Source organism: Heloderma suspectum, chromosome 3, assembly GCF_057233095.1.
Source record: "Heloderma suspectum isolate Gila_16-S chromosome 3, 16-S_ref, whole genome shotgun sequence".
In the NCBI taxonomy this organism is placed as follows: domain Eukaryota; kingdom Metazoa; phylum Chordata; class Lepidosauria; order Squamata; family Helodermatidae; genus Heloderma; species Heloderma suspectum.
The window spans coordinates 19,289,903-19,866,618 of NC_139460.1; the positions used below are offsets into that span (position 1 = coordinate 19,289,903).

At 46.4% G+C, this 576,716-nt stretch overlaps 1 protein-coding gene across 1 annotated transcript; it reads left to right on the forward strand.

Annotated features, from left to right (window-relative positions):
• The first annotated feature begins 45,369 nt into the window (after positions 1 to 45,369).
• LOC146349390 (protocadherin Fat 3-like) lies at positions 45,370 to 422,333 on the forward strand. Its single transcript, XM_084842565.1, has 4 exons — positions 45,370 to 45,560; positions 78,745 to 78,833; positions 249,446 to 252,754; positions 421,661 to 422,333. The coding sequence occupies exons 3-4, from the start codon at positions 249,463 to 249,465 to the stop codon at positions 422,137 to 422,139; spliced, it is 3,771 nt and encodes a 1,256-aa protein (XP_084698691.1). The 5' UTR covers positions 45,370 to 45,560; positions 78,745 to 78,833; positions 249,446 to 249,462; the 3' UTR covers positions 422,140 to 422,333.
• The last annotated feature ends 154,383 nt before the right edge of the window (positions 422,334 to 576,716 follow it).

Here is a 576,716-nt window from a genome sequence, read left to right on the forward strand (position 1 = left end):
AGCTCAGTGTTAGAGCATGAATTTTGCATGCAGAAGATCCCAGGTTCAACCCCTGGAATTTCCAGTTAGAAATAATCAGGTAGTAGGTAATCAGAACCCCTTTATGGATCACTGCCTTGTTGTGGCGAAGGGGCTTGTGTAACTCAGTGAAGCCATAAGCTATGCCGTGCAGGGCCACCCAAGACAGACAGGTCATGACAGAGAGTTCTGACAAAATGTGGTCCACTGGAGAAGGAAATGGCAACCCACTCCAGTATTCCTGCCAAGAAAACCCCATGGAACGTATCACAAGGCTAAAAGATATGATGCAGGAAGATGAGCCCCTCAGGTCAGAAGGTGTATGAATATGGACTTGAGCACGCTCTGGGAGAGAGTGCAGGACAGGAAGGCCTGGCGTGCTATGGTCCATGGGGTCACGAAGAGTCGGACACGACTGAACGACTGAACAAGGTAATCAGAAAGACCCTTGCCTGCAGCTCACTCAGGAGGGCCACTGTCAGTCAAAGTGGACAAATAGTTGGACAAATGGTTTCCTGGTAGAAAACAGCTTCCTGGGTTGTCTCCAAAGGCAATCCAGCACTTTCTCCCATGAAGATACCATTGTGGTGAAGGCAAAACCTGTGTGTTTGTACACTACCTCAGCACTGAATAGCTTGGCCTTTAATAAAAGAGGGCTTCTGAATGGGGGTGTCACATATTTCTGTGCAAGATATGCATTGCACACCTACCAAGTTCACATATGCATCACCTGTCATGCTGATGGGCCCTCTCTCTCTCTCTCTCATTCTATGTGTGTGTGTGTGTGTGTGTGTGTGTGTGTGTGCGCCAGTTCTCAAGGTCCTATCACATTTTAGCATCAACCACCAAGAAATACAGTCCAGGGCAGGTATGTGGAGGTGAAACAGCGGGGATTCCGCAGATACAACCTAGCTCAGTTCTCAGTGGCTCCCACTGTGTTATATGGGACAAAAGCAGGGGCAAAAACTGGCCCTCACAAATGTCAATTTTGAGTTACAAAGCCCCAAAGCCTCAGTTGGAAGAGGCTTAGCACAGTGGTAGAATACATACTTTTTATGCAGAAGCTCCCCAAAACTCCATCCTTTGCTTCTCCAGCTAGGAAAGAATCTTGCCTGAGACCCTGGAGTGCTACGCCAGGCAGTGTCAACGACACTGGGCTAGATGGACTGACTCAAAATAAGGCAGCTTCCTATGTTCCACATATACACTAAAGATTCCCCTCTTCTCTGTGCCCCATCATTAACTGAGAGTTCAGAGAAGAGTGACCTCCTAAGCATTCCATCCATATGGCAGGTCTGAACCACAACTTCCACTGGCAAGGGAAGTTTACACTAAGAAGTGTTTCATAAATTAATTGGATATATGCAAATAACTGCTCTCTCATGTGGTCTCTTCCAGGAGTGGCTGACTTCAGTCTTGTGTGGTCTAGTTCCATCACCACCACCACCACCCAAATCCTCAGAGTTCACTGACTTCATTCCCTCTATTTCTGATGTTTAGGCTGTGAGTGCCATTGCTTACGTAGCCCAAACAGCAGCATTGACCCAGAAGAGAGAGGCATCAGCGGGCTTGGGGGAACATTGAGGTTTGCAGAAGCACAACAAATCCAGGGAGGAAAAAAATCCTTAACTAGGGAGGGAACCTCAAAAACAACCCAATGAGGACTGAGCATGCTAGATAACAATGGAATACTTACTGATGGATGGATGGATGGATGGATGGATTTAATATCCCGCCTTTGTTCCTCTTGCAAGGAACCCAAGGCGGCTTACATTATTCTCCTCTCCATTTTATCCTCACAACAACAACCCTGTGAGGTAGGTTGGGCTGAGAGTCTGTGACTGGTTAGCGTTATGTGCGGACCACATATAAGAGGGGGCTGGAGGTTGTAGTGAGGTAGGACAATGTAGTTAAGCAAAAAGAGTCTTGTTTTGAAGTGGGATTAAAGCATCTCCCAGCCCTACAATTCTGTCAGTCAACTTTTTAACATCATGTCACTGGCAGTAGGAACAACTCTTCCAAATACTTTGCAATTTAGAACTTGCTTCTCAATTCCAGTAGCATCATGCAACACATCTTCAGTATCAACACTTACAGTTGGGGGTGGGGATGGAAAAACAAGTGGGAAGGAGAATAGAATGGGGTATCAAGGAGGAGGGCACAGCTACCTATGGACAGGGAATATTGAACATTTTGCTGCAACAGGTCTATGTGTGCTTTAAATTTACTAGGGGTGGACGAAAGTCCCTTACCTGTCATCGAAGGCCGTTCGCGGTGGGGGAGAGGCGCTTTGCTGGTCCCCCCGTGAAGTTCAGGCCGGGGGGGAGGCTTCCCACCTCGCCCCGGCTGAAATTCAGGCCGGGGGGAGGCTTCCCGCCTCGGCCTGGCCGAAATTCAGGCCGGGGAGGAGGCTTCCCGCCTCGCCCGGCCGCGAACGCGAAAGTTAAAAAAAAAACGCCCCCTGATAGGCTACGTGACGATTCACGTAGCCTATCACGGCTAGATGTGCAAAGTCAGCCGTGATAGGCTACGTCAATCGTCACATAGCCTATCACGGGTGACTTAAAAAAAAAAAGCGCGTACGCTAATGGCGGCCCCCATAGGGAGCCGCCATTCGCGTTCCTTATTTGGTGGCTGTAGTCTACGTAAATGTTTACGTAGACTACGGCGAAAATAAGGGCAACTCAAATAGCGTTGCCCTTATTTTCGCCGTAGTCTACGTAAACATTTACGTAGACTACAGCCACCAAATAAGGAACGCGAATGGCGGCTCCCTATGGGGGCCGCCATTATCCGTACGCGCTTTTTTTTTTTTTTAAGTCACCCGTGATAGGCTACGTGACGATTGACGTAGCCTATCACGGCTGACTTTGCACATCTAGCCATGATAGGCTACGTGAATCGTCACGTAGCCTATCAGGGGGCGTTTTTTGTTTTTTTTTCTTTCATTGCAATGGCGGCGGCGGCAGCCGGTCGAAAGACCGGCTGCCGCTCCTGCCTCGCTCGAACACCCGCCGAACCGCCGGCCGGACCAGCCACCGGGAGGGACATTCGGTGAAGGTAAGTCCCGTCCCGGGGGGGGTGCGGGGGGCAGGGGGGGTTTGGAGGATTTCTCCCTGAAACTTGTTCAGGGGGCCGAACACGTTGGCGCTCAGCCCCCCGAAGTTTCGGGGAGAAATTCTCCGCCAACCCTAAAATTTACAAGCCAAACATGCATGCCCACAATTTCCAACAGTGTACAGAGATCCTGGACACATACTCTTGCTTACGGTCTTAGGAATTAGGAACTACCTGGACAGATCGGATGGGAGATCCATCTAGTAGAGCATTCACTGCAAGCATCCCAGCAACCAGCAGGCAGTAGATGATATGTCAGAAATAACCTAGTGGACTATTGTAGAGATGTATGAGAGTTTCATTTTTGCTCACAAAACATGCAAGCACGCCCCGTGCAAAGCTCCAAATGCGAGCGCGAACACATGTCCACCAGAAACATTGGCAAATTGTCCAACACGTGCTCACATCCATCTAGTTCCCGATTCCCAGTTTGATTTGTGCAAATTTCCTCTATAAGCTAAATCAGACCCACATTCGCCTATGCAGGAAACTGGTGCAAATTCGGAGATTTGCACTAATTTGGGGAAACTTGCACAAATCTCCTGTTGAACCTCTGCTCAATTTGTGCAAGTTTCCCATTTGCGCCCAGCGAGCTGCAAATGAGAACTGGGCACAAGATGAGTGGCGAGACGATGTCTGGAGAATCCTGGAGATCTGAAACATTGCTCTTCGCCCATCCCTCATCTATTGGTGGGTTCCAGTGTAGCTTCTGCTCAGCCTGGTTTACTCATATCATATGAGCAGTGTAATCTCAGTCGAAAGAAGTTGGGCATGCAGAACTACGCACAGCGACTGTCCCTGTACCTGTTTACCTGTATCCCACTTTTTCCACCAAGGCCAGAGTGATATTTTACCTGGACAATAGCTCTGTGAAGTCGATCAGGCCAAGAGACTGTGATTTGTCCAAGGCAGGGATTTGGAACCTGAGCTTTGGACAGGTTCTTGCCACTATACCACACTGCCTCTATACCTTCTTGGCAATGTATGGCCAATCACTGCAGGCAGAAACAGATCATGTTCACAGGAACAAGTGTCTGGGAGGCTTTGGTGCTATTTACTCCTTTGGTGGTACAGAGGGACACAGTCTCATTTTCTGTGGGCAGAGACATCACAGACCCATTAGACCACGCTGATGCCAGAGGATGCTTTCCAAAACATAGAGACATGTTCATGGTACACAAAGAGAGAGGCCTAGTTCTTACTAAGATGGCAAAACTGTGTCTGGGATGTATGAATTCAGATTAAAAGTGTATGTGGGAGTGTCAAATGATTAAATGTTCCTCTGTAGTATATTGGGGTGCAGAAGCTCTGGCCCGTGAGCCAAATCTGGCCCTCCTGGTTCCTCGGATGGCCCTGCCCCCTTCCCTGGCCCCATGCCCTTTCCTTTGGCCATCGATTGTTTGGGTGTTTAACAGCTTTTGTGCAGTTTTTCCCCATTCTAAAAAAAAAAAAAAAATGCCTCTCCTAAGTCTTAATTACTACAGATTGTGTCAAATCTGCTCTGTCTGTCATGGATTGTGTGGTGTCATTCATTCCAGCGTGCATTCACAGACGTTTTCAATTATTTTGTTTGTAGAAAAATACACAAATAATTCCATAAGAGGTTTTGCAACAATTTACAGAATTTATCTTAGTGCGTAACATTTAGCTCTGGTTTTCCCCGTAGTAACGTATGGCTGTGAGAGCTGGACTATAAGGAAGGCTGAGCGCCGAAGAATTGATGCTTTTGAATTGTGGTGCTGGAGAAGACTCTTACGAGTCCCCTGGACTGCAAGGAGGTCAAATCAGTCCATCCTAAAGGAAACCAACCCTGACTGCTCATTGGAAGGACAGATACTGAAGCTGAAGCTGAAATATTTTGACCACCTAATGCGAAGAGAAAACTCCCTGGAAAAGACCGTGATGCTGGAAAAGATTGAAGGCAAAAGGAGAAGGGGACGGCAGAGGATGAGATGGCTAGATAGCATCACCGATGCCATGAATATGAACTTGAGCACGCTCCGGGAGAAAGCGGAGGACAGGAAGGCCTGGCGTGCTATGGTCCATGGGGTCACGAAGAGTCGGACACGACTGAACGACTGAACAACAACAACATTGCATTCAACTTTTCCCCACGTATATTTACCAGTCTCAGCAGAAACTTGCATATTTTCCTATGAATAAATATATGTAAATTTCAGAAAGTTAAAAAAAAAAATCCGAAAGTCCACGAACTCTGTGTGGACTGGGGGAAGGGTGTCAGTCCGCAGCGGATTCTGCAGGTTGGATTCTTAGAAATTCAAGCTCATTTTAGTTCATCTTGAATTTTGCCAGCATCCATATTAGTTAATGGTAGTTAGAACGGTAAGTTCCAATATGCTGGTATCTCTGGTATTTTGAGGGCGCTCCCTTGGCATTTGGCCCTACCCCCTTTTGCATTCAGCCCTGCCCACCAATGAAATGTGGCCCCCAAGAGATTCTCCAAAATAGAATTCAGCCCTTGAGCTGAAAATGGCTCTAAACGGACAGCCACCCACCTACCCCTACCCATAGAAAACTAGCATGATAAGTTGAAAGGTGGATAGAACACTTCTCCTGGATGTCTAATTTTCAATGTGGAGGGATTTTATTTTATTTATTTATTTTGCATGGGGAGAATTCAATCAGGTGACACCCCCCCACACACACACACACAGAGTCTGAAATGGTACAGCCTGACACAGCCTCACCAACTCAGACCTTAGCCTCTCTGGCCCATATTTTCTAATCCACCATTGATGGAATATGACAATGGTTCTCAAACATCCAACTTATCTGCCAAGGAATCCCCTGGTGTCTAACACAGAACTGCTATGCATGACAGAGGATTATGGAGCAGGTTGCATGATACGCTCCCCTAGAACTGCTGCTTTGAGAGCTATTACAGTTGAAGAACAGTATAGAAATATTGTCAGTGAGAAAATAAAGGTCTCAGATCACACAAGACACTGGCATGGCCTATTGGGCTTTACCATAGCCCTGCATGAACGGAGACTGCCCTAAAACAGGGGTGGGTTGAAAATTGATCTGACATTCAGCTGCTTGGGACTTCACCTCCCAGCATTCCTGACCATTGGCCATGCTGGACTGGGCTCCTGGGAGCTGAAGTCCCAAACCTCTGGAGTTTCAGGCTTTCTTCACACAGAGCTTTTATCCTGTGACTGAGATTGCTCCTTCACGGAAGTTTGCGGGCTCTTTACATGACGCTGTGACCCTCCAGGGTGTCTCCTGCACTAAATGCCCTTTGTTCTGTTTTTAAATAGATCACAGATAAGGAGCTATCAAATGACCCCATTGTGTTCAGCTTGAGTTTCTTCTGTGAAAAGAGTAAAATTAGCAAGAAGAGAAGGGAGATCAATGAAAGATAATGGAAGACTCAGATATGGGGAGGGGAAGGGAGGAAGGGGTGGGGGAACAGGAAGCACGTGAAGAAGGGAGTCAGTGTGATCCTGCATTTAAAATGGAAGCAGAAAGACCCATTCTAAATACAGGATTTTAGGCTGGTGTAGAGATACCCTTACTTTCGGCCCAGCCCAGCCCTAGAACACCTCTGCGGCAACGTATTACAAGGTGAAGTTCATATTCATCTGTTGAGGCCGGCGTAGGTTTAGTTATTCTTTTAGCTGGCTGTATTACTTGGTGAAATTTGAAACAACTAATGGCTTTAAACAAATTAAGAACTGAACACTGCATGGTCAAATGACTCCAACGGCCTTTACACAGCACTGCCCTTGAAGAGTGTTTGGAAAGAGCAGCTAGTACAAAATGCAGCAGCTAGATTGCATTCTGGCACACACTTTGTTGAACGTATTGCACTGGTGTGTCACAAACCACAGTCTGCCAACTTGTTTCCAGGCATAATAGAAGGGGCATATAAAGCCCTAACTGGTTTGGGGCCAGGATATCTGAAAGATGACTTGCTTTCATATGAATCTGCCAGTCATTTTGGATCTGCTTTGGAGGCCCTTCTGTACGTTTCACCACCAAGACAGGCTAGGTTAATGAGAACATGGGGACAGGGGCCTTCTCTGTGGTGGCACCCCGCTTAGTATCATAGAATCATAGAATAGTAGGGTTGGAAGGGGCCTACAAGACCATTGAGTCCAACACCCTGCTCAGTGCAGGAATCCAAGTCGGAGCATCCCTGATAGATGGCTGCCCAGCCTTGTCTTGAATGCCTCCAGTGTGGGACAGCCCACCACCTCCCTAGGGAATGGGTTCCATTGTCGTATTGCTCTAACAGTCAGGAAGTTTCTCCTGATGTTCAGCCAGAATCTGGCTTCCTGTTACTTGAGCCCCTTATTCCGTGTCCACCATTCTGGGATGTTGAGAAGAGATCCTGGCCTTCCTCTCTGTGACAACCTTTCAGGTACTTGAAGAACACTATCACATCTCCCCTCCGTCTTCTCTTCTCATGCCCAGTTCTTCCAGTCTCTCCTCATAGGACTTTGTTTCCAGTCCCCTGATCATCTTTGTTGCCCTCTCAACCCTCTCCAGTTTGTCTGCATCCTTCTTCAAGTGCGGTGCCCAGAACTGGACACAGTACTCCAGATGAGGCCTAACCAGTGCTGAGTAGAGGGAAACTAGTACTTCCCGGGATTTGGAAGCTATGCTTCTATTAATGTAGCCCAAAAGAGCATTTGCCTTTTTTGCAGCCACATCACATGGTTGGCTCATATTCAGCTTGTGATCAACAACAATTCCAAGATCCTTCTCACTTGTAGTGTTGTTGAGCCATGTATTCCCCATCTTGTAACTGCATTGGGTTTCTTTTTCTTAGGTGCAGAACTTGGCATTTATCCCTATTAAATTTCATTTGTGGAACTCTCTCCACAAATGGAAGGTTAGACTGGCTCTCCTTTGTTTAGCGTTAGGTGGGCCATTAAAACTTCTTTATTCCACATTGCTTTTGAGTGATTTGGGATGTATAAACTCCCTTTCAAAAGGTTGCTTTTCTCTTTTACTTAATGTGCTGTGCTACAATCTTGTTTTAATTTTTTTAATTCATTTTAAACTTTAAAAGCGTAAGTCACTTTGGGGGGCAGTTTTTGGAACACAAATCAACCCAGAAACAGTTTTAGAAATAAATCAATGAAATAAGTATTGCAGGGGAAGATCAATAGGGATGGGAAACTTCTCTTTCGGGCAAACCTCTCTGCTATTACTAGTCATCCATAAACTTCCTAGGAACTCAAAGGTTCTCAGGAATGCTATTTCAAAAGCACTGGAACTGGAATAACGTCTGTCAAATACGATGATTAAACCAATAAAATGATGCAAGATATCCAGGACCAGTGGCCAACTGTGGTTGGGACAGAAATATTTCCATCCCTTTACACAAAATTGCTTATTGCCATATCTCCCATGTTCAAATCATCGTCCTTTTGCCCCTCTTTATTTTGCGTGCAAATAAATGAATCACCAGGTAGACGGCTCTGTAAGTAAATGAGATCCGACTGAAGGCTGCAAAAAGCTCTCCACTTTAGCTGCATATTTTAGGAGTAAAGGAAGCATTTTTCACTCACAATGGAGTTCTTTACAGCTCTGTTAGATATATCTCCCCATTACATAGAACTGCCTTGGGCAATCTGACATTTGGAGATATGTAGGCCAATACATTGCCTCTCCATGAGGAGTAAATGCATAATCTTCCCAGGTAGAGATGATGTTCTTTTCTCTCCCCCCCCCCATATGATCGCTGGCATGGAAGACATTGTGAAAAAGAGAGACATCTGGCTCTGTGAGTGCTAATCAAGGGGCTTGGCAAAGGGTTAAACCATTCGCTAGTTGCCGTCAGAAATAGGCCCCACAGGAAATGAAAATGTGGTATATTGCCGCGTTTAATGGTGCGTGCCTTTTTACGCCCAGATCCCAAAGACCAGCCTGTCTGGCTGCAGCATGTTGACAGCTGAACTGGCCATCCACATCTACCTGAATCACTGCTTGTTAGTCTGTTGCTTCTATTCGCTTCTAAAGAATGTCAGCTGAGAGTTGGAATGGACGCACTGTCAGGGTTGCCTCTGAGCACAGGGAGTGGCACAGCAGCTCAGATTCTGAAGAACAATTGCAAGACTTGGGGGAGGAAGTTTCCCAGGCTTGTCCAGAGATGGAGACACAGACTCCGCAGGCTTCAAAGGCCCAGCTGGATAGGGATGTACAAAAGTCACTTACCTTTTCACGAAATGTGATTCGAGGTGGGGGGGAGGAGCTCCATCCCTCCCCCCGCGAATCCTGGCCAGCCGGGTCCGCAAATGGCGGTGGCCGTAGCCGCCGCCATTTGCGTCCCTGCAGTCAGCCGTGATAGGCTACGTAAATGTTATGTAGCCTATCACGGCTGAGTAAAACAAAAAACAAAAAAACGCGCATACGCAAATGGCGGTGTTCCTTATTTTGGCACGTCTAGTCTACGTAAACATTTACGTAGACTACGGCGAAAATAAGGGGAATACAAATAGCGTAGACGCTACGCTATTTGTGTTCCCCTTATTTTCGCCGTAGTCTACGTAAATGTTTACGTAGACTAGACGTGCCAAAATAAGGAACGCAAATGGAGGTGCCCATGGGCGCCGCCATTTGCATACGTGCGGGGTTTTTTTGTTTTTTTACTTAGCTGTGATAGGCTACGTAAACATTTACGTAGACTATCACAGTATTTTTTAAAAATCTAGCCATAATAGGTTACGTAAATCTTTACGAAGCCTATCACTTTTTTTGTTTTTGTGGGTTTTTTACTGGAAATGGCGGTGGCAGCAGCCAGTCGGAAGACCGGCCGCCGCCGCCACCAGGAAGATTCGCCCAAGGTAAGTTCCGTCCCGGGGGGGGCAGGGGGGGCAGACCGTTTCGCCATCGATTTTGGGGGAGCGAATGCGCTGGCATTCGGCCTCCCCACCCAAGATTCGTGGCGAAATTCTCTGACGTCCCTACAGCTGGATGGAGAGGGCTTCTCTTCACACATCCCTGTGAGAGATAGCGAATAGGGAGAGTTGGGGCTCGGAGAGCCTGAATTCTTAGATACCAGGTGCAGATGCAGAGCCAAGGGAGAGATGGCAGGGGCGGAGCTTAGACGGTCTGCCCGATTGGCCTGGTGTGAACAGCTGCACTTAGAGGCCTCACCAGAGAGAGGGAGATCCCCAACCCCACCCTTTAAGTTAGGATAGTAGCCCATCTTTTCTTCAAACGGTGGGCAACTTTTGTAGCTTTCTTTTGAACTCCCTGAAGGCATTTCCTTTGTAGTCTGTGAGTCACTGACAGTTTGCATCTGTATGACCCAATGAAGTAAATGGATTAAAAAGCTGTGGATTGAAGCCTTTTGTCTGTGTTTTGATTTGGCTTTTGAAATTTTCAGCAGGTGCAAAGGGAATCCTGACACTCACTGTACAAACGTCCTTGCCAACTACTCTTACTTTGAATGGGGACTGGGGGCCATGTTCTCCACCCACAAAGTGGTCTGCTGGGAAGTTTAACCACCACTCCACTAGGGATGGTGGAGAATTTCTCCACGAATCTTCGGGAGGCCCAGTGCCGATGCATTCGGCCCCCCAAAAGTGTTGAGGAAATTCTCCGCCAGCCCCCTGCCCCCCCCGGGATGGGACTTATCTTCGGTGAATGTCCCTCTCGGCGGTGGGTCCCGGCGGCATTTCGGCGGGGTTGGGGGCGGTGGCCGGTCTCCTGACCAGCCGCCGCCACCGCCATTACAAAATAAAAAAGTACAGGAAAAAAAACACACACACCCGTGATAGGCTATGTGACGATTTACGTAGCCTATCACGGCTAGATTTCCAAAGTCAGCTGTGATAGGCTACGTAAATTGTCACGTAGCCTATCACGGGTGACTTTGGAAAAAAAAGTGCGTACGTAAATGGCGGCGCCCCATGGGCGCCACCATTTGCGTTCTTTATTTTGGCACATCTAGTCTACGTAAGGATTTACGTAGACTACGGCGAAAATAAGGGAACGCTATTTGCGTTGCCCTTATTTTCGCCGTAGTCTACATAAATCTTTACGTAGACTAGACGTGCCAAAATAAGGAACGCAAATGGTGGCGCCCATGGGGCACCGCCATTTGCGTACGCGCTTTTTTTTCCCCCAAAGTCACCCGTGATAGGCTACGTGATGATTTACGTAGCCTATCATGGCTGACTTTGAAAATCTAGCTGTGATAGGCTACGCAAATCATTACGTAGCCTATCACGGGTGTGTGTGTGTTTTCTTTTTTTTACTTTTTTTTTTGCAGCCGGGTAGACGGGGCGCTCCTCCCTGGCCTGAATTTCGCCGGCAAGGGATGGGGTGCCTCCCCCCCGGCCTGAATTTCGGCCAGGCGAGGCAGGGCACCTCCCCCCCTCGCCTGAACTTCGGGGGGAGAACCAAAACTCCTCCCCCCCACCGCGAAGCAAGCTGTGGGACAAGGTAAGTCCCTTTCGTCCATCCCTACTCTCCACTGCCCCAGATTGAAACAGCAACAAAAAAGTAGGGTGAGAACGCTCCCCTATGGAACCTGGTCAATGACTGAGACCTTCTTCTGAGGTCTTGTTCACAGTGCCCCAACCTTTTGAGGTGAGGCAGGTGGCAACAAGAGATGGGGCCTTTTCTGTCATGGCACCTCACCTCTGGGCGACCTGACTGTTGATTTGGGGATGGACTGTAGATAGAGCACACGTTTTGCATGCAAAAAGCCCCCTCTCAGATTCTGCCCCTGCCACAGAGGCCCCCCAAAGTTTTTGGGTGAACGGGCACATTTGGAATTTTGAGAGAATTATGTGAGTGCTCCCACAAAATGGCTGCCATGGAAATGAAGCCTGCCCATTCATAAAATGGTTGCTATGGTAGGCGTGGCTGGTAACATAACCCTCATTTCCCAGGAGGCAAAGTGATAAGAATAAAAGGGAGGCAACTAGCCCAGGAACCTAAGTGCAAGGCAGAGGTAGGGTCTGCGCTCCAAAAAACAAAACAAAATTCCTCTTCTGGTGGAACTAGAGGGCAGAACAGTAAAGGGCCTTTTTTCCACATTAGAGGCCTCTAATGTTGCGGAAATGGCCATTTATGGCCGCCATTGTGCACAACATCAGATACTGTATATGAAAAACTAGTGCTTCCATCTTGCATGAAAATGGCAGTTTGCATGGAGGACGGGTGGCTGTGGAGCACTCCTGGACCTCTCGCGTGCCCTCCAGGAGCTTATGCAGCCCAGCTTGCCTGAGTGGGTGGCAGCAGCAACAACTGAGTAAGTGGTTAACAAAATACGATTTCATTTTTTGATTTGATTTGATTTTGAAAGAGAGAATGTGAATATATTACTTTTATATTACAAAGCAAGGGCACTTCCTTTCTTTTCCTGAAAAGTGGCCAGTGCCAGTGGCAAACAGTATGTAAACTTTTTTAAATGCTTTCTTTTATTGTATGTGGGGGGGGGCATTGCTTGCTGCTGTTATTGCTAGGGATGTTGGAGAATTCTGCCAGGGACTCCAGTGAGTCCGTGGCAGAATGGGGCAAGCCCCACTGCCACCCTGTGTAATCCCCCCGGGACGGAGTGTACCTGGTGGTGGATGAGGTGGCTCCGGCGGTGGGGGGGTAGGCGCCCCATCCCTCCCCCCAAAATTCTGGCTGGGGGGGAGGAGCCCTGTCCCTCCCACTGCGAATCCTGGCTGGCCGGGTCTGCAAATGGTGGCGGCCGTAGCCGCCGCCGTTTGCGTCCCTGCAGTCAGCCGTGATAGGCTACGTAAATGTTTATGTAGCCTATCACAGCTGAGTAAAAAACAAAACAAAAACCATGCGTACGCAAATGGCAGTGGCTCCAGCTCGTCTCCTGGCCGCTGCCAATGGCAAATGGTGGCCGTCGTAGCAGCCACCATTTGCGTGGCTGCCTGTCTTCGTGATAGGCTACATAAATACTTACGTAGCCTATCACGGCAAAGAGCAGGGGCGCAAATGGTGGCCGCTATGCCATTTGCGCCCCTGCTCTTTGCCGTAATAGGCTACATAAGTATTTACGTAGCCTATCACAGCAAAAGGCAGTCATGCAAATGGTGTAGCGGTAATAGGCTACATAATAGGCTACATTATAGGTTATAGGCTACATAATAGGCTACATAAATACTTACGTAGCCTATCACAGCTTGGCAGCCACACAAATGGCGGCTGGTGTAGCGGCCGCCATTTGCGGCCACAGCAGCCCAGCAGTGGCTGGAATTCTGGCTGCAGCCGGCCCCGGCCGGCAGCTCCACAGAGTTGCTGCAGAGCGGAGCTAGCTGGGGAGGATTCCAGGGGGAGGAACAGAGCGCCTCCCCCCTACATGGATGCCCTGGACCGGACGCGTGAGTGGGATTAGTACATCCCTAGTTATTGCTTTAATTCCTCAAAGCCCATTTCTGGGGGTTGAAGGAATTTTTATTTTTAAAGCAATTTATGGGGGTTGGGGGCATTTTAATTTGAACAATTTCTTGGGACTGGGGACATAAAAAAAATGTTTTCAGCAATATCCTGGGGCTGGGGGCATTTTTAATTTTTCAAAAACAATTTCCTTGGGCTGGGGGCATTTCATCTTCGCCAGAAGTCAAAACTTAATATGGGTGTCATAATACCTTTATTAGGCTAACCAAAAGATCAGAGAAATGTGCAAGCTTCTGAGATCTCCAGACCTTTCTGTCAGGAAAGATGCTATAAAGGGCAGGCTGTTGGGGCAGCAGATGGGGAGGAAAAAATATACTAGATGGTGAATCACACTGTCTGCAAGTTCAACTTGTTCCAAGGTGTAGCACAGCCCAGTGTGGATGTATGTATTTCCTGGATGGTGCAAATCTGACCACTATACTATGGGCATTTCTACACCAGCCTAAAATCCTGCATTTAAAATGGGGCTTTCTGCTTCTGTTTTAAATGCAGGATCACAACAGACTCCATTTACACACACTCCCTTTCCCCCCCTCCCCTTCTCCCCTCCTTCTCCCCATATCGGAGTCCTCCATTATCTTTCTTTGATCTCACTCCTCTTCTTGCCGCTTTTACTCTTTTCACGGAAACTGAAGCGGAACACAACGGGGTAATTTGATAGCTCATTATCTGCGATCTATTTAAAAATGGAACAAAGGGCGTTTAGTGCAGGAGAGGGTCATGGCGTCATGTAAAGAGCCCGCCAACTTCCGTGAAGGAGCAATCTCAATTGCAGGGGAAAAGCCTGGTGTGAAGGAGCCCCGTGTTAACTGACAACTGCATTATTTACACTGTTCCATTCTCACAAGCAGGTTTTGCATCTCTTTGTCTCACTGTGTATTTTGTATGCTTTCCTCTCTCTTTTTTTACATACAGGGAGAATGGGAAAGCCTTTAAAACATTCCCATATGGAGTCTTTCTTATGGCCAGCACCCATGACAGTTTGAGGGTAGCAGCACAATCCTGTACACGTCTCCTCAGAAATAAGTTCCATTGCATTCAATGGGGCTTACTCTCAGGTAAGAGGGTATAGTATTGCAGCCTTAGTAGGGGAATACAGCATCCTTCCCCAACCTGGTACCCTCCAGATATTTTGGACAACTATTTCCAGTTTTGGAAGGATGGAGTACAGGAAGATGCACACTCAACAATGTTGTCTTCTGTTATGCTTTCCAGCATTGCTCCTTTCTGCTTCACTCTATCTTGGCCAAGCCTTGCCCTCACACACACACAAAAGTAGCCAAAAAAAAAAAAAAATGAAATACCTGTGACTGATAGGTCAAATAAAGGTTTGATATACACTTGGCAGAAAAAATCCAATATATATTTTTTTTAAAAAAACGTTGTTTTGGGGGAGGTGTGGGAGGAGATGTCTGCACGTATTCAGGGTGGACTCAGCAAGTCAGGAGGTGGTTACAGGAGGTTCCTGGTGCCCCCAAGTTATGCTGGGAAGAAGGAGGGTGAGAGGGAAACCTTTGATCCTCCTTTTAGGGGAATATAAAGTCCCCAAAATGGAGGATCCAAGATCCTCCCCACTTCTGGACCATCAGGGGACTCCTGTAACCTGCTGAGCCCACCTTGAATACCTGCAGACTCCTTCTCTCATGCTACCCTTGGAACTAGCCTGAATTTGTAGATAATGTAACTTCACCATCTATTCCCTCATTCATTTTTTCTCACACTCACTCCCACTCTGCCACTTTTTATAGCATCTTGCCCGATGAAGGGATCTTAGGCTCTTGAAAGCTTGCACAATTTGGGGTGCGTGTGATCTTTTGGTTAACTTGGAAAAGAAGTTATTGGCTATGACTTGCTAAATTCCAGGTCTTTAAGAAGTTCGTACCTCAGTGGCCAGATGTCATGTTTTTAACTGCTGTTTTGCCACTGTTTCTCGGTGCCTTATACCTTAGAAAATTGCTATGCTGCACTGCTTTGGCCAACTTTGATTCCTTTTAAAGCTCTTCTGTCTTCATTTCTTCATTGCACTGTGTTATGTCTTAAACTCCTATGCTGCATGGATGACCAACTTTTATGCTCCTCTGCCTTTGTTTCTCCAGCACCTTTGTTCCTCCAGCACTTTGTTTCTCCAGCACCCCTTGACACCACCTCGGCAAATGGCCGGCCCTTTGTCCTCCCAGCCCCAGTATTCACCAGCGACCACTGTGAATATTGGGGCAGCATCTTTCTCTGTATTTTTCGGAAACAAACAACTACTGTTTTTCTTTATTTAGCTGTAACGGTGTTTGTTGTGCACTGCTGAACTGGATTGGTTAACTGCTTTTAGCTGTTAATTTTGTACTGAGACACAAGCAACATGAAACAAGTACAGGGGGCAGGTAGAGTTGGATGCACTATTTCTACTGGAAGATGGGGTGGGTGGGAGGAGGAGCTTATGAGGTAGGATTGAAGCACTTATAACAGGACGTGGTCCTCTTAATACCTTTCCTATGGACCACAAAATAGCAGAGTTTTCCAGAACTGTACATCCCAGCAGGCTTTATTCACTTTAACCCAAACAGCACAGATAAAGCATGCTGAGGCATGTAATCTCTGCACTGGCTGGTCAATTGCTCTTTTTATTGTATAAGCCCACCTCGCTATTATCTTTTTCTGCAGGGCACCGGCAACCTTGCAAAAGAACACGGTCCCTCCAAATACAATGGCTCAGAGAATACTATTGATACAACACATTTATCATAAGACTAATTCATAGAAATGTATGATATATTCATTTCAGTTCAATTTTGATCAGGATTTGCCCAGTTTGCACCTTCCAGACTGAACACAGACTTGGACACACACAGTCTGTGGTTGACGTCCGTACATTTCCAAGCTTGCAATGTCATTTGTGGACCAAAACAAAAATAACTGTGTTCAATACCATGCATACATTTGGAAAATGTGCATGAAAGAATACATACGTCTGGAAAATGTGCACAAATACACTTTAATCAATGGGTAAAGAAGGTGTATATTTCAAAGATGTGCCCAACTGATGAGTACATTTTGAAAAATGTGTACAAAAATATGCAGATTTTCGTGTGAAAGAACAAAAACAAGCAAAACTCGCAATCTGATATGGACTCGAGTTGGAACGAGCTTCACAATGGAATTCAGAGAACTTTGGGATGCTCACGTTTTGCCAATTCACACAATTAGTACTGATTAGTACAATTGGTACTAATTGTGTACTAATTGTTTTAACATTATTGTCAGCTGGTTTGAGAAGCCTTGTGAGGTTTTAAATAAATCAATGGGAGTAGTTATAAGAAAGAGCTGGTCAAAATCAAGTCCTTGGTCCGGACTTTTCTGATTCTCTCCAAGAACGTCAGGTCCATCCCCAATTGATTGGCAGCTGAATTAGCTGCAGGGGCCACTTCACAAACCTGTTATGAAACCCAGGTGGACTTTGTATCAGGACAGAATCTAACCTGCTTCTACAGTGGTGGGGCTCTTGGTTTAGGTCTCCACCTCTGTTTGTTTAGCTCAGGGATGGGCAACTTATAGCCCTCCAGATGTTTTGTCCTATAACTCCCATGATCCCTCATCACTTACTATGCTTGCTAGGGTGGATGAGTGTTGTAGGCCAAAACACCTGGAAGGCTACCGTTTGCCCATCCCTGGGCTTTGTCTCTCCGAGCTCTCTGTCCTCATATGCCATGGAACCCTGCTCTCCTGTCTGTCTGTCCAGTCTGACCTGGAGAGCAAAATCCTGTATCAGTAGACTGCCTAGGTTTGAAGTATCAGCTTCCTTTGCCTGGAATTTCTGGGGCATCATTCTGCAAGGACTGTCAGATGTGCTTCTTGAACCCAGTAGGGGTGGATGATAGATCACAGCAGGGATATTTGCAAAAGTGAGCATCCCCACTCAAATTAAAGAAAGATGAATCAAAGTGGCCCACCTCTACCACCACGTTCCATTCACATAAAGGACTTGCAGGATTCAAATAAGAAAGGCAGTTCTTATTCAGTGGTGGATGTGTTTAACCAGTCTGCCCTTGACAAGCTGCAGTGATAGCCCCTCCCAAACTTCCTGTTTCCAGCTCTTCCTGTTCCTTTACTGGATCCTGAGTCTCTCCAATTAATTCCATTACTCATGATGCAGGCACAGCCTACTGCAAGCAGCTCCCATTTCTCAATGCTGCTTGCACTCACCAGACCTCCACCATCTGCGACCCCCCTCTCCTTATCCCAAGGGGAAAGTGGCAACAGGTGCTGGAGTGCCACCTTGCACAAGGAAAGGTCCTGCAGCCTGACAAGTTTGCTGAGAGGATAAAAAAGGTGTAGGGATAACTACATATGCCACTGTCAGGGTTCCCCTTATGCCCTGGACCCCCTGAGCAACTTCTTAAGGATCTCTTGCCTCCTTAAGAGCTCTGCCTTCCTTCTTTTGAACTTCCCCTTCCTAGGGGTGTCAGAGAATTTCTTGCCAAAACTTCGGGGGGCCGAGTGCCGACGTATTCGGCCCCCCGAAGTAGTTTCGGGGAGAAATTCTCCCCCCCGCCCCCCCCCCGGGATGGGACTTACCTTTCCTGAATGTCGCTCCCAGTGGCGGGTCGCAGCGGCGGTTCGGCAGGGCTTCGACAGGGGCGGGGGCAGCAGCTGGTCTTTTGACCGGCTGCTGCCGCCGCCATTCCAAGAAAAAAAAAAAAACACACCCCCATGATAGGCTACGTGACAATTAACGTAGCCTATCACGGCTAGATTTGCAAAGTCAGCCGTGATAGGCTACGTAAATCGTCACGTAGCCTATCACGGGTGACTTAAAAAAAAAAAGCGCGTACGCAAATGGCGGCCCCCATAGGGAGCCGCCATTCGCGTTCCTTATTTGGTCGCTGTAGTCTACGTAAAGATTACGTAGACTACGGCGAAAATAAGGGCAACGCTATTTGCGTTGCCCTTATTTTCACCGTAGTCTACGTAAATCTTTACGTAGACTACAGCGACCAAATAAGGAACGCGAATGGCGGCTCCCTATGGGGGCCGCCATTTGCGTACGCGCTTTTTTTTTTTTTTAAGTCACCCGTGATGGGCTACGTGACGATTAACGTAGCCTATCACGGCTGACTTTGCAGATCTAGCCGTGATAGGCTCCGTAAATCGTTATGTAGCCTATCACGGGGCATGTTTTTTTTGGTTTTTTTACTTTTCTGTTGAAGTTCGCGGCCGGGGAGATGGGATTGCTTCTCCCCGGCCTGAATTTCGGCCAGGGGCGAGGCGGGAAGCCTCCCCCCCAGCCTGAATTTCAGCCGGGCGAGACACCCCCCGCTCGCATGAACTTCGGGGGGAGAAGTGAAGCGCCTTCCCCCCACCGCGAAAAAAGCTGCGGGACAAGGTAAGTCCCTTTCGTACATCCCTACCCCTTCCTAATAATGTGGGGGGTTAGGCTGTAGATGTGGGGTGATTGATACTCTAGACACAGGATTTAATCACAACAGCTTCCTGGTAAATTAAAGCAATCAAATCACAACTATTTACACAATATAGCCGAGTAATAAGGCCTTAAGAGAAAAAAAAAAATGCAAAATGCAAGTTCCTTTACCATAGCTGTACTTAGACTTCTCCAGGCTGCTTCTTCCTGCTCCCTCTTCAGGCTCTGGTGTCCCTGACTCTGCTCTTACTGGCTCTCTTCATATGCTCTCCTTCCTTAAAACCAAAAGTACTGCTTCAGACCTGAAGAAATGAAACTTTACTGGGGAAATGAAAATGAAACTTAACTGGGGGAATTAAACTACTCCTCTCAACAACAAAAAACCCAGGCCTCTAAGCCTGACCTTTCCCCCACCCCTTTCCCCCTCTGTAGGCCTCAAACCTTCACAGCTACTATAAGCTCCTTGGAGGAAGGGTGGGATAAATATGTAATCAGTAAATATATGCAGACCTAGGTGAAAACTGTGCACACAGCCGCAGAGATGCCTTTTTTTTACGGATGTCAGAGAAATCCACTGTGGATTCAGGACCACTTACCTCTGTTCCAGGAGGACTGGAGGCGGAATGGCACTTGGCTGCTTCTTCCAGCCAGAGCCGTTTGCTTCCTCCCTGTCCCTGCCGATTGCCTTTAAAAAAAAGTATTTTTAAAAAAAGGCGATCGGGAGGATGTGTCCATAGACTTATACGCAAATAGAGGCATGAATCTTGCGTATAAGTCTATGTGTCCATAGGCTTATACGCAAGATTCACTGCTCTATTTTGCGTATAAGTCTATGGGCACATCCTGCTGATCGCATGTGCTCATAGACTTATACGCAAAATAGAGCGGTCAATCTTGCATATAAGCCTATGGATACATAGACTTATATGCAAAATTCATGACTCCATTTGCATATAAATCTATGAGTACATCCTCCCGATTGCCTTTTTTTAAAAACATTTTTTTAAAGGCAATCGGCAGGGACAGGGAGGAGGTGAATGGCTCTGGCTGGCAGGAGGGAAGGTAAGCGCCCCCAAGCCAGTTTCCCCCTCCCCCGGAATCCGAGTGGAGCGGAGCCACTCTGGAGGATTCCGGGAGGGAGGAACGGATCACCCCCCACCCACGGATTCCCCACCAGAACAGACAGTAGGGAATCCGTACAATCCTACTTTTCCCCCCCCTGCTTCAGTACTTACTGAAGCAGGAAAAAAAAAATCTGGATCTGTACATAGTTTTCATTTAAGTTTAGTCTAGGGATGTACGAAAGTCACTTACCTTTTGACGAAATGTGATTCGAGGTGGGGGGGAGGCGCCCCCCAAATCCCTCCCCCCCAAATTCTGGCTGGGTGGGGAGGTGCCCCGTCCCTCCCCCCCCCAAATTCTGGCTGGGCGGGGAGGCGCCCCGTCCCTCACCCCTGAAATTCTGGCCGGGAGGGAGGTGCCCCGTCCCTCCCGTCACGAATCCTGCCAGCCGGGTCTGCAAATGGCGGCGGCCATAGCCACCGCCATTTGCGTCCCTGCAGTCAGCCGTGATAGGCTACGTAAATGTTTACGTAGCCTATCACGGCTGAGTTAAAAACAAAACACCACGCGTATGCAAATGGCGGCGCCCATGGGCGCCGCCATTTGCGTTCCTTATTTTGGCACATCTACGCTATTTGTGTTCCCCTTATTTTCGCCGTAATCTACGTAAATGTTTACCTAGACTAGATGTGCCAAAATAAGGAACGCAAATGGGCGCCGCCATTTGTGTACACGCGGTTTTTGTTTTTTACTCAGCCGTCATAGGCTATGTAAACATTTACTCAGCTGTCATAGGCTACGTAAACATTTACGCAGCCTATCACGATATTTTTTAAAAATCTTTAAAAAGTTAAAAAAGTTAAAAAATCCAGGACGAGACTTACCTGGGGTGGATCTTCTGGTCGGTGGCAGCTGCGACTGGCTGCTGCTGTCGCCATTTCCAGTGTTAAAAAAAAAAAGGACGTGATAGGCTATGTAAAGATTTACATAGCCTATCATGGCAAGGTTAAAAAAAAAACAAAAAACGACGTGATAGGCTACGTAAATCTTTACATAGCCTATCACGTCTGACTTAAAAAAAAACAAACGCGCGTATGCAAATGGTGGCGGCTATGGCCGCCGCCATTTGCGTTCCTTATTTTGGCATGTCTTAGTCTATGTATATATTTACGTAGACTAAGACAGCGAAAATAAGGGGTAACGCAAGTAGCGTCCGCTACGCTATTTGCGTTCCCCTTATTTTCGTTGTCTTAGTCTACGTAAATATTTATGTAGTCTAAGACGGGCCAAAATAAAGAACGCAAATGGCGGTGGCCATAGCCGCCGCCATTTACGTACACGCGTGTTTGTTTTTTTAAAGTCAGACGTGATAGGCTACGTAAAGATTTATGTAGCCTATCACGGCTGACTACAGGGACGCAAACGGCGGCAGCTACGGCCGCCGCCATTTGCATCCCTGCTAGCCAGCGGCCGGATGTCCGGCTGCTGGCGGAGCCAGCTGGCGGCTCTGCGGAATCCCCGTGGAGCGAAGCCAGCCGGCCAGGATTCCGGGGGGGGGGAAGGCGCAGAGCACCTCCCCACCAGCAAGTATTCTGGGGGGGAGGGACAGAGCGCCTCCCGCCCCAGCGGAACCCGGTGGAGACAGGTAATGCCAATTTCGTACATCCCTAGGTGTGTGTGTGTGTGTGTGTGTGGCAGGGGGGGAGTGTTGTATCATGCCCCAGGGATGGGGTGGAGTCAGTGGTTTGCCAAAATCTGTCCTCCAATTTCCAGAAAGTTTGCTTCCTCCATGAAAAGGGCCCTCATTTTTCTGCCTTATTCTCAGGACAGTGTATAATTTATGTTGAATTCCTTTTGGTGGTGTTTTTGAGCTTACCTAACCACAGCTAGCCTCCCAGGCTGCCTGCGCTTCCTGATCTGAAAAAGCCCCATACCTCATGGTGCCTTAAACTGGGCTTTAATTGAAGTGTAGGAAGCTGAGGAGGCTACGGGTTGCCAGAGAGATGATTGTACAATGAAAGACAGGACACTTGTGCTCATTTCTCGGCCACCTCCTAAGTAAGGAAAACCCAAGACCCCCAAACCCAACCCATGAGAATTTCACTGAAAGTTATTCAGTATTGAATTTCTTTTTGATATAAATTTCTCTTCTCACAAATTGAATGGGAATGGTCAAAAAAATGTAAGAGAAATTTTCAGCACAGCAATAGCACATACTGTACATCTGTAGGATTTCAGCCTTGGTCTTTAATGGGTCCCAACTTCTGCAGTACGACAGCCCTTTGTTAAAAGTCAGCTGAAAATGAAAGTTCTTAATGAACTGAAAATATTAACCATAGAGAGTGAGTAATCAGAGAATTCATAGCAGGTTATCACATCAAATCACACTCTGCAAAACAAACAGCGATCGGAAATTGTTCAGTTTTCACATTCTTGAAATGAAATCGAGACATTCAGCAAACATTGCCAGATTACCCTTCAAACGGGGTGGGGGCAACATATATCTCTGTTTACATCTCTTTTTTAGACAGTCCTTTGCCTTGATAAGGCACCAAGGCTTTTCCTACTTCTGAAGTTAGATTTTGTTCTTTCTTGTTCCCCTTTTTTATTTTTTTGCAAGCTGTGTTGCCACAAAAAAGACCAGGCTATCAGTTATCACTTTCTGATTTAATTATGGCTTTGCTTCCATCCTTGAGGGATAATTTCCTATGAACTGCAAGGTTGCGTTGTGCGTGTTTTTTTAATTATAGAACTATAGAGACATGGCTTTGAATGCCAAAATTTGTGAAATGACTGCCAAATGCAATCCCCACCACCAAAAAACCCGCTGGAATTTATAAAGCATTTTTAAAACATAGAATGGATCTCTTTTTACTTCTTTAACGTGTTAGGATTCATTTTGTGCTGTGGTCATAGAATCATAAAATAATAGGGTTGGAAGGGGGCTATAAGACCATCGAGTCTAACCCCTTGCTAGGGATGTACGAAAGTGACTTACCTTTCGCGGATTATGTTGATGGTGGGGGGAGAGACGTTCTGTCCCTCCCCCCGGAATCCTGGCCGGGGGGGAGGCGCTCCGGTCCTCCCCCCAGAATCCTGGAACGGCCAGCTGTGCTCTGCAGCAGCTCCGCGGAGCAGCAGGCCAGGCCCGGCCCGGCCAGGCCAGAGCTGTCCGCAGCTAGATTTCCGGCCGCGGAGGGCTCTGGGTAAAAACAAACAAACAAAAACACGTACACAAATGGCATCAGCTATGGCCATTGCCATTTGCGTTCCTTCTTTTTACCATCTTAATCTACGTAAATATTTACGTAGACTACGACGGCAAAAATCAAGGGGAACGCAAATAGCGTAGCAGGCGCCATTTGCGTCCCCTTTTGATTCCCCGTTTTAGCCTACGTAAAGATTTACGTAGGCTAAAACAGTGAATGAAAAAGGGATGCAAATAACGCCCGCTACGCTATTTACGTTCCCCTTGATTTTCGCCGTCATAGTCTACATAAATATTTACGTAGATTAAGATGGCCAAAAAGAAGGAACACAAATGGCGGCGGCCGTAGCTGCCGCCATTTGCGTATGTGTGTTTTTTTTTAAACCCACCCCCAACCATGATAGGCTACATAAAGATTTACGTAGCCTATCACGTCTTTTTTGTCTTTTTTTTAAAAACCTAGTCATGATAGGCTACATAAATCTTTACGTAGCCTATCACGTCTATTTTTTTTTCCCCACAAGCCTGGAAATGGTGGCGGTGGCAGCCGGTCGGAAGACCGGCCGCTGCCTTCGCTGGAGCCGCCGCCGCCCGGAAGATCTGCCCCAGGTAAGTCTCGTCCCGAGGGGGATCCACGGGGGGGGGGGCAGGCCATTCCGCCACAGATTTTGGGGGGCCGAATGCACTGGCATTCAGCCTCACTGAGATCTGTGGCAGAATTCTCTGACATCAGTACCCCTTGCTCAGTGCAGTTATCCAAGTCAAAGCATCCCTGACAGGTGGCTGTCCAGCAGCGCCTCATCTTGAATGCCTCCAGTGTGGGAGAGCCCACTACCTCCCTAGGGAATTGGTTCCATTGTCATATTGGTCTAACAGTCAGGATGTTTTTTTTAGGGATGGACGAAAGGGACTTACCTGGTCCCGCAGCTTGCTTCGCGGTGGGGGGGAGGCGTTTCGCTTCTCCCCCCGAAGTTCAGGCGAGGGGGGGAGGCGCCCCGCCTCGCCCAGCCGAAATTCAGGCTGGGGAGGAGAGCCCTGTCTCCCCGGCTGCGAAAAAAAAAAGGAAAGTAAAAAAAACCCCACACACCCGTGATAGGCTACGTAACGATTTACGTAGCCTATCACGGCTAGATTTCCAAAGTCAGCCGTGATACGCTATGTAAATTGTTACGTAGCCTATTACGGGTGTGTGTGTGTGTGTTTTACTTTACTTTTTTTTCTGCAATGTCGCCGGCGGCAGCCAGTCGGGAGACCGGCCGCCGCCCCCACCGAACCGCCGCCGGGACCCGCCGCCGAGAGGGACATTCGGCCACGGTAAGTCCCATCCCGGGGGGGGGGGGCGGAGAATTTCCTCACCAATTTTGGGCGGCCAAGTGCGTTGGCATTCGGCCTCCCGGAGATTCGTGGAGAAATTCTCCGCCATCCCTAGTTTTTTCCTGATGTTCAGCTGGAATCTGCCTGAGGACCAGGTTAACTGAATGCCTGGATGAAGAACATTGAATTTATACCAACATTACAATACCTCTCTTCTCATACCAAAGATCACTTCATGATCCCAACTATCCAGTGTCATCATGGTTACAAATTTGCCTAGTATGTACAGAACACTAAACCATGTTTGCCTAGCAGCTTAACTCTGGTTTGATTTGTGCTTCTAAACCCAAGCAGGCTCACTAGCCATAATTTGTTTGGAGCCAGCAAACTAGGATCATAAACTATAGTTTGACGTTCTTCTGTGAATCTCTGGTTGTGTGAACTGTACTTTGGCATCTAAATGTGGTATCTTAGTTCTAGCATGTTGCATCCCTCCACTCTTGCTGCCTGTCTGGCTTAGGGATGGGAGAGAATTTCTCCCCGAAACTTCAGGGGGCCTAGTGCCAATGCATTCGGCCCCCCCGAAATCGGCGGTGAAATTCTCCGCCACCCCTCGCCCCCCCCCTCGGGATGGGACTTACCTTTCATGAATGTCCCTCCCGGCGGTAAGTCCCGGCGGCGGTTCATCGGGTCTTCGTCAGGGGCAGGGGCGGCAGCCGGTCTTTCGACTGGCTGCCGCCGCCGCCGCCATTACAAGTGCAGTAAAAAAAAAAAAAAACGTGATAGGCTACATAACGATTAACATAGCCTATCACGGCTAGATCTCCAAAGTCAGCTGTGATAGGCTACATTAATCATCACGTAGCCTATCATAGGTGACTTTGAAAAAGAAAAAGCGCGTACGCAAATGGCGGCCCCCATAGGGAGCCGCCATTTGCGTTCCTTATTTGGTCCCTGTAGTCTACGTAAAGATTTACGTAGACTATGGCGAAAATAAGGGCAATGCAAATAGCGTTCCCTTATTTTCGCCGTAGTCTACGTAAATCTTTACGTAGACTACAGGGACCAAATAAGGAACGCAAATGGCGGCTCCCTATGGGGGCCGCCATTTGCGTACGTGCTTTTTTTTTCCCCCAAAGTCACCCGTGATAGGCTATGTAACGATTTACGTAGCCTATCACGGCTGACTTTGGAAATCTAGCTGTGATAGGCTACGTTAATAGTTACGTAGCCTATCACGGGGGTGGTGTTTTTTGTTTTTTTTTCCCGGCCGGGTAGACGGGGCGCTTCTACCTGGCCTGAATTTCGCCGGCGAGGGATGGGGCGCCTCCCGCCCGGCCTGAATTGTGGCTGGGCGAGGCGGGGCGCCTCCCCCCCCGCATGAACTTCGGGGGGAGAAGCGAAGCGCCTCCCCCCCACCGCAAAGCAAACTTCGAGGACAGGTAAGGGACCTTCGTCCATCCCTAGCCTGGCTACAGAGGGATGTGTGACTTGAAAACTAAACCAATAGATCAGATGCAGTTTGACTTGAAAGACTGTCCCACCTGCTACCACTCACTCATTTCCCAATAACTCGGTTTCTGCCACAATCCACCCACCCACCCACCCTTTTATGTAAGGACTGATGTATTACTAACATCTGTTCTTCTGCTTGCTCACCAGTAAAGTTTTAGTATGAAAACAAACAAACACAACTTGAGTCTTAATTGAAAGAGTGGCCACAGCAGGAAGGACTCTTGTTCAGGAGGTTTGGGAAGAAAGGGTTACAAAGAGGGGCAGCAAACCTTTGTAGGGAGTATCCAAGAATAGGTGAAGGGATTGTTGCCCAGTCTTCAGGTACAACAAAAAGGCTTTGGGATAGCAGCAGGGTATTTGCAGAGGTGGTGGGCAGACAACAAACCAGCATTAGGCAAAACAAACCATGGCCATTCAAACGTCTGTGAGCTGGATCCTGGCTTGTTCAGTGCCCTATGACTATAAAGTCCCCTCTTTATTCCCAACAGTATACAATCCTTTTTATCTCTAGGCTGGACCCCCAGGGGATTTTCCCCCCTAGCAAAATATATCTTCCACACCCATCATAAAAGCAGCACTATTTGTCAGCATGCTGTTCCATTCTTATGCCTTCCCTTTGAGCAGTTACAATTAATATTCTATGACATCATAGCAGTTCAGCCAATGGCAAAGGGGCAAAGAACAGATGCTGGCTCATGTAGGGCTTTACACTTTGTTCCATAATTTCCCCTGTATCATACGCCCCTCATTCCATCTCTCCCTCTTCTTCCCAAATTATGATCATACTGTGAAGTTGCACAGGAGTTACTTATATAAACACAAGGAGTTCTGAGGAATGACACATCTGGAACCAGATGGAGGTAGGTGGAAACAGAATCGATAAATACTGCTATTTTTTACCTGCCAACCTGTCACTGGTACAAATACAGCAAATAGAGACTTTGAAAAACAACAAGACTGAGATGTATTGAAATACATTTGTTCAGTATCAAGATGGTTCCTGCAGTGTCTAATTCCGCATTTCTGTTTAGAGCCGTTTCAAACAGCAGAATCTGGGACAGGTGGCAAAGGCAGAAGAAAGGTAGGTCTGCTTAAACTCCCCACTGAGAGATGTCTCTCCTAATGTGAAATGGCAGCTATGAAATGAGTACAAAAATACTGCCATTTTGAAATACATTATTTATGTATGCTTTGCAGGGTGAAAAACAGGTACTGCAAATGTCTACAGCATTTGAAAACATGTGAACTCAAAGTAAATCTTATCAACACTCAGCTATTTGTTAGTAATGTTGAGCCAACAAGCATGGACATGCATTACCTATTCCATCTACAGGCTTATGGGACAGCTGGTAAAATGTGCCCTGGTTATATGCCAGACCTTCAGAGATAGATTTCAAAGGAGCACCAGATGAAGCCTCAATTTCCAAAACCAGGAAGGGCACAGGGCCGACAGAAGACATTTTGCTGCCTGATATGGAGCAGCAAATGGCGCCTCCCACCCGCCGAAATCAAGGTGCACAGTACCCAAGGCCAGCCAAGTTGTTTTGGCACCCGAGGCAGAAAATCCCACAAGCCCCTCTCGCCCTCTTTGGCAGTGAAAATAAACCATCAATAAATTAAATAACTAACAGTCTCCTGCCTCGTCATGACACCTGTTCATGCCTGAGGCAGCTGCCTCACTCTGCCTAACAGTAGGGCTGGCCTTGGAAGGGCACCACTCCTGTTCAAACACCACCAGTAGGGATGGCGGAGAATTTCTCCCCGAATCTTCGGGGGGCCGAGCGCCAATGTATTCGGCCCCCCGAAATCAGCGGTGAAATTCTCTGCCCCCCGCCCCCCCCGGGATGGGACTTACCTTTGGCGAATGTCCCTCCCGGCGGCGGGTCCCGGCGGCGGTTCTTCGGCCTTTCGTCGGGGGCGGCAGCCGGTCTTCCAACCGGCTGCCGCCGCCGCCATTACACAGTGTAAAAAAAGAAACAAACCCGTGATAGGCTATGTAACGATTAACGTAGCCTATCACGGCTAGATTTCCAAAGTCAGCCGTGATAGGCTACGTAACGATTTACGTAGCCTATCACGGCTGACTTTGGAAATCTAGCCGTGATAGGCTACATTAATCGTTACGTAGCCTATCATGGGGTGTTGTTTTTTTTTTACACTTTGTTTCGCGGCCGGGGAGATGGGGCACTTCTCCCCGGCCTGAATTTCGGCCAGGCGAGGCAGGAAGCCTCCCCCCCTCACCTGAACTTCGGGGGGAGAAGCGAAGCCCCTCCCCCCCACCGCGAAGCCAAGCTGTGAAAAGGTAAGTGACTTTCGTACATCCCTAACCACCAGAGGCCATATATTTTAATAGTTAGGGCCAGGCTTTTTGGCCCTTGCTTTGGAGCATAATTAATTAACACATGTATAAAAAAATTAACTTGCCCAGTCAAAGCATACCTCTACCATCCATGAGAGTGTTATTAGTCATACTTTGAATCAAATGCATCGGTAGTTTGTGGCAAAGTGATTCCCTTTGCACCATCATTTCTACATGCCCTTCCCAGGGGAAGGATTGGTATTAATAGGTCACTTCCATTATGCAAATGCTTCTTGTGTTCTGAAAAACAGCAGGGTACCTAACATTTGGCCTGTCATGGAAGCAACTTACTCTACTATAGTCCTTAAAGAGGCCTTTGCATTAATGCAACGTTAAATGTCAATGCTTCATAATTCATGACAATTCGCTGAGACTATATTCAATAGTACTGCTGAAGGTTCAGCTAAGATTGTATCTAAAATCAAGACAGCCAATCATTCCTGGAATGCTTAAAAGGATCAGTTTTTAATTTCTCGGCTTGTGTTTTGACTAAGCACCATCATATTGATCTAACCTGCTATTAGCATTTAACAGATCTATGTGATCCCTTCCTGGGCCACAATTATGTAATAATGTCTTCATTCATCTGGTCACTTTTCCGTGTGCACAAAGAGAAATCCCAGCAGTATTCAGGCCTAGTTCACACCAGGGATGCTGGAGAAATTCAAGACGGACTAAAATGAGCTTGAATTTCTAAGAATCTGACCTGCTGAATCTGCTGTGGAGTGACCCCCACAGGCTGTGCAGAGTCTGTAGACTTTTGGATGGGTTTTTTTTTTTACTTCCCCAAAATTTATGCATATTTATTCGTAGGAAAATATGCAAATTTCTGCTGAGGAAAAGTTGGATGGAATGGGGGACAATACGCTAAATGTTACATACTGAGGTAAATTATGTAAATTCTTATGAAACCTCTTACATAATTATTTGCATTCTTTTCTGCATGATTAAAAAAAATGCTTCTGTCTGTGAAGGGACGAAGGAACAAAAGGTGCCTGACAATCCACGAAACACAGACAGAGCAGATTTTACACAGTCCGTACATCCCTAGTTCACACAGACTCATTCAGGTGGATGAGTCAGTTTGCCTTCTGGGAAATGAATGTTTTGTATTTTGGCCACCTAATGCGAAGAGAAAACTCCCTGGAAAAGACCCTGATGCTGGGAAAGACTGAAGGCAAAAGGAGAAGGGGACGGCAGAGGATGAGATGGCTAGATAGCATCACCGATGCAATGAATATGAACTTGAGCATGCTCCGGGAGAGAGCGCAGGACAGGAAGGCCTGGCGTGCTATGGTCCATGGGGTCACGAAGAGTCGGACACGACTGAACGACTGAACAACAACAACAACAACAATGTATGGCTGTGAGAGCTGGACTATAAGGAAGGCTGAGCGCCGAAGAATTGATGCTTTCGAACTGTGGTGCTGGAGAAGACTCTTACTGCAAGGACTGCAAGGAGGTCAAATCAGTCAATCCTAAAGGAAACCAACCCTGAGTGCTCATTGGAAGGACAGATACTGAAGCTGAAGCTGAAATATTTTGGCCACCTAATCCGAAGAGAAAACTCTCTGGAAAAGACCCTGATGCTGGGAATGACTGAAGGCAAAAGGAGAAGGGGACGGCAGAGGATGAGATGGCTAGATAGCATCACCGATGCAATGAATATGAACTTGAGCACACTCCAGGAGAGAGAGCAGGACAGGAAGGCCTGGCGTGCTATGGTCCATGGGGTCACGAAGAGTCGGACACGACTGAACGACTGAACAACAACAACAACGCCTATCATGGCACCCATTTTATGAATGGGCAATCCCCACCCTCGTGGCAGCCATTTTATGAGAGCACTCATGTCATTGTCTTGAAATTCCAAATGTGTCCACTGACCCAAAAAATTTGAGGACCCCGGGGTTAGAGTGTGGGACTAGGACTTGGGAGACCTGTGTTCTAGTCCCCACTCTGCCATAAAGCTTACTGGGTGACTTTGGGCCAGTCACTGACTCTCAGCCTAACCTACGTCATTGCGTTGTTGTGAGGATAAAATGGAGAGGAGGATTATGTATGCTGCCTTGGGCTCCTCAGAAGAAAGGCAGGGGGTTGGACTCAATGGTCTTATAGGCCCTTCCAACCCTATTATTCTATGATTCTACGATTTTGTTCTATGATTCTAGGATATAAGTGTAACAAATAAATAAATCTAAATAGTTCACTAACCTATGGCTAGATCATAATATCCTTCCAGCTGTTTGTGCATTTAACAGTCTCCTACATTAGTGGTCTACCTGTGTGAGCTATGTCATGTAGAAGAGGTATGCTGGTGCACCTTCCCAGTCCTTACAAAGAAAGGCTAAGACACTTGGGTCTTTTTAGCCTAGAAATACCCAAAGGCAAGTAGCAGGGAAAAGGAGGAAAGTGTATAAAACCTTATGTGGAGAAAGAGCATAGAGGGAAGTTTTTCTCCCTCTCCCATAATACTAGAAATTGGGGTCATCCAATTAAACCGATTCAGCACAGACAAAAGCAAGTACTTTTTCACATCACATAATTAATTGATAGAATTCGCTGTCACAAGATGGGGTGATGATGGCCACTGGCATTAGTAGCTTTAAAGAAGGATTAGACAAAGTCAAAGAAAATAAAGCTCTCCATGTCCATTTGCTGTGATGGCTCGTTTGGACTACTGCAATGCCTTATATATGGGGCTGGCTTTGAAAATGGTCCAGAAACAACACGTAAAAGAGAAAGGGGAGAACTAGGGGTGTACGAAACCTACTTACCTGTCCACTGAAGGGGTCTGTGGGGGGGAAGGCGATCTGTCCCTCCCCCCAGAATCTTCCCTGGCTGTCTTCGCTCCATGGTGAGTCCGCGGAGCCACTGGACGGGCCCGTCCGCAGCCGGACTTCTGGCTGCTGCCACGCAAATGGTGTCTGGCGTAGCGAACGCCATTTGCGTCCCTGCTCTTTGCCGTGATAGGCAATGTAAATATTTACATAGCCTATCACGGCCAAGGGCAGGGACGTGAATGGCGTCCGCTACGCCAGACGTCATTTGCGTCTGCAGCCCAGCAGCGGATGGCTGCAGAATGAAGATGATGGACTTGGACCGGCCACCACCAGGTAGGGTCTGTCCTGACTGGCCTTCACAGGGTGGTGTGGGGGAGCAGTCCATTATGCCGTGGACTCCGGGGGGCTGGATTCTAAAGAATCCGGCCTCATTGCAGTCGGTGACGGATTTCTCCACCATCCCTAGGGGGAACCCTCTTTCTCTACATGACAACGGCTTCAAGGTTATTGTATTCACAAAAGTGGAAGAATGAAACAATACCAACTGTGAGCGAGTGGATCATGAAAATAATGGAGCTGGCAGAGATGGCAAAAACTTACTATTATAATTAAAGAAGGATCAACAACTAAGTTTATGTTAGATTGGAAACCCTTTATAGAATTTGCACAAGAAAATGATATCTATGTATGTGGATTTTGAACTTTGAGATGGTAAATTCTCTTTTGTTGTTGTTGATGTTAAAATTAGGAGAGAAATGAGATAATGTCTGTGAACTCAATGTATGATATACAACTAGATAAGAACTAGAGAATAATAATGAGCATTTGTGTAAGGGGAGCCAAAGGTAGATATCTTACAATCTTAAGAGATATTTTAGTGTATGTGTATTGTGTGTTTATGTTGTTGTTGTGTTTTGTTTTTCTTTTTTTAAAAATAAAAATTATTATATCAAAAAGAAAATGGTTCAGAAACTTCAGTCGTTTTGAAATAGGGCAGCAAGCTTGTTCATTGGAGGGACTGGATGGTATGATGTATTAGGTCAGTACCTTGTCATCTGCACTGGCTTCCAATGTAGTATTTCTGGAATTCAAAATGATGGTACTATTAGCCATTACAGCACTAGATGGGTTGGAACCAGCTTACTGGAAGGAATATGTCCTCCCACATATACCTTAAGATCCTCCTGAGAGGCCCTTGTCCAGGGGCCCCTGCCCAGTGTGGTGTGGCAGGTGGTTACTAGCAGCGGTGAAGTGGTAAATTTGGAAACGCAGGAGCTCATTGTGACAGTCTCCAAGGGCATTTCAAAAATTTCAGGCAGCTGTGTCGATCCATATCAACAAACCCGTTCTAGGAGTTTTTATCTCCACCAGGAGCACGTCTTTGGTAAAGCGAATAGGTCTTAATTGCCCATTCCAGACCAAGTCCTCCCAAAGACTTTGCATTCCAACATGGAACAATATATTGTTGCTTGGAAAATTCATTCCCCTCACAGCTACAGTGAGGACTGCAGCTAAGCTCACATGGAACAGGGAATTCTGAGGGGGGTAGCAGATGACATCACAGTCCCTGCTCATGAAAAAGTGCCAGGCTTCGTCCCTGTGAGCCCTGCCTCCGCTACACCACTGGTTACTAGAAAGAGCATCTTTTGTGTAACTGAAGGGCACCCCAGCTATGGAATTCCCTGCTAAGAGAGACTCAACTAGCACCCACCTTTTCTGTTTTTCCAGACATTTACATCTTGGAATCGTAAGATTATGTTTTTGGAGTTTCAAGATCTGTGAATTTTCTGGTGCTGCTGGGGTGTATTTATTTTATCTTTTGTTGGTGCCTTCATATATATGCTTTTAGTTTTGTATTGAATTGCTTTTTACTGTACTGTAAGCCATCTAGATAGCCTGTGTCATTGGGTGGCATATAAAAGTCATCAATCAATCAATCATAGAAATGAATAAATACAACCTCCAGGATCAGGGGCACCATGCTTCTGAATTAGGGATGTCAGAGAATTCCGCCACGGATGTCGGTGAGGCCGAATGCCAGTGAATTCAGACCCCCGAAATCCGTGGCGGAACGGCCTGCCCCCCACCCCCCGTGGATCCCCCCGGGACGAGACTTACCTGGGGCGGATGTTCCGGGTGGTGGTGGTTCCGGCAGTGGCTGGTCTTCCGACCAGCTGCCACCGCCGCCATTTGCAGTCTGGTTGTTTGGGGTTTTTTTTTTTTTTACAGAGACGTGATAGGCTACATAAAGACTTACATCCCGGTTAAAACAAAAACAATAATGTGTACGCAAATGGCGGCGGCTATGGCCGCCGCCATTTGCGTTCCTTATTTTTCACCGTCTTAGTCTACATAAATATTTATGTAGACTATTACGGCGAAAAGAAAGGGGAACACAAATAGCGTAGCGGGCGCTATTTGCATCCCTTTTTGATTCGCCGTTTTAGCCTACGTAAATATTTGCATAGGCTAAAACGGGGAATCAAAAAGGGATGCAAATAGCACCCACTACGCTATTTGCATTCCCCTTTATTTTTGCCGTAATAGTCTACGTAAATATTTACGTAGACTAACACGGCAAAAAATAAGGAACACAAATGGCGGTGGCCATAGCCGCTGCCATTTGCATACGCCGATGTTTTTTGTTTACCCAGCAGCCAGACCGTGGCCAGAAATCCAGCTGCGGACGGCCCTGGCCTGGCCAGCTGCTCTGAGGAGCCGCCGTGAAGCAGAACTGGCCATCAAGGATTCCGGGGGGGAGGACTGGATCGCCTCCCCCCTCTCGAGGATTCCAGGGGGAGGGACGGAGTGCCTCCCCCCCCAGCGGATGCTGCCACCGGAACAAGGTAAGGGATTCGTACATCCCTATTCTGAATACCCATTGTTGGGAGGCTATGGGTATCTGAATGACCACTGTGGGAAGTGGGATAATGGACAAGTCACATAATGGCTCTCATGGGGGCCTGCCTAGTCAAAAGTGAGCTAAAGAGATGGGCGGCGGGAGAAATAGTGAAGCTAAAGGCTGAGGGGGGGGAATAGCAAGGCAAAGGGTCAGAGGAGAGAGAAAAAGCAAGGCTAGAGGCTGGGAGGGGGAAAACAGCAAGGTAGAGAGGTGGGGAGAGAAACAGCGAAACTAGAGGCCAGGAGGAAGAGGGAAATGGCATGGTAAAGGGGTAGCGGGGAGAGAAAGAGCAAGGCTAGAGGCTAGAAAGGGAGAGAAAGAAGACAGAGGCTAGAAAGGGAGAGAAAGAAGACCCTAACATTTTCCAAGACTTTATTTAAAAGAATTTCTTTCAAGGGGGCAGGGAGGGGAATGCTTCATAGGCACTGTCAGAGGTCCCCATGGGTGCTGTGTTGGAGCCCCCTGTGCTAGATTGTCTGGGTTGTCTCTCTTCACATTGCATTGCTCACATTAATCAATTGCTCACATAAACTGTCAGAAGCACAACTAGGGATGTGTAAACCCACCCTCGTCTGGGTTCTCCGGTTGCCCACCCAGCCCCTGCCCCTGGTCCCCGGACTGCGCTCGAGCCCTTTTCACGCTTGACAAGCAGCCCACACTCACCCCAGTGGCCTCGAGCTCTGCAGTCACCATTTTTTGAAAAATAAAATGGCATTTGCAAAAATGTGCATATTTTTGTAGGTGCAAAATATGTATTTTTGTGAATGTGCATATTTTTGCATGTGCAAAAATATGCACATGCAAAATATTTTTCCATGTAAAAGTCATTTCTGTGCATATGTAAATATGTGCATTCGGAAAATGCACATCTTTGCATGTGCAAATGTGTGCACTCGCAGAAATTAGCATTTTGTGCATGCAAAAATTGTGCATTTTTGCGATCACCAATTCATTTTTCAAAAAATGGTGACCGCAGAGCTTGACAAGGCCACTGGTGCAGGCCGCTTGCTGAGCGTGGGCAGAGGATGAGAGGGGGAGGGGCTCGGTGAGCGGGGATCAGGGGTGCAGGCAGGGGGGGTTCCACCAGATTCCTGGATGGAATAGAAGCCTGTGCCATGCCTAAGCACAACTAAGTTGCAACATACAAATGATAATGTCAGAGAAATCCACAAAGAAACCAAATTAATTCGGATTTTCTTGATTCTGACCCACGGATGCTGCAGTGGATCTGCTTTCCCCCTGTTGGGCAGATTCCATGGAGCTGCAGACCAGCTTTCTAACTTTCCCAAAGTTTCTGCAAATTATGTTATAGAAAAATATGATTTTTTAATTTGAAAAATAGTCAAGAAAGAGCATTTCCCCATAGGCTAAAGCGTGAAAATGTGCATTTTGGTGGAAACTGTGCATTTTCACATGTGCAAATTTGTGCACAACTGAGCAAGTTCGTGCAAATTTGGAAACAAACAAACAAAAATGATTCCGTCAATGGGTGGGCAATGGAATGAAAGGCACCTGACAATCCGCGAAACACAGATGGAGCAGATTTTACAGTCTGCACATTTATTTATTTATTTCTAATATTTCTATCCCACCCTGTATCATTAAGATCTCAGGGCGGCATACAGATAAAATCAATTTAAAAGTATAAAACAATAAATAATTTAAATACCTCATTTAGCCCCCAAAGCCTTTGGTGAAAAGCCATGTTCTTACTTGGCGCTGAAATGAGACCAATGTCTGTGCCAATCGGGCCTCCAAGGGAAGGGCATTCCACAACCGGGGTGCCACAGCAAAGAAGGCCCCGAAAATCTCCAGCTTAGACTTTTGGAAAGCACTATAAATAGGGCTGCCTTTGAAGATGGTTCAAAATACAGCTGTAAGGCTGTTAACTGGGATAGGGTGTCACAGTGATATTACAGTTGAGGTTGCCCAACTGCAGTGGCTCCCTGTTCATGTCTGGGTTCAATTCAAAGTGCTGGGTTCAATTCAAAGTGCTTCAGACCTTTCAAGCCCTTGGGACTGGGATAGCTGGAGGACCAGTTGTCTCCAAATGTGCTTTCCCCTACTCTAAGATCTTAAACAGAGGCCTTTACTGTGCCCCCATACCCCACTAGGGATGTTGGAGAAATCCGAAACAGATTCAAATGAGTTCAGATTCCTATAAATTTGACCCATAGATTCCACAGCAGACTAGTATCTTCTGAATCACACATATTCTGCAGACTTCTGGACCATTAAAAAAAACAAACGTTCTGGAATGGTATGTAAATATAGTCGAACAATCTCCAAGTCTGCTGTCTCCAACCTCAGAGGGGGGAATCCTTACTATCCTATGACCCCTCAGACAATGTCTAGGGGCCATAAGATTGCTCTCTCTGTTACCCTGGCACTCTGACAGATAACATCACCCTGCTGCCTTTACACTACACCATTGCTTACCACAAACAGCTTATCACCGAACAACAGCTGCCACTTGAATCTTTAAATTGGCTCTCATGTGGTATAGGCTTGCCCAGTGGTTAGTCTCCAAAGGGTTTCCCCCAAAGATTTCTCTTATTCCTGAAAAAAAGCCTTCAATATTCCTCAACCTGCAATGCTTAACTATATTACTGTACTGTCATCTTAAAAAGTGCTTATTGATGATTCTACTGGAGTAGACAGAGATCTGGAAATGAACATATCCCATAGGCATACAGAGTGCTGCTGCTAATCAACAGAACTCGCTCTCTGCTGGAGACAGTCCAGAGGAGAGCAACCAAAAAAAAGAGAAAATCATTACAGGGCCAGGGGGATTGATTAATGAGGAAAACTGAATTAACTACTCCTACTAATAGCATTTATAATCCGTACCTATCTAAGAATACTGCACATTGAGAAGGAGGGAGAGATCTTAGTGAGTATATCTGTAGACCACAGAAACATCTGAAGGGGTCAGACCAAAGGAGGTGTACAATTACCTTGTAGAGCTTTCAATATTTTTCCCGCTGTGAAGATCATTAGCTGTAATCCTACTGCAGACTTCCCCAACCTGGTACCCTCCAGATGTGTTGGAGTACAACTTCCAGAATTCCCAGCCAATGTGATAATGGCTTACTCGTAAGCAAGTTTGCTTATGGCAGAGGTTTTAGGCTGCAAGCCTAAACATACTTACTAGGAAGTCAGCCCCGTTGAACGGCATGGGACTTACAGGGTAAAATCCAACATAAATCCTACTTAAAGTAGACCCACTGAAATGAATGGGATTTCAGTTAGTCATGACTGAAACCCCATTGCTTTCATTTCAACGGAACTACTCTAAGTAGGACTTATGTTGGATTTGATTCACAGATTCCATTGTTAGTCTCTCTCTAGGGATAGGTGAGAATTTTGTTTCAGGTTGATTTTGATCAGAATTTACCTAAATTCGCAAAGTTCTCCATATTTGGGACAAAAAGGACTTGAGATTAAAACAAAAAAGGGAATGTGGGAGAAAATGAAAGATTTGTCCATCTAGGCTCAGGGCTTTGAGTGCTTTGCTCTTAAAAGCCTGGGTTTGAATTCCTGTGTATTCAACCATGTTTGAGCTGAATTATGGTCACCATCTCTTTTTTTTTTCTTTGGACATGCTCCTCATCTTTAACAGCTATCTGGCAAGCAATTGCATCATGGTGTTCTCCATGCTAGGAATAGCTGCACTTATTGAATCTGGCTGGTGGAGATGACTTAAGATAGATAGAGAGATAGAAAACTGAATGCAGGAGAAAGTGAACCTGACAGATTCACCCATCCCAAGATTGTATTAGCAGCTGGGATCCATCAGGTCCCATCATAATCTCTCTCTCACGACGGAAGGAGCGAAGGGAGAGGATCAACCTAGTTTAGGGCTCCCCAACTTTTTGACCCATGGGCATATTTGAGAATTTGATAAACTGTTGTGGGCACGACTGCAAGATGGAGGATGTGGCTAGTCACATAAGAGTGCTATAGGGGCCCAGCTAGTCAAAAGATATGTGTTTGTGGGGAGAGAGAAATAGCGAGGCTGGAGGTTGGGAAGGAGGGGGGAAATAGCTAGTCAAATGGGCAGAAGGGAGAGCAATAGCAAGGCTAGAGCGGGAAGTGGAGAGAAACAGCAAGATAAAGGGGTGAGTGGGAGAGAAATAGCAAGGCTAGGGGCTAGAAAAGGGGAGAAAGACGATGGCTAGGGAAAGGGAAGGGAGAGAAATCACAAGGAAAGGGGTTAGGTGGCAAGAAATAGCAATGCTAGGGAGAGAGACAGAGAGCAAAGGGAAAAGGGTCTGTGTGGATGGAAGATTGTGTGGGGCCAGGAAGCAGCTCCTTCCTCCTCTTCCCACCTGCTGAACAATGGATCAGGAACAGGAAGGGGAAACTGGCACCCTAACATTTTCAAAGTTTTTTGTAATTAAAAATAAAGTTTTGAAAGGGCAGGGAGTGGATAGCTTTGTGGGTGCCATTCGAGGCCGCTGTGGGTACCATGGTGCCCATGGGCACAACTTTGGAAACCCCTGATCTAGACTCTGAACCCAAGGCACTGTTCAGTTTTCCCTTAGTGGATAGGGGATAACCACCCCGTGGCACTTGGGGGGGGGGGATGTGAAGGTACAAATTGAGCAGGGGCTTCTACATAATATCGTTTTGCCCTATAGAAACAAAACACACACAAAATGTGGAGTCAACTGTGGCCCCAAGACATTAAATAAAAGCTGCAGGATGTGTCAAGGAAGGCTTACAGAACACCCCTATCAAGAACTTTATTAGGACTTCTGAACAAGAACCACAACCGGAAACTGTTGACTCCACCCAAATACAGCTAAGCCTGGTGCCACCTCAGGCCTGCTCAGGTAATATGCCTGAACAGGGTCATTTGGCTGAACATACGTACAAGCCCCCTTCAGGCATTCTTCCTCAATTTGGGAAGGTAGCGAGAGGGGGCTGCCTTCCTAAGGCATGTGCCCCCCTGCACCCCCTACATGACTTTAAATTCTCTGTGGAGGAAGAACATCTGAGCAGGGCTCCAGTGACTGAACTATATGATGAGACTATCCAAACGAGATGTCTCTGAATAGGTGAGAAATATCAGGCGATACTTTACTTGGATGCTACCATGAAGCTAGGAAATGAAAACTGAGTGTGATGAAAAATACTCCTTGTAATCAACATTGTTGACAAACATTTTGGTTGCAGACTTTTCCTGCTTGCATGTGTGTGTTTTTCAAGCAAAAGAAGAACCTGGCTTAGATAAGGCCAGGATCTCTTCTCGATCACCCCAGAGTGCAGGACACAGAATAACGGGCTCAAGTGACAGGAAGCCAGATTCCGGCTGAACATCAGGAGAAACTTCCTGACTGTTTGAGCAATACGACAATGGAACCCATTCCCTAGGGAGGTGGTGGGCTCTCCCACACTGGAGGCATTCAAGACGAGGCTGGACAGCCATCTATCGGGGATGCTCTGACTTGGATTCCTGCATTGAGCAGGGTGTTGGACTCGATGGCCTTGTAGGCCCCTTCCAACCCTACTATTCTATGATTCTGTGTGTGTGTGTGTGTGTGCGCGCGCGCATGCGCGCACCATTGCTTCCAAGATAAAGGATAGCTTGGTAGCTGCCACAACTGTAACTAGGCACCATGCCTAAAGAAGAGGAAGGAGGAAATGAACGTGCCTAAAATCATCGGTATATTTGTTATATAGTAAAAAATAGTGACAATGTTCCCATATTCCATAATGCCTTCACATGCTGCCACAGAATTACTCTGGTAAAATAGAGGAACTACTGCCTGCAGGGGATCTCTAGAAGTCTTTCCCTCTACTGGGTTTTGCACTTTCCAAATGATTGTCTGGATTTGCTGTGAACATCTTGACTTCGTTTTACTTTATTTGTTGCCTGTCTCCCGATAGTCCTGCAGGACCTGAATGGTACTGGAGATACAGGAAAGCCTTTGCCTTCAATTACGTTGAAGATGTTGCAGCGCTCTCACTTTCTTTTCAGTGGGATGTCTGTAGCTAACATAATCTTACTACCTACCTTTCTGCCTGGCTGCTTTTACGCAGTGTGCTTGCTACAACAAAGCTTTTCCATCTCAGCATAGCTCTCTCGCTGAAGCCGCCTGGTGATGGGTGTGTGTATGTGTGTGTGTGTCTGAGTGTGCGCGCCCTAGCTTGTCTTTCCTAGAAGCCAGAAGCTAATATATTGAGAGGTAAATGGGGGGTGACCTTTTTTGAACTGCTTACAGAATGGAAGGGAGAGGAATGAGGCCAAATGGAGCCACATCTTGTAATAAAGATCTAAATAAATAAATGTGTTACAGTAAGTGTCAGAAAGGTGGTGAATGTTGGCATTGCAAAAAACGATAGAGGCAGAAGTAGTGGAGGCTGTTGGCCCCAACGGGGTGGTGAATCTGCTCCGGGTTTCAGTCAGAACCAGTCAGGTGCCTTGGATAGCTCCTTTAGAGTTCTGACTGAAACCTGGAGCAGATTCCCCCCCTCCACTGACATCGGAACCACCAACCTCCACTGGGCAGAAGGCATCTTAGAGGTCATCTAGTGCAGCCCTCTGCTCAGTGCAGGAATCTATGTTTGAACTACAGCATCCATGACAGATGCTATCCAGCCTGTTTAAATCCCACCAACAAAGGACAGCCGACCATCTTCTGAGATGGTCAGAATCTTCCACGGTTGAACAGCTCTTACCATTAGGTAATTTATTTCTCCCAATGTTTAGCCAGAATCATCTAACTTGCAATTTCCATCCATCAGTTCTACTCCTGCCTTCTGGAGCCATGAAGAACATGTCTGCTCCATTTTCTGCATGACAATTCTTCAGATATCTGAAGACAACTCTCATGTCCCCCCTTAATCTTCTCTTCTCCAGGCTAAATATCATCAGCTCTTTCAACTGTTCCTCAAAGTACTTGGTTTCCATAAAGTCTTCATAGGACTTTATGGGTACGTTTTCAAGACACTGAGATGGAAATGTCAGGAAATTCCAGTGTGAACAATAAAATGTTGACAGTTACCAGTAAATGTCCACATGTCATATGTATAGCCAGTGTTTACCAGTAAATGACATTTCCCATGCCACTGGGCTTAAATGCCAAAAACGAGCCTCATGACACAAACATTTCTAACATTTCCCAGTGTGCATCCTAAAACAAATCATAATAATCACCAGTAAGTGTCAACATTTACCAAATTTCTGACATTTCTCATAGTCACACTATCCACAGCGTTATATGCCCTATTTGATCCACACAACGGTGTTATCTCACAACTGACTGTAGGAGAATTAAAATGACAGAAAACGAAAGCTCGGTTTCTGTTTTCTAATTTGAAAAACAACAACACAATTTCAGTACGTCTTTGCTTAGGAAATGCTTATGTTTCTACTTCTTCTTCTCCTCCTCCTCCTCCTCCTCCTCCCCCTCCCCCTCCTCTGGCCTTTTTGCCAAAAAAATTCCCAGAGTGGCATAAAGCAATCCAAAATAAAACAATGAATGCATAAAAACAAAAAGCATTAATAAAACCATTAGAATAATAACGTACTAAAAATAATTTTAAAAGCTAAGTTAAAGATATGTGTCTTCTGAACACCTTTTCAGAAGTCAAGGGAGCGGGGGCCAATTGTAATTCTGGAGGGAGTGCATTGTACAATTTGGGAGCGACACAGAAGAAAGCTGGTGGTGCATTAAACGTAATCGTATAAATTCTATTCAAATTGCTGGTTTCAAAGTTTGCTGCAAATAACTATTTCCATTCTACTTCAATCCCAAGAAAGCCAAAGTATATAATTATTTTAAAAAGAGAATTTTTTAAAGATAAATTGAGAAGAGACGTCATAAAGGGCAGATCGGGAGAAAATACTATAGAGAATGACGACATAGGAACAAATTACTTTTCTTAGCAAAAGAGTCCAATTCTTACCCAGTACAAGGATCAGTCAGCATAAACTGGAGCTGGCAACCATCCAGGAGAATTGCCAGTCCTGGCTGGATGCATTCCCGGAGGTCTCCGTCACATGATGCATAGAACGAACTTGTTCAGTACTCATGAAAGCGAGATGCTTGCTCCGCACTTCATTTAGCATCATAATTTCTAAAAGGAATGTTCAAGCCTGCTTGATAATCATACCTTCTGGTCTCAAGCCTCCCTTTCCCTAATCCAAGAGATCTGGGTTGTGGTTGCACAGTGGGGTGACATGAAAGCACTTTGCACATGCTCAGAGATGCTGTTCCGCCTTTGCATGCTCTGTGTGTAAGGGAACAAAATGCTATGGCTGTCCTATAGTTTTAGCAATATGTGAGGAATGTATTCCAGAAGGACAATGTATAAAGTATTTGTCCCTGAAGTGGTTGATCTGAATTTGGTCCTGTCCACATCATTGCTTTTCACGATGCCCCTCCTGGAATGCTTCAAACAAATTGTTCCATCTTTCAGTAACAACTAATAAGAACTGAATGTCAGACTACTTGTGAGGTTTACCCCATGCCCATCCCTCATTACCTCTTCTTACCTTTCTTTCCCCCCCTCTTCCTTTGCCCTGCATCTATCATTAGGCATTCTGCATAGCATGGATGCAACTGAGAGTCTCAATGTCACTTCCTGTCTCCCTCTTGTTTACATTTCATCACGTTTCCAGTTCCCAATTAAAGATCAATCTAGGATACACACCTGCAGTCATTCCATCACATTTGCATCACGTCCTTCCTTCAAAACATTGTCTCCTTCTATATATTACCTGCCCGGATGGATGCTAAGATCTCCTCAGAGGTCTTTTTCTGCATACTCCCACCGAATGAGATGAGGAGGTGAGGTGGGTGGCTTTTAACGAGAGGGCCTTTTCAGTGGTGGCATCTCTATTGTGGAATGCTCTCTCCAGAGAGGCTCACTTGGTGCCTACGCTGTGGTCAAAAAGACCCCCAGGAGAAGACCTTTATATTTAAGGTGTTTGTATTGTATTGTTTTAATGGGGCCACGGTGGCTTAGTGGTTAAGATGCTGTACTGCAGACTGGAAGGTCGGCAGGTCAGCGGTTCGAGACCCGAGTGCTGTGTGACGGAGTGAGCTCCTGTCTTCAGTCCCAGCTTCTGCCAACCTAGCAGTTCGAAAGCAAGAAATTGCAAGTAGATAAATAGGTACCGCTTCGGCGGGAAAGGTAACAGCGTTCCGTGCACTTCGGTGTTCAGTCATACCGGCCACATGACCACGGAAGCGTCTTTGGACAGCGCTGGCTCTTCGGCTTAGAAACGGGGATGAGCACCGCACCCTAGAGTCGGACACGACTGGTTGGGGACACCTTTACCTTTTTATTGTGTTGTTTATTCGTTCAGTTGCTTCCGACTCTTCGTGACTTCATGGACCAGCCCACGCCAGAGCTTCCTGTTGGCCGTCGCCACCCCCAGCTCCCCCAAGGTCGAGTCCGTCACCTCCAGAATATCATCCATGTGTTTGTACTACTGCTGGCTTTTATCTTGGTTTTTCTTTGATTTTATTCTATTTTGAACTTACAGAGTTGTTATATTATGTTTTACTATGTTATTGTATTTTATGGTTTTAAATTTTGTTTTGTGAAATGCCCAAAGAGCTTTAGCTAATGGCCTGTATAGAAATGCAATAAATAAATAAAACAAAAACACCCAGGGAAACGTATATAGTTTTTTTGGTCCCATTTTATCCTCACAACAACCCTTCAAGGTAGGCTAGACTGAGAGGTAGTGACTTTTAAGTCTCACAGTGTGTGATAGGAGGATCCATTTTCAAATATCTGGTCAACCAAGAAGGTCAGCCAAGAATAGCCTCCAGCACCCCACTACGGCTTGGTTCTCATGAGTGAACCACAGGCTCACGGACTCCATCCCCCCACCTTCTGTGCCCCAGCTTCCTCCCTTTTGCAGCAAGCCATAGTTGATTGTTAATTTCAAATTGGCAAACCACAGTTTGACGGTGGCTTGCAATTCTTGCCTTGGAGGCCAAGAGTACAAGCCATAGTTTGCCCGCTTGACTATCATGGCGGGGCGTGAGGGAGAGAGAAGGACCACAGATGAGCTGCTTGGAAGGGACAGAATAAAAAATCAAAAGGGCTGCTGTGGAATCCTTGGAATGCTTACTTGAAGAGCCAGTGTGGCGTAGTGGTTAGAGTAGTAGACTCGGGAAATCTGGGTTCTAGGCCCCACTCGGCCATGAAACCCACGGGGTGACTTTGGGCCAGTCACTGACTCTCGGCCTAATCTACTTCACAGGGTTGTTGTGAGGAGAAAGTGGAGAGGAGGACCACGTAAACCACCGTGGGTTCTTTGGAAGAGAGGAAAAGGCAGAACATAAATGTAATAATAAAACATAAATACAAAATAAGCAGTGCTGCAGCTGGGGCAGGACCATGCGGCCAGAGTCCTGATGACCACCCAGGGAGCAGCAGGTGATGAGGCTTCAGAGCAGCAGAAGGAAACAGGAAACAGCTCCCCCCCCCAGTCATGCCAGTGCTATGACCGAAGTGAGTTTCAAATGCAAGCTGCACATGCTCAGAGAGTATTTTCTCTCTCTTTCCAATGAGGCTTGTTGTTCTACACACCAGGAACCCAGAACTATTTTAAAGCATGGAATGGAGGCTGGAGTGGGGGAGAGGGAGCTAACGGACCCCCCCCCCCCATGAACGAAAATGACCTAGGCGCGCCCCTCCTTGCTCTGAAGCCAGACCTATTGAGTTCAATGGCTCTTATACCCAGCCACGCGTGGCGAGGACCCTTGCGGGCACCACGGGTGAAATCCCACTTAAGCGTGGACTCGTCGAGATGAATGGGGCTTCGGCCAGCTGCGAGGAAAACCCAAATCCCATCCATTTCAATGGGTCTACTCTAAGTAGGCCTCACGTGGGATTTCATCCCAAAAAATCCACCGAATGGGCTGCCATGCGCTTTTTTTTAAAAGAACAAGAGGGGGCAGAGGAGAAGCCAAGCTTTGGCGGGGACGCGGGGAAGAGAGGCGTGTGTCCCCCCCCCCCCCCGCTCTGAGTAGGCTGGTCTGCACAGTGTCTGTGCAAGACGTATGTGCGGATCCGTCTCTCTCTCTGGCGTCGGTGGGGAGAGGAAGAGAACGTTTCTCCAGCGTGCCTGGCGCGCTCTCTCGCTTTCTTTCTTCCTCTGATCGGGGCGGGGGGGGGGGAGAAAAAAACGCGGCTCCTCCAAGCGCTGGCGACGGCTGGAGCTGCCCACTCCCCCTGCCTCCCGGTAGGCTGCGCTGTGATCGGCGCGGCGGGTTGGGAATCGCCCCCTTTTCCCCTCCCCTCCCCGAGTCAGGAGTTGCTACCGAGCGCGCGTCTCCGCTCGGCACCAGTCCCGCTCGGCACGCTGCGCCGGGAAGGGGATAACAACGGCGGCGGCTGGATCCCGGCATCCGTGTCCGCCCCCCCCCCCCCATCCATGGATACCTTATGCAGAAAGGAAGCCGCGAAGCTCCGGAGCTGATCTGCCGGCTGGAAGGGTGTGTGATTTATTTTTTAAAACAAATAAATAAAAAACACAGAGGTTCGCGCCGCATTCGAATTCGCCCAGCTTCATGGCGGGCTTGCGTGCGCGGAGGAGGGCAGAATCCGAAATGGGGCCAAGGGCCAAGAGGTGGCGGATAAGAAACTTTCTCCCTCCCTCCGCGCCTGCTCGAGCTTTCTGGCCGCCGTGGCAAAGTTGCCCCCGTTTGCAAAACCGCTTGCGCGAGCGTGGGAAGCGCTGCAGACCCGCGGCCACCCCGGAGCGCCTCGTCTCCCGCGTGGAGGGTTTGCTCTGTTTGCATTGATGGGGGGGGGGGGGTTGCAAAAAAAAAAAGGGAGAGGAAAGTTCCTGACTATTCGCCTGTCGTGTTCCCCTCTCTGTTTCCTGGGAACGAACCAAGGACGCTCCCTCCCCTAAAAAAAGCGGGGGGAAGCAGTTTGCCTGGGCATCTGAGTCTCTTGCTTCCTGGCTGTGCCCTGCAGTCAGATCTTTCGCTGGCCGCGTGTGTGCTGCTCTTTGCAAACGGGATCCCATGTTTTTTTTTTTTTTTAAATATTTTAAATAATAATAATGTTTACAACGCAAGGTGCAGAGGCTGCTGCTACTTGGTAGATTTCTTTGGGGGGCGGTTGCGCTTCTTCGAGCTGGGCGCCGGTTGTTTCAAACGCGATCGGAAGCCTGGCCGGGATTTTTAGGTGCCGCCCGGGGCGGGAGGCATGGCAGGGGAATATATTGAGAGCGGATTTTCACCTGCCGTTTGCTAAGCGCTCCGGAGCAGCGATCGCTGGCGAGGGGTTGGGGGTGGTGGGGGAAAACGCGTCTCGTGTGCTTTGGAGGCGGGGGGGGTGGTGGTGGCGGGTTGCTGCATGCATGCAAAAGAGCAGAGGCGAAACGCGTGTCTGCCTCGCAAAAGTGGGGAGGGGGAGAGAGGGAGAGAGGCGCTGAGAATCAGCCGCTGCTTCTTGGCGACCTCTCCTGCGGCGTCCCGGGGAGCGAAAGAGCTGGAGAGCGGCGCCTTGCTTTTGTAGCCCCTTCGCGGGGCTGCAGAGCGCGCTGGGGGTGGCGGGTTTTTTTTTTCCCGGGGATGTGGAGGTGTCGGAGGAGACGGTCGGCTGCGGCTCCTGGAGGGGAGCGAGAGAAATTCATTTACCGGAGATTCCCCGCGGGAATCGGGCGAGGGGGAAATGCTTGGAGCGGTGACTGTAACAGGAGCTCCCCAGGCTTAACTCGGTATGAGAGAGAGATCGAGAGAGACAGAGAGAGCGAGAGCGAGAGATCTATATATCAGTCACGATTGATCGCTGTGAACCGGTGCCCTCCATAGGTCCGGACGCACTGGGTTGGGTGGGGACGGCGGACAGGACCGGACTGAATTTGTGCATGGCCCCCTCATCCTTGGCATTGCTTTGCCACGCCAGAGCTCGCAATCCGGGCGCATGCCAGGAGTAGATGACACTGCCTCTGAGCAGGTGCAGAGTGCTCCCCCCCATCGCTGAATAAACAGACTTCTTCACTCTCGGAGGGGGAGGGAAGATTTTACAGATGAGCGTGGGAGGAGAGCGTTTCCAGACAGACTTTAGAGGGTCAGCTAACGTCTCTCTCCCCATACAGAAATTACGCACCGGGTTGGGAAATGAGTTAGGCATGCTCCGCTCGGAAATACCCCCCCCCCCGCATTGAAATCAGTGGTTTGTACTCCCTAGTTAAATGTGGCTAGGATTGGGGTGTCATAGTGCAATCCAATACTTGGAAGTAAGCTCAGATATCTTCAATGGGTCTCTCTTGTTACCAGGTGAGAGAGAGAGAGAGAGAGAGAGAGAGAGAATCATTGCAGCCTTTTTTAAAAACTCCTTTTCTTGGCAGGGAAAGGGAAGATTTTGGGTGGGGGGGGCGCATACAGCCGCCGCCAGCCATCCTCCCCCAGCAGCCCTTGGTTGGGTAGGAGGCAGAAGAGACCCCATGAAGCTTCCGCAGGTAATGATTTTAACAGCCACTGTCCAGAGGATTAAGAAAAGGTCTTGCGAGTGCTGCTTATAGCTCCCCCCCAAAAAAACCCCCTACATTAGAAAGGAGAGGGGTGGGGTGGGAGAAACAAACCCTCTTAACAAACATCAAGTAACGGTTTTCCAGATGCTGCTGTTGGTGGTCAGTGTTGTTGACTTAAAAGGTGCAAACTTGCTATGGCTTGCATTTTCAGTCTGGGTTGGGTTTGGGGATCTTTTTTCACTTCTGCAGCCCAGCCTTAAGCACGAGTTCAGTGGGGCTTTCTCCCAGGTAAATGCATGTATATAGGATTGTAGCCTAGGGATGTCTTGTGATTTTAAAAAGAGTGAGCAAGTGTGTATGTGTGTAATAAATCGGACCGTTTTCTTCAACTATCCACAAAACCTGTCTAGAGAATAGCACCGTTGCCTGCTTTTATGGCTTTCTTTCTTTCTTTCTTTCTTTCTCCATTCCTGGTGGGGTTATTTCTTTGTGCCTTCCGCTTTGTTGTCAGGAGGATCCAAGGTGTGGGGAGCCGTGATTCTCTTGGTCCCAGATCCAATTAAAATAAATGCAAGGGTAAGGAACATGAAGGCAGAATCAAGAAATAAATACGCAGCACCCAGACATACCTTGGCTTACTTAGTTGAAAAGACACTGCTGGAGGAAATCCACACTCTCTTTGCTGGGTCGCTTGTTCCTTTCATTGCAATAAAACGTGGTTGTGTAGGGTTGCTGTTCTGTCAAAATATCTAAACCAGCTTCAATCCAGGAATATTCTCCACAGGCACAAGGCCTTTAAAGTTCCGTCTGTGTTTAGCAAAAGCATTTTTCTCTTTCTCCCCTCCATCTCCCCAACTTTATGAATTATTTTTTCAGTTTGCTCCTGGCAAAGATAGAAGAGATTGCAAAGAGAGAGCTCTACCAAATTTAGAAGGGGAGAAATGCTTAACGGTTCAGTAACAGCTGACTGGAGAGCGGCTGCTTCTTTTCCTGCAAAAGCTCAGCTCCCCCCCCCCCCGAGTGGAAGATTTGAATCCAGGTCTCCCTTGTCCACATTATTTCCTGCAAAAGCTCAGCCCCCTTCTCTATTGGAGAAGACGCACCAAAACGTTAGCATGGAAAGTAGTTAGCCAGTGTGGTGTAGAGGCAAGAGTCCTGGACTTTGATGTGGCGGACCCAAATTGAAATCCTCTTTCAGCTGCAAAGTTTACGGCTGACTTTGAGCCAGTCACTTTCTCTGAGCAGCCTTACCTAGCAAGGTTGTTGTGAAGATCAAAACAAAAAGAGCAGGGAGCAATACCTTGTATGTTGTCCCCATTTCTTTAAAGGAAGATCTGCATAACAAAACTTTTAGAGATGATACATAGCGGCATTAGCAGGGAAATAAAGATGTCATCCAACATGCCAGTGTAGTGTAGTGGTTAGAGGTCTGGACTAGGACTCAGGAAATCTGGGTTCTAGTCCCCACTCAGCCATGAACCTCACTGTGTGTCTTTTTGGGCCAATCATTGACTCTCACCCAAACCTTCCTCACAGGGTTGTTGTGAGGGTAAAATGGAGAGGAGGAGGATCATGCATGCTGCCTTGGGCTCCTTGGAGGAAAGGCGGGATATAAACGTAATAAATAAAAGAAATAAATTTGAGGTGTGGTTTTCCTTTTGCTTTAGAAAATTTCCCCTTTGCTACAGAAGGGTTGTTGCATAGCGTCGTTTTAATTCGCCAGCCTGCCCAGATTATTAAGTGTGCATTGCCTGCTTGTGATATTGATTGATAATTATTTATGGGATTCTAATGTGGTCTATCAAATTCGAATCCCATCTTTTGTACAAGGAGCCGGGGGGGGGGTACACACATGGTGGGTGGAATACTCTTTTATCATTACAACAGCCCTGTGAGGTAAGTGAGTCTGAAAGGTGGTGTCAGGCCCAACGCCTTCAGTGAACTCCACGGCTGAGTGGAAGATTTGAATCCAGGTCTCCCTAGTCCGCATTATTTGCTATAGCATAGCAGATTTTTTTTTGCGGGGGGGGGAGTGGCAATGAATTAAGCAAGAGCCGTTGAGTCAGAAGTTTAGGATGGAAGGGGACTGCAAAGGTCATCTGGTCCAACTCCCATCAACAAGGCAGGATAAGCACACTCAGACGTATGCATTACGAACTTACTCTCTCGCTGAATAGAAGGAAACAGACCTATAACGCAAAATAAAATGCAGCCCTGTTTGAACTTATTTTTCAGAGAGGGCATGTTTTGAACTGAGCAAAGACTGAAGGGCTGGAGCTAGTACCTCCACACACTCTTTCAGTCCCAGATAAGGGAAAGACCCAGGCAAAGGTTTCTTTAATCCCTAGCCTGCTAGCGTGAATTAGAGCAGAGGCTCCATACAGCAGCTCTTGCATAGTGGAAAGACCCAGGCAAAGGGCTCTTTAGCCCCTAACCTACTTGTATGAATTGCAGCAGAGGCTAAACAAAGTGGCTCCTGCATAAGGGAAAGACCCAGGCAAAGGTTTCTTTAATCCCTAGCCTGCTAGCGTGAATTAGAGCAGAGGCTCCATACAGCAGCTCTTGCATAGTGGAAAGACCCAGGCAAAGGGCTCTTTAGCCCCTAACCTACTTGTATGAATTGCAGCAGAGGCTAAACAAAGTGACTCCTGCATAAGGGAAAGACCCAGGCAAAGGTTTCTTTAATCCCTAGCCTGCTAGCGTGAATTAGAGCAGAGGCTCCATACAGCAGCTCTTGCATAGTGGAAAGACCCAGGCAAAGGGCTCTTTAGCCCCTAACCTACTTGTATGAATTGCAGCAGAGGCTAAACAAAGTGGCTCCTGCATAAGGGAAAGACCCAGGCAAAGGTTTCTTTAATCCCTAGCCTGCTAGCGTGAATTAGAGCAGAGGCTCCATACAGCAGCTCTTGCATAGTGGAAAGACCCAGGCAAAGGGCTCTTTAGCCCCTAACCTACTTGTATGAATTGCAGCAGAGGCTAAACAAAGTGGCTCCTGCATAAGGGAAAGACCCAGGCAAAGGTTTCTTTAATCCCTAGCCTGCTAGCGTGAATTAGAGCAGAGGCTCCATACAGCAGCTCTTGCATAGTGGAAAGACCCAGGCAAAGGGCTCTTTAGCCCCTAACCTACTTGTATGAATTGCAGCAGAGGCTAAACAAAGTGGCTCCTGCATAAGGGAAAGACCCAGGCAAAGGTTTCTTTAATCCCTAGCCTGCTAGCGTGAATTAGAGCAGAGGCTCCATACAGCAGCTCTTGCATAGTGGAAAGACCCAGGCAAAGGGCTCTTCAGCCCCTAACCTACTAGCATGAATTGCAGCAGAGGCTCCACAAAGTGACTCCTGCATAAGGGAAAGACCCAGGCAAAGGTTTCTTTAATCCCTAGCCTAGTAGCGTGAATTAGAGCAGAGGCTCCATACAGCAGCTCTTGCATAGTGGAAAGACCCAGGCAAAGGGCTCTTCAGCCCCTAACCTACTAGCATGAATTGCAGCAGAGGCTCCATAAAGTGACTCCTGCATAAGGGAAAGATACAGGCAAAGGGCTCTTTAATCCATGCTTTACCAGTGTGACTTGAAAGAGGCCCTGTCAGAGTTCTCTTCTGCCTCAGTCTTGGCTCATGCCTGGAGTTAACTGCTGATGTGCATAAAGGGAAAATTCTGATAGTCTTTGGTAGTCTTCTTGCTGGGTGTGAGCAGTTGAGGTGTGTCATGCCCAAAGCCTCTATAGCCGTTCCCGCTGGGAGAGGGCGAGCCTGCTAGGCAGTGTCCTGTGGCGCTGATGATTGCTTATGTTCCCGTTTCAATGCCTGCAGTTATAGGAAGCGGCCAGTGGGAGAAGCTTTGCTTCCCTGCTTGGTTTTCTATAAGTCGTGCTAGATTTTCGCAATATGGTATAATGAATAACTTCATAATGACGTGTTCAAAAACAGTAAACTTCCACCTACTCAGTGGCATTCTTAGAATACTTGACAATATTTGACCGCAATCAAATCGAAGGCAGACAGTTGACCATACTTAACTGGTCAGTTGACTGGCAGGCTACCCTTGTTCAGAGTAGATGTCAGGGTTCTGCATAGTTCAGCATCTGCCAAGGCCTACGCCAGGGGTTCAGGACTTCCTTCAGCCCGAGGGCTGGATTCGGAAGCTCTCGAGGGCCGCATTACAGTGGTAGGTGGGGCCAAAGGCAAAAAGGGTGGAGCCAAAATACTAAAAATACCATCTTATGCTTGCTAGTAATTGAGCCTTCGGAGAGGCATTTTGACCTTTCAGAATGGGGGGGGGGAAACGCCACAAATGCTGGGAAACCTCCAAAGAATCGGTGGTTGGGTGAAAGAGGGTGGGGCCTGGGAAAGGGGTGTGGCCCTCTGGGGACCTCAGGAGGTCCTTATTTAGCCCCGTGGGCCTGGTTTCTACATCTCTGGCCTATGCATAGTTAAACTATGGAATTTGCTACCTTAGGACGTAGTGATGGCCACCAATTTGAATGGCTTTGAAAGGAGGAGTTCCTGGAGGAGAAGGCTATCAATGGCTACTAGTCCTGATAGCTGTATGCTACCTCCAGCATCAAAGGCATTATGCCTATGTACCAGGCTTGATTTGGTTTAAATCAAATTGATTTAAGCTGCTTCTCTGAAGGACTCAATTTTAATGATTTAAACCACAGTTTAAATCACTAGCGAGGAAGATTCTATTTAATCATCATTTTTTTTAGTAGAAGTACATTTTATTGTTTAATATAACCTTAATATATATTCAGAGATGTAGGTTTCATTAGAAGGTAGGTACACAGTGGGCGATACGTGGAAGTTTCCTAAGGAGGGCATGAGTGTGTTGTCTTCACTTTTGGTTTCGCCTTCTATTCCCGTCCCCTATTCCTTGCGTTTCTATCCAGAGCCCTCCTCCTTTTTCAGATCTACTCCATCTAGGGATGTACGAAACGACTTACCTGTTTCGTTTCGTACATCTGTGGGGGAGGAGGCGCTTCATCTCTCCCCCTGAAATCTTTGACGGCTGGCTCCGCTCCATGGCGACTCCGCGTAGCGTCCGGCTGGGGCAGCCCACAGCGACATCCGGCCGCTGCTGGGCTGCGCAGGGATGCAAATGGCTGCCGCCGTAGCCGCCACCATTTGCGTCCCTTTTTTTTTTTGCCGTGATAGGCTACGTAAATATTTACATAGCCTATCACAGCAAAAAAAAAAAGGAATGCAAATGGCGGCAGCTACGGTGGCCCCCATTTGCATTCCCCCTTTTTTTTTTGCCATGATAGGCTACGTAAATATTTACGTAGCCTATCACAGCCTCCGCAGGGATGCAAATGGCGTCCCTGCATTAGCCGTGATAGGCTACGTAAATCTTTACGTAGCCTATCACGGCTAAAATGGTGAAGCGAATGGCGGCCGCAGATGCGGCCGCCATTTGCAGAGCAGCGCGAACGGCAGCAGGTGAGTGCTCCATTTCGCGTGCCTTTCGCGGGGTGGGGGGGCGGGGGGCTTGGTTCCGCCACGGGTTTCAGGGGTCACCAAGATCCGTGGCGGAATTCTCTGCTATCCCTAACTCCATCTACCCAAATTCTCTATCCTTTCACCTTCTCTGTCTTTGGACTCAGAGAAAGGCAAGGCCGAGAGAGAGAGAGAGAGACCATGCACTTCTGTACACCACACACACAGTGCAGAATAGGACCGATCAAGTTATATCCAATCTCCATAAACTGTTGTTAACATATTCATAGAATATAATTAGAAGTTGTATAATTAGTATTTATGATATCTTTAGGCTCTTTTTTAGGCTCTTTAGAGTTAGGCTCTTTTTTACTAATTGTTTTCAGAAAAATTCAAAATCCGACGTATATTAAACAAATCATTTTATTTTTTTTTAATTGATTTTTATCAATCCTGCTATGTACACCAGTTGCTGGGGAACATGGGCAGAATGGTGCTGTTGCACTCATGTCCTGCTTGTGGGTTTCTATCAACAACTGGTTGGACACTGTGTGAACAGAGTGCTGGGCAGGATGGACCCTTGGTCTCATCCTCCATGACTCTTCTTATGTTCTTATGCCCTCTGCCAATTGCTGAGGTGCTCTGGCCATGCTCTCCTCCATGTTGCCACTGCCTGTTTATTGGCCTTTTCGGAAGTCCCCTTCAGAGGTTATCCCTACACACAAGTAACCTCGTGTGAGGGTGCGGGTGGGTGCCCTCCACGGCACGCATTGGAAGAGGAGAGGCTACTCTCTGCATTCAGGATCCCCTGTAGCTGTTTAGGATTGATATATTTGTTGCTGTAAGCTGGCTTGGTAGGGCTTCTGCCCTGAAAGGCAACTAAGAAATATTTTAAATAAATAAAATAAATAAAAAAATGTGGGCGGGGCCAGTGGGGGTGGCCCTTTTCTCCCCCTCTCACCAAGTTAACTGCATTTGTGGGTAATGTCTGAATGGGCTTGAGAGAGGCAGCAACGGCAGGAATGAGAAGACAGAGTGGGAGCTTCTACTGACATCACCCTCTTACTCTGGGCCCAGAGGAAGCATGAAAATGAATGGACAGTGGTGGCGTCCACTCAGGACAGCCCCCCCACTTAATGCCCAAGAACCCCCCTCCCTCAAATCCTGGACTGGGACGACTTTGATATGCTATAGTACTGAACTGATACTTTCTGCCATTTTATTTGGGTCCGTTCTTGGGGTAGGGGAGGGAAGAAATGGCCCCTGAATATTGGGGTTGGGGTGGGGGAATTTTGTTGGCCCTTTCAGGAGGATTGCGTGGGGGTGAGTGTGGTTGCTGTTTACCTTAATAACTGTATGAGGTGGCTGAGGAATATTCTTCCCTTAAAGTTCAAAAAAACAAAGCCTGGCGCGGCTCGTTTCTGCAGCCTTCTCAACCGGCTGTGCTCCCTGGAATGCCCATGAGAGGGTATCGTGCGGTAACATCCTCCCATAGGCATTCGAGGAAGCTGGTGAGACGTGGGAGAGACACGTGAATCTTCATTTTTAAAAAGTTTGGAAGGAAGAGCAGCCCTCAGACATCTTGTACAGTAGCTAAGGTAAGTGCCAACCTCCAACTTCACCAAAATTGTATGTATGTATTTATTTAAAACATTAGCATCCCACCCTATACCACTAGGATCTCAGGGTGGTGTATAGATAAAATCAATTTAAACAGTGTAAACAATAAATAATTTAAATAGCTAAAAACATAGTAAATAATTAAGCTAGATAGCATCACCGATGCAATGAATATGGACTTGAGCACACTCCGGGAGAGACCGCAGGACAGGAAGGCCTGGCATGCTATGGTCCATGGGGTCACGAAGAGTCGGACACGACTGAACGACTGAACAACAATACCAATTTAAAATCTGAAACAATAAAACAGTTAAAATGGTATACAAATGCAGGGAATCCAATTAGCCTTCAAAGGCTTTGGTAAAAAGCCATGTTTTAACTAGGTGCCGAAATGAAACCAGTGTCTGCTCCAATTGGGCCTCCAAGGGGAGTGTATTCCACAACCGGGGTGCCACAGCAGAGAAGGCGCTCTCCCACATCCCACCATAGCATAAGTCTCGCACTGGTGGTATGCAGAGTAGGGTTGGATGCTCCTCCAACAAATCTCAATCCTCAGGCAAGCATATATAGGGAGAGGCGCTCCCTCAAATATTGAGGTCCCAAGCTCCGTAAGGCTTGAAATGTCATCACTAAAACTTTGCATTCCGACTGGAAGCCTATTGGCAGCCAGCGCAATCCCTTTAAAACAGGTCTTATATGATTTTCATAAGATGTTTTAGTGAGCAGTCTAGCTGCTGCATTTCGCACTAGCTGCAGCTTCTGAGTTGTCTTCAAGGGCAGCTCCCTGTAAGGTGAATTGCAGTAGTCTAATCGGGAAGTTACCAGCGCATGCACTACTGTGGCTAGGCTGTCCCTATCCAGGAAAGGCCATAGCTGGCAGATCATCCAAAGCTGGCCCCAAGTACTCCAGGCCATGGAGTCCACCTGGGGCTCTGAGGTGGAGCAGAGAGGGATCTAGGAGTACTCCCAAGGTGCGCACCTGCTCTTTCAAGGGGAGTGCAACCCCATCCAGGACAGGTCGCTTACCCAGTTCCCAGACTTGGGAAACACCAATCCACAGAGCTTCCGTCTTGTCAGGATTCAGGTTCAGTTTATTGGCCCTCGTCCAGCCCATTACAGCATCCAGGCACTGGTCCAGCACCTTCACCGCCCCAGCTGACTCCAATGACAAGGAGAAGTAGAGCTGAGCATCATCAGTGTACTGGTGAGACTCCACCCCAAAACCTCTAATGATCTCACCCAACTGCTTCATATAGATGTTGAACAGCATGGGGGATAGTATAGAACCCTGTGGCACCCCACGGCTTAATACCCATGGGGTAGAACAGGAATCCCCCAATACCACTCTCTGGAATTGGCCTTGCATTTAGGAGCGGAACCACTGTAGCACAGTTCCCGCAGCTCCCATCTCACAGAGCTGATCCAGTAAGATACTGCGGTATTGAAAGCCATGATCAATGGTATTGAAAGCTGCTGAGAGATCCAGGAAGATCAACAGGGTAGCACTCCCCTGTCTTTCACCCAGAATAGGTCGTTGGAGCAACCAAGGCCTTTTCAGTGCCGTACCCTGGCCTGAAAGCAGACTGAAATGGGTCCAGATAATCAGCTTCCTCCAAGAACGTCTGAAGCTGCCCAGCCACCACATGCTCAAGCACCTTGCCCCCAAAGGGGATATTAATGATGTGGCCATAGTTCTCACATACCTCGGGGTCCAGGGAGGTCCTTTTCAGGAGAGGGCACACTACAGCCTCTTTCAAGGTGGCAGGCACCACCCCCTGATGGAGGGAAGCATTCACCACCCCCTGGACCCACCCAGCCAATCCACCTCTGTTAGATCGTATTAGCCAAAATGGGCTAGGGTCAAGCTTACATGTGGTGGGACGGACCGATTCAAGCGTCTTGTCCACATCGTCAGGCTGCAACAACTGAAACTGATCCCAGAAGACACAACCAGACAGAGCGCTGGACGCCTCCCCAGACTCTGTGATAATTGTGGGGTCAAGTTCTGAGTGAATACGAGCGACTTTCTCCTCAAACCTCCGAGCAAATTTCTTACAGCAAATGATCGATTCCAGTCCCCAAATTGTCCCACCTACCTATCAAAGTGGCAGAAAAATGCCTTTTGCTTTCACAAAATTGTGTGTGTATGCGTGTGCGCGAGTGCGTGCGTGTTCAGTTTTAGTTATGCTTCAGCCACCCTTTCTTATTAACAATAAGGCTGGTGGAATATTGATACAAGAGTGGACATTGCTTTGTCAGTGAAAGGTGATGGGCATTTCTTAGCATTTAAAACTTAGCATTTCTTTATTTAAAATATGTGTGCCCTGCCTGTTGACAGAAGCCCTCAGGCAACTTACAACATCATTAAAATAACAATAAATCAATAAAATGACGCAAATGGGATACAAAAGCAGCAGCACTAAAATAAAGAAAGAACATTAATTCATTGAACCTAGTAAATAAAACCGTTTCTAGCTGATGCCTAAAAATGACAGTGTGGTGTATCTGGTTTGTGTATCACATCTGGTTTGTGTATCAGATTTGGGTTGTGGAGACCTGGTTTCCATTCCCCACTCAGCCGTGAATGTCACCAGTTGACTTTGGTCTAGTCAACTGTCTCTTATCCTAACCTACCTCACAGGGTTGTTGTGAGGATAAAATGGGGTGGAAAAACATGTACACTGCCTTGAGCTCCTTGGAAGAAAGTTAGTATGGTATAAATTAAATCTATAATAATAAAAGAGGACTTGTGTCTGTCTGCCTGTCAGTGCCACAGCACCAAGACTGTGAAACCCAGAAGCCTGAAACTAGGGATGTACGAAAATTCCGGCATGGATCTCGGGGAGGCCGAGTGCCAGTGCATTCGGCCCCCCGAAATCGGTGGCGGAACGGCCTGCTCCCCCGCCCCCCCCGGGACGAGGCTTACCTTGGCTGGATCTTCCTGGTGGCGGCGGCGGTGGCCGGTCTTCCGACCGGCTGCCGCCGCCGCCATTTCCAGTTAAAAAAAAGAAAAAAAAAAAGTGATAGGCTACGTAAAGATTTACGTAGCCTATCACGGCTAGGTTTTTAAAAAAACCCGTGATAGGCTACGTAAATGTTTACGTAGCCTATCACGGCTGACTTAAACAAAAAACAAAAAAACCCCCGCACGTACGCAAATGGCGGCAGCCATGGCCGCCGCCATTTGCGTTCCTTATTTTGGCACGTCTTAGTCTATGTAAACATTTACATAGACTAAGACGGCGAAAATAAGTAGCGTCCGCTACGCTATTTGCGTTCCCCTTATTTTCGCCGTCTTAGTCTGCGTGAATGTTTATGTAGACTAAGACGTGCCAAAATAAGGAATGCAAATGGCGGTGGCCGTGGCCGCCTCCATTTGCGTATGCGCGTGTTTTTTTTAAGTCAGCCGTGATAGGCTACGTAAACATTTACGTAGCCTATCACGGCTGACTGCAGGGATGCAAACGGTGGCGGCTACGGCCGCCGCCATTTGCATCCCTGCTAGCCACTGGCCGGATGTCCGGCTGCTGGCAGAGCCAGCCGGCGGCTCCGCAGAATCCCTGCGGAGCACAGCCGGCCGGCCAGGATTCCTGGGGGGGAGGAACGGAGCACCTCCCCCCCTGGCGAGATTCTGGGGGGAGGGATGGAACGCCTCCCCCCCAACCATAAACATAATCTGCAAAAGGTAAGTGCCTTTATCCCTACCTGAAACTGCACATGTCTATTAAGGGAACCTTAAGTATATGCATCTTGGGGTTATTGGTTTATAAAATCATATTAATTAATTTAAATGTGTTTGTGTGTTTGAAGGCTGCAGTATCATCTTCAGTCACTAGGTGGCAGACTTCTTTAACCAGCCCATAGCTTTGCTGCTGAGACTGTTTGACGCCAGCAGGGAGTAGTCCAAGATACAGTAGTTTTAGTGCTGTGCCGAATCCTGCCTCCTATTTTTGTGAATTTTTTCTTTCCCTTTGAAAGAGGCATTGTTTTTTCTGCCTCTTTCGCAGGGAGGGGGAGAAATTTGAAGAATTTTCTCCTTGGGGAGGGGCACAGGGTTTCCATATACCTTTTTTAAGTGTAGGTGATACTCGAGGGGTCTTATTTCTATTTCTTTTTTTTTTAACACCCCCTGCACTTGCAGGAACCCAGGACTCTTCTCCAGCTGAGAGTTCTTCCTGAATGTGTATTAGAGAGGGCGAGGTCACATGGTCTCCTGGGAGTTCAGAAAGAACTGCTGGGCTGGAGAAGAGAAGAGAAAAGAAAAGAAAAAAGATCCCTCAAGAATTGCCTACACTTAAAAATGTATGTGGAAACCCTGTTCCCCTCCCCAAGGAGAAAAGTCTTCAAAATTCTCACCTCTCCCAGCCTGTTTCGCCAGAGTTTTCATCTCCTCCCCGAAATGCCAAAAATAGAAGAATCGAAATTTTTGGCACAGCACTAGGAATTTTACAGCGGCCCCTCCCCCTGATGTGCGGCAGCCTCCCCTTGGCAGTAGAGTGGGCAGACCCCTCCCTGAGGGGGCTTTAGGAGTGAACCGTAGCAGGAGCTGTACCAGGAAATGTGGCTTCACTCAAATGAGGTGGGTGCAATGGGTCCAACTTTGATAGGTAGGTAATGTTGCTTGAAGGCTCCATCAAAATAAGGGCTACTCCAACTCGTGCAAAGCTAATAAATAATAATAAAGGCCAGTTGCTTAGCAGTTTAACTGTTCCCCACATTAGCAGGTTGTATTTTTTATAACAACCCTTAAAAGGGTGTGTGTGTCAGTTTTATTATTTCCCTGTTGTTGTTGGGACTGGTGGGTTGGAGCTAGGAGAAAGTGGTTTGCCTAAGGCCACATAGTGAGAGCATTGCAGTGGTGAGATCTGAACTTGAGACTTCCAAATTCAGCCTTCCCCAACCTGGTGCTAGGGATGTCAGAGGATTCCATTTGGGGAGTGAAGCTCAACGGATTTTTTTCTGGTTTAACCCTGTAGATTCTGTTCCCTTTCCCTCTGCTGGCGTTGACTTGCTCTGTAGCGAGTTGAACCAATACACAGATTTCTGGGTTTTTTTATGGCTGCAGTTTGTCCTTAGAAAAACAGCAACAACAACTGGGTTCCAGTTGCACAAATTGTGTGGATCTTGAAATGTGCACAAATGCAGACTTGCTATTTTACGTTTTTTAAAATTGCCACTCTTGCGCAATGGTGCAAGATCGCAGGTTCTCCTGTCTGCTATGCAGCCCCGCAGTTATATTCCCCTCTTGTGAATATCCTTGTCAGTTTCATCCTCTCCGGACATTACTTCCTTTAGCCTGGCAGAGCCATATTCCCTGCTTGACAATCAACTTGTCAATTTCCCCACCCACACTTCACATAGGAAGTACTGGTGTGGTTACTGCAAGTGGGAACCAGGGAAAGGGGGTGGAGGTTACACCTGTGTTAAAAGCACTCGCTTGAGACTTGGGCAAGTGTGCATTGGAAGCGGGGCACCCCCAAGTGTCTGTTCAACACTTCAAACCCTGAAATGTTAAGCAGTTGCCAAGCAGTTGCCTGACCTGTCGGTGGGTAATTTGCACACACTTTGACTACAACTCCCAGCATTCTTCACCATTGGCCATGATGGCCAGTGTCCAAAACGTCTCGAAGGCACCAGGTTGGGGGAGGCTCTTCCAATTCCTACTGTACCCTTCTTACCTGCTACTTCAACTCTCTTCTGGAGCATGGGCAATAGGGTTGTGATGTGTTGTGTGCACCTACCAATATTTAAGAAAACAAAAATCTGAGCTGAATAGATCCTCACTGGCAGCCTGTAATTCTGTCCTTGATTTTGAGTGGAATGTCGCCATTCTCCAGTTAGAAAGATGGGCGTTCTTATTTGGGACTGAGATCGCTTACATGGAGCCAGGTTGTGGAAAAAAAACAGTTGGCAAAGCCCTAGAGAAAAATCCATGGAAGATTACATGTGAAGAACATTACATTATGTTAGAGGGCAGAATAATCCTTGTATGGGAGGGCTAGTGAGAGAAGAAAGTAGTAGATTGCAGCCTGCTTCTGTGCATCAATCCATCCTGAATAATTTCTGTGGGCATTGCACCTCCACATAACATATTTCATGGGTATTCCGCTCTGGAAGAGAAATGTTGTGTTGGAATTGGTTCTTAGTGGCTCTGCTGAGCTATTTACTAGCAGTAATAACACTGAATATGGCCGCAGTGTTGTCATTATGTTGCTTGGCTATTTTGCTAGCATATTGCCTGCTGCTCTTTCTTCCTGTCTTCAACCCAACCAAATGCCTTCTATTGTCTCAGGTTATGTTATCTTTGGTGTGATCATCCAGGACTACAGCATGACCTGCTGCAATCTGGTTGTTGGGTTATTGGGATGTGATGAACTGTGTAATTGTGGGAGAATACCTGGTCTGCATCTCTTTCTTAGGTACTGCCATGTGGCTCTTTATTCTCCTCCTAATGTAGCTACTTTTGGAGTAAGTAGAGCACAGAAAGAAGAACCCATAGCAGTAATGTGCTGCTCAGGGTTATAGGGAGGCTTTTCTCAAGTGCATGAAGGTAGATGGAATGGCCAGGCCTGAAAATTCAGAAAGGAGTCTGTTGATTCTCAGTTGCAAGTTTGCATCCTGTTGAGCTTCAGGCAATCTGAAACTAGTTGGTGAGTCTTGGTGAGGGCAAAGAAGCTTTGATTCTTTACCATTGTAAATCTTAAGTCCCCTCTTTTCTGTTCTTCTTGCGTGGCTCAAACACGTAATACACTTAAGGCAGAATCCTATGGCCGCTAGTCAGCGGCTAGACAGCCATAGGATAGTAGGTTTCCAGGAACCGACCTCAGGGCTTGCGCTCCAAGGTCGATTCCCGGAGAACCGACCTCCCAACTCCTCCTGTGCTGCCTCATTGGCAGTGTGCATTGTCCCTGTGCCCCGAGCAAGTAAGAGCAGCGCAGAGCAGCGAAAATGGGTCATTCCCAGGGGCGGGGCGGTCAGAAATGCCGGTATGACACATCCCATGTGTCATCTGGGGGCCGCTTCCTGTGCTGTGAGGTCCAGCGGCTAGACAGCCGATTTCAGCTGCTGGCTGCTTGCTAGCTGCGAAAGCTAGCTAGCTAGCTACCCTGCTAGCTGCGAAAGCAGGGCAGGGGGAGAGAGGAGGAGATCTGCTTGGCACCACTCCTCCCGCCCTGCACTGGAGAGGCGGTCTCCCCCAGGCTTGGAGGTGACCGTCGATACAGACAGGATTGCTCCTTCCAAGTGCAATCCTGTGCATGTTTAGGATTGGCTGGGGAATGCTGGGAGCTGTAGGTTTCTCTCTGTCTCTCTAAATATGCATAGGATTGTGCCCTTCAGGACTATTGCAGGGGTGAGCAACTTGTGGGCCACCAGATGTTTTGGTCTACAACTCCCATCAGCTCTAGCCAGCATAGCCAATGGTGAAGGATCATGGGAGCTGTAGGTCAAAACATCTTGTTGCCCACCCCGTTCGAGAAACTGCTTTCTGAAAAAGCTTCAAGATGTAATCCAGGCATTTGAACAGTCAAAAGCAATTTGGTTAATTGACCAGTCAAATATTGGTCAGGTACAGCATTGTTTCAAAGCCCCGCAGAGTTACCTGCTTGCAAAAAAATGAAATAAAAATCTTCACCTGCTTTTCTCTTGGAAGAGACTCAGAAAGCAGGCTCATTAAAATGTTTGAGGTGAGTAATGCAGCAGGCTGGCGGAGACATCATGGATCACTCCCTGCTGCTTCCTCCAACCTCTGCTGGAGAATGAACAAAGAAACAAGTGTCCCCCAAAACACGTGGAACACACTGTGAAGGTGGTGGTGGTGGGGAGATTCACTTACACATTGAAAGAACACATGAGGGATTATGGGGCTTGAACACCCCCCTTCTGTACAACAGACATATTCCCACACTTGTATGTATCCTATTCTCACCATGGTTGAAAAAATGTTCACTGGGGTTTATGGCTGGCCTGGCGAATGTATTGGTGGTGGAGGGTAGTTTGGGCTAACTGGCCCGGCCCTGCAACTGCCTCTCTTGTTGGGTGAACAAGTGAAGTGGTTTGTGCATAGCCCTCAAGACAGTCTTCTCCAAGCTGGTGGCCTGCAGATGTTTTGGATGTCAACCCCCATCAGGCTCAGCCACCATGGCCGGTAGTCAGGAATGCTGAGGGTTGTAGTCCAAAACATCTCAAGGGCACCATTTTGGGAAAGGCCATACCAAGGCATTGCATGAATTTCCCTGGAGGAGCTGCTGAGCCAGTGCTGAAGAAAACTTAGCTAGGAAGGTGGGATGGTTTTATCCAGAGCAAGAACTGTGCTGAGCCGTATACCTTTGTGAGGTGATTTCAAGGACTTCAAGCAAAAGTCACAGGGGTTTCTGGACCGTCTGTTAAATTTTGGTGCAGTGTGTTCTGCTTGCCTTTATCTTTCCCCATATGGTTTTATGGACACATCCAAGGATTGGCTGTGAAAGGGCTTATAGTAAGTGTAGGACCATTACAAATATATATAAAAAGACTACACAGTTGTTGAGGTCCAGAACAGAAGAGGAGTATCTGCTTCCTATCATGTTTATGTCAATCTTGTGTTCATGGACGTAACGTGATCACGGTCAGTTAACTGTTGTGTGTGTATCACCCTGCATATGCAAACAGGCCACCCTGTCTTGTCACTTTGGTGTTCTTTCTTTTACATTTCAGGCTCTGGATGAAATCCAAAGAGCTCTAGTTTTACACTGAAAACAGAAAATAGAAATGAGAAATTGGGCATGTGGCCAGGAATGTGGTGGTAGTGGTGTGGGATAAGGCTACACTGGGGGCCAGTGGAGCATCACAAGTTCATGCAGAACAGCAACAATCTAAATATGAATACTATGTTTAAGGTGATTTAATGTGATGAAATAATTTCATTTTAATGCAATTTTTTAAAAACGAGTGCCATCTGCCAATCACCAATTTGAAGCACAGTTATAGAATCATAGAGTCATAGAATAGTAGGGTTGGAAGGGGCCTACAAGGCCATCGAGTCCAACCCCCTGCTCAATGCAGGAATCCAAGTCAGAGCTTCCCCGACAGATGGCTGTCCAGCCTCGTCTTGAACGCCTCCAGTGTGGGAGAGCCCACCACCTCCCTAGGGAATTGGTTCTATTGTTGTATTGCTCTAACAGTCAGGAAGTTTTTCCTGACGTTCAGCCAGAATCCGGCTTCCTGTAACTTGAGCCCATTATTCTGTGTCCTGCACTCTGGGATGATGGAGAAGAGATCCTGGCCGCCTTCTCTGTGACAACCTTTCAAGTACTTGAAGAGCGCTATCATATCTCCCCTCAGTCTTCTCTTCTCAAGGCTAAACATGCCCAGTTGTTTCAGTCTGTCCTCATAGGGCTTTGTTTCCAGTCCCCTGATCATCTTTGTTGCCCTCCTCTCAACCCTCTCCAGTTGAGAGGTACTTATTTCTGAGCAACTGCATTGAATACTGCCAGCCGATTTCCCTCTATGCCTCTGCTAGGGATGTTGGAGGAATCTGTTTGGGAGATCAGTGGGTTTTTGCCAGCTCGTCCCCACCCCCAGATGCATCCCCGAACTGGCCCGACCTGGCCCGACTCGCTGCATGACAAGTCAGACCAGCTGACAGTTTTTTGTTTTAATTTGTGCAAATTGCGATTTTCACAATATCGCAGGTATCAATGTTTATGGAAATCGTGATTTGCACAAAATCATGGCTGTAAATAGTGCAATTTGTGCAAAATTGTGATTTGGTGTGCAAATTGCATCATTTATGGTTCAATTTATGGCAGTTTTGCACAAATTGTGCTATTAATGGCTGCGATTTTGCATAAATTGTGATTTTTATTTATTTAATTTATTAATCGCCCATCTGGCTGGTCACCCAGCCACTCTGGGCGATGTACAGCATATAATAAAACAGTTTAAAACAATAAAATTCTACAATAAAAACATTTTCTAAAATACCCTAACCCACCCCAAATGCCTGCCTGAAGGGGCATGGCGGAGTTCCCTAGGGAGGGAGTTCCACAGAGTGGGGGCCACCACAGAAAAGGCCCTCTCCCTCATCCCCACCAGTCTAGCTGTCCTGGCTGATAGGACAGAGAGAAGGCCATCCGAGGCTGATCTTGTTAAGCAGCCTGTCTGGTGTTGCTGGAGGCGCTCCTTAAGATAGGCTGGCCGGAACCATATAGGGTTTTAAAGGTCAAAACCAACGCCTTGAATTTGGCCTGGAAAACAACTGGTAACCATTGCAACTCCTTCAGCACTGGAGTGATGTGATCTCACCGGCGGCTGCCTTTAATCAGGCGAGCTGCCGCGTTCTGTACCAGCTGCAGCTTCTGAACCGTCTTCAAGGGTAACCCCATGTAGAGCGCATTACAGTAGTCTAAACGAGAGGAGACCAAGGCATGTACTACCGCTGGGAGCAGATGGTCGGGAAGGAAGGGGCGCAGCCGCCATATCAGATGGAGTTGATACAGCGCTGTCCGGCTCACAGCAGACACCTGAGCCTCCATGGACAGCTGGGAGTCCAAAATGACCCCCAGGCTGCAGACCTGGTCTTTCAAGGGTAGCCGTACCCCATTCAACACCATTTCTGTAAAGATTTTCTGTAAATATACGTGCAATTTTGCTCAAATCACAACTTGTGGATTTTTTTTTTAAAGGCAGCAAAGTTCCTTGGTTTTGGGAGCTGACCTGCCACTTGGCTCACAAACATGCACTAAGTTGGGGGTGCCACTGGGATCCGATGAGCCAAAAATGAACAGGACTTTGCTGTGATGGTCAACCCCAGTCTCTGCCAAAATGTCTGTGATGTTGCGGACATTGCCCCTTCAAGGCCCCCATCTAGGAATGTTAGAGAAATCTGCCGTGGATTCAAATGTATCCTCTGGAATCCGTGGCGGATCGGCCCCACTTACCTCCGTTCCAGGAGGATTCCGCACAGAACGGCTGTGGCTGCTTGCTCCTAGACCCGTACTGTTAGTCTCCGTGCTGATCGCCTTTAAAAAAAAATAATGGCGATCGGCAGGATGTGCCCATAGACTTATACCCAAACTAGAGCCGTGAATCTTGCGTATAAACCTATGGACTTATTTTTAAAAATGGCGATCGGCGCGGAGGAGAACGGGATGGGTCCAGCAGGTAAACGGCCCTCAAGTCGGGCAGCTCCGCAGAATCCTTGCGGAGCAGAGCTACTCCGGAGGATTCCGGGGGGGGGGGAGGAACGGATTGCCTCCCCCCCCGGGCAGATTCCCCACTGGAATGGATGGTTGGGAATCTGTACATCCCTACCCCCATCTGCCTAGATGGATTAGTTATGGAAAATAATGAGCAGCCACTTGAGTGGCAAATGGTGTTTCACGAGGGAGTGGATGTCTGCGCACCATTGCCAAACATCCCATGAACCACCGAGCAGCTCACATTGCACCGATCACCTGGGTCAGGTAAGTGCTGGGGGTTTGGCGAGAGCTGCGTGGGGTGGGCTCAGGGCAGTCCGTCCATCCCTAGGTAGAACAAATCTTACATATCTGTGTGTCTGTTTTTTGAATTGCCATAGGGTGGGGGCAGTCATCCTTCATCCCTCCGATGCCGATGGTGGTATGTATTAGCCCTGGCACCCGATTCTCTAACGATTGGAAGCCAAGGGCAATTTACTGGGAGAGCAGAGTTGAATTCACTGCTGGGAACTTTTTCAAGAACGGTGTCATTGAAACGGGGATTGTCCTGACAGAATTATTTGTTGGTATCTGATTATGCGAGTGCATGTTGGGTGGGGAGGGCCAGGAGTTCTGTTTATTTTGAGAAACGTTCATGAGGAATTGTGTGGTTTTTGAAAACATTCATGCTGAAAATAGATAATAAAACTTGCTAATACTTGCCCAGTGTAAACCGGTTTTAAATATTTCCATCATTTTGACTGAACATTGGAAGCTGCTTTATACTGATTCAGACCGTCTAGCCCAGTATTGTCAGCACTGAGCGGTAGCAGCTCTCCAGGGTCTCACACAAAAGTTTTTATTTGAGCGCTATCTGGAGATGCCGGGGATCGAACCCGGGACCTTCTGCATGCAAAGCAGGTGCTCTGCCACTGAGCTATGACCGTATACTTGTCACCCCTGCTTCTTTCCTAGGTAAAATGGCTGTTGAAAGTAGCCCAGTTCGGAATTGTAAGTTTTATATTTTAACTTCAGGAGCAAGTGAGAATCAAATTCCAAAAAACCCGGAAAAAAATCCCCTCTATCCACTTGAATGTTGTTAAAGGTTAAACATGATCCCTTTTTCAAAGTCATTTATTAGCATTCTGCATGTTTGTAATAACCGGTCTTATACTAAGTTCTAAATTAAAATATCTTGCTTTATAACCACCTGAGCACTTAAAGGTATAATATGGACTAAACGTTGAGTCAGAAGGGCATATAATGAGAGGGTAAATGCCAATTTGGCTGTTGGATATGGTCCTCTTCCGCACTGAGCTCTTCAATGATATCTCTCTTTGCATATCCAAATTACTATGGGCGCTCTCGAAACATGAAGAGCTGTGTTATGCTGCAGGGTGAAACACCTCAATGTCGTTCAGAGTCAAATGTGTCAGAGATCCTGTCAAAGCTGTTTCAGGAAGGAAGGTTGATACAGTCCTTTGCGGAGCTAGGTTAGGACTTTTCACATCCAGCTTCGCCATGTTTCTGTGTGTGTGTGTGTGTGTGCGTGCGTGCATGCGCGTGCGCGTGTGTGCATGCTGCTGACCCCCTCACCCTCACCACCCGCTCCCTACCCACCCAGTGGAGGCTGGTGGTTCTCATTCCAGTGGGGCTATGACTCCATTGTTGCTTTCAGTCAGAACCAGCCAGAACTCTAAAGAAGCTAACCAAAGTGCTGAACCCGATCTCCAAAATGGGTTCAGCACCTTGGATAGCTTCTTTACAATTCTGGCTGCTTCTGGATTCACAGGCCACTAAGATGGGAGCTGTCAAGGGCTCCTTGGAGGGCTCTCTCAGTCTAATCCAGTAGCCAAGTCCAGACACAGACAAAGGGATTCTTTTCAAAGCTTTATTCTTCTTTTACAACTTAATAACTCTACAGATAGCAACTAGATCTGAGCAGCAGCATCCGTATGCCCTAAGTTGGAACAGTTGGTCCCCGTTTGAAAGGCTATTACTGGCAGACCCCTGAATATAAGGACTAGGGAGAATCCCTCTCCTTTTCCCTTGGATCCTCTGGGCGCAACCGTTCTTTGAGCGCCAACCGGGTGCTACGCCTCCTTTCTGCGCTCTGCATTTGGCGCCGCTCTCTGTGTCTGCGCCGCGCATCCAACCAGTCTGCTATCGGTGCTGGGTCACTCCTTGGACTGCTTTCTAATCTAGGAATGTTGGTGGGAGGAATCTCTGTCAGCTGCGGGCCCTGGGAAAAAGGGGCACGCTCCTCTCCCAGGAGCGACTGCTCTTCCTCCGAATCAGAACTACTCTGGGATTCTATGGGCTCAGTGTCCACCCTGACAGGAGCCACCATTGCCCTTTCCGTAGCATTGGCCCTCCACTGCTACCCCCTGCCTCCAGTATTGCTGCTGGCACACACTGCCATGTGGGCTGCCTGGAAGCAATGTGCTTAGCTGTCACCTCTCCCCACCCCCCACCCCACTTCCCCTGTCTGGAGTTACCTTGTGCCCGATCGGGCCAGTTGCTATTGGAATTCGCAAAGATCAAATTCCTCAAGCATCTCAACTGCATTTTGGCTCTGGTTCTCCGGTTATGGAATGCTCTCATCAGAAAGGCTCACCTAGCACCGACATAGCTATCTTATAGAATCATAGAATAGTGGGGTGGAAGGGGCCTACAAGGCCATCGAGTCCAACTCCCTGCTCAATGCAGGAATCCAAGTCAGAGCATCCCCGACAGATGGCTGTCCGGCCTCGTCTTGAATGCCTCCAGTATGGGAGAGCCCACCACCTCCCTAGGTGTTTGGCTCCATTGTCGTATTGCTCTAACAGTCAGGACGTTTTTCCTGATGTCCAGACGGAATCTGGCTTCCTGTCACTTGAGCCCATTATTCCGTGTCCCAGATTCTGGGATGATGGAGAAGAGATCCTGGCCTTCCTCTCTGTGACAGCCTTTCATGTACTTGAAGAGCACTATCCTATCTCCCCTCAGTCTTCTCTTCTCAAGGCTAAACATGCCCAGTTCTTTCAGTCTCTCTTCATAGGGCTTTGTTTCTAGTCCCCTGATCATCATTGTTGCCCTCCTCTGAACCTTCCCCAGCTTGTCTGCATCCTTCTTAAAGTGTTGTGCCCAGAACTGGACACAGTACTCCAGATGAGGCCTAACCAGTGCTGAATAGAGGGGAACTAGTACTTCCTGGGATGTGGAAGCTATGCTTCTATGAATGCAGCCCAAAAGAGCATTTGCCTTTTTTGCAGCCACGTCTCATTGTTGGGTCATATTCAGCTTGCGATCTACAACGCCAAGATCCTTCTCGCTTGTAGTGTTGTTGAGCTACAGGTATCCCCCAGTATCCCCCAGGTGAATAGGTGCCGGGTGAAAAGCCGTTTATTTTCCCAGGTATTTTAGGTATTGTATTTTGTGGGTTTTATTTGCTGCTGTAGAGTTGGTTGATTGGCCTAGTTGATTTGTATTTGAATTGCTGTGTTGTTGTAAATTGCCCTGGAATCTATTATTAGGAGGGCATTATATAAATATTTTAAATGAATAGACAAATAAAACGGTGCAATCTCCCCCCCCCTTTCTTGAGGGTGAAGAATTTGCACAAATTGAGGCTCTTCATGGACTAACCAACTCACACTTTAACTTTATTTATTTATTTATTTATTTATTTCATTTCTATACCGCCCAATAGCCAAAGCTCTGTGGGCAGTTCAAAATAGTAACACCAAAAAGCATGCAGTACAACACTATAAAATATAAAAGCGTTACAACCACAATATAACAATACAACCAGAATAAAACCTAGCAGCAACGCAGAGACTTAAAATACAGATTTAAAACAGGAAAGCTAAAAGACTAAAAAGTTAAAATGCTAAAATGCCTTGAAAAATAATGTAAGGATGCAAGAATTGCCCCGCTGGATCAGACTGTCTAGTCCAGCATCCTCTTTGCACAGTGGCCAACCATCTGCCGACAGGAAACCCACAAGCAAGACATGAGTGCAACATGGAGTCCCGTCCGTGTTCCCCAGCAACTGGTGTACAACGGCATACTGCCCCTGGTACTGGAGGTAGCACATAGCCATCACGACTAGCAGCCATTGATAGCTTTATCCTCCAGGAATTTGCCCAATCCTCATTTAAAGCCTTCCAAAGTAGTGACCATCACTACTTCTCCTTACCTAGCAGTGAGGTAAGATCGATCTCTATCAGGTTTGCTGGTGGGGGAATTTGGTGGTGGTGGGGGTTAGATAACCCTTGGGGGCCTCAATCAAGGCTTTGAAGGGTCCCCCTTTCCTCCTGGACCAGCACTCTGAGCAGCACCAGATGTCTGGATACATAAGAACATAAGAAGAGCCCTGCTGGATCAGACAAAGGGCCTATGTAGTCCAGCATCCTCTTTGCACAGTGGCTGACTAGACGCCTGGGAGAAGACCACACCACACGCAAGACATGAGTAGGGGTATATGAAATACTCACCCCTTCTGGTTTGAGCATCTGCGGGGTGGGGGGAGGCGATCCGTCCCTCCCCCCGGAATCCTTCCTGGCTGGTTCCACTCTGCGGCGAGTCCACGGAGCCGGTGGCCAGGCCCATCCGCAGCTGGACTTCTGTCTGCCTCTGGGCTGCAGACGCAAATGGCTTCTGGCGTAGCTGACGCCATTTGCGTCCCTGCTCTTTTCGGTGATAGGCTATGTAAATATTTATGAGTCCGCAGAGCTGGTGTCCAGGCCCTTCTGCAGCCGGACGTCTGTCTGCCTCTGGGCTGCTGACACAAATGGTGTCCGGTGTAGCTGATGCCATTTGCATCCCTGCTCTTTTCCGTGATAGGCTATGTAGGGACGCAAATGGTGTCGGCTATGCCGGACACCATTTGCGTCCGCAGCCCATCGGCGGACGGAAGTCCGGCTGTGGTCAGGCCTGGCCACCGGCTCCACGGACTCGTAAATATTTACGTAGCCTATCACCGAAAAGAGCAGGGACGCAAATGGCGGCTACGCCGGACGCCATTTGCGTCGGCAGTCTGGGGCAGTGGACGGGTGGCAGCGGACGGACCTGGACCAGCTGGCAGCAGGTAGTGTCTGTCTGGGGAGAATTTCAGGGGTGGCGGGGGGGAGTAGTCTGTTCCACCACGGACTCTGGGGGATGGTGCAGAAATCTGCCACGGACTCCAATGAGGCCTCATTGGAGTTAGTGGCAGAGTTTTCCGCCATCCCTAGACATGAGGGCAGCAGCTCCCTCCAGCTGGGATTCCCCAGCAACTGATATTGAGAGGCATATTTATGTGTGTGGTAGAAGGAAGTAGGAAACAGTGGCAGTAGGAAACAGTGTTTGTTCTGCATCTCTGTTTTGTACTTTTTTTGTCTCTGGCTATGTTTGAGCTTATTGATGCTTTTGAAGGCAATGGAGGAAAAAAAAAGCCTACATCTCCCATTGACTTTGGTAGGTCAACGTCAGGGCCTAGTTTAGTCATGGATCTTTTGGGGATTAGTCATGATATGTGCCAAACGGTATTAGGATTAAACACACACAAAATTAAGGGCACGATCCAGGCAATGTTAAGCACTTTGAAAGGGCTATATTGACTTTGACAAGGTGTGTGGGATTTAAAGATGTGAGTAACTCTCCCATTTACATGAAAGAGATTTAGGAATGCTTGACTTAGACCTTTGAGTGTGTTTCATGTTTTACTTTAATAGTTAAATTGATTATTTTGGCTCCGTCAACATGGGAAATAAATATGCATATATTAAATCATCATCATTACTTGGTCTCTTCTCCTCTCAATTCTACAGGTTTTTCTGCTCTCACAAAACCCAGTTGATTTCTGAGTTTTGAATGAATTAATCCAAAGTAAGAGAATATTTTTTCAGTATCTGTGAAGAAGGCTGCAGTCCTACAGACTGTTATGTCCCACCAACCATTGAAGTTGGTGGGACATAAGCAGCCCAGTTGTGCACAGGATTGAGGCCAAAAGCTAGATTATCGCTTTGGGGGTAGCTGATGGATGACTTCTGCCAGTTCAGTGGTGTGGCTTTCTTCAGCAACTCATTAGCAAACATTAGTTTCTTGAATGTTATTGGACAGCCATGTTGCTACATCCTCCTCTCCTTCAGCAGTTCAGCATCAGCTTTGGAACTAGGGTCAGAATATAGAGATGTGTCCACTCGCTGGTCCGCAGACTGAGCTCGAGCCTCTCCCACTCTTGACGAGCAGCCCATACTCACCCCAGTGGCCTCGGTGAGCTCCACAGTCTCTTTTTCTAAAAAAAAAAAAAGGCAATTGCAAAAATGCACATGATTTTGTATGTGTGAAAATGCGCATTTTGTGAATGTGCATATTCTGGTGTGAAATGTGCATTTTTGCAAATGCACACAGTGCAAATACGAAAATGTGCATTTTCTATAGAATACGCGTTTTCATGCATATGCAAATATGCACATTCTTGCATGTGCAAATGTGCGCATTCGCAAAATGCACATTTTTGCATGCACGCAAAATTGCGCATTTTTGTGATTGCCATTTTATATCTCAGGAAATGGCGACCACGAAGCTCGAGAAGGCTGCTGGGGTGCGTGCACGCCAGCCTCTGAGCATGGGCAGGGTGCGAGCAGGGGCAGGGGCTTGGCGAGCGGGGCTTGGGGGTGCAGGCAGGAGCAGGTCTGCCAGATTCCCAGACTGAATCGGACGCCCATGCCATCCCTAGAATGCAGTGCTGCCCATTTGCTGGTGGAGCTGGCTGCTGATTCTGGTCGATACGCGGCCAGCACTGCCACTTTGGTCCGTAAGCGGCCCTTACTCCTTGCGGAATGACAATTTAGTGCTTCCAGAGGGAAGCCAAATGAGCTGAAATGCCAGTTTCTGGAAGGGGGCAGGTCAGTAGAGTGTGCATATGGAGCTCCTTTAACCTGCCCCCTTCCAGAAATGACCATTTTCACTCATTTCAGCTTGCTTCCAAAAGCGCTAAATCACTGTTTCGCAAGTGGTAGGATACGTTTGCAGACAGGAAGTTGACGGTGTGTGCAAGGGCAGCATTGGATTCTGTCCATGGTATCTGTAAGTGGGACCTCCAGGGAAATGTTGCAGTCAGTCATCATCTCCTGACAGGAGTGCTGTCTTCTAGAATATTCACACACCCCACCCCCACTTTTCAATTTGTCTTTTTCAGTTGGCACTAGGGATGGGAGAAGCAGGGATGGTGGAGATAAATTCTCTGAACTTCACTTCAAAGCTCTGTTTAGCTTGCTCCTGTTTTCATTTGGGACCTGTTTTTCAGTTGTTTTGAATGGCAAAAGTGCACATTTTTCCAAAGTTGTGCATTTTTCAAGAGCTGTGCATTTTAAAGTGGATTAAACTTTAATCTACAATAATCTACATTATTGTCATCTCATGTCTTACTGTATTGTTTACTGTGTGTATATTGCATTTAGATTTAAAATGTGACATGTTATATTCGATAATGCTGATTTTTTCCCCATATTGGTTGGAAACACAATGTTTTACTCGGTAGAAAATGTTACTTTGATTTGATATCGTACAACCTGTATTTGGTGGGAGGTTAGAAAAATAAAGCTTATGATTTGACTGAATCACAGGGCACCATTTTGATTTTTTAACTAACTCTACTCTTCCAAGAATGTGAGTCTGTCAGTGTCAAAATCTGTAATCTGCATTATCTAATAAAAAATTGACACTAATCGCATGTTTGTATCAGTAATCATCCCTTGGGACATTATCTATTTGCTGGAAGGCTATGTTATTAAATGAGTACTCCCACAACAATGTATTTGTTCAGTTTTCAAAGATATAAAAATGTTGCCTAGCAAATCTTAGTAAAGCTTGGTATGTTTTACAGAGAGTCAACATTGGAACAGCAAAGCATAAACTACATAAAAAATAAAGCAAACTAACCAAGCAGAACTTGCAGCCTACTCACCATACACTGAAATTAAAACATCACTCATTGGAAGAAAATACAATTGCTCATGACAAGGGTTATTTGTGGTGGAGACACGCACGCATGCCACACACACACACACACAATTTGTAATACAGTGCAACAACTGGCATAAACTGGTATTTCTGTGGACTGTTTTGTCTCTTCCTTGGGATTTTGGAGTATTTGTATTTCTTCTTGGTTTCTGATCATTCTTAAGGCTATTTATCATGATGGCTTAATGGAACCTCCATATTCTTAGGCAGCATACCACTGAATATGAATTCAGCTAGTCTACTACTCATAGCCAAAACAGACATTACTTTAAAACTAATAGCTATGCCTTTTTGCATTTTTACTCATAAAGAAGTGCAGGGCCTCAGATCTGGATTGGGACCCTAGTGTGGGTAGGGCGAGGATAGACTTTTATGATCTGGATTGGTCTCCATGTGCCTGCTCTAAAGTAAAAATAAAACAAACCAGACTAAAAATGTAGCTGTGTCTACAACACACACAGATTACAAGTGATGTCATTTTTGGCCCTGTCTATGTCAAGGGCTCCTTGGAGGCCTCTCTCAGTCTAATCCAGTAGCCAAGTCCAGACACAGACAAAGGGATTCCTTTCAAAGCTTTATTCTTCTTTTACAATTTAACAACTCTACCGTTTGCAGCTAGATCTGAGCAGCACAGTACCTATGCCCTAAGTTGGAACAGTTGGTCCCCATTTGAAAGAGAATTACTGGCAGACCCCTGAACTTAAGGACTAGGGAGAGTCCCTCCCCTTTTCCCTTGGATCCTCTGGGTGCAGCTGTTGTTTGCGTGCCAACCGGGCACTACGCCTCCTTTCTGCGCCTTCCATTTGGCGCCGCTCTCTGCGTCGGCATCGTGCGTCCACCAAGTCTGCTATCCGCGCTCTTTCACTCCCTGGACTGCTATCTAAGCTAGGAATGCTGGTGGGAGGAATCTCCGTACAGCTGTTGGCCCTGGGAAAGAGGAGCGCGCTCCTCTCCCAGGAGCAACTGCTCTTCCTCAGAATCAGAACTACTCTGGGATTCTATGGGCTCAGTGTCCACCCTGACAGTCTAGATACAACCCAGTATTAGCACTTTTGTTCATTTTTTAAAATAGCTTCACACATCACACATGTGCCTTGGTCCAGTAGTGCTTATGGCACAATAGATTCATTACCTTTTATGGTGCCGCTAGATTTTTTTCCCCCATTCCCCTTACAGGTACTTCCTTTAAGTAACCTCATGTGTGCATTTCCTGATGTATCTAGGGATGTACGAAAGGCACTTACCTGGTCCCGCAGCTTGCTTCGCGGTGGGGGGGAGGCGCTTCGGTTATCCCCCTGAAGTTCAGGCCGGGGGGGGAGGCGCCCTGCCTTGCCCGGCCGAAATTCAGGCCAGGGGGGAGGCGCCCTGCCTCGCCTGGCCGAAATTCAGGCTGGGGAGAAGCGCCCTGTCTCCCCAGCCGCGAAATACAAAAGTGAAAAAAAAACAAAAAACACACACCCGTGATAGGCTACGTAACGATTTACGTAGCCTATCATGGCTAGATTTCCAAAGTCAGTTGTGATAGGCTACGTAAATCGTTACATAGCCTATCACGGGTGACTTTGAAAAAAAAAAGCGTGTACGCAAATGGCGGCGCCCATGGGCGCCACCATTTGCATTCCTTATTTGGGCCCACGTAGTCTATGTAAAGATTTACGTAGACTACGGTGAAAATAAGGGCAATGCTATTTGCTATTTGCGTTGCCCTTATTTTCGCCGTAGTCTACGTAAATCTTTACGTAGACTACCCAAGCCCAAATAAGGAACGCAAATGGCAGCGCCCATGGGTGCCGCCATTTGCGTACACGCTTTATTTTTATTTTTTTCTTTCAAATTCACCCGTGATAGGCTACGTAACGATTTACGTAGCCTATCACGGCTGACTTTGGAAATCTAGCCGTGATAGGCTACGTAAATCGTTACGTAGCCTATCACGTGTTTTTTTTTTTTACTTTATTTTGTAATGAAGGTGGCGGCGGCAGCCGGTCGGAAGACCAGCCGCCGCCCCTGCCGAACCGCTGCCGAACTGCCGCCAGGACCCGCCGCCGAGAGGGACATTCACAGGAGGTAAGTCCCATCCCGGGGGGGCGGAGAATTTCACCAATTTCGGGGGGCCGAATGCCGAAATTCTCCACCATCCCTAGTATCACTTGTTTCTCAAAACCAGACAGCACCTTCTACTGTTGCATGAGTGCACATTACCAGGTCATTGTGAATGGTGCTCCACCCATTAAGACCCAGGGTAACAGTTTTTCACTTGATGGTTCTTGGCACAGTGTTCAATTTCCTTCTCATATGCTCTGTCCTTCAATCTACCTGCTGTATCCACTCTGTTAGGTGCCCTATAGTCTGGTCAGAATGAAGTGTGTGTGTGTGTGTGTGTGTGTGAAGAATTCGTTGCATAAATAATAACCTGAGCAATTTTGTCATCAGTTACGTCTGGCTAGGATCTTTTGGTTCCTCTTACAAATTTCGTCTGGCTGATAAAGGGTTCTTTGTGCTCTTTTGAAAATGTAGATAACATACTGTCTGATATTAGTTCTGCCTGGCATCAGCAGATGACTCTGAAATTGTAGACATTGAAGATGATGGGCATTTAGAAATCTGTGTGCCTGTTACGGAACCTGCAATAATGCAGTCACTTGTGGTCATTTAGTATTACTCATGCTAAACTGAATACTCCCATCAAGTCATAATGTACATTCTGAATCCATCACTTTTGGATTTGGAGTTCTCTTTACGGATGTTGTGGGTAGGGACGTCAGAGAATTCCTCCACGGATCTCGGCCCCTCGAAATCGGTGGCGGAACGGTCTGCCGCCCCCCCACCGGGACAAGACTTACCTGGGGCGAATCTTCCTGGCGGCGGCAGCTGCGGCGGCGGTTTGGCGGCGGCGGCTGCAGCGGCCAGTCTTCCGACCGGCTGCCACCGCTGCCATTTCCAGTTAAAAAAATCACACAAAACCTCATAGGCTACGTAAAGATTTACGTAGCCTATCACGGCTAAGTTTTTTAAAAAAACCGTGATAGGCTACGTAAATCTTTACGTAGCCTATGACAGCTGACTTAAAAAAACCCGTCCGCTACGCTATTTGCATTCCCCTTATTTTTGCCGTCCTAGTCTACGTAAATCTTGACGTAGACTAAGATGTGCCAAAATAAGGAATGCAAATAGTGGTGGCCGTGGCCGCCGCCAGTTGCGTACGCGCATTGTTTTTAAGTCAGCCTATCACGGCTACGGCCGCCGCCATTTGCGTCCCTGCTAGCCAGCGGCCGGATGTCCAGCTGCTGGCGGAGCTGGCTGGCGGCTCCGCAGAATCCCTGCGGAGCATAGCCGGTCAGCCAGGATTCCGGGGGGGAGGGACGGAGCGCCTCCCCCCCGACCATCAACATAATCCGCGAAAGGTAAGTGCCTTTCATACATCCCTAGTTGTGGGTGTCCATTTGGGATGCGAAGCTTGGCGATATCTTGCCAGCTTGCCCTCCTGGACATCAGTATGTGGACCCCCACACTTAACCAACTTGGCACGCGAGAAATTGGGCGAGTGTGGCAGTCCCAACTGCTCTGCTGAGCCACCATTATCTGGACAATAGCGGCTCATCCTTTTATGTAAATGCCCTTTTGCACAAATGGCAGCCATAAATTACCCCATTTATGCAAAATTACAGTCACAAATGGGCTAAGGCCATTTACACCTGTAATTTTGCATAAATAGGTCTATTTACGGCCACCATTGGCACAAAAGGTCTCATTACATAAAAAGTTGAGCTGACATTTTCCGCAAAACGGTGGATTGGTGGAGCACAGGGATGCCGTGTGCTGCTTGCTGGGTGCCCACGGACCGGCCAGCGGCTTGCTGCAGACGGTGAACAGGGTCAGCTGGCCGGTGGGGGTCCGGCGAGCGGCAAGTGGCATGGGCAAGGGTGAGTTTGTCCATCCCTAGTTCCCTTGGAGTGTAATGGTTAAGATGTATGTTGGAAAAACCCTGGTTCAGATACTGATTTCAACTGTGAACTCATTAGTAAGGAATCATAATCATAATAATAGAAGATGTGAGTTTGTCAGTGCTATAGCTCAAAGACCATCAAACCCAGACACCTGAAACTTGGCATGCATACTAAGGGAACCCTAAGGGTGTGCACGTTGGGGTCATTTTGTTTTTTACATGCATTAATTAAAATTAATTTAAACTCTGTGATTGAACAGGAGATTTGTTTATGTTTTCCCAAATTTGCACAAATATTCTCCATAGGCTAAAGCAGGGCTGATTCGGTCTACAGAAGAAAGTTGCACAAATTGAACTGGGAATCGGGAACGACATGAACGTGAGCACATGTTCGACAATTTACGAATATTTTTGGCAGTCACTCGCTTGCACTCGTGGTCCGAGCTTCAAACGGGGCATGCTGGCATGTTTTGAGAGCAAAACCAAAATTCTCAAACATACCTGTGTGAAACTTCTTTTGGTCAAGAATCACTGACGTTTTTCAGTGAGTTTTAAATTGCCATATAACCAGATTATGGGCACTAATCACTGCTCTTAAAGCAAAACTAAACTCCAAATGACTGATTTCGAAGGTTTCTGTGAATTGTGCAGGGTTGATTTGATTTAAACCAAATCTATTTAAATCATGTTTTAAATAGCTTCTCTGAAAGACTCAATTTTTATGATTGAAATCCCAGTGTAAATCACTAGTGAGGATGAATCTTATTTAATCATCATTTTTAGTAGAAGTACATTATTGTTTAATATAACCTTGATACATATTCAGAGATCTAGGTTTCATTAGAAGGTAGGTACACAGTGGAGGATACATGCAGAAGAAATTTCCTCAGAAGTCAGAACTGCATGAATACATTCTATTCACTTTTGGTTTCACTTTCTATTCCCATCCCCTATCCCTTGCATTTATATCCAGAGTCCTCCTCCTTGTTCAGATCTACTCCACCTCCCCAAATTCTCTATTCATTCCCCTTTTCTATCTTTGCACTTAGAGAGAGGCAAGGCCTTCAGAGAGAGTGAGGGAGAGCGAGCGAGCGCGGACTTCTGTACACCACCTGCAGTGCAGAATCGGACTGATCAGGTTATCTTCCATCTCCATAAACTGCTGTTAAAATATTCATAGACTATAATTACAAATTGTATAATCAGTATTCATGACGGTACCTTTGACCTAAGCTTGTTTTTTTACTAATTGCTTTAAGAAACTTTCAAAATCTGATTTAAAGTTTTGAAAAATCAATTAAAAAAAAATCACTGATTTTTATCAACCCTGGGACTGTGCAGATCCTGCTCTCTACCTCCCAGGGCCCAAATCCCAAAATCCCTGGAGCCCTGGAAGCAAGGGTTCTATGGAATCCCTTAGCATGTCTAATCATGCTTGTGGAAGGCTTCGAAGTCCTGACCTGAATGCTTAGCTAGATGCCATTAATTTACTCCTTGAAAGTTCCTTCCTCTTCACCCATGTGACTGGGAAGAGCTCCACCCCCAGCTTGAATCACATGGGCTTCTACAGTTGCTGGCCTGCTCCCTGTTCTTCTTAGACTTACCTAATACAATTAGCCAAGGGCAGCATTGCAACTACCACCTTAAGAAGGGGTGGTCCTCTAAAGCACTTGCATTTGGCTGGACTCCCTAGTCTGTACAACTCATTGTTCAGGAACAGACAATCTGTGAACACGGATGTGCAAATCAGCAAAACGTGAGCTCACCAAAGCACTCCACGTTCCATCTCAAAGCCTGTTTTGACTCGAGTTCTTACCAGTTTGCGAGTTTTATTTTTTCTTTTCACATGAAAATCCATGCGTGTTTTCATGTGTATTTTTCCAAATGTATGCATCGGTTGTGTACATCTTTGAAATGTATGCATTCTTCTCCCATTGAATACAGATTTTTCCATGTACAGTTTTCAAATACATGCATGCTGTCAAACGCAATTTTTTGCGTCTGCGAATCACATTGTAAACTCAGAAACTCAGACTTCGATCACAGATTGCATCAGAGTTCATGTTTAGTCCGGAAGGTGAGCTAGGTAAATCCTGATAAAAAAAAATAAACTGAAATGAGTAGGGATGTATGAATCCCTTACCTTGTTCCGGTCGGGGCATCTGCTGGGGGGGGAGGCGATCCATTCCTCCCCCTGGAATCCTTGGCTGCTGCTGGGCTGGTGCAGGACGGAAATGGTGTCCTGCGTAGGGGACGCCATATGCGTCCCTGCGGTAGCCCATGATAGGCTACGTAAATATTTACGTAGCCAATCATGGCTAAAGCAGGGACGCAAATGGCAGCTGCTATGCCATTTGCGCCCCTGCTTTTTGCCGTGATAGGCTACGTAAGTATTTACATAGGCTATCACGGTAAAGGGAGCCATGCAAATGGCGGCTGCTACGCCATTCGCGTGGCTGCCTTCACCATGATAGGCTACGTAAATACTTATGTAACCTATCACAGCAAAGAGCAGGGGCGCAGATGGCGTGGCGGCTGCCATTTGCATCCCTGCTCTTTGCCGTGATAGGCTACGTAAATACTTATGTAGCCTATCATGGCTGCCTGCAAGCATGCAAATGGTGGCCGCTACGACGGCTGTCATTTGTGGCTGCAGCAGCCCGGCAACAGCTGGCCGGGAGACCAGCTGGAGCTGGAGCTGCTGCCGCCGCCAGCAAAGCTGCCGCCGCATCTGCCCCAGGTAAGCTCCATCCCGGAGGGATTCCGCGTGGTGGCGGGGGGCGGGAGGCCGTTCCGCCACGGATTCCAGGAACAAAATGGAGTCCGTGGCGGAATTCCCTGACATCCGTAGAAATGAATTGCTCATATTTCCCTAACTTAAGATTGTGCCCTTTTGGACAAACAAGGAGCCACATTTGGAGAACTAAGTTTGCTACTGTTATATACTATTTATTATATATAGGATAATAAACATATCTGTAAATATGTCCCAAGTCCGTGTTCGGCCTGGAATGCGTGAACTGGGTAAATCCTGATCAAAAATGAATTGAAACACATTTCTCATACATCCCTATATGTGAATAGGGATGGACGAACTCACCCACACTCACTGAGTGTAGGAGGTCGTCAAGTTGCCACTGCCGCCCACACCTGCTCACCAGGCCATGTGAGCCCTGGAGGGCTTGGCGAGCAGTCTGGGAGTGCCCTGCAGCTGCCCTCTCCTGGCTGCGATCCACCATTTTTATGCAAGATGGGGGCTCCATAATTTCTTTATCTTTAACATTGCATAAAATGGCAGCTGCTTTACGCCTCTAATGTTGCAGAGATGGCCCTGTACGGCCTCCATTTTGTTCAACATTAAATATATAAAAAATTACATAGCCCCCATCTTGCATAAAAATGGTGGCTCACATCGAGGGGCGGGCAGCTGTGGGGAACTCCTGGACAACGTGACACTCGATGGCTTGGCAAGTGGAGTCTTGGGACCAGGCGGAGGGGAGTATGCCGGACTCTTGGACCCAGTAGGGCACTTGTGGCATCCTTATTTGTGAAGTGGTTTTGATTCTTGCACGATGCGTTCTGAGTAGGGATGGGGGAGAATTTCTCCCCGAAACTTCGGGGGGCCAAGCGCCAACGCATTTGGCCCCCCGAAATCAGCGGTGAAATTCTCCGCCACCCCCCCCGCCACCCCCCCGAGATGGGACTTACCTTTCACGAATGTCCCTCCCGCCGGCGGGTCCCGCCGGCGGTTCGTCGGGTCTTCGTCAGGGGTGGGGGCGGCAGCCGGTCTTTCGACTGGCTGCCGCCGCCGCCATTACAAGGAAAGTAAAAAACACACACACACCCGTGATAGGCTACGTAACGATTAACGTGGCCTATCACGGCTAGATTTGCAAAGTCAGCCGTGATAGGCTACGTTAATCGTCACGTAGCCTATCACGGGTGACTTTGAAAAAAAAAAAAGCGCGTACGCAAATGGCGGCCCCCATAGGGAGCCGCCATTTGCATTCCTTATTTGGTCCCTGTAGTCTACGTAAAGATTTACGTAGACTACGGCGAAAATAAGGGCAACGCTATTTGCCCTTATTTTATTTTTTTTTCAAAGTCACCCGTGATAGGCCACGTTAATCGTTACGTAGCCTATCACGGGGGTGGTTTTTTTTTTTTTTCGCGGCCGGGTAGACGGGGCGCTTCTACCCGGCCTGACTTTTGCCCGCGAAGGATGGGGCGCCTCCCGCCCGGCCTGAATTTCAGCCGGGCGAGGCGGGAAGCCTCCCCCCCCTCGCATGAACTTCGGGGGGAGAAGTGAAGCATCTCCCCCCCACCGCGAAGAAAGCTGCGGGACCAGGTAAGTCCCTTTCGTACATCCCTAGTTCTGAGCATGTTTTACTCAGAAATAAGTCCCATTGGATTTCGGGGGACTTGCCCCTTATTAAGTATATTCAGGCTTACAGCCTATGGTTTGCAGCAAGACATTTGCAGCAAGAAATGCAAATTATTACTCTTGCTTTTATTTATTAGAATTCACAGATAATCCATTCAAAAGATATGACAGGCAGACTTTTATGAAAATAAGTGTAGTATAGGAACATCTATTAAGGAGTAGATCTTAGCAGATGCAAATCTGACTGTGTAGATGGTTTAAAAAAACACCTTTCAGTTCAAATAATAGGCAGCATAGCAGTGCTATATGGGAATTTCGTTTTTGCTCGCAAAACACACAAGCATGCCCTGTCTATAACTCCGAATATAAGCATGTGTCTGCTGAAAATGTTTTTAGATCGCTGAACATGTGCTCACATTCGATTTGTACAGCTTTCCCTGTACGATTCGCACAATTCCCCCTACCCCAGGCTGAATTAGCCCTGCTTTAGTCTATGGAGGAGATTTGCACAAATTTCACGTTCGATTGCTATTCAATTTGCGCACTTGCCCCACTCACACAGACTGTGAAGCAATAGCAAATGCAAATGGGAATTGGGCACGAGACGAGCGGCAAGCTAATGTTCGGAGAATCCTGTTGTTCTCGCACATTGCTTGCTCACCCATTCCTACAGGATAAGCCAAACGCAAATGGAGCCAAAGCAGGGTTTTTTGTGCATAATTGGTTGTTTTCCCACAAGCGCTTTCAGAAAATATGTACACAGTCTTCCAGTAACAAGGCACATCGCTGGAGGTATCAGAGGCCAATTAGACCATCTAATTCCCTCTGGTTTTCAACAAAAATGCTTAGCAAGTCTGTGGTTTTTGGTTTTAATTAAAAATGAGTAGCACATTTACAAGGAGTGCATAAAGCTTGCTTTTATACACTCCTTGTAAGTGTGCTACTCATTTCCTTATTGCAGAATATGATTAGCAAGATCACAACAGCCTGGGGCTGATCCAGTTCGGAGTGTATCAAATCCCTCCTCCCCTGCACCCCGCCTAGGATGTATGAGAAATTCATTCCAGTTCATTTTTATCAGGATTTTACTCAGTTCACACATTCTGGAGCAAAGATGGCTGTGGATGTAAACTGCAATAGAAGTCTGTACATTTTTGAGCTTTAATCAATGGGGGAAGAATGCACCCATTTCAAAGATGCGCACAATTGATGCTTACATTTGGAAAAATACGCAGGGAAATACTCATGGTTTTTCATTCAGAAAGAAAAAAGCTCACAATCTGATACGGACTCAAGTTGGAATGAGTTTCGAGATGGGATTTGGAGAACTTTAGTGAGCTCCGGTTTTGTTGATTCGCATATCTCTAAACCCAACACATGTCTAAAGCATGTTTTTCACTATGCTGTTCATTTCTCATGAGTAGAGTTCACAAAAAATAGTGCTAGATGGAGGCTGAAGAGAGATCAGAGATGTATTTAAACGTATGGGTTTTTAAAAAAATTGTATTTGCATTAAAAAAAAATAATGCTGTCTATATTTCTGTGGCTTACGCATCGGCGTAAACATTTGAAATTCCCAACTAATAAACTTAAAAAAACTTAAACTTAAAAAAAAAAAAAGCGCATACGCCAATGGCGGCCCCCATAGGGAGCCGCCATTCGCGTTCCTTATTTGGTCGCCGTAGTCTACGTAAATCTTTACGTAGACTACAGCGACCAAATAAGGAATGGGAATGGCGGCTCCCTATGGGGGCCGCCATTATCCGTACGCGCTTTTTTTTTTTTTTTAAAGTCACCCGTGATAGGCTACGTGACGATTTACGTAGCCTATCACGGCTGACTTTGCAAATCTAGCCGTGATAGGCTACGTTAATCGTCACGTAGCCTATCACGGGGGCGTTTTTTTTTTCTTTTATTGGAATGGCGGTGGCGGCAGCCGGTCGAAAGACCGGCTGCCGCACCCGTCCCGCACAAACACCCGCCGAACCGCCGGCTGGACCCGCCGCCGGGAGGGACATTCGGCAAAGGTAAGTCCCGTCCCGGGGTGTGTGTGTGGGGTGCGGGGGGGTGCGGAGGATTTCTCCCCGAAACTTGTTTGGGGGCCGAACATGTTGGCGCTCGGCCCCCCGAAGTTTCGGGGAGAAATTCTCTGCCATCCCTAGAAAGGAGAGAACAGCTAGCTGATAAAGTAATCTCAGGAGAAATTGTTTTCTACGTCCAAGGACCATAGTTATTGTAACACAAAATTACCATCTGTCACTCATGTTCTAATATTGCATTGTATGTGTCATGGCGGCACAGGTTTCCTCTGGTTTCTCACTATAGGAATCCCAGAAAACTGGCTGCATGAGCCATTAAATAGAGTTGTACAAAAATATTTTGCGTACGTGGAAATATCGTAAAGCTATGCGTGTCTCTATGCAGATGAATCTGGATCCTGCCATTCTTCAGTGTCAAGGTAGAAAGGGACAGATTGCAGTAATTACGGCTGCGCAATTGCAGTACTGTCCGCATCACCCTTTACCTTGGAATGGGTGATGCATATGGGCTCATTCCCATGTTCCACCAGGATTGCCAGGAGGCTGGTGATGTGATTTGACTTCAAGCACCTTTACTGTAGCGGTTTCCAAATCGTGTCCCACACAAAATCCATGAATGAATGAAGTGTCCTGTGAGACCAAGCACCTGTGCCCAGAGCAGTCTGCTTGCTGTCTCCCTTCATGGTTCACTGTACGTTTTCTGCCCTCATCCAATCCTCCTCCTGCAGATGCTTGTAATTTTTGCTACATCTCTACAGTGGGTGTGATTGGCGCAATCAGAATTACCTGTGTGTAGAAGAGGCACATCCAGAGTAGTAACTCATGCAGAAACACAAGGGAGGGGCACTTCTGATGGACAGGTAATTCTTACTCTTCGAGATTTTGCCTTGCGAGGATAGAAAGGAGAAAGGTGAAAGGTGAACCAGAGAGCTTCAGCTATTGGGAGGTACAGAAATGAAATAAATAAAATGAAATAAATAAATATTTCTGCCTCTGATGTTTATTCAGAGAAAAAATGTGTGCCTGGGCTATCAAACATTAGGCCAACACTGCTCTACTGAGTTTGTATTCATGGTTTCATTTATTTCACTTCATTCTAAAAAGTTATACCATGCCCTTCAAAAAGATGCTTCCCTTGTCAATTTGAGCATTACAGTTCCTGCCTTCAGCTGTCCTAATGGCAGTGTAAGGAGGGAGACCGTCTTGCTGTTGAGTATAGATCTCAGCCCAAGCCTAATAGTGCCCTAATGCGTGTCAGTAAGATTTCGGCTCCTTGTCCATTTTACCAGCCATTTGAGTATGTAATTCTGGCCCCTGCCAAACCCCCACCCCCCAGGTTTTTCTCCAGAGCCCTTGGCTGTAAATGGTGTTTTGTCAGCCATAGGCAAAAACCTCATTTCCATCATTTCTCCACGACTTCTTTCTGGCCTAAATTATTTGGCTGCTCCCTAAATACAATTCTCGTAACCACAAACACCTTTTAAAATACAAATCGGGCGCTCTGTCGTTCCTGACAATCCAGGTGTGCCTTCACAAGGCACACGGCCGGCTGGCCTGTCGGATGCCTCCCGGGCTGGCTATTTTGCATCTGCCTCGAAAGGGGGATCCGGCACCAGAGCAAATCAGAAATGTCCTGTAACGATCCCTTTGTGTGCTATGTGTATCCTTTGGCGGTGCTTTTTTGCTGGTGGCTTCCGCGCAGGCTGGCGTGCCTTTGATCTGTTTTAATGAGAATTCTGATGGAGGAGGACAGTATGCCGATATGGAAGACAAGTGTCCGAGTGCATTTAAAAGCCATTTTGTCCTTCGTTGGTAAAGGCTCCTGAGAATGATTTTCATTTGCTTGACTTTAGCAGGAGGTGGGCGAGGTCAGCTTTCTTAACTGGCTACAATTTATTAAAGGAGGTAAGCTTCACAGCGCACAGCTCATGGGGAAGGGACAAGCTGCTCAGTGGCTGAGCCCATCCTGTGCCTTCCAAAGGCCCCAGGTTCAATCCCTGCATTCTCCCATTAATACGATCAGGTGGCATTTGATTAAAAAAACACTTTTGCCTGAGATACTGGAGATGCTGCAAGTCAGAGGAGACAGTATTGACTTAGATGGAGAAATATTCTGGCTAAGTGTAAGCCACCTTCCGATGTTCATGGTGCTGGCATTAATGCTGAGAGTTGTTGGATTTTTTTCTCCATATGATTGCGACCTAAGTGTGCTTTAATTTTTTTCCTCAAACTTTTCAGGTCAAATAGTTGTGGTGTATTGGGCCAAAAAAATTAACATGGGGTACTTTTTTTAGCTTTGTTCACTAAATTAAAGTAAAATAAACATGCTAATGGATATTCTGGAGGTGACGGACTCGACCTTGGGGGAGTTGGGGGTGGCGACAGCTGACAGGAAGCTCTGGCGTGGGCTGGTCCATAAAGTCATGAAGAGTTGGAAGTGACTAAACAAATAAACAACAACAAAAAAACATGCTAAATTAGAACTGTCAAGGTGGGTTGGACCTCTGAATGTTTTGGCTTACGGCTCCCATCAGCTCTCCAAGAGAGCCAGTGGTGAGTAGGGATGTATGAGAAATTAGTTTCAATTCAGTTTTTATCAGGATTTTACCCAGTCTGCACCTTGGAGACCAAACATGGACTCAGATGCAATCTGTGGTAAAGTCTGTACATTTCTGAGCTTGCAATGTGATTCGAAGTCCCAAACAGCAAACAAACAAACAAAGGGTTCCACACCATGCATATATTTAAAAAATGTGTATATTTCAAAATCGGTACATTTAAAAATGTGTATATTTCATAAAAATGCATACATAAAATGTGCGCGATTGATGCATACATTTGGAAAAATATGTGTGGAAATATGCTTGGGTTTTCATGCAAAAAGAAAAAAATCTCACCATCTGATAAAGACTAGAGGAGGAATGAGCTTCAAGGTGGAATTCAGAGAACTTCAGTGAGCCTAAGCTTTGCTGATTTGCACATCCTGAGTGGTGAGAGATGATGGGAGTTGTAGGCAAGCAGTTCTGGAGGGCCACAAGTCCCCCCCCCACCATCCCGCTGCTCTAGGGCATCAGAACGTTTTATGATGCAAATAGAAAATGTTTCTATGCAAATGAACCTATTTTGCATTGGAAAATCTTCTGATACAACCTGAAAATGTTCCCATGCAAATGACCCTGTGCAAATGAATCTAATTTACATTGGGAAATGTTCCTGTTCAAAATTTTCTCGAAAACTGACATCACTGGTTAACCTATAGAATAGGAAAAGGTCAGGGAGTTGCATTTCTTGCATGAGCCAGTGAGGCTTCTAAGATTTATTTATGCCTTTCTTTCTTTCTTTCTTTCTTTCTTTCTTTCTTTCTTTCTTTCACAAGATTGATGAATTGTATATATTAAAGAAATTCTGAAGCATTGTACGGAGGACAAGATTACCTTCCTGGGAATGCTTGTTGGAAAAGGTATGTTTTTCGTAGACACCAAAAATTCAGACGGGTTGGCACCTGCCTAAATTGTAATTGCAGGAGTTCTAGAGATCGGGTGCTATGACGCTAAAGGCCCCATTCCAAGCCACGATGGATCAAACCTCAAAAGTCTTGGATACTGCCAGAGGGTATTTCCTGATGAGCAGACAGGTAGCAGATCAGGCAGTGTGTCTTAAGTATCTTAAGGTTTGTCAAGGACTGCATGCAGAGAGTACCGTCGCTATAGGGTGGTGCAGAACAGCATTAGCTGGCTGTTAAACTAAGGTTAAAGAATAGTGGGATTGGGTGTCTCTCCCTCTTCAGCAAGAAGTACACCACGCTCTGTTTAATCTGGTTCAGTGTTACACCTGACTAGAGATGTAAAATTTTGAAGCTATGGGAAAAAACAAAATTTGGGAAAAATAGAAAAATAAACAATACTTAGTATTTTAGCGTTCTTTACAATCTGAAGTAACTTGCTTGCTTTAGGACACCCTTCTTCACCATAAACATAACATATTTTAGATTCCTATTTAATGTCTGACCAAAGGGAAGATGAGCAAGTAATTCCTGAAGCATGCTAGAGGTTAGACGAAGCAGGAAGAACTGGAGGCGGAGGAAGACTGGTGTACAGCATCTGTTCCTGTTTGGTAGGAAGTTTAGGGAAATTCCCAAATCTGTTCCTGTTTGTGGGGTGGAGCTTAGGGAAATCTGATCTGAAGGAAAAGCTGTCGAGATTTTATTTAACTGGGAAAAACTCAGCTTAGGAATGCTAAGAACTTTTAATTTAAGGTTAATTTAAGAACCTTCAACCTATTATTTGAAGAATGACATTTTATTCACTTTTGTAAATAATTTCTGTTAATGGACATCTTATTTTTTGTTTATTTTGAAAGGCAGTCTGTAGTGGTAGCGTCAATCCCATTGCTACACTATAGGAACCAGGTTATTGAGTTTCTTTGAGGTAGAGAGGGATTATTCTAGTGGCAGCAGTTTAAAGATTTTATAGCTGAGGTGGCATTCCCTAGTGCTGAAGTCTAATTGAGAACTTTATTAAAAACTGTGGCAGTGAGTTTTATAGACCCAAGCCTCAACGTTAATTTAACACACACAAAAAGAAAGAAACACAGCTGGGATATCCCACATGGCTTTCCATATTATGATGTGTTGGCTCTACTCACATGTTGGGAAACTGATAGGGTTGGCGGAGAATTTCTCCCCGAAACTTCGGGGGGCCGAGCACCAACGTGTTCGGCCCCCCGAACAAGTTTCGGGGAGAAATCCTCCGCACCCCCCCCCGCACCCCGCACCCCCCCGGGACGGGACTTACCTTCGCCGAATGTCCCTCCCGGTGGTGGGTCCGGCTGGCGGTTCGGCGGGTGTTCGAGCGGGGCGGGAGCGGCAGCCGGTCTTTTGACCGGCTGCCGCCGCCGCCATTGCAATGAAAGAAAGAAAAAAAACGCCCCCTGATAGGCTACGTGACGATTCACATAGCCTATCACGGCTAGATTTGCAAAGTCAGCCGTGATAGGCTACGTCAATCGTCACGTAGCCTATCACGGGTGACTTAAAAAAAAAAAAAAAAGTGTACGGATAATGGCGGCCCCCATAAGGAGCCGCCATTTGCGTTCCTTATTTGGTCGCTGTAGTCTACGTAAATGTTTACGTAGACTATGGCGAAAATAAGGGCAACGCTATTTGCGTTGCCCTTATTTTCGCCGTAGTCTACGTAAACATTTACGTAGACTACAGCGACTAAATAAGGAACGCGAATGGCGGCTCCCTATGGGGGCCGCCATTAGCGTACGCGCTTTTTTTTTTTTTTAAGTCACCCGTGATAGTCTACGTGACGATTGACGTAGCCTATCACGGCTGACTTTGCAGATCTAGCCGTGATAGGCTACGTGAATCGTCACGTAGCCTATCAGGGGGCGTTTTTTTTTTTTTTTAAACTTTCGCATTCGCTGCCGGGCGAGGCAGGAAGCCTCCTCCTCGGTCTGAATTTCGGCCGGGCGAGGCGGGAAGCCTCCCCCCCCCCGGCCTGAACTTCGCGGGGGGACCAGCGAAGCGCCTCCCCCCCACTGCGAACGTCCTTCGAGGACAGGTAAGTGACTTTCGTCCACCCCTAGAAACTGAGCATGATTTGCAGCATCCCTAAATTTATTTATACATTAAATAAAATATATGTAATGTATATTTTACCGACAGATTTTTCTGTCGGTAAAATATACATTAAATCAATCTTTTTAATAAGGAATGGAAGTAATAACTATGCTCGGAACTTTACAGAGAGGATTAAAGAGAACATTTTCACCATGGCTTCATTATTTCCAGACACTTTACATCGCTAGTCTTTCTACAAAAGAGTTCTTATTGCGAAGTTTTTAGAAATCATTTTGGGGGCAGTTAAGAGGCTTGTCTTAAATTCTAAAAGACAATATTACATAATCTAAAGTTGTTTAATTTTTCAATTTTGGAGGGAAACAAACCAAAAATGATCCTTGGGGGAAAAAAACAACTGGTATTTTTCTGGGCCTTAACATTTCTACACCCGACTCACATTAAACCTGGTTGATACAAATCAGGGGTTGCTTGGACTCTTAAAAGCTAGTTTCGGGGCACCTCTGTGTTTCCTATAATTGGGATTAAAATCGATAACTCCATTAATTATTAAAATCAAAAATTTGTGCACTATGGGTGAAAGACTATATAGTTATTTGATTCCATGGCTATTTCTAATCCTTTAACCCTAGTTAATAACCAGCTAACTTTATCTTCACTGGTCCTGAATTAACTGCTTTTGCTATGTCAGATACTCTGTATTATGGACTGCACATTGGCTTTTCCTTATGTTTACCTGTCTGCCTTTCCTGGTTGTGGATTTCCTTCCTAGTACAGAGGCCTCTCTGAGTTTGAACCTTCAGGTGTTTGGAAAATATAAGATTCTGTGTTCAGCCAGGAATTTGATAGCTGGGAATGCTTATATAAGGGTGGTGGGATCTTAAGAAGTTTTAGATGTGGCTTTTGTTATTAACTATCTTACTGTGGTTGGATGCTGTCCTGAGCCCCTGAGAAAATAATAAAAAAAAAATACATAGCTAAATCCCAGGTATTTGAGACAATGCAGACCCAATTTTCCATAAATACAGATACACACGGTGGGATTTTTCCCCTTGATAGTAGGGTGTGTATGGGATCTGAGTCACAAATACTGCAAAAAAGTCATGGTCAAAAAATTTAAGTAAAGCTGTACTTTAGTGTTATGGTACTTTTAAAAGCTGGTGTCAGTGTACGATTTGAGACATGCCGACTAGATTTTACAGGAGAGTTTGTTTCCTCCCATAAGTGCATATTTCTGGTATCTTGACAAAGGTCTAGACCGGTTATGTACAGATATTTCTGTGGCATAGCCCTCTCATAAGTCCTACTTAGAGGCATGACTAACTCAAGTCTCGATGGGTCTTCTGTAGATAGGACTTAAGGTCTATTTTACCCAATGTCTCTCTTACCACGACTCTGCACCTGATACGTGGTAAAATTATTTGTACCACAGTCTTGTCTTGTAAATAGTCACTTGTTTAGTTGCCTGCTGTGGTAAGAGAGTTGCATCCCAGTGGTTCACAAATGGCTAATATCAGTATGTGTGGGTTAGAGGGATAGTAGAAAATTCCACAGGTTAGTACGTTTTGTACTTATTTGCAATGCTGGCATACCATTTGGTACGGTAATATTAGGAGCAGGTGTGTGTGTGTGTGTGTGTGTGTCTTCATAGATTGCTGACTGCTGTGTCTAGGGACATTGCGGCCATCCGGTTGGGGTTCAAAACCCTGTGAGAAATCCCTTCGCTTGCCTGGCTCGGCACATGCCAAGCCGGGCAAGTGTGCGGCCACCCGCTTCCATGCCAAGTCACCATTTTGCGGGGAAAGGGCGGCTTATCCTTGTTCGTAACGTCCACTTGCGCAAATGGTGCATGTAAAAGGGCTGTTTATGCACGATTACGGGCGTGAATGGTCCATTAACCTTGCATAAATGGGTGCTTTACAGCCGGCGTTTGTGCAAATAGATGTTTATGAACAAGGATGAGCTGCCGTTTTCCCGCAAAATAGCTTGGTGAGGAAGCGGCCGGCTTATGGACTGCCTGGCTCAGCGTGCGGTGCAAACAGGGATGGGTGGCTGGCTGGGGTCCAGTGAGCGACATGCAGCCTGGACCCTGGTTAGTTTGCCCATCCCTAGCTGCATCCAATGATGATGATTTGTTTGTGTGCCTGAGCTATTGCAGACCAGGCACCACAAGATTCCCTTGCATCATCACTTCAAATACAATGCTTCTGAATGAAGTCCATTCACTCATGCAGCTGTGCGTCTTCAAAGGATGTCCATACATATGTAAATTGGCCCAGTGCAAATTCTGAGAGTTCATATTGATGTGAGAGGACTGTACCACATGACTTCCTGGACATTTGGATAGGTTCCGATTGAGGACAAACCAGGAGAGCAGGGATGGGAAACCCGGGGCTTTTCCGATGTTGGACTACAACGTTCTTTGTTCTTTATCCATTAACATTGGCTATACTGGCTAGGGCTGATGGGAGTTGCATCAAAAATGTCTGGAAGCCACATGGTCCCCGTCCCTGTTGTAGAGGTTAGATAGGTCTTCTGAAATCCAGTAAGATTATTACCAAGAGTATTATCTTTCTGCCCCCTTCTTTCCCTTAGCATGTCAGAGGTAGAGATATTGGGGAAATCTGCAATGAGCTTAGGAAATTGGAAGCTGCCTTATCCTGAGTCAGACAATTGGTCCATCTAGCCCAGGATTGTCAACCGTGACTGGCAGTGGATTTCTAGGGGTTCAGGGAAGCATTTTCCCAGCCCTTCCTGGAGATGCTGGGGATTGAACCTGGGATGCAAAGCCCGTGCTCTATCACTGAGCTACGGTCCTTGCCCAGTGGATTTAAATGACTTTGGATTTAAATGAATCTGACCTGCAGATTCTGCAGTGGACTGGCTTTTTCTGAGTCATGCGGATTCCACGGACTTGCGGAACGGTTTTCACTTGGGGGGGGGGCGGGATTTCTGCTATTCTTGTCAGTGCTAATGTGCACTTCTGCATATCAACTATTCCATGGTAATGCGGATTAACTAATGCAGATTAGCACATTTGAAAAAGACTTCTGAGAATCTGTGAAACACAGATGGAACAGATTTAACAAAATCCGTACATCCCTAGTCAGTGGTGGTGATGCCTCTTCAGCACTGGAATATGTTAACTAATGTTAATGTTAATAAGAATGCCTCTGACCATGCATGGAGTACTTTTCCCTTACTGTTGAACAAGTCACAACATATCTGGGGCTCAGGAAACAGGGAATTCTGGAAAATATAGCTTGGGAAGACACTGAGACTTCTTTGTTGGAGGTCCCTGGTCCTCACCCTCACAAAACTAAAAGTTTCCAGGCTACCCTGGGAAGAACATTGTCATGTGAATAGGGATGGATGGGCACCCCCCTCCCAGTCTGAGTTTTCCAGGGGCCCACCAAGCCCCTACCCCCACTTGCGCACCCCTGGTCCTGCACTTATCCCCCCCCCCCGCTTGCCAAGCCACCTGCATTCACCCCGGGCCTGTCCAGTGATCTCTGCACCTGTCGTTTTGAGAAAAAAAATGCTGGGGGAAGATGTGCGCACATTTGTTCTTCCATAAAATGGCACTGTGAATGGCCAATGTAACAAGGTTACCGGCATAAATGGCCCACTTACACCTGTAACCTTGTGTATATTGGACATTCACAGTGCCATTTTGTGGAAGAAGAAAGGTGTGCACATCTGTGCCAGCCATCTTTTTCACAAAATGGTGGGTGCAGAGATCTCAGGATGGGCCCAGGGTGAAGGCGGGTAGCTTGGCGAGTGTGTGTGGGAGGGTGTTGGGCGGGACATGGGGCTCAGCAGGCATGACTCTGGGCACCCGATCAGTTGGGTTCCGCCAGATTTCCTGACTCGATGGGCTCCTGTGCCATCCCTTCATGTGAATATGTCCCTGGAGTTTGGTGAAGCCTTGAAGGATGTTGATAGCCCTATGTGTGTGTTCCCTCCACACATAAGGCTAATGCATGCGTGGACCTGAGCCTGATGTTGTGGGCATCCAGGCCCTCTCCCAGACATCCACACTCAATGCATGGCTATAGGAGGCAGGACTTGCACAGAGTGTGGCGTTGGGCATAGGGCCCTGCTCTGTCCTCCACACGCTAGCCCTCCAGGTGCATGATTATGGCTACTCTGTTCTCAGTACCCTTCCAGCGTATAACTGTGTTTTGTAATAAATGTTGAGAAGGGGGTGTTCCTTGAAGAGGAAAATGTTATGTCTTAATCAGTCCTAGTAACTAACTATGTGGCAATACAGCCTTCATTTTCTTAAATGTAGAGTCAAATTACCTATCACTAAAAACAACAGCAGAAAATAGCTTAAGGCTGAAACATATATTATTTTCTGAATGTGAATCCAGCCCATTTCATTGATAAATTGGTTTGCAAATGCTTTGCGATTCCTGTTGTACCCTTCCGAAATAAATCGCATTGATCAACTTTAAACAGGCAGAGAGAAAGTATTGTACATATTCCCATTGCAGAAAGGTTTGCAACATTTTTAAATGTTGTATTCCTTTATTTCTCTTACAGTTGGGAATTTCAAAGGAAGACATCTTTTTAAAATGTGGTCCCTGTTTGTCTCTTCCCACCCATCCACCCCTTCAACCTTTGTCCATTGATCTTTTGTGTTGAAGATACTCAGAATTCTTTGAAACCTGGTATGCTCAGTGTTGAATGAATACAAAACTAACATGATAAATGTCATTCCCTCCCCCCACCCTCTTCATTGCACACCATTGCCATGTAGATTAGGTGCATGGGAGGCCATTTGTTGTAGTCCCTAGCACAAAACTTACTCAGGTTAAGTATTTCACTCCCCTGTGTGATTTGTAATAGAATGTTTATATGGTATCTTGAAATTTGAAATCACTGTTACCTTTCCAAAACAGGATCTGACTGGCCTGTGCAGGACCAGGGAGTCAAAAGTTACGTTTTCTTAGGAGTAATCTGTATACAAACTAGAGATGTACAAATCAGCAAAACCTGAGCTTGTTGAAAGTTCTCTGAATTCCATCTCGAAGTTCACTCCGACTCAAGTCTGTATCTGATCGCAAGTTTTGGACAGGATCCAATGCTGCCCATCTGCTAGTGGAGCTTGCTGCCGATTTTGGTCTGCACAGGGCCAGCCCCACCAATTCCGGAACACAATTCCGGTACCCTACTGCCTGTGGAACGGCAAATTAGCTAGGGATGGGGGAGAATTTCTCCCCGAAACTTCGGGGGGCCAAGTGCCAACGTATTCAGCCCCCCGAAGTAGTTTCGGGGAGAAATTCTCCGCCCCCCCGCCCCCCCCCGGGATGGGACTTACCTTTCCCGAATGTCCTTCCTGGCGGCGGGTCCCGGCGGCGGTTTGGCAGGTCTTCGTCAGGGGCAGGGGCGGCAGCTGGTCTTTCGACCGGCTGCCGCCGCCGCCATTCCAAGAAAAGTAAACAAAATAAAAACGCCCCCGTGATAGGCTACGTGACGATTAACGTAGCCTATCACGGCTAGATTTGCAAAGTCAGCCGTGATAGGCTACGTAAATCGTCACGTAGCCTATCACGGGTGACTTAAAAAAAAAAAACGCGTACGGCTAATGGCCCCCATCAGGAGCCGCCATTCACGTTCCTTATTTTGTCGCTGTAGTCTACGTAAAGATTACGTAGACTACGGCGAAAATAAGGGCAATGCTATTTGCGTTGCCCTTATTTTCGCCGTAGTCTACGTAAAGATTTACGTAGACTACAGCGACCAAATAAGGAACGCGAATGGCGGCTCCCTATGGGGGCCGCCATTTGCGTATGCACTTTTTTTTTTAAGTCACCCGTGATAGGCTACGTGATGATTAACGTAGCCTATCACGGCTGACTTTGCAGATCTAGCTGTGATAGGCTACGTAAATCGTCACGTACCCTATCACGGGGGCGTATTTTTTTTTTAACTTTTTATTTCGCGGCCGGGCGAGGTGAGGCGCCTCCTCCCCGGCCTGAATTTCGGCTGGGCGAGGTGGGAAGCCTCCCCCCCGGCCTGAACTTCGGGGGGAGTAGCGAAGCGCCTCCCCCCCACCACGAAGCAAGCTGCGAGACCAGGTAAGTGGCTTTCGTGCACCCCTTAAATTAGCGCTTCTAGAGGCAAGCCCCCAAACAAGTGGAAATGCTCATTTCTGGAAGGGGGCGGGTTGGTGGAGCTCCCTTATGCGAGCTCCGCTGACATGCCCCCTTCCAGAAACGAGTGTTTTCACTTGTTTTGGCTTGTCTACGGTAGGGATGGCGGAGAATTTCTCCCCGAAACTTCGGGGGGCTGAGCGCCAACGTGTTTGGCCCCCCGAACAAGTTTCGGGGAGAAATCCTCCACACACCCCCCCCGGGACGGGACTTACCTTCGCCGAATGTTCCTCCCGGCGGCGGGTCCGGCCGGTGGTTCGTCGGGTGTTCATGCGGGGTGGGAGTGTCAGCCGGTCTTTCGACCGGCTGCCGCCGCCGCCATTCCAATGAAAGAAAAAAAAAAAACGCCCCCTGATAGGCTACATGACGATTGACGTAGCCTATCACGGCTGACTTTGCAAATCTAGCCGCTATAGGCTACGTTAATCGTCACGTAGCCTATCAGGGGGTGTTTTTTTTTAAAAAAAAACTTTCGAGTTCGCGGCCGGGCGAGGCGGGAAGCCTCCCCCCCCGGCCTGAATTCCGGCCGGCGCGAGGCGGGAAGCCTCCTCCCCCCGGCCTGAACTTTGCGGGGGGAGCAGCGAAGCGCCTCCCCCCCACCGCGAACAACCTTCGAGGACAGGTAAGGGACTTTCGTCCACCCCTAGTCTACGGAAGTGCAAAACCACTGTTCCACAAGCGGTAGGGGCAGCTTGGCGGGGCTGGCCATGAACACAAGGGCGGTGTTGGATTCTGTTCTTGGTTTTTTTCTTTTGGCATGAAAATCTTTGTGTATTTCATGCGTATTTTCCCAAATGTATGCATCAATTTTGCGCATCTTTGAAATGTATGCATTCTTATCTGATTGATTTAAGCGTATTTCTGTGCATTTTTCCAAAGTATGCATTTTTTCATATGTATTTTTCAAATGTATGCATGCTGTCAAATGGATTTCTTTGTGTCCATGAATCACATTGCAAGCTCGAAAATGTACGGACTTTGACTACAGGTTGTGTGTGAGTCTGTGTTTGGGCCAGAAGGTGAGAACTAGGTAAATCCTGATCAAAAGCTAACGGAAATGAATTTCTCATACGTCCCTAAGAGAAACTGTATGGTGCCAGTGGTAAAAAATCTTTGCGCTATTCATTAAACTTTGATGGGTAAGCCAGAAGTAAAGTTTGAACACTGGATCGTAACTGTCAGACTCAAACCATGGACAGCTTTTGCTCTCTAGTCTAGACCTAGAAGGTACATTCTCCAGCACATAATTAGAACTAACTAACTTCCTTCCTTCCTTCCTTCCTTCCTTCCTTCCTTCCTTCCTTCTCATGCTGCTGATGATAGCAGTGGAGGCTGGTGGCTCTGATTTTAGTGAGGCTGTGAATCCATCCTGGGTTTCTGTCAGAACCCGTCAGAACTCTAAAGGAGCTATCTAAGGTTCTGAACCCTACCCACAAAATAGGTGAGGCATCTTGGAGATCTCCGTTAGAGTTCTGGTTGGTTCTGACTGAAACCCAGAGTGGACTCACAACCCTACTGAAATTGGAGCCAGCCTCCTCTGGATGATACCATGCAATGCTGTCGATCGAGAGTTTGTTTGCACTCTGATAATTGGAGAAGGCACTTGTTTGTACCAGGAAGAGCAATTGAATTGATTGCATCTTTCCAGCATAAGTGAAGAAGGTGGAATGGTCCTCATTGTGATTAGTTAAATTAATAGGGAGGGCAGAATTATACTTCAAACAAGCTAAGGGTCAAATCAAATTTCCCTACAATTAAACAATTTAAAGTGGGTTTCAGGTATAGGCTCTAGGTGGATCCTAGGCCTGAAAAGTTTGAAGATTGTTGTGAAAAGACCTATAAACTCTGATTTTCATGACACCATACTCTGAGATAAATTGTTCCCCTGTGCAGGGGAAAAAATGAATTGCAGTTCTGTCTGAAAAATGTTAATGCTGAAGGGGAAACAACTGTGTTATGATTGGTGGGCTTGAAATATTTATGAAGCATTTGTTGTTTTAGAAATTCTTATGCACGAAAGCTGAAAAATAGGCCATGGAAAGGAGGGCAAATATCTGACACCTAAATTCAAGAGAAGTCCTTAAGAACACAAGTTACAACCATGTGTGCACATATTCACATCTTTCAGTGTGTTTGGCCCAGCTGAGCATGTCCTGTAGATGGAGATCCAACCCGATATCGCTTGCCCAAACCTTCAGACAGAGGTTTTGAAATGATCTCAAATGGAGGTATATGAAAATGTATAGGCTGAAGAGCAAACACATGACCTGGAGATGAATTACTTTTCATGTTACATTTGCACACAGTTCAGTGGTAGGGGTGTAGTTCCCACAAGGCTCCCTATCCCTCCTGATTTGTACTGTATGTCTTAAGATTTTTTAAAACATTATTAAACTGGGAGCCTGGCATGTAGTGTAAGAGCTGGCATACCATAGTGGGTAAGAGAGACTGAGCTGTGAATCAAGAATGTCCTACATTGAATCTCTCTTTAGATTTCCAGTCCTGCAAGGGGGGCGGGGGTAGGGATGTCAAAGAAATTCAAGATGAACTAAAATGAGCTCAGATTTCTAAGAATCCAACCTATAGAATCCACTGCGGAGCGACCCCCGCAGACTGCACAGAGTCCATGGACTTTTGAATGAATACTTTACTTTCTCAAAATTTATGCCTATACATTCATAGGAAAATACGTAAGTTTCTGCTGAGGAAAAGTTGAACGGAATGGGGGACAATTCACTAAATGTTACGTACCAAGGCAAATTATGTAAATATTTACATAAATACATAATTATTTACGTATTTTTCTGCATGATGAAAAAGAAATATGCTCATCTGTCTGTGGGATGAACAAAAGGCACCTGACAATCCATGAAACACAGATGGAGCGGATTTTACACAGTCCGTACATAATTACGGGGGGATAATAATAATAATACTTGTCTTACATGGTCGTTGTACGGATTACAACTAGGGATGGGGGAGAATTTCTGCCAACGCATTCGGTCCTCCGAAGGCTCGGGGAGAAATTCTCCACCCCCCCCGCCCCCCCCCCCCCGGGATGGGACTTACCTTTTACGAATGTCGCTCACGGCGGCGGGTCCCAGCGGCGGTTTGGCAGGTCTTCGTCAGGGGCGGGGGCGGCAGCCGGTCTTTTGACCGGCTGCCGCTGCCGCCATTACAAGAAAAGTAAAAAAACAACAACAACGCCCCTGTCATAGGCTATGTAACGATTAACGTAGCCTATCACGGCTAGATTTGCAAAGTCAGCCGTGATAGGCTACGTTAATCGTCACGTAGCCTATCATGGGTGACTTAAAAAAACAAACAAACACCTGTACGCTAATGGCGGCCCACATAGGAAGCCGCCATTTGCGTTCCTTATTTGGTCCCTGTAGTCTACGTAAAGATTTACGTTGACTATGGCGAAATTAAGGGCAACGCAAATAGCGTTGCCCTTATTTTCGCTGTAGTCTACGTAAATCATTACGTAGACTACAGGGACCAAATAAGGAACGTGAATGGCGGCTCCCTATAGGGGCCACCATTTGCGTACGTGCTTTTTTTTTTTTTTTTCAAAGTCACCCGTGATAGGCTACGTGACGATTAACGTAGCCTATCACGGCTGACTTTGCAGATCTAGCCGTGATAGGCTACGTTAATCGTCACGTAGCCTATCACGGGGGCGTTGTTTTTTTTTTAAAAACTTTTTATTTCGCGGCCGGGCGAGGCGAGGCGCCTCCTCCCCGGCCTGAATTTCGGCCGGGCGAGGCGGGAAGCCTGCCCCCTGGCCTGAATTTCGGCCGGGCGAGGCGCAAAGCCTCCCCCCCCGGCCTGAACTTCAGGGGGAGCAGCGAAGCGCCTCCCCCCCACCGCGAAGCAAGCTGCGAGACCAGGTAAGTGGCTTTTGTGCACCCCTAAGCCTATCACGGGGCTTTTTTTTTTCTTTTCTTTTGATGTTCGCGGCCGGGGAGACGGGGCGCTTCTCCCCGGCCTGAATTTCGGCCGGGCGAGGCGGGAAGACACCCCCCCTCGCATGAACTTCGGGGGGAGAAGCGAGGCACCTCCCCCCCACCGCGAAAAAAGCTGCGGGACAAGGTAAGTCCCTTTCATACATCCCTAATTACAACTACGTATTGCATGTGAAGTACTTTCAACACTTTATAGTGCTATACATACATTATGTATATTGTTGTTGTTGTTGTTATTATTATTACTAATATTAATATTGATTGTGTGAGATTTCGGGGGGGGGAACGGAAAATAAGCACTCTCCTCTGCCATCTCAAGTCAGGTCCAAACTCCATCATGCTAGGCCTGAGACAAATAAGGTTTGCACCCCACCTCCACCTTATTATGGTCTCCCTGCCAACACCTACGCCTTGTCCAAGCAGAAAGGAATGTGGTGGTGGCAGCGGCGGGACAGGGAAGGTCCTGCAAGGCCTCTCCTTAGCTGTAAATGATTCATGGTCTGACATTTCCTTGTGGGGAACATGGGCCTTGTATGCCAACTATAAGGTGACAAGGTACATATGTGGCTATTTGCCTGCTTGGAGATATGTTACAGATGTTGGAGAGATATTTGAATTAGATATTACAAAAGTAACTCCTCTTAGCAATAGGTGTCTTTGGGACAACATAAGAACTAGTAACGTTAATGATGTTCTGTCGGACTATATAGATCAGCACATCTGACTTGGAAAGATTTTGGTGCTAGTACTGGATATTTGGTGGTTTTCGGAATGCTTATTTGCGTCGGCCACATACATGCCACTTTAGTCCGTCTGATTTATTAATTCTATTAAAAAATATCTTTTTGTTTTCCCAGTACGTAATGTTGCTTAAAGGTGAGAGTAATGTGCTGTGTGCAAAAACAGTGAAATGATTAAATATGCATCAGTGTTGACTTCAAGGAAACGTGAACATTTTTTATGGTCCTGCATTCGTTTTCTTGAGTGCCTTTTTCATACTTCACTTGACTTTAAAATTGATCTCCCTTCTCTTGAAGGAGATGGCTTAGCTAGACTGCTGAAATTGTTTGGAGTTGTCTACATTATAGAGCATGGATGGGCAACCTGTGGTCATGGCCTTCCGGATGTACATGGACTACAACTCCCATCAGCACCAGCTAGCATGGCCAGTGGTCAAGGAAAATGGGTGTTGTAGTCCAATGACATCTGGAGGGCCTAAAGTTCCCCATTGTTGCTGTAGAGACACCCTTCTGAAGGTACTTGGTTTATGCTTATGGGGAATTTCCCACCCTCCATATTGATGGTACACTCAAGAACATAATTGATGGTACACTTAAGAACATAAGAAAAGTCTTTCTAGATCAAATCAGAGCCTCATCCTGTTTCCTGTAGTGGCCAAACAGTTGTTCCAGGTGGTCTAGAAACAGGGTATGAAGGCAGTAGCCCTTCCCTGTTTTTGTTCCAGCATCTGGAATTCAGAGGTATGCAGCATCTGAACAAGGATGTTCTTTTTAGTTATCCTGATTAGTAGCTCTTGATATTATAATTATAAACTTTCCTAAATATCTATATTTTTGTTTATTTATTAATACATTTATATCCTGCCCTTTTCCCCCCAAGGAACCCAAGGTGGGTTACCTGATCCTCCTCTTTTCCATGTTATCCTCACAACAACACTGTGGGGTATGTTAGGCTGAGAATCAGTGACTGGTCCAAAGTCACCCAGTAAGCTTCATGGCTAAGTGATGGGGCTACAACACGGGTATCCCGAGTCCCAGACTGCCACTTTAACCATTACACCACACTGGTTCTGTATCTATCTTATGAACAAGTCACAAGTCCCAGTAGTATGTACGGACTCCCCCCCCCCCCGAGCATACTAAAAGGGCAGCATCACAACACAAACAAGAGAACTCGGAGGTTCAAGGGGTGCAGGAGACAACCTTACTAATAACAGTTGTATAAATCCCAATATGTTAGATTTCAAGCAAATAACTTCACCAGGAAACACCTCCACCCGCAAAAAAAAAAAAAGGGAAGAAAAAGAGTAATTACTAAATTCTATTATGGTAGATGACTACCTCTGAAATGAGCCACTAACCTGTTGACTCGTATGCTGAATTTTTTCAGCCTTCCTAATAGGGAGTCAGTAGGGATGTACGAAAGTCACTTACCTTTTCGACAGGGTGATTCGCGGTGGGGGGAAGGTGCTCTGCACCTCCCCCCGAAATCCTAATCCAGCCGGCTCCGCTCCGCAGAGATTCCATGGAGCCACTGGCTGGGGCCGCCCGCAGCTAGACATCCGGCCACTGGGCAGCCTTCTGGAAAAAACCCAAACCAGCGTACGCAAATGGTGGCGGCTACAGCGGCCGCCATTTGCGTTCCCTTTTTTTCGCTGTTTTAACCTACGTAAATATTTACGTAAGCTATTATGGCGAAAGAAAGGGGAACGCAAATAGCGTAGTGGGCGCTATTTGCATTCCTTTTTTTGCCATTTTAGCCTACGTAAATATTTACGTAAGCTATTACGGAAAAAAAAGGGGAACGCAAATAGCGCCCACTACGCTATTTGCGTTCCCCTTTTTTTCGCCATAATAGTGGCCGCCATTTGCGTGGCTGCCTTTGCTGTGATAGGATACGTAAATACTTATGTAGCTTATCACGGCAGCCTGGCCGGATGCAAATGGCGGCCGCTATGGCGGCCGCCATTTGAGTCCGCAGCAGCTGGCCGAGAGACCAGCTGCTGTCACCGCTGGAACATCCACCCCAGGTAAGCTTTGTCCCAGGGGGGATTCTGCGAGGGGTGGGAGGCCGTTCTGCCACGGGTTTTGGGGGGCTGAATGCCAGTGCATTCAGCCTCACTGAAATCCGTGGCGGAATTCTCCGCCATCCCTAGGAGTCGGTAAGGATTAGACAGTGACATTTATATAGAGTATTTGGAGAAGTGAGATGATGAGCCAAGTGTTCTTATGGAGATGAGGAGTAATTTATCCTTCTCATGAAAGTCCTACTCTGTAGAGAGGGTCTGAAATCTTATGTGTCCTGATTGTTCATAATCACCTTGCAGCTGTAAAATGGAGAGTGGGTAGAGGCAGGATATTTTGCAAACAGAATAAGAGAAATGAATGTGCTGTTAAAACTTTTTACCTGGTGCCTTAGCTGTTGTCCATTTGGAATGGGGCATTGAAATGTGAATTGTGTCCCCATTGTAATTTCCTCCACTTTCTCTTAAGAATATACAGTGCAATCCTATCCATGTCTACTCAGAAGTCAGACCCACTGAATTCAATAGGACTTCCTTCCAGATAAGTGAATATAGAAATGCAGCCTTAATCATCCATTTGGGAGGAACTAAAAATCCATCTAGTTTTTCCTCCTGTCCAAAACTCAGTGAAACTCAACCAACACAGTCCAGTTCAGACATGCATATAAACCCTATTCAGGCAAACATGTGAATAGAGCAAACGTATGAGGAGAAGGAGTGCGTCAGCCCCACCAATCTCCCTTATTGCATCTCTCACATCCCTGCGCTTTGCTGTCTACTCATGGAGGGCGACTGTCTGAATAGGACAGTCCTGTATCCTTTGAGGCTCCGTATGTGAGCCAAAATGCAGATTTTTCAGCATTCTGCCTTGCGTGGAGTGCCTCCACGATACAAGAGGCTCTCCTCCTCAGACGGTCACCCTCTATGAGTTGAGGGTGACAAATGTAATGAGTGAGTGGGGCAGGGCTGGAACACTCCGTCTCCTTATGTTTTCCCTATTCAGGTTCAGGATGCCTGAATAGGGCTATACATGTATGTGATAACATTTCTCAGAATTAGGGATGTACGAAACACTTACCTGGCTCTGCGCCGGGGCATCCACGGTGGGGGGGAGGCACTCCGTCCCTCCCCCCGGAATCCTCCCTGGCCAGCTCCGGGCTGCTGCGGCCGCCATTTACGTCCTTGCAGGCGGCCGTGATAGGCTACGTAAGTATCACGTAGCCTATCACGGCAAAGAGCAGGAACGCAAATGGTGGCTGCTACGCCATTTGCGCCCCAGCTCTTTGCTGTGATAGGCTACATAAGTATTTACGTAGCCTATCACAGTAAAGGTAGCCATGCAAATGGCGTAGCAGCCAAAGAATCCGGCCTCATTTGAATCCGCAGCGGATTTCTCTGACATCCCTAGACACCAGGTAGGGAGGGGAGGGTGAGAAAAACCTCCCTCCTTCTGTCTCGCTGTGTCCAGAGCACTGCTGGCTGGTTCTGTTGATCTCTCTATCACCGCTGTCCTCAGAAAGTGTATTTTAAAAGTAAGGGGAGTAGGTAATAGAAAAACATGAGAATCAATAGACATCAAAACAGTAATAATAAAGTCCAAAAAACAGGTAAAAGCAGCATAAACCAAATTAGGGATGCACGGATTTTGTAAAATCCATTCTGCCTGCATTTCACGGATTGTCAGTTCCTTTTGTTCCGTCATCTACCCATCTATGGAATTAGATTTTTTAGTTTCTGAATTTGCACGAATTTGCACAAATTTGCATATGCACACATTCTCCCAAAATGTGTAAATTCCCCCCAAGTGCACATTTCTATGCTTTACCCTATAGGGGAATCGCGCATTTTGGGCTGTTTTTTGCATTTTCTTCTATGACAAAATTGTGCAAAATTCGGGAAAGGTAGAAAAATGGTATGCAAGTCCATAGAATTCGCCTGACAGGGGGAAAGCTGCAGAATCCACATGTCGGAGTCATAAAATCCAAACTCATTTAGTTCTGTTGTGGATTTCTCCAACATCCCTAATAGTGACCCATTAACTTGTGCAGATAATCACCTGATGTCACAGTCATGTAGCGAAGAACATAAATGTGTGAATGTGCGCTGTGGAAGGATGATAGGGTTAACATGAGAAGGTAAAGCCAAGCCAGAGGGGAAATGCTGAGAGCTTTAAAGCAAAGGAACAGAAATGTGAAGTTTTATTGTTGGATTGTTTGGACCCAACATTCTGTGTAGGGACCAGATTTTTAAATCTCCTCCTCCTCTAGTTTACAGGCTACAAACTGTTAACACAGAGCTAAGGGAGAGGCAATTTGCTCAATCTGATTTCAGTTAAAATGGAAAATATATACTACAGAGACAGGACCTCTGTGCAAATCAATGCAATACTAAATAGAAAACAGCAACACTCAAGCCAAGAACATCAATGTACATGAAGGGCAAAATCTTGTCCTTGCAGTATTATCCATATTGTGATGGGGGAGGGAAAAAATGTTAGTTGCTTTGGAGAATTTACCCACATAGCACCAGAAGCCATCTCTTGTGGACTTTGCTCGTTGTAGACGCTTTGTGGGTCCTGCCTCCATTAAAGGTCAACTTCGTTTTGGGCCTCCAATCTCAGATCTCTTTGTCCTGATATTCAGTATCTTATACCCCAAACACCCCAGCTGATATGCGACCTCCCTTTTTCCTTGAAAATTCCCCAAGGAAGAAGACTCCGTAGCTCCCCTGTATGGTGGAAGGAGCAATTCTATGCGGATAGGCAGCCTCCTCTGAAGTTGGAGGTGACTGCCTATCAAATGCAGGGTGGGCCCAGCATGGAGGGGATCTTCTCCACATTCCAGCTGCCCTGCTTTACCAGCTAGACAGCCAATTTCGGCTGTCTGGTCAGAGTGGTTCGGAGCAGCGGGGGTGGACGGATGGCACATAGGAAGCCTTGTTAAATGGCTTCCACCAACCCCTCCCTACCCCTGGGAATGCCCCCTTTTGCCCCACTCCATGCTGCTCTTCTGTGCCACCTATGAGGAGGCAGAGAGGGTTGGGGAGGCAGTTCTCCGGGAACCGACCTTGGAGCGTGGGCTCCGAGGTTGGTTCCTGGAAACTGACTAATCCTATGGCCGTCTAACTGCTGTCTAGCGGCCATAGGATTGTGCCCTTATAATATTGGCCAACATCTATCCTAATTCTACCTTCCTATAGCCAGTAGAGCATCTGTTTGCATGCAGAGGACACTCGTCAGAACTGGGTTCAAAATTACTTCAACTCGGCACCACTGGCCATCCTAAATTACCAGAGTGTTGCAGTGATTAGGGTTTTGAACTACGACAATTCCCTACTCAGCCATGAATCTCACTGTGTAACCTTTGGCTAGGGATGTATGAGAAATTTGTTTTAATATATATTTTTATCAGGGTTTTACCCAATTCGCATCTTCAGGATGAAACACGGGCTCGGATGCAACCTGCGGTAAAAGTCTGTACATTTCAGAGCTTGCAGTGTGATTTGTCGACCAAAAACCCAAACAAAAATGTTCGACAGGATGCATACATTTCAAAATAAGTACATTTTAAAATGAGTACATTTCAGAAATGCATACATTTCAATAATGTATGCAAATTGATGCATACATTTGGAAACATATGCACAGATATACGCAGGGATTTTCATACAGAAAAAAACCCTAGCTTGCAATCTGATACGGACCTGAGTTGGAATGAGCTTTGAGATCGAATTTGGAGAACTTTGGCAAGCTCACTTTTGGGCAGCCTCTTACTGTTAGCTTAAGGTACTTCACAGGGTCGATGTGAGGAAAAAATGGGGTAGGGGGACAGCCATGTATGCCGTCTGACTTCCTTGGATAAAAAAGTTAGATATAAATGTAACAATGTAGGCAGGTGCAGTGATTTGTTACTTAGTTTAGGGATGGACAGACTTACCTCTGTCTTTGCCGCCCGTTGCTCAGCGAATCCCTGCTGTCAGTTTGCTCCATTTTGTCTCTCTGGATGAGCTGCCATGTGGTTTGCGGGCGCCCCATGACTGCTGGGCAGCCTCCTGTTGCCTCAGTGAGCTGCCATTTTATTTATTTTTATTTATTACATTTATTTATTAAATTTATTAATCACCCATCTGGCTGGTCACCCAGCCACTCTGTGAAAAAATGGCATCTTGGGTTTTTCCATAAATGTAATGCTGCATAAATGGCCATAAAGGGGCCATTTATGCAACATTACAGGCATCAATTGACCATTTATGCCTGTAATTACATTTACATTCACAAAAAAAACCAGGTTGCCATTCTTTCACAAAATGGCAGCTCACTAAGGCAACAGGTGGCCACTGGGGGCTGATGGACCGTGCAGCAGCTCGGTGAATGGAGTCCGTAAGCATGGCAGTCCACAGACTAGGGTCTGTGAGACTGAGTGGGGGGAGTCCACCAGACTTCACCCCCCTCTCGGACTCCCACGACACTGGCCTTCAAATAAAAAATTTCCTGGTGTAGTTATAATAAATCACTAAACACAACAAAAATAGCAATAATCAATAAAAAAGATGAAAAGAATAAGAGAGATCACACCATTATAATGGAAATAAAAATACGTTGGAACTTAAAAGGCTGGGGAAATTAAAATGGTCTTTACCTAATGCCTAAAGCAATGAGGATAGGCACCAGATGACCCTCCCTTGAGAGAGTGGTCCGGTGGCGAGCTCCACAACTGAAATGGCCCTCTCCTCTAGGGATGTCAGAGAATTCCGCCACGGATCTCGGTGAGGCCGAATGCCAGTGCATTCAGCCCCCCGAAATCTGTGGCGGAACGGCCTGCCGCCCCCCCGCAGATCCCCCCCAGGACGAGACTTACCTGGGTCAGATCTTCTGGGTGGTGGCGGCTCTGGCGGTGGCTCCGGCGGTGGTTCTGTGAAGGCGGCGGCAGCGGCCGGTCTTCCGACCAGATGCCGCCGCCGCCATTTCCAGGCTTGTGGGAAAAAAAAAAGGACGTGATAGGCTACGTAAAGATTTATGTAACCTATCATGGTTGGTGGGGTTAAAAAAAAACAACGCGTACTCAAATGGTGGCGGCTACGGCCGCTGCCATTTGCGTTCCTTCTTTTTGGCCGTCTTAATCTACGTAAATATTTACGTAGACTGTGACGGAGAAAATCAAGGGGAATGTAAATAGCGTGGCAGGCACTATTTGCGTCCCTTTTTCATTCACCGTTTTAGCCTACATAAATCTTTACGTAGGCTAAAACGGGGAATCAAAAGGGGACGCAAATGGCGCCCGCTACGCTATTTGCGTTCCCCTTGATTTTTGCCATCATAGTCTACGTAAATATTTACGTAGATTAAGATGGTAAAAAGAAGGAACGCAAATGGCGGCGGCCGTAGCCGCCGCCATTTGCGTATGCGTTGTTTTTTTTTAACCCAGAGCCCTCCGCGGCCGGAAATCTGGCTGCGGACGGCTCTGGCCTGGCCGGCTGCTCTGCGGAGCTGTCGCAGAGCACAGCCGGCCTTTCAAGGATTCCGGGGGGAAGGAACAGAGCGCCTGCCCCCCCGGCCAGGATTCCGGGGGGAGGGACGGATGCCTCCCCCTCCCTTCAACATAATCTGCGAAAGGTAAGTCACTTTCGTACATCCCTACTCCCCTCCACAGCCACTCATCTTAATTCAGATGATGGCAGCATTGGGAGGAAGGCCTCGGACGTGAGTGTATGAGCACATGCTTCTGGTTATTCATTGTGGTTTCTGTGCGGTCCCACATGTAGTTTTAGAACATTCTAGAGCTGGAGGAGAAGGTTATCAATGGATACTAGTCCTGATGGCTATACACTACCTCCAGTATCAGAGGCAGCATGCCAATGTAAACCAGTTGCTGGGGAACATGGGCGAGAGGCTGCTGTTGCACTCATGCTCTGCTTGTGGGTTTCCTATGGGCAGCTAGTGGCCTCTGTGTGAACAGAATGCTGGACTAGATGGACCCTTGGTCTGATCCAGCATGGCTTTTCTGATGTTCTTATGTTGTTATGCCTTTCCCAATCTGGTGCCCTCTAGATGTGTTGGTCTACAACACTCATAATTCCCAGCCGGCATGGCCATTGGTCCAGTTGGCCATGCTGACTGGGAGCTATGAGAGTTGTAGTCTGATAGATCTGGAGGGCTAACGCTCACCTCTCCCTATAGGGCAGTATCTGGCATACGATGGGGTGTCTGTCTCCCTGTATTAGCAGTTAATGGACCATTCTTGGTGGAAGGGTCCTCCCAGGGTTAATACACTTGACCATTTACTAAGGGTGCACAGTAGGCAGTCTGTCTGCATCATTGTGCCTTGGGGGTGTTTCTAGGAACAGAACACAGTTTTTAACTTTTAATAAGGCGTCCATGTCCCTGATTGCGCACAGCAATGTGGGATCCCCAGTGCATTCAATCTGAATATGCATTTTTCTCTAAGAGAAGTTTGAGATGGCAAAGAGAGAAAATGAAGTGTTCAGGACTCTCTGCAGGAGAGTTTTCTGTTATAACCTTATCTTTAGCTGTCATGTTCTAATAGAGTTTGCAAGACTGAATTTTGGAGGCTTTTCTTTTTTATGCCTCCAAACTTGTGCTATTTTTAAACACTCAGATGGATCCTGTGCCTTCTAATGTGTTACAGCAGGGAAGCTAACTAAAAGGTCAGATCCTACAAACAGGTTAGTTTCTCAAGAGGTTTGCCGAATGGAATAATTATATTAATAGTGACATGCGAACTCCCCTTGGCTCTACTCAGAGTTGGACTCAGCTTAAATTAGACTTAGGGTTGTTTTACCAATGAGATCATCAGGAACTTGATGGGGCTTCAGTGTCTCCCTACCCCAGCAAGCCCCTCAAATACCAATTCACATTTCCCACCACCACCTATGAGACACTGATCTCTGCTGCCCATCTGATCCTTCCCTTCACTGCAGCCTTACTTGGTGTCAACAGCAACAATTAGGAAGCCTCTTTGTCCTACTCAGCTGTTTAAACTTATCCTTTTAAATGCAGGTTCTCCTGCCATATAATCTAGTTTGGCCCTCGTTTTTTTTCCAACAATGCTCCTAATCTAGGGATGTACGAAACACTTACCTGGTTTTGTCCAGGGACATCCGTGGTGGGGGGGAGGCGCTCCGTCCCTCCCCCCGAAATCCTCGATGGGGGGGAGGCGATCCGTTCCTCCCCCCCATAATCCTGCCAGGCTGCGGAGCTGCTGGCCGGGCCAACCCGCAGCGGGGCCTCCAGTTGCTGCCGGGCTGCTGCAGATGCAAATGGCGTCCTGAGTAGGGGACGCCATTTGTGTCCCTATGGTAGCCCTTGATAGGCTATGTAAATATTTACGTAGCCTATGACGGCTAAAGCGGGAATGCAAATGGCGTCCCCTACGCCATTTGCATCCCCGTTTTCTCCGTCATAGGCTACGTAAATATTTACATAGCCTATGACGGCTAAAATGGGAACGCAAATGGCGTAGGGGACGCCATTTGCGTCCCCGCTTTAGCCGTGATAGGCTACGTAAATATTTACGTAGCCTATCATGGGCTACCATAGGGATGCAAATGACGTCCCCTACTCAGGACGCCATTTGCATCCGCAGCAGCCGGGGAGCCGCTGGAGCCGCCGCAGCCAGGTAGGCTCTGTTTCGCGGGGCTTTCGCGGGGTGGTGGGGCGGGTTGCTCCATTCCGCCACTGATTCCGAGGGGCCAAATTCACTGGAATTCAGCCTCCCTGGGATCCGTGGCGGAATTCTCTCACATCCCTATCCTGAACTTTAACAGGTGTATGGCAGGCAGGTTCAACGTGGCCCTCTCTATGCTGGAAGTATCTGTACCTTTTGAATTTGCCTGGTGCAGATGCATGAGAATTTCGTATAGTTTTTGATAAGAATGTACCAAACGTTCACACATTTCTTCATATACGGCAGCCTTCTCCAATCTGGTGCCCTCCAGATATTTTGGACTGCAACTCTCAGGATTCCTGTCCAAGTGAAGTGGACAAATTCATTCATCCCTCTATTTGCTGCCTGCCTGGGATTGCCAGGGATTGCCTCCTGGAGGGGAGGGAGGTTAAACACCTGGCAGGCCAAAATATATGGTGGCTGAACTAACTGTGTTTAGCTTGGTGGGTCTCACGTTGTGCACGTTTCAGATCGGCCGTCGTTTTGTAATGACAGTATGATAAGGCACTCCTGCACGTTGGGAGGTGACAGCATGATTTAGATGCTGACAACCAGCCTGTGTCCAATTTAGTGCTATTACCCTGAGACGTTCGGTTTAACCCTTTTTCTCTTGCCGTTTACCAGAGCACGTATGGCATTGCTGGCACTAACATCTTAGATAAATTTTCAACAGAGATCTCTTTCACAGCTGTCTGCTCAGTTCGAAGTAGAGCTGAAATGATTAATCTGGTATTTAGATCAGAGATGTTCTGTCTCAAACTTGGAGACAGTAGAAGCGTCAAGCAGAGTGGCTTGGAAAAGACACACAAGAGACCTGGTAAAAGCTTTGTGAAGTACTGCATTATGTTATCAGGTCGTTTAAAAAAATAAAAATAAGGTAAGGTCTGTTCTATCAATACGGCAGTTGGAGAGAGGGAGAGAGAGAGAGAGAGAGAGAGAGATTCTTTCCCCTATTTATTTCATTAAGTTTTATGTTGCTTGTAAAACATTTATACAAAAAACGGAAAAGGACAGTGAGTTTTGTCTCACATTTAGCCCACCTGAAATTTGCTGGGTTGTTTCAGCCTCATAGGAACATAAGAAGCTGTCTGCTCTATTTAGCCCAGTATTGTTGACAGCGACTGGCAGCCGTGGCTCTCGCAAGGTTTCCGGCAGGAATTTTTCCATCTCTGTCTGGAGATATTGGGGATCAAACCTGTGACCTTCTGCCTGCAAAGCATGTGCTTTACCATTGAACCACAGCTCCATCCTCTCTTCACGCCTCTCCCACCACAACATTCAAGCCAGAATTTCGCCGCAGAGAATTTCCTGCGCAGTGCTACCAGTGCCACTCATAGAGGATGAGGCTGCCTGCCATGTCTCTGTAAAGATGTACTGCTCCAATCTTGCTTCCTTACAACCTGCCTCCACTGTGGATGGGTAATTCTGTGGGGTCTGCCCTGGGTGGGCACAATTGGATCGCTCCCGTTTTGTTGTGCCTGGGAAGGTGTTCGTAATTTGCTGGGCTTTCTGTGATCAGTTGTAACATCAGATGAGCTGCTGCTAGCGTTCGCGGTTTTTGTTCTTTAAATAAACACTCATGGTGTGTAGTGTTCATTTTGCTTTTATTGTAAACCACTGTGAGAAGCCCTTGTGCCTGAAAAGTGGCTTAAAATTTAAATTTTTAAGTGGCTTAAATTGTTTAAGTGGCTTTAAATGTAAGTGGCTTAATTTTTAAAAGAAGTGTAAGTAGTATTTCCTCCAAACCTTCTCTGGCTTACTGTTGTTGTTCAGTCGTTCAGTTGTGTCCGACTCTTCGTGACCCCATGGACCATAGCACGCCAGGCCTTCCTGTCCTGTGCACTCTCCCGGAGTGTGCTCAGGTTCATATTCATTGCATCGGTGATGCTATCTAGCCATCTCATCCTCTGCCGTCCCCTTCTCCTTTTGCCTTCAGTCTTTCCCAGCATCAGGGTCTTTTCCAGAGAGTTTTCTCTTCGCATTAGGTGGCCAAAATATTTGAACTTCAGCTTCAGTATCTGTCCTTCCAATGAGCACTCAGGGTTGATTTCCTTTAGGATTGACTGATTTGACCTCCTTGCAGTCCAGGGGACTCGTAAGAGTCTTCTCCAGCACCACAGTTCGAAAGCATCAATTCTTCGGCGCTCAGCCTTCCTTATAGTCCAGCTTTCACAGCCATACATTACTACTGGGAAAACCATAGCTTTGATTAGACGGACCTTTGTTGGCAAGGTGATGTCTCTGCTTCTTACTATGCTGTCTAGGTTGGCCATAGCTTTCCTCCCAAGGAGCAAGCGTCTTTTCATTTCATGGCTACAGTCACTGTCTGTGGTGATCTTGGAGCCCAAGAAAGTAAAATCTGTCACTGCTTCCATTTCTTCCCCTTCTATATGCCAGGAAGTGATAGGGCCAGATGCCGTGATCTTAGTTTTTTTAATGTTGAGTTTCAAACCAGCATTTGCACTCTCCTCTTTCACCCTCAACAAGAGGCTCTTGAGATCCTCTTCACTTTCTGCCATTAGGGTGGTATCGTCTGCATATCGGAGGTTGTTGATAATTCTCCCAGCAATCTTAATTCCGACCTCTGATTCATCCAACCCGGCATTTCTCATGATGTACTCTGCATATAAGTTAAATAAGCAGGGTGACAATATGCAGCCTTGTCGTACTCCTTTCCCAATTTTGAACCACTTGGTTGTTCCATGTCTGGTTCTTACTGTTGCTTCTTGACCCTCATACAGGTTTCTCAGGAGACAGGTAAGGTGGTCTGGTACTCCCATCACTTTAAGAATTTGCCACAGTTTGTTGTGATCCACACAATCAAAGGCTTTAGCGTAGTCAATGAAGCAGAAATAGACGTTTTTCTGGAATTCTCTTGCTTTCTCCATGATGCAGCGAATGTTGGCGATTTGATCTCTAGTTCCTCTGCCTCTTCGAAACCCAGCTTGTACTTCCGGTAGTTCTCAGTTCGCATACTGCTGAAGCCTAGCTTGTAGGATTTTGAGCATCACCTTGCTGGCATGTGAAATGAGCGCAATTGTGCGGTAGTTTGAACACTCTTTGGCGTTGCCCTTCTTTGGAATTGGAATGTAAACTGACCTTTTCCAGTTTTGCGGCCTTTGCTGAGTGTTCCAAATTTGTTGGCATATTGAATGCAGCACTTTAACAGCATCATCTTTTAGGATTTTAAATAGCTCAGCTGGAATACTGTCATCTCCGCTAGCTTTGTTGTTACTAATGCTTCCTAAGGCCCACTTGACTTCACTCTCGAGGATGTCCGGCTCAAGTTCAGTGACCGCACTATCATGGCTATCAAGGACATTACTATCATAGCTATCAAGGACAATAAGATCTTTCCTGTATAGTTCTTCTGTGTATTCTTGCCACCTCTTCTTAATCTCATCTGCTTCTGTGAGGTCCCTGCCTTCTTTGTCCTTTATCATGCCCGTCTTTGCACAAAACGTTCCCTTGAGATCTCCAATTTTCTTGAAGAGATCTCTAGTCTTTCCCATTCTTTGTTTTCCTCGATTTCCTTGCATCGTTCATTTAAGAAGGCCTTCTTGTCTCTCCTTGCTATTCTCTGGAACTCTGCATTCAGTTGGATATATCTTCCCCTTTCTCCCTTGCTTTTTGCTTCCCTTCTTTCCTCAGCTACTTGTAAAGCCTCATTAGACAGCCACTTGGCTTTCTTGCATTTCTCTTTCTTTGGGATGGATTTCGTTGCTGCCTCCTGAACAATGTTACGGACCTCCGTCCATAGTTCCTCAGGCATTCTGTCTATCAGGTCTAATCCCTGAAATCTATTCCTCACCTCCACTGTATATTCATCAGGGATATGATTTAGGTCATACCTGAATGGTTTAGTGGTTTTCCCTACGTTCTTCAATTTCAGCCGAAATTTTGCAAGAAGCAGCTCATGATCTGAGCCACAGTCAGCTCCAGATCTTGTTCTTACTGACTGTATGGAGCTTCTCCATCTTTGGCTGCAAAGGACATAATCAATCTGATTTCGATTCTGACCATCTGGTGACGTCCATGTGTAGAGTCGTCTCTTGTGCTGTTGGAAAAGAGTGTTTGCTATGATCAGCGTGTTCTCTTGGCAAAACTCTATTAGCTTTTGTCCTGCTTCATTTTGTACACCAAGGCCATGCCTGCCTGTTATCCCGGTGATTTCTTGACTTCCTACTTTAGCATTCCAGTCCCCTATGATGAAGAGGACATCTTTTTTTGGTGTTAGTTCTAGAAGGTGTTGGAGGTCTTCATAGAACCGATCAACCTCAGCTTCTTCGGCCTCAGTGGTTGGGGCATAGACTTGAATTACTGTGATGTTGAATGGTTTGCCTTGGATTCATACTGAGATCATTCTATCATTTTTAAGATTGTACCCCAGTACTGCTTTTCCCACCCTTTTGTTGACTATGAGTGCTCCTCCATTTCTTCTAAGGGATTCTTGGCCACAATAGTAGATATAATGGTCACCTGAATTAAATTCGCCCATGCCTGTCCATTTTAGTTCGCTGATTTCCAAGATGTCGATGTTCAATCTTGCCATCTCATGTTTGACCACCTCCAGCTTACCTTGATTCTAGGGATGACGGAGAATTTCTCCCCGAAACTTCGGGGGGCCGAGCGCCAATGTGTTCGGCCCCCCGAACAAGTTTCGGGGAGAAATCCTCCGCACCCCCCCTGCCCCCCGCATCCCCCCCGGGACGGGACTTACCTTCACCGAATGTCCCTCCCGGTGGCTGGTCCGGCCGGCGGTTCGGCGGGTGTTCGAGCGAGGCGGGAGTGGCAGCCGGTCTTTCGACTGGCTGCCGCCGCCGCCATTGCAATGAAAGAAAAAAAAAAGAAACGCCCCCTGATAGGCTACGTGACGATTCACGTAGCCTATCACGGCTAGATTTGCAAAGTCAGCCGTGATAGGCTACGTGAATCGTCACGTAGCCTATCACGGGTGACTTAAAAAAAAATAAAAAAAAGAGTGTACCGATAATGGCGGCCCCCATAGGGAGCCGCCATTCCTGTTCCTTATTTGGTCGCTGTAGTCTACGTAAATGTTTACGTAGACTACGGCGAAAATAAGGGCAACGCTATTTACGTTGCCCTTATTTTCGCCGTAGTCTACGTAAACATTTACGTAGACTACAGCGACTAAATAAGGAACGTGAATGGCGGCTCCCTATGGGGGCCGCCATTCGCGTACGCGCTTTTTTTTTTTTAAAGTCACCCGTGATAGGCTACGTGACGATTGACGTAGCCTATCACGGCTGACTTTGCAGATCTAGCCATGATAGGCTACGTGAATCGTCACGTAGCCTATCGGGTTTTTTTTTTTTTTTACTTTCGCGTTCGCGGCCGGGCGAAGCGGGAAGCCTCCCCCCCGGCCTGAATTTCGGCCGGGCGAGGCGGGAAGCCTCCCCCCCAGCCTGAATTTCGGCCGGGCGAGGCGGGAAGCCTCCCCCCCGGCCTGAACTTCGCGGGGGGAGCAGCGAAGCACCTCCCCCCCACAGCGAACGGCCTTCAACGAAAGGTAAGTGACTTTCGTCCACCCCTACTTGATTCATTGATCTTACATTCCAGGTTCCTAAACAATATTGTTCTTTACAGCATCGGATTTTCTTTTCACCACCAGACACATCCACAGCTGAGTGTCCTTTTGGCTTTGGCCCAGCCGCTTCACTCTTTCTGGTGCTACTTGGAAATACCCTCTGCTCTTCCCCAGTAGTATATTGGACACCTTCCGAGCTGAGGGGCTCATCTTCCGGCGTCATATCTTTTAGCCTTGTGATACGTTCCATGGGGTTTTCTTGGCAAGAATACTGGAGTGGGTTGCCATTTCCTTCTCCAGTGGACCACATTTTGTCAGAACTCTCTGCCATGACCTGTCCGTCTTGGGTGGCCCTGCACGGCATAGCTTATGGCTTCACTGAGTTACGCAAACCCCTTCGCCACAACAAGGCAATGATCCATGAAGGGGTCTCTGGCTTATATTGGAAGCCAATTTCCTGTGCCACCCAGCACCCCCTCATTCCGGTGCCTTGTTCCTGAGTCCTTGCATGGGAGTGCTTATCAACTGGAGCGTCTCAAACTGGGGAGATGTAATGAGTGGGGTACCGCAGGGCTCAGTCCTGGGCCCAGTGCTCTTCAACATTTCTATTAATGACTTGGAGGAGGAGGTGCAGGGAACGCTGATCAAATTTGCGGATGACACAAAATTGGGCGGGATAGCTAATACCTTGGAAGACAGAAACAAAATTCAAAGTGATCTTGATAGACTGGAGTGCTGGGCAGAAAACAACAGAATGACATTTAATAGGGATAAATGCCACGTTCCGCACCTAGGAAAAAGAAACCAAATGCACAGTTACAAGATGGGGGAGACTTGGCTCAATAACACTAAAAGCAAGAAGAATCTTGGAATTGTTGTAGATCACAAGCTGAATATGAGCCAATGTGGCTGCAAAAAAGGCAAATGCTCTTTTGGGCTGCATTGATAGAAGCATAGCTTCCAAATCACATGAAGTACCAGTTCCCCTCTACTCAGCACTGCTTAGGCCTCATCTGGAGTACTGTGTCCAGTTCTGGGCACTGCGTTTTAAGAAGGATGCAGAGAAGCTGGAGAGGGTTCAGAGGAGGGCAACAAAGATGATCAGGGGACTGGAAACAAAGCTCTATGAAGAGAGACTGAAAGAACTGGGCATGTTTAGCCTTGAGAAGAGAAGACTGAGGGGTGATATGGTAGCGCTCTTCAAGTCCTTGACAGGTGGTCACAGAGAGGAAGGCCAGGATCTCTTCTTGATCATCCCAGAATGCAGGACACGGCATAATGGGCTCAAGTTACAGGAAGCCAGATTGCGGCTGAACATCAGGAAAACCTTCCTGACTGTTAGAGCAATATGACAATGGAACCAATGACCTAGGGAGGTGGTGGGCTCTCCCACACTGGAGGCATTCAAGGTGAGGCTCGGCATGAGGCTGGATGATCTGACTTGGATTTCTGCATTGAGCAGGGGGTTGGATTCGATGGTCTTATAGGCCCCTTCCAACCCTACTATTCTATGATTCTGTGAGTCCTTGTTATTGATGTCAGGCATCCTGGGAGCTACATTTCCCAGGGTTAGAATCATAGAACCATAGGGTGGAAGGGGCCTACAAGGCCATCGAGTCCAACCCTCTGCTCAGTGCAGGACGCCTGATTCCCAGGCGGTCTCCCCTCCAAGTACTAACCAGGGCTGACCCTGCTTAGCTTCTGAGATCATCAGACGAGTTCAGGCACATCCAGCCTTTTGTAGGCTGGGATGCTGTGTTTGCAGGGTGTGGGTAGGCATTTGGATCCCATCATACCCTCAGTGTTACCATCAGGAGCAAGGTGGGCATCTGAATGTTGGCATTGGGTTTACACTGGAAGCCAGCTTCCTTTTCCTCCCTCCCTGCCTCTTTTGTTTGTAGTGTTGTAGTTTTCCCAGGGCACCTGAGTCATTGGTGTGGATGAGCATCCTGGAGCCTCTTATTTCCCAGGGCTACATGATGCTGGGGTTCTTTGTTTATGGGGTTTGGGTAGGCCCCATCAGTCTTTCAATTATGCTATCGAGAGCACAGTGGGCACTTGGCGACTTGGCTTGGGGGAAAACAGCTGTTTTCTGCTTTTGTGTTTTCCAAATTGAGCTAAGAGAAATTCACCCATCAATAACAGAAAGACAGGCAGGGTTTCTCTAAAGATAGGCGGTGCTTATTCTTACACAGATGCCACCCTCTTTGGGTTTAAATATATGAAATGTGCCCCCCAGTTTAAATTCAGGAAAAGAACATCTCCCACTGATCAGAAGTTTGGAAAATGCAGCTATGTTGCTCAGACTGCTCTGCTTTGCTCTTGATGGTAGTAATTTTGCATTGATCACGGTGTAGGGTGAAACAGTAGAGAAAGCAATCCTGCAGAAGTATCAGTTTGGGCAGGGCTGGAGGGCTGGAGAGAGTGAGCTTGAAGTTGCCTTACTGATAGCAGTTGTAATGCCATTATTGTTTCCATCGAGCAGCACTTTGAGATCCATCCTGGTGCGATTATACAGCTTAAAACCAATGACGGTTGCACAATGGCACAGTATCAAGTGCAAAAGTAAAAAAGTACAGGGGATCGATGCGGGTTGTAATCTCCCCAGCCTCTTCGGGGTTTGTTTATGTGTTGCCGTGTTCATTTGCTGTGGTGGTCTAACGAAGAGCATTAATACAAAGGGCTCATTTAGGTGGCTTCTGTTAGGCCTCCCTTAAAATCCCCCAGTGTACCGTGTGCGTGGAAAGAATCGGGTTGACAAAGCCTGAAGTCAAAGAACTGGCTGGTTAGTTGAAATAAATGTATGCACTTCAGCCCTCATCTTCTGGGCAGCTGTGGCATCCTTAAAGTTGCAAGTCAGGTCATAATGCTGTGGTGATGGCAGAAGCTACCACTTGCGGTATTCTTTTTCTTTAGATCTAGCTACCTTACTCTCCTTGGTGACAGGGCCCATAGACCTAGACTCATGGCCCTTAGGTTCCTTGGTGACATGGCCCATAGCCATAGGCTTACATGGCCCTTACACTCCTTGGTTACATGGCCCATAGCCCTAGGCTTTGTTGTTGTTGTTCAATCGTTAAGTCATGTCCGACTCTTCGTGACCCCATGGACCATAGCACGCCAGGCCTTCCGGCCCTTACTTGGCCCTTACACTCCTTGGTGACATGGCCCATAGCCCTAGGCTTTCATGGCCCTTATTCTCCTTGGTGACATGGCCCATAGGCCTAGGCTTACATGGCCCTTACATGGCCCTTTCATGGCTCTTACGCTCCTTGGTGACATGGCCCATAGTCCTAGGCTTATATGGCCCTTACGCTCCTTGGTGACATGGCCCATAGCCCTAGGCTTATATGGCCCTTCCATGGCCCTTTCATGGCTCTTACGCTCCTTGGTGACGTGGTCCATAGCCCTAGGCTTACATGGCCCTTCCATGGCCCTTCCATGGCCCTTACGCTCCTTGGTGACATGGCCCATAGCCCTAGGCTTTTTGTGGGGTTTTACCTAACTTCCTTTTTCACTGCTTCCGTCTTCCACTCCACATCTCCATCATCTGTTACTTCCTTGGGTCCCTATTTTTCAACCCAGTTCTTACTTGTCCCCCTTCCTTTAGACCAGGGGTTGGCAACTGCCCTCACCATGCTGGCTAGGACTGATGGGGGTTGTAGGCCAAAACATCTGGAGGACCACATATTGCCCACTCCTCATTTACACTCACACTTTGTCTCTCGGACAGCTTCTATATTGTTCTCATCTCTCCACCCCCGCCCCCATCTATTGTATAGAGCCCCCCCTAAGTTAAGCATTGTGAGGTTTCTTTAGAATCTGCTTTTTCATTATCCCTTTTTGAGTCAGTTTTCTGTCACCTCTGCTCTTTTCCTCAAGTCTCTTCCGCCATCTATTCTTTTTGCAGATTCCACAGTGTATTGCCTGCTCTTCCTTCAGCCCTGCCCATTAGCTTCACCAACTCCTGGGTTCTCTTTCTAATCCTCAGCCTTCCTCAGACAGCTGCTTCTGCCCCTCCCTCCAGCATGTTCACCTATTTAATCCCAGCCAGACTGACAATATTGCCTTCCCTCTTAGAAACTGGGCCACAAACGTTTCCAGAGCATTTGGAATATTCATTGACTTCATGTGTTGTCATCCCAGCTGGTATTGGAGGTTACAAGAGCACATCAGGGGTGGGCAGACTTTAGGCTTGCAGGCTGTACTTTGTTCTTTTCTAGAACCCTGAAGTCCATCAAAGGGAGCCAAAATAATGGTCCGGGTGAGCAGTCAGAGTGGCTTGGGTGCGTGGTTATAGTGGGTTGGGTGAGACTTGGTTTACACTCAAGCATTTTTTTTTTCAGCACGCAAATTTAGCTGCTGCTAGTGTTGGACAATTGGGAGTCAGAAACCCTTGCCATTCCACTTCAAATCACCCCGAGATCTCTAGGTAGATTCCGGGGGGTGTCTCCACGAGCGATTTACTCCAAGCTGGCTGCTTTTGGAGGTTCTTAAGGGATACATGGCGTCGTGGCCATCCAGCCGTCACCCCAAAGCTTATCACGGAAAACCTGGATTTCCTGAGACTACTTAAAGTCTGATTCTTTTCCTTAAGTCGAGTTCTCCGTGGTATAGTTGTTGTATGCTCCAAGCCCCGCATTTCTCTCGGGTATGCTACCTCTGCCCCGGGGTGTGCCTTTCACCGTGACCCCGGTGAAGGGGTGTTTCCTGTCTCCCGTCCCTGCGTTTCCCAGCACAAACCAAGCAGTGTCTACTCAGAAGTATTTCCCATAGTGCTCAATGAGGCTTGTCCCCTGACTGTGCACTTCAGAATTTACAGAGATCCCACTCAATTGAAACAGCACATTTTAAAGCACTAATTCCCTAAAGGCTGTAAAGTGCTTTACCAAGCTGTGATTTTCCATTGTTTGGTTTATTGCCTTTGGAACGAACTAATTCACAGTTCCACCGCAGCGATCCAGTGCACCATCAGATTAGAAAGGGGGCTGGTTTCCCCTGAGTGTCTTTCCCAGCACAAACCAATTAGTGTCTACTCGGAAGTAACTCCCCTTCTGCTCAGTGAGGCTTGTAATTAAGGAGGAGAAAGCGTGTGTGTGTGTGTGTGTGTGTTGAGCCTTGGGGGGGGGGGAGTCTCTCATATTGGTTGAGCAGCCCCTGCCAGACAGATGAAGATTACCCCCCCCCCCCCGGAAGTATGTTCTGTGAAGCGACTTAGAATGCTGTGATGCATTCGCTCGTGGAGCCCTGCACAGAGTAAAGCCGGCTCCTTGAAAAATCCGGGTAAGCCACGATTGGCTTCTCCTTCTGTCTCCTTCTGTTGTCATGGAGAACCCCCCCCCCCCGGTTTACCTTTTGCCCACCTCTGATACAGATAATGGGGAGAACAGCAATCAGATAGTAGCTCTCCTCATTTAGTAGAACAAGTGGGGCCATGAACAAAATGTGGCCATTTATCCTCACTCCCTAACAGAAGGGTTCTTGTTCAGGGTTCCAGCCAGCCAGCCAGCCATGCCTTATGCTGGAATAATATAGGATGCTAGGGTCTCAAGAAGGCCAATTTACTCTCCCTCTCGGCTGACCATTTCACTCAACATGGGGACACTTGAGTTCACCGTGAGAGGGAGCGATCGTTAATCTAGTCCAGGTTTTTACTGACCTCATTTTAACTAATGACAGTCATTTCACACACTCATGTTTAATTCATGTGAATAACGGGAAATTTGGTTTTTGGAATCAACCTGGCAGGAGGTTGCAGAAACTGGGTAGAATGATGGATCCAGGAAAGAGAACGAGGGAGAGGAGATCTCCAAATAGGTGTGTGGGAAAGGCTGGATATAGCAGGGCTGCAAACAAAGATTTGAAGTGATATTATAAGCAGGGAGGTGAGGAACCTAGAAATGTGACGGTACAATAATCAAGGAGTAAGGAGCAGAAATTGGGAGTATTACGTGGGTGCCTCCGTGGGGGATGGTTGCTTCTGTTGAGATATGGTTGTACACGAGGTGGGAAACGTTTTCATTTCCAATTTGCTGGGTTGCTTTACAAGGTCAGGTTCTGCGTAAAGTATGTGGCAAGTGTCATGTAACTTGCTGTAGCCACTACTAATGACTCCTATAAAACAGGCCGGGAGTGTTGTGACTGGAAGCACAGCAGCATTGGTGCTATTGCTAATCAAGCAATAAATAAAAAGGGTAATGTGTCTGTCTCTGGGAACAAACAGAAGGAGGAACAGATCGCTATCAGTATGTTGTGATTCCTCTGCTATCTCCGTGTGCTTTGTGTTGAGAATGAGAAGGGAGCTCTGGAGAGTACGTGCTTTGAATGCCGAAGGGCCCTGATTCAATCCACGGCATCTCATGCCAGGAAGAGGTCTAGGCTAAAATAGGTGACCAGCCCCAAAGAAAAAGACCTAGAAAAACGCTGGTGTTACCTCACTTCAAATCTTCTTGTGATCTTACCTAATATTAAGCGCCATGGGAGATGTGATGCCTGTAGCCTTCCTCAACCTGGTTCCCTCGAGATGTGTTGGACTGCACCTAGGGATGGCATGAGTGTCCAGTTGGGGCTCGAAGCCTGGTGAGAAGTTGCCAGTTTGGCCTCCTGGACGCTGGTTCACGGACCTGAGCTCTTGCCCGACTCAGCACGACTCAGCTTGGACACCTGCTCCCTCAGCAAGGAGAGGGGAAGAAGGCAGTGCCTCTCTCCCTTCCCTTATCCTTGCTACAGTGGCAGTGGCGCGGGAGAGGCTGGCCATTTTCCGTAGGTTTTCCTGGCCTTATGGAAAACAACCAGCTTGTCCCTTGCTGCCACCGCTGTAGCAGGTGGGGGTGGAGGGAAGAAAGAGGCACCTATCCTCTTCTCCCCGCCCCCACCTGCTGGAGGCCAGGGCGAGAGGCTGGGGGCTGTCCACTGAAGCCCTTTTTCCCCGCACCGGCCCTTGACAGCGGGCATGAGGAAGAAGGGTGATGGTGGCACCCCAGCGCTCTTGCCCTGGCCTCCTCTAGAGAAGGCCAGGGAGAGAGGCTGGGGGCTGGCCACCGAGGCCCTTTTTCCCTGCGCCAGCCCTTGACAGCTGGCGCGAGGAAGAGGGGTGGCTTGCACAGGTCACAGGCAGGCGAGGTGAGCAGGGAAGGTCGCCGAGCAGGTTCGGGCTACACGAACTGCAGGGGGGAGGAATTCGTCAATTTCCCCCCGCCCCGGACAGAGATGGGCTCGTCCATCCCTAACTGCACCTCCTGAATTCCCGACCAGCCTGGCTGTTGGACAGAACTAGGTTGGGGAAGGTTGCCCTACTAGATACTCCTCACTTTGGGCAATGGTATCAAATGCTGCTGAGAGGCCTAGGAGAAACAACAGGTCCCCTGTCTATAACCCGATAGAGAGCATCCACCAGGGTGACCAAACTTCATCCCCCCAAACTGGCCCCACTCAATTTGCGGATGTGGGAATATCATGACTGTTTCCTTGACACGGGCAGATCATTATCTGGTTAGGGCTAGAATCCTAGCACCTGTAATTCTCTGCAGGAGTTGGTGACAAATAAGATGGTCTGTTCCCAGAAATTGATGGATCCTGCTAGTGCCCAGAATGTGCTGGGAAAAAGCTTTTGTTGCATTTTTGCACAGTAGTTAAAGGTGCAAGATTCCTGCCAGAACAAAGGTGGCAACCACAGTATGTTTGTTTGTTTGTTTGTTTGTTTGTTTGTATCTATCTATCTATCTATCTATCTATCCATCCATCCTGCCTATTAGCCAAAGCTCTCTTGTTTATACCACAGTGTGGCGCAAGAGAGCACTCTGTACAGATACAAGATGACACCAGTAGGGTTGCCAATGTTTCATTCGGCTTCTGTACCTTCTTGCACCTCTCTAACAGCAACGTGGTGGTGTAGATGTTAGTAGGTGGCAGTGTTTATCTCCATATGCTTTAAAGTGTTACCTGCTGCACATCAAGCTGCAAAGGTACAGGCACAAGAGCAGGCGAGGCCAGTTCTACTTTGCTCAGTTGGTAACTCAAGACTAGGTGGGGAACCTTTGGCCCTACATGTGTTGTTTCACTACAACTCAAATCATGACTGACCTTTGGCCATGCTGGCTAGGATTGGGGCACCCCCACACCAGGTGGTGAACCTGTGTCCCTCCAGATGATGTTGGACCACAACTCCTGTCATCCCTGATCATTGGTCATGCTGGCTGAGGCTAATAAGAATTGGAGTCTCACAACATCTAGAAGGTTCCTTGTGCACTGGTTCCTCACACCTGGTTTGGACACCAGGGGTGTGGCTACAAGTTGTTAGTAAGGTCTAGAGCTGGGTGAAATATAGCCCCTCCCAATTGTATAACCGCATTTGCCATGAAATTGGGTGGGTGATTTTTTTGTGGGGGAAGGAGAAACCTACTAGAACCTTTCAAAGTTCCTTTAGTGGGTATCATTTTCCTGGAATAGCCTATTCCAAGAGACACTGGGGATGGGACATCTGCATCCAAAAAAATGGCCTTTCAAACATTCAGTGTAGGCCTAGCAACCCTTTTTCTTTTTCTTTTTGAGCTGAAGGAAATAGAAACACCTAAAGTACAAATGGTGGCAAATTAAATATGGTTCTTATATTTTTTCCACCTTCTAAGTAACCCAGGGAGAGAGCAGTTACAGAATGAAATAAATAAAAATAAAATGCTGTTTTAGACAAGCGAAAGCACCGTAAGGACAATAATATATGTACGATCTTTGCCATTCCAGCCACTACTAATAGGTCATCATACTAGTTTGAAACAAAATCAATATATGGAACAGAACTCTGAGCAGCTTCCATGTCTCCTGTAGTTAGTTCTATTTGTGTCCTGTATTGGTTCTCTTGATTGACAGTATTGTGCTGCCTTGCATTTGTTAAAACCTCTAGGTAGGTTTTGACTGTTATCTTTGTCAGTGTTTGCAAATGAGAGAGCACCGAAAGGCTATGCAAATCCTGAGATTTCTGTAACCATAGGCAGTGAAACTGATCCCATGGCGAGGGAATGCTTGGAGGGGTGTAGACTGTTTCAAGTTGCCTGCTTCACTGAGATGGCTTGCAGTGTGCTTTGCTAAATCTGTGCCTTAGAGTGACCAAATGCTAAGGACAGAGCTCTTTCAGCTTTCTTTAGTGTGTATAAACAGAAGAGCTGCAATCTTTATGGTGCAATCCTATGATGGTCTAAACAGAAGTAAATTCTATTGAGTTCAATGTTAATTGGGTATAGGATTGCAGATTTAGGGTGCAGTCTTATGGGGATATTTGGCCGCCTCCAAACTCGGAGGCACCAGACTATCCAATGCAGGGCGGGTGGAGAGTGGAGGGGATTGTCTCCTCCCTGTTCCAGCTGTCCTTCATTGGCGGTTCGATAGTCAATTTCAGCTGCCTAACTGGGGAGCTTTGGAGCGGTAGGGGCTGGGGAGGCCAGACGGTGCATAGGAAGCATAGCAACAGCACTTCCGCGGTCCCCTCCCTGCCCCTGGGAATGCCCCCTTTTTGGCCGCTCTGCGCTGCTCTTCTGAGTGCGGAGCTGGGGACGAACTGCGCCTCTTATGCGGGGGCAGGGGCAGGGAGTTGGATTTCTGGGAACCGAGCTTGGACCGCTGGCTCAGAGCTCAGTTCCCAGAAACCGAAAAATCCTATGGCTGTCTAGACGCTGTCTAACGGTCATAGGATTGTGCCCTTAATCAGTTAGATTTATTTATTTATTTATGGAAAAACTCTTTACATCGATTAAAATGGATCCTTAATTAATTGGGCAATGCATTAAAAAAGTGTAATAATTTTTAATATACGTGCTTCTAAACCTGCAGATGGCAGGCCCCATTTTAGAAGATGCATCCCCTCCTTTCTCTCCCACAGGAAGGAAGGCCTTTTTTAAGATGGAATCTGCTGCCTGCGACATATGAATGTCCCATCTGAAAACAAATAAAGAACTAGAGCTTTTTCTTCAAAACAATTGTTTTTGTCATATGCAAATAGAAGTAAATTTAATGTGTTGATTTCAACTCATTAAGTTGATTAAGTAATTGGTTGGCTTCTTTAATTGGGTCTGATTTCTTTAATTGTGGAATTTAATTTAAAGAGAAAACAGTCCGGTGTTAGTGGGCCTGAGGAGACCAGGGTTCAAAATCCCCACTCAGCCATGAAGCTACCTGGGCTGGTATTGGACCAGTGATTATCTCTCATCTTAGCCTACTTCATAAGGCTATTGTGAATATACAATAAGACATCCCCTGAGCTCTTTGAAGGAAGACCAGGATACACATGAGAGCATTTCAGCAGATATATCTTTTCATACCAATTCCCCAGAATCCTCTGCAACACAACAACAGGGAGCTCCTTAGCACATGTACATGGGTCTCTTGGCCAAGAAACCTCTGTGTGTTGCAGTGGTTTCTGGGAAATATTCTACAGAGCCCCAGTGTTGGCCAGGTTTCTTCGCCACCACCACCATCTCACCTGAACTGAGAACACCCCCTGGAGGCAGGAAATTCAAAAGCCACTACCAGATATAAACAATTAAAAGTTCATATATAACTCTGAAATAATTTCTGTTTTTTAATTGTATTTCGAGGTCATAGGCCTTTTTTTATGTGTCTGGCAGTGGACAAAGATAAACACTCTGACAGTGTGTAGATACAGCATTAGCGGGAAGAGAACAAAAGCTCTGTTGTGCAGTGACATGACAGGGCCAATAATTTTTTACTGAGGAAGGGACAAAATTATCTGCACAGATTAGACAGGTTAACAATTTTCTCGCTGTGCTCCTTAAGTCACAAGGCTAGTATTAGCTATAAAAATACCATCTTATCTCTCATATGGTGGCGATTAAAATAAAAAGCGTGACATTTGCTAACGACAATTAACCCCTTCCCTGGTAAAGTGAGAAATAGCAATGGGACAGCGATGGTCTCTTACAATGGATGGAGTCCTAATTTCTCTTGGAACAAAACTTCAAGGTGAACATGGAGGTTCCTTGGAACCGTATGCTTTCAAAACACATGTTCTGTCATTGTGCTGTGGGCTATTACCTGAGGAGCATTTTGACTGATTCAACTTCAGGCTTGTGGAAGTGGGGAGAAAACAGTCTTCTTTTATGGTTGCTTTGTGGCACTGGATTTACAAACTCTTTTCTGAGGAACCCTGAAGTTTCTCAGAAGCTTATGGGGTGCGCTTCAATTAGCAGATGGGTTACTTGTCCTCCAGTATAGCACGTCCATTAGTATGTTCCCTAGCGGTGTTCAGGCAACTGGGCAGTATTGTGTGTATCCTTGTGTGCTTTCTGTTCATGGGGTGGGTGGGTGGTGAGTCCCAATTGGCATGGCCACCATTCCAGGTGAACTCGCGGTGTATCCTGGGATGCTTCCCCAAATCCCTGTTACTTGGCAGATGCAGAGGAGATACCTTTCACAGCAGAATAAATTGATTTGGAAAACATTCCATAGAAAGTTTGGAAACCACTCAGGTAGTGTGGGCACCATCTTGTGCGTGATGGCACCACTTTACAGCAACTGATCTGGGAAGCATTCATGAAATCCACAGGGCCACACCATAGTTGAGATAACCCCCTTCCCCCCATGAGAGTGTGTTTTAATGCCATTTTGGGTTATTATTTTATATATTTGTGAAAGGTTATTTTGAGTCCACTTGTTCATTTTTATCCTTAGCCAATGGCTTAGAATAAAATATTCTTAGAATAAAATAGAATCATAGAATCATAGAATAGTAGGGTTGGAAGGGGCCTACAAGGCCATCGAGTCCAACCCCCTGCTCAATGCAGGAATCCAAGTCAGAGCATCCCTGACAAATGGCTGTCCAGCCTCGTCTTGAAGGCCTCCAGTGTGGGAGAGCCCACCACCTCCCCAGGTAATTGGTTCCATTGTCGTATTGCTCTGACACTCAGGAAGTTTTTCCTGATGTTCAGCCGGAATCTGGCTTCCTGTAACTTGAGCCCATTATTCCGTGTCCTGCACTCTGGGATGATCAAGAAGAGATCCTGGCCTTCTTCTCTGTGACAACCTTTCAAGTACTTGAAGAGTGCTATCATATCTCCCCTCAGTCTTCTCTTCTCAAGGCTAAACATGCCCAGTTCTTTCAGCCTTAGCTAATAGTCTTAGCCTTATTCTTGGTTGCCCTACGGAGCAGCAAGAGGAGTGCGGAGCGGCCGAAAAGGGGTGTGGGTGGGGGTGTTCTGGGGCGGGGAGGGCTGAACTGCCTGCACGACACATCCTGTGTGTCATACAGCAGCCTCCTTCCCTGCTCCATGCTCCTGCAGCTAGACGGCCACAATCGGCTGTCTAGCCAAAAATGCAGGGCAGGAGGAGCGTGGAGGGAACGATCCCCACTGTGCTTCTCCTGCCCTGCTTTGGATAAGCGGTCGCCTCCAAGTTCGGAGGCGACTCCCTATCTCGATAGGATTGCACCCTTAATTATTGTACTTTTTGAAAAGGCTGGAAAGACCTTATGTTTCTTACTCTGTGGGACTTGCATGACTTTGGCATACCTATACCACCCATGGGTTGAGTCATTCTCCCTCCACATGAATTTCTGGGAATTGTCATTCCTAGAGAGTACAAGACAGTAGATGGGGATCTTTATTAGAAAATGTTTAGTACCCTCACCTAACTATGGTTCCCAGGATTCTGTTGGGGAAGAACATAAGAGCTGTGCTGGATCTGACCAAAAGACTACCTAGTCAGGCATTCTGTTCTTCCAGCTGTCCACAGGAAGCCCACAAGCAGGACATGAGTGCAACAGCACTCTCCTGCCCATGTTCCCCAACAACTGGTGTACATAGGCATACTGCCTCTGATACTGGAAGTACCACATAGCCATCATGACTAGTAGCCACTGATAGCCTTATCCTCAGTGAATTTGTCTAACCCATTTAAAGCCATCCAAATTAGTGGCCATCGATGCATCGTGTGGTAGTGAATTCCATAGTTTAAGTATGTGCTGTGTGAAGAAGTACTTGATTTTATCTGTCCGGACTCTCCCACCGCTTAACTTCATGGGATGACCCCAGGTTCTAATATTATGAGAGAGGAAAAAGAAAAGCCTCCCTATCCACTTCCTCCACACCATGCATAATTGTGGACCCAATTCATGTCTCCCCTTACCCTTTTTCCAAGCTAAACAGTGCCAGATGTCATAGTCTTTCATCATAGGGGAGTTGCTGCAGTCCTTGATCATCTAGTTGTTTTTTTTCTGCACCTTTTCCAATTCTGCAATAACCTTTTTGGATGCAGAGTCTAGGATTTTACATAGTACTCCAAGTGTTGTCGCACAACAGGTTTGTCTAAGGGCAGTATGATATTGGCGGTTTTATTTTCGATTCTTTTCCTAACGATGCCTAACATGAAATTTGCCTTTTTCACAGCAGCTGGACACCAATTGACGTTTTCATTGAGCTCTCCACCACAACCCCCAAATCTCTTTTTGGTCAGTCACTGTTAGCCCAGATCCCATTGGTGCATATGTAAAGTTATGAAGCCATGACAGTTTCACTGCTATAAAAATGGTCTACATTTGTAAAGTGGACGGGCCGTTGAATGTAAGAAGTCACTTAGACTTCCTGCTGAATAAGGAGGGAAAAGGGTGGGATAGGATGGGGTAAGGGGAAGTTTAGAAGGAAGAATAGGAGCCATTTTTCAGATGCACCTCAGGCAGTTGGGATCTTAAATCAGTTAAATTCTTCTCAGTGACATTTAGTTGCAAGAAAATCTTGCCCAGAGAGCTCATGAGACGTGTGTTCACACATATTGAAGCTATGGAATGATGTGGAACAGAATTAGCATCTGCTGGCTCTGTCTCCTCTTCTCCTGAGCGAAAATGACAATATATAACTCTACGTATATATAGTGGCATATTTCTGACTACACAGCAGCTGTCATTGCGTCTATAAAAGGATATCTGTGAGAGCTTATTTCTCCCACAGAGCTGTATGGGAGCTATGTCATGCTATCAAATCCAGGATGCATAACTGGAAGAAAAGAAAGGGAAACATTGCGCTGCTTTTCTGAGGGGAAGCACACATTTGAGAGAAAGTTCTGCTTCTGCCAAAAGTTCTAGAAAATTGATGGAGTTGACAAGCAAAATGACATTTTGAGAGCTATTCAGCATAGACACGTGTAATGTAAAAAGCAAAAAACCTTGAGACTTAGGGCGCAATCCTATGCAGGTTTAGACAGAAAAATGTCCTACAACTCCCAGCGTAGCTGGCTGGGGAATGCTGGGAGTGGTGGGACTTTTTTTTTCCTGTCTAAACCTGCATAGGATTGCGCCCTTCAAGTAGTAAGTTGTTTTTTGAACAACGCGGGAGCAGAGCGTTTGTCATGTGGGTGCGTGGTGTTAGGCTTGCTGAATGCAAGATTGTTACCTTCCTCATTCGTGGGTTCCGGGAATGATAATTTGAGTGAATCTGTTTTGTTGTTTATAATGTTTACATTTTTGTCAAACGCAAATCTGCATCAATCCGCAGGTTTTTTTAGAAGTCCGCATGAAAATTCATATGCATTTTCATGCACCCTAGAATCGTTACACATTCCTGTATGCAATTTTTACCTAAGATATGGCTTTTTCTATGCAATTTTCCCTAATGTTCACATTTTCATACACTTTTTATCTGCAAATTGTATTGCAAAATCCAGAGAAGAGTGGGAAACAAAGGATCAGAGTGTATTGGTTTGGGAAGTGTGAATTAAGTTGGCTTTTACTAAAATGGGAACAAAATGATTTTTGCCCCCATCCCTAAATTTGGCGGTGAAGATGGCTGAAGGACCAGTCACAGCATGTTCTATCCATGGCGTGAACCTTGGTGGAGGGGCTGTGGCTCAGTGGTAGAGCACATGCTTTGCATGCAGAAAGTCCCAGGTCCTCTCTTGACCTGAACCTGGTTGGTCATTAAGGTCAGCATGATAGGCCCTTTTGAAGATACCCCTGCTTGCAGAGACATGCTTGTCGGGCATGTGGGAAGGGCTTTCTCCTGTGTTGCTCCCAAAACTCTAGACTGTTTTCCTTCTTGAGTTGGGAGAGGTCCCCACTCTCTACTTTCAGGAAGGGGGTCAAAGGAACATACATGGGTTAAAAAAAAAAAAAAAAACTTTCAAAAATGTTTTTATTGTTTTATTGTGTTTTTATCTGATAATTTTAGTTTTTGAATTTTTTGTACAATGCCTTGCTGGGTTCCAGAATGGTGGTATAGAACTGCCTTAAATAAACAAATATTTATTTATTTATTTATTTATTTATTTCACTTGTACCCCACCAGTCTACCAATCATAGAATAGTAAGGTTGGAAGGGGCCTATAACACTATCGAGTCCCACCTCCTGCTCATTGCAGGAATCCAAGTCAGAGCATCCCTGACAGATGGCTGTCCAGCCTCGTCTTGAACGCCTCCAGTGTGGGAGAGCCCACCACGTCCCTAGGGAATTGGTTCCATTGTCGTATTGCTCTAACAGTCAGGAAGTTTTTCCTGACGTTCAGCCAGAATCTGGCTTCCTGTAACGTGAGCCCATTATGTCCTGCACTCTGGGATGATCGAGAAGAGATCCTGGCCTTCCTCTCTGTGACAACCTTTCAAGTCGTTGAAGAGCGCTATCGTATCTCCCCTCAGTCTTCTCTTCTCAAGGCGAAACATGCCCAGTTCTTTCAGTCTGTCTTCGTAGGGTTTTATTTCCAGTCCCCTGATCATCTCTGTTGCCCTCCTCTGAACCCTCTCCAGCTTCCCTGCATCCTTCTTAAAGTGCTGCAGTGCCCAGAACTGGACACCGTACTCCAGATCAGGCCTAACCGGTGCTGAGTAGAGGGGAACTAGTACTTCATGTGATTTGGAAGCTATGCTTCTATTAATGCATCCCAAAAGAGCATTTTCCTTTTTTGCAGCCACATCACATTGTTGGTTCATATTCAGCTTGTGATGGACAACAATTCCAAGATCCTTCTCGCTTGTAGTGTTGTTGAGCCACGTATTCCCCCATCTTGTAACTGTGCATTTGGTTTCTTTTTCCTAGGTGCAGAACTTGGCATTTATCCCTATTAAATGTCATCCTGTTGTTCTCTGCCCAGCAGTCCAGTCTGTCAAGATCATTTTGAATTTTGTTTCTGTCTTCCAAGGTATTAGCTATAGGGGTGGACGAAAGTCACTTACCTGTCGTTGAAGGCCGTTCGCGGTGGGGGGGAGGCGCTTCGCTGCTCCCCCCGCGAAGTTCAGGCCGGTGGGGGAGGCTTCCTGCCTCGCCCGGCCGAAATTCAGGCCGGGGGGGAGGCTTCCCGCCTCGCCTGGCCGAAATTCAGGCCGGGGAGGAGGCGCCTCGCTTCGCCCGAACGCGAAAGTAAAAAACAAAAAACAAAAACGCCCCCTGATAGGCTACGTGACGATTCACGTAGCCTATCACGGCTAGATCTGCAAAGTCAGCCGTGATAGGCTACGTCAGTCGTCACGTAGCCTATCACGGGTGACTTAAAAAAAAAAAAAAACGCGTACGCGAAAGGCGGCCCCCATAGGGAACCGCCATTCGCGTTCCGTATTTAGTCGCTGTAGTCTACGTAAATGTTTACGTAGACTACGGCGAAAATAAGGGCAACGCAAATAGCGTTGCCCTTATTTTCGCCATAGTCTACGTAAACATTTACGTAGACTACAGCGACCAAATAAGGAACGCGAATGGCGGCTCCTTATGGGGGCCGCCATTATCCGTACACTCTTTTTTTTTTTTTTTTTAAGTCACCCGTGATAGGCTACGTGACGATTCACGTAGCCTATCACGGCTGACTTTGCAAATCTAGCCGTGATAGGCTACGTGAATCGTCACGTAGCCTATCAGGGGGCGTTTTTTTTTTTTCTTTCATTGCAATGGCGGTGGCGGCAGCCGGTCAAAAGACCGGCTGCCGCTCCCGCCTCGCTCGAACACCCGCCGAACCGCCGGCCGGACCAGCCACCGGGAGGGACATTCGGTGAAGGTAAGTCCCGTCCCGGGGGGGGGGTACGGGGGGTGGGGGGGGTGCGGAGGATTTCTCCCCGAAACTTGTTCGGGGGGCCGAACACATTGGCGCTTGGCCCTCCGAAGTTTCGGGGAGAAATTCTCCGCCATCCCTAATTAGCTATCCTGCCCAATTTTGTGTCATCTGCAAATTTGGTCAGCATTCCCTGCACCTCCTCCTCCAAGTCATTAATAAAAATTTTGAAGAGCACTGGGCCCAGGACTGAACCCTGAGGTACCCCACTCGTTACCTCCCCCCAGTTTGAGAAGATCCCATTGAGAAGCACTCTTTGAGTCCGATTCTGTAGCCAACTGTGGATCCACCAGATCGTTGTTTCATCTAGCCCACTTTGAGCTAGTTTGCTCATCAGGATATCATGGGGCACTTTGTCGAAAGCTTTGCTGAAGTCGAGGTATATTATGTCTACAGCATTCCCACAGTCCAGAAGGGAGGTTACCTGATCCAAAATGAGATCAGATTCGTCTGGCAGGATTTGTTCTTGACAAATCCATGTTGGCTTTGAGTAATCACTGCATTGTTTTCGAGGTGCTTCCAGATGGATTACTTTATCATCTGCTCCATAATTTTCCCAGGGATTGATGTCAGACTGACTGTTCTGTAGTTCCCAGGATCCTCCTTTTTACCCTTTTCGAAGATAGGGATAACATTAGCCCTCCTCCAGTCATCTGGCACTTCACTCATCCTCCGTGATTTCTCAAAGATAATAAACAGTGGTTCTGAGAGTTCTTCTGCCAGTTCCTTTATTACTCGAGGATGCAGTTCATCTGGCCCTGGAGATTTGAACTCATTCAAAGTAATGAGGTGTTCCTAATCACTAAAAATGGCACTCAAAGCAGCTTCGGTATATGTCATCGTCCTTGATCCTACTTCCGTATGGTGCATATGGAGAGCTGTTTGTGGATGTCTGAAAACTGACTGGGCATGGGACTGCAGCCACGGTATCTGCAATCTCTGGAGAATTCTCATAAGGTTTTGTCCTGCATAGACAGCAGTTAGCAGAAGATGATATGCCAGAGTTGAAATCTGTGCACAAGTGAACCTAAAGCACCAAACATGGGGGCTCCTTAGGACCTCTGCAAACCTCCTGTGTTTGCTACATTCTAGCGTGCGCAAGTGAGGGGGAAGGTGGGTTCATCAAGCACTCGGCAGGCCATAGCACATGGTTAGTAGCCTACTGTGAGCTTGGTGGGTATAACTTATGTGTGCCTGATGTAAGTGCAATGCCATTAGATGTATTGGATAAGGCCCTGTTTTATTTCTACCCAAGGAATGTTTCTCCTAACAACTATTTTCACATTAAGGATGACAGAGAATTCCGCCACGGACCCCAATGAGGCCGGATTCCAAGAATCTGGCCCCATTGGGGTCCATGGCGGAATGGAGCACTCACCTCCGTGCCCCTCTGGAATCCATCCAGGCCGGCTACTCCATGTGATGCTGGCTCTGCAGCGCTGGCGAGACGGCCGGCCGCCATTGCTGTGCCATATCGCTGTGCTAAGTCCAGATGCAAATGGTGCAAATGCTGTTTTCAAGCAATAGGCTATGGATTTGTATTTAAGTAGATAGTTGTGTAGCCCATTGCATGAAAAAAACAGGGACGCAAATAGAGTAGTGGACGCCATTTGCGTCCGGACTTAGCCCAGCAAAACGGCATGGCAGTGGTGGCCATCACCACGGAGTGGAGCCAACTTGGATGGATTCTGGGGCGAGGGATGGATCCCCTCACCCCCCGAGGACTGCTGAGGAAACTTTGAATGGAATGGGGACAATGCGCTAAATATTATGTATTAAGGTAAATTATGTAAATACTTATGTAAATACTTAGGTAACTGTTTGCGTATTTTTCCGCACGACAAAAAAAAAATCACATCCGTCTATGGGAGACAGCGGAACAAAAGGTACCTGACAATCCGTGAAACACAAACGGAGAGGATTTTACACAGTCCGTACTTGTAATGTAATAATTGGCCCTGAACACTTTTTATTTTAGTAGGATGTTTGGAGGTGTTACCAGTGTACACCAGAATGTAATCCGTACTGAAAACCCCAGATTATGTAACAACAGGAGGCAAATTGTGTGACCGGTATCAGTTGTGCTAATTAAGGAAATGTGCATGATTTCTTCTGACTTTGAATTTATAATTTATAATTTATTCTCCTTCCACTGGATATGGGGTGAGGCAAAAGGCTACCTGTTTGGTTTATTCAGAACTTTCGCTGGCTCCTGAGATTCACCAGGTATTGCCAGTACTCATTTAACCACATTTCCACAGTGACAGAACCTAAAAACTATCTTTTTCTCTTGCTTGCTTTGTGCTGCAATTTTCAGAATTTTCATTCTGCATTGGGCTGAGCCAGAACAGGAGCCAGTTTTTGAAAATAGTTTTGGCTATTGCTGAGTGGATCCCATTTCCTGAGTTCTGACAGATCTGTTTTGCACATGCCTCAAAAGGGGGTGAGAGTGTTTGTTCACTGTACAGGGGCATGGGTTGAGGAGGAGTGGGAATATGTTCACACTCAGAATTCCATAACTTGCCACTCTCTTGTCTTGCCCTGCTGAGGTGGTGACAGTGAGGATGCTCAGTAAAACCACCACTATGTGACCAGACAGCAAATATTGACCCAGCTTCATTGGTGGCAGAGACAGATTTCTTCTCCAGTGCATAGTGTTGGTGGTGTGGTTTCCCTTTTTTCTCAGTGATGTCAGCATCTAGCCAAATCTGATTGTTCATCTGGTGATACCAACACGTATTCAATATAGGAGCCCTGATTGGCTGTGATAATTGACTAAACAAAGGTGCAGAAGCGGAAGGGCATCCGAAATAGATCCATGAATAGAAGAGAAACATCTCAGGATGCTGAAATAAAGATTTCGTTTTTTTTTAAGCCATTTTTTAAACAAATAATTCTTGGTTTCAGGATCCTGAGGTGTTTCTCTTCTATTTGTGTGATAATTGATGGAGTGAATGCAAAAGAAACCCCAATTGATGGTTTATTGTTTATCATTAACATGTATATACCGCCTTATCTGCTAAAAAGCCACCCAGGCAACTGATCCATTAAGGGCTGTATCCAATGTTAGGCTAACTTAAGCCCCATCCATTTCAGTGAGTAAGTAGGACTAGCATTGGATACAATACTGAAAGGGGGGAAATGGTGCTGGAGATCAGTCCAGAAAGAGGCGCAAAGATGATGGAAAACCGGCGAATGTCAAGAAAGTGTTCATGCTCCCAAAACATTTGCAGGCAAATATTCAGTCCTAATTCTGCAACATGTATTGTGTTCTGCTGCTTGAATTACTGTCATATATGCCAATCTGTGTGAGTCAGGGATGGGTGTGTTGTTTGTTGATATGCCTTCCATTTTGTCCTCATTCAGAGGGAAGGGGGTGTGACTCACACCCCCTTTTCTTTAGCTCTTGGCTTCCTTGATGGGAGAGAGCCACAAGAGCTTTCCCTTCTTTTGCTTCTCGCTTCTTCTGCCTTTAATACTCAACTTTCCAGTCACACCTGCTTCCCGCTTCCCTTGCTTGGGTGTGGAGCGGTCCTTGGTTTTTTGGGTAGGTTATTGCTCACGAGGACGCCTCCCTCTGGCCTCCCTCACGAGGAGGCCCCCTTCTGGGAACTGGCCACCTGGGGAAGCTGCCATATGGCTCCCCCTTCCATCACTCCTTGTCCTGGGCCCTATTCCCATACTTCAGGCTCTGCTAAGGTGTGAATGCCACCGGATCCCCTACACCCTGATTGCGTGGATTGTATCAGTAATATTCTGCACTCCTTTTCTTTGCTCTTCTTCTGTATTCCATTCTGTTGGCTGGCACTTGTGCGGTCAGAGGGCCCCCCCCCCACACTTCTGATGAATGCTTTACATATTTCCCCAGGCATGCTCGGAAGCCAAAGTCCCCGTAGGTTCCAGAATGGCACTGATTACCATTTAGAAACATAGCTCAAATTCACCCTTTTGGAAGAGCAATGCATCTGACTTACCATTTTTGGACTTTGAAGAAAGCAGGATGGCTTGTGTTTTGCAAGAACAACCTTTGTTACTAAACGTTTGAGTTCGCTCTGAAATAATTACATTCTGGGTTATTCTCTCTCTCTCTCTCTCTCTCTCTCGCGCTGTCTTTTTTATAGTCTTTCTCTCTCCTTCTCTCCCAATTCTTTCTCTCTCCTTCTCTCCCAATTCTTTCTCTCTCTCTCCCTCTCCTTCCAAACAAGATTAAGACTCAAAGACGTTGATTATAGAGTCTTTTATGTGAGGAGTCTGGAATGGAATGTAAAGTGCGTCTCCCCTGGCCCTCTGCATTCTCCAGGGTGGAAAAATAGCTGTATCTTAAATAGCCTTTCCTTGGAGCACATTAGCTGAATAATTCAGAACTTTGAAGTAGGTGAATTAGAAGAGATTCATACTGGACATGAGGGTCAGCAGTTAAAATTTTGTGTGGCTACAAGATGATTCAGAATATTGAGTTGTGGGGGAGATTGGGAGAGAGAGAGAGAGAGAGAGAGAGAGAGAGACTGCACAACCAGAAACAGTTGGTTAATTCACTAATGCATGGTTGGAAGGTCTTGCCTGCTTAGCCCCCCCTGCCCCCCCACTTAATAGTGATCTGAATTCAAATGAACCTAAGTCTTCTTTCTGCATACCGACACTTGACCTATACACAGGAATGTGCGTGAAATAAAAATGGGCTCTTCGGTGTTAGTGCTTTTTAATGTTTCTGCCAAGCAGGGGAATTTTAGTCAACAGGGATCCAAGAAGCTGCTATGTTAAGATATATTTTAAAGCTGCTCTCTGTTTCCTCCTGCAAGCAAGCCACTCCGCGTTTCAGTTCACTCTAAGTGGGGACTAGGTTTTTCTTGTTGGTTTGATTGATCTGCAAATAGCTTTGATGTTCCCTGACATAATGTTAATAGAGTTTGTGGCACAGAGTCATAAGGAAGGCAAGGGAGAGAGAGAGAAAAAAACCCTCCTAAAAATAAAGAGCATTGATTTCCTCTCTACCGTGTAAAATGAATGTGAAGTGTACAGAGCGGACAATTAAAGAAGGATCAAGAGCCAGATACGCTTGGGAAACTGGTTCCCCTCCTCTCCCCCTCCCAACAAGAGGTTTGGAATTGGCATTATGTTACATCCTCTCTTGTTGGTCTCTACTGGACGCAAGAAGCAAAACCACGTGCCTACCTTAAGAAGTTTGCTCTAGAGTTGCTGCCCTGCTGACTCCAGAGCACGGGAGCTGTAAATGTGTAGAACAATACCTGTTGTTCAACCAGTGAATGTTCTTCCAGAATGAAGGCTTTAAAGTAGCACAGGGTTCTTTGTCAGGGTGACAAAGAGTGCTGTGTAACAGAAAAGCAGTCATTGAAAATGCATACTGCTACTCTAAAGTACCAAAGATTTTTCTCAGAGACTGTGAATAAAGATTGAAGTTAGGTTCGGTAATTCAGGAGTTTGGGAGGACATGGAGAGAGAGTCCGATAGAAACTTTGGCTTTGCTGCACTATAGCAGTAGTGCTACTCAATTCAAAGTGATGGTTTTGACCTTTAAAGCCTTAAACGGTTTGGGGCCAAATTACTTGAAGGACCGCCTTCACCCATATCAGCCTGCCTGCACTTTAAGATCAGAAAGAGAGGCCCTTCTCATTTGCCCACCCCTGAAAGCAGTCAGGTGGGCGATCACACGTGAGAGGGCCTTCTCTGCAGTGGCCCCACACCTTTGGGACAAGTTGCCATCGGAGGTCCCCCATGCTCCATCATTGCAGGCTTTTAAGAAGGCTTTGAAAACATATTATTTTACCTTTCCTTCTCTCAATATGACTGCTATTGTTGCTGTTACTGCTGTTAACATTGTTGCTGGTTTTATTGTTAGCGTTGGTTGTTTTTGTTGTGTTTATGTTTTTATCACTTTTAATATTTTAACTGTTTTTATGTATTTTATTGCTGTAAGCCACCTTGGGAGGGCTTCTGCCCTGAAAGGCAGCCAAGAAATAATTTAAATAAATAAATAAATAAATAAAATACTTACAGAGCCAAGAATTTCCATGTCATGGAATGTGTTGGAAAAACTCAGGTTCCAGAAGAGGAACTGACTTAGGGCGAATACAGACAATCATTTGCGAAGTGTTAACTTACCAAGATGTGTGTTTAACCGCTTGGTGAACTGGTCGTTTTGCCCTGGAAAATGGTATTGTCACATGTATGCACCTCATCAAAGAACTATGGATGCAAAAGCATGTTAAGATTTTCTTCACAACTTGGCAGCACAGTAGAGACAATCATTTTATGATGTGCTTACATGGATACTGGTAAGTTACAACTTGGTCAGCGGTTCTAGTCATGCATCATAATCTGTTGCAGTAAAAATAAAATAAAAAAAATACCTGGAATAATTTAGGGTGTGTTCAAGTTCATGTGCTGAGAGCATGTGTGAGGCTACCATGAGGGACGACGGCAGCCCTGCCCTGCTCCTGTGCCTGGCGTATGCGATCTTTCGTGACAGGAGAAGGGGCCCTATAAATGTTGCATAGGTAGTTGGAATGACTCGGCCTTGTGCTGACAGATTTGGAACGGCAGATTTGCTCAAGGTGTCCCTTCTTCTTGCAAAACCTGCACTCAGCATCCTTGAAACTGCACAGAGAGCGCTGATGTGGTCCTCCACAGCCTGAGCAGGGATAGGTAAGTCAGGGCCTATCTTAGGGATGTACGAAAGTCACTTACCTGGTCTCGCAGCTTGCTTCGAAGTGGGGGGGAGGCGCTTCACTTCTCTCCCTGAAGTTCAGGCTGGGGGGGGGGAGGCTTCCCGCCTCACCCGGCCGAAATTCAGGCCGGGGGGGAGGCTTCCCGCCTCGCCCGGCCGAAATTCAGGCCGGGGAGAAGTGCCCCGTCTCCCCGGCCACGAACTTCAAAAGAAAAGTAAAAAAAAAAAAAAAGCCCCGTGATAGGCTACGTAACGATTTACGTAGCCTATCACGGCTAGATCTGTAAATCTAGCCGTGATAGGCTACGTTAATCGTCACGTAGCCTATCACAGGGGCGTTTTGTTTTTTTTTTACTTTTCTTGTAATGGCGGCGGCAGCAGCCGGTCGAAAGACCAGCTGCCGCCCCTGCCCCTGCCCCTGACGAAGACCTGCCGAACCGCCGCCGGGACCCGCCGCCGGGAGCGACATTCGTGAAAGGTAAGTCCCACCCCGGGGGGGGGCGGGGGGGCGGAGAATTTATCCCCGAACAACCTTCGGAGGACTGAATGCGTTGGCACTTGGTCCCCCGAAGTTTTGGGGAGAAATTCTCCCCCATCCCTAGCCTATCTGCGGATTTCAGGAAGGGTGTATTTCTTGCGTTCTGTTGACCTTGCTGCCCAGAATTCTCAGGCTGCTTGCTCTGGATGGCATTTACATCCTCTGCATCTCTCTTGAGTTCTGTGACATATAGTGATGCAGTCTCACTGGCTAATGCCTTTTCTTGAGCCACTGCAAATGTCAAGGTTGGCTCGGACAGGAGACGTCGTCGTCATGCTTCATCATAAAACCCACAGATAAGGCTGTCCCTCAACATATCTTCTAGAAAATCCCCAAAGTTGCAGTGTTGAGAAAGATGAGTCAGTTCTGCAATAGAAGTGACAGTGCCCTCTCCAGGTGGCTGCATTCGTTTGTGAAATTTAAATCTCTCCACAATAACTGAAGCATTTGGTGAGAAATGTTTCTTCAATACTCCTAAAAGTTCACCAGATGTCTTAATTTGCATGTGTGCGGGTACCATGGGACCACGAGGGTAGCGCTGCCCCTCTCCTGTGCCTGCCGTATGCAATCTTTGGTGACAGTGATGTCTACCCAAGTGTGCACATAGGGCACCTGTATGCAAGGGGAGATCCTGGGGGCACTCAAGATCCCTCTTTTTGGTGGAGGAGTTCTCTATACATGTACATTGGTAACATGCATTGGGCTCCTTCTCATGGCTGCTAAATGCACAGAGGGCATGACCAGCGGGTGCATCAGCTCATAGGCGGACAATGCTCTCGCTCATGCTTTTACCTTGTAACAGAGTTTGTCAGAATATTAGAGGCCCTTTTAAAGAGTAACAAATCTATTGTGACGTGAGTTTGCATATGGAATAGCCTGTGTTTTCATCAGATTCACGATCAATTTTTGTTTACAGAAATTCTTGCTACAATATGGCTGAGTTCAGACATCACACAACACTATTAAGGAAGCTTAACTATGGTTTATGGACTTGAGCACACTCCGGGAGAGAGCGGAGGACAGGAAGGCCTGGCGTGCTATGGTCCATGGGGTCACAAAGAGCCAGACACGACTTAACAACTGAACAACAATAACTACTACTACTACTACTACTACAACAGCTATGGTTTAGCATTAATGGTTCAAATTAACAAACTATGGTTGATGATCACCCGGCAAACCAGAATTAGAAATCATGATTCAGAATGTAGCTCAGTTATGTGCTAACTATGGTTTGGTGTATTTGAATGGACAAACAGTAGTTATAGCTAATGCTGTGCTTCCAGAGGCATTAGAACACCCTTCCTCAAGCTGTTGCCCTCCAGATGTGTTAGATAATAACCCTAACTGGGGTTGATGGGAGTTGTAGTCCAACACAATTGGAGGGCACCCAGTTGAAGAAAGCTGAGTATTGAGCAAATGACAAATGAAAGGAGATACGGAGCTCTTACCCAGGGTTTACTTCTGTGTTTGGAAGGCGAAATCATGCATTGGCATCTAAATTATGGTTACCACAAACCACGATTTGGTAGGACATCTCAAGATTTTTGAGGTGCTTCTGTTCTCTAGGTCTAGCTTTTTATTGCTAGATCGAACTCTTCATGCAGATCTCTGGTGATTTTTTTTTTAAAGCTAGTTTTAAATTTAGCCAGAGAGCTCACAGAAGTCTCATTGAGTGACACAAAAGAGGGAAGGAGAATTAATTGAATTAATTCAGTAGTTGGGAGCTATTATAACATTGGCCTCTAAAGTGTACGTAAGGGTTTTGTAGGCTTACTAGAGAAGAATGGAGGCCTTAGCTGCTGCTTCAGAGGAAGAGGCAATTAATATGGGATTCTAAATGGGGCACACAGGCCAAAAAGCCTGTGAATGGGAGAATCCATTTGCGGTTCCAGTTGTTTTGGTTTAATGGCATGTGGTGTACTTGGGTGGGATCATTTAATTAGTATAGGACGCTGCCTTGTTATAGGTGTTGATTTTATCTAAATGAAAGACATTCATTCTTCTTCATGCATGTATGTCACTTGAGATTGGTGTAGACTTAAATGTTCGTGATCAGTAGCCATGGCGTAGAGATTGGTAGTGGGCTGTCTACCAATCCATACAAATCTTCTCCGCTCGCATGTAAATTCCACCAGGACTTTCTCCATTGGCCTTAATCCTGGCTAAGGGTTATGTCTGTACAGCATATGTTTACTGATAAATCCAGTTTAGTTCAGTGGGGTTTAGTCCCAGGTAAGTGGTTAAAAGATTGCAGCCTAACTGTATTTCCTGATATTAGTGAAATTTGAAAACTGTGCTAGAAGCTGTTTTGTAAACTGTGGTTCAGGAGGAACTTTGTTACAATGCTTAGCCCTTCTTAAGGCTGGTGCAGGAATAATCCTCTGTGGGTAGGGATGTATGAATTGTGTACCTTCAGTGCCGCTTGACTTCCGCAGTTTGCGGCCAGTGCTCCGTTCCACCATTCACAAGCCCCCGGAATTCTCTTTTTTTCCGCTCTGAAAATTACGAAAATAAATCTGTACCGAAAACGGTAATTCCGGTGCCCAGCCATCTCTGTGATTCTGCATAACTTCTGTAAGAATCGCTGTTTTTCGTGAATATTTACGCATTTTTTAAAAAATTGAAATCCTCCGTCTTCGTTTACTGTCAGCCAAAACACTTCCTCTTCCTAGGGGCTTCCCAAAAGAAGGCTGTCTTAGGTGTGCCTGAGTGATAAACTCTTTGTTTAAAGCAATACTGTTTTAAAGAAAGAAAAAACCTTTTAAAATGACCATGCTGGTCCTGGAGCGGCATGGTCATTTTAAAAGGTTTTTTCTTTCTTTAAAACAGCGTTGCTTTAAATAAAGAGTTTATCACTCAGGCACACCTAAGACAGCCTTCTTTTGGGAAGCTCCTAGGAAGAGGAAGTGTTTTGGCTGAAAGTAAACGGAGACTGAGAATTTCAATTTAAAAAGAATACCCACAGACAAGGCGGTGAGCACAATTTTTTTTTAAAAAACTTACATATTTATTATAGGGGTGGACGAAAGTCACTTACCTTTTCTCGCAGCTTGTTCGCGGTGGGGGGGAGCGCTTCGCTGCTCCCCCCGCGAAGTTCAGGCCGGGGGGGGGAGGCTTCCCGCCTCGCCCGGCTGAAATTCAGGCCGGGGGGGGAGGCTTCCCGCCTCGCCCGGCCGAAATTCAGGCCGGGGAGGAGGCTTCCCGCCTCGCCCGGCCGCGAACACGAAAGTAAAAAAAAAAACCAAACATCGTCCCCTGATAGGCTACGTGACGATTCACGTAGCCTATCACGGCTAGATCTGGAAAGTCAGCCGTGATAGGCCACGTGAATCATCACGTAGCCTATCAGGGGACGTGTTTTTTTTTTTCTTTCATTGCAATGGCGGGGGCGGCAGCCGGTCGAAAGACCGGCTGCCGCTCCCGCCCCGCTCGAACACCGGACGAACCGCCAGCCGGACCCGCCGCCGGCAGGGACATTAAGGGAAGGTAAGTCCCGTCCCGGGGGGGTGCGGGGGGCGGGGGGGGTGCGGAGGATTTCTCCCCGAAACTTGTTCGGGGGGCCGAACACGTTGGCGCTCGGCCCCCCGAAGTTTCGGGGAGAAATTCTCCGCCATCCCTAATTTATTATCGGAATATACATTATCGGAATATACACAGAGGATTCCGTGGCACAGACTGAAGGGAATTCGATTCCATTTCAGTCCGTGGCAGAATTCTCTGACATCCCTAAAGGGTGGATAAAATGTGTGTGTGAAAGGTCTTGTAAGTATTCCAGTCTCCAACCCTGGTTGTGTCTGCCCTAGAACTTGATCACTCATCAGTCATGTATTTATTCCACACTTGATGGCTGTCCACAGAATGAGTGAACAGCGTCCATTAAAAAGTGTTGGATTTGACATCAGACAAGATAAAAGTTCCACCTTGTAAGATGAATCCATCATAGGTCATTCATATATGAAAGCATTCACTTCATGGCTATTGTCAATGATAGGGCTGGGTGGACTCACCTCCGTCCAGTCTCTTCAGGTGGTCGCTAAGCTGCTGTTGCTGCCCGCCCATGCAAGCCATGCTACGGGAGCTAAAGGACCTCTCGGGGACCGCCCTGTGCTGTACAGCCATCTGTCCCCTTACTGAGCTGCAATTGTGCACACAATCGTGGCTCTCAGTTACTTCTGCATATCTGAAGTTCCATCTGTGGCTGCCTTAAAGGACCCTTTATGCCTGTAATCTTGAGTCATTGCCCCTTTAAGTCAGCCACAGAAAGAACTTTAGATATGCGGAAGTAACTAAGCCATGATGGAGCACAGAAGTGCAGCTCAGTCGGGGGATGGATGACCTTGCAGCGCTTCTTGCTGGTCACTGAGTGGGCAAGCGAGGCCCCCGCAGCCCGGCGAGCAGGGGCCATTTGACTCCATGCAACAGTGCCAATAGGGACCAGAAAAAATAGCTGTAAGGCTGGAAACCAAAGTAAAAAAAGAAACAGTTGCACCAATTTAATTCCCAAGCAAGGGAGGGGGAATCCTCCAAAAGAATCTCCAAGAGTTTTTCCCTTGATGAAGACCAAGTGTTGAAACACGTTGGGAATTAAATTGGTGCAGCTGTTTCTTTTTTGACTTTGACTACCTTTGGACTCCACCCCTTGCTTGGACTCCTATGCCATCCCTATCAATGAGTGATGGATATGCAGGTGTGAGTTAGTTTGCTGCAATTCTTGTTGTGGTAGGCTGGTCTGTGGGGCTGTCCCCGCTACAGAATATGCAAGTGCAGATTGCAATAGATGTAATGCACATAGTGAAGGGAAAGAAGGAGTCTAGATGATCCACGTAGTAAAATGTAAGTGGACCATAGTGGGTTATATATTTGTCCTCAATAGGGATGTACGAATTCCCTATTTGCCAATCTTGGGGGGGGGTCCGCAGGGGGGGGAGGCGATCCGTTCCTCCCCCCGGAATCCTCTTTGGCCGGCTCCACTCCGCAGCAATTCCGCGGAGCCACCAGTCAGCTCCGAAGTGCCAGTGATACGGCCGCCATGCTGTATCTCTGGCTGAAGGGGACTACTGACTGTGGCCACAGATGGCATCCAGGACGGCATTTGTGGCCGTAAAGGCCTTAGTTTAAGGTAAATGCAGCCATTTATGGCTGCATTTACCTTAAACTAAGGCCTTTACGGCTGCAAATAACATCCTGGACGTCATTGGAGTTCGCAGTCAGTCCCTTCAGCCAGCGATACGGCATGGCGGCCGTATCGCTGGCAACCTGGAGCCGGAGGCAGAGGTAAGTCTTCCATTCTGCCATGGACTCTGGGGGGCCAGATTCTTTAGAATCTGGCCTCATTGGAGTCTGTGGCGGAATTCTCCGCCATCCCTAGTCCTCAAGAGTATTGAGCCTGGGGGTGGATGAAGAGTGGCTCAACATGGAACAACTAAAAATCCTTTCCATGATGTATACAATGCTGCTTAAATATGGCATCCACAACAGCAGGGGTATTGAACCTCAGGCCTGTGGTTGAAATCTGGCCTGCCTGGGGTCCCAATCCAGCCCTCTGGGATTCCCCAGAAGGCCACACCCCTTTCCCCCGACTGCCGATAATTTGGTGATTTCCTGGCTTTTGCACAGTTTTTCTAAAAGATTGAAATGCCTCTCCTAAAGCTTAGTTAATGGCAATAAGATATTTAAGCTAAAATATACTAGTATTTTGACCCCATCTCTTTTATCTTTGTCCCTGCCCACTTTCACTCTCTGCCCCACCCACCACCAGAATGCGACCCCTGAGAGCTCCTCCTAGTTGAATATGGCCTGTGAGCTGAAAGAAGTCCAACATCCCTGTGTTACAGGGTGGTCCACCTCCTTGCTCATTATTTCACCACCAGTGCACATGGTAGTTTACAACATAAGCAAAAGAGAGTTCCCTGCGTCAATGAGTTTGCAGTCCAAGGCTTGTCAGGAGAGAGAGAGAGAACAAAAAGAGGGAGGGGAAGGATGAAAAAGACAAAGTTAACAATGGATGAGCATGAACACATGTAGTTACACGTTGGGGATTGGGATGAAAAGAGGCGGGTTGGTTAAGCAAGGGCTTCTTGAAAATGGGTTTTGAGGAGGTATTTGAAGGCAGGGATTGAGGGAGTGTGGGAGGAGAGGCATTACGCCCAGGTGTTCTTGGAAGGATGGAGTTTTGGATGCAAAGGCAGCAAAGAAAAATGACATTTAAGCATTTAAGAAAGTAGGAGTGCAGCTGAGTGTCGTAGAATACAATCCTTGGATGGACATAATAGTAGGATGTGGTTAGGGACAAAGTTGTAACAAGCAGTGTGTTCGGTGGGGAAAAAAGTACTGACCCAAAGCTACGGATGGACGAAAGTCCCCTACGTGGTCCCGCAGCTTGCTTCACGGTGGGGGGGAGGCGCTTCGGTTCTTCCCCCGAAGTTCTTGGCGGGGTGGAGGTGCCCCGCCCCTCCCGGCTGAAATTCAGGCTGGGGGGGAGGTGCCCCATCCCTTGCCGCCGAAATTCAGGCTGGGGGGAAGCGCCCCGTCTCCCCGGCCACGAAATAAAAAAAGTAAAGTAAAAAAACAAACACAACACGTGATAGGCTACCTAACGATTTATGTAGCCTATCACGGCTAGATTTTCAAAGTCAGCCGTGATAGGCTACGTAAATCGTTACGTACCCTATCACGGGTGACTTTGAAAAAAAAAAAGTCCCGGGATGGGACTTACCTCCTTCAAATGTCCCTCTCGGCGGCGGGTCTTTACAAAGTAAAGTAAAAAAAAAAAAGTGATAGGCTACGTAACGATTTACGTAGCCTATCACGGCTAGATTTCCAAAGTCAGCCGTGATAGGCTACGTAAATCATTACGTAGCCTATCACGTTTTTTTTTTTTTACTTTACTTTGTAAAGACCCGCCGCCGAGAGGGACATTCGAAGGAGGTAAGTCCCATCCTGGGGGATGGGCGGGGGGGTGGCGGAGAATTTCACCACCAATTTTGGGGGGCCGAATGCATTGGCATTCGGCCTCCTGGAGATTCGTGGAGAAATTCTCCGCCATCCCTACCCAAAGCAGGAATTTTTTTTTAAATAGAAAACATTTATACACTTTAGAGGAAAGGGCGGGAGAGATCTTCATTGCTTACAAGGAACCAGTGAGCATGATACTTTTTTTCGCCTTGACAGTCTAAACTTCCTGCAACTTTCTGCTCTATCCCAAGAAGGATGAAGGGCTCAGGAAATTTAAGTGGGATTTGAAACTGCAGCAGACCAGATTGGGTAGCTGAAACCGAAGGTTTAGATCAGTAAGCTCTCCCCTCTGGGACAGCCTTTTTGGAAGTGATCTCTTTTGAATACAGAGCATTTGGGATGAAAGCCTCTCCTCATAGGGTCATGTCTGTATTTTCATAAACCACGTTAAGGCAGTTGTTAAGTTTGCACTCCACTTCCATTTTAGCTTTCTGTAAGAATTTTTTTTACTGTACCTAAACTTTACCTCCACTGGTAAGAAAGTGACCAAGTAATTTTTTGACCGTACCTTGTCCTTTCAATCCGAGAGCTGCTGTAAGCATAGTGGCTAAGAGACCGAGCTGTGAATCAGGAAGATGCTCATTCAGATCATGCCTCTGCCATGAACACACTCTTTATTTCGTTATTAACTACATTTTTATACTGCCCTTTATCTTACAATACCACGGTGGTGCACAAAATATAATCCGTAATCCTAATTAGGGATGGCTGAATTTGCCCCCTTCCATGCTGCTCACTGCTCACCACTAGCCAGCCCCTCGCTGGCCTCCTGAACCTGTTCGCCACGTGTGGCAAGCAACCAGGCAGTCTGTGGGTGCCTGGCGTGTGGCTCAGCCACCCAGTCCCTTACCGAGCTGCCATGTTGTGTAGGAATGGTGGCTCGTCCTTTTTCCCCAATTCTCATTTACACAATTGGTGTAAAGTGGCCATTTATGCCTGTAATTTTGTGAAAATGGCCCTCTATGGCTGCCATTTGTGTAAATAGAGATTTATGGTCTTTTGGGTAGTAGCTAAAGTGATTTGGGAGATCCGGGTTGTAATCCCCATTCTGCCATGAAGCTCACTGGGTGGCTTTGGGCTCTCACTGAGTCTCAGCCTAACCTACAGGGTAGTTGTGAGGATAAAATGGAGAGGAGGAGGATCATGGATGCCACCTCGGGTTCCTTGCAAGAGGGAAAAGGGTGGGATATAAATGTAAGAATAGCATTTTGAAATAATTTTTTTAAAATGGTGTTTCTTGGATCATGGGGGCATTGTGGGTTGGGGTGGGTGGGTTATGGGCAATGGCTACAATAGCATTTTGCGTCCCTGTGTTTTGCCGTGATAGTCTATGTGAATATTTACATAGCCTATCATGGCAAAAAAAAGAAAAAAACAGCGGACGGAAATGGCGGCTACGGCGGCCGCCATTTTCATTCCCTTTTTTTTTTTGCCGTATTAGCCTACGTTAATGTTTACATAGGGTAAAACGGCAAAAAAAAGGGAATGCAAATGGCGGCCGCCATAGCCGCCGCCATTTGCATCCGCTGTTTTTTTCTTTTTTTTGCCATGATAGGCTACATAAATACTTACGTAGCCTATCACAGCTATAATGAGGAAGCGAATGGCGGCCGCATCTGCGGCCGCCATTCGCAAAGCAGTGCAAACGGCAGCAGGTAAGTGCTCCATTTTGCGTGCCTTTCATGGGGTGGGGGGCGGGGGGCTTTGTTCTGCCACGGATTTTGGGGGGCCGAATGCACTGGCATTCGGCCTCACTGAGATCCATGATGGAATTCTCTGACATCCCTACAGAATAGTAGGGTTGGAAGGGGCCTATAAGACCATCAGTCCAACCCCCCTGTTCAATGCAGAAATCTAAGTCAAAGCATCCCTGACAGATGGCTATTTAGCTTCATCTTGAAGGCCTCCAGTGTGGGACACCTCCCTAGGTAGTTGGTTACATTGTCATATTGCTCTAATGGTCAGGAAGTTTTCCATGATGTTCAGCCGGAATCTGGCTTCCTGTAACGTGAGCCCGTTATTCCATGTCCTGCACTCTGGGATGATCGAGAAGAAATCCTGGCCTTCCTCTCTGTGACAACCTTTCAAGTACTTGAAGAGTACTATCATATCTCCCCTCAGTCTTCTCTTCTCAAGGCTAAACATGCCCATTTCTTTCAGTCTCTCCTCATAGGATCAGTTGTTACTTCTCCTTTATTGGCAAAGGATCAGTGCCACAGGGGTTCTCCCGGCTCTGAAGGGCATAAGAGTGGTGGGGATGTCCAGGATTGTGGCTAAAGCCCCCCCCCCGTATTTTTTAGCCCCTCTCACAGCATGATACAATACCCTCTCAGCATAAGAGCCAGTTTGGACCTTCTCTCCGAACACATGGAGTGGGGTACGGAATCAGCCCTACTTCAGCCTCCGCATGGCCACAGGCTCAACATCCCCATGTTCAGGAGAAGGTCTAAAACTGGCTTCTACAGACTTGCTTCCTGACTAGGGATGTTGTGGGAGTCCCAGAGATGGGTGGTGTCCGCTGGATTCCTTCCCACTTGGCCTTCTGGACCCTGCTCGCTGAGCTGCTGTGTGCCTACTGGGCCCGTTGGCTGAGTACTGCGTGGTCTGTGAGTGACAGGCAGTTGTCTGTCGGCTTCACAAGCCACCACTTTGTGTAAAAATGGCAGCTCAGGGTTTTCTGGAAATGTAGTGTTGCGTAAATGGCCCTTTACAGCCGCCATTTATGCAGCATCGCAGTTCCGGAAAACTCTGAACTGCCATTTTTACACAAAATGGTGGCTTGGTAAGGTGAAAGGTGGCCACTACGTGCTCCCCGGACCATCCAGCGGCTCACTTGGTGTGGCAAGTGGGGGTGGCAGTGATGGTTCGGTGAGCGTCCGGCAAGGGCGGACAGAGGTGAGTCTATCCATCCCTATTCCTGACCACATGGAATCATAGAATCATAGAATAGTAGGGTTGGAAGACCACAGCTGTGTATGCGTAGACCTTTGAATGCAGAGGTAGGGGCAGGGCCAGTGGATGCTGGGGGTGGGGTCATCTCTGCTTTCCCTCCCATGCATACCACCTGTGCATGGAGGGAAGGTCTTAATAGGGCTGTATAGTTTGGAAATTGCTGTTTTAGACCCAGTCTTTTCGTTCCAGAAGTGTTATAGCGAGAGCCATGAATTAAAAGGTAAGAAGGTGGGCATCATCAGAACACTTGCATCAACATAAAAGGTTCTGGAGATGGAAATCCTCATATAAAACATGAGAAGCAATTATTTAGGCTATAAAATCCTGCAGATATTTTAGGATTTGAATTATAATGAAAGGAAGATTTGTGACTTGCTGTGCAGCCATTTAATATGAGGTTGGGATATTGATCTAACAATAAATTTATCCTGGAGAGTTGGTTGTAATAATTGTAATATTCTTGCACTTTATAAAAAATAATGTAAGTAGTTCCTGTGTGGTTGGTTATTACACCTTGTAGAAAATCAGCTGAAAGAACAGGGAGGGGGGAAAATGCAAAACTATAGCTTTCATTTTGACCAAAGAAAGGAGAAACAACAGAATAGGATCTGACTTGTGGAGCTTTCCTAATCAATACAAGTGCGGGCAGGACACCATAACTTACTCCCTGCTACTGAGTCTTCCCTTCAGTCCAGTGGGGGGCAGACATTCAGATTCTTTGATGTAGTGAGGGTCCGCCCTTTCCTTTCCTAAAAGTTGATCGCTTTTAGAATACTGTTGAATAGGGATGTACGAAAGTCACTTACCTTTTTGAAGGGTGACATTTGCGATGGGGGAGGAGGCGCTCTGTCTCCCCCCAAAAAATTCTGTCCGGCTTGCTCCGCTCCGCGGACATTCCGCAGAGCCGCCGGCTGGGGCCACTTGTAGCCAGACATCTGGCCGCTGGGCAGCCTGCAGGGACGCAAATGGCGGCTGCCGTAGTCGCCGCCATTTGCGTCCCTGTATTTTACCGTGATAGGCTATGTAAATATTTACATAGCCTATCACGGGAAAAAACAACAACAACAACAGCGAATGCAAATGGCGGCGACGGCGGCGGCGCCATTTGCGTTCCTTTTCTTTTGCTGTGTTAGGTTGCGTAAATATTTACGCAGCCTATAACGGCAAAAAAAAAAGGGGGGGAACACAAATGGTGGCCACTACGCCATTTGCGTTCCTTTTTTTTTTTTTGCTGTAATAGCCTACGTAAATATTTAAATAGGCTATCATGGCAAAAAAAAAAACAAATAAAAAACGGTTTGCGTTCCCTTTTTTTTGGGAACACCTGGCGGAGCCAGCCGGGCAGGATTCTGGGGGGGAGGAATGGTTCGCCTCCCCCCACCTGTGGAACCTGGCAGAGCCAGGTAAGCAGGGTTTCGTACACCCCTTATGAGGAGAGACTGAAAGAACTGGGCATATTTAGCCTTGAGAAGAGAAGACTGAGGGGAGATATGATAGCGCTCTTCAAGTCCTTGAAAGGTTGTCACAGAGAGGAAAGCCAGGATCTCTTCTCGAACATCCCAGAGTGCAGGACACGGAATAATGGGCTCACGTTACAGGAAGCCAGATTCCGGCTGAACACCAGGAAAAACATCCTGACTGTTAGAGCACTACGACAATGGAACCCATTCCCTAGGGATGTGGTGGGCCCTCCCACTCTGGAGGCAATCAAGACGAGGCTGCACAGCCATCAGTTGGGGATGCTCTGACTTGGATTCCTGCACTGAGCAGGGGGTTGGACTCAATGGCCTTATAGGCCCCTTCCAACCCTACTATTCTATGATTCTATGATTACTTTAATGAGAATTTCCCATTATTATATTTTTAATCAGATTAAGTTACAGACCTTGGGAAATGAGCATTATTTTATTTTTTAAGAAAAATCCTTTTAATTCAAGTTTCCTTCCACATTCTTTCTTAATACTTTCTTAATCTGCATGGCCAGGACTTAGTTTGCAAGAAACAATAAGATATCATGAAAAGGGAAGTGTTTCTCTTGTGTGTGTTTTTCTTTTTAAGAAGAAGCCTTCCATTTTCCAAACCAAAGTGGTTCTTTCAAATTCCTTTTCTCCTTTTTAAATTAGATATTTGGGCCAGTTCATGTTTGGAGCTAAGGAATAATGAGGAATGTGACATTCTGTACGTTTCTTTAAATGGGAAGGCATGGCGTGACCACTCTCTGCTTTATCTCCCTGGGTGTGTGGACATTACAGATATCAAGTACACACCCAGCCCGCCCGTTAATAGCTTGTGCTTTCTTTGAAGTAGAACTGATTTCCTTTCAGTTTTTGTTTGTCTGTTTCCAAAGGTGCTCCTCTTCACAAAGAGCCATATAAAAATACCGGCTTTTTCTCACCTGGTTGAAGAGTTCTGAGCCCCGCTGCTGATTATTCTTTTTATGCAAGTCTTTTTGAAATGAATCCTGTGGCTTTCTTGCAAGATTAAGGCCACACTCATTTCATTCGTTTCATTTATTATATTTCTATACTGAAGTGCTCTGGGTGGTCCACAAAAATTAACACCTCCCCCCAATAAAATACATTCCCGCTGAACATCAGGAAAAACGTCCTGACTGTTAGAGCGATGCAACAATGGAATCAAGTTCCTGTGGAGGTAGTGCCTCCCACACTGGAGGCATTCAGGATGAGGCTGGACAGCCATCTGTTGGGGATGCTTTGACTTGGATTCCCGCATTGAGCAGGGGGTTGGACTTGATGGTCTTTTAGGCCCCTTCCAACCCTAGTATTCTATGATTCCCTGAAACCATTCCTGTAATGACATAGAACAAATGGCACACACAACAAAAACGTATATCTAAAAGAATTTAAAACGATCATCATATTTTCATTTCATTTATTATATTTCTCACATGCTAGTGCTTGCGCTAATACGGAAGCATGAGAAATGCATTTCACTTCATTTTTGATCAGGATTTACCCAGTTTGCACTTTCCAGACTGGACACAGACTAGGACACACTCTGTGGTTGAAGTATGTTAATGTCCAAGCTTGCAATGCGATTTGCCGACCAGAAAAATGTGTCGGACAGCAGGCATACATTTGGAGACTGCACATGAAAAAATGCATACATCTGAAACATGCACACAAATTCATTTTGATCAATGGGAAAAGAACGCATACTTTTCAAAGATGCGCACAATTGATGTGTATATTTTGAAGAAGATGCTCAAAAATACGCACAGATGTTCACGTGAAAAGAAAAAAACAGCGCTCCCAATCGGATAAAGACGCAAGTCTGAACAACCTTTGAGACGGAATCCAGAGAACTTTGGCGAGCTCCAGTGTTGCTGATACTTCTTAATCTCGGTGCAGGCCGAGCATTGTTCATACTGTTGTGCAAAGCAACATTCAGAACTTTCTAGATCCAAAGCCTATGAAATTGTGGAAGGAAGTGTAGGGTTGGCGGAGAATTTCTCCCGAAACTGCCGCTGCCGCCATTGCAATAAAAGAAAAAAAAAATGCCCCCTGATAGGCTACGTGATGATTAACGTAGCCTATCATGGCTAGATCTGCAAAGTCAGCCGTGATAGGCTACGTTAATCATCACGTAGCCTATCACGGGTGACTTAAAAAAAAAAAAAGCGCGTACGGCTAATGGCGGCCCCCATAGGGAGCTGCCATTCCCGTTGTAGTCTACGTAAATCTTTACGTAGACTACGGCGAAAATAAGGGCAATGCTATTTGCGTTGCCCTTATTTTCGCCGTAGTCTATGTAAAGATTTACGTAGACTACAGTGACCAAATAAGGAACGCGAATGGCGGCTCCCTATGGGGGCCGCCATTTGCGTACTCGCATTTTTATTTTTTTTTAAAGTCACCCGTGATAGGCTATGTGATGATTTACGTAGCCTATCACAGCTGACTTTGCAGATCTAGCCGTGATAGGCTACGTTAATCGTCACGTAGCCTATCACGGGGGCGTTTTTTTTTTTAACTTTGTATTTCGCGGCCGGGCGAGGCGAGGCGCCTCCTCCCCAGCCTGAATTTCAGCCGGGCGAGGTGGGAAGCCTCCCCCCCGGCCTGAATTTCAGCCGGGCGAGGCGGGAAGCCTCCCCTCCCGGCCTGAACTTCGCGGGGGGAGCAGCGAAGCGCCTCCCCCCCACTGCGAAAAGCTTCAAGGACAGGTAAGGGACTTTCGTGCACCCCTAAGGAAGAGCCCACCTATTGAGGGGCTCTTCGCCCTCTCAAATGGGTGGCACAAGCGCCTCCCCACTCAGTTCTGTTTTAACTGCCTCAGTAGTAGTGTCATGGAGAACTTCCTCTGTGGATTTTTCCTCAGCATGTTTGCTCTATTCAGGTATAGAATGCCTGAATTAAACCTACCCATATACTACACTCATCATTTAAGGCCCTCTTCCAGGTGCCTCCGCTGAGGGAGGCTTGGAAGGTGGCAACAAGTGAGAGGGCCTTCTTGGTGGTTTCCCCCCAATTGTGTAATGATCTCCCCAGCAATGCCTGCCTGGTGCCAAAATGGTTATGTTTTCAGCACCAGGTTAAGACCTTCCTCTACTCTCAGGTATTTGACAGCATATGATAACGTTTTAATTTGGGTTCTGAATTCCTTACTGCTATTAAAAGTGTTTAGCGTGTGTGTGTGTTTATATGTTTGTATGCAACAGTTTTTGTATTATGTACAATATTGTATTTTTAAGGTTTAATCTTTGTAAGCCACCCAGAGAGCTTTGGGTATTGGGCGGTATCGAAATGTAATTTTTTCCCTCAGCAAGCATGCTATTTCAGTATCTGTTTCCCCCCGCCCTATATAGTATTTCTAGTTCTTCTTTCACTCCCCCTTTTCCTTTTTTTTTGGGTGGGGGGCGTCTGTCACATTCACCACACCCTGGTATGAGATTCTGCGATGAGGGAGCTTGTCAGTCATATTCAGTGAGATATTTGTGTCGTTCGGTGGGCAGCCCACCTTCCCAGTCTGCTATGGACATCCAGAAAATTGAATCTGGACTTCCGATTGGGCCTGAACTAATGTCCAGGCTGAAGTGCATGGGAGTGTTATCACCATTGTGCTCCATGGCTCATGTGCCTGAGGTAGCTATTTTGCAGAACTGTTAGAAAATAAGAATGCAAGAAGAACCCTCATGGATCAGATCAAAGGCTTCTTTTGTCCTCTGTCTCTGTACTCCACAATGGCTAACCAGAAGGCCATGGGTGCATTAGTCCTCTCCAGGGCCAACCCTACCATAAGGCAGAGTGAGGTGGTCACCTCAGGTGGCAGATGCTGAAAGGCGCCAACAGAGTATTGTAAGAGAGAGCTGAGTGTCAAGTGGCCTGTTCTGAGCCCCCTAAGCTAACCTGCTGCCTTCAGGTGCAGTGGAGGATGCTGTTCCATCGTCAGTGTTGAAGAAACGTTCCAGTCAGCATTTGTACAGTCAGCTTTTGTACAGTCAGCTGGCCCTGGCCCTCTCCTGCCATTGTTTCCCAGCAACTGGGATTCAGACTTCCTCTGATCTAGGAGGTTGTATACAGCCATCATGACTACACGCCATCAATATTCTCATCCTCCATGAATTTGGCCCTTTTGGGAGCCAGCCATTTTAGTGGCCATTACTACATCTTGTTGGAGTGAATGCCATAGTTGAAGAACTATGGAAGGATTACATCCCACCGCTCAGCTTCATTAGATGAGCTGACCGGTGGAAGATTCAGGACAGATAAAAGAAGAGTTTCTTCACACAGCACAGAGTGAAATACAGAATTATCTACCACAAGACAGATAACCACCACTTTGGCTGGCTTTAAAAGGGGATTGGGCAAATTCATGGAGGATGAGTTTATCAATGGTTACTAGTCCTGATTAGGGATGTCAGAGAATTCTGCCACAGATCTCGGTGAGGCCGAATGCCAGTGCATTTGGCCCCCCGAAATCCATGTTGGAACAAAGCCCCTGCCCCCCCAACCCACGAAAGTCGCTCGAAATGGACCACTTACCTGCTGCCGTCTGTGCTGACTTGTGAATGGCGGCCGCCCTGCGGCTGCCATTCGCTGCTTCGTCATAGCCGTGATAGGCTATGTAAATACTTACGTAGCCTGTCATGGCTAATGCAGGGACGCCTTTTGTGTCCCTGAGGAGGCCGTGATAGGCTATGTAAGTATTTATGTCCGTGGCCGGAACTGTTCCCCTTGACTCTCCTTTCTAAAGTAAAAAGCTCCAAATGTTCCTTGCATCTGGGCAAGTTTGAAGTGGTACCCGTTCTTTGCTCTCTGCTCAGAGAGTATACAGTAACCTGGCTGCATTGGGTTAAGACCAAACTACACATTCTACTAATTGTCATAGTGTAGTTGACACTAGGGATGTCGTGGGTATCTGGAGGCTTGCTCTTTTTCATAAAGGGGCTTTTTGCGCAAATGACGGCTCTAAATAAGCCCATTCATACAAACATTACAGGTGTAAATGGTCCTGTAATGTTGTGTAGACCTGTAATGTTGTGTAAATGGACTTCTTTATGGCTGCCGTTTGCATAAAAAGCTCCTTTACGTAAAGGAGTGAGCTGCCATTTTCCTCAAAATGGTGGCTCGGCGAGGGATTGGGTACGTGCCTCTCACTGCCTTCCCGCAGACTGGCTGGCAGCTTACACCCTGTGCTAAACAGGGTCAGGTGGCTGGTGGGGGTCCATTGAGCAGTGTGCGACGTGAACCCGGGGAAGTTTGCCCATCCCTAGCTGACACTGCTATTCTTCTTTACTCTTTTGTAAGGCTGTGCAGTCCCAACCTGGATTGGGATCTTGGTGCTTCAGGAGGAGGGTTTAAGCTTCCCGATCCGTTTCCCCTCCCAACGGGTGTCTGGGGTGGGGGGGCCTTAATCTCTCTTCTCCCGAAGTGCCATGTTCCCAATCTGGATTGGGACTACACATACTTACACAAAAATAAAGAAACATAGTGTCAGCTTCACGGGAGTGATTCGTAGAATGTGTAGTTCGGCAGTCGGTCTGCAGAATGTTGTATTTCATGAAAGAAATGGTGCTATATTTGTATTAGAAGTAACGTGGCTGAAAGGGTCAGAGTCCCTTTGGGGTTTAGTATTTCACGAAACGATTTATGAATTGAAGCTCCTTTTTAGGGTTAACTTTAGCTGATGAAATGTGTCCCTTTTGTCATTGAAATAGAGCAAACTCTGAAAAGAGCCTCATCTTGTCCTATGATGTCAGTGAAAGGGAAGTACAATATGGTGAGCGAGTTTCTGGGTACTCGGGAACCAAACGCCACAACACTACTGAATAGGAATTGCACCCAGTGCAGATTGAGAAGTGCTTCCTAGTTTGTCTTTCCTGCGTGATAATGTTTTGAAGTGTACAGCTCAAGTGGCTAGTCCAAAGTCTGCATGAACATCTGGAGGCATGCAGTTAGGGTGCATGTGTGTGATGAATACACTGAGCAGAATGTTGAAATCATAGCATTTATGTCGAGACAAAGTGTCTTGGCATGAGGTGAACATCCTATTTTTGGACCTGTTTTGATTAACATCTACAGGACCTGGCTGGGAGGTACAGAGTAAGCTCAGATTCTCCTTTTCATCAGATCCCATTGTGGTGGTCACTTCCTCGAATGGAAGAGGGTGAATAATGTTAACCTAAACAGGGCAGAGGTGATGATAGTGGGTGATGTGGTGGACTGGTTAGCTGGGGAAATGCCTGCTCTGCATAGAATTATACTTTATAATTCTATATATTATATATAAAGAGGAGATTCAAGGATCACCTTGGAACCCAGCATTGCTACTGGATGATGGCTGTGGTCTGAATTACTTTTTATGAGCTTTGGGTGATTTGCCATCTGCACCCACTGCTGAAAAATGTAACCTGGCTATTGAAATTCATCCCCTAGTGAGGCTAGGTTAGACTACTGTAAGAAGCTTTACATGGGGCTGCCCTTGAAAATGGTCTGGATAGTCCGACTGTTAAATAATGCTACTCCTCTTGTTAACAAGCAGAAATTGTCAAAACCATAACACACTAGTGCTGAAACATCTGCATTAGTTCCCTGATTGGTTCCCTGAATTCAGAATGTTGAATTTGATCTTTAAAATCCCTACATGGTTGGTGCCCTGACCATATCAGGAATGCTTTCTCCCGTATTATTCCCTGCAAAGGTTTTAAGATGTCCCAACACAGCTGTGCTCCAAGTAGGGATGGTGGAGAATTCCGCCACAGACTCCAATTCTTCTAAAGAATCTGCCCCCCCCCCCCGAGTCTGTGGTGGAACAGAACACTTACATCCACCTCCCTGAGGAATCCTCTTTGTTGGGATCCTCCGGCTCTGGATTGCCAGTGATACGGCCACCATGCCATATCGCTGGCTGAAGAGGACTGACTTTGGATGCAACTGGCGTCCAGGACGCCGTTTGCGGCAGTAAAAGTCTTAGTTTGAGGTCAATGCAGTCGTAAATGGCTGCATTTAGCTTAAACTATGACCTTTACGGCTGCAAATGGTATCCTGGACGCCGTTTGCGTCCCTGCTTTTCATTCATGCGTTAGGCTACGCAAATATTTGCATAGCCTATCACGTAAAACAGGGATGCAAATGGCATTCTGGGCGCAATTTGTGGCCCTGTTTTTTCACGCCCACAGTCATTCAATACCCCTCAGCCAGCGATACGGCATGGCGGCCGTATCGCTGGCGCTTCGGAGCCAGCGGCTCTGCAGAATTGCCGTGGAGTGGAGCCAGCCAAAGAGGATTCCAGGGGGAGGAATGGATCGCTTCCATCCCATGGGCGGATTCCCCACGGACCAGCAGGTAGGGAATCCGCCCATCCCTATCTCCAAGGGCCATCCTTCTGGGAAGTGAGATTCGCTTCTACTAGGAGCAGAGCCTAGTATAATACATTCTCTTGAGAGGGCAATCCTTTTGCCTTCATTTTTAGAATTCTGCCAGGCATTTTAGATTTAACTGAAAGTGTGTTCTTACTCTTGCTTCTTATTTATTTATTTATTTATTTCATTTCTATACCGCCCAATAGCCGAAGCTCTCTGGGCGGTTCACAAAAACTAAAACCAAACAACACACAATAAAACAATTTAAAATATATAGAACATTAAAACCACAATATAACAATGCAACCACAATAAAACCTAGCAGCAGTACAGGAGTTTAAAATACAGATTTAAAACAGCAAAGATAAAAATTTAGAAAGCTAAAATGCCTGGGAAAATAAAAAGGTGTTCACCTGGCACCGAAAGGAGTACAATGTAGGCGCCAGGCGAACCTCACTAGGGAGCTCATTCCAGAGCCGGGGTGCCACAACAGAAAAAGCCCTCCTCCTAGTAGCCACCCGCCTCACTTCCTTTGGCAGGGGCTCACGGAGAAGGGCCGCTGATGATGATCTTAAGATCCGGGCAGGCATATATTATTTTTTGTATTGTTCTATTTTAATGTTTTAGATGTAGTTGTAGATGTAAAAAAATAATGTAAACCTCCTTGGGACCTTATATTAAAAGGATGGATAGCAATGTTTGAAATAAATCCATTTTCAATAGCACCTTTTATTGTGCACAGACCTTTATGTTCGTCTTCAATAACAAACCTAGGTCGGAGGGATGTCATTATTATTTTCCACTAAACAGAAGAGAACAACTTGCTAACAACTTTCCATAGAGTTAATCGTTGAGCAAACATTTGAATCCAGCTCCAAGGTCCACTATGCTACAATGTCTCACACCCGAGCACACCATGTTCAAATTAACACCTGAAGTTGGACCTCCTCTAGTTGATAGGGGTAGCTTTACACGTTTCAGTGGGGAGCGGGGGCATGATTCCAAGCAGGGTTCAAATGTCCATGAGTACCAAGCAAGGTACTCATGTTCCAAAGAAATTGAAAATAGAGCTTTATGAGAATTTTGTTTTTGACTTGAATTTGCCTTGTTAGGACCCCTGGATGTGAACGCAAGAGTGCATTTGGGCGGGCGGGGGGGAGTTCACATGTTCCAGAACTAATGTTCACATTTGGAAAATGTGCACTTTAAAAATGTGTACTTTAAAAACAGTGCTTAAAAAATAATAATACACATTTTCACACTTTAGCCTGTGTGGGAAAAGTGCGCACTTAAAAAAATATGTACCGAAATGCAGACTTTCCTGTTTGAATGAAAAGAAATACAGATTGCAAGAGAAAATGGGAATGAGCCAATTTGAACTTTGAGGTGAAGTTCGGAGAATCTCAGCGATCTTGAACATTGACGACTTCCCCATTGGTAATCAGAAAAACAAGTGCATTTTCAGTAAAGATGGACTGAATATCTGCTTTCACTTTTCACAGGGCCATTCGTCTCCTGCATGTAGTGGGGAGAAATATTCCGGGGTGGGGGTGCAGGTTCAGGGTGGGATTTTAAGAATTTCCACATGCGAGTGTGTGTATGTTTGTGCAAGTTCTTACCTTTAAATATGAGGTGGCTATGGGGCTTCCTTTCTTTTACCAAACTAAAAAAAAAAAAGCCTTCTTACTGCTTGGCTACATTCCTAGGACAGAAATCCCCTTGATGCTACATGTAGTGTCATTCCCAGTTGCTCAAGCACTTGGTTGAGTGGCTACTTTTGGGGAGGGGTGAAAGAAAGAAAGGGGCTGTGCTGTTGGTCCTTCCCCTGATATCAGACAGCCCCCACTCCCAACATCTGACAGGAAATCGAATGCATATAGGCTTTTATACAGTCTGGAAACTCAATAGTTAGGGATGTATGAGAATTCTTTGGAGGCAGGGTGAAAACCTGAGTGATTTTTCTGGTTTGGCACCGGTGGATTTCGTTCCGTTTCCCCCTGCTGGCGTTGACTTGATCTGTAGTGAGTTGATCCAATAGGTGGATACCGTTTTTTTAAAAACCTTATGCCAATATGCAAAACTGGATCCTTTCTTGCGGGGTGGTGATGGGGACCTTGGAATTTGCACAAATGGGGTCGTGATATTTTTTAAAAATATTTTTTTAATCGGCAATTTGTGGATTACCGTAAGTCCGCCTGTCCACTCTGTGGCCCTGCAGAGGCATATCACCTTCTTGTCAATATCCTTGTCAGTTTCATCCTCTCCACACACTAATTCCCTTAGCCCCACAGAGCCATATTCCCTACTTGTCAAAGAACATGTCAATCCCCCCTCCCCCACCCTGGCTCTTCGTTTCGGAATTCCCAGTGTTGCATATCTCTACCAATCGTGCAGTGTTCAAGATCACATGGAAGCCTTCACATGTGGGGAACTGTACAATGGCAGGAGCGGGCCAGTGGTGCACCCCCGCTGCTCCTTTAATGTGTGTGGGAGATAGTGTCTGATCCTCAAAACTCCTAGCTTGAGCTCTGCAGCTATGACTTTCCTATGACTCCCTAAAGCAGCCTTCCCTCACCTGGTGCCTTCCAGATGTGTTGGACTGCAACTCCTTTCATTCCCAGCTACCCAGTGGCCATGCTGGGAATACAGTCCAACACATCTGGAATGCACTACATCGAGGAAGGTAGCCCTAAAGATTTTCTGCTAGCTGTGAGAATCCTGTTTCTCTAGCCCCAATAAACAAGATTAAGAGTTGGGATGGAGTGGAATAAATCTGCCTTAAACCATTGTCTCTACTTTATCTGCTGAGGCTGGCACTTAAGAGTCTGAAAGCACGTTCTCATAAATGTCTGTTGGACAAGGCCTCGTTCATGGTGGTTTGGCATACATCAAAATCCTGTCTGGCAGAGAATATTCAGTACATCATCTTGACTTAAAGTTGGCTTGATTTGCCAAGCTTTGGGTACAGAGATAGGGAGTGGAGCTTTATTACTGTTTGGATTTGTGCCTGAAAGGAAGCTGACCTTTCGTTGGTCTTCGTGCCTTACGTTTCAGCACACAGCAATACAGCATTTTTGTAGTTGTGTACCAAAGAGAAGAGCCATTACAGATTTTTAAAAAGCTTCAGCCAATATTGTGTATGTTTTTGCAGGGTAATCTGAAACTTCTTGTTACTTAAACCCCATACAGACATGCTTGACTCCCTGCAAACCGTAGCTTGCAAATCAATGAGCTGGCCTCAGGCACATGCACACCCCACCTCCTTATGATGCCCACTTTCTATTTTTATTTGTTTTATTTATTTAAAACATTTGTATCCTGCCCTATATCATTAGGATCTCAGGGCAATGTACAGATAAAATCAGTTTAAACAGTGTGGAACAATAAGTAATGTAAACAGCTAAAAACATATTAAAGCCATTAAACAAGCTAATTTAAAATCTAAAACAATAAAATAATTAAAACAGTGTACAAACTCAAGGAATCCAATTAGCCCAGGCCTTGGTAAAAAGCCATGTTTTAACTTGGTGCTGAAATCATAGACTCATAGAAGAGTAGGGTTGGAAGGGGCCTAGAAGACCATTAAGTCCAACCCCCTGCTCGATGCAGGAATCCAAGTCAAGCATCCCTGACAAGTGACTGTCCAGCTTCATCTTGAAGGCCTCCAGTGTGGGAGAGCCCTCTACCTCCCTAGGTAATTGGTTCCATTGTCGTATTGCTCTAACAGTCATGGAGTTTTTCCAGATTTTCAGCCGGAATCTGGCTTCCTATAACTTGAACCCATTGTTCCGTGTCCTGCACTCTGGGATGATTGAGAAGAGATCCTGGCCTTCCTCTCTGTGACAGCATTTCAAGTCCTTGAAGAGCGCTATCACATCTCCCCTCAGCCTTCTCTTCTCAAAGCTAAACATGCCCAGTTCTTTCAGTCTCTCTTCATAAGGCTTTGTTTCCAGTGCCCTGATCATCTTCATTGCCCTGATCTGAACCCTCTCCTGGAGGCCGTTTAAAATGAAACCAATGTCTGCACCAATCGGTCCTCCAAGGGGAGGGCATTCCACAACTGGGATACCACAGCAGAAAAAACTCTCTTCCATGTCCCACCATAGCGTATGTCTTGCACTGGTGGGACTCAGAGGAGAGCTTCTCCAACAGATCTTAATCCTTGGGTAGGCATATATAGGTGGAGGTGCTCCCTCAAATATCGAGGTCCCAAGCCGCTTAGGGCTTTAGTCACTAGCACCTTGAATTCGGACCGGAAATGTATTGGCAGCCAGTGCAATTTCTAAAGTGAATTTCCCTGCTTTCTCTTGGTAACCTTAACCTTGTTATTTTTCTTATGTATTTATCCCACCTTTCTTCCAAGAAGCTCAGGGCATCTCCTCCCCCTTTTGTATCATTACAAGAACCTTGGAGATAGGTTCGCCTGAGAGTTATTGACTGGCCCAAGGTCATAGCCGAGTCAGAATTCGAACCCAGGTCTCCCCAGTCTTAATCTAACACTCTCCCCACCCCCCAATTCCCATGTTTAATTTAATTTTAATATAATAGAGTACAAATTGGACAGAAAACATACTTTAAGATCTAGGTATTATATATAACATAGACTAATAAATATAATAATTACCCAATTAATCACTACATTTTTTTTTCATTGACAATTTGATTGGTTAAATATATCAATCCTGATGTTTACTCTGAGTTGATTATGTCTGTTCCAGTTATGAAGGAATCTGGATCAGTCACTCCTTTTCCCCCTCCATCTATCATAAGGTTTAGGCACTTCAGTTCGGCACTCTAAGCAGTACACCATACTACACTGGCTATGTATCATATTGTTTTTGTCGTTGTTGCATCTTGTGCACCAATGCTGACTGCAGTGAATTTGAACATGTCTCCCTTGTAAATGTGGTTGAATGCTAACTAGAGATGGCTGGAACCCCCTGCACTCACCCCATGCTTTGCCACCGAATCCCTGCTTCTTACCAGACCTGGTGAGCAGTGTGGGGTGAGCTAATGGGACTGTTGGGCTCAGCAGCAGTGTGGGCATCCGTTAATTTGGCTGCCGACCTGGTCACCATGCAAACCCCATTTTAGCGCAAGATGGGGACTCTGTCTTTTTTGTAGATCTACTGCGGCGGACAACGGTGGCCATGAAGGACCAGTTGAACCATACTGGAGGTCTCTAATATGGCTGCAATGACCCTTTATGGCCACCGTTGTGTGCAACAGTAGAACTACGAAAAATGCAGAATCCCCATCTTGAGCTGAAATGGGGTTTGCGTGGAGACCAGGCGGCTTCCTTAAGTCCCGACCTCTCACATAGCGTGGGGGGTGGGGGTGGGGGTTCACCAAGCTGGGTTTGGGGATGCGGATAGGATGGGATTCGGCAGGTTCCTGGGCCCAGTTGGGTGCCTGCGCAATCCCTAATGCTAACAGGGCTACCATGTAACTGTGGTTTTCAACGGTGGTTCCAAATCCCAGGCGATGAGGAAACAGCTGTAACCATAGTGGGTGTCAGTACACATGTAATGTGAAACTGTGGTGATGCTTGCTGCAGTCGTGAGCACACTTCCCTGGGGGTGAGCACCATTTTATGCATTGAAACGTACTTCTGAGTAAACGTGCATAGGATTGCGCTGCATGGCTGCCATGCAGGGAGAGTGGCACTACAAATGGGAGGTGGGAAATGGAGTAAGTGTGTATTCCAAAGCTGCCTCTACCCATGGTTTGCAGGAGCCACCATTGTATCTGCACTGGGCCCTACGAAGCAGGCATTTTAAGAACTCTGCAGAACTTCATCTCTTGAGAGACTGGAGGCAGTTTAATTTTAATGAGAGACAACCGAGGAGTAAAAATCAAACAAAGACCAAGCCACAACCTTGGAGAATGGCGGATCAAAAGTTCTTTCGTTATAAAACAAATGACGGGCGTCTTCCTTCCAACTGGAGAATACATGTATACATTTTTAATAGGGTTCGATGGAGGGTGTAAGTGATAATCTACTTCTTGTGGGATAGAGAACCATTTAAGAGCTATTTTTGAAAGAAACCAGAAACAAAACACTTACTAAAAGGACGAGATTCAGAGTGAAATGCATAAAATGTGATGGGCCAAGGTTCTAAATTTTTATATGAAACACTAGATGCCACATTCCCTTGCTGTTTAGTCTTCATCATACATTGTTCATCAATTGCCCTCATAGTTCGCTTTGGGGTGATGAACTCTTGCCATGTACTCATGGCCCCAGACTCCTTTGCTCTCTATCCTGCCAGTGTGACAGATTGGCTGACAACGTTACCAGCTGCAAGAGTGCAGCTGCTCTTTTTCCTCTGCCCGGGCAGCTAAGAGTTGTTTTGCATCCCCCGTACCTTCCTCTCCTGAAAAAGAAAAGAAAAAAAAGGCCACCCAATCTGTGCAGTTGAACAATACATCTCAAGCAGTCTAGGATAGATGTGCAAAAATAAATTCCTGCTCACTTGGCTAGCCCAGATGATAGAAAGCTTCATCCGGTTGAGCAAGGTGGCCAACAAATGTCTTGAGTTTCTTAGCCTTTCTTTGAAAAAGCAAGACAAAACAGAGCCCCCAAATTAGTTTCTAGTCTTTGTGATAGTTTGAAGAAAACACCATCTTTGAGCTGTATACCCTAATACAACTTCTTCCTTTACTCCAGGTCAATTTGCTGTAGCAGTACCGAGGACTACTCTTTCAGATCTGGATTTTCTCCCCCTCTCGAACTTTAAAAGTGCATTTCCATACATTTAAACTGCAGATAACTGCGTAGCTAGATTCAGAAAAGTGTGAAGTCAGATGGTTAGCTAAGTTTCAATCTGCATTAGTCTGAGAGATGTGAATGGGGTCATTTCATATTGGAATTCCTAGGGGTGTCAGAGAATTTCTCGCCGAAACTTCGGGGGGCCGAGTGCCAATGTATTCGGCCCCCCGACGTAGTTTCGGGGAGAAATTCTCCGCCCCCCCCCCGGGATGGGACTTACCTTTCCTGAATGTCGCTCCCGGTGGCGGGTCGCAGCGGCAGTTCGGCAGGGCTTCGACAGGGGCGGGGGCGGCAGCTGGTCTTTTGACCAGCTGCCGCCGCCGCCATTACAAGAAAAGTAAAAAAAAAAAAAATGCCCCCGTGATAGGCTACGTGACGATTAACGTAGCCTATCATGGCTAGATTTGCAAAGTCAGCCGTGATAGGCTACATAAATCGTCACGTAGCCTATCACGGGTGACTTAAAAAAAAAAAAAAGCGCGTACGGCTAATGGCGGCCCCCATAGGGAGCCGCCATTCGCGTTCCTTATTTGGTCGCTGTAGTCTACGTAAAGATTACGTAGACTACAGCAAAAATAAGGGCAACGCTATTTGCGTTGCCCTTATTTTCGCCGTAGTCTGCGTAAATCTTTACGTAGATTATAGTGACCAAATAAGGAATGCGAATGGCGGCTCCCTATGGGGGACGCCATTTGCGTACGCACTTTTTTTTTTTTAAGTCACCCGTGATAGGCTACGTGACGATTAACGTAGCCTATCATGGTTGATTTTGCAGATCTAGCTGTGATAGGCTATGTAAATCGTTATGTAGCCTATCACGGGGGCGTTTTTTTTTTTTTTTTAACTTTTTAGTTCGCGGCCAGGCGAGGCGAGGCGCCTCCTCCCCGGCTTGAATTTCGGCCGGGCGAGGCGAGGCGCCTCCCCCCGGCCTGAATTTCGGCCAGGCGAGGCGAGGCGCCTCCCCCCCTGGCCTGAATTTCGGGGGGAGAAGTGAAGCGCCTCCCCCCCGGCCTGAATTTCGGGGGGAGAAGCGAAGCGCCTCCCCCCCACCGCGAAGCAAGCTGCGAGACGAGGTAAGTGACTTTCGAGCACTCCTAGAATTCACAAAGATCAAATTCCTCAAGCATCCCTCCTTGTAGACACTCTCTCCACGCTCTGCATGTTTATGGGGAAGGTGCTTGGTACGTATGCAAATGACCTATAATGAACTTGCACAAAAGCTTTGTATGCTTAAAAGGGGCACCCATGGCCTTTTAGTCTAAACCTTCTTCCTTGTTACTCAGTAACACATTCTTGTTCTTCTGTTGCTAACTCGAAGTCCAGATCAAGCCTGGCTTGCCAGATCTTCATTTTCATTTTCTTCGCTCATGGTTGCTTTCATAGCTCACTTCCCTTCCCTGGTGGCCACTCCCCAGTACCAGCTACCGCATTATTTAGTAATGCTGTACGTGAGTCAAGATGCACGATTTCTTGGCACTGTTCTATTTCTTTACATGTAGCTTTCAGTGCACTGAAACAATATGTTTATTATTTATTTGTTTGTTTGTTTGTTTCATTTATATACTGCCCAATACCCGACCCCTCTCAATATGTGAGGGTTGACAGGCTAGTAATTTTTTTTAAAATATGGGCTAGTGACATTTGTGGACTTAGTTTGCAAGCCTGTAAATTAAGGCTCAACATTAATAAATGTTAACCTTGGGCCAAACATAACAAAGAGTCTTGTGGCACCTTAAAGATTAACACTTTATTCTGGCACAAGCTTTTGTGGACACTGTCCACTTCATCAGATGCATGAAATGTTAACCTCAAATTGGCAGATTTATATACATATGCTGGGGGAGGTGGGAGGGGAAGATGTGAACGGTCTTGTCAGAAGGAACTGAAATGCAAAAAGTACAGACAGTGATAATTACATTAATGGTTGCTGTTCACAAAACCTTTTGGGTGATAACATACACATCATTACAGTGCTGAGCCAATTAACATTTGTAGTGTGACAGCAAAAAAAGCCTTTAAATAGAATTAAATCCCTTGACAAATTCTACTTAAGCATTTTCGTGTTGATATCTGTCTTTGAAATTTGTTTGTTCAAGAAAGCTGATGCCAGAATGTCTTTAAGGTTCTCAGTCTTGAAACTGCTACAAGACTCTTTGTGGTTTTTGCTGCAACAGACTAACACAGAAATTGGACCAAACGTGTGATCCAAAAGGGACCATGAGGTTTAAATCTGGGAATTGGGTATGCTAAAGATAGGTGAGGACTTTAAAAACTGTGCAGGAGAGATAGCCATCTTTTCTTAGAACACTGACCTTCTGAAAACTTGGGTCTCAGTACCTAGAGCTGCCTTCGAGTCTCTTTAATCAATCTCCCCTGCTACAGCTGTGGACTGTGGGGTGTCTCTCGTCACATGTGTCCCTGGCCCACTTTTCACTTTTGCAGCCCCTTATTATTTTGTCATCGGCAGGGTGATGTCTCAATTCATCCCATTTCCACAAGGAAACCCCTGTCATTTCACATCACTCTGTCCTACGCTTTGCCTGCTGTTTATCTGCCGCAGTTAGAGGTCACAAGGACACACGCATCAGTGGAGTTTTGTCTACTTTTTTTGCCTTGGCTGCCTTACTTTGGAAGCTGTAGAGTTTGAGAATGTATAGAAAAGGGCAGCTACAATGACTAGAGGTGGGGGATGTTGCCTTTTTTTTTTGCAAAGAGAGGCTTGGTGAGGTCTGGGGATTGGGAAGACATTCATAGAGCTCTATAAAATGATGGATGGCCCAAAAAAAGTGAACAGGGAGAAGTGATGTATATGCTCCCTTAAACCCCCTAGAGCTTAAAATCACAGTTACGGGTTATTTTGACTAGGTGTATGAGAAAATAATTTCACTTCATTTTTTGTTTTTTGATATAATAATTTTTATTTTTTTAAACACACACACACACACACACAACAACAACAACATAAACACACAATACACATACACTAAAATATCTCTTAAGATTGTAAGATATCTGCCTTTGGCTCCCCTTACACAACAAATGCTTATTATTATTCTCTACTTCTTATCTTAGTTGTATATCATACATTGAGTTCACAGACATTATCTCATTTCTGTTCTAATTTTTAACAACAACAAAAAAAGAGAACCAACCATCTCAAAGTTCAAAATCCACATACATAGATATCATTTTTCTCTATTTCTTGTACAAATACTATAGAAGGTTTCCAATCTAACGTAAATTTAGTTGTTGATCCTTCTTTAATTATAATAGTAAGTTTTTGCCATCTCTGCCAGCTCCATCATTTTCATGATCCACTCGCCCACAGTTGGTATTGTTTCATTCTTCCACTTTTGTGCATACAATAACCTTGCAGCCATTGTCATGTAGAAAAAGAGAATTTCAGTTCATTCTTGACCAGACCTTACCCAGTTTGTATCTCCTGGAATCTAATGCTCATCTTGTACACTGTCGAAGCTAGTACATTTCCAAGCTTGCGATGTAATTCACGGAACAAAATAATGTGTTTCCAAAATGCATATATTTGAAAAAGATGCCCCAAAATAAAAAGAAGAGTACTTTTGAAAAATGTACACAAACACGCTTTAATCAATGGGAGAAAAAAGTGCACGCATTTCAAAAAGGCAAACAGTTTATGCGCAGCTTTGTAAAAATGCGCATGAAAATATGCACAACAACATTTTGTGCAAAAAGAAAAAAAAACAAAGCTTGCAATCTGATATGGACACAATTTGGAATGCGGTTTGAGGTGAAATTCAAAGAACCTCAATGAGCTCGGATTTTGCTGATTCGCACATCCCTGGTTGTTGTGTTTTTTTACAAAAGGAAACGTGTCTTAATGCGACACATTCAGAGCCTGTGTAATTTATTGACACAGGTTACTATGATGTCTGATAATCATGCAGTGGGGAAACTGCTTCGTTTTGCCCAAAATCTGATTTCAAGCAAAACTTTCAGCTCCCTACTCAGAAAGTGTTTGAGGAATCTCCATGGCAGCAAAAAGGAAAGATGCGGTTAAAGAAATCTCTTGGGGATTCTATACATTCCAATCATGTGAGTTTCTTTTTTTTTAACTAAATAGATGTATTGATGGATAACATGATAACTCACAGGTTATTGAGTAAAAACAGTTAGAAATGAAATCTTCCATCTTCAGAGGCACTCTACCGCTCCTTAAGAGATGGTGAATGGCAGGGGAACATTATTATTTACTTCAGGGGTGGGCAACGATTTGCCCTCAAGGGCCAGATGAGGGGGTGGGTGGGTGGGTGGAAGCTACATAACACTGGGTGTGGTCAGAGCTGGCAGTGGGTGGAGCCAGGGGTAGTGTCCCCCTCTCACATTCAGGCACACATACACATTCTCTCTCTCTCTCACACACACACACAATCATTCACACACACACACATTCATAGCGAGAACTTGCATGGTGTTGGCACATCTGTCTCCTGACCAGGAGGACCTCTGTCTTGTCTAGATTAAGTCTCGACGTGTTAGACTTCATCCTAGGGATGTACGAAAGTTCCGCCATGGATCTCGGGGAGGCCGAATGCCAGCGCATTCAGCCCCCTGAAATCGGGGGCGGAACGGCCCCCCCCGCCCCCCCGGGACGGGACTTACCTTGGGCGGATCTTCCTGGCGGCGGCGGCGGCGGCCGGTCTTCTGACCAGCTGCCGCCACCGCCATTTCAAGGTTAAAAAACAAACAAACAAAAAAAATGATAGGCTACATAAAGATTTACGTAGCCTATCACAGCTAGATTTTAAAAAAACACCGTGATAGCCTACATAAATGTTTACGTAGCCTATCACCGCTGACTTAAAAAAAAACAAAAAAACCCCGCGCGTATGCAAATGGCGGCGGCCATGGCCGCCGCCATTTGCGTTCCTTATTTTGGCACGTCTTAGTCTATGTAAACATTTATGTAGACTAAGACAGCGAAAATAAGGGGAACACAAATAGCGTAGCGTCTATGCTATTTGCATTCTCCTTATTTTCGCCGTTGTAGTCTATGGAAATGTTTACGTAGACTACGACGTGCCAAAATAAGCAACGCAAATGGTGGCCACGGCCGCCGCCATTTGCGTATGCTTTTTTTTTTAAGTCAGCCGTCTTTTACGTAAAAATCATTTACGTACCCTATCATGGCTGACTGCAGGGACGCAAATGGCGGCAGCTACGGCCGCCGCCATTTGCGTCCCTGCTAGCCAGCGGCCGGATGTCCGGCTGCTGGCGGAGCTGGCCAGCGGCTCCACAGAATTGCTGCAGAGCACAGCTGACCGGCCAGGATTCCAGGGGGGAGGAACGGAGCACCTCCCCCCCTGGCGAGGATTCCGGGGGAGGGACGGAACACCTCCCCCCACCACCATCAGCATAATCCTTGAAAGGTAAGTGATTTTCGTACATCCCTACTTCATCCAGACCATTATCACTGCCAGACACCGATTGAGAACATCAGCGCTTTATATGCTCATATGACTCTACATTGAAAGGCCATAGCTCAGTGGTAGAGCCCCTGCTTTGCCAGATGCAGAAGGTCCTAGATTCGATCCCTGGCATCTCCAGGTAAAGCTGGAAAAACTCCTACCTGAAACTCTGGAGAGCAGTTGCTGCCAGTAGGGGTGTACGGATTCCCCACTGTCTGTTCCGGTGGGGAATCCGTGGGTGGGGGGAGGCGATCCATTCCTCCCCCCTAGAATCCTTCAGAGCAGTTTCGCTCCGCTCGGATTCGGGGGGGGGGGACTGGCTTGGGGGCACTTACCTTCCCTCCTGCCAGCAGAGCCGTTTGCCTCCTCCCTATCCCTGCCGATTGCCTTTAAAAAAATGTCTTAAAAGAAAAAGGCGATCGGGAGGATGTGCCCATAGACTTATATGCAAATAGAGTCATGAATCTTGCATATAAGTCTATGTGTCCATAGGCTTATCTTCAAGATACACAGCTCTATTTTGTGTATAAGTCTATGGGCACATCCTGCTGATTGCATGTGCTGATAGACTTATACGCAAAATGGAGCCGTGAATCTTGCGTATAAGCCTATGGACACATACGCTTATAGGCAAGATTCATGAGTCTATTTGCGTATAAGTGTATGGGCACATCCTCCCGATCACCATTTTTTTAAAGACATTTTTTTAAAGGCAGTCGGCAGGGACAGGGAGGAGGCGAATGGCTCTGGCTGGAAGAAGCAGCCGAGTGCCTTTCTGCCTCCAGTCCTCCTGAAGCGGAGGTAAGTGGTCCCGATCCACTGCGGATTCCTGAGGCTGAATTCCAAAGAATCCGGCCTCATTTGAATCCGCAGCGGATTTCTCTGACATCCCTAGCTGCCACTCATTGTCGACAATACTGGGTTAGATGGACCATGGTCTGACTCAGTGTAAGGCAGCTTGCTATGTTTCTATGAAATTACATGAGTGTGGAGCGTAGCTTCATAGCCATCCAACCGCCAGCCCATTGGACATAATGTTGGAAATAGTGGTCTATGCCCATTAACTCTAGTCTGAATTTATTTGATCTACCGAGTCCTAACATATCAAAACCAGGTCTACCTCCATTAGCCACTATCCCAAGATGATATCTAGTAGTAATAAGAGGATGCACCGTTCCAATTCACATGCCCCATGTAGGCTCATCACAGAAAGGAACAGCAGGATGGTACTAATTGATGGGGGAATCAAGGGAGGAAGGCCCTGATGCAAAAGTGAGAATTTTTATTGAGACCAGTAATCTAGGGATGTCAGAGAATTTCTCCACGAATCTTGGGGAGGCCGAATGCCAGTGCATTCGCCCCCCTGAAATTGGTGGAGAACCGGTCTGCCCCCCCCGCCCCCCCCGGGACGGGACTTACCTTGGTCGAATGTCCCTGGCGGCGGCGGCTACGGCGGCGGTTCGGCGGCGGCGGTGGCAGCGGCCGGTCTTCCAACCGGCTGCCGCCGCCGCCATTTCCAAGTAAAAACAACAACAACAACAACCAAACGTAATAGGCTACGTAAAGATTTACGTAGCCTGTCACAGCTAGATTTTTAAAAAACACCGTGATAGGCTACGTAAATCTTTATGTAGCCTATCACGGTTGAATTTGAAAAAAAAAAAAGCGCGTATGCAAATGGCGGCGCCCATGGGTGCCGCCATTTGCGTTCCTTATTTTGGCACGTGTAGTCTACGTAAACATTTACGTAGACTACGGCGAAAATAAGGGGAACGCAAATAGTGTTGCCCTTATTTTCGCTGTAGTCTACGTAAATGTTTACGTAGACTACACGTGCCAAAATAAGGAACGCAAATGGTGGCGCCCATGGGCACCGCCATTTACGTACGCGCTTTTTTTTTTTAAAGTCAGCCGTGATAGGCTACGTAAACATTTACGTAGCCTATCACGGCTGACTGCAGGGATGCAAACGGCGGTGGCTACGGCCGCCGCCATTTGCGTCCCAGCAGGAGACGACGTTTCGCGGCCGGAGGGACGGGGTGCCTCCCCCCCGGCCAGAATTTCAGTGGGGAGGGACGGGGCGCCTCCCTCCCCAGCCAGAATTTTGGGGGGAGGGATGGAGCGCCTCCCCCCCACTGCGAAGCAAGCTTCGGGATCATGTAAGTGACTTTCGTCCATCCCTAGATCTCGGAATTATTTTATTTGCAATGGTGCAAAGAGGCTAGGACTGAAGCCGATTGTTCGAGAATGCCCCTGAGGAAGAACCTGTGCTGCGCTCAATATACCTGGATTTTTTCATGTATCCTTGGAGGTCTCTTTCTTTCCTTTTTCTGGACAGAGGCCATTTCTAAATAGGGCTAGAGCATTGGGCATTGTTTTTTTCTTCTAACCCTGTGCATGCAGTACTAAGGTCTTGCAAAGCGTGGCTCAGCAATGGAAGTCTATTTCTCCAGGCAAATTCTAAAGCTCATTCAGGGCGCTGTTTTTTTTGTTAAGCCTATTCATTTGTGCATCTGTTTAATGTATGTACATATTTATTTGCACAGCACCGAGCCTTGCTAATACCCTGGTATTAATTTTATGCAACTTCCTTCCCCGGATCATTTTTCTCCCCTTGATTTGACAACTCTACATCTCGCAAGTGTTTGGGCATGGGAGAAAATAAAGAAGCTTCCACAATGCCACCACGCGGGGGGATATACTCGCTTGAAAGAACTGGGTTGCTTAAATACTCCAAATGCCCCAGGTGGCAGCTATTTAGGTGTGGTGGGGGGGGATGTAAGCAACTGTAGGTTTTTCTTTCTATTTGCAATTGAACCCTGACTTTGGAGCAGTGCAGGGGAAAGCAGAGGGAAGGAATGTTATTTGGTAGTAGATTGGAGTCTCTCTATTGGTATACTATATCAGACACAAATTAATGTTTTCTTAACAAATGTTATCTCATTTGGGGGAAGGTTTTCTTTCAGAGATGTGTGGCCACTTGGTATACTTTCTACCCTTGCCCACAAGCTCGTGTTTTTAATGGCTTGGGACAATGGAATGCTGGGAATTCTTCGCCTGACTGTTAGTTTAACTAGGGGGTTTCTTTGCCCATGGGAAATATGTGTGTGTGTGTGAGAGAGAGAGAGAGAGTATGTGTGTGCACATTAAATCTTCCCAGTGTGGCTGAGTTCTCCCTCATATGCTGCCATATTCGATCGATTAAGGTGTTCTTCCAATCATGACGGCTCTGGATGCCACTTTGAAATTGGAGATGCAAGGGGGTTAAGCAATAACAGGGAAGGGAGGGGGTTTCTTGCAGCCTCTGGCTTAAGGCTCGCTATAATGAGTCATGTAGGCATGAATTTGCCCGCATGTGTATATATACCCATCTCCCATGAAATGGCCTTCTGATCCTTGCTGGACTGTGACAGCAAAATTAACCATGTTCGAATGCTGCTAGTGTAAATAATGTGCAGACTGCGTCTTGGGGAATGTGGGCTTTGCTGTGACCAGGGGGTCCTTGAGGAGATAATTCATTGCAGACAAGCTGCCAGGAAGACTGCTTGCCTGGCATTATGGCCTTCCGCTGAAATGCACAGCTGGAGGGGATTGCTTTGTGATGCTCCATCTTCACTGGAGTGAGTCAGCCCTAAAGCAGCCAGCCCCAACCTGGTGGCCCTCTAAATGGTTTGGACGACAACACCCAACATTCCTGACCATTGGCCATGTTTGCTGGGGCTGATGGAGGTTGAAGTCCAAAACATCTGAAGGGCACTAAGCTGGGGAAGGCTGCCATAGAGGAGCCTAGGGTGGGGAAGACTATAGGCTAGTGGGATCTACTTTATTTATTTATTTAAAATTCTTAGGGATGGCTATCGTGGGAAATTGTCAGATTTCCCCTGAGACCCCGGCTCAGCTTGCATTTGTGAGCCGAGCCACAAGCTTCCTCCCCAAATCAAGGAACTTAATTGGTTCCCCTCCCCCCCCCCAGATCACCATTCCCCCAGGATCCTCAGTATGGTGCTCACGGGTGCCATTTGTGCAAATCCCGGCTACAAATTCTGCAGGTTTGTGAATGTACTGCTTAAATGTGTGCACATCATGCAAATTCATGTGATTTGCAGCTGTAATTTATGCAAAATATTTTACACAATTTTTTTGCGGACATTCCATCAGCTAGCCTGACTCATTGCACACGGAGTTAGGGGTGTACAGAATTCACTTCCGAGTCTGTCGGGGGGTCCGCAGGGGGGTAAGCTATCCGTTCCTCACCTCGGAATCCTCCCTGGTCGGTTCTGTTCCGCGGCAGGTCTGCGGAGTTGCTGGCCGGGCCGTCCACTGCCGGACTGCTGGTCTTCAGACGCAAATGGCATCCGGCATAGCGAATGCCATTTGCGTCCCTGCCTTTTGCCATGATGGGATACGTAAATCTTTATGTAGCCTATCATGGCAAAGAGCAGGGATGCAAATGGCATAGCAGACACCATTTGCATCCCTGCCTTTTGCTGTGATAGGCTACGTAAAGATTTACGTAGCCTATCATGGCAAAAGGCAGGGACACAAATGGCGTCCGCTACGCCAGATGCCATTTGCGTCCAAAGACAGGCTGCAGCAGACGGGACAGGCGGCAACGGATGGCAGCGGCTGGCTGGCAGGTAGGATCCATTCTGCACGGATTCCCCCAGGTGGCGGAGGTGAGTCTTTCGTTCTGCCACGTTCAGGGGCCCGAGCTGACGAAAGCTTATCGAGCTCTACCCCCCAACTGGATTCCTCCAACACTCCTGCTTGGCCCTTCCTCCAAAAGGAGCACAGAGCAACTTACAAGATTGATAACACAAGTACCAGTTCACCCCCCCCACACACACACACAATCATACTTTCACACTAAAACCATTAAAATGCAACAAACCTAAAAACACCCAAACCAGCAAACCAGGAGCCAAACACTTGTGCAAATAAAACTAGGGATGTTGCAAGTGCCCAATTTAGTCTGGGAGGCTGGTGAAATCCCCCATGCGTGGCCCCCTGGTCCCCGCTCTCTGAGCTCCATGGCGCTGATAAACCCAGCCGACAAGGCCCCTGGAGCTCAGCGAGCGGCTGGGAACAGCCCAGACTTGTTGCCGCATGTGACTCGTTGGTAGGGAAGTTAGAGAATTCCTCCATGGACTTCAGTGAGGCCGGATTCTTTAGGAACGGCCTTCCCCCCATCCCCTGGAACCCACCCCCCGGAACAGACCTACCTGGCGGTGGATGCGTCGGTGGCGTTGGATGTGGTGGTGGCGGCGGCGGATGTGGTGGTGGATGTGGCGGCGGCTTGTCTTCTGGCTGCTGCGGCCGCAAATGGCAGCCGGTGTCGCGGCCACCATTTGCATGCCTGCACTAGGCGGTGATAGGCTACGTAAATACTTACATAGCTTATCACAGCTTAATTCAAGGACGCAAATGGCGGCCGCTACAACGGCTGCTATTTGCGGCCGCAGCAGCCCGGCAGCGGCTGGACGTCCGGCTGCGGCCGGTCCCGGCTGGCGGCTCCGCAGCCTTTCAGCGGAGCGGAGCCGGCTGGGAAGGAATCCAGGGGGAGGGACGGATCTCCTCCCCTCCACCGTGGATTGCCCGGACTGGAACAAGGTAAGGGATTTGTACATCCCTACCTGTTGGCAAGAGTGGCTGGGGCATGCACAGCGCCTCCTCCTCGTCCTGCATGGTCGGCTGTCAAGGAAGCTTCCTTGATAGACAGCTGGGTAGGATGGGGCCTTGGCCGGTGCCCCGGCTGCTATCCGTCTCCTCGCAAGCAGGAGATGGTTACTGGCTGGAGTCTGTGTGGTGCCTCTTCCACCTTTTGCCCAGTCAGTTGTCAAGGAAGCCCTTGACAACTGGTGCAGGCAGGAAGGGCCTTGGCGGCACCCCAGTGCCCCAGCCCATGCCTCCTCAGGAGCAGGCCAGGGCTAGAGCACTTGAGGGGTGTGCTGCGCTGAGGACACTGTCAGTCAGCCCTTCTGTGCGTAAGGTACAAGGGTTGACTGCCAGAAGCCTTGGCACGGAGAGGAGGGGTGGGTCGTGCAGCTCGGCGGGTGGGCGGGTGAGCAGGGAGGTTTGCCATGTGGTCTGGGCCACATGAATGGGGGGAGCAGCTCGTCAAACTTCCCCTCGCCCTGGACAGAGATGTGTCTGTCCATCTCTAAATAAAACATACTTTTAACATATGTTTAAAAATAGTCACAAGAGATGCTATTCATGCCTCTTCTTGGAGATTGCTCTACAAATGGAGGCCACCACTGAGAATGCCCTCTCTTGAGTTACCTTTACTTGACAGGGACCATGAGCAGGGCATCTCCTGCAGATCGGAGAGCTGAAGTTGGCAGCTAAAAGGTCAACTTTGTCTTTTAGTAGAAACCCCAAAGTCTACTACCTGGAGTCACATGCAAAAGGATGGCTCAGGGTAGAGCCAATTACCTACTAGGGACGGGTGAGAATTCCATTTGGTTGAGTTTTTGACAAGAACAGACCAAAATCTCTCCATATATTAGACAGAAAAACCTTGAGATTTTTAAGAAAATCAGATGCGGGAGTAAGCACATCTGACAGATTCACCCATCCAGATGTAGAGCAGGCTTCCTCAACTGGGTGCCCTCCAGATGTTTCGGACTATAACTTCCAGAATTCCTGCCATTGGTCATGCTTTCTGGGGCTGATGGGAGTTGAAGTCTAAATCATCTCAGTGGCATCAGCCTGGGAAAGGTTGGCCTGGAGCCTTGTGGTGCTGAATGAGAGTTTCCACCTCTTTTTGTGACACATTCCTTATCTTTAATAACTACATGGCAGGCGGATACAACATGTTACTCTCCATGTTAGGGATGCTGGAAAAATTTGAGACGGACTAACATGAGCTCAGATTTATAAGAATTTGACCTGCAGAATCTGGTGTGGAGCGACCGTCCCAGGCCATTCAGAGTCTGTGGATTTCGGGATGATTTTTTTTACTTTCTGGAAATTTACACATATCTATTCGTAGGAAAATACGGAAGTTTCTGCTGAGGAAAAGTTGAGTAGTATGGGGGAAAATACGCTAAATGTTACATATTAAGGTAAAATATGTAAATTATTATGAAACCACTTATGTAATTATTTGTGTATTTTTCCGCATATTTGCATCCGTCTGGGAGCGGCCGACGGAACAAAAAGGTGCCTGACAATCCGCAAAACACAGATGGAGTGGATTTTATACAGCCCGTATATCTCTACTCCATGCTAGCAATAGCTATCCCTATAGAATTTGGCCGGTGCAGATGGATGAGAATCTCATTTGGTTCGTTGCATGATAAGAACTTATCCATATTTACAGATCTATTCATAAACACAAAAAGAACTTGAGATTTTGAAAAAGTGAGTGTGGGAGAAAGAAAAAATGAAAGTTGTGTCCATCCTGTTGAACCCCATGCCCAATGTACTGGGAAGACCTGCATACCTGGAAATCTACATCTGAGTTATTAGAGATCAGGAATTCTGGCGGTGGATCCTGTTCTTACCAGTGGATCCCTAACTATCTCCTGCCCACCCAAGCTTTAGGGGTTATTGGGTGCATGGATGGGTGATGCCTGGTTACTGAGTCTCCCTTCCGTCGTTCCTTGTCTGCCTGTCTCTCTTGTGAGAGCTCAACGCTCCCAACCACCTTTGGCTTCATTCTCCAGAGGGAGGCGATTGCTCCATTCTTCACCTCCTTCTGTGCTCTCTGTCTGGGCTTTCCTAACGAGACACAGGGGAGTCCTCCTGGGCCTCAACCGTGCCAAGCATAAATATTTGCTAGCAGGCTTTGCAGGGGCTCCGCCTCTCGCCCTCCTCCCACAATACGCCCAGGGATTGCTCATCTGGCTGCTGCATCGCTGTGGCAATGGAGCCACAGTGGCCGCGGCCCGGGCATTGCTTTGCCTTGTTTCGTGAGTTGCTGTGCTGGGTTGTCTTCAGCTTCTGCAGGCCTCAGCTTCTGGCCTCCCTCCTGCTTCAGCGGCTTCCTGCCACCTCTCCTGAACTCACCCCTGGCATCCGGCTGGCGATCCATTAGAGTTGGGCTAGCATATTCTCAGTTTGCGTGATCATGTGTGTAACCCATTTTTTCAAGGCAGTAGTCCTCTGCGTCACCCTGCAGACAGTGTGGAGGAGAAGTCCTCAGATTTCTAATCGGGTGAGGAAGTGTGATGAAATTCTCCTTGCAACTTGGCAGGTCAATAGAGATGGTTCGTTTTAACCAAGTGGTGACATGGCATGTTGTGTCAAGTTATAAGATGGTAACAAATAGTTGCCAGCATTTATTCACCTATAAGGGACCAGTAAATCTTGATTGAATCGTAGGTTTGGTGCAAAATAGGGAAACATATGGCTCATCATGTTCTCAGCATGTCAGTTTGGTTATGGCCCTATAATGTTCATATAACAATGGTGCCTTGTGAGAGTCATAGCTGTTCAAGACATGAAGAGCCAGCGTGGTGTAGTGGTGAGAGTGCTGGACTGGGAGCCAGGAGATCCGGGTTCTAGTCCCCACTCGGCCATGGAAGCTCACTGGGTGACTTTGGGCCAGTCACAGACACTCAGCCCAACCTACCTCACAGGGTTGTTGTGAGGATAAAATGGAGAGGAGGAGGAGGAGAAAGTAAGCCGCCTTGGGTTCCTTGCAAGAGGACAAAAGGTGGGAAATAAATGCAATAAATAAAAATAAAATGGAGTCCAGTCTTCCGTGCTGATGTAAGATATATACAAACATTACCTAGATTTTAATTTTTTTTTTAAAAAAACACACACAAATCTTTCATCCCAGTCGCTCAGGATGGCTCTACCCATTTTATCCTCACGGAAACCCTGTGAGTAGTTTTGGCTGAGAGTGACTGGCACAAGGTAACCCAGTCCCAGAGTACATTCTGGTTGAGCAGGGACTTGCCCAGTCAGCCTACTAATCCTCCCCGCATCTGTTACAACTGCATGGGAGTTGTAACATGTGGTTCAGTGCATTGTGAAAGGAGCTTATTGCAGGTTAGAATCCATGAGGAAGCAGTGAAGGGCTGAACATATGAAGCTGACTTATGCTGGATTAGAAAACAAGTTCACGTAGCCCAGTATTGTCTCCTCTTACTGCCAGGTGCTCTTCAGGTTCTCATGGAGAGAGAGACCTTTCCCAGCTCTGTCATCTGGGGTCCTTTTCTCCAGGGATGTCAGTGGTTTGGAACATGGGACCTTGTACATGCCAAACACGTGCCCCACCCTTCGCTAGGGATGTTGCGGGAGTCCGAGCAAGGGGTTGAGTCTGGCGGACTCCTCCCCACTCTATCTCCTGCAACCCACTTGCCAAGCTGCTGGGTGCTTACTGGGCCATTGGCCGTTGGCTGTGTCATCTGTGAGTGCCCGGTGGCTGCCCAGCCCCTTGCTGAGCCGCCATTTTGCGAAAAATGGTGGTTCAGGGTTTTCCATAAAAGTAATGCTGCGTAAATGGCAGCCGCAGAGGGTCCATTTGTGCAACATTACAGGTATAAAAGGTCCATTTATGCTTGTGATGTTGTGTAAATGGCCCCTTTATGGCCGGCATTTACGCAACGTTACTTTTACAGAAAAACTCGAGCCGCCATTTTTACTCAAAATGGAGGCTCGTTAAGGGGACGTACGGCCTCCAGGTGGTGAGCACCTGGTGAGGATGAACAGATGTGAGTCCATCCATCCCTACCCCTCACCCCCCAGGGTGAGAGGTAGGGATGATCACCAACCTATAACCAACCCTGACTGCAAGTTACAGCAGCTGGAGTGAAGCAACAATTAAAAAGCAAAGCCAAAGAGAAGGAAGTTCAGAAAATGTTCCTTTCTAAATAGCCACTTTATACCTGGCAGCTGCTTCATTGTTTGCATGGATTTGCAGAGAAGTGACTGTTCATTCTTCGTCTCAAGTATTTATTTGGCTGCCTGTGTGAAGGAGCCACCACTGTGAGGATTAACAGCTCTCCTTGACAGGAAATAAATATCTAGTTCATACATTTACACCCCTCTCCTGGTATCCATGCTTCCTTTCACATGCTTTTCCTTTAATCCCCCCTCTCCCATTTATGTTTCCCTTCTTCTCAGCAGCTCCTGGGCTGTTTCAAAGCTGGCCCAGTTTTTATTTCCAGTCTTTTCTTTCTAAATGCTATGTGAACATTGTGAGAGAACTGGATATTTTACTGTATTGAGGTAGAGCCTGATTGTCCACACTATACTGCAGACATGTGGAATTGCTGGGATGTGATTTTGACTCTGGCTTCGTGGAATGTATGTGCTTCCAACCAGTGCAAGTTGGTTGATCCGGTGTCAGTGGGGTGGTGAACCAGCTCCAGGTTTCAGTCAGAACCAGTCAGAACTCTGAAGGAGCTGGCTACCTCCTTGTCAGGGTGGACACTGAGCCCACAGAATCCCAGAGTAGTTCTGATTCTGAGGAGAGGAGCGCACTCATCCTTCCCAGGGCCAACAGCTGACAGAGATTCCTCCCGCCGGCATTCCTAGCATAGATAGCAGTCCTGGGAGTGAGAGAGTGCAGGAAGCAGACTTGCTGGACGCAGACACCGACGCAGGGAGCGGCGCCAAATGGAGGGCGCGGAAAGGAGGCATAGTGCCTGGTTGGCGCGCAAGCAACGGTTGCGCCCAGAGGATCCAAGGGAAAAGGGGAGCGACTCTCCCTAGCCCATAAGTTCAGGGGTCTGCCAGTGATTCTCTTTCAAACGGGGACCAACTGTTCCAACTTCGGGCATAGGTACTCTGCTGCTCGTATCTAGTTACTAACAGTAGAGTTGTTAAGTTGTAAAAGAGGAATAAAGCTTTGAAAAGAATCCCTTTGTCTGTGTCTGGACTTGGCTACTGGATTAGACTGAGAGAGGCCCCCAAGGAGCCCTTGACAGCTTGGTCCCCGTTCACCTTTTTTTTTTCTCTCTCTCTCTCTTCTCCTATTGCCGTATGGAGGGTGCCGGGGACCCGGCGGTGCAAGCTTAGCGCAAGAGAACCAGATGCTCCGTGATCAGATGGCTCAACTGACGGCTGCCATGCAGAATCTACAGGCTGCGGTTCAACCCCTACAAACCCGGGGCCCCAGGGGAGGAGCACGAGGGGGGGCCTCATGGGAGCGGGGATGATGTCAGGGTGGACACTGAGCCCATAGAATCCCAGAGTAGTTCTGATTCTGAGGAAGAGGAGCCGCTCCTGGGAGAGGAGTGCGCTCATCCTTCCCAGGGCCAACAGCTTACAGAGATTCCTACCACTGGCATTCCTAGCATAGATAGCAGTCCCGGGAGTGAGAGAGTGTGGGAAGCAGACTTGCTGGACGCGCGACGCCGACGCAGGGAGCGGCGCCAAATGCAGGGCATGGAAAGGAGGCGTAGTGCCCGGTTGGCGCACAAACAACGGTTGCGCCCAGAGGATCCAAGGGAAAAGGGGAGGGACTCTCCCTAGCCCATACGTTCAGGGTCTGCCAGTGATTCCCTTTCAAATGGGGACCAACTGTTCCAACTTAGGGCATAGGTACTCTGCTGCTCATATCTAGTTGCTAACAGTAGAATTGTTAAGTTGTGAAAGAGGAATAAAGCTTTGAAAAGAATCCCTTTGTCTGTGTCTGGACTTGGCTACTGGATTAGACTGAGAGAGGCCTCCAAGGAGCCCTTGACACTCCTTGACACTCCTTTAGAGTTCTGACTGGTTCTGACTGAAACCCGGAGCAGGTTCACCACCCTACTGACATCAGAGCCACCAGCCTCCACTGTTTCCAACCCATATTAGGCTAAAGGCAAACAGAAACCATTAAAAAGTCCCTTATTTTTTAACTCTCATAGTTGGAAAGCAGTCTTGAAATCTGTACGCCTGCCCTAACCAGGACAGCTCTCCCTTCTTTCCTGTGCTGGCCCTTCTATAGATTTTCATTTTTGACCTCCTAATAAGACTTACTCAGGTGCTGTTGAAAGTACTAACACTCACCCCGTGAGCTGGGACAAGGCTGCCCCAAGTAGCCCTGTCCCCACCGCTGCGTCACAACGTAGTTTCTGCCCAAAGATTGCCATGTGTACAGTGCAAATGCCCACAGTGTGGAGAGTACAGCTGTATGTGCTGCGGCTTCCATGTGTTTTCAAACTCCAATCTCAGGCCAGTTGGGGGGTTTCCAAGTCCTTCTGTCTGATATCCTTTTGCCTGGAATTTCTGGAGTTTGAACCTGGAGCTATTGGCATGCAAACCATGTGTTCTGTCACTGAGTGATTGCCTTTTGCCGTTAGGGATGTGTGAGAAATCCTCTCTATCAGGTGTGTGTGTGTTTTTTTAAGGATTTCTCCAGTCCACATCACCCGGAACTGTTTACAGAGTGGACACATTTTGTCTTTGCAAATCTATCCATTGCCAGGCATGCAATGGATTCAATGGAATTTAAAAAATTGTTGTTGTTTATTCGGTCAGTCGCTTCCGACTCTTCATGACTTCATGGACCAGCCCACGCCAGAGCTTCCTGTCGGCCGTCGCCACCCCCAGCCCCCCCAAGGTTGAGTCCATCACCTCCAGAATATCATCCATCCATCTTGCCCTTGGTCGGCCCCTCTTCCTTTTGCCTTCCACTTTCCCTAGCATCAGCATCTTCTCCAGGGTATCCTGTCTTCTCATTATGCGGCCAAAGTATTTCAGTTTTGCCTTCAGTATCCTTCCCTCAAGTGAGCAGTCTGGCTTTATTTCCTGGAGGATGGACTGGTTTGATCTTCTTGCAGTCCAAGTCACTCTCAGAATTTTCCTCCAGCACCACAGTTCAAAAGCATCTATGTTCCTTCGCTCAGCCTTCCTTATGGTCCAGCTCTCGCAGCCATAGGTTACTACGGGGAATACCTAGGGATGGCTAGGGATGGCGGAGAATTTCTCCACGAATCTCCGGGAGGCCGAATGCCAACGCATTCGGCCCCCCGAAATTGGTGGGGAAATTCTCCGTCCCCCACCCCCCCCGGGATGGGACTTACCTCTGTCGAATGTCCCTCTCGGTGGCGGGTCCCGGCGGCGTTTCGGTGGTGGCGGCGGCGGCGGCTGGTCTTCCGACCGGCTGCTGCTGCTGCTGCCATTTCCCAGTAAAAAACAAAAACAAGAAAACAAACGTGATAGGCTACGTAACGATTTATGTAGCCTATCACGGCTAGATTTTCAAAGTCAGCCGTGATAGGCTACGTAAATCGTTACGTAGCCTATCACGTTTTCCCCCCCATTACTTTTTTATTTCGCGGCCGGGGAGATGGGGCGCTTCCCCCCGGCCAGACTTTCGGCGACGAGGGATGGGGCGCCCCCCCGGCCTGAATTTCGGCTGGGAGGGGCGGGGCACCTCCCCCCCGCCAAGAATTTCGGGGGGAGAACCGAAGCGCTTCCCCCCCCACCGCAAAGCAAGCTGTGGGACCAGGTAAGGGACTTTCGTCCATCCTTAGGGATGGCAGAGAATTCCACCATGGATCTCAGTGAGGCTGAATGTCAGTGCATTCGGCCCCCCGAAATATGTGGCAGAACGGCCTGCCACCCCCCCGCCCCCCCGCGGATCCCCCCCGGGACGAGACTTACCTGGGGCGGATCTTCCAGGTGGCGGCGGCTGCGGCGGCTGGTCTTCTGACCGGCTGCCGCCACCGCCATTTGCAGTCTTGTTAAAAAAAACACAAAACGACATGATAGGCTACGTAAAGGTTTACGTAGCCTATCATGGCTGGGTTTAAAAAAACAAAACAAAACCGCATATGCAAATGGCGGCAGCTGCGGCCGCCGCCATTTGTGTTCCTTATTTTTGGCTGTCTTCGTCTACATAAATATTTACGTAGACCAAGACGGCAAAAATAAGGGGAACGCAAATAGCGTAGCGGACGCTATTTGCGTTCCCCCTTATGCTGGCGTAGCCAGCTGGCGGCTCCTCGGAATCCCTGCGGAGGGGAGCCGGCCGGCCAGGATTCCGGGGGGAGGGATGGAGCACCTCCCCCACTCCCAGCGGAACCCGGCGGAGCCAGGTAAGAGGACGTTCGTACATCCCTAGAAATACCATTGCTTTAACTATGCGGACTTTTGTTGTCAGTGTGATGTCTCTGCTCTTAACTCTTTTATCAAGATTTGTCATTGCTGTCCTCCCAAGAAGTAAACGTCTTCTGATTTCCTGGCTAGTGCAGGAAATCTCCAGTAATCTTTGCGCCTAGAAAGACAAAGTCTGTCACTGCCTCCACGTTTTCTCCCTCTATTTGCCAGTTATCAATCAAGTTGGTTGCCATAATCTTGTTTTTTTTTGAGGTTTAACTGCAACCGAGCTTTTGTACGTTCTTCTTTCACCTTTTTCATGAGGTTCCTCAGCTCCTCCTCGCTTTCAGCCATTAAAGTGGTATCATCTGCATATCGGAGATCGCTAATGTTTCTTCCAGTGATTTTAACTCCTGCCTTGGCTTCATCAAGCCCAGCCCGTCGCATGATGTGTTCTGCGTACAGGTTGAATAGGTAGGGTGAGAGTATACAACCCTGCCGTACTCCTTTCCCAATCTTAAACCAGTCCGTTGTTCCGTGGTTTGTTCTTACCGTTGCTTCTTGGTCGTTATACAGATTCCTCAGGAGGCAGACAAGATGACTTGGTATCCCCATCCCACCAAGAACTTGCCACAATTTGTTATGATCCACTCAGTCAAAGGCTTTAGAATAGTCAATAAAACAGAAATAGATGTTTTTCTGAAACTCCCTGGCTTTCTCCATTATCCAGCGGATATTGGCAATTTGGTCTCTAGTTCCTCTGCCTTTTCGAAACCCAGCTTGTACATCTGGCAATTCTCGTTCCATTAATTGCTGGAGTCTACCTTGCAAGATCTTGAGCATTACCTTACTGGCATGTGAAATAAGTGCCACTGTTCGATAGTTTCAACATTCTTTGGTGCTTCCCTTTTTTGGTATGGGGATATAAGTTGATTTTTTCCAATCTGGTGGCCATTCTTGTGTTTTCCAAATTTGCTGGCATATGGCATGCATCACCTTGACAGCATCATCTTGCAAGATTTTAAACAGTTCAGCTGGGATACCATGGTCTCCTGCTGCCTTGTTATTAGCAATGCTTCTTAAGGCCCATTCAACTTCACTCTTCAGGATGTCTGGCTCTAGCTCACTGACCACACCGTCAAATCTATCCCCGATATAATTATCCTTCCTATGCAGATGTTCCGTATATTCTTGCCACCTTTTCTTGATCTCTTCTGCTTTTGTTAGGTCCTTGCCATCTTTGTTTTTGATCATACCCATTTTTGCCTGGAATTTACCTCCGATGTTTCTAATTTTCTGGAAGAGGTCTCTTGTCCTCCCTAGTCTATTATCTTCTTCCGCTTCCGCACATTGCTTGTTTAAAAATAATTCCTTATCTCTTCTGGCTAATGTCTGGAATTTTCCGTTTAATTGGGCATATCTCCCCCTATCACTGTTGCCTTTTGCTTTCCTTCTTTCTTGGCTGCTTCCAGTGTCTCAGCAGACAGCCATCTTGTCTTCTTGGTTTTCTTTTTCTTTGGGACGTTTTTTGCTGCCGCCTCCTGAACAATGTTGCGAACTTCTGCCCATAGTTCTTCCGGGACCCTATCTACTAAATCTAGTCCCTTAAATCTATTCTTCACCTCCACTGCATATTCATGAGGAATATTCGTGAGCTCATATCTAACTGATCTGTGGGTCTTCCCTTTTCTCTTTAGTCTGATTCTAAACTGTGCAATAAGAAGTTCACGATCTGAACTACCATCAGCTCCAGGTCTTGTTTTTACCAACTGCATAGATATCTGCCTCCTTTGGCTACAAAGGATGTAGTCAATCTGATTTCGGTGTTGACCATCTGTTGAAGTCCATGTATAAAGTCGTCTCTTAGGTTGTTGGAAGAGAGTGTTTGTTATGCACAGTGAGTTATCTTGGCAAAATTCTATCAGCCTATGTCCTGCTTCATTTTGTTCTCCCAGACCATGCTTGCCTGTAATTCCAGGTGTCGTTTGACTACCCACCTTAGCATTCCAGTCTCCTCTAATGAAAATAACATCTTTTTCTGGCGTACTATCCAGTAGGTGCTGCAGATCCTCATAGAACAGATCTACTTCTGCTTCTTCAGCATCTGTGGTTGGGGCGTATATTGCACTGGATGAAATGTGCACATTTGAAAAGTGCGCAAAGAAAAATGCATACATTTCAAAATGTGCACAAATACACTTTAGTGAATGGGCAGATGCGTACAAAAATGCATACAATTTTAAAAATGTGAAGAGTTTTTTAAACTAAGCAAAAATGTCCATACATATTTATTTGTGTTTTTAAAAAAGTCTACATGGAACGGACTTCTAGTTGGGAAATGGAGGAAGTCTGTGGAAATGAACCTAGCAGATACGCCCATAACTATTCTGCATAGCATTGGAACAGTAGAGATATGGTTGTGCCATGAAGCTGCACATCTCAGTGCTTAACTTGAGTAATGGTTAACGTCGGCCCTGTACGTTAAGAGAAAAACCCAGATCATAAGACTTGAGAACTCTTGGTCAAGAATTCTTCTATTTAGCTCAGTCCGTTATCAGAGTTGCTATGTATAGAATCCTGTGCTTTTCTATGCATGTGTTCACAACAAGGAAAATGGTGGGAGGGGGGTGGAGGTGGAGTCATCCAGTGTACACTAGAATTTGATTGACAGCCCAGCTAGTGGAGATCAGTTATTGGAAATTCATTGCACCTAAATCTTCTGTACTTATTAGGAGACATGGGAAAGGAGAAGATCTAAGCAATGAAGCATTTAACTCTTTCTGAACAAAGGAAATATTGTGGCCAGACATACGCACACACACACATACGTGTGTGAATTGAACATTACACTTTGTAGTTTGACTAATTTTCTTTCTCCCATTTTATTGTTATCAAAAAAATGAAGTAATTTAATTTGGCCTTTTGACAGGGCTGGGAAAATATTTTACATTCTGGGTTGCCAGCATCCAATTTATATGAGCCATACTTTTAATTGCTAGCCCTACACAAGGCTGAAGAATTATTTTAAAAGTCCAAGGTGCCAGCACCATTTTAAAAGGAATCACTTGGGATATTTTTAGGCTTGAATAACACCTGCTTTTTTAAGGCTCACACCACCTCCAGATCACAGGCTCCCACTGAATTTTGGTGGTGGCAATTCTAGTGGTGGCAGGGTGTGTGTGCGACCCCCATTAGGTTACAGGGTGGCCCCTAGGCCCTCTGAAGTTTCCCACCCCTGCACTATAATAAAATTTGAAAGCTTGCAGGGAGTTCATCACCAAGAAGATGTGTAATGACAAACAAACTTCTCTGTAAGACAGCTTGTCCACTACGAAGATCCCCTGCAATGTTCAGCCATTTGAGAGCAAATAGTGTGTTGCAGGGTGAACTCTCAGTTGACATGGGATGACAGTGAGGGCCCATGCATCTGCCTGAAATGCCACATAAGGTAGAGGCCATTTATTCATCCCCATTCCATGCATATAACCCCCCCCCCAAAAAAAAAGGAAAGAAAAAAGGAGGGGAAAGGAGGACTGGCCCGCTGGGCTTACCCCCAAAGTGTCTGTGTTCATACAACATCTGAAAGGGGTTCCTGCCTACGCACACACAGGTAGTCTCTCCAATTGATAGGGAACCCTGGGCTTATGTGCATAGAGCTGTATGTGCAGATGTTTGCTTCTCAGATGTTGACTGGATGCCGGAGGGAGGGCAGTGCTGGCTGGCACTACTGGGTTCGAGGTGTGATGGCCAGCACATATAGTCCTGATTTCCTTTCCTGATCTGCATTTGCTATATGTTTGGAGGGAAAGCTAGTGAACCGGCCTTGAGTGGTCGGCAATGCTCCAACATTCCCCCCCTACATTTCTGCAGAACGGATTCTGTGAAGGTAGAAAAATGGGAAAACCGCTGCTGTAAATAACTATATTGCACATGTGTGTGGGGGGGGGGGAGAGAGAAAGAGAGATAGAGAGATAGAGAACCAGTAGTGTTGTGTAGTGGTTAGAGTGTTGAACTGGGACCTGGCAGATCAGAGTTCAAGTCCCCACTTGGCCATGGAAGCTCACTGGGTGACTTTGGGCCAGTCACTGACTCTCATCTTAATCTGCCCCATAGAGTTGTTGTGAGAAGAAGAGAATGGAGAGAAGGAGGATCATGGATGCCCCCTCAGGTTCCTTGCAAGAGGAAGAAAGGTGGAATATGAATCTAAAGCTATAACTATAGTGTTATAATAATGGCTTTACGCTCCGCCTTCTTTTAGTCTTGTGGTCTGTCAGGTTGCATGTCTTCCATTCATAGCCACAGATGCTAGTGGGAGGGCGACTCTGTCATTGCCTGGAACCACTGTGTGTTTACATGTGAAAGGTTTGAAGAAAGGGAAATCCAGCTTCAGTCAACCTTGTAAAAATATATTGTGGCAGGCGGTACCTCCCCTTAATCTGATTCATAATTAATGCAGGGAAAATGGATTAATTTATAGGATGCCCACTTGACGCCTGGAAGTTAATCAGATTGCATTTTTTTTTTTTTTAATGACGAATTGGGTTCGGCCTTTAGGCCCTGGTGTGCAGCTGACAGTGTAATTATATGAATATGTGACTAGTCTACTGGCTGGCTCACAATGACAGTTTAGTCCACAGCACTGCCCTTGTGATAAGCTTTGCACTCTTTTTTTTCCTGTGACAAAATTTAGTGTGAAGTGTAGTCTCCTTCAGCAGCTTTCTGAGCTACTTGTGTAACTCTTGCATGTTGAGACATCAGAGGCCTTCATCATGTGCTTGTTTGTCTGTTTTTCTTCCATTACAGTTTCTTTGGCTCTGCAGACTCTTTCCACCTCCTCTGTGAGATCTTCTGTAATAATTGGCTTTGATAGCTGTTGGCTTACATTGATACAGTGCCTTTTATCCCCCCACGATCCCAACATGTTTATTTATTTAAAAGGTTTTAAGCGTCTGTAGCATCCTGGAGTTTTGAAGGGAGAAAAAAGCATACAAAAATATACAGAAGCTGAAGCACTTAGCAGACAAAGAATCTTGCTTGCCCTGTGCCGTTTCCAGGAAATAACTGTAAACCTAATTAATCAGAAGGAACTCCATTGACATTTACAACACTTACGCTGTTCACACAAGGGACCTCATTCTGCCTTGACCTCCTTACTATACCGAAGCGGTAGCCAACTGGCAGTTTCCAAGCTAGATGTGGCTTCCAGGGCAACTTAATCTGGCCCTACCCAATTTCAAGATATGGTAAAAAGTTTTGCCACAGTGTCACTCAAGGAAAAAAGGGGAAAATGTTTCTAAGTTGTAAGAAGTGAAGAGGGGTAGGCAACCTCGTACCCTCTAGATGTCGTGGACTACAGCTCCCATAAGTCCCAAGCAGCATGTCCAATGTTCAGGGATAATGGGAGTTTACGTTATAAATATTTTAAGGCGCAATCCTATGCATGTTTTAGACAGAGAAAAGGCCTATAACTCCCAGCATTCCCCAGCCATCCATGCTGGCTGGGGAATGCTGGGAGGTGTAGGCCTTTTCTCTTGTCTAAACATGCATAGGATTGTGCCCTTAGTGTCTAAAAGCACAATCTTATGTATGCTTACTTGGAAGTCAGTCCCACTTCGTTAATAGGGCTTACTGCATAGGAAGTACGTTTAGGGCTGTAGCCTTGCAGCACATGTAACTATGCATGTTACACAAAAGTAAGCTGACTGGCTAAAATATTGAACAAGAGTGCTTCACCGTTCAACATTTTGTTGCAGGCCCTGCCTGTGGTATATAACGGAATGCCCGAGCATATGTGTTCCATAACTTGTGAGCTCTTACTGCTGGATGGCACCAACTGTATTATGAAGCCCGACTGTTTGTGCAGGGATTGTTGTTGTTGTTGCTCCTCTTCCTCTCCTCCTCCTCCTCCTCCTGTACAACAGAACAACAACAACTTCTGTAAACTGCCCAGAGAGCTTCGGTTATGAGGTGGTATAGAAATGTAATACATTCTTCTTCTCCTTCTCCTTCTCCTTCGTTACATTTCTATCCTGTGCAATAGCCAAAGTTCTCTGGGCAGTTTACAAAAATTAAAACCTTAAATATACAATATATAACATAATATAAAAACCATTTACATGCAAAACAGTTTAAAACACCCAACAGTAATTCCAGGACCAGTTAAAGCCTTATCATATTCTGTCAAATCCCCGGGAGTAGAGGCAAGTCTTAACCTTGCATCAATATGATAACAATGTTGGTGTCAGGCAGACCTCAGTGAGGAGAGTGTTCCAAAGTTGGGGGGCCACCACCGAGAAGGCCCTCTCCCTTGTTTCCATCCTCCAAACCTCTCTTGAGGAGGCACGAGGAGGGCCTCAGATGATGAGACACCACTCTAATATCATAGTGTACGGGCAAGTTCATGCCAGGAGAGTTGGTGTAGTAAAACATTACTGACCACTGGATCACAGTCTGGAAAACAGAGTGCCATAACAACACTCAAGTTAGCCATCATGCTTTATAGCATATATTAGGGTAGTGTTTCCTGAAGCAAACATATAAAGTCAATGACAGACACACATCCTTACATGCCCCACGTGTCTGTACATGAGTGGTGAAGGATATGCGACTGTCATTTTCACTTTACACATTTGTTTGTGGCAGTCACTGTTTATGTATTTGCCACGTAAACTATGGAGTTAGCCTTAACAGATGAAATTTGTTCATGGCTGGGATTGATTCAGTCATCAGTAGCAGTAGCAAATTTAATAATTAAATAAATAAAATGTGGTACAGCCCTTCCTGGGGTGTCCCACGTCAGACCACAGTTGATTGCTTTGGGAACCCATATTTGATCTGCTTTGGAGACTTGCAGCTCAAAAAACAGGGTTTAACTTGAAAAAAAGATAAATACTTCTGTATTTTTTAAAACTTTCCTGCATACAGAAAGCTTGCATATTATAGATAAGAGTTTTAACATAATTTTCTTGTTGCAGTTGGGGGAAGGACACCCCCTTCCCACACATACAAATCCAGTTCTGCCAAGTGGTGGTTCTTGGATTTCCTGGCCTGTTTTTCAGTGAGGCCTTGACACTGAAATGGGGCAAGAAAATGCAACAGTCCCTTTCTGAAAAGTGAGAATGCCTTCACCCCAAAGCTTCTCAGGAAAAGAGCACTGCCCTTTGCAATGCACCGTCCAAATCACGCTACGAAAACAACATGTCAGCCTCTCGTCAGACTCTTTATGTTTGCTTTAATACTGTTTGGGGAAGGAGCTACGTTCATACAGTATTATGAGACATTTCCTTTCCCTAACGTTTTCTGTAGTTATCCGGAAGTCTCTATACTACTAAGGCATTCATGAGCACCTTATAAAAGTCAGAGTTGGTGGGATTTGTCAAAGAAACAAAAGCTCCTTACCAAAAGGGAAAGGACAATTAGAGTTTACTGCTTCAGGCCAAGAACTAACGACCAACACTAATGGACCAATACTGTAGCAGAACATGGCGGCACTGGCAAGAAAAACCCTGTGGGGGATTTTGGCCCACCTCCGCCTTCCAAGAGAAGTGATATTAATAAATAAATAGATATCAGAGCTTGAAATAAATGCCAGAAAGTTGTAATTTGCACACATGCTCCGTTGCACCTTTGACCCAAATAACAAATGTTGTAGATTAGAGGGAAAACAAGAGACGATACAAATTGTCTTAACGCCATGTAGCAATTAATCCAATTTATTACGAACTGGCATCAATGCGCCTTAACTCCTTGCAATTTAATCGCTCTTGTACTTTAGGGCTCCTGGCCCAAGGCGGATGCTTCTTAGCTTTGTTGGGTTAATATTTTGATGATTTGAAAGAAAGAGACAACAACAACAAAAGATTTGTTTTTAATCATCTTTCTTTAAATCTTACTGAACCCAGAGGAGTCACAAAATTTAGCAGCCAAATATCAAAAGGGGGAAAGAGGGAAGCTCTTACACAAAATAATCCTCAATACTTCAAAGCACTGATACTTCAAAATAAGAACAGTGGGGCATGCATGTTGATGTGGTCTTTTTGTGAAAAAAAGAGCACTGTCCGTAGTCAGTTTTAAATCACCTCATTTGTAGGGGTGTATGGGAAATTCGTTTCAGTCAGGGTTTACCCAATGTGCATTTCCCAGACCAAACGCAGACTTGAACGTAATCTACGTTCAAAGTCTGTACATTTCTGAGCTTGCAGTGTGAATGTGATTTACGGACCCTGAAAACTGACAGCATGTGTACATTTGAAAATTGCACATGAAAAAATGCATAGTTTTGAAAAATGTGCACAATCTTTAAACAGTGGGAGAAGAATGTGTACATTTTTAAATGTGCACTATTGATGTGTACGTTTGGAAAAATATCCATGAATATATGCATATTTTTTTGCAAAAAGAAAAAAAGAGAGCAAATCTCACAATTTGATACGCACATGAAATGGAATGCGTTTCAAGGTGGAATTTGTAGAACTTGGGACAAGAGCTCAAATTTTGCTTGTACGCACATTTATTTGGTAAGCATTCATCTTGAATTCCAAGGGGCTGGATTATCTATGCTTTTTTGTTTGCTTGTTTTTACAGAGATGAGTATTTTACCTGGAGAACTTGTACCTTTTGTGTGGGGGCCCCCCCCCATTATATTGCAGTGGAATAAACAATGCTTGAAGAACACGGTTACCCATTTTTCACTGTTTGTGCCTTGAAATGGTTAGCTGGATAATTACAATTTATGACTGTCCAATACACCTGCATTGGAGTTCAGCTGACTAATGACTCTGGTTCTATTATGTTGCCGATGTTAGAGATAAAGGCCAATTTCCTATTTGGATGTTCAGTTTCAGGGCCCGGCAACTGGAAACCTATAGGATGGGTGCTATATTGCAGAATATTGCGTTGCCTCCATTGTTAATTAATATGACAGGGAGCTGGTAAGCAGAAGTTGTCTGATTTGCACCCATTACTTCGCTGGTTTTTGCCAATTTATCCTGTAACAAGGTGAACTTGATTTTATGCAGCTTTGCAAAAGAGCCCAATTGTTGTTGTTTTAACCTATAATTTGTATTTGTTTATGAAGCGCCATCATTGTACTAGTACTGGAACAAGTACTCAAGGCCAAAACAGACATTACCTTAAATGTGTGCCTAGCAGCTATATTGTCCCCTTTTTACTCTAGAAGAGGCTCAGGATCCCTAATCCAGAGTGGGATCCTAGTGTGGGGGGTAGGGGTGGTTTTAAGATTTGGATCAGGCCCCCTGCATCTACTGAAAAAAAGAAGAAGATATAGTTGCTAGATACAACAGGAGTAATAATGTCTGTTTTGGTCCTCTGTCCATTAGATTAATCAGTTAAAATATTTTTAAAGGGAAGAAAAATCCTGATGGATCAGAGCATAGTTCCATCGAGTCCAACATCCTGTTTCCCCCATGGTGGCCAGCCAGCTGTTTCCAGAAAGCCCACGAGCAGGCCATAACGACAATAGCTCCCTCCCATTCTTTGCCCCCCTCCCCAGGAACTGGTATTGAGAGGTATAATACCCCTGAACATGGAGGCTTTATACAGCTTTCGTGGCTAATCATAATTGATAGACCTATTCTCCATTAAAGTGTCTAATCCAGTTTTGAAGCCATCGAATCCTAGAGGTTGTGTTTTGTGTTGAGTTGCAGTGGCAATGCAAAAGTCCCAACTCTATCATTAGGAGTTCTGAATAATACAGAGCAGATGATGATGACGATGACGATGATGACAATATTTTAGAGATGTGTGCAAATGGCCTCTCAAAATTCTCCAGCCTATTTGTGGGCATAGAAATTGGGGTCACAATTTCACCGAATTTCTCCTAGTGGAGTAGAAATTCTCCAACAGATTCTCCAACAGAAATTCTCTCACAGATAGGGCTCACTGTTGGCAGGGGTTGTAGCACAGGCTCTTTCTTTTTTCCTAAGGGTTTTAGTTTATTGCACTGCTTCTGCAAGTGGCAACAATATCAACTAAGTGGAGGCTTCCACTTTCCTGAGGCAGAATTTTGAATGTCTTTTGGTTTTTGAGCTTAGCTAATTGCTGCGAGGTGGCCGAGGGTGCTGTATGTGTTTTTTCTCTCTCTCTCTGTTCCACATCTTTTCATTGCTCTGCAGCCTTCCAGGCCGCCTGCACTTTCTGAACTGAAAAAGCCCCATGGGAGAAATTGCCTCATGACGTCTTCCTCATGATGGCTTTGACTGAAGTGTGGGAAACGGAGGAGGCTACAGGCTGCCACAGAGATTACTGTACAGTGACAGACAGGACACACATGCACACTCCTCAGCCACCTCACAAGTAAGGCGAGCACAAGGACCCCAAACCCAAGCTATGAGAGTTTCTCCAAATTTCTCCTCCTTGGAATTTCTTTCCGAAAGCAATTTCTCTTCTATCAAATTGAATGAGAATGGTCAGAAAAAAAGTGTGGGGGAAATTTTCAGCATACTACTACCATATTTACTGTTGTTGTTATGGTGAAATTCAATAAACACCTGTACTCATTACTGCTTGAGTTCAAGAGCATCACCTCTTATAAATATAATCCCTTCCATGGTCAGTAGATTTTTCGTTTGTTTGGAAGCACCTTGGACTAAACTGAGCTGCTTTTAGTTTGCAGCTAGTGGAGGCTGGTGGCTTTGATTTTGGAGGGGCTGTGTGAATCCATTCTGGGTTTTAGCCAGAACCAGCCAGAACTCTAAAGGAGCTGTCTAAGGTGCTGAACCTATTTTGAGGATAGGGTTCCGCACTTTGGATAGCTCCCTTAGAATTCTGGCTGGGTCTGACTTCATTTATTTATTTATTTATTTCATTCCTGTACCACCCAATAGCCGAAGATCTCTGGGCGGTTCACAAAAATTAAACCCAGAATGGATTGACAAGCTCTAACGAAATTGGAGGCACTAGCCTCCACTGTTTGCAGCACTGACTGTGGCATTTGCTAATCTCCTCTCTCAGTCCATTCGCCATATATGGAAGACTGGCAGAAGACCGACAGCCTTTCTGTTTTTGCACTTGCAGGGAGGCACCAAAACCACGGGGTTGATTGTAAAATATGCCTATTGTATTAATGTATGAGTTTTCATTGTTAAATGTGACCCAGGTAAGATAGTGTTAATAGAATGCCAGACTGTGAGTGAGATGTGGGAGGGCTGTGTGTGTGTATGTGTGTGTTTGGAGACTGAGGATATGTAAGGAATGAACTGGCAGTTAGTGAGGGTGCAATCCTATGCATGTTTCAACAGAAGAAAAGCCCTACAACTCCCAGAATTCCCCAGCCAGTATGGCTGGCTCGGGAATGCTGGGAGTTGTCGGACTTCTTTTTCTGTCTAAATATGCATAGGATTGCGCCCTTAGGGCACATTCCTATGGCTGTTAGTCAGCGGCTAGATAGCCATAGCATTGGTCGGTTCGTGGGAACCGACCTTGGAGCCCACGCTCTGAGGTTGGTTCCCAGAGAACCGACCTGCACCCCCTCCCATGCTGCCTTGTAGGCAGTGGAGATCGGCCCCCTGCTCGAAAGAGCAGTGTGGAGCAGGGGAAACGGGGCGTTCCTGGGGGCAGGCCAAGGTGGGGAGGTCAGACGTGCCAGTACAACACTTCCTCTGTGTCGTCCGGCCTCCCCACCCTGCACTCCGAGGTCCCGCAGCTAGAGAGCCGAAATTGGCTGTCTAGCCACAAAAGCAGGGTGGCAAGAGCGTGGAGGAAATCCACTCCTCACTGCTCCTCCCGCCCTGCACTGGATGGGCGGTCGCCCTCGAGTTCAGAGTTACTTCTCCTGTAGTGGGTTGAGAGAACCAATTGAGTACCAATTGAGCATATTGAGTTTCTCTGGAACCCAGGGAGAGTAAAAGGGCTGGAACTTGGGTGTCAGTGGGACCAACTCATCCAGGTGAAAGCAGGAGGTTCCTGAGGGGTTTGTTTCTCAGTTTCAGAGGGGGAGGCTGGGGAAAAGGTGGAGCCCAGGAATGAACGCCACGTTGACCAAGAACATGGTGGGCCCATCATGCATGGCCTGCTGTGTTTGGCTTGGTGGGTCATACATTGTGCAGGCTATTTTGCTTGTGGCTATTAAAGGCAAAATAGTAAAAATTAAATTAAAATAGCACAATATCTGTGAGCCAAGCAGGCTGACTCTCATCACTGCTGACAGCTCATATTGTTCCATTTTCTTCCCTGGTTTAGTATCATTGCCTGAAAATAATTTAAACATAGGCTGTTAATATTCATTAATTTAACTCTTCAGTGCCTTCAGCAGCACTCCAGCATTAATACCTTCCTCTATGAGCATTTTAAATTAACCTTATTCTTATGGAAATGTGATCTCCCATTAATCTAAGGGGATAGATTGGAGTCTACTGTAAACCCAGCTGTTCTACCAATGAACTTGCTGAATGTTTTTTGTTGTTGATGGCTCAAATGTTGAGGCCACACAGACCCACACACAAACAAAATCTCTCACAATGGTTGAAGAATGTGGTAGCAAAAAGTGGTGTGTGTGTGTTTTTTTAAATAACAGGAGGAGGTTGCCTTTCTAGGTTTCGCACTAGTGATCTAATGGCAGTAGCAGGTTTTCACTTACTTGCTCCTGTTTTTCTTTCATTTCCATAGGATTAAAAGGGGGAAAGGATTAAATATCTGCAAAGGATAAGTTCATTAAATCGAAAGTTCTGAGCAAACAGCTCATACTTAAGGCCAACACCTGTGCTACTTTTGATATCCATGCTAGGGATGTACAGAAGTCACTTACCTTTTCGCGGATTCTGTTCATGGTGGGGGAGGAGGCGTCCCCCCCCCGGAATCCTCGACGGGGGGGAGGCGATCCGGTCCTCCCCCCTGGAATCCTCGACAGCCGGCTGTGCTCCGCTGTCACCCCCTGCCCATGCTCGGCGAATGGCCTGCAGTCACCCCAGCAGCCTTGTCGAGCTTCGCAGTCACCATTTTCGGAGAAATAAAATGGCGATCGCAAAAATACGCACATTTGCACACACGCAAAAATGCATATTTTTGTGAATGCACACATTCACATTTGCAAAAATATGTATTTTGGCGAACGCATATTTCTGTATGCGCGTAAATGTGCATTTTCTGAAAAATGCACATTTCCGCACACACACTAATGTGTGCCTTCACAAAAATGTGCATTTCACACATGAGAATATGCGCATTTGCAAAAATGCGCATTTTGCAGTTGCTGTTTTATTTTTTTGGAAAGTGGCAATCGTGGAGCTCGATGAGGCTGCCGGGGTGAGTGCGGGCTGCTCGCTGAGTGTGGGAAGGGCTTGAGTGGAGTCCAGGAAGTGGTGAGTGGGGACAGGGGCATGGCGGGCATCCATAGACTCTGGACAGGCGTTCGCACATCCATGCTCCAAATGGGGTGCCTGCCTTTTTTTATATTTAATTTTTAAAGTGCCACATGTTTATTTTATGACATAGATGCATATTCTGCTTTTCAGCTGGCATCCACAAAGTGACTGTCAACATTTGCAGAATACATGGATATATTAAAGACTAGGGATTTACAAGAGCCTGATTTCAGCTCTCAGATTATCAGAGCTTGCTCCGTTCTAACCCCCGAATGCGCATGGGAACGCGTTTTTTGGGAAAAGGTAGCAGATCTCTGAAGCTGAAATCATGTTCAAAAATTGCTATTTATTGATAAAAGCACACTTAAAAATGTACATTTATTTAAAAAATACATCTTTTCACTCTAGTCAATGGGAGGAAAGTGCGCACTTCTGAAAAATGAGCACTGAAATGCACATTTTTCCCATTTGAAATGCATGTGAACAAAAATGAAATCGTGTTGCTAATGGAAGCGGAGCAAGGTGAAATGGGCTTCGAAGTACAGTTTGGAGAATCTGGGGATGTCAGAGAATTTCACCACGAATCTCGGGGAGGCCGAATGCCAGCGCATTCGGCCCCCTGAAATCGGTGGCGAAAAGGTCTGTCCCCCCCCGGGACAGGAGTTAACTTGGGCGAACCTTCCTGGCAGCGGCGGCGGCTCTGGCGGCGGTTCGGCGGCGGCAGTGGCGGCTGCAGCGGCCGGACTTCTGACCGGCTGCCGCCACAGCCATTTCCAGTAAACAAACCAAAAAAACATGATAGGCTTAGGGATGCACGAAAGTCACTTACCTGGTCTCACAGCTTGCTTCGCAGTGGGGGGGAGGCGCTTCGCTGCTCCCCCCGAAGTTCAGGCCGGGGGGGGAAGCTTCCCGCCTTGCCCGGACGAAATTCAGGCCAGGGAGAAGTGCCCCGTCTCCCCGGCTGCGAACTTCAAAAAAAAAATGCCCCTGTGATAGGCTACGTAACGATTAACGTAGCCTATCACGGCTAGATCTGCAAAGTCAGCCGTGATAGGCTACGTTAATCGTCACGTAGCCTATCACGGGTGACTTTGAAAAAAAAAAAGCGCGTACACGAATGGCGGCCCCCATAGGGAGCCGCCATTCGCGTTCCTTATTTGGTCCCTGTAGTCTACGTAAAGATTTACGTAGACTACGGCGAAAATAAGCGTTGTCCTTATTTTCGCCGTAGTCTACGTCAATCTTTACGTAGACTACAGGGACCAAATAAAGAACGCGAATGGCGGCTCCCTATGGGGGCTGCCATTAGCCATATGCGCTTTTTTTTTTTTTCAAAGTCACCCGTGATAGGCTATGTGACGATTAACGTAGCCTATCACAGCTGACTTTGCAAATCTAGCCGTGATAGGCTACGTTAATCGTTACGTAGCCTATCACAGGGGCGTTGTTTTTTTACTTTTCTTGTAATGGCGGCAGTGGCAGCCGGTCGAAAGACCGGCTGCGGCCCCCGCCCCTGACGAAGACCTGCCGAACCGCAGCCGGAACCCGCCGCCAGGAGGGACATTCGTGAAAGGTAAGTCCCATCCCGGGGGGGGGGGCGGGGGGCGGATGGAGAATTTCTCCCCGAACACCCTTCGGAGGACCGAATGCGTTGGCACTCGGCCCCCCGAAGTTTCTGGGAGAAATTCTCCCCCATCCCTAGATAGGCTACGTAAAGATCTACATAGCCTATCACGGCTAGATTTTTAAAAAATACCATGATAGGCTACGTAAATGTTTACGTAGGCTATCATGGCTGATTTAAAAGAAAAAAAACCATGCGCGTACGCAAATGGTGCCATGGGCGCCGCCATTTGCATTCCTTATTTTGACACGTCTTAGTCTACGTAAACATTTACGTAGACTAAGATGGCGAAAATAAGGGGAACGCAAATAGCGTAGACGCTACACTATTTGCGTTCCCCTTATTTTCGCCGTCTTAGTCTATGTAAATGTTTACGTAGACTAAGACGTGTCAAAATAAGGAACGCAAATGGCGGCACCCATGGGCGCTGCCATTTGCGTACGCGCATTTTTTCTTTTCTTTTAAATCAGCCATACGTAGCCTATCACGGCTGACTGCAGGGACACAAACGAAAAAGCCTGAGCTGCCATTTTTTCACAAAATGGTGGCTTGGTGGACCAGTGGCGACTGCTGCGATTGCCTGACTAGGCGCACAATGAGTCAGGCAGGAATAATGCACCACCTACAGAGCACTTTGGGTTGTGCTTCCTTTTATATTTGTGTTGACTGATAAGGTTGTGAAAGAGATTCAGATACCACACCAATCGTTTCCTTCCAGAGAGTCACCTAACTCATTCTCCCATGCCCTCCCTTTAAAGAAAAGAGGGAGGGGGGAAGGAACACAAAACGGCAGAATACTGGTAGCAGCAGTGGTGGTCCTGGTGTTATTTATTTGACACATTTGTATTCACTAGGGGTGTATGAACCTCACTCACCGGACCGCTGCAGGGTCTGCAGCAAGGGAGGTGATCCGTCCCTCCCCCTGGAATCCTCCCCGGCTGGCACTGCTCCACAGCGAGTCCACGGAGCTGCTGGCCAGGCCCATCTGCAGGGGCTGTGGACGCAAATGGTGTCTGGCGTAGCGGACACCATTTGTGTCCCTGCCCTTTGCCGTAATAGCCTACGTAAAGATTTACGTAGCCTATCACGGCAAAGAGCAGGGATGCAAATGGCGTCCGCGGTGCTGGACATCATTTGCATCTGCAGCCCGGCAGTGGAGGGCGCCAGACCAGCTGGCGGCAGGTAGGGTTCATCCGGGAAGAATTTCACGGGGTGGCGGAGGGCAGTGGTCCGTTCTGCCACGGACTCATTGGAGTCTGTGGCAGAATTCTCCGCCATCCCTAGTATTCACCTCTATGATTCCTGTGACTTTATTTATTTATTTATTTATTTTTATAGGGGAGTGAAATAAACCTCTTGGGTTTATTTTTAATGGATGTTAGGGATGTGACAACACATCTCAGCTCACGTTCTCCAGGCACCCTCCAAGCTCTCCCCCCACTCACTGGCCCTCTGGGCTGCAGTCGAGCCTCCCCTCCATGCTCGGTGAGCAGCCTGCAGCTTACCCAGGCCTGTTCGTCTCTGTCCCAATCACCATGTTTTATAAAACATGGTGATCGGCAGTGCTTGCCCATAGACGTACACGCAAAATGGCGCTGTGAAACTAAGGTGTATGGGCGATGCATAGCGCTTTTTGCATAAAAGTCTATGTGCCCACATAATTTTGTAGACCTCTATCATGTCTTCCCTTACCCTCTTTTTTTCCAAGCTAAACAATCCCAGCTTTTGTAACTTTCTGTCATAGAAGAGATGCTCCAGCCCCTTGATCATTTATTTCAGTTGCCCCTTTCTGCACTTTTTCCAGCTCTACAATATCTTTTTTTAGGTATTGTGACCAGAACTATACTCACTATTCCAAGTCTGGTTGTATAGCGGCAGTACGATGTTGGTAGTTTTATTCTCCATTCGTTTTCTAGTTATGCCTAACATGGAGTTTGCCTTTTTTACAGTGGCCGCACAGTGGGTTGACATCTTCATTGAGCTCTCCACCACAACCCCAAGATCTTTTCCCTGGTCAGTCACCGCTAGCTCAGATCCCATCAGGCTACACTTGAAGTTGGGATTTTTTTGCCCCAACATACATCATTTTACACTTGCTTACATTGAATCACATTTGCCATTTACATGCTCATTCTACCAGTTTGGGGAGATCCTTTTTTCTATTTAAAATTGCAGAGAATACCTCACTTTCATTCCCATAGTTCTGAGAAACTATGACTGGTTCAAAATGCACCTGCCAGGAAACACAAGTTGCCAGTTGCAAAACAAGTCCATTGGTTTTAGGGATGGCATGGGCGCTCAATTCCATCCTGGAATTCGGCAGGAAACCCCCCCCCACCTGCACCCCGGAGCCCTGTTCGCCGAGCTCCTGTCCATGCCCACTGAGCGGCCCGCACTCACCCCGCACTCACCCCGCAGACACGGCCGCCATTCGCAAAGCAGCACGAACGGCAGCAGGTAAGTGCTCCGTTTCGTGCGCCTTTCATGGGGCGGGGTGGTGGGGGGCTTCATTCCGCCACAGATTTCGGGGGGCCGAATGCACTGGCATTCAGCCTCACCGAGATCCGTGGCAGAATTCTCTTGACATCCCTATTGCTCAGCCATTGCTTGATACAGCTTCGTGCAACTAACACATGAAGGGGGCTTAGGTTTGAAGAAAATATCTTCTTTAGCTGTCCTGCTAGACTTCTTCTGTGAGTCTTTGCCTTGCCTACTGCTGCTTTTCTTTAAAAAGTAGTTATAGGTTGAAGGCTTTTTTTTAATGAGTTAGTTATTTTAATAGGTATTTACGTTTTACTGTTGTTTACAGCCTCGTAGAGCCTTTTGGCTCAAGGGATATAAATATTTTAGTAAATAAGTATGTATTTTCCATTTAGAGTTGCCGAGAATACCTCACTTTCATTCCCATTCTGTATTCTGGAGAGTTATGAATGAGAGGCTCAAGGTCACTTCTGTGAATCCATGAGTGACCTGAAATTTGAACTCGGGTCTGCCAGATGCAACACTGTTTATGTATCACTTTGTCTCTCAGACCCAGTTTGTCTTTTATTATCAGAGGTAAACAGGCTGGCAAGACCGTCCCTACCATTAGGCAGAGTGAGATGACTGCCATAAGCAGCAGAAGAGGGTCGGGGGGAGAGATAGTGGCAACAAAGTGATGGAGGACAGTTTCTTTTATTTGCATTTATTACATTTATATCCCTCCATTTTTCCTCCTTAAGGAATCCCAGGTGGTGTACATAATCCTCCTCCTCTCCATTTTATCCTCACAACAACAACCCTGTGAGGTAGGTTGGGCTGAGAGTCTGTGACTGGCCCAAAGTCACCCAGTGAGCTTCCATGTCCAAGTGGGGACTAGAACCCGAATCTCCTGCCTCCCAGTCCAACACTCCAGCTGCTACACCACACTGTGCTAAACTGTCTGCCCTCTTACCCCTAAGCTAGCCTGCTGCCCTCAGCTACAGAGGGATGCGGTCCCATCTCTAGTGTTGAAATAAGATTCAATTGCCAGTTCTGTCAGATTTAGAACATGGAATGGGGTTCGAGGCACAATCTTGTCCTTCGCCATGCAGGCTGGTGGTGAGGGTCCAAGGATGCAGTCAAGGCAGCAGGAATCTGTTTGGAACCTTCCCTGTCGGACTTGTCACTCAGACTGCGGACCCAATCCTTGGAAAGATTCTTATATAAGGAATCGAGGTCATTTGATTCTAGTGATGTACGAAAGTCACTTACCTGGTCCCCCAGCTTGCTTCGCGGTGGGGGGGAGGCGCTTCGGTTCTCCCCCCGAAGTTCAGGCCGGGTGGGGGAGGCTTCCCACCTCACCTGGCTGAAATTCAGGCCGGGGAGAAGCGCCCCGTCTCCCCGGCTGCGAAAGAAAAAGTGAATGGAAAAAAAAACAATAACAACACCCGTGATAGGCTACGTAACGATTAACGTAGCTTATCACGGCTAGATTTCCAAAGTCAGCCGTGATAGGCTACGTTAATCGTTACGTAGCCTATCACGGGTGGTTTTTTTTTTTAACTTTATTTTGTAATGGCGGCGGTGGCGGCAGCCGGTCGGAAGACCGGCCGCCGCCCCCGCCCCCGCCGAAATGCCGCCGAAACGCCGCTGAAACACCGCCGAAACACCGCCGGGACCTGCCGCTGAGAGGGACATTCGCATGAGGTAAGTCCCAACCCGGGGGGGGGGGGGGCGGAGAATTTCACCAACAATTTCGGGGGGCCGAATACGTTGGTATTCGGCCTCCCCGAGATTCGTGGAGAAATTCACGGCCATCCCTATTTGATTCCTTGTGGGTTCACTGGCTGCTTTTTTTCCCCTGCCAGTCCTGCCACTATCAGGGGATACTGTCGAGCTGAAGGTTCAAGCTAGCCGGTCCCTCCATCTGCAAACTGTCTCAGTGACGCAGAGAGTAAGTGGCCCGCATAGTTTCCAGTTATAGCCCACCGGTATTTTAAATGTTTGCAGTGGCCTGCAGATAAATAACTCGGAGCATGTGGGTTCACAGTCAGGGTCAAACTACAAGTTACCTTAATTATGTATTGTGTAGCTGACCCCACCTTTGTTTCCTTATTTGCGAGGAACTTTATGCAGCCGTGCTTTGGATCGGAATCAGCATGCACTCGGGAAGATAAGATTAAATATTCCCACCCAACAGTTTGGGTAAAAAAAAGAAAAGAGTCTCCATTATAGCCAATGGAGAGGGTGTTTTTTATTTTATTTAAATCCTCACGTGTGCATATCTGCGGAATTGTGGGAAGCAAATGGCTGGGAGCGGGAGGTTTAATCCTCCCCTGCCAGTCTGTGCTGGTCCTGATCTGAATCAGGGGCAAGGCAGTTACTCGTGAGGAAGAATGAATGTAGGGATGTCAGAGGAATCCATCCAGGAGGTCAAGTCTGCTGAGCTTTCAGCAGCTCAGCCCCCTGGACTCCAGCTTGCTTGTCCGTGAGCCAGCCTGATTTAACTTGTGTTGAGTCGGTTCAGCTTGTGGATTTTTGTGGCATTTCTGTCATTTACACAAGTTGTGGTCGCAGTTTGCATAACTTATGCCAGTTTCAGCTGAAAGTTGCACAAATCGTGGCCATCAGTATGCCTAACTCTCATTACTTCCAGCTGCGGTTTGTGCACGTTAAGCATATTTACGGCCACAATTTGTGCAAATTACACATACTGCAGCCCAAATTTGCATAACTTGCACAAATTGCAAGTGACTTTTTATGAGGAAAAGCCCTGTGAAACACGCCCCTGGCTCGGCTCGCAAATGCAAGCCAAGCCAGGGGCTTGGGGCAATGTGGCAAGGCAAAAAAAAAAGGGCTGGATTTCCTCACAACAGCCATCCCGAAATGAAAGGGAGGGGTCAGCTACACACTGTGTAATTAAGGTAATACAGTCTTCCCCAATCTAGCCCCCTCCAGATGTGTTAGACCGCAAATCCCATAATTTCCAGCCACCAAGGGGAAGGTTGGGGAAGGCTGAGCTAACCTGTAGTTTGACCCTTAGGCAGTCCTGACGTGGTTGGACCGTAAGAACGGATGCCTCCGCACAGCTTCCACTTTTTCTGAACCACTGCACTTGTGCAAATTGTAGCGGCCTCACATACAGCACCCACAGGGAGGCGCAGTCCTCACAAATGGTGACTTCGCATGAATGGATCTTGGCCACAAGCCCAGAGGCGATCCTTAGCTTGAAACGCGAACCAGACCTCAGTGCTCTATTTTGCCTCACCGGGAGCCATTAATTTAAATAATGAGTAGCCAGTGTTCTCTTGCATGCCTTGCGACCAGCTAAGACGGTTATTACCATCACAGTCGTCTGCTTTTGGGTGAGGTGGGGGATGAATCATCATCCCCCCCATCCCATTCCTTTTCCCGCAGCTGGGAAGGGAGGTGGCAGCCTTTAGCAGCCACAGATGCTTTTGCTGGAGCTGTTTTGTTTTTCTGGTTTTTTTGCCCGCGGGGGGCCGGGGGCAGGGGGGCTGTTTAGATCCAGTGCTTCTAAAACACAGTTTATTTTTAAATCAGTCATACACAGAGCAGATAGCAAAGCAGAGCGTTAATTGGGTCCAGTGGAATTCTCTTTCCCCTGGGGTCCAGAGCGCTTCTTCGGTAAGAGAACTGGGTTTTCTGGCGGGCGGAGGAGGAGAAGGAGAGAACATGCACACGAGACAGCTGCACAAAACGTAAGCGCACGCAACACCAAGGCTTTTTTTTTTCCCATCGTGCAAAAATTAAATAAAAAGCTGATGCTTCATTTTCCCCCCTTCCCCTTTTATGCAATTTACCAAATTGTTTAGCCCTCCTTAGTAGTTTATTCAGCTACTACACACAGGGTTATTGTCTTTTTTAAAATTTTACATCTAAGGGAAAACGGTCTATAATCTGTCGAATACTGACCAGCAGACCTCTCTTCTGCAAGCTCCTGCCCCAGAGTGCAATTTGCTATGCCTGTCCATGTCAGCATTGTTCTGATACTAATTCCATATGTATGTCACATAGGAGCTCTCCATCCCCCCCCCAAGCGACTTAGTCCCCTTCCCCCATCTATCCATTTGCTTCCCCCTTCTCCTACAGACTGTGAGATCTTTCTCTCTCTCTCTGTCCTCTCTCTCACTCTCGTCCCTCATGGGAAGCATGGACTCAGGGAAATGCAAACTTTAAACAGCCCATGCATTGTCTGAGACTGAGTACCTGGAGAAGATGAGTTTCACTTCATGTTTATCCTACCCCCCCCCAGCCAGCCACCCTTCTCCATTGCTTTTTCTCTCCTCTTTCTCCCTCTATTTATAACACAAAGCGTTTGAAAGAAAATTAAGGCCGGGCCCGTTCCCTTTTCGCTTTCCCTCGTTACCGTGGCAGCGTGTATCTCCGTGCTTGCTGAAGAATGAAGCAAGCTGGCCGCAGTTGTTTCTGCTTGTCGCTTTTGGGATTACCAGAGAGGAGTCCTCAGAGGAATGTTTACGGCAAGGATACCCTACTGAGTTTGGAAGGCTTGTTATGTGTTACTTATTTCGGCTACAAGGTGAGAGTTTCTCTAAACGGACTCCCCCCCCCCCCCGGCCCCCTGGTCGCCCCTGGCAAAAGTCTGTGTGCATTGTTCTGTTGCTAGCGCTTGCGTTTAATTAGCTCATGAGAGAGTGAGCGAGATGGATGGGGTGTGTGTGTGATTGGTGGCTTTTGAATGTAAGTCTTGCAAATAATCCATCTTTTTTGTACCCAGAAATTATCCCAGTATCGCAAGTGTTTTTCACTAGAGAAAATACTAGCGGTGAAGTTTGCTTGTTCTCATCCTGATTCCCACTCCCCAGGCGTATGAATACGTCTTCCCACAAGCTATGCTGTATATGGAACATTGTGGGAGAGAGATCTGTAGAGAAGGGCGGATCTTATCTATAGCGCTGATAGATTTAAAGGACAACGAAGCGCCAAGCAGCTGTGATAAGTTTTCATCCCTTTTATGGCCATGCTTAATGTCCTCAACAGTTCTTGCAAGGTAAGAACATCTGAGTTCAGCATAACCCAAGTTTCAAGAACTGGCATTTGAATTACAGGCCCTGCTCTGGAGAGTTACAGTATGAGTTTCTGCTGAGCTTGGGCGAGATCCTTGCTTCATGTTGCCTCCATAGATGTTTTGCAAGGACAGTGTGGTATTGCGCTTGAAGAGTGTGGATTTTTGGTACATTTACTTGTGAGTAAGGGATACTTCCAAACAGATACATTTATACCCATATGGGGAAAAAAGGCACACATGCTGCGTCGGGTGAAATGGGCAGTGTGTAGTTTTCAGAGCTTGTGCCTTTACAACACACATGATCATCTGCCAGCACCATTAATGTGGAAGAGGGACATGTGCCAGAACTACATGCATCACACACCTCCGTTCTGGAGTTCAGCTTAATGTACACTGTGCATGGGTATTGTTAAGGTAAAGGTGTCCCCAACCAGTCGTGTCCGACTCTAGGGTGCAGTGCTCATCCCCGTTTCTAAGCCGAAGAGCCAGTGCTGTCCGAAGACGCTTCTGTGGTCATGTGGCCGGCATGACTGAACACCGAGGTGCACGGAACGCTGTTACCTTTCCCGCCGAGGCGGTACCTATTTATCTACTTGCAATTTCTTGCTTTCGAACTGCTAGGTTGGCAGAAGCTGGGACTGAAGACGGGAGCTCACTCCGTCACGCAGCACTCGGGTCTCGAACTGCTGACCTACCGACCTTCCAGTCTGCAGTTCAGCGTCTTAACCACTAAGCCACCGCGGTCATGGGTATTGTTACACAGGTACAAAATTGTCTCATGAGGAGTCCCTAATGGCAAAATGGTATGCGATGCTCAGTCATGTGGAGTTTCCCCCTGATGTTTTCTTCCTTCCTTCCTTCCTTTTTTTTTTTAACCCCCCCCCCCCCAATGTAGTATCAGAGGCTGCAATCTACAGTAGAAGACCAGTGTGTAGAGATGGGGCTTCAGGAGCCACAGGTAAAAACCAGAAGAAGCTTGGGATGGGAAGAGTAGGATTTTACCTTAAACACACCAGAAAGCCCATTTACTTCTGTAATCTTGCATAGATATCGGCGATTCATGGTGCCATTTTGTGTATAGTTCTAGGTGTGCATATTCATGATTTCCATGTTTGTTTGTTTTTTGCAAAATGGCAATTGCAGCGCCAGAGGACAGGGCCTGGCTGAGCGCAGGTGGCTCGGAAGCATGGTGGGGGGTTTAGTGGGGGCAGGGGCTGGGTGGGTGCCCGGAGAACCTGGAAGGGGGGGGTGCCCATCCATCCCTAAATAAGAATCACATGTGTTTTGGTCCTCAACCATGAATTGATTGACAGCCTTACTCTCAGACTAATCTGCCTTGTGGGGTTATTGGGATTATAAAATGGCTAAATGGCTAGCTAGACCAGCCTTTCTCAATCTGGTGTCCTCCAGATGTGTTGGGTGAGAACTCCCAGTATCCCTTAGCCAAAAGGATGCTGGAAATTGTTATCCAAACATGTCTGTAGGGACACCAGGTTGTGGAAAGCTGGTCTAGACCCTCCTGAGCTCCTTGGAGGCAAGGGTGGCATACAAATGTAGCAATGAAGGAAGGAAACAAATTCACAGAATGAATAGCACGAACACTGCTGCCAATGCAAACGCTTGTTAGTAATTTTTGACACACTGATGGCTGGAAGAAAGAAATAAGTTACTCTCTTCCAGTTGTCAAAGGTTTTCCTGCCTGATCTTATGGAATTAGTTCTTACTTGCCTGAGGCAACCAGGCAAGTGGCTATTTATAAGCTAGTTTTAATATTTATAATTTTATGGGTTTTTCTGGAATTGGGTTAGATAAAATAAATAGTGAGGTATAGACAACAACCTGTGGTGCAATGTTCATACTACCTCCCTTGGTGCCAAAGCACAGAACCATCAGGAGAGAAACATATTCTTGTGTGGTTGTACGCTGTATGGAATATCTAAGTAGGTTATGTATGAAATAGCAGATTTTAGGGATGTGCATCATATGCACACAATGTATGTTGATTGTATGTGTCTGTGTAAAAAAAGAAGTAACATACCCAATTAAAGTCAAAGTGGAGACAGATGTTACGGATTTTTTCCCACTTAGTCTCCCGTGTCAGAGATAAAAGAAGAGGTGTTTTATGGGCCACAGCATACCAGCTGTATGATGGAGTGGGTGGAATGAAGTTCTTTATGCTAAACTAGGGAGTCACAGATGCTCATTTGGTTCTGTGTTGTCATGGCTTTTGATTAGCAGAAATTCTGTAGGGCTGTAACTTTCTTGTACCTTTACATGTGTCCATTCTTCTCTCTGAAGCCAAGAGGGAACCTTTTTGTGGTGTCTAAAGGGGGTTCGGATTAGGGATATACTGACTGTGTAAAATCTACTCCGTCTGTGTTTTGCGGATTGTCAGGTGCCTTTTGTTCCATTGTCCGCCCACAGACGGATGTGAATATTTTTTTTTGTCGTGTGGAAAAATATGTAAATAATTACTTAAGTAGGTAAGTATTTACCTAAGTATTTACATAATTTACCTTACTACATAATATTTAGTGTATTATTTGTCCCCATTCCATTCAACATTTCCTCAGAAGAAACTTACGTATTTTCTTACAAATTTATATGCTTAAATTTCGGGAAAGTAACAAAATCATCCGAAAGTCCATGGACCCCACGCATGCCCTGAGGGGGTCGCTCCGCAGCAGATTCTGCAGGTCAGATTCTTAGAGATCCAAGCTCATTTTAGTTCGTCTTGGATTTCTCCGGCATCCCTAGTTTCGACAGCCTCCCCATGCATTCAGATAATGCATGAGGGGTTGCACAAGCTAGCCCCTGCCCTGACTGTGCCCCCCCCCCACCGTTTACACATTCAGGATATGTCAGAAGGGCCTCCTTGTGCATACCACTGTATGTACATAGAGCCTCTCCACAGGAGGAGGGATCCTGATTGGGCTAGGACCACACCTCTTATAAAGGGTTCTACAGATATACATAAATATACCCCTATGTTGGGTGTCAAAGGAGCAGACAGTGGGGGTATATGGCCACTCGGGTGCATCAGTGGTGTGTGTGTGTGTGTGTGTGTTGTCATGTAGCATGCATCTCATATGTTCTTGAAATGCATGGTTTGTTGTTGTTGTTGTTGGCAGAATTCCTCTTAAACTTTAGGGATGTGCGAATCAGCAAAACCTGAGCTCACTGAAGTTCTCCGAATTCCATCTCAAAGCTTCTTTTGACTCAAGTCCGTATCAGTTTGTGAGCGTTGTTTTTTCTTTTTGTATGAAAATCCATGCGTGTGTATTTTTTCAAATGTACACATCACTTGCACACAGTTTGAAACGTACACATTCTTCTTGCATTGATTAAAGCATATTTGTATGCATTTTCAAAAGTACACATTATTCATGTGCATTCTTTAGGGATGTACGAAACACCTACCTGGCTCCGTGCCAGGCAATCTGCGGTGGGGGGGAAGCACGCTGTCCCTTCCCCCGGAATCCTCAACGGGGGGGAGGCACTTCGTCCCTCCCCCCAGAATCCTGCCTGGCTGGCTCTGCTCCGCGGCCAAGCCGCAGAGCCACCGGCTGGCTCCGGTTGCCCGCAGCTGAACATCTGGTCGCTGGGCAGCCCTGCAGGGATGCAAATGGCGGCTGTCGTAGCCGCCGCCATTTGCGTCCCTGTATTGAGCCGTGATAGGCTACGTATATTTACATAGCCTATCATGGCAGGGGGAAAAACCCCAGCGTACGCAAATGGCAGTAGCCGCCGCCATTTGCGTACGCTGGTGTCCCCCCCCCCGCCGTGAGAGACTACATAAATACTTACGTAGCCTATCACGGCCTCTGCAGGGACGCAAATGGCGTCCCTGCGTTAGCCGTGATAGGCTACATAAGTATTTACGTAGCCTATCACGGGTATTGAGGGGAGGAAGTGAATGGCGGCTGCAAGACGGCCGCCATTTGCAAAGCAGTGCGGACGGGAGCAGGTAAGTGCTCCATTTCGCATGCCTTTTGTGGGGTGGGGGCGGCGGGGACTTCGTCCCGCGCACCTTTTGCGGGTTGGGGGGCAGGGGCTTCGTTCCACGATGGATTTCGGGGGCCGAATGCACTGGCATTCGGCCTCATCAAGATCCGTTGTGGAATTCTTTGCCATCCCTAGCATTCTTCAAATGTACGCATGCTGACGAGCATCTTTTTCTTGGTCCCCAGATCACATTGCAAGCTTGAAAATGTATGGCATCCAAGTCTGTGTTTGGTCTGGAAGGTGCAAACTGGGTAAAAGCCTGATCAAAAATGAACTGAAATGAATTTCTCATACATCCCTACTGAGCTTAGAATCGAGGAATTCCATGGCTTGAATCTAACTTCTGCTACGAGGTGGCCTTAGGCAACCAACTATCTCTCAGGCCCTGTGCCTGCATTATGAATATAGTAATGTTGGTTGAAGTCTCATTAGAATATAGATGGTTTATACGTGCTTATGTCTATGGTACAGGGTATTTCCCCAAAGGTCAGTGGGGTAAATCATGAGTTGTCCTCACCCAGTTCAAAACTGGATAATTTCTATTCCATCTGTTGGGTATTAGGGATGGTGCAAGCACCCAACTGGGTCTGGGAACCCGCCACCCCCCCCATCTGTGTCCCTGAACCCAGATTCAAACCTCCAGGCCCGGCCCCTGTGATAGGCCAGGACTTATGGCAGCTGCCCGGTCTCCATTCGAGCCCAATTTTAGTGCAAGATGGGGATACCATATTTTTTGTAGATCTACTTTTGCGTACAACGGTGGCCACAGAGGGTAACTGCAGCCATATTAGAGGTCTTTAATATGGTTGAAATGGCCCTTCATGGCCACCATTGTTCACTGCAGTAGATCTACAAAAATACAGAGTCCCCATCTTGTGCTAAAATGGGGCTCGCATGGAGACCAGATCAGCAGCCAAGCAACGGACACCCTGCACCGCTGCTGAGCCCGCTCCTTTGGCCCCATTGGCTTGCCCTACACTGCTTACTGGGTTGGGTAAATAGAAGAGGTTTGGTGGGGAAAGCATGGGGAGGGGGTGGCGTGAAGGGTTCTGGTTATGCCTGTTGGGTATAGCTAACTTCCTAATCCTGGGAGCCATTTGTATTAGTCCTTAGCTGCTTAAGGGACATGTTCATTTTGGCACTCTGTAAATATCCGGAATGGCTGGGGTCATTATCCATGAACAGTATAGGATTTTCAGGTGGGGTAGGGGGAGATGGAGGTTAGCTAGCAGGGATCAGGGAATAGGTGTTGATGCTCGATATGGAATTTATTTCCCCTGCATAGGGCCAACACAGAGTGGCCCAGAATTGCTCAGCTGTTGCAGGCCAGACGACTTGGGGATCAAGAGTCGGCCATCTCTGCATGAACAAGAAGTGAGGCAACAATGTGATGTGGCTGCAAAAAAGAAAAATGCTCTTTTGGGCTGCATTAATAGAAACATAGCTTCCAAATCCTGGGAAATACTAGTTCCCCTCTACTCAGCACTGGTTAGGCCTCATCTGGAGTACTGTGTCCAGTTCTGGGCACTGCAGCACTTTAAGAAGGATGCAGAGAAGCTAGAGAGGGTTCAGAGGAGGGCAACAGAGATGATCAGGGGACTGGAAATAAAACCCTACGAAGACAGACTGAAAGAACTGGGCATGTTTCGCCTTGAGAAGAGAAGACTGAGGGGAGATATGATAGCGCTCCTCAAGTACTTGAAAGGTTGTCACAGAGAGGAAGGACAGGGTCTCCTCTTCGTCATCCTAGAATGCAGGACACGGAATGGTGGGCTTGGGTTGCAGGGGGCCAGGTTCTGGCTGAACATCAGGAAAACCTTCCTGACTGTTAGAGCAATGTGACAATGGAACCGATGACCTAGGGAGGTGGTGGGCTCTCCCACACTGGAGGCATTCAAGATGAGGCTGGACAGCCATCAGTCAGGGATGCTCTGACTTGGATTCCTGCATTGAGCAGGGGGTTGGACTCAAAGGTGTTATAGGCCTCTTCCAGCCCTACTATCCTATGATTTTATGATCCTAAGTTCTAGACTTTGTTCAAGCATATCTGGCGGTATCTGTCTTTTGGGACAGGCCCATAATACACACAGAATTAAAGCTGAAATGGTTCTTGGAGCTATTTGGGATAGAGAGACTTCATTTGCTGTATGGATTTGTTTAACACCTCCATGTGGAGATGCATCCCTTTCAAATCATCTCCTTCAAGATGATCAGGAGGAAATCCAGCTGAGCAGCCTTCTAGCCTAATCTGACTTGGCCTCAAGTCTTGCTTATATGCAGGCTTCAAATAAGTGGAAAGTTTACCAAAAGCCCAGTGATTATGGGGAAGCTCTCATCTGCGGTGATTTCCAAATCCAAGGTGCAAAGGGAAAGAAAATCCCTTCTGAAGGGCATGGGTCTCTTCAGTGTCACAATCATTAATGTGCACACAAAACTAGGAGAGTGTTTTCTAAGATGTACTCCCTTGGCGCAGAACACGACACGAGTTTGAAGGTTTCCTAGTGCTTATTGGTGCATTAATATTAGAGACCACTCAACCTGCTTTCCCCTTCTTCTCTGAGCAGTATAGCACACCTTGAAGGTTTGTGGCATCATGCCAAAGATGTCATCTGCCCATACATAGCCGCTTCATAGTCTGGGAAGTGATGCCAGAAAACCCATGATTTTATTCAGGGTGGCAGGGCCTGGGTAAGTGGGGATTCAAACTGAAGTCACCTTGGTCCAAGTCCATTGCCTCTGCTTTGGGGCAGGCATGAGGATGAAGTAAGAGGTGTGCGTAGGGATGTACGAAAGTTCCGCCACGGATCTTGGGGAAATCGGTGGTGGAACGGCCCGCCACCCTCCTGCCACCCCCCCGGGACGGGACTTACCTGGGGCGGATCTTCCTGGCGGCGGCGGCGGTTCGACGGCGGCAGCTGCGGCGGCCGGTCTTCTGACCGGCTGCCGCCGCCGCCATTTCCAAGTTTAAAAAAAAACAAAAACAAAAAGAGTGATAGGCTACATAAAGATTTACGTAGCCTATCATGGCTAAATTAAAAAAAAACACCGTGATAGGCTATGTAAATATTTACGTAGCCTATCACGGCTGATTAAAAAAACAAAACAAAAAAACGCGCGTACGCAAATGGCGGCGCCCATGGGCACCGTCATTTGCATTCCTTATTTCGGCACGTCTTAGTCTACGTAAACATTTACGTAGACTAAGACGGCGAAAATAAGGGGAACGCAAATAGCATAGCATCCACGCTATTTGCGTTCCCCTTATTTTCACCGTCTTAGTCTACGTAAATGTTTATGTAGACTAAGACTTGCCAAAATAAGGAACACAAATGGCGGCGCCCATGGACGCTGCCATTTGCGCACGCTTTTTTTTTATCAGCTGTGATAGGCTACGTAAACATTTACGTAGCCTATCAGGGCTGACTGCAGGGATGCAAACGGCGGCAGCTACGGCCGCTGCCATTTGCGTCCCTGCTAGCCAGCGGCCGGATGTCTGGCTGCTGGTGGAGCCAGCCGGCGGCTCCACAGAATCGCTGTGGAGCACAGCTGGCCGGCCAGGATTCCGGGGGGGGGGGGGAGGAACGGAGCGCCTCCCCCCCGATGAGGATTCCGGGGGGAGGGACGGAACGCCTCCCCCCCAACCATCAGCATAATCCCCGAAAGGTAAGTACCTTTCGTACATCCCTAGGTGTGCGGTACTGCAGAGATACTGGATGCAGTGGTGAGGCAAATTCTGGGTTCTCAGAAGACCTGCCTGGACTTCCTGGCACTATCTGATAGACGCAACGGAAGGCATGGACAATGTGAAGAAGAGCCCCAGCCAGACTAGATCAGCTGTGAAACTTTGGGTAGGCTGTCTGTGGCCAGGGACACTCACCAGTATCCAGGAGACCAGAATTCTGCTTGCCATGGTGAGTGTTCTCTTACTTTTGGGCAAGCATAACAAGACCTCCAGCCTTCCTTCCCAGCTTGGAGTTGGGAGGACATTGTTCCTGCAGTTGTGCTGCATTTGGCAATGCAGAAAGAGGGCAATGAAGATCCCCACCAGCGACTGCCATTTTGGTGCTTGGCTGACATTTTGGTGCTTGGCTCTGACCATTTTGGCCGTCTAGTAGCAAGACTACCTTCTGCTCCCTTCCTGTGCTTTTAAGTTTGAAGCTGTGGTGGTGAAAAGCAGGGATTGGGGACCCCTGAGGAATTAATTCCTTGTGAATTCTTTCCTGAATTTCTTCCTGATCATCATGACATCATCCCCATAGCCACACCTCCAAGAAAGTCCAACAATTTACGCAGCTGTATTGATCTGTATCGACAAACCAATTCTAGCAGTTTTCATCTCTACCAACAGCAGGTCTTAAGTAAATGGGTCTTACTTGCCTACTCAAGAAGAAGCCACCCCAAAATACTTGGCATAACAACAGGGAACAAAACATTGGTGCTCGGAAAATGCACGGCTACCGTGAAGATTGCAGCTAAGCTCAGAGGGAACAGGATATTCTGAGGGGGTGGGTGGGGGGTGGCAGATGACATCACTGTCCTTGCTAATAAAGAAGTGCTGGCGTTGCGAGCCCTGGCGCCCATCACACCACTGTGAGTTCTGGCTTCACTATAGCACTGTTCCTTACATGTGACTGAAAGGTACTAGTCCAGAAAAAAATCAAATCAAATCCGTCATCAGCATCAGAATTGACTGCATCTAGGCTTTGGTAGATGCGTGATCTACAATAGCGGTGCCTGAGGATTGATGGGAAATTGCTTATAACTTTGTGGCTGCTCCCTCATGGGGTTTGGGGTTTTTTTTTTGGGTTGCTTCCCCTTTATCCCCACCCCTCAGTAAATGAACAGATCATGTTTTCTGTATGGAAATAGCACTGTTCAAAATGACAAGGAAAAGTAATTCTAAAGACAGGCTCACTGGCCAAATGAGAGAAAATACAGGCCTCCCTTGTTTGAAGAGCATTAGCATGAGAATGAAGAACTGCATGGGGTGTTGGTTAAGGTGGCCATGCAGAACTGAGGGAGGGGGATGGAGAGCAGCATGGTTGTTCTTTTCAAAGTCTGCAAACCATTCTGAGTAGGGATGTACAAAAGTCACTTACTTTTCGAAGGGTGACATCCGCGGTGGGGGAGAGGCGCTCCGTCGCTCCCCCCCAAATTCTCTCTGGCTGGCTCCGCTCCGCGGAGATTCCGCGGAGCTGCCAGCCGGGGCTGCCCGCAGCCAGACATCCGGCTGCTGGGCAGCCTGCAGGGATGCAAATGGCGGCCGCCGTAGCTGCCGCCATTTGCGTCCCTGTATTATGCGTAAATATTTACGTAGCCTATCACGGCAAAAAACACACACAAAACAGCGGGCATAAATGGCGGCAGGTATGGCGGCCGCCATTTGCGTTCCCTTTTTTTTTTTGCCGTTTTAGCCTACGTCAATATTTACGAAGGCTAAAATGGCAAAAAAAAAGGGAACGCAAATGGCGGCCACTACGCCATTTGTGTTCCCTTTCCCCCCCACCGTAATAGCCTACGTAAATATTTACGTAGGTTAAAATGACAAAAAAGGGAACGCAAATGGCGGCCACCGTAGCTGCCGCCATTTGCGTCCGCTGTTTTTTTGTTTTTTGTTTTGCCTTGATAGGCTACATAAATATTTACGTAGCTTATCACGGCTGTAATAAAGAAGCGAATGGTGGCTGCAGACGCAGCCACCATTCGCAAGTCGGCGCGGATGGCAGCAGGTAAGTGTTCCATTTCGCGCACCTTTCGTGGGGCTGGGGGGTGGGGGGCTTCATTCTGCCACGGATTTCGGGGGGCTGAATGCACTGGCATTCGGCCTCACCGAGATGCGTGGCAGAATTCTCTGACATCCCTAATTCTGAGTCCTCAGTGGATACACCGCTCCCTAGGGGTGTCAGAGAATTTCTCGCCGAAACTTCGGGGGGCCGATTGCCAACATATTCAGCCCCCTAAAGTAGTTTCGGGGAGAAATTCCCGCCCCCTGCCCCCCCCGGGATGGGACTTACCTTTCCCGAATGTCGCTCCCGGTGGTGGGTCGCAGCGGCGGTTCAGCAGGGCTTCGACGGGCGGGGGCGGCAGCTGGTCTTTTGACCGGCTGCTGCCGCCGCCATTCCAAGAAAAGTAAAAAAAAACAAACGCCCCCGTGATAGGCTACGTGACGATTAACGTAGCCTATCACGGCTAGATTTGCAAAGTCAGCCGTAATAGGCTACGTAAATCGTCACGTAGCCTATCACGGGTGACTTTTTAAAAAAAAAAGTGCGTATGGCTAATGGCGGCCCCCATAGGGAGCCGCCATTCGCGTTCCTTATTTGGTCGCTGTAGTCTACGTAAAGATTACGTAGACTATGGCGAAAATTAGGGCAACGCTATCACGGGGCTTTTTTTTTTTTTTTACTTTTCTGTTGAAGTTCGCGGCCGGGGAGATGGGGCGCTTCTCCCCGGCCTGAATTTCCGCTGGGGGCGAGGCGGGAAGCCTCCCCCCTGGCCTGAATTTCAGCCGGGCAAGGCAGGAAGACACCCCCCGCTCGCATGAACTTCGGGGGGAGAAGCGAAGCGCCTCCCCCCCACCGCGAAAAAAGCTGCGGGACAAGGTAAAAGTCCCTTTCGTACATCCCTACCGCTCCCCTGCAAAATTTAACAAAAACATGCATGAAGAGATACACCTTTTCCCTGCAAGAGTTAACAGACATATAGAACTTAAAAGCAATTCCAACCCATGCCCAAAACAAACAACACACCTACACGATAGTCACCTATATTGATGTACTTATACCCATTTTTGAGACATTTCCCCCCCACCCCTTCTCACCAAAGCTAACCAAGAGGAGTAACTGAATTGTAACAGCTAATATTTCATGCAGAGAGGGCATGCCTGGTGCCCACCCTGTATATTCTGCTATCATGGAACTGGGAGGCACAGAGGCTAAGAAAACAAGTTTGCAAAGGAAAAACAGAGTTGCTGCTGAGCTTTGGTTGAAAGGAGATTCCGTGGCGAAATGGGCTGGCAGGTTGCATCAGCAGTTTGTGTCGCACTGTAGGGAATTGCACCTCAGTCTTCGAAGCATGATGACCCCAACAAAGGAAGAAAAACACACATCTGTGCCTTGGAAAGATTTCAGGTTGCTATATTGAGATAGATGATGATACTGAGACAGATGATGTCTCTTTCTTAACTACAGTCTTCCCCAACCTGGTGTCCTTCAGGTGGGTTGGATTACAGCTCTCATCATCCACCAACAAGCCCAAACTAGGTGTGATGGGAGTTGTAGTCCAACACATCTGGAGGACACCAAGTTGGGGGAGGTTGCTTAAATAAATCTTCAGCCCTGAACTCAATCCAGCACCTCTCGGGATCATTTGTCTTGCTCTCTCTCTTCCAGACATTGCAAGCTTGCTTTTCGAGTCCTGATTCATCTTGCCCTTTTGCTAGTTTCACCTACATGCCCTGGGTAAATGAAGGCAATGTAGGTGTTCTTCCCTTTTGACTTCCATCCTGAGTTCATGTCTCAGCATTTCCTAGTTGTACTCAGCTACTTCTGGAATCAGTTTCTGTTGCCCAGATGTGCAGTGGTAAAACCACAAGGGTGCTGAATACTAATAGCATGCTGTGCTACAGGGCAGACCAGTGTGACTGGTCGCCTCCCAATCCAAGTGCAGCTTCATGGCTACATATGGCAGCCCCCAAGGGATTGCTTTTGCTGCCTTCCTGAGCCTACACAAAGAGGAGGTTGTCATATGGCTGCTGGGCCGCGTTCATCTTTGTGATCAAGTGCTGTGGTGGACTGCCTAATTGGATTGCTGGTCCAGCTTAGTATTTGGGAAGGGCCATGGTTCAGTGGTATGGGTTCAGTCCCTGGCAACTCCAGATAGGGCTGGGAAAGTTTCCTGTCTGAGACCCTGGAGAGACACTGACAGTAAGTGTAGGCTACCGGTACCTAAGTTTTTTTGGTTGATAGGCAAGTCTGGAAATTTTGAGAGAGTGTTGTGGGCCCTCACACAAAATGGCTGCCATAGGGTTTTGCCCATTCATGAAATGGCTGCCATGGTGAGCATGGCCAGCCACAAAACACTCATTTCCCAGAAGTTAAACTGGTGAGACTAAAAGAAATGCCGCTTTTCCAAGAACAATGCAGAAGTTTGAGTTCAAAACCAGTCTTCTGAACCCAAATAAAGATGGTGCTGGAGGGCTGTCCTTCACTTTGGAGCATACCAGCCTCCCAGTAGACGATGACGACAACAACAACAACAACAACAACAAATCTTTAAAAATAAAAATCAGGAGAGGCAGGGAGATTGGCAGGTGCCAACAGGGGTATCCATTGGAAATCCCTGGGATAGACCATACTGAGCTAGATAGACCAGTGGTCTTACTCTGTATAAAGCAGCTTACTCTGTTCTTATTAAGAATTCCCTTATGCGTTCAGCAATATTTTTTTTCAATTGTTTTTCAAAAATGAACAGAAATAGGTCTGTCAGTTGGGCAATGTTATAAGGTTTAAAACCAATGAATCAATTACTCAAATCAAATCAAGCTTATTAGGCCAGCAATTACAAGTCATATCCCAAAAGGAAATTTACAGCCAAACGAATCAAACATTTACAATACGTGAATCATACAGAACAGCCAAAGTCTGTAGACCAAAAAATTAGCCTCATAGGATTGCCTGAGTTGGGAGGCTTTCACTGCAAATTTGGCTGTATTAAACATAGGCTTCACTGTGTTAGACAGCAGATACTTGATTTTATCCAAATCACTCTGCCTGGCTATCGACTCTTACTTCTTCAGGTATATATATTCCCCTAAGAGTATCATGTATTTACAGTATAAGATATAATGTATGATATCCTCCACCCTCAACCTTCTTGGCAATTACTCAGTAGATATCTCTGATATCAGTCACATGGAATAAAAAGAAAAGATCAGGGATCTTTTTGATTACTATTGGGGACCTTGTTCTTCCTCTGCCTACCCCCATATCTTCTATTCATTTGGAACAAATATTCAGATACAATTAGTTTACTTTTTTTGGGAAAAAAATGTCCATCAACTTTGGGCGAAGGCTTTTCCTCACTTCTGTTTGCACAGAACTGCTGACATTTCTGTAGTCCATGATGACGACTTACTTCAGTCCTAAATAGATGAGCAAAGCCTGGGGTACACAGACAGATCTCAGTGTCCAGTTCTGCTGATACCTTTAATTAGTAGCGCGATCAAGAGCAATAAAAGTGTAATTATGGCAACATCTCAGTTTATACTGTACATTTTGTCTTGCAGTAATGTCATTGGCTGGCTTAGCAATGAAGATGTGAGGCTTGAAAAAATACTAATGGTTATGTCATCACCCATCTTCTTATGGACCTTAGGTCTTGTTGTTGTTGTTCAGTCGTTCAGTCATGTCCGACTCTTCGTGACCCCATGGACCATAGCACGCCAGGCCTTCCTGTCCTCCGCTGTCTCCCGGAGTGTTCTCAATTTCATAACTTAGGTCTATGTGACTGCAATTTTATGATACCCAGTTTCCCAGTAGCACTACTTCTTGTAGTTTAATTTAGCAGGATACCTTTTCTATGTGAAATGTTTTTTTATTATTTTTTCTTAATGTATTCTGTACTTGAATTCTTAAATGGTAAGCCACTTTGAACAAACTGAAAAAAAACCCAGTTTAAATTCTGGGCCAATTCTAGAGGCTGGCAAAGTTGAATATTTGCTGGGGGCCAAGATCCAATAACTCGCTTTGAATGGAGCACCCAAGAAACTTACTGGCATAAGATAAGTAGTTCTTGTTTTTCTTAACCGATCAATTTAAAGGGATTCACTGAGCCAGAGAATCCTCCTTCCCCAGACTTGGAGCTGCATTATATATAGTGCTAAATAAAACTATACATCTTGCTTCCTATTTTTAGAAATACTATTGCTTTCCTGTTTAGGAGGACCTTTGTTACCTAAATCCAGCAATGCCAGGCATGTTTGTTTTGTGGGGAGGGGTGTTACTGCATTTTTGTTGCATATCAATTGTTTTATTGCTTTAGGTTTCAATAATTAGCTATTTTAAGGAGCCAGGGTTTTTTTTACTGAAAAGCAGGATAAATGCATAATAAGTATTACTTAGTAGATTGATGATCCCGATATCCCCCTACTCTGGGATGAAAAAACAGCTTTGGGCGCAATCCCATGGCCTGCTAGTCAGCGGCTAGATGGCCATAGCCCCCACTCAGAGGTCAGTTCCCTGAGAACCGACCTTCACCCCCTCCTGCCCTGCTGTCTAGCTGCAAATACAGGGTGGCTGAAGGATAGGCCTATTGGGACCGCAGTGGCTTAGTGGTTAAGATGCTGAACTGCAGACTGGAAGGTCGGCAGGTCAGCAGTTCGAGACCCGAGTGCTGCATGACGGTGTGAGCTCCCGTCTTCAGTCCCAGCTTCTGCCAACCTAGCAGTTCGAAAGCAAGAAATTGCAAGTAGATAAATAGGTACCGCCTTGGCGGGAAAGGTAACAGCGTTCTGTGCACCTCGGTGTTCAGTCATGCCGGCCACATGACCACGGAAGCGTCTTCGGACAGCGCTGGCTCTTCGGCTTAGAAATGGGGATGAGCACCGCACCCTAGAGTCGGACACGACTGGTTGGGGACACCTTTACCTTTTTATAGAGGCTATACCAAGTTGCATGTAAAGGGGATCTAGTCTTTAATATCCCCCATCCCTGGTTTTTATTATTTTGTTAGTTCATAACATAATAACGTATGAACAAATGACAATACAAGATACATGTGACAGTAAAGTTGGGAAATTGAACATTAGGAGTATGGTGATAAAATTATATAACCCATTCTGCTGTACCTATAAATATTTATGTTTTCAGTTTCTAATTCTTGTTGATATTATTCCCTAGCAAAACTAGGCCTAGGTACTTTGTGGTTGTTGGACTTCAGTGCTTGAATTGATTTATTATAAATAAAATTACTCCACCTTCTAAGGCATCCCCTCCCCCAAGAATATATATCTGCAGCCAGTGACCACATAGATTTTTCACATGGTTGTAGCCTGCTGGGATGTGCCTAAGGATCTGTGGATTGGGTTACTTCAGCAGGTTTCATTGGGTTTCTTCATTGGGTTTCTCTTCAGCAGAAAGGTCCAAGATCATCTCACAAATCGATAAAAGACAAGAGAGTTTTTTCCCCTTCGGCTTACATCTGTAAAGATGTGACCCAAAGAGAAAAAGGGAAGCAGAAGGAGGAGGAAATAAGCAAACTTAGGCACAAGTTCTTAAAGAAGCTTTCTCCAACTTGGGCCTTCCAGATGTTTTGGACTACATCTCTCCCATCATCCCAGTCAACATGATCAATGGTCAGGAGTGATGGAAGTTGTAGTCCAAAACATCTGGAGGGCACCAAGTTGGGGAAGGCTGTTATGAAGTAATAAAGTTCTTACAAGGATCATCTGGGATGGAAAAACTTCAGGGAAAGGAGGAGTAAAAGGGGGATGGTGTTTCAGCAGAGCTAATAAGGTCTGCTTCACTTCTTTCTCTTTGCTGCAGCTTGATGGAATGCTTCCTGCCAGGTGACAGCACCTGGCTTAAGTTTGGGACTTTTCTGTTACTCCTCCAAGCTTTGTCAGAGCTTTGATAAATTTCTATGGCCACTGGGACACTGTCTAGGAACCTTAGGATTGCTCTTGTAAGTTGGTTCTGTCCTGTTTTTGTATTCGTTTGTGACTGTGTGTTTTTGTTTTTTTAAGTCAGCATGAAAATTTTCTATATATTTTTGTGCACATCTTTCAAAATGTACACATTTTTGTACAGGCTCCTCAACTATATACACTCTGTTATGCACTTTTCCAAATATATGCATTTTTTGCAAGTGATTTCGTCTTTTAAAAAAGCGTGTTTGTGCACACTTTTCCATAGTATACACATTTGTGTGCACTTTTATATAACATATGCATTTTTGCATGCATTTTGTTTTATATGCAAACTACATTACAATATTCTGAGAAGTTTGAATATTGCTGTATAACTGTGTTCATTCATATGTAGGTTTGGGAAGTATAAACTGAATGAACTGACCGAAATTATCACCTATTCCTAGGGTCCCCAAGTATATGGATTGTGACTGAAGCTATTAATCGTCTTCATAAATGCTCTGGATTCAGGGGGAGAGATGTGAAGTGTTCACGACTGCAGATGGCACCAAATTATTCAGGATGGTCAAAACCCAAACAGTGTGCAAACAGCTCCCAAAGGACCTGCCCAGAATGGGTGAATGGGCCACAAAATAGCAAGTGAGATTTTAGTGCAAGTAAGCTGCACGTTGGGGCAAAACAAATGAAATAAAAATATCTTAATGTCACATAAATACATTGATTTATGACCACCATAAAATCTCATAAAAGTTTGCAGGTGATGGTTGCCCAATAGTTATCTCTTGCTGTTCCTTGTGCAGGCTATAGACCAGGGCTAGGTAACCTGGTGCTCTTGAGATTTTGGGACCACAACTCCCATAAGCCCCAGCCAGGATGGGCAATGGTCATGGATTATGGGAATTGTAGTTCAAAATATCTGGAGGGCACCGGGTTGCCTATGCCTGCTGTAGACCATCCATGCTTTACTTCTGCCTCTTGCCTCTCTCTGCCATGCCTACACCTTGACATGAGCAGAGATGAGTTAGAGATTTCAGTGAATTTGTACCTTTAACATTAAGTCGTTTGGCATATTTCAGGAGACCCATTTGTTTAGGTGGGGAATCTAAGTTGACAGACAATGGATTGGTTTGCACTATCGGCAGGCAGTTAACAAGCCACAGTGGCTTGTTAACTATGCTGTGCGTGCCAGTTGCATACCAAGGGGAGTTTGCATAAATACCCTTGGAAGAGCAGCTTGTTGCGTCACGCGAATCCAGACAGGGCGGCTTATTTCCATTGGTTACAAGCCACCCAGCCAGAACCCTACAATAGCCCATATGTTGTTACTCTCCTGCTGATCGTGTAAACTCAGTTGTTGACTTTTCTGAAGATACTGTTTGAATTTGGAACCGATAGCCAATCATCACGCGTGCCCTGTCCTTTCCCCCGTGGTTTCTCCTTCCAAACCTCTTCTGTTCCTAGCAAATAATACTGTTCAGTGAATATGGAAAGCGGCAAATAAACATTTTTGCTTTTGAGCTGCCTCCAGTAGTGCAGGGCAAATAGTTCTGGTCAGAAATGCCAAAGTCTTACAGAGTTAGTTAGTTAGTTAAATAACTAACTAACTAACTAACTAACTAACAAACGGGACCGTTTCCTGGAATTAAATGACCACTATACTCTTGAACGGGTTGCCCTTTGTGAGCTGTGGGCAAACTAAAATATGTCATTATATCCTTTTGCTGCTTGCTGTGTGATTATAACTGTTGCTGGAAATGAAAGATTTTTTTAAGGGGGGCAAAACATGTTGTAAAGTATGGCAACAGCTTCATTTATGCATCTGCTCTGTGATATTTCCTGCCATTATTCCGTAACAAGATGCTAAGAGGGATTGCTTCCACACTGCAAACAGTAGGATCCTTTCTTGAAAGGTACTTTGTTAGCATTTCTCCGAATAGCCCCCCCTCACTTCCTAGGGCTGTAGCATGTTTAACCTATCACGGCGTCAGTGGTATTGACAGTTTTCACACTAATAATTGGTCCAAAGGCTTTGGAAATTCTTGGTGCTGATTTCAGAGTTACGGTGAATATTGCAGTCTTTCGTTTCACTGTTACAGTTTCCTTGGATACAGAACATTTTTGCATACTGCCACAAGATGCTTTCTTGCTATAATCATTCCAATAAGTTGGGGTTTTGGAAGAGAAAGCCCGGGGGCGAAGGCTGATGAATGCTTTGTATGTTCATCACCAGAGAGGATAACAGGAGGAGAGGAGTCTTAACTTTGTCAATTAAGCTGTGCAGTTTGCTTTTGAGTTGAGAGCAGGCTGCAGTTTGAACTACTGTGGAAAGCTTGGATTTGCTTGTGGAAATACATGTATGCTGGGTTGCGCTGCAGAATTTGGGTTGCTACTGAGGTGAATAGGATTAAATACTTGTGTGGGGCTTATTACAGAGGTTGGGCACATTCTTTCTATTAGTCCTGTACATTTTTTTCCTACAGAACTAAGTTACCCTGGATGAATCTGAGGTGAAATTATGGTTACAGGCTATCTGGAAAGGTGAGGATTGGGCTACTGAGGATGTCCAGAAGCTTCTGAGAAATGTCACTAGTTCTGTGGGACATAGGAAATTTCCTTCTACGAAGTCGAATTTTTAGTTGATTTAACCAGGTATTGTCTAGACTTTGTTGTTCAGTCGTTCAGTCATGTCCGACTCTTCGTGACCCCATGGACCATAGCACGCCAGGCCTTCCTGTCCTCTGCTCTCTCCCGGAGCATGCTCAAGTTCATATTCATGGCATCGGTGATGCTATCTAGCCATCTCATCCTCTGCTGTCCCCTTCTCCTTTTGCCTTCAATCTTTCCCAGCATCAGGGTCTTTTCCAGGGAGTTTTCTCTTCACATTAGGTGGCCAAAATATTTGAGCTTCAGCTTCAGTATCTGTCCTTCCAATGAGCAGTCAGGGTTGATTTCCTTTAGGATGGACTGATTTGACTACAACTCTTATAAGTCCCAGCCAGCATTGCCAATAGTCAGGGATTATGGGAACTCGGTCCAAAACATCTGGAGGACATCAGGTTGCCTACCCTTTGCTATCTGACTAGCAGCAGATCTCCGGGGGTTTCAGGTAAGTTTTCTCCCCCCAGAAGACCTTCTGCATGCAAAGCATGTACTGTGCCACTGAAGAATGGAAAAATTTGCCTTTCCTCAATCTTGTTCTTCCATGGATGTTTCACCCTAATTTAAAAAAACAAACAAACCAAATAACCAAAGCAAAGGCACTGAAAACTAGGGATGTGCGATGCTGGAAATTCCATTCCATTTAAGCCTTATGGGATTCCACAGCATTGCCGTTCTGGTAAGCAGTGGTGGATCGTCAATCCCCCGCCTTCATTTGGGAAGTGCCGAGGTGGAGGACAAGTTATTTGACAAGCATGGAAGATGACTCTACTGGGCTAAACTAAGTAGTGTGTGGAGGAGAGGATGAAACCGACAACAATATTGATAAGAGGGGAATATGCAACTGTGGGGCTATGTAGCAGACAGGTAGACTTGTGATCATGTGCACTTGTGCAAGATTGCCAGTTTTTTAAAGAAACAATTATGATCCCATTTCTGCAAATTTCAAGACCCCCTCAAATTACACAAATTGCTGCCATTTAAAAAATACATGGAATCCGTGTATTGTGTCTACTTGGTACAGATTGAGTCGATGCCAGTGGGAGGAAATGAAACCCACAGGGCTGAACCTCTCCCAAAATCCATCCAATTTTCACCCCCGCCGATGGAGTTTTCATACATCCCTACTGAAAACTTGACACACTAATCCACTTTAGTCACCCAGTGAACCAAGCGTAATATGCTGACAGCCACTCATCTACAGCCTTACACTGGCCAACTCACTGTTACAAATGAACTGATGAAATGTAAAATTTTCCACAGAAAAATAAAATACTGGAAAAAAAAGTTTGTTTTGGAAAACTTTCTGCCCCCCCATTACTAGTTATCCCATTACAGTTTTGGACCCAGGTGTCTGAAGTACTGTAACCTCCCACATACTCCTGCGTGTATTAATAGCTGCTTTGGAGACTCATCTCAGGTCAAGTGGGTGATGACTGGAGATTGGGCTTTCTCTGTGGTGGCAGTGGCACCCATACTCTGGATTTCTCTCCCCAGAGAGGTTTGCCTGACTCAGATTTTATTATCTTTTGTTACCAGGAGGTGGACTCCTTAAAAAATAAAATAATTCTAGACCTTTCCAAGAGGGTTGTATGAGAATTTTGTTTAGGTTTGCCAATCATAGGAACATGTCCCCTTGTAACCTGCAATGTGAAAGCGAGCAGGAGAACATGTTCTCAGAAAATGTTCAGAAATTCCCCAAATTTGCTTGCAAGCAAAAAAAATGCTATTCTAAGAGTGGAAGTGTACATTTTGCCCTGTTTGAGATGCATACTTCCCCTATTTCAATGAAATGAAAAAATGGCACAAACAAATGTGGAAAACAAGGCGAGATGAGCTTCAATTTGATGTTTGGAGAATCTGGGTGATTGCAAAAATTGCTTGTTTGCCTATCCCTACTTTTAAGCTCTGCTTTGAGCTGGCTGTGGTGCAGTTGAAAAGAAGTATTATTTGTTTAGCAAGTTTATTTATGTATTTGCTTTGATTATGTAAGCAGCTCTGGTAGTCTTTGTATTGAAGAGCTAGGTATTTGTCTCTCTTAAATACAACAGAATTTGCTTTTCATGCATATTTAAATACTTAAAAGAGTATGAATGTGATAGTTAACCAAATGCTTGGTTAAACTTTTTTTTTTTTTTAATACTTAAGAAACTTACAGTTCCAGGCTGAGGTAGGCCTCTTTTGAATGGAGATCCACTGTTTGGTGGCCACAGTGTGCGCATTCACACAGACACACAAACAGCCTGGCTTTGGGCCTTCTTAAATATTACCTCTGAGGATGAAAGGGCAGGGTCTCACAGAACACATATTCGGAATTCATATGGAGACACGGTAACATTATGGGAAATATATGTGAACTAGGGGTGTACGGATTCCCCACCGTCTGTTCCGGTGGGGAATCCGATTTGTGGGGGGGAGGCGATCCGTTTCTCCCCCCCCCCCCTGGAATCCTCCAGAGCAGCTCTGCTCCACTCGGATTCCGGGGTGGGGGGGACTGGCTTGGGAGCGCTTAACTTCCCTCTTGCCAGCCAGAACTGTTCGCCTCTGCCCTTTCCCTGCCGATTGCCTTTAAAAAAATGTCTTTTTTAAAAAAAAGGCGATCTGGAGGATGTGCCCATAGACTTATACACAAATAGAGTCATGAATCTTGCATATAAGTCCATGTGACCATAGACACTTTATTTTGTGTATGAGTCAATGGGCACATCCTGAAGATCGCATGTGCTCATAGACTTATACGCAAAATAGAGCGGTGAATCTTGCGTATAAGCCTATGGACACATGACTCTATTTGCGTATAAGTCTATGGGCACATCCTCCCGATTGCCATTTTTTTTTTTTTAAAGACATTTTTTAAAGGCAATCGGCAGGGACAGGGAGGAGGTGAACTGCTCTGGCTGGAAGAAGCAGCCGAGTGCTGTTCCGCCTCCAGTCCTCCTGGAGCAGAGGTAAGTGGTCCCGATCCGCTGCAGATTCCTGAGGCCAGATTCCAAAGAATCCGGCCTCATTTGAATCTGCAGCGGATTTCTCTGACATCCCTAATGTGAACAATTGTGTCCCACACAAGGAATAACATCAGAGAGGGGGCTTCTAGTGGTGGGCATTTCTTATGGGGCACAATTTTCATATAGAGTGCTTCCAGGCAAAAATTGCCCAGTATGTAAACTGAGGTAGTAGCCTGCCTACACTCAAACTTGCCGATTTTAATCAGTTTTCTAGGCAAAACTCACTGTGCTAGCATTAATACACAAAATTCACTGCATAAGCATTAATGCTTCACATTTTTAAAGTAATTTTCAAGATGGTAACTTGGCAGACACAATTGATAAGCGAGCACTAGCTCGATTACTGTTTTATATATATCCACACGTTGAGGGAGACTTCTTGAGTTTCCTGTTATAAACACTTTTCTTTTAGACAAGCAATATATTTCTGAGTTCATTTAATAAAATAAAGTCATTGTCTCAGAGGCACACAACGCACAGATAATACTACAATATCATTTGGACATAAATTCCTGGGACAGGTGCAAAATGGAGCTCTTTGCAACCGTCTTGGCTTTATTGAAATTCTGTTCATAAAGCTTTCAGCTTCCGAATGCCAAAAACTGTTTCAAGCTTCTTTTTAGAAAATGACATATAGAAATATATTATGCCTACAGCAGTTATTCTTCTCAGACACAAGAGCTGGCTTCTCTAAGGGAGGAATGTTACTCCACAGAGGTTTTTAATATTGCAAACTTGATTTTTGAAATGAAAAAAAGAAGATCTTTTAAAGTTAGTGTAGATGCTGAGTAGGCATTTCTGTAGCAGGCCTCCCCCAGCCAAACATAGCTTACCAGCAGGCACTGCAGCCTGACAGATGCTTGATAAACTTTGCTCTGGTCTGCCCATGTAGGTTAGAAGAACATACAGTTTATGAAGTCACTGGTGAACTGAGAAGGGTGTGTTTTTGGCTTTGTCAGCTGAATATCATCAGACCTGCGCTATGCTCAGGGCATTAGTATTAGGTGGCCCATCCTGAGAAACTGAGCGTGACTTATGGAACAGTCCTAATATGTTCAGACAGGAAAAGTGTCCTAGAACTCCCAGCATTCCCCAGTGAGCACGGCTAGCTGGGGAATGCTGAGGGTTGTACAACTTTTTTCTGTCTAAACATGGATAGGATTGTGCCCTAACTTTACACTGCAACTCCCTAGCTCACTACTGTTAGTCTACTGCACAGCATGACTGACCCAATGTTAACTCCTGTCCTTTGCTGACCCATCTCTACCCTTACTCCATAGAGATGGGTGGGAATATCATTTCAGTTCAGTTTTGATAAGAATTTACCAACATTCACAAATAGGGATGGATGGACTCACCTCCGTCCGGTCCCTTCAGGTGATCGACAAGTCGTCATTGCTGTCCACATGCACGAGCTGTGCTACAGGAGCTACAGGACGGCTTGGCGACCATCCGAGAAGCACTGCAAGGCCTTCCATCGCCTTCCAGAGCTCCCATTGTGCACAGAAATTGCAGCTTGGGTTTTTCTGCATATCTAATGTTGCATCTACAGCTGCCTTTAAGCGTGATGGCTCAACATTACAGGGTTATAAAGGGCCCTTTACCTCTGTAATGTTGACTCATTCGCCCTTTAAGGCAGCCATAGACGCAACATTAGATATGTGGAGGTAACGGAGTCATGATTTCTGCACACAGTGGGAACTTGGTAGGGCAACAGATAGCCTCACAGCACTTCTTGCTGGTCACTGAGTGGGCAAGCAAGCCCCCTGCAGCAAGCGAGAGCCCCTTGCAGCCCAGCGAGTGGATCTGGGGTGGCTGGATACAGGGGAGTCCAGCGGACTCCATCCCCATCTCGGACTCCTCCGTTATCCTTATTCACAAAGTTCTGCATATTTGAGATGGAAAGAACTTGAGATTTTTTTTAAAAAAGGGAGAAACTAAAATGACAGATGTGTCCCTCCAGGCCCAGGAGTTTGAGTGCTTGCTCTTAAAAGTCTGTGTTTGAATCCCTGTGTATTCAAGCATTATACTGCTGAATTAGGGTTGTCCCCTCATTTTTCTGACAGGCTCCTCATTTCTAACAGCTACATAGCGGGGAGATGCAGTATGGTCCCCTTCATGCTGTGAGTTGTTGTTGCTGTTGTTGTTGTTGTTGTTATATTTATACCCTGCCTTTTCCCCAGTACTGGGACACAAGGCATCTTACAAACATTAAAGCATATACAGTTAAAACATATGAAAATATGCAAAAGTTAAAATATAATTGAACAACAATACAATTAAAATTATATTAAAAACATTAAAACCGCATTTGAGAATAGCTGTACCTATTGAATTTGGCTGGTGCAGATGGGTGAGCATTTGTTTCAGTTCAGTTTTGATAAGAATTCATCAAAATTCTAGGAAGATGGACTTTTCTGTTGTAGCCACCTGGATGTTTAATGAGGCTTGCCTGGTGCCTACATTGTGCTCTTTCTGAACCAGATGAAAACCATTTTATTTTCTTAGGCATTTTATTTTTTCAGTTTCTGTATTAAATCTGAAATTTGATGGTACTATATTTTAAATCTTTGCAGTGCTGCTAGATTCTGTTTGGTTGTTATTTTTATTTGATACTGTAGTTTCAAACTTCTAAACTTTCATATTGTAGTTAGGATAGGGATGGTGCTGATGTACAGCTGACTCTGGGAGTCCGATTGACTTCCCCTGCTTGTGCCTCCAGGTTGTGCCTGCTGAGCTTCTGCCCCCACTTTCACTGTGCCATGCTCGCCAAGCCGTCTGCACCTCCCCTGAGCCGTTTGCGAGCACCCATTGTTCCTGCGGTCACCATTTTGTGGGGAAAATGGCGACTCGGGAACTTCTGTAAAGTTAATATTGAACACGTAGCAGCCATAAAGGCCCCATCTATGCAATATTACATGCCTCTAATGTTGCGGAAGTGGCCCTTTACAGCCACTGTTGTGCACAACATTAGATATATGAAAATCTAGAGCCCTCTTCTTGCGTTAAAATGGTGGCTCGCATGGAGGAGCGGGTGGCTGTGGGGTGCTGCTGGATGAGCCCTCTAGGGTGGGTGAGCGGCCAGGAGCGGCAGATCCTTGAGCACCTGCCAACTGCGGACTCAGGTGCATCTGCCCATCCCTATTCAAGACTAGTAATAATTACTGAAGCAAGCAAATAAAAATAAAGAATATACAAGGATCATGGGAAATAGCAACATATAGAGTCACTCTGTTACAAGTAGGAATGGGCAAACTCACTACCGCTTGCCCCGCTCGCTGCTTGTTGGACTCCCGTTGGCTGCCTGACCCTGTTCGCCATGTGCGGTGTGCTGCTGGACAGTCCGCAGGTGCCCAGCAAGTGGTGCAAGGCGTCCTGCTGCTCTGGCGCAAAATGGCGGCTGGGCTTTTTCTGCAAATATCCCATTGTGTGCAAATGGTGACCGTAAATAGAGCCATTTATGCAAAGTTACAGGCTCTCCTTACAACTGCCCTTTGCGCAAAATGGTGGCGCCAGAGTCTCCGTCACCACCCGCCAACCCTTCATTCTCTCCTTGCAAGGAAAGAACAAAGGGTTGGTGGGTGGTGGGGGATTCTTGCCCCCACCGCCTGTCAACCCCTTGCACCCTCCTTGCAAGGAAGGCGAGCACGAGGGGTTGGTGGGTGGTGGAAAACTGCGAGCCTTTTCGACTAGGCCAAGCTGGCTGTAATCAACTGAGCTCGAGCCCCCAACTGGACTCCGCCACCATCCCTAATTACAAGCGTGGATCGACTAGAACAAATGAAAAGGGTATTGCTTGGCCTTGAGTATGCAGGAGGAAGCCCTAGTCCTAATAAGGAAAGTGGGGGGAATAGAGAATGGGACTGGGTGAGTGATAGGTGTTGCCAAATGGAGAGTCCTAGGGCTGTTGGGAGTTGGTTACAGAGGAATTAGGAGAGAGAGAGAGAGAGAGAGAGAGAGAGACTAGCAACTGAGGGGCTACTGAGATTAGCAGGGATACGAAGAGAACATTGTCCCACTCCTGGAGGTAGTAGGATGGAACTGGCTTGCAGTATTTTAGAACTGAGTAAAGATGGAAAGGGTAGAAGGCTTTTGGTGAGAATTAGTATTCAGTCTGTGTCAGGGCCAGGCAGCACTGGACCTCTAGGGCTCTGGTTCTGCTGGGAAGAGCAAGTTAAAAAGCAAAAGGCCTCCATCCTTCTATATGGTTGAAAGTTCTAGAAGTTCCAGGCCTACAAGAAGAGACATCCTGGGGACCTTAGAGGCTTTGCCTCAGTCCTCTCCAATAAAATACTTGGGAGGATTGCTCAAAAGAGGCTAAAGTGTTTGTCCTTGGTTAAAGTTAGAGATTGTATCCACATTTTCACACAAAGAAAGAGAGACTAGCTGAGGTGGGAGATAGGGATGGGGCTGAATTTTAATGCCCATTTTAATTTGCACTTCCTGAACTAATACACAAAGCGGAACTCGTTTAATCATTTTTCACACACCTCTGAATTTTGTGATGCAGTTCTCTGATCACAAAACGCAAGCAAAAATGTGTACATTGGGGGAAATTGTGTACAAAAGGTGTGTGCGTTTGTGGAAACAGATATATCAGGGCAAAGTGCTTGCAAAAAGTCTATAGTAGGAAAATAGCATACAAAAATGTGCATGGATTTTTGTGTTCATGAAAATGTACCCAAAATGCAAGCACATTTTCTTGTGGAATTAAGAATACATTCACAAACTGATGCAGAAACAGGATGGACTGGACTTGTGCTTGAAAAAGAACGCAGATGTTATAGAAAGCAAAACAGACAGATATGTCCATCCCTACTGGGAGTCTCATGATTTGTAGCTAATACCTCTCTCTCATTCTGATGATTCCTGAAGCTTGATGGGAAAACGTTAGCTGGTTGTAGAGGCAGCAGGAGAAGCCTGCTTAGGGGCGCCGGTGATGCCTTCGCAAAATGCCCTTAGTTCTTAAATTGGCCACAGGAGAGGTAAATCACTGAGCTTAAAGCCAACGACTCATAACCATCCTGCTATGTATTCTCATTCTGAGACACTGGCTTGTCCATAGCTCTAAGTGGGCCAAATCTCAGGGGTCCTCATACCCCAATATTGTGGCTTTGCATGTAGAGTAGGAGCCTCTCAGCGCACCTTGGGCAAGTTGCTGATCTCCCAGTGTGTTTGGGCAACACTACTGAAATGAACATTGCCTAAATGAAGCAATGGGCAAAACTCTGTCTGGGCAGAAAAGACAAATATGTAACACAGGCAAAGAGGAAATTCTGGGTTTGCCCCAGGGTAATGGATAGTGCCCAGAGTGGATAACAAGTAATGGGGAGAGTGCCTGGTGCATCAGAGGTTAACACAAGAGAATCTGTGTGCACCAGAATGTATGTGCCAGAATGCACTCTGGATTTAGGACGCATGGAGTCTTCGTTAGTGCCGTGGGGACATCATGTGGCATTGAGTTATTTCAGCGTCAGTGTTTGACAAGGACTTAGAATTCTACAGCTTTCCTTCATGCTGTCACTAGACTCTGCAGGGCAGTAGAGTGAAGTTCCCAGGTGTTCTTGACGTTTAAAGTTACTGATTTAGAGAGCCTGGTCTCGAAACTTAAAAGGCCACTATTAGAATTTTAATGAACGAGATTAGGAAATACTACCCTGGAATCTTAGAGTGGGGATGACCTGAAGTTTCATCTAGTCAAAGGCAGAACCTCAGTATATTAACCTCCATCTCACGAGAATATAGATATGTATTAGGAATCTTCTTATGCGCAACAATATGGAAAATCACCTCTCTGCCCTTGAACATATGAAGCTGCCTTATCCTGGGTCACAACATGGGTCTGTCTACCCTGGTATTGTTTACTTTCACAGTGGCCATCCAGGATCTCAGACAAGGATCTTTCCCAACCTTGCTAACTGGGATACTTTGAAGTGGAGGGGCTAAGGACTAAACCTTGGACTTTATTACTGAGATATGGCCCTTTTGACATAAAGCAAGCTTCTTTTGGGCTGTATTTTGAATGACAACTTTTGGCAGGATGTAGGGAAGTATTTGGCATAACCTAGAGCTGATGTACTGTAGTACCAATGGTTTTCAAAATGTCCCATGGAACTCTAGATTTCCTCTAAACCTTATCATGTTTTCCTCCATGAAAAGAGCAGTACTGGTCGACACGCGTCTTTGAATAGTCTTCATCTGTATGGTGAAAGGATGTATAAGAATTTTGTTTCAGTTAGTAAATATCCAAACTTGCACTGTTCATAACCTAAAACATGAACGGTACCACTTTGTTGCTGTTGTTGAAAAATGGTGACAGATTCCCAAACTTACGATTGTGTTTGAAAAAATACTTTTTAAAAAATATGCACACTTTGAAACACAGATTTTTAAAAAATATAGGGAAAGTGTACACTTTTGAAAAATGCACAGAGGAATGTATACTTTTCTTGTTCAAAATGGGTACCTTTACTGTTCAAATGAACTCAGAAACAGGTTGCAAACAAAAATGGTGGTGATCCTGGTTCTCCCATCCCTAGTATGGTATAACCACAGGGGAGTGTTGGGGTGTGTTCTGGGTGTATGATGAGTTCTAACAGGCCTGCCAACATCCCACATGAACTGAATATGCACCCTAGGAGAGACTTTGGCATGGTCTTCAATGTGTTTTCTAACTTGATATGGAAAATAGAAAGTTGGAAAACTAGTACAGTCCCAAGATGGTTGAGGACCTGAAGACCAATGCTGTTCACCAAAATTCTCCAACCTGGTGCCTGGTGTCCATCAGATGTTTTGGACTACAACTGCCATCAGCCCCACGTAGTGTTCCCAATTGTTAGAGATGATGGGAGTTGTAGTCCTAAAATCCGGAAGGTGCCAGATTGGGGACATCTGGTGTAATGCATCGATCTTCAACTCCTGGTGAGTATTAGGACTCCCTGATGAGTCGCAGTCCAACAAAATGCAGATTGGTTGGGTCGCCTTAGACAGGTCTATTCCTCAGCCTAATGCACTTGAAAAACTACTGTGCGGGATGATGGTGTAATAATTCTATGTTTATTACTTTCAGTTCCTTGGAAGAAGGGTGGAATTCATATGTGCTAAAAAAAAAAAAAAGCCAGTTCACTGTGGAGGTCCTGGGTGTAAATTGCTCCATCTGCTAATGCTGTGTGCAGTCATAGGATTTTTACAAAACGTAAGTGGAATTACGTTTTCTGTAGGGAGGGCGGAGAATTTCTCCCCGAAACTTCGGGGGGCCGAGCGCCAACGTGTTCGGCCCCCCGAACAAGTTTCGGGGAGAAACTCTCCCCGCACCCCGCACCCCCCCGGGACGGGACTTACCTTTGCCGAATGTCCCTCCCGGCGGCGGGTCCGGCCAGTGGTTCGGCAGGTGTTCGTGCGGGGTGGGAGCGGCAGCCGGTCTTTCGACCAGCTGCCGCCGCCGCCGTTGCAATAAAAGAAAAAAAAAACAAACGCCCCCGTAATAGGCTACGTGACGATTAACGTAGCCTATCACAGCTAGATCTGCAAAGTCAGCCGTGATAGGCTACGTTAATCATCACGTAGCCTATCACGGGTGACTTAAAAAAATAAAATAAAAAGCGCGTACGGATAATGGCGGCCCCCTTAGGGAGCCGCCATTCCCATTCCTTATTTTCGCCGTAGTCTACGTAAAGATTTACGTATACTACAGCGACCAAATAAGGAACGCGAATGGCGGCTCCCTATAGGGGCTGCCATTTGCATACGCGCTTTTTTTTTTAAGTCAGCTGTGATAGGCTACATGATGATTAACATAGCCTATCACGGCTGACTTTGCAGATCTAGCCATGATAGGCTACGTTAATCGTCACATAGACTATCACAGGGGCGTTTTTTTTTTTTTTTTAACTTTGGAGTTCGCGGCCAGGTGAGACGAGGCGCCTCCTCCCCGGCCTGAATTTCGGCCGGGCAAGGCGGGAAGCCTCCCCCCCGGCCTGAATTTCGGCCAGGTGAGGCAGGAAGCCTCCGACCCTGGCCTGAACTTCACGGGGGGAGCAGCAAAGCGCCTCCCCCCCACCGCGAACAAGCTTCGAGGACAGGTAAGTGACTTTCGTCCACCCCTAGTTTTCTGCTGGCATGAACTCACCGACTTTCAGGAGAAAGTCATTGTCAGATTGTATGGTAAAATTCCTTTGGAAAACGTAAGGGTAAAACTTGCCTTGGGATGGATAGGGATGGACGGACCCACCCCGGTCCGGTTTCGGCAGGCGCCCACTGAAGCGCTGCCCCTGCTTGAGCCCTCCCTGGACCCGAACGCAAGCCTCCATGAGCTCGCCGAGCTTCCTGCACTCACTCTGGATCCCATCCGCGAGCACCCTCTTTTTTCCTAAGCTTGCTTTTATGAAAAAAAGGAGGCCTTTAAAATGTGCATTTTTAAATATGCCAAATTTGGGCTGGGGAAGGTTGATATACACAATTCTCGAGGTGTAAATGGGCCATGAAGTAAGGGCAGGGAACGTCCAGGAGGGCACGAGCAAGGGCAAGCAAGGCCAGAGCCTTGGCAGGCATGGTCCAGAGGCATGGGTGAGGGGAACCTGATGGACTCCCTGCCCTTGCTGGGCACCCATGCCATTCTTAGGGATGGATAGGGATGGTAGAGAATTTCTCCCCAAAACTTCGGGGGGCTGAGCGCCAACGTGTTCGGCCCCCCGAACAAGTTTCGGGGAGAAATCCTCCAAACCCCCCTGCCCCCCGCCCCCCCTGGGACGGGACTTAGCTTCGCCGAATGTCCCTCCCGGCGGCGGGTCCGGCCAGTGGTTCGGCGGGTGTTCGAGCGGGGTGGGAGCGGCAGCCGGTCTTTCAACCGGCTGCCGCCGCCGCCATTGCAATAAACGAAAAAAAAAACCCGCCCCCTGATAGGCTACGTGACGATTAACGTAGCCTATCACGGCTAGATCTGCAAAGTCAGCCGTGATGGGCTACGTCAATCGTCACGTAGCCTATCACGGGTGACTTAAAAAAAAAAAAGCGTGTACTGATAATGGCGGCCCCCATAGGGAGCCGCCATTCCCGTTCCTTATTTGGTCGCTGTAGTCTACGTAAAGATTTACGTAGACTACAGTGACCAAATAAGGAACGCGAATGGCGGCTCCCTATGGGGGCCGCCATTAGCGTACGCGCTTTTTTTTTTTTTTAAGTCACCCGTGATGGGCTACGTGACGATTGACGTAGCCTATCACGGCTGACTTTGCAGATCTAGCCGTGATAGGCTACGTTAATCGTCACGTAGCCTATCAGGGGGCGTTTTTTTTTTTTTTAAAACTTTCGCGTTCGCGGCCGGGCAAGGCGGGAAGCCTCCCCCCCCGGCCTGAATTTCGGCCGGGGCGAGGCGGGAAGCCTCCCTCCCCCGGCCTGAACTTCGCGGGGGGAGCAGCGAAGCGCCTCCCCCCCACCGCGAAAGTCCTTCGAGGACAGGTAAGGGACTTTCGTCCACCCCTAGGGATGGATGACATTTTTTGTTGCTGTTGTCAAGGCCTGTTGAGTGTATTGAACCATAGCATTGGAAGAGACTTCAAGGATCATCAGGTTCTCCCACTTGTAGGCACATAGGTATTAGAGTCCAGTATAGTGCAGTGTTTAGAATTGTCTTTTTGGACTTTGGAGTCCAATTCTAAATATAAATCTGTATTGGCCCCAGGAGCATAACCAAGTCACCTGTAGCATTAGAGGGGCCTAGAGATCCATAATCCTTGCTTAAGTTCATTATTGGTGCAATTCCCTTGCTAGTATGCCTCTGAGCATGTGAAGATGAGTCAAAGAGCCGATAGTGCAGCCTAGCACATTCCATACTAATGAGTAGAATGCTTTATCAAGCACTCTGCCTGGGAAGTGAAGTGAAGTTTGTCTTAAAACTGCAGGTGGCTGTGCTGAGAACCAAATGCTCTTAGTCCATGCTGGGAATGAATGCTAGGGGGCGCTTGCTGCTGTTATGCCGCCTCATTGCTAACATGTATGCTATAAAACCCATGTTACCCCATGGCTTTGGGTTCTGAGAAGCTGTATGATACAACCATTGGGTATGCCTGTGTGCTGTAAGTTACTAAATAAAGTACTCCTTGTAAGTAAGCCAGGGTCTGATTTATCATTATCTTGGCACCTCTAACTTAAGAGGTCGAAGCCCACGGCTAGGGCAATACAAAATCCTGTCTTGAAGCTCAGTTCACTGTGTTGGGCATTGTTGTCTTAGCACTTGACTTAATTCATGCAACTGTTGTGGGGATAAAGGTTGGGATGTTTAGAATGTCTGCATTTGGAAGAGGACCGATTCACTGCCCATCCCGCCCTCTGTTAATGTGTAGATCAGAATGCGGACGGTTAGCCTTCCAATTTCATACTTCTCCAAATTCTTTGGTGCAGTTTTCAGCTTAAAATGTATACCAAAATGCACATTACAATGTGTGCTTTATAACAAAATGAGTATACAAATGCACAGTTTATGGTACAACGCATATAAAAATCAGTCCTTTATCACAAACTGTGTCTAAAATGCGTATGTAACATCTTGAGGATTTCTCCCCCTTCCCCCAAAACTGTTGTAGATTAAAGTGGAAACAGGACAAAACAGACCTAGGTGAAATTAACTAACATGGGCCAAAAATAGACGTGATTCATATATCCCAAGATACATGCAACCACTCAGTGGCAATTAAGGTGGACAGAGGGCAGTTAATGTGATTACTAGAGAGTTGTGCTGGGCACTGACCTAGGCAGTGGAGAAAGGCTGTTCGCATGCCCAACACAGTACCTGATGGTTGGTGAAGCACAAGGCATTTGATGCTTCCCAGACACTGAGAAATGTTGTTTGCATTGTGCAACCTCGCTTCGTGGCTCCAGTAACTACATGGTCCATGGTGCCAATACTTTCCCATTGCCACATGCACCATCACTGGATAAACCGAGTGCAAGTTGATCATGCTGCTGGAAGAAAAAATAAGAGGACTGGAGCGGCGACTGTCGACCCTCCGGGGAATAAGAGAACACAAAGAGTTCTTGGACAGAATGGGGAAACTACAGCAACAAAGGGAAGACCAGAAGCTTGAAGAGCAACAGCAAGCTGAGACAGAAGTGGGAAATGCTGAGGTGAGGAAAAATGGAGTAGAGGATACTCCTTGGAAAAGGGTAACAGTTAGGAGAAGAAGAACTAGACGCCACTCTGCACCAGTGGAAGCAGTGGAGCTATGGAACTGATTCCAGGTACTCGAGGCTGAGGCTGGAGGACAGCCTGCAGAGGAAGAATTACAGGGGAACCTGCATGAGAGTGAGCAAGAGGCTGAATGTCAGTCAAGCAGAGGCAGTGAAACCCAGGCCTACAACAACAAGAAGAGAAGAGTAGTAGTAGTGGGAGACTCCTTGCTGCATGGGATCGAAACCCAAGTATGTTGCGAAGACCCGTGGACTTGCCAGGTACGCTGTCTCCCGGGAGGACGGATTAGAGACATGACTGAAAGGTTGCCTGCACTCATAAAGCCCACTGACAGGTATCCCTTTCTTCTCATCCATGTGGGAACAAATGATACCGCCAAGTGGAGCTACGAAGAAATCACGTCAGACTTTGAAGCTTTGGGAAGGAAACTCAAGAACTTTGGGGCCCAGATAGTTTTCTCATCTATCCTTCCAGTAGTTAGAAGAGGGACAGAAAGGGAAAGAAAAATACTCTGGGTGAATGACTGGCTATGAAGGTGGTGCCGACGAGAGAGATTTGGATTCTGGGACCACGGGCTATATACTTCCTGGAAGATGGGCTGTGGGCTAGGGACAGGTTGCACCTCACAAACGATGGGAAGAATGTGTTTGGCCACAGCTAGGGGTGAACGAAAGTCACTTACCTTTTCTCGCAGCTTTTTCGCGGTGGGGGGGAGCGCTTGGCTGCTCCCCCCGCGAAGTTCAGGCCGGGGGGGGAGGCTTCCCGCCTCGCCCGGCCGAAATTCAGGCCGGGGGGGGAGGCTTCCCGCCTCGCCCGGCCGAAATTCAGGCCGGGGAGGAGGCTTCCCGCCTCGCCCGGCTGCGAACACGAAAGTAAAAAAAAAAAAGTCCCCTGATAGGCTACGTGACGATTCACGTAGCCTATCACGGCAAGATTTGCAAAGTCAGCCGTGATAGGCTACGTGAATCGTCACGTAGCCTATCAGGGGACGTTTTTTTTTTTTCTTTCATTGCAATGGCGGGGGCGGCAGCCGGTCGAAAGACCGGCTGCCGCTCCCGCCCCGCTCGAACACCGGACGAACCGCCAGCCGGACCCGCCGCCGGGAGGGACATTCAGGGAAGGTAAGTCCCGTCCCGGGGGGGTGCGGGGGGGTGCGGAGGATTTCTCCCTGAAACTTGTTCGGGGGGCCGAACACGTTGGCGCTCGGCCCCCCGAAGTTTCGGGGAGAAATTCTCCGCCATCCCTAGCCACAGCATGAAGAACTTCATCAGGAGGGCTTTAAACTGAATCCTACAGGGAAGGGAGATGTAAAGTTGGGGGTAACAATGTCCCCTCCAGGAAATTCCTGAGTTGTGTGGCGGATAACTTCCTCCTACAGAAAGTAGAGGAAGGAACTAGAGGATCGGCTATCCTTGACTTGATCCTAACCAACAGAGATGACTTAGTGGATAAAGTAGCAGTTAACAGGAACTCTGGGGGAAAGCGACCATGTTATACTTGAGTTCTTGGTTCTTAGGGAAGCAAAAGCCGAGTGTAGTCAAACGCTTACCTTGGACTTTAGGAAAGCTGATTTTAATAAACTGAGAACAATGATAAGTAAGGTCCCATGGAAAGCGACTCTAACGAGAAAAGGAGTCCAAGACGGGTGGGAGCTTTTAAAAAAGGAAATTCTCAAGGCACAATTACAAACAATTCCAACAAGAAGAAAAGGTGGAAGACAACAGAAGAAGCCAATGTGGCTTCACAAAAAGCTTAGAGATGACAGGAAAACAACAAAAAAAGGACACATATATGAAGTGGAAAGGAGGCCAAGCAACAAAGGAAGAGTACAGGCAGGTAGCACAGAATTGCAGGGATGGCGTCAGGAAGGCTAAAGCTGAGAATGAGCTGAGGTTAGCGAGGGATGCTAAAGCAACAAAAAGGCTTTCTTCAGCTATGTGCATAGTAAAAGACAGAGGAAAGAAATGGTTGTTCAGCTATTAAATAAGGATGGCAAAATGATAACAGATGACAAAGAAAAGGCAGAAGTGCTCAACTCCTACTTTGGCTCAGTCTTCTCAGTCTATGACCCCCCCTGGCAAAGGCGAAGTAGAGGCTGAAGGGGCAGGATTGCAGCTTGAGATCGATAGGCATATGGTCAAGGTACACGTAATTTCTTTGAATGAGTTCAAATTTCCAGGGCCAGATGAACTGCATCCTAGAGTAATAAAGGAACTGGCAGAAGAACTCTCAGAACCACTGTAATGCATCATTACAAGTTGGGGGATATGTGGCTCAACAACACTACAAGCGAGAAGGATCATGGAATTGTGGTAGATCACAGGCTGAATATGAGCCAACAATGTTATGTGGCTGCAAAAACAGCAAATGCTGTTTTGGGCTGCATTAATAGAAGCATAGCTTCCAAATCCCGGGAAGTACTAGTTCCCCTCTACTCAGCACTGTTTAGGCCTCATCTGGAGTACTGTGTCCAGTCCTTGGCACCACATTTTAAGAAGGATGCAGACAAACTGGAGAGGGTTCAGAGGAGGGCAACAAAGATGATCAGGGGACTGGAAACAAAGCCCTATGAAGAGAGACTAAAAGAACTGGGCGTGTTTAGAGAAGAGAAGACTGAGGGGAGATCTGATAGCGCTCTTCAAGTACTTGAAAGGTTGTCACAGAGAGGAAGGCCAGGATCTCTTCTCGATCATCCCGGAGTTCAAGACACAGAATAATGGCTCAAGTGACAGGAAGCCAGATTCTGGCTAAACGTCAGGAAAAGCTTCCTGACTGTTAGAGCAATACGACAATGGAACCCATTCCCCAGGGAGGTGGTGGACTCTCCCACACTGGAGGCGTTCAAGACGAGGCTGGACAGCCACTTGTCAGGGATGCTCTGACGTGGATTCCTGCATTAAGCAGGGGGTTGGACTTGATGGCCTTGTAGGCCCCTTCCAACCCTGCTATTCTTTGATTCTGTGATTCTATGGGAATGATGGCTACATGTATAATAAATGCATTATATGTAAATATATTAAGTAAAATGTGTTATACTTGGCCATCAATTTCAAACTTCAAGACAAATGTGGGAGTTTCTCCTCAGGAGAAACTGTCAGGGTTTTTTCAGGGAAATTTCTTAGCAGAGATTTCATTGGGTTGGATCCAAAGAACTGTGAGAGCTCTTCCATACACACTTGCACAGGAGCTTGTGTAAATGTTTACACAGTGTTGCAGTAGGTAGATTCTGTAGCACTTCTCATACTTCTGGTTGTGCAAGAGGTTGTGCAAGTCGAAGAATATCTTCGGATTTAGTTCCACTCTCCCCACACGGTGATCTAATTGAATGTGTAATGTAGTCATTCTGTGTGTGGAAGATGCCTTTGGATCTAACCCAGTGACTCAATTTAGAAATAACAGTATAGTTATGGTTTGTCATGAAAATGAGCAGAGGTTTGCCTTGGGCTTTTGTGCTCCCTTCGCTCCCTTCACATGTAACAGCAGAAGGTTAGAAGCTCTTCCTTCTAGTTTATGTCAAGCCACGGTTTGTAATCCTGCCTTGAGTGCAAACTATGTTTTGCACAAATTGTTGTTTACTGAATACCATGGCTGTTGAATCTCTTTCAGCCTGAGGGCAGGACATCTTCCGTCTTGAGGGCCTCATTTCAGTAGTGCGTGGGGGGACTAAATGCAGGGTCAGGGCCAAATGCAAAAGGGCCAAATTACCAAAAATATGAGCATCTCTTAGCTTAAAGCTCTTCGTTCCAGTAACTATGCTAAGTAACTACACGAGAAGAGGCATTTCAACCTTTTAGAATGGGGAAATACCTTAAAAGCCAGGAAATCATCAAATGTTTGCAGTCAGGGCGGGGGCCATCTCGGAAAGCCCAGATGGTCCATGTTTTTGGCCGCAGGCCTGAAGTTCAGCACCCTTACTGTATACGGATGATTTGGCAAACCATGGCTTGCTACGATATAGAAGTGCAAGCATTTAATCTCCACTCTTCACACACAAAGGGAGAGGGAAGGGGAGGCAGAAACACGTGAATCTGAGGCTTGCTTCTGCTAGTTCTCGTAACATCAAACCATGGTTTGTTTTTGTTACATTGTAATCATTGTAGCAGGTGGTCGTCTTCAAAATCTGAACACTGGCTTATATTTTCTTGTCACGTAGGGTCAAGCTGGTCGTTGATGTCCCTTCCCCCTTTTGTCTGCATGCATTTGTTGTAACCATTGGTTAAGCTACGTGCTGCTGATATACCAAGACAAGAAGGTAGTCCTAAATTTCATCAGTATGGTAATGAAGTATTTGTCTCGGACTTGGGTAATTTGCATTTACAAGGTGAATGACTGCAGAGCTTCCTTAGTACTCCAAGAGACTAGTATCTCTTCTCAAAGAGTACTCTACTCCTATCCAAAGTCACCTTGGTTGGCACTGAACATATTTGGTGCATGACTTCCATTTTTAATTGACACTGTTGTTTAAAAGAGACCGCTATCCGCTCCTTTAAACAAAACCAATGCAATTCTAAGTAGTTTCCTGCCTGGATGTTTGAAAACCACACAGAAGTAATCACACTCCTAATCTTCCACTTTAAAACATAATATTTAGTTGAGCTGAGTTTTTTGTTTGTGAATTAGAAATGTTTATGAAGTGAACTTTGCTCATTTGTGCTGAGTTCCTTTGTAACTGGTTTCTTCTTATCACATCACATTTCCTGCTTGCTAAACATGACATGGCTCTTTAAAATAAATATCCAACAAGAAACAGACTCTGCCAAAAACATAAATGATTCTTGTTCCTTTGTAAGGATACAGTTGACTGCCTGCCCAGCTAAGAACTCAGATAGATTTAGAAGGGTATCCAGGAGCAATTTCTAATCTAAACCTTGTTTTCAAGGCCTAAGACATTTTATGTTAACCTTTGGCCACTATAAGAATGGGCACCTGTGACTTGACATGGCTGTTTGTGACAGAGAACACACATTTTATTGCCATGGAGATGCTGCGGAAAATGGCTTCCTTATAGCAGATGATTCTCTGCCCACCATAATGTTTGGAATAATTTGCTATAGGGATTGTGGAGCATCATATTGAAAATCTCCACCTCCTAGTTCATGTTCTTAGCAGCTGCAGAGGAAGTTACGTAATGGCCCTGGTCCGTGTGTTCCATAGCAAAAAAAGGAGGAATTCTGTCACCACAGGTAGGCTGTTTTCCGCTGCAGCCCTGGGGGATATGTAACCTGTGCTCCAAACCTGAAGAGCATAAGTTGGGCATAAGTAAGGATTGTAACATGTGGCATGCAGATTCCCAAGCAGCTGAAAGCATGGTGGCGCACTGAGCCAGGAGGACCCAACTGGATAGTCAATCCATGGGATGTGGTGAATCGTACATGTGTAAATCGTATCCCTAAATAAGCAGGGCTTGAGGACAAAGATAGGGTGGAAAGATGAGCCTCAGAAATAAGAACAGGAACACTCCAGCCAGTCTAGTCTGGAACTGAACTGTTGACTGGCTTACAGAAGATGTTCCCTATATTCATTTTTTGAGGTTCCTATCTAGGCCAGAATTGGACAGGTTGAACTCCTTGCAGAGTAGAAAAGTAAGGATTGCTTAAAGAAGCTCGCATACAGGGGAAGGCAACAGTAGCCAATCTGACCCAGGAAATGGTTCTTTCTTGACCCTTGGAAATAGTTGTAAGAGTTGGGGCATAAAACAAATCCAATTTACACTGCCCCAATTCAAGATGTGCAGCCAGATCATTCAAGAGGCTGCTTACTGGGTGGAGATACTTGGTTGGATATTTCCAATAATGAATAATGAATGAAATAATGAATGAGACTCCGGGATGCTAACTTGTTTTATCTTGGCCAGGTTTGTTGTTGTATGCCGCCCTTTATCATTCTTACTGTTTTTAGTATACATTTGTACATCTTTAATTCCTATTTGTTTTGTAAGCCGCTGTAGGAATTTTTTCCAAGCTGGGCTGTAAATCCCTTACATAAACAAACAAAATAGTACAACTGCATGGCCATCCAGATTTTGGGTTGTATCTAGTGGTGTTTTTTCTGCTAGTGGAAGGGAACCAGTGGGGAATGGATGTCTCTTTCCCTGCTGCAGCCCCTTATGTATTGCCTAAATCTGCTCCGGAGGGCTGGGGGATACTCTGGAGCAGATTTGGGGCACATGGGGAGGCTGCAGGAGGTGGTTGGATAGCCACCGATCTGGGATATTAGAGCAGTGGATTTCCTGCACCTACAGGGGGTTGAAATAGTTACCTTCCAAATGTATGGTTATATGATTTCCTAAAAGTCAGTTTTGTTATAGTGCTGCTCACCAAGCCTACGTGGCATCACATCTGTACTTGTCAACTTCCCTGATGCACTCAGAGGGGTCTTGAAACCAGTGACTTTCTTGGGCCCCCAAACTGCCAGGGACCAGTGCAAGGTTGGGGAAAGGAGTAATGTATGGAAGCAAATGTTTTAAAAAAGCTGCATGTCTTGATGAAACACCCAGGGGAGTTGATCAGGTATTATTGATTAATGTGCTGTGCAGTTGTGGAATATAGACTCTAGGGTCGGAGCTAAAGCACTTTGTTGGGAGTGTTATAACATCATTGCAATAAATCGATTTCCACTAGTACTTAAAACTAGCAGTAGATTTACAGAATTACACTCTGTCTGAAGCGATGAGTCTGGGCTGAAATTTTGCCATAAAAATTGTGCATAGCTTGTAGAAATTTCCCACTGGATGCCAATGTTCTCAGAGATACCCTCTTCCTCTCTTCCTTTTGTACTTTGACCATTTTTGATGTTCTGAAGTTGCTCTAAAATTATGGCCATTCTGCCACTTGCATTGTATGTGTATCTATCTTCATGTTTTGTAACAATGGTATATTTTTATATCTGAAGTCCATTAGCTTGTTATATGTAACAAGATAACTGCGTGGCTGAGTTTCAGGGAATCATCGGGCATTGCTAGGATACAAGGTGCTTTTCAACAAATAATTTATCCCATGCTTTGTTCTTCATTGTCTTGGTCTAGTATGCCTTTGTAAATGAAGTAAAGAGGTCACACTATCTTGGTAAAATCTTGGCTTGACTTTGGAGGGGAAAAAATAGTAAAAAGTGAAGTGAAACTTCTTAAAAGGGATAGGGATGTTAGAGAATTCCGCCACGGATCCCAGGGAGGCTGAATTCCAGTGAATTCGGCCCCCAGAATCTGTGGCAGAACGGAGCAACCCGCCCCACCACCCCGCGAAAGCCCCGCGAAACGGAGCCTACCTGGAGTGGAGCCAGCTGGGGTAGGATTTCGGGGGGAGGTATGGAGCGCCTCCCCCCCACCACGAATGTCACCCTTCGAAAAAGTAAGTGACTTTTTGTACATCCCCCAAAAGGGAGGATTTATTCAGGCAAAGAGTTTAAGACATGCCATTGTAGTGGAAATGTGGAAGACCATTGTATTTTGAGGAGTCAGTGGTGCTGTTGTGCCTGTTTGTTGAGCTGATAGCGGTAGGTAGCTATGCTGGTTCTGCTCAAGACTGGTAGATAAGGTCTTCTGGTGCAGTCTCAAGGCCAGCAAAGAGTAGGGATATCAGAGGAACCCAGTTGGGGGGTACAGCTCGGTGAGTTTTTGCCAGCTCAGCCCCCCTGGACTCTGGCTCAAAGATTCTTGAGCTGGCCAGGTTCAGTGCCTATCGAGCTGGGCAAGCTCTCCGTTTTCTGGGTTTTTTATTTGTGCAAATCATGATTTGCACAAAATCGAAGGTATGAATATTTACAGAAATTGTGATTTGTGCAGAATCATGGCCGTAAATAGCGCAGTTTGTGAAAAATTGCAAGCTTAAATGGTCATTTACGCCTGCAGTTTTGTGCAAATCGCACTATTTATGGCCATGATCTTGCACAAATCACGGTTTCCATAAATATTGAGACCCGCAATTTTGCGCAAATCACAACTCGCAGATTTTTTTGAAAGGTGGGAAAGTGTCTGCGTTTCAAGAACTGACTTGCTGCTTGGCTCACAAATGCTTGCTGAGTCAGGGGTGCTGTGCGGATTTGTTGAGCCAAAAGCAAACAGGATTTTCCTGTGACAGCCATCCTTAGCTGAGAGAGAAGAGATGAGAGCTACCTGTGTTGGGCTGCCAGCCTGTCCATTTTAGGGCCAGTGCCCCACCCCCCAATGTATGAAGTCATGAGACTATGTCCAGAATGGGAGGGATCAGGGGGATACTATATGATTCCCTAGGATGCTCCCAATTCAGAGTCTCGCTACACTAATTGTGCAAGTGCTATGCACCAACTGGGCTGATTCTGAGGCTACACCCACTACTCTAAGGGACTCCCAGTAGCTGGAGGGGCGTAAGCATATTAATCTTGTTTTGCAATTTCTTTTTGATGTCATTATTCTGTATTGTTTTATTTTCCTGCTTTATTAGCCTATTTTAGATAAATATATGTCTTTCCATCACCCACTGGTGTGTTCATTGTCTCTGAATATCCAAAAAGAGCCATTGCCTATTGATCTTACAAAACAGTAATCTTTTCCAATAACATTCCTAGAAAAATCTCAGCCATTATGATGGCCAGTGTAACAGTGCCCTGATGTACTGTCACTGAAGTGGCTTGCAGGTAATTTAAAATGGTAGGCAGCTTATAGCTGCCTGCTGGAAAAAATATGTACGTGCGGAAGGGTGGACCCAATCTGTAGCAGGCGTCAGCCCTCTGTGGCTGCCTGAGGATGGTGGTGGTTGCTGATGCCTTCCCTGCACTTATATTGTGGGAACCTCTGGGGCTGCAGTATGTCCTCTGCATACATGGCTACATTGCACTTCCATCCTTGGCTCTTTGTTCCCGGAGGCCAGGAGAACCAGTGGCAAGGTTATTGGGCAAGTTTGGGCACTACCACAATGTCGTCCTAATGTTTACTTGTCCCCATAGGTGTGAATGGCAGGCATTCAGAGAGAGAGAGAGAGAGAGTAAATACAGGGCACACTTGGGGCGAGGGTCAAACCTGACCCATCCTCCTGATGACCCCCACTGACTGGGGAAGATTCCCACCCCTCTCCTAAATGTTGTCCCGTTACAGCCCATTTGCAGATAGCCCATACCTGTAGAGTCCCACCCAAAGGACTTGGTCAAATGCTAGAGCAAGCCTAAACAAGTGGTTACCTACTTAGCTGAACAGAGCCCATGTTTGGCGCAGACTCAAATCTGGTTTTGTTGTCTGCCTGGGACTGCAAAAGTAAGGGTGATTTTTGTAAAGCACCCTACAGGCTGAAATTTATGGCTGATTGACTGTTATCAGCTTGGAATATTTGGAGAATGTGATCGAATCCTGGGGCGTGTTTTTATATATGTAATGTGCAAAGCATGGTTAAATGATTGCATTGCACAGATTATTGTGTGTCCCAATAAACAATAGTCATTTTTTGTCTTTTAGGATGAAAGAATGATGTGATGGAGATAAATATGGGCCATTGGTCAGGTCCTTTGGTCCCTGCATCTGGCCTCGTCTTCCTGCTCGTTCAACTTTTGGCCAATATCTGCCATGGCCTTCAAGGGACAATACCACTTGGCTTCCACTTCACACATTCCATGTACAACGCCACAGTGTATGAGAATTCTGCGGCACGGACCTATCTTAACAGTCAAAATAGAATGGGCATCACCATGGAAGACTTCTCTTGGGATATCAAATACAGGATAGTGTCTGGCGATGATGAAGGTTTTTTCAAAGCAGAGGAAGTTGTAATAGCTGATTTCTGTTTCCTTAGGATAAGAACTAAAGGTGGGAATTCTGCCATATTGAATCGAGAAATCCAGGACAACTATTTATTGATAATAAAAGGTTCTGTCCGTGGGGAAGACTTGGAAGCATGGACAAAAGTGAACATACAAGTTTTAGACATGAATGATTTACGGCCTTTATTTTCACCCACCACCTACTCTGTAACAATAGCAGAAAGCACTCCATTAAGGACTAGTATTGCACAAGTCACAGCAACAGATGCTGATATTGGCTCCAATGGTGAATTCTATTATTACTTTAAAAATAAAGTTGACCTCTTTTCTGTCCATCCAACTAGTGGGGTTATCTCCTTAAGTGGCCGGTTAAACTATGATGAGAAAAACCGGTATGACCTTGAGGTTCTGGCTGTGGACCGTGGGATGAAGCTGTATGGTAACAATGGAGTAAGCAGCACTGCCAAACTTTACATACATATTGAACGCATCAATGAACATGCCCCAACTATCAGTGTGGTAACCCATGTTCCATTCCCATTGGACAAGGAGCCAACATATGCTATTATTAATGTTGATGATCTAGATGAAGGTGCCAATGGTGAGATTGAATCACTTTCTATTGTTGCTGGAGATCCCTTGGAACAGTTCCAGTTGGCTAAGGAGGGTAGATGGATGAATGAGTACAAAATCAGACAGAAAAAGCCTATTGATTGGGGCAGTTTTCCATATGGTTTCAATCTTACTCTCCAAGCAAAAGACAAGGGGTCTCCTCAAAAGTTTTCAGCAGTGAAACTGGCCCATATCACCAGCCCCAAGAGAGAAAGCAACCCTGTAAAGTTTGAAAAGGAAACATACGATGTAGCCATTAGTGAATTCTCTCCTCCTGGAGTACTTGTTGCTCTGGTTAAGCTAACCTCAGAAACCCAGGGAGAAGAATATAAATTATCTCCGAGTGAGGATGCTTCCTATTTTAAGATTAATCCTAGGACAGGTCTAATCACCACTGCACACCCTTTAAAAATTGTTGACAAGGAATTTTACGATTTAGAAGTAATGAACAAAGAAGGGGATTTAAAAGTACACGTTACTGTCAGGATAGAAGATGCTAACGACCACATTCCAGAGTTCACACAGCCTTCATACAGCTCCTATGTAAATGAAAGTGTCCCTGTGGAGACTAGCATTTTGTCAGTTTCTGCCTTTGATAAGGACCGGGGAGAAAATGGCTATATCACATACAGCATTGCTAGTCTAAATTCACTCCCCTTTTCCATCAACCAATTTACTGGGGTTGTTAGCACATCCGAAGAATTGGATTTTGAGTCCTCCCCAGAGAGCTACAGGTTTATTGTTAGGGCTTCAGACTGGGGCTCACCTTACCGCCATGAGAGCGAGGTTAATGTCACAATATACATCGGCAACATAAATGATAACAAGCCATTGTTTGAAAAGGTGGCTTGTCAGGGCGTGATTTCATCTGACTTCCCTGTTGGTGGGCACATCACAGCCGTTTCCGCTATAGATATAGATGAATTGGAGCTTGTGAAATACAAAATAATGTCAGGTAACGAACTGGGGTTTTTCTACCTGAATCCAGACTCAGGAGTTCTACAACTTAAAAAGTCCCTGTCTAGCGGTGGAATCAAGAACAATAATTTTGGACTTAGAATAACGGCAACAGATGGGGAGAATTTTGCCGACTCCATGTTTGTCAACATTTCCGTGGTTCATGGAAAAGTGTCTTCCAAGACCTTTAGCTGCAGAGAAACTAGGGTTGCTCAGAGGCTGGCAGAGAAGTTGCTAAAAAAGGCAAAAGCCAATGTAAAATTACATTCAGAAGATGGCTTCCTGGATTTCTATTCTGTGAACAGGCAGGCCCCGCATTTTGATAAATCATTTCCTACTGATGTATCAGTCAGAGAGGACCTTCCTGTTGGTGCTACTATATTTCGGATCAAAGCGTATGATGCTGATTCTGGCTTTAATGGGAAGGTGCTCTATACCATATCAGATGGCAATATAGACAGCTGCTTTAATCTTGAAATGGAGACAGGGCTGCTTAAGGTCCTTATGCCCATGGACCGTGAGAAAATAGAGCTATATCTCCTAAATATTACCATTTATGACTTAGGCAGCCCCCAGAAAGCCACATGGAGATTACTCACCATAACTATTGAGGATGCAAATGATAACAGGCCTGTATTTTTGCAGGAAAGTTACTCGGTTAATATCTTGGAAAGTACAAGTATTGGTGTGGAGATTATCCAGGTAGAGGCCAGAGACAGAGATTTAGGGCCAAATGGGGAAGTGACTTACTCCATATTGACAGACACACAGCAGTTTGCTATCAATGGCTCCACAGGAATAATATACATAGTTGATCATTTAGACAGAGAATCAAAGGCAAACTATACATTAAAGATAGAGGCGAGAGACAGAGCAGAGAATGAGCACCAGCAGTTTTCTGTTGTTCCTCTGAAGGTTTTTTTGGATGATGTCAACGATTGTTCTCCAGCTTTCATACCACCTAGCTATAGCGTGAAGGTCTTGGAAGATCTACCTGTTGGTACTGTCATTGCTTGGCTTGAAACTCAAGACCCGGATCTAGGTCTTGGAGGACAAGTACGTTATTCTTTGGTGAATGATTATAATGGGAGATTTGAAATAGACAAAGCCAGTGGTGCTATCCGCCTAAGCAAAGAACTTGACTACGAGAAGCAACAGTTCTACAACCTAACGGTACGAGCAAAGGATAAAGGGCGTCCGGTTTCACTGTCCTCAGTTTCCTTCGTGGAAGTCGAAGTTGTGGATGTGAACGAAAATCTCTACACCCCTTATTTTTCTGACTTTGCAGTCATTGGATCTGTAAAGGAAAACTCACGCATTGGAACAAGTGTTTTGCAAGTGAATGCTAGGGATGATGATACCGGCAGGGATGGTGAGATCCAGTACTCCATCCGGGATGGCAGTGGACTTGGACGGTTTAACATAGATGAAGAAACTGGTAAGTTGTTCTTTGTATTCTTTTCAAAGTGTAGCTACAAGACAAAATAAAAGTCTCACGAACATCTTGGACATACTCTAAATAAATAGAAGTGTGCTCAGTCTGAGCCAATGTGCATTTCTATCCATCTTGCAAGGGGATGGATATCTACAGTGCTGTCCATACTGCATAATGCAAACGGGAGCTGCATTGGCTTGCTCAGTTATAATCACCTTTTGCCAAGCAGATATGCATCTCTTTCCGGCCTGTGTGCATAGTTCCTGGCACACAGGGATAATCCATGCACAGAAACTACTTCTGTGTGCACATTTTTCTTGCTGGATCAGACCTTTAAAATGTAGGTGCTGGGTCTTAAAGTTTAGGCATTGAATGTATTTTGTTTCCATTTGTCTTTAAGGACCCCGGTATAAATGAAATCAAATGTGTCTGTCTGTATATATTTACCTGAGGAGTGAAAAAGAGTTTGTTGCTCAGTGATATCTGCCCCACTGGAGACACAAAACTGCATGCTTTACTTTGTTGTTGCTCTGTTCTCAGTGAAAAGCAAATGGTGGCCTATCTGTGACTCCATTACTGCCTGTGTATTATGTGGTGATAACCGTAAATTATACAGGTCACTGTGGTAGACAGTCAGTGCACTCTTGACCCCACCAAAAACATGAAGTCCAATAAAGCAAAATTAGGAATGCAAAAACAGTCTGAAGGATGGATGGAGCAAATATTGCCTTTGTTTGTGTGTATTGTTCTTAACATTTTCTTTGATGGAGCTTTTTAAAAATCAAATAATAGAAATGTGGCAATTCAGGAGCAGCATTAATTATTGGCAAAATAAGCTTAGTATAGAAACAAGCTAGATGTCTGAACTTCATGCTTGTTTCAGGTGGGTTTTTTTTTATTATGCAAAAGGCATTAAATGTACTCATTTTCCAGAGATGATTAAGGGTCTGATGGGTTTCAGAGATTTAAATTGCCCCCTCATTGCCATGATGGAACATTATCAAAATCAGGGCAGGGCAGGGTGGAGGGATATAACTGTACGATAAAATTGCAGCTCAACAAGCTGGTTGTTTAAGTATCTAATAGCTGCTGGCATTAATGGGGCAGCTGTGACATTAGATGAAATGAGGAAATTAGAAAGCATTACTTTGCATTTTTAAGAAATTTCATTAAGAGCTGCCTTTGCATTAAGCTTTGCCCTGAGATGATGAGGGAATGGAGGGCATGAACTCACTACCTTCTTTCTTATCCATGCTTTGTCTTATATCAAGTAAGTGAAAGCATGCATTGACAAGGTGGAAATCTGAAGCTGCAGGATTGGGAACCACCAGGAAAATTGGTAGTGTTCCTTGAGGCTCTCAGGAAAAATCATGGGTTGCATCAGGTCGGATATTGTATTCATTACATATTTCTATCAGTTCCATCAATCAGGATGGTATTTCTTGGCATAAAAAGGTGTAAAGGTGTCCCCAACCAGTCGTGTCCGACTCTAGGGTGCGGTGCTCATCCCCGTTTCTAAGCCGAAGAGCCAGCGCTGTCCGAAGACACTTCCGTGGCTGTGTAGCCGGCATGACTGAACACCGAGGTGCACGGAACACTGTTACCTTTCCCGCCGAGGCGGTACCTATTTATCTACTTGCAATTTCTTGCTTTCGAACTGCTAGGTTGGCAGAAGCTGGGACTGAAGACGGGAGCTCACTCCGTCACGCAGCACTCGGGTCTCGAACTGCTGACCTGCCGACCTTCCAGTCTGCAGTTCAGCATCTTAACCACTAAGCCACATGGGCCAATCTCCATGTGCAGCAGAATAATGTAAATCAGCTTATCCTAAACAGTACCCCTTGAGACTGAGGGATGACAGAATTGAATGTTTTAATGCCCTATGGTGGGGGTGGGGAGGGCGGGATTTCGGCTAGCCCAAACTATTCCCTGCATTATTCTGATTTTCTCTTAGCCTCCTATAGGGAAAAGTGTACATTTGATTCTGTTGCACTTGTGGATTGGCTGTTAAATGCCCCTTTGCCAAAGTGGCCTGTCCCTGGGGTCTCCAATGTAGTGTCCAGGGCTGGCCCTACCATTAGGAAGAGTGAGGCAATTGCCTCAGGCGGAAGATGCTGGGAAGTGACTACAAGGTGTTGGAGGAGAAAGCTGTGCACCATGTGGCCTGCTCTGGACACAGAATTAGCCTGCTGCCTTGAGGTGCAGTGGAGGACACTGTCCCATCATCAGTGTTGAAGACAGATTAATTTGCCAATCCACTTGGTTTTCGGGGAGGGGTGCCATCTTGTTCTTCTCCTCAGGCAGCATAATGTCTTGGGCCAGCTCTGGTTGTGCTTGTGGACATCTCTCTTGGTGTCCATCTGGCTCCCTGCACCACGTGATTTTTGTTATATTTTTAAAGATTTTTTAAAATTACTATTAGTATTTTAATTGTGAGGCTGGCATACTGTGAAGGGCTGCCCTCCAGTGTCATCTTTATTTGGGTTCAAAAGAGTGGTTCTGTGTTTTGGAGATCAGACCCCTCTGCTTCTTTCTCTCTCTCTCTCTCTCTCTCATTAATTAATTAATTAATTAATTAATTACATTTTTATACCACCCAATAGCCGAAGCTCTCTGGGCAGTTCACAACAATTAAAACAACAAAATACAAAACAATAAAATACAGATAAAACACAATATAAAAGTTTAAAACTTTTGAAAATAAAATAATCAGACAGAAGCTAGCAGCAAGAAATTTAAAATACAGTACCAGGTAAAAGCAAACTAAAACCTAAAATGCCTGGGAGATAAAAAGGTCTTCACCTTGTGCCAAAACAAGCACAACTTTTTCTTGGGCATGTTACTTTTCTTTTGGTCTCCCCAGTTTGTCTGTTGAAAAATGAGTGCTTTGTGACCAGCCATGCCCACCAGGCAGGCATTTTATGAATGGGCAAGCCCAGCCCCCCCGCCATGTCAACCACTTTGTGAGAGCACCCATGACAGTCTCTCAACATTTCAAACATACGCATTGACCCCAAAAGGTTGGGACTGTATTATGTAATAGGCCTCAGACTCTAGCCCGAGGCCTATTACATAATACGTTACCAACCAATAGGGTCCCAACCTTCCCGTGCCCCTGATACACATTGATATATTCTGTTCAGGCATTTTGCCTGAACAGGGCTATAGTCTTTAGCCTATTACACAATATGTTCCCAACCAATAGGTTCCCAACCTTCCCATGCCCTTTATACATGTTGATATACCCTATTCAGGCATTATGCCTGAACAGGGCTATAGTCTGAGGCCTATTATACAATAGCTTCCCAGCCAATAGGTTCCCAGCCTACCCATGCCCTTTATACACATTGATATACCCTGTTCAGGCATTATGCCTGAACAGGGTACGTCAACATTGTATAAGGGGCATGGAGGCATGAGCCCCACATCCAGTGTTCCTGTTCTCACTTCTTCAGTGCAGAACTTCCCTGCATCGAGCAGAGAGGTCTGGGAGGGCTTCTACTTGCATTCGTTTGAGCTGGCAGCTGGGCAAGAGTCAGCTGAACAAACAGGCTTCCAGCCTTTCCCAACCTGGTGTCCTCCAGATGTTTTCTGCTACAACTCCCATAAAGTCCAACCTGCCAAGGTTCTGGAAAAAAAAATGTCAAGAATGATGGGAGCCATTGCTAAAATATCTGGAGGGTACCTTGTTGAGGAAGATTGGCTAATCCAAATCATATAAGGTCCCTCTGTGGCTTCCTTGTGACGACACAGTATACAGCTCAGCAAGCTAATGCCATGATAAATACCCCCAATATAACCACCACATTTTCTTTTGTGATCAAAAAAGGCCTGCATGTTCTCTGCTGAAGAAAGTTTTAAAGAAACAGGGAACTAACACACCAGCTCTCAAATAATTACATCATAGCAGGGCCCCTCATTTCGTTGGATACCTACTGTGTACGCAGCACAATGGTTAATCCAGCCCGAAGAACAGTATTTAAATATAGTTGTGGTTCATGGGATTGCTGTGGTTGAAGGAGATAATGCATTTTGTTCTCCAGAGACCTGTAATTTTTCTATTTGGTATTAAAGCACAAGATGAAAAGTCTCTGTTTTGGCTAATTCAAGCTGTTTAATCAGACATCAGGATTCCAAGCTGATTATGAAAGCCAGACAGTGCTGTATACACTCTGGGGTCTGGTTTATAAAAAAAAGCGGTGAAAACATTTAAAACTCTCTTTGAGCTGCAGCCTTGACACTTGAATTGTCTAAAGTCAGCACTGTTAGCAACCACATGGTCCAAAGATTTAGCTTTGGATGACAAAGCCGTTTAAAGAGTTCTCTGTTTGAAAACCACTGATGGTTGGAAAGTAGATTGGTTTTATTTAAGCAATATTTTCTAGAATTTAGACTCTGGAAAAAAAAGTTGCACACACTATAATATGTAGGTCATGAAGAGCTGGAAATGGTGCAAAACAGGGCAACCAAGGATAGCTTAACAATGTTTGGGGCTTTTGAGTTTACAGAAAATGAGCTAAAGGTTATATATTTATCCTGTATTGTTGGGGTTCCAGTTTTTATTGGGATCTCCCATGTGGGGAGGAGAGGTTTAACACTTTCCTCTCCAGCCACAACTGTACTGGTATAACCCCCTCCCCACCTCCCCGTGCTGCCCCCTGTATGGTTACAGGGCTTAGAAAAATACTTCATTGTCACCAATCAAGGCTTTCTTTTTTTCAAAAACCCATAGTCATGTGTGTGGGTGTGTGGGAAGGGATTACTGGTAAAATCATGGGAAGTGTTAAGCCTCTCCTCCCTGTGTCTGTTAGCTGAGAGCTATGTCTTCAATCTAAAATTTAGTTTGGTTGTAAGAGGACACATGGTAGAGGTTTATAAAATTATGCATGGTGTGGAGTAAATGGATATAGATCATTTTTTTCTCCCTCTCTCATAATCCTCGACCTTGGGCTCATCCAATGAAGTTGAACGGTGGGAGATTCAGAACAGACAAGAGGAAGTACTTCTCCACACAGTGCATGATTAAACTATGGAATTCACTTCCACCAGGTGTGATGATGGGGACTCCATTGGATGCATGTGGAAGGCGACTAGAAAATTCATCGAGGATGAGGCTATCAGTGGCCAAAATTCATCAAAGTGATGAATTTTGTCAGATTTGGATGCTCAAGAAATGTTTTAATTGGTGTGCAATGCCTCTTTAGACTCAGTCTTCACATTAGAACAGGTAAGCAAAGGCTGAAGTAGAGATCTGAAGGGAGTACCGCTAAGGACAGAGGCAGATAATCATTTTTTTCCTCATCACTTTTTTCCCCCCATCAGTAGGGATGGGGGAGAATTTCTCCCCAAAACTTCGGGGGGCCGAGTGCCAACGTGTTCGGCCCCCCGAAGTAGTTTCGGGGAGAAATTCTCCGCACCGCCCCGCCCCCCGCGACGGGACTTACCTTTCCCGAATGTCCCTCCCGGCGGCGGGTCCCGGCGGCGGTTCGTCAGGTCTTCGACAGGGGCAGAGGCGGCAGCCGGTCTTTCGACCGGCTGCCGCCGCCGCCATTCCAATAAAAGTAAAAAAAAAAAATACGCCCCCGTGATAGGCTACGTGACGATTAACGTAGCCTATCATGGCTAGATTTGCAAAGTCAGCCGTGATAGGCTACGTAAATCGTCACGTAGCCTATCACGGGTGACTTTAAAAAAAAAAAAAAGCGCATACAGCTAATGGCGGCCCCCATAGGGAGCCGCCATTCACTTTCCTTATTTGGTCGCTGTAGTCTACGTAAAGATTTACGTAGACTACAGCGACCAAATAAGGAACGTGAATGGCGGCTCCCTATGGGGGCCGCCATTACCTGTATGCGCTTTTTTTTTTTTTTAAAGTCACCCGTGATAGGCTACGTGACGATTAACGTAGCCTATCACGGCTGACTTTGCAGATCTAGCCATGATATGCTACGTTAATTGTCACGTAGGCTATCATGGGGGCGTTTTTTTTTTTTTTTAAACTTTGTATTTCGCGGCCGGGCGAGGCGAGGCGCCTCCTCCCCGGCCTGAATTTTGGCTGGGCGAGGCGGGAAGCCTCCCTCCCCAGCCTGAACTTCAGGGGGAGCAGCGAAGCGCCTCCCCCCCACCGCAAAGCAAGCTGCGAGACCAGGTAAGTGGCTTTCGTGCACCCCTACCCATCAGTGCAGTCACACTATTTGAGGGATCCATGTGAATCTGGATTGTGGAGGAGGGGCAGCATAGTACATGCCATGTCTTGTATCCTTTCTTGTGCTCCAGTAGTACAGGGATCCCACCATGTTTTCTGGTGTAAAACTTGGTTTGTTGTTGTTCAGTCGTTCAGTCGTGTCCGACTCTTCGTGACCCCATGGACCATAGCACGCCAGGCCTTCCTGTCCCCCGCTGTCTCCCGGAGTATGCTCAAGTTCATATTCATTGCATCGGTGATACTATCTAGCCATCTCATCCTCTGCTGTCCCCTTCTCCTTTTGCCTGCAGTCTTTCAGATTGGTCGCTGTAGTGTGACTAAATAAGTGTGACTAAATAAATACAGCGACTAAATAAGGAATGTGAATGGCGGCTCCCTATGGCGGCTCCCATTCCTCAGAATGTAGCTGTGCCAAAAATTATTCAGAGCATTGCTGTTTTCTGTGGTTATGATGGTATTTTTGGGGTTAACAATGGCCAGTTCTGCTTTGTTACACTACTGCAGCTTTCCTCAGCCTTGTGCCCTCCAGATGTTGGGCTGCAGCTCTCATAATTTCTATTACAGTCCATTACATCTGGACGGTACCAGGATAGGGGAAGTTGTACTACTGTGTTGATATTGTAACCGATGGATGCCATAGAGGTGGGGAAGGGAGAAACTACAGTTACAAAAGCCCAGTGTCAGGATTCCATCCAACCGAGACACTGGGGAGACCGTAGAGGAAGAGAAGTGGGATCCTGTGGAGAAATCCAGTACAATTAGCAACAGGAAGAACCTGCTGTAGTCCAAGGCAACCTGATGTAGGGGTATACGGACTGTGTGAAATCCGCTCCGTCTGTGTTTTGCGGATTGTCAGGTGCCTTTTGTTCTGTTGTCCGCCCACAGATGGATGTGAATATTTTTTTTCCTCTTGTGTGGAAAAATGCACAATTATCTAAGTATTTACATAATTTACCTTAGTACGTAATATTTACCGCATTGTCCCCCATTCCATTCAACATTTCCTCAGCAGAAACTTACATATTTTCCCACGACTTTATATGCGTAAATCTCGGGAAAGTAAAAAAAATCAACCATAAGTCCATGGACTCTGCGTGGCCTCAGGGGGTTGCTCCGCAGCGGATTCTGGAGGTTGGATTCTTAGAAATCTGAGCTCATTTTAGTCCCTCTTGAATTTCTCCAGCATCCCTAACCTGACTTGCCTTGTCTTATGGCCATCTTGTCTGGCCCATTTGATAACCCCTTCAGTCACAATCTAAGACCTGCTTTGGCTTCCAATTCTCGCCCTTCACCCCTTGGTCTCAAAAGCGAAGATGGCAGTAGACCCAGAGGGACAACTAGAGCTCTATGGCCAGGGGTCTTCTTGGGAAGAAGGGACTAATCAGTCCTTGAGAGTGAATCATTATGTAGCCAAAATGGCTCCATTTATGCACAACAGTATTCCATCTATGGCACCACCTATCAGCAGGCTTGTGGGAACCCCATGGTTAGCAGATGTACCTCCCACTCAAGGAAAACAAACAAACAAAACTAAACTAAAGAACCAAAACAGCCCAATGAGTACTTATCATTAAGAACATAGGAAGAGCCATGCTGTATCTAGGGGTGTACGGATTTCCCACCATCTGTTCCGGTGGGGAATCCGTGGGGGGGGGAGGTGATCCGTTTCTCCCCCCCCCCCCCGGAATCCTCCAGAGCAGTTCTGCTCCATTTGGATTCCGGGCAGGGGGGGAGAACTGGCTTGAGGGCGCTTACCTTCCCTCCTGCCAGCCAGAGCTGTTCGCCTCTTCCCTGTCCCTGCCAATTGCCATGTCTTTTATTTTTATTTTTTTTAAAAAAATGGCAATCGGGAGGATATGCCCATAGATTCATGAATCTTGCATATAAATCTGTGTGTCCATAGTCTTATACTCAGGATTCACGGCTCTATTTTGCGTATAAGTCTATGGATACATCCTGCTATGCACGTGCCCATAGACTTATACAGAAAATAGAGCTGTGAATCTTGCGTATAAGCCTATGGACACATAGACTTATATGCAAGATTCATGACTCTATTTGCGTATAAGTCTATGGGCACATCCTCCTGATCGCCATTTTTTTTTTTTTTAAGACATGGCAATCGGCAGGGACAGGGAGGAGGCGAACGGCTCTGGCTGGCAAGAAGCAGCCAAGTGCCATTCTGCCTCCAGTCCTCCTGGAGCAGAGGTAAGTGGGCCCAATCCGCTGTGGATTCCTGAGGCTGGATTCCAAAGAATCCAGCCTCATTTGAATCCGCAGCGGATTTCTCTGACATCCCTAGCTGTATCAGACCACAGGTCAATCTAGTCTAGCATTCTGTTCACACAGTGTCCAACCAGCTTCCCATGGGAAACCCACAAGCAGGACATGAGTGCAACAGCACCCTCCTGCCCATGTTCCCCAACAACTGGGGTAAATAGGCATACTGCCTCTGCTACAGGAGGTAGCATATAGCCATTAGGACTAGTAGCCATTGATAGCCTTATCATCTATGAATTTGTCTAATCCCCTTTTAAAGCCATCGAAAAAGATGTCCATCTCTACATCTTGGAGCAGATTCCATAGTTCAAGTTTGCACAGTGTGAAGAAGTACTTCATTTTATCTGTCCTGAATCTCTCACCAATCAGCTTCATGGGATGACCCCATTGGGTTCTAGTATTATGAGAGAGGGGGGAAAATGCCTCCCTATCCACTTTCTCCACGCCATGCATAATTCTGTACACCTCTGCCATACTTCCCCTTACTCACCTTTCCTCTAAGTTAAACAGTGCTTTAAGTTAAACAGGAGGGGAGTTGCTTTAGCCACTTCATCATTTTAGTTGCTCCTTTCTGTTCCTTTCCAAACTCTACATTATCAGTGGCTACGGAATTTGGACTGCTGTTGGTGGGGAAACATACACACCCAGAAAAGCTGGGTGGGAAGGAGAATGGAATGGAGTACTCTGGAGAAGGGCTGATTGCAACCCTGAACAAGAACACTTAATACTGTAACATTTTGTTGCAGATCCTACTTGTTAAGAACAGTACCTATGATAGTTAAATGGAAATCACATATTCAGAACCAGTGAATATCGGAACACAAGTTGCTCACGTCCAAAGTAAGTGGGAGGGCTATTGCTTGAAGGTAATATCTGTCTGGTCATAGTGGACACTTTATCTGATCCAGCAATTCTCTCCTCATATTCTTAATAACTTGCTTTTAATGTGCCCCTGTTCATCTCCCATTCATTGCAATGGAGCTTGTGGAAAAAGAATGTATTGTTGGTTTGCCTCGTACATTGCATGGCCCTCTCTGTGTCAGGAATGAGTCCAAGCCCCTTGAGATGTCTGACAGCTTGATTCTGAATCAAAGTTGGAACAGCTAGATCAGAGCCTAGGGGTGGGGGTACCTTCCCTAGAGCCCCAACACGCTGGGAGAGATTCCTCCGAAGGCCTTGACAAACAGATGGCCCAGGGTGAATCACTGCCCCTCACTCCACCATAAGAAATCAAGTTTCCGAGGAGGAAGAGGGACACTAGGGTGCATTGCAAAGCAAAGTGGGAAAAGTTAGGGACAGGGCTTAGGTGCTCTGCCAGCATAGCCGGTCTTAGAAGTCAACGTAGGAGGGAGCCGCCTTGTGGGAGGGGCATCACTGCGAAGCACGGTTGGCTGTGAGGTTCACAGGCAAACGGTTGGCAGCTTCACTACCCTCCAGTTTGTCTTCCCTGATTAGAGATCGCAGATTAGTCGTTTAGGGCCTGAGGCAGTCTGAGAGCTTCCTTGAATCTGCATTTGTAGAAAGGCTCATCTCTAACAAAATAAAGTCTTACTAGCCTGAAGCTTTGTCTCTTTGTGGCGTTGATCGTGAAGGGGAAGGAAGATCCAATTCCTGACTCTCTGTGAAATTCCTTCCTTGGAGAAGCCAGCTTGCGCCTTGCATTGTTGGGAACTTTTAGGAAACTGTTAAAAATCCCTGCCTTTTAGGAAGGCTTTCATGCTGGCAGATTATTGCTAATGCTGCATTTGAGAACTGAAAATTATTTTATAATTGCCTGTTGTAAGTTTTCGTTTCGGGCGTTGTGTTACATGTCATTACATGTTTACCATTTTGTATTGCAGTTTTCCCGTGTGTTCATTTGTAAGTCACACGAGCCTAGGTGTTGATTGGGAGGCAGGGTAGAAATTTCACACTAAAATCCATGTAAAGGAACGATATAGGGGAATGGGTTCTGGGGCAAAGGCAGAGCCTGGTCCACATGCCCCTTTTGTACTTCCCTGAAGGAGCCTGCAATTCACTGCCAATTTTTAATTGTGACCCTGGAACTGAACCAACAATGTGCTTATCTCAGTGCTGTCTTAAGAAGGTAAATCCCTTTTCCTGTTAACACTCTTCTAAATAAATGGAATTAGTATAATAAACTAATCATGACACATTGATCATTGCGCTATCTACCCTGGAGCTATTTTTTCAATGTGATAAAAACCAGAGAAGTAGGAAATGTGCTGGTTTATTTGCACTTCATGCTCTCCTCAGTTCCTGTCTAACACCAGTCTTGTATTTCCCCTCCACCGAGAGGTAGTACGAACTACCGCAATGAAGAAAGCTTGTGTATCTCCCTGCTGGGACAGGCAAAAGGAAGCATAAGTGACGTTTCTATTCTCTTGGCTTATTGTCACATTTTAAGTGGCCTTCAGAGGCCTCCTCCTCCTCGTCCTACTGGAATGTAAAGATTAACCGAGGGCCCCCTTTTGATGATGTTTCATGTGTAACAAGCTTGAACACCCAAGGTACACAGAAAGTAGTCCTCCTGGTTACCCCACAGTGCTCAAACCCCTCCAAGGTCACCAGAGTTGGAGATGGAAGACTTCTCAAGATACTTTGTAAGATGTTACGGTTTTGATTGGCTTTCAGTGGGAAGAGTCAAGCCAATATGGGAGACATGTCATCCACTGTAGCACATTGTCATGTCCCCTGCATCCAGATCCCAGCATTGCTCCAAGGAGGATTCAGATTTGGATGAATCACAGGCCACTCTACTCAGGGATGGGTCTTGACACCGCCCCCCCCCCCCAATCCTCCTGTCTTGAGGAAGTGACTCTCTCGTCGTCCTCACACTCACCGGTGCTTCTCTTGCTCCATTGCCATGCAGGAGCATCAACCACCACCGTCCCTTTAAGGATTACAGACAGATCTTCCAAGAGGGTGGAGTTACTTGAAGGTCAAACCTAGTCACCCATTTTAAGTCTTCAGAGGATTCTAGTCTCTCACTGAAGCAGCATGTTTCTACAGCTCAGCTAGCAGAGCAATCCAGTGTCCTGATTGCAGGTTCACTGGAACCTGCCCTGTTGCTTCTCTCGACCTGGCTTGTCATGCCTTGATTTCCCTTAGCTCGCCTTACTTGACTGAGCCTGACATACTCTAACTTGAACTACTGTGACCTATCTTGTCGTAACTTGATCGACTTCTCCCTGACTTACTCGACTGGACTGATTTACTTCAGCCTGAATCTTCTCAATTCGATTCAACTCTTCCCTTGCAAGCCCCAATCCCCAACAGGACAGATACACAGATATTTCATATTTGAGTGGGCTTTTGTTTTTCTTGGCTTTGTTTTATTGTTATAATAGTTGATGCATGGGTTATGGCAGAGCAGAGTTCATGAAACGGGATCCTTTGAAAGTTAAAATGAAGAGGACAGAAGCAAAGAGCACTGGAACACACGCTTTCCACATTTAAGATCCCATGTTTCGTCCTTGGCATTTCCACTTAAAAAACAGTATTTGGGTAACAGGCCTAGGAAAGGCCTCTCCTGAGATTCACTGCCAGTCAGAATAGATGCCTGACATATTAGAAATGAGACTCAGAGATTAATTTATGTATTTATTGTTTTTATAACCCACCTATATACAAATGCTCTCGGTGGAATACAAACTTAAAAACAATTCAACCAAATATCCAACGATAAAAACAACACAGCTTAAAAACACTATACAAGACTCAGCAAAAGGAACAAGAGTTCTCAAAATGGAAGCCCTGCCAGAATAACGGCGTCTTTTATGCCTGCTTAAAAACCTTCAAATAGGTCAGCAGGCGCATTTCAACCATCATGTCATTTCCGCAGCTGAGGGGTGGCAAAGAAAAAGGCCTTCTTGCGCATGGCTGCCAGTCTCACGTTAGGCAGTCGCAGCAGAGAGCCCTCAGAGGACCTTAGGTGGCGGACTGGGATGTAGGGGAGAAGGTGCTCCCTAAGGTGCCTTGGACCTAGACCATCTAAGGCCTTAAAGGTAAGAACCAGCACTTTACATTTTGCTCAGAAACAAATAGATGCAACTTTTTAGCACAAATATCTTTCTTGACATGATTGCTGGAGATTCTCAGTTGCTAGCTGGAATTCATGTCAGATTTTTGACAGTTTGGGATGGCTAGATGCAAAAGAGGGTAAGACATTTACATCTTTTAAGAGCTGTGTAGAAATGGGAATTTCAGTGGGCGTAGCTTGCCACGCAGAGCCAAAGCTATTGTGACAATGGATTGCGCTCATAAATGCAACCTGCTGTAATTCTCTCTTCTAGACAATTATTAAAAGGGGTAGGGCATCCTATACTCTTTTCCCCTTTGGCCACCCTAGCCCATATGGCCACCCTAACCCATATGATGATGAGTGGCTTTCTGAGGGATCAGGCAACTTACAAGACTAACAAGAATTTATTCTGTCATAAACTCCTGTGGACTATAGCCCACTTCATCAGATGTGCAGGATATTATGGAGAATTTCATGTTTATATAAAGTACATATGGGATGTGGGGTGGGGGTGGGGGGGTGGAATTGAAAACTGCGAGGTCATAGGGAAATATGCAGAAAGAACCGACGGTAACAATCACATTGTTAACAGTGATCCTTCTAATGATGTATGAAAGTCACTTACCTGGTCCCGCAGTGTGCTTCGCGGTGGGGGGGAGGCGCTTCGGTTCTCCCCCCGAAGTTCAGGCCGGGGGGGGAGGCGCCCTACCTCGCCCGGCCGAAATTCAGGCCGGGGGGGAGGCGCCCCGTCTCGCCCGGCTGAAATTCAGGCCGGGGAGAAGCGCCCCATCTCCCCGGCCGCGAAATAAAAAGTGAATGGGAAAAAACAACAACAACACCCGTGATAGGCTACGTAACGATTAATGTAGCCTATCATGGCTGACTTTGGAAATCTAGCCATGATAGGTTACGTTAATCGTTACGTAGCCTATCACGGGTGTTTTTTTTTTTTACTTTATTTTGTAATGGTGGCGGCGGCAGCCGGTCAGAAGACCGGCCCCCGCCCCCGCCGAACCGCTGTCGGGATCCGCGGCCGAGACGGACATTTGCATAGCGATGGCGGAGAATTTCTCCCTGAAACTTCGGGGGGCCGAGCGCCGTGTTCGGCCCCCCGAACAAGTTTCGTGGAGAAATCCTCTGCACCCCCCGCCCCCCCCGGGACGGGACTTACCTTTGGCGAATGTCCCTCCCGGTGGCTGGTCCGGCCGGCGGTTCGGTGGGTGTTCGAGCGAGGTGGGAGCGGCAGCCGGTCTTTTGACCGGCTGCCGCCGCTGCCATTGCAATGAAAGGGGGGGAAAAATAAAACGCCCCCTGATAGGCTACGTGACGATTCACGTAGCCTATCACGGCTAGATTTGCAAAGTCAGCCGTGATAGGCTACGTGAATCGTCACGTAGCCTATCACGGGTGACTTAAAAAAAAAAGAAAAAAAAGTGTGTACGGATAATGGTGGCCCCCATAGGGAGCTGCCATTCGCGTTCCTTATTTAGTCGCTGTAGTCTAGGTAAATGTTTACGTAGACTACGGCGAAAATAAGGGCAACGCAAATAGCGTTGCCCTTATTTTCGCCGTAGTCTACGTAAACATTTACCTAGACTACAGCGACTAAATAAGGAACGCGAATGGCGGCTCCCTATGGGGGCCGCCATTCGCGTACGCGCTTTTTTTTATTAAAAAAAGTCACCCGTGATAGGCTACGTGACGATTGACGTAGCCTATCACGGCTGACTTTCCAGATCTAGCCGTGATAGGCTACGTGAATCGTCACGTAGCCTATCAGGGGGCGTTTTTTTTTTTTTACTTTCGCGTTCGCGGCCGGGCGAGGCGAGGCGCCTCCTCCCCGGCCTGAATTTCGGCCGGGCGAGGCGGGAAGCCTCCCCCCCGGCCTGAATTTCGGCCAGGCGAGGCGGGAAGCCTCCCCCCCCGGCCTGAACTTCGCGGGGGGACCAGCGAAGCGCCTCCCCCCCACCGCGAACGGCCTTCGACGACAGGTAAGTGACTTTCGTCCACCCCTACATTTGCATGAGGTAAGTCCCATCCCGGGGGGGGGGCAGGGGGGCGGATAATTTCACCAACAATTTTGGGGGGCCGAATGCGTTGGCATTCGGCCTCCCTGAGATTTGTGGAGAAATTCACGGCCATCCCTAGATCCTTCACAGCACAGGTGTTGCAGTGGTAATTCACAGCGCACACAAACATCCTGGAACTAGGTAAATCAATTTGCACATGTAGTGCGATAAAAATCCATTATCCTGATTCAAGCCTCTGGCAATAGAATTAAATCTGTTGATGAATGTTAACTCAGCAGTCTCTGACTCTAATCACCCTTTGAAGTTCCCTTGCCCCACAGTGGTCACTTTAAGCTCAGTGATAGAGTGTCCTGGGAGGCTGAAGTGACCTGCCACTGGTTTCAGAATATTTCCGTTTCTAATGTCAGATTTGTATCAATTTACCCAGTGAACTTCATAACTTATCAGGGACTTGAACCTGAGTCTCTCAGCCGCAGCCCAACACTCTCAGCCAGCCTTCCTCAACCTGATACCCTCCAGATGTTTTGGACTTCAGCTTCCATCAGCCCCTGACAGTGTGGCCAATAGTCAGGAATGCTGGGAGTTGTAGTCTAAAACATCTGGAGGGAACCTGGTTGGAAAAAGATGCTCTAACCACTACAACACAAAGGCGTGGAAACTGGGCTTGGAAATCGGGGCAGCGGATAAGGAATTAGCACTGGGTAGGAGCGAGTATGGAGGGGAAAGGAAAGGAAGCAAACAGGTGGAGAACGGGGACCTGGCAAGGGCTTGGATATCATGATTGGAAATTGGGGCAATACAAGGTGGGTGGCGGGGTACAGGGCAGACTGGGCTGAGAAAGGGGTCGACACTGGGCTGAGAAGGGGGGGAGCTGGCAGAGGCAGAAGAAGACGTCCCTAGTGTGAAGTGGACTAATCAGAGACAGGCTGCTGATCTAGCAGCAGTGGGATGGATGGCGGGATATGGTTTCCACCACAAAGGAAGCTGGTATTCCACCTGGGCCAAGCAGGAGGACTACAGGAGGAGGAGGGGCAAAGGGGGAGAAATAAACTACGCTGTGTAGCTTGTTTGTCAGATCGTCTGACGGGAACACAGTAGGTTGTTTGCCAAACAACCTCCTCTGCATAGCTTGTCACCCACCTTGGGTTAGTGTGACGTGTGAACAGCCCCACTGCCACCCATATCCGCAAGCTTAGAATCTAAGCAAGACAAGACACTCAAAATAAGGGGAGTGGATTAATCTGGGATGGTGTGACACGCAGGACCAGATGGCCTCCTGTTTCCTTACATGTTACAACCTATAATTCTATGATAAGAGACAAGGGAATTGCCTATCAATGAGAATACCTTCACTGCACTTGCAGACCACCCATTCATCAACCCCGGTCAAGGATGTCAAGGTCATATTCTAGGCCAAAGTGATGTGGCAATGCAACCTGGATTCTTCTGGTAAACGCAACCTGCGACCCTCAACACTACTGTAGATCATTCTTTCACTCTCTGCTTCACCAATTCAAAATTTATAGCTGCAAGCCAGATATTGTCTTTCTCAAACACTTTCAGCTGACACAGGCTGTTTTTCTTTTCCTTTTCATATTTTTGTTAATGCAAACCTTGATTGTTCACAAGTCTGCACAGCAACATCCCCTAGCTAATATCAATGACTTATTTATCCTTGATTAACCAGCTTTGTCATGGCCTCGAAATGTATTTCACTAAGCTTGTTCACCCTCCATGATTTTCTCTCCCTCCCTACATCCATAAAACTGCTGCCTCGGGGGTAAAGCTTGAATACGTAAATCAGAGAGCAAGAAACAGCTAAGTCTGAGACAGAAAAAAGATACTGCATTTTTTTCCCTAAATGGATGGGGGTAGTTACAGGTCGGTACTTATAATGCAATCCTATATATGTCTACTCAGAACAGATTATAGCTCACCAACTTGTACTGGCCTTAAAAAATGGATCTACCCCCTCTTCCTTTTTCCTCCACTCCCCTTCCCTTGTGTGTCCCGTCTTTTTATGTTGTAAGCCTGATGGCTGGCTGTTTCTCTCTCTCTCTCTCTCTGTTTGTTTTGGGGTGTTTGTTTTTTTTACTGATGTGAGCCACCTTGGGAGACAATAATTGTCTGAAAAATGGGATAAAAATGCAGTAAATAAATAAATAAATAAATAAATCAGCCCCATTGAGTTTAATGGAGATTCACTTCCAAGGAAGTATATATAGCATTGCAGCTTTACCATGCAATCCTATGGACTGCACTCTCACTACTTGGAAGCCCCCGAACTCAGAGGCTTCCAAGATTCCCATGACCTGTTGGGCTGAAGCCGGGAGGGTGGGAGGGGCGGTGGAGGTGACCTTTGCCTCCCCATCCACTGATCTTCTATATTTTCACGAGATGGGCCTTTCTGACCTCAGAAAGGCAGCCGGCGCAGTTCTCCTAATGCTACCAGGGGTGTGTGTGTGTGTGTCAGATCGCTGACTCCCCCTTACAAGGTCAAAGCACTGTCTCTGACTTCTGAAGGGGTTTTCCGAGCCATCCTGTGGTCCCTGGGACACTTACCCAGGGACCATAAGTTAGCTCTCCTAGTTATTGAAGATAGGTTTGTTCACTGGGATGGGCCGTGGTGGCTTAGTGGTTAAGACGCTGAACTGCAGACTGGAAGGTCAGCAGGTCAGCAGTTTGAGACCCGAGTGCCGCATGACGGAGTGAGCTCCCGTCTTCAGTCCCAGCTTCTGCCAACCTAGCAGTTCGAAAGCAAGAAATTGCAAGTAGATAAATAGGTACCGCCTTGGCGGGAAAGGTAACAGCGTTCCGTGCACCTCGGTGTTCAGTCATGCCGGCCACATGACCACGGAAGCGTCTTCGGACAGCGCTGGCTCTTCGGCTTAGAAACGGGGATGAGCACCGCACCCTAGAGTCGGACACGACTGGTTGGGGACACCTTTTTTACCTTTTTTTGTTCACTGGAGTAGCAGAAGGAATAACTCTTGGATTATAGGGGATGTCTTCAAGGCATCACCATTATGGGCTTCCTCACATAACCTCAGATAGATAGATAGATAGAGCGAGCGAGCGAGCGAGCTATGGAATTGCCCCTGCAATCTTATTCATGATACCTCATTACAGACACTTTCCTTTAACCTCCAAATCATACCATCTCTTTTGCCTTAGTAGATGTTCTTTATACCATCTGCTTATAAAGGTACATTTCCAATTTTGTTTAATTAGTGCCGCACCTAGTCCATTATTAAGATCCCCTTTACGGGGGAGGGGGATCTTACCCAGTGTGACTGAACATAGTTCCACAGTCGCTCTGGGGCTACGTAAAAGCTGTATGTTCTGCAGTTTCTTGGTGTGTTTACCTTCGTTGTTTTTGCTGCAGGAGACTAGCACTGCTACCCCCTGGAAATGGTTCATTATCAGCCGGCTTCCCTAACTTATGTAATTTTTAAAAGCCTGGATGTTAGATACCAAGGCACATTTAAGGTCACGTGTAGTTTGGCCCTAAGTGTTCTGTGGAAAATGGATTTTACAGGCAGATGGCTAGAGAAGACTTTTTATTAATGGTCCCAGGGGCTCCTTATATGACAAAGAAGGTACAGACTTTATAATTAAAAGCTGAGAAAGTGTTGAAGACCCCTAGCTGGGAATTACCAGAATTTCCTTGAGCCTTACTTAAGTCTTCCCTGTGGCCCAGAAGGGCTTTGAGTCCACCCTCTGTGCACCGTTGTTACAGTTTGCTGAACTGTTAATATTCTCTTGTCTAGATAGAATAGGAAAGCTGCTTGTCAGCTTTCCGTCATCACCAAAATACTCTTGTCTGCAAAAGCTTTCCAGGTTGGCTTGGCTACTTCATGGATTCCGTGTGTGTGTCATTTGAGTTTCTCACTGTGTCATCAACAAAGAGTATATTCGGTCCTTATCTGATCGTCTGGACAGAGGCTGTGTCTGGAAAGAGTAGGGAAACGTTTTGTGCCATTGCCATCTTATATTTTTAAAAAAACAAAGATGCAAAACTGAGCAGCACACCCACCCTGCAGAACGCCCAGGAGGTGCTGAGGTAAGTTAAAGCAGCCTTCCCCAACCTCTAGACGTTTTGGACCACAAGTCCCAGCATTCCTGACCACTGACGATGCTTGCAGGGCTTGATGGGAGTTGAAGTCCCAAACGTCTGGGGGGCACCAGATTGGGGAAGGCTGCTGAAAAAGAAGTAAGCTAACTTGCAATTGATTGGAAGTTGATTCAGGGCTGTCAAAAGATCGTATTTATTTTCATGACACATAATTTATGGAGATCACTGCTGAGGTGGCCACTAGTTTAGACAGATTTAAAAGGGTATTAGTCAAATTCATAGAGGAGAGGTCTATCAATACCTACCAGGTATGACAGTTAATTGAATTGTCCATTTTCAAAAGTCATATGCCTCTGAATGCCAGTTGCTGGAAGGAGCAACAGCAGCACAGGGCTATTATCTTCAAGCCTAGGTTGTGGACAGGGTGGAGGCAACCAGTTTGCCATCCTGGGAAGCAGGATGCTGGCCTGCATTGACCTTTGGTGTAATCTACAGGATCATTCATAAATTCTAAAGATGGTTGTGATTCTACAGAGCTATATTAACTTCCTCCATAGCAAGGATGCAGAACCTCTTTCAGCCTGAGGGCCAAATTCCATTTCAGAGACACTCTCAGGGACCACATTCCAGTGGTGGGTGGGGATGAAAACAAAAGGGGTGGGGCCAAATTCAAAGGGGCAAATCCAAAGATACCAGCATATTTTAGCTGAAAGCTCCTACTGCCTATAACTAATCCTTAGGTGAGGCATTCCAACCTTTTAGAATGGGGAAAAGCTGGGAAATGCTATACCATCAGTGGTTGGGAGAAAAGGGACGCAGACTTCTGGGGACCCCTAGAGGGACTATTGAGACCTATTGCAGGCTTGCTATGGCACCTGGACTTGAAGTTCTTCTCTCCTGCTCTTTAGATGAACATCAGGGATGGCCAATGCTGTTATTCCTAGGGACACTCTGTTCTTGAGACAAATCCAGCAGCTGGGAAAGTCTGAACCTCCTCCTGGAGGTTTAAGTTCTATGAAAAAGTTGGCATCTCTTAGCAATAAATAGGGATACTTGAGGAATCCAGTCTTTGAAAATAGGGATGTACGAAAGTCACTTACCTTTCGCGGATTATGTTGATGGTGGGGGGGGAGGCGTTCCATCCCTCCCCCCGGAATCCTCGCCGTGCGGGGAGGCGATCCATTCCTCCCCCCCGGAATCCTCCGCGGCCGGCTGTGCTCCGCGGCAGCTCTGCAGAGCAGCCGGCCAGGCCCAGCCAGGCCAAAGCCATCCGGAGCCAGATTTCCGGCCACGGAGGGCTCTGGGAAAAAAAACAAAACAAAACCGCATACACAAATGGCGGCGGCTATGGCCGCCGCCATTTGCGTTCCTTAGTTTGGGCTGTCTTAGTCTACATAAATATTTATGTAGTCTAAGACGGCGAAAATAAGGGGAACGCAAATAGCGTAGCCACCGCCATTTGCATATGCCTTTTTTTTTTTTTTTACAGAGACGTGATAGGCTATGTAAGTTTTTACGTAGCCTATCACGTCTCTGTAAAAAACAACAACTGCAAATGGCGGTGGTGGCAGCCGGTCGGAAGACCAGCCGCCTCCACCAAAGCCGCCGCTGTCCAGAAGATCCGCCCCAGGTACGTCTCGTCCCGGGGGGGATCTGCGGGTGGGGGGGTGGCAGGCCGTTCCGCAACAGATTTCGGGGGGCCGAATGCACTGGCATTCGGCCTCACTGTGATCCGTGGCGGAATTCTCTGCCATCCCTATTTGAAAATTGAATATGGGCTGACCTGAACCACACCTCCTGGACTAACATGGATTGGAACATAGTTATGGAATTGCTTTTGCTCTTTCCAAGTGTTCTGACACAGTTCTCAGCTCAAAAAAAAAGTCTATACATGAGTGTTTGAAAATGCATATTTTGATAGAAAGTTGTTTAAAAATACTTAAAATGTGTATTTAAAGAGAATTTTGTGTGTGGGGTTTTTAAATGCAGAGCAACGTAGAAATGGATGGGCTTGTTAACACAAAATAGATTTATGAGTGAACACGTGCAAAAGTGGCACAGATTGGACATAAACTAATTCATCCATTGCTAGCAGTGTGGGCTTCACAGAGCTTACACTGTTGATTGATGGTTGTTGATTGGACAGACGGAGGAATGAATGTGTTTCCTGACAGGGAATTCCAGAAAGTACATGATGTAGAACTACAATAACATGGAATATACATGGGATGTACATGGAACAGTACATCCCCTTCCATTACTTGCCCCTGGCCATTCCTACACAGCACTGCACAATTCCCCCCCCCCATTCTATAAATAGGAGTTGGGGGAGGGGCATTTGGGCTGAAGATGGGCACTGTGTGGTCCATGGGGTGGTCCTCATATATTCATCCCACTTTCCAAAACCAGGATGCACAGCCACATCTCAATAAAATGTGAGGACTTGTGCCATTCAGGCTTTCATGCGGCCAATATGCATGTCTTGATTTATCCTGTTTAAGTACATCTTTGCTGCTTCTACTTCATATGAAGTGTTGTCTTCATAAAAAGCCATCATCCTTTCAGTTAAAATCTATGGCCATGATGTCCTTGTTTTAAATCTCATTCAAGGACAGAATTTTTTTTCTTCCCTTGATGAGAATTAACGCAAGTAAGTAATTTCCGTTTCAGGGCTTCAAGCCAGGTTCTTGAAGACAATGTCATTGGAGAAGTTGAATTACCAAGGCCTATGCTGTTTGATGTTTTAGTTCTGAGCTAGCAAAGGAAGTCTAGCTTAATTCCATTGGTGTGTGCCCAGGAAGAAGTAGAAACCACTTTAAATAAATGTAAGATAATATTACAACAACAACAATAATAATTGCAGTAATAATAATAGCAATAATAATAATAATTGCAATAATAATAATAATTCCATTGGTGTGTGCCCAGGAAGAAGTAGAAACCACTTTAAATAAATGTAAAATAATATTGCAACAGCATAATAAATGCATTTTTTAAAAAAGTGTCTAGTACTGGGAGTGTGAATGAAATGCCTCATTCCAATTTTACCTAATGAACCTGTCTTGAATCACACTGGGTGGCCTTAGGTAAACTGTATGAGAATAACAGCACTGGCCTACTTTACACACCTGTTGTGTAAAGATGACTGAGATGATAATGCACAGGAAATACTTCGAAGAAGCAAAGCAAAATGATTAATTACTGATGCCTGGTCATCAAATACCTACCCAGAAAGAAGGATCTGGCACTGCTTTTGAAAAATGCTGAGTAATCTGTTTAGGCGAACTGTAGAAGGGTAGGTGTCTCAAAGCTTTGGGACAGCTCCTGATCATGCAGTCTCTGCCCCTTCTTCAAGCATGGTACATAGGGTGGCTTCCTAAATCGGTAATCTTAGTTTATAGTAATAGTGGGGAAGGACCCATAGTGTGGTGCCATTGTGGTGTAGTGGTCAGAGTGTTGGAGTGGGACTGTGTGGAGATCTGCTTTCCAGTCCCAACTTGGCCATGTACCTCACTAACTCTCAGCCTAAGCTACCTCACAGAGTTGTTGTGAGGATAAAAAAGGAGAGGAAAAGGACCATGTAAGCTGCCTTGGCTTCCTTGAAAGAGGAAAAAAAGTGGGATATAAATGTAAATAATGATGATGTGCAGAAGGCATGTTTGAGGTTCAAAAGCAGGGAAGGTTCTACAGATAAATAAAAATGAAACCCCCACTCTACTGCCCACCTGCCTGGATTTGCTCTGGAAATAACTGAAAACAACTTGATTAATTTCCTGAACTTCCTCTAGATGCTTGGAAAAGTAATACAGACACCACCAGACTGGCTCCTGATCAGACCTCCAGGCTCTAGTGATATCATTTACATCTGGCCACAGGCTTGTACAATGGGATCTTCTTTATTGAAGAGCAGCTCTTCTTCCTCACCAAATGTTCTTTGAACTCATTGAGATTTTTGTGTTCTTAATTAAAAAAAAACCTCCTGGCAGTGATGGTGTGTGTGTTTATTTTATTAGTTTTATTGTAAATAGTTTATGCCACTCTCCAATCATACTCCTAGGGTGGTTTACTAAATAGTACAAAAATTAAAATGCAGATTCAAGAAAACAAAATAAGCAAAGGGAGTCAGCGGCTAGACGGCCACAGGATAACTGGTTTTCCGGGAACTGACCTTGGAGCCTGTGCTCTGAGGTTGGTTCCTGTAGTACCGATGTCCCCCTGCCCCACGCTGCCTCACAGCTTCCCGCTCCCACTCAGAAGAGGAGTGCAGAGCAGCCAAAACAGGGCATTCTGGGTGGCGTTCCAGGGGCGGGGAAGGTGGAAATGCTGGTACAACACATCCTTTGTGTTGTCCGGCAGCCTCCTCCCCCGCTTTGCCTTCCCGCTGTGAGACAGCTGAAATTGGCTGTCTAGCCGCAAATGCAGGGCAGGAGAAGTGTGGAGGGAACGGTCCCCTCCATGCTTCTCCTGCCCTGCATTGGATAGGCACAGGCTGACCATATTTTCCTTGAGGCAAAAATGGGATATTGGAATGACAAAAACAGGATGGGGTTATGTAATATTCCATAGGCTATAAGAGACCTAAAAAACAACCTAAACTCACTGCAAAAGAACATGGAAAGGGGCGCAAATGAATAACACTACTTTACTGCATATACACAAAAAAACACTCATAAATATACATATATAAAATACTTATAAAATATCACATAAGCAGTAAAAAAAATTTGGATGGCATACCACACTGAACACTCTAATGCAGGACTGCAGTGGCCAGACTGCAAAAAATGATAAACATACACCAAAAAGAAAGAAAAAAGGAATGAACACCCTGACTGCTATCACAAGCCGGTAAATGCTAATGTCCCACCAGAGAGTTCCGCTGTAATAAAAAAAAATAGCTAACAGCCTGCTGAACTGAAATATGAGTCTGAAAAGTCTGAATCAAACTGAATGTAGGGCAGAAAGAATCTCTATGGGCAGAATGATGGTAGAAATAGACTCACCCTCCTGGCTCCCACACTGGGGCTTAGCGACCGCCTCTTGAATTCCCCACCACTGCAGTCAAGCAAGGGGGCGGCATCTGATCGTTGCTAGCTCAAGAAGCCTGGCCCGGACTGGATAAAGTAAATGGAACTTCCTCTTTCGTCACACTAGTAGTTTTACTGCATGCATTGATTAGCATAGAGTCTTATGATAAATGCGTTCAGTTTTTTACAAAAAATTAAAAATGGGACAACATTGACATTTATATTAAAATGACGGGAGGGTCAGGAAATATGAAAAAAATGGTACTGTCCTGTTTAAAACAGTATGTATGGTCAGCCTAGATAATGCAGTTGCCTCTGAGTTCGGAGGCAGCTGCCTATCCCCATAGGATTGTGCTCTAAAAGCCACAACATTATAAAAGCAGCATGAAACAGTCAGCATTGAAAAAGTTGGGGATTTTTTTTTTTAGCGGACTTTTCCTCACATGAAAAAAGACAATCAAATTGGTGCGAAGTGAGCCTCTCTGGAGAATGGCTGAATCTACACATAGCCGCTTTACCATTACCAAACTGCAGTGATAGCAGTTGGTCCCCATTGGTGTCATGTGCACCAATAGTTACCATTGCAGTATGATAACGGTAAAACTGCCATGTGTAGATTCAGCTAGTGTTTCACAGCTGGGTTGCCCTCACTATGACGGGCCTCTCCCTGCTAGCCAACCTGCCCTCTGTTCCATTCCAGCCCAGCTCAAACAGGGACACCTGCAGGAGTATAGTTCTGAAGTGGTCTTAAGTCTTTTCACATTCGGGGCCCACCTTTAACGTCGATTTCTAACATGGGGCACTCTCCCCATTCTTTCAAGTATTTGTGAATCTTTGTCTTGCTCTCTGTAATGCATATGAAAAGGAGGACAGCACTCCTGTATAGAATAGTGTGGAAGAGGGAATTTTGGTTGTTGCAAGTTGTCATACAGGGTAGGTCATGTGAGGTAGGTTAGGCTGAAAGTGAGTGACTGACTGGCCCAAAGTCAAGTAGTGAGCTTCCATGGCCAACTGGGGACTAGAACCCGGGTCTCCCTAGTAGGGATGCTGGAGAAATTCGAGATGGATTAAAATGTAGGGATGTACAAAAGGGACTTACCTTGTCCCGCAGCTTTTTTCGCGGTGGGGGGGAGGTGCTTCGCTTCTCCCCCCGAAGTTCATGCGAGCAGGGGGTGTCTTCCCGCCTCGCCCGGCTGAAATTCAGGCTGGAGGGGAGGCTTCCCGCCTTGCCCCCGGACGAAATTCAGGCCGGGGAGAAGCGCCCCATCTCCCGGGCCGCGAACTTCAACAGAAAAGTAAAAAAACAACAACAACGCCCCGTGATAGGCTACGTAACGATTTACGTAGCCTATCATGGCTGACTTTGCAAATCTAGCCATGATAGGCTACGTTAATCGTCACGTAGCCTATCACGGGGGCATTTTTTTTTTTAACTTTTCTTGGAATGGCGGCGGTGGCAGCCGGTCAAAAGACCGGCTGCCGCTCCCTCCCCTGCCCCTGTCGAATCCCTGCTGAACCGCCGCTGCGACCCGCCACCGGGAGCGACATTCGGGAAAGGTAAGTCCCATCCCGGGGGGGGGGCGGGGGGTGGGGGGGAGAATTTCTCCCGCAACTACTTCGGGGGGCCAAATACGTTGGCACTCGGCCCCCCGAAGTTTCGGCGAGAAATTCTCTGACACCCCTATTAAAATGAACTTGGATTTCTAAGAATCTGACCTGCGGAATCTACTGTGGAGCTCCCCGCTCAGGCTGTGTGGAGTCTGTGGACTTTCGGATGAATTTTTTAGTTTCCCAAAATTTATGCGTATAAATCCGTAGAAAAATACATATGTTTCTTCTGAGGAAACATTGAATGGAATGGGGGACAATACACTAAATGTTATGTACTGAGGTAAAGTATGTAAATAATTATGTAAATACTTACATAATTATTTACACAATTATTTATGTATTTTTCCGCATGACAAAAAAAAAATCGCATCCATCTGTGGGAGGATGACGGAATGAAAGGTGCCTGACAATCCGCGAAACACAGAGCGGATTTTACACAGTCCGTACATCCCTACTCCCTTGTCCCATCCAGCACTCTAACCACTACACTACACTGGCTTTCTAATGTTCCCTACAGACTCAGGCAAAGAGTGTATTAGCTTATATACATGATGGTCCACTGGTGTGTGTGTGTGTGTGTGTGTGTGTGTTGGAATAGATCTCATTTTGGGTCTCTAATAGCTCTCTCTTTCTGTCATCCAGTAGTTCAGAATTTTTTGCTATGCACATGTTGCGTGTCAGACTCAAGAGGCACTGTAATTTCTCTCTACTAATGTGTAGGGGTAGGGCTGGTTCTCATAATTACTGTAAATTAGGTGTAGCATTAGTACATTCATTCCCACTTAACAACAGTTTTGTCCAAAAGCCTTCCCTCCCCCTTCCATTCTGGGTTTCGATAGACTGAGTGCCAGATCTTTTGAAGGTCAGAATTATTTACAAAGCTCTTTCCAGCTTGGGTTCTGTTTTTTCAAAAAAATATTAAACTTGAGTTTTCTAGGATTTCAGGATTAGTCAATTTATTTACCCAAACATTAAAACGTAATTTCCAGGGGATACAGTGATCTTGTTTACACTTTGTATCAAAAGCTTAGTGGGAGTTAATTTAATTGAATGAGAATTATTTAACAATCTCTTGCCTTCTGCTATAAATTCTGCATGCCTTTAGTCTCCATTTAAGGTTCTGTTTTCTCTTTCCCCTACTCTTTGACTAACCAGAATGCTGTTAGACCTTTCTTAACACTCTTATTATTTTTCCTCAGGCAATTTGTATGTAGTTTAGCAAAATGTCTTGGCCAATGACACCCTGCAATCCACTTTATGTATTCGGTGTACTTTTAAGTCTCCCCTGTTCCTGCAGACAGGTGCTGAGCCATTCGAATGGTGGCTTGGAAGATTTAATATCCTTGCCTTTTAGAGAATTGAAGTTGGCATGCCATAGAGAGGCACAATAGGCTGTGCTGAGCAATGTTTACTTACGTGAGTTACAATACAGTTTTTACTAAAAAGCACATGTATGCAAAACCCATTCCTTTATTTCTCTGCAATACCTGCATCATCACATACTCAAGATTAAGAACTAAATAAATCACAGTGTAGGATCTGAATTATTGTTGCATACTGCACACACTTGCATTTTTTTTTTTTTGCAGTGAGCTGGATTGAAGATCGTGCTCTCCATTCAAAAAACAAAACAAAACCCAGACATCTGTCTGAGCAGTATAAAACAGACAAGAATCATTGATCGCTGTCGTGCAATGCATGCATATTATTCATTATCTGTAATTGGCTTAATTGTACATTTTGCACATCTAGTTGCTACTTAAAAAAAAAAAAGGTTCTGGTGATGGTAATCTCACATTTCCTGCCTGTCTGGATATTAAAATCCCTAAGTGTTTCACAATAAATACAACATTAGAAGATAAAAACCAAGATGAAAATATATACTTAAAAAAGCATCAACACATTAAAAAATGCTACAGCATCATAAACAGTAAAACAGGGTAGTTACAGAGTCCCTCACAGGTCAGGGAAAGACTTGTGAACAAGTGTGATTTAAGAGACATTTTAAACTAGCCACCATTGATTGATTGATTGATTGATTGCATTTTTATCCTGCCTTGGTTCCTCTTGCAAGGAACCAAAGGCGGCTTACATTCTCCTCCTCCTCCTCTCCATTTTATTCTCACAACAACAACCCTGTGACGTAGGTTGGGCTGAGAGTCTGTGACTGGCCCAAAGTCACCCAGTAAGCTTCCATGGCTGAGTGGGGACTAGAACCCGGATCTCCCGGCTCCCAGTCCAACACTCTTGCCACTACACCATTTCTGCCTCTTGCACTTCATGTGAGAGAGTATTCCAAAGGCTGAGGAGGCCCACTTGCTTTCCACCACCTGGTAAGGATGTACAAATCCCCTTACCTCGCGACCGTGGTGGAGTCCGCTGGGGGGGGGGGGAGGCGATCCGTTCCTCCCCCCAGAATCCTCAAGGGGCGGGGAGGCAATCCATTCCTCCCCCCAGAATCGAGCTGGCCATTTTTTTCATGCGATAGGCTAGATAAGTATCAACATAAATAGAGACGCGTAGCCTATCGCGAGGAAAAACGGGGACGCAAACTGTGTAGCAGACACCATTTGCATCCAATCACTTACTTCCGGGTTCAGCACAGACGGCAGAACAGAACTGGCCGGGGTGTGTGTGGTTATTTGGTCCGGAGAGGCACAGGTAAGTGCGTTCGTTCCGCCGTAGACTTCAAGGGGCAGAATTCACTGGAATTCACCCTCATTGGAGTCTGCGGAAGATTCCGCGGACATCCCTGCCACCTGGTGACATTCCATTGTCTGTGTAATGACCAATAAGACCTCCTCAGAAGCTCTCAGGGGTAGGGATGTCAGAGAATTCCGCCATGGATATCGGGGAGGCTGAATGCCAGCGCATTCGGCCCCCCGAAATCGGTGGTGGAACGGTCTGCCCCCCCCACCCGGGACGAGACTTACCTGGGGCGGATCTTCCTGGTGGCGGCGGCTCCAGCTGTGGCTGCAGCGGCGGTTCGGCCGCGGTTTCCAGTTTTAATTTCCAGTTTTAAAAAAAAAGACGTGATAGGCTACGTAAAGATTTACGTAGCCTATCATGGCTAAGTTTTAAAAAACCGATGATAGGCTACGTAAATATTTACGTAGCCTATCACGGCTGACTTAAAAAAAAACCAACAACAACGGCGAAAATAAGGGGAACGCAAATAGTGTAGCGTCCGCTATGCTATTTGCGTTTCCCTTTTTTTCGCCGTCTTAGTCTACGTAAATCTTGACGTAGACAAGACGTGCCAAAATAAGGAACGCAAATGGCGGCAGCTGTGGCCGCTGACATTTGTGTACGTGCGTTGGTTTTTTTTTTAAGTCAGCCGTGATAGGCTATGTAAACATTTACGTAGCCTATCACGGCTGACTGCAGGGACGCAAACGGCGGTGGCTACGGCCGCCGCCATTTGCGTCCCTGCTAGCCAGCGGCCGGATGTCCGGCTGCTGGCGGAGCCGGCCGGTGGCTCCGCAGAATCCCTGTGGAGCACAGCCGGCCGGTCAGGATTCCGGGGGGGGGGAGGAATGGAGCGCCTCCCCCCCGTCCAGGATTCCGGCGGAGGGACAGAGCGCCTCCCCCCCCACCATCAACATAATCCACGAAAGGCAAGTGACTTTCGTACATCCCTACTCAGGGGTTGACTGGGTATATATTGGGAAGGACAATCAGCTAGGCATCCTGGTCCTGAGTCGTTTAGGGCTTTGTATGTCAACTAGGGATGGGTTGGGATGTATGAAAGTCACTTACCGTTTCACAGGTGTGATTCGCGGTAGGGGGGAGGCGCTCCATCCCTGCCCCCAGAATCCTCCCTGGCCGGCTGTGCTCCGCGGCGGCTCCGCGGAGCCGCTGGTCAGGGCTGTCCACAGCTGGAATTCCGGCTGTGGCTGGGCTGCTGCGGACGCAAATGGCGGCCGCCATTGCGGCCACCATTTGTGTCCTGCCAGGCTGCCGTGATAGGCTATGCAAGTATTTACATAGCCTATCACGGCAAAGCGCAGGAACGCAAACGGCGGCCGCTACGCCTTTGCGCTGCTGCTCCTTCTGTCACAGGCTACCGTAAGTATTTACATAGCCTATCACGGTAAAGGCAGCCACGCAAATGGCGGCCACTATGCCATTTGCATGGCTGCCTTTACAGTGATAGGCTACGTAAATACTTACGTAGCTTATCACGGCAGCCTGGCAGGATGCAAATGGCGGCTGCAGCAGCTGGCCGAAAGACCAGCCGCCGGAGCTGCTGCCGCCGCCCCAAGTAAGTTTAGTTCCGGGGGGATTCTGTGGGGTGGCGGGGGGGTGGGAGGCCGTTCCGCCACGGGTTTTGGGGGGCCAAATGCCAATGCATTCGGCCTCACTGAAATCCGTGGCGGAATTCCCCCCTAGGGATGGGGGAGAAATCCTCCACGGACCCCAGTGAGGCCGGATTCAAGAATCTGGCCCACTGGAGTCCATGGAGGATTGGAAGACTTACCTCTAGGGGTGGATGAAAGTCACTTTTCTCGCAGCTTGTTCGTGGTGGGGGGGATCGCTTTGCTGCTCCCCCCGCGAAGTTCAGGCCGGGGGGGAGGCTTCCCGCCTCGCCCGGCCGAAATTCAGGCCGGGGGGGGAGGCTTCCCGCCTCGCCCGGCCGAAATTCAGGCCGGGGAGGAGGCTTCCCGCCTCACCCGGCCGCGAACACGAAAGTAAAAAAAAAACAAAAAACAACGTCCCCTGATAGGCTACGTGACGATTCACGTAGCCTATCACGGCTAGATCTGCAAAGTCAGCCATGATAGGCTACGTGAATCGTCACGTAGCCTATCACGGGTGACTTTAAAAAAAAAAAAAAAGCGCGTACGCGAATGGCGGCCCCCATAGGGAGCCGCCATTCGCGTTCCTTATTTAGTTGCTGTAGTCTACGTAAATCTTTACGTAGACTATGGCGACCAAATAAGGAAGGGGAATGGCGGCTCCCTATGGGGGCCGCCATTATCCGTACACACTTTTTTTTTTTTTTTAAAGTCACCCGTGATAGGCTACGTGACGATTCACGTAGCCTATCACGGCTGACTTTGCAAATCTAGCCGTGATAGGCTACGTGAATCGTCACGTAGCCTATCAGGGGACGGTTTTTTTTTTTTCTTTCATTGCAATGGCGGGGGCGGCAGCCGGTCGAAAGACCGGCTGCCGCTCCCGCCCCGCTCGAACACCGGACGAACCGCCAGCCGGACCCGCCGCCGGGAGGGACATTCAGGGAAGGTAAGTCCCGTCCCGGGGGTGTGTGCGGGGGGCGGGGGGGGTGCGGAGAATTTCTCCCCGAAACTTGTTCGGGGGGCCGAACACGTTGGCGCTCGGCCCCCCGAAGTTTCGGGGAGAAATTCTCCACCATGCCTACTTACCTCCGCCTCCTGGAGGAATCCTCGCTGGCCGGATCCTCTCCGCCGGCCGGCTCCGGAGCACTAGCGATACGGCCGCCATAGCCATATCGCTGGCTGGGCGGATTGACTGCGAACCATTTACTGCTGCATTTAGCTTAAACTAAGACCTTTATGGCCGCCAATGGCGTAGTGGACACCATTTGTGTCCACAATCTGCCCATCCAGCTATACGACAATCAATGGCAGGTGCATCGCTGGCGCTCAGGAGCCAGCTGGCAGCTCCGCAGAATCGCCCTGGACCAGAGCCGGCCGGCTAGGATTCCAGGGGGAGGGACGGATTGCCTCCCCCCCCTGCGGACACCCCCCCCCCGGACCCGGAGGTGAGCATTCCACCCATCCCTAATGTCAACAACAAAACCGTGAATGTGGCTCGGTAGCTAATAGACAGTTACTACTTTTACACAGGTGTAATATATGTATATCTAGGTGCTTCACCAAGCACCCTAGCTGCTGCATTCTGAACTAGCTGCAGCAAGGGCAGACCCATGTAGAGTGCGTTACAGTACTGCAATTTTGAGGTTACCAGTACATGGATCACAGTGGCTAGGCTATACCAGTACAGCAAGGGGCGTAGTTGGCATACCAGGCAAAGTTGTAATGGGCCAGTCTTTAGCATTAACAACTCAGTTAACTCTATAGGGTTTTATGGAATGTTAGTCTTACTTAGAGTAGAACCGTTGAAATGAGTGGTAAGAACATAAGAGTCCTGCTGGGTCAGACCAAGGTTTCATAGTCCAGCATTTTGTTCACAGAGGGCCAACCAGCTGCCCACAGGAAACCCACAAGCAGGACAGGAGTGCAACAGCACCTTCCCACCCATGTTCCCCAGCAACTGGTGTACATAGGCTCACTGCTTCTGGTACTGAAGTTAGCATATAGCCATCAGGACTAGTAGCCACTGATAGCCTTATTCTCAAGGAATCCCGCCCTTTTTTAAAGCCATCCAAATCGGTGGCCAGCGCTACATCCTGTGGTAGCAAATTTCATAGTTTAACTCCGCGGTGTGTGAAGAAGTCCTTCCTTTCTTCTGTCCTGATGATATTAGAACCCTGGGTTCTAATATTCTGAGAGAGGGAGAAAAATGTCTCCCTATCCACATTCTCCACACCATGCATAATTTTGTACACCTCTGTCATGTCTCCCCTTACCCTCCTTTTTTCCAAGCGGAACAATCTCAGTTGTAACCTTCCCTCATAGATGCTCCAGCCCCTTTGACCATTTTAGTTGCCCTTTTCTGCAATGGTACTTAAGTTAGACTAACGCTTCATACAGCCCATTGGATGCAGCACTGAGAAAATAAACTTCTAGCCCACATGATTGCAAAGATGTGGTTGTTACCTTGAAAGCTCAGAAATCGGCATATTGTGTGTTTACCTGATACAGAGCTGAAAACTGTGACAGACCCTTAACACGACACATACAAAAAGTCAGGACTTTTTCTGTAGATGTTGTGGCTCATAATGGCAACCAAAATGATCAAGGGGCTGGAGTAGCTCCATCATGAGGAAATGCTACAAAGTTTGGATTTTTCTAGTTAACAAAAGGAGGGAGTAATACCCGAATTACAATGTGTTGGTGGTGGTGCTGGGTGGGTCCAATATTTATAGAGTCACCTCTTACAACCAATTTACATTCTGCATTAAATATGCAGCTAGCAGCTACTTCTTTTCTTCTTCTTCTTTTACAGTTGGGGGGGTCCAGTTTTTATTGGGGCTACAGATGTGGGGAGGGGGAAGTTTAACACTTCCCTCCCCAGCCACAATTATTCCAGTAACCCCCAACCCCACCCCGTATGGCTACAGGGCTTAGGAAAAAACCAACCTTTATTGCCAGCAATAGAGGCTCCCCCCCCAAAAAAAAAGTTCATAGCCACATGCCTGGGAGAGGTGGGGGGAAATTACCAGTAAAGTTGTGGAACGCAACTTTACGCTATTTGCTCCCACTCTGCTATTTGCGTTCCCCTTTTGCCAGTGCATTTGGCCTCACTGAAATCCGTGGCGGAATTCTCCGCCATCCCTATTTAGTGTAGAACGCAGTTTGCTGTAAGAGGTGGAGATGGCTCAGCGGTAGTGTCCATGCTTTGCATACAAAATGTTCCTCATAGGAGGAACGGGTGGGAATTTCATTTCATTTCAGTTTTGATAAGAATTTCCCCAAATTCGTGACGTTCCGCATAGGCAGGACAAAAAGAATTTGAGATTTAAAACGCTCTTAAAATCTGGGTTTCAGTGCCTGTGTATTCAACCATGTTACTGCCTACTTAGGGTTGCCACCTCTTTTTTCTGATGGGGTCTAACAGCTGTAGGGCACCCAGGTAGATCATTGTCCTCTCCATCCTGGGAATAGCCTATTACGTTTTCCTGTTGTCGATGGGGGTGAGCATTTCATTTCATTCCGCTTTTGAGAAGAAATTACCAGAATTTTCAAAGCCCATATGAATGTACGAAGTCCATAACATGAGTTGCTTTGGGTTTGTTTTTGTTTTTGTTTTTTTTTTTTAAGAAAAATGAAATGTAGGAGAAAGTGAAACTGTCAGATTCACCCTTTCCTACTCCCTGGTTCAATCCACGGCATCTAGGGATGGACAGACTCACCCCAGTCAGTCTCATGCTCTGCTTGCAGCTGCTGGGTGGCCTCCCGCCACTGTTTGCTGCACCATGCAAACTGCTGGACGGTCCGCGAGCACCCAGCGAGTGGCCTCCTGTTCCCTTAGCAAGCACCATTTTGTGGTAAATGGTCCATTTATGCCCATAGTCTTGAGTAAATGGCTGCTTTATGGCTGCCATTTGCATAAAAAGCCCATTACATAAAAGAACGAGCCACCAGTTTTACACAAAATGGTGGCTCAGCGAACCAGCAGGGACCGCCATCTTTGCCTGACTGGTGCTTGCCAGGCCTGGTAAGCGTGGTGGTCTGTGGACTTGAGTCTGGGAGGCCGAGCCGGGGGGGGGGGTGTCTGCCAGACTCCATCCCCCTCTCAGACTCCTGTGACATCTAATGACATCTCCAAGTAGGACTAGGAAAGAATCCTGCCTGAAACCCTGGAGAGCTGCTGCCAGTCAGTATCGACAATACTGGGCTGGACCCATGGCCTAACTCAGTATATGTTCTCCCTCTCTCATGACTCTAGAACCCAGAATCAGAAAGGTGATTTTTTCAGAACAAACAAATGGATAACGGGGGGGTGGGGTGGTGGATGATAGAGGTGTAGCAATTTCTGCATCATGTGGAGAAAAAGGAGAGGAAACTAGATAACACTCATAAAGGTTCTGGGGTCATGCCATGAAGCTGGATGGTGGGAGAATCAGAGGCAAAATTAAATACTTCTTCACCCAGGTCATAGATCAACTGTGGAATCCACTACCACAATATGGAGTGATGGTCAGCAACTTTAAATGGGGATGAGGCACATTCATGAAGGATAAGGCTATTAATGATTACTAGTCATGGAGGCTCTATTATCTCCAGTATCAGAGGCAATATTGTATTTTATTTATTTATTACATTTATATCCTGCCTTTTTTCCTCCTGAACGAACCCAAGGCAGCATACATAATCCTTCTCTCCATTTTATCCTCTCAACAACAACCCTGTGAGGTGGGTTGGGCTGAGAGTCTTTGACTGGCCCAGAGTCACCCAGTGAGTTTCCATGGCTGAGTGGGGGCTAGAATGCCTCTCAGTACTGTTCGTTGGGGAACATGAGTGGGAGGGTGCTATATGTGTAGGCTTCCCATAGGCAACTGATTGCTCACTGTGGAAACAAAATGCTGGGGTAGATAGGCTGTTGGTTTGATCCAGCAAGGGGCTTCTTATGTTCTCAAGCATACTATTTTCTTCCCATGCCTTTGTGGGCAGCTTCTAAACTGGACTAATAATTCATCACTTGACATTTAGTCATTAAAAAAAAAAGGAACCCAAATATCCTACATCTGTCCTTGATAAAGTTCAGGCAAACTCTGTTTTCTTCGATAAAAACATTGACCTATCCAAATAATCTTCTTAATATCCAGAAAATCATTTCACTAAGCATTATATTACCAGTGTGCTGGCTCTTACAGAGATATTGTGACATCAAAGGCACATACACTTCTTAACGCTAAAATGTATGAACGTTACTTTAGATCTGTTCAGAAATATTGCAAATATTGCCCATTAAATATCAATAAAAAGAGGCCAGGGGTGGGGGTGCAATAAAGTTTCTGATAGTTTTTTGTAACATCCCAAAATGTTTCTGCTATGATCTGCCAGGAGGTAGATCTAGAAGATCTGAGGGGATTCCACACTTAAAGGCGGCCTAAGAGTAATTTTAAATAAATAACGGTGCAATCCTTTGCATGTTTAGACATAAAAAAATCTTACAACTTCCAGCATCCCTCAGACAGCATGGCTGGCTGGAGAATACTAGGGGTATACAAAACCCCACCTACCGTACTTCTCTGTGGTCCGCGATCTGGTCCTCCCCCCGGAATCCTGCCTGGCCGGCTACGCTCCGCAGCAATGCTGCAGAGCTGCCAGCCAGGGCTGGCTGCAGCTGGACTTCCAGCCGCTGCCGGGCTGCTGAGGCTGCAAATGGCGGCCATCATAGCGGCTGCCATTTGCGCCCCTGCTCTTTGCTGTGATAGGCTACTTAAGGATAGCCTATTGTGGCCTAATGCAGCCATGCAAATGGCGGCCGCTACAATGACCACCATTTGCAACCGCAGCAGCCCGGCAGCAGCTGGAAGATGAGCCGGAGCCACCGCTGCATCCTCCGCCAGGTAGGTCCGTTCTGGGAGGGACTTCGCGGGGTGGTGGGGAGATTGCTCTGTTCCACCACTGACTCCAGGGAGCCAGATTCTAAAGAATCCAGCCTCACTGGAGTCGGTGGCGGAATTCTCCAACACCCCTAGAGAATGCTGGAAGTTGTAGGACTTATGTCTAAATATGCATAGGATCGTATTCGTACCCTTAAGTGTTTTCAAAACCAAGGACAAAATTTCCATGTTGACGTCTGATGGTAAAAACTAGGACTTAATGTAGAGAGGAGGGGGAGATGGAAAATTCCCAGCGAAGCATGTACACCTCATTCAGAGATGTGTGTGTATGTGTGCACACGATTGCATAGAAAGATAACTTCTGTTCAGAGTGAGGTGATACTTCCTGAATTATCATGGTTTGCCTTCAATGACATCAACACATCTCTTTCACATTTGCTTTGATATACATCCAACCTGCAGATGCGCCACCATCTGGTGGTCCCCATTCCCATCACTCTGTGCTATTTAGGGGTGGACGAAAGTCACTTACCTGGTCTCGCAGCTTGCTTCGCGGTGGGGGGGAAGGCACTTCGCTGCTCTCCCTGAAGTTCAGGCCGGGGGGGAGGCTTCCCTCCTTGCCCGGCCGAAATTCAGGCCAGGGGGGAGGCTTCCCGCCTCGCCCAGCCGAAATTCAGGCCGGGGGGGAGGCGCCTCGCCTCGCCTGGCCGCGAAATAAAAAGTTAAAAAAAACACCGCCCCCGTGATAGGCTACGTAACGATTTACGTAGCCTATCACGACTAGATTTGCAAAGTCAGCCATGATAGGCTACGTTAATTGTCACGTAGCCTATCACAGGGGCGTTTTTTTTTTTTACTTCTCTTGGAATGGCGGTGGCGGCAGCCGGTCGAAAGACCGGCTGCCACCCCTGCCCCTGTCGAAGACCTGCCGAACCGCCGCCGGGACCCGCCGCCGGGAGGGACATTTGTGAAAGGTAAGTCCCATCCCGGGGGAGGGCGTGGGGCGGGGGGGGGGTGCGGAGAATTTCTCCCCGAAACTACTTCGGGGGGCTGAATACGTCGGCACTCGGCCCCCCGAAGTTTCGGGGAGAAATTCTCCCCCATCCCTAGTGCTATTGTGATTTAACTGTGATGTTGGCACTTAGGTAAAGTTGGGAGGAGCTGTGGCTCAGTGGCAGAGCCCCTGCTTTGCATGCAGAAGGTCCCAGGTTCAATCCCCATCATCTCCAGGTAGGGCAGGAAAATCTCATGTCTGCTGCCAGTTAGTGCTGACAATACTGGGCTAGATGGACCATGGGTCTGACTCAGTATAAGGCAGTTTCCTATGTTCCTAAGGCAGTTTCCTATGTTCCTAAGGCAGTTTCCTATGTTCCTAAGGCAGTTTCCTATGTTCCTAAGGCTGCCATTCCACCATTCACTTTGAGGGCTCACCTACCTTCCACATTTGTCATTAGGTGCTGTAGTGGGATTTTTCAGACATGCTTTAGAGAAAGTCTTTCCACCTGGGATATCCCATGTTCCCAGAGGTCAGTTGCGTGGCGAGCCTGGTTTGAGTTTCTCTGTGTGTGGACTGGTAGGGAACCCTTGCAGCATGTCTTCCTGTTTCTCTGTCTTGCTTGCACTGCCTTTCTGTGGGTTGTTTTTGTTTGTATTAGTTTTTAAACCGTGAACCAATCAGTCAGTGAGAGATCTATCCTAAACTGGTCTGCTGGATGTGCTAGTTTTCTACATGCAGAGAGATTTATTTTTTCAAAAAAAATGTGAGGAAGTATTGAAAATAGTCAGCATTCAAATGTACATAAATGGGGGCCCAGGGGTTCCTTGATGATACAAGTATGAGTGGGTACCAATCTTCTCGTTAAAGCATGGGGAATCAGGTTCTGAATGGTGATATGCTCAGAACCTCTTCAGCGACGAGTTACAGGGCGCAAACAAAATGGCATTCAGAATTTTTTTAAAAAACCCATTAATTGTTGCTGGCAAATAGTTATCGCGGCCTATTTTTGTTATTATTTGCCTTGTAAATTGCTTATTGAGGCATATAGTGCCCAAACAGTGCAGACATAAAAGTATAAAAACAAAATGGTGGCCAAATTACCCTAATTACATAATGTAGTCCAGCACCATAAGGATTTTAAAACAAAAAAAGTAACAAGCTATAGTTTGCACAGGTATTTGAGAAAGGCCATCTCAACAGCATACTTAAAAGTCATCTCAGATCCAAGGCTTTTGTGTTTGAGGGGGGGGAGAAGTCAAGTTAAGATCCAAAATAGTTTTATTACGTGAAGTCAAACAATAAATTTATTTACTGTAATCTTTATCACCACATCACCCTCATCAGAAATACCATTCAAGTCATATAATCCATCTTCAACCTCTCCCAAATTGTCACACCAATCAGGGTCCCTTTCACAATTGCAAATTTCTTTACACTTGAGACTATTTGCCTGGCAGGCGCATGGAGGACAACACTTCCTTTTCTGTGCAGGAACAGTGACAAAATTCAAGTATAGGCTCCGGAGTGCAGGGCATTGTACACACAACTGGTTTATATGTTTTCCCAACTTTTCTCCTTCCTAGTTCTGTGGGTGGAGGAATATTAGGATGCTGAATGATATATCATGGTTCCACTGGAGAGCCTGAAGGTGAGCTCTTAGTAGGGCTGGATGTAGCGCTCCTTTGGTTGGAGGAAGGCTTATCGTCATGTCACTGGGTTTTTTTGGTGAATTACCACCACCGTACAGCTCCTATATCAGTCATTGGTGGGGGTTTTGGGGGGGAGGGGTGTACAGTTGGCAAACAAAGGCTTCCAAAGGAGATCTTCAGGAAGAGAGGGAGTGGTAGCTCACTAGGGATGTACGAAAGTCACTTACCTTTTCGAAGGGTGACATTCGTGGTGGGGGGAGGCGCTCCATCCCTCCCCCCCAAATTCTCTCTGGCCAGCTCTGCTCCACGGAGATTCCGCAGAGCCGCCTGCCGCGGCTGCCTGCAGCTGGACATCCGGCTGCTGGGCAACCTGCATGGACACAAATGGCAGCTGCCGTAGCCGCCGCCATTTGCGTCCCTGTATTTTGCTGTGATAGGCTATGTAAGTATTTATGTAGCCTATCACGGCAAAACAAAAACAGCAAACGCAAATGGCGGCGGTGGCGGCTACGGCGGCCTCCATTTGCGTTCTTTTTTTTGCCGTTTTAGCCTGCATAAATATTTACGTAGGCTAAAATGGCAAAAAAAAAGGGAATGCAAATGGTGGCCGCTGTAGCCACCGACATTTGCGTTCACTGTTTGTTTTTTTTTGCCGTGATAAAATACTTACGTAGCCTATCATGGCCTCCGCAGGGACGGAAATGGCGTCCCTGCATTAGCCGTGATAGGCTACGTAATTATTTACATAGCCTATCACGGCTATAATGAGGAAGAGAATGGTGGCTGCAGACGCGGCCGCCATTCCCAAGTCAGCGCGGATGGCAGGAGGTAAGTGCTCCATTTTGTGCGCTTTTTGTGGGGTGGGGAGGCAGGGGGCTACATTCCGCCACAGATTTCGGGGGGCCGAATGCACTGGCATTCGGCCTCACCGAGATCCGTGGCGGAATTCTCTGACATCCCTATAGCTCACTGTTCACCAAATTAAATGCCTTCCACCACTTCAGTTTCCCCATATTAGCAAATGAACCTATTACATCTGTGCCAGATATTGCATGTAATCCAGGGAGTGCAGAAGCTTTTAATGGTCCTAGTGCTTTGTAGATAGGAGCTAGCTCAACATACCTTTTCATTCCATCACCAAGATAAATGCCAGACTCTGGTGGGATGTACGAATCCCTTACCTGGTTCTGTTCAGGGGCATCCGCGGTGGGGGGGGAGGTGCTCCGTCCATCCCCCTGGAATCCTCCCCGGCCAGCTGTGCTCTGCAGCGACTCCGCAGAGCCACTGGCCAGGGCCAGTTGCAGCCAGACTTCTGGCTGCTGCCGGGGTGCTGCGGCCGCTATGCCGGCCGCCATTTGCGTCCCTGCCAAGCCGTGATAGGTTACGCATCCGCCACCAGGTAGGCTCCGTCCCAGGGGGATTCCACAGGGGGGGGGGATTGCTCTGTTCCGCCACGGACTCTGGGGGCCCGGATTCTAAAGAATCCAGCCTCACTGGAGTCCATGGCAGAATTTTCCAACATCCCTAAGTGGAAGAATGCGATATCACTGGGGAGAGCAGTTCAATGGCTGCTAGACAGTGTCTAGATGGTCATAGGATTTTTCTGTATCGGAACCAAGCTTGGAGCCAGGGCTCTGAGCTCAGTTCCCAGAAACCACACTCCCCTCCCCCACCGACTCGTAGGTGGCACGGTTCTTCCCCATCTCCTCACTCATAACTGCTTTGAAAAAAGTAAAGCTCATACTGACTTAAGTTTGACTTAATATCTCTGTCCGGTCTGCTTCTTGATGCAATTAATAATCTTGAAATCAGAGAGATGCCAGTCTTTATAGCTACTGTTTTCTCTTTCAGAGCAATGTTTACTTCCTTTGCTACTGATTTACATGTTTTCAGCTCACATTTTTTCAGTGGGGCCCAGAAGTTTACGTTATTGGTCTGCACTCACTGCTGCAGAAATTATCTAACAGTTCTTTACGAAGGGCAGTGGAAAACTTTCTCACAAAGGCCCACCAAGCAGGTGCTGTTCTTAAACCAGGGATGTCTCCTCGACCTTCTGGGCTTGTGCCTTCAAGCAGCTTTGCTTCACAGGAGAAGCTGCCTGGCACAAAGTCAGGCAAAACTTTTCTCGAGTCAGCACCGGCTGGTTGCTCATATGGTCCTGATCTCCTCATGAGGCTTGTGCTTTTAGCTCCACATCATGAACTTCCTTATCTAATTGCATTCTTAGTACATTAACAGTCTTCTCCCTCTCGCCTTTTTTTTCCTAAAGAGAGAGAGGGGGGGGGGCAGAAAAATGACTTTGGCCCTAACAAGCTTTTCCTTAAGTAAGCTGCAGAGTAGCTCCCAAATTACAAGTTTACTGTACATTCTAATCCTTGCAATCTCTAATGTAATGCATTCTGGTTTCTTTCTCATGGAAATAATAACAATAACAGTATTATTAATAATAATTTATTTACAGCTTTTTTACAACACTCTGCAGCCAGAAAAGGCTCCCGGAGTAGCTTGCAAAGATTATTAAGAAGACAGTCCCTGCCCTCAGGCTTATACGCTAAAAGATATGATACAAAAGGAAAAATGATTGGGAGGGAGGAGGAAAAAAGGAAAACACAGGCACCAGTTCTTAGTTTCAAAGTTCTCATAGGTGATGTGAGCTCCCTGCAGCTACTCCCTCTCCCTGGCTGATGTGTGGGGCAATTTGGTCTACCTCTTACCATGATGTTTATCAGGGGCTGCAGCCTCCCAATGTCCCTTGGTTCTCTGGCTGATGAGGAAGAGGAGGAGGGTCATCATGAACAACATAATCTAATTGCCATCATCACTCATTTAGGGTGCAATCCTATGCATGTCTGTACAGACAAAAGTCCTACAACTCCCAGCATTCCCCAGCCAGCCACGCTGTCTGGGGAATGCTGGGAGTCGTAGGCCTTTTCTATGTCTAAAACATGCATAGAATTGAGCCCTTATTTATTCAACTTATGAGTTGCCTTATAGTCAAGGCTTTCCTGGTGATGTAAAAATGACAACAAAAATTCTTCCGTCTTTTTGGCACTGCGTGGCTTCTGGGTACTTCTCCCTCTGTAATGTTTGTGTGCCATTGTCCCTTCTCCGCTCATAGGAGCACAGCAAGCTGCCTTGCGCTATTTGACTGTCGAGCTCAGGACTGCCTACTCTGACTGACAGCAGGGTCTATTTAACTCATAGGGGTGTACGAAACCCCACTTACCTGGCTCCACCGGGTTCCGCTGGAGGGGAGGCGCTCTGTCCCTCCCCGCGGAATCCTGGCCAGCTGGCTCTGCTCCGCGGCGATTCTGTGGAGCTGTCGGCTGGCTCCACCAGCAGCAGGACATCCGGCCGCAGGCTAGCAGGGACGCAAATGGCGGCAGCTGTAGCCGCCACCATTTGCGTCCCTGTATTCAGCTGTGATAGGCTATGTAAAGACTTACGTAGCCTATCACGTCTGGGTTAAAAAAAAAAGCATACGCAAATGGCGGCAGCTACGGCCGCAGCCATTTGCATTCCTTATTTTTGGCCTTCTTAGTCTACGTAAATATTTACGTAGACTAAGATGTCGAAACTAAGGGGGAACACAAATAAGTAGCGGATGCTATTTGCATTCCCCTTTATTTTCACTGTCTTAGTCTACGTAAATACGTAAATAAAAAATACATAGACTAAGACGAAGAAAAGAAAGGGGAACACAAATAGCGTCCGCTACGCTAATTGCGTTCCCCTTATTTTCGCCATTTTAGTCTGCGTAAATATTTACGTAGACTAAGTCAGCCAAAAATAAGGAATGCAAATGGCGGCAGCCATAGCCGCCATTTGCATAGGCTTTTTTTTTTTTAAACCGAGACGTGATAGGCTACATAAGTCTTTACGTAGCCTATCACGAATGAGGGGGGGGGAAACAGACTGCAAATGGCGGCGACGCAGCCGGTGGAAGACCAGCCGCCGCTGAAGCTGCCGCTGCTGCCGTCCGGAACATCCGCCCCAGGTAAGTCTCATCCCAGGGGGGATCCGCGGGGGGCGGGGGGGTGGCAGGCCATTCCGCCACGGAGTTCGGGGGGCCGAATGCACTGGCATTCGGCCTCACCGAGACCCGTGGCAGAATTCTCTGACATCCCTACTAACTCATGCTCTGCTGTTTGGACCTTCTTTCATTGGAGATGCTGGGGATTGAACCTGGGACCTTTTGCATGCAAAGCAAGTACTCTGATAGTGCACCGCGGTCTCTCCCTTACCATAGTTCATCTTCTATGGCTTTAGCTGGGAGAAACTGCTCACCATAAGGTAACTGTAATAAAAAGATGAGAGAATGTAACCATGCTATGAACTAATTTAATGAAAAAATCACCCAAATGATAAAGAGTGTAATTATGCTAAATTTCATGACATTTGGGGTCACAAATGGATTTTGTACTCATGCTCGGATGACATCAATTAATACCAGTTCTAGCTGTCTGTTAAGTGGTAGATTTGGTAACGTTTTATATTAAATGGACATTAATTCTTATGGAATGATTATGGAACTCTTGTCGAATTAGTTATCACAGTCATGCACACGGCTGGAGAATTCTATTCCCCCACTTATGTATAATACTGAGCACCAGATCTTTAAAAGATCAGTGATCCCTATTATAGAGGGAGGCTGACCAGATTTTTAAAGAGAGAGAGAAAAATCCATCTTAACATGGAACTAGCTGTTCTAACTTTTTGTAGGTTGCAGGCATGCATTAAAAAAAGTTTGGTAAGACTAAACAAAGTTTGCTTCAAAATGTAGCAAAAGGTGGGTGCCTGCATATCTACTGTGGGTGAACCCCTTGCACGGCAGTGGAGGGGGAACGCAGGAGCATACAGCTCCAGGACTTTTTTCAGAGCAGGAATGCTTTCATTTACCAGAGAGGCAGGGTAATTGACGGAGCCCTCTTCCTCTAGCAAGTCAATGAGGTGATAACAAGGCTTACAACTTTTACTGTCGTTTGTAAAAGACAGTGTATAAGAAGACAGCAAATGATTAAAATAATCAATCAGTGGCTGGATAATATTTTCCTTTTCTTAGATGGAGTTCCTACTTCATGCTGGTAGTTTAGATGATAAAACTTCTTTATAAGATTGCTTATATTTCTAATTCAAAGCTAAAGGTTGCATTTGAGTTGTCTGAAGAACTTCTGTTAAATTTGATGTATTTACAGTAGGGATGGCTGTGAATTTCTCCACGAATCACGGGGAGGCCGAAAGCCAACGCATTCGGCCCCCCAAAATTGTTGGTGAAATTCTCCCCCCCCCCCGGGATGGGACTTACCTCCCTCGAATGTCCCTCTCGGCAGCGGGTCCCGGCGGCGTTTCGGCGGCGTTTCGGCGGGGGTGGCGGCCGGTCTTCTGACCAGCTGCCGCTGCCGCCATTACAAAGTGAATGAAAAAAAAAAACCCAAAACACCCACGATTGGCTACATAACGATTAACGTAGCCTATCATGGGTGACTTTGGGGGGAAAAAACAAGCGCGTATGCAAATGGTGCCCATGGACGCTGCCATTTGCGTATGAGCTTTTTTTTTCCAAAGTCACCCGTGATAGGCTACGTTAATCGTTACATAGCCTATCATGGCTGACTTTGGAAATCTAGCTGTGATAGGCTATGTTAATCGTTACGTAGCCTATCACGGGTGTGGTTTTTTTTTCATTCACTTTTTTATTTTGCGGCCGGGGAGACGGGGCGCTTCTCCCCGGCCTGAATTTCGGCCGGGCGAGGCGGGCCGCCTCCCCCCCGGCCTGAATTTCGGCTGGGCGAGGCAGGGCGCCTCCCCCCCCCGGCCTGAACTTCGGCTGGGCGAGGCGGGTCGCCTCCCCCCCCGGCCTGAACTTCAGGGGGAGAACCGAAGCACCTCCCCCCCACCGCGAAGCAAGCTGCGGGACCAGGTAAGTGACTTTCGTACATCACTAATTTACAGATGGGACCTATGTAGACAGATGCAAGCACCACTGAGTTCAGTTGGGCTTACTCCCAGGTAACTATGGAGAGAACTGCAGTAATGGCCAGTAAATTTAATTGTGGTGTGTTTCTTTGTTTGTTTTGGATGCCTGTGTTTTATGATGGAGTTTTAACCAGAATGTTAGCTCATTCAAATATAAATAATATACAGGCAGGATAGAAATACATCTATCTGTCTTGAGGGTGTGACTACAGATACAATGCAGAGGCATGTCTAAGGGCACCGTCATGATGAGCTCCTGTACTTCAAAATTAATGGTATCTTCTCTATAAACTTTGAAGTCTATTCCTATGGAAACAGTTGTTAAGAGCCTCATTTATGTGAGACACGGTGGAAAGTCAGGAAGATCCCACCCCCCTTCTCAAATTATTCCCCGTTCTTCTAACATACCGTAACAGCTGTCCCTGCAAAATGGTCATGGGATGGGATCCTATTTTGTTGCCTCTATAATTTGGGTTAAGAACCAGCTTTTGGCAGGGTGGATCATACATGTTCCATTCACCAATACTTGCAGAGCCCTGGAAATAATTTCAGGGCCCCAAAATATTATTTCTTGCACACAGTTGTCAAGTAACCAGTGTGGTGTATGACTAAGGATATATTATATAGATTCATATGTTCATCATGTCTTCTGAAAAGGTTGCGATTTTATATGAAGTAATGTAAATTAATAATGTGATAAATCAAAGCAGTAAACCCTTTAGAGGTTAAAAAAAGGAGGAGGACTGCCTGTGATATTCCTTTTCTTTTTCTGAAATACAGTTATGGCAATACAGAAAGGGCCTCCTTTCTTTGACTATATCTTATCACATCTTCATGAATTAAACATTTTGGTCTCCGACAAAATATTTGTCCGGCTTTCTTGGCATTTTCTAATCCTCTGGAGGAATGGTTCTTCCCCACTTTTACACCCACCCCATCTGCTATCCCCCCTCCCACCTATAGTGGTTGAGAATTTGCTGATTCAAGCAGAGTTGTACTAGCCGTGTTTCTGTGGCTTAGACAGGCACTCATACATACTGAAATGTCCCCTCTCGTGCACGCGACTCAAATGCTGTTCGGTGGCGGGGGCACTGTATTATGTTGATCTTGTTCCTTAAAGATCCTGTGAGGTTCATTTTTGAACTCGAGAGCTTTAAAGAAAACACGAAAGCTTCTTGTTTTTTGCATTTTGTGTTTTCACATTGAGACAGAAAATCTTGCAAGCATTTTTAGGCAGCCTCCCAAGAAACCGCTTTTGTAGCTTCTAGTTAAATAATCTGTTTATAAGCCTCTAGTACGTAGCAATCTGATGAGCATCGTACCACACTCTGGCTGCATTATCTCTCTGCAGTTTCCCTGAACTACGGAAGACTGTTTGTTTCCCTCTAGCATGCAGAGTCGGAGTTAATGTGATGAGTGGAAATAAATTGTGTCTAGCGTTCTGCGTGCTGTCAAATTACTGCTTTTTTAGCTCTTGGTTCCTGGATTATATATTAAGGGAAACCTTTGATTTGGGGCCATTCAGGGGAAAATTAGATCACTGTTCAAAGACAATTGCTATGTTTCATCACTTACATCTCAGCTTTGATTGCAGACTACCATATATAGAGAAGTAGTAGCTATTTCCCTTCCCACCTTAGATTAACCAAACTGTGACATGTTTCTAGGAAAAACAGAAATGTGGGTGGCAATTCTTTAGGGGAGCCTTCCCCAACCTGGTGCCCTCCAGATGTTTTGGACTACATCAGCCCTAGCCAGCATGCCCAGTTGTAAGGAATGTTGGGAGTTGTAGCCCAAAACATCTGGCAGGCGCCAGGTTGGGAAAAGCTGCACATGCACCTGGGAGTAAGTGCAATTCAATTCAGTGAGGCTTACTTCTGAGTAAGCATGTAAAGGACCACATCTTTAGGTTGCAATATTATGCAAACTCATCTGGGAGTAAGCGCCATTGATTAAATTGGGTTGGATGAACCTGACAGTTCTGTGTAGGACTGAGACAGGCCAATATGCTAATTTTTGTTTCTCTCGGTTTCTTGTTTTTTTCCAGTCTTAACTTCATTTTGCCCTGTTTCTGCATTTGTTTACATTTTTTTTTAAGTCCATATAAAACCGGTATGCCCTTTTAGGTGCATTTCACTTAATATGCTTTTCTTTTGTTTGCCATTTTGTCTAAAATACATGTTTTTGCGGGCCATTTGCCATAATGACTTGGATTCCTGCACTGAGCAGGGGGTTGGACTCGATGGCCTAGTAGGCCCCTTCCAACCCTACTATTCTATGATAATACGATGCATTTTCATACATTATTTTCACTGACATACCAAGTTCCTTATCTGTGCATTGTACACATTTTGGATTGGAGGAAAGCATTTCAAATTTTGCCAGAGTGTGAATATTGAAGGCTAACTGTCCTCTGGTTTGCGTTTTGGTTCAGGAAGGGCGAGTCCAGCAGATTCACAGTGAAATGTGATTATTTTTAGAAATGTAAAGGCCCCATTGCAGAAATGGTGGGTCACACAAGAGCAACGGAACCAGTGCAGTCAGGGTGTCCCCATCATATACTGCCCATTATGCCTAACTAGTGATTTGAAAAGCGGCATGGCTATATACATACAGGGTGTGATTTTGAACATACAAATCGTAACAAAAAATAAATGAGTGTTTTTTGGGGTGCTAGTTTTAGACTGTTTTGGAGGGTGGTTTTGGTTCGTATTTCAAAATGCCATTAACAGAAAGCAGCAGTTATTCTGTACTTAAGTAATTTAATTTCTTCTGCTTCGGGATTCTTTTTCTGCTGAATGTTCAGGAAAAAAAAGAACCCAGAAGCTAGAACTGCTCATCAGAATATTGGCAGAAGTGTTTTTCCTTTCCTGAAAAAGGTTTTACTAGCAGTCAGTTGTAGAATTGCCAGGTTGCAACCTAGAGAACCTGAATTCACCTTCCAAATTAACCATGTAGTTGAGACTACCAGGCCTCCCACGCCTTCCTTGCTTAGTCTATCTGCTCGCTGTCCCCCTCTTCCCTGTTGTGGGGCAGTTTTAAACTCCTTTTTTTTTACATTAAGCATGGGATGATGGTCAGACTCAGAGCAAGGACCTGAAACAGCTTTCTGGAGAGCCCAAATGCTATGCAGTCTATCACAGCATCATAATCTGTACTAATCATGAACTTGTTCTCCAGATGTGGATCTTAATGTTAAGGCTGTCTGAAAATTTCATTTTTGCTCACAAAAGATGCAGGTATGCCCTATTTGTAAGTTCAAATGGGATCACAAGCCCATGTCCATCAGAAATGTTCATAAATAGCTGCAGATGTGCTTGCGTTGGATATGTGCAAATTTCTGAAATTTGTGCACATTTCCAAAATGTATTTATTTCATTTCTATACCACCCAATAGCCAAAGCTCTCTGGGCGGTTCACAAAAATTAAAACCAAAAAGCACACAGTATGCAAATTAATGCAAATTAATTGGTAAATTGCACAAATTTCTTCCTGAAATTTCCTCCTGAATCAGCCTGACTTTAGTCTGTGGAGGAAATTTAGGAAATTTGTGCACATTTAGGACATTTGCATAAATTTAGGAAATGTGTGCAATTCAAAGAGGGGAATGTTGTGCAACTTTTACATTAAATTCCTGTTTGATTTGTGCAGTTCTGTTTGTGCAGGGTGAGCAGCGGTCGCAAATGCGAACAGGAGTCGGGCACAAGATGAGAGGTGCCAACTGAGGCTTGACCCACCCGCCATCCCAATTTCTCCAGAGTAGGGGTGCACGAAAGCCACTTACCTGGTCTCGCAGCTTGCTTCGCGGTGGGGGGGAGGCACTTCGCTGCTCCCCCCGAAGTTCAGGCTGGGGGAGAGGCGCCCCGCCTCGCCCGGCTGAAATTCAGGCCGGGGGAGAGGCGCCCCGCCTCGCCTGGCCGAAATTCAGGCCGGGGAGAAGCGCCCCGTCTCCCCGGCCGCAAAATAAAAAGTTAAAAAAAAATGCCCCCGTGATAGGCTACGTGACGATTAACGTAGCCTATCACGGCTAGATCTGCAAAGTCAGCCGTGATAGGCTACATTAATCGTCACGTAGCCTATCACGGGTGACTTTAAAAAAAAAGAAAAAAAAGCGTGTACGCAAATGGCAGCCCCCATAGGGAGCCGCCATTCGCATTCCTTATTTGGTCGCTGTAGTCTACGTAAATCTTTACGTAGACTACGGCGACCAAATAAGGAATGTGAATGGCGGCTCCCTATGGGGGCTGCCATTAGCCGTATGTGCGTTTTTGTTTTTTTTTTAAAGTCACCCGTGATAGGCTACGTTAATCGTCACGTAGCCTATGACGGGGGCGTTTTTTTTTTTTTTACTTTTATTGGAATGGCAGCGGCCGGTCGAAAGACCGGCTGCTCCCCCGCCCCTGATGAAGACCCGATGAACCGCCGCCGGGACTTGCCGCCGGGAGGGACATTCGGGAAAGGTAAGTCCCGTCCCGGGGCGTGGTGTGGGGGGCGGGGGTGTGTGGAGAATTTCCCCCCGAAACTTGTTCGGGGGGCCAAACACGTTGGCGCTCGGCCCCCCGAAGTTTCGGGGAGAAATTCTCCGCCATCCCTACACTCAGCCCCCCGAAGTTTCGGGGAGAAATTCTCCCCCATCCCTACTCCAGAGTGTCTCTAGGTCCATGTGAGCCCAAACATACTCTGGGGAAATTCACATGGCAGGTAGTTGGAACCTCAGTCAGTTTCGTTCCTCACAGTGAACCCAGCCACCCTCCAATAGATTTTGTTTTTAAAAAGGAGGAGGGTGAAAGGAACCACTGTTCCCACTGTTACTGGGGGTGGGGGAGTACAGCTATTGTGTGGGGGGAATGGTGTGAGGGTAGTAGGCTGATTGGGGCTGGGGGGGTGGCGGAGAAAGAAGATAAGCAGATATGGCTGGAGTTGCAGGACCTCAGAGAGCCCCAAGTGAGCCACTTGCTCCAATCCAGTTCTGGAATCCAAATGGAACCTAGGACCATGGAGATCTGAGCATTCAGCCATGAAGATCACATGGTGACCTTGGACCCGTAACTATCTCTCATCATAATCTAACTTGCATGAGTGTTGTCAGGATGACATGGGAGGAGGAGAATCTTGTATGCCCACCCTGAGCTCCTTGTGGGAAGGGTGGGATAAAAATGTAGAAACCGAAGACAAGTGGCCATTTACAAGCCAGAGATGTAGGTACAATAGAAAACGTATAGAGCAAAAGTCCAGGCTGCTTAAATTAATGTAGGATTTCCAACTTGTTCCTAGGTTAAATATGAGCTTCTGCCAGGGAAGATGAGATGAGCAGATCTGCTCTTACCTAAACATAATAGTTGGTGTCTTGGCAGGGTGTGAGAGGCTGGATTGTATTTACATTTAGAAATGATGTGCTCTTCATTCACACACATTTTTTCTGTCTGACTTACACCAAACACGAAAACATCTCTCCATTTTATTCTGTAACAGAATCTGTCCCAGACACATTAACCACGTGCCGACAAATTGAGCTGGCTGCGCAGAAGCTCCCAGAGGAGCTCTTGATTGCCAATTACACTGTTTCTCCTTTCTCTCAAATTGCTAAGAAATAGTAACTCACTTGATTTAAGATTATTTCCATACCTCATAGTCTGTACGGTAGGCAACCGCTTTATTATATTTAGGCATACGATAGCATCATGCCCACATGAATTGTGTTTTTTGGCCTTACGTGTAATGTTCCCAGTTGGACTCCCATTTATTAACTTTCCCCATCCTTCATTAGCCATGCACCTCATCAGATCATTCTTCCTGCCTGCTGTTTCATGAAAAGAAAAGAACAAAGGAAACCGATGGATAGGATTGGGGTTCTCATAAATAATAAAAAAAATAAAAAACACCCATCATTAAAATTATTCCTTTGTCATGTAAATTAAACCATCACTCCCCTTACCCACCCCCCACCCCCTGTCCTGCTGCCACCACAAATAACCATTCTAGGAATTGGGTATTAGATATGGCTGGGTCAATTTCCATAAACATTAGCCTCTTTATTCAAATATTGTCTGTTATTCAAATATTGTCTGTTCAGTTTCCCTCTCTAAAAGTCTTCAAGATTTTTGATTTATCTTCTTTATTTGTGGATGTACACAAAGCCTTAATCAAGGAGATGGCAAATGCACTGCCAAAGAAAGATGTCACAAGTATCTTGATCAAATTCTCACATCAAGGCAAACAGCATGAATAGGCCCTGAATCTGATCGCTTCAGGACTGCGCTGCCTCTACCTTAGGACATGGGAAGGAGGGGGGTGACTGTATATATAATGGCAAGGGCCTTCTCCCTGGCAGAAATGATATCCACTGGGAATCTGGGATTGGTCATCCCATTCCTGGAGGGAGAAGATGACCTGTTACGGCTTCAAGAGTGCCTGTCACCACTGTCCCTTTTTCAGTAGATACGTGTGGGCCCTTGGGGAGCAGGGAATGGGGGAGGCAGGTGCTCTATAAGCACTTCCGAGCTTTTGTGAGTTTGTGCATCCTGCCACCACATAAGAGTTGTATGAGAAATTAGTTTGTTTGTTTTTGATGAGGATTTACTGAGTTCACACCTTCCAGACCAAACATGAATACAGATGCACTCTGCAGTCGAAGTCTGTACATCTCCGAGCTTGCAGTGTGATTTGTCCCCCCCCCACAAAAAAAGTGTCTGACAGCATGCATACATTTGAAACATGTGAATGAAAAAATGCATACTTTTGGAAAATGCACACAAATATGCTTTAATGGATGGAAGAAGAATGCATACTTCTCAAAGATGCACACAATTGATGCATGCATTTGGAAAAATGCGTACAGATTTTCATGCGAAAAGAAGAAAAACAAAGCTCGCACTCTGATATGGACTCAAGTTGGAACGAGCTTCAAGATGGATTTCCAAGAACTTTAGCGAGCTTGGGTTTTCCCCAATTCACACATCCCTACCATCACGTTCACACTAACTGATTTGCTGGATCCAAACAAGGACTATCTCATCCATTATTCTCTTTTCAGCAGTGCCCCACTATACATGGGGAGCCCAGCCAGCTATGTTACGAGCATCAGTTATGTCCTTGAGTGTCTCTACCACTGAATACACGGCACCAGTATGGAACGCAGTGGCACATGCGAAGCAAGTAGATATTGCTGTGAATGAGGCAATGCGCATAGTGATGGGATGCCTCAAACCGATGCCCGTTAATAAACTATATTCTCTTGTTGGCATTGCCCCACCTAAGATTAGAAGGGAAGTAGGGGCCGCGGTAGCTTAGTGGTTAACACGCTGAACTGCAGACCGGAAGGTCAGCAAGACAGCAGTTCAAGACCCGAGTGCTGCGTGACGGAGTGAGCTCCCGTCTTCAGTCCCAGCTTCTGCCAACCTAGCAGTTCGAAAGCAAGAAATTGCAAGTAGATAAATAGGTACCGCCTTGGCGGGAAAGGTAGCAGCGTTCCGTGCACCTCGGTGTTCAGTCATGGCGGCCACATGACCACTGAAGTGTCTTCGGACAGCGCTGCCTCTTCGGCTTAGAAATGGAGATGAGCACCACTCCCTAGAGTTGGACACGACTGGTTGGGGACACCTTTACCTTTTAGAAGCAGATACTGAAAGAACTAAGCAAGAGACTGATTCTCGTCACCGTTTGAGTGGATATATTCCCCCAATTCGTCGACTTAGATCTAGAAAGAGTTTTATTTCAAGAACTAATATCCTAGGGGGGACCAAAGAACAGAATCGAATAAGTAAATGGAGGAATGAGATTACCGACTTGAGTATTTTAATGAAGGAAGAAATGGCCGCTGGAAATACTCTCCCTTATATAGTTTGGAGGATAATGAACAGGATGAAGACAGGGGTACCAAGGTGTAAGATGAATGTATTTAAGTGGGGGCTGTTGGCTGACAACAATATATTATCTGATCACTTGAGGGAATGATATTAAAGGCAAAACTGAAGTACTTTGGCTACATAATGAGAAGACAGGATACCCTGGAGAAGATGCTGATGCTAGGGAAAGTGGAAGGCAAAAGGAAGAGGGGCCGACCAAGGGCAAGGTGGATGGATGATATTCTGGAGGTGACGGACTCGACCTTGGGGGAGCTGGGGGTGGCGACGGCTGACAGGAAGCTCTGGCATGGGCTGGTCCATGAAGTCACGAAGAGTCGGAAGCGACTGACCAAAGAAACAGCAGGAGAAATCCAAGACCCAGCGCACCTGATGGTGTGTTGATTACTGCCGGAGTCTTGTACTGTTGACGATCTGCAGCAAGCTAATGACAAAGCTGTGGCAGTGGCTACATTTTGGCAGAGCAAAGTTTGATCTGGATACGAAATAAAATAAAAATAAAATAAGCAGTGCCCCAGCTAGATCTGTGGCATTTGCAAGCTCTTGACCATTCCTAATTCTGTGTGTGTGTGGCCCCCTCCCTTGAGATGGAAATTTTTTGAAGATTTCCATACGGAGCCTGTTTCAGACACATAGCAACTCTTGTCTAAAGGGGATGGCAAAGAAGATGTCACACAATGACTTCACCTACAACAAATATATATGTGAATGAATCACTCCTTACCTTTAGGGATGTTGCGAGCTTCAGATTGGGTCCTCTGGCCCCTGCTTATTGAGCACTGCACAGTCTGGGAGCACCCTGCACCTTGCTGTAAACCACCATTTTTACACAAGATGGGGCGCCATAATTTCCATATATTTAATGTTGCACACAATGGCGGCCATACAGGACCATCTCAAGCAACATTAGAGGAGTAAAGGGGCCCTTTCTTCCTCTAATGTTGCAGAAATGTACTGCCACCATTGTGTGCAGTATTAAATATAGGGGGATTACAGAGCCCCCATCTTTCATAAAGACGGTTCACAGCAAAGAGTGGATGGTTGTGAGGTGCCCCTTGACAGCTCACTGAGCCCTCCAGGGCTTGCACGGCCCGGCAAAAGATGGCAGCAGCGACTCGGCTAGGGGTGGACGAAACTCACCTGTCCTCGAAGTTTTTCACGGTGGGGGAGAGGCGCTTCGCTGCTCCCCCCGCGAAGTTCAGGCCAGGGGGGGAGGCTTCCCGCCTCGCCCGGCCGAAATACTGGCCGGGGGGGGAGGCTTCCCACTGCGCCCGGCCGAAATTCAGGCCGGGGAGGAGGTGCCTCGCCTGGTCGCAAACTCAAATGTTTTTTTTTTTTTTTAAATAAACTCCCCCGTGATAGGCTACATGACGATTAACGTAGCCTATCACGGCTAGATCTGCAAAGTCAGCCGTGATAGGCTACGTTAATCGTCACGTAGCCTATCACGGGTGACTTAAAAAAAAAAAGCGCGTACGCAAATGGCGGCCCCCATAGGGAGCCGCCATTCACGTTCCTTATTTGGTCGCTGTAGTCTACGTCAATGTTTACATAGACTACGGCGAAAATAAGGGCAACGCTATTTGCGTTGCCCTTATTTTCGCTGTAGTCTACGTAAACATTGACGTAGACTACAGCAACTAAATAAGGAACGCGAATGGCGGCTCCCTATGGGGGCCGCCATTCGCGTACGCGCTTTTTTTTTTTTTAAAGTCACCCGTGATGGGCTACGTGACGATTCACGTAGCCTATCACGGCTGACTTTCCAGATCTAGCCGTGATAGGCTACGTGAATCGTCACGTAGCCTATCAGGGGACTTTTTTTTTTTTTTTGTTACTTTCATGTTCGCGGCCGGGCGAGGCGGGAAGCCTCCTCCCCGGCCTGAATTTCGGCCGGGCGAGGCGGGAAGCCTCCCCCCCGGCCTGAATTTCGGCCGGGCGAGGCGGGAAGCCTCCCCCCCCGGCCTGAACTTCGCGGGGGGAGCAGCGAAGCGCTCCCCCCCACCGCGAAAAAGCTGCGAGAAAAGGTAAGTGACTTTTGTTCACCCCTAACAAACACCCGCCGAACCGCCGGCCGGACCCGCCGCTGGGAGGGACATTCGGCAAAGGTAAGTCCCGTCCCGGGGGGGGCGGGGGGGCAGAGAATTTCTCCCCGAAACTTGTTCGGGGGGCCGAACACGTTGGCGCTCGACCCCCCGAAGTTTCGGGGAGAAATTCTCCGCCATCCCTAGACTCGGCAAGCAGCCACACTCAGTGGGCGTGGATGAGTCTGTCCATACCTACTTACCTTGAGAGTGCCAGGAATTTATGCATGTAGGATCTAGCTTACCATTCTCATTCACTTTGGAAAAGTGTGGAAACTGAAGGATACCTGTCTTCCAATCTGAATATTAGTCCATACAAGAAGTGTGAATTATGTGGGTGTGCTTAAAAATGTGGACAAAACTAAATTCTCCAGCATCCTTACCTACAAACCGTGGAAAATTTTCAGTATTCTGGTGGGGGTGGGGGATGATCTTTTTTTCCTTACCACCCAAGAATCTCTAAAGTTTAAGTGATAACCTATGGATTAATAGATTTCCACCCTTTTAGCTTTCCTCAGGATTTGCATCTGAAGGGGGACACTCAAATTCACTTCAAAGTTTGCACAGTTTCAGCACCAGCTTTATAGACATGTCGAATTGGGCAGATGTGTACCATTCACACTTGATGGCACACACATGTATTTGCCCTTGAGTATGTGTACCTAAATGCAAACAGTAAAATGAGAGTCAGCCCATCATAGCATTTTCCTTATATTCATATGCTAAAGAGCCTTCCATTTTGTTCTTCTATTATTCACTTCCTCTCAAGGTTGACCCCTCCCTGCCAAAAAATCTAATGAGAAACAGATAATTAGGAAAATATGTAGGGATGTATGAAACCCCTACCTGGCTCTGCACCGGGCAATCCGCAGTGGGGGGGAGGCGCTCTGTCCCTCCCCCCGGAATCCTCGATAGGGGGGAGGCACTCCGTCCCTCCCCCTGGAATCCTGCACAGCCGGTTCTGCTCCATGGCCAAGCCGCAGAGCTGCCGGCCAGCTCCATCCACCTGCAGCTGGACATCCAGCTACTGGGCAGCCCTGCAGGGATGCAAATGGTGGCTGCCGTAGCTGCCGCCATTTGTGTCCCTGTAGTGAGCCATGATAGGCTACGTAAATATTTACGTAACCTATCACGGCACGGGGGAAGAAAACCCAGCGTATGCAAGTGGCGGTAGCCACCGCCATTTGCATACGCTGGGTCCCCCCCCCCGTCGTGATAGGCTACGTAAGTATTTATGTAGCCTATCACGGCCTCCGCAGGGATGCAAATGGTGTCCCTGCATTAGCTATGATAGGCTACGTAAATACGTATTTACGGCTAGGAAGAGGAGGAAGCGAATGGTGGCCACGATGGCTGCCATTCGCAAAGCAGCACGAACGAGAGCCGGTAATTGCCAGATGTACAAGCTGGGATTAGAAAAGGCAGAGGAACTAGAGACCAAATTGCCAATATCCGCTGGATAATGGAGAAAGCCAGGGAGTTTCAGAAAAACATCTATTTCTGTTTTATTGACTATTCTCAAGCCTTTGACTGTGTGGATCATAACAAATTGTGGCAAGTTCTTGGTGGTATGGGGATACCAAGTCATCTTGTCTGCCTCCTGAGGAATCTGTATAATGACCAAGTAGCAACGGTAAGAACAGACCACGGAACAACGGACTGGTTTAAGATTGGGAAAGTAGTACAGCAGGGCTGTATACTCTCACCCTACCTATTCAACCTGTATGCAGAACACATCATGCGACGTGCTGAGCTTGATGAAGCCAAGGCAGGAGTTAAAATCACTGGAGGAAACATTAACAATCTCAGATATGCAGATGATACCACTTTGATGGCTGAAAGCGAGGAGGAGCTGAGGAACCTCATGACGAAGGTGAAAGAAGAAAGTGCAAAAGCTGGGTTGCAATTAAACCTAAAAAAAAAACCAAGATTATGGCAACCAGCTTGATTGATAACTGGCAAAAAGTGGGAGAAAACGTGGAGGCAGAGACAGACTTTGTCTTTCTAGGCGCAAAGATTACTGCAGACGCTGACTGCAGCCAGGAAATCAGAAGACATTTACTTCTTGGGAGGAGAGCAAAGACAAATCTTGATAAAATAGTGAAGAGCAGAGACATCACACTGACAGCAAAGGTCCGCATAGTTAAAGCAATGGTATTCCCTGTAGTAACCTATGGCTGCAAGAGCTGGACCATAAGGAAAGCTGAGCGAAGGAAGATAGATGCTTTTGAACTGTGGTGCTGGAGGAAAATTCTGAGAGTGCCTTGGACTGCAAGAAGATCCAACCAGTCCATCCTCCAGGAAATAAATCCAGACTGCTCACTTGAGGGAATGATCTTAAAGGCAAAACTGAAGTACTTTGGCCACATCATGAGAAGATAGGATACCCTGGAGAAGATGCTGATGCTAGGGAAAGTGGAAGGCAAAAGGAAGAGGGGCCGACCAAGGGCAAGATGGATGGATGATATTCTGAAGGTGACAGACTCGACCTTGGGGGAGCCGATGGTGGCGACGGCCGACAGGAAGCTCTGGCATGGGCTGGTCCATGAAGTCATGAAGAGTCGGAAGCGACTGACCGAATAAACAACAACAACAACCACGGCACGGGGAAAAAACCCAGCATACGCAAATGGTGGTAGCCGCCGCCATTTGCGTACGCTGGGGTTTCTCCCCCCCCCCCCCCCGCCATGATAGGCTACGTAAATACTGACCTACCCTATCACGGCCTCTGCAGGGACACAAATGGCGTCTCTGCGTTAGCCGTAATAGGCTACATAAGTATTTACGTAGCCTATCACGGCTAGGAAGAGGAGGAAGTGAATAGCGGCCAGGACGGCCGCCATTCGCAAAGCAGCGCAGACAGGAGCAGGTAAGTGCTCCATTTCACGCGCCTTTCGTGGGGTGGGGGCGGCGGGGACTTCGTCCCGCACACCTTTTATGGGTTGAGGGGGGCAGGGGCTTCATTCCATGACGGATTTCGGGGGGCCGAATGCACTGGCATTCGGCCTCACCGAGATCCGTCGCAGAATTCTCTGACATCCCTAAAAATATGAAATGTATTCAGATATATTGCCGAGCTCATCAGGAAAACAATACAATGCTGCTGCCAGTTTACTTATAGATATGAGTGGGAAATAATAAAATGTAAGTGTGCACAATTCTTTATCCCAGTGTGGGCTATGGGGTATATTGCTGATTCTGTGGAAATAAGCATGTATGTTGCCACATTCCTTTCTTGAAAGTTCCATCCAGACTATTTACTCCTGTATTTGCTATCTACTTGAGTAAGGATGATGCTGTGAAGGTTTGAGGCCTACAGAAGCAAAAGACTAAGTACAGCTAGGGTAAAAGAGCTTGTGTTTTGTGACTTTTATTTTCTTTTACCATCTTTTGTATCACTCGGCTCTATTGTGTAATTACCTTCAGTAGTGATTGGCTTGCTTCAATTTCCTGGTAAACCGTTGTTGTTAAACCCTGCGTCTAGAGTGTCAATCACTCCATGTCTGCAGCTTGAACCCCATGTTATTGGAAAGGGGAACATAAAAGAAGGAAGGTGGGACTCTTAAGGAGGCAAGAGATCCTTAAGGAGTTGCTCAGGGGGTCCAGACCATAAGAGAAACCCTGACCGTTACCCATCTCAGAGATATTTAGGAGTGCTATCAACACTGAGACTTCTGGGGACAGTTTTGTGAAGCTGTCAAAATGATGGCGATTGTGTAGTGGCCATTTTGAGTTCAGACCAGATTTAGCAACATGGAAGTGTGTTGTATCTAGGGATGTCAGAGAATTCCGCCACAGATATCAGTGAAGCCAAATGCCAGTTGCCTTTGGCCCCCTGAAATCCATGGCAGAACGAAGCCCCCCGCCCCACCACCCCTTGAAAGGCGCATGAAACGGAGCACTTACCTGGTGCTGTTCACGCTGCTTTGCGAATGGCAGCCGCGTCTGCAGCCACCATTCGCTTCCCCATTTAGGCCATGATAGGCTATGTAAATACTTATGTAGCCTATCACGGCTAACACAGGGACGCCATTTGCATCCCTGCGGAGGCCGTGATAGGCTACGCAAGTATTTACGTAGCCTATCATGGCAAAAAAAAAAAACTGGAACGCAAATGGCGGCAGCTATAGCAGCCGCCATTTGCGTTCCCCTTTTTTGCCCTGAAAGGCTGCGTAAATATTGACGTAGCCTATCACGGTAAATGAACAGGGGCGCAAATGGTGTGGCGGCTGCCATTTGTGCCACTGTCTTTCGCCGTGATTGGTACATAAATATTTACATAGCCTATCACGGCCAAAAACATGAATGCAAATGGTGGCCACTGTAGCCGCTGCCATTTGCATCCGCAGGCTCCAGATGCCTGTGAATGCACCCGGCTGGCGGCTCCGTGGAGTTGCCACGGAGCTGGCCAGGTTAGGATTTCGGGGGGAGGTGTGGAGCACCTCCCCCCCCCATGAATCACCCCTGCACAAGGTAAGTGACTTTCGTTCATCCCTAGTTGTATCGAATCTGAGAAGACCCCCCCCACTCCCTTAAACCCAACTAAATGCTTGTTAAATTATCAAAGCAAAAAACGAACAAAATAAAATCCCTTGCAATCCTACCAGGGAGTAAGTCCCATTGAATTCAATGGGGCTTACTTCTGTGTGAATATGCATAGGATTACCTTGTTTGAGGGCCTACAGATTCAGTCTTATGAGATCTGCATTGGTTTTGACAGTAGCTGCTGACCTTTTCTCTGAAAAAGGCACCACCGTCCAAAGCATCATGGTGCTAATTTGTTCCTTTAAAGGCTGTGTTGTAATTAATGATATAAAAAAGAAACACTGATCTACCCATTGCCAGATAGAGTTGATAATGTTCATAACAGTTTTCCCTGATGTACATATTCGTGTTTCATGAAATTTATTTTTCTTATGACAGTGTGGGCGTCCCTGATGAAGGCTGTTTATCTCATCATATATAATATACCGAGTTTGTTTCTTTCCCCTAATGAGCTAGTTAATTTTTACCCTTTTGTTTGACAACTGCTATAACTCACAGTGGCTCAGAAGACACATTGGCGAGTCACACGCTTTGGCCTAAGCTGAGGCTTGCTTTTCAGCGTTCTTTGGTACACATGTTTGTCAGATCCAGCCTCCTGTTCAGTTGAAGTAGGGAGAAGCAGAGGAAAATGAAGAGGGGGATGATAGCTATCTGTAGCCACCAATGTACAGCAAGACTGGAATATCCTAAATGCAGAGACCAGCCAGGAAGTCTGATCTACAGGCTTTTATAGGGGTCAGGGAATGCTCCTCTGTCCTACTACTCATGTCAAGAGGATTCCAAGATGGCCCGTCTTATCCCCCTGTTGTTCCCTCCTTCCTAGAAGTGAGTGGGCTGATGAACATAGGGATGTCACAAGAGTCTGCGGGGTGGTGGTGGAGTCCAATGGACCCCCTCACTCACCCTCCTGGACCTCCTTGCCGAGCTTGGGGCACTCACAGACGCACTTGTCAAGTGCCCTGCGCCTTGACGAGCACCCGGCAGCCATCTGCCCTGTAGTGAGCTGCCATTTTGTGCAATGATGGCAGCTTGGGCCCCTCTAGGAAGTTAATGTTACATAATTGATGGCCATAACGGGGCCACTTATGCAACATTACCGGAATGAACAGAGCATTCAGGCAGTCGCTGGGCTGTCCAGAAGCTCACGTGGTGCTGTGAACAGGAGCCGACGGCTAGGCACGTGCCCCACAAAGCTGGGCACAGGTGAGTTTGTCCAACCTTAGATGCGTAGGCTGAATCCCCAGTATCCTTCAAGTTTCCAGTTCTGAGCAAGGCAGGGTCCCAGAAGTGGGTTTTTTGACCAAGCCTCCTTAAATTCAAAATAAATATTTAATATTCAAAATAAATATGTCCCTGCCCAATCAGCCATATTGTTTCATCCCAGGATATTCCATTTCATACCACCATCCCGCCTGATTTCCTAGTGATCAGTCAGTATTTTGTACCCACTGGGCATTTTCAGTTGTCATTGGGCTGCTTGGGATTCTCCCCGCTCCCCCATTTCCCAGTCAGGTTCTTCTTTCATACTTCTGCAAAACTTGGGATTCCCCCCAAGCCTGCTGATACCTCTTTGGGGTGTGGTGTCCTGCTCTAGATCAAGTCTTGGCTGTTTGTAAGCAAAAACAGGGAGCGATGCAGCAGAATAGTCAACTTGGCAAGCAAATGGTCAAGCACACAGGTTTCAGTCCAAGGAGGTTTAGGCTAAGGCAGGAGTGGTCAAAATCTAGGCAGAGGTCAGAACACTGGCAGGCAGTTACTCAGTCAGTGAGAATCAGGCAACAACAGGAGTAGTCAAGGTAACAAGCAAGAGGTCAAACATAGTAAATCAGTCAGGTACATTACACAGTCCAGGAGCAGGGTTGTTGCTCAGTCCAGAAGGTTAGTAAACAGAGCATCAATCTCAGGAGTCAAGGCACACAGCAGAAGCTGGATGGACCAAGCTATTCCAACATTGGCTGGGTTCATAGTGATGGCTTTTAAGCCCAAAGCCAGCCAGACCCCACCTAGAGCTCAGCTGCAGCAATCAGAGCTCCCTTTCCAGAGCCTACTCCTGAGCAGCCCCTTTCTCCTGAGGAGACCTTTTCTGGAGGCGAGCACTCCTTTGCATGGGAGGCCTGCTAGTCTATCGCTTGAGGTGACAACGATCCTGGGGATCAGGGAGTGGCAGCCCCTGCTCTGAGGTTCCCTGGGCTTCTGGGGCCTCTAGCTCCTCCTCTGAGGAGGACCCCTCCAGTTCGGCATGACATGTGGATGGTGCCATTTTAGCCACATAAGGATCCTTGCTTGGAGAATAAGCTTATTACTAATAGATGAGGATAGTGGTGCTGGAAACGGTCATCGTGTGAAGAACTGGTTTTCCTTGATGGTCTTGGATTGGCTGAGGCTGTCTTCACTGTGTGTAGGGGACTGAGGACATTGATGGTGGTTACGGATTGTTCTGTCATTGACCCACTGTCTATTGTGGATAAAGAAGACAAGAGATAGGAATTGATTGGCTGGTTAGAGTTCTCATCTTCAACCCTATATCACTGGCAGTGGCAGGGGCCTGTCCCAACAATCCCATTACAGTGAGCCCCAAGGTCATTGCAGGGCAGGCCTAGACTATTTTCTTGTCACTTGTGGCTAGTGAAAGTGCCCTCCAGGTGAAACCCAACCACTGTGAGGATAGAGGCACACCCAGCAGCCATACCACTACACTGAATACACAAAGTGGCGCTATGAGGACTCCAAGTGTGTCTCTTTTATTCTTCCTTTTATCTAGGGATGTCAGAGAATTTTGCCATGAATCTCGGGGAGGCCGAATGCCAGCTCATTCGGCCCCCTGAAATCGGTGGCGGAACGGTCTGCCCCCCCCCGCCCCCCCCCGGGATGGGACTTACCTTGGGTGAATCTTCTTGGCGGCGGCGGCAGCTCCCGCCGCCGCCATTTCCAGTAAAAACAAAAACAAAAACGTGATAGGCTACGTAAAGATTTACGTAGCCTATCACGGCTAGATTTTAAAAAACACCGTGATAGGCTACGTAAATGTTTACGTAGCCTATCACGGCTGATTTAAAAGGAGAAACCCCCCCCGCGCGTACGCAAATGGCGGCGCCCATGGGCGCCGCCATTTGCATTCCTTATTTTGGCACGTCTTAGTCTACGTAAACGTTTACGTAGACTAAGACGGCGAAAATAAGGGGAACATAAATAACGTAGATGCTACGCTATTTGCGTTCCCCTTATTTTCGCCATCTTAGTCTACGTAAATGTTTACGTAGACTAAGACGTGCCAAAATAAGGAACACAAATGGCGGCGCCCATGGGCGCCGCCATTTGCATATGCGTGGTTTTTAAAAAAAAATCAGCCGTGATAGGCTACGTAAACATTTATGTGGCCTATCACGGTGTTTTTTTAAAATCTAGCCGTGATAGGCTACGTAAATCTTTACGTAGCCTATCACATTTTTTTTTTACCTGGAAATGGCGGCGGCGGCGGCTGGTCGGAAGACTGGCCGCCGCCGCTGCTGAACCGCTGCTGGAGCCGCCACCGGAGCCGCCGCTGCCAGGAAGATCCGCCTAAGGTAAGTCCCGTCCTGGGGGGGCGGGGGGTCATTCCGCCACCGATTTCAGGGGGCCGAATGTGCTGGCATTCGGCCTCCCCGAGATCCGTGGCGGATCCTTCGTACATCCCTACTCTGTGGTCTTGTAGACCCTTTCCAACCCTACTACTCTTCTATGACTCTATGAACCTACACAGTTAATGAACGTGTAAAAAGAGGCGTAATTTTGCGCCCCGTGTGCAGCCATTAGAGGACATCGCTGTGCTTATTTGCAATGCTGTGATACAGAGTATAAAAAAAAGTGCCAGTTCACCTGCTGTATGTAACAGGGTGTCATGGGGCTGCTCTCCTGGAAATAATTGTTCAACCTTGGGTTTATTCTTAGAAAATGCTGATAGTGGAGTGGAACTGTGCATGCTTGGACACATCAATGTTAATTATTTTAGAGGAAAGCATACTGTCCTCTGGCTGTGGGTGTATTTAAAAGAGGGGCAAAAGTTAGAAGACTGCATGGCAATTTAAAACTCTGCGGTAGCACAGGGTGTTTTTTTTAAGCATTGAGCTATTGAGAACTTCCAGTATTGTTTCATTCAAGAGGATGAGTGATGGACTTGACAGCCCTGCCCAATTGGGATTCTGTGTGCCTCCATAAGTGAGGAGATTTTGACAGCCTCAGACTGTGGGATGACACTGCATTACAAGTAGGGAAGTAAAGTAAATACAGTTATCTCAAATACATTTCCTTAAAAGTGTAAAGTGTGTGTGTTTGTATATTGGATTGACTCACTTGCTCATTCAAGAGGGATTGGTAGGGTACTTTCTCAACAGTTTAAAAGCTGAAATTTGGTTCCAGCCAGGAAAGGTGATTATTGACTATATCCTATCTATTGACCAAAGTTTTTGAGGCAGCATAGAATATATTTAAGATATAATAAAAGTTAGAGTTCCTCACCGGGCAAGACTTCTCATCCGGTTCTCACAACTTCTGGCTCCTGGTGGCAGATGCATGAGATACTGGGAGTGGGGTTGGGGGCAAAGGTGTTTATAAGCAGGGATGTGCAACACTGGTAAATCCATTCCATGAAAGCCTGATGGATTTCCACAGCATTTCCAGTCTGGTATTGTTTTTGTTTTTTTCAGATTCTGGGAAAAATTCCATTTTTTAATGGCTGCAATTTCTCTTTTTATCAGGTTCTACCATTTCACAAATTGCAGTTTGCACATTTTTTAAATTTTTATTTTTTTTTGGATCTTGAAATGTGTGCAAATGTTGATGTAAGCTGGGATACCCCATTTCCAATGCATACTTCTCCGAGGCTCAAGCAAGTGCTTTTAACACAAATGTTGCCTCCACCCCTTTTTCCCAGCTCCCATTTGCAGTAACCACGGCAGCACTTCCTGAGCGAAGCGGGGGAGGGGAAATGACAAGTTGTTTGAGAAGTATAGAATATGGCTCTGCTGGGCTAAACAAAGTAATGTCTGGAGAGGATGAACCTGATAAAGATATTGACAAGAGGGGAATATGGTTCTGTGGGGCTACATAGCGGACAGGTGGACCTGCAATCATGTGCAGTTGTGCAAGAGCAGCAATTCCAAAAAATACCATATTCCAAAATCCAAAATAAAAAATGTGCAAATTGCAATTTGCACAAATCAAGAGGGTATCAACAATTTGAACCCTGAGAATCAGATTGCTAAGTGGGTGATCTGGTCCCCCCTCAAAGCATGCACAATTTACTGACTGAGAGGTTGGGAAAACACAGAGATAGTTAAGCAAGAGCAGCAATATTTTTTAAAAAAATACAGTAACATTTGTGCACACTTAAAGCCCCGGAAAAAAATGTGCAAATTGCGCAATTGGCAGAACACCATTTCAACAAAAATGCCCAAATTAGAGCCATTAAAAAAAGAGGAAATCCACGTATTAGCTCGACTTGCTACAGTGTGAATCGACGCCAGCAGAAGGAAATGGAACGGAATCTGTAAGGCAGAACTGGAAAAAAAAATAAAGCTTTACCGCCAAACAGAACTCTCCAACATCCCTATTTACAAACTGCAGATATTCCAGCTGTCACACTGGTGCTAAATGTCTGGGCCACACCCAGTCTCAGGACAAATAATCCTGGCCTGGAAATGGCTGTCACCAGATGTACGGTTCCCTCAAAGGGGGCACAAAGCTCAATCACATCCTTGACAAAATTCCCCATTGGGGTACCTAGGAGTTGTAGTTCCCTATGCCTACTCATTCAGTAAATTAGAGGGAAGGCTGACTGTAGGTGATGGGAGCCAAGCTTGAATTGGGAATGGTTTAGTTCTAGATCATAATGCACTGGTGATTTCCAAAACTGGTTCATATTCCAAAAGGAGGGTTCATATACCAAACCCTCCTTTTGGAATAGCTGTGTGTAGCGGAACGTGTGCATACAGATGGATTGGTAAAAAAAAAAAAAAAAGTATTTCAAAGCAGTGCCAGGATGGCTGAAGGGTCATGTTAATCAAGGCTGTTTCCAAGTCATTACTTACTACTGCTGTCCTTCTGAAACAGTCCTGTGTTAAGTACTTAATCACTTTCTGGGTATTCCACTCCAGGACAGGCTCGGAATACTTTGCCAAGTAGGAAAGGAATCAATGAATGGGCTGATTTTGAGACAAACGTACAAAATGTCAGCGATGTAATGATGGAATGTCTCTGCCCTGTAGCAAATGCTGTTAAATGAATTGCCAATCTCTTAGTAGAATATATCTATATCTATTTATACGGCTGGCCAATAGCATATTTTCTCTGGGCAGCTTACTGAATTTTAAAAGTATAAAATTAGGGATGGTGGAGAATTTCTCCATGAATCTCCGGGAGGCCGAATGCCAATGCATTCGGCCCCCCGAAATTGGTGGTGAAATTCTCCGCCAGCCCCCCGCCCCCCCTCCGGGATGGGACTTATCTCGTGCGAATGTCCCTCTCGGTGGCGGGTCCCAGCGGTGTTTCGGCGGCGTTTCGGTGGGGGCGGTGGCCGGTCTTCTGACCGGCTGCTGCCGCCGCCATTGCAAAATAAAAAAGGAAAGTAAAAAACAAACACACACCCGTGATAGGCTACGTAACGATTTACATAGCCTATCACGGCTAGATTTCCAAAGTCAGCCATGATAGGCTACGTAAATCGTTACGTAGCCTATCACGTGTTTACCCCCCCATTACTTTTTTATTTCCCGGCCGGGGAGACGGGGCGCTCCTCCCTGGCCTGAATTTCGGCGGGGAGGGATGGGGTGCCTCCCCCCCAGCCTGAATTTCGGCCAGGCGAGGCTGGGCGCCTCCCCCCCCTCGCCTGAACTTCGGGGGGAGAACCGAAGCGCCTCCCCCCCACCGCGAAGCAAGCTGCGGGACCAGGTAAGTCCCTTTTGTCCATCCCTATTAAAATACAGTATTAAAACAAGTAATCAGCATAGCCATTGTTCTTTCTGACGGAGGAAGAAATTAAACAATAATATTGATAACAATAACATAATACCTGAACAACCCAGGATTGTAGAAAAACAAGTTGTTTAAAAAGCCTGGATGAATAAAAAGATCTTTGGCACCAAAAAGACCACAAAGTTGGTGTCAGACGAACCTTGCTGGGGTCGCTGTTCCATATAGGAATGTTGGAGAATTCTGCCATGGACCCCAATGAGGCTGGATTCTTAGAATATTTGCGTAGCCTATTGCATGAAAAAACAGGGACGCCAATGGAGTCCACTATGCCATTTGTGGCCGTAAAGCTGTTATATTTACCTAAATGCAGCCGTAAATGGCTGCATTTAAGTTCACCTAACATCTTTATGGCCGCAAATGGCGTAGTGGACGCCATTTGTGTCTGGAGGTAGTTAGCCCAGCGAAGCGATACGGCATGGCACAGCAATGGTGGCTGGCTGTATTGCCAGTGATGCGGACCCGGCGGCCAGCTCCGCAGGTTCCCCGCGGAGCGGAGCCGGCCCAGACTGATTCCGGGGGGGAGGGATGGATCACCTCCCCCCCCGCGGACCCTGCCCGGACCGGAAAGGTAGGGTATCCGTACACCCCCAGTTCCATAGCTGGGTAGAGACGTCCGTCGCTGAAGAGTCCAGCCCTTTTTGGGCTCGATGGACTCCTGGCAATCCCCCGACTCAGCTCACATTTGTGATCCAAGCTGCAGGGCTTTTCCCAAAATCTGGGAACTTTTTTCGTTTTTTTATTTAAGTTATGTAAATAGAAATATGCACAAATTGCAGGGTGCAATTTGGGTGATTTACACATATGCAACTTTTGGTTGCAATCTGTGTAAATTACGGCCACAGTTTGCGTAAATCACTTAAAGTTAGCCCGGTGATTTGCACACATTTTTATTTAGGTAAATTTTTTACAACTGGAAAAATCCACAAGCTGGCCTGACTTGATGCAGGTTGAATCGGGCCAGCTTGCGGGGAAGCAAGCCGAAGTCTGTGGGGTTGAGATGATGAAAGCTTGGCGAACTCCATCCCCGAGACGGATTCCTCCAACATCCCTAAATGGGGTGCCACCATTAAGACAGCACTTTCCTTAGTAGCCCTTTGGCCACTGAATACCAGTTACTCAGGAGCAACAGTGATAGAGGGTTATTGCCTCCAAACTCTGTTTATTGGCTTCCCAAAGATATATGATCGGCCATTGCAGAAAGCAGAATACTAGACTAGATGGACCTTTAGTCCGATCCAGCTGGGCTCTTGATTTCTAAAGTTGCCCAATATACAGTATTCTATTCTATCTATCCATACCTATATATCAATCTATCCAGATACATTAAACTCATGAAATAAAATATATCAATTAAGCAGTGAAAACGAAACACTGGATAAAACCAGCAGGCATGGTCCCAAGACATGATCTGAAGGCACATGAGGCAGCCACCTTGCTGAAGGTAAGCAGGTCAGGGTCTCGTCAGTGCTTGGAGGGGAGACCACCTGGGAACCACATGTAGCCACCTTGAGTTCTACAATGGAAGAAAGGTGGGATATAAATGTAACTGTATAAATGTATAAATAAATAAATAGTGAAAAAATCTAAAAGCACTAAAGCATTTTCTAAAGGGTGGGATTGTAGAGAGGATGGGGTGGTTTAGTGACTGAAATGTGACATGGATTCTATTGTTGTAGGATGCCCAGGGTCTAGAAAGGGAGGAGTAAGATACCACCTCACAGGTCTTTTTCAGTGGAAATTTGATGGAAGCAATGATTTATGCAGTGTGGGTATGTGTATGTGGCCCCTGTGGGTTCCGAGAGTTTGAAATTAACCCTCCGGCCCTTCTGATGTTGCCATGCCTGTTCTAGGAATATCGATGCTTTATCTCTGTATACTGGAGAGATAAATGAGAAAGAAAATGGTGCAATGGTATTGGTCAGTATTATGTTGTTGTTTTTCCTCCTTCAAATAAAAAATAATAACAAACACAATTGTAGCCCCACCAATTCCAAACGTCACCAGCTGCTGTTGGACTATGGTGGCAAGACAGCAAAGCCATAGTCAAATATTTGCAAGGCTGCCATGAAGTGAAGAAGCAACAGCAGCAGCGAGGGTGTGTGTGTGTGTGTGTGTGTGTGTAGAATCATGGGAAGGCTAAAGATGTTTTTCTCCTTTGATGAAGTGGGGCATACTTTACAACCTCTGATGTAAGTGAAAGAGTCTCAGCTCTTCTAATCGTTTTTCACAATGTCCACATTCCAGTCCCTTTCCTGCCCCCTTAATAGATGTTCCTAATTAACTTGCTTCAGTTGCTTCAAGTACCAAATCCTTGTGGTGTTTTTTTAAAAAAGGCCATATACTGTGAACATACAGAAACAGGGCAGGCACAAAAGCAATGTTGTACTCCAATGGGGAGTAGGCAGGTTGGGACTGGGTGGGTGATAGTGCGAATAAGAGTTCTTGAAATGTTCAACTAGAAAACTCCCGCCAAGTATAAAATAGATGATCAAACCAGCCCATGGAGGCAGAATGAAAGTACTTCAGATACTAGAACATCGTTGTTGTCGTGGTTGTCATGGCACTTCCAGTCTGAAAAGAACCCAAATAATTAAAATGGAGTGGAATCCTTGGTGGGGCTGCAATTACGTTTATGTACTCTTTTTTGAAGGGGAGGGGCATAATACTAACCAATACCCTTTCACCGTTTTCTAATCATTCATAGGATTGCACCCTGAATGGGCTGAGAAGACTCTGAACACCTTGTGTGGACACTATTATTATCAACATAGGGACATAGGAAGCTGCCTTATACTAAGTCAGACCATCTAGCCCAGTATTGCCGAGTGCCGACATTGACTGGCAACAGCTCTCCAGGGTTCAGGCAGGATTCTTTCCTGACCCTACCTGAAGAAGCCGGGGATCGAAAATGGGGCCTTCTGCATGCCAAGCATGTGCTCGCTCCATCACCGTGAGCCGGACTGGCAACAAAGTGTTGTGATGTATTCTCATATCCCAGTGGGAGGGCTCCTGATCAGGGTGCCAGCCATCCATGCCATCCCCCAGCAGGCATTTCACTCACCCCTCAATTTTCTTCCTCCTCCTCCTCTTCCTCCACCTCCGCCTCTGCCTCCTCCTCCTCCTCCTCCTTTTTTCCCCTTCTTTTACCAACTGTCACACAATTCCATGTCTGTTGAGCATGCTGTGCCCTCAGCACCCCCCTTTTTTGGTTATATTTCCTCTTGTTTCCCAGGGATCCTGTTTTGACTCCATTTTTGTCAGCATTTATCACCCAAGACTGCTATTAGAAGGAGTAACATCATGGCACTTTAATTTTGGAAAAGTACTTGCTAGACTATGACATGTTTTTATGAGTTTCATTTAGAGGGTGGACTGAGGTCAGGACAATGAAGTGTCCAATTCCTGCTAAGTTATTTGTTTTGTTTTGGCTGAACAGTGGTTTGAATCCAGCCCTGTTTTTCATATCCTACTGTATTAGACAACCTCAGTGCTGAGTCTGGGATGGACTGGGCCTTACTATGAGTCATGTTCCTAGTCCCTGTCATTGTGTCACTCTGGTCAGCAATCTGTTCATTCTGATGACAGGCCACTTCTTTCCCCAGTGCCAGTACAGCCCTCGATTACTCATGAGGTAAGTAATGTGGGTGGAAGGAATTAAACTGGGCAGCAAATTTCTTGCTGGTAGACATCAAGAGGGTAGTGGAGAAAATTAATTTTGGGAGGGTAGTGGAGAAAACTAAGATCTCCATGTAAGACTTCGTCTACTAATGGCTCACATCCTCTATTGCTCCTATGTAGCAAGTAATAGAGGACATGGGAAGGGGGGATACCTAGGAGCCTTACCCCCATCTCCTCCATGCAAGTCTTGTTAGCATGAAACATTGGTCAGTTTCAGCCAAGGTGTACAAGAAGCTGGTCTGTACAGATGAGGTTTTTTTAATTACTGGGCCAACTGACAATGTCACTTGGGCCAGCTTCTGCCTGGGGGCTTTCAGTTGCCAACTCTTTAAATAGAAAATCATCTTCTAAGTATAGTGATGGTTGCATTGAGAACATTCAGTGCACTGTTCTGTACCAGCTGTCTTATTCTGGCCCCAAATGGTAAGTTAACTGGGAAGCTTTCCAAAAGGAGCCCAGATTCCCCGAGTGTAACATGTGCCATGGAGAGACAGAATGGAACTAAAGAGAGACCACATCTCAGTCATTCATTGAGGAGAGAAGTCCTTGGAGAGTGTCTACATTAGACATGCATGTGGTAACACAACTGCTAACTTGGGTCGTTTTTTTTTTTTCTTCCATCCCTTGGGTTGTGACTAAAAGAAGGAAGTATTGCTCCTTATGGCATCCTTTTGAATGCAGCAAAACAGGAAAGAAGCACAGATACAAGTAAATGCTTATACATCGGAAGAAAGATACCGTGACATGGTTCCTCTCTCAGAGTGCAGATTTTGCACGTCTCTGCAGCAACCTAGAAAGCTTCTGAAAAGCAGCTGTAAAGAGAAATTCTGATGACATGGAATACATGTTGAGCACGGATAGTGCAAATACATAAAGTCTGCTCTGCGACAAGGGAATACCATCTGTTCCTTTATGGCTGAAGTCAAGTATGCTGTACAGCAAATATTGAGAGGAATTCAGGAGGCCAGGGCCATCTTAATACAGGATGCATCAAATATCCATGGCTTTCCGTTCTCAAAGCAAAACTCATCTATTTGCTGTGGCAGAGAATCATAGAATCATAGAATAGTACGGCTGGAAGGGGCCTATAAGACCATCAAGTCCAACCCCCTGCTCAATGCAGGAATCCAAGTCAATTGTCCCTAGAACACAGCAAGATTGTTTAATGATTGGAGCATTCGCAAGGAAGCAGGGACAGCTCAACTGTGAAAGCACTTGTGTAGTTAAACCACTTTCTGTCCTTCTCCATGCATCTAAATAAAGTAACAGTCTGCATCCATTTCTGTGGAGCAATGAAAAGGGTTGTAGTTGGGAGGAAAAATTATGTGTTAAAGAGGTGGTACACAACTGCCCCCCCATACCTCAAGAGTTTTCCTGATTGTGCCTCCATAATGCTGCCCTATTCATGAGCAGAGCATAAAAGAGCAGGGAGTAGGGATGTGCATACATACAAAGCTCGATTTCATTGAACTTCTCCAAATTGCCACATGAAGCTAGTTCCATCCCATGTTCCTATCAGGGTGCAGTCTTTATTTTTTCTGTTCACACAAAAATTTGTGCATGCTTTTGTGCGTATTTTCCCAAATACACAGGGAAATTGTGTATACCTTGACATGGTTCATTGCACCCAATTACACGTACACAGTAATTGTCTGCATCTTTGAAATTTATGCATGCTCTCTCATTGATTAAATCATGCTTGTGCACATTTTTCAAAAGGACACATTCTTCATGCAGTTTTTTCAAATATACTCCTCCTGTTGAATGGGGGTGGTGGTCTGTGAATCACATTGCAAGCTCGGAAATGCATGGACTTCTCCCAAAGATTGCATTCAAGTCTGTGTTCAGCCCGGAAGGTGGGAACTGGGTAAATCCTGATTAAAAAACAAACTTAAACAAATTTCTCATACATCCCTAGTAGGGATAGGGATGGATGGACTCACCTGTGCCTGGCTTCGTTGGGTGCTCACTGAGCCACTGCCGCCACCCGCCCCTACTCACGGAGTTCTGCCAGCTTCATTATGGCCCAGTGAGCACCCGGTGATGCTGCTGAGCTGCCTGTCCTCTCCAGTGGGCCGCCATTGTGTGCAAGAATGGTGGCTCGGGCGCTTCCAGGTAGGTAATGTTGCATACTTGGCATCCCTAAAGGTTCCTTTTATGCAACATTACAGATGTGAATGTTCCATTCACGCCTGTAATGTTGTGTGAATGGGCTCTTAATGGGCCCTCGCTAAGGAGGATGGGCCGCTGCTGGGCACTCGCCAAGCTGCAGGGTGCTCGCCAAGCAGGTCTGCAAATGTCCCATGGTTTGGCAAGCAGGATCTGAGAGGGTGGGCGGGGGGGAATCTGTCAGGCGCCTCCTCCCCCCACAGACTCTCACGGCATCCATAAGTAGGGAATGCCCATTTAATATTGTGTAATACACCAAGAATTTGTGCCTGGGCTGGGTTGAACATTTTATTCCTATGCAGAATTTGACAAGCAGTATGGTGTGAATTGTCCTCTCCTCACTTTTGCACCCTGTGTAGTATCGACAGTTTCCTGCAAACTGTTCTCGGTACGTGGACATTTTGGTATAAGCATTTGGGCCATTATTGCCATGAGTAATAATCTTGCATTGTGGCTTGGGTTTAGAAATTAGGGATGGGCAGATTCCCTACCTGCTAGCCTATCCTTTGAAAATTGAAAAACCACCGACGCAAATGGCGTAGCAGACGTTTACAGCTGCATTTAGCTTAATCTAAGAGCTTTATGGTCGCAAATGGTGTAGTGGATGCCATTTGCGTCCGGAGTGAGCCTCAGCCAGCGATACGGCATGGCAATGGCAAACATATCGCTGGTGCTGCGGAGCCAGCCGGCGGCTCTGCAGAGTCACCATGAGGAGGATCCAGCTCTGCACGGGTCGGGAGGGAGGCGGAGGTGAGTAGTGACGTTCCGCCACGGATTCTTTAGAATCCGGCCTCATTGGGGTCTGTGGCGGAATTCTCCGTCATCCCTATTAGAAATTGATTTTCTGTCACTGCGAATTGGTTCTCACAGATACACCATTTTGGGCAGGATCCAGACTAAGTTAGTTGCACTTAGGTTCCATTGAAATCAGTGTGAAAAGTTTGTCGTGATTTAAATCCTGTTGACTTGGTTGGGAACTAAAGTGCAACTTAGCCTGGATTCAGTCCAAAGTCTTTTTTTTTAAACTGAGATTTAAATCTTGGTGGTGCTTGCCAGGTTTTCTTCATTACTAAGTCTTAATACAGTCAAATGCCTTAATACAGTACAAATGATTTCTTTTATCCTATCTTCCTTTGAGTAGGTAATTGCTACCTCCACCTATTTCCAACCCCTGTCTGAGTCATTGTTCTGAGCACCCCCTGCCCCATGGAATGGGGTTAGCCTAGCACAGCATCTCATGCAGAGGTGCAACTGAGACCTTCCTCCGAGAGTGGTTAATTACACAGTATCTCTGCATCAGGAGTACTTAAGTGGTCCAGTTTAGCAGTACTTCTTGCCTCTGGTGTGTGCTGTTTGGCAGAATGCATTGCTAGGGCATTAAACCATCCAGAGACACCTGCTTCCTGCACCTGCAGGATAGCTAGTGTCAAGCAGTATGCAGCGTTACTATTAGAGCCAAGGTGACCCCCCCCCCAAAAAAAGTATGCCACTTCAACAGTAGGCAGTGAAAAATGAGGGGATGGCACTTTGGCTGATCTTGGGGAGGGGGGCAACATTTGGGCCATGGCGAACTTCAACCACCTGCTTTTTTTGACTCAATTTTTAGGAAAGATGAAATTCGGGGGTGGGTAGGGGTGGACGAAAGTCACTTTACCTGTCCTCGAAGCTTGTTCGGGGTGGGGGGGAGGTGCTTCGCTGCTCCCCCTGCGAAGTTCAGGCCGGCGGGGGAGGCTTCCCGCCTCGCCCGGCCGAAATTCAGGCTGGGGGGGAGGCTTCCCGCCTCGCCCGGCCGAAATTCAGGCCGGGGAGGAGGTGCCTCGCCTCGCCCAGCCGCGAACTCCACAGTTTTTTTTTTTTAAAAAAACGCCCCCGTGATAGGCTACGTGACGATTTACGTAGCCTATCACGGCTGACTTTGCAGATCTAGCCATGATAGGCTACGCTAATCGTCACGTAGCCTATCACGGGGGCGGTTTTTTTTTCTTTTATTGGAATGGTGGTGGCAGCGGCAGCCGGTCGAAAGACCGGCTGCCGCTCCCGCCCCGGACAAAGACCCGCCGAACCGCCGGCCGGACCCGCCGCCAGGAGGGACATTCGGCAAAGGTAAGTCCCGTCCCAGGGGGGGTGCGGGGGGTGGGGGGGTGCGGAGAATTTCTCCCCGAAACTTGTTCGGGGGGCCGAACACGTTGGCGCTCGGCCCCCCGAAGTTTCAGGGAGAAATTCTCCGCCATCCCTAGGGGTGGGTGATATTCAGCCACCTGCCCACAGAGCTTTTTCTGGAGACTAATCTTTCTTTCTTTCTTTCTTTCTTTCTTTCTTTCTTTCTTTCTTTCTTTCTTTCTTCCATGTTCCCCGGAGCAACACTGTGTGATGACATAGTGTTACTCTGATGGGGTCTTCTGGAGAGCACCCCATGCGCCCTGGAGGCTGCTGGCGAGTTTTGTTCTCCAAATTTTACCCCTGCACCTGAAATTTGCCACAGATTTGCTCCTCCAACCCCAAAATTTGCTCTCTCCCCCAAGTGATCCAAAAGTTCTCATATGATAAGCTGGCTTGGCACTATTTGTAAAGATGAGCTTGGGCCAGTCCTTGTCTCTCAGTCAACTGGGTTGTTTTGAGGACACAGTGAGACCACTGTGCTGTCCTGCACAGGGAGATGTCTTTTCTTTCCAATGGGAGGACATGCAAACATTCAGCATGCACCAAATCTGCTAACAGGGGGTTGGGGGATTAGCTTTCACCATATGTCTTAGTGGGTTTTGCAAATTGGTCCTCAGTTCTCAACCGACAACACAATTGTCACTTCTTCGCTTTAGAAGAACAGGAAGATTTCAACCAGCGGTAGAAGCTGACCCAGAACCTAATCTTCCCTCCTTCCCACTCCCATAATCTGCAGCTTCAAAAGCCCAGCTCTGGATCATTTCATGGGTAAAAGGTTATCTTTTCCAACTACAAAGGTGGGAAACATAGTTTCTCTTTCTCTGAATTAACGTTTTAAAATCTGCAGACGGGTTTGGGTAAATAGGCTTGTGGGCTTTTTCTTTAATCTACAGTTTATTATTACTGTGAGGTCAAAAAAAGAAGGGTATCGAGGAAGAGAGGGGAGAGACATTTCAAAGCCCTGGAAAGGCCATTAAAGAAAAAAAAGGAAAGCTGGTATTCATTGGATTTTCAGATCAAAGTGGGTTTGATAGGAATGATCTGTTTGCATTTTCAATGTGACCCTCTCTTCTTTATCCTTTCATTCCACACCTGGAATGCATTCTCACAGGGTGGTTTGCAGAGCAGATAGCATTTGACAGTAGGAGACCTGAGTTCAAATCCTTAACTCACCTGTGAAGCTCACTGGGTTTCCTTGGGAAGGACCTGTCCCTTTCGTCTTGCACTCCACAGGAATGATGTAGCCAAAGTTAAACATTTAAAAATCCCATTCATTTTCAGAGGAATGATTTAAGCACATGCTTGCCCTTCCCATTATTTGAAATCAGTAGTCCTGAAAAAAGCTTAACTTTGACTGGGATCATGCACAAGGGATGTCGGAGGAATCCGGCCGTGGGGTGGAGTTTGCTGAGCTTTCAGCAGCTTGGCCCTCTGGATGGTTCGCTTACCCATGAGCTGGCCCGACTCGATCTGCATTGAGTCAGGCCAGCTTGCAGATCTTCCGGGGGGGGGGGGGGGGTTCCTTGCCAATAGAAAGTTGCACAAATTGCAAGAGCAATTTGCGTTAATTTGCTCAAATTACAGCCGCAATACTTTGTCTTAAATTCTAAAAGGAAATATTTCATAATCCAAAGCTGTTCAGTTTTTCCACTCTTTTGGAAACAAACCCAACAGTGCTCGGGGGGAAAAAAAAACATGAAAAAAAAATCTGATTCCTGATGAGACAGAGACTATGGATGGGCAGTTCCCAGGTCCAGGAATTTGGTCATTTGCCTATTCTGGACGGTATTGCACTCCCTCTGAATGAGCAGGCATGCAGTTTTGGGGTGCTGCTGGATCCATCTCTGCCATTGGAGGCCCAGGTGGCCTTGGTTGGCTGGAAAGTCCATTACCAACTTTGGTTGGTGTGCCAAGTATTCCCGTCCCTGGATAAGGACAGCCTAGGCGTGGTGATCCATGCACTTGTAACCTCACAATTAGACTACTGTAATGCACTCTCTTTGGGTCTGCCCTGGTGCCTGGTTCAGAAGCTGCAGCTAGTGCAGGATGCAGCACCTTGGGTGCTCAGTGGGATACCCAGCGATGCTCACATAACACCTGTGTTAAAGGAACTGCTCTAGCTGCCTACTGAGCCACATTCCGGGGTATGTTCTTGTCATGCAAAGCCCTAAACAACTTGGGACCAGGATATCTAGCAGACTGCTTTCCCTTATATATACCCAGCCGACCTTCAAGAACTTCAGAGGAGGCCTTTCCACAACCAACAGAATGTCACCACATAATACCTTGATGGCGGGCCTTCTCAGCGGCGATGCCCACCTAGGGATGGATGGACTCTCCCACGTCCAGCTTTGTTGGGTGCTCACTGAGCCGCTGCCACCTGCCCCTGTTTGCAGCACCGTCCAAGCTTCTGGATGGCCGGGTGAGCACCTGACGAACCCACGGGGCTGTCCGCACTCATAGCGAGCTGCCATTTTGCGCAACAGTGCTCCATTCACGCCTGTAATGTTGCATAAATGGCCCCTTTACGGTTGCCAGTTACACAACATTACCTTCCCAGAAGAGCCCAACTTGCCATTGTAGTGCAAAATGGTGGCTTGCTAGTTCAGTTGCCGGGCAGTTGCCAAGGCATGGGGCGCTCGACAAGCGGGTCCATGAGTGCCCCGTGACTTGGTGAGTGGGTTCCAGTGAGGGCGAGTTGGTTGGACTCCATCCCCCCACGGACTCTTGTGACATCCCTATGCCCACCCTCTGGAAAACAGTCCCCCATGCAGTTTGGGAGAGAGAAAATGTGGCATGTTTCAAATGCCTCCTGAAAATGCCTTGTTCACCCAGGCTTTCTGTGTAATAAATAATACGTTGTAACTAATCATATGCTGCTCCATCTTACAGCTCCTTGTATTGCTTTATACTTTTATTATAAATTGAATTGTTTTTAATAATTAATTTCTCAGGGGTCCATGGAGAAGCGAAATAACAAGTGAAGGGCAAACTGGCCCTGTCATCGTTTGTAATTTGCTTGCCCTTAACTTGGATTAAAGCTCTTGTAATTATGAGGTTCATAGTATATTTGAATTTTTGTGCACACACATCACCAAAGTGCATCTTGGAAATGTGTTGTGCATCATCACCTTTTCCAACCCCATTGCATAATGATTCATCCTTCTCTGGTTGGCTGTTACTAATTGGATTTTGTTTACCAAAATATATCGAGATTGAGGCACAGATACAAATCTAGATTTCTATTTCTTCAAATGAGATTTGTTCTGGTATGGTTTCAGATCCAAACTTTTCAATTGATTTAATTGTATAAAGTAGATCAAAAAATGGTTTGAAGCCCTTTGGAAGGATAAAATTAGATGGGAACTACATGTTAGAAAAATACCAATGGATGCATTGTTGTAGTTGCATGCTATTTTGTTTAATGATTATTTGCAATTCAGTCTGATTGCCTGTGTGGAAGAAAAGTGGCATTTAAACAAACAAACAAACAAACAAACAACATCCTTGTGGGTAAAGTTGTGAAATAAATCAATCCTTGTACTATGTGGAAGAGAACGTTTGGCTTGTATCTAGAATTTGGGTGTACCTAAAGATCGGTAAATGTCAGGAGCACCCTAGCTGCCTCTTGCAGTCCCCTCCAATAGCCAACTCAGGACACAGATGACAAGGATTCTTTCCAAGGCTTTATTCCTTTATTACTTTATGACTCTTACAGATACTAATCACTAGTGACTAAGCAAGGAACTGCACTGGGGATAGATAGCAGAGTAGCCTAAGCTCCAGGTAAGGCAGTTGGTCCCCGTTTGAAGGAGAACTGCGGGAAGACTCTGAACTTACGGGCTATGGAGAGATCCTCCCTCTTTCCCTTGGGTCCTCGTCACGCGACTGTTGTTTTAGCGGCAAATGAGCGGAGCGCCTCCTTTCCGCGCCCTCCATCTGTCGTCGCTCCCGGCGTCTGCGCCGAGCATCCAGCAAGCCCCCTTCCAGCGCTTTCTCATTGCCAGGGTCACTATCCCAGGAATGCTGGCAGGAGGAATCTCTGCCAGCTGCTGTGCTTGTGAGAGATTGAGCGAACTCCACTCCCACGGATTGCTGTTCCTCCTCAGAATCAGAACTCCTCTGGGGCTCTATTGGCTCAGTTTCCACCCTGACATCATCCCTGCTCCCATGAGCCCCCCCCTCGTGCTGCTCCCCTGGGGCCCCGGGTTTGTGGGGTACAGGTGGTGGAAACGCCTCAGCAGCAGCGGAGCATGCACATTTTCCACGGGTTCCCAGGATCGCTCATCTGGCCCGTACCCCTTACAGTCCACCAGATATTGCAGGCGGCTGTGAGAAAGGCGGGAGTCCAGAATCTCCGTGACCTCAAACTTCTCCTCCCCCTCCACCAGTACTGGCAGTGCGGGGGAGCCGGCCGAGTGATGAGGTTCGCCAGAAACCGGGGGGACAGCAAAGACCGATAAAACAGGATGGATCTTCATGGAGGGGGGGAGAGCCAGGCGAAAAGCAACTGGGTTAATCTGGGCCATAATCTGGAAAGGCCCCATGCGACAAGGTGCGAGCTTCTTTGCAGACGAGTGAGAGGGGAGGTATTGGGTGGACAACCAAACCCAGTCCCCCAGTTGCAGAGACGGACGTGGCTGGTGCCACCGGTCCGCAGAGGCCTTGTAGGCTGTCTTGGCTTGCTCGAGGGAGTCCCGTAAGAGGTGGTGTACTGCTCGCAACTCCTCTAAAAACTCATGGGCTGCAGGCACCGAAGAGGGACCTAGGGTGGATGGGAAAGCCTTGAGGTGGTAACCAAAATTGGCAAAAAATGGAGTTTGGTAGGTGGAAGCATGGCAGGCATTGTTATAAGCAAATGCTGCAAGAGGCAACAAGGAAAACCAGTTATCTTGCTAGTAATTGACATAACAGCACAAATATTGCTCCAGAGTCGCATTGGTGCACTTGGTCTGACCGTCCGTCTGTGGATGGTGGGCGGAGGAAAGACGGAGCATCACATGGAGAAGCCCAAGTAGCTCCCTCCAGAAATGGGCAGTGAATTGGGCCCCCCATCCGAAATGAGACCCTCGGGCCATCTGTGGAGCCAGAAAACATGCGCCAAAAACAGCTCCGCCATCTCCCTGGCTGTGGACAACCCAGAGCAGGGGATGAAATGGGCCATCTTAGAAAACAAATCCACCACCACCAGAATAGTGTTCTTACCGTGTGAGCGAGGCAAGTCAGTGATGAAGTCAAGGGAGAGCAGTTTCCAAGGTCCTGAGGGGGTAGGCAGGGGGCGAAGCAAGCCTGTGGGCTTTCCTGACGGGGGCCTTCGCCCGCTGACAGGTTGGGCAGGAGGCGACATAGGTCTTGACGTCCCAACACACACGAGGCCACCAAAAATCCTGCATCACTCTGTGCAGGGTCTTGGCGAAGCCAAAATGCCCAGTGGTGGGGGAGTCGTGGCACTGATGGAGGACCTTCTCGTGGAGGGGTCTAGAAGGCACATAGACCTGGCCGGAATGGTAAAGCAGGCCACCTCGCAAAGAGAAGGGGGTAGAGTGTGTGGGGGGGCAGAGGCTAGCCCCAATTCCTCCACTTTTGTGTGGACAAAAGCATCCTGAGCCTTTTCAGAGTGAAGGAGCTCCTCCCAAGAGTTAGGTACCGCAGCTACCGCCAGGCTCGGGGGGGGGGAAGAATGGGGGGGATTCCCCTCACCCCCTGGCTGGAGGTCCGGCTTACGAGAAAGAGCATCTGCTTGTAGGTTGTCGGAGGCTTTCACATGGCAAATCTTAAGGTGGAACCGAGAAAAAAAAAGCGACCACCTAATCTGCCGCTGGTTTAAGGCACGGGCTGTCTGAAGATGTTCCAGATTGCGATGGTCGGTTCTAACTTCGACTGGGTGCTGTGCCCCCTCCAGCAGATGACACCAGGTCTCCAAAGCAGACTTGATGGCCAACAGTTCCTTCTCCCAGATGGTATAATTCCTCTCAGACATGTTCAGCTTCCTGGAGTGGTAGGCGCAACGTTGCAACCTGCCGCCCGCCTGATCTGGCTGAAAAAGCACCGCCCCCACCACAAAGTCAGAGGCATCAGTTTGCACCACAAAAGGCTTCCTCGGGTCGGGATGTAACAGGATCGGCTCAGAACTAAAAAGCTTCTTCAGTTCCTTGAAAGTAGGAGTGTACGAAAGTCACTTACCTGGTCTCGCAGCTTGCTTTGCGGTGGGGGGGAGGTGCTTCGCTGCTCCCCCAGAAGTTCAGGCCGGGGGGGGAGGCTTCCCGCCTCGCCCAGCCGAAATTCAGGCCGGGGGGGAGGCTTCCCGCCTCGCCCGGCCGAAATTCAGGCCGAGGAGAAGCGCCCCGTCTCCCCGGCCGCGAACTTCAAAAGAAAAAAAAAACGCCCCTGTGATAGGCTACGTAACGATTAACGTAGCCTATCACGGCTAGATCTGCAAAGTCAGCCGAGATAGGCTACGTTAATCGTCACGTAGCCTATCACAGGGGCGTTTTGGTTTTTTTTTACTTGTAATGGCGGCGGCGGCAGCCGGTCGAAAGACCAGCTGCCGCCCCTGGCCCTGACGAAGACCTGCCAAACCGCCGCCGGGACTCGCCACCGGGAGGGACATTAGTGAAAGGTAAGTCCCATCCCGGGAGGGGGCGGGGGGCGGAGAATTTCTCCCCGAACCTTCGGAGGACTGAATGCGTTGGCACTCGGCCCCCCGAAGTTTCGGGGAGAAATTCTCCCCCATCCCTACTTGAAAGCCTGTTGGGCAGATGCCATCCAATGAAAAGGAGATTTCCTGCCCGTAAGGAAGTCCGTGAGAGGAGATGTCAGCCGAGCAAAGCTGGGCAGGAACTTTCTGTAAAAATTTGCAAAACCCAGAAAACATTGCAAGTTTTTCTTGGTGGATGGCGCCTACCAGGAGAGGACAGCATGGGCCTTTGCAAGATCCATCCTGATACTATCAGCTGAGATAATGTAGCCGAAATAGTCCAAAGAGGTTAGGTCAAACGCACATTTCTCCAGCTTGGCATAAAGATGGTGCTTGCAGAGGCGCTGGAGGATGGCGAAGACATGGTGCTGATGGGTGTGGGGGTCCTCAGAAAGTATAAGTAAATCATTGAGATAAACAATGAGGAAAGTGTACAAATAGTTCCGGAAGATGGCATTCATAAAATGGGGGGGGGGCGCAGGCAAGCCCAAACAACATCAGTAAGTATTCATACTCTCTGTACCGGGTGCTGAAACAGGTCTTCCACTCATCCCCTTCCCGGATGCGAATCAGATTGTAGGTGCCACACAGGTCCAACTTTGTGAAAATCTTGGCTCGCCCGAGGCGCTGCAGCATCTCCGGTATGAGGGGGTGGGGATACTTGTCGGTGATCGAGATTGAGTTCAACGCTTGGAAGTCATGCACTGGGTGGAGTTCTCCGGATTTTTTGCGTACAAACATGGTAGGGTCGCAGGCAGGGGAGGAGGAGGGGCGAATGAAGCCACAGCTGAAGTTTGTGTCCAAAAACTCCCGTAGAGCTTGAAGTTCCGTCTTCGACATCGAATACAGCCTGCCAGTAGGGATGGTCGCCCTAGGAATGAGGTTAATGGCACAGTCAAAAGGGCAGTACGGGGGGAGCTGGTCGGCTGCCTCCTTGTCGAAAACATCCCGAAAAGCAGCATACTTCTCTGGGAGGAACACGGTAGCTGAAGAACTACCAGAAGCAGACGAGGATGGGGAGGAAAGGGTTAAGGCCTGGGCTGGGACTGGCGCCTCAGTTGGGAGGCAATGCTCCCAGCAGTAGGGAGATGAGAACTCCACTTGCTGAAGCCCCCAAGAAATCTGAGGATTATGCTTAGAGAGCCAGGAAACACCCAGCACGATTGGGTATTGGGGAACCTTGGCCAAGTGAAACTGAATCTGCTCAATGTGGGACTGGGCGCGCAGAGTGAGAGGAGCTGTAATCCAGGTGACCATGCCCGAAGAAAGAGGACACCCATCGATGGTCTCCTCTGCCAAGGGGGCAGGAAAGGGCAGGGTAGGAATCTTGTGGAGGTGAGCGAACGTTTCATCCATGAAACTGGTCGTAGCCCCAGAGTCCACTAAAGCTAGGGCCTCCACCCCACTCCACTGGGAGGAGCAGAGGTGAACATGCAATAGCAGATGGGAGGGTTGTGGGGGTTGTGGAAGGCACCTACCTGGTGGGGAACCGACCCCCACACTGGAGACCCCCAACAGGCTTGGCGGGCAGCCTAGTCAGGCCTGGGGGTGAGGAGGAGGAGGAGGAGGAAGGAGAGGAGTAGGGGGCTGTGGGGCTGGCATGGCAGGTTTTGGCAAAATGTCCCAGCTTTCTGCATCTAAAGCATCGGTGCTCCGCGCACCGCCACTCTAGTTCCTCTGGCAACAGCGGGGCTTGGGTAGCTCCCAGCTGCATCAGAGTCTCCTCTGCCCCCATCTCAGGGGGTGGGGGAGGGGGCAGGAAAAGTGGGGGAATGGGAGGAGGGAAATCTTGGCCCCCGGGACCCCTGACAGTAAATTAAAAATGTGGACTGAGTGAAATCCTAGAGCATCCCAAACCCAGCATCCTGTTTCCAATAGGGGCAGCCAGATGCTTCTAAGAAGCTCACAAGTAGCACTATTTGCCCTCATTATTTAAAATGACTCCTCTGAAGGTGGATTGTCCACTTAGCCTGATAGCTAATGATAGAACTACCCTGCACGAGAATCTACAGATCATCAAAGCCAATCTCTTGATCACCTCATCCTATGACAATGAATTCTATATATGAACTGTGTGTTGTGTGAAGAATTACTTTGGTGGTGTTCCAACTAGGGATGTGCAAACCCTCCCCTGTCCAGGTTCTTTGGGTGCCTGCCCAGCCCCTGCCCCCGCTTGCTGGTCCTCGGACTGCACTTGAGCCCCTTTCTGCGCTCAACGAGTGGCCCGCACTCACCCCAGTGGCCTTGTCGACTCTGTAGTTGCCATTTTTTGAAAAATAAAATGGCATTTGCAAAGATGCACATATTTGCATATGTGTGACAATGCACATTTTTGCAAACACGTATAATTGCGTATGTGTGGGAATGTGCATTTTTGCAAATGCACATATTTCCATATGTGAATGTGCACATTTGCAAAAATGCATATTTCTGCACATACACTAACGTGCACATTCATAAAATACACATTTCACACAGATGCAAATATGCGGATTTGCAATCACCGTTTTATTTTTCAAAAGATAGCAACCATGGTGCTCTGTGAGGCCACCAGGGTGAGTGTGGGTCACTCATCAAGCATGGGCAGGGGCAAGCGGTAGGGATAGCAGAGAATTCTGCCGTGGATCTCGGTGAGGCCAAATGCCAGTGCATTTGGCCCCCTGAAATCTGTGGCGGAATGGCCTGCCACCCCCCCACGGATCCCCCCCGGGATGAGATTTACCTGGGGCGGATCTTCCGGGTGGCAGCGGCTGTGGTGGCAGCTGCAGTGGTGGTGGCGGCTGCGGCGGCTGGTCTTCCGACCGGCTGCCGCCGCCGCCATTTGCAGACTTGTGCTGTTCTTTTTTCAAGACGTGATAGGCTACGTAAAGATTTACATAGCCTATCATGGCTGGGTAAAAAACAAAACAAAACCGCGTACGCAAATGGCAGCGGCTATGGCCGCCGCCATTTGCGTTCCTTATTTTTGGTGTCTTAGTCTACGTAAATATTTACGTAGACTAAGATGGCGAAAATAAGGGGAACGCAAATAGCGTAGCAGGTGCTATTTGTGTCCCTTTTTGATTTGCTGTTTTAGACTACATAAATATTTATGTAGGCTAAAACGGCGAATCAAAAAGGGATGCAAATAGCGCCCGCTACGCTATTTGCGTTCCCATTTATTTTTGCCATCATAGTCTACGTAAATATTTACGTAGACTAAGACAGCCAAAAATAAGGAACGCAAATGGTGGCGGCCGTAGCCGCCGCCATTTGCGTACGCGGTTTTTTTTTTTGGGGGGGGTAACCAGAGCGGTTTTTTTGGGGGGGGGTAACCAGAGCCCTCCACAGCCGGAAATCCGGCTGTGGACGGCTCTGGCCTGGGCCTGGCTGGCTGCTCCGCGGAGCTGCGGCGGAGCACAGTCAGCCATCGAGGATTCCGGGGGGGAGGAACGGAGCACCTCCCCTACCATCGAGGATTCCGGGGGGAGGGACAGAACGCCTCCCCCCCACCATAAACATAATCTGCGGAAAGGTTAAGTACATTTCGTACATCCGTAGCAAGTGGGGGCAGGGGCTCGGCGAGCAGGGCTCGGGGTTGCGGGTAGGGGGGTTTCTGCTGGATTCTCGAATGGAATCAGGCACCCACGCCATCCCTAGTTCCAACTGTGGTTTCCGGCATGAGTGGTAAAATACACAATGCTCTGAATGTGGTAGGCAGTACCATAATAAAGACATTATTGTATTGACCATGTTACTTTCACATGTTCAAATATCACTGGTTCTAGCTTTGAGGGGCACAGCAATCAACATCTTACAGCAATAATAATTAATATTACTAGGTATATATTTGTAAGAACTTCAATTTCCTCTTTTAGTAGTAGGATAGGTGTTCTCACTATACATTTTATTCAAGCACCAATCTTTCTCATTCTTTCTTATCAATGTGTGTGTGGCCTAGACATCCTGGACTAGTTTTTAACTAGATCCAGTTTATTTCTGTTTAAAATTAGTGACCTCATGCTGGATATGAAAGAGCAACATATGGGCCACATATCCCTGTCCTTTCAAAGTTCTACCTTTGCCCTCTCAAAAGCAGGGTTAGTATTTATAATCTATCATTTCTGTAAGAGGATCTTCTTAGTTTGAAGAGGTTTTCTTCGAATGAATATGTATCTGTGGAGTAGTCCTAAAATATGATGTTTGTATGTTTTTAATTGACAACATGGCTTTGGGAGTTGAACTCTGTGGCACCTATTACCATGCTTCCTTTAACTGCATAAGTATATCACTATAAACGTACACCCAAGAGACTTGTGTTGGGATCTTTAAACTAGAGCTGTAGTATATGATGAGAGAATTAAACCTGCAAGAAGGGGAAATAAGCAAAGAGTCAATAAGCCATGGTATGGGGTATTTGAATATATGGCTTATTACAAAGATAGATAGGTAAAATGCATGTGTAGCATTTAGAAACTAAACTACCAATTATGGGGTTAAAAAACTATAGAGAAAGTAGTACCTTGGTGGACCAGGCAGGATAGAAGAACAAGGAGAAAGCATAGAGAAATTAGAGAGAGAGAAGGAGAGAGGGAAAGAGTCGGAAATAATAAGTGAGGGCTTCCCAGGAAAGAAGAGGGAAAAAGCAAGAAGTTGGTATGATGGCACAGTGACATATAAGTTTCAGAGAAAGGAAATAAGAGGGGTGGTTGTGGTTTAAGAGCAGTGAGGAGAAAACACACACAACCACCACCACCATGCAAATGGAAAGAGGAAGAGTGGGAATTGTCTGAAGGAATTGGGGGAGGGGATTTATACCATCCTTACTTATGCGCTGTCTGTTATCTGAAGAAAAAGACAATAATTCATGGACTGCGGGCAGGCACCAACTGGGAGATCATGAAATTAGGGAGAAAACCTAAGAAAAGAAGAAAATTGCAAATCAGGAGAAGAGGCAATCCCAGAGAGGGCTAGCAGGAACTCAGGAGAACTAAAGGAAATTCTGGTATAACAAAGTAGTTATAGCACCTGGTGTACAAAAGAATGCTGTGGTTTTGGGAGGGCAATTCCCAAGTGCGTAGGAGGAAAGCCATTGTCCCCTGCTTGGTGAATAGAAGGGAGGGATAGTTGGGTATTTGACTTTCCTTTGGATGTTTACAGTTGGTAAAATACTTCATGTGGAAAAACCTTCCTTAACATGGTGTCTTGGAGATATTTTGGACTATAACTCTCAGGATTCCTGCCTGTTGGCCATGCTGACTGAGGCTGATGGGAGTTGAAGTCCACCACATCTGGAGGACATGAGGTTGGTGTAGAGCAGGGATACCTAATGCAACACCAAGTGTGCCCACACAGGGGGTCTCCAGCTTGATGCCTGCAGGCACCTCAAATTATTTTTAATTTCCTTTTAAAAATTTCCTTTTTTTTTAATAAGTACATAGATTTGTATGAAATGCATGCGACTTTCTGTCAATTCTGAACTGCATATACTAATATCTTACAGTGTAAACCAAACTCTATTTCCCAGTTTTGGCCAACTCAGACAGATTCTGTGGAGTCTGTGTGTACTGACGAATTAGCCGGATATTTTTTGGCAGTCCCTTGGGCTTCCAAGGACTATGGAAACATTATGCATATTGTTAATGTCCCCCACCCTTTATTTTAGTCTCAGTGCTAAATAAGCATCAGTCGGAGGATATATGCAATTCAGCCATTGCTGAGGAAAAAGGGTTCAACACATTTTAGTAGTTTAGGCACATCTGCAATAAATTGAAACAAAATCTTGATAAGCATCCAGCCAAATATGTTAAATGAATAGCATGCTGATATTATTAAGAAAATTATGACAGATGCATGGGCTGTGACAGTAGCATTATAGGAATGGTTGGTGGAAAGTAAATAAATATATATTAATTTTATGTAAATGGGATGGTTATGGGTTTGTAAGTACAATTTATTAGAAATGCATTTAAAAGCCTCAATTCTAGGTAGAAAGATTTAATGTGTAATAAAGAATTTTGCCAGCAATAAATCAGGAGCAACGTTAATAGAGAACGGAGGGATAAACATAGCAAACACAATAATAACGTCATTCTTTTGTACAAGGATATAGTTTTGGAAGAGACTCAATAAAATGGCAACTAGCATGCCATCATTGAATTGCTCTTTCTCTTTCTCATTAAGCATAAACATATGCTGGGGCTTTTGATTTTTTAAACTATGTTCCTGCTAGGGATGTACGAAAATCACTTACCTTTCGGGGATTATGCTGATGGTGGGGGGGAAGGCGCTCCGTTCCTCCCCCCCCCCCCCGGAATCCTGGCCGGCCGGCTGTGCTCCGTAGCGATTCTGCGGAGCCGCCGGCTGGAGCCGCCAGCAGCCGGACATCCAGCCGCTGGCTAGCAGGGACGCAAATGGCGGCGGCCATAGCCGCCACCGTTTGCATCCCTGCAGTCAGCCGTGATAGGCTATGTAAATGTTTATGTAGCCTATCACAGCTGATTTAAAAAAAACAAAAAAAAAACCTGCATATGCAAATGGCGGCGGCCATGACCGCCGCCATTTGTGTTCCTTATTTTGGCACGTCTTAGTCTACGTAAACATTTACGTAGACTAAGACGGCGAAAATAAGGGGAACGCAAATAGCGTAGATGCTACACTATTTGTGTTCCCCTTATTTCCGCTGTCTTAGTCTACGTAAATGTTTACGTAGACTAAGACGTGCCAAAATAAGGAACACAAATGGCGGCGGCCATGGCCGCCGCCATTTGCGTACGCACGTTATTTTTGTACGCACGTACATAGCCTATCACGGTGTTTTTTTAAAATCTAGCCGTGATAGGCTATGTAAATCTTTATGTAGCCTATCATTTTTTTTTTTTTAACCTGGAAATGGCAGCGGCGGCAGCCGGTCGGAAGACCGGCCGCCGCAGCTGCCGCACCGCCACCGGAGCCGCCGCCGCCAGGAAGATCCGCCCAAGGTAAGTCCCGTCCCAGGGGGGGTGGCGGGAGGTGGCGGGCCGTTCCGCCACTGATTTCGGGGGGCCGAATGCGCTGGCATTCGGCCTCCCCAAGATCCGTGGCGGAACTTTCGTACATCCCTTGTTCCTGCAGTACCATAACATCAGTTACGTTTTTTATGGTATTAGGCTAATGAATCTCAAAATGTATGCAAAACTAGGATGCCTCAAAAGGGGTTGAAATGTGCTTTGCAAAATTAAGTTACGATTTTGGATGTACCCATAATTTTATGTGGCTAATGCCAAACCATATTTAAGGAAGCTTAACTATGGTTTGGCATGGTGTCATAATTGTCGAAATATACTTTCAACGCTTGCTATGCCTCCAGAGGCTGACGCATCATGGAGATGGCAGTGAATTTAGGAAGCTGAGTGGCGAGGGGACAGAAAATGAAAGCAGTAGGCAAGCTGCTCTAAACCATGGTTTACCTGTTGTATCTTTGGAAGCTCAATGTGTAAACTGAAGGCTTTGTGCCTGTATGCCATCCTTCCCCAACCAGATGTGTTAGCCTGCAACTCCCATAATTCCCAGCATTTGCAGTATACGTGGATATAAGCAATGATGCTGCTTTATAGGGGTAGACTTTCTCCCATATTTAGCTAAACAAGAGGGATTAAAAAGATGTTCCCTTATGGTTGTTTCTGAAGCAAAATGTGCACAATTGCACATACATTTGGATTGTGGTTGGTCATTGGGTCTTAATTCTAAGGGTCAAGGGCATTCTTCTGTCTCACATCCTGGACCTTTCCCTTGATTTTATTATTTCTCCATTTCAGACTTGATTATCTGTGGTGGGTTGGCCATGACGTTCAGAATGTTTTAGGATGTCTTCAGGCAGCTAGGTTTTGTTCTGTTCTCTGGTGATATCTGCAGTAACTATGTTTTGGTTTGACGAATACGCAGGTATCCACAAATTTTGGCTGTCCCTGGTGGTAGCCGACAATAAAAATCATGAACTCTATGACATTGTCACCGAGGGGTGCTGTGTTTTCTTTTGTTTTTAATCTGATGTTATAGTGTAATTTGGAGGCAAGCTTCTAAATCCTCCAAAGCACATTGCAAAACCAAATCACATTGCATAACCATCCCAGGTTCAGCAAGTGGTTGTCTCCGTTGTGCTATGCTTTGGACTTGCTCTCAGAGTGAGAGGAAGATTCTCTGCCCTCCTGCTGAGATTGGAGTTATAGAAGAATCCTGACAGTGTTCTGCTTCTTCATCCTCCATCTCTGTCCTCCTGCCATTGTGGCCACCGCTGCAGCTACTCCTTCCCCTCTTCTTATCAGGAGCGCACTGCTCAGTGGATGTGGTGGGGATGGACCCACTGTGGTGGCTTCTCACACTTGCCAAAAGGGGGCGGGATGCTTGCTATGGCAAGTGTGGTAAGAGGATTTGTGGACTACTACATATTGTTGTTGTTGTTGTTGTTGTTCAGTCGTTCAGTCGTGTCCGACTCTTCGTGACCCCATGGACCATAGCACGCCAGGCCTTCCTGTCCTGCGCTCTCTCCCGGAGTGTGCTCAAGTTCATATTCTTTGCATCGGTGATGCTATCTAGCCATCTCATCCTCTGCCGTCCCCTTCTCCTTTTGCCTTCAGTCTTTCCCAGCATCAGGGTCTTTTCCAGAGAGTTTTCTCTTCGCATTAGGTGGCCAAAATATTGGAGCTTCAGCTTCAGTATCTGTCCTTCCAATGAGCACTCAGGGTTGATTTCCTTTAGGATGGACTGATTTGACCTCCTTGCAGTCCAGGGGACTTGTAAGAGTCTTCTCCAGCACCACAGTTCGAAAGCATCAATTCTTCGGTGCTCAGCCTTCCTTATAGTCCAGCTCTCACAGCCATACATTACTACTGGGAAAACCATAGCTTTGATTAGACGGACCTTTGTCAGCAAGGTGATGTCTCTGCTTCTTACTATGCTGTCTAGGTTTGCCATAGCTTTCCTCCCCAGGAGCAAGCATCTTTTAATTTCATGGTTACAGTCACTGTCTGCGGTGATCTTGGAGCCCAAGAAAGTAAAATCTGTCACTGCTTCCATTTCTTCCCCTTCTATATGCCAGGAAGTGATGGGGCCAGATGCCATGATCTTCGTTTTTTTAATGTTCAGTTTCAAACCAGCTTTTGCACTCTCATCTTTCACCCTCAACAAGAGGCTTTTTAGATCCTCTTCGCTTTCTGCCATGAGGGTGGTATCGTCTGCATATCGGAGGTTGTTGATAATTCTCCCAGCAATCTTAATTCCAACCTGTGATTCATCCAACCCGGCGTTTCTCATGATGTACTCTGCATATAAGTTAAATAAGCAGGGTGACAATATGCAGCCTTGTCATACTCCTTTCCCAATTTTGAACCAGTTGGTAGTTCCATGTCTGGTTCTTACTGTTGCTTCTTGGTCCTCATACAGGTTTCTCAGGAGACAGGTAAGGTGGTTTGGTATTCCTATCACTTTAAGAATTTGCCACAGTTTGTTGTGATCCACACAATCAAAGGCTTTAGCGTAGTCAATGAAGCAGAAGTAGACGTTTTTCTGGAATTCTCTTGCTTTCTCCATGATCCAGCGAATGTTGGCGATTTGATCTCTCATTCCTCTGCCTCTTCGAAACCCAGCTTGTACTTCTGGTAGTTCTCAGTTCGCATACTGCTGAAGCCTAGCTTGTAGGATTTTGAGCATCACCTTGCTGGCATGTGAAATGAGCACAATTGTGCGGTAGTTTGAACACTCTTTGGCGTTGCCCTTCTTTGGAATTGGAATGTAAACTGACCTTTTCCAGTCTTGCGGCCATTGTTGAGTGTTCCAAATTTGTTGGCATATTGAATGCAGCACTTTAACAGCATCATCTTTTAGGATTTTAAAAAGCTCAGCTGGAAGACTGTCATCTCCACTAGCTTTGTTGTTACTAATGCTTCCTAAGGCCCACTTGACTTCACTCTCGAGGATGTCCGGCTCAAGGTCAGTGACCGCACTATCATGGCTATCAGGGACATTCAGATCTTTCCTGTATAGTTCTTCTGTGTATTCTTTCCACCTCTTCTTAATCTCATCTGCATCTGTTAGGTCCCTGCCTTCTTTGTCCTTTATCATGCCCGTCTTTGCACAAAACATTCCCTTGAGATCTCCAATTTTCTTGAAGAGATCTCTAGTCTTTCCCATTCTGTTGTTTTCCTCAATTTCTTTGCATTGTTCATTTAAGAAGGCCTTCTTGTCTCTCCTTGCTATTCTCTGGAACTGTGCATTCAGTTGGATATATCTTCCCCTTTCTCCCTTGCTTTATGCTTCCCTTCTTTCCTCAGCTACTTGTAAAGCCTCATCAGACAGCCACTTGGCTTTCTTGCATTTCTTTTTCTTTGGGATGGATTTCGTTGCTGCCTCCTGAACAATGTTACGGACCTCCATCCATAGTTCCTCAGGCACTCTGTCTAGCTATGTTCGAAAACTATTGTATTTTTCATAAGACCATAAGAAGAGCCATGCCAGATCAGACTAAGGGTCCATCTAGTCCAGCATTCTGTTCAGACAGTGGCCAACCAGCTACCCACAGGGAACCCACAAGGCGGACGTGAGTGTAACAGCACCCTCCGACCCAATTTATTTGTTATTTATTTATTTACAATATTTATATACAGCTCCACATCGATCGATTTCGGAGTGGTGAACAGCAAAGATAAAAGAATAGAACACCACGTTAAAACAGTTAAAACATTTTTTAAAAGACAAGTTCCTACAAGGCCAAATTTAATAAGCCGAATTTAATAAACCACAGCTGGTCACTCAAGGAAGGTCTTGAGAACTCTCCCGGCCATGTTTCCCAGCCGCTGGTGTACATAGGCGTACTGCTTCTGATAGTGAAGGTAGTATATAGCCATCTAGACTAGTAGCCATTGATAGCCTTCTCCTCCAGGAATTTGTCTAATCCCCTTTTAAAGCCATCACCTCTTTGACTAATGTGCAGATTGGAATGTTGGGAGCAATCCTATGGCCACTAGACACTGTCTAGAGGGCCATAGGATTTTTCAGTTCCTGGGAAGCACGATCAGAGCCAGGGCTCCAAACGTGGTTCCCAGAAACCGTGCTCCCCTCACCCGCCCCCTCATAGCCGGTTCAGTTCTCCCCTCACTGGCTACATCTCTGTGCTCGGAAATGGAGCATGGCGATGGGGTAAAGGGGGCGGTCCTGGGGGCGGGGAGGAGACCGTGGGAGCTGCTTTACACTGCTTCCTATGTGCTGCTATGATACACTGCTTCCTAAGTATCTTTCCCTCTCCCTCCCCAAAGCCACAAATAGGCATTCTAGCCAAAATCCAATGCAGGGCGACCAGGATTGCCTCCGTGCTATGACCACCCTGCATTGGATACTCGGCAGCCTCCAGCTTCGGAGGCTACAGACTATCTCGATAGGATTGCACCCGTAGTTATTCCTAAGTGGCACTGTCTGAATTTTCTAGGGATGGCGGAGAATTTCTCCCCGAAACTTCGGGGGGCCGAGCGCCAACGTGTTCGGCCCCCCGAAGAAGTTTCGGGAAGAAATCCTCCGCACGCGCCCCGCACCCCCCGCCGGGACGGGACTTAACTTTGCCGAATGTCCCTCCCGCTATTTGCGTTGCCCTTATTTTCGCCGTAGTCTACGTAAACCTTTACGTAGACTACAGTGACCAAATAAGGAACGCGAATGGTGGCTCCCTATGGGGGCTGCCATTAGCGTACGCGCTTTTTTTTTTTTTTAAGTCACCCGTGATAGGCTACGTGATGATTGACGTAGCCTATCACAGCTGACTTTGCAGATCTAGCCATGATAGGCTACGTTAATCGTCACGTAGCCTATCAGGGGGCGTTTTTTTTTTTAAAAAAAAACTTCCGAGTTCGCGGCCGGGCGAGGCTGGAAGCCTCCCCCCCGGCCTGAATTTCGTCCGGGGCGAGGCGGGAAGCCTCCCCCCCGGCCTGAACTTCGCGGGGGGAGCAGCGAAGCGCCTCCCCCCCACCGCGAACAACCTTCGAGGACAGGTAAGGGACTTTCGTCCACCCCTAGAATTTTCTGATACAGTTCTTATCTCAAAAAAAGTAAGTTGGGGGGATAGTCTGAATGATATTTCAAGGACCCCCTTCCCTGCAAACCTGTGAGTCTGTGGTTGTGAAAAAAGACAACTTGTTGTTCAGTCGTTCAGTCATGTCCAACTCTTCGTGAAACCATGGACCATAGCAAGCCAGGCCTTCCTGTCCTGCGCTCTCTCCCGGAGTGTGCTCAAGTCCATATTCATTGCGTCGGTGATGCTATCTAGCCATCTCATCCTCTGCCGTCCCCTTCTCCTTTTGCCTTCAGTCTTTCCCAGCATCAGGGTCTTTTCCAGGGAGTTTTCTCTTCGCATTAGGTGGCCAAAATATTGGAGCTTCAGCTTCAGTATCTGTCCTTCCAATGAGCACTCAGGGTTGATTTCCTTTAGGATGGACTGATTTGACCTCCTTGCAGTCCAGGGGACTCGTAAGGGTCTTCTCCAGCATTGATTCTTCGGCGCTCAGCCTTCCTTATAGTCTAGCTCTCACAGCCATATGTTGCTACTAGGAAAACCATAGCTTTGATTATATGAATCTTTGTTGACAAGGTGATGTCTCTGCTTCTTACTATGCTGTCTAGGTTTGCCATAGCTTTCCTCCAAAGGAGCAAGCGTCTTTTAATTTCATGGCTACAGTCACTGTCTGCAGTGATCTTGGAGCCCAAGAAAGTAAAATCTGTCACTGCTCCCATTTCTTCCCCTTCTATATGCCAGGAAGTAATGGGGCCAGATGCCATGTTCTTTGTTTTTTTTAATGTTGAGTTTCAAACCAGCTTTTTTGCACTCTCCACTTTCACCCTCAACAAAAGGCTCTTTAGATCCTCTTTGCTTTCTGCCATTAGGTGGTATTGTCTGCGTATCTGAGGTTGTTGATAATTCTCCTGGCAATCTTAATTCCGACTAGGAATGTCAGAGAATTCCGCCATGGATCTCGGTGAGGCTGAATGCCAGTGCATTCAGCCCCCCGAACTCCGTGGCGGAACGGCCTGCCCCCCCGCGGATCCCCCCCCCCGGGACGAGACTTACCTGGGGTGGATCTTCTGGGCGGCGGCAGCTCCGGCGGCAGCTCCGGCGGCGGCGGCTGGTCTTCCAACTGGCTGCCACCACCACCATTTCCAGTGTTGAAAAAAAAAAGAAAAAGTGATAGGCTACGTAAAGATTTACATAGCCTATCATGGCTAGGTTAAAAAAAACAAAAACCACAACGTGATAGGCTACATAAATCTTTACGTTGCCTATCACGTCTGACTTAAAAACAAAACAAAACAAAACGCGCCGCCGCCATTTGCGTTCCTTATTTTGGGCCATCTTAGTCTACGTAAATATTTATGTAGACTAAGACGGCAAAAATAAGGAGGAACGCAAATGGCATCCGCTACGCTATTTGCATTCCCCTTATTTTCACCGTCTTAGTCTACGTAAATATTTATGTAGACTAAGACGGTCCAAAATAAGGAACGCAAATGGCAGCAGCCGTAGCTGCTGCCATTTGTGTACGCGCTTTTTTTTTTTTTAAGTCAGACGTGATCGGCTACGTAAAGATTCACATAGCCTATCACGGCTGACTACAGGGACGCAAACGGCGGTAGCTACGGCCGCCGCCTCTTGCGTCCCTGCTAGCCCGCAGCCAGATGTCCGGCTGCTGGCGGAGCTGGTTGGCAGCTCCGCGGAATCCCCACAGAGTGGAGCCAGCCGGCCAGGATTCCGAGGGGAGGGACGGAGCGCCTCCCCCCCCCATAGGAACCCGGCAGAGCCAGGTAAGGGCAATTTCGTACATCCCTAATTCCGACCTGTGATTCATCCAACCCGGCATTTCTCATGATGTACTCTGCATATAAATTAAATAAGCAGGGCGACAATATACAGCCGTGTCGTACTCCTTTCCCAATTTTGAATCAATTGGTTGATCCATGTCCGGTTCTTACTGTTGCTTCTTGACCCTCGTACAGGTTTCTCAGGAGACAGGTAAGGTGGTCTGGTACTCCCATCTCTTTCAGAATTTGCCACAGTTTGTTGTGATCCACACAATCAAAAGGCTTTAGTGTAGTCAATGAAGCAGAAATAGATGTTTTTCTGGAATTCTCTTGCTTTCTTCATGAATCCAGCTGAAGCCTAGCTTGTAGGATTTTGAGCATCACCTTGCTGGCATGTGAAATGAGTGCAATTGTATGGTAGTTTGAACACTCTTCGACTGGGGAAGGCAATGGCAAACCACGCCGCTACAGTCTGCCATGAAAATGCCAGTGAAAGCGGCATCCCTCTAGGTGTCAGCAATGACTCGGTGCTTGCACAGGAGGAAACTTTCCTTCCCTTGAATACTCTTTGCCATTGCCCTCCTTTGGAATTGGAATGTAAACTGACCTTTTCCAGTCTTGTAGCCATTGTTGAGTGTTCCAAATTTGTTGGCATATTGAGTGCAGCACTTTAACAGCATCATCTTTTAGGATCTTAAATAGTTCAGCTGGAATGCTGTCATCTCCGCTAGCTTTGTTGTTAGTCATGCTTCCTAAGGCCCACTTGACCTCACTCTCTAGGATGTCCGGCTCAAGTGCAGTGACTGCACTATCATGGCTATCAGGGACATTCAGATGTTTCCTGTATAGTACTTCTGTGTATTCTTTCCACCTCTTCTTAATCTCATCTGCTTCTGTTAGGTCCCTGCCTTCTTTGTCCTTTATCATGCCCGTCTTTCCACAAAACATTCCCTTGAGATCTCCGATTTTCTTGAAGAGATCTTTAGTCTTTCCCATTCTATTGTTTTCTTTGATTTCTTTGCATTGTTCATTTAAGAAGGCCTTCTTGTCTCTCCTTGCTATTTTCTGGAACTCTGCATTCAGTTGGGTATATCTTCCCCTTTCTCCCTTGCTTTTCGCTTCCCTTCTGTCCTCAGCTCCTTGTAAAGCCTCATCAGACAGCCACTTTGCTTTCTTGCATTTCTTTTTATTTGGGATGGATTTCGTTGCTGCCTCCTGAACAATGTTACGGACCTCCGTCCATAGTTCCTCAGGCACTCTGTCTATCAGGTCTAATTCCTTAAATCTATTCATCACCTCCACTGTATATTCATAAGGGATATGATTTAGGTCATACCTGAATGGTTTAGTGGTTTCCCTACGTTCTTCAATTTAAGTCAAAATTTTGCAATAAGAAGCTCATGATCTGAGCCACAGTCAGCTCCAGGTCTTGTTTTGACTGACTGTATAGAGCTTCTCCATCTTTGGCTGCAAAGTACATAATCAATCTGGTTTCGATATTGACCATCTGGTGATGTCCATGTGTAGAGTCGTCTCTTGTGCTGTTGGAAAAGAGTGTTTGCTATGATTAGCGTGTTCTCTTGGCAAAACTCTATTAGCTTTTGTCCTGCTTCATTTTGTACACCAAGGCCATGCTTGCCTGTTATCCCGGTGATTTCTTGACTTCCTACTTTAGCATTCCAATCCCCTATGATGAAGAGGACAGCTTTTTTTGGTGTTAGTTCTAGAAGGTGTTATAGGTCTTCATAGAACCGATCAACCTCAGCTTCTTGGGCCTCAGTGGTTGGGGCATAGACTTGAATTACTGTGATGTTGAATGGTTTGCCTTGGATTCGTACTGAGATCATTCTATCGTTTTTGAGATTGTACCCCAGTACTGATTTTCCCACCCTTTTGTTGACTATGAGTGCTACTCCACTTCTTCTCAGGGATTCTTGCCCACAGTAGTAGATATAATGGTCACCTGAATTAAATTTGCCCATGCTTGTCCATTTTAGTGGCCCTGCACGGCATAGCTTATGACTTCACTGAGTTACGCAAGCCCCTTCGCCACAACAAGGCAGTGATCCATGAACGGGAAAGAGACAACTAGCGTGGGTCAAACCAACTGGGCAAGTTTATCCTGGCAGATGCCCTGCAGTTGTGGATATTAGCTGAATGTCCTCAGAGATGGCCTCAGACTGTTTTGGAATGGGAGGTCTTTCCATCCTGCCCCACTACGGAATGTGATATGGCCAGACCTGCACAGAGCCTCAGACATGTCTCTGAAAGGAAGATGACTCATTGCTTTGTCCTGCTGGGCAAGGGGGAGGGGTCTAGTCAAGCCAGTTGTTTTAAGCCAGGGATAGGCAATGTTTTTTGTGGTCATGGCATGTTTAAAATTTTGAAAAAGTGCCCCAAGCAGCTCCACAAATTGCCTTGGGTTTTTTAAAAAATGAAACGCTCTCCTTCTGTGGATTCTTGCTTTTCTTGCCCCGCTTCTCTGGATTTCTCACTTTTCTTGCTCCTCCCCACCTGTTTTCTTTTCCATTGCTCCATTGACTTCAATTGAGGTGGGGGAAAGGCTCCGCTTCCAAAAAGCCACTGGAGTAGGGAGCCCACCCACTGCCAAGAATCCTGTTTTTGCAGGGGTCCTTGGTGCGGTGTGGGCTTCCCCCTCCCCCCCGCCCCCGCCATTTTTCATTCAGAAAAAAATTTCAATGATAAAAAGGGCAGCAGCATGGGTTTCTCAAGAACAAGTCATTCCAGACTAATTTTTTCTCTGTTTTTCTACTTTTAGCGACTGCTGATAAACAAATATAAAAAGATGCACAAATAAACAGATGAAGAAACATTATAAACATATTGCCTTACAGTAACTTGTACTGAAATTAATATATTGAAACAGCTTTTGTTCACAATACTAAATTTATGTAAAACATATCACAATTGAGGATCAGACATAGCAAACCTTCGTCCTCTGCCATTCATGTTACCCTCTTCCTTGTGCTATGTTCATTGGCAAAATCAGTAAATGTATATTGATCTGTTTTAAGGGAGTCTATCCACTGATCCTTCTCTAGACCAGCTTTCCTCAACCTGGTGCCTTCCAGCATGGTTGGACTACAGCTCCTATAATCCTCCAGCCAGCTGGCTGGGGATTATGGGAGCTGTAATCCAACCCTGTTTGTGAGAACAAGCTTGGGGAAGGCTGCCCTAAACTCTACATAGCACGTTTAAAGAGAGAGGGAGAGAGAAAGGAAAATGTGTGAAGATTTGATACTTTTATGTTGATGGATACTTTTTTTTCCATAAGCAGTGCCCCATATTTTTTGCAACTCCTGACTTTCTTTTCTTTTTCTTACATTGGATGAAGTGTGTTGACTCCAGGGCATTGTGCATTGTTCTCCAAGCTTCCATTTCAATCTTTGATTTTACACATACTTCTGAAAACTGGGGAGGGGGTGGTGGTACTTCACTGCAGATAGCTTGGAGGATTTGCATGTGTAATTCCCAAGAACAAGATTCCCTGAAGAGCTCTGTGGAGAGTCTGGACTGGCAGGCAGGCAGACCTTGATGGTAGATCTAGAGAAGCAACAAGAAGATTTTTGAGCAGACAGCAACATAGATTGCTTGGACCTGGAAACAATTAGTGGGTGGCAGAGGAGTTCACTGCTCTCTCTCTCTCAGGCAGCAGAGGAAATTTTAGGTCCCAAGATAAATGAACCCAGGGTAAGCAATTAGGAATAATGTGCCCGCAAACAGATCTCCCAGAGAGACATGACAAACCAATAAACCCAATTGGTTTCTTCCAGTGGTCTTCTCTGCCCTGAGATAACTTGTCCGGAGGCTCAAACCTATAGCACATGGTGTATTTGGCCACAAACCCAGTTTTCAGCTCTAAGCAAGGAAGGAATGCTGACTGATATCAGTGATACAATGAGCGATCAAGCTAACTTTGAACTTAAGTGCCTCGGTGTGTCATGGGATTCTCACATTTAGCCATAATTTGACGACGTAGAAGCTTTCATTTTTTATGGCTGGAGAAAGGAGCAGGAAAAGCTAGTCCAATACAAGCAGGAATAATGCGCCCTGAAAGGAAGGGCCTCTACATGTGGTGTTGGAACTGTGATGTCAAGTAGGGGCAGAACCAGCAAGGATCATGTTGATTGTGATGAAACATGCATTGGAGCACGCAAGGTGCAGATCTGAATTCAGAACTTAAAAGTAGTAATAGTAGTTGGTGAAATGCTGATAGTTACGATGGGTGGGGGTGGAGAGTAGAGGGGAGGCAGAAATGTATGGGGAGGGTAGGTTTGTCCTGTCTCATGATGTTTGAGATTGCAGCCTATTTACTTTGGTCCACAGAACCAAGTCCACCCATATCCCCATAGCCCCATCCTCGATTCCAGTTGTTGGTCATGCTGTATTGTCCCACGAAGTAGAACCTGCAACTTTTATCTACCTACCCACAAACCTAATAACTAAAAATAGCCCTCATCACCACAGTCAGGGCGTGAGTTTCGGCAGTGTGAAATTCCCAGTTGCAGCCTCAGCTTGCATTGAGAGCTGTGCCACCTGATCTTAGGAGAGGAAACCAGGTGTTGCCCTGACTAGAGATGCAACATTTCCAGAAATTGTGCCGCAATGGGGGTTGGAGGGCGGGGAGATAACATTGCCCTGGAGGCAGGGGAAAATACATGTGTGTGTGTGTGTGTGTAGGGATGAAATATATCTGTAATGATTACTTCCTTATAAAACTCGATGGTCTTATATGCCCCTTCCAACCCTACTATTCTATGACTATTCTATGAACCTAAACATATCTTTTTTTATCTTTTAATAACATAAAATGCATAATTTGCATGTTAGGTAGAATATACAATTTTAGTATTTGGCATAGTTTTGATTTACACAGTAGTCCTAGGCTGGAACTACATTAAGGAATGTCTTCCTCTCTGTTTTTTGCTGTTTAATGAAGAACTTTTCATCGCAGCAGGCTTTTGTTGTTGATTCTGTCTCCATGAGTGTGAGTGCATGTGTGTGTGTGTGTGTCTGTGTGATATTAAGTGCTGTCCCTATGTGTGTTTACTCAGAAGTAAGATCCGTACTGTTAAATGATGCTTATAGGTACACACGTAGGATTGCAGCTTCAAAAGTATAAATGCCTTTCAGTGCTACTATGGCCTTATTTTTGTAGCAGGATATAGCATCCCAGTTATTTCAAAATGTCAACCACAAGGGAGGAGTCAGGTCATATGGTGTATGGATGCCAGTTATGCCTTCTACAGAAAATATTTCATAGCAGGTTTTTTTTTAGTTGCCCCCCACCGCCAAATTCCCATTTTAAGTTTATTTGTCTTAGAAATTTGGAGGGTAGGAGCAACAACAAACAACAAAAATAACAAACAACAGTTTCCTTGCCAAAATCCCCCCCCTCCCGGTCTTCATTCATATCTCTAGCCATAACTTCAAGTCTCTCCAGTGAAAAGTTGCACTTTACTCTTCCCTTAGAAAGTGAATATTAACCATTCACCTTTGTAGAGTAGGGATGTGTAAGGAATCCACTCTGACAGATGCACACACACACACTACAGATGTCTTCAACGTTAAACATATTTCCAGTCCCTGTTGATCTGAGACCCAGAGCACATGTTACCCCCCCCCATTTTTATTCCAGAACAAGGGTGAAGAACCTCATTCCTGGGGGCCAAATCCAGCTCTCTGGGCTTCCTCAGAAGGCCATGCCCTTTCGCCTAACCACCAATTGTTTGGTGGTTTCCCAGGTTTTGTGCAGTTTCCCACCTTTTGAAAGGTTGAAATGCCTCTCCTAAGGCGTAGTTACGGGCAATAAGATTTCTAAGCCAAAATATGCAGGCTTGTTGTTGTTGTTATTTGGCCCCCCTCCTTGTGCCTTTGGCTCCACCCACCACTGGAATGTGGCCACGGAGAGCTTACCTGAAATGGAATTCATCTGTCGGGCTGAAAGAGGTTCTGCACACCAGCTGTAAAGTAAGCATAGGGCTAGTTTTGGGGTCTTTACCCCCCCCCCCAGCTCTGGTCCCAAACTCAATCAAGGCCCTTGTGCTTGCAATATATACTATGAGATAGTGACCCATGTTAGTGCTTTGCCGAAAATTTCTCCCACATTTTTTTCAACCATTGTCATTCAATTTGCTAAAGGAGAAATTGCTTTCAAAAAGAAATTCAATGGTGAAGAAATTTTGGAGAAATTCTCATGGGTTGGCTTTGGGTTTCTTGGGCTTACCTTACTTAAGAGTTGGCCAAGGAGTGAGCACAAGGGTCCCATTTTTCATTGTACAATCATCTCTCTGGCAGCCTGTAGCATCCTCATCTTCCTACACTTCAATTAAAGCCCAGGGGAAGGCATCATGAGATAATTCCTCCCATAGGCTTTTTCACATCAGGACATGCAGGCAGCCTGGGAGGCTAGCTGTGATGAGGTAAGCTTAAAAACACCACAAAAATAAATTATAAAACATCTTGAATGAGGAAGAACAAGGGAAGCCTATTCCATGGGGGGATAAAAGTTTCAGGAAATTTTGGCAGAGCAGTAACTCCACCTCATCCCCAGAGCTAGATGCAACACTGCCTCCAGCTGTACTGCAGTGGCTGCAAACGGGGGGGGGGGGACAGCCTGCCAAGACAGTTGATGCTGTTGCAGCACAATCCCCCCCCCCAAAAAAATACCCTTTACCACAAAAGAAAGAAGCTGTGCTACAAGCCTTGCCATTGGGTAGCCCTAGATTGGAGAAACTGTTGAGAACTTCCCCTCCCCCTGGAGAAATTTGGTGAAATTGTCTCCCAAATTTGTTTGCCCACAAGTAAGGTGGAGCATTTCAAGAGGCCACATTCACACAGCTCTAATCCATTTGCTACTGAAAGTCAAGTCTTCTCTTGTTTGGAAAGCTGTGCCTCTTATTCTGCACAAACCCACCCTGGATTCTGTTTCTTGGCAAGTGTGGAAGTAGGGATGGTGGAGAAATCCACCACGGACTCCAGTGAGGCTGGATTCTTTAGAATCCAGCCCCACGGAGTCCATGGCGGAACGGACTACCCCCCCCCGCCATCCCATGGAATCCCCCCTGGACGGACCCTACCTGGTCGTCAGCAGGTCCGGTCCATCCAGCTGCTGTCCGCTGCCGCTTCTCTTCAGACACAAATGGTGTCCAGCATAGTGGACGCCATTTGCGTCCCTGCCTTTTGCTGTGATAGACTATGTAAATCTTTACGTAGCTTATCACAACAAAAGGCAGGGGATGCAAATGGTATCCGCTACACCAGATGCCATTTGTGTCCGAAGACTGGCTGTGGCCAGAAGTCAGGCAGTGGCCGGCCCTGGCCAGCAGCTCCGTGGACTCGCTGTGGAGCGGAGCTGGCCGGGGAGTATTCTGGGGGGAGGGACGGATCGCACCCCCCCCACCGCGGACGCTCCGACCCGGAACATCCCTATCTGGAAGTGACAAAATGTTGAACGTGTTGTTGTTTTTAAATATGTAAATCTAGATAGTTTTTACATCCCGTGTTGGTTCCCAAGAGTTAGAAACAGCATTTTATCTTCCCAGCTTGACCAAGGCCACTCAGTGAACCTCATACCAATTATGGGGATAGGAATCTGGGTTTTCCATGCAAAACATTCCACCCAATGCCACAACATCAGTGTTTATTTATTTACGGTTTATTTGCCTATTTATTTATTTATTTATGCTTTCAGCCTCTCATGAAACAATGTCCACAGCAGCTTATAGTGTAGATCACAACTGAAATGACATAAAAATGAAATGGCATAAAACAGGAAGAAATAACAGTTTTATAGTCCAAATATCACTCCAAGACTGACTATTGATTACGTGCTTTAAAAGGGGACATGTACAAAATTCCAGTAATGAATTTCCAGATTAACAGAAACAAATGACAACAATTGTTTTTTTTTCAATAGGCTGAGAACTTAATTTAAAACAGTTCGCTGTAAACTTGAGGGTGAAGCGAATGTAAAATCTAATGTTGTGACATTCTGAAAAAAATGGCAAAGAACTAATTACTAACATTTTAATCCAGTGTGCTAGTATTTAAATGTCAGCTGTGACTAAACACAGTGGCAGCTCTAGGGAAGGGAGAGAGGGAGGAAGCAGCTCAAGAGAAAAAGGAAAAGGGCAGAGAGGTTACCTACCTTTATGTACATACTTCATTGTGTATCGGGATGAGAAAAAATGGTGTTTGGTTCACATTTTGAATAAGGAGTTATCAAAGTTGCACTTCCCGAATCAATATTCAATCGGGAACACAGTTATCCTTCGGTTTTTGCACTTCTTGGAATTTTGTACCACAGTTCTTTGAACAAAAAAATATGTTGACAATGTCTGTGTTTGGGGAAAGTGCGCTAAAAAAGGTGTATATTAGGGAAAAAATACATACAGCAGCATTATAAAATCCTGTAAACCGTTCTTTGAAATATGCATACATTAGGCAGAAATGTGCTAAAAATGCACATAATTTTTTTGTTCAGAGTTGTGGGTTTTTTTAAGGTGCAAACATATGTAGAAATGAGATGGAACAATGACTGGAAAAATGAGAAACCAAATTTGGCAGATTTGTTCACTCACAGCCATATACATCTAGGGTAGAGAAAAGATTAGTATAGGAGAGTAGGGTATATGTATAGAAAGGGTATTTGAATAGAAATGCCCTGTCTTTCAGAGATGAGACATTTAATTTAGGGTCTAATCCTATGCATGTTTAGAGAGAGAAAACATATATGCAGAAAACTCCTACAGTTGTAGGACATTTTTCTGTCTAAATATGCATAGGATTGTACCCTTAAGGCACAATCCTATTGGCATAGGTGGCCGCCTCTGGACTTGAAGGCGACCGCCTATCCAATGCAGGGCGTGAGCAGTGCAGAGGGGATCGTCCCCTCCATGCTTCAGCTGCCCTGCATTCGTGGCTAGACAGCCGATTTTGGCTGTCTAGTTGTGGGAAGTTGGGGCGGGGGGTGCGCTGGACAATGCATAGGAAGCATTGGAAAGGCACTTCCGCCCTCCCCACCCCAGCCTGCCTCCAGGAATGCCCTGTTTTCATTACTCCACGCTCCTCTTATGTTATGAGCAAGAGCGTGGGGCTGATCCGCGCTCCCTGTGAAGCAGCATGGGAGAGGGTGGAGGTTAGTTCTCAGGGAACCCACCTTTCCTATGGCTGTCTAGCCACTGACTAGTGGCCATAGGATTGCACCCTCAATTTCTTTTCCTCACCTGCTAATTGCATGCTGTGTGGAACATAGGTGACCGTATGAAATTGCCTTATGCTGAATCAGATTCTTGGTCCATCCAACCCAGTATTGCCTGCTCTGGCTGAAAGAGAAGCTCCATGGTTTCATGCAGAGTCTGTTAACATCATCTGCTACCTCATCCTTTTAACTGGAGATGCCAAGGATTGTTCATTACAATTCTGCTTGCAAAGCACACATTTTCCCACTCAGCTATGATTCCCGTGCCCAAGGTTTTATTGATTATTTAATAAATTCATACCCCACTTCCCAGGACCAGAAGCTATCCGAAGATGGTTTTATGACAGTTTTAAACCAAAAACAATAACTATATGGTCACTGTTGTGACCCTATGTTAAGGTTGAATTGCATTCCTCCATTATAGTCAGAAATTGGTGGGGGGCGAGGGGGCAGTAGGTTCTATGACTTACACTGAGAAAATGGCTCAGCCGTAGGGATGGACGTACTCACCCCAGCTTGCCTTGCAGACTGCTCACCAGGCCCCTGCCAGCTGGCTGACCCAGCTTGCTGCATAAGGCCTGCAGGTGAGTGGCGCCTGGCCTCTCTTGCTGAGAGGCCAGCAAGAGGGCGCCTGGTCCCTTGCTGAGCCAACATTTTATGCAAAATGGCAGATGCAGGTGTAAATGCTTTAAAATACACATTTTAAATGGTCCGTTTATGGATAGACCATTACAGATTACAGGCGTATATGCTTTTATGTGTTTACAAATTACAGGTGTAAAAGCTTTTACGTGTTTACAGGTTACAGGTGTAAATGTATTACAGTTTACAGGCATGAATGCTTTTACATTTTTACAGATTACAGGTGTAAATGCTTTAAAATGCACATTTTAAATGGTCTATTTCTGGCTACCATTTGCGTAAAATGGCCTTTTACGAAAAATCCCGAGTCGGCATTTTGTGGCTTGCTGAAGGAGCGGGGATCCCCGCGCTTGCCCGACTCTGTGTGCGCCGAGTCAGGCAAGCATGGGGATCCGCAGAGTGGCAGCTGGGGGGCTGCGCCAGCTAGAAATTGCCAGCCCTCGAGCCCCAACTGGACACTCGCAACATCCCTACTCAACAGACTGATTTGCAGTGTGGAAGTGTAAGAGAGGTCGGCCTAAGGATGGCCCTTGCTGATTTTAAGGTACAAAGGGCAGGAAATGGCGTATTTATAGGAAGTTAAAGTTTCATGAGGGCCTACTCACAGGATTTCTGCTCCTTTGGGAGTTATTGTTCCCTACCCCTTTTCAAGCTGCAAAGTAACACAACCATCAGAGAAGTGGTGAAGTTACACATGCAGCAGAGAAGTTCCCAAGTAACACGTGCATCAGAAAAGGATCATGATTCCCTGATCGCACAGCCCCAATACAGCGAAGTTACATCAGAGAAGCAGGGAAGTAAAAAGTCTTCCACAGAATGGGGAACAGCCACCATTTTGTGAATAATCACAACTCTCTATGTGGATGGGAGGCCCTTCAATGCTTGTCAGCCACTCACTGAGCCCTCCAGCAGCTCACGCACTGCGAGGTGCGGGTGGAGGAGGTGGCTCCAACCCCTTCCCGGATGCCCGCAGCATCCCTACAGTTATGGCTGATGGCCATTCCTGTCATATACTTGATGGCTAGATAATATTCTAGAATGATCACCTGATGTTTAATCAATGGCAGCTAATGATAGGAGATGATCTCCTAATAGCTGAGAATCTCCCTTCAGCTTTTGGAATGTAATCCCAATCAGAGCATGAGAGATGGTAATCTGTGTGTGTGTGTGTGTGTGTTTGTACACACACACACACTCATATACCTCTACTTGACAGGAGAGGCACAGACACAGGAATAAGCAATCTATTTGATTGTAAGACATAAGAAAAGAGAGAGATGACTCTTCCTAGATGGAGGTGGGCATGCAAATATCCTGTTGAGTTGACAAAATGCTCCCAGGAGATCTGCTGCCTGCTAAAGGTGTTCTACTCATTCATTTTCCATGTGTCCTGTTTGTATATTTCTAGCTAAAGTATTACAAATACACAATCAGTCTCCTGTGTTCTCTCATCCAAAAGAAACTAAACACTGTAGTACTGTCCCTGGAAATTCTCACCCCTCAGAAGTAGGGAGTGCATAACAATACATTATATTCAGATTTGATATTTTAAACACTAAATCATCACGTGTTCACTGCTTTCCAAAAATAGCCAGGTTTCTGTTTATTTTACAGCATGAAAAAGAAGGGGGGGGGGAAGCATTTGTAGGAAAGTTGGCAAAACAAATTCTTTCAGTGGCTGTTGTAAAAATTAGAAAGGGGACAAGACCTATTACATCATCTAGTCAGTGTCTGCCAAAAAGGGGCTTTGGAAGAAGCATTTTGAAAATACAAGAAGTGTTCCTAGCCTTCTCTAAAACCAGATCTTCAGACTGCCAACTAAGAGGGGTTTACAGCTGCTTTACCGTGCCAGCGGCAATGACAAAAAGCAGCCAACAGCATATGGGTGAACTTGGCCCTTAATCTGCTGTTGATTTATTGGCTTATTTATCCAGGATACTGGGAATTTGCGTGTTTCATTACTTTTAAACAAGTATTAATCTAATGTCCCATACAAACGCAACAACAGAGATTCAGTGTCAACAATCGCATTTCCAAGAAAGCATAATGTTAAACCAAACAAAACTAGAGTATTATCACACCAGTAGCCTTGGAGTTTTCAGTATTTCACCAAAAAAGGAAGTGGGGAGGGGGGTTCAGACATAACCTATTTCAGAACCTATGCCAGCATACAAACCACAGTTTGCAAGGGGCTGCCAAGCTAGCATATCAAACCACAGCTTTAAGCTGATTTTGTAAACCACAATTCGTGCTAACTGTGGTAGATGGCTATGTCTGAACTGTATATAGTTTCTGATGGTTTCAAGAAATTAATTCTCTGACAACACCTTCATGTTAGATACATCTGGCCAAGAATTCCCTTGGGTCCAACTGAAGGATGAAGTAAAACCAGGGGTGGGGGGCGGGGCAAGCATAATTTTACCAAGGAAACCTATTTTGTGTCTAGTGCAACTCTCAGTCTTTATTTTCACACACAACACGCTCTTTCCCTCTAAACTAACAATAACAGAAATTCTTTCTTGGTGGGAAAAGTAAGGGCAGTTCACAAAATACTTTTCTGTCCAGTGAGGTGTAATGGTTACAATGGTATACTTTGAGTCAAAGTACACGCTAATCACGTTGATGCAGGTGTAGCTGAGTTTGCTTGCTTGCTTGCTTGCTTATTTATTTATTTATTTGCATGTGTAGCCCTGATTTGGATTGAGGCCATCACACCCTGGGAAAGGAGGATTAAACCTCCCCCCTTTCCCTCCAAATCCCCCCTGTGGAGGGAGGGGGAGAAAAAAGCCTCCATTGATGCCAATTGGGTCTCTCCTTTTCCTTTTTTACTCCTCCCACCCCAGCAGGGGGAATTTCAGGAACAACCCATTGGGGAAGAAGGTTTAATCCTCCCAGCATGCCTTGGGCCCAATCCAAATTGGGGCCACACATGTTTCCACTAGACTAAATAAAAAGCTAACCCTCAACTGCACACTGCATGATTAGCATAACATATAGTTCGGCTCTGAGACCCAGGAGACCAAGGTTTAAATCCGCACTCTGTCACAAAGCCTACTGGCTGACATCAGGCCCATTTTCTCTCAGCCTAAATTACTTCACAGTGTTCTTGTTAGACAAAAGGGAGGTGGCAGGTACACTGCCTTGAGCTTAGAAAAGATGGGTTAAAAGTCCATATAGATAGATGTATGGCAACCTCTCCCAACCTGGTACCCTCTGAATGTGTTGGATGATGGGAGTTGTAGTACAGCAAGGCTGATACAGGTCCTTTGATGAGTGACACTCTTTGGAATCACATGGATGTGAACAAACAGAAGCAGACCCTTTCAGTAGCGGTCTGATGATAGTTCCTAAAGTTACACTACCAATATTGTGATATTTCTGCTCTTACAAATCGGCCAGGGAATTCTGAGGGAAATAATATGAGTAGCAGAATTAGACTACAATAATTTCTGAAACAGGAAGGGAAAGAGGGTTCAGCAAGACCTAGGTTTCTGTCTGTCTGTTCCTGTTTGTTTGTTTTAAAGGAATTTGTGGAGAACAGCTAACCTATTTGTCTAGTTTTGATTGGTTTTACTTGTATTTAAATTTAATTAAAAAAAAACTTGTTCTAACACGTTGTGTTAAGGACTTTCCACGTTCACTCAAGCTCCAAAGCACCAGGAAGTTATGGCTGTTAAGGACAATGCAGTATTTAGGCAGTATTGATGTGGTATGGTATCCTATGATGTTGTTAACTTCCAGCTTCACCACCACCCTGGAGCTGGATGGCCCTCAGTGGAAGAGTGGTGGACCTAAGTCCAAGATTTGTCTGTTCGCTGGAATAGATACATCAAGGGTAGAATCCAATGGTGGCTGCCCGTGAGCAGCCAGCCCCGCGGGTTCCATTCGAGAAGTAGCACCCACCACTTCATAAAATAGTAGGGTTGGAAGGGTCCTATAAGACCATCAAGTCCAACCCGGACCATCAGGTCCAACTTGCAAAACAGAGATTTAGCATGTCTGAGAGGCAAGTTGAAATGAGCAGAAATGCATAAGGGAAGTCCGCCAGCCTTCTCCATTCCAAAAACAAGTGTTTGCTTTTTTCAGGGCTTGCCCCCAGAAGCACTAAATCTCCATTGCACAAACGGTGGGCACCCCTTGGAGAACAGAAGCAGTGGTAGGCCACACTCACAGACGGTGTTGACACTGCCTCAAGTCTATGCAACTGAAGCTACCATTCCACATTGCCACAACTGGCAACCAATACCATCCACATGGAATGGTAGAGTTGGAAGAGACCTTGAAGGGCATCTAGTTCTAGTCCATCCCTCTGCTCAGTGCAGGATAAGCCAATGCTAAAGAAGTCCTCCTTACTCCTCCTGTACATCTCCCACAGTGGCTTTTGGTAAGATTTGTCATCTGGAAACAAAAATGCTGTATAGCAGGTTAGTATGTTTTCATAGTGAAGAATGGGCAAAAGAGCTAAGACAGAATACCTGTCAAACTGCTGGTAGGCCCTCATGAAACTTTAACTTCATATAAATATGCCATTTCCTGCCCTTTGTACCTTAAAATCAGCAAGGTCCATCCTTTTTGCACATAATCACAGCTCAGCTCGCTATGGAGATGGGCACCCCTACAGCACTCATTGGCCACTTGCTGAATCCTCTAGCAGCTTGCCTGACACCACGAGCAGAGGTGGGTGGCAGAGGCAGCTTGGAGAGTGAACTGGAGATGAGTCCGTCCATCCTTACATAACAGTATCTTAAAAATAAAGCAATCCTGTGCTCATGGGTATATGTTTGTTGTTGTTCAGTTGTTAAGTCGTGTCCGACTCTTCGTGACCCCATGGACCATAGCACGCCAGGCCTTCCTGTCCTCCGCTCTCTCCCGGAGTGTGGGTATATAATGTAATCCAAATGTATGAAAATTAAACTGTAGTGTTTTCAGCAGATATCCTATCTGGGCTTTTCCACTGGGGCAAGTTTTATAACTGGGCAGTGGCCACCACGGATGCCATTTTTACATGTCCTTGCTGATCATGTGGCATAAAGGGTTGCACCCAGAGTCCAGCGCTAGTTCCACTCCCATCTTGCTTCCCAGACACTGCCTTCACAGATTATTAACTGCCAGAAAGAAAGAAGGGCGAGAGAGACAGAGAGAGAGAATATTTGAAAAAATCCTTGTCACTCATTAATATAGAAAGGTAAAACACACATAGTTAAATGAGACATGAATCCAAATACAGAAATATATGGTGGATTTGACATAATGTTGCAAAATGTGACACATAACCTGCCAGACATAGTCTCAGTCTACTGGCAGTGGCTGTTTAGGACGTTGTGCCTCAAAGGATGAACCCCAAGGTGGGAGGCTTGTGAATTTAAAGTCAGATTTGTGGAATTGACAGATGGGCCCTGAACAAACATAAGAAATCGTGGGCAAGCTTCTGTGGTAGAACGTTTGGTAATCTTAGTCGACTGCTTCCTGCAGCCACACAACACATCAGCAGAAGCCTCATATGAGATAGCTATTGTTAGACTATTCCACATCAGACTACTGCTGAATATTTGTATGGTTGTTCATGTTAAAAATGAACAAACATTCATACACATTAAATCAGAATTTAGGTTATATTAGAACCTTCTCACTGCCAATGTTTTAATTTAATTTAATCATTTGGCTCATCAGAAGCTGTACATACAAAAGTACAACCTCAGAGGTGGGAATCCAAGTGTGGTTTGTTCTGTCACCACCCCTCACAGCACCCGCAGATAGGGATGTTGGAGAATTCCGCCACGGACTCCAGTGAGTCCCCCGGAGTCTGTGGCAGAACGGGGTAATCCCCCCTGCCACCCCGCGGAATCCCTCCAGGACGGAGCCTACCTGGCTCTGGTGGCGGCTCTGGTGGCGGCAGCTCTGGCGGCGGCTCTGGCAGTGGTGGCTCCGGGTGGTCTTCTGGCTGCTGCTGGGCTGCGGCCGCAAATGGAGGCTGCTACGCCAGCCGCCATTTGTGTCCCTGCCAAGCCGTGATAGGCTACGTAAGTATCTATGTAGCCCATCACGGCAAAAGGCAGGGACCCATACATAGCTTATCATGGCCTCTGCAAGGATGCAAATGGTGGCCGCTAGGGCGGCCACCATTTGCAGCCAGCGCAGCCCAGCAGCGGCCAGAAGTCCGGCTGCGGCCGGCCCCGGCCAGCGGATCTGCGGAGTCACCGCGGAGCAGAGCTGGCCAGGGAGGATTCCGGGGGGGGGGAGGAACAGATTGCCTCCCCCCCACCGTGGATGCCCCCACCCGGTACGAGGTAAGGGATTTGTACATCCCTAACTGCAGAAACGACCGTGGTGGCATCTCTTCTGAAGTCATGATAGTGACCTCGGATAGGGATGTTGGAGGAATCCGTCTAGGTGGTTGGGCCCACTGAGTTTGGACTGCCGCTGCCAGCCAGACGCCTTGTGCTCATCCCCTTGTTGATGCTGCTGATACCAGCAAAAACAGCATGAGGGGTTGTGCTCAGCGACAGTGGCAGTGACAGGGTGGAAGCCAAGAAAGTACTCTTGGCTTCTGATAGTCTGATACTCTGACTTGGATTCCTGCATTGAGCAGGGGGTTGGACTCGATGGCCTTGTAGGCCCCTTCCAACCCTACTATTCTATGATTCTATGATTCTATGAAAGGAGTACCATGGTGCTTCCCTCCCAGCTCCCACCCTGTCATTGCTGTCGCTGCCGAACAACCATGTCTCCCTCTGCTGTTGCCCAGCGGGATGGGAGTGGAACCAACGCTTGGCAGCGGGATGGGAGTGGAACCAACGCTTGGCAGCGGGATGGGAGTGGAACCAACGCTGGACTTGCCCACTTCGGGTCGTTGTGTGCAAGCCTTCCTTCTCCCTGCTGTGGCTCCAGCAGGAAGAAGGGGGACTTGCACACAACGACAGGCCCTGGACTTGCCTGCCTTCTGTCGTTGCTGCCACCACCGCTGTTGCATGCGGGCTGCTCTGCACAACTCTCTCGAGCAAGAGAGGTGTTCAGAGTATCCGTCAATGGGGGGGGGGAGGGCAGCGGCGGCAGCAGTCGCAATGACAGGGGGCAGGCAAGTCCAGCACCTGTCATTGCCTGCCCCCTGTCGTTGTGCTCAGGGGGAAAGGAGACTTGCACACAATGACAGCAGAGTCCGGGAATTCTGTCGGGGAGCCCGTGGCTCAGCTCGCAAATGCGAGTCGAGCCAGGGGCTTCTGGAAATTCCATCGAGCCCCAAGATGGCAGGACTTCCCAGTGCCAGACATCCCCAATCCTCAGAAGGGGGAAGAAAGAGGACTTTCCAGAGGGAGGGGAGTGGGGAGGAGAGGTTTGGATCCACTGTATCCATCAGCGTCTTCATCACCCACCCCCAGCTACTTGAAAATAGGTCTGCTGTAAGCCTCCATCCTCCTTTTGCCCTGCCTGCCTCTCGTTGGCATGGCGTTGGACAGATGGGGGGCTCTGAGCCCTCCATCTACAGTAACTAGAGCACAATCCATAGGATTGAGCTCCTACTAATGTATAAATATTTTGATGGAAATGTTGTAAGCTGCCTTCAGTTGAATAAAACTATGGGGTGGGAATATTTTAATAAAATATGAGGACACTGGTTTTGCATGAAAAAACCCGTGTAATGAGTGTGTCATGCTCTCCCCCTTATTATATTTAAATCAGGTTTAAATAGTTTGTACATGCAGGAAGTTGAGAATGCATTTGTACATTTGCTCTCCCCCACCTTCAATGTGGCATGCTACAGTCCAACAACAGATAAATCTTGTGATGGAGAAGCCCGGCTGAGAAGGAAATAAATTGCTTGTCTGAAATAACTTGCATTCCTGTAAGAATGCTGCAGCAGCCATACATGTATTTTTGACTCTCAGATTTTAGAAAACCAAGGAAGGAGGGAAAGAAAGAAAGAAAGAAAGAAAGACCAGCTAGGCAGGTTGAGAAAGCTAGCCTTTGAGGGTCTGAAAAGATCAAACAATGCCTAATTGGTTTAAGCAGCGAATATGGTTTGACTGTGGAGTACTTTCCCTTCTTGGGTAATTTTTCCTGACAGGCTGTAATGCATTCTGTTAAAACGTATCAGTGTTTTCCAGAAGACTGATTCTTCCCAAGACTTTGATAGTATTCAGGGTTTTGGCAACTATCATTTGGAGCTCCCCAGAGCCTGGAAGGAACACAGTGAGTTTCTGTCTACAAAGCAAGTACAATGCATTGAGACAAAATAATAATAACAACAACAATAATAATAATAATAATATGTATTTATATCCTGCCTTTTTCCCAATACTGGGACTCAAGGCGGCTTTACAACATTAAAACTTATACAATAAAAACCTATAAATAGAAATATAAATACAAGTGTACAAAAGTTAAAAATATAATTAAATAATCAATATTAAAGTTGTAAAAATATCAAAATATTAAAAGACAACAAGAAAAATAGTATCCATCCGTCATCTTTTCACAGGTCCAGACTAGTTATCCCCAAAGTATCTTTGGCACTTAGCCTTTTTTATTCTCCTTTTTTTTATTGTGCTGCTCCATTTGCTGATAGTTTCATTCAGAGATTTCATAGCTTCTGATTAAGCCAGACAGAACACTTCTAGTAAAAATAAAAGTGATCCTTAGTTCTGACATCAGGGTTAACTACACTCCCAAGGATTGCCTCAACCATTACAGAATGCTAGGGGTGTACAGATTCCCCACCATCCATTCTGGTGGGGAATCCGTGGGTGGGGGAGGGGATCTGTTCCCCCCACCAGAATCCTCCGGAGCGGCTCCAGGGGGGACCAGCTTGGGGGCCGCTTACCTTCCCTCCTGCCGGCCAGATCTGTTCGCCTTCTCCCTGCCAATCGCCATGTCTTTTTTTTTAAAAATAGCGATCGGCGGGATGTGCCCATAGACTTATATGCAAAATAGAGCCGTGAATCTTGCGTGTAAGCCTATGGACACATAGATGCAAGATTCATGGCTGTATTTGCATCTAAGTCTATGGGCACATCCTGCCGATCGCCATTTATTTTTTTTAAAGACATGGCAATCAGCAGGGAGGAGGCGAACGGATCTGGCTGGCAAGAAGCAGCCTAGTGCCGTTCCGCCTCCAGTCCTCCTGGAGCAGAGGTAAGTGGTCCCGATCCGCTGCGGATTCCTGAGACCGGATTCCAAAGAATCTGGCCTCATTTGAATCTGCAGTGGATTTCTCTGACATCCCTACAGAGTGCTTGTGTAGAAATTAGCATGCAACTTACTTGTAGAACAGGATTCCTACACTTCGAATCTATACCTGGGCACAGATCTCTTCAGGATTAAAATTGGAGTGAATGTAAATCAGTGTAAATTCTTACATTCCAAAAAATGTGTATGCACACACACACACACACATCAGTTTTATGCTGCTTTTATAATTTTGTGGTTTTCACCTATTTGCATTTTAATTGTTTTATTCCTTTTATAAACTATCCTGGAAATATGACTGAGAGGTGGTATAAAAAATACTTACAATAAATAAATAAATAAATAAATAAATAACACTAATAAAATCAGCTGCCAGAAAGTTGAACAATGTGCAAGCATGCAGGGTGTCAAGGGCTCCTTGGAGGTCTCTCTCTGTCTAAACCAGTAGCCAAGTCCAGACACAGACAAAGGAATTCCTTTCAAAGCTTTATTCTTCTTTTACAACTTAACAACTATACCGATTGCAACTAGATCTGAGCAGCACAGTACCTACGCCCTAAGTTGGAACAGTTGGTCCCTGTTTGAAAGGGAATTACTGGCAGACCCCTGAACTTAAGGACTAGGGAGAGTCCCTCCCCTTTTCCCTTGGAGCCTCTGGGCGCATCCGTTGTTTGCACGCCAACCTGGCACTTCGCCTCCTTTCCGCGCCCTCCATCTGGCGCCGCTCTCTGCGTCTGCGTCGCGCATCCACCAAGTCTGCTATCTGTGCTTGGTCACTCCCTGGACTGCTGACTAAACTAGGAATGCTGGTGGGAGGAATCTCCGTCAACTGTTGGTCCTGGGAAAGAGGAGCGCGCTCCTCTCCCAGGAGTGACTGCTCTTCCTCAGAATCAGAACTACTCTGGGATTCTGTGGGCTCAGTGTCCACCCTGACACAGGGTAAGCCAGTAAATAATTGCTCCTGGCTTCCTGCCCTCTCCTTTTCTGAGCAAATCAGGGTTTAGGGGTGGGACTGAGCTTTCTGGGCAACGGTGATGCTTATGGGAGTCCCCCACACCTGTCAGCTGTGTAGGACAGAGACTACATCAGGGTATGCTAGTGTGTTTTCTCTTTCTTGGGATGATCACTGTCCACATATTAAGCTTTACGGGGTGTTCCCTCTGCGTCAGACATACAAAGCTAGATACATCCAGTATGTTGGTCTAAAGAAGGTGAGGAAACTCAGGCTGTTGGACCAAATCTGGCCATCCTGGGGTCTCGGTCTGGTCCTCTAGGGTTCCCCAGAGGGCTGCAACCCACTTCCCCAGCTCTACCCCACTTCCCCTGACCTCCAGTTGTTTGTTGGTTTTCCAGCGTTTGCAGTATTTTCCTCAATGCTAAATGGTTGAACTGATTCTCCTAAGGTGTAGTTTTTGGCAGTAAGTTCTTCAAGATAAAATATGCCGGTGTTCTTGGTGCTGTTCCCTTTTGGCCTCACCCTTTTTGCCTTCGGTCCCATCCAACATTAGAATGTGGTCCTCAAGAGCTTCTCTAAACTTGAATTCAGCTCTGAGGCTGAAAGAGTTTCCTCGACCCTGGCTTAAAGTAACCACTCTTGAGGTATTCCACTTGAGAATATCTAATTTAGATGGTCGTGCGTGATTCTCAAACACGTACATGCACATTTTACTGCATGAGGACTAAACATGAAATATGAAACACTTAGGAGAACCCCTCCCCCCACATGTGGAAATAATGGAATAGGGGGGCTAGCCTCACCCCAGCCACTGATGCATGTGGCAGCCACAGAACTCTGTTTTATGTTCGACCACCACGTGAAGGGGCTGCATATACGTACACTGGTCATTGGTATTTTTATTACTATTATCGTCGTCATCATCAGGACAGTATACGAAACAAGACCCTAAAATAGTCAAATAACCCTAAAATACAGTGCAAACAAAATGGAATACAGACATACAACTATTTCAAAATCAGCAAAAGATAAAAGGAAAGATTAACCAACAAAAACGCTCAGGCAAACACAAATTGGTTTAACCAGGCGCTGAAAAAAGAGTCAAGTCAGCACTAGTTGCACTTCTGTGGGGAGGGAATTCCACAAACAGGGTGTCAGAAGAGAACAGGCTCTCTCCCTTTTTGAAACCCAGTGGCCCTGTTCATGTAATGCAAAGCCATGATGGTTGGGGTATTTCCACCAGTGGCTTCACGTGTCATGTGGGGAAGAAAAACCTGCTAACCGCGGTTCCAGAATCACCTTGGCTAACCACCCCCCTGCAGCAGGGTTAAGGTGCCCTGGGATGGCATACTGTTACATTCGCCGTGCTCCCCGGTGGTTAAAACAGCCTCCAGTGGGTTTACAAGCTGCGACCATAAAGATGGCAGCCTAGAGCGTCCACTGCTTCTGGTGATACTTTAGCCAGTGTGGACTTTCTCTATGGATCACTGGCGTTAGCGGTGGGAGGATGGTTAAGGTAACTACAGAGGTGGGTGATTATGGGAACCACGCGGCACTGCATTGTTCCCGGTCATGTGACGGGTGTGCACATCCTGGTTTAACCCCCTCCCCCCTAGTTACCTTAACGACCCTCCCCTATGTGCATCTGAACAGGCCCAATATGTGGAAAGTACTTTGAGGAGAGCCTCCCCAGCAGATCTCAAGGCACAGGCATGCTTGTATAGGGAGAGGCGCTCTTTCAAGTATTGGGGTCCTAAGCCATTTAAGGCTATCAAGATCAAACTCAGCACCGGGCCAGGAAGCAAATAGGTAAGGATCGGTGTAATGTGATCCCTTCTGGCTGCATGTGTTAGCAGTCTAGCAACCACGCTCTGCTCTATGAAAACCGTCTTGCTTGTCTTCCAGGGCAGCTTTACATACATTACAGTAATCCATTCGGAAGGTTACAAGAGTATGGTCCACCATGACCAAACTATCTGTATCCAGGAACAGCTGAGTTCAGCCGCCACCACTATCTACTCCAAGACCTTATCCCAAAAGGGAACATTGGTGTTGTTGTTGTTGTTCAGTCGTTCAGTCGTGTCCGACTCTTCGTGACCCCATGGACCATAGCACGCCAGGCCTTCCTGTCCTGCGCTCTCTCCCGGAGCGTGCTCAAGTTCATATTCATTGCATCCGTGATGCTATCTAGCCATCTCATCCTCTGCCGTCCCCTTCTCCTTTTGCCTTCAGTCTTTCCCAGCATCAGGGTCTTTTCCAGGGAGTTTTCTCTTCGCATTAGGTGGCCAAAATATTGGAGCTTCAGCTTCATTATCTGTCCTTCCAATGACTGGATGATAATTATTGAGATCTCCTGGGTCCAATGAGGATTTCTTAAGAAGTAGCCACACAACCACCTCTTTCAAGGCAGGAGGGACCAGCCCCTCTCATAAAGATTACATCTTGGATCTAACCAGTCAAACTTCTTCCCTTGCAGCTAGCTGTTAAAACCCAGGGCTGGCAAAGATCAGGTAACTGGCCGCACCTCTCCAAGCACATTATCTATTACATCCTCAAGTTGCATCAGTGATCCTATATAACTGGCCTAGATGGTGCTTTGGACACCACATAGGAATTGTATCGATGGTGGCATTGAGATCATCATGAATATGAGTGACGTATCCTCAAATGCCCAGCAAACCTGCCACAGTAATCCTCCTTGGGTTCTATTACATCCCTACAGAAGCCAGATTTTAATAGCCCATTTGCCACCTGAAAAAACTCTGCTGGACAGGTACTTAAGAATAGAATGAAGGTAGAGAAAAGGCACAAAGATGTGCTCTTATGTTCGGTTATACTCATGCTGAGAATGAGTTTTACACCATCTTCACTCTAATCCAGTCCGTTCTATAACCCACAACTCCCTGGTAAACCAGGAAGATAACTCAGCTCAACTGTGTGCTTGAGAGGATGTTTGGGAGCAATTGACTTTGTGGTGATAGCTCATTCCATCTCACAATTCCATAGGGAGCCCAGGACATGGACAGGAGCACCAGCTATGTCAGCCAGAAACTCCCCCAAGAGCATTCAAGAATCCATCAGATTCCATATGTTTCTGAGAGCAAATTTTCATAATCGGTCCATGTCACAAGGGTTGCCCTTTGCATTGGCAGAGAGATCACTCCCCCTGTTTTCCACCAGAAGGAACAACATGGCAACATAAATGCAGTAACTTTAATGCAAAGATTGTTACAGCACGGAATTATTCACGTTAGTAGTTGCAGGAGCAGAATCACTTCTTAGGGTCCAAGGTAAGTAGCTGCAGGGTAAGATGGAATGCCCTTGGAGTAATACTGGTAAGTAGATGCAGTGCCAGGATGAAGGCTCACAGAGCAAGGTAAGTATCTGCAGGGCCAGGGTGAGTGCCAATGCTGCAACACAGGTAAGCAGCGACAGGACGTGGATGATTTTTTTTTATTATGCAGAAAAATCTGCAAGTAATTAGATAAGTATATAAGTATTTACATAATTTAACTCAATATGTAACATTTAGCATATGGCCCCCCATTCCATTCAACATTTCCTCAGCAGAAACTTGCATATTTTCCTACGAATATATATGCATAAATTTCAGGAAAGTAAAAAAATCACCTGAAAGTCCATGGACGCTGTGCATTTTAGTCCATCTCAAATTTCTCCAGCATCCCTCGGTGAAAGCAGTAGGTAAGTAGTTATGGGGTCAGGATGATCTGGTACTGAGTTTGCTGTGGAGGTGCGAAAGTCTTTACTTGTCCTCTTTGTCTTGTACTTTCCTGTCTGCTGCTGAATGTAGAGATGTGTGAAAGTCACTTTTTCGAAGGGGTGATTCGCGGTGGGGGGGAGGCGCTCCGCACCTCCTCCCGAAATCCTAACCTGGCCGGCTCTGCTCCACGGAGCCACTGACCGGGTGCATTCGCAGGCGTGAGGAGCCTGCAGATGCAAATGGCAGCGGCTACAGCGGCCGCCATTTGCGTTCCCCATTTTTGCCGTGATAGGCTACGTAAATATTTGCGTAGCCTATTATGGCCTCCGCAGGGACGCACATGGCGTCCCTGCGTTAGCCGTGATAGGCTATCTAAGTATTTACGTAGCCTATCACAGCAAAAATGGGGAAGCAAATGGCGGCAGCTACGGCGGCCGCCATTTGCGTTCCCTTTTTTTGCCGTGATAGGCTACATCAATATTTACATAGCCTATCACGGCCTCCGCAGGGACGCACATGGTGTCCCTGTGTTAGCCATGATAGGCTAAGTATTTACGTAGCCTATCATGGCAAAAATGGGGAAGCGAATGGTGGCCTCAGACATGGCTGCCATTCGCAAAACAGTGTGAACGGCACCGGGTAAGTGCTCCGTTTCGCGCGCCTTTCGCGGGGTGATGGGGCGGGGGGCTTCGTTCTGCCACGGATTTCAGGGGGCCGAATACACTAGCTTTCGGCCTCACTGAGATCCGTGGCGGAATCCTCTGACATCCCTAGCTGACTGTGTTGGAAGTCTCTTTTACCATTCGAAGCAGACAGTCCTCAGATCCAGCTCCTTGAGCTTCTAATAAGCTCACTGGTCCTTTTCCCTTCCTCCTACCCCTTTTGGTACTTCTGCTCTTTGTTCCTTGTCCAGTCCTCTTTCCATCCACACCTCCTGAGCCTCTTTGTTCCTGCTTTGTCTTTCTTCCCCTTGCTTCCAGCATTCAGGTTTTTAGCATGTACTTTTGCCCCACCTCCTCCTCCCTCAAATTTATTTATTTATTTATTTATTTATTTATTTATTTATTTATTTATTCCATTTCTCTACCGCCCAATAGCCGAAGCTCTCAAATAGCCGAATGTATTTGAGCTGTATAAAGAGCCCTTATCCAGATTCCCTTTCCTTCTGTTTACGAAACCTCAGAGATTGTACAGTGAACCCCGATGGCTCTTCACGATCTACTACCAATTAGGGGTGGCTGGACCCATCTCCGCCCAGGTGTGGGGGAGCTCAACGAGCTGCCCTCCCCCCACTCTTGTGGCCTGGACCCGCTTGGCTAGCCTCCCTGCTCGCCCCACCTGCCTGCCTGCCGAGCCGTGCCTCTTCTTGGTGCCATGGACTCTGGGTGGCAGTCAAGCCCTTGTGCTTTATGCACACAAGGGGTTGACTGCTGGAGTCCTTGGTGTGGTGCACCCCCCAGCCCTGGAGCGAGACCTCTGGGGTGCCACTGTCCCTTCCTGCCTGTACTGGCTACTAAGGGGTTCCTTGGCAGACAGCGGAGGCAGGATAGTTCCTGGTGTGGCCACCCCACAGCGCTCTTGCCCTGGCTTCCTCGGGAGAGGCAAGGGCGAGAGCACTCTGGTGCCGCTGAGGCCCTCCCTGCCTGCACCGGTCATCAAGGGTTTCCTTGACAGCCTGCAGAGGCTGGACAAGTCCTCAGCACCGCTCCCAGACACTCACTGAGCTTCAGGGTGGTTGGTGGATGGGTCCATCAGCACCTCGCAGCTCAGCGACTGGGGTCCAGGAGGTCAGACGGGAGGGAGCCTGTCAGACTCCACCCCCTCTTCGGGGGGTATTAGTAATATTAGTAATACAATACTAATTGTATTACCAACTAATTGTATTAATTGGTAATACAATTGGTATTACCAATTAATACTAATTGGTATTAGCATACACTAATACCAATTAGTGTATGCATAGAGCCCCTTAAAATACTGGCTAAATTTTCAGAAGTCAGCGCTATCCCATATGGGATACCCTCATATGTTCTTTGTGTGCTGTGTCAGGGTGGGGGGCATTTGAACCATCCTAATGTGGCTGAGGCCCACATTTATGCTAGTTGCTAGCAGAGCATCATGTAGCAATGAGTTCTGTAGGTTGTTTCTGTGTTGTATAAAATTACTTTCTTTTCTTTTTTTGCTGGCCTTGCACCTGATAATCTGTGGGTAGCTATTATCGCTCTTGAAATGGCTTTACCCTAGTTTCTTGCAGTTTTCCCTGCCTCTCACTTCTCCTCTTACATAAGCAGAATTTAAAACAAACTGAAAATGCAGTGCACATGAGGCAATTATGGGGCACAGTATGAGATGCTATTTTCCTTGGCTTATTAGGGTCTCCGTCATAGTCATCACCAGACTGCTTTTAAAATGTACCCATTGACCTTTCTTTCCCTGACCCCAACCTCTGTCTAAATGTTTGCTCCTTCTAGACTTTATCAGCCCAGATTAATATTAGGCAACTGTCTCAAACGAGTCTTGGGAGATAGATTTGATTTGTCTCTCCCCGCCACCCCCTTCTTCCAGAGGTGAGAGGAGGGGCACAAACATTGGGGCTTGAGCTATGTTAAAGAGGATGTAGATAATTAAACACTTGCCTGTTTCTGGGTGAGCTTGCTGATGTGTTTTTATTTTGCACCGAATGAATGATGGTCTTCAAAGAGAACTGTCGCTGGGGAAATCAAAGACCCGCCGAAGCATTGCAGTGATCCTCACATTGTCATGTTCGGAGCAAGTCTAGGGATAATACAGAACTGATGCTGAGCACAGTTGATTTTATGACTGTCAAATGACTAGGCATGTTCTCTGCATTCCAGGGTTCCATATATGTCATTTTGTGTTGCCGGTTTTGGATTTTGAATGTTTTCAAGATTGCAGGACAAATCCCACATTTAGTTGGACATGCCACCCTTGGCTTTCCAGATTAGAACAGGCCTGTCAGTCATCAGGTTTTATCAGTCCCATTGGACCACTGTGCCCCTATGACATTCCACACAAATTAACAAAGTATCTTCAGTACTCGCGGCACCTTGAAGATGAACAATTCATATTTACGAATTGGTTTGATTGTTTGGATTGTATCCTACATGTTTACAGTAGTTTTAAGGCAGATGAAAATAAAATAAAACAATACAAATAGTAACAGCCTTATCCTTGCGACATAAACATTTGTGGATTAACGGGCTACAGTCCCCAAGGGTTTGTGCTACACTTAATCTGGTCAAGGTTCTGCAAAACTCTTCGTTGTTTTCTGCTGCACTGGACTCAGCATGGCTACTGCTCTATAAATGGTTACCTTCAGGATTAGCTTGTGATGCCTTTAGTAGGGTAAAGGCCTGATGTACTAATGGCTGCAATTGCTTGTGTTAGCCTCCTCAACATCTCCCCCTTTCAGATTAACTGAGCAGTGCAGATGTCAAGGAATGTGAAGGGTGGGGAATCTGCAATGTTGCCAGTATTTGTAGCCAAGGGTGATGGGTGTGGAATGGGTAGTTATGGTAGTTCAGTAGCAAAGTGGGCTTGGGATGGGCAGGTTAACCAAATGTGTTGGTGGTGGGCAGATATTTTGGAATATATGCCGGTTTTGGAGGGCTGGTAGTGGGACATATACAGTGCGTTTGATGGTAGACAGTCGGGAGCTGATTGAGGAGAAGAGTGTTCCTGGAAGTCGCTGACCGTGGTGGTGCTGATAAAGGGATCCTGGCAGACAAGATGAGGAAAATTGACACATAGGCTGAGTTCACACAACATGCTAACCCACACTCAGTGGTTGAGTGTGGGTTGTTGTTGAACTGTGGGTTGTTTTTTGAACTGTAGGTTAGCATGTGTCCTGGGTTCAGACAACATGCTAACCCACGGTTCAACAGCAACCCATACTCAACCACTGAGTGTGGATTAGTATGCTGTGTGAACCCAGTCACTGTGGGGTTAGAGTATTTTTAGAAGCTTATCATTGGTCCTCCTGCCAGCCCTCTCCCACCTAAAAAAAAGTGGAGACCTTTCATGGGGGAATGATGGGTGTGGTTCCTGAATTTCTGCTAAGTGTGGACTTTGGACAGGTAGACTTTTTCCACAAGGTCATGTAGGCAGTGTTGACAATGCTGTGTGCAGGTCATGTGTTCCCTGTGCTGGATGCCAACATTTATTGACTGAGGTGGCTAAAACCACTTTAAAGTCATATAGTATGCAGATATCTCTGTGGCATAATGTACACATTCTGGGGGATGGGGAGGGGTGTGTGGTGTATTCATCCTAGGACTGTACCACTTCAGGGGGGGGGGAAGTAATGTATAGGGCAGGGAATTCATACATCCAGCTCCCTCAGAAGGGCTGTACAATATGCAATTCTGAATGTGTAGACTGACTGAAACTAAGGTCACTTTTGTCAGTGATTTCAGTGACATTATTTCTGCTGTTCTATTTTTAAATTGCATTATTATTATTATTATTATTATTATTTACTGATTTTAAAGAAAAAAAGCAAGGGTGCAAATTATGCATTTCAAGATGAACAATCTTATATTAAAATCGACTGTAATAGCCCTTTTCATGTCAAATGCAGGAGCTGCAAAGATGGTTGCTTTCCTAGCTGCAGGATCTTCTTCAGAACTGCTTCCGTACAGTCAGATTCACATTGTCTGTTCTAGTCTGCTCATTATAAAACAGAAATATCCTAGAGCACTGTGACCTGTTCCAAAAGGACAATGCTGTTTCAAGCTCTGTTAATGAGAAGTCCATGGCATACATATGATAAGTTTTGTCATCCTTTTGTCTGCAGATCATAGCCCCTGCATTTTAATTTACTATACATAATGCTTTCTTAATGAGTTCCAGTGGATAACCATTGAAACATGCCATTGCAGCTGCCGATGTGATTATGGGAGAGAGTCCATTATTTGATTTACGTGATAGTCCGTTATGGTAACTAATATTTGCAGATGGTATACAATAGGAAACGGGGTGTGGGGAGAGAGAGACACCCTCCATTTACACTTACATGGCAAAAGAATAAGATGCTAAATCAAATTATTTTCCCTATATGTGTACAAGCTGCTAACTGAAATCTAGCAGGATTACAGGGGATGCTGATATCCTTGTGGGACTGCCATTGGTTTTGTTTCTGGAAAGTTCAAGCAAAGCCAATAATGTAAGAAGGTTGGAATTTTTTCTCCCCCCTCCCCCCCCCACCGCAAATTACATTTCTGTTTCATTGCACAGAAGCGCTATTACTGCATAGGTCTCAAAATAGAAGCAGATGGGGGAGATAAAACAACAAAAACAGATGGGAAGAAAGTTGCAATAGTATGATAAAAATAATGTTTCAGTGGTGTTTGGGAGGGATTTTTTTTTAATTTCCTGTTTTTCTTTTGTCCTCATTTGGCACTGCGGTGTACGCTTAAAAACTGAACGCGCAGTCTACAACATATTTGCAGCAAAGCCACCATCAGTTCAGGGAAATCCAGTCACTGTCTGTCTCACAAAGTTACAGGCTGTACATCAGTACAGTCAAATATGGATATGCGAAATGTTCCACCACTATTCCCTCATATATTTTCAGCTCAGAATGAACAATATATCTGAGTTTCACAGCTCCCCCCAATGGTTATTTTAGGCTTCATTAATGGCTGTGCTAGTTCCAAGTTTGGAGGGCCCTTGCGCTGCTGGGCAAGAAACCCTCAATGGCAACCCCCCTCAGTGACCCTACCTTTTCACTACCATTGCCACCACTTGCTCTTTCTTCTCATCCTCATCACTGCTACCCCTTGCTTGCTTGACAGGCAGAGAGCCAGTGAGCAAGTAGGTAGCGGCATCTGCTGCTCCTTCTCCTTAGCACCACTGTTGTCTGGGCCAGAGCTAGGGATGTACGAAACCCCTACCTTCTGTTCCGGGGGAGGGTCCACGGGGGGGGGGGGAGAGGCAATCCATTCCCCCCTGCCCCAGAATCCTTGTGGGCCGGCTCCGCTCCGCGGTGATTCCGCGGAGCCACCATCCGGCTCTGTATAGCCAGCGATATGGCCACCATTGCCGTACCATATCGCTGAGGAGGAAGGAATCCGGACGCAAATGGCGTCCACTATGTTATTTGCGTCCATAAAGCTCTTCGATTAACCTAAATGCAGTCATAAATGGCTGCATTTAGCTTAAACTAAGGACTTTAAGGCCACAAATGGCATCCGCTACGCCATTTGCGTCTGCGTTTTTTCACGCGAAATTTGCGGCCGTAAAGCCATTAGTTTAAGCTAAATGCAGCCATTTACAGCTGCATTTAGGTCAATCTAAGAGCTTTACAGCCACAAATGATGTAGTGGACGCCACTTGTGTCCGGATTCCTTCCTCCTCAGTGATATGGCATGGCAATGGCGGCCGTATCGCTGGCTATATGGAGCTGGCTGTGGAGAGGAGCCGGCTTCACAGCAGATTCCAGGGGAGGTGGAAGTGAGTGCTCTGTTTTGCCACAGACTCCGGAGGCCGGATTGCTTTGAATCCGGCCTCATTGGGGTTTGCAGCAAATTTCTCTGACATCCCTAGCCAGAGCAAGAGGCAGGGGAACAAGCAGGTTGCAATGAGGGAGAGGAGGAACAACTCCAGGGGGCCCTTCTCAGTGGGTCCCTACTGGGGTGTGGGCCCTTGGCAAGAGCCCAACCGCACCCACCATTGAAACTGATCCTGATTAATATAAGCATAGTTTCCAAACCACAAGAAATAATAGTTCTACTGTATTCCACATTAGTCAGACCTTGTCTTGAATGGTTTTGGGTGCCCCACTTTAAGAAGGATGCAGAGAAATGGTAACCGATTCAGAGAAAGACAACTAAAAGTATGGAAGACAAATCCTATGGGGAACTTATTGAAGGAACTGGGTACATTTAGCATGCAGGAGAGAAGAATGAAGGAGTATATGATAGGAATCTTCAAATACATGAAGGGCTTTCACGCAGAAGAGGACCAAGACTTGTTATCTGCTGTCCCAGGGGACAGGGCCACATGTAATGGGCTTGAATTAACAGGATGGTAGATTTTGGTTGAACATTATGAGAAACCTCTTGTCCATAAGAGCAATATATCAATGGAACCAATTACCCACAGGGGTGGTAGGCTCTCCGTCTCTGGAGGACTTCAAGCAGAGGCTGCATAGCCATCTGTTGGGGATGATTTACCCCTGGCTGTCATGCATTAAGTGGGAGTTGGATTAGTTGGCCTAGAAGTTGGGTGACTGCTTTGTTGTTCAATCGTTAAGTCGTGTCTGACTCTTCGTGACCCCATGGACCATAGCACGGCAGGCCTTCCTGTCCTCCGCTCTCTCCCAGAGTATGCTCAAATTCATATTCATTGGATTGGTGATGCTATCTAGCCATCTCATCCTCTGCCGTCCTCTTCTCCTTTTGCCTTCAATCTTTCGCAGCATCAGGGTCTTTTCCAGGGAGTTTTCTCTTCGCATTAGGTGGCCAAAATATTGGAGCTTCAGCTTCAGTCTCTGTCCTTCCAATGAGCAGTCAGGGTTGATTTCCTTTAGGATTGAATGATTTGACCTCCTTGCAGTCCAGGGGACTCGTAAGAGTCTTCTCCAGCACCACAGTTCGAAGGCATCAATTCTTCAGCGCTCAGTCTTCCTTATAGTCCAGCTCTCACAGCCATATGTTGCACCTGGGAAAACCATAGCTTTGATTATACAAATCTTTGTCAGCAAGGTGATGTCTCTGCTTCTTACTATGCTATCTATGTTTGCCATAGCTTTCCTCCCAAGGAGCAAGTGTCTTTTAATTTCATGGCTACAGTCACCGTCTGTGGTGAACTTGGAGCCCAAGAAAATAAAATCTGTCACTGCTTCCATTTCTTCCCCTTCTATATGCCAGGAAGTGATGGGGCCAGATGCCATGATCTTTGTTTTTTTAATGTTGAGTTTCAAACCAGCTTTTGCACTCTCCACTTTCACCCTCAACAAGAGGCTCTTTAGATCCTCTTCACTTTCTGCCATTAGGGTGGTATTGTCTGCGTATCTGAGGTTGTTGATAATTCTCCTGGCAATCTTAATTCCGACCTGTGATTCATCCAACCCGGTGTTTCTCATGATGTACTCTGCATATAAATTAAATAAGCAGGGCGACAATATACAGCCTTGTCGTACTCCTTTCCCAATTTTGAACCAATCGGTTGTTCCATGTCCGGTTCTTACTGTTGCTTCTTGTCCCTCTTACAAGTTTCTCAGGAGACAGGTAAGGTGGTCTGGTACTTTCATCTCTTTAAGAATTTGCCACAGTTTGTTGTGATCCACACAATCAAAGGCCTTAGTGTAGTCAATGAAGCAGAAATAGACGTTTTTCTGGAATTTTCTTGCTTTCTCCATGATCAGCGAATGTTGGCAATTTGATCTCTAGTTCCTCTGCCTCTTCGAAACCCCGCCTGTACTTCCGGTAGTTCTCGGTTCACATACTGCGGAAGCCTAGCTTGTAGGATTTTGAGCATCACCTTGCTGGCATGTGAAATGAGCGCAATTGTACGGTAGTTTGAACACTCTTTGGCGTTGCCCTTCTTTGGAATTGGAATATAAACTGACTTTTTCCAGTCTTGTGGCCACTATTGAGTGTTCCAAATTCGTTGGCATATTGAGTGCGGCACTTTAACAGCATCGTCTTTTAGGATTTTAAATAGCTCAGCTGGAATACTGTCATCTCCGCTAGCTTTGTTGTTAGTAATGCTTCCTAAGGCCGACTTGATTTCACATTCTTAAAAAAGAGGAAATGTATCACCAGAAAAGAGAAAAGAGGACACAGATTCTCATAAAAACTGTGTGGGCTAATTTATTTTTATAGATGTAAATATAGAATAATTACTATAATTTCAATAGAAATAGAATACATCTCACCATGGTAGGGAAGACTGTGCCCAGTCTATCTTTGTGCCTGTTCAGTTTGCTATTTAGGTGCTAACTGGATATGCAACTTCAAGGCCCCTGCTGCTCTCCCTTGGTTTTCAGGATGGTTCTTTATCTTGAAACTGTACTTGGACTGGATAGACGGTCAAATAGAGGATACCCTCAAACAGAGGACTGCCCTTTAAAGTAGGACACATAGCCACCCTACCTACAAGCCCCTTCCAACTCTGTTTTTCTTTTTCATTTGCATTGCATTGCATTGCAGTAAAGTTTGTCAAGCAACCAGCAAGCCAAAATACATGACTGGTGGGGGCTGCATTTGGCTTAGTGGGTCATAAGGATTTACAAGTGGATGCTTATGATGAAATGACATGCTGGGGTGATGGAGGCATAAATCACGATCACGCATGTGAGGCAAAGTGATTATTGCACAAAGAATATCTGCTGGCTGAACTTGTTTTTGTGGGTTTGGGTCCGAAAAGAAGTGCACGTCAGCTTTAATGCTAATGCACTTTTAGCCAATAAATCTATATTAACACGATTTAAATCGACAAGCCATAAACCTTCTTCTGATGGAGAATAATACAGAGCAGAGAGAGAAAGAAAGAGGGGACCCCCTTCCCCCAATTCAAGTTAATGGAACATACAGAGTTGCTAAATTATTGCCATTTATTGTTTACAAAGGTAATTATGGAAAGATTGCTTCACATTAACTGCAACAAAAAAGAGAGCTCTTTATCGCCCTTGTTTATAAAGCAGCCCACTTTGCACTGATTTGCCTATCAGAATTATTTTGTTGCCCAAGTTGCCATCTGTCTTCTCTTAGCAGAACAAAGGGGATTAGGAGAACCTGTAGGCTATGGATTGAAATTATTGTGCTGCTTTGTGGAAGTGAGATTAAGTTGTTCTAATTGCCAGTGTTTGCGTGGCTGAGAAATCCTCACAAGGTTGCATCCATTTATATCATAGGAAAAGCAGAGGAATCCCCAGCAAGTTCTTTAGTTAAAAAGGCCCATCCTGAACATAGGAAATATTGGACTAGGCAACAGCAACAAAAGAACAACAAAGGAAATGCTGCTGGTAGTGTGAAAAAGAATCTGGGTTGCAATTGTCAACATATTTACTTGGAAGTAAATCCCACTGGGGATTACATTTGAGTAAACACACTTAGGATTGGATTTAAATGAGCAAAGTTGATGGAGAAGCTGCTTTCAAGGTTGTAGAATATATAGAATCAGAGCCAGTGTGGTGTAATGCTTTCAGTGTTGGACAAAGACCCAGGAGATACAGGTTCAGATCCATACTCAGTCATGAACTTTACCTGGGGGAGCGGGGCCCAGTCACTCTTTATCTCTCAGACTAACCTGCATCATAGGGTTGATGTGAAGATAAGTGAGCTCCTTGGAGAAATGGCAGTATGAGAATGTAATAAATAAATTAAAATGAAGGTTTTTTTAAGTATTGGGTTCACATATCACAGATGATTAAACAACTAAAAGAGGTCAGGTTATAATTAGATGGATTAACTGACAAAAAATTGGGAAACTTGATATTTTGATAGCAGCAAGGACTGTTTTCATCCATCACTAGAAAACTTCAGCAGCTCCAAGCCCTAGAAAATGGTTATTTAAAGCACTGGAAATTGTATAAATGGTCAAACTAACTACTTCGGTTCATTGAAGAAATGGACAAGGTGTACGAATAGATTTCCACCCTTTCTTTCTAAATTCAGTCCTTTTTATTATGTTTTGGAATCATCATTTGATTTAGAAAGCTGAGATATTTTTGCATTTTGGTACTGAATTATGTATTGATTAATTTAACATAATAATATATATCATTTAAAAAGTTAGATGGCACCAAAGGTGTTTGGATTAACCCTGCAAACATCACTGCTGAATGTGTGAAATAGGGATGGTGTGGGCTGGGCACCCAGTTGGGGCTCGAAGCCTTTCAAGAAATTGCCGGCTTGGCCTCCCAAACGCCAGTCCACAGACCCCAGTGCCTGCCTGGCTCAGCATACGTCAAGCTGAGCAAGTGTGCGGACCTCTGCTCCCCCAGCAAGCACCATTTGCTACTCAAATGGGTCCTTATTCTTTTCAATAAGTATCCCATCTATGCAAATGGGGGCGTTAAAAGGGCAATGTCCTCAACATTACAGGCATTACAGGGATTTTGCTGTCCTGTCAGCACCCTGGAGACCTCCAGGTATAGGTGGTGAAGCCACCTCACACATTTCTAGAACAGGCTCAGAACCCACCAGAAAGCAGGTGGTCCTGGGTCTGCTCCAGAATGGCTCCCTCCCTGTCCCTAGTGAAAACTCTTGTGATTGAGGTGAAACTGAGCTATATGAATGAGCTTTCTCTGATATTAAATTTGTAGTGAACCATTTATACACACACAGCTGCATCTGATGTTTCAACTAGGGGTGGTGCAGACGTCCAATTCCGTCCAGGAATCCAGTGGACTCCCCCCCCATCAGTTCTTGCCAGCTAACTGCAGCTGGCGGTGACAACTCACTGGCTGATACAGAGTCGTAAACCTGTGCAAGTCTGGGAGAGGGAAAAGGAGGCTGAAGTGGGAAACTTTACCAGTTTCATTCAAATCCAAGGCAATGTGGCAAAGGGAAGTCCTTTTTCCAGTCCAAAGTCCAACACACAAGGGAACATGAGCAAGGCTGAGGTTCAGGTTCAGTGTCGAGGCGAGGCTGACTAGATTCAGCATGTGGAAATGATGTTGTTCTCCATCAGCCTCACCCCTACCTGCTTCCTGCTTTTAACTGCAGCATCCTGAAGCAGCTATATGCATTCAGTCCTATTGCTTCTGGGAGCCTCTCCATCTTAAACGGACAGAGGCCTGCCTATGTTGTTCTTTTACATGCAGCCACCTTTACTCTGTTGGGGTCGGTGGCATTTCGCCCTCTGAATCCTCTGGGGAGACTGCAGCCAGGCAAGGAACATCCGGAGGAGGTGAGGGGGGCTCAGGCTCCTTCTGTGCTGGTCCCTTCCCCGGGACTGGAGCCTGCCATTCCCCTTCATCCTCGGAGGAGTCCGAGGGAGGCATGACACCCCCACCCGCACCACTGAGCCGTGCTCGCCAAGCCTCTGCCCCCACTTGCCTTCTGCTTGCCGAGCCACCCACACTCACCCAAGCGACTTCGTTGAGCTCTGTGATTGCCATTAAAAAAAAAACAAAATGGCAATTGTGAAAATGTGTGTATTTGCACATACGCAAAACGGGGCCATGAATCGCCCATATAGGCAAGATTACAGGGGTTTGAGAGAATGGTTGCCATTACAACTTGTTTCTTTGTAATGGAACACTTGCTTTATCTCTCTGCATTATTATTATTATTTCTTTGAAAATGATTCTTGCAGATGGTACCTTTTTTACCTCACTGTAATTACTGTACTGTGTGTCTGTGTACATGTGCATTTGATTCCATCTCCTTCCTTCTGTCGATTTTAAAACAAAGGGCCTGAAGTTACAGAATATGCCAGTGTTATGATAATGGGCCTTAGAGAGGCAGATGGTGCTAGGCAGGTTTTTCATCAGGCTGGTATAAGAAAACATGTTTTCTAAAGTATAAAGACTTTATGAACTGAGGGAGTGGCTGTATAGGACTGGCTGCCACCCCCACTCAACCCCCCCCCCTTGCTTTGGTCTAAAAGTTAAGTTTTATTGCAGTTTTGCTTTAGTTTGTTTGTTAGGATCTTCTTTCTTCCTCCTACATTGTCTTCTGTGATGGCATCCTGTATCCCCTAAAGCCATTACTGACAAATTTTACTGTCTATGCCTTCAACATTTAAATTCAGGTGGTAAATATGGGCAGAATCCAATATTGCCACTGCGCCTCCGCTCATTCTGTTGTGCCAGTGGGACCGACCACAACGGGAAGCTAGCGCTCCCTAAAGCAACCTGGAAAGCAAGCAGAAGCATAGTTTATGGAATGGGGCAGGCCTGTTGCGCTTCCCCATCCTGGAAATGAGCATTTTGGCTCATTTCTGGCTGCTTTAAGAATCATTAGCTTCCTCTTGCACTAGCAGTGGGTCACACTGGCATGTTGGCAGCGTAGGATACTTCCCAATGTCTCTGGGTTGTAGTATTTCAGACTACATGTGTGACATTCACATGGCTGGACAAGGAGCATATACATGGACCCAGTAGGTTTCAAGATTGGGGCATCTTCCTTGGCTAGTAAGCTTTCAAGATAGGGGCATCCTCTGTGGCTGGTGTCCTGGAGTAGGGGTGCTGGAGAAATTTGAGGCAGACTAAAATGAGCTTAGATTTCTAAGAATCCAACCTGAAGAATCTGCTGTGGACTGACCCCCTCAGGCCGTGTGGAGTCCGTGGACTTTCGGATTTTTTTTTTTTTTTTTACTTTCCTGAAATTTACACATAGTTCTTATTAGGAAAATACGCAAGTTTCTGCTGAGGAAATGTTGGATGGAATGGGGGACAATGCGCTAAATGTTACGTACTACGTTAAATTATTCAAATCCTTATGAATAATTACCCTTTAAGTAATTATTTGCGTACCTTTCTGCATGACGGACCAAAAAAATTTGCATCTGTCTCTGAGCGGATGACAGAACAAAAGGCACCCGACAATCCTTGAAACACAGGCAGAGTGGATTTTACATAGCCCGTACCTCCCTATCCTGGAGCCCTCACCAGGGTGTGTTGACTCCTCTTGGCCCCAGCATGAACTGGGACTTGTGGTCGGGTGGTTCCATCTCCACTAATGAGTTTCTGGGGTCAGTGCCTTGATGTGAGGACCCTCTCGAATTTGCCTCTTCATCTTAGGGATGTACAGACTGTGTAAAATCTGCTCTGTCTGTGTTTAGCGGATTGTCAGGTGCCTTTTGTTCTGTCATCCGCTGTCAGGAGCGCCCTTGCTGCCTTCTGAAATCCTCAAGTAGCCAGAATCAACACGCAGACAAAAGGGCTCTTTTCCAAGGCTTTATTTCTATTCAACCTAATGACTCTTACATATGCTAATTGCCGGTGACTAAGTGGAAAACTCAAAGGAGCAGCCTACCAGGGGAGTCTAAGCTTCAGGAAGTCAGTTGGTCTCCATTTGGAGAAAAGCATGGCAAGTCTCTGACCTTAAGGAGTAGGAGGGGAGAGTCCCCCCCTTTCCCATAGGGCTTTGGGGCACAGCTGTTGTCATCGTGCCAATCGGGCCGAGCGCCTCCTCTTGGCGCCCACAACCTCTCACTTGTCTCTGCGCCTCCACTCACGTCTAGGAGCTCAAGTTGTCCCTCTCCGTGCTCACTGTCGCTCCCAGGAATGTGAGAAAGAGGGGGCTCTCCCTCCAGCTGCGCCTCTGAAAAACGAGCGGGTTCCTCTCCCACAGATTGTAAGTCTTCCTCAGACTCAGAGCTGCTTTGGGAATCTATGGGCTCAGATCCAACCCTGACATCCGCCCACAGACGGATGCGAATATTATTTTTCATCGTGCAGAAAAATACGCAAATAATTACATCAGTATTTACGTCGGTATTTACATAATTTACCTCAGTACATAACATTTAGCATATCATTAGGGATGTCAGAGAATTACACCACAGATCTCGGTGAGGCCGAATGCCAGTACATTCGGCCCCCCGAAATCTGTGGTGGAACAGCCTGCCCCCCCCCCCCGCAGATCCCCCCCAGGACAAGACTTACCTGGGGCGGATGTTCCAGGCGGCAGCGGCTCCGGCGGCGGCGGCTGGTCTTCCGACCGGCTGCTGCCATTGCCACTTGCAGTCTGGATGGTTTTTTTTGTTATTTTTTTACAGAGACGTGATAGGCTACGTAAATATTTACGTAGCCTATCACGGCTGGGTTAAAAACAAACAAACTGCGTACGCAAATGGTGGCGGCTACGGCCGCCGCCATTTGCATTCCTTATTTTTGGCCGTCTTAGTCTACGTAAATGTTTACGTAGACTATTATGGCGAAAATAAAGGGGAACGCAAATAGCATCCACTATGCTATTTGCATTCCCCTTATTTTCGCCGTAATAGTCTACATAAATATTTACGTAGACTAAGACGGCCAAAAATAAGGAACGCAAATGGTGGCGGCCGTAGCCACTGCCATTTGTGTACGCATTTTTTTTTTACCCAGAGCCGTCCGCGGCTGGAAATCCAGCTGCGGACGTCTCTGGCCTGGGCCTGGCCAGCTGCTCCATGGAGCTGCCGCGGAGCACAGCCGGCCGTTCGAGGATTCCGGGGGGAGGGACGGAACGCCTCCCCCCCACCATAAACATAATCCGCGGAAAGGTAAGTGACTTTCTTACATCCCTACATATCATCCCCCATTCCATTCAACGTTTCCTCAGCAGAAACGTATGTCTTTTCCTATGAATATATATGTGTAAATTTCAGGAAAGTAAAAAATTCATCCGGAAGTCCACGGACTCCACGCGACCGGAGGGGGTAGCTCCGCAGAGGATTCTGCAGGACAGATTCTTAGAAACCCGAGCTCATTTTAGTCCATCTTGAATTTCTCCAGCGTCCCTACTTCATCTGACGATGTCACATCAGACTCAAAACTCCAGGAATAGGTGGGTCATTGTATTTCTTTCCCCTTCCCCTGCCACCCCGATAGTTGTTGCAGGGCCATGGCTGCTGTGAGCATAATTCTGGCCTTGCCAATTCACAGTACTATCCCTGCCTTAAAAAAAAAAAAATTCACAGATAACCAGATAAATAATCCCCACTCAGCTATGCTGATCAAGTATGTGTGTAGGCAATTCTGTGGGCAATGTCAGTTTTCCACCACTAGGTGGCTGCAATTTTTGAGGCTTACCGGTTCGGTTCCTAAAGGTGTCTATTTATGGACGAAGAGAATATACACAATCTTAGCTATACTGTTTGCCCTGTATTTCTCTCTCACACCATTTCCTGGCCACCTATCTCCAATTTCTTGTAACTGTTCTCTCAAGGGTTATGCTGCTGCTGTTAGTACTATTGCTGCTGCTACTATTGCTAAATAATTCCTATTCCTAGCAAACTTGCATATTGGAAGGCTTGTCGAATAATGATAAAACTGCAAATTCTGCGAAAGCCTTGATCTTGGAAGCAGAAGGATTTATGGACAATTAGTGCATTTGCTTGATGTGCATAAATGTTGTCATTGCAGGCTTTGTGTGGCTTTGGGGCAGAATACACAGAGTCATTGTTGAAACTTTCAGCCCTTACGTTATCACTGGTGGTTTGAATATTACATGCTTTTGAGGGTAACTACCGTTATTACGTAAAGAAAACTAGGGATTTGTTTTTTGTCCTTATCCCAGAGAAGCTGACTTACAAAAATTACTAGATCGGATTAATAAAGTAGGTAATGAGTATAGACTTAAAATAAATATCAAGGAAGCAAAAAATATGGTGATAAACAAAAAACCCTTTTACTGCATTTAAAATTACGATAAATATTAGCCAGTTGAGCAAGTCACAAAATATAAATTCCTAGGAACTTGGCTCAATGAAAGAAATGAACAAACACGAGATAAATGCAAGACTAGAGATGGCAAAACAGCATTTGTTAAAATGAAACAGTTATTATATAATTGGGACCTAAATCTTGCAGTAAGGATTCAGATGGTAAGATGCTACGTGTTCTCTCAATACTATTTTACGGAGTGGAAGTTTGGACGCTTAAAAAGAACATTCTGAGGAAAATCGAATCATTCGAAATGTGGATATACTGACGCATGCTGAAAATACCGTGGACTGATTGAATAACAGATGAGAATGTACTATACAGAGTAAACAAACAAACAGAATTGGTAAAGACCATCAAAAGAAGAAAGTTACAATACCTTAATATTATCCGAGCCGAAAAATATGCTATACTCCAACTAGGGATGGCCGAGAATTCCGCCACGGATCTCGGGGAGGCCGAATGCCAGTGCTTTTGGCACCCCGAAATCTGTGGCGGAACGGCCTGCCACCCCCACGGATCCTCCCGGGATGAGACTTACCTGGGCCGGATCTTCTGGGCGGCGGCGGCTCCGGCGGCGGCTTCGGCGGCGGCTTCAGTGGCGGCGGCTGGTCTTCTGACTGGCTGCCGCCGCCATTTGCAGGTTGTTGTTTTTTACACACACGTGATAGGCTACGTAAGTTTTTACATAGCCTAAAACGTCTGGGTAAAAAAAAAAAAAAGCGTCCACTATGCTATTTGCGTTCCCCTTATTTTCGCTGTCTTAGTCTATGTAAATATTTATGTAGATTAAAACGTCAAAAATAAGGAACGCAAATGGCGGCGGCCATAGCCGCCATTTGCGAAACATTTTTTCCCCCCCAGAGCCCTCTGGGCCTGGCCGGCTGCTCTGCAGAGCTGCCGTGGAGCACAGCTGGCCACGGAGGATCCTGGGGGGGAGTAACGGAGTGCCTCCCCCCCATCCAGGATTCCAGGGGGAGGGATGGAACGCCTCCCCCCCACCATAAACATAATCCGTGAACAGGTAAGTGATTTTTGTACATCCCTAACTCCAACTCATTAGACAAAGGAAAATGGAGGGCAAAAGTAGGGATGTATGAAAGGGACTTAACTGGTCCCGCAGCTTGCTTCGCGGTGTGGGGGAGGTGCTTGGTTTTCCCCCCGAAGTTCAGGCCGGGGGGGAGGCGCTCCGCCTGGCCTGGCCGAAATTCAGGCCGGGGAGAAGCGCCCCATCTCCCCGGCCGCGAAATACAAAAGTAAAAAACAAAACAATACCACACCCCTGATAGGCTACGGAACGATTAACGTAGCCTATCACGGCAGACTTTGCAAATCTAGCCGTGATAGGCTACGTTAATCGTTACGTAGCCTATCACGGGTGTTTTTTTGGTTTTTTTTACTTTATTTTGTAATGGCGGCGGTGGCAGCAGCTGGTCGGAAGACCAGCCGCCACCCCCGCCCCCGACGAAACGCCCCTGAACTCCCGCCGTGACCCGCCGCCGAGAGGGACATTCGAGGGAGGTAAGTCCCATCCCGGGGGGGTGGCGGAGAATTTCACCAACAATTTCGGGGGGCCAAATGCGTTGGCATTCGACCTCCCCGAGATTCGTGGAGAAATTCTCCGCCATCCCTAGGCAAAAGATCAATAGGAAGAAGACGAACATCATGGTTAAAGAATCTGAGAGAATAGTTCAGCTGTACTTCTATACAACAATTCAGAGCAGGTGATGGCACCTGAAGGAGAAGGAGAAGAGAAGAAGAAGCTGCTTGCCTAGGCGTGGAAAGACGACAATTCATCTACAGCATGTTCACCTTACGAAAGAGATGACAGCTCGGGATGGCCTCAGCCACCATATGCTCATGTTTAATAACTGTTTATCAGAATGTGAATTTGGCCTATGGGAGATATCCAACAACTCTGGGGTCATGTAAACTAAAACAATGCAGCTTTTATTGCACACGTAACTGAATTTAAATACTTTGGAGTAAGCATAAGGGGATTCGTACCTGATTTAATACAATACTCTGTAACTTCTGATTTAATCAGTGTTCCTTAACTTAATATTAAAAACACATTCTTCTAAAGCTGGTGTGTCAGCGGCTCCCTAAAAAAGAAATGCAGACAGACAAGGGTTAAATACATAAAGTTCGCAATGCTATTCTTGGCATAAGCCACACTGAACTCAATAGGATTGATCTCTGAGCAAACATACTTAGGATTTGCTGGACATGGTTCTGTTTCATCATTTCCTGTTTAGCAAGCCTTTTAAAAGCAGTTCGCTACACTTGTCTAATTGCAAGTAACTAAAAATAAAACTGATGTCTAAGACTGGTAGTTACTTATGCCAGACAACCACAGTCATTGGATATTAGGTGTTACTATATCATTTCCCAATAAGGGAGAATCAGAACTTTTCATGCTTATATGCCAGATCTGTGCAACCCTTGGCCTAAGTGAAATGCATCCTACAAGCCATCTGTGGTGGCCCACCAGAGGCTCAGTAAATCTGCTTTTGATGCCTACATGGGATTGCAAAAGTAGGTATAGGGGATGCAAGGACCTTGTAGGCCACAATGAAAACCCACCCTGGTGACTCACAAGTTGTGCAGGCTTGATGTACGTGCCTTCTTTACTATCTCAGGAACTTTTTTGGGCTTTCTGTAGGGGTGTACGAAACTCAACTTACCTGGCTCCGCTGGGGTCCGCAGGTGAGAGGAGGTAATCTGTTCCTCCCCCCAGAATCCTTGACGGGGGGGGAGGCAATCCGTTCCTCCTCCCCGGAATCCTGCCTGGCTGGCTCCGCTCTGCGGCCAGTCCGCAGAGCCGCCGGCTGGGACAACCCGCAGCAGGACCTCTATCCACTGCTGGGTTGCTGCGGACGCAAATGGTGTCCTGTGTAGGGGATGCCATTTGCGTCCCCACACTAGCCCGTGATAGGCTACATAAATATTTACGTAGCCTATCACAGCTAAAGCAGGGACGCAAATGGCGGCTGCTATGACGGCCGCCATTTGCGGCTGCAGTGGCCGCAGCCGCTGCCGCTTCATCCGCCTCTGGAGCCGTCGCCACCACATCCGCCACCAGGTAGGTCTGTCCTGGGAGGATTCCGTGGGGGGGCGGGGGGAGGCTGTTCCGCCATGGACTTCGAGTGGCTGGATTCTAAAGAATCTGGCCTCAGTGGAGTCGTGGCAGAATTCTCTGCCATCCCTAGCTTTCCTGCTTATGCAGCTCTGGTGCCTGATCATGCTTGGTCTTTCATTAACTAGGGATGGACGAAAGGGACTTATCTTGTCCTGCAGCTTGCTTCGCGGTGGGGGGGAGGCGCTTCGCTTCTCCCCCCCGAAGTTCAGGCGAGGAGGGGGAGGCGCCCCGCCTCGCCCGGCCGAAATTCAGGCCGGAGGGGGCGCCCCGCCTCGCCAGGCCGAAATTCAGGCCGGGGAGAAGCGCCCCGTCTCCCCGGCCACGAAAGAAAAAGTGGGGGGGGGAAACCCGTGATAGGCTACGTAATGATTAACATAGCCTATCGTGGCTAGATTTCCAAAGTCACCCATGATAGGCTACGTGACGATTTACGTAGCCTATCACGGCTGACTTTGGAAATCTAGCCGTGATAGGCTACGTAAATCGTCACGTAGCCTATCATGGGTGTGTGTGTGTGTGTGTTTTTTACTTTTTTATTTTGTAAAGGTGGCGGTGGCAGCCGGTCGGGAGATCGGCCGCCGCCCCGCCGAACTACTGCCGAACCGCCGCCGGGACCCGCCGCCGAGAGGGACATTCGGCCACGGTAAGTCCCATCCCGGGGAGCCGGCGGAGAATTTCCCCAACACTTTCGGGGGGCCGAATGCGTCGGCACTCGGCCTCCTGAAGATTCGGGGAGAAATTCTCCGCCATCCCTACATTTAACCCCCATTTCAGTTTAGTGATTGGCTTGAATTCCCTGCATCTGCCTCCTTGATTTATTTCTACCTGTGTGTCTATACAGAAGTTCCTAACACTGGTTCCCAGATGTTGTTGTGTTAAACTTTCATCACCCCTAGAAAGCATTGCCAGGGATCAAGGATGATGGGAGTTGTAGTCTACCCACATCTGGGGACCCAAGGTTGGGAACCACTGCTCTATAGGGACATAGGAAGTTGCCTTCTACTGAGCAGACCACTGGTCCCTCTTGCTTGGTATTATCTCTGCTATTTCATAGTGGCTCTCCAGTGTTTCAGGCAAGGGATCTTTTCCAGACCTACCTAGAGATGCCAGTACGGATGTCATAGAATTCCGCGATGGATCTCGGTGAGGCCAAATGCCAGTGCATTCGGACCCCCGAAATCTGTCGTGGAACGAAGCCCCCGCCCCCCCACTCCACGAAAGGCGCGCAGGACGAAGTCCCCGCCACCCCCACCGTACGAAAGGCGCGCGAAACAGAGCACTTACCTTCTCCCATCCTCGCTGCTTTGCGACTGGCGGCCGTCCTGCGGCCGCCATTCGCTTCGTCCTCTTCATAGCTGTGATAGGCTACGTAAATACTTATGTAGCCTAGGGATGGCGGAGAATTTCTCCACGAATCTCACGGAGGCCGAATGCCAACGCATTTGCCCCCCCAAAATTGGCGGTGAAATTCTCCCCCCCCCCCCGTGGTGGGACTTACCTCCTTCGAATGTCCCTTTCGGCGGCGGGTCCCAGCGGTATTTCGGCTGGGGCTGTGGCGGCGGCCGGTCTTCCCCCCGGCTGCTGCCGCCACTGCCATTACAAAGTAAATGTAACACACACACACACACACACACACACATGTGATAGGCTATTTTATTTTATTTATTTATTGCATTTATACCCCGCCTTTTTTCCTCTTGCAAGGAACCCAAGGCGGCTTACATTACCCTCCTCCTCTCCATTTTATCCTCACAACAACAACCCTGTGAGGTGGGTTGGGCTGAGAATGTGTGACTGGCCCAAAGTCACCCAGTGAGCTTCCATGGCCGAATGGGGACTAGAACCCGGATCTCCCAGCTCCTAATCCAACACTCTTGCCACTACACCACACTGGCTCTCAAGTGGCCACTCTGAGAGGACAGAACTCATTCTGTGGCAATCTGGCTATTCGTATGGGCAGAACTTAGAAATCAGTCTGACAGTGCATCCTAGATACAAGACTTGCTTATGCGTTATGTAAAGCAACTGTTTGGTCATATCTATGAAAATTATTGCTTCTGCTTGGCATCTTTAAATTCTGTTTTTTGTTTGTTTGTGGTGGTGGGGAAAGTAACAAAAATATACGCAGCAATGAATAATAATCAAGGCTATGCTCCAAAGCACATTGAATTTCGAAGTCATTCTATGAAAATCAGCCTTCCCTAGAAAATATTGAGAAAACCATCCCAAGAAAATATTGTTATTGCCAGGATAGAAGATTGACTCCAACAATGTTTTGAGAGTTTTATTTTATGTATAACTTTTCCAGGGAACACAGAATAGTAGTGTGCAATACAGAAAATAGTATATACAGTAACTGCTTTATGGAAATGTTCAGCCGGAGCATTTTGAAGCAAGTTTACCTTTAGTTCTGTAGCTTTCTCTGAAGGTAGAGTTGTCTTCCCAGTCTTCTGACATCAGTTCCCTGGATTATACATCAATGAGTCATTAGGTCTTTTTTTTTTTTTCCCAAACAGGAAAAAATGTGAATTTTCAAATAAGAAAAATACAAATTTCCCCAAGCACATCCGAATGCACACTCCCCCCACCCTCTGATTAAAGCGTGAAATATCCATTTTGGAAAATGTCCATTTGAAAGTGCACATTTCTGAAAAAGGGTGCAATTTGCAAACGCGATCGCAACATTGAGAATGTGTGAGTTTTTCCTGGAAAATGCAGTCTTGTTCAGGGTTGTGAGCAGTGTATTTTCATCCATTTTTCACACAGCAACAACATTCTCATACATCCCTATTTGTGACATCTCTGTGTTTATTGTAGGGATGGCGGAGAATTTCTCCCCGAATCTTCGGGGAGCCGAGCGCCAACACATTCGGCCCCCCGAAGTCGGTGGTGAAATTCTCCGCCCCCCTCCCGGGATGGGACTTACCTTTGGCAAATGTCCCTCCCGGCGGCGGGTCCCGGCGGCGGTTCGTCGGCCTTTCGTTGGAGGCGGGAGCGGCAGCCGGTCTTCCAACCGGCTGCCGCCGCTGCCATTACAAAGTGTAAAAAAAAACAACAACCCCGTGATAGGCTACGTAACGATTAACGTAGCCTATCACGGCTAGATTTCCAAAGTAAGCCGTGATAGGCTACGTAAATCATTACGTAGCCTATCATGGGTGAATTTGAAAAAAAAAAAACACGTACGCAAATGGCGGCGGCCTATGGGCGCCGCCATTTGCATTCCTTATTTGGTCCCAGTAGTCTATGTAAAGATTTACGTAGACTGCGTAGTCTACGTAAATCTTTACGTAGACTACTGGGACCAAATAAGGAATGCAAACGGCGGTGCCCATAGGCCGCCGCCATTTGCGTTAGGGATGCACAGAAGTCACTTACCTGGTCTTGCAGCTTGCTTGGCAGTGGGGGGGAGGCGCTTCGCTGCTCCCCCCGAAATTCAGGCCGGGGGGGGAGGCTTCCCTCCTCGCCCAGCCAAAATTCAGGCCAGGGGGGAGGCTTCCCGCCTCGCCCGGCCGAAGTTCAGGCCATGGAGAAGCACTCCTGTCTCCCCGGCTGCGAACTTCAAAAGAAAAAAAAAACGCCCCTGTGATAGGCTACGTAACGATTAACGTAGCCTATCACGGCAGACTTTGCAAATCTAGCTGTGATAGGCTACGTTAATCGTTACGTAGCCTATCACAGGGGCTTTTTTTTTTTTTTACTTTTCTTGTAATGGTGGCGGCGGCAGGCGGTCAAAAGACCGGCTGCCGCCCCCGCCCCTGACGAAGACCTGCCGAACCGCCGCCGGGACCTGCCGCCTGGAGGGACATTTGTGAAAGGTAAGTCCCACCCCGGGGGGGGCGGGGGGCAGGGGGGCGGAGAATTTCTCCCCGAACAACCTTGGGAGGACCGAATGCGTTGGCACTCGGCCCCCCGAAGTTTCAGGGAGAAATTCTCCCCCATCCCTAATGCGTAAACGCTTTCCCCCCCCTCCAAAGTCACCCGTGATAGGCTACGTAATGATTTACTTAGCCTATCATGGCTGACTTTGGAAATCTAGCTGTGATAGGCTACATTAATCATTACTTAGCCTATCACGGGGTTGTTGGGTTTTTTTTAGACTTTGTTTCACGGCTGGGGAGATGGGGCGCTTGTCCCCGGCCTGAATTTCGGCCGAGTGAGGCGGGAAGCCTCCCCCCCGGCCTGAATTTCGGCCGGGCGAGGCACGATGGCTCCCCCCCTTGCCTGAACTTCGGGGGGAGAAGCGAAGCGCCTTCCCCCCACCACGAAGCACCCCTGCGAAAAGGTAAGTGACTTTCGTGCATGCCTAGTTTATTGTTGTACAACAGAAGATGTTAGTTAAGAACTTGAGTCTTGATGTCTGGTAGTTACCTTTTGTTTATCCTATACAATGTCCATTTCTCTTGTTGCTGTTCAGTCGTTAAGTCGTGTCCGACTCTTTGTGACCCCATGGACCATAGCACACCAGGCCTTCCTGTCCTCCGCTCTCTTCCGACGTGTGCTCAAGTTCATATTCATTGTATTAGTGATGCTGTCTAGCCATCTCATCCTCTGCCGTCCCCTTCTCCTTTTGCCTTCAATCTTTCGCAGCATCAGGGTCTTTTCCAGGGAGTTTTCTCTTCGCATTACGTGGCCAAAATATTTGAGCTTCAGCTTCAGTCTCTGTCCTTCCAATGAGCAGTCAGGGTTGATTTTGTTTAGGATGGACTGATTTGACCTCTTTGCAGTCCAGGGGACTCGTAAGAGTCTTCTCCAGCACCACAGTCCGAAAGCATCAATTCTTCGGTGCTCAGCCTTCCTTATAGTCCAGCTCTCACAGCCATACGTTGAGACTGGGAAAACCATAGCTTTGATTATACGAACCTTTGTTGGCAAGGTGATGTCTCTGCTTCTTACTATGCTGTCTAGGTTTGCCATAACTTTCCTCCCAGGGAGCAAGCGTCTTTTAATTTCATGGCTATATTCACCGTCTGCCGTGATCTTGGAGCCCAAGAAAATAAAATCTGTCACTGCTTCCATTTCTTCCCCTTCTATATGCCAGGAAGTGATGGGGCCAGATGCCATGATCCTAGTTTTTTTAATGTTGAGTTTCAAACCAGCTTTTGCACTCTCCGCTTTCACCCTCAACAAGAGGCTTTTTAGATCCTCTTTGCTTTCTGCCATTAGGGTGGTATCGTCTGCATATCTGAGGTTGTTGATAATTCTCCCAGCAATCTTAATTCCGACCTGTGATTCACCCAACCCGGCATTTCTCATGATGTACTCTGCATATAAGTAAAATAAGCAGGGTGACAATATGCAGCCTTGTTGTACTCCTTTCCCAACTTGGAACCAAATGGTTGTTCCTTGTCCGGTTCTTACTGTTGCTTCTCGTACAGGTTTCTCAGGAGACAGGTAAGGTGGTCTGGTACCCCATCTCTTTAAGAATTTGTCAGAGTTTGTTGTGATCCACACAATCAAAGACTTTAGCATAGTCAATCAAGCAGAAATAGACATTTTTCTGGAATTCTCTTGCTTTCTCCGTGATGCAGCGAATGTTGGCGATTTGATCTCTAGTTCCTCTGGCTCTTCGAAACCCCGCTTGTACTTCCGGTAGTTCTCGGCATTTCTCTATGGGGTGCTAAAATAGGTAGTCATTTAATGGCACAGTTGTATAGAATACAGGTTGTGAGTAGTGCAAGATTTCAAGCTGTTCATCTTTACCTAATCATATACTAAACCAGGTCAACATTAACAGTTTCTCCAAAGAACTGGACTTTCATCATGAATGTTTACCATTAAATTTGGCAAAACACATTCATATGTGCCAGGTCAGATGGTGAACCTACTGAGGGATAACTATGCCTTTCTGTACTATATTCACAATTCTAATTAAGAAAACAGCAATTAAATGCAGTTAGAGAATGTTGTATAGTAGGAGGGATCAACTTCAGTTTAGGGATGTACGAAAGTCACCTTTTCGCAGCTTGGCTTCGCGGTGGGGGGGAGGCACTTCGCTTTTCCCCCCGAAGTTCAGGCGAAGTGGGGGAGGCTTCCTGCCTTGCCCGGCCAAAATTCAGGCCGGGGGGGAGGCTTCCCGCCTTGCCCAGCCGAAATTCAGGCCGGGGAGAAGCGCCTCGTCTCCCCAGCCACGAAACAAAAAGTGAAGAAAAAAAAAAAGACCCCGTGATAGGCTACGTGACGATTTACGTAGCCTATGACGGGTAGATTTCCAAAGTCAGCCGTGATAGGCTACGTAAATCGTCACGTAGCCTATCACGGGTGACTTCGAAAAAAAAAAAGCACGTACGCAAATGGCGGCGGCCCATGGGCACCGCCATTTGTGTTCCTTATTTTGGCACGTCTAGTCTACGTAAAGATTTACGTAGACTACGGCGAAAATAAGGGCAACGCAAATAGCGTGCCCTTATTTTCGCCGTAGTCTACGTAAATCTTTACGTAGACTAGACGTGCCAAAATAAGGAACGCAAATGGCGGCGCCCATGGGCTTTTACATGCTTTTTCCCCCCTTTTTTTCAAAGTCACCCGTGATAGACTACGTGACGATTTACGTAGCCTATCATGGCTGCCTTTGGAAATCTAGCCGTGATAGGCTTCGTAAATCATTACATAGCCTATGCACGGGTGTGTGTGTTTTTTTTTAATTTAGTTATTTTTTTTTGCAATGGCGGCAACGGCAGCCGGTCAGGAGACCAGCCGCCGCCCCCGCCCGCAACAAAACACCGACGAACTGCTGCCGCGACCCGCCGCCGGGAGGGACATTCGCCAAAGGTAAGTCCCGTCCCGGAGGAGTGCGGGAGGGTGGTGGAGAATTTCACCGCCGATTTCGGGGGGCCGAATGCGTTGGCGCTTGGCCCCCCGAAGATTCGGGGAGAAATTCTCCGCCATCCCTACTTCAGTTACATTCAGTGGGACAATACCAGTGCTAAAAAGTGATCAGGGACGCACCCTTTTACACAGTCCACTTATACAACATTCCACTTAAGTTGCAGACTCCTTGTGAGTATGTTCCGAAATCCATGCTGCTGTAATACTTTGGTCAACCAAAATATTAGGGATGTACAAAAGTGACTTACCTTGCGTGGATTATGTTGATGGGGGGGGGAGGCGTTCCGTCCCTCCCCCCAGAATCCTGGCCGTGGGGGGAGGCGCTCCATTCCTCCCCCCGGAATCCTCAAATGGCCCGCTGTGCTCCGCGGCAGCTCTGCGGAGCAGCTGGCCAGGCCCGGCCCGGCCAGAGCCGTCCACAGCCGGATTTCTGGCCGCGGAGGGCTCTGGGTAAAAAAAGCACAAAAAACAAAAAACTGCATAGGCAAATGGCGGTGGCTACGGCTGCCGCCATTTGCATTCCTTCTTTTTGGCCGTTTTAATCTACGTAAATATTTACGTAGACTATGACGGCGAAAATCAAGGGGAACATAAATAGCGTTGCGGGCGCTATTTGAATCCCTTTTTGATTCCCTGTTTTAGCCTACGTAAATATTTACGTAGGCTAAAACGGGGAATCAAAAGGGGGTGCAAATAGCGCCCGCTACTCTATTTGTGTTCCCCCTTGATTTTTGCCATCATAGTCTGCGTAAATATTTACGTAGATTAAGAGGGCAAAAAGAAGGAACGCAAATTGCGGTGGCCGTAGCTGCCGCCATTTGCGTACGCGTTTTTTTTTTTTAAACCCACCCAACCATGATAGGCTACGTAAAGATTTACGTAGCCTATCACGTCTTCGTTTTTTCTTTTAACACAAGCCTGGAAATGGCGGCAGTGGCAGCCGGTCGGAAGACCGGCCACTGCCGCCAAAGCCCCCGCCAGCGCCGGCGCCACCCAGAAGATCCTCCCCAGGTAAGTCTCGTCCCGGGGGGGATCCGCGGGGGGGGGCGGGAGGTGGCAGACCGTTCCGCCACAGATTTCGGTGGGCCGAATGCACTGGCATTCGGCCTCACCGAGATCCGTGGTGGAATTCTCTGCCATCCCTACCCCCAACCCTTTCCCCATTCTTGCCAGCAGAACCCTCATGTAACCATCACATGCCCTGCTGATCTGCAGACTCTTCTCCCCACACTAACTAGTTTGGATTTACAGATCGGCTCACTAACTAGTTTGGATCTTTTGACCGGCTGCCGCCGCCACCATTACAAGGAAAGTAAAAAAAAACAACCCCGTGATAGGCTACATAACGATTAACGCAGCCTATCACGGGGGTGGATCTCCAAAGTCCGCCGTGATAGGCTACGTAAATCGTTACGTAGCCTATCACGGGGGTGGTTTTTTTTTTTTTCCCCGCAGCCGGGTAGACGGGGCGCTTCTACCCAGCCTGAATTTCGCCGGCGAGGGATGGGGCTCCTCCCGCCCGTCCTGAATTTCGGCAGGGCGAGGCGGGGCGCCTCCCCCCCTTGCATGAACTTCGGGGGGAGAAGCGAAGCGCCTCCCCCCCACCACGAAGCAAGCTTCGAGGACAGGTAAGGGACTTTCATCCATCCCTATGTACGCCCCAGCCACAGATGCTGAAGAAGTAGAAGTAGATCAGTTCTATGAGGATCTGCAGCACCTACTGGATAGTACACCAAACAAAGATGTTATTTTCATTACAGGAGACTGGAATGCTAAGGTGGGTAGTCAAACGACACCTGGAATTACAGGCAAGCATGGTCTGGGAGAACAAAATGAAGAAGGACATAGGCTGATAGAATTTTGCCAAGACAACTTACTGTGCATAACAAACACTCTCTTCCAACAACCTAAGAGACGACTTTATACATGGACTTCAACAGATGGTCGAGACCAAAATCAGATTGACTACATCCTTTGTAGCCAAAGGTGGCGGACATCTATACAGTCGGTAAAAACAAGACCTGGAGCTGACTGTAGTTCAGATCATGATCTTCTTATTGCACAATTTAGAATCAGACTAAAGAGAATCTATGTAAAAAGCTACGTTATTTTCTTCAGTTTGTAGTTCGTAGTTCAGTTCGTAGGCTATGTAAAAAGTATTTACGTAGCCTAACACAGTAAAGGCAGCCACGCAAACGGCGGCTGTGGTATTGCAACCAAAACTCTCCCCATGACCTGAGTTCGATCCCAGCGAAAGCGGGGTCCCAGGTAGCTGGCTCAGGTCGACTCAGCCTTCCATCCTTCCGAGGTCAGTAAAATGAGTACCCAGCTTGCTGGAGGAAAGGTAGTCATGACTGGGGAAGGCAATGGCAAACCACCCTGCTATAGTCTGCCATGAAAATGCCCGCAAAAGCAGCTTCCCTCTAGGGGTCAGTAATGACTCGGTGCTTGCACAGGAGGAACCTTTCCTTAACTTCCTGAGATGCCCTGTTCTTTCCTCTTCTCTTTAGATCATGGCATTGCATATCTGTATTATTTCTGATAGTTGGTCAAAAGTTCTCACCAACTTATTTGGACAGAGTATTGCTTTTTGTGAAAGCCAATCTCTGAATGAATGAACAAAGTAATTAAAGGATACCATATGTCGTACAACAGAGACATCAGGATTCAGGTGTGATGTTGTGCAGAATCCACCAACTGTTACTGTGAATTTCCAGATGTAGCTTGAGTAAGTCAGTGGTGCAAAAGACTATCATGCTAATTTACCTCTGGGCAATTGAGGAGAGGGGGAAAAAAATATTGTGCCTGCGGCCTTCCATGCATTATCACCCTAATAACACAATTTAGAAGGAAATTATATATAGAAATTGTCACAGTGCAAAGTTCTGACAATATGGAAATGGATTCTATCACATTAGTAAACTAAGTTGAGAATTCATATACTGGTGTAATAGTGATACTCTATTTAATCTTAACTGGCATTGTCTAAGAAAGTAACGGAGAGGGCCTGAGCTCAAAATCACATGATGGTTTGTATAAATCTGGGTTTGCCCCAAGTAGATATAAAGCATATCTGTGTGTGGAGGGTCTGATTTTAAGATAACAAAGGAGCGACCATGGAGTGTTGTACCATCCTCCTAATGCATCCTGTCAGTCTACAGTGTAGTCCATGAGCTCATTTTTTCCCTTAGGTGGGGACTGGTACCAGAAGTGATCCAGTTTGAGGGAAATGGACTTGGGAGTAGGGACTGTGAGAAGTAAGCATCAAGCAACTGGGGAGTGGGTGGGGAGAGACACGTTTATACTTTTCATCATTATGTACATTTTGCTCTTAAGAATGGAGCTGCACTAAGAATGTTATCTGAGCTAGCCGTGACTGACCAAGAAAGAGATCTTGGGGTTGTGGAGGACAGTTCCATGAAAATGTCAACCCAGTGTGTGACTGCTGTAAAAAACTTTCTCTCATAGGGAGATGCCCCAGCCCCCTAGCTCATTTGGCTCATCCCCCCTAGTCTCTCTACCTTATCGCAAATAAGCCAAAATATGTGTAATTGAAATAATCACATTCTTCCCTGCTTACCCATGCCTCTTCTTCCCCCTTCCTCTGTTGTTTCCTTGTGTATATTTTAAATTTTAAGCTCCTTGGGGCTAGGAACCTGTCATACCTGTGCTTTGTGAAGCACCATGTACACAGATGGCACATTTATTAGAAGTAGTATTAGCATCAGTATTCCAACAGTTAAAGAAAACAAAGAATAAGTATGCTCTGCCATTTTGAGAAATGGCTAAAAAACTGCAGAACAACAAATACTTCAGTTGGACCTTTGTCCTTATTCTGTAGCTTTCTTAGAATATTGATATATCCAGCCATTTCTGCTGTGGGCATCATTTGTCCACATTCAAAAATAAACATGGGACGGTCTTGAATCTTTTTGAACATTATCCTACCTGAGAGGATTGGGTTGGAGAATGCTTACATGACATGAGTCTAACACTAATATCTTTCAAGAATAACTTCAGAACCATTTGTTATTGCTTTAATTAAATGACAAAATGTCAGAGTAGGGTAGGAAAGATTAATGATCACTTACCCACGCTTGCTTTGGGACCCTCAGTGGCCAGGTCTGTTGCCCCCAGGTATGAGCTGGATCAATACATACCAGGTATGAATGGGCTTCCTTTCCACCTCTGTGGTGTGGATTCACTTCCATGTGTTTACATAGCAGGCACAATGTGTATAAGATACTCCTCCATTTTTTCTGTGTATTGATCTGATTACTCTTCAAATTGATGCTTAATTTATCTTTTTCTTGCCCATTTATTGGCCAAGCTTTGTTGTCATTTTGGTTCGAAGTTGTGTCAATGTGTACCTCAGTAGTGCTGTCTATTTCTTCACCTTTGTTTCATTCTAGCTATGAATTAAATAATACAGTAGTAATAGTAGTACTGTTGAAACGATCTACATCTTCATTAAATTCGTATCACGGTGGAGTGATTTAAATCAGTGCAATTTAAATAAAATGATTTGAATCAGGAAGAAAAAGGTCGATTTGAATCACTGATTTAAATCATGTCTCCCACTGAAACGTGTTCGTATGTTTCCTGAAATGTTAGATGAGGAGGTTACTTTATTTTTATGAGAATGTAAGTGTAGATTTAACATATTTATGATGAGATTTAAATGTAACTATGTTACTTTTTATGTTAAAGAGAAATTTATTTATTTATTTATTTATATTGTTTTTTTAATACTGTTTAAGGGAGCAATCCTGCGGCCACTAGACACTGTAGGGATGTACGAAAGTGACTTACCTTTTGCGGATTATGTTGATGGTGGGAGGGGAGGCGTTCCGTCCCTCCCCCCGGAATCCTGGCCGGGGGGGGAGGCGCACCGTTCCTCTCCCCGGAATCCTCGACCAGCCGGCTGTGCTCCGCGGCAGCTCCACGGAGCAGCCGGCCAGGCCCGGCCCAGCCAGGCCAGAGCTGTCTGCAGCTGGATTTCCAGGTGCGGAGGGCTCTGGGTAAAAAAACAAAACAAAATAACCGTGTATGCAAATGGCGGCTATGGCCGCCACCATTTGCATTCCTTCTTTTTGGCCATCTTAATCAATGTAAATATTTACGTAGACTATAACGGCGAAAATAAAGGGGAACGCAAATAGCGTAGCGGGCGCTATTTGCGTCCCTTTTTGATTCCCCGTTTTAGCCTCCGTAAATATTTATGTAGGCTAAAACGGTGAATCAAAAGGGGACGCAAATAGCGTCCGCTACGCTATTTGCGTTCCCCTTTATTTTTGCCGTCATAGTCTACGTAAATACTTACATAGCTTAAGATGGTAAAAAGAAGGAACGCAAATGGCGGCGGCTGTAGCCACCGCAATTGGCGTTCACGGTTGTTGTTGTTTTTAACCCACCCAGATGTGATAGGCTATGTAAAGATTTACGTAGCCTATCACGTCTTTTTTTTTTTTTTACACAAGGCAAGCCTGGGAATGGCGGTGGCAGCAGCCGGTCGGAAGACCGGCCGCCACCGAAGCCAGCGCTGGAGCCGCCACCTGGAAGATCCGCCCCAGGTGAGTCTCGTCCCGGGGGAGATCCGCGGGGGGCAGGGGGGTGGCAGGCCATTCCGCCACGGAGTTTGGGGGGGCTGAATGCACTGGCATTCGGCCTCACCGAGATCCGTGGCGGAATTGTCTGAAATCCCTACTAGACAGAGGCTATATGGCCATTGGATATGCTGTTTTCCGGGAACCGACCTCAGAGGCTGTGCTCCAAGGTTGGTTCCCGGAAAACTGACCTCTCATCACTTCCGCGTTGCCTCTGAGGCAGCGTGGAGAACCCCCGTCCTCCACGCTTAGAAGAGGAGCATGGAGCAGCTGACAAGGGGTGTGGCTGGGGGCGTTCTGGGGCAGGGAGAGCGGAACTGTGTGTATGGTGCATCCTACATGTCGTACAACAGCCTCTCCCAGTCAGCACCTGCGCAGCTAGACAGCCAAAATCGGCTGTCTAGCAGAAAAAGCAGGGCAGGAGAGGCTTGGAGGGAGCAATCCCCCCATGCTTCTCCTGCCTTGCTTTGGATAGGCAGTCACCTCCAAGTTTGGAAGCAATAGGATTGCGCCCTAAAGATAATATTTTATCCACCCTGATTTGTATCCCACCCTTCATTCATGAAGCTCAGATTTGCATTCTACCCTCACAAACAACACTTGGATTAGGGATGTACGAAAGAAGGGATGGCGGAGAATTCCGCCACAGATTTCAGTGAGGCCGAATGCACTGGCATTCGGCCCCCCGAAATCCGTGGCAGGTAGGGATGGGGGAGAATTTCTCCCCAAAACTTCGGGGGGCCGAGTGCCAACGCATTCGGCCCCCCGAAATCGGTGGTGAAATTCTCCACCCCCCCCCGGGATGGGACTTACCTTTGATGAATGTCCCTCCCGGTGGCGGGAATGTCCCTCCCGGCCGCGGTTCGGAGAGTCTTTCTCAGGGGCGGGGGCGGCAGCCGGTCTTTTGACCGGCTGCCGCCGCCGCCATTACAAGGAAAGTAAAAAAAAGACAAAACCCGTGATAGGCTATGTAACGATTAACGTAGCCTATCACAACTAGATCTCCAAAGTCAGCCGTGATAGGCTACGTTAATCGTTACGTAGCCTATCACGGGTGACTTTGAAAAAAAAAAGCGCGTACGCAAATTTGCATTCCTTATTTGGTCCCTGTAGTCTACGTAAACATTTACGTAGACTACGGCGAAAATAAGGGCAACACAAATAACGTTGCCCTTATTTTTGCCATAATCTACGTATATGTTTATGTAGACTACACGTGCCAAAATAAGGAACGCGAATGGCGGCTCCCTATGGGGGCCGCCATTAGCCGTACGCACTTTTGTTGTTGTTGTTGTTGTAGTCTATGTAAATATTTATGTAAGATAAATCAGCGAAAAATAGAGAAAGCAAATGTCGGCCACTGTAGCCGCCGCCATTTGCGTACGCTGCATTGTTGTTGTTGTTGTTTTAGGTTAGCCGTGATTGGCTATGTAAATTCTTATATAGCCTATCACGGTCCAAAGACAGCAATGGTGGCGTTGGCAGCAGCACTGCCGCGGCCGGCCAGGAGACTCGCCACTGCCGGAGCCGGTGCCGCCGGAGCCGGTGCTGCCGGAGCCGCCACCGAATCCGCCGCCGAATCCGCCGCCAAATCCGCCGCATCCGCCCCAGGTAAGTGCCATTCCGGGGGGATTCCGCGGGGGTGGGGGAGCAGGAGGCCGTTCCGCCATGGATTCCGGGGGCCCAAATTCTAAAGAATCTGGCCTCACTGGAATCCGTGGTGGAATTATCCGCCATCCCTACCTTGGATGTAGGCCAGCCTGAGTAACTTACTCAAGCCTATCCTGTGAGCTTATTGGCGGCTCAGTGTGGACTTGAACCTTAATACCCAAAGTTGCACCTCAGGGCAGATCTAGTTGTTAGAAAAAGAAAACAAAACATGTGCCATGCTGAAAACAGAAACCTTTGGGTTGATCTCCTCTACTCCCTGGTTTCCCAGTAATAAGTAATACAGCTTATCTTCGGTCCCAGCATTGTTACCCTTGGCATTTCTTGAGTCTGCTCCTCAGCATTGGCTGGTGGTGGTGGAGGCGGGGAAATACCCTGCAAGATCATGTTCCATTGGTGTGTCCTTTTGGCAACATCCGATGTCTTTGCTAACATCTAATCCCACCTTCGGTGGCCTACAAACCCTGGCCCATTATTGTCAATTTACAATGTGTTTGATAGATTACACTCCAAGGGATATATAGACTAAAACAGAGAAGAATCACACAACATGGGGAAGGAGCGGGGAAGACAAGAGACAGATTACTCCTCCCCTTGCCTCAGGGATGCCAGAACACTACAGCACTACAGAAGAGTAGTTCTCCTAATGTATTGCCCTCAGAGAGCCCCTTGCCACATCCATCTATTTGCTGAGGAACCTCTGGGCATCTGCTGTCCACTCTTTTGGGGTGAAATCTCTGATTTCATAGATTGCATAGTTCAGGAATATAAGAAATTGTAGTTTTACAATGCAAAATAAGTGAAATACATTATGTAACAGTTGAGTTCCGTTATCTTCTTCAGTTTCCTTCCGGCACCTTCAACATTCTCTGTAGTTGCAGTAGTTCTGTTTCTATACTGCAGTTGATGTACATGGCACCTTTCAGAGTAACAGGGTACTTGCTGCGAGGAGCTTACAATCTCAGTTTTGACAGAGGAAACAACACGGATAGGAGGTAGGCAGAGCCAAGGATACCAAAGGAATATGTGCAAATTCAGCTACGCATTCATAAAGTATAATTGTATTCATTTTTACTTCAAAGTAAGTCCCATTAAATTCATTTGGACTGACTTCCTAGTAAGTATGCATCAAATTGCAGCCTCAGGGTTAGTTTCTGTAGGTGGTGAGGACTTCTTCATATATTTCCTCACCTCAACCACTGTTGGCTCCTGTTACAGAAATATAGGCTAGCTGTCAGGCTTCTCCCAATCCTATAGTGATCTCATCCCACCCCCTTATTGTTTTCATTATAGTCTCCAGGCTATGGAATCCCCAATTATTTGGCAATCTTCTTGAGATACCCTGTTGATTCCTCTTCTCTTTAGACCATTTACACCATGGCAGATCAGAGTCTGTCCCATTGCCCCAGCCAAACGGAGTGCATCCTGGCACATGCCAGGGATTCATTGAGGATAGTTTATCAGTAGCTATTAGCCCAATTAATGGCAGAAAGCGAAGAGGATCTAAAGAGCCTCTTGCTGAGGGTGAAAGTGGAGAATGCAAAAGCTGGTTTGAAACTCAACATTAAAAAAAATTAAGATCATGGCATCTGGCCCCATCACTTCCTGGCATATAGAAGGGGAAGAGATGGAAGCAGTGACAGATTTTATTTTCTTGGGCTCCAAGATCACCGCAGACGGTGACTGTAGCCATGAAATTAAAAGACGCTTCCTCCTTGGGAGGAAAGCTATGGCAAACCTAGACAGCATAGTAAGAAGCAGAGACATCACCTTGCCGACAAAGGTCCGTATAATCAAAGCTATGGTTTGATTATGGTTGTGAGAGCTGGACTATAAGGAAGGTTGAGTGCCGAAGAATTGATGCTTTCGAACTGTGGTGCTGGAGAAGACTCTTACGAGTCCCCTGGACTGCAAGGAGGGCAAATCAGTCCATCCTAAACAAAATCAACCCTGAGTGCTCATTGGAAGGACAGAGACTGAAGCTGAAGCTCAAATATTTTGGCTACCTAATGCGAAGAGAAAACTCTCTGGAAAAGACCCTGATGCTGGGAAAGATTGAAGGCAAAAGAGGAAGGGGACGGCAGAGGATGAGATGGCTAGCTAGCATCACTGATGCAATGAATATGAACTTGAGCATGCTCCGGGAGAGAGCACAGGACAGGAAGGCCTGGCGTGCTATGGTCCATGGGGTCAAGAGGAGTCGGACACGACTGAACAACTGAACAACAACTACAATTAGCCCAATAGCTCAACATGAAGCTTCCATAATGAAAGGCAGAAGTATACCTCTTGAGTACTAATTGTGGGAGTCAAACAGATGATGTCCTTCTCCTTTTAAGCCCTGCTTGTAAACTGGCTGGCCTACTGCTGGAAACAGAACACTGGGCCATTATTCAGTTCTTTAGAAAGCTTGGCTTACATGGCGTTTTCTGTGCACAATATCAGGTCTATGCCAGATGGAGTTTGGTCTGATGAAGCAAAGGGCATCTTAGGGTGTGCCAAGCAAAGCAAGTTTCTGTGATTTATATAAATTAAGCAGATTAGCATAAATTTGCTAATTTGAAACCATTCCGTTGCTCATTAGCAGTGTTACGCAGGGGAAAGAGATTTCATATCAGAAGGGCAAGATTTCCAGGCATCATTGACTTGCTATTCAGAAACAAAGCTTTGTGTATGTGTTTTTTATTGTGTCTAAAAATAACATGCACTTTATAGGGCTTTGCCAACGTTTGCAAACCTAATCATCTTCTGTGGGTGTGTCAGCATTCGAAGAAAACGTTGGATGGCAAATTGCAGAGATTGTGTTTCGTTTGCAAAGGGGTTTAACATAGTGGATTAATATTGCAGCTCAGCAGGAAGTCATGTAAACACCTGATTATCTTTACCAATTAACTTAAAATACCCCACACAATTATATATAACAAAATTAAAAATAAAGCATCGGTTATGTCAATAATAATAATAATAATAGTAATAATACAAACCCAGAAGCCACCTGTGTATGCTTGCTTTAGTCCACATATACACACTCTTGTCTTTCCTGAAATGCTGTTAATAATGCTCCATTTCTTTTCCTGCTAGATTAGAACCGGAGAGATATTTACCCACTGGCCAATTATACCACTTCGTAACATAATGCTGTGGCATTCACTTTCCAGTTTAGCAAACCATCTTGCCTTGCTTTGCATGCTGGACCCCAGCACAATTGTTAGGGCATGTTTACACAGCCACTCAGCTAAGCTTGCTGGTTAATGATGTGTAAGATCTTTGCACTGATCTTATGATGTGGAGTGTTCCCCCGTGCCAAAAGTTTGTAAACTATGGGTTAGGGTGTGTGTGTGTTTGCATGTGTTTGTTTTGTCTCCTTTGGCTTGTTTTGGCTGCCTGTTGTAAGAATTAGCAGATGTTTCAGTTGATTCACGATGCTCAGTGCCACCTAATGAAACTAGCACTTTAATTGCCTGGCACCAGATGCTTGCTGGGTAGCGCGCATGTTAAAAGAACACTCATGCTGGGAATGCCAATGTTCTTTGGAGGGGCATGGCTGCCAAGAGTGAGGGAGGGGTTGTAGTTCACTGGTAGAATGCACGTTTTGCATACAGAAGGTCCTCATGTTTAATCCCTGGAATTTCCAGATAGGGCTAGGAAAGACCCCTTTTCTCAAACCATCAAGAGCTGCTGCCAGTCAGTTCAAACTGTTGGTACATTTAACATAGTATTGTCTAGTCTAGGGTTGGGGGACCTCTGGCCCACCAGATGTTTTGGACTCAAACTCCCACCATCCCTGCCTATTGGCTATATAGACGGGCTAATAGCCGCACGGAGGTAGGAAATCCAGTTCATTTTTGGCTCGGCAGAGTTCCGTGCGATGTACAACTTGTTTTGCATCTGTGAGCCGAGTTGCGGGCTGTTCCCCAAACTCTGGGAACTTTTCTGCACATTTCTTCGGGAAGGTTCCACAGTTCCTGCACATTTCTGAGCAATTTGTGCAAGTCATTGCTGAATTTGTGTAAATTGCTCAGAAATTTGCACAAATTGCAGAGCCTTTAAAAAAAGTAGGGGTGGACGAAAGTCACTTACCTTTTCTCGAAGCTTGTTCGCGGTGGGGGGGAGGCGCTTCGCTGCTCCCCCTGCGAAGTTCAGGCCGGGGGGGGAGGCTTCCCGCCTCGCCCGGCCGAAATTCAGGCCGGGGAGGAGGCTTCCCGCCTCGCCTGGCCGCGAACGCGAAAGTTAAAAAAAACAAACAAACGCCCCCTGATAGGCTACGTGACGATTCACGTAGCCTATCACGGCTAGATCTGCAAAGTCAGCCGTGATAGGCTACGTCAATCGTCACGTAGCCTATCAGGGGACTTTTTTTTTTTCTTTTATTGCAATGGCGGTGGCGGCAGCCGGTCAAAAGACCGGCTGCCGCTCCCGCCCCGCTCGAACACCCGCCGAACCGCCGGCCGGACCCGCCGCCGGGAGGGACATTCAGCGAAGGTAAGTCCCGTCCCGGGGGGGCGCGGGGGGCGGGGGGGGTCCGGAGGATTTCTCCCCGAAACTTGTTCGGGGGGCCGAACACGTTGGCGCTCGGCCCCCCGAAGTTTCGGGGAGAAATTCTCTGCCATCCCTATGCCCAATACACTCTCCCATAAAAGCCCCTCCCTAAATCCTTCCCACTTTAACAGAGTCTGAAGTAAAGTGATTTCACCAAGGCTGGATAGTAAGTCTGTGGATGAAAATCAGTAAATCCAATTAGTACATCCATTAATTGCCTTATGACAGGGGTGGGGAACATGTGGCCCTCCAGATGTTGCCAGATTAAACTCCCATCAACCCTAGGCCATTTGCCATGCTGGCTGTGGCTGACGAGACTTGGCTTACAACAATATCTGTACGGCCACAGGTTTCCTACTTTTGCCTTATGCAGATTGGGAACTAATTTTACACATACTTGCCTGGGAATAAGTAAGGGCACAGCCTATGGGATGGCTGCCTCCGAACTCGGAGGCTTATGGCCATCCAGTGAAGAGCCGGACGAACAGCGGAGGCAGTCTTCGCCTCCGTGCTCCTCCCACTCTACATGTGATCTAGACAGGCATTTTCACTAGACTGAGGCATCAGCGAGGGGGAGGAAAGGAGGCTGGACACACCCGAGGGTTCTTGTACAGTGGCCTCCCCAGTCCCCTCCTGTCATGCTCCTTCGTCCTCCCCTTTCTCACTCAACACACTCCAAGATACCAGGCTTCAGGCTCACTACTTTATTAGTTAATGACCAGGTTCTTTACAAATGCAAATTCTAGGAAACTCTCAGGTTACAAAGGAAACTGCTACTCCACACAATTACAAATACTAATAGAGGAGCTGAAGTGGAAGTTAGAGAAATTGCTGGCAGTTTGAACAAGAACTTCCCAGTAGGGATGTTGGAGAATTCCGCCACGGACTCCGGTGAAGCTGGATTCTTCAGAATCCAGCCCCCCGGAGTCCATGGTGGAACAGACTATCCCCCCGCCACCCCCCAAAATTCCCAGAACGGACCTACCTGGTGGCGGCTCCGGCGGCGGCTCCGGGTCATCTTCCGGGCTGCTGCAGCCGCAAATGGTGGCTGTCATAGCGGCTGCCATTTGCATCCCTGCTGTAGCCATGATAGACTACATAAATATTTATGTAGCCTATCATGGCTAAAGCGGGGACGCAGATGGCGTAGCAGCCGCCATTTGCATCCCTGCTTTAGCCGTGATAGGCTATGTAAATATATACGTAGCCTATCAAGGCCTAGTGCAGGGATGCATATGGCGTCCCCTATGCAGGATGCCATATGCGTCCAAAGCAGCCCGGCAGCGGATGGGGCCCCCACTGTGGATCGGCCCGGCTAGCGGCTCCATGGACTGGACACGGAGCAGAGCCGGCCGGGCAGGATTCTTGGGGGGAGAACTGGATCGCCTCCCCCCATTGAGGATTCCGGGGGTAGGACCGGATCGCCTCCCCCCTCGCGGAACCCAGCGGAGCCATGTAAGTGGTTTTTGTACACCCCTACTTCCCAGCCAGACTAGCTTAGGGGGGATGCCCCTCCCTTACAGTTGCTCCCTCCTACTTAGGCTATCACGTATAGCCAACCTGGTGAAGTGTCTGACGTCCACCTCTAACTTTTCCCACTTTGCTCTGCGACGGCCCCTAGCATCGCTCAAGTCACGCCCCTCACTCTCTTCCTCTTACAGGACCTGGGTTCTCATGGAGGAGGAAAGGCGGGGGGCTTCAGGCCGAGCCATCTGTGTGCCTGGGTCTTGAGAAGAAGGCGTTGCCATATCTGAGCTCACTAGGGAGGGAGCCTCCCCCTGTTCTGGCTGTTCCCATTCTGAATCTGAGCTGCTAGGTATCTCCACACACTCAGCTTCATTTCTGACACCTCCCCTCCCTGCCCACCGGAATTCCCCCTTTACCTTCCCTCCGAGGTTGCCTTTGTGACCTAGGAGAGGCAGCTGGTAGGCAGGGGAGGGGGTGGGGAGCTCAGATTCCTGGAACTGAGGTTGAAGTCCTGACTCTGATCCCAGATCCAGGAATCCAAACTATCCATTTGCACCCCAGACGCTGACTAGGGGCTGTAGGATTGATCTCCCCATCCCACTATGTCAATATATGCCTTCCACACTCTTATGATTATCGCTATTGTTATTATTACTATCAGTTTACCTGGGATTTTACAGAGTACAAGAGAACCAGTCTCTGTCCCAAGGAACTTGCTATATATGTTTGTATAAATGTGTGTGTGTGTGTGTGACTGTCTTTCACATTTCTATGCCACCTAATAGACAAAGCTCTCTGGGCAGTTAAAGTGGTAAAATACAACAACACAATATGTTAACAGCACAATATGTTAACAATACAATATATAACAATCTAAATCTAAAGAAAAATCATAGTAAAAACCAGTAGCAGTGTGCAGATCTAAAACACACAGTCAAATGTGTGTTTGTTTAACTGAAGGACTAAAAAACTTGGGAGAATAAAAAGGTCTTCACCTGGCACGGAAAAGACTGCAATGTAGGCACTAGGTGAGCCTCTCTGTGAGGGGCATTCCACAACCAGGGTGCCACCAGTGAAAAGATCCTCTCCTTAGGAGCCACCGACCTTACCTCATTCAGTGGGAGCACCCCCTGGAGAAGGGCCTCTGAGAGTAATCCTAGGGTTCAGGTAGGTGCATATGTAAGGAGACAGTCCTTCAAGTGACCTGGCCCCAAGCTGTTTAAGGCTTTGTAAATTAATTCCAGAACTTTGAATTAAATCCAATTTGAATCTAAAAGCATTGACACAGGGGAAACAACAGAGGAAGAGACATGGATGCACAGGTGAACAGGGAAGCAACATGTGGTTGTTTCAGCTGCATGTGCAAGGGTGAAAGGCCAGAATCCTTTGAGGGGCCAGAGATCTTTAGATAGTGGAATGTGGTGCAGATGGAAGGAGCCAATGTCATGGGATTGGTGGCAGAGGGACCACTGAGCACTTCTCAAAGACACAAATGTAGACATGACTTTTTATTCATCCCCGACCTAGATTTATTGTTATGGTGGTAGCTTTTCATGAGCTCTCTTTGATGTGGCTCAAATGCCAACTTCAGTTGTATTCATGCAATTCTTCATTCATGCAATTGTCAACTTGAGACTGGATTGTTGTCATTCACCCTTTGAACTGTATCATTTTCCCCCTGCCAAATCAATGCCAGAAACGAATAGGGTAAAGCAGTAGTGAAGAGACTCCAGGCTTGCATGATCTACTTGGTTCTTTATTATCCACCAACTGGAGTTAAGTCACGATGTGGTGGCTTGGCAAGGTACACTCCCTCACAGTTACTTGCTGCAGTGAAGATGACCTGCATATACAAAAACAAATCTACATCTGCATTACTACAATGAAGGTAGTGGTTAAAGGTAGCCAGACAATGAATCCATGGTATGTCGATTTTTAAACAACGTATGGCTGAATTGTACAGCTGAAATAATATGCTTGCACACCGGATGGAAATATTGAGCACATTTGCAGACATACCACTTCAATGAGGAAACCAGAAATACAGTCCAAACTCTAACACCATTTACTTGGATAGTATTTCAGAGGGACTTATTCCCAAGCAAGCAAGCATAGAATGGGAGGAACTGGAGAAATCCTTGGAGCAACAACAACAACAGAAACACAAAGAGGCTGCAAAGGTGCAAGGATGAGTGAGCAGTGGAAAGAATCCAGAAGGAACATGCAGGAAGTAAAGAGTAAAAGAGTATAGAAACAAGAATTCGGAAGGATTTGTGAGGAAAATCAAACTTCAGGTTCATATGCCCACTGGGAGTGGGGAAAGAGGGAGTGTGTGAAAATGAAGAATGGGAGGAACTGGAGAAATCCTTGGAGATGCCCAGTCAATGCTTGTGGTTTAAATTATTATGAGCAGCCATCTCTGGAGCTCCGAACTTCTGGCTGCCTCTTTTCTCTTTGTTCTCTGCTGACAAAGTGGAGGGCCACAGTGTTAGCTGAGAGGAAGGGAGGAGAGATGCACATTTACCTAGGGTAGGGATGTTGAACCTCAGGCCAACATTTGACCCACCTGGGGCCCCAATCCTGCCATGCCCCTTCCCTGGCTTCATCCAGTTCTCCTGTCTGCTGATGGTTTTCCAGCTTTTGTGCAGTTTTCTTGTGCTTGAAATGCCTCTGCTAGAGCTTAGTTCCTGGCAGGAAGAGCTTTACATTAAAATATGCTGGGTTTTTTTGGTATTTGGCCCACTCCCATTTGGTCTCACTTACCATCTGGCCCCCGAGAACTTCTCCAAAATTGAATTTGGCCCTCAGGCTGAAAGAGGTTCAACACCTCTGGCCTAGGGCATGATTCATCTTCTGTCCATGTCTCTTTCTGTTTCTGTTTCCAAACCTGAGACTCATAAAAGCTGAAGCTCAGCTGAGCAGAAAGGAAGTTCAGGGCAGCAGGAGACATGGGGGATTAATATTCTGCCTGACGCAGAAGTAGGCAGCAAAGAGAAGCTAAGCCTTTATGCCATCCAACCACTTCCCTATGAGTGCTTATGGTTCCCTCCTGTTCTAGAAATCGTTGTGGTCTACAGAAGCATTTGAATGCAGTAGTAGAATCTTATGGTCGTAGACTAGATTGTACCACTTCAGACTGCAGGGGTGTGTGTTACATTTTTTTAATACTCCTTCATATTAACAGAATTCTATGCAAGTAAAGAATGATAACAACATCAGTTCTAGTGTTTTCACCAGAATGTTTTCGGCTGCAATATTTTGTAATTTAAGGAACTCTCTCTCTCTCTCTCATCTGTTACATATAAACTATTATATAATCCCCACCTGAAATCTGATGTGGTTGTCCACCTACGGAGTTCCCCCCTCATCCTGCTGCATGTGCCGGACATACATTTGACTGGTCAGAAAATGTAGGGAAACCTGGATTAAATTATCCATTCTTGCAATCCCAGTTGCTTCCTGTGCTGAATTTTGCCCTCCACAGCTCCCTTTTCGTCTTCAGGCTCTTCATATGGTATCTCTCTGTATACATGAGATCACTCCAGCTGCACTGACTGCTTCCTCCCCTTTCTTGCCTTTCATCCAGCAGCCACTAATCCTACTTTGTCTAGAAGCCAGTCTACTTACGGACAGGTGATGTTAGGCAAGAACATGCATCAGTTTAAGACTGAGGCTCATAGCTGCCAGAGACTATGGAAAGATACAGACTTGAGAGCTGAGCTGAGTGAGCAAGGGACTTGACGGGGGGATACAGACAGAGAGAGAAAAGGAGGGGGAGATGGAAAAGGCTAAAGAATGGATCAAATACTGAAGACAAGTGATAAGAAATGGTTTCTCCAGAAGTGGTTGCTTGCTTTCCTTTAGGCTCGTAAAAATTTTTTTCTTACCAACAAATTCATGGAGGACGGGGCTGTCAACTGCTATTAGTCATGGCAGCTAAATGGAGCCTCTTCAGAGGCTGTTCTTGAGGGGCATCTATTGTGGATGGTTACTAGCTAGCTTCATGTCCTTCTGGGCTTCCCAGAGAAATCAGTCCTCCCATTGTGTGGAACAGGATGCGGGACTAGATGGTTTCTTGGCCTGATCCAGCAGGCCAATTCTTATTTTCTCAAATAATCACAAGTCTGTGGTGAATAAATGAATTTGTCTTTCTAACACTCAGTCACAGAAAGAAACTGAGAAATAAGAGATGACGGAGCAAGGAGGAATGAGACACACAAATAGATAGTATTACTTCCGATTATTCAGATGGGATAGTCTGGATCAGTATGTAATTTGACCCAGAAAATCTCTCACTGCTGCCACAGATCTCTGCTACCAAATGTATCAAACAAAATATGTTGTGGTGATTGTAAGAATTACAATAGAAGCAGTTTGCAGTTTGCCATAAATGTCATACTGTGCAAATTCTTGGAATTAGTAGGCCAAGGAAGGTGAATTGTCGTGTTCAAACACAGAACATCATTTTAAATGGTCGACTACAGTAAATACAGTTTATTAGGATGGCAACGAACAGTTATTAAAACAAAAGTCCGTAATATTCATCAAAGAGCTGCCTTTGTCCTTGACCAATTTAGGCTAACTTCTGGCACGTGGTTAGGCAGCTTGGCAGCACAATCCCATACATGTTTACTCAGAAGTAACACCTGTTAGGTTTAGTGGGGCTTACACCTGAGCAAATGCATCATACTTCACCTTAAATCCCTGAGAGGATCCAAGCTGTCTTTGCAGTTCAAGAAGAAGTTGTGGCAATGCATTTCCATTCAGAATCAGCAACTGCATTTATCACGGTTTTCCAAAACAAGCAAGCCTTGTGGGGCTTCAGGGTGAATAAGAGCATGTGTGGCCAGCATATGACATACCAGGGCAAGATCATGGAATGGTGGTAGAGATTTGGCTCAGACATAACACCAGACTATGGTTCTGAGAATGTGCCTTGGATGTTCATGGTTCCTGCTGCCACTGCCCCACCTTCCTTCTTTTGTGTGTCGTGATTTCCTTGCTCCTTTTCTGGTTTGAGGCAAACCATAGTTTATCAGTTCAGACAAAACAGGAAACTATGCGTCCCTGAAAACCAGGATTGAAAATCATGGTTTTATTGTGGTTTCCAAGGTAAGCACAACAATCATACTTTTTTCCTGAAACAGGGAGCGAGGGAATCTCCAAGCGTGAAAGGGAGAGAATATGTGAGCCTAAAATGGGAGCCTGTTACTCTAAAGCTCCACCAAACCTCTCACCTCAAGAGAGAGCCGAGCAGGAGGAAGAAATAAGTGACTGTAGTTGGGGTGTGGGGTGTGTGTGTGTTTCCACAGTTGTCCTAACCCAGGCAATCCCATTTGGATCTGAATTGATATTATCTGTTTGTGTATCACATCTCCCCCACCCCTTCTTGCTATAAGTGAATGTTGCAAAGGCAAATTCATTTCTGAAGAAAAGGGGAGGGGAGGGGAGGGGAGGGGAGGGGAGGGAAACAAAAATCCATCCATGATTATTGCTCTGGAAGTCTCCCAGCTGCAGTGTGCTTTCTACAAATGAGTCTGCTTTTACAAGTAGGTTTTCTTGGGTACTCATTGCTGGGCAAGAGGACATATTACAACTCAATTAGGAACCGAAGATAAATGTGGTCTGGTAAATGGAGGTCACGGGGTTGCAGTCATTTAATAGAAGGACTGGAAATGGAAGTTGGAGAACAATCCAGGAAATTTTAAGAGATAAGAAGAAAGGAAACTTGATTAAAATATATATTGTCTCTTGGATCCTAGGATAGTTTTCCACCTTCAAAAAATGCATAACCTCGCTGATAGAATTACACTTTGAAAATTAGGGATGTCAGAGAATTCCGCCACGGATCTCAGGGAGGCTGAATGCCAGTGCATTTGGCCCCCCGAAATCGGTGGCGGAACAGTCTGCCCCCCACCCTGCCCAGGACGGGACTTACCTTGGGTGGATCTTCCTGGTGGCAGCCGCCGCCACTATTTCCAGTTAGAAAACAAACAAACAAAAAAACGTGATAGGCTACGTAAAGTTTTACGTAGCCTATCACGGCTAGATTTTTAAAAACACCGTGATAGGCTATGTAAATGTTTACGTAGCCTATCACGGCTGATTTAAAAGAAAAAAAACGCGTGTACGCAAATGGCGGCGCCCATGGGCACTGCCATTTGCGTACACGCTTTTTTTTCTTTTAAATCAGCCGTGATAGGCTATGTAAACATTTACGTAGCCTATCACGGCTGACTGCAGGGACGCAAACGGCGGTGGCTACAGCCGCCGCCATTTGCGTCCCTCCTAGCCAGCGACCAGATGTCCGGCCGCTGGCGGAGCCGGCCGGCGGTTCCGCAGAATCCCTGCGGAGCGGAGCTGGCCGGCCAGGATTCGGGGGGGAGGGATGGAGCGCCTCCCCCCCCCGGCCAGAATTTCGGGGGGAGGGACGGAGCGCCTCCCCCCCACGAATGTCACCCTTCGAAAAGGTAAGTGACTTTCATACATCCCTATTGAAAATAAACAATAAGGTAAACTGCTGTGTGAGTTTGCCCATGCTGAAACTGATCTCTTTCTCTCTCTCTGACACACACACCGTTCAAGCTCCTCTTTTCCTGTCTTGTCCCCATCTTTCCTGGAAACTTTGTGTTTTAATGTCTAAAATAATTCTAGTACTTTTTTAGAGGGCTGTGGTTAAATCAATACACGATGTCTCTTTGCCAGACCTGGGATCTTATTGTAGGGCATCATATAGATCCCTAAAATAAATACAAATTAAGAACACAAGGCTGTTGCCAGAAATGGCAACCATCTGGCATGCACACTCTGTATCCAGTGCAAGTTGTCCCATGTTCTGAAGACATCCTGTTGTGCATTTTCCCACCTGTGCCAGTGGTAGCCATTGATGTAGAGTGAAGATGGGGAAATATACCACTTAATAATGTCAGGTTGCTAGATAAGTTGAATGATATACTGTGGAGACAGAGGCTGGAGTTCAACAACCTGAGGTTGCTGTTTTAGATTGTAGATCTATATAGTTCTGAACTTAAATAGTATTAAAGCAGTGACTAAATCCATTACGCGAAGGGTATAATACAATCATGGAGGGTGTAACACCTAACATAGTCAGCAACTTGGCTTCTCTATCATCTGTCTTTTTTTCTTCTTCCTCCAGTTTAATTCGTTTATGCAGGTGTGTAAAAAGCCCGAGAGAAAAGAAATAAAACAAAACAATAAGCATTATCGTAGTGTTAGTTGGCATGGCCAGGAGCAGTTGGGATCTCTCTCAGATCTCCCTCGGCTGCTGTAAAAAAGGCAAACTCCATGGTAGGCATAATTAGAAAAGGAATTGAGAATAAAACTGCCAATATCATACTGCCCCTATACAAATCTATGGTGTGGCCACACTTGGAATATTATGTCCAGTTCTGGTCACCACACCTAAAAAAAGATATTGTAGAGCTGGAAAAAGTACAGAACAAGGCAACTAAAATGATCAAGGGGCTGGTGCATCTCCCCTATGAGAGAAGGTTACAACAGCTGGGATTGTTTAACTTGGAAAAAAGGAGGGTAAGGGCAGACATGATAGAGGTGTACAAAATTACGCATGGTGTGGAGAACGTGGATAGGGAGACATTTTTTCTCCCCCTCAAAATACAAGAACCTGGAGTCATCCCATGAAGCTGATTGGTGGGAGATTCAGGACAGATAAAATGGAGGACTTCTTCACACAGTGCATAATTAAACTATGGAATTTACTCCCACAGGATGTAGTGATGGCCACCAATCTGGATGGCTTTAAAAGCGGGTTAAATAGATTCCTGGTGGAGAAGACTATCAATGGCTACTAGTCCTGATGGCTTCTGTGCTACCTCCAGTACCAGAGGCAGTGAGCCTGTGTACACCAGTTGCTGGGGAACATGGGAGGGGGTGCTGTTGCGCTCATGCCCTGCTTGTGGATTCCTGGTCGACAGCTGGTTGGCCACTGTGTGAACAGAATGTTGGACTAGATGGCCCCTTGGTCTGACCCAGCAGGGCTCTTCTTATGTTGTTATGTTCTTAAATTGTGGGCAGATGTAACTCAGTGCTCCCTTAGTCCACACCCTTCAGTGGTTAATGCAGGAGCAGGGCTGAAGGCAAGAAGGGTGGGGACCAATATACCAGCATATTTTAGCTTAAAGCGCTTACCACTGTTTACTAAGCCTTAGGAGAGGCATTTCGATCTTTTATAATTGGAGGGCGGCGGGACTGTACAAAAACTGGGAACTTGCTTGTTTTTGTTTTTATAAACCACTGTCTGGTTTGTCACTTCCATAATTCTGCTTCTTGCTTATCTTGTGTTCCTGTTTCTGTTTTCACTTATTTATATCCCCAGAGAGAGTAGTTTATCAGAGCTATTCCTTGTTCACAAGAAGCTATTGCTCTTCTGATCTCCAAGACGTTGTCATCACACTTCACACCACATTTCACCTGTTCTTCTTTTGGAAGTCAACAATATGCCATGGGGAAGAACATTTAGGACAGAGAGTTCGAATCCAAGATGAGTAACACAGTGCTATAGGAATGCGTAAGGTTCAGTCCTCCAAAGCGTGGACTTGATATGGCTATATCGTACCTTCTCTAGGACCAACACAGTGATTATTTTAATGCCCAAATTTACATTTTGGCCCCATGGTAGATGGGATGACAAATCACAGGTCACGACCTTTAGTCAAACTGAATATTTCAGGGTTACTTGTAGTAACTGGGCTTCATTTTCACCATGTGTTACACCTCTGTGTTTACCAAGCATCAGCAGTGCTAGAGCCACTTCCGAGAGGTGTCCTCTTTACCCAACCTGGTGTTGTCTAGGTTTTTTGGACTCTATCTCCTATCAGCCTCAGCCAGCATGGCCAATGGTCAGGAATTATGGGAGTTTTAGTACAAAACAGCTGGATGGCACATGATTGCCCACCCCTGTCTTAATCTGCCAGTAGTATAGCATGTAACTGCTTTCAGGTCCCAGGCTCCAACCCATCTTAGCCATGCATTATGTCACCAGAGTTTCTCTCATGATTTCTCTGTGGTTTCCAGTGTGATAAGGAAATATGGGATTCATTTTCTTTCCCAAAAAGTGATTCTAAGGGGTCTTCCATATATTACCACAGTAGCACAGGAATTACTTTCACATGCTCCCCTCCACATCACTATCACAATGTTTGGAAGCTGGCCAAATGTGGGTCTTTCCAGCCAACTGTTGACATCCTTAGCCATGTGATTATTGAGTGCAGAGCACTCATGGAATTGGCTCCATCCACATGGTTCCAGGCTTCCAGATGTTGCCATTGTGGATGGGAATGAAGTGGGGAAGTATCTTCTGCATCACTGCAGTACTGTTTAAAGGTGTCCTAATGGAAAGCATGTACTCAAGATAATTTGACACCATACCGCTCTCTTAATAATCAGAGACACCAATGGGAGTGTCTCAACTTTATAAAATGGTGGATATTCTCCACTTTTTCAATGCTTTTATCTGAAGTTGCAGGTATAATCCACATTACCGATGCGGAGGTTGGAATCAGGAGGTAGTAATTATTCCATGTTAATGAACACAAAATATATCAGTGGAGGGAAGAACATAAAATGTATATGTGGCATGACCCTCCTTGGTGGGTTGGGCATGTTCATGTTCAAGCTCATGTTGTAGGTCCCGTAGTCTATACATAATAGTCTATTGGCTTCTTGGTGTTAGATATTTTAAAAATGCCCCCCCCCCATCACTATCACAATGTTTGGAAGCTGGCCAAACATGTGGGTCTTTCCATCCAGCTGTTGACATCTGTAGCCATGTGATTATTGAGTGGAGAGCACTCATGGAATTGGCTCCACCCACATGGTTCCAGGCTTCCAGAAGTTGCCATTGTGGATGTTCATGTTCAAGCTCATGTTGTAGGTCCAGTAGTCTATACATAATAGACTATTGGCTTTTTGGCGTTAGATATTTTAAACTTGCTTTTGGAGTTCAGCATCGCTGTAGGACCCCTGGAATTTTATAAAACTATATATGTGAATGTGGCCATTGAACCATGAATATCCTCTAATTATGCTTGCCATTATTTCCTTGTGGGAAGAATCACATGGCAGCTCTCCAAAACCTTGCATAAGACTAGGCCGACTCAGAGAAGTGTTCACAGGATGGCATCATCAGAAATTCTCTATCAGCACTGCCCAAGAGCCAAATCTTTCTCCCATGAATGACAAATTGATGTACTTAAACTCTTTAACTGGTATCAGCAGCTAAATTCAACTTTCTTTCCTTCCATTCTGCCCTGCAGCTTCTCTGCTAATACCTCTCTACTATTTGCTCCCAGACTATCTCATTTAAAGTGTGTCATCCCAGAATTTTAATGATAGATTAGGATGACCAAAAAAAAAAAAAAGTGGTGGGATTATATAGTTGAACCTGCTGGTTTTAGAAGTATGGCTCTGTATGAATTTTCACTGTATGCTTAACACTATATATACTGCTCAGTAATCGTCGTGACAGTTTTGCCTCCTGAAGTGGGACTGGTAATGTTTGATTCATGCTACAGTAATCAAATACTTTAAATACTCAGTGCAACTTTCATGGAAGTCAATCTGTGATAAAAAAAAAAAACCCTTCATCTTCAGTATAAGGGGGGAATGGTTCCTAAATTGCTTTAAACTAAAATAAAGTGAGGTTGTAAAGAAAACAGCTAAAACGCATTTCAGACTTTGCAAAGAAAAATGCATAACATGTTACATGCCAGCAAAAAGTTACGTAAATTGCAGCATACTTTTTTGCATATTTTTCCAAAGGGGGAAAAAGCACAGGCAGAACAGATTAAACAAAAGCTTTACATCCCCATTTAAGACCTCTCTTTCCTCCCAGGCATTTGACAACATACAATAAGGTTTTTAATGGGTCCTGGGAGTTTTTATTGATGATGGTTTAAAATTGTTTTATATCTTTGTATGTACATGATTTTACGTTATGTTGTTATATTGTATTTTTAGGGTTTTAATCTCTTTAAACCATCCAGAGAGCTTTGGCTGTTGGGCAGTATTGAAATGTAATAAATGAATGAAATGGATGAATGTGTGTAGGATGTGTACATCGAGCCAGAGCCTACCACCTACCTCCTATGCCTTTTCATTGAATGCATGATGAGAACGTCTGGGTAAATCCAGTGTGCTGTTGATTGTCATGAATGAATGATCATGGAACACTATTCGCAGTGTGTGCATAGTATTCATGTGCAACTAGGAAGATGCAGCTAATGTGGGATGCAAGGAGAGTTGGGAGTGCTCCAAGAGAATGATGGGATGGGAGAAGAGCAGAGGAAGAAGGGTCCACATGGGGATCTGCTGCAGTAAGACAGGTTCACATACCAGTTTAAAATAATGACCCCAAACTTTGGATTCAGCCATCTATTTTCACACAGTGGCTTCAAAATGTGTTCTTGCAGATGCCTAATGGGCAACTTGGTGCTTTAAATCCCTCTTTGTTGTTGTTTTCAGTAACCCTGAATCTTCCCCCCCTCACCTCTTCTTGCAGGAGTTATATATACAGCAGATATCCTTGATCGAGAGACGACCCAGTCTTACTGGCTAACCGTATATGCAACAGATCATGGTGCCGTTCCGCTTTACACCACCATTGAGGTCTATGTGGAGGTTGAAGATGTGAATGACAATGCCCCGTTGACTTCTGAACCCATTTATTACCCATCGGTTTTGGAAAACTCCCCTAAGGATGTATCGGTTATTCAGATCCAGGCTCAAGATCCTGATTCCACCACTAATGAAAGGATGACTTACAGGATTACAAGTGGAAACCCTCAGAACTTTTTCATCATCAATACCAAAACAGGTAATGAGTTCTTGTTTTACTTCGTGTGTAATCATCAATTGACATGTACACATTTTTGGCCGATGCATTTGCATACACTGTGTTTCTTTCTGCAGAAGCCTTTTGTCATACCAATACATCAGTACTATTGTGATTCATGCTACCATGGTTCTCCTCTTAGCTAGGATTTTAAGTCAAGATTTTTTTTGGGGGGGGGAGTTTTGTGGTGGTGTTTTTTTGTTTTGCAGTGGATAACACTGGTTAGTGTTATCCACTGAGGTTCATCTGCAAACTATGGTTTTCAGGGAGCTAGTGTTGTATCTGTATTGGACCCTAACATTTCTTTTCCCTGCTGCTAAATAAAAAAAGTCAGCCCTTTAAGGAGCTTCAAAATGGATATAATTTCAATAGTAGATTATCGTACATAAGAACATATATATGGTCTTCTACTGTTTACTCGTAATCCTATGTGTTAATAAATTCTGTATTGTTTTTCTCTTTATTGTTTTGTGGGTTTTTAAGTAACCTTTCTGGTTTGTCCATTAATTTGTCAAAATCATAACCAGACCATGGCAAGCTTTAGCAAACATTTTTCATAACTTAACCAGGGAGAACTTTATCAGATTCAACTGCCAACCAGTGTAGCAACTGAGGATTGTCCTTGATGAATGTTAGGGATGGGGGAGAATTTCTCCCCGAAACTTCGGGGGGGCCGAGCGCCAACGCATTCGGTCCTCCGGAGGTTGTTCGGGGAGAACTTCTCCGCCCCCCCTGCCCCCCGCCCCCCCCCGGGATGGGACTTACCTTTCACGAATGTCCCTCCCGGCGGCGGGTCCCGGCGGCGGTTCGGCAGGTCTTCGTCAGGGGCGGGGGGGCAGCCGGTCTTTCGACCGGCTGCCGCCGCCATTACAAGCAAAGTTAAAAAAAAGAAAAACGCCCCTGTGATAGGCTACGTAACGATTAACGTAGCCTATCACAGCTAGATTTGCAAAGTCAGCCGTGATAGGCTACGTTAATCGTCACGTAGCCTATCACGGGTGACTTTAAAAAAAAAAAGCGCGTACGGCTAATGGCGGCCCCCATAGGGAGCCGCCATTCGCGTTCCTTATTTGGTCCCTGTAGTCTACGTAAAGATTTACGTAGACTACGGCGAAAATAAGGACAACGCAAATAGCGTTGCCCTTATTTTCGCCGTAGTCTACGTAAATCTTTACGTAGACTACAGGGACCAAATAAGGAACGCGAATGGCAGCTCCCTATGGGGGCCGCCATTTGCGTACGCGCTTTTTTTTTTCAAAGTCACCCGTGATAGACTACGTGATGATTAACGTAGCCTATCACGGCTGACTTTGCAGATCTAGCCGTGATAGGCTACGTTAATCGTTACGTAGCCTATCACAGGGGCGTGTTTTTTTTTTCTTTTGAAGTTCGCGGCCGGGGAGACGGGGCGCTTCTCCCCGGCCTGAATTTTGGCTGGGCGAGGCAGAAAGCCTCCCCCCCGGCCTGAATTTCGGCCTGGCGAGGAGGGAAGCCTCCCCCCCGGCCTGAACTTCGGGGGGAGCAGCGAAGCGCCTCCCCCCCACCGCGAAGCAAGCTGCGAGACCAGGTAAGTGACTTTCGTGCACCCCTAATGAATGTAGAGAGTGAGAGTTCGGCAGTTCTGTAATTTGAAATGTAGCATAGAATTGTTTTTGTAATACTGGGTTGGTCGGCTATGTTGGAGGAAGAGTAATACTAGTTAAGTTATCTCTGTTTAATACGAATATTGAGGCACAGAGGAGTCGCATGCAAAAATTGCAGCGTAGAGATCCAACTGCACCCTGTTTGAGATTTTTGTGGGAGATTTTTTGGTAACTGCAATTTCACGTTATATTAAGTCTTGCAGTTAGTCATCATGTAAGAGTGAAAAATTAAGCAGGAGACCATATGTATTTAGAGACAAACCAATTTCTGTTTTGTTTTCTCAGATACAGATAATGCTCACATCTTTGTGAGCTTAAATACCCTTGGTTTGATGTTTAGGTAACTCGGGAACTTAACTTGCTTTGTTGTGGCTTGGTGTCTTCCTGATATGTAAAATATGGCTTTTCTGACATGCGATCTGAAACTAGTGAAGACTGTTCAGTGAACACACAGGGCCCATGGGAGAGATTATGCTTCACACAGTATGCAAGAGGCGTTAAGGTCAACCTTTCATGTGAGGGCTTGGGAATGGAAGGCATCTAGGACATGGCCACACACACACACACGTGGAAGATGTTGCCAAGAGAGGTTGTGGTATCCCTTTTTCTTGTAGGCTTCTAAAGAAGACAAACTGAGCATCTGTCAGGTAGGGCTGAAAGCAGGGATGAGCAATTTGTTCTATATCTCTGAGGGAGCACTCCGTTTTCCAGGCAATGGTGTAAGACAAGGATGGGGATACTCCAGCCAGTTGGGGTTTCCAGTTCAGCCCACCTGCTTCTCTCACAGGTCATGTCCCTCTCTCAGGCCTTGCCCAATGCTCAGCACTAGAGAATGGTGGCTGTTCTCTAACACTGAGCAGGGAAACCCCATTCTTATCTCCAATCAGTGATCCTAGGAGACAGTCCAGTCCCTGGGACCAGAACAGTTCCTGAACCCTGGTCTTAAGGGGGCAGAATTATATTTTGCTGCACAAACCAGCTGCTGTAATGGTGGAGCAGTAGGGTGTGTGCCATGCTCTATATATTAAAAAAAAGGCATGCACTACTATGGGCTTCTGAGCTAGAGCTTATGTCTGTCACATATTAAACCCAAAGACAGATGGAGCATTACAGTGTGGAATAGCTTCCCTACAACATTTGAAAATAACCCCCATCTTACAAAAATAAACTTTCTGCTGCCTCTTGATTTGCACTGAAATACATATTTTAAACTCTGTCTTGTTTCTAAATGTATTTTCTTTCAAAACATACAGTTCAAAATTATTTTGATAATATTTTTTGGAGCTGAGAACTGCATCGTAACATTGAGAAGCACAAATGCCAATGGATAAGTTCCATAGGGATGGGCGGATTACTTAACCTGTTCTGGTCCGGGGAGTCCATGGTGGGGGGGGGAGGCAATCTGTCCCTCCCCCCGGAATCCTCCCTGGCCAGCTCCGCTCTGCGGGGAGTCTGCGGAGCTGGTGGCTGGGCCCACCCGCAGCCGGACCTCTGTCCGCTGTCGGGCCGCTGCAGCAAATGGCGTCCAGCGTAGCGGGCGCCATTTGCGTCCCTGCTCTTTGCCGTGATAGGCTACGTAAATACTTACATAGCCTATGACAGCTAAAGTAGGGAGGCAAATGGCGGCCGCAGACCGGGGCAGTGGACGGACTGGACCGGCCGACGACAGGTAGGGTCCGTCCCGGGAAAATTTAGTGGGGTGGCAGGGGGGAGTGCCCCGTTCCACCATGGACCCTCCTAGGGGGGTTGATTCTAAAGAATCCAGCCTCATTGGAGTCCGTAGCGGAATTCTCTAACATCCCTAAAGTTCCAGTTCACACAGTAGTCAAGGCTGTGCAGGTCAGGTAAGTTTGCATTGGAATTCACAAAAACCGAATCCCTCAAACATCCTGACTAGGTGGTGAAGAGAGGGGATATGTCTGCTTTCAGCAGCACCTATGCCTGTGCTTTAATGTCAGTTCCACTTCCAGTCCAGCCTGTGTATTACAGATCTTCAGCTTGGCTGCTTATGCTCCCACAAATAGTCAAATTAGGGAGGACATTGACCCACCTTCATGCATTGTTCATTAATCTGTAGGGTTGAGTTCTATAATGGTTTCTATAGTGCACCAGAGTTTTTAAAGTGCCAGAATATGATCCATAATATAAGCCATTCTCTTTCAGTCTAGTAGATACTAGAAAAGGTTTAGTTAGGGGCATGGAATGGTGGAGGAAGGAAGGTAAATAAAACAGATGGTGGAGATATAGACATTGAAGCAGATTGATTTAGGCTATAAATTTTCTGTTTTATTTCTCATATATGGGTGTTAATTTCACAGCAAAGCATAGTGGTAATTTATTGTCTTGATTTATTGCATTTTTTGTGTTCCAAGGGGAGGAATGAATTTTAATTCAAAGCATCACACTCTTTAAAAAATATTACAACAAACTGGTGTACCGTGGTGTAAGAACCAACCTCATTGCATTTCTTATTTTAAATCTAGCATTACTACAGGCAAATTACCAGTTGTGTGGAGTCAATAATGAGCTGGATGAAAGCATATAAACTGAAACTCAATACGGATAAGATGAAAGTGATGGCGGCTACTGAATAATGCCATATATCTCCCCCTTTCCCTTTAGAAGGCAGATCAAAACACTGTGGATCAGACTTGCATTTGGATAATCTATGAATTATATTGGGTTTCTGTCCCTGTTGCTGATAATACTGAAACTACTTCTACTGTTGTTGTTTTGTCGGAAAGACAAGATAGAAATGATTCTAATAAATGAATAAATCAAAAGATGGGAGGGGAGACCTAGTTGACCTGAGAGTAGGTGAATATTTTATGCTTAATGCATGGTCCTATTATGTGATGGTAACTGTGTACCCATTGGTTTGACAGCAATCCCCACCCCACCCCTCTCTCCCACTATAAAACCTGGGTAAATTCTAGATGGGACTACAGTAACATTCCCTAAGTGGGGGATAACGATGTTGGAGGAATCAGGCTTGGGGGGGGGAGCTCACCAAGCTTTCAGCAGCTTGTCTCCCTGGACTTCGACTCATCTTCCCCTCAAGATGGCCCAACTTGAAATGCATTGAGTCAGGCCATTTAAGGGATTTCGGGTTTGTTTTTGTTTTTTTTAAAAAAAATGCGTAAATAGCAATTTGCATAAATTGTGGCTGTAATTTGTGCAAATTGCAGCAGTAATTTAAACAAATTATGCAAATTATAGGTGTAAATTGCTATTTACACTTTTTTTTTTTTTAAAGCCAAAAAGTTTCCGGATTTCCAGAAGAACCCGATGGCTCGGCTCACTAATACAAGCGAGCCCCCAGAGGGATGGATTTTCCAGTGATAGACATCACTAGTGGGAGATACCCTTGAACAGTGTTTTAGAAACTTCAGGTGGCCCAAATGCAGCCACCAAGTTGTTGACCACCAAGCTGTCTGCTTCCCGCCTCCCAGTATCACTAATGCCCAGAGTATGGGAAACAAACAGAACGAACTTGAACTCTTAATACAGGAAGGAAATTATGACTTGATAGGTGTAACTGAGACTTGGTGGGATGACTCCCATGACTGGAATACAGCAATTGAAGGATATAACTTGTTCAAAAAGAACAGGAGGAACAGAAAGGGAAGAGGGGTTGCACCACATGTTAAAAATACAAATCTCTGCACAGAACTACAGGAGGATGAGCTTAGTAGGCCCATCAAAAGCATCTCAGTTAAAATAAATGGAGCAAAGAATAAAAAGAACATGGTGGTTGGAGTCTACTACAGGCCACCCAATCAAGGAGAAGACGAAGATGAAACTTTTGAAAAGCAAATAGCCAGTGTTTCAAGGAAGCATGATGTAGTGGTAATGGGGGACTTCAATTTCCCTGATATTTGTTGGGAGACAAATTCTGCAAAACATGGCCTCTCCAAGAGATTTCTGACTTGTGTGGTGGATAACTTTTCCTACAGAAAGTAGAGGAAGGAACTTGAAGATCGGCTATCCTTGACTTGATCCTAACCAACAGAGATGACTTATTGGATAAAGTAGCAGTTACAGGAACTCTGGGGGAAAGCGATCATGTTATACTTGAGTTCTTGGTTCTAAAGGAAGCAAAAGCCGAGTGTAGCCAAACCTGTACCCTGGATTTAGGAAAGCCAATTTTAATAAACTTGGAACAATGATCAGTAATGTCCCATGGCAAGCGACTCTAATGAGAAAAGAAGTCCAAGATGGGTAGGAGTTTTTAAAAAAAGAAATTTTAAAGGCACAATTACAAACCATTCCAACAAGAAAAAAAGGTCGAAGACAACAGAAGAAGCCAATGTGGCTTCACAAAAAGTTTGGAGATGACCTGAAAACAAAAAAAGGACAAATACAGGAAGTGGAAGGAAGGCCAGGCTACAAAGGAAGAGTACAGGCAGGTAGCACAGAATTGCAGGGATGGCATCAGGAAGGCTAAAGCTGAGAACAAGCTGAGGTTAGCGAGGGATGCTAAAGCAACAAAAAGGCTTTCTTCAGCTACATGCATAATAAAAGCCAGAGGAAAGAAATGGTGGTCCCCCTATTACATAAGAATGGCAAAATGATAACATGACAAGGAAAAGGCAGAAGTGCTCAATTCCTACTTTGGCTCAGTCTTCTCTCAAAATATGGTCTATCAGCCCCCTGGCAAAGGCGAAGTAGAGGCTGAAGGGGCAGGATTGCAGCTTGAGATTGATAGGCATATGGTCAAGGAACACCTAATTACTTTGAATGAGTTCACATCTCCAGGGCCAGATGAACTGCATCCTAGAGTAATAAAGGAACTGGCAGAAGAACTCTCAGAACCACTGTCTATCATCTTTGAGAAATCATGGAGGACGGGTGAAGTGCCAGATGACTGGAGGAGGGCTAATGTTGTCCCTAGCTTCAAAACAGGCAAAAAGTAAGAACCTGGGAACTACAGACCAGTCAGTCTGACATCACTCCCTGGGAAAATTCTGGAGCAAATTATAAAGCAATCCACCTGTAAGCGCCTTAAAAACAATGCAGTGATTACTCTTTGTCAAGAACAAATCCTGCCAGACGAATCTGATCTCATTTTTTGATCAGGTAACCTCCCTTGTGGACTGTGGGAATGCTGTGGACATCATATACCTCAACTTCAGCAAAGCTTTCGACAAAGTGCCCCATGATATCCTGATTAGGGATGGGGGAGAATTTCTCCCCGGAACTTCGGGGGGCCGAGTGCCAACATATTAGGCCCCCCAAAGTAGTTTCGGGGAGAAATTCTCCCCCCCCCGGATGGGACTTACCTTTCCCGAATGTCCCTCCCAGCGGCGGGTCCTGGCGGCGGTTCGGCAGGTCTTCGACAGGGGCAGAGGCGGCAGCCGGTCTTTCGACCGGCTGCCGCCGCCGCCATTCCAATAAAAGTAAAAAAAAAAAAAAACGCCCCCGTGATAGGCTACGTGACGATTAACGTAGCCTATCACGGCTAGATTTGCAAAGTCAGCCATGATAGGCTACGTTAATCGTCACGGGTGACTTAAAAAAAAAAAAGCGCATACGGCTAATGGCGGCCTCCATAGGGAGCTGCCATTCACGTTCCTTATTTGGTCGCTGTAGTCTACGTAAAGATTTACGTAGACTACAGCGACCAAATAAGGAACGCGAATGGCGGCTCCCTATGGGGGCCGCCATTTGCGTACACGCTTTTTTTTTTTAAGTCGCCCGTGATAGGCTACGTGACGATTAACGTAGCCTATCACGGCTGACTTTGCAGATCTAGCCGTGATAGGCTACATTAATCGTCACGTAGCCTATCACGGGGGCGTGTTGTTGTTTTTTACTTTTTATTTCACGGCCTGAACTTCGGGGGGAGCAGCGAAGCGCCTCCCCCCCACCGCGAAGCAAGCTGTGAGACCAGGTAAGTGGCTTTCGTGCACCCCTAATCCTGATGAGCAAACTAGCTCAAAGTGGGTAGATGAAACAAGGATCCAGTGGATCCACAGTTGGCTACAGAACTGGACTCAAAGAGTGCTTATCAATGGGACCTTCTCCAACTGGGGAGAGGTAACGAGTGGTGTACCGCAGGGCTCAGTCCTGGGCCCAGTGCTCGTCAACATTTTTATTAATGACTTGGAGGAGGAGGTGCAGGGAATGCTGATCAGATTTGCAGATGACACAAAATTGGGCTGGTTAGCTAATACCTTCGAAGACAGAAACAAATTCAAAGTGATCTGGATAGACTGGAGTGCTGGGCAGAAAACAACAGAATGACATTTAATAGGGATAAATGCCAAGTTCTGCACCTAGGAAAAAGAAACCAAATGCACAGTTACAAGATGGGGGATACGTGGCTCAAAAGTACTACAAGCGAGAAGGATCTTGGAATTGTTGTAGATCACAAGCTGAATAGGAGCCAACAATGTGATGCGGCTGCAAAAAAGGCAAATGCTCTTTTCGGCTGCATTAATAGAAGCATAGCTTCCAAATCCCGTGAAGTACTAGTTCCCCTCCACTCAGCACTGTTTAGGTCTTGTCTGGAGTACTGTGCCCAGTTCTGGGTACCACACGTTAAAAAGGATGCAGACAAGCTGGAGAGGGTTGAGAGGAGCCCAACAAAGATGATCAGAGGACTGGAAACAAAGCCCTGTGAAGAGAGACTGAAGGAACTGGGCATGTTTAGCCTTGAGAAGAGAAGACTGAGGAGAGAGATGATAGTGCTCTTCAAGTCCTTGAAAGTCTGTCACAGAGAGGCCAGGATCTCTTCTCGATCATCCCAGAGTGCAGGACATGGAATAAGGGGCTCAAGTGACAGGAAGCCATATTCTGGCTGAACATCAGGAAAAACTTCCTGACTGTTGGAGCAATACAACAATGGAACTAATTCCCCAGGGAGGTAGTGGGCTCTCCCAACTGGAGGCATTCAAGATGAAGCTGGACAGCCATCTGTCAGGGATGCTTTGACTTAGATTCCTGCATTGAGCAGGGGGTTGGACTTGATGGTCTTATAGGCCTCTTCCAACCCTACTATTCTATGATTCTATGACCATTCTTATCCACAGGGAGTACATAATTGCCATATTTCACAGGCCGTCAATCATGGTTTCTTGATATACTTTGTGTCCAATAGCTGTGTGCCCACAGTGCCTCATGAATTGCTAAAACTGGTCTTGAGCAGTTTAGTGTGCAGTACGTAGAGTGGGCTAATAAGACTATTTCTCATCCGTGTCACTTTAGCATTTATTCAGCCATTTTGTCCAGTTTTTGGATCAGTTGCGGATTTTGTAAATATGCACAAAATGCCTCATTTAATTTCATACACGGTTTCCCGAAACGTATGCCTTATGTACACAATTCTTCAATTTGTTCATAACTTTCTCTGATATATACATTTTTGTACACCTTTCCCTAAGATACACAGTAATAAATAATCTTTGAGCTGAGGACTACATTGCAAAATTTGGAATAGCACATAGTCCAAAGTTGGACTCTGTTCCAATCTGCATTTTATTTATTTATTTATTTATTTATTTATTGCATTTATACCCCGCCTTTCTCCCTCTCGCAAGGAACTCAAGGCGGCTTACATTATCCTCCTCCTCACCGTTGTATCCTCACAACAACAACCCTGTGAGGTAGGTTGGGCTGAGAGTCTGTGACTGGCCCAAAGTCACCCAGTGAGCTTCCATGGCCAAGTGGGGACTAGAACCCGGATCTCCCGGCTCCCAGTCCGTCACTCTCACCACTATACTACACTGGCTCTCCATTAGTATTAGTTTGGGAAGTGCAAATTGGGTTGGTTAAAAATCTGCACGGAAAGGAATTTCCCCTATCCATAGCAGCAAGTTTCCTTCATATATGAATTTAACACACACACACACACAGGCAGAAGTCAGGAATTAATCAGAACTCCTTTTGGAATGCTATTCTTGCTATTCTTCCAATTTTAAATCGTTCACCTACTGTTGTCACATTCGCACATTAGAGTTCTCCATCATCCAGGAAGGATGGAGCACTATTGAATGTGTGTCAATTTAAGTAGAAATATAGGATTGGAAAGTTGATAATTCTCAATAAAACGAACAGTATTTGAAAGTTTTTTCTCTGTCTGAGTTCTTCACTAAGTTTAAAACAACTTTGTGACCTGGCTCGCAGGTGTCAGACGCAGTTCAATTAAAACGTAATCTATGCAGTAGTTAAAAATATTGCAACTCAAAATAAATAAATAAATAAAAATAAGCCCTTATATTGATTTACACCAACAGTGTCTTGTTCTACTTTTTTAAAGACACATTTTCCAATAATTGAATTGTAAATGTATATACAGTTTCCAGATTATTTTTGTGTTTTCCCCTGCCATATATTTTTTAAAAAGTTCTTTCACTTTTGGGGATACACGGTAAACAAATCTTCTTGTATTGTGCTCCCTCCCCCACTTGGATTCCAAAGGTTCATGGGATCATTGCTGCTTTTACGCTTTATAATGAGCCTGAGTGACATTCCACATGCTGTTAAATATTCAATTAAGTCTCTTCTGGCTTTTCATTTTATGTGTCTCATAAATAGTATTTTAGAAATTCCATGAATGCCTTTTTATTAGTGTCATTCTGCAACCTTTACTTTAGCCTGTGTGTGGCTCTCAGTAGAAAATTTTATCAGATGGGGATGTGTGAAATAACCCCTGTCTGGGTTCTCCGGACTCCTGCCCAGCCCCTGCCCCCGCTCGCCAGTCCCTGGACTGCTCTCGAGCCCATCCCACTCTCAGTGAGCAGCCCACACTCACCCCAGCGGCCTCATCAAGTTCCGTGGTCACCATTTCTAAAAAAAATTAAATTGTGGTCGCAAAAATGCGCATGTTTTTGTATGCGCAAAAATGCACATTTTTGCGAATGTGTACGTTCTCATGTGTGAAATGTACATTTTTGCGAAGGCACACAATGTGTGTACAAAAATATGTGTTTTCCTTAAAATACACATTTTCGCACAAACACAAATATGCGCATATACAAAATGTGCATTTTCGCATATGCAAATATGTGCATTTGCAAAATGTGCATTTCCATGTGTGCAAATTTGCGCATTTTTGCGATTGCCTTTTTATTTCTCAGGAAATGGCAGCTGCGAATCTTGACAAGGCTGCTGGGGTTAGTGCAGGCCATTCGCCAAGCATGGGCAGGGATTTGGCAAGCGGGGCTCGGAGGTGTGGGCAGGAGCAGGTCTGCCAGATTCCTGGACTGAATCGAGCACCCGCACCACCCATGGTATCAGAAACAGGGCTGGAGCCAAACTTAGTCATACTTGGAGACAAACAGACCTCTTTAAATCAGTGTCCTAAATCCAATATACTGTTAGCATAATTGCTGAGGTAATGGAGCTCTGCTGCCTTTTCCATTGCATAACCAGTTGCACTAGCACTAGCAGACCACTCTATAAATCTAAGATGTACAAGCAGTTGCACAACTGGTTGTAGAAGCAGAACTTTAATTGGATTTTCCCTTGGTGCATAGTTTGAAACTTGGTTTCTGCTAGCTCACTGTCATTTGTACTAGCAGGATGTTACCACTGGATACAATCCAATAGGATCTATTTTAGTCATGACTTACTTAAGTACCATTCATTTCAGTGAGTCTACTGTAAGTTAGGGATGTATGAGAATTTTGTTTCTGTTCGCAAGTCACTCAAAAGTGCCCTGTTCGCAATCCCAAACATGAAAGGGAGCACACTTTCTCTCAAAATGTTCAGAAATTCCAGAACCTGCCTTCATGTCTGCAAAACATGTACTTGAAAAATGTGCAATTTTCTCAAAATGTGCAACTTCCTTCAAATACGTTACTTTTAGGGATGTACAAAAGTCACTTACCTGTTCGCGGATTATGTTGATGGTGGGGGGAAGGCGTTCCGTCCCTCCCCCCAGAATCCTCACCGGCGGGGAGGCGCTCCGTTCCTCCCCCATGGAATCCTCTGCGGCCGGCTGTGCTCCGCGGCAGCTCCGCGGAGCAGCCGGCCCGGCCCGGCCACGTAAATATTTACGTAGGCTAAAACGGTGAATCAAAAAGGGACGCAGATAGCCCCCGCTACGCTATTTGCGTTCCCCCTTTTTTTTGCCGTCATAGTCTATGTAAATATTTACGTAGATTAAGAGGGCAAAAATAAGGAATGCAAATGGCGGCAGCCGTAGCCGCCGCCATTTGCGTACGCGGTTTGTTTGTTTTTTAACCCACCCAGCCATGATAGGCTTCGTAAAGATTTACATAGCCTATCACGTCGTGTTTTTTTTTTAAAACCTAGTCATGATAGGCTACGTAAATCTTTACGTAGCCTATCACGTCTTTCTTTTTCTTTTTTTTTACCAGAGTGGAAATGGTGGCGGCGGCAGCCGGTCAGAAGACCAGCTGCCACAGCCGCTGGAGCCACCGCCGGAGCCGCCACCGCCCGGAAGATCCGCCCCAGGTGAGTCTCATCCCAGGGGGGATCTACAGGGGGGCAGGGGGGTGGCAGGCCGTTCCGCCCCGGAGTTCGGGGGCCGAATGCACTGGCATTCGGCCTCACCGTGATCTGTGGCAGAATTCTCTGCCATCCCTAGTTACTTTCTTAAAGTGCACACATTTAATATCTCTCACGCTATATTCTACTGGGGAAATTTGCTCTATTTTGGAAATTTGCACAAATTTAGGAATTGCTTCTGCAACTTTCACATTTGATAGTTGTTCTTTAGTGCAATTTTCCCATTTATACAAAATGAGGAGTTTCTACAAATGCGAGCATAAATTGAGAGGTGAGCAGCTAGATGATGTTCAGAGAATGTTGGCAAGCTCAAATATCACCCATTTGCCCACCCCTACTCTAAGTAGAAATACACAAGAATTTCATTTCAGATTGTAGGGATGTTAGAGAATTCCGCCACAGATCCCGGGGGCCAAATTCCAGTGAATTCGGCCCCCCGGAATCCGTGGCGGAACGGAGCCCCCCGCCCCACCACCCCACGAAAGCCCCGCGAAACAGAGCCTACCTGGCTCCGGCTTTGGTGGCGGTGGCGGCAGCCTCTAAAGCAGGCTAAAGCAGGGACGCAAATGGTGTCCCCTACGCCATTTGCGTTCCTGCTTTAGCCGTGATAGGCTACGTAAATATATACGTAGCCTATCACGGGCTGGCATAGGGACACAAATGGCGTCCCCTACACAGGATGCCATTTGCGTCCGCAGCAGCCCGGCAGCAGCTGGAGGCCCCGCTGCGGGTTGGCCCGGCTGGCAGCTCCGTGGCCTGGCTGCGGAATGGAGCCAGCTGGGCAGGATTCCAGGGGGGAGGAATGGATTGCCTCCCCCCTGTCGAGGATTCCGGAGGGAGGAACGGATCGCCTCCCCCGACATGTGGAACCCGGTGCAGCTAGGTAAGTGGGGTTTTGTACACCCCTGTCAGATTGCAAGTCACTCAAAAATAACTTGTTTGCAACCCCAAATGTGAATGGGAGCGCATGTTCTCTGATGCATTTACCAATTCCAAAACTTGTGCATGTGTCTGAAAAGTGTCCACTTCAAAAAATATGCACTTTTAAAAATACTTACTTTAAGACATGTAGACTTTTAAAAATACACATTTTTAGAAATTTGTATTTTCATGCTTAGTCAGTGGAGGAAGAGTATGCACTTTTCCTATTTGAAATGTGCACTTCTCCCATTAGAATGAACCTCCCCCCCAAAAAAAATCACACGTTGCAAACAAGAACGGGAGCAAGCCAAACCGAGCTTTGAAGTGAAGTTCAGAGAATGTCGGTGAGTTCAAGCATCTTGGTTCTCCTATACCTGACTCTAGGTATTACTAAATTCATTCCACTTAAAAAAAGAAGACAACAACACTGTATTATATTTATATTATGGATTTTTTCTTGTATACTGATCTCATTTGTTAAAGATGATCTCCAAGGTCAATACAGGAAATCTTATTCTTCCACCAGGTTTGCTTTAAAGAAATATCTTTCTAAAGGGATGTCTGTAATAACGTGTGTGTGTGTGTGTGTGCTTGCAAAAGTGTAGCTTATTACTATGCACTGTGTCCTATTTAATGCTGTGCTGAATCCTGCCCCCCTATTTTTGAGTTTGTTTGTTTTGTTTTCTCCCTGTGAAAGAGGCATTGTTTTTTCTGCCTCTTTTGCAGGGAGGGGGAGAATTTTGAATAATTCTCTCCTTGGGGAGTGGGACAGGATTTCCACATACCTTTTTAAATTTTGGAGGTGGCTGAAGGATCTTCTTTGTAGGTGTGGAGGGGAGGGCTTACATGAAAAATGTCCCTAGCACCAGGCTTTTTAGAGAGAGGCTTCTCGAGTCCAGCCTGACAACTCCCATGAGACCACATGACCTTGCCCTCTCCTATAGGCATTCAGAAAGAACTCCCATGCTTTAGACACTTCTTTGCAAAGAGTCCCGGGCTGCTGCAAACAAGAACAGACGGGACTTTTAGAGCTTTAGAAAAACTCTTTATCTTGCTTGCTCTGTGTTGCTGCAAGGAAGAGTGGAGGTTTTCTAAAGCTCCAAAACCCCTGTTTGCTCTTGCGTTGCAGATAAGCTGCTGCAGCCTGGGACCGCTTCCTAAATGTCTATAGGAGAGGTCACGTGGAGTTCAGAAAGCACTGCCAGGCTGGAGAAGCTTCTCTAGAAAGAGTCCTGCGCTGCTCAAAATGCGGAGGGTGTTTTTAAAGTTTTAAAAAAAGAGAAAAGCAAGAAAAGGAAGAAAAATACAAAGAAGTTTTCTAAGCCACTGGCTACACTTTAAAAAGATAAGTAGAAATCCTGTCCTCTTCCCCATGGAAAAAGTTATTCAAAATTCTCACCTCCCCAGCCTCTTTTGCCAGAATTTTGATTTCTCCCCCCCATTCCCACATGAAATGCCAAAAATTCAAGAATTGACGTATTTGGCTCAGCACTCATCCTAATCCAAGAGAGGATGCACTGTGTCCTAATCCAGCAAAGGAAGTATGTCTCTGGATGCAAATTTGCACCTACCTACACGTGCATTGCCACCTATGTTGTGAGGTAAATCAGGGCCCTGTTGTACTAGCTGAAAACCTGAAGTATATGGGAGATACGCATCTGCACCAGATCTGGTTGCCAGATCCACTTTTGTATAAATAGAACTCAGTCAGGGCTACGTAATGCAATGCAATCATGCCTATTCTTTCTGTATCAACTTTTCATGGGTCAAATGAAGATGCATACAACCATAGCTTCCCTAGGCATGTTTTATATCTCTTCTAAAAAACTCAAATTCCTTCAACAGAAAGCAATAAAAACGGGGGGGGGGGGAGTAATGGATGTGCAAGACATTACTTACTATTATTTCAGACAAATTCCTTCATCTACAAGGGCCCAAGGAAACTTCTTCATCTTTGCTGCTGCAGTGATTTTAAAACTGGGTCAGGTCAGGAAGGAGCTCCAAGTCAGTTGGAGAGGTGGTCTGAGCTAGATGGGGCTGAAATATTGCTAAACAAATGGAAAGATTGCAGAGTTGTTGCTTTTCAGATCTTCTTTGTTTCTAGCTAATTGGGTGGGCCCTCTGCTTATTTATCTGGTGGAAAATGAATCCGCTAACACAAGATATGGCAAAAGTTACCAGATGAGGTGGCTGGGGGGAAAAAAAGGAGCGGGGAGGACACATTTATGGTAGATGATCAATCTGTTTGATAGCACAATGGATCATACAGAGGCAGTATCCTACATGCTAAGCCTAAACTTACTTTCCACATCTGGATCTTTGTGTAGCCAAAATGGCACCATCTATACTAGGGATGTGCGACACTGGGAGTTTCATTCCATTTAAGCCCAACAGGATTTCACAGTATTCCGTTCTAATAAGCAGCAGCATAGAGGAGTGGAACCTCCCCACTCCAGAAATATTCATATATGTTTTTGTGCACATTAATTAGACACTTTTATGGGCTCCCATGATTTGTGTTAATTGGATTGTGTGCATCTCTCTCTCTCTCTCTCTCTCTCTCTATATATATATATATATATATGGGGCCTTTAAATTTGCACTTCCTGGGCAAAAATTGCGGGGGGGGGGAGTGTTGAAGTGGAGGATGAAACTGACATGTTCTTTGACAAGTCGGGAATATAGTTCAGTGTCATTGTCCCAGGCCTCATGCCACCACTGGAGTCATCTTCAGATGAAGAGCCATAACCTTCCAAGCCAGTTGGCCCCTCAGGAGACCCTGGCACTAGCCAAGACTGTCTGGAACCCTCCGGGGTGATGCCTTCGAATCTGCATCCTAGAGAGGCAGAGTTCAGCTGCTGAGGCAGGGGGGATACTGCACCACCATCTAGCCCCCAAGAATGCTGGCACCTTAAGATCTGTGATAGGATGGTGGCCAGGCAAAGGAGTGCTCCCTTACTGAAGAGGACTGCTTATGAGTCAGGCTCTGCTCATAAGAACAACATCTGACAAGCCTCGAATGTGATGCAGCTGAGCGCTGGGTGGGGCTCTAGTAGTTCTAATTATATCAGCTCTCACTTAGAACTTGAGAGCTGCTGGACAGAATGTCTGATTTTCAGCTCTAGTCTCTGTAGCCTGTTTTCTTCCTGACTTTGACGTATGTTTGGTCTTCCATGCTGCTGACATCTGGACTTCTACCTGCCTTTATTTTACACTGTCTTTTAACTTGATTGATCTCATGATCTTTGACCTTGGTTGTACCTCAGACCTTGCTCTGGAGAACCCCTATGTGTCTAGTACTACTGTGCTTGACCATTTGCTTGCTGAATTGGCTATTCCGTTGAATACATCCCTGTATTTGCTTATCAAAGACGCAGGACTCTGTTTAGAGCAGGGCAGTCTGCTGGGCTAAATGAAGCAGTGTATGGAGAGGATGAAATTGATAAGACTACAATGAGAATACATAGCAGACAGGTGGACTTAAAAAAGACCACTGATTTTTTTTTTAAAGTGCCCCCATTTGTGTGAATTTAAAGACCCCAAAAATATTTAAAATAACCCTACGATCCCACTTGTGCAAAATTAAAGATCCAAGAAATAATAACAATTTAAAAAAATGCTCACATTTGCACAAATTTAAAGACCTGAAAAATGATAGTAAAAAAACACACACACGATTCTATTTGCGCTTATGTAAAGACCCAAAAGTAATTAATAAAACCACATTCCCTTTTGCACAAAATACTGGACCCCTCCCCAAAGACCCATGATCCCATTTGCACAAATTGCCACCACCATAAAAAAAAAAAAATCAAATCCAGAATCTGTGTATTAGATTCGCATACTGCAGATTGAGTCAGCCAGTGGGGTGAAATGGAATGAGATCCTCCAGGACCAAACTGATAAAATCCATTGATATTTCATCCCCAAAATGGAATTCTCAATCATCCTTAATTTATACATGGTCGGGAGCAGTGGTGAAGTGAAGGTGGGAAAGCGCATAATAATATGTGGTGATGGCCACCAATTTAGATGGCTTTAAAGGGGTGTCAAGAACTCAATTTTCTTTATGCTCCCTAACTGTGTGTAAGACTCAGTTTTGCCTGGCTGAAGTGGTATGTACTGATGCAACCGCCTGTGGGTATGTTATCTCAAGATGTCTCTAGTCTTCAAGGCCAGAGTAAGACTCAGTAAATTGGATTGAATGATCTCAGTTGCATTCCTGTGGGAACTTTTACTTTCCCCATGGGCTCCGGGAACACTGTTCCAGCTGGGTTGTGATTGGCTAACAAGGATCTTCCTTGTTGTTAGGGGTGTGAGCATAAAAGGGGGGGCTCATTGACCCCGCTCATTTGTGTTCATCTCTATGCTTCACCTTGTTTCTGGGGTAGCAATTGGGCTCTGTCCTATTGCAAAACCCAAGCTTAGGTAACGTATAGGGCAGATTTAGATAATTTTTGTTATTTTAAGTTTTGTTTCCAAGGGCTGTTCTGGTTTTGTATACCTTTTATTCCTTTTTCACCTTCCCCCACTGTAAATACACCTAACACCTACCTCAGGAGTTATGTGTTCTTCCTTCCAAGTGAGCCTTATTGCTAAGTCCAGCGTCATCTGATTGGCTAACTGCTACTGTTTACAGTTTCAGGCTTAGGGCTTGACATAGAGGGGGCTGGCTTTGGCCCTTATTTCTAAGCCCTAGAGTTGTCCTTCAAGGTCTGAGAGGCCCCTGGCTTAGGGTCAAGTGGACTTAAGGGATGGTGGTACCCTACTTTGGTAATTAGTTTTTCTAACCTATGCTGCTTGGAGCGAGGGCAATCCCCTCGCTCCCTTTACAAGGGGATTGGACATATTCATGAAGGATATGGCTGTCAGACACTACTAGTCCTGAAGTCTATATGCTACTTGCAGTATAGAGGCAGTTTGCCTATGTACACCACTTGGTTCAGAACATGAGCAGGAGGGTGCTTTTGCACTCATCTCCTACTTGCGTGCTTCCCACAGGTACTATAATGACCACTGTGTGAACAGAATGCTGCACTAGATGGACTTTGATCTGATCCAGCACAGCTCTTCATATATTCATATGGGACTTTTTAGAGAGCAAGAGTGATGATGACATCAGCTGGAGTTCCAGGGGAAATGAGAATGTCTCCTTGTTCTAGAAAAAGAATGAAGTGATAATGGGATTTGACAGTTTTACTATTGATTATGACAGGGTAGCATAGAGGAAGTCAGAGAATGAGGAACATACTCAACCTGAGGTTGGTTACTCCTTTCTTTTCCTTTGATGGAGTTCCTACATCATGCTAGCAGTTTAAATAGTAACACTTCTTTGCAAGACTGTTTCCACTTTGAATTAAAACTAAAGGTTGCATTTCTGCTAGCTGAAAATCTTTTGTTAAAACTCTTTTTTTTTTTAAAGCACGTTGAGCCGATTTAGTCAGAACTAAGCACCACTGATCTCAGCATAGCTTACCCCCAGGTGGTGGTGGTGGTTGTTGTTATTATTTACATTTCTATACCATCCCATAGCCGAAGCTCTCTGGGCAGTTTACAAAAGTTAAAACATTAAAATGCAATATACAAAGTTTAAAAACCATTTACATAAAAATATACGGACAGCATATACAAACAACATATAACTAAAAACAACTTCGAGCTACGTAAAAAAAAAAAAAATTAAAAGCCAGCAATAAAACAACACAGCTTAAAAACAGTATACAAATGTCAGCAAAAGGAACAAGAGTTCTAAAAAGGAAGGCCTTCCAGAATAATAGAGTCTTTAATGCCTGCTTAAAAAACTTCAAAGAAGTCAGCAAGTGCATTTCAGCTGGCAGGTCATTCCGCAACTGAGGGGCAGCAAAGGAAAAGGTCCTTTTGCCTCTGGCCACCAATCTCACATTAGGCAGATAGCCCTCAGAGGAGCTTAGGTGGTGGCAAGAAGGCGCTCCCTAACTCTGTGTAGGATTGGCATCATGTCCTGTGAACTTAGGGATGTATGAACCCCCCACTGTCTGGTCCGGGGGGGGGGGGTCCGTTGTGGTGCAGTTCGGGCCACTTGAGGCCCTGGAGAGTCCTCTGGAGCCCTGCTACATCCACTCAAGTTGACAAAGCAGCTCTCTGGTTTCCTATAGAAAATATATGAAAATTACAGCCGTAAATGGCATATTTTACTCCATTTGCGGCCATGAAGCACTCACTTTTACCTAAAGGACAGCTTTTTATGTCAGTATTTAGGTAAAAGTAAGTGCTTTATGGCCGCAAATGACATACAATATGCCATTTACACCTGTAACTCGCCTCCAATAAGCTAATGGTGGCCGCCATAGTGAATTGCGATTTATAGGAAGCTGAGGAGCTGCCTCGCGGTAACTCCAGATCCAGAGGTGAGTGTGGCTGGTCTGCCACGGACTCCAGAGGTCGGATTCTTTGGAATCCAGCCTCATTTGAGTCTGTGGCGGGTTTCTCCAGCATCCCTATGTGAATTTAATTGTGATATCTTATTAGACGTTGGTTTGTTTGGGGTTTCTATATTCTGTGATGGAATTGTTAGCTAGAGTGCTATCTCATTTGAGGACGAATAATACAAAAGCAGGATATATATTGGGTGACACTGCAGGTTCTCCTTAGGGATGTGATATGGAGGGTGGTCATGAGAAGCTTCTACACAGCCAACATTTACCAGTATACCACTGAGTGGGACATATCAGCACCATCAGTAGAACCTCAAAATTTATAGAAGTTTTTGTTTGTGTTAAACCTTTAGGGGGGAAAACCCACCTAAGAGGGGACCTCCCAAGACAGCCAAATGAAGACCAAGAAGAGGAATGGGGTTGGCCAGCTGGAACCCTGAACAAGAAATTTCCACATCGCAACATTTTGTTGCAGGTTCCACTTTTATCTCTGAATATTGGATACAAGAAATAAGCAAATAGGAAGGGCTATTCCCTTCTTTTTGAGGGATCCCAGAGGCCCCTGGGATGGCCTGCTCTGGAAAACAACAACAACAATTCTGGCCTATGTGGGCCACTGGCATGATCCAGCAAGATAATTCTAATGTAATATAAATTCATAAAACACTAAGAATATTTTATCTTAATCTTAGCAAGCTGTTACATTATAGCTATAATTGTCACAGATTGGAATGCTGTAAATCAGGGATATTGAACCTGTTTCAGGGTGAGGGCCAAATTCCATTTTGGAGAAGTGCTTGGAGGCCACATTCCCATGGTGGGTGAAGCTGAAAACAAAATGCATGTGGTCAAAGGCAAAGATAGAGCAAAATACCAAAAATACCAGCATACTTAAGCTTGAAGTTCTTACTGCCAGGGACATTTAGAATGGAGAAAAGCATGCACAACTGCTGGGAAACCTCTAAATGATGGTGGTCAGGGAGAAGCAGGTGTGGCCTTCTGAGGAACCCCTCAGTCTGAAGTTCTGCACTCCTGTTGTCGTGTGCATGTGCGTGTGTGTTTAAATTCCTTCAGGATGACAAACCAGCTAGGGAGTGTTTGGATTGTTGGCTGACAAGGAGTTAAATGAGTTCTAAAGGAGGATAAGGAGACCGCAGAAAATCTTCATGAATTCTTTTTGTCTGTCTTCATGGATGAAGATTTAGAGCAGATACCCATGCCTGAACTGTCTGTTTTAGGAAGGAGTGTGAGGAAATGAACGAAATAATGGTGACAAGAGCTGAGGTTCTAGATCCTATTGACAAACCAAATATAAACAAATAATTGGGTATACGTGGTATCTACCTAAGAATTCTTAAAGAACTCAAATGTGGAATTGTCAATGTTCTAACAAAAATATGTAATGTGTCCCTAAGATCAGCCTGTACTAGGGATGTATGAAATTGCCCTTTCCTGTCTCCACCGGGTTCCGCTGGGGGGGGAAGAGCTCCGTGCCTCCCCCCCGGAATCCTGGCCAACCAGCTCTGCTCCGCGGGGATTCCGCGGAGCCGTCAGCTGGCTCTGCCAGCAGCTGGACATCCGGCCGCTGGCTAGCAGAGACGCAAATGGCGGCGGCCGTAGCCGCCGCCATTTGTGTCCCTGTAGTCAGCGGTGATAGGCTACGTAAATCTTTACGTAGCCTATCATGTCTGACTTTAAAAAAACCAAACGAACGCACGTACGCAAATGGTGGCGGTTATGGCTGCCGCCATTTGCGTTCCTTATTTTGGGCCGTCTTAGTCTACGTAAATATTTACGTAGACTAAGTCGGCAAAAATAAGGGGAACGCAAATAGCGTAGCGGATGCTATTTGCGTTCCCCCTTATTTTTGCCATCTTAGTCTACGTAAATATTTACGTAGATTAAGACGGCCCAAAATAAGGAACGCAAATGGCGGCGGCTGTAGCCGCCGCCATTTGCGTACGCGCGTTTGTTTTTTTAAGTCAGACGTGATAGGCTACATAAAGATTTACGTAGCCTATCACGTTGTTTTTTTGTTTTGTTTTTAACCTAGCCATGATAGGCTACGTAAATCTTTACGTAGCCTATCACGTCTTTTTTTTTTTTTAACACTGGAAATGGCGGCGGCGGCAGCAGCCGTTTGGAAGACCGGCTGCCGCAGCCGCCACCGCCGAACCGCCGCCGGAGCCACCACCAGAGCTGCCGCCACCTGGAAGATCCGCCCCAGGTAAGTCTCGTCCCGGGGGGGATCCGCGGGGGGGCGGGGGGGCAGGCCGTTCCGCCACGGATTTCAGGGGGCCGAATGCACTGGCATTCGGCCTCACTGAGATCCATGGCGGAATTCTCTGCCATCCCTAGCCTGTACCAGTGGACTGGAGAATGGCCAATATAATGCTGTTAAACAAACAAACAAACAAAAAGGATCCAAAGGAATTGAGGAAATTGTTTAATGTCTTTCTGGGTAAATTAATGAAAAGCATCCTTAAAGAGAAAATTGGTAAGCATATATACGGACAAACCTTGCTGTAGAAGAATCATCGTGGCAAGTCCTGTGTCGCTAAGCTCTTAGAAATCTTTGAGAACCTCAACACGTATGTGGATAGTGGGCTTAAGGATGGCGCAGGCACCTGATTCTGTCCGGGAATCCAGTGGAGCCCCCCCCTGCGTGCACCTTTGAGCCCCACTCACCAAGCCCCTACCCCCACTCGCCCCCTGCCTGCCCCTGGTGAGCGGCCCACACTCACCCCGGTGGCCTTGTCGAGCTCCGCAATCACCATTTTTTGAAAAATGAAATGGTGATTGCAAAAATGTCCGTATTTGCATATGCATGAAAAGGTGTATTGTCATACATATGCAAATATGCACATTTTTACAATTGCTATTTTATTTTTCAAAAAATTGCAGCCGCTGAGCTCGACAAGGCTGCTGGGGTGACTGTGGGTTTCTCGCTGAGCACGGGAGGTTTGAACGCGGTCCGGGGACCAGCGAGTGGGGGCAGGGGCTGAGCAGGCACCCAGAGAACCTGGACTGCGGTGGGTTTGCATATCCCTAAGTGGGATTGGGTTCACCATGTACTGGGGGGCATTAAACCTCCCTGCTAGGGATGTATGTTCTGTGTAAATTCCACTCCGTCTGCGTTTCACAGATTGTCAGGTGCCTTTTGTTCCATCGTCTGCTCACAGGCAAATGTGAATTATTAGTTGTTCGTCACGCAGAAAAATATACAGAGAGTTATGTAAGAAGTTTTGTAAGTTTTACATAATTTATCTTAGTATGTAACATTTAGACAATTAATATTGTCTCTCATTCCATTCAACTTCTCTTCAGAAGAAACTTGTGTATTTTCCTGTGAGTAAATCTGCATGAAATATGGGAAAAGTAAATAAATAAATAAATCCAAAAATCCAGGGACTCCGTGTGTCCTGAGGGCGTCTCTCAGCAGCAGATTTCACAGATTTTTAGAATTCTGAGCTCATTTTAGTCTGTCTCGAATTTCTCCAACATCCTGACTCCCCTCCACCACTTCCAAAATCCCTGCTCCATGCAGGCATTAAAAATGGGGGTTGGGGTGGGGTGAAGCCTCCACTGATGCCTATGGAGGTTTTTTTCTACTTTTTTAACCACCAGACAGGAGAGATTTTGGGGAACAATTGGCTGGGGGGGGGGTTAATCCTCCCTAAAGTGCATACTGATCCAAATCAGGGCTGTGCACACCTACTCTAGAGTAAAGAAAAAAGAAGAAAGGTAAGACTCGGCCACACTTTATGAAGTTTTTTTTTTTCTTCCCAAAGGAATTACATTAGAAACAACAACAACCCACGTTCATATTAATTCAAAATCCCTCCCTAATCCTAATCCAGCTCAAACAGTTTCAGAATTCTTCTTCTCCCCTCCTTTATTTTCTATCTCTGTTCCAGGGTAATATATTAATTCATCCTGTTTCATTACTTTATTGTCTTTTTCTTTTCATGAGTCCCACAGATTTCTATAAGCTTCTACCAAGGTTGTTCCATTCGACTCTTTTTTTCATAAAATCTATATATTTTTGCCAATTCTTCTTGAAGGTGTCTCTCTTCTTTATTTCTCTGTGCTCTTAGCTTAACACTTTATGAAGTTAACATTGTGTGCAGTTTGACCTTAGGTAATGTTATTTAAAAGGATTGGGAGCGGCTTGGAGGCTAGGTGACTGGTTAAGCTGGGAATTGTTCTCCTATTTCATCTGAGCTAGAGAAGATGCAGGTGCCATTTATTTATTTACTTATTTATTTATTTATTTCATTTCTATACCGCCCACTAGCTGAAGCTCTCTGGGCTGTTCACAAAAATTAAAACCAAACGACACACAATAAAACAATTTAAAATATATAGCACATTAAAACCACAATATAACAATACAACCACAATAAAATTCCTCATCTTTGAGGTAAATCTGACAAGTCCCCGATGCTCATGTTTGGGGCTCAGCCCAGCTAGCTTCCGTGAGAGTTCTGCAATCCATTGTACTGCATCATCGAATCTGTTGCGTGGAATAACTTGTTTACGTAAATATTTCTATGCCAGCTTTTAGGTGGAAAACTCCTGCAATCGGAGTCTGGAGTCTGGTCTGTATTTGACCTAGCCAGATCTGGACATACATGAAAGTAGAGTTTATGGAGCCAGGGCAGGCCCTACCATGAGGCAAAATGAGGCAGCTGTGTCAGGCAGCTGATTTGGGGTATCATGAAAGGGCAGCAAATGGTTAGCTATTTAATTTATTATTCTTGTATTTTTACAACTAAGGAGAGGCGTGTGTGGGATTTGATGCCTCAGATACCAAAATGAATTGGGCAGCCTTGGGTAGCATGCATCTTCAATTGGGCAATAGGGTAGGGGGAGAGTTGCTATTCTGCCTCAGGCAACAAAATTTCTTGTCCAGCCCTGTGTGTAGCAACAGTCCATGAAGTGGAATTCATTTCCCTAGAACTCAGTTCTGCTCCCCAGCCACCTCAGGGAGGCTCTGTTTCTTGGATACTATAGAGATTTTACTTGAGATAGTGATGCCAACACGCATTTAGCAATTATAAGCGTAATAATGGTAGAGATTTTCCAGACGCAAATTTTAAGATTTCTGCAGCTGGTATGTAAAATAATTTTGGCTTAGGACCGCTCTAAGGCTAATACTACTGCATGGGACATGCAGTCCAGTTTCTAAAACATTACAATTCCGTCTTGCCCCCTTTGCAATACTTTGCCAACATTCCTGGAAGTGATGTTGCCTGTTTTGAAATGTTCTTTTGTATGGGCTTCTGCTTGGCTTTTCACATGTAAACAGTCCTGCTATTTTCAGTCGTCTCCCAGGACGGGGCCTCCTTGATGTGTGTTTGGAAGCCCACATTTTAGACCACCAGAGGTGAATGCTTTTAGCTCCAGGCTCAGAGATTGAAAGTGACAGAAGGGATGTACATGTTTGAAGGAAAGCGTCCTTCGTGCTGGCTGTCGTGTTGAGATAATGCCATTTTCCTTGGCAGCTTGAAGGGCTTATGTCTCTAATCACCTTGCTGCAAAATTTATCTTTGCAGAACCAATCCCACCCCTCCTTCAAAGCCCTCATTGCTCAAATGTGGTGTGTGTAGTATGTGCTTCAGCGATAAATATATAGAATGCTCATGCTCTATATCTGTCGCATATGTGTTTTTCTTTCTCCCCTGCTCTGCTTCCTCTCTATCTTGCTTCCTCATGTTTTGGCTCTTAATTTGCTTCTTCCCTCTGGCTCAGCTGGCAGGCAGAGGCCTGGATGACTTTTCTCCCCACCCTGAACCATCTCCTCTATGTCGGCCTATTGCTGACAACCTGGAAGAAATCACTAGTAGGCGATGGTAATAATGCTCTGATTGCATGATGGTAACATACTTTGTCAGTGTCTTGAGATGGAGATACATGAGTAAAGTCCCAGAGCTGTTGTGGCAACTATACCTGACATGGACACCCCCTTGCAATAGCCAAGTAAAGTCTCTATATTGGGAGCAGGCTAAATTTAACCATTGAAGCACTCTGTAGCACTGCAGAGCAGTTTGCTGCTGCATTTCAGTAGCCGATGGGTGGTAGGCTTTTGGTGGTGGCGCACCGTGGACTGCAACCCATGCCAGAGGTCCAGGCAGCAAAAATGGCCCCCAGACCGCTAGAAGTTGCACATCAGTAGATACTTAATCTATATACACCTCTGCTGGTTTCTATGAACTTTTAAAGGTTATTTAAAACATTAGGACCACCATAAAAATGGTGATGCTAGGACATACTTATTGTAATATATAAAGCACAAGGCTAAATAAGAAAACGCCTGCATTGTTACATCACGTCACAAAGAAGGGAAGAGAGAAAAGTAGGGGAAGAAGCAAATTGTGGTCAAGAGAGATTAGCTTGGAAATAACAGTTGAATAATTCTCTCCTTCTCTTAATCCACATGCATAGGAATTGCAGAGATAGGTTTAGTGAGATTAATATCTCTATACAGAGGTGCATCCTTTCTACACCACATACCTAGGGTCAAGCTACATGTTATGTTAAATATGGAGCATGCAGCTCTCTGTTTTTAGTTTACTCAAAAAGAGTGTGTGTGGAGGGGAGGTTTAATCCCTCCCTTCCTCCCTGGCTTTGTCCCCCACCCCGAAATATTGACTCCTGACCCAGCAGTAAAAAAGCCCTCATTGGCACTGTTTCTCTCATGCATCCACATGCACAGGAATGGCAGAAATGGACAAGGGATGACTAAAGATTAGAGAGATCAGAGAAATCCAAAATGGATTCAAATGACTTTGGATTTCTCAGAATCCAACCCGTGGATTCTGTAGCGTACTGGCATTTTCCGAGTCACGTGGATTCCTCAGGGTTGTGGACCATTTTCCTTTCCAGAATTGTATGCAAATTTAGTCATAGAAAAGGTTACTGGAAAATACCCTAATATTTTTTCAACAACAACAGCAACACATCTTTTATACATCTCTGAGCAATCTTCAGCCTCCACTGCATAGCAGTCTTTTTTATGGGCTTTGTTCATTGAGTGTATGCTGAACTGAGAAAAATACTCATAACATTGTTGTTGTTGTTGTTGTTCAGTCGTTCAATCGTGTCCGACTCTTCGTGACCCCATGAACCATAGCACGCCAGGCCTTCCTGTCCTGTGCTCTCTCCCGGAGCGTGCTGAAGTTCATATTCATGACATCGGTGATGCTATCTAGCCATCTCATCCTCTGCCGTCCCCTTCTCCTTTTGCCTTCAGTCTTTCCCAGCATCAGGGTCTTTTCCAGAGAGTTTTCTCTTCGCATTAGGTGGCCAAAATATTTGAGCTTCAGCTTCAGTATCTGTCCTTCCAATGAGCACTCAGGGTTGATTTCCTTGAGGATGGACTGATTTGCCCTCCTTGCAGTCCAGGGGACTCTTAAGAGTTTTCTCCAGCACCACAGTTCAAAAGCATCAATTCTTCGGCGCTCAGCCTTCCTTATAGTCCAGCTCTCACAGCCATACATTACTACTGGGAAAACCATAGCTTTGATTAGACGGACCTTTGTCGGCAAGGTGATGTCTCTGCTTCTTACTATGCTGTCTAGGTTTGCCATAGCTTTCCTCCCAAGGAGCAAGTGTCTTTTAATTTCATGGCTACAGTCACCGTCTGCGGTGATCTTGGAGCCCAAGAAAGTAAAATCTGTCACTGCTTCCATTTCTTCCCCTTCTATATGCCAGGAAGTGATGGGGCCAAATGCCATGATCTTAGTTTTTTTTAATGTTGAGTTTCAAACCAGCTTTTGCACTCTCCTCTTTCACCCTCAACAAGAGGCTCTTTAGATCCTCTTCGCTTTCTGCCATGAGGGTGGTATCGTCTGCATATCGGAGGTTGTAACTCATAATGTTACATACCAGTGAAAGGTACATAAATGGCAGCAGCCTGTTTTGCTTTTCTGAAGGGGGGGGAAATCCAATTCTGTCAATGGGCGGATGACAGAACGACGGATGCCTGACAATCTGCGAAACACAGACAGAATGGGTTAAACAAATTCCGTACATCCCTATTAAAGATAGAGGTGCAGTCGTTCTGCTCTGCAAACTTCCACTGGTTTTATACCTCTTTTGTGGCTTTCCTGCAAAGGATCACATTGGGATTTCTGAGAGTTCTCTGTTTAGAGGCCTCTTGTTGTCTTCACAGTTTCCAGCTTTATTTTTTCACTAATATATTTATTTGTGGTCTGGCAAACCTTTCCCTGGACAGAAGGAATGACTCTTTAACAGGTTTTAGACTGTAATGTAGATATCTAGGCAATGTTGTGGAGAGATGCAGAGTTTGGAGGAATATGTGTGTCTGGATGGAGGTGACCCTGCTTGCTTGCCAAATCCTTGTGTTCAGTATCTGAACCTTACCTGTTTAGGAAAAAGCTGCAGTAGACAAGTTCAGTAATGCATTCAACACACCAGGTTTAATTTTGCTTCCAAAGGGGGAACCCCCTCCTATACTTTATATAATATATTGTATGGGTGTTTTTTTTTTAATACCCTGAGGCATTCACTTGACTCCTTAGGATATTTTAATTTTTAATCATTATTCAAGCATGTATAACCAGAGAAATTTACAGCATGGGGTAAACAGATGGATTAGCAATTGTGCATGTAATTAGAAATAACCCTTGATTTTTAAAAAGTGTTTAAATATTCAACTTCCTTTATGTGGGGGAAAAAATCATCTTGATGGAAACCAGTGATGCACAGTAATATAATGAATAAGAATTCTTGGGAAAGTGTGTCACTCAGCGCACACTTGACATATAATACTCACATTTAGCAAATTGCAGATGGAATTAGCATGCAAGGTATTTTTAAAGATGCATTGTAAAGGTAAAGTCAGTGGAGCAAAATTTGGGTTCTGTTCAGATCTGTGCTGACGTCTGTCAGATTGTACGCATGCAGGATTTTGCTCAAAGCTAGTGGGGTAAATAATAAGATTCTTTCTGTCTCTAAATGTAACCCCACCTTCCCAACGTGCCCCCCTCCCAGCATGACTGGGGGTGATGGGAGTTGGTCTAATACAGCTGGAGGGTACCAGGTTGGGAAAGGCTGCTCTAACCAGATCTTTCCTCATCATAATCTTCTGTTGCCAATGTTCAGTCCAACATTCTTGCCAAGTCCTCTTGCTTGCTTATTGTTCAAACTTCTAAAATGAGAATTAAGACAGAATTGTTTAAACTCCAGAGGTCAGCTATAACTAGGGATGTCCATCACGAGGAAATCCAGTTCAGTTTTGGCTTGATGGAATTCCACAGTACGTAGAACTTGCTTTTTGTCTGCGATCCAAGCTGCAGGCTGTTCCCTGAACTCCGGGAACTTTTTTGCGCGTTTTGGTGGGAAGGTTTTGCAATTTGAACAAATTTCTGAAGAGCTTGCATGAATTACAGCAGAATGTATGTGAATTATGGCTGAATTTGCACAAAATATGGCCAACTTTGTGGAAATTATGCTGTAATTTATGTAATTGCCCAAATCCGGATGTAATTTGTGTAAATTGCTCAGAAATTTGTCCAAATTGCAGAACCTTCCCAAAAATGAAAATGCACAAAATTCCCAGAAAGTCTGTGAACTGGCCCGACTTGCTGCAGATCAGGTTGGGCACTGCAGCAGGAAGCTAAATGAAACCCAGGAAAAAGAGCCTAAAACCCATTGAACTCCATCCCCCAAAAGATTTCTCTGACATCCCTAGCTTTAACATGTAGAATTACTTCTCCAGACAAATAAATCCCCCCTCCACTTCATTAATGCTTAAATACCCCCACACACTGCCCCAGGCAGGTATGCAGTATTTATTTATTTACTTACTTAAATATTTATACTACTTTTGTCCCACCCTTCCTCAAACGACCTCATGTCAGTTTATAATAAGTGAAAAATTAAATAAGCACAGTCACAGACAATGAATATGTTTTTTTAAGATGACTATAAACAGCAGCATTGCAAAGGAGAATCAGGAAAGTGCTTAAAATGCATAGAAAGACCAACAGGTCTGAGAAAACACGAAGTTGGTGAGGACAACAAGGAAGGTGCCTGGCAAACTTCCTTAGGGAAGGTCCTCCACAAACAAGATGTCATAGCCCCAAATACCAACCCCCTCTGATCACCACCGCTCTCACCCAGTGGAGAGCCTCAGCAGATGATTGTAGCATCTAGACATGTTGGTATGGGAGAAACCCTTGCATCTGGGCATATCGGCATTCATTTAAGTACTTGTTTCTGTAACGTTTTTGCATGTGTGGGTTTTTCTTATTATTTCAATGGAAGGCACCCGAAGAGAATTTGTAGATGGAGCATTCCCCTCAGTTGGAGTGAATGGGGGAGTTTTTGTCAGCAGGAGTGTGGACTGGGTCAAGGTGAAAAATGTGCAGTCTGTGAAGGTGCTTCAGTATAGGAGCTTCCATGTTCTGGGGCAGTGTGCTACCAAAGAGTAGTTGCTGGGGAGCTATAGTGGGGGAGGAGTGCAGCCTTTATTGCTGATGTGACCTACCTGGGTACACCTGGTTGGTCACTGTGCAAAGTGAATCCTGGACCCTGTGGTCTGACCCAGTAGGGCTCCTCTTACATTGCTATAAGAGGCAGAGAGTGGATGTGAAACATCACGAATTCAAGGCTTATTTTGCATCTGTCGAAGTCAAAAGTAAAACAAAAACAAAATGATGCAACTCTTCATTTACAGAACCTCACATTTTAATAATTGGCATCTGATCATTGTCTGGGCCCAGCTTATTTCAAAGAGAGTAATTCTCGCTCACATTCTTGACTGCAGAGTTTCTTTGTTTTAAATGGCTCCTTTTTACTTCCCCTCCCATCTTTCTCTTCCTCTTCTTCTTGTCATTATTTCATGCCTTCACACCCTGCCATTGGAATTCAACACTAACAGTTGATGAGTCTGAAACATAATGCACCATGGCATGAAAATGAATGGTCCAACCTAGGCTAATGGCATTGTAGTTTATGAGCCCATCCATCAAAGCTTCAAGAAATGCTCCACTGGCCATTGATGTTTCCTTTGACTCTTTCTTTGACCATGTGTTCCTATGCTTGTTTATTCAGAAGTAAGTCCTACTGTTGTTAAAGGAACTCAACCCAGTCTTGCATTAAGTACTCTCTTGATCGCCATTGGTGACCCAGGATTCCATGCAGGAGAATGCATGGAATTCTTTTTAGTAGAGGGAGGGAGGGAGGCAACCTGTCCCTTCTTGGCCTGCTTGGTCAGTTTCTGTGCTGGCCACTGAGGAAGTGAAGCCACTTTCCATCCAACATGGAAATGCAGAGGGCTGCTGAAAGAGAAAGTGGTCAGCACTCTTTGTCCTTCACCAGCCTGCTATGCTTTTAGCCTGCAAAATAATTTATTAGCCCACTTTTTAGTCATAAGAGAGTGCCCTTTTCAGTAAAAGTAAAGCAGGTGAGTAAATATTTGCAGGCTAGTAACTTCTGGCAGCTTAGGAACAAGACTGGGCTTACTCCCAAGAAAGTGTCTCTAAGATTCTACTCTAAGTGTCTTAGTATAACTTTAATATATCAGATGTTGTGCATTTCTTATTCTGAAAACTGTACTTGCCAAGTGCTGCTTTAGGTTGTTTTATATTTGGTTATGTAAAGAAGAAAGTATATTCTATGTATAAACTGTGTGTTAAGGGATGTTTACTTAACTGACAGTGGAATCCTATACTTGTCTACTCCAAAGTAAGTCCTATTGAGTTATTGATGCATCAGGTTGGCCATTTCCCAGTTGTATACCATGTGGTGTTTATTTTCACTACCTGCCAGTTAAGTGTGGTGAATTCCCATGTGCTTCTAAAATAACTCAATCCAGAACAACTAAATGCAAAGCAAGCTAGACCTTCAAACACAGACCATATCAAAATCATTCTACTTCTGGTATGTAACCTTGGTCTTTTCAAGGGTAAGAAACTAGGCACTGGATGAAATGAAGTGCAGAACATTTGTTGTACGATACAACTTTTGCCAAATATGGAACCCTTTATCTGATGAAGCTTGCATGTTAATAGTGTTATCCCTCTGTGGATTTTGTCTATGCATTGTTGAGTAGATCAGAGGTTACTACACCCCTGGTAATTAAGTTAAGAAAGCGTGATGTAGTGGAATGCTGAAGGTTCCAATCCCCCATTTTGAGAGGTGGTTTAGATGGCCTGCCCTCAGTTTTTCCATGTATACAATGGAAAGGTGCTCCCTTTCCCCTAACCCTCTGGACATCCATCAGACGGTGTCATTGTAGGCCACCCTCAACTACGGGTGTATGAGAATTTCATTTCTGTTCACAAAACATGTGAGCACGTCCCATTCCCAACTCCAAATGTGAACGCAAGCAGGAACACAATTCTTGGGAATTTTTCACAATTACCCGAACTTGCATTTGTGTTTGAAAGTACACACCTGCACAAATGTGCATTTCTCAGAATGCCCATCTCTCACCATTCTCCTGACTTTCGAGAGTGGTTTGGTAGGCAGCATAGCAGTCTTCTTTCAAAACGGCCACTGGTTTCATTTAGGGATAGGTGAGAAATTCATTTGGTTTACATTTCAGTGTGAATTTACCTGCCTCACATTTCCTGAACCGAAACACTATCTGGAACACAATTAGATGTTGATATCCATACTTTTTCAAAACGTGATTCCATTTACATAACAAGGGTACAGGAGGGTGTTCCTCTCTGCCCTCCTCAGTGTCGGGCTTTCATCATATCTCCTGGTACTTTTACTTACTGTAAGACTAGAGTTCAACTCAAAGTTCACAATTAAGAGAAATGGGATTGAACCCTCCCAGCAACAGTTCTGAGGGAATTTGTGTGATAGTTTTGGGGGGATTCTTCTGAGTTTGAAGGGTGTTCGCCTGGGTAGCTTCTTTTTAAAAAATGTTATGTTGATGCTGGCTACCATTTTACTCCCCCACTGTAGCCTGTTATAACAGTGGTATAGCATGGTATGGCATTGTTCGTGGGCTTTGAATTTGACACACACACACTCACACACACACACACACACACACACACCAAAACTGCTGAAAAATCATCTCTATGGGAAAACTGGGTTTGAGTCATTTAAGTATTCACATAAGGGTCAATTTTTTTTCTTTCTTCTAGGGATGTGTGAAACATTGGAAGGTTCTTCAAAGCTCTTTTGGGCTTTTCTCAGAATTTCTCTGATGTTTCAGCTGAGGAACAATCTCCAAGTTTACATCAGTTTTAATTGCTTGAATATATATCTATATATAAAGGCAAAATCCAGTGATTGCCTACAAATGTGCCAAATTACACTTCCATGCAGAGGAACTTTAGTAGTCTCCTCAAAATTCTTCAGATCTTTTCCCTGAGCAGGGTCACACATGCTCACCTTAGAGGGGGCACATATGCCCTCCCCAAATTTACTGTGCATTTTGTTTTTGGCCACATTTCATTTGCAGCTCTATTTCCACCCCTTCCTACCTCCAAGCCATTGATTGATTGATTGAGATTGATTGCTTGATTGCATTTATATCCCGCCTTTATTCCTCCAAGGAACTCAAGGCGGCGTACATAATCCTCCTCGTCTCCATTTTATCCTCACAACAACAACCATTTGAGGTAGGTTGGGCTGAGAGTCTGTGACTGGCCCAAAGTCACCCACTGAGCTTCCATGGCCAAGTGGAGACTAAAACCTGGATCTCCCAGCTCCCAGTCCAACACTCTAGCCAAATAAAACTCTCAGGTACAAAGACATAGCTGTAACATCTCCTGCAACAGCTGCATGTGAGAAACGTTTTCATTAGGTTGATTATTCCTGCAATTAAGCACCTTTCACCTTTTCAGCCGTTTGTTTTTGCTAGATTAATGAAACTGAAAGAGAGAACATAGAGGTGGTGTTGTATAAAGCACAGTGGTGAGTGTTTTATTAGATTTATGTAGCAAGTTCAATTATTCTTTTCAACTTGACCTTAACATGTTAAGTGTCTAGAAAAACCTTCCCTAGATGCAAAACTATCATCTTCAGTCAAGCTGCTGAGGCAACCCAAGATTCATTGCATTGTTTTATGTTTGTGCTGACAAAAGAGGTTCAGGATCATAATGTTACTAATTAGTCTTCATCTTACTTTAGCTTTATAATTGAAAACCTTACCTTTTGGAAAATCAAGTCCTATTTCGAACTGACTGTGTTATAGCCAGGTATGTGCCTACATATTGAAGGGTGCAATCCTAAACTAGGTCAAATACTGCCCCGAAAGTGATCAGGTATTTTTAAAGGAGTATTTTTTAATGTATTTACTTATTACATTTTTATACTGCCCAACAGCCGAGGCTCTCTGGGCAGTTCACAATTAAACATAATCGCCATTAATCTGAGAACAACACAGAAGGTCATAACAAGCTTGAAATGTATGCAGATTACATACACACATATAAGAACACAAGAAGAGCCCTGCTGGATCAGACCAAGGGTCATCTAGTCCAGCATTCTGTTCACACAGTGGCCAACCAGCTGTTGACCAGGAACCTACAAGCAGGACATGAGTGCAACAGCACCCTCCCACCCACGTTCCTCAGCAACTGGTGTACATATGCTCACTGCCTCTGGTTCTGGAGTTAGCACATAGCTATTAAGACTAGTAGGATAACCTTCTCCTCCAGAAATATGTCTAACTCCCTTTTAAAGCCATCCAGATTGGTGGCCAATACTTCATCCTGTGGTAGCAAATTCCATAGTTTTGCCCCACCCCCTCACCAGATTCCTCATGAGCCACTCCAGTTTGAGGCGCTGCTCCTCTCAGCGCTCCGGGGAATGACCAGCGGCTGCGGGTCCTTCCGGAGCTGGGAAGGCTGCGTCGGCCCCACTGCCATTCCACCCCCCTTTTCACCTCCTTTCCCCCGCTCAATCATACATACACACACTAGATAGTTGTTATTCTGAGACAACAACATGGAGGGAGCAATCCTAGGTCCCCTAGAAATAGTATTGTTCAGTTTCCTGGCTCCAATCTCGCAGACAGGGCTCTGAGCCAGGAAAAAATGCTCCCTGCCCCCTCCCCCTCATTGCTGGTGCGGAGAGACCTGTGCCAACTGCTTCTCCACCCTTGCAAAATAGAGCACGGAGATGGGGAAAAGGAGGTGTTCCTGGGGGTGGGGAGGGGAGGAGACTGGGGACGTGGGGCTACAAGATATCCCCAGCCTCCTTCCTTCTTCCTCCTCAAAGCCTTTGCTAGAGGGGCGAAATCGACAAAATTTGACCATCTAGACAAAATTGCCCATCTGGCTCAAATGCAAAGCAGGAGGCATGAATTGCCTCCCTCTCTTCATTGGATACACGTGAGCCTCTGAATTTGGATGCTTACAAGTCCCATAAGACTGTGCCCTAAGTTTTTTTGTGTTTTTTTTTAATGTTTATGTTACTGTATTTTTAATAAAAGCTTTCTACCAAGTGGATCAGCGTAGCATACAGAGTTCCTCCTCCCATTTTAAACTCATAACATGTTATCCTCATGGCAACCCTGTAAGGTAGGCTAGTGTGAGAGCCCAAAATCACTTAATGAGCTTTGTGGATAAGTGAGGATTTGAACCTAGAATTCTGAGGTTCTAAACTGATCTTTGACCAACTAGGCAGTGTGTTCGCCACTGATAACTGGTTGCATTCTGGTTTTGAGTTGTCTGCAGTTATGGGAGGCGGCCAGCAGGAGTTGGGGTTATGAACAGGTGCTGAATGCAAGCAGTGATGCAATTCAGTTCTGAGCCTGCAAATCTACATTTTAAGTGCCTTTTTCTTTTCTTTTTTACTGCCCATAAGGACAGCTGCCATGTTGGACAAGAACAGAATTAAGTGGGCTTCTCACAGAGTCTTTCCTTTTTTCTCTTCTGCTTTTAAAAACCCTCCGGATAGAAGAGAAATTGAAAAGAATCTTATCAGCACTATTATTCTGCTGCTTGAAAAAACTAAGAGTTGAAGTAGCCTTAGGCATCAGAGACCTCCAGAATACATTATGAGGTGTGTAGATACTGAAAAAATCCCCCCCTCTCTCTGTAAAAATAATAAAGATCCTATGTTGTAGAAGATGGGTGTACAACATTTTCAAATCCAATGGTTGCATGTGATGCTGAGTTGCAGGGGGAGTATAGGCAGTGGGGGCACATATTGTGTGCACAAATACACACATGCACTCACACTTCAGCAGCCTCTAGGATATCTGGAAGGGGGAGTAGACACTCTTCTTTCCACCCACTGCCCCAATGTTGCTGATTCAGACGGCTCTTTCCTTGCTGCTAACAGGGGTGGGAAAAGAGTGATCTGTATGAGGGTCCCTGGCTGAGGGGATGGCAAGTATAGGCAGTGGGGGATTGAGGAGTGGTGGGGTCAGGGCATCCTTAGGGAGCCACAGTAAAGGTTTTCAGGGGCTACAGGTTGCACACTCTTCTTGCACTGCCCCTTCATGCACCTCTGAGCCCCGCACGCCGAGCCCCTGCCTCCACTTTCCCCCTGCCCATGCTTGGCAAGCTGCCTCCTCTCACCCTGATGGCCCTGTCGACTTCTGCAGTTGCCATTTTTTGCTAAATAAAATGGTGATCCCAAAATGGGAATACTGGCGTATGTGCGAAAATGCGAATCTGAGAATTTGCATATTTGTGCATGCACAAAATGCATATTTTTGCAGAAGCAGATATTTTCTCATGCATGGATGTGCGCATTTGCAAAAAACACATTTTTTGCATAAACAAATATGCACATTCACCAATATGCCCATTTTTGAGATCACCATTTTATTTTGCAAAAAATGGTGACCACGAAGCTCAACGAAATTGCTAGGGTGAGTGCGGGCTGCTCACCGAGCAAGGGAGGGGCTTGAGCGTGGTCTGGAGACTAGCGAGTGGGGTCAGGGGTCGGGCAGTTGCACGGAGAACCTGGACAGGGGTAGGTTCGCACATCCCTACTCATGAATAGCATCTATTAAGAGCAAGGGTGTTAAGAACAGAAGAAATGCCATGCTGGATCAGACCAAGGGTCCATCTAGTACAGCATTCTGTTCACACAGTGGCCAACCAGCTGTCAACCAGGAACCCACAAGCAGGGCATGAGCGCAACAGCACCCTCCCACCCATGTTTCCCAGCAACTGGTGTACATAGGTTCACTGCCTCTGGTACTGGAGGTAGCACATAGCCATCAAGACTAGTAGCCATTGATAGCCTTCTCCTCCATGAATTTGTGTAACCCCCTTTTAAAGCCATCCAAATTGGTGGCCATCAGTATGTCCTGATGTAGCACATTCCATTGCTTAACTATGCACTGTGTGAAGAAGTACTTCCTTTTATTTGTCCTGAAGTTCCCACCAATTACCTTAATGGGATGACCCTGGGTTCCAGTAGTTTGAGAGAGGGCAAAAAATGTCTCCCTATCCACATTCTCCACACCATGCATAATTTTGTAGACCTCTATCATGTCTCCCCTTACCCTCCAGGCTAAACAATCCCAGCTGTTGTAACCTTCTCTCATAGAGGAGATGCTCCAGGCCCTTGATCATTTTAGTTGCCCTTTTCTGTTTTCTGTAATAACACGTTAATTTGGTAGCAAAGAGTTCGCACAAGCAATTTTCCACTCAGACATTACATGGCAGTGAGTCTGCCAAGCTTCACACACCACGAGCTGCTTTTCCACACTACTGCCACAATGTGTAGTGCTGGCCATTATGATTCTTTCATAATTTAGTAATGTTTTTGGTGGACACGTGCTCACACTTTCTTTCCAAATTCTGAACAGGGCACGCTCACGTTTTGTGAACAAAAACTAAATTCTCATACATCCCTACTAAAAAGCAGCCCTTAACTAGGGATGGCGGAGAATTTCTCCCCGAAACTTCAGGGGGCCGAGCGCCAACATGTTCGGCCCCCCGAACAAGTTTCGGGGAGAAATCCTCTGCAGCCCCCCCGCACCCCCCCGGGACGGGACTTACCTTCCCTGAATGTCCCTCCCGGCGGCGGGTCCGGCTGGCGGTTCGTCCGGTGTTCGAGCGGGGTGGGAGCGGCAGCCGGTCTTTCGACCGGCTGCCGCCCCCGCCATTGCAATGAAAGAAAAAAAAAAACACGTCCCCTGATAGGCTACGTGACGATTCACGTAGCCTATCACGGCTAGATTTGCAAAGTCAGCCATGATAGGCTACGTGAATCGTCACGTAGCCTATCAGGGGACGTTGTTTTTTGTTTTTTTTTACTTTCGTGTTTGCGGCCGGGCGAGGCGGGAAGCCTCCCCCCCGGCCTGAATTTCAGCCGGGCGAGGCGGGAAGCCTCCCCCCCCCGGCCTGAACTTCGCAGGGGGAGCAGCGAAGCGCTCCCCCCCACCGCAAACAAGCTGCGAGAAAAGGTAAGTGACTTTCGTCCACCCCTACCCTTAACCCATGGTAGTTTAAACAGTTGTTAGAGGACCCCATCTTGCCATTGTTCTAAACCTCACACCGTGAGTATTAATGGTAAAGCAGCAATATGGTTAGTTTGGGAGTTCATATAACAAAATTATAAGAAAGGTACCCTTTTGAAAGGTAACATCCACTCTGTTCTTAACTATCGAAAACTTTCCAAGTGTCTGGAGAAGACATTGAAAGCCATATGTTATGTCAAACATGCTGACGTCCTCAGTTATGACAATCTCTTTAAAATGGAAAGGAATGTATAAATTTAGCAGAAAGCTTTGCCTGAGGCTTCAGAACTATTCCTTAGGCAAGAAAAGTTGGGAAGCACTAAGCAGTTTCATATGGGAAAGTACGGAAGTAGCATAAATCCGTTTGCTTATTCTTTTGCCATCATGGGAAAATCGATACATCTGCATCTTTATTCTTCTGCCATCCCAGTGAAGCGGTAAAGCGTAGCTAAGGGGTGAGGTGAATCAGAGAATACTATTATCTTGATGTAGCAGAAACGGAGAAGGATCAACTGGAATGCTCCTGTTGTAATGAGTTCAGTTTCTGAAGAGATATCTGTGTGGAATATTGCATGTGAGGAAATAATTTGGATCTAGGCTACTTTCATTAAGATTTGTATTAGTGGGATGATTATCTAGGAATGGCTCTCCCCAGTGAGACATTGGCTGCTGCTTGGATTAAGAGAATGGGAGAAAAAAATGGTTCAGTTCACATTTTCATACAAACTTACTCAGTTTGCACTCCCCAAATCAGTATGCAAACCAGAATGCAGTTATCCTTTGGTATCTGCACTCATTCACACTCAACCTGCCCCACAGGAAGTGTACAAAAACATGTACACCAGGGAAGGAGAAGTATGCCCCAAAATGTATATATTAGTGAGAAAAAGTACTAAAAAGCATTATAAGAGGGGGAAACTGCTCGCAAAAAGAAAAGTATATTGAGCAAAAATTATCAAAAGGACGTATTAGGGGAAATGTGAACAAAAATGCTTACAAATGTTCATCCAGCATTAAAAAAGAAGTTGCAAGCTGATGTGGAAACAGGATGGAATGCACTTAGGATTGGAAAAACGAGACACTGATAGAAACTAAAATTGAGCGATTCATCCATTTCTACTCTAGCCTGGATGGCTGCCATGACTGGCAAGGCTTAAACTCCATCCTGCTACTACAAAATCCTGACTGGGTTAGGAGATAACACCTCGCAGTGAGAAACCTATATGTGCCTTCCAGTCCGGCCCAGGAGCAGGAGCTCCCAGGACATGACAGATGTCTGAAGGTGGCTTAGGCAGGCAGGAGGCAGGTAGCAGGTGCAGTTGGGACCTTGGATAATTATAAGCAGGGAAATTGCTGCAACAAGATCTGTAGCTCAGCTGAGGCCCTTTATTTATCTTATTTAAGAATGTATATGCATTCTTTCTAAACAAAACTAAAAAGGTAAAAAGGTAAAGGTGTCCCCAACCAGTCGTGTCCGACTCTAGGGTGCGGTGCTCATCCCCGTTTCTAAGCCGAAGAGCCAGCGCTGTCCGAAGACGCTTCCGTGGTCATGTGGCCGGCTTGACTGAACACCGAGGTGCACGGAACGCTGTTACCTTTCCCGCCAAGGCGGTACCTATTTATCTACTTGCAATTTCTTGCTTTCGAACTGCTAGGTTGGCAGGAGCTGGGACTGAAGACGGGAGCTCACTCCGTCACGCAGCACCAGGGTCTCGAACTGCTGACCTGCCGACCTTCCAGTCTGCAGTTCAGCATCTTAACCACTAAGCCACTGCGGCCCCTACAAAACAGAACTAGGGATGGGCAAACTCACCTGGGTTCTCCCTGCTCGATGGACCCCCCCTGGCTGCTTAAGCCAGGACACAAGCCACACTGCAGTCTGCAGGCACCCGATGAGCAGCCACCTGCTTCCCCGACGAGCTGCCATTGTGCACAAAATGGTGGCTGATTATGGTGGCAGAGGCAGCAAGAAGGGAGTCGAGGGGGAAGCACCATGGCACTTCCTTCTTGGTTCCCATCCTCCCACAGTTCCTCGGCGGCAGAGGTGGCAGGATGGGAATCGAGAGGGAAGCACCATGGCGCTTCTCTCTCACCTCCCATCCTGCTGCAGCTGCCAAGCAACCACATCTCTGTCTGCCAGTCGCCAGCAGAAGGTAGGGATGTACGAAAGTCACCTTTTCACAGGGGTGATTCGCGGTGGGGGGGAGGCACTTCGCTTCTCCCCCTGAAGTTCAGGCGCCGGGGGGGGAGGCGCCCCGCCTCACCCGGACGAAATTCAGGCCAGGGAGAAGCGCCCCGTCTCCCCGGCCGCGAAAAAAAAGTGAAGAAAAAAAAAACCCCAGGATAGGCTACGTAGCCTATCACAGCTAGATTTCCAAAGTCAGCCGTGATAGGCTACTTTAATCGTCACGTAGCCTATCACGGGTGTGTGTTTGTTTTTTTTTTTACTTCTTTATTTTGTAATGGCAGTGGTGGCAGCCGGTCGGGAGACCGGCCGCCGCCCCCCCGCCGGGATCCGCCGCCGAGAGGGACATTCGGCCACGGTAAGTCCCATCCCGGGGGGGGCGGGGGGCCGGCGGGCCGGCGGAGAATTTCCCCAACACTTTCGGGGGGCCGAATGCCTCGGCGCTCGGCCTCCTGAAGATTCGTGGAGAAATTCTCCGCCATCCCTAGCAGAAGGAGGCACATTTGCTTGGCGGCAGCAGCCCCTCATGTTCTCCTTCCTTGCAAGGAGAGCATGAAAGGGTGACAGACAAATGGGGCCTTTTCAATAAAGGCTGATTTTACATAAATTGTGGCTGCCATTTACGTAAAATCAGCTTTTACAAAACAGGCCAAGCCGCCAGTTGGGCAAGGAGCAGGGACTGCTGCGCTTGTCCGACTTGGCATGCACCGAGACGGGCAAGCACAGGGTTGGCGGACTGGCGTTCAGGGGGCCGAACTGGTGGGTACCTGCTGAGTTCAAGTCCCCAAATGGATGCTTGCGACATCCCTAAACAGAACTATTTCTTTCTCAAGGTGGCTTACAGTTAATAGCACAGGAACATTAAGAAAACACCCAACAGTACCTAGATCCAATATCTAAAACATCAAAACTAAAAGCAGCAACATGAAACAACTCCAAATGTACTAGTAAAACTATATTTCAATTAAAACAGAGAAACTGACAGTTTAAAGATCGAAGCCCTCTTATAAGCAAACAGGGAAAGAGAAATTTACGTCCTTCAGGAGGAGAGAATTCCATAAATGTGAGGGCTCCACTTAAAAGGTCCTGTCTCTTGTACTAACAGCCAGCCTAACTGACCTTGATGATGGTCATATGAGTTGGGCTTTGATAGCCAATCTTTTGACCTAGCTAGGTATACATGGATGAAGATGGTCCCCCAGGTAACCAGCTACCAAACCTTATTTATTTATTTATTTATTTATTTATTTATTTATTTATTTATTTCGTTTACATCCCACCTTTTTTCCTCCTTCATAGAATCACAGAATCATAGAACAGTAGGGTTGGAAGGGGCCTACAAAGCCATTGAGTCCAACCCCCTGCTCAGTGCAGGAATCCAAGTCAGAGCATCCCTGACAGATGGCTGTCCAGTCTTGTCTCGAACGCCTCCAGTGTAGGAGAGCCCACTACCTCCCTAGGTAATTGGTTCCATTGTCATATTGCTCTAACAGGACGTTTTTCCGGATGTTCAGACAGAATCTGACTTCCTGTAACTTGAGCCCATTCTTCCGTGTCCTGCACTCTGGGATGATCAAGAAGAGATCCTGGCCTTCCTCTCTGTGACAGCCTTTCAAGTACTTGAAGAATGCTATCATATCGCCCCTCAGTCTTCTCTTCTCAAGGCGAAACATGCCCAGTTCTTTTAGTTGCTCTTCATAGGGCTTTGTTTCCAGTCCCCTGATCATCTTTGTTGCCCTACTCTGAACCCTCTCCAGTTTCTCTGCATCCTTCTTAAAACGTGGCACCCAGAACTGGGCACAGTACTCCAGATGAGGCCTAACCAGTGCTGAATAGAGGGGAACTAGTACTTCATGGGATTTGGAAGCTATGCTTCAATTAATGCAGCCCAAAGTAGCATTTGCCTTTTTTGCAGCACATCACATGGTTGGCTCATATTCAGCTTGTGATCTACAACAATTCCAAGATCCTTCTCTTGGATCTTGTTGTTGAGCCATTTATCCCCCACCTTGTAACTGTGCATTTGGTTTCTTTTTGCTAGGTGCAGAACTTGTCATTTACCCTTATTAAATGTAATTCTGTTGTTTTCTGCCTAGTGCTCCAGCCTATCAAGATCACTTTGAATTTTGTTTCTGTCTTCCAAGGTATTAGCTATCCTGCCTAATTTTGTGTCATCTGCAAATTTGATCAGCATTCCCTGCACCTCCTCCTCCAAGTCATTAATAAAAATGTTTAAGAGCACTGGGCCTAGGACTGAGCCCTGTGGTAGCCCTCTTGTTACCTCTCCCCAGTTTGAGAAGACCCCATTGATAAGCACTCTTTGAGTAAGGAACCCAAGGAGGTTTAAAGGGCTTTAAAAGTCAATACCAGACTATGCTGCTGGTAAGTATTTCTAGATCAGCTCTTTACTCACTATAGTGAAAAGATGTACAGGCTGCATCAGGATCTTACCACACTCATGTTTGTAATGCCTTTGAAAGCTCTTGGCATAACCCCCGATGGCCAGGTTTGGATGACACACTGCAATACCATCAGGGGTTATTCGAAGTGGCACAGCTTGGCACGTTGTGCATACCAGATCAATGTAAAGCTACCTCTTTTTCTTTCTTGTTGAAAGGTGGGTTGGCAGTAGAACATTATTCCAGATATCCAGTCATAGATATCACGGATCTTACATACCTTCTGGACTTCAATATATTACTTGTCAGAACCTTTAGAAATAGGCTGGACAAAAAAGCTCGGAATTGTCCCCTAAATGCTTACAGAAACTTCATATGACAATTACTGTGTTTAGTGCAGACACAGTTCAGAAATGTATGTATTATTTTAAGCATGACACAAATATCTTCACAGTAGACGTGTAACCTATTCTTCTGACATACCTTGGTAGCCCATGCAAAATTATTGCAGATTGTTCAATTTCTTTATTTAAAACATTTCTATCCCGCCCTATAACATTAAGATCTCAGGGCAGCATACAGATAAAATCAATGTAAACGGTATAAAACAATAATTGAAACATCTAAAAACATTAAACTGTTAAACAAGGTAAAACCAGTTAAAATCCAAAACAATAAAACAGTTAAAACAATGTGCTAAGGCACACATTTAGCCCTCAAAGGCTTTGGTAAAAAGCCACGTTTTTACTTGGTGCCAAAACAAGACCCATGTCTGTGCCAATCAGGCCTCCAAGGGGAGGGCATTCTACAACCGGGGTGCCACAGCAGAGAAGGCCCTCTCCCACGTCCCACCATAGTGTATGTCTCACACTGCTGGGACACAGAGGAGGGCCCCTCCAACAGATTTCAGTCCTCAGGCAGGCATATATAGGGGGAGGCACTCCCTCAAATACCGAGGTCCCAAGCTGCTTAGGGCTTTAAATGTAATCACCAAAACCTTGAATTCTGACCGGAAGCGTATTGGCAGCCGGTGCAATTCCTTTAAAACTGGTGTTATATGATTTTTTTACAAGATGTTCTGGTAAGCAGTCTAGCTGCTGCATTTTGCAGCAGCTGCAACTTCTGAGTCATCTTCAAGGGCAGCCCCAACTTAAGTGCATTGCAACAGTCTAATCAGGAAGTTACCAGCGCATGCACTACTGTGACTAGGTTATCCCTGTCCAGGAAAGGCTGTAGATGGCAGATCAGCCGAAGCTGGCCCCAAGTACTCCAGGCCACAGAGTTCACCTGGGGCTCCAGTCTCAGAGAGGGACCTAGGAGTACTCCCAAGCTATGCACCTGCTCCTTCAGGGGGAGTGCAACCCCATCCAGTCACCAGACTTGGAACCACCAATCCACAGAGCTTCCATCTTGTCAGGATTTAGCTTCAGTTTACTGGCCCTCATCCAGCCCATTATAGCCTCCAGGCACTGGTCCAGCACCTTCACCACCTCAGCCAACTCCGACAACAAGGAGAAATAGAGCTGAGTATCATCAGCGTACTGGTGACACCCCACCCCAAAACTCCTAATGACCTCTCGCAACGGCTTCATATATATGTTGAACAACATGGAGGATAGGAGAAAAGGAATCCAAGTTCAGTGGGAGGTTTTAAAAAAGGAACTTCTCAAGGCACAATCATAAACAATTCCAACAAGAAGAAAAGGTGGAAGACAACAGAAGAAGCCAATGTGGCTTCACAAAAAGCTTAGGGATGACCTGAAAACAAAAAAGGACACATATAGGAAGTGGAAAGAAGGCCAAGTGACAAAGGAAGAGTACAGGCAGGTAGCACAGAATTGCAGGGATGGCGTCAGGAAGGCTAAAGCTGAGAACGAGCTGAAGTTAGCGAGGGATGCTAAAAGCAACAAAAAGGCTTTCTTCAGCTACGTGCACAGTGAAAGACAGAGGAAGTGGTTGTTCAGTAAGGATGGCAAAATGATAACAGAAGACAAAGAAAAGGCAGAAGTGCTCAACTCCTACTTTGGCTCAGTCTTCTCAGTCTATGATCCCCCTGGCAAAGGCGAAGTAGAGGCTGAAGGGCCAGGATTGCAGCTTGAGATCGATAGGCATATGGTCAAGGTACACGTAATTTCTTTGAATGAGTTCAAATCTCCAGGGCCAGATGAACTGCATCCTAGAGTAATAAAGGAACTGGCAGAAGAACTCTCAGAACCACTGTCTATTCTCTTTGAGCAATCATGGAGGGCGGGGGAGTGCCAGATGACTGGAGGAGGGCTAACATTGTCCCTATCTTCAAAAAGGGTAAAAAGGGGGAACCTGGAACTACAGACCAGTCAGTCTGACATCACTCCCTGGGAAAATCATGGAGCAGATGATAAAGGAATCCATCTGGAAGCACCTTGAAAACAATGCAGTGATTACTCGAAGCCAACATGGATTTGTCAAAAACAAGTCCTGCCAGACGAATCTGATCTCATTTTTTGACCAAGTAACCTCCCTTGTGGACCATGGGAATGCTGTAGACATAATATACCTCAACTTCAGCAAAGCTTTTGACAAAGTGCCCCAAGATATCCTAGGGATGGTGGAGAATTCCGCCATGGATCTCGGTGAGGCTGAAGGCCAGTGCATTCGGCCTCCCAAAATCCATGGCGGAACAAAGCCCACCCCCCCAACCCATGAAAGGTGTGAGGAACGGAGCCCCCAACCGACGAAAGGCACGCGAAACAGAGCACTTACCTGCTGCCATCCGCGCTGAGTTGCGAATGGCAGCCGCCATTCGCTTCCTTATCATAGCTGTGATAGGCTACATAAATACTTAGGTAGCCTATCACGGTTAATACAGGGATGCCATTTGCATTCCCTATTTTTTGCTGTTTTATCCTACGTAAATATTTATGTAGGCTTTTACGGTGAAAAAAAAGAGGAACGCAAATGGCAGCCACTGTAGCCGCCGCCAGTTGCATATGCTGTTGTTGTTGTTTTTGGCCTGCCGTGATAGGCTACGTAAATACTTACGTAGCCTATCACGGCAGCCTGGCTGGATGCAAATGGCTGCTGCTACGGCAGTCGCCATTTGCATCCACAGCAGCCCGTCCGCGGCCGGAACTCTGGCTGCAGACGGCCCTGGCCAGCTGCTCCACGGAGCCGCTGCAGAGTGGAGCCGGCCGGGCAGGATCCCTGGGGAGAGGACCGGATCGCCTCCCCCCCCCACCGAGGATTCCGGGGGAGGGACAGAGCTCCCCCCCCACCGCGAATCACATCCGCGAAAAGGGTAAGTGACTTTCGTACATCCCTATGATATCCTGATGAGCAAACTAGCTCAAAGTGGGCTAGATGAAACAACGATCTGGTGGATGCACATTTGGCTACAAAATGGAACTCAAAGAGTGGTTATCAATGGGACCTTCTCAAACTGGGGAGAGGTAACTAGTGGTGTACCGCAGGGCTCAGTCCTGGGCCCAGTGCTCTTCAACATTTTTATTAATGACTTGGAGGAGGAGGTGCAGGGAATGCTCATCAGATTTGCAGATGACACAAAATTGGGCAGGATAGCTAATACCTTGGAAGGCAGAAACAAAATTCAAAGTGATCTTGATAGACTGGAGTGCAAGGCAGAAAACAACAGAATGACATTTAATAGGGATAAATGTCAAGTTCTGCACCTAGCAAAAAGAATCCAAATGCACAGTTACAAGATGGGGGATACTTGGCTCAAAAGTACTACAAGAGAGAAGGATCTTGGAATTGTTGTCAATCACAAGCTGAATATGAGCCAACCATGTGATGTGGCTGCAAAAAAGGCAAATGCCATTTTGGGCTGCATTAATAGAAGCATAGCTTCCAAATCCTGGGAAGTACTAGTTCCCCTCTATTCAGCACAGGTTAGGCCTCATCTGGAGTACTGTGTCCAGTTCTGGGCACCACACTTTAAGAAGGATGCAGACAAACTGGAGAGGGTTCAGAGGAGGGCAACAAAGATGATCAGGGGACTGGAAACAAAGCCCTATGAAGAGAGACTGAAAGAACTGGGCATGTTTAGCCTTGAGAAGAGAAGACTGAGGGGAGATATGATAGCTCTCTTCAAGTACTTAAAAAGTTGTCACAGAGAGGAAGGCCAGGATCTCTTCTCAATCATCCCAGAGTGCAGGACACAGAATAATGGGCTCAAGTGACAGGAAGCCAGATTCCAGCTGAACATCAGGAAAAACGTCCTGACTGTTCGAGCAATATGCCAATGGAACCAGTTCCCTAGGGAGGTGGTGGGCTCTCCCACACTGGAAGCCTTCAAGGTGAGGCTGGACAGCCATCTGTCAGGGATGCTCTGACTTGGATTCCTGCATTGAGCAGGGGGTTGGACTTGATGGCCTTGTAGGCCCCTTCCAACCCTACTATTTTATGATTCTATGAATAGAACCCTGTGGCTCCCAACAGCTTAAAAGTCATCGTGTAGAACAGGAATCCCCCAATACCGCTCTCTGGAATCGGCCTTGCAGGTAGGAGCAGAACCACTGTAGCACAGTGCCCCCAACCCCCATCCCACATTGCCTATCCAGTAAGACGCCATGATCAATGGCATCAAAAGCAGCTGAGAGATCCCGGAAGATCAACAGGGTAGCACTCCCCTGTCTAACCCAGAGTAGGTTGTCAGTCAGAGCAACCGAGGCCGTTTCAGTACCATACCCTGGCCTGAAAGCAGACTGAAATGGGTCCAGATAATCAGTTTCCTCCAAGAAAGTCTGAAGCTGCCCAGTCACCACACACTCAAGCACCTTGCCCCAAAAGCAGATGTTGGCAATGGGGCTATAGTTCTCACACACCTCTGGGTCCAGGGAGGGCCTCTTCAGGAGAGGGCACACTACAGCCTCTTTCAAGATAGCAGGAACCACCCCCTGCCAAAGCGAAGCATTTACCACTCCCTGAACCCACCCAGCCAATCCACCCCTGCTAGATCGTATAAGCCAAGATGGGCAAGGGTCAAGCTGACATGTGATGGGCCAGACTGCTTCAAGCGTCTTGTCCACATCGTCAGGCTCCAACAGCTGAAAATGATCCCAGGAAACACAACCAGACGGAACACTGGACACCTCCCCAGACTCTGCGATAACTGTGGCGTCAAGTTCTGAGTGAATATGAGCGACTTTCTCCTTGAAGTATCTAGCAAACTTATCACAGCAGATGACCGAGGGTTCCAATCCCAGTTTCTCTGAGCCTGAGCAAGATCCCAACAGGCCCTTCACCACTCAGACCAATTCTGCTGGGTGACATTTTGAGGATGAAATAGATATATAGTAAGACTTTTTTGCCATCCTCACTGCTGCGTAATTAGGGATGTACGAAAATCACTTACCTTTCGGATATTATGCTAATGGTGCGGGGGGAGGTGTTCCGTCCCTCCCCCCGGAATCCTGGCCGGGGGGGGGAGGCGCTCCGTTACTCCCCCCCCCCGAAATCCTGACCGGCCAGCTGTGCTTCGCAGCGATTCTGCGGAGCCGCCGGCCGGCTCTGCCAGCAGCCGGACATCCGGCCGCTGGCTAGCAGGGATGCAAATGGTGGCGGCCGTCCCTGCAGTCAGCCGTGATAGGCTACGTAAATGTTTACGTAGCCTATCACAGCTGATTAAAAAACACTACTTGCGTTCCCCTTATTTTCGCCGTCTTAGTCTACGTAAATGTTTATGTAGACTAAGACGTGCCAAAATAAGGAACGCAAATGGCGGTGCCCATGGGCGCCGCCATTTGTGTACGCATGTTTGTTTTTTAAATCAGCCGCGATAGGCTACGTAAACATTCACGTAGCCTATCACTTTTTTTTGTTTTTTAACTTGGAAATGGCGGCGGCAGCCAGTCGGAAGACCGGGCGCCAAACCGCTGCCGCCAGGAAGATCCACGTAAGCTAAGTCCCGTCCCTGGGGGGGGGGGGCGAATGCGCTGGCATTCAGCCTCCCCGAGATCCATGGCGGAACTTTCATACATCCCTACGCATAATAGCCACAACAAAGAGTCTTTGCTAATCGTCAGTCATACTCGTTCCGAGACCTGCACTCTAGATGTTGTCCAGCCTGTTTGATTGGTAGGAATGTATTAAAGTCTTACTGGCCCCGCACCAGGCAATCCGCGTTGTGTGTGGGGGGGAGGCGCTCTGTCACTCTCCCCGGAATCCTCCCCGGACCGGCTCCGCTCCATGGCGGCTCCGTGGAGCGGGCGGCTGGGCTGCTGTGGCCGCCACTTGCATGCTTGCAGTCAGCCATGATAGGCTGCATAAGTATTTATGTAGCCTACCATGGCAAAGAGCAGGGACGCAAATGGCGGCCGCTACACCATTTGCGTGGCTGCCTTTACCATGATAGGCTATGTAAATACTTACATAGCCTATCACAGCTGACTGCAAGCATGCAAATGGCAGCCGCTACGATGGCCGCCATTTGCAGCCACAACAGCCTGGTAGCGGCCGGCCGGGAGACCAGCTGGAGCTGCCGCCTCATCTGCCGCCAGGTAAGCTATTGCCAATTCAAACTTCACAAGGAAATAATCTGACCATGACAACGGGGCCCCCAAAACCAGATCATTTCTCATCTGCCCAACAGCAAAAACCAGGACCAGGTTACATCCTGCCACATGTGTTGGGCCAGTGATGTACTGAGACAGCCCCATAGTTGTCATGGTTGCCATGAAGTCCTGAGCAGGCCCTGTCAGGATAGCCTCAGCATGGATGTTGACGTCTCCCAGAACCACTGTCCTAGGATTCTCCAACACCACCTCTGAGGTGGACAAAGCTGAGACAGATCCACCCCACCGAGCTCATCTACCCGGGTCTCAGTAATGCACACCAGGTCAGCTCCTTCATCCACAATCAAATCATGGATAATAATTGTTTTAGTATGGACTGACCTGGCATTCAAAAGCAGCACTGACAGATCAGTCAGTGGGCTAATAGGGCAACCTAGATTTTGAGGTATGAGGGAAGGACCAAAAGATGGGACAGATTTAAAATATCTGTCCCACCTTTTCCTTACCTGGCATGTCCAACCCCCAACGCCATACCTCCCTCTACCTGAGATTACTCCAATAGGGGCACCCTGTTTCTCCCCTCCCCCCTGGGATTCATCTAAGTGCATGTACAACTTTAAAATTATATAAAACTAATAACAAAAGGCCAGTACAGCCAGACAACAAACCTTGCCAGTAAAAACTGTAGTATCAACCTAAAATTAAAATAGGCCTACTCTACCTCCTCCCTCAAGCACACCACACTTGTACAGTCAGATCAGGCTATCATCCAAGCTGTGGCTAGCCTCTCACCCTAGCCAACTGCCCTCATCCCTTAGCTCTCACCTAAGGGGTGGTTGAAATTCAGCCTCCCCAACTATTCCATGCTCTCACCCTGGGATAGCTCACTCATGACACAGAGACACTTGAGAAAGGGGGTGGTGCCCTCACCACTCCCTGAAGGAACAACCCATAGGGGCGCACCCCCCCCTTCAGTGGCAACCCTGCCAGCTCAGCCAGCCAGCTTATATAGCTCCTTCCAAGAAGGGACAGGTGTTGATGGTCAGCAACAGCTGGTTCAGTACCCAGGGGCCTGGTCCTGCAGGGAATGTTTGTCTGTCAGGCAGAAGTCCACAGTAGCTCTGTCTAGGCAGAAGTCCACAGAACAGAGCAGTGCTGATAATAGTGGTGGTAGCAGCGGCGGCAGCAGCAAGCACTCCTTCACTGGATTGTGGCTTCTCCGCCAGGTACTGGTTCTCAACTCAGTTCACATGCTTTAACTTGGAAATCCCTACAACAGCTGATATGGTACCTAGGGGTGGACGGAAGTCCCTTACCTGTCCTCGAAGCTTGCTTCGCGGTGGGGGGGAGGCGCTTCGCTTCTCCCCCCGAAGTTCATGCGAGGGGGAGGAGGTGCCCCGCCTCGCCCAGCCGAAATTCAGGCCGGGCAGGAGGCGTCTCATCCCTCGCCGGCGAAATTCAGGCCGGGTAGAAGCGCCCTGTCTACCCGGCCGCAAAAAAAAAAAAAAAGATTTACGTAGACTACGGCGAAAATAAGGGCAACGCAAATAGCATTCCCTTATTTTCGCCGTAGTCTACGTAAATCTTTACGTAGACTACAGGGACCAAATAAGGAACGCAAATGGCGGCTCCCTATGGGGGCCGCCATTTGCGTACGCGCTTTTTTTTTTTTCTCAAAGTCACCCGTGATAGGCTACGTGACGATTAAAGTAGCCTATCACGGCTGACTTTGGAGATCTAGCCATGATAGGCTACGTTAATCGTTACGTAGCCTATCATGGGGTTGTTGGTTTTTTTTACTTTCCTTGTAATGGCGGTGGTGGCAGCCTGAAAGACCGGCTGCCACCCCCGCCCCTGCCCCTGACGAAGACCTGACGAACCACTGCCGGGACCCGCCACTAGGAGGGCATTCATGAAAGGTAAGTCCCATCCCGGGGGGGGGGGGCGGGGGGGCGGAGAATTTCACCGCTGATTTCGGGGGGCCAAATGCGTTGGCACTCGGCCCCCCGAAGTTTCGGGGAGAAATTCTCCCCCTTCCCTAATGGTACCCCCATTATTATCAGTATCCCATTATTCCAAGTGCAGACAAGATGAAGGGATCGTTGTTTGCCAGACCTAGTGTGTTTGTGGCCGAAGTGAGACTTGAATCATTTCTTTATTATTATCGTTTTATTTAATGACCGGTTTTCCAGCTCACCGCTCAGACTCTTAGTCACAATGATAGTCACAACATTAGGGATGTTGGAGAAATCCTCTACGGACCCCAATGAGGCTGGATTCTATTGAATCTGGCCTCCTGAAGTCCGTGGAGGATCGGATCTCCTACCTCCTCCTCTGTTGCAAAGTCCTCACTGGCGGATCCTGCGTGCCGCCGGCTCCGAAGCCCCAGCGATATGGCCACCATTGCTGTATCGCTGGCTGGACTAACTGCGGACGCAAATGGCATCCAGCGTAGCCAAATACGCTATTTGCGTCCCTGTTCTTTGCTGTGATAGGCTACATAAATGTTTATGCAGACTATCGCACGGAGGAACAGGGACGCAAATACACCATTTGCGTCCCTGTTCCTTCATGTGATAGGCTACGTAAAGATTTATGTTTTAAACTTCTCCTTTGGTGGGGGGAAAGAGGAGGGGAGGGAAAGGGGCAGCCTGCAAGCCTGAGTCATGCTATGTTTCATTCTTGAAGCGGCTGGGAAACCATACTTTCCCGTTAAATCTGAACCAAACTTATATGTTTTACTGAACTACTCATGAGTAGGGATGGTGGCAAAATCCATTTGGTTCACATTTCAATACAAATTGACCTAATTCACACTTTTAAGAATAAGCCAGTCAACCTTTTGTTTTCACACTGTCTCTGAATTTTGTGATGCAGTTCTCCAGTCAGAAAATATATAATAACAATGTATTCATTAGGTACAATTGCATACAGAAATGTGTACATCAAAAATGTGTTTCATACAAAAACGTGTACCGTTGTTTTGTGGGGACTTGAAAAAGCAACCATCGCAAACAGATACAGAAACAGGACATAATGAATTGGACTTGAAAAACTGTGAAGGTTATCGACAACAAAACAGGCAGACTCACCTATATCCCTAACCCAAGACATCCCCAAAGATACCGAATGTTTCGGGAAATGCCGTTTTTGAAGCTGAGCTAATATACTATGAAACACTTATAACATCAACAACAACCTTCCAACACTTTGTATTTGCCCATTTATGAGCATTCCTATTTGGAACATATTATACCTGGTATGAGGGCCCTGTAGAGATAGATTTAATTTTCTCCTTGAGTATGAATGTTATCTATTCAGTTACTTTAGAGACAGTAAAGGGGTACATTCCAGAAAAAGCACAGAAGAGAGGATTAAACTTATCCTGCTTTTGGTGATCCTGCTATCTGGGATGAGCAGAGGTTTTTGCCCCCTCTCCAGTGTTCTCTGTCTTCTTTGTCCCATAGAACCAGCTGGGAGCCACCAAGAACTGTGCTAGTCCCAGACTGCATAGTTCCACCCCTCTCCCTGTTATCTTGGCCACACTAGACCGTGACACTAAAATATCATGGAACCCCAGAACTCACTTTATCTAGATATTATCTAGCTCTGAGTATTTATGTGTGTTGTTACTATATTTAGCCCAGATGGGTCCAGATGTAATTAGGGGACAAGAAAACTTTAAACAGAACTTACCCAGAGCATGCCTGGAGGTAGAGTTCTGTTCTTTAAAAAAAAAATTCAGCCCTCCCTAAGTGACTCTTGCCTTGGTAATAAAGATGAGACATAGGCAAGCGTAGGCTAACTGGGGTCATTCACATTTCTGTCAGCTTCTGTATCAAGAACAATTTGTCATGCAAGGATGCATAAATGCAGGAAATCAATCTTGTGCTAGTAGCAAGCTCATGGGGTCTAAGTAGCTAACGTGTAGCACTTTCTACGTTCTTCCCCTAAAGCAAGATTCCTGGTGTTGTGCCACTGGAAAGGATGGTAGGCTTACGCATTCAGTCATACTGATTTTAAATCTGGCCTTAAAGAGGAGTGTTGTTTTATTCTGTATTTTGCTCCTTTTAGACAGGTAGATCCTACCACTGACATGGGCTGAGCGGTGTGTCAGCACGAAGCAAAGAAAATGTGTTTGTTTCATCTTTGCTCTCAGAAAAACTTTGGAGAAAAGCTTGCAACTCACATAGCAACTGAGAGGGGTGCAGAATGTTTTTCAGCTCAGGGGCCACATTCACTTATGCGTAACCTTCCTAGAGATGAATGAGAAACGTCAAATATGCACTTCCCAAATCTGCAAAAGAACAGAACGCAGTTACACACCAATATTTGTACTGTTCTGATGCAGTTTGCAAATAATTTTTAAAAGTGCATTGGAATGCATATAATAAGAGAAAATGCACACAACATGGGAATATTAGGGAAGGGTTCACGAAAGCACGTTGTATTAGGGGAAATTGCTTGGAAAATGTGTATGTTTAGAAAAGAGCGTACACAGTGCAGATATTAGCATTAATGCACGTACAAATTTTAGTGCTAATTAATTATGGGAGAAATCAGAAACTGATGCGGAAATGGGATGGAACAAACTTTATGGGGGTTGGACTCGATGGTCTTTTAGGCCCCTTCCAACCCTACTATTCTGTGACTATTCAATAGTGGAAAAATGAGAGAATGGGCAGAATCAAACTTGATAGATTTGTCTATCCTACCACTTCCTGGGGTCTCATGCCAGTGGTGATTATTAGCAAAGCCAAAAGTGGGAAGGGTCAAAGCATCATTGTCCTTTTTTCTCTTCTCCCTCCCAACCTCCCAACCTTTATCTATCTATCTATCTATCTATCTATCTATCATATCTATCATATCTATCTATCTATCTATCTATCTATCTATCTTCTATACCTCCCAATAGCCGAAGCTCTCTGGGCGGTTCACAAAAATTAAAACCAAACAACACACAATAAAACAATTTAAAATATACAGAACATTAAAACCACAATATAACAATACAACCACAATAAAACGTAGCAGCAGTGCAGGAGTTTAAAATACAGATTTAAAACAGCAAAGATAAAAATTTAGCTAAAATGCTAAAATGCCTGGGAAAGTAAAAAGGTCTTCACCTGGCACCGAAAGGAATACCATGTAGGCGCCAGGCGAACCTCTCTAGGGAGCTCATTCCAGAGCCCGGGTGCCACAGCAGAAAAAACCCTCCTCCTAGTAGCCACCTGCCTCAGTTCCTTTGGCAGGGGCTCACGGAGAAGGGCCGCTGATGATGATCTTAAGGTCCGGGCAGGCACATATGGGAGGAGGCGATCCTTCAGGTAATGTGGCCCCAAGCCGTTAAGGGCTTTAAATGTTAACACCAGCACTTTGAATCAGGCCCGGAAATGGACTGGCAGCCAGTGCAGCTGGAAAAGTACTGGCGTAATATGAGCTCGCAGGCCAGTCCCTGTTAACAATCTTGCTGCCCTATTTTGGACCAGCTGAAGTTTCCGGACCATTTTCAAAGGCAGCCCCACGTATAACGCATTGCAGTAATCCAGACGAGAAGTTATCAGAGCATGGATAACTGTAGCTAGGCTATCTCTGTCCAGATAAAGGCGTAGTTGGTATACCAGCCTAAGCTGATAAAAAGTGCTCTGTGCCACTGAGTTCACCTGTGCCTCAAGTGACAGTTCTGGATCCAAGAGCACCCCCAAACTACGAACCTACGAACCCCCAAACTAGGGTGAGTGCAACCCCCTCCAGAACAGGTTGAATATCACCTAGCCGGGCAGATGAACCACCCACTAACAGTACCGCCGTCTTGTCTGGATTGAGTTTCAGTTTATTAGCCCTCATCCAGTCCATTACCGTGCCCAGGCACTGATTCAGAACAGTCACTGCCTCACCTGGTTTTGATGAGAAAGAGAGGTAGAGCTGGGTGTCATCTGCATATTGATGGCACCTCAGCCCACACCTCCGGATAACCTCCCCCAGCAGTTTCATGTAGATGTTAAACAGCATGGGGGATAACATAGAGCCCTGTGGAACCCCATGGCACAATTGCCATGGCACAGAGCAATAATCCCCCAGCACCACCTTCTGGAATCGGCCATCCAAGTAGGAGTGGAACCACTGTAGTGCAGTGCCTCCAACTCCTAACCCAGACAACCTATCCAGAAGGATACCATGGTCGATGGTATCGAAAGCCGCTGAGAGGTCCAGGAGAATCAACAGGGTCGCACTCCCCCTGTCCCTCTCCCGGCAGAGGTCATCCCACAGGGCGACCAAGGCAGTTTCCGTTCCAAAACCAGGCCTGAAGCCCGATTGAAATGGATCTAGATAATCCGTTTCATTCAAGAGTGCCTGGAGCTGTCCTACAACCACCTGCTCAAGCACCTTGCCCAGGAAGGGGATGTTGGCCACTGGCCTATAATTGTTAACATCCTCTGGGTCCAGGTTAGGCTTTTTCAGGAGTAGTCTAATTACTGCCTCTTTTAAAGCGGTAGGCACCACTCCCTCTCTCAAGGAGGAATTTACAACCTCCTGGACCCAGCCGGACAACCCCTCCTTGTTTGATTTAATAAGCCATGAAGGGCAAGGGTCAAGCACACAAGTGGTCGATCGGACTTGGCCAAGCACCTTGTCCGCATCCTCAGGCCTCAGTAACTGAAACTCATCCAATAAAACTGGACCAGACGGTGCTCTGAACGCCTCTACCAATGGAACTGCATTAATGGTGGTGTCCAATTCATGACGAATCTGAGCGACTTTATCCTCAAAGTGCTGTGCAAACTTGTCACAGTGTGCTACCGAGGGTTCCACCGTCTCTCTCCCTGGCCCAGAATGTAACAGGCCGCGAACCACTCGGAAAAGCACTCGCTGGACGACAGTGAGAAGATGCAATGCTGGTGGAAAAGAACTGCCTCTTTGCCACCCTCACCGCCACAGAGTAGGCTCAATAGTTGGCTCTTACCTGTGTTCGGTCAGATTCAGCACGAGTTTTCCTCTACTTGCATTCTAGCCGTCTCCCCTCTTGCTTCATTTCCCTCAGCTCAGGTGTATACCAAGGAGCTGGCCGGGCTCTGCTCAGAGGGAGAGGGCGCTTGGGCGCGATCGTGTCAACCGCCCGAGTCATCTCTGCATTCCACAGAGCAACCTGGGCTTTGACAGGACCACCAGCCATACCAGCAGGAAAATCCCCCAGAGCCCTCTGGAATCCATCGGAATCCATTAATCTCCGGGGGCAGACCATTTTAATAGGTCCCCCACCCTTGCAGAGGGGAAAGGCCGCCAGGAGTCTAAACCTCAGCAGGAAGTGATCTGACCATGACAAAGGGACAGATGTTAATTCCTCCACTTTCAGATCACCATCCTCCTGCCCAGTCGAGAAAACCAGATCAAGCGTGTGTCCTTTTATATGTGTTGGGCCGATGACATGTTGGGACAGCCCCATGGTTGTCATGGCGGCCATGAAGTCCTGAGCCGCCCCGGATACAGCGGCCTCGGCATGGAAGTTGAGATCCCCCAGGACCATCATCCTAGGGGTCCTCAACACCAAGTCCGAGACCACCTCTGTCAGCTCAGGCAGGGAGTCTGATGGGCAGCGGGGTGGGCGGTACACCAACAGAATCCCTAATCTGTCCCGGGTACCCAACACAAGGTACAAACACTCAAGATCTGCACTCGAATGAGCAGGAAGCCTGGAGAGGGAGATTGAATTCCTATAGACCACGGCAACCCCCCCTCCCCGACCCTCAAGTTGGTGTTGGTGCTGCACCGAGTACCCAGGAGGGCACAGCTGGGAGAGAGTGACCCCTCCCAGTTCCCCCACCAGGTCTCAGTAATACATGCCAGGTCAGCACCCTCATCCACAATCAAATCATGGATGAGGGAGATTTTATTTTGGGCTGACCTGGCATTCAGCAGCAGCAGCACCAGACCCGAGGGCAGACTGGTAAGGCTGCCAGGAACCATCAGGTTGGGGGAAGAACCAGAAGAGGGGACAGCTGTAAGGTGTCTAGCCCCTCTTCTCCTCAGCTGGCCTGTTAATCCCCCAACGCCATATCTCCCCCTGCCCATGACCACAGTTATGGTGGCACCTCCCCCACCCCCTGAGTTGCCCAATAGTCCTCCCAGGCACATATTAAAATGTTAGGATATAAAATGCACAACAGTTTAAAAGAATATAAAAGATAAAAGAGATAAAAGAGAACAGCTAAGAAGGAGCAGATGAAGTCCACGTTTGCCCCTTTCCCCTTGTCTTTAAATCTGCTGCCCTCTGCTGCTCCTATTTGCTGCTGGTATTGTGGCTGCTGGTGTCTCTGGAGAGGCAGGTGGGTAGGTCTTCAGATCCTACACTTGGCGCGATGCCGAGGCGCTGCCTCTGGCAGCCCCGCCTTAAGTACCTGTGGGCGGGGGCAGAAGCAGGCTCAGGATCCACCTGGTGCAGCTACTGGCTGGTCCTCCTTCCCCCAGGCTCCTATCCCTATCCCCCTCCCTATCTCTATTTTTCTCCCCTTCTTATTCACTCGTTGTCTCTCTCTCCCCTTCTCTGCGATTTTTGAGAAATTCAGGTTAGCTGGTGACGCAGGAAGAGGGTAAGGGTTCATCTCTCACAGCTGGAGCAAAGAAACAGTAGGTGGTGAAAGAGTTAATCAAACCTCCCTGGTCCATTACTGTACTCCAAATTGATCCCACTCCCAAGCAGCTCTAGAAAAAAGGGGGGGTTGAGGCTCCGTTACCCATGTTTTCCATGTTTGCATGTAATGTATAGTTATCCCCTTTCTCTTGCTGTATTAAATAAAGCAGTACTGAGGATGGAAGAAGGAACTTCTTTTTGCAACAAGCTCTCCCCTGCATATCTGGGTTTTACTCACCCTCTTTGGAGAGGAGGAAGAGGACTACATACCTGGAGTACTCCACAAATCACAAAAGTTGCGTTTGGAAATGTCCACATGTACAAGAAGAAAAGGATGATGAATAACACCTGTGGTTTTGTTATGTAGGATAAATGATAGGAGAGCGGTCAGCCCATAGGCGCAGATTTGGAAAAATGATCACCTGCTGAGGCCAACGCAAAACAGAAAAAGAAAAAAGGATCCCGTATGATGTCTAGTTTTATACTGTTGGGAACATAATGGAGGTTTTATACTTCCTTAGGAAGCATCTACTTTGTACATTGTTGGAGAAAGGAAAGGTTCCTCCTGTGCAAGCACCGAGTCATTGCTGACTCCTAGAGGGACGCCGCTCTCGCTGGCATTTTCATGGCAGACTGTAGCGGGGTGGTTTGCCATTGCCTTCCCCAGTCATGACTACCTTTCCCCCAGCAAGTTGGGTACTCATTTTACCAAACTCGGAAGGATGGAAGGCCGAGTCGACCTGAGCCAGCTACCCGAGACCCGGCTTCTGCCGGGATCGAACTCAGGCCGTGGGGAGGGTTTCAGTTGCAATACTGCCACCTACCACTAGGGATGGCAGAGAATTCCGCCACGTATCTCAGTGAGGCCGAATGCCAGTGCATTCGGCCCCCCGAACTCCGTGGTGGAACGGCCTGCCACCCACTGCCCCCCGCGGATCCCCCCGGGACGAGACTGACCTGGGGCGGATCTTCCAGGTGGCGGCGGCGGCTCTGGCAGCGGCTTCGGCGGCAGTGGCTGGTCTTCCGACTGGCTGCTGCCGCCGCCATTTCTAGTCTGGTAAAAAACAAACCAAAAAAAAGACGTGATAGGCTACGTAAAGATTTACGTAGCCTATCATGGCTAGGTTTTTTTAAAAAAAAAACACGATGTGATAGGCTACGTAAATCTTTACGCAGCCTATCATGGCTGGGTGGGTTAAAACAAAAAACAAAACGCGTACGCAAATGGCGGCGGCTACGACCGCCGCCATTTGCGTTCCTTATTTTTGGCCATCTTAGTCTACGTAAATATTTACGTAGACTATGACAGCGAAAATAAAGGGGAATGCAAATAGCATAGCGGGCGCTATTTGTGTCCCTTTTTTATTTGCCGTTTTAGCCTACATAAAGATTTACGTAGGCTAAAACGGTGAATCCAAAAGGGACGCAAATAGCGGCCGCTACGCTATTTGCATTCCCCTTTATTTTCACCGTCATAGTCTACGTAAATATTTCAGAGCTGCCGCGGAGCACAACCGACCATCAAGGATCTGGGGGGGAGGAACGGATCGCCTCCCCCACCGGTTGAGGATTCCTTGGGGAGGGACGGAACGCCTCCCCCCCCATCAACATAATCCGCGAAAGGTAAGTCACTTTCGTACATCCCTACCTACCACTCTGCGCCACACGAGGCTCTAGTTACATTGTTGGAGGCATAATAGCAAATGCTCCTTCCTTCCTTTTTTAAAGTCTATTCTTATTTCCTTAGGATCAGACAGGGAGGTCACAAAAGTCGTTGTATGTGAAATAGGAAGCAATTATGTTTGAAGAGTTTTTAAATGCCTTAATCCATTTGGACGCAGGTATACCAAACCTTGAACCAAATATGTCTTTGTGCAAACTTGCTTCTTTTCACTCTAGATTTAGCAGACAAGCTGTCAGCTTCCCAGGATGCAGTGTACTGTATTGTAATTTATAGAAGCAGTTGGCAGGAATTTAGTAAAACATACACTTTTCATTCTTTGGATGCTTCCTTGCCCTGTGACCTGAAACGATAGCAAGAAAAAGTTTCTCCTTAGCTCATAAGTTCAAGTTACTCCTTAGCTTAGCAACATAACTATGTTCTCAAAGAAATCTAGGGGAATTTAGTTAATATCATAAATAACCATAGATGGTAAAATGCTGGGTGAACATACACATATTACCCCTGAAGAGATGTGCATTATCCCAATGTGGGCATAGAAGATAAATTATCCCCTTGGGAGATGTGCCCATCTCCTCACTTCAGATAAGAATTGGGAGTAATAGAAGAGATGTGCAATGCACACACACTTCCTTAGAACATCCTTGCAACATCATTCCTTGGCTCAGATACATTATTATCTAGAGCCCTCTACAGGTGTGAAAAACAAAACAAAACACATGAGTGAGGAGTGGGGATGCACCATGTAGTCCTGCACATGATGCTGCACATTTCACATACCCCGTCCCCCTTACTGCATGTATAACCTGAACATTTGCAAGGAGGATGCCAAATGTGTACAGCTGTACTCAGGGTTCCAGATCATGTGGTGGTCTACACATGTAACACCCCCACCCCGCAGATTGTACTGTATGCCAGGGTGGGGGTTGGTAATAGGGCTGTACGGAAGTCACTTACCTTTTTGAAGGGTGACATTCGTGGTGGGGGGGAGGTGCTCTGTCCCTCCCCCCTGAAATTCTGGCCGGCCGGCTCCGCTCCGCAAGGATTTTGCGGAGCTGCCGGCTGGCTCCACCAGGGGCCAGACATCTGGCCGCTGGCTAGCAGGGACGCAAATGTTTAAGTAAATGTTTACGTAGCCTATCACGGCTGATTTAAAAGAAAAAAAACGCGCGTACGCAAATAGCGCCCATGGGCACCGCCATTTCCGTTACTTATTTTGGCACGTCTTAGCCTACGTAAACATTTACGTAGACTAAGACGGCGAAAATAAGGGGAACGCAAATAGCGTAGCATCTACGCTATTTGCGTTCCCCTTATTTTCGCCATCTTAGTCTACGTAAATGTTCACGTAGACTAAGACGTGCCAAAATAAGGAACGCAAATGGTGGTGCCCATGGGCGCCGCCATTTGCATACGCACGTTTTTTTTCTTTTAAATCAGCTGTGATAGGCTACGTAAACATTTACGTAGCCTATCACGGTGTTTTTTAAAAATCTAGCCATGATAGGCTACGTAAATCTTGATGTAGCCTATCACGTTTCTTTTTTTTTTTTACTGGAAATGGCGGCGGCGGCAGCCGGTCGGAAGACCGGCCGCCACAGCTGCCACTGCCACCGGAGCTGCCGCCGCCAGGAAGATCCGCCCAAGGTAAGTCCTGTCCCGGGGAGGCGGGGGGGCAGACTGTTCCGCCACCAATTTCGGGGGGCCGAATGCACTGGCATTCGGCCTCCCCGAGATTCGTGGCGAAATTCTCTGACATCCCTAGTTGGTAACATTTGCATTGCTGGAGGCAGGTCTACACATCATGGCCCCACTCGCCTCTTGCATGTTACAGTAAGCTACTACTTTGAATGTCCAAACAAGGCTTAAGGATTGTATGTTCATTGCATTGCACAAGTGGGCTTCACAGTGGGCACATTGCACAGAGGACTTCATAAATCGTTATTAAGAATTCTATATTGGCTTAACTCTGGCCTGACATCTGAGAGCTTCTTCAGTTGCTCCAGGAAATTCAAAAGAAACAAGACTGAGATGCATTCTCTCACGATGCTTCCAGGCCTTGTCTGAAGGGTGGATGCCCACATAATCCCATGGGGTCCTGTGCATTATTCCGATGTGAACGGATGTTTTCCGACTGAAGATGGGGAAGTCAGTCTAATTTTAATTCATGCCTCTTTCACATGTAGGAATGGGCGAACTTAGTGTGGTCCAGGTCATGCGCTACTCACCAGACACTCCCTGGGCAGTCTGTGACCACCTGGCGCCTCGCTGATCTGCCATTTTACATAAAAATGGAGGGTCGGCCTTTTTCATAGAGGCCAATTTTATACAAATGGTGGCCCTAAACCGGTCATTTATGCAAAATTACAGGTGCAAATTGCCAGTCACAGCTGTATACTTCTATAAATGGTTGCTTTACAGCCGCCATTTCCATAACAAAAAAGGCTGAGCTTCCATTTTGTGGCACAGTGAGGGATCAAAGATTTCCGCGTTTGCCCAACTCAGTGCTCAGTTAGTTGGGCCAGCGCAGGGATCCGTGCACTGGCATCTGGGGGGCTGAGCTGGCAATTTTTTGCAGGGCCTTGAGTCCCAGCCAGATACACGTAACATCCCTATTCACATTTGTCCATCTGCCGGTAAGACCAGCCTTCCCCAATCTGGTGCCCTCCAGATGCTTTGGACAACAGCTTCCAGTATCCATGACAATTCCTGCTGGCTGGGGCTGATGGATGTTGGTTCAAACCATCTGGAGGGAGTTGTAGTTTTCAGGTTGGGGGACAGTGACAATACATATTTCTAAATTTATTTGTCTCTCAAAGTTTGTATTGAATGTATTTTGATACTTTTATTTTTTAGTTGAGGACTGCATCACAATATTTGAAGAATTGATAGTTAAGTTCCCATGTGTACATTAGTTTGAGAAGTGTTGGTCAGGTCAGTTTATATTGGAATTTTCAAATTATTGAATTCCTGAAACATTCCTGGTCCCAAGTGGAGATATGCCAATCTCCTTCCCTTTGGACAAGGTCTACAAGGATGGGGAGGGTAGTGTGTACCATTCCTTTTCTTTCTGCTTCCTTGGAACCTGCATCACAAGTATTATTATTTTTATTATTTATTACATTTCTATACAGCCCCATAACTGAAACTCTCTGGGTGGTTATCATTAATTATCATTATCATGCTCCTAATTGGTGATAGCTACTAGGGATGTATGAGAATTTTGGTTTTGCTTGTAAAACATGCAAGCATGCCCTGTTTGAAGCAGAGAATGCGATTGTAAGCATGCATCCACTGAAAATGTTCGCGAATTGCCCGATGTGTGCTTGCATTCGATTTGCGCAACTTTCCCAGTTTCATCTTGCGCAAATTTCCTGAATTGCACAAATTTCCCCCATAGACCTATCGACTGAACCAGCCCTGCTTTAGACTATGGAGAAGAGTGGCACAAATTAGGAAATTTGCAGAAATGTCACACCCATTTTGCGCAAGTTTTCCATTCACGAAGTGTGAGCAGCAATCGCAAACATGAACAGGAATTGGGCCTGAGATCAGTGGTGAGACGATGTCTGGTGAATCCTAGCAGTCTCGAACGTCACTCATTCACCCATCCCTAGGTTTTACTAGAGCTTATGTGTTTGAATGTGTTCTGAAAGCTGTCTCCATCATGCACATGTTTGGCACATTTCTCATCCAAAGGAGTCAGATCCGCTACCCCCTGCTGATTCTTACAAATACTATATGATCCAAGATAGATTCTTTTCTTTTTATAACAGAAAGGAAAAGGTACATGACATAAATAAGGTATCTTCTGTATCGACCATAAAAAATGGTCAGGCTTGTCTCTCTGCTCCTTGCTGTTAAAGTGTTCTGCTTTGAAACAGAAGTAACTTCACCCTTGCAGGAAAATGATAGTAATTTGTTCACTGGATGTTTTAGCAAGCTTCAAGTAGAAAAGGTTTAACTTTCTCTAGTATATCAAATTGTAGCCTATTTGTGTCCCGTTTTTATGCACCTTTGTTGGATCTTTGTGCAGGGCTGTAGTATTCGGTTCACTTCATATCTTGTTATGTTGCGCTTCAGTGGAGGTATTCTGGTAACAACTGTTTGCATCTCACTAGGTGTCCTATCCCACAGGTAAAGAATTAGGGTCTATTCTAATCTATTCTAGGTGGAATAAAAACTTTGAAAGATGCTGACCTGGCTGTTAAGCAAAGGTTGGTAACCCATGATGCTACTTAAATCGAAACAATTAATAGATGCTGAAGTGTAGACATAATAAAATTAGGATGAATGTATTGAAACTCAAAAGGAATTCCATCCCCAAATCTCTCTCTCTCTCTCTCTCTCTCTCTCTCTATATATATATATATATATATACACACATATATTCATTTCTAAGCAAAATATTTCCCCTTTTTAAAAAATGGCAATTACATGTTTGTCAACTTCTATGTATGATTCCATAATTTACCATTTTTCCTTCAAAGGTTTTAATTAAATGCACTCCCTGGGTTTTTTAGGGATGGACGAAATTCCCTTACCTGGTCCCACAGCTGTTTTTGGTGGGGGGGAGGTGCTTCGTTTCTCCCCCCGAAATTCTTGGCGGGTGGGGAGGCGCCCCGCCCCTCCCCGCCGAAATTCTGGCTGGGGGGGAGCGCCCCGTCTCCCCGGCCGCGAAAGAAAAAAGTAAAGTGTAAAAAAACCCCAATGTGATAGGCTTCGTAAAGATTTACGTAGCCTAGCACGGCTAGATTTTCAAAGTCAGCCGTGATAGGCTACGTAAAGATTTACGTAGCCTATCACGGCTGACTTTGAAAATTTAGCCGTGCTAGGCTATGTAAATCTTTACGTAGCCTATCACGTTTGTTTTGTTTTTACACTTTACTTGGAAATGGCGGCGGCCGGTCAGAAGACCGGCCGCTGCCGAAACGCTGCCGAAACGTCGCCAGGACCCGCCGCCGCGAGGGACATTCGGCCACGGTAACTCCCATCCCGGGGGGGGGCGGGGGGGTGTCGGAGAATATCCCCACCAATTTCGGGGGGCCGAATGCGTTGGCATTTGGCCTCCCGGAGATTCGTGATGAAATTCTCCGACATTCCTAGTTTTGATACACATATCTTTTCACTTGAGGCTGTACATTGTTACTGATTTTTTAGTCTTCAAGCTGTAGAAACTTTTGCTCTCATGTATGTATAATTTGTTCAACATTGTAATTAAGGATGTATGGACTGTGCAAAATCTACTCTGTCTGTGTTTCGCGGATTGTTGGGTGCCTTTTGTTCTGTCGTCCACCCACAGACAAATGCGAATATTATTATTTTTTCGTAATGCAGAAAAATATGCAAATAATTACATAAGTACTTACGTAAGTATTTACATAAATTACCTTAGTACAGAACATTTCGCGTATTGTCCCCCATTTCATTCAATGTTTCCTCAGCAGAAACTCGCGTATTTTCCGATGGATTTATATGCATAAATTTCAGAAAAGTAAAAAAATCATCCAAAGTCCACGGACTCTGCATGGCCTGTAGGTGTCACTCTGCAGCGGATTCCACAGGTCAGATTCCCAGAAATCTGAGCTCATTTTTGTCTGTCTCAAATTTCTCCAGCATCCCTAATTGTAATGCATTATGGTATATGTATTCTTAAAACCAAACAGTTGCAATTTGGCACAAAAGGTGTTTACAGAAAATATCACAGCAGGTTCTGTATTCTTGCAATATTTTGCAACATCTGTATTTTTATGGTGGAGTGGAGTTGTGCTAAACTAGAGCCAACACTGCAACCCTATTCATGTGTACCCAGAAGTAAGTCTCTTTGAGTTCAATGGGGCTTACTCTGAAAGAAGTCTTTATAGGATTTCGGTGTGAGAATTTATTTAACAATAAATAGGTAATAGCACAACAACCCCATTGTTCCATGATGAACTAGCACAAGAGTTTGGTGGGAGCATTGTGGATTTCAGTAAGGGATGGCAGAATTTGGGAATCTCTGCTATCATCTTGGATTCCACATATTTTACAAATGTTGGAAGTGCCCTGGATTCTATCAGCAATAACTACTCCAGAAGACTGAAATATGGAGGCAACCAAATCTACAGCCAGATTCCATGGTGGGAGGCAGTTGAGGAGAAAAGCAAGGGGTCATAGGTAAATGGTATCACACATGCCTTACATGAAAAACATTGCAGGTTTCGTCCTTAACATCTCCTGTTGAACCCAAGTAACAGGGCTGGGCCAGATCCATGTTTGGGATCTTAGCTGCTACCAGAGTAGACCATTGCAGGCTAGATAGGGCAGTGGTTCGACTCAGAGAGTAAAACAGCTAAAGACGTAAACACTATTAGATTTGAGTAGAGCCACTTGCAAAAATAAGAGGCATTGATTGTATTTATTTCCTTTTGTTCCTGCTAGTTAAGGCACAGTTACCATTCAGAAGTGACTGGAGTCTTCCTCCAAGCGTCTGCAGGTCACCTTTAACAAGATAGACTTTCTAATGGTTCACTTCAAAGGGCAGAAGCAGCAATCATCGTGTCTGCTCATTTGATAGATTCTGACAAAGTAAAGGACAAATTCATTTTTGTCGTTCAAGACAAGGCTGTTCAAAGCAGCCCCCAACCGTGATGCTCGCGACTGCTCTGCAATATTATTTATAGCTACAGAGCCTGTGAGCCACCCATACATGTTTGGTAGTGATTAAACTGAAGCTTTGTTGGGGCTTTTCTCTACTGTGCTGGCTGAGCATCCAGTATAACTCCTGAATACAGTACAGCTCCTGAGTTAGTGCAGCGTTGTGATGGTTGTCTCAACCGTTTGGAGAAAGGGTTGCTCAAAAATGTAAAAACACAAACTAAGAACCCTTACAAAATCCTGCTTGTAGATTGCTGGGAAAGCAGTGGAGCACGGGGCCTTGCTCACTACTCAAATGCACTCCAAAATTTCTCTGCCCACCCCAAATGCTGCCACCTTTTTCCCTGCCCAGAAAGCTTAACTGGAACCAGAGAAGGGAGAGGCAGCAAAGGTGGGAAGAATGGTTCCAGCTTCTTGATGGATCATCCTTTCCAACTGAGGAGAGTGCCAGTCCCAGGATCCTCTGTGGGAAAACAATGTTATTTGCATCAGGTTCTACCAGGGAGAGGGCAAGGAAGGGGGATGAAGGCCTTACTGGCAGTACTGTCTTGGGACTGGCAGTTGCCATCTTTTTTTTGCCCATAATTCCTCTGTGAAAGACGCCATATGATGACATAGCATTGTTCCAAGGGGAATCTGGGGCTGCATGTAGGGATGTACGAAAGTTCCGCCACGGATCTCAGGGAGGCCGAATGCCAGCGCATTCGGCCCCCCAAAATCGGTGGTGGAATGGCCCCCCAGGACGGGACTTACCTGGGGCGGATCTTTCTGGCGGCGGCGGCAGCGGCTCCGGCGGCGGCTCCAGCGGCAGTTCGGCAGCGGCGGCTGCGGTAGCCGGTCTTCCGCCATCATTTCCAAGTTTAAAAAAAAAACAAAACCAAAAAAAGTGATAGGCTATGTAAAGATTTACATAGCCTATCATGGCTAAATTTTAAAAAACAACGTGATAGGCTACGTAAATCTTTACATAGCCTATCACGGCTGATTAAAAAACAATAAAACGCGCGTACGCAAATGGCGGCGCCCATGGGCGCTGCCATTTGCATTCCTTATTTTGGCACGTCTTAGTCTACGTAAACATTTACGTATACTATGGCAAAAATAAGGGGAACGCAGATAGCGTAGACACTACGCTATTTGCGTTCCCCTTATTTTCGCCGTAGTCTACGTAAATGTTTACGTAAATTAAGACGTGCCAAAATAAGGAACACAAATGGCGGTGTGTACGTGGCGTACACGCATTTGTTTTTTAAATCAGCCGTGATAGGCTACGTAAACATTTACGTAGCCTATCACGGCTGACTGCAGGGACGCAAACAGCGGCGGCTATAGCCGCCATTTGTGTCCCTGCTAGCCAGTGGCCGGATGTCTGGCCGCTGGCAGAGCCGGCCGGCGGCTCCGCAGAATCCCTGCGGAGCGGAGCCGGCCGGCCAGGATTTGGGGGGGGAGAGACGGAGTGCCTCCCCCCGGCCAGAATTTCGGGGAGAGGGACGGAGTGCCTCCCCCCAGCATCAGCATAATCCGTGAACAGGTAAGTGACTTTCACACATCCTTAGCTGCATGGAATGGTGCCTACCAGCTTGCCCAAAGTTGTCTATGGAGAACCTCCAGCACAGCCCTAATTACAACATGCCCCCTTCTCTTTAGGAGCTCTTTAGGAGCTCTCTTTCTCCCAAATTGGGTTGGGTTGATGATGAATCCATTACATTATCATAGTGTCCTTCTTCCAAGGAGTTCAGGGAGGCATATGTAGTTCCCCCCACACACACAGTTATTTTCACAGCAACCATGTGAGGTAGGTTAAGCTTAGATGGTCACTGGTCCACAGTCAGCTTCATGGCTGAGTCAAGATTTTAATCTGACTCTCCCTGGTTTTAGTTGGAGGAATCTGTTTGAGGGGGTGGCACTCGATGAGCTTTCATTTTTTTGGCTTCCCCAGACTTTGGTCTGTTTTGCGCTAACTGGCCCAACTCAGTCTGCAATGAGCTGGGCCAGTTAGCAGATTTTCCTTTTTTTAATTTGCGCAAATTATGGGTGAATCTTGCACATTAATGTAATTAGCATAAATTTGCAAACATTTTGACTGCAATTTGTGGAAATCTCTATTGCGCAAATTTTGGCCTGACACAGAAAAAATATGCAGAAAGTCCCCGGGGTATGGGGAAAACCCACGGCTCTTCTAAAAAATGCAAGCCAAGTCAGGCACACAGTGGAACTCTGTCAAGACCAAAAAGGACCAGATTTCAAAGCAACAGACACCCCTAGTTTTAGAATCATAGAATGCTACAGTTGGAAGGGGCCTATAACACCATCAAGCCCAACCCCCTGCTCAATTCAGGTATGCAAGTCAGAGTAGGGATGTATGAAAGGTACTTACCTTTCGCGAATTATGTTTATGGTTGGGGGGGAGACGTTCCGTCCCTCCCCCCGGAAGCCTTGCCGGGGGGGAGGTGCTCCGCGCCCCCCCCCCTGGAATCCTGGCCGGCCGGCTGTGCTCCACAGTGATTCTGCAGAGCTACCGGCCGGCTCCGCCAGCAGCCGGACATCCAGCTGCTGGCTAGCAGGGATGCAAATGGCGGCGGCCGTAGCCGCCGCCATTTGCATCCCTGCAGTCAGCCGTGATAGGCTACAAAATGTTTACGTAGCCTATCACGGCTGACTTCAAACAAACAAACGTGCGTACGCAAATGGCGGTGGCCACGGCCGCCGCCATTTGCGTTCCTTATTTTGGCATGTCTTAGTCTACGTAAACATTTACATAGACTAAGACAGCGAAAATAAGAGGAACGCAAATAGCATAGCATCTACGCTATTTGCGTTCCCCTTATTTTCGCCATCTTAGTCTACGTAAATCTTTACGTAGACTAAGACATGCCAAAATCAGGAATGCAAATGCGCGTACATAAGGAATTGCATATGCGCGTTTTTTTTTTAAAAGTCAGCCGTGATAGGCTACATAAACATTTACGTAGCCTATCACATTTTAAAAAAAAAACCTAGCCGTGATAGGCTACGTAAATCTTTACGTAGCCTATCACATTTTGTTTTGTTTTTTAACTGGAAATGGCGGCGGCGGCAGCCGGTCAGAAGACCGGCCGCCGCCGCCACTGAACCGCCGTCGGAGCCAGGAAGATCCACCCAAGGTAAGTCTCGTCCTGGGGGGGGGTGGGGGGCTGGCCGTTCCACCACCGATTTCGGGGGGCCGAATGCGCTGGCATTCGGCCTCCCCGAGATCCGTGGCAGAATTTTCGTACATTCCTAAGTCAGAGCATCCCTGAGAGGTGGCTGTCCAGCCTCATCTGGAATGCCTCCAGTATGGGAGAGCCCACCACCTCCCTAGGAAATTGTTTCCATTGTCGTATTGCTCAAATAGTCAGGTCATTTCTCCTGATTATCCTTGTCCTGCATTCTGGGATGATTGAGAAGAGATCCTGGCCTTCCTCTCTGTGACAACCTTTCAAGTATTTGAAGAGGTCTATCATATCTCCCCCCAGTTGTCTCTTCTCAAGGCTAAACATGCCCAGTTCTTTCAGTCTCTCCTCACAGGGCTTTGTTTCCAGTCCCCTGATCATCTTCATTGCCCTCCTCTCAACCCTCTCCAGCTTATCTGCATCCTTCTTAAAGTGCGGTACCCAGAACTGGACACAATACTCCAGATGAGGCCTAACCAGTGCTGAGTAGAGGGGAACTAGTACTTCCCAGGATTTGGAAGCTATGATTCCATTAATGCAGCCCAAAAGAGCATTTGCCTTTTTTGCAGCCACATCACATTGTTTGCTCATATTCAGCCTGTGATCTACAACAATTCCAAGATCCTTCTTGCTTGCAGTGTTGTTGACCCAAGTATCACCCATCCTGTAACTGTGCATTTGGTTTCTTTTTGCTAGGTGCAAACATTAATTGGCATTTATCCCAATTAAATTTCATCCTGTTGTTTTCTGCCCAGCTCTCCAGTCTATCAAGTTCAGTTTGAATTTTGTTTCTGTCTTCCAAGGTATTAGCTATCCCGCCCAATTTTGTGTCATCTGCAGATTTGATCAGCATTCCCTGCACCTCCTCCTCCAAGTCATTAATAAAAATGTTGAAGAGCACTGGGCCCAGGACCCCGCTCGTTGCCTCTCCCCAGTTTGAAAAGATCCCATTGTTAAGCACTCTTTGAGTCCCATTCTGTAGCCACCTATGGATGCACCTGATCGTTGTTTCATCTAGCCCACTTTGAGCTAGTTTGCTCATCAGGATATCACGGGTAGGGATGTACGGATTCTACAGATGGCGGAGAATTCCACCATGGATTTCAGTGAGGCCGAATGTGCTGGCGTTCGGCCCCCTGAAATCTGTGGTGGAACGGCCTGCCCCCCCCCGCACCCCCGCGGATTCCCCCTGGGAAGAGGCTTACTTGGGGTGGATGTTCCGGATGGCGGCGGGTGCGGCTGGTCTTTCAACCAGCTGCCGCAGCCGCCATTGCCATCTGCCCTTTGCCGTGATAGGCTATGTAAGTATTTACGTAGCCTATCACGGCAAGTCAAAAAAAAATAACACCCGCGTACGCAAATGGCGGCGGCTACGGGGGCTGCCATTTGCGTTCCCTTTCTTTCACAGTTTTAGCCTACATAAATATTTACGTAAGCTATCACGTAAATATTTGAAAAAAAGGGCAACGCAAATAGCGTAGTGGGTGCTATTTGCGTTCCTTTTCTTTTCACCATAATAGCTTACGTAAATATTTACGAAGGCTAAAACGGTGGGGAAAAAAGGAATGCAAATGGCGTCCACTACGCCATTTACGTTGCCCTTTTTTTCCGCCATAATAGCTGATGTAAATATTTACATAAGCTAAAACTGCGGAAAAAAAGGAATAGAAGTGGCGGCCGCTGTAGCCGCCGCCATTTGCATACGCGGTGTTGTTGTTGTTTTCTTCCGGAAGGAAGGCTGCCCAGAGGCCGGATTTCCAGCTGCAGGTGGCCCCGGCCGGTGGCTCCGTAGAATGTCCGCGGAGCGGAGCCGGCTGGAGAAAGATTTGGGGGGAAGGTGCAGAGCGAATCCCACCCACCACGAATCACCTCGTCGAAAAGGTAAGTGACTTTCGCACATCCCTAACGGATTCCCCACTGTCTGCTTCAGTGGGGAATCCACGGTGTGGGGGAAGCGATCCATTCCTCCCCCTTGGAATCCTTGCAGAGTGGCTGTGCTACGTGGGATTTCTGCAAGGATTCTGCAGAGCTGAGGGCCTCCGCTTACTTGCAGCCGGAGCCCTTCACCTCCGCACCAATCGCCATTTAAAAAAAAAAGTAATCGGCAGGATGTCCGCATAGACTTAAACGCAATATAGAGCCATGACTCTTGCATATAAGCCTATGGACACATAGACTTAGTATACATAAGATTCACAGCTCTGTTTTGTGTATAAGTCTATGAATACATCCTGCCAATCGCCTTAAAAAAAAAAAAGCGATCAGCACAGAGGCAGCCATGCTGTCCCACACGGAATCCTCCAGGAGAGGAGGTAAGTGGGGCTGATCCGCCACGGATTCCTGAGGCCGGATTCCAAACAATCCGGCATCATTTGAATCCGCAGTGGATTTCTCTAACATCCCTACTCATGGGGTACTTTGTCGAAAGCTTTGCTGAAGTCAAGGTATATGATGTCCACAGCATTCCCACAGTCCCGAAGGGAGTTGACCTGGTCAAAAACTGAGATTAGATTGGTCTGGCAGGATTTGTTCTTGACAAATCCATGTTGGCTTCGAGTAATCACTGCATTGTTTTCAAGGTGCTTACAGATGGATAGGGGTGGACAAAAGTCCCTTACCTGTCATCGAAGGACGTTCGCGGTGGGGGGGAGGCGCTTCGCTGCTCCCCCCGCGAAGTTCAGGCCTGGGGGGGAGGCTTCCCGCCTCACCCCGGCCGAAATTCAGGCCGGGGAGGAGGCTTCCCGCCTCGCCCGGCCGCGAACGCGAAAGTTTTTTTTTAAAAAAAAAACACGCCCCCTGATAGGCTACGTGAATCATCACGTAGCCTATCAGGGGGCGTTTTTTTTACGATTCACGTAGCCTATGACGGCTAGATCTGCAAAGTCAGCCGTGATAGGCTACATCAATCGTCACGTAGCCTATCACAGGTGACTTTAAAAAAAAAAAAAAAAGCACGTACACTAATGGTGGCGCCCATAGGGAGCCGCCATTCGCGTTCCTTATTTGGTCGCTGTAGTCTACGTAAATGTTTACGTAGACTACGGCGAAAATAAGGGCAACGCAAATAGCGTTGCCCTTATTTTCACCGTAGTCTACGTAAACATTTACGTAGACTACAGCGACCAAATAAGGAACGGGAATGGCGGCTCCCTATGGGGGCCGCCATTATCCGTATGCGTTTTTTTTTTTTTTTTTAAGTCACCCGTGATAAGCTACGTGATGATTGACGTAGCCTATCATGGCTGACTTTGCAAATCTAGCCGTGATAGGCTACGTGAATCATCACGTAGCCTATCAGGGGGCGTTTTTTTTTTCTTTGATTGCAATGGCGGCGGCGGCAGCCGGTCAAAAGACCGGCTGCCACTCCCGCCCCGCTCGAACACCCGCCGAACCGCCGGCCGGACCTGCCACCGGGAGGGACATTTGGTGAAGGTAAGTCCCGTCCCGGGGGGGGGGGTGCGGGGGGCGGGGGGGGTTCGGAGGATTTCTCCCCGAAACCTGTTCGGGGGGCCGAACATGTTGGCGCTCGGCCCCCCGAAGTTTTGGGGAGACATTCTCCGCCATCCCTACAGATGGATCTGCTCCAGAATTTTCCCAGGAATTGATGTCAGACTGACTGGTCTGTAGTTCCCAAGTTCCTCCTTTTTGAAGACAGGGACAACATTAGCCCTCCTCCAACCATCTGACACTTCCCCCATCCTCCATGATTTCTCCAAGAGAATAGACAGCGGTTCTGAGAGTTCTTCTGCCACTTCCTTTATTACTCTAGGATGCAGTTCATCTGGCCCTGGAGATTTGAACTTATTCAAAGTAATTAGGTGTTCCTTGACTATATGCCTATCGATCTCAAGCTGCAATCCTGCCCTTTCAGCCTGTACTTCACCTTTGCCAGGGGGCTCATTTGTTGTTCAGTCGTTCAGTCGTGTCTGACTCTTCGTGACCCCATGGACCACAGCACGCCAGGCCTTCCTGTCCTCCGCTCTCTCCCGGAGCGTGCTCAAGTTCATATTCATGGCATCGGTGATACTATCTAGCCATCTCATCCTCTGCCGTCCCCTTCTCCTTTTGCCTTCAGTCTTTCCCAGCATCAGGGTCTTTTCCAGAGAGTTTTCTCTTCGCATTAGGTGGCCAAAATATTGGAGCTTCAGCTTCAGTATCTGTCCTTCCAATGAGCACTCAGGGTTGATTTCCTTGAGGATGGACTGATTTGACCTCCTTGCAGTCCAGGGGACTCATAAGAGTCTTCTCCAGCACCACAGTTCGAAAGCATCAATTCTTCAGCGCTCAGCCTTCCTTATAGTCCAGCTCTCACAGCCATACATTACTACTAGGAAAACCATAGCTTTGATTATACGAACCTTTGTTGGCAAGGTGATGTCTCTGCTTCTTACTATGCTGTCTAGGTTTGCCATAGCTTTCCTCCCAAGGAGCAAGCGTCTTTTAATTTCATGGCTACAGTCACCATCTGCGGTGATCTTGGAGCCCAGGAAAGTAAAGTCTGTCACTGCTTCCATTTCTTCCCCTTCAATATGCCAGGAAGTGATGGGGCCAGATGCCATGATCTTCGTTTTTTTAATGTTGAGTTTCAAACCAGCTTTTGCACTCTCCTCTTTCACCCTCAACAAGAGGCTCTTGAGATCCTCTTCGCTTTCTGCCATTAGGGTGGTATCGTCTGCATATCGGAGGTTGTTGACAATTCTCCCAGCAATCTTAATTCCGACCTGTGATTCATCCAACCCGACGTTTCTCATGATGTACTCTGCATATAAGTTAAATAAGCAGGGTGACAATATGCAGCCTTGTCGTTCTCCTTTCCCAATTTTGAACCAATCGGTTGTTCCATGACCCTCTTTTGGGAGAAGACTGAGCCAAAGTAGGAACTGAACACTTCTGCCTTTTCCTTGTCATCTGTTATCATTTTGCCATCCTTATTTAATAGCTGAGCCACCATTTCTTTCCTCTGTCTTTTACTATGGACGTAGCTGAAGAAAGCCTTTTTGCTACTTTTAGCTAGGGATGTCAGAGAAATCTGCTGTGGATTCAAATGAGGCCGGATTTTTGGAATCTGGCCTCAGGAATCCGCAGTGGATCGGGACCGCTTACCTCTGCTCCAGGAGGAGTGAAGGCGGAATGGTACTCGGCTGCTTCTTCCAGCCAGAGCTGTTGACCTCCTCCCTGTCCCTGCCGATTGCCTTTAAAAAAAAGTCTTTAAAAAAAATGGCAATCGGGAGGATGTGCCCATAGACTTATATGCAAGATAGACCAGTTAATTTTTTTTAAAGGCATTCGGCAGGGACAGGGAGGAAGTTAACGGCTCTGGCTGGCAGGAGGGAAGGTAAGCGCCCCCAAGCCAGTCCCCCCCCCCGGAATCCAAGCAGAGCGGAACTGCTCTGGAGGATTCCAGGGGGAGGAATGGATCCCCTTCCCACCCACACAGATTCCCCACCAGAACAGACAGTGCGGAATCCATACACCCCTACTTTTAGCATCCCTCGCTAACCTCAGCTCGTTCTCAGCTTTAGCCTTCCTGATGCCATCCCTGCAATTCTGTGCTACCTGCCTGTACTCTTCCTTTGTAGCTTGGCCTTCCTTCCACTTCCCATATGTGTCCTTTTTTTTGTTTTCAGGTCATCTCTAAGCTTTTTGTGAAGCCACATTGGCTTCTTCTGTTGTCTTCCACCTTTTTTTCTTGTTGGAATTGTTTGTAATTGTGCCTTGAGAATTTCCTTTTTTAAAACTCCCACCCATCTTGGACTCCTTTTCTCATTAGAGTCGCTTCCCATGGGACCTTACTCATCATTGTTCTGAGTTTATTAAAATTGGCTTTCCTGAAATCCAGGGTACATGTTTGGCTATGCTCGGCTTTTGCTTCCCTTAGAACCAAGAACTCAGGTATAACACTGTCGCTTTCCCCTAGAGTTCCTGTAACTGCTACTTTATCCACTAAGTCATCTCTGTTGGTTAGGATCAAGTCAAGGATAGCTGATATTCTGATAGTCTAAGCTCTACACCACAGTGTATCCAATGTGGTTCAATTAGGGTTCTTTGAAGCATTCAAGTAACTCAGGTTGGTTGAGGAGGGAGACTCCACGTATCTCAGGCTCCTAACCTTACCTGGTACTTCACTCACACACCAGGTGATCTGTACCCGACAGGAGTAGTCCTGTCTCAAGGTTAGAAAGCCCATGATGAAGCATTTGCTAAACACCGAGTTAACTTTAAAGCTGGTTTTGACAGTGATCTGCTGAAAACACTGTCAAAATAGTTTTTTTTTTCTGTTTTTAAGAACTGGGTGAATTATTAAGAACACTGGGTTCTGTTCCTCTAGCAAACAGTTAATAAAGTACAGTACGTGTGTGATGTGCTATTAATAGCCCTGTCATGCTAGATTTATTCTGTTCCTTGGGCTGCATTGGCTATTATGCCTCATTCTTTCGTTCCTTGTGAACCATGTGGGATGATGACAACTTCTAGTTTTATGCAGCACTCTCTCTATGGGTGCATGTCATCACTGCATATGTAATTTATCTAATTTCTGTCAGACCAGATGCCAGCCCATCGTTATTTTTCCTGGAGGGAGGAGACACTGGGAACAACCAAGTGTTTAGCAAACCCCCAGCTTCCATGGAGAAAGCACAATCAGTGTCGAAGCCTCAAATATTTCTGCTGCTGGCTGTGCTGCCCTGTGACTTGCCGAAGAAGTTCTACTTTTTCACCTGAAAGACAAAAAATGTAAATCAACACCTTGATTTACAGGATTTCATAAAATGTGTACATTTCCTGTCCTGTGGTTCCTGCTTGAGAACTTAAGCAAAGCAGATGACATATTTCCCATACAAATGGATTTATGTATTTATTACCTTTCTATACCACCCCATAGCCAAAGCTCCCCAGCTGGTTCACAAAAATTAAAACCTCAAGGTACAGTGTAAACCAGAACCTCACCCAGTACCAGGGAGTATTCTGGGGTGCACTTTCTGGTTGTATGGAAAGCCGCATTATCTGGAAGTGGTGCAAGAAACCCAGACTTGGATTGCTACTTCTGACAACATGGATGTTCCTTGAACTGTGCTCTCCCAGTTTGAAGATCTGAAACTGTCTTATAGTGTCTCGCACATAACACCAGAAGAGCCTGCTGGATCAGACAGTGAACCTTCTAGTCCAGCGTTCTGTTTCTGGCAGTGGCCAACCAGATGCCCCTAGGAAGCCCACAAGCAGGACAGAAAGGCAATAGCCCTTTCTCCTTGTTGCTTTCCAGCAGCTGGTACTCAGTAGCACACTGTTCTGAACCTGCCTATAGCCCTCATCACTGGTGCCCAGTGAGCAGGGCCAGCCCAAGACATTTTGCTACCTGAGCAGATGGCACCCCCTTCCCATTCCATATACAAAAAGCGACTGGACGGGGAGATTAATTTTTTCAAAATTGATGCTGGGACAGCATCCTCTACTGCACTTGAAGGTGGTAAACTAATTTAGGAGGCATAGAGCAGGCCTCATAGCACACAGATTTTTCCTCCAGCACCTTGCTACCACCTCACAGCATCTCTCACCTGAAGTGAGTGCTTCACTGTGCCTAACGGTAGGGCCAGCCCTGCCATTTGATCAGTAGCAATTCTCCAAGGCCTTAGAGTATTGGACGGCTTAGATGGACATCCTGACCAGCTCAGCTACCCAGCCAAGATGCTTTAGGCATAGATTGAAGGTAGGGACTTTCCCATGTGATGATTTGGACAGCCTTTAATTCAATCCATTATGGACATTTCTGTCCTTGACTGAGTCATGGTTAGGGATGTATGCGAATTTCATTTTCGCTCACAAAACATAAAAGCATGTCCAGTTTGAAGTTCCGAACGCGAGTGCATGAACGTGTCCACCGAAAATATTCTTGCATTGCCAAGCATGTGCTCGCGCTTGTCTTGTTCCTGATTCCCACTTCAATTTTTAAAAAATCCTAATTTGCACAAATTTCTCGTAGACTAAACCTTTGGGAAGACTACACAAATCTCCTGTTCGATCGCTACTGCTCAGTTTGCGCAAGTTTCCCATTCACGCTGAGTGAGCAGCGATCACAAACGGGAATTGGGCACAAGATGAATGGCGAAACGATGTTCGGAGATCCATGGCAATCTCTAAGGCCACTTGTTCAGCTGTCCCTAGTCATGGCTCTGTGCTGTTGTCACTGCTGACCATGACCTATGGATGTATTCTGCTTGAAAAGAGGCAGGGTACATAATATAATGGGTTCTAGCTTATTTTTGAGAAGCCTGATGTGACTGAAATATGCATTCATATTTTAAAGGTCAACTAATATGTTAATGTAAAGCATACAGTTCAAAATAAAGACACACAAGATGAGACCTGCAACAAAGTGTTTTATTTTTAATTATTTTAGTCTTATTTTATTTCAGAGATTTCTGTCCCATGTCTCAGGACCAAAAAGTCCTCTCAAAGTAGTGTATGCTCATTATTATTACATTTTACAAGTATAATGCAATTGCAGTGAATATTGTAGTGTAGAGTTCTCCTGTTCAGAAGATTACATTCCATTCTCTCGCCCTCTCATTTTGTTTGTTTGTTTTCTCCCCTTGCCCCACCACCAACCGATCAGTTGGGATTCTGCATGTGCTAGGCACACTTAGTCTTCATTCAGCTGTTGTTGTGGGGCCCAACTTCGGATATCGCCCCCCGCCCCCAAGATATTTTTTGCAGTCTTGCATAACATGGATTTCTCTGGGCTTGCTGATACTTCCGTCTTGTGCATGAATGGAGGTGTTTAGCTATATCATAGAGTCATAGAATAGTAGCGTTGGAAGGGGCCTATAAGACCATCGAGTCCAACCCCCTGCTCAGTGCAGGAATCCAAGTCAAAGCATCCCTAACAGATGGCTGTCCAGCCTCATCTTGAATGCCTCCAGTGTGAGAGAGACCACTACCTCCCTAGGTGATTTGTTCCATTCTCCTATTGCTCTAACAGTCAGGAAGTTTTCCCTGATGTTCAGCCGGAATCTGGCTTCCTGTAACTTGATCCCATTATTCCGTGTCCTGCATTCTGGGATGATCGAGAAGAAGTCCTGGCCTCTCTGTGACAGCCTTTCAAGTACTATCATATCTCCCCTCAGTCGTCTCTTCTCAAGGCTAAACATGCCCAGTTCTTTCAGTCTCTCTTCATAGGGCTTTGTTTCCAGTCCCCTGGTCATCTTCGTTGCCCTCCTCTGAACTCTCTCCAGCTTGTCTGCATCCTTCTTAAAGTGTGGTATATAAGCATCTGCACTCACCTCTGAACATTGGAAATAGGGGGAATGATATTACTAAATTCCTATTTGAAGGATCTGCCCTCCCCTGCCCCCAAAAGCTAGGATAGAGATAGGAACCCAGTTGAAAGCCAGTTGAAATACAGTGCCTGCTTTGCTTAGAAGCTTTTTTCTTATTTCCTTCTTCTCTTTGGGGCTGTGGGCTTTGAGGAAATTATCATATTTTTGGAGTTCATCTTTTCCCACTGCTTTGTTTATTCCACACCAGAACTTGCCATCCTCTGCTTCTAACATCACAATAAGTTGTTGTTGGGATTAATTTGAATTCTCAAGGACAGTCTTAGGACTACAGGTGAAGATTAAGCAGAAGGGACAGATGATTTCCTAAGCAGCAATAATCAATTTTTCATGCTAACTTCCTTAGTAAGGGAAAACAGTGTTGTGGGTAGGTAAGGGAGGAAAAGCTAGAAAATGTGATCGTTCAGCAGAATTTCTTAGTGTGGTTTTCACAGTTCTTTCAACAGTATCACTTCTTTTTAAAAAATGTGGCCTGCAAATCACCTGAAGCATTAAATATTCCATTATGTATAGTATGTTATCAGTTTGGAAAATGAGGTTCTAGTATACTATTACTGTACAAGGACTGGAGTATTTTAACTGAAAGTCAGCCCGTTCTCCCTTGGGGTCTGTTCTAATGGCAGGTCACCTCAAATGAAAGAGAGGGAGAGCAGGGAGGGGACAAAGCATGGGCAGATACGATAGAGATCAAGGGTATTTCATCTTGACAACTGGGACCTGCAACTAGGGATGTAAAAAAGTCACTTACCTGGTCCCGCAGCTTGCTTCGCGGTGGAGTGGAGGTGCTTCGGTTCTCCCTCCGAAGTTCAGGCCGGGGGGGGAGGCAGCCTGCCTCGCCCGGCCGAAATTCAGGGCGGGGGGGAGGCGCCCCGCCTTGCCCGGCCGAAATTCAGGCCGGGGAGAAGCGCACCGTCTCCCCGGCTGCGAAATAAAAAAGTGAATGTAAAACAACAACAACACACACACGTGATAGGCTACGTAACGATTTACGTAGCCTATCACGGCTAGATTTCCAAAGTCAGCCGTGATAGGCTACGTAACGATTTACGTAGCCTATCACGGCTGACTTTGGAAATCTAGCCGTGATAGTCTATGTAAATCGTTACGTAAGCTATCACGTGTGTGGGGGGGTTTTTTTACATTCACTTTGTAATGGCGGCGGCGGCAGCCAGTTGGAAGACCGTCCGCCGCCCCCGCCGAAACGCCGCCGAAATGCCGCCGGGACCCACCGCCGAGAGGGACATTCGAGGGAGGTAAGTCCCATCGCGGGGGGGCAGAGAATTTCACCGCCAATTTCGGGGGGCCGAATGCGTTGGCATTCAGCCTCCCCAAGATTCATGGAGAAATTCTCCGCCATCCCTACCTGCAACAGACGGCTGAAGTGTGGAGTGCTCCTGAGTGGGAACTAAAAAGGTGGAATTTAATCCAGACAAGATGCGGTTGCTGTTTGTTGGGGATTCAGACAATCTGGAAGGAGTCTTGCAACCTGGTTTGGATGCATGCAGTCTGGAGGTTCTCCTGGACCCGTCGTAGTCTATGGTAAAGTTGGTTGCCAGGAGTGAAAGCCAGTAAGCACAATGCGTGAACGAACCTTCACTGACCTTAAACCCACAAATAATACTTCCATGTCACCTCATAGCTTCTCAGGTGTAGGGATGTACGGACAGTGTAAAATCCACTCCGTCTGTGTTTCGTGGATTGTCAGGCGCCTTTCGTTCTGTTGTTCGCCCACAGATGGATGCAATTTTTTTTTGTCATGCAGAAAAATACGCAAATAGTTATGTAAATATTTACATAAGTATTTACATAATTTACCTCAGTATGTAACATGTAGTGATTTGTCCCCCATTCCATTCAACGTTTCCTCAGCAGATACTTAAGTGTTTTTCTACAGATTTATGTGCAAATTTCAGGAAAGTAAAAAAATCATCCAAAAGTCCATGGTAGGGATGTCGGAGAATTTCTCCACGAATCTCTGGGAGGCTGAATGCCAACACACCCCATTTTGGCTTTGCCCCCACCCGCTACCGGAATGCGACCCCCGAGAACTTCTCCAATATGAAATTCGGGCCTCGGGCTGAAAGACATGTGAACCTAAGGATGGACAAGCACCCCCCAGGTCTGGGTTGTCCAGGTGCCCTCCCAGCCCCTGCCCCCACTCGCTGTCCCCCTTGGGCTGCACTCGAGCCCCCCTCCACGCTCGGTAAGCAGCCCGCAACTTACCCGGGCCTGTCTGTCTCTGTCCTGATCACTATGCTGTTAAAAAACATGATGATCGGCAGCTTGTGCCCATAGACTTATACACACATAACGCTGTGAATTTAGAGTACATGGGAGATTCACAGCGCTTTTTGCATATAAGTCTATGGTCACAGGCTGCCAATCACCATGTTTTTTAAAAACATGGTGATTGGGACAGAGATGGATGGGCCTGGGCAAGTTGCAGGCTGCTTACCGAAAGTGGGAGGGTGGTTCAGGGACCATCTTGATGTGAACCCCAGGTTTATATCCTCAGCTGTCAATCATCAAGTGTTGAGTGGAGATGAGAAATCAAATCAAGGCCCGTGTGTACAAACCAGACCCTTGTTGGCAATGAAGACGCATCCCAGCAGTACATATGTTGTATTCTGTTGATAGTACTATTTAGCCTACTTGATGTTCCCTACCATTCCCTTCTTATATATTAGTTCATCTTTTTCTCCAGCAATGCTTTTCTTTGGAAAGAGCAATATGTGAAAGCAAAACCAGGAGAAAGTTTCTGCCAGGCGGTTCAGAATTCCAATTGTGTTTTGGCTGTAAGGATGTTCGTGGCAGTTTATTATCAATGGCTTTAAAAAATCCGCAACCAATAACAAAGTAACAAATAGCAGCAATGAAAGAAAGAACTAGGTGTTCTTGGGTTGACAGTAATTAAAATGAAAGGAAGAACCAAATGACAGTGAATGATGGGTCTATTCACTTCTCCGTAGAGTTAAGGAATAACTGCTGTGTGACTTGCCTGACATGGACTGCATTGTGTGTCCAAGCAATGGCTGATAAGCATGAGCCACAATGTCTTCTCTTTTTCTAAAAAAGGAAACACGAGCAACCCACCGTGTAGTGATTTGAGAGGAAAATACACTCCATCCGCCTTCTCAGCCAGACACATTTGTTTCCCAAATGGAGCTTGGCTGCTATTATTGATGCAACATCAAGGTACTATAGCAAGGTACAGTATGTGTCTCCATCTGATTCCAAGATAAAGACAGTTGGCAGCAGTACTGTCTACAGCATGCGTTCCGAGTAATCCAGTTCCCATCCAGGCACTAAGTGGAAAGTTTGGGAAACTAAAAGCTGATAGCAACTCTCATGATAGAGATGCATATGGTGCAGTCCAGCTCCAAAATATAAGCAATCTAAGCACATCATAAAATATCTGCTGGGCTTTGGCATGTCATGATGTGAGGATAAAACATCATTTCTCAATTGGCCTGTCCTGACTGAGATGTGCTGAGTTTTGGGGGGGGGGTATCCATGTGATTTTCTTTTCAGAATACCAAATGTATGGGCAGTTCTAACTTGGAAATAGAGAGAAGGCTTTGCATGCACAAGGTACCAGGTAGAATCATTGTGTTCTCCAGTTAAAGGGATCTCCAGTAGCACGGCTGTGGAAGATTTTGTCCTGGGACCCCGAAGAGCCACGGCCAGTCAGAGTAGACCAAAGAAGATCTTAATACATGGGCATGATCATAGTTGAGAAGGTAGTGTCATGCTGTCCCAAGCTTTAAAGTAGGGGTGGGCAGAAAGTAGATTATCAGATGTTTTGGACAATGGATGGCCATTGGCCATACTGGCAGGTGCTTCTGGGTGTTGAAGTCCAAAACATCTGGAGAGCTACCTTTGTCCACCCCTTCTTTAAAGGTATAAACCAACACTTTGAATTGTGTTCAGAAGCTGACTGAAAGCCATTGTAGTCCTTTAAAAACTGGCATAGTATGTTAGCTCTGTCCAATCTCAGTTAGCAGAGTAGCCAGTGTCTAGGTTTTGAACCAACTGCAATTTTTCAAAAGACATCCCCGCATAGGGAAGATGTTCTCCAATGCATGGATAACTGAGGCTAAGGATGGGATAATCTATTAGTTTAACTGATAGATTACTCCATCTAAATTAGCTGACTAGCCCGGTTTAGCTGATAGATTACCACACATTCATTTTTCTTTCTTTTTAATCTCAAGTTCTTCCTCTCCCAGATATGGAGAACTTTGCAAATTTTGATCAATCCTCACCCATCTGCACCAGCCAAATTCCATACTAACAGCTATTTCCATCGCAGAGGGCAGTGATGTACTGGTCTACCATACAGCTGTTAAAGATGAGGCAAAAGGCTAGATGCACCTGATATTGTTTGATCTCGGAAGCTCAGCAGGGTCATCCCTTGGATGGGACACTACCTGGGAATCAGGCTTCCTGCACTGTGCAGGGGGTTGGACTCGATGGTCTTGTAGGCCCCTTCCAGCCCTATGATTCTATGTCTGTGTTTATGAACCCATCAGAAAAAAAGAGGTGGCAGCACTAATTCAGCACTAATATGGCTGGATATACAGGGATGCCAACCCATACTTTTAAGTATGAGCACTCAGAGCCCTGGGCCGTGGAGAGCTCCTTTAGAGTTCTGGCTGGTTTTGACTGAAACCCAGAATGGATTCACATCCCCACCAAAATGGGAGCCACCAGCTTCCACTGACCTGCGAGGGGCAGGTAATCTAAAAGCACATCCAGACCATGAACCTTATAGGGGAGGGGGGGGTGAAAATATATGTATCATATAGGTATACTCTTCAAAAGGCCAGGATTGGCTACAGCTTCCTGTCATGTGAATGTTTGGTCACAAACCTAGGTTTTGCTGCCATTTAGCGGTGAATAGCCCTTATTGTCCTAGAAACAGAGCAACCATTTGATGGTTGCATGTCACAGTGTGCCAAAATCAAGACAAAGCAAAGGCCTTCCTTACTTACACAACCCAATAACCAAAACCCTTTTTGGTGCTTAATGTGGCTCTTCTGTTCCTTCAGAAATGTTTTTAAAGGCCGAACAAACAAAGCAGCTTCTTGCAGCTAAAGGTGGAGTGGGTTAATTCCCACTTTTAACTGCTGTGTTTTCTTAATTGAGGATTGGCAACACAATCTCTGTACATAAATACTAAACATGCATTTATCTCCCCGGGGCAAAAGAAGGGGGGGCAATTTAGGTACGAAACCCCCCTACCTTGCATCTGTGGGGGTCCGCAGGGGGGAGGCGATCCATCCCTCCCCCCCGGAATGCTCGCTGGCCAGCTCCGCTCCGTGGCAAGTCCGCAGAGCCACCAGCTGGCTCTGAAGTGCCAGTGATATGACCACCATTACCATATCGCTAATGGGCCGGAGCAACTGCAGCCGCAAATGGCATCCGAGACGCCATTTGCAGCCGTAGAGGCCTTAGTTTAAGGTAAATACAGCCATTTACGGCTGTATTTACCTTAAACTAAGGCCTTTACGGCCGCAAATGGTGTCCGGGACGCCATTTGTGTCTTCAGCCAATCTGCTCCGGAGCCGACCGGCAGGGGGGATCCGGCCAGCGAGGATTCCTCTTGGGGGTGCAGGTAAGAGATCCAATCCTCCCCGGACATCGGGGGGCCGGATACAATAGAATCCAGCCTCATTGGGGTCGGTGGAGGATTTCTCCAACATCCCTAGATTGGATGAACCCAGGCACTTTCTGTGGCTGTTCTGCAAACCACAAACAATGTTTTGGGAAGGTCAGAGATGCCAGTTTGGAAGACAACAATGAAATCCCACTCTTAACATTGCATAGTACCGACACATCTTCTGATATAAAGCTCTGTGGCATGAGTGGAGACAAGCCAGAACAGCATTATTCATCAGAGTGGGCTTTCTGAGGCAGGTGGCCCCATTGGGTGCGGTAGGGATAGCAGAGAAATCCTCCACGGACTCCAATGAGACCGGATTCCAAAGAATCCGACCACTGGAATCTGCGGCAGAGCGGCTCCACTTACCTCCGGCTCCAGAGGATTTCACGTGGAGCAGCTCCCTGGCTCCCTAGACTAGGCGATAGGCGAATGGCGGCTGCCATTAGCCTATTGCTGGGAGAAATACAGCTGTAAATAGCGTATTGGATGCTACTTGTGGCCGTAAAGCCCTTGAGCACGCTCCGGGAGAGAGCGCAGGACAGGAAGGCCTGGCGTGCTATGGTCCATGGGGTCACGAAGAGTCGGACACGACTGAACGACTGAACAACAACAACAAGGGCTGTATTTAGGTCAAAAACAGAGCTTTACAGCTGCAAGTGGTGTACAATACGCCATTTGCATCTGTATTTCTCCCAGCGATAGGCTAATGGCAGCTGTCATTACCATATTGCCTGGTCTAGGGGGTGGCTGCACCGAGGCCCCTCTTCCCCATGCCTGCCTTCGACAGCCGGCGTGCGGAAGAGGGACGGCGACAGCCAGCGATAGGGTAATGGCAGCCGCCATTACCGTACCGCCTGGTAGAGGGAACCGGAGTGCTGCTCCATGAAATCCTCCGGACACAGAGCCACTCCGGAGGATTTCGAGGGGCCGTGAGCGGCATGAACCTCTGCAACCCCCCCCCCCGGACTGGAAAGTGGGGAGTTTGTACAACACTACGTTTCCTTGTAAGTGTGGATTCTTCATGTGCATAAACTGCCCTGTGTCTGCTTCACATTCTGTCAAATATCCCGGATTGTCTTTATCTTGTCACGGTACTCCAAAAGAATGTACCTTTGCTACACTCATACATGTGTCAGTGCTTACCAAAGCCTTCCTGGGGAGGGAGTGATTTACTGCCATCAATGGGGCATGGAATGGAAGCAAAACAAAACCACAAAACGCGTAGCTGATTATGCCGTAGCTCCAGTCTTGCCATGTAGCCTGTAAGCTGCCTTATACTGAGTCAGACCATTATTCCATCTAGTCCGGTGTCATCAATTTTTATTTATTTTTATTTATTTATTTCATTTCTATACCGCCCAATAGACGAAGCTCTCTGGGTGGTTCACAAAAGTCATCAACACTGACTGACAGCCACTCTCTAGGCTTCCAGGCAAGACTCTTTCCCGGCCCTACTTGGAGAGGCTGGGGCTTGAACCAGGGACCTTCCGCATGCAAAGCGTGTACTCTGCCAGTGAGCTACAGCCCCTTGCCTAACTATGCCCCCCCCCAAGTCTGGGCTTCATTTGCAGCATTGGGCAGACCTTCCCAAAGTAGTGCGTATTGGAGCTCTCATTCCCTCTCTCAATTACTTTGCATGTCTTCAGTGGAACTTACTGTCTAGTAAATATGCATAGAAGTACAGGCTTACAGCTCAATTCTAATAGGAGTCTACACAAAAGTAAGTCCCATTAAGTTTCATGGGGTTTACTCCCAGGTAATCATTTATAGGATTGCAGCCTAAATTGGCATGCTTCCAGATGAGGCTGTTTATTGTGCATTTGCTCTGTCTCATTCATGAAATTTTACGGAGGAGGGGAGGGAATGTACTGCAGACGACATCCTCTTCGACTTGCAACCCTCCCATATTTGCTCCCTACTTGTTCCATCATTTAAAAACAAATTCTAAAAAAGATCCATTAAGGTGGAGAAGATGGAATAGCTGCATGATGTCTTTTGACTGGTAGTACTAGGAGCTGTCCATCTGGAAGCCCCCTAGTAGTTCAGGTCTGTTCCCATGTGCATGCCCTCTCTTCTTCTAACAAATTAGCAGCATCAAATTAAATACAAAATGCATCATTCAAATGCAAGATCATCTTACGATTCAAGACACTGTTTTCTGATTTGTGGCGGGGGATCCCATTGCTCGGAAACTCGCAATTATTTTTTTGAGCAGCAAAAATGATTAACTTACAACACTGTCATCTCTCCTTATCTAGCTTTTGGACAGATTTTGATTAATTTTTTCCATTAAGTGAGTTCACCAGTGCATGCTGCTGCACTGTCATGCTTTCATGCGGCATGATACTCCTGCCATGTGATCTCCCACACCGAGGGCAAGAAACAGTCAGAAACTGAGAAGACTTACATGCCTTGCTTAATCATTTGCACCTCTACGCTTTTGTACCCGCATCACCTGGCTACATGTTCCCTATTGGGGCGTATTCAAAAGTTAATTAGAATGAGTGCTGCTTCTTATCTCATGAAAAGGAGAAAAAAAAAAAAAAAACACCAGCCACTGCTTACCTCATAAGCAATTACTACTTTGATCATATGAGAATTTACAATATGGCTGCATGCCAGTTTTTCAGTTATATAGAAATACAGAACTCTGTACCTCTCTCGCATTTACAACCAGATGGATCTGATGATAAATCACCTTCTTACAACCTGACACCCTTCCCTAAAGCTTTTCTGCATCTTGGTATCTTCCAGCTTTCCCAGATTGCTGGATCACTTATGTACCACACGTACAGTTTTGCTCTGTGATAATCTGGTCCTGAATAACTACTACCCCCTCACCCCTCATGAAGTGGGGATCTGTGAAATTTGCTGAGGAACCACTGAGTCCACTTCCAGCCACATCTAGTGGCAAACAAATGATATGTGGAACTCACCTGGGAAATACTGCTAGCCTTATCAAAACAACAACTCACTCCACTGGGGGTTGTTGGGAAGGTCAATTTTTTTTTCTTTAAGGCAGTTTTTAAGGGGTTTTACCTGGCAGTAAGGATGTATGAACTGTGTAAAATCCGCTTCATCTGTGTCTTGCAGATTGTCAGGCGCCTTTCATTCCGACATCTGCCCACAAGATGGATGCGAATGGGGGGGTTTTCGTCATGCGGAAAAATACGGAAATAATTACGTAAATAATTCTGTAAGCATTTACATAATTATTTGCATGATTTACCTCAGTACATAACATTTAGTGTATTGTCCTCCATTCCATTCAACGTTTCCTCAGCAGAAACATGCGTATTTTTCCACAGATTTATATGCATAAATTTCGGGAAAGTAAAAAAATCATCCGAAAGTCCACGGACTCCGCACGGCATGAGCGGGGCCGCTCTGCAGTAGATTCCACAGGTCGGATTCTTAGAGACCCAAGCTCATTTTAACCTGTCTCGAATTTCTCCAGCATCCCTACCTGGCAGTGGCAGCAGCTTTTTCAATAAATATATTGGTTTGTTGCCACCACAGCTGACACAAGCAGAGCTCCTATTGGGGGGGGCAGTCTGTGATAGCCACCATCTTTTATTCCACAGTGCCCTCTTGGCACTTGGAATGTCAAGATGTAGCATCATTGGTGTGTGTGTTGTGGGGTGGGGAGGCTACTACTGCCACTTGCAACAACAGCAAAGCAACATTTTTTTAAAGACAAAAAGTTGTTACTGCCACCATCAAGTAGAATCCTTCCCCCACCACTCAAAAAAGTTGAAAAGAGTTCAGCCTTTTTTTGCCTGCCCACCCCTACAGAAATTTTGAACCAAAATTTCTCACATGAGCTCAGTTCTAAATTATCATTTCAGCTTTATTTATTCATGTATTTATTTTGGTGATGTGGAGCCTGAGGGGATTCCATATACAGGAAGCCTCTCCCCTCCTTATGATGGCCTCTCTGTGATGGTCAGGTCTTCTGGAGGAGTGTTGGCACAGGAATACAAGCTACTTCCCCCATCGATCTACAGCTATCAAGGGCAAAAATAGCAGCATAACCAAGGTTCTTCTACTGACTGTCTTTTATAACTGCAAGCATCTCCAAATAGGATCAGGAAGATAAGCCGTTGACAGTGGCAAAGACTCCATCTTGTTTGCTGCATGAACCAGGGAATATCGCCTCCGCATGAACTGGCTGTCTGCTCTGTAAAGCTCTTGTGAGGGATTGGATTTAGGTTGTTGTTGTTCAGTCGTTCCTGTCCTCCACTCTCTCCCGGAGCATGCTCAAGTTCATATTCATTGCATCGGTGATGCTATCTAGCCATCTCATCCTCTGCCATCCCCTTCTCCTTTTGCCTTCAATCTTTCCCAGCATCAGGGTCTTTTCCAGAGAGTTTTCTCTTCGCATTAGGTGGCCAAAAGATTTGAGCTTCAGTTTCAGTATCTGTCCTTCCAATGAGCAGTCAGGGTTGATTTCCTTTAGGATGGACTGATTTGACCTCCTTGCAGTCCAGGGGACTCATAAGAATCTTCTCCAGCACCACAGTTCGAAAGCATCAGTTCTTCGGCACTCAGCCTTCCTTATAGTCCAGCTCTCACAGCCATACATTACTACTGGGAAAACCATAGCTTTGATTATACGGACCTTTGTCGGCAAGGTGATGTCTCTGCTTCTGACTATGCTGTCTAGGTTTGCCATAGCTTTCCTCCCAAGGAGCAAGCGTCTTTTGATTTCATGGCTACAGTCACCGTCTGTGGTGATCTTGGAGCCCAAGAAAGTAGAATCTGTCACTGCTTCCATTTCTTCCCCTTCTATATGCCAGGGAGTGATGGGGCCAGATGCCATGATCTTAGTTTTTTTAATGTTGAGTTTCAAACCAGCTTTTGCACTCTTTCACCCTCAACAAGAGGCTCTTGAGATCCTCTTCGCTTTCTGCCATTAGGGTGGTATCGTCTGCATATCTGGGGTTCTTGATAATTCTCCCAGCAATCTTAATTCCGACCTGTGATTCATCCAACCTGGCATTTCTCATGATGTACTCTGCATATAAGTTAAATAAGCAGGGCGACAATATGCAGCCTTGTCGTACTCCTTTCCCAATTTTGAACCACTCGGTTGTTCCATGTCCGGTTCTTACTGTTGCTTCTTGACCATCGTACAGGTTTCTCAGGAGACAGGTAAGGTGGTCTGGTACTCCCATCTCTTTAAGAATTTGCCGGAGTTTGTTGTGATCCACACAATCAAAGGCTTTAGCGTAGTCAATGAAGCAGAAATAGACTTTTTCTGGAATTCTCTTGCTTTCTCCATGATCCAGCGAATGTTGATCTCTAGTTCCTCTGCCTCTTCGAAACCCCGCTTGTACTCCCAGTAGTTCTCGGTTCACATGCTGCTGAAGCCTAGCTTGTAGGATTTTGAGCATAACCTTGCTGGCATGTGAAATGAGCGCAATTGTACGGTAGTTTTGAACATTCTTTGGCATTGCCCTTCTTTGGAATTGGAATGTAAACTGACCTTTTCCAGTCTTGTGGCCACTGTTATGTGTTCCAAATTTGTTGGCATATTGAGTGCAGCACTTCAACAGCATCATCTTTTAGGATTTTAAATAGCTCAGCTGGAATGCTGTCATCTCCACCAGCTTTATTGTTAGTAATGCTTCCTAAGGCCCACTTGACTTCCCTCTCTGGGATGTCCGGCTCAAATTCAGCAATCGCACTATCATGGCTATCAGGGACATTCAGATCTTTCCTGTATAGTTCTTCTGTGTATTCTTTCCACCTCTTCTTAATCTCATCTGCTTTTGTTAGGTCCCTGCCTTCTTTGTCCTTTATCATGCCTGTCTTGCACAAAATGTTCCCTTGTGATCTCCAATTTTCTTGAGGAGATCTCTAGTCTTTCCCATTCTGTTGTTTTTCTCGATTTCTTTGCATTGTTCATTTAAGAAGGCCTTCTTGTCTCTCCTTGCTATTCTCTGGAACTCTGCATTCAGTTGGATAGATCTTCCCCTTTCTCCCTTGCTTTTCGCTTCCCTTCTTTCCTCAGTAAAGCCTCATCAGACAGCCACTTTGCTTTCTTGCATTTCTCTTTCTTTGGGATGGATTTCGTTGCTGCCTCCTGAACAATGTTACGGACCTCCGTCCATAGTTCCTCAGGCACTCTGTCTACCATATAATCCCTGAAATCTATTCCTCACCTCCATTGTATATTCATAAGGGATATGATTTAGGTCATACCTGAATGGTTTAGTGGTTTTCCCTATGTTCTTCAATTTAAGCGGAAATTTTGCAACAAGAAGCTCATGATCTGAGCCACAGTCAGCTCCAGGTCTTGTTTTTACTGACTGTATAGAGCTTCTCCATCTTTGACTGCAAAGGACATAATCAATCTGATTTCGATATTGACCATCTGGTGATGTCCATGTGTAGAGTCGCCTCTTGTGCTATTGGAAAAGAGTGTTTGCTATGATCAGCGTATTCTCTTGGCAAAACTCTATTAGCCTTTGTCCTGCGTCATTTTGTACACCAAGGCCATGCTTGCCTATTATCCCAGTGATTTCTTGACTTCCTACTTTGGCATTCCAATCCCCTATGATGAAAAGGACATCTTTTTTTGGTGTTAGTTCTAGAAGGTATTGTAGGTCTTCATAGAATCAATCAACCTCAGCTTCTTTGGCCTCAGTGGTTGGGGCATAGACTTGAATTACTGTGATGTTGAATGGTTTGCCTTGGATTCGTATTGAGATCATTCTACCATTTTTCAGATTGTACCCCAGTACTGCTTTTCCCACCCTTTTATTGACTATGAGTGCTACTCCATTTCTTCTCAGGGATTCTTGCCCACAGTAGTAGATATGATGGTCACCTGAATTAAATTTGCCCATGCTTGTCCATTTTAGTTCGCTGATTCCCAAGATGTCGATGTTCAGTCTTGCCATCTCATGTTTGACCACCTCCAGCTTACCTTGATTCACTGATCTTACATTCCAGGTTCCTAAACAATATTGTTCTTTACAGCATCGGGTTTTCTTTTCACCACCAGATGCATCCACAGCTGAGTGTCCTTTTGGCTTTGGCCCAGCCGCTTCACTCTTTCTGGCGCTACTTGGAAATTCCCTCTGCTCTTCCCCAGTAGTATATTGGACACCTTCCGACCTGAGGGGCTCATCTTCCGGCGTCATATCTTTTAGGCTTGTGATACATTCCATGGGGTTTTTTTGGCAAGAATACTGGAGTGGGCTGCCATTTCCTTCTCCAGTGGACCACATTTTGTCAGAACTCTGTGCCGTGACCTGTCCATCTTGGGTGGCCTTGCACGGCATAGCTTATGGCTTCACTGAGTTACGCCAGCTTCTTCGCCACAACAAGGCAGTGATCCATGAAGGGGTGGACTTTGGTACAAAAACAACAACAATAACTTTAGGGAGAACTGAAGGTTGTTGTTGTTGTTCAGTCATTCAGTCATGTCCGACTCTTCATGACCCCATGGACCATACCACGCCAGGTCTTCCTGTCCTGCGCTCTCTCCCGGAGCATGCTCAAGTCCATATTCATTGCATTAGTGATGCTATCTAGCCATCTCATCCTCTTCCGTCATATTAAATATAATATAACATATTAAATTGCAGAAGATCATGGGAAATCAAACTTAATTCATTAAAGTATCTTCTTAAGTACATGGCAATGCTTTAAAACTACATTTGACAATATTTGACCTGTCAACCAAATCTATTTTGAGCATTTATTTTTGTTTTGTTTTGTTTTGTTCCTGAATTACATTACTCCTGTGTGATCCTTTCCTTTCCTTACAGGACGGAATAGCAGCCATTCTCTTTTATGGGGGAAAGTCAAGTTGTGTATAAAGGTCAGCACTGAAGGAACTGGAGCAAAATTGCCCCCTGCCCATAATAATCCTAATTTCTGGAGAGGAGGAGAATTTGTTCCTTCCCTCAACAATGTTGCTGATTGAAACCTTTTATTCCACAGACCATGGAAAGGCCAGCAAAAACAAATGAGTCTTTAAAGCTTACCTGAATACCTGCAAAGAAGGGGCCTGATGAAGCTGATTCCAGCGGTGCAGGGCCACCACTGAAAATGCCCTCTCCCATGTAACCATCAGCCTAACTGCCCTTGTTGGTGGGCAGGTGAGGAGGACCTCTGCTAATGATCTCAGAGTACAGGCTGGCAGGCCTTCACGTAACTTAGGCCCAAACTATTTAAAGCTTTAAAGGTTAAAATGAGCAAGTGGCACACTTGGTGTTATATGAGCAGTCTACCCAGTGCATACTACCTATGCTGGAGAAATTCAAGATGGACTAAAATGAGCTCGGATTTCTAAGAATCCGACCTGCGGAATCCACTGCAGAGCGCCCCCCTCAGGCCGCACAGAGTCCGTGGACTGTCGGATGTTTGTTTGTTTGTTTGTTTGTTTTACTTTCCCGAAATTTACACATATGTATTCGTAGGAAAATACCTAAGTTTCTGCTGAGGAAATGTTGAATGGAATGGGGGACAATACGCTAAATGTTATGTACTGAAATAAATTATGTAAATGCTTACTTAAATACTTATGTAACGATTTGTGGATTTTTCTGCATGACAAAAAAAAAATAATCCACATCCATCCGTGGGCGGATGACGGAACAAAAGACACCAGGCAATCTGCGAAACACAGATGGAGCAGATTTTACACAGTCCATCCATCCCTAGTGCACACCAATATCTGGGCAGTTGCGCTCTGTATCACCTGAAGTTTCTGAATAGGGATGTATGAAACTCCCCTTACCTGGCTCTGCCGGGTTCCGCTGGGGGGCCTGGCTGGAACATCCGCGGAATGTGGGGAATCCCCACATCCGCGGAATGTGGGGATTCCGCGGAGCCTCCGGCCGGCTCCACCAGCGGCCGGACATCCGGCCGCTGGCTAGCAGGGACGCAAGTAGCAGCATTCATAGCCGCCGCCGTTTGCGTCCCTGTAGTCAGCCGTGATAGGCTATGTAATGACTTACGTAGCGTATCACGTCTGGCTTAAAAAAAATGTACGTACGCAAATGGCGGCGGCTACAGCCGCCGTCATTTGCGTTCCTTATTTTTGGCCCTCTTAGTCTACGTAAATATTTACGTAGACTAAGATGGTGAAAATAAGGGGGAACGCAAATAGCGTCCGCTACGCTATTTGCGTTCCCCTTATTTTTGCCGTCTTAGTCTACGTAAATATTTACGTAGACTAAGACGGCCAAAAATAAGGAACGTAAATGGCGGCGGCTGTAGCTGCCTCCATTTGCGTACACTTTTTTTTTTTAAGCCAGACGTGATAGGCTAGGTAAGTCTTTACGTAGCCTATCACGAATGGGGGGGAGGAAACAGACTGAAAATGGCGGCGGCGGCCGTTCGGAAGACCAGCCTCCACCGAAGCCGCCGCTGGAGCCGCTGCCGTCCGGAACATCCGCCCCAGGTAAGTCTCGTCCCAGGGGGGATCCGTGGGGGGCGGGGGGGCAGGCCGTTCTGCCACGGAGTTCAGGGGGCCGAATGCACTGGCATTTGCCCTCACCGAGATCCGTGGCTGAATTCTCTGACATCCCTATTTCTGAACCGTCTTTAAAGGCAGGCCCACATACAGCACGTTACAGTAGTCCAGCCGGGATCTCACCAGAGCTTTAATATCAGAGGCAAGATCTTCTCTCTCCAATTGGCATACCTGCATTCTCCTGGCCACCACCACCAACTGAATTTCCCCAGTTAGTGCCGAGTCCAGGAGCACTCCCAGACCGCACACTTGGCCCTTCAGGGGGTGTGCAACCTCACCTAAGACCAGATGTGTTCCTACCCACAGGACCTCTGTTTTGTTGGGATTAAATGTCAGCTTCTGCCCTCATCCATCCCCAACCACCTCTAGACACCAGTACAGGCATTCAACAGCCTCCCTAGGGTCATTAGATGGAACTGTTTATCATACAGAAAAGATTTCTTATCATACAGAAAAAGATTCAATTTGTGATCATTCTATTGTTTTTTTTTTACAATGGAACTTTATGGATGACAGTAAGTTGCTACTCAATATGATTGGAAGTGGCATCATTTTAGAAACAAGGGGGTAATTCTCTGTGGGTTCAATGCTTGTTTTGAAAGCACTTTAAGCTGAAGTGCCTATCCTTTTTATGCTGAGTTATTATTTCCCCCACTTTCCACTCCCCCCTTTTAATTTTTAAGCACTTTATGCCGATCTCCATAATAAGATTTTTATTTTTAGTGTGTAGGGGGGATTCCAGTGATGAATCCCTGAATGTGTGACTACAAAATTGTTAAAAAAAAACAAAATAAAATATATTTTTTAAAAAACTTAATTGCAGTTTAGACTTCAGATTTATTTGAAAAGGGGATAATGATAGTAATTACCCAGTTTGAGTTTTGGAGAAGGCTAATTAGATCCCCAACACATTTGTATGCACAAAGCAAACCATAAATACAAAAGACCATCTGGTCCTTATCAGCTTACAACACTAAAGACTGTCTGTAATTATTTTTTCTATATTGTTTTGATGTTGACATTTGATGCTGCAATCCTTCGGGCCTCAGTACGGGAATCACCTGCCATGCTGGAAACCTCTGATGGGGATTTTCTTTGTACCTTAAAAAAAAAATAACCTAAGTCCACTCGCTCTCACTGTGCCTCAAAGGAATCTGCGTGTTTTATCAGGACTTAAAAGTATGTGTGCTAATTTTCCTCTATTGAAGGGGCATCTCTTGAATCGTACGAGGATATTGTGGTTCAACAAGACCTTTGTGGCATTCTGCAGTTTTAAGAGCGTGCCAAAACAAAACTTGGTTCCATGCACTCCTGTGTGTGTGTGTGTGTTTGTGAGAGAGAGAGAGAGAGAGAGAGAGAGAGAGAATCTATATATGTATCTATATCTATATCTTGGCCACATAATGAGAAGAAGACAGGATATCCTGGAGACAGGGATGGCGGAGAATTTCTCGCCGAAACTTCGGGGGGCCGAGCGCCAACGTGTTCGGCCCCCCGAACAAGTTTCGGGGAGAAATCCTCCGCACCGCCCCCGCCCCCCGCCCCCCCCCCGGGACGGGACTTACCTTCCCTGAATGTCCCTCCCAGCGGCGGGTCCGGCTGGCGGTTCGTCCGGTGTTCGAGCGGGGCGGGAGCGGCAGCCGGTCTTTCGAGCGGCTGCTGCCCCCGCCATTGCAATGAAAGAAAAAAAAAAAAAACGTCCCCTGATAGGCTACGTGACGATTCACGTAGCCTATCATGGCAAGATTTGCAAAGTCAGCCGTGATAGGCTACGTGAATCGTCACGTAGCCTATCACGGGTGACTTTAAAAAAAAAAAAGCGCGTACGCAAATGGCGGCCCCCATAGGGAGCCGCCATTCCCCTTCCTTATTTGGTCGCTGTAGTCTATGTCAATGTTTACGTAGACTACGGCGAAAATAAGGGCAACGCAAATAGCGTTGCCCTTATTTTCGCCGTAGTCTACGTAAACATTTACGTAGACTACAGCAACTAAATAAGGAACGCGAATGGCGGCTCCCTATGGGGGCCGCCATTTGCGTACGCGCTTTTTTTTTTTTTAAAGCCATTTTTTTTTATGGCTGGGGGTGGCGACGGCCGACAGGAAGCTCTGGCCCACTGGTCCATGAAGTCACAAAGAGTCGGAAGCGACTGACCGAATAAACAACAACAACAAAAATATCTTTATCTCTATCTATCTATCTATCTATGTTTCCAGTTTCTTCAGGAACCACTAGCTTCCCATTGCACTAGTAATTTATTTCATTTCTCTACTGCCCAATAGCCGAAGCTCTCTGGGCAGTTCACAAAAATTAAAACCAAACAGCACACAATAAAACAATTTAAAATATATAGAACATTAAAACCACAATATAACAATGCAACCACATGGGTCCTGCTAACACACAGGCAACTTTGAATATTACCCATCACTAGTAAGAGAGGAGTATCAATGTGAGTTTGCATTCTAGTTCTACTATATAAGTGAATCTGTTTCATCTGTAAGTAATCCTAGTGGAGTAACAAATAATTTTGCCCTGTGGAGTATCAAGTCATCTGGATAATTATAGCAGAGCTGTGATACTAAATGTCTGTCTTGGAAGAATGTTTATTTGGAATCAGTGGACCTTTGTGTTTAGGACTGAGAGAAAGGTTGGGTCCCTGCCACTCCATGCTCTTCTCTAATTTCCCCTTTTCCATCCCTTATTGCATGCAGGCAAACTTTCCTTAACGTCTGGGGTGTATGTAAAGTTCATCCCTCCCTCCACTCCCCAGGAGTTGTCCTGCCTGGGGCAGCAAGGCCTGAACATACTTCAGCTCCTGGTTTGTTGGCAAGTAGACATGTTCATGGGGTCAGTCAAGATGAAGGCAATGAAAAGAAAGATAACAATTTCGGCAAGATCAAGAGAGCTTTTCTTTCAAATAAATAAATAAATCCCAGAATAAGTGATGCGTAAAAACTTATTGCTGTCTTGAGTACGTGATTTCTGAAGAGAGAGGTGCCGACATTTATCCCTACCTGGAAGACAAACCCTGTAAAGTGGACTCCCCACGCCCTTGTTCCAGGTGTGTAAGGGCTGGCTAGGATTGCTGATAGCATTTTTGCCAAGTTTGTTACTGTCTCCCCACCCCAAAAGAAAGTTGGCACAAAATCCCAGCAAAATTTAGGGTTCTGCAGGTTCTTCTAATGTGGAAACATTAGATAGGGCAGAGTAATTGCATCAGACATTTGGCTTGTATCAGATTATTGAGTCTTCATGCAGAAAGTGTTCTGCTGTTTATATAGAGCACTTTAAGATTACAAATCACATAATGCATTGAGACTTTGACTGAAATGTATTATGTATAAGAATTATTGCTTCCACAGTCCTTGTATTTTATTTTTATTTTATTATTTTACTTTTTATTTATGTTTGATTAACCACCTTGAGGATTCTGTATGGAAGGAAAGGTGTGATTAAAATATGTAACTAACTAAATAAGTAAAAAACTACAAATCACATGATATATTGTGAGGATTGAGAGCAAGGATTTTGCGCTAGGTATTTTGCCAATTAAAACTTCTTTATTAGTGATAATTAACGGTGATGTAAACATTGCCCAAGGTAGAGGTAACATAATTAGGGATGTACAGGTCGTGTAAAACCCGCTCTGTGTTTTGTGGATTGTCGGGCGCCTTTTGTTCTGTCGTCCACCCACAGACGGATGCGAATGTTGCTGTTTTTTCGTCATTCAGAAAAATATGCAGATAATTGCATAAGTATGTACGTAAGTATTTGCATAATTTACCATAGTACATAACATTTAGTGTATTGTCCCCCATTCCATTCAATGTTTCCTCAGCAAAAACGTGCGTATTTTCCTACAAATAAATATGCGTAAATTTTGGGAAAGTAAAAACATCATCCAAAAGTCCATGGATTCTACACGGCCTGGTGGGGGGGTGTCACTCCACAGCGGATTCTGCAGGTTGGATTCCTAGAAATCCAAGCTCATTTTAGTCCATCTTGAATTTCTCCTGCCTCCCTAAATATAATAAGGATGAAATGTTGTCATGAGCCCAGATAAGTAGGTAGACGTAAAATGTGAACTTGGGTCAATCTGTCAAAATACAAATATGGCTGATAACTAGATATCTCCTTGAGAAAGGTCAGCAAAGCCTAAATGGAAATCTTACTTTGAAAATGTAAATGATGGCTGCTCATTAATGGCATGTTTACATTATACAGAGATGTAAATATGCCATTAGTGAGCAGCCATCAGCAAGCACAGAAGAAAGACAGTGCCCTTGTCAGTCTGATTCCTGAGTTGATAGGCTTGTCACAAACTGACAAGCCTATCAACACAAATTACCTGACGGAGTATACCTTTGAAACCTTGGCTGTGTATCCATGATGGCTTTGCCCTAGTGGAAAGTGCTTTTGTTCACAGAAGGCAAGACATCTGGTTTTCATTGATCATTGCCAAAAACTGGGTGTTCTGCCTCGTATAAGTGGAAATATTTGCCGCTAGCGCAAAGGCGCCTGGATACAACCCACTGAGTGATGCTTCAAAACTTCTGTTGGATCTCTTGAGAGACTAATACAAGTGTTCAGTCCCTGATGTGGTACAGCCTTCTCTGGAGTATACCTCCCAAGATTTCACATGAGGGGATCATGAGGTGAATCTGAGTTGGAATTCAGTAGCTCAGTGGTACAGCACATGCTTTGTATGCAGAAGGTCCCAGGTTCAGCCTCTGGCATCTCCAGGTAGAGCTAGGAAAGACTGCTGCCTGCACTGGAGAGCCGCTCCAGTACCAGAGGCAGTGAGCCTGTGTACACCAGTTGCTAGGGGACATGGGCAGGAGGGTGCTCTGGTCCAACCAGCTGGTCAACACCTGGTTGGCCACTGTATGAACAGAATGCTGGACTCGATGGACCCTTGGTCTGATCCATCAGGGGTCTTCTTACGTTCTTGTGTTTTGCTACTGGTTAATGCAGGGAATGTCAAGTTAGATGGAGCTGTTTTCTTACCAGGAAAGCAGCAGAGCTCGTAACAATGCCTTTTCTTTCTTGGGCTATCAATGGCTGCTAGTCACAAAGGCTATATATTACCTCCAGGATCAGAGGTAGTACGCTAAAAAATACCAGTTGCTAGGGAACTCAAGCAAGAGGATGCTCTTGTGTTCCTGCCTGGCCCACTAATCTTTGGGAGGCATCTTTGATTCACCCCATACCCCACTAATTGATGTCTTGGCCCAGCTGTAATCCACACTGCAACATTTTGTTGCAGGTCCAACATGTGCTAGTTAAATGCCCATGTCACAAGGTGAGGAACCACAGATCAGTAGCAGCAGATATCTCCAAGATGGTAGGTAAAGGGCCTTCTCTAGTCCTTCTAGCTAAGATTCTTCCTAACTGGATATCCTAAGATTGAACTTGGACCTTTGTATCAGGAAGTTATGTTGTCTTGCTATAGCTGTTGTGGAGTTTCCTGGGCTGAAATCTTTACAAAACTTTTCTCCCCCCACCTCCCTCCACCTGAAGTTCAGTTATTGAACCTTCACTAATAACATTATTCCTTCCTCTCCCCCTTCGTAAAAATCCACGCCAACAATTTGCTTCTGACTTGCCAGCTCCTCACAGCTTGCTGTTAATGCGTTACAATTTATGAGTATTGTGTGCCAGGAGCTATTATTTGGAACAGGAGCGAGTGTGATGACAGCCTCGATAAGTGACACACTCAACCTGCAAGGTGACGGAGAAGAGAATTTTCCAGTTATTTCAGCTTTGTTGCACTTTGAGAAGTGAAGGGAGGCTGTAGAGGAGATGTTCTTTCTTCTGAAAGCTCCAGCATATGCTTGCCAGAAATGCTGTGCTATTTTTGTTTGTTTGGTTTTTAACGTTTATTTTTAAGAGAATTCTTCTCTACTTCAAGGCTAGTGTAGATAGATCCACGTTTTACCTTTTTTTCTTTTTTCTTTTTAAAGGAAATTAGCTGTTAAGGAAATTCATATTCTGTAATCTTTTTAAATTTTGCAAATGTGTGCTTTTTTGTATCTTACATTATTTTATTCTGCCTTTCTTTTACTATTTTGCCTGAGTCTAGATTTGCTAGTCATGAGGAGGAGAAAGGAATTATGAAGGACACTAGAACCCCTATCACTAGCAATATTATTCAGCCCCCTCTCTGGCTTCTGAGATTTTAGCAGGTATTTCTCACAGAATTTATAGTATGCCTCCATAGACATGTGGATTAAACTAGTGATGTGCAAACTCAGCTCCTTCCGGGTTCTCTCGATGCCCGCCCAGCCCCCGCCCCCACTCACCGGTCCCCGGGCCGCACTTGAACTCCTCCCACGCTCAGCAGGCAGCCTGCACTCACTCCAGTGGCCTCATTGAACTCTGTGGTTGCTATTTTTAAGAAAAATGGAACGGTGATAGCAAAATAGTGCATGTTTTGTAAGCACGAAACGTGCCTTTTGCAAATGCATATGATCTCGTGTGAAATGTGCATTTTTGCAAAGGCACGCAGTGTGTGTGTGTGTGTGTGTGTGTGAAAATGTGCATTTGAGGGAAATGCACATTTTTGCGCATACGCAAATATGCACATTCACAAAAATGTGCATTTTTGTATGTGTGCATATATGCTCATTGGTGTGATTACCATTTTATTTCTCAAAACATGGCGACTGCGGAGCTCGACGAGGCCACTGGGGTGAGTGCAGGCCATTTGCCGAGTGCGGGCAGGGGGCAAGCAGGGGCAGGGGCTCAGCGAGCGGGGCTCAGGGGTGCTGGCAGGAGTGGGTCTGCCGGATTCCTGGACTGAATTGGCTGCCCGCACCATCCCTAGAGTAATCTAGGTTTTTATGTAAATGAAAGCTGAGATTCCCGGGAACGTAAATTCTGCATCCAGTAGCCCATCCAGTACTAAGCACACAACCCTGCATGTAGATATGAACAAGATTTCTAACAAAGTTATCTAGAAAATTATTCTTCCCTTTCTGTTCTTAAAATGTCTTTTCCAGCAATGAAGATAAGTTATTAAGGGAGAAATCCTATGGCCCTAGACTAGGGGTGGGTGGATCACTTAACCCATTCTGGCTGGGGGGGGTCCGCGGGGGGGGAGGCGATCCGTCCCCCCCCCCGGAATCTGTCCAGGCCGGTTCCACTCCACGGTGATTTGTGTCCCTGTTTTTTCACGCAATAGGCTACGTAAATATCTTCGTAAGTATAATTTGCATAGCCTATCGCGTGAAAATGGGGACTCAAATGTCCACAATGTTATTTGCGTCCGGACTTAGCACAGCAATACAGCATGGCAATGGCGGTCGGCTGTATCACCAGCGCTGCGGAGCTGGCTGCTGGCTCCGCAGGATCACCGCGTGGAGGAGCAGGCCTGGACAGATTCCGGAGGGGCACGGAGGTGAGTGCTCCATCCTGCCACGGACCCCAGTGGGGCCGGATTCTTGGAATCCGACCTCATTGGGGTCCGTGGAGGAATTCTCCAACATAGGGAGATGCCTAGAAAGCATCGGGGGGGGGGGGCATACGATAGTTTGGATTCTCGTGCTCTGACCTCAGAGCCAGGAATCTGCACTCATGGCCCCCTCCTCCTTGCACCCTGCATGAAGACAACCGCACGAGCTGCCTGTCTGAGGTTGCAAAAGCAACCTTGGAGAGTGGTTAAAGGGGGCATTCCTGTGGGTGAAGAGGGGAAGGCCTGTAGAGGCTGGGTTACACTGTATCCCCAGGTTCTCCAGGCTCCTGCCCTCTGCTTCTACAGCGCAAAAGCCCGTCGAGCTAGAATGCAGAGCGGGAGGCACGGCAGAGGCGAGGCGTTTTCTCAGCCTCACCTCCCACTCTGCATTGGATTCTTGTAAGCCTCTGAGTTCAGGGTCTTATGAGCACTGAGGATGCAATCGATGGGATTGCACCCTCATTCAGCATTGGAAGAGGTGATTTCAATTCAACTAATGGATGATCAGCATTTTCATAGGGATTATTGTTGCTTTTTGAATTAGTAACTTTGGGTTCCTCTTACAAGTTCTAACTTTGTTTGACTTTTACGTTTATCTTCGTCATTTTTTTTCCAAACCTGTTTATTGGTTTGTTAGAGCAGGACGCGATGTTATAAGAGAAGCATGCTTGCCACTGAAAGCAGGAGCCCCACATCTTTCTCTCACTCTCCGTAGAGACATCTCATAAGTAAAAAAAAACCCAAAACAAATGGGAAATGACACCATTGTGCTCCCTGCTGCCCTGCCCCACCCCCTGTCTGTTTCACTGGCTGCCATTTGGAGGGGCAGGGAAACTTGAACAATGATTTTGGCACATCCCATGGTTCCACTTCCTTGATATTACAAGTAGGGCCGAGCTGAATTTTCTTCAGTGAATATTTCCAGTGTGGAAAGGGGACATTTCAGAGGTCCTGAAATGTGGGTCATTGTGTTTGTGTTTCCCCCCAAAAATGCAGTTTCAAAACCTTTAGCTTTTCCACATTAGCCCTGTTCACATGATGTCAGTTGCCTGAATAAGGTAAATGTAGTGAAAGTAGGGATGGGTGGACTCACCCATGCCCGGCTTCATTGAGCGCCCACTGAGCCGCCACCCACCCCTGTTTGTGGCATGGCTCAAGTTTTGTCACAGCCCAGTGAGCTCCCAACAAAGCCTCAGGGCAATCCACTCTCATAACAAGCCACCATTTTGCACAACAATGGCAGCTGGAGCTGCCATTGTTGCACAAAATGGTGGCTTGTTATTAGGATGGATGGCTGCCAGGCGCTCACCAACATGTGGGATGCTTGATGAGCAGGTACACAAGTGCCCTGCAGTCAGTGAGCAGGCGCTGGGAGGGCGAGTGAGGGGAAGTCCATCAGGGCCCACCCCCCATGGACTCTCACAACATCCCTAAGTGAAAGGGACCACGGGGAAATGTGTTTAGCCCTGCCCACAAAGTCACACCACTGCTCCTGCTGCTGCCGTTCTTGGGTTAAGATCTGAATCAGGGACCTAGGCAGGGAGACTCCTCAGGTTATTTACAAACACTGCATAATCCGGGTTCTGAATTGTGGGGGCAGCCTCCACGAGTACAGGACGTTAAGCCAAACACTGCTAGGGGTGGGCAAACAAGCAATGTTCAAGAGTGCCAGGATTCTCTGAATACCGTCTTGTTGCTTGTCTTGTGCCTGATTCCTGTTTGCAATTGCGATGGCTGTTAGCCCTGCACGAATGGGAAACTTTGCCCAAATTGAGCTGCGATTGAACTTGCATTTCCAGTTGTTTCAGAGCTTGCCCCCAGAAGCACTACATTGATGATGGTGATAGCGACCACATGCGTGCTGTTGCAGCCAGGGCCAGCCACATGTGCCCCGATAGACGGTGGTGCTCACCACCAGTGGTAGAGCACCGTTGGATCCTATCCCATGTCTACTGAGGAAATTTGTGCAAATCAAACTGGGAACCAGGAACAGGACAAGCGCGAGCGTATTTTCAACAATTTGCTAGTATCTTTGGCGGACATGTGCTTGCGCACGCATTTGCATTCGGAGCCTCAGATGGGACATGCTCGTCTGTTTTGCGAGCAAAACCAAAATTCTCGTACATCCCTAGCGATGGCGGGAGGAGCAGCATCACTTTGGAAGTAGGGCCGAATGTGCAGCCCCGCTGCCTCTTTCACCATGCTCACCCTATTCACGCGAGAAACAGAAGCCGAATGGAGTGAAACAATGGCCCTATTCATGGAAGTAATACGTGAACAGCCCTACAGTTTCACTCCATGCTGCTTCTCTTCATTGCCACTCCTGTAGGGATGGCGGAGAATTTCTCCCCAAATCTTTGGGGGACCGAGCGCCAACGCATTCGGCCCCCCGAAATCGGCGGTGAAATTCTCCGCCCCCCCTGCCCCCCCGCCCCCCCCCCGGGATGGGACTTACCGTAGCCGAATGTCCCTCCCGGCGGCGGGTCCCGGCGGTGGTTCGGTGGGCTTTCGGCGGGGGCGGCAGCCGGTCTTTTGACCGGCTGCCGCCGCCGCCATTACAGCTGAAGTAAAAAAAAACATGATAGGCTACGTAACGATTAACGTAGCCTATCATGGCTAGATCTCCAAAGTCAGCCGTGATAGGCTAGGTTAATCGTTACGTAGCCTATCACGGGTGACTTTGAAAAAAAAAAAGCGCGTTCGCAAATGGCGGCCCCCATGGGGCACCGCCATTTACGTTCCTTATTTGGTCCCTGTAGTCTACGTAAAGATTTACATAGACCACAGGGACCAAATAAGGAACGCAAATGGCGGCGCCCCATAGGGGCCGCCATTTGCGTACGCGCTTTTTTTTTTCAAAGTCACCCGTGATAGGCTACGTAACGATTAACGTAGCCTATCACGTCTGACTTTGCAAATCTAGCCGTGATAGGCTGCGTAAATCGTTACGTAGCCTATCACGGGTTTGGGGTTTTTTTTGGTTTTTACTTTCGTAGTTCGCGGCCGGGGAGACGGGGCGCTTCTCCCCAGCCTGAATTTCGGCCGGGCGAGGAGGGGCGCCTCGCCCCCCGGCCTGAACTTCGGGGGGAGAACCGAAGCACCTCCCCCCCACCGCAACGCAAGCTGCGAGACCAGGTAAGTGACTTTCGTACATCCCTACACTCCTGGCAGATTTGGCACACTTTGTACAAGCGGATTCTCCTTGCTTGCTACAGGATCCAACCAGTTGGGTATCATGTGTCCAGCACCATGACTTCACAAGCTGCACAAATTATTGTCAAAATTGGAGGACAAGGTTTTTGGGAGCATCCCCCCCCCTCCACACAGAAACACAAAACATGTTCTGTTTTCATAAGAAAACAATCTGTGCTGGATCAGACCAATTACCTTTATAGCTCTACCCCATTTGTATAGATGAATGGGGGAAAGAACTGCAGGGCTTTCTTGATGGTAGTTCTATATCTCTTATAATATATAGTTCCGCTCTAAGAAATGTCAGAAGGTATAAATTAACAGTTTGAAAAAGACAAGAAAAAGGATGAAATTTAAAGTTATCGATAGTTGAGATTGTAACCTGAATTAGAACCAGGTATGCCTATCTTTTTATAGAAGTATTAACAGTAATTAAAAATCTCACTGTATAAGCAATAAAACTAACGGGGGAAAAACCATCTACTTGCCAAATGAATCTGGGCTGTGTGCTCTTTCTTTCTTTCTTTCTTTCTTTCTTTCTTTTTCCTATTTCTTTTTCTTAACTAGAGGAGAAGGTAGATGAATAATAGTACCCAAGTGTGTTCCGGTCTGTACATTTTTGTGGACTTGCTAAGTAATCTGTCATGTTTCATTTCATCTCTATGAAAGTTTAATGTCTTTAATATGCCAAAGTGCTTGTGCCATTTTTTTTTTTCCCCAAGCAGCAGATAAAGCTCTTGGTTGTTCGGGGAATATCAGGCTGTTTTAACTTCGCAAGATGAAGGTCTGTGCATCCTCCTTGATTCCATATGCATGGAATTTCACTGAGAATTGGAGAGTTGGTGCAGAATCTGATTCATGGCTTTTCTTTTCTCTTTTGACCTTTCAAATAGGGTAGGTTTGTAGATCTCATGGTTGCAGAAAAATGTACAAGCTGTAGTACCCATCCAGCAGTCTGTAAGGGCGCAGGAGCTCTGATGCCCACGTGGAGCTCGTTCAGAAAGGAGCATGTACATAGATTAGTTTGTTTCAACAGGAAGCAGTGAAAAACACACACAGCTCTGGATCAGAGTAAAGGTCTGCCAATAATTCTATCTGTTAGAAGCCACTGTTTTTGTCTCTTGTGTGTGGTTCCTTTTTTGGCACTATTATTTTTCCATTAGCTGATTGGAACAAACCTCCCATGTATTTGCAAAACCTCACTTGTAATGTTCAGAGGATGGCCTGTAAATTGGGCCCCCTTTTCCCCCCTCAAAATGTACAAATTTACATCATGGTTATGGTGTATTCGCTTAATTTATTTTGAACGCAGGATGTGTGTTTTCCTTGGTGCAGTATGTGTATTTTGGTTCATAGTATGCACGCCAGTGAGGTCAACCCATAGTCATATCACAGAGCTCATACGTGCTATAAATTTAAACTTGTTTGACACCAGGCTAGCTATTATAGCTTCCTCCAACCAATCTAGGAGGTTAGATCCAAACTAGGCCATATTGAAATTCATGGAAACAGTCATCATTTAACTTAAAATTCTACTGATTCAATAGGAACTAAACACAACTAAGGGTGCAATCCTATTTATGTTTAGACAGAGAAATGGCCTACAACTCCCAGCCTTGCTGGCCGGGGCATGCTGGGAGTTGTAGGCCTTTTCTCTGTCTAAACAAGCATAGGATTGTGCCCTAACTTACCCTGCATCAAATCCACTGAGAATTCCACTGACTTACATAAGAGGGGAACCACTGCCCTTAAGAACGTTATCATAGCTCAGTGATAAAGTACGTGCTTGGCATGCAAAAGGTTCCTGGTTCAGTCCCTTGCACCACCACTTAAAAGGAACAGGTAGTGGGTGATGCCAAAAACCTGTGCCTGAAATCTTGGAGAGCTGCTGCCGATTGGCATAGACCGGGCTGCATGGACAAATACTCTGACTTGATATAAAACAGCTTCCTATGTTTGCCATGTCTTACATGCAGCAGGCCCCAGCTTCAATCCCCAAATGTAGTAGTTTGACTCAGGCAGATTCCTATGAAAGTATAACCTATTTGTTTATGCATTTATGACTTTTGCATCCTGCCCAATAACATAAAGTTCTCTGGGCAGCTTACAGTAAATAAGTAAGCATGTGTGTGCGTGCATGTGTGTGTGTGCGTGCATGTGTGTGTGGGCACGCGCGCACACACACACACACACGCAATCGTATAATATAAAAGATGACATAAAGCCATACAATCAAAACCACATTTAAAAAACAACAGAACACAAAAAGCCATGGCTCTGGACATCAGCAAAACTCGAGTTGATCAAGATTCTCCAGGTTCCACCTCAAAATTTGGTTCGACTCATGTCCATATCAGATTGCAGGCTTTTTCTTTCTTCTTCTTTTGACTGAAAATTGCAAAGTAGTTGGGTATGTACTTGGGTGCATACTAGAGTGCACATTCAAAAGTACGCAAGCTTCTCCCATCAGTTAAAGCATGCTTGAGTGCATATTGTAAAAGGCACACATTTTTTTTCATGCGTATTATTCTAACGTACACATTTTTTAATGCACGCACGCACGCATGCACACCCTTCGGGCAGCAACATAAGCTCAGGAATGTACAAGCTTTGACCACAGATTGCGCTCTCGTTTGGGAGATGTGAACATGGTAAATTCTGGTCATAAACATAGTGAAAAAGATTTCTCATACATCCCTACACAAAACTGACAGCAAGCTTGTGGTAATAAAAACACATTTTTTTATAAAATTGAGGTCCACGCTACATTTGTTATTCAAACGACCTGGGTTAATTAAAAAAAAAAAAGTCTTCAACTGACACCAAAAAGACTACAAGGCTAGTGGCAGGAGAATTTATCTGGGTTGGCTGTTCTATAACTGAGATCTAACTACCAAAAAGGCCCTCTCTTCACCTCATTTCATTTAGTGGGGGCACGCAGAGGAGGGCATCTGAAGAAGATGTTAAGGATTCGGTAGATTTGTGGGAGAAGGCGGTCTTTTGGCTAAAGCTATCCCAAGACATTTAAGGTTTTAAAGGTTAAAAACAGCACTTTAAATTGGGGTTGAAAATAGACTGGGAACCAGTGCAGCTGACAAGGCACAGGTGTAATACGGTCAAGCAGTCCTAGTTAATAATCTTGTGTGCCTGTTTTGGACCAAATGCAGTTTCCACACCGTTTTTGAAGGCAGCCCCACATATAACACATTACAATGGTCCAAACAGGAGGGTACCTGAGAAGCGATAATTCAGGCCGAGCTTTCAAGCCCTTCATAGAGCTACAGCTCCCAAATGTCTGTGGTTGGGAGTCCAGCTAAGAAGGACTGAAATTGGCTTCAATTTGCAATCTAGACATGCCTTGATATCAAGTAACACTATTTTCTACTTTAAAAAAAAAGTCAATTTCCAGAATGCATCAGCTATTATTTAATTAAGGAATGAATTAACAAAAAGTGTTCCACCAGCAGCCCCTCTAATTTAAAATAACAAATGTTCCCATCCATGGAGATACTTAGAGTGGACCCAAATCTCCTCCTCCTCCTCCTCCTTTAAATGTAGCCAGTTCTCTTAGATTGTCTCTATTGAACCTCAGATCTCAAGTGCTGACAGTTGAGATCTCGCTGAATGGGTCTGAATGGGCCTGTTAGCAGCCCTACTGATTAATGAGTCAAACACAATCCTGGAGAAAAAGACATGAGCAATGGAAAGATGATGTCATCCCTAGCAACAGATGGCCGAGTGCCTTCGCTCGCCCTGTTCCTAGTATCGCTAGGGTGTCAGTGTTCGCGAATATATGTGACAATAAGGCTACCGCTGGGTTAACCGCTACTTTTATTTGGGCCTTTTGTGCTGCTTCAGCATTTTCTCCATGGAAACGTCATTTGCTGAATTGCTTGTTTGCTTCACCCCCAACCTTTTCTTCCTTAGTTTGGCTGTTCAGCCACAATGCAATATATAAAAGTGGTCGCAAGCAACTTCTAACTCTTTTAAGGCCTAGCACAAACCAAATGAACACACACATATACACACACACGCATATATATATGCATAGGGTTCACATTACCATGTCATTAGACTTCCCAGTCGTGTATTAAAATCAATTGAAACTGGATTATAGCGACTTTTGAGAGCACGGTAGAGTTGTTATGGGTCAGTTGTTCATTCCTGTTGCGAAACATCAGCTACTTTAAAATGTCTCAGTTAATTCCCTTAAGGAAAAGTGGAGAGAAGGGGGAGGAGGAATAAAAGCTGTCAGGCCACATGCTCTGCTAATTGAAAGAAGGCACACATGAGCGGGCATGTTTGTGTGCATGCATGCCTACGTCCTGCACAATACATGTAGGGCTCAAATAGGGATGTACGAAAGGGACTTACCTTGTCCCGCAGCTTTTTTCGCGGTGGGGGGGAGGCGCTTCGCTTCTCCCCCCGAAGTTCATGCGAGTGGGGGGTGTCTTCCCGCCTCGCCCGGCTGAAATTCAGGCCGGGGGGGAGGCTTCCCGCCTCGTCCCCGGCCGAAATTCAGGCCAGGGAGAAGCGCCCCGTCTCCCTGGCTGCGAACTTCAACAGAAAAGTAAAACAAAAACAAAAACGCCCCGTGATAGGCTACGTGACGATTAACGTAGCCTATCACAGCTAGATCTGCAAAGTCAGCCGTGATAGGCTACGTTAATCGTCACGTAGCCTATCACGGGGGCATTTTTTTTTTTTTTTACTTTTCTTGGAATGGCGGCGGCGGTGGCAGCCAGTCGAAAGACCGGCTGCCGCCCCCGCCCCTGTCGAAGCCCTGCCGAACCACCGCTGAGACCCGCCACCGGGAGTGACATTCGGGAAAGGTAAGTCCCATCCCGCGGGGGGCGGGGGGGCGGAGAATTTCTCCCTGAAACTACTGCGGGGGTCCGAATACGTTGGCACACGGCCCCCTGAAGTTTCGGCGAGAAATTCTCTGACACCCCTAGGCTCAAACTGTCTGGCCGTATCGAAAAAACCTTGGCAGTTTTGGAAGAAACGGGGGATACATTTTGTCCATATTGACTAGGTTCTTTTTTTTTTCTTCAAGTGGGTGATTTTCTTTTCACCTCGCACACAGGTATAAAATACTTCATTTTGTTTCGGATTTGTCAGTATAAATAAGAGTGCTACATAGGATATCAGCCTCTTTGATTCTGTCGAGAGGCCAGTCTGCTATCTTCCATACCAACTTTTAGCCTTCATTTTGGTGATGGATTTCCCATTTCTTGCTACAAGTGTGGAATGTTCCTGTTCATGGCTGACTCCCCTCTTTCAGGATACTCCATTCTCCTCACCCCTGGTTTTCCACACACACCCCGAGCATATCATGGCCACTACGCATGCTTAGTCCTCACTGATCTTTTTAGTGTGGACTCTCCCACATGGGTTTCCTCCCACCCTAACAATTTTGGCACTTCTGCAAACCTTGGGTTCCGCCCACTCCCACCCCAGACTGCTGATACTTCCCTCTCGCTCTTCTGCATGGATGGTGCCATCTTGGCAACATAAGCACCCGCTCTCAGAGAACTGAGATCTCTATTCATATATATGAATATACATACATACCATACAATAATATGATGACAGCTTGAAATGCAAACTCCTCCTATTCAAAAGGCTGCCCCAATTCAAGTTAGGCCCTGAATCTTAAAGGTTGCCCTGACTCAAATGGGGAGTTTTCCCTCTGCCACTATTCCAACCTCCCTGCCAGTCCCCTCAGTTTTCTCAAGCAAAAAAGAAAAGTGCCTTACATTAGGGAACAGGTTGAGAGTAGCAGATGGGGAACACACACTCCCACAGATGAGAAGTGCCGCAAAGTGTCTGCATAGCTATAAATAATACAGAGATTATAATTTCCTGCCAGGGATGGATGGATGTATATACATATTTATTTAATATCCCACTTTGTCACGCACACCCCAAAGGTGCTCAAAGTGGCTAAAAGATCCTCAAGAAGGTTTCACAAGTGGTCACCATGCTAAAAAGTGGGGTAGCCTGCTTCCGCTTCTCTTCTTGCCTGTTTGAGCATCTTGGCCAATCAGCAGCCAAGGATCTTCCTTTGAAAAGTGGCAGGGTGGCATGAAGATGGCTCATCTGGCCACCATTCAGCTGAGGCGAACTTTGGGTTTCTCATGAATTGGCAGCCACCCAGACAACTGGTTTGTCCCCCTTTACCAGAGAAGAAGTAGCCAGTCAATGACATCTATGTAGTGGTAAGCCAAGGACACCCCTCCCATCTTCCTTTCCTGCTCTGGAGCCGTCACCCCCCCCCCCAAACACACACAATTTGTTGGGTGCTCTACTTGCCTTAGATGGTAAGGAATATGGTTATCCTGGTTGCTTATTAGTCAGGAAAGTAGCCGGTCAAGATGGCACCATTTCTCTATTTCCAGGTACTGTCTCCATACTGTTGCAGGTGCCTTTAGTGCACAAAAGTTATTTTGGTTTAATGAGAATAGAATGTATAAGTTGCGATAGTAACAACAGAAGTGTCGGTCGTTACTATATATATAATCCTCTGAATATTTTAACAAGTAGGAAAACTTGTGAAACTCTTTGCAATCCAAAATATCCTATCACAGCCATTAAAAAGAAGAAGAGGAAAGATCTTTTAACCCATAATTTTTTTTTTTTATCCTATGCTAATACAAAATACAAAGCGTGGTAGTTACTGATAAATGAAATCACTTATGCATATAGCTGTAATAAACCTAGGAACAGGTGAGTCAGTTTCTTTCCAGTCTATGTCACTTTCAAATGTGTGCACCCTCAGGCCTGTTCTGTCCCATTTCTGCATTAATCCATGATTATTACTTTTAAAATAAATCCATATGGAAATTTGCATTTTAATAGCATTTCTTAAATTATGTTATCATAAAGTACACATTTCTAAAAATTCTCTCAAATAGGGACATATGGACTGTGTAAAATCCACTCTGTGTTTTGTGGATTCTCAGGTGCCTTTCGTTCCGTCAACCGCCCACAGACGGATGCAATTTTTTTTTTTTTGTCATGTGGAAAAATACGGAAATATTTACTTAAATATTTACGTAAGTATTTACATCAATATTTACAGAATTTACCTCAGTACATGACACTTAGTGTATTGTCCCCCATTCCATTCAACGTTTCCTCAGCAGAAACTTACGTATTTTCCTACGAAAGTATATGCGTAAATTTCGGGAAAATAAAAAAATCATCCGGACGTCCACGGACTCCGCGTGGCCTGAGGGGGTCACTCTGCAGTGGATTCCGCAGGTTGGATTCTTAGAAATCCAAGCTCTTTTTAATCCATCTCAAATTTCTCCAGCATTCCTACTCATAATCTGCTTTTTAAAACTTATTTCGAGACATTTCTTGACCTGGAACTGGCATCAAAACAATTGGAAAGTGGAGAAGCATGCAGATTACCACGTTCAGCACATTCAATCCAAAGGTGCTCATCAGATACATTCATATCAGAATTTACATTCCTCATACTACCCTATTCAAACCCTCATCCCTCTGGCAGTGTACTTCAACATGCTGATGCTGCTTTAGTCTCCCCATTTGGTGTAGGCAATAGACTCCCCACCACCACCACCACCATATTAAGAACAAAAGAACAGCCATGCTGGATCAGACAAAGGGTCCATTTAGTACAGCATTCTGTTCCCACAGTAGCCAATCAGCTGCCAATGGGAAGCCCACAAGCAGAACACGAGTGCAACAGCACCTTCCCACCCATGTTCCCCAGAAACTGGTGTACATAGGCATGCTGCCTCTGATACTGGAGGTGGCATATAGCCCTCAGGACTAGTAGCCACTGATAGCCTTAGCCCCCATGAATTTGTCCTCCATTTTGTCTCCATTTGATTTTTTTCCATGGGGAGAGCAATCCCATGGCTGTTTAGACAGGATTTTTCAGTTTCTGGGATTTGAGCTTGGAGCCAGGGCTCCAAGCTCAGTTCCCAGAAACTGTGCTCCCCTCCCCTGCCACCTTGTAGGCTGTGCAGTTCTTCCCCACCTCCACTCTCACAAATGCAGCTCTGAGCGGGCAAAAAAGGAGCATTCCCAGGGCTGGGGAGGGAGGAGACTGCAGAAGTGCCATTACCATGCTTCCTATTTGCCATGCCGCCTCCCCCGCCCCCAAGTCCCCAGCTAGGCAGCCAAAATCAGCTGTCTAGCTGCAAATGAAGGGTGGCTGGGGCATGGAATAAAGGATCCCCTCCATGCAGCCATCCTGCATTGGATAGTCAGTTGCCTCCAAGTTCAGAGGCAGCCAGCTATCCAGGTAGGATTGTCCCCAAATAGTTCTATCATCTCTAGATCTGGAACTTCTTTTTGTTTGTTTTGGGATTGTCAATTTAATACAGGTGTCAAACATCCATCCTTTCAGCTCATCAGTTGGGTGGGACGAGAAATGTGTTTGTTTTACATTTCAATGCAAACAAAAGTAATACTTCCTGGAACTGAACACAAATCGGAATGTAGTTAAGACATTGAAATCCATACTTCTCAAGAGCCTTCAGTTCAGCTACCTTCCCCCAAAGTGCAATAGAAATGCATACATTTGAAGCAGTGTGTACAAAAAATGTATATAGTTAAAAAAAAAAAAGCACACCGATGTTTTATTCAATGGAAAAAATGCTTGCAAAGAATGAATACATTTGAAAAACATGCATACCAAAATTGCATCTATTTCGAAATACGTGCATGAAAATACGTAAAAATTTCCCTGTGGACTTAAAAAAAAAAAAGCAATCTGATGCAGAAATGGTTAAAAGGACAGTTAAAAAATGAGAACCCGAGCAAAGTTCAGCTTGACAGATTCGCCCACCCAACTCATCCCACAGCTTTGTAGGAAACAAAGTGTGCCTTCACCTTTTAAATATGGATCAAATAATGCCACAGTACAGGGAGTTTGAATAGAGTTTTGCTGTTACGTATGCTAATACAACAACAAGAAGAAAAGTGTTTAGCACATTCTCAAGCTGGAGCTTCTGAGAAGTGCTGTCTCGCAAAGAAAGCACAAGGTGTATTGGAGTGGGTGAAATGGCAGACATGCGTAGTACAGTCTGACATTTTACAGTTATAATTGGGAGTTGCTATATTTGAAAGAAGTTCAGCAAAGAATCTGTAGAATCAAATGGTGATGGGAACTGTGTGAGAGAACACTTTTGGTGCAAGTATGAACTATGTGGAGAGGAGGGTGTCCCATCCCCCCACTGTTACCATTAAGGATGGACAGTTGCCCACCAAGCCCCTGTCCCTGCTCACATGCCCCTGGACCTGTGCCCAAGCCCCCCCACATACACACTTGCCAAGCCGGCTGCACTCACCCCGGGCCTATCTGATAACCCCTACAATCACCATTTAGTGAAAAAATGGCAATGGCAAGAATGTTCACAGTTGATCTCACATAAAAAGGGGCTGTGAATGGCCGATATACGCAAGATTACAGGCATAAATGGGCCATCTATGTCTGTAATCTTGCATATATTGGCCATTCATGGCCCCATTTTATGTAAGATCAAATCTGCACATTTTTGCAATCACCATTTTTTAAAAAAAAAAATAGTGATCGCCGAGCTCCCTGGACGGGCTCGGGGTGAGTGTGGGTGGCTCAGCACACACGGGGGGAGCTTGAGCGGAGCAGGGGGCTCAGTGGGTACAGCTCGGGGCAGCCTGTAGGACTCCTGGACCAGATCGGGCACCCGTGCTATCCCTAGTTACCATAAATAAGAACAGAAGAAAAGCCATGCTCAATCAGACCAAGGGTCCATCTAGTCTGGCATTCTCTTCACACAGTGGCCAGCCAGCAGCGTGTGGGAAAACCCCAAGCAGGACATGAGTGCAGTAACACCCTCCTGGTTGTATTTCCCAGCATCATCATGGCAATCACGTGTGACTGAGTAAGATTGTCTTCCAGAGATAGACCCTTAGCAGTGGGTCTGCAGGTAGCTGCGAAGGCCAATTCTGGATCTACACAGCCTTCCACAGTGAGGACATAGGTTTCCAGGTGGAAGGCGGTCACGGTGAGCGTTTGCTTGACGTGCCTTCCGCTGGGCTCATTTCTCCCTTTCGCTCTGTACTCATGCTTCTTCAAAGTCCATAGCGCCTTTAATATAGGCTGACCTCCAGTTGGAATGCTCATGGGTTAGAGCTTCCCAGTTGTCATTGCTTATGTTACATTTTTTTAGATTAGCTTTAAGAACATCTTTAAATCTCTTTTTCTGTCCACCAATATTCTGTTTTCCATTCATAAACTGGGAATAGAGTAGCTGCTTTGGAAAATGATAATCAGGCATTCGAACAACGTGGCCGATCCAGCGAAGTTGATGTTGGAGAATCATTGTTCCAATGCTGGTGGTCTTTGCTTCTTCCAGTATGCTGATATTAGTCCATCTGTCTTCCCAAGTAATTTGCAGAATTTTTCGGAGGCGGTGTTGGTGAAATCTTTCGAGAAGTTGGGAGTGGCATTTATAGATGGTCCATGTTTCACAGGCCTATAGTAAGGTTGGTAGTACAATGGCTTTGTAAACAAGCATTTTGGACTCCCTGCGAATGTCCCAATCCTCGAACACTCTACGCTTCATTCGGGAGAATGCTACGCTCGCAGAGCTCAGGTGATGCTGAATTTCAGCGTCGATGTCGGCTTTTGTGGAGAGATGGCAGCCAAGACAGGAAAAGTGATCAACATTTTCCAGCATCACACCATTAAGCTGGATTGATGGCGCTACAGAGGGATTGGTTTGTGCTTGCTGGTAAAGCACTTTGGTATTTTTGATGTTAAGCAAGAGGCCAAGCTTTTCATATGCTTCTGCGAAGATGTTTAGGTAGGGATGTCAGAGAATTCTGCCACGGATCTCAGTGAAGCCGAATGCCAGTGCATTCGGCCCCCCGAAATCCGTGGCAGAACGAAGCCCCCCGCCCCACCACCCCATGAAAGGCGCGCGAAATGGAGCACTTACCTGGTGCCGTTCGCACTGTTTTGCAAATGGCGGCCGCATCTGCGGCCACCATTCGCTTCCCCATTTAGGCTGTGATAGGCTACATAAATACTTACGTAGCCTATCACAGCTAATCCAGGGATACCATTTGCATCCCTGGGGAGGCCGTGATAGGCTACGTAAGTATTTATGTAGCCTATCACGGCAAAAAAAGGGAACACAAATGGCGGCCGCCGTAGCCGCCATTTGCATTCCTGTTTTTTTTTTGTTTTGCCGTGATAGGTGTCAGGAGCGCCCTAGCAGCCTCTTTCAGTAGACTCCAGTAGCCAACTCAAGATACAGACGAAAGGATTCTTTTCAAGGCTTTAATCCTTTTACAACTTAATGACTCTTGCAGATGCTAATCACCAGTGACTAAGCAAGGAACAGCAGAGTGGCCTATGCTCCAGGTAGGCAGCTGATCCCCATTTGAAGGAGAGTCACGTGAAGACCCAGAACTTATGGGCTAGGGAGAGATCCTCCCTCTTTCCCTTGGGTCCCCGGGAGGCGGCCGTTGCTTGTGCGCCAAACGGGCGCTATGACTGTTTTCCGCGCCCTCCATCGCTCGTCGCTCCCTGTGTCTGTGTCGAGCATCTAGCAAGCCCTCTTGCACACTTTCGCCAGGGTCACTATCTATCTCAGGAATAGCGTTGCCCTTATTTTCGCCGTAGTCTACGTAAACATTTACATAGACTACAGCGACCAAATAAGGAACGGGAATGGCGGCTCCCTGTGGGGGCCGCCATTATCCGTACACACTTTTTTTTTTTTAAAGTCACCCGTGATAGGCTATGTGACGATTCACGTAGCCTATCACGGCTGACTTTGCAAATCTAGTCGTGATAGGCTACGTGAATTGTCACGTAGCCTATCAGGGGACTTTTTTTTTTTTTCTTTTATTGTAATGGCGGTGGCGGCAGCCGGTCGAAAGACCGGCTGCCGCTCCCGCCCCGCTCGAACACCCGACGAACCGCCAGCCGGACCTGCCGCCGGGAGGGACATTCAGGGAAGGTAAGTCCCATCCCGGGGGGGGTGCGGGGGATTTCTCCCCGAAACTTGTTCGGGGGGCCGAACACGTTGGCGCTCGGCCCCCCGAAGTTTCGGGGAGAAATTCTCCGCCATCCCTAGTAGTTTCCACAATCAGTTCTATCATCCTTTTAAAAGAGAGTGATAATTATGGCATCCCTGAAGTCTGCTGGGATCTCTCCCTCATCCAGATTTTTTCGATGAGCTTGTGAAGCTGTTGTGTAGCTTCAGGCCCTCCTTCTTTAAAGACTTCAACAGGGATCCCATTGGGTCCACTAGCTTTATTATTTTTCATTTGATTAATGGCTTTACTGACTTCCTCCAAACTAGGGGATACTGCAAGCTCATCTCTGGTTTGTTTTTGTGGGATTTGCGAGAAAACCTCATCAGCCACAATAGAGTTAAAGTTAAGGAGGTTGTGGTAATGCTCTTTCCAACACAGTGCAATAGACTCTTTGTCCTTTACAAGTTTGGCACCATCTACTGAGCATAAAAGGTTTGTACCATGGTTTGTTGGTCCGTAAATCCGTAGGCTTTTGTGGCATTAAAAAAGCCCCGTGCATCATGGGCATCTGCAAAATGCTGGATTTCTTAAGCTTTCTTTATCCATCAGGTGTTCTTAAGTTCTCTAGTTCTTCTTTGGACCTCAGCCTTTGCACTGGCATAGATTTTTTTCTTAGCGGCACAGTTGATGTCTTTTTGCCATATTTGGAAGGCTTTCCTTTTCTTATCAATGATATGTTCAGTCTCCCTATCATTCTCATCAAACCAATCCTGATGTTTCTTAGTTTGGTATCCGATAGTTTGTTCACAAGCTGTGATAATGGAAGTCTTCAGTTTATTCCAGTGTTCCTCAACATTTTCAGGGGTTTCCATAGGTAGATGTTCCTTGAGAGTTGTTTGAAAGCGGGCTTGTTTAATAGGATCTTGAAGGGTTTGTGTGTTCATTTTATACCTTGGTTTTCTGCCTTGGAGCCTACGTTGAGGAACAATCTTAATGGCCATCGTGGAACGAATTAATTGGTGGTCTGTCCAGCAGTCGTCAGCACTCACCATGGCTCTGGTGAGGAATACATTGCAGCGATCTCTGGCACGGACAGTTACATAATCTAGAAGATGCCAGTGCTTCGACTGAGGGTGCTTCCATGATGTTTTAAATTTATTTTTCTGGCGAAGAAGTGTGTTGGTAATAACAAGATTATGCTCTGCACATTTAGTCAGAAGTAAAATTCCATTCTGGTTGCTATTGCCGACTCCTTCTTTCCCAATGCTCCCTGGCCACAAATCAAGATCACGCCAAACTCTTGCATTGAAATCACCCAGGAGGATAATTTTGTCCTCCTTCGGTATTTCTGATAGGATGGTGTCCAGCTGGGAGTAAAAATTTTCTTTGATGTCTTCATCAGCATCTAATGTTGGTGCATAGGCACTTAGAATAGTTGCCTGCTGGTTTTTGGCAAGTTTTAATCAGAGGGTTGAGAGTTGTTTGTTAATGCCAGTAGGAACTTCTGACAAGAGCTTCATAAGATCATTTTTAATAGCAAAGCCTACTCCATGTATTCGTCGTTCTTGTTCAGGTAGTCCTTTCCAGAAGAAGATGTAACCTCCTTTTTCTTCCTTCAGTTGTCCCTCTCCTGCTCTTCGAGTTTCTTGGAGTGCTGCTATGTCAATGTTAAAACATCTCAGCTCCCTTGCAATGATAGCAGTCTTGCGTTCAGGCCGTTCACTATCTGTAATGTACAGCAGTGTCTGCATATTCCATGTTCCAAAGTTCATTTGTCTTTTGCGATCGCTAAATGTGGACCGCTAAGATGTGGTAATCCAGTCAGGGAGAAGATGATGCAGACTATGTTTAGGGCACCTTTTCTAGCCCCCTCTCCATACAGGGTGAGCAGAGTGGATCATGAATAGGACTGCTCAGTCATGGATGCAGCTGCCGAACTACTCAACTGCCTCGGTCCTTGAGTCAGGACGACTCAGTCTGTATCCACTGCCCATGTGCTGGTCCATGACTAGGGGCTTCCGGATTTCACAGTCCTGCCCCCGTTGCCATTCGCCAATCGCCATGGGATTTTGGTTGTTGAGTTTAGATTGGAAGAAGCCTGTGCATTAATTTGTTTTATGTGTGGTGATCAGTGCACAATGATCAACACACAGTCTTCACAGAAAAAGGCTGTAATGCAATCACATGGATATCACGACAGTTGGTGGTCCTTTATCTACTGCAGCCTTCATCCGCCTTCTCAGCCATTGTAACGTCTTGTTATCTTCCGCTAGGTATGGCAGAGAATTCCGCCACGGATCTCGGTGAGGCCAAATGCCAGTGCATTCGGCCCCCTGAACTCCGTGGTGGAACGGCCTGCCACCCCCCCGCGATTCCCCCCCAGGATGAGACTTACCTGGGGAGGATCTTCCAGGTGGCGGTGGCTGTGGCAGCAGCTGCAGCGGCTGGTCTTCCGACCAGCTGCTGCCGCCGCCATTTCCAGTCTTGTAAAAGAAAAAAAGAGGGGGGAAAAAAAGGCGTGATAGGCTACGTAAAGATTTACGTAGCCTATCATGGCTAGGTTTAAAAAAAAAAAAAAAGACGTGATAGGCTACGTAAATCTTTATGTAGCCTATCATGGCTGGGTGAGTTAAAAAAAAAAACGCGTAAAGATTTACGTAGGCTAAAACGGGGACTCAAAAAGGGACGCAAATAGCGCCTGCTATGCTATTTGCGTTCCCCTTTATTTTCACCGTCATAGTCTACGTAAATATTTACGTAGATTCAGACGGCCAAAAATAAGGAATGCAAATGGCGGCCATAGCCTCCACCATTTGCGTACACGGTTGTTGTTGTTTTTCCCCCCCAGAGTCCTCCGCGGCTGGAAATCCTGCTGCAGATGGCTCTGGGCTGGGCTGGGCCTGGCCGGCTGCTCTGCGGAGCTGCCCCGGAGCACAGCCGGCCATCGAGGATTCCGGGGGGAGGAACGGATTGCCTCCCCCCCCGTCCAGGATTCTGGGGGGAGGGATGGAACGCCTCCCCCCCACCATCCACATAATCCGCAAAAGGCAAGTCCCTTTCGTACATCCCTATCTTCCGCCTGTTCTGCCATTGAGGACTTCCTTGGCTCATTCTTTGTCTGGTTCCTCCCCCTTGACCTTACCGCCATGGGTGACCCTGCTGGGAGTACATGACTCCCGATGGCTTCACTCACAGGGTTCATTGGAACACACAAGCCCACTCACCACAACAAGGTGACGATCCAGCGAGTGAGTGTAGATAGGCATACGTATGTCCTTATATGAGAATCAGGGCTGACCCAACATGCCCTCCTACCAATGATGTTCCCCTGTTCACAGATTACAGAGGGCCTGTTCCTCAGTGATTTGGGCAGGGGCAGAAAATAGATGCAACATGTTTATTCCGCATGCTGATGGGGATGATCAAACTTCTTATTGCCATTAAACTTCTATTTCTGCCTTTCTATCGCTCTCTTGTTTACCCACAAGACATTTGTGGGTAAAACAAATCCTTTCGCTTAATGACAGCATCATGTAGCCAAAGAGAGTTGGCTGCCAAAGAGATCTGCTATGGGATGAGGTCTGAAGCCAAAACAGGAGGGTGGTGGTTCCTTCTCTCACAGTGGCATCTTGTGGGTAAAAAAAAAAAATCAAGGGGAAGTTGTTGCCCAGCAACTGGAGGGATGGGAATTCAGTTGGTGCAAAGAGTAGGACTACAAAAACGGGCGAAGAACGTTCTGAAGAAGGAGAATGAACGGCGGCTTTTTTGATACCTTTCTACTTCCCCTCATTGTGATCCCAAAATGTTTGCTTTAGGACTTTCAGCTCAGCTGAACAGGAGAATTGGTTCCAGTGCCTACGTTTTAAAATATCTGGTAGCTTATATGAAACAGGTAAAGTTTAAAGTACAGAATCAGCCATGTAATAGCCTGACACTTTTAGAAGTGTTTGGCAATATCAGGCGAGTTAAGAATAAGGTGGCCGCTTAGGAATTATCGAAAACAGAGGAAATACATCATCAAAAAAGAGGGCAGTAATTTGCATAAAAACCAGATGTGCTAGTTTATATGTATAAGTGCAAATTTAGAAAAGAGGATTATTATTTAAAAAGAAATTCAGGAAATCTCACAATAGTGTGGAAGACTGACAAGGTGACCTCTGCGCCTGCCAGTTCAGTCTGCTGTTCAGGGCAACTGTTTATAGGCAATGGTCAATAGTTCTTTATCTTCAAACAAACTTGGATAGGACAGTACTTCAAATAGAGGATACCTTTAAATAGAGAATGGTCCTCTGGGAGCCGTTCAGATAGAGGATTGTCCTCTGTAAAAGAGGACACATGGCCATCCTAGTTAAGAAAGATGGTAGTCCTTCAGAGGGTGATGAAATTCCAAATTTATGCTGTTCAGATAGGCTGTTCTACAATAGCTCAAAACCTGTTGTGCAAACTCTAGCCCTCCAAAAACAAAGCTTCTGATTCCTGCTGACTAGTCAGAACCATACATGTTTTAATGGGCTAGGCTGCAGGCACAAAGCCAGTGAGACGGTCCGTGGAGGTGGGGGTACTGACATGTTGCCCTCACAAGAGCCTTCTGAACACTCGGCATACAGCATTACAGGCCTAACTGTGCAACCATAAGGGCTAGAGACTTGCTTTTTTAAGAAAGAAAAGAAAGCGGCAGTTCTCAGGATTAGGGATGGATGAACAAACGATGTTTGAGATTGCTAGGATTCTCAAACAATGTCTCGCCACTCGTCTCATGCCTGAACCTGTCTGTGCTTGCAGTTGCTGCTCACTCTGTGCAAATGGGAAACTTGCTCAAATCAACCAGTGATGAAATGAGAGATATGCACAAATCTCCCCAAATTTGCTCAAATTTCCTCCATAAAGTCAAGCAGGACTGATTCAGTCCACTAAGGAAATTTGCACAAATTAGGAAATTTGTGCAAATCGAGCTGGGAATTAGGGATGAGACAAACGCGAGCACATGCTGGACAGTTTGCTAATATTTTCCACGGACTGGCACTCGCACTCATGTTTGGAGCTTCAAACAGGGCATGCTTGCATGTTTTGCGAGGAAAAACAAAATTTTCATGCATCCCTAATTAGGGTAGGGATGTTAGAGAAATCCGCCATAGATTCCAGTGAGAATCCGGCTTCCGGAATCCACAGCGGGATGGCCCCACTTACCTCCGCTCCAAGAGGATTCCGCACGGAACAGCTCTCAGCTGCTTGCTTAACTGGAGCCGTTCACCTCCGTGCCGATCGCCACTTTTTCTTTAAAAAATGGCAATCGGCAGGATATGCACATTGTCTGATATGCAAAATAGAGCCGTGAATCTTGTGTATAAGTCTATGTGTCCATAGACTGATAAGCAAGATTCGAGGGATGGCAGAGAATTCCGCCACGGATCACGGTGAGGCCGAAAGCTGTGGCGGAACGGCCTGCCCCCCCTGCCCCCCCGCGGATCCCCCCAGGACGAGACTTCCGTGGGGCGGATCCTCCGGGTGGCTCCAGTGGCGGCTCCAGCGGCAGCTTCGGCGGCGGCGGCTGGTCTTCCGACCGGCTGCCACCGCTGCCATTTGCAGTTTTTTGTTTTTTGTTTAGAGAGACGTTTTAGGCTATGTAAAAACTTAAGTAGCCTAAAACAACTGGGTAAAAAAAAAAAGCCTACGCAAATGGCGGTGGCTACAGCCGTCACCATTTGCGTTCCTTAGTTTGGGCCATCTTAGTCTACGTAAATATTTACGTAGTGTAAGACGGTGAAAATAAGGGGAACGCAAATAGCATAGCGGACGCTATTTGCGTTCCCTTATTTTCGCCGTCTTAGTCTATGTAAATATTTACGTAGACTAAGACGGCCCAAACTAAGGAATGCAAATGGTGGCGGCCGTAGCCGCCGCCATTTGCATACGCTTTTTTTTTTCCCCCAGAGCCCTCCGCGGCCGGAAATCTGGCTGCGGATGGTTCTGGACTAGCTGGGCCTGGCCGGCTGCTCTGCGGAGCTGCTGCGGAGCACAGCCAGCCGCGGAGGATTCCGCGGGGGAGGGACGGAACGCCTCTCCCCCCATCAACATAATCCGCGAAAGGTAAGTGACTTTCGTACATCCCTACAAGATTCACAGCTCTCTTTTGAGTATAAGTCTGTGGACACATCCTGCCGATCGCCATTTTTTAAGCAACATGGCGATTGGCGTAGAGGCTAATGGGTCCAGGATGGACCAGGTAAAGAGCTGTTAAGCCGGGCGACTCCTTGGAATCCTTGCGGAGCAGACCCACTCTGGAGGATTCTGGGGGGGGGGGGGACGGATCGCCCTCCACCCCAGGCAGATTCCCCACTGGAGCAGACAGTGGGGAATCCGTCCATCCCTAATTCAAGGTACTAAATTCTGTGCAAGTGGGTAAGCTGTTAATTCACAGCGCATTTGAAACTTAGACATGACATAAATTGTGTAACTCTATTTAACGAGACATCAAAAAACAGAACAAAAACAAACAAAAAAACTATCAAGAAAAGATTGAAAGGGGAAGGATTAGAATCATCCATATAATGGAGGAAATGCAGGGGAGTTAACCCTTTACCCCACACTGAAGTCCAGGCAAAAATCCACCCCCACCCCAGCTGCTATTTCCTTTGGGAAGGAAACCAGTATTTCTGTGAATACCAACTTCAAGGGAGTTGCTAGGAGTGTTGTGTATAGAGAAAGGGTTAACCATGCTTCCCCACTTCCCACTCTGTGATGCTGATCCTGAACATTGGCCCCACAGCTGTGGGTTTGTTTGGTTTTTAAGGTGCATTAAGTGAATTTCAATCCCCTGTCTGGTTTGACCCCAAAGAGGGCAAATCGCAGCCTCCCTCAACCTCTCTAGATGTTTTGGACTTCAGCTCTCATCAGCCCCAATGAGCATAGCCAGTGGTCCAGAAAGCTGGGTATTGCAGTACAGAACATATGGAGGGCATGAGGTTGGAGAAGTCTGGCATAGCTCAATAAGGCAAATTTTAGGTTAATTTCAGCTTAACAGGTTAGTGGACCTGGGTATTTGTAACCTGGAAAAGGTCTTTGCAAGAATAATAAAATAGAGGGGGTTTTCTCCATTTTTGACATTTAAAAAAAGGAGAAAAAGCAAACTAATATTTGCCCTTACAAACTAATGTCAAGTAAATAGGAAGGGAAAGTAATACTTCTCCAAGCACCACGGCATGTCATTCATACCCATTACTTAATGCAGATGGAAAATAATTCTCGTTTCAGTACCTTCCCGAGAGAGCCCCCGGCAGAGCTCCCATTGCTGTAATTTCATTTCTTGTTAAAGATTTGTGCACAATAGCTAGAAACTACAAGGGGAAACTTCAGACTTGGAAAATGGGATCAATTTGACCACTATGCAAAAGCCATTCATTACTAGGAGGGAAAGCTTTATAAGAAAGCAGACCCAAAATCTTTTTCAGCTTGTTCCTGGCACTCAAGGCAGCTATTCTGTGAGGAAACAGCCTCCACGAGGTAGACGATGCTAACTATTGACATGCAAATGAACTCTCAGAGTGTGCCACTTTGCTTCAGATTTGCTATATCTGATAGGACAGATTCTGGTTAGGGTCTGTGTTACTGGGGACAGTTATGCAGCACTATAGATGGTGTATTTCCCCATCCAGCTCACGCCACTGTGGGACTTTTTACATCATTGGTTTATTTGCACGTCACTTTTCCATAGTAAAACGTGATCAGAGTAGGGATATATGAGAGATACCTTTCAGTTCATTTTTTAAAATCAGGATTTACCCAGTTCGGACCTTCCGAACCGAACACGGGACGCAGATCCAATCTGCGGTCCACGTCCGTACGTTTCCGAGTTTGCAATATGAGTTGTGGACCAAACAAAAGTGTTCTACAGCGTGGGTACATTTGAAAATTGTGCATGAAAAATCTTCACATTTGAAAAATGCACACAAATATGCTTATCAATGGGAGAAGAATGTATACATTTCAGAGATGTGCACAATTGATGCATACATCTGGAAAAATACGTATGAAAATTACAGATGTATGGACTGTGTAAAATCCGCTCTGTCTGTGTTTCGTGGATTGTCAGGCGCCTTTCTTTCCATCATCTACCCACAGATGGATGCGGATTTTTTTTTTTTCATTGTGCAGAAAAATACGGAAATATTTACATAAATATTTCCATAAGTATTTACATAAGTATTTACATAATTTACCTCAGTGCGTAACTTTTAGTGTATTGTCCCCAATTCCATTCAACATTTTTTCAGCAGACACTTGCGTATTTTTCTATGGATTTATATGTGTAAATTTCAGGAAAATAAAAAAAATAATCCCAAAGTCCATGGACTTTGCACAGCCTGAGGGGGGCGCTCCGTAGTAGATTCTGCAGTTCGGATTCTTAGAAATCTGAGCTCATTTTAGTCCATCTTGAATTTCTCCAGCATCCCTAATGAAAATATGCATGGATTTGCATGCAAAAAACCCCCAAAGCTCACAATCTCATGCGGACTTGAATCAGAACAAGCTTTGAGAATTAATTCAGAGAATTTCGACAATCTCAAGTTTTGTTGATTCACGCACCTCTAGCTCAAAGTGGCTCACAGCATCAGAAACATTTATGTCATAGAACAAATATAACAGTTCAAGGTAGTTCACTGACAATTACCAGACAAGAAAGTTTAAATAATCATATAAATTTTAAGAAATGCTCAGTAAGGTTAAACAATCCACATATAATTCATATTAGAGCAGCCTTCTTCAACCTGGTGCGCTCCATATGTTTTGGACATTATGGGCTTTGTAGTCCAACACATCTAGAGGGCACCAGGCTGGGGAAAGCTGTACTAGAGCCTAATGCTGGAAATGCAAAAATATTATCCAAATGGCAGCAAAAGTAATACATCGGTCTGGGTGTTTCCAGACAGAGGCCTCCTAGTGCTATCATTCAAAAGACATTGTGCAGCTATTCTGTCTTTTCTTCCTTAATGGATTTGTGTGTGTGTGTGTGTGTGTGTGTTAAGAGAAATGATGGAAGAAGTGGTGGGATGATGTTGGAGGGTTAAAATTGGAAGATGAGATTGTCGGGACCCATCATAAAGTTCCATGAATGAAGCATGGTAATTGCTTAATACAGACCTCATCTGGAAGTAGGGATGTCAGAGAATTCCACGATGGATCTCGGTGAAGCCGAATGCCAGTGCATTCAGCCCCCCGAAATCCATTGCGGAACGAAGCCCCCACCCCCCCAACCCACGAAAGCATGTGGGACGAAGTCCCCGCGGCCCCCACCCCACAAAAGGCACGCGAAACGGAGCACTTATCTGCTCCTGTCCGCGCTGCTTTGCGAATGGCAGCCGTCCTGCGGCCGCCATTCGCTTCCACCTCTCAATAGCCGTAATAGGCTATGTAAATACTTACGTAGCCTATCACGGCTAACGCAGGGACGCCATTTGCATCCCTGCGGAGGCTGTGATAGGCTACGTAAGTATTTACGTAGCCTATCATGGTGGGGGGGAACCCCAGTGTACGCAAATGGTGGCGGCTACCGCCATTTGCATACACTGGGTTCCCCCCCCCCCGCTGTGATAGGCTACGTAAATACTTACGTAGCCTATCATGGCAGGGGGGGGAAAAACCCAGCATACGCAAATGGCGGCGGCTACCGCCATTTGCGTACGCTGCGGTTTTTTCCTCTGCCGTGATAGGCTATGTAAATATTTACATAGACTATTATGGCTCAATACAGGGACGCAAATGGCGGCGGCTATGACAGCCACCATTTGCGTCCCTGCAGGGCTACCCAGTGGCCGGATGTCTGGCTGCGGGCAGCCGGAGTCGGCCGCTGGCTCCGCAGCTTGGCTGCAGAGCGGAGCCGGACGGGCAGGATTCCGGGGGGAGGGATGGAGCGCCTGCCCCCCACCGCGGATGCCCCTGCGAGGAGCCAGGTAAGGGATTCATACATCCCTATCTGGAAGCACCCTAATTGTCAATTCGAACCGCCCCTAAACACTGATCTCTGGGCACCTTCAACAAGAGCAACAGCCTTTGTAGCAGGGATCAGTTAGGGCTAGGGACATTAGAGAAATCCACCGCGGATACAAATGAGGCCTCAGGAATCCGCGGCGGATTGGCCCCACTTACCTCTTCTCCTGGAGGATTCTGCGCGGGATGGCATGTCTGCCCCCGCGCCAATCGCCGCGGAGGCAGACGTGGGCAGGATGTGCCCATAGACTTCTATGCAAAATAGAGCCATGAATCTTGCTTATAAGTCTATGTGTCCATAGGCTGATACGCAAGACTCACGGCTCTATTTTGCGTAGAAGTCTATGGGCACATCCTGCCGATCGCCATTAAAAAAACAACAACTGTGAATCTTGCGTATAAGTCTACATCGACTTATACGCAAGATTCACAGGTCTATTTTGTGTATAAGTCTATGGGGACATCCTACCAATCGCCTTTAAAAAAAAAAGAAGGTGATTGGCATGGAGGCGAAGGGCTCCAGTTGCAGGTAAGCAGCGATCCTTGGCTCTGCGGAATCCTCGCGGAGCGGAGTCGCTCCGCGAGGATTCCAGGGAGGAGGAATGGATCGCCTCCCCACCCCCGCGGATTCACCACTGGAACGGACAGTGGGGAATCTGTACATCCCTAGTTAGGGCCCTGTCTTCCTAGGCCAGGTGGACATCAGCCAGGCAGAGGAATATAGACCAGGACTAGAGATGGGGGAGAATTTCTCCCCGAAACTTCGGGGGGCCGAGCACCAACGCATTCGGTCCTCCGAAGGTTGTTCGGGGAGAACTTCTCCGCCCGCCCCCCACCCCCCCCCCGGATGGGACTTACCTTTCACGAATGTCCCTCCCGGCGGCGGTTCGGCAGGTCTTCGTCAGGGGCGGGGGCGGCAGCCGGTCTTTCGACCGGCTGTCGCTGCCGCCATTACAAGCAAAGTAAAAAAAAAAAAAGCCCCTGTGATAGGCTACGTAACGATTAACGTAGCCTATCACGGCTAGATTTGCAAAGTCAGCCGTGATAGGCTACGTTAATCGTTACGTAGCCTATCACAGGGGCGTTTTGTTTTTTGTTTTTTTTGAAGTTCGCAGCCGGGGAGACGGGGCGCTTCTCCCCGGCCTGAATTTCGGCCAGGCAAGGCAGGAAGCCTCCGCCCCGGCCTGAATCTCAGCCGGGCGAGGAGGGAAGCCTCCCCCCCCCCCGGCCTGAACTTCGGGGGGAGCAGCAAAGCGCCTCCCCCCCACCGCGAAGCAAGCTGCGAGACCAGGTAAGTGACTTCCGTGCACCCCTAACCAGGACTTGCAGTGTGTGTTTTCATGCAATAACATGCAGACATAAGGATTGCCTTGGACAAGAACATCCAGATGGCTGTATCCTTTTAGCCTAGTACCCTGTTTCCATCAGAGGTCAGCAAGGTGTTTCTGGGTATTCATAAGAAGGTAAATTGAGGTGGGGGTCTTCCTCTTCTCCCAGCATCTGGTATTCAAGTGCATGATGTCTCTTTACTCAGAGGTTAAATTTCATTGATCATGGCCGATGTCCGTTGATGAACTTCTTAGTCAATTTGTCCAATCCACTTTTAAAGCCATTACAGGTCTGTTTACTGAGTTGACAGTCCTCTCTGGGGAAGAAGGATTGCTGCTGTCTCTAATTACTGGAAGCTCGTAAAATTCAATTTTTTTTCTCAGTCATGATACTTCAGTGCAGCGATACCGTTGTTTGTTGAATTAGGTGGATGGTAGCCATTTCTTCTAAACCTCCCCAAAATGAAATCGGTAGTTTCAATCAAATTGAACATGTACATCTATCTCTTACAGATGTACATATCACATCTATTCTATCCACTGTCCCAATGTTGTGTGCCTCTGACAGAACGCAGAATGGGGCAATGCAGAGCAAGCTGAATATAGGGCCAAAGACTAGTAAGCATGGCATTAAATATATGATTGCTTGAAATGTGTCTAGAGTTTCTTTTGTTCTTCTAAACGGGGAGCCAGGTCAGGACTGGGACTGCAGCGCATGAGGGAAGGTTTAATTCTTCCCTAGTATTGTGCCAGTGAACACCCCCTCCCTTGAAAGCTGCTGTTATACCTGGGAGGGAAGCTCTTAGAAGAAAGGAACTGGACATGTTAAATGCAGTCACACATTAAACATCACTGATTAAGTGCCCTCCATTGCTTTTTCCCATAGGTGTGAATAAGGATGCCATCTATTTGTGTTTTCAGGTCAACATGATGTACTCTAAGGATGCATTAAGTTCCTTGCTTTGAATTTTTGTGGCTATAACATTTGTTGCATGTATTTGTAAGGTGACTATGGGTTTTATTTGTGTATTCGTTTGATGTTATGCATCCCAACTTCATTGTTCATTTTTGTTGTTATGTTTCATTTCCTTTTGTGGAAAGGACAAAACCAGCAACACCCATTTAACCACTGGATTACATGATTTCATCCCTCCAAACAAGCGTGATGAGACTGTGACACACCTGATAATCATAACGTGGCAGGCAGGCTATCAAAAGCAGAGCTTTGACCGCAGTGCTTTCAAAGACCTCATGCATATGCAAGAGGTTCTTTTTTTTTTTTTTAATGGTGATTGGATGGCTTGGAGCTTTTCATGACTAGAGAATCATCCCCTTCATCTGCAAGCGGCAGAGGAGAAGAGGAGTGCTTTCATTTCGCCAGCTGTACTTCTTATATAAAATCTTTTATTTAAGTGGTGGCAAAAAAGACCATCTAGATTCTTAAGTAACAACTGCAGATGTTACCCATTAGGAAAGGAGTACTTTACCACCACCACCACCACCACCCATGCTTCATAGAACAGAATATCAATGTGTTGCCCCTGCTATGGCCTGTGCATATGTTTTATAAAAAGAAAAGATGGGAGGCTTAGCTTCCTCCCTGGGGTTCTTCTCCCAGCTTAATATGGTGTTAGAATAAAACTTAACAATGGATGTGCGATGCATGTGAAGTGCAAGGTATCCAACTGGTGTTTGGCGTGTTTCTCTGCTCCCTTTGCCTCTCTGAGCACCACCGCCACCCTGTTAACATGGCACGCATTTGCTTTCTGCTCATGGGCCAAGCCAATCAGCATAAATTATACCCATTGGCTTCCCAAGCTTTACTCAGTTTCCCCTGGCATTTATGTGTGGAAAAATGGAAGAAAATTGTGTAATGATCATGTGTGCTAGGTACCAAGCTAGCCAGCAGTTAGATAAGTATTTATAGCTACTGCTGGAAGTACTAATTACATGCTAATTACAAGCAGACTAGAATACGGTAATTTTCATTGGAAATGATAGAGCAACACAGTTGTTAAAATCTGTGCTGAGGCTCCATATTAACAATTAGCTGTTTAGGAGACACTGGATTTTGTCTGAAGAGGCAGACAAAAAAGGACACAAATTTTGTTTTATATCCATCTATGTTTTCATTTGTCTATAAATGAGTATATTTTGAAACTTAGAATCATAGAATAGTAGCGTTGGAAGGGGCCTATAAGACCATCGAGTCCAACCCTCTGCTCAGTGCAGGAATCCAAGTCAGAGCATCCCTGACAGATGGCAGTCCAGCTTCATCTTGAATGCCTTCAGTGTGGGAGAGCCCACCACCTCCCCAGGGAATTGGTTCCATTGTCATATTGCTGTAACAGTCAGGACGTTTTTCCTGATGTTCAGCCGGAATCTGGCTTCCTGTCACCTGAGCCCATTATTCCATGTCCTGCACTCTGGGATGATCGAGAAGAGATCCTGGCCTTCCTCTCTGTGACAACCTTTCAAGTACTTGAAGAGCGCTAACCTATCTCCCCGCAATCTTCTCAAGGCTAAACATGCCCAGTTCTTTCAGTCTCTCTTCATAGGGCTTTGTTTCCAGTCCCCTGATCCTCTTCGTTGCCTTCCCTGAACCCTCTCCAGCTTGTCTGCATCCTTCTTAAAGTGTGGCACCCAGAACTGGACACAGTACTCCAGATGAGGCCTAATCAGTGCTGAGTAGAGGGGTGGCTCTGTTAGCTACAGAGGGGGTGGGGTGGGGGGACTACTTCTGTCTGAGCAGCATTTTTTTAGAAACAATAATCCACTGTTGAGTTGCCCCATTCTTTTTGCGTCAGTTGCCCCATTCCCCGGAAGTTAGCTGGAGCGCCTTGTTTTGGAAACTATATGCTTATCATATGAGGTTTGAAGGAATCGCTTATTCAGTAGAGACCTGTTTCCTGATTCAGAGTTCCCCTTCTGCCCCACAGTTGCCCTGGGATTTCACCAGAGCTGAAGGGAGGCACACTCTGACTTCTGCTACCAGCCAGAGGACCAAGGGTCACAGGGAAGCTGCACTCCCTGACTTCCAGTTAGAAAGTCACTGCAAAGGAGAGACCAACCTGGCCCCCTCCATCAGCTGGTGAAGGAGAAACTGTAAGGAGCTTGCTTCGTACCCCCCAACCAGAAAGAACACTCAATTCTAAATGACTTCATCCATCGCCCAGGACATTCAGGGCTGCTAGGTTGTGTCAATTGGTAGTCTCTCTGTTTGTTATTACAGCCTTTGGTAAACTGCCATGAGGGTTATTACACTGAAAGGCAAGATATCAATCTTCTTAATAAATTCATTTATATTTATTTATTAAATTTATTAAATTTATTCATCGCCCATCTGGCTGGTCACCCAGCCACTCTGGGTGATGTACAACAATAAAAACAATTCAAAACAATAAGATTCAACATTAAAAACATCACATTTCTAAAATTACCCTAACCCACCCCAAATGCCTGCCTGAACAACCACATTTTTAATGCATGGCAGAAGCTCATTAAAGAGGGGGCATGGTGGAGTTCCCTAGGGAGGGAGTTGCACAGAGTGGGGGCTACCACAGAGAAGGCCCTCTCCCTCGTCCTCACCAGCCTAGCTATCCTGGCTGATGGGACAGAGAGAAGGCCATCCGAGGCTGATCTTGTTGAGCGGCCTATCTGGTGTTGCTGGAAGCGCTCCTTGAGATAGGCTGGGCTGGAACCATATAGGGTTTTAAAGGTCAAAACCAACACCTTGAATTTGGCCCAGAAAACAACTGGTAACCAGTGCAGCTCCTTCAGCACTGGAGTGATGTGATCTCGCCAGCAGCTGCCTTTAATCAGGCGAGCTGCCACATTCTGTACCAGCTGCAGCTTCCGAACCATCTTCAGTAGTCTTAACGAGAGGAGACCAGGGCATATACTACCGATGGGAGCAGATGGTCAGGAAGGTAGGAGCGCAGCCACCATTTCAGATGGAGCTGGTACAGCGCTGTCCGGCTCACAGCTGACACCTGAGCCTCCATGGACAGCTGGGAGTCTAAGATGACCCCCAAGCTGTGGACCTGGTCTTTCAAGGGTAGCCGTACCCCATTCAACACCAGGTCAGCATCCCCCAACCTCCTCTTTTCTCCCACCAAAAGTACCTCGGTCTTGACAGGGTTCAGCTTCAGCTTATTCCTCCCCATCCAGCCACTCACTGTCTCCAGACATTTGGACAGGTATTCTACGGCCAATCTTGGTGAAGATTTGAACGAGAGGTAGAGCTGCGTGTCATCCGCATACTATCAATAAATAGGGATGTCAGAGAATTTCACCACGAATCTCAGGGAGGCCGAATGCCAGTGCATTCGGCCCCCCGAAATCGGTGGTGAAACGGTCTGCCCCCCCCCCCCGGGATGGGACTTACCTTGGGCGAATCTCCCTGGCGGCAGCGGTTCGGCGGTGGCGGCGGCAGCCGGTCTTCCGACCGGCTGCCACCGCCGCCATTTCCAACTTAAAAAAAAACCAAACGTGATAGCCTACGTAAAGATTTACGTAGCCTATCATGGCTAGATTTTTAAAAAATACCGTGATAGGCTACATAAATGTTTACGTAGCCTATCACGGATGAGTGAAAAGAAAAAAAAAACCGTGTGTACACAAATGGCGGCGCCCATGGGCGCCGCCATTTGCGTTCCTTATTTTGGCATGTCTAGTCTACAGAAACGTTTACGTAGACTACGGTGAAAATAAGGGGATTTTGCTATTTGCGTTCCCCTTATTTTTGCCGTAGTCTACGTAAATGTTTACGTAGACTAGACGTGCCAAAATAAGGAACGCAAATGGTGGCGCCCATGGGCGCCGCCATTTGCGTACGCGCGTTTGTTTGTTTGTTTCAGTCAGCCGTAATAGGCTACGTAAACATTTACATAGCCTATCACGGCTGACTGCAGGGACGCAAATGGCGGCGGCTATGGCCGCCGCCATTTGCAGTCCCGGCAGGACAGGATTCGCGGCGGGAGGGACGGGGCGCCTCCCCCCCGGACAGAATTTTTGGGGGGAGGGACGGGGCACCTCCCCCCCACCGTGAATCAAATTTCGTCACAGGTAAGTGACTTTCGTACATCCCTACGGGCAATAAATAATGGTCATGATACATTCTGCATGTGCTCGATGCATTGCATATATAGACTAGCTGTCCTGTGCTTCTGTCGGAGCTGGCTCCTCTCAATTTGTTGGGGTGGGAGTGGGGGTGGATGAGCAAAAGCAATCTGTTGCCATAGTAGACTCAAACAAGAAAGAAACCATTTTTACTTGGGCGGGGGCAATATCACCTGGATTGTGAATAAGAAGCTTCTTTGATGGTCTCCCAACAGTTCCCCCTTTGGGCAAACTAGGACAATGATGATCCATACAGTGAATCTCTCAGGTTACTCTCAGGTTCAGGATCTGCTGTGGGTTCAGATGCTGAGAGATGGTCTGGCCCGAGTGACTCTCGTGCCCTCCTTCCATCAAATCAAGACCAATCATTGCAGGAACGGGGGCATCCTTTCACCTCATTCCCATTGAAAATTCCCACCTCAACTGATATTTTTTCCCACAGAGGAAGAGTAAAAGGTGTAATGCAGGTGTATGTATGTTTTCCATGGCAGGGCAGAGAGCAACTTGAGCGAGAGATTTTCAATGTCATGAGAGGGCTTGAGCTCAGTGGAGGGAACCTAGCTCAGTTGTACTCATGTAAAAGGATCCAGGTTCAATCCCCAGCATCTCCAGTTGGAGCTTGGAAAGACCCCTGTCTGAAGTGCTGGAGATGGCCTGACTCAGTAAAAGGCAGCTTCCTATGGTGAGTGCCTTCTTACCCAGCACTGTGTTTCTGATCAGATTTGGATCCTCCAGCAGCTAGTATCATAACTGTTGTCATTCTGATGGTGGTGGTGATTATGTGGGAGATCCGAATCATTGAATTCCTGATTTGCATCTAGTCTAGCACTGTTATACACTTCTGACATTGCCAGTTCCTAACTGATAAATTTCTTCATAACTGTTCCTCTCCCAAGTCAGTACTTGTTTCGCAACCTTTTCTCTCTCTCTTCCCAGAGCATTTAAATCCTCCTCCTCATCCATAGTACCTTATGATGTTACATAGGCAGCAAAGCCAGGCCCCTGCCTCCACAGGGCGTACACTCTAAAACAGACAGTGGGAAAATAGCAGAGGTAGGGTTGTCTGTTGCAGGGAAATCTGGCCCTTTGGGAGCCTGATGGATCCCTGCAACAGGCTCGGCTTGCATTTGCAAGCAGAGCCACGCAATAGATCTTAAAACCTGGGATTTACTGGGGGGGGAGTGGGGGTTAGGGTTAGGGCAATGGTGATTGTGTTTGTAGCAAAATCGTGTTTGCAAATAGCAGTGTTTGCAGCAAAATTGTTGCTGAAATACCAAAATTTCAGCCATAAATGGTCTAATTTGCACAAATTAAACCAATTAAGGCTACAATTTTGCGCAAATTGCACTGTTTATCACTGAGTTTCATCCCCCAAACAGATTCCTCTGAAATCCCTAAGCAGAGGCAGGAACGGAGAGACAAGGTCAGGGAGGAAAGAATGTGGGCAAATACAAGTCTCTACTATTTTTGCTACCGAACATTTATGTAACAGAAAGGGTGAGCTGAGCACTGTTCAGAACACAGACATGACGCTATTAGAGTTGCCATCAAAATTCTATTTTATGTATTTATTTAATTACTTTTATTATGTTTATATCCCACCTTTTTTCCTCCTTAAGGAACCCAAGGCAGCATACATAATCCTCCTCCTCCTCCATTTTATCCTCACAACAACCCTGTGAGGGAGGTTGGGCTGAGAGCCTGTGACTGGCTCAAAGTCACCCAGTGAGTTTCCATGGCCAAAGCAGTACAATACTACAAGCGAGAAGAATCTTGGAATTGTTGTAGATCACAGGCTGAAGATGAGCCAACAAAGTGATGTGGCTGCAAAAAAGGCAAATGCTATTTTGGGCTGCATTAATAGAAGTATAACTTCCAAGTCACATGAAGTACTAGCTCCCCTCTACTCAGCACTGGTTAGGCCTCATCTTGAGTACTGTGTCCAGTTCTGGGCATCACACTTCAAGAAGGATACAGACAAACTGGAGAGGGTTCAGAGGAGGGCAACGAAGATGATCAGGGAACTGGAAACAAAGCCCTGTAAGGAGAGACTGAAAGAACTGGGTATGTTTAGCCTAGAAGAGAAGACTGAGGGGAGAGATGATAGCCCTCTTCAAGTACTTGAAAGGTTGTCACAGAGAAGAAGGCCAGGATCTCTTCTCGATCATCCCAGAGTGCAGGACATGGAATAACTTCAAACCGGCTTCAGAGTGGGATACGTAGTTGAGGCTGCCATGGTTGCATTGGTGGATGATCTTCACCTGGGAATTGCTAGGGGGAGTGCATCCCTGTTGATTATTTTGGATCTCTCAGCAGCATTTGATACCATTGGCCATGGTATCCTTCTGGATTGCCTGATGGAGTTGGGGGTTGGGGGCACTGCTCTGCAGTGGTTCCACTCCTTTCTCTCAGGACAGTTCCAGATGGTGTCACTCGGGATAGTTGTTCCTTGAAAAAGGAACTATTACGTGGAGTCCTTCAGGGCTCCATTCTATCCCCAATGCTGTTCAATATCTACATGAAACCACTGGAAGAGATCATCAAGAGGTTTGGGACTGAGTGTTATCAGTATACTGATGACACCCAAATCTGTTTCTCCTGAACATCTTTATCCAAGGAAGGTATGACTCCTCTGAATGACTGCCTGAAGTTGGTAATGGGCTGGATGAGGGAGAACAAGCTGAAGCTGAATCCAGGCAAGACAGAGGTGCTCCTCATGAAGGGCCCTGATTCAAGTATTGAGGTATGTCAACCAGTTCAGGATGGGGTTGTACTGCCCCTGAAGGAGCAAGTTCGTAGCTTGGGGGTGCTTCTTGACCCAATGCTGCTCCTGGCACCCCAGGTGGAGGCAACTGTGAGAAGTGCCTGTTATCAGCTTCGGCTGAAATGCCAGCTACTCCCATTCCTGGAACATGTGGACCTGGTAATGGTGGTGCATGTGCTGGTAACTTCCAGGCTTGATTTCTGCAATGCGCTGTACTTGGGGCTGCCTTTATATTTAGTTTGGAAACTTCAAATGGTACAAAATATGGCAGCCAGGTTGGTCTCTGGGACACCCCATGGAAACCATATTACACCGGTTTTAAATTCTTTACACTGGCTGCCAATTTGTTTCCGAGCAAAACATAAAGTGCTGGTTCTTACCCTTAAGGCCTGGCATGGTCTAGGTCCAAGGTACCTTAGGGACCACCTTCTCCCCTGTGTCCCAGTCTGCCACCTAAGATCCTCGGAGGGCTCTCTGCTGCAGCTGCCTAATGTGAGACTGGCAGCCACACGCGAGAGGACCTTCTCTTTTGCTGCCCCTCAGTTGTGGAACAACCTGCCAGTTGAAATGCGCCTGCTGACCTCGTTGAAGTTTTTGAAGCAGCCATTAAAGACGCTGTTATTCCGGCAGGCCTTCCCCTTTTAGAACTCCTGTTCCCTTTGCTGACTTCTGTATATTATTTTTAAGCAGTGTTATTTTAAGATGTGTTTTATTGTTGGATTTTTAAAATAAATTGTTTTTAGTTCAAAGTTGTTTTTAGTTATATGTTGTTTGTCCATATGTATTATGTCAATGGTTTTTAAACTTTGTATATTGCATTTTTATGTTTTAACTTCTGTAAACCGCCCAGAGAGCTTCAGCTATGGGATGGTATAGAAATATAATGAATGAATGAATGAATGAATGAATGAATGGCTCAAGTTACAGGAAGCCAGATTCCAGCTGAACATCAGGAAAAGCTTCCTGACTGTTAGAGCAATATGACAATGGAACCCATTCCCTAGGGAGGTGGTGGGCTCTCCCACACTGGAGGCATTCAAGATGAGGCTGGACAGCCATCTGTCAGGGATGCTTGGACTTGGACTCCTGCATTGAGCAGAGGATTGGAGTTGATGGTCTTATAGGCCCCTTCCAACCCTACTACTCTGTGATTCTATGTTTCTGTGCAGGGCTCCTAGAGTTCTTTAATATGACTAGAGATTTTTTTCTTCAAAAAAAGGTTTTTTTTAATCCTAGACAATTGTCCTTGTCCAGTTGATGTATGATAGAACAGAAGATGGCAGGAAGATATTTGAGATGGCTAATGACTTAGAATCTAATAGGGTTGGAAGGGGCCTATAAGATCTTGCACTCTGGGATGATCGAGAAGTGATCCTGGCCTTCCTCTCTGTGACAACCTTTCAAGTACTTGAAGAGAGCTATCATCTCTCCCCTCAGTCTTCTCTTCTGAAGGCTAAACATGCCCAGTTCTTTCAGTTTCTCCTGATAGGGCCTTGTTTCCAGTTTGTCTGAACTGACTGCTTTTAAATGCTAACACAGAGTCCAGTCAAAAGTGCCCAGGTTCTGAAGTTTCATCCCTTGTTCTGTTGCAGACTGCAAACTGGGAATTTAGCGTTGTCTGCCTATTAGCTCTGTTCTCCAGGGTATGTGAACATGGGTGAGAGGAGGAATAAGCAAACTGTAGAGCAGGGGTGTTAAACCTCTTTCAGATGAATGGCCAAACAGAAGTTCAGAGAAGCTCTCTGGGGGCTGCATTCCAATAGTGAGAGGGCTGAAGGAAAGGTGGGGGGCCTGAAATAATAAAAAAAATGCCATCCTATTTTATCTTAAAGCTTTTACTATCAGTAACTAAGCTTTGGGAGAGGCATCTCAACCTTTTAGAATGGGGAAAAAACTTCCCCAAAGCCAGGAAACCCCCAAATGGTCAGGGATGGAGGGAGGAAGCAAGGATCATGGAATGACATGGGGAAGGGGCCGTGGCCACCTCCAGATCTCTGAAGTGCTGGATTTGGACCCCAGGTGGCCTGGATTTGGTTCCTGGGCCTGAGGTTCGACACCACTGCTCTAGAGCAATAGGGCAGCTACTGTGAAGTATGCAGATTTGCTCTCTATTATCTGCATCTTTTCATTTGGGATTGTCACAGAGTCTTAATGGTAAACATCTGTCATATCTCAAGCTCACAGAAACAATTCTATAACAGTTCCATCAGAGCGCCTCTGGGCTAGTATTTTCGTACTTGAAGAGAAGTCTTAGGAGCTGCCACAGTTGCATTTTCTCCCTGTCTGTTTCATGCGCATCTCCCTCTTTATTTTTCTTTCTCCAGCCGGTCAAAACCTGACCTTCAAAAACAGCCAGATTCCTCGGCTTCTGCCCTGTTTAGCTGGGTCCATTTAACTTTATTTCCTTCCACTCTTTGTGTTGCGTTGTCTCCAGTTTTCCCTGCCAGTACTCCTCCAACCTTCTCAAGGGTCCTGACCCTCCTTTTTCAAATCACAGTTTTCTGGTATACAGGAACGTTTTGGCGAGACCAGTGCCCCAGCCAGTGCTGACTTTTCCATTCTCACAATGGAGATACCCAATTGAAGTTTAGTGGAGTGGCGGCAGCTGTCTGGTCTTGGGACATTTGGGATTTGACCCGAAGGAAGCACAAAACCACCCTCGACATGAGCACACTCACGGTTCTCTCCCGTCTTGGTGGCTGAACAGCCATTTTATTGTTTGTTGGAAAGAATGTGGTGAGAATGTTAAAATGCAAGATGTGTTAAGAATGCTAAAAGGCGGGTATATACATTTGTTTTCTGTTTGTGGAATTCATGTGTACATCATGCCCCAAGCAGATGTTTCATCAGACATTAGCAGTAAGTTTCAAACAGTGGAGAAACAGGAGACTGCTTCAAACTCTGTGTTTATAAAAACTTTATAATCTGAACTGTACTGCGTTGATATTACGTCATTTGAACTTGTGTATCGTGGGCAGCAAAGAGACTGAGCTGTGATCCAGGAAGTCCCTGTTTGTAATCTTACATCTGCCATGAGCTCATAGGTGGTCTTGAGCAAGCTGCTCTATTCCACCCTCGGTCTCCCATCTGCAATATTGAAATAATAATGCTGACCTGTTTTATTGGATTGTTGTCAGGATCACGGAGATAATTTGTGTGAAATGGCCTGAACCTCCTAAACAGCTATACTAACAATGATTACAGTGTTAAAATACATAATACCTAGTTTTTATTTCCATTTGGCATGTGAATGAAACTTGCAGCCATGTATGTTCCCCTATCCTCACGTCCCAATTCCTTAAGATTGATAAGAACAACGACTGTAAGTTAATTCTGAGCAGTGGAGAGACTTTGCACTTGTTATGCTATCAGCAGGCTGCCTTTCCTGCCCTCCCCCCACCCTGGCAATTTGTCAAGAACAAGTTCTCATGCTTACTGAGGGGCCATCCATGAAGTCATTATGTCACTAAAATCCCTTGTAAGTGATTGGGGTGCAGGGGGAAGTGGATTTGTTGAGTTTGCATCTTAATGCGAACAGACCTAATTTCACACTTCCAATCCAAACCAATGCAAGCCAAGAACCAAAACTCACTTATCCTTTGCACTTCTCTGAGTTTTGCAGTGGAGTTCTCCAATTAAAAGTAGGAATATTGTGGGCACTCAATATGGGGATGGAATCCAACGGACTCCCTCTCGCTCGGCTCCCACTTGGCTCCCCAGACCCCCGTTCGTGGACAGCATAGCACTCACCGGACCCGTCCGCGAGTGTCGTATGGTTGCGAGTGTCCAGCAGCCTGCCCGCTCCTTCCTTGAACCACCATTGTGCACAACAGTGGCTGCTCGGGCATTTCCAGGAAGGGAATGTTGCATAGATTGCGGCCGTAAAGGGCTATCTATGCAACAGTACAGGTGTGAATGGCCCATTCACGCGTGTGATGTTTCATAGATGGCCCTTTACAGCCACAACGTACACAACATTCCCTTCCTGGAAATGCCCGAGCTGCCATTGACATGCAAAATGGCGGCTCAGGGAAGGAGCAGGCGGGCCTGCAGCGCTTGTCCGTCAATCGTCAAGCTGTTGAGAGGCTCATGCGGGAAGTGGCTGCAGGCGGAGCCTCGACAGGTGACTGATGGCTTCAGACAGAGGTGAGTCCGTCCATCCCTAATCAAAAGTGCATATAAAAATGCACAAATTCAGGTAACGTGCATGGAAAAATGCATGATATTATTATTTAGGACAATTGCTTGCAAAAACGTGTATATTAGACAAACATGCAATAAAAACGCATGTGTTAGTTCATGTGAACTTTTAAATATCTAGGACATTGGGGACAGACTGGAAAAGTCTGTAAACACGAGAAACATTTAAGAAAATGTGCTTGTTTTTTTCTTGAGACTGCAAAATGAGAAACTGCTAGAATTCAGAACTGACAGATATGTCCTTGCTGAGAACCATCTTTGTCACTCTTTTGGTGCCTCTATCCCATTGATATCAGACACAGCATATTAAAAAAAACAGTGGGGAACAGGAAATAGACCAAGACTTTAGTTTTGACTATATGCACAGCCACCCTTGCTCACCCTCCATCTCTGTCCAGGCATAACACAAACCTTACTGCCTGTGCCCCTTGTGGGTCATGCATGGCCATCTTTATGTCCCAGAGCCTCAGTGCCTAAACTGTTAGTCCCATTCTCTCCTGCACAACTCACCACCACCCAAGGCAGAGTTTCTTTCCTTATTCACTTAGCCACTGTTAAGTGAATTATAACCTTAGTTAACCACTTAGAGTGGCTAACCTTATTCACTGTTAGCCACTCTCCAGTGGATTATAAGTAGCATGAATAGGCCTCCTGCTACGTACAGTACATCTGGGATATGCAATTATACAGTGATGTTTGATTTATATGCTATCTTAATGTATTCAGCACAAGGCACTTTGTTGCATTAGAAAAATAAAGAGCTGGTGTCGTTTCATTTTAGTGTTCTTTGGGGAGGAACAAAATATATCTTTAGCCTTGCAGTTCAGTTGTTGCTGGTTGTGCGCTACAAAATTTGTAAATAAGATAATTTATGCCCTCTTCAACTCTCATAAGGTACATTAAACAGTGACTGGAATAGACCAAATCCAAATCAGCACAGGCAAGATCTCGCCCACACTGTAGTAACTGCAGCTAACCTCAGGCAATGATTTAGAATACAAAAAATCCAGTCTCTGGCCGTTTATCTATAAACTTCTATTGGTTTTATACCTCTTTAACTGTCATGGCTTCCCCCTAAGAATCCTTGGAATCATAGTTTGGAGAGGATACTGAGAATTCCTTCTTAGAGATCTTAAATGTCCACCGATATTTCCTTGTAGCCCCCTTCATGGATCACTACCTTGTTGTGGTGAAGGGGCTTGCGTAACTCAGTGAAGCCATAAGCTATGCCGTGCAGGGCCACCCAAGACGGACAGGTCATGGTGGAGAGTTCTGACAAAATGTGGTCCACTGGAGAAGGAAATGGCAACCCACTCCAGTATTCTTGCCAAGAAAACCCCATGGAACGTATCACAAGGCTGAAAGATATGATGCCAGAAGATGAGCCCCTCAGGTCGGAAGGTGTCCAATATGCTACTGGGGAAGAGCAGAGGGTATTTCCAAGTAGCACCAGAAAGAGTGAAGCAGCTGGGCCAAAGCCGAAAGGACACTCAGCAGTGGATGTGTCTGGTGGTGAAAAGAAAGTCCGATGCTGTAAAGAACAATATTGTTTAGGAACCTGGAATGTCAGATCAATGAATCAAGGTAAGCTGGAGGTGGTCAAACATGAGATGGCAAGATTGAACATCAGCATCATGGGAATCAGCGAACTAAAATGGACAAGCATGGGCGAATTTAATTCAGGTGACCATTATATCTACTACTGTGGGCAAGAATCCCTTAGAAGAAAGCACTCATAGTCAACAAAAGGGTGGGGAAAGCAGTACTGGGGTACAATCTCAAAAACGACAGAATGATCTCAGTACGAATCCAAGGCAAACCATTCAACATCACAGTAATTCAAGTCTATGCCCCAACCACTGAGGCCGAAGAAGCTGAGGTTGATCGGTTCGGTTCTATGAAGACCTACAACACCTTCTAGAACTAACACCAAAAAAGATGTCCTCTTCATCATAGGGGATTGGAATGCTAAAGTAGGAAGTCAGGAAATCACCGGGATAACAGGCAAGCATGGCCTTGGTGTACAAAATGAAGCAGGACAAAGGCTAATAGAGTTTTGCCAAGAGAACACGCTGATCATAGCACTCTTTTCCAACAGCACAAGAGGAGACTCTACACATGGACATCACCAGATGGTCAATATTGAAATCAGATTGATTATGTCCTTTGCAGCCAAAGATGGAGAAGCTCTATACAGTCAGTAAAAACAAGACCTGGAGCTGACTGTGGCTCAGATCATGAGCTGCTTCTTGCAAAATTTCCGCTTAAATTGAAGAACGTAGGGGAAACCACTAAACCGTTCAGGTATGACCTAAATCATATCCCTGATGAATATACAGTGGAGGTGAGGAATAGATTTCAGGGATTAGACCTGATAGACAGAGTGCCTGAGGAACTATGGACGGAGGTCTGTAACATTGTTCAGGAGGCAGCAACTCAATCCATGCCAAAGAAAAAGAAAGGCAAGAAAGCCAAGTGGCTGTCTGATGAGGCTTTACAAGTAGCTGAGGAAAGAAGGGAAGCGAAAAGCAAGGGAGAAAGGGGAAGATATACCCAACTGAATGCAGAGTTCCAGAGAATAGCAAGGAGAGACAAGAAGGCCTTCTTAAATGAACAATGCAAAGAAATCAAAGAAAACAATAGAATGGGGAAGACTAGAGATCTCTTCAAGAAAATCAGAGATCTCAAGGGAAAGTTTTGTGCAAAGACGGGCATGATAAAGGACAAAGAAGGCAGGGACCTAACAGAAGCAGATGAGATTAAGAAGAGGTGGCAAGAATACACAGAAGAACTATACAGGAAAGATATGAATGTCCCTGATAGCCATGATAGTGCGGTTGCTGAATTTGAGTCGGACATCCTCGAGAGTGAAGTCAAGTGGGCCTTAGGAAGCATGACTAACAACAAAGCTAGCAGAGATGACAGTATTCCAGCTGAGCTATTTAAGATCCTAAAAGATGATGCTGTTAAAGTGCTGCACTCAATATGCCAACACATTTGGAACACTCAAGAGTGGCCACAAGACTGGAAAAGGTCAGTTTACATTCCAATTCCAAAGAAGGGCAACGCCAAAGAGTGTTCAAACTACCGTACAATTGCGCTCATTTCACATGCCAGCAAGGTGATGCTCAAAATCCTACAAGCTAGGCTTCAGCAGTATGCAAACCGAGAACTACCAGAAGTACAAGCTGGGTTTCGAAGAGGCAGAGGAACTAGAGATCAAATTGCCAACATTCGCTGGATCATGGAGAAAGCAAGAGAATTCCAGAAAAACGTCTATTTCTGCTTCATTGACTACGCTAGAGCCTTTGATTGTGTGGATCACAACAAACTGTGGCAAATTCTTAAAGAGATGGGAGTACCAGACCACCATACCTGTCTCCTGAGAAACCTGTATGAGGGTCAAGAAGCAACAATAAGAACCGGACATGGAACAACCGATTGGTTCAAAATTGGGAAAGGAGTACAGCAAGGCTGTATATTGTCGCCCTGCTTATTTAACTTATATGCAGAGTACATCATGAGAAATGCTGGGTTGGATGAATCACAGGTCGGAATTGAGATTGCTGGGAGAATTATCAACAACCTCAGATACGCAGACGATACCACCCTAATGGCAGAAAGTGAAGAGGATCTAAAGAGCCTCTTGTTGAGGGTGAAAGTGGAGAGTGCAAAAGCTGGTTTGAAACTCAACATTAAAAAAACTAAAATCATGGCATCTGGCCCCATCCCTTCCTGGCATATAGAAGGGGAAGAAATGGAAGCAGTGACAGATTTTATTTTCTTGGGCTCCAAGATCACCGCAGACGGTGACTGTAGCCATGAAATTTAAAGATGCTTGCTCCTGGGGAGGAAAGCTATGGCAAACCTAGACAGCATAGTAAGAAGCAGAGACATCACCTTGCCGACAAAGGTTCGTATAGTCAAAGCTATGGTTTTCCCAGTAGCAACATATGGCTGTGAGAGCTGGACTATAAGGAAGGCTGAGCACTGAAGAATTGATGTTTTCAAACTGTGGTGCTGGAGAAGACTCTTACGAGTCCCATGGACTGCAAGGAGGTCAAATCAGTCCATCCTAAAGGAAATCTACCCTGAGTGCTCATTGGAAGGACAGATCCTGAAGCTGAAGCTCCAATATTTTGGCCACCTAATGCGAAGAGAAAACTCCCTGGAAAAGACCCTGATGCTGGAAAGATTGAAGGCAAAAGGAGAAGGGGACAGCAGAGGATGAGATGGCTAGATAGCATCACCGATGCAATGAATATGAACTTGAGCAGACTCTGGGAGGGAGCGGAGGACAGGAAGGCCTGGCGTGCTCTGGTCGATGGGGTCACGAAGAGTCAGACATGACTGAACGACTGAACAAACAAAATTTCCTTGTAGCATGGAGTCACACAGTTTACTTCTCCTCAAGTGAATTACAGACATTGGTTCTCACGGTATAATTACTCAGCTTCCCCATTTCAGGCTGAATTGACTGATCCAGTGATTCTACATAGAGAAGACTTCTTAAAAATTATTTTATATTCTCCTCCCCTCCTTGCCTCAAAGTATTTTTAGTCATCTCTTGTGAGTTCTTCTCCTCTTCTGCTTTCATACTTAACTTGTACCCTATCCCCAACTGCCGGTTTCTTTCAGCCCTCCCTCCTGCTGTGTTTACATTTTCTTTCTCTTGTAACAGCTTTCCTCTCTTCTCCCCTTCATCTTTATTCCCAAGTTTTAAAAACTATTGTTATTAAAAATGTTAGCCTTGCTCTCTAACCAACTCTCCACTGCTACACCTGCCATGCGGCCATGGCACAGGGTAGTCAAGCAAAGAGGCACTGGGCAGTCTGAAGCACTGAGATCCAGCTGAATGTGGACTGAGTCCCATTGTTTTGAGAAATGCTAGTATAATAGGGATGTACGAATCAGCAAAATTCGAGCTCGCAAAGTTCTCTGAATTCCATCTTGAAACTTGTTCTGACTTGAGTCCATATCGGATTGCGAGCTTTGACATTTTTTATTTTGGCATGAAAGTCTCTGCATATTCCAAATGTATACATCTGTTGTGTGCATCTTTGAAATGTATGCATTCTTCTCCCATTGATTAAAACATATTTTTCAAAAGTACACATTTTTTCACATGCATTTTTCAAGTGTACACATGCTGTTGAACACATTATTTTGGGGGCCACGAATCACATTGCAAGGTCAGAAATCTATGGACTTCAATCGTGGATTGCGCTCAAGTCCATGTTCTGTCCAGAAGGATTACCGAAAATCGGTAAATCCTGATCAAAAGTGGCTTGAAAGTAATTTCTCAGACATCCCTAGCTGTATAGGATTGGAGCCCAAGTATTGGCCTGTTCACACACACACACCAACATAACTGCCATCAGTATTCTGTAGGGTTGGCGGAGAATTTCTCCACGAATCTTCGGGAGGCCGAGTGCCGACGCATTCGGCCCCCTGAAAGCGATGGGGAAATTCTCCGCTGGCCCCCCGCCCCCCCGGGATGGGACTTACTTTCGGCGAATGTCCCTCTCGGCAGCGGGTCCCAGTGGCGGTTCAGCGGCGTTTCGTCGGGGGCGGCGGATGGTCTCCCAACCGGCTGCCGCCACTGCCATTACAAAAAAATAAAGTAAAGTAAAAAACACACACACACACCCGTGATAGGCTACGTGACAATTTACGTAGCCTATCACGGCTAGATTTCCAAAATCAGCTGTGATAGGCTACGTAAATCATCACGTAGCCTATCACGGGTGACTTTGGGGGGGAAAAAAAGCACGTACGCAAATGGCGGCGCCCATGGGGCACCGCCATTTGCATTCCTTATTTTGGCACGTCTAGTCTACGTAAAGATTTACGTAGACTACGGCGAAAATAAGGGAACGCTATTTGCGTTGCCCTTACTTTCGCCATATTCTACGTAGATCTTTACGTAGACTAGATGTGCCAAAATAAGGTACGCAAATGGCGGTCCCCATGGGAGCTGCCATTTGCGTGCGTGCTTTTTTTTTTTCCAAAGTCACCCGTGATAGGCTACGTGACGATTTACATAGCCTATCACGGCTGACTTTGGAAATCTAGCCGTGACAGGCTACGTAAATCGTTACGTAGCCTATCACGGGTGTGTGTGTTGTTGTTTTTTTACTTTTTTTTTCACAATACATAGGATTGTGCTCTATGTCAGTTTCTAATTCACTGTGCTAGCTGGATGAATGTGCTGTTTGTCTTTAAAATACCTCTTATTCACAGTGAGTAATAAAATCCCGCCTTATTGTGATCTCTTCCCTCATGCCTATTGTCAGGATGACAAGAGATCTTCCATGCAGTGTTAAACACACACGCACACGTACACATACTGATGTATTGTATTCATGTAGTCTTTCCAGTTTTGATAATGAGCCTTCCTTAACTTAGAAGAAAAGGGAACAACATTCAGTTCCTAATGGTTTTACCAGAGAAAGGGCAGAGAGGGTTTAGAACTCAGAAATAAATTAATGTATGAATTTCATTTTAGCTGAATCAGCAATCTGAGTCTGTATACAATCATAATTATGTCTGCCAGGGATGAAACGGTAGGCTATCTAATCCAATCCTCATTAACGAGACAGGATGCCATCTACAATGGGCAATTTAGCTGTATCAGCACAATGTCACACTTAGAAACCTATCTTTTAAGGCAAGAGGGCTAAAGGATAGCTTGTCTATTCTAGCTAAATTCTGATTCAAACATGTATGTTCACCCATTGGTTGTCGCATCAGGCAACCCCCGAGAATCAGCCGTCACAGATAACATTTCCATCACCCAGTCTATTCACAGGCTTAATGCTTTTCAGTGGAAGCAGTTCTCGTACTAGGTTAGCTGAACATAATTTCCATTGAAATTATTTATTATTACACTTATACCCCGACTTTTTTTTTTCTTCTTGCAAGGACTCATGGGCAACTTACATGGTCCTCCTCCTCTCCATTTTATCCTGGGATCATTTTAGTGGGACTTGTTAAGTCATGACTAACTTGTCCCATTGATTTCAATGGGACCTAAGTTCAACTAACTTAGGCTCCAATCCTATACGCAGTTACCTGGGAATAAGATCCACTGAACTCAACAGGGCTTACTTCTGAATAGTCATGACTAACATTGCAATATTCAACCCAATATTTTAAAGATGTTTAAAGATGCTTTAAGCATATGTGAATCTGTACAGAATCATAATTACAAAAAGGTGTCAATGCTGTAGAAATTAGTGCAAAGCCAAATCTTTTGACAGAAATCACAGTCAGCAAGTTAAACAAAGTAACATAGATATAGATACTATGATGCTATTGTTTCATTATTTTATTACTTTTTTAATCTTAATTTTATGGTTTAAATTTTTGTATGCTGCCTTGGAAGGGTTTTCCCTAAAAGGCCACTTATAAATCTTTTAAATAAATAAATACTTAAATGTCTTCCTATTCAGAGAAATATGTTGTGTAAGGAGGGAACAAACTCTTGTTTGACCTCTTGTTTGATTCAAAAGAAACAATGGAAGTGAAACTTAAAATTGCTCTAAGGTGCAATCCTGCGCATGTTTAGGGTGCAATGCTATCAAGATAGACATCGGCCTCCGAACATGGAGGCTGACACCTATCCAATGTAGGATGGATGGAACACGGAGGAGGTCCTCTCCTCCGTGCTCCAGCTGCCTTGCATTTATGGCTAGACGTGCATTTCTGTGCGTCTACATGCGGCTTCAGGGAGAGGGAGGGAAGGGGCCTAGAGACCAGATCAGAAGCTCTCTAAAACGCTTTCTACGGTCTTCTCCTTTCTTTGCCCCTGGACCACCCCCTTTTTGTCCTTTCTGCGCTCTGTTTACAAGCATGGAGACAGTGGTGGCACGGAAAGAACGGCGCCAGCTATGAGGGGGTGAGAGCAGGGAGCATAGTTTCTGGAAACTGAGGTTGGACAACCTCAGTTTCCAGAAACTGAAAAATCCTACAGCAATGTAGACAGCGCCCAGTGGCCATAGGATTGTTCTCTTAGACAGAAAAAAGTCCTTCAAACGCTGGCTGGGGAATGCTGGGAGCTGTAGGACTTTCTTCTGTCTAAACATGCATGGGGTTGTACCCTTACACTTAATGATTCCGTGTCATGCACTGTGGAAGCCTTTGCAAGCCCTTGATATGTTATTTTCTTTGTTTAAGCACCAAAGGAAAAGATCCCAGGATGTCAGGATCTTATATGCACACAGGTATACATATAAATAATAGTTGACTGAATGTCCAGAGTTACCCATGTATCATGATGTTGTAGTATAACTTTGAACACTTCTTAAAAATTCCACTTGGAAAATTATTATGACTGTGATTGCGTTTTACAAAAATGATTATTGAAATAAGGGACTGATGCAGTTGGAGTACAGGAACAGAGGATTCCCACGGGGAACCCCGTTTCATTCATTCATTGAATATTCTTATATTCCACTTTCTGACTAGAGTCTTCAAAATGGCTTAATGCTGTTTCTAAAATACAGGAGATACAGCAAGATCCATATGCTCAAAGAATAAATTTGAACAACACAACTAGCTTTCCTGGAGCAGGAGGCAGCACCTGATGTTCCTTCTGACAGGGCAGTTGATGTCAGTTACCCATTGGATGGGGCACGTGTAGTCCAGCTGGAGGAGGCCCTGATGTTCCCTTTGCTTGCTCCAGTCTCCTTCACACCGTCTTCCTTCCCACATGTCAGTTGATGCCAGTTAGACAGAGGACAGCTGATAACTTTCACATGATGTGTTTCAATGGGAGCTTTCTCCCAGATCCCACCTCAGCACACCACCTCTGTTCCATGTGACAAAATCCCTAAGGGGCAGGGGACAGGTGAATGGGGTTCTACTGAGCCATGTGGGCATCTTGAGCTCCTCGTGTGGGCACTGTACCTGTGCTCACCGTGGACTGGGTTCATAGTATTATTATTTTTTAAATCCTGAGCATTCCCAAAAATAAATACAGTGATGATGAAATGATAACAGATGCCTTAGGAAGAAAATTCACCAAGCACTGGGCCCTGAGGATTGGGGAGGGGAGGAGCAGAGCATAGACAGGAGCAGTGTTTAGGCCAGGCCTGCACAATTTACAGCCAACAAGCCATTGCAAATCTTCCCTAGTGCTGCTGCCTGACTTAGACTATACAAATTGTGAGTATGAGAGGGGGAGGGGGACAGAAAGGACAGAGAGGGGTTGCATTCACACCCATAGTTCAATGCCACATAAACAAGCAGCAGTGAGCCTCATGGTTATGCATTTTCCCCTTCCCACTTCTCCATCATTACAGCAGGAGCAAGGAGATTGGAAGCTTTTACATCTGTTTTCAACTAGGGATGTTGGAGAAATCCATTTGGGAGGTAGAGTTCAATGAATTTTCCTAGGTTCAGCCTCCCCGGACTTTGTTTCGGTTCCTGGTGCAGTTCCTGGTGCCTGACTCGATCTGCAGTGAGTCAGGCCAGTTCATGGATTTTCTGGGAATTTTACACATTTGGGGGGAAGATTCTGCAATTTGCACAATGTCTGAGTGATTTGTGCAAATCACAGCCAAATTTGTACAAAGCATGGACTAATTTGCACAAATTTGTAATGTATGCAAATTCGGCTGTAGTTTGTGCAAATTACTCAGGTGGGCAAATTACAGAACCCTGCCGCCCCATGCAAAACAGTTCTCGGAGTTTGAGGAACACCACTCAGCTTGGCTCAGAGATGTAAAGCAAGTCATATGCTCTGCAGATCGTTGTCGAGCCAAACAAGAACTGCATTTCCCAGTGACAGACATCCCTATTTTCAAGAAACTGCAGTTACTCATTATGTTCAGACCTTGAGCAAGCTATGGCTCTGTGGTCTCTGTGCAGTCCCTTGTATGAGTTCTGCACCTGCCAAAGAACCACAATCACAGGTAGACAAGCTGGTGCAAAATATAGCTTAGGGAAACAAGCCATTTTCACACTGTGGTTAATTATCCTCACTTGTTTCCCTTAACCATAGTTAATACATTTATCACAGTTCTTGACTAAGACATAACAAGTAACAGCAAGCAGTTAGTTGAAAACAGAAGCAAAAGGTTTTGATATCCTCCTTGCAGCCGCACTGGAGAAGGGTGAAAGCAGAGGAATGCAACACTCATGAATTTCATGTTAAACTGTGGCTTGACATTACATGTGAACCAGACCACAGAGAGAAGCACCTGGCAGGTTGTAATATGTGTCTCGTTTGCTTTCTTCATGTTTGGGGGTCACAGGTATTGCAACTATGTTTAGTGGATGACTTGATCCTCTGGGGCCAGGTTGGAACAAGTAGTACCCTTACCTGTATGCTAATGTAGTCCTTATTGGATGGTTGGGTCAGAATGCATTTAACTAAATCCAGTATTAGACCCATTCTCTTCCCACCATTATTGAAAATCCCTCTGCTCTTTCTCACAGGTCTCATAACCACGACTTCTCGAAAACTGGATCGTGAACAGCAGGCAGAACACTTTCTTGAGGTAAGATGAGATAGGGAATATGCTCTAAAACAAGTGGATAGATCGACTTTGCAGGTTTTACTTGTTTTTCTTTCTTTTTTTTAGAAGAACTCCATCATGAATAAGGTGTATGCCTGTGTGCTCCCTTCTCTCTGCCCCACTCCCGAATCCTTCCTTCCCTTGTTCAATTGGATTCCTTCTGACTGTGTGACAAATGATAGTTTTGTATTACATCCAAACTGGGCAAAGTATTATTTGCCCGTAAACCACGATTGCAAACCATAATATGTACTGGGTTTGCAATCCTCATTTGTCAGCAAAATATGGTTTGCACAAATCATTGTTTTCCCAGTTTGGATGTAGGGATGCTGCAGGTGCCTGATTCAGTCCGGGAATCTGGCAGACCTGCTCCTGCCTGCACCCCCAAGCCCTGCTCACCAAGCCCCTGCCCTGCTCACCAAGCCTCTGCTCACCCCATCCACGCTCAGTGAATGGCCTGCACTCACCCCAGCAGCCTTGTCGAGCTTCTTGGTCACCATTTTCTGAGAAATAAAATGGCAATCGCAAAAATGCATGTTTTTGTACACGTAAAAATGTGCATTTTTGCAAATTCGCATATTCGCATATGTGAAATGCACATTTTGCAAGTGCACGTTTTGCGTATGTGCAAAGATGTGTATTTTATGGGAAATGCACATTTTCCTACATGCATCAATATGTGCCTTTGCAAAAATGTGCATTTCACACATGAGAATATGCGCATTCACAAAAATGTGCATTTTCATGCATACAAAAACATGTGCGTTTTTGCGATTGCCATTTTAATTTTTTTTAGAAATGGTGAGCAGAGCTCGATAAGGCCGCTGGGGTGAGTGCAGGCTGCTCGCCAAGAGTGGGAGGGGCTCGAGCATAGTCCGGGGACCTGCGAGCAGGGGCAGGGGCTGGGCAGGAGTCCGGAGAACCCGGACACGGGTGAGTTTACATATCTCTATTTGGATGTAATGGTAAAATATTGGTACAAGCTTCCACCCCAATTCGCCAAGCGCTGAGAACTACAGGGGTGCAAACATTTTACCTTAAGCTTGATTTCCTTCCAATCAGATGCTGTAGGCTGATGGTGTTTCTGCATGTGTGTGTGAGTGTGTGATATGGTTTATTTGCACGTATATACTGGTAGAGCATATGTGGAACCTGGCAGCTTAAATGAATCTGCTACAACTTACATTGTTCCCCCATCAGATTTCTAGGGGAACCACCAATGCCATAGGATCCTTGGATAGAGCGACTCCACTCTCTCTGCATGTCTCTTTCCAGTAGGGATGTATAAGAATTTCATTTCACTATACAAATCACTCAGAAATGCCCCCTTTGCAACCCCGAACATGAAAGAGAGCGCATCTTCTCCAAAAATGATTGCAAATCCCCAACCTTGCATTTTCATTAGGAAAGTGTCCACTTTTACAAATGCACAACTTGTTAAAAATGCAAACATTTGAAAAATGTGCATTCTCGTCATTCAAACAAACCAAAAAAGTGGTTGCAGTGAGCATGGGAGCAAGCCAAACCAAGCTCTGAAGTAAAGTTCGGAGAAATTCCGCAATCTTGGGAATTCCTGGTTCTCCCATCCCTACGTTCCAGTTCCTCTCTTCATTTTTGTAGACGTTCACCTAGCACATTCCTTAGGAGAAGAGGGAGAAGGTGGGGTGGATATTAACCCTTCAGATATTTGCGTTTTTGAGAGCTGCCTGCCTAACACGATGTGAATCTGTGAGGCTAAATATGTTCACTTGATTTTGGCTTCCTGCTAATCCTGAATCTTTTTCAATCAGTGGCCAGACAAGTGATAGGCAACATGATTCCCATGGGCACCAGTGTATCTCTGGACATCTTTCTTGGTTCCCACCAAGGTAGCCTACACATCTGACTTTTTCTTTATTTGCTTAATAGCACATTTTCTTTCTGGCAGCTTGGACTGCTTTGAAATGGGTTTCCGTTAGTGCTGAAAATCGTGAATTCAAAGGAGTTCTTTAGTGTGTTGGAACTCAGACCCCACCTCTACGTTGTACTCAGCCTTTGGGGCAGTTTACCTGTCCTTTGCCATGACATCTCTCCCAAGTTTGTAGGGGTGCACAGGATAATTTCTCAAATTGCAAGAAGTCCCTACAGCCTCCAAAGTCTGCCTATCCTTGCAGTACTGTAATGGATCAAGGCAAGACCATTTAGGTTGACTCCAAACCTCATTACAATATGGTTTGGTGCTAAATTGGATGTGCGGGAGGAAATCAGATCGAATGAGCGGAGGAGGGAGCTCATCAGCATACTGCTTATACACATCATGCCAAACCATGGTTCAGTGTTACATCAGAACTAACCACTCAGTAATCACGTAGATCTGCCCCACCTTGGCTTGAAGGCAACATTTTTATTTTTCAATCCTGAGGAAAAGCAACCTACTTAAACTCATTTCGTACAGAAGCATGTGCAATAATGAGACCTTCTAGGGGCTATGTGTGTTTTATTGCCATTTCGGCCTTGGGCAAATGAAGCACAGTAAACCAAATATTTCCTGAGAGTAGTCCTTAACATTTTTTTTTTAAAAAAATGGCATGTATTTTTAATTGGGAAAGGAGATGCAAAGTGTATTACTATGTTGGTTGCTAATTTATTACATTTAGGTGTTCGCTTTCCAAGCCAGATTGAATCACTTACTGCTAATGAGGGATCTGGTACCTGATACTATATTTATTTATTGCATTTATATCCCGCCTTTTTTCCTCTTGCAAGGAACCCAAGGAGGCTTACATTATCATCTTCCTCTCCATTTTATCCTCAGAACAACAACCCTCAGGTAGGCTGGGCTGAGATCTATGACTGGCCCAAAGTCACCCAGTGAGCTTCCATGGCCGAGTGGGGACTAGAACCCGGATCTCCTGACTCCCAGTCTAACACTTTCACCACTACACCACACTGGCTCTCCACTTCGGAGGAATAAGATGGAAATGAACACAACATCCTACTTTACAGGCTGTTTGATCATAAAATAATCACGGGGAATGATTTAGTACACTACTGCTTCAGTATCTTCAAGACTAGTAGAAGCCACAGTGTGGGCTGACAGATGCAAAGATCAGACACCCAGATTGGCCTCTCTTCCCCCCCACCGACACTTAGAACACATTAATATTTGCCTATTTGACAGCATGTTTCTCCATAACAAAAACAAACAGACTGTTGACAGTTCAACACTAAGTTGTCTGAAGGGGAAGAGTTTCTTTTATGACACTTCTGAAGCATTTTGTGAAATGTTTGGCTCTTAATGTGGTTAATTAACCTCCTGGGGGATCCCTTAATTGCCAATATAACCATGGTCTCCCCATAGTACCACTTCAGCCTTCCGGAATTATTTAATACTCTTCCTCCCATTAGAGTCTGATTGGCATAAAAAAAGAATAAAATTGGCTCCCTGTGAAAAGAGATCTGACTGGAGATTGACCTAAAAGCTTCCGTTTTCCGCTTGCATGGTGCGTGTATGCATGGGAGGTGGGGATGTGGCGTTGAAGGGCCCCTGTGAGTATGGAGGTTCTTTAATTATTTCTTGAAATAACCCTATCCTCATTTCCGCTAATGTTGACTGTGACACAATACCCTTAAAGGTCTTTCTTTAGTCTATTCATACCACTCAATGCGAAGCTTGAATAGAATGACAGATTTGGAACTACAGAGGCAAAGGAGAAGACATCTAAAAACACTGAATTTGTTGGGGGAGGGGAGTTTACTGTCAAGTAACACTAAGATGACATTTTTGGTGAGCTTTTTTACTATGACCTCAAGCTCCTGGAGAATTACACTGTATTAGACTCATCAGATCTGTACATATGAAGATGGGAGGTAGTGGTTGCCGCATTATGCATTACTGTCTTTGTAATTATTTACACCCATCTTGAAGATAAGTCCACAATAATTACTAGCTTGAAGATAAGCCTGCAATAATGACTAGCCGACAAAACATTTTACTACCCTGCATGCCCAGACATACTTCTATTAATTGTTTGGGGCACATTGATGTGTAGTGATGTGCAAATTTTCCTCTGCTTGATAGAAACGATCTGCCAATTATGAGTATCGTTAAAGAACGTGTGTGTGTGTGGGGGTATATATTCTGGAACATGCTAAATTGACTCATACTGTTGACTTAACTCTATTAAATCGGTTTAAAATCTCATACACATGCCTAGCTCCTGAATACTAATCTAAGCTCAACAAATATAAGCAGCACCCTCCAAGGAGACATCTAAGGCTTCAGAGACTGAAGGACAAACCCAGTGATCCTCCCAAACCTTGGTGGAAATGAAGCTGAAGCCTCCCAGCTTTTGTAACCATGCTGTCCGGTCCAGCTTGGTTCAAGGCACCCAGAGGTTCTTAAGCCAGCAAGGCATGTACAGGCAAGGACTTGGCAAATCAGATCAGGTCTGGTGAAGTCCAACCCAGTCAAGGCTAGTCCAGTCCGGCCAAGGCAAGGCCAGGCCAGTTTAAGCATACTGAATAGCCAGGCAAGTTAGATCAGGCAGGGTCTTCCAGGACATTGTCCAGC

Bases quoted from the DNA above. Each gene is read 5' to 3' on its own strand.
- LOC146349390 (XM_084842565.1), top strand. From the start codon at position 249,463: ATGGAGATAAATATGGGCCATTGGTCAGGTCCTTTGGTCCCTGCATCT. The intron at 252,755-421,660 runs GTAAGTTGTTCT...CTCTTCTTGCAG, and splicing joins TAACATAGATGAAGAAACTG to GAGTTATATATACAGCAGAT.